The sequence below is a fragment of the Mastacembelus armatus genome, chromosome 14 (assembly GCF_900324485.2).
Source record: "Mastacembelus armatus chromosome 14, fMasArm1.2, whole genome shotgun sequence".
Lineage (NCBI taxonomy): Eukaryota > Metazoa > Chordata > Actinopteri > Synbranchiformes > Mastacembelidae > Mastacembelus > Mastacembelus armatus.
The window spans coordinates 19,377,067-19,953,782 of record NC_046646.1 but is presented as its reverse complement, the minus strand read 5'-3'; the positions used below and the strand labels follow the sequence as shown (position 1 = coordinate 19,953,782).

General features: G+C 39.6%; 31 protein-coding genes, 1 long non-coding RNA gene and 1 other non-coding gene across 60 annotated transcripts; 15 read left to right on the top strand and 18 right to left on the bottom strand.

The window, feature by feature from the left end:
* Window positions 1-41,908: 41,908 nt before the first annotated feature.
* Window positions 41,909-70,181, bottom strand: nsg2 (neuronal vesicle trafficking associated 2). 2 transcript variants are annotated; one of them, XM_026328607.1, is made up of 5 exons: window positions 69,896-70,181; window positions 69,351-69,524; window positions 61,088-61,198; window positions 45,772-45,882; window positions 41,909-43,463 (listed from the first exon to the last, which is right to left on the bottom strand). In XM_026328607.1, the coding sequence occupies exons 2-5, from the start codon at window positions 69,477-69,479 to the stop codon at window positions 43,266-43,268; spliced, it is 549 nt and encodes a 182-aa protein (XP_026184392.1). In that variant the 5' UTR covers window positions 69,480-69,524; window positions 69,896-70,181; the 3' UTR covers window positions 41,909-43,265. The 2 variants fall into 2 exon arrangements, with proteins under 2 accessions (XP_026184392.1, XP_026184393.1); XM_026328608.1 differs by having other exon boundaries at window positions 69,351-69,518.
* A 2,619-nt stretch (window positions 70,182-72,800) lies between these two features.
* Window positions 72,801-100,870, bottom strand: cpeb4b (cytoplasmic polyadenylation element binding protein 4b). 3 transcript variants are annotated; one of them, XM_026329267.1, is made up of 11 exons: window positions 100,456-100,870; window positions 98,363-99,597; window positions 89,035-89,125; window positions 84,652-84,702; window positions 80,682-80,852; window positions 80,365-80,454; window positions 79,905-80,023; window positions 79,616-79,730; window positions 78,923-79,104; window positions 77,118-77,393; window positions 72,801-73,870 (listed from the first exon to the last, which is right to left on the bottom strand). In XM_026329267.1, exons 2-10 carry the CDS (start codon window positions 99,548-99,550, stop codon window positions 77,166-77,168), a joined length of 2,235 nt encoding a protein of 744 aa, XP_026185052.1. In that variant the 5' UTR covers window positions 99,551-99,597; window positions 100,456-100,870; the 3' UTR covers window positions 72,801-73,870; window positions 77,118-77,165. The 3 variants fall into 3 exon arrangements, with proteins under 3 accessions (XP_026185052.1, XP_026185051.1, XP_026185053.1); XM_026329266.1 differs by having other exon boundaries at window positions 72,801-77,393; XM_026329268.1 differs by lacking the exon at window positions 84,652-84,702 and having other exon boundaries at window positions 72,801-77,393.
* Window positions 100,871-138,365: 37,495 nt separating this feature from the next.
* On the top strand, window positions 138,366-147,209 carry adad2 (adenosine deaminase domain containing 2). The gene is made up of 12 exons (XM_026328711.1): window positions 138,366-138,391; window positions 138,478-138,553; window positions 139,350-139,515; window positions 140,273-140,417; window positions 141,706-141,832; window positions 142,531-142,659; window positions 143,315-143,459; window positions 143,649-143,816; window positions 144,062-144,276; window positions 144,458-144,689; window positions 146,359-146,491; window positions 146,584-147,209. The coding sequence occupies exons 3-12, from the start codon at window positions 139,364-139,366 to the stop codon at window positions 146,692-146,694; spliced, it is 1,557 nt and encodes a 518-aa protein (XP_026184496.1). The 5' UTR covers window positions 138,366-138,391; window positions 138,478-138,553; window positions 139,350-139,363; the 3' UTR covers window positions 146,695-147,209.
* A 17,173-nt stretch (window positions 147,210-164,382) lies between these two features.
* Window positions 164,383-175,308, bottom strand: fhl1b (four and a half LIM domains 1b). Its single transcript, XM_026328906.1, has 6 exons — window positions 175,193-175,308; window positions 166,883-167,060; window positions 166,612-166,786; window positions 166,118-166,287; window positions 165,740-165,926; window positions 164,383-165,414 (listed from the first exon to the last, which is right to left on the bottom strand). Exons 2-6 carry the CDS (start codon window positions 167,036-167,038, stop codon window positions 165,263-165,265), a joined length of 840 nt encoding a protein of 279 aa, XP_026184691.1. The 5' UTR covers window positions 167,039-167,060; window positions 175,193-175,308; the 3' UTR covers window positions 164,383-165,262.
* A 2,916-nt stretch (window positions 175,309-178,224) lies between these two features.
* Window positions 178,225-186,511, bottom strand: LOC113142972 (sodium/hydrogen exchanger 6-like). Its single transcript, XM_026328369.2, has 16 exons — window positions 186,235-186,511; window positions 185,499-185,698; window positions 184,440-184,517; window positions 184,077-184,153; window positions 183,805-183,917; window positions 183,588-183,693; window positions 182,343-182,484; window positions 181,971-182,076; window positions 181,488-181,576; window positions 180,716-180,829; window positions 180,229-180,340; window positions 179,479-179,632; window positions 179,352-179,382; window positions 179,194-179,270; window positions 178,675-178,780; window positions 178,225-178,548 (listed from the first exon to the last, which is right to left on the bottom strand). Exons 1-16 carry the CDS (start codon window positions 186,509-186,511, stop codon window positions 178,225-178,227), a joined length of 2,106 nt encoding a protein of 701 aa, XP_026184154.1.
* A 2,822-nt stretch (window positions 186,512-189,333) lies between these two features.
* On the top strand, window positions 189,334-194,185 carry LOC113143525 (cytokine receptor common subunit gamma-like). Its single transcript, XM_026329200.1, has 8 exons — window positions 189,334-189,475; window positions 190,032-190,122; window positions 190,276-190,445; window positions 190,693-190,826; window positions 190,937-191,102; window positions 191,518-191,623; window positions 191,924-191,984; window positions 192,501-194,185. Exons 1-8 carry the CDS (start codon window positions 189,412-189,414, stop codon window positions 192,744-192,746), a joined length of 1,038 nt encoding a protein of 345 aa, XP_026184985.1. The 5' UTR covers window positions 189,334-189,411; the 3' UTR covers window positions 192,747-194,185.
* Window positions 194,186-194,430: 245 nt separating this feature from the next.
* Window positions 194,431-200,254, top strand: snx12 (sorting nexin 12). 2 transcript variants are annotated; one of them, XM_026327675.2, is made up of 6 exons: window positions 194,431-194,796; window positions 196,520-196,615; window positions 196,891-197,015; window positions 197,222-197,312; window positions 197,859-197,869; window positions 199,409-200,254. In XM_026327675.2, the coding sequence occupies exons 1-5, from the start codon at window positions 194,632-194,634 to the stop codon at window positions 197,862-197,864; spliced, it is 483 nt and encodes a 160-aa protein (XP_026183460.1). In that variant the 5' UTR covers window positions 194,431-194,631; the 3' UTR covers window positions 197,865-197,869; window positions 199,409-200,254. The 2 variants fall into 2 exon arrangements, with proteins under 2 accessions (XP_026183460.1, XP_026183459.1); XM_026327674.2 differs by lacking the exons at window positions 197,859-197,869; window positions 199,409-200,254 and having other exon boundaries at window positions 197,222-197,324.
* A 797-nt stretch (window positions 200,255-201,051) lies between these two features.
* slc7a3a (solute carrier family 7 member 3a) lies at window positions 201,052-217,874 on the top strand. Of its 7 annotated transcripts, none has more exons than XM_026327668.2 (13): window positions 201,052-201,298; window positions 201,507-201,567; window positions 210,668-211,268; window positions 211,444-211,605; window positions 211,970-212,150; window positions 212,254-212,369; window positions 212,789-213,011; window positions 213,128-213,267; window positions 213,918-214,020; window positions 214,352-214,557; window positions 214,726-214,892; window positions 215,124-215,232; window positions 215,330-215,484. In XM_026327668.2, exons 3-13 carry the CDS (start codon window positions 210,902-210,904, stop codon window positions 215,482-215,484), a joined length of 1,929 nt encoding a protein of 642 aa, XP_026183453.1. In that variant the 5' UTR covers window positions 201,052-201,298; window positions 201,507-201,567; window positions 210,668-210,901. The 7 variants fall into 7 exon arrangements, with proteins under 7 accessions (XP_026183453.1, XP_026183455.1, XP_026183451.1 ...); XM_026327670.2 differs by lacking the exons at window positions 201,052-201,298; window positions 201,507-201,567 and adding exons at window positions 203,275-203,580; window positions 204,364-204,412; XM_026327666.2 differs by lacking the exons at window positions 201,052-201,298; window positions 201,507-201,567 and adding an exon at window positions 203,275-203,580.
* A 535-nt stretch (window positions 217,875-218,409) lies between these two features.
* On the bottom strand, window positions 218,410-247,764 carry LOC113142895 (ras-related protein Rab-39B-like). 4 transcript variants are annotated; one of them, XM_026328244.1, is made up of 12 exons: window positions 247,628-247,764; window positions 245,926-246,019; window positions 243,443-243,536; window positions 239,045-239,186; window positions 225,471-225,542; window positions 224,678-224,825; window positions 224,402-224,585; window positions 222,560-222,652; window positions 221,357-221,589; window positions 220,489-220,759; window positions 219,991-220,180; window positions 218,410-219,782 (listed from the first exon to the last, which is right to left on the bottom strand). In XM_026328244.1, exons 9-11 carry the CDS (start codon window positions 221,569-221,571, stop codon window positions 220,025-220,027), a joined length of 642 nt encoding a protein of 213 aa, XP_026184029.1. In that variant the 5' UTR covers window positions 221,572-221,589; window positions 222,560-222,652; window positions 224,402-224,585; window positions 224,678-224,825; window positions 225,471-225,542; window positions 239,045-239,186; window positions 243,443-243,536; window positions 245,926-246,019; window positions 247,628-247,764; the 3' UTR covers window positions 218,410-219,782; window positions 219,991-220,024. The 4 variants fall into 4 exon arrangements, with proteins under 4 accessions (XP_026184029.1, XP_026184028.1, XP_026184030.1 ...); XM_026328243.1 differs by lacking the exon at window positions 222,560-222,652; XM_026328245.1 differs by lacking the exons at window positions 222,560-222,652; window positions 247,628-247,764 and adding an exon at window positions 247,178-247,579.
* rab38c (RAB38c, member of RAS oncogene family) lies at window positions 221,527-226,470 on the top strand. Its single transcript, XM_026328248.2, has 5 exons — window positions 221,527-221,599; window positions 223,654-223,857; window positions 224,364-224,494; window positions 224,698-224,835; window positions 225,955-226,470. The coding sequence occupies exons 2-5, from the start codon at window positions 223,665-223,667 to the stop codon at window positions 226,114-226,116; spliced, it is 624 nt and encodes a 207-aa protein (XP_026184033.1). The 5' UTR covers window positions 221,527-221,599; window positions 223,654-223,664; the 3' UTR covers window positions 226,117-226,470.
* LOC113142896 (phosphatidylinositol-binding clathrin assembly protein-like) lies at window positions 229,618-250,383 on the top strand. Its single transcript, XM_026328247.2, has 18 exons — window positions 229,618-229,974; window positions 238,069-238,211; window positions 240,442-240,517; window positions 240,873-240,975; window positions 241,257-241,350; window positions 241,463-241,574; window positions 241,848-241,954; window positions 243,288-243,329; window positions 245,137-245,222; window positions 245,932-246,034; window positions 246,522-246,655; window positions 246,933-247,030; window positions 247,200-247,313; window positions 247,423-247,453; window positions 247,631-247,772; window positions 248,927-248,950; window positions 249,297-249,353; window positions 249,507-250,383. The coding sequence occupies exons 1-18, from the start codon at window positions 229,845-229,847 to the stop codon at window positions 249,669-249,671; spliced, it is 1,761 nt and encodes a 586-aa protein (XP_026184032.1). The 5' UTR covers window positions 229,618-229,844; the 3' UTR covers window positions 249,672-250,383.
* Window positions 250,384-255,438: 5,055 nt separating this feature from the next.
* Window positions 255,439-263,497, bottom strand: rbm14a (RNA binding motif protein 14a). 2 transcript variants are annotated; one of them, XM_026328242.1, is made up of 9 exons: window positions 263,470-263,497; window positions 262,646-262,825; window positions 261,429-261,613; window positions 261,018-261,215; window positions 260,808-260,917; window positions 260,329-260,604; window positions 260,010-260,233; window positions 259,363-259,770; window positions 255,439-256,539 (listed from the first exon to the last, which is right to left on the bottom strand). In XM_026328242.1, exons 2-9 carry the CDS (start codon window positions 262,804-262,806, stop codon window positions 256,536-256,538), a joined length of 1,566 nt encoding a protein of 521 aa, XP_026184027.1. In that variant the 5' UTR covers window positions 262,807-262,825; window positions 263,470-263,497; the 3' UTR covers window positions 255,439-256,535. The 2 variants fall into 2 exon arrangements, with proteins under 2 accessions (XP_026184027.1, XP_026184026.1); XM_026328241.1 differs by having other exon boundaries at window positions 255,439-259,770.
* A 1,845-nt stretch (window positions 263,498-265,342) lies between these two features.
* On the top strand, window positions 265,343-269,513 carry LOC113142893 (ras and Rab interactor 1-like). Its single transcript, XM_026328239.1, has 6 exons — window positions 265,343-265,464; window positions 265,944-266,144; window positions 266,354-266,468; window positions 267,211-267,283; window positions 267,478-267,569; window positions 267,855-269,513. Exons 2-6 carry the CDS (start codon window positions 265,944-265,946, stop codon window positions 269,153-269,155), a joined length of 1,782 nt encoding a protein of 593 aa, XP_026184024.1. The 5' UTR covers window positions 265,343-265,464; the 3' UTR covers window positions 269,156-269,513.
* A 249-nt stretch (window positions 269,514-269,762) lies between these two features.
* On the bottom strand, window positions 269,763-278,105 carry dpp3 (dipeptidyl-peptidase 3). The gene is made up of 19 exons (XM_026329269.1): window positions 278,032-278,105; window positions 276,764-276,922; window positions 276,460-276,604; window positions 276,266-276,355; window positions 275,950-276,087; window positions 275,706-275,780; window positions 275,389-275,479; window positions 274,979-275,109; window positions 274,562-274,692; window positions 274,209-274,267; window positions 273,591-273,785; window positions 273,390-273,502; window positions 273,186-273,278; window positions 272,840-272,902; window positions 272,624-272,748; window positions 272,121-272,241; window positions 271,527-271,706; window positions 270,945-271,107; window positions 269,763-270,594 (listed from the first exon to the last, which is right to left on the bottom strand). Exons 2-19 carry the CDS (start codon window positions 276,886-276,888, stop codon window positions 270,452-270,454), a joined length of 2,181 nt encoding a protein of 726 aa, XP_026185054.1. The 5' UTR covers window positions 276,889-276,922; window positions 278,032-278,105; the 3' UTR covers window positions 269,763-270,451.
* Window positions 278,106-278,338: 233 nt separating this feature from the next.
* Window positions 278,339-278,420, top strand: trnas-gcu (transfer RNA serine (anticodon GCU)). Its single transcript has one exon. It is a non-coding gene; the product is annotated as a tRNA-Ser (tRNA).
* Window positions 278,421-279,441: 1,021 nt separating this feature from the next.
* Window positions 279,442-283,673, bottom strand: LOC113142536 (endosialin-like). Its single transcript, XM_026327575.1, has 2 exons — window positions 282,624-283,673; window positions 279,442-281,349 (listed from the first exon to the last, which is right to left on the bottom strand). Exons 1-2 carry the CDS (start codon window positions 283,060-283,062, stop codon window positions 279,662-279,664), a joined length of 2,127 nt encoding a protein of 708 aa, XP_026183360.1. The 5' UTR covers window positions 283,063-283,673; the 3' UTR covers window positions 279,442-279,661.
* A 6,405-nt stretch (window positions 283,674-290,078) lies between these two features.
* Window positions 290,079-291,916, bottom strand: LOC113142589 (CAAX prenyl protease 2-like). The gene is given in 8 exon segments (XM_026327629.1): window positions 290,079-290,119; window positions 290,122-290,166; window positions 290,434-290,505; window positions 290,601-290,729; window positions 290,858-290,935; window positions 291,067-291,070; window positions 291,592-291,672; window positions 291,908-291,916. Coding segments are annotated over 8 exon segments (459 nt in total).
* A 1,574-nt stretch (window positions 291,917-293,490) lies between these two features.
* ehbp1l1b (EH domain binding protein 1-like 1b) lies at window positions 293,491-317,456 on the bottom strand. Of its 8 annotated transcripts, none has more exons than XM_026327729.1 (28): window positions 316,862-317,453; window positions 314,297-314,354; window positions 314,052-314,147; window positions 313,633-313,686; window positions 313,301-313,479; window positions 312,971-313,089; window positions 312,764-312,853; window positions 311,481-312,311; window positions 310,409-310,474; window positions 310,135-310,272; window positions 309,650-309,901; window positions 309,358-309,493; window positions 304,327-304,833; window positions 303,973-304,065; window positions 302,105-303,292; window positions 299,749-300,564; window positions 298,729-298,915; window positions 298,481-298,629; window positions 298,260-298,308; window positions 297,422-297,746; window positions 296,819-296,889; window positions 296,586-296,634; window positions 296,436-296,488; window positions 295,874-295,994; window positions 295,164-295,263; window positions 294,999-295,072; window positions 294,662-294,776; window positions 293,491-294,428 (listed from the first exon to the last, which is right to left on the bottom strand). In XM_026327729.1, the coding sequence occupies exons 1-28, from the start codon at window positions 316,963-316,965 to the stop codon at window positions 294,341-294,343; spliced, it is 6,108 nt and encodes a 2,035-aa protein (XP_026183514.1). In that variant the 5' UTR covers window positions 316,966-317,453; the 3' UTR covers window positions 293,491-294,340. The 8 variants fall into 8 exon arrangements, with proteins under 8 accessions (XP_026183514.1, XP_026183515.1, XP_026183517.1 ...); XM_026327730.2 differs by having other exon boundaries at window positions 295,874-295,985; window positions 316,862-317,452; XM_026327732.2 differs by lacking the exon at window positions 304,327-304,833 and having other exon boundaries at window positions 316,862-317,456.
* A 1,785-nt stretch (window positions 317,457-319,241) lies between these two features.
* Window positions 319,242-321,158, bottom strand: fam89b (family with sequence similarity 89 member B). Its single transcript, XM_026328342.1, has 2 exons — window positions 320,690-321,158; window positions 319,242-320,303 (listed from the first exon to the last, which is right to left on the bottom strand). The coding sequence occupies exons 1-2, from the start codon at window positions 320,942-320,944 to the stop codon at window positions 320,046-320,048; spliced, it is 513 nt and encodes a 170-aa protein (XP_026184127.1). The 5' UTR covers window positions 320,945-321,158; the 3' UTR covers window positions 319,242-320,045.
* Window positions 321,159-321,481: 323 nt separating this feature from the next.
* znrd2 (zinc ribbon domain containing 2) lies at window positions 321,482-323,744 on the bottom strand. Its single transcript, XM_026327532.1, has 4 exons — window positions 323,690-323,744; window positions 323,083-323,234; window positions 322,917-323,001; window positions 321,482-322,805 (listed from the first exon to the last, which is right to left on the bottom strand). Exons 1-4 carry the CDS (start codon window positions 323,703-323,705, stop codon window positions 322,369-322,371), a joined length of 690 nt encoding a protein of 229 aa, XP_026183317.1. The 5' UTR covers window positions 323,706-323,744; the 3' UTR covers window positions 321,482-322,368.
* A 1,068-nt stretch (window positions 323,745-324,812) lies between these two features.
* arr3a (arrestin 3a, retinal (X-arrestin)) lies at window positions 324,813-334,342 on the bottom strand. Its single transcript, XM_026327626.1, has 15 exons — window positions 334,158-334,342; window positions 328,503-328,554; window positions 328,312-328,372; window positions 328,171-328,215; window positions 327,902-328,092; window positions 327,330-327,389; window positions 327,125-327,201; window positions 326,550-326,685; window positions 326,290-326,374; window positions 326,109-326,181; window positions 325,870-326,007; window positions 325,641-325,724; window positions 325,519-325,542; window positions 325,358-325,407; window positions 324,813-324,898 (listed from the first exon to the last, which is right to left on the bottom strand). Exons 1-15 carry the CDS (start codon window positions 334,340-334,342, stop codon window positions 324,813-324,815), a joined length of 1,347 nt encoding a protein of 448 aa, XP_026183411.1.
* mcf2b (MCF.2 cell line derived transforming sequence b) lies at window positions 334,341-346,937 on the top strand. The gene is made up of 26 exons (XM_026328149.1): window positions 334,341-334,391; window positions 336,391-336,525; window positions 336,961-337,077; window positions 337,907-338,056; window positions 338,187-338,311; window positions 338,549-338,663; window positions 338,774-338,893; window positions 339,312-339,503; window positions 339,974-340,165; window positions 340,241-340,421; window positions 340,754-340,842; window positions 341,009-341,109; window positions 341,409-341,475; window positions 341,694-341,809; window positions 341,917-341,986; window positions 342,081-342,173; window positions 342,376-342,468; window positions 343,156-343,281; window positions 343,915-344,130; window positions 344,390-344,482; window positions 344,584-344,662; window positions 344,896-344,941; window positions 345,650-345,822; window positions 345,928-346,040; window positions 346,370-346,482; window positions 346,573-346,937. Exons 1-26 carry the CDS (start codon window positions 334,341-334,343, stop codon window positions 346,652-346,654), a joined length of 3,048 nt encoding a protein of 1,015 aa, XP_026183934.1. The 3' UTR covers window positions 346,655-346,937.
* A 2,176-nt stretch (window positions 346,938-349,113) lies between these two features.
* Window positions 349,114-354,098, bottom strand: f9b (coagulation factor IXb). The gene is made up of 8 exons (XM_026328151.2): window positions 353,989-354,098; window positions 353,349-353,521; window positions 353,250-353,274; window positions 353,039-353,152; window positions 352,740-352,871; window positions 351,599-352,014; window positions 350,679-350,826; window positions 349,114-349,969 (listed from the first exon to the last, which is right to left on the bottom strand). Exons 1-8 carry the CDS (start codon window positions 354,074-354,076, stop codon window positions 349,407-349,409), a joined length of 1,659 nt encoding a protein of 552 aa, XP_026183936.1. The 5' UTR covers window positions 354,077-354,098; the 3' UTR covers window positions 349,114-349,406.
* A 4,705-nt stretch (window positions 354,099-358,803) lies between these two features.
* Window positions 358,804-377,466, top strand: fgf13b (fibroblast growth factor 13b). 2 transcript variants are annotated; one of them, XM_026328253.1, is made up of 5 exons: window positions 358,804-358,991; window positions 370,606-370,716; window positions 373,155-373,258; window positions 374,626-374,824; window positions 376,184-377,466. In XM_026328253.1, exons 1-5 carry the CDS (start codon window positions 358,943-358,945, stop codon window positions 376,321-376,323), a joined length of 603 nt encoding a protein of 200 aa, XP_026184038.1. In that variant the 5' UTR covers window positions 358,804-358,942; the 3' UTR covers window positions 376,324-377,466. The 2 variants fall into 2 exon arrangements, with proteins under 2 accessions (XP_026184038.1, XP_026184036.1); XM_026328251.1 differs by lacking the exon at window positions 358,804-358,991 and adding an exon at window positions 369,285-370,027.
* Window positions 377,467-377,900: 434 nt separating this feature from the next.
* On the bottom strand, window positions 377,901-393,587 carry afap1l1b (actin filament associated protein 1-like 1b). Its single transcript, XM_026328439.1, has 19 exons — window positions 393,427-393,587; window positions 386,674-386,802; window positions 385,366-385,446; window positions 384,779-384,864; window positions 384,578-384,695; window positions 384,374-384,463; window positions 384,027-384,238; window positions 383,419-383,598; window positions 383,203-383,295; window positions 382,546-382,648; window positions 381,261-381,416; window positions 380,777-380,991; window positions 380,535-380,680; window positions 380,337-380,409; window positions 379,736-379,844; window positions 379,408-379,575; window positions 379,155-379,321; window positions 378,785-378,910; window positions 377,901-378,677 (listed from the first exon to the last, which is right to left on the bottom strand). The coding sequence occupies exons 1-19, from the start codon at window positions 393,446-393,448 to the stop codon at window positions 378,651-378,653; spliced, it is 2,301 nt and encodes a 766-aa protein (XP_026184224.1). The 5' UTR covers window positions 393,449-393,587; the 3' UTR covers window positions 377,901-378,650.
* Window positions 393,588-394,241: 654 nt separating this feature from the next.
* LOC113143520 (actin-binding LIM protein 3-like) lies at window positions 394,242-427,036 on the bottom strand. 3 transcript variants are annotated; one of them, XM_026329190.1, is made up of 23 exons: window positions 426,483-427,036; window positions 423,656-423,823; window positions 415,957-416,140; window positions 413,771-413,883; window positions 413,260-413,386; window positions 412,794-412,887; window positions 412,250-412,337; window positions 408,231-408,289; window positions 407,248-407,328; window positions 406,489-406,650; window positions 406,365-406,394; window positions 405,232-405,343; window positions 404,947-405,030; window positions 403,485-403,535; window positions 401,624-401,761; window positions 401,342-401,406; window positions 400,833-400,974; window positions 398,824-398,853; window positions 396,723-396,781; window positions 396,350-396,416; window positions 396,172-396,179; window positions 395,610-395,690; window positions 394,242-395,517 (listed from the first exon to the last, which is right to left on the bottom strand). In XM_026329190.1, exons 1-23 carry the CDS (start codon window positions 426,499-426,501, stop codon window positions 395,404-395,406), a joined length of 2,076 nt encoding a protein of 691 aa, XP_026184975.1. In that variant the 5' UTR covers window positions 426,502-427,036; the 3' UTR covers window positions 394,242-395,403. The 3 variants fall into 3 exon arrangements, with proteins under 3 accessions (XP_026184975.1, XP_026184976.1, XP_026184977.1); XM_026329191.1 differs by lacking the exon at window positions 398,824-398,853; XM_026329192.1 differs by lacking the exon at window positions 404,947-405,030.
* An 11,138-nt stretch (window positions 427,037-438,174) lies between these two features.
* adrb2b (adrenoceptor beta 2, surface b) lies at window positions 438,175-445,473 on the top strand. Its single transcript, XM_026328354.1, has 4 exons — window positions 438,175-438,441; window positions 440,643-440,781; window positions 440,884-441,175; window positions 442,159-445,473. The coding sequence occupies exons 2-4, from the start codon at window positions 440,646-440,648 to the stop codon at window positions 443,189-443,191; spliced, it is 1,461 nt and encodes a 486-aa protein (XP_026184139.1). The 5' UTR covers window positions 438,175-438,441; window positions 440,643-440,645; the 3' UTR covers window positions 443,192-445,473.
* A 12,474-nt stretch (window positions 445,474-457,947) lies between these two features.
* Window positions 457,948-459,249, bottom strand: LOC113143615 (uncharacterized). The gene is made up of 2 exons (XR_003297050.2): window positions 458,662-459,249; window positions 457,948-458,377 (listed from the first exon to the last, which is right to left on the bottom strand). It is a non-coding gene; the product is annotated as an uncharacterized LOC113143615 (long non-coding RNA).
* ubtd2 (ubiquitin domain containing 2) lies at window positions 458,481-466,346 on the top strand. The gene is made up of 3 exons (XM_026329395.2): window positions 458,481-458,652; window positions 461,161-461,397; window positions 465,641-466,346. The coding sequence occupies exons 1-3, from the start codon at window positions 458,583-458,585 to the stop codon at window positions 466,150-466,152; spliced, it is 819 nt and encodes a 272-aa protein (XP_026185180.1). The 5' UTR covers window positions 458,481-458,582; the 3' UTR covers window positions 466,153-466,346.
* A 2,585-nt stretch (window positions 466,347-468,931) lies between these two features.
* On the top strand, window positions 468,932-474,593 carry il12bb (interleukin 12B, b). Its single transcript, XM_026329220.1, has 9 exons — window positions 468,932-469,081; window positions 469,725-469,818; window positions 469,936-470,037; window positions 470,185-470,367; window positions 472,866-472,971; window positions 473,135-473,304; window positions 473,620-473,780; window positions 473,898-474,016; window positions 474,128-474,593. Exons 1-9 carry the CDS (start codon window positions 468,971-468,973, stop codon window positions 474,153-474,155), a joined length of 1,074 nt encoding a protein of 357 aa, XP_026185005.1. The 5' UTR covers window positions 468,932-468,970; the 3' UTR covers window positions 474,156-474,593.
* On the bottom strand, window positions 474,590-479,189 carry ublcp1 (ubiquitin-like domain containing CTD phosphatase 1). The gene is made up of 11 exons (XM_026329221.1): window positions 479,052-479,189; window positions 478,436-478,715; window positions 477,998-478,089; window positions 477,747-477,832; window positions 477,531-477,646; window positions 477,060-477,158; window positions 476,733-476,770; window positions 476,461-476,559; window positions 476,103-476,219; window positions 475,869-475,996; window positions 474,590-475,651 (listed from the first exon to the last, which is right to left on the bottom strand). Exons 2-11 carry the CDS (start codon window positions 478,587-478,589, stop codon window positions 475,624-475,626), a joined length of 957 nt encoding a protein of 318 aa, XP_026185006.1. The 5' UTR covers window positions 478,590-478,715; window positions 479,052-479,189; the 3' UTR covers window positions 474,590-475,623.
* A 1,309-nt stretch (window positions 479,190-480,498) lies between these two features.
* On the top strand, window positions 480,499-492,300 carry LOC113142831 (RING finger protein 145). 2 transcript variants are annotated; one of them, XM_026328136.1, is made up of 13 exons: window positions 480,499-480,662; window positions 482,978-483,226; window positions 483,795-483,851; window positions 484,519-484,627; window positions 484,852-484,943; window positions 485,541-485,776; window positions 485,932-486,107; window positions 486,367-486,507; window positions 486,606-486,788; window positions 486,996-487,143; window positions 487,438-487,560; window positions 487,659-487,892; window positions 488,065-492,300. In XM_026328136.1, the coding sequence occupies exons 2-13, from the start codon at window positions 483,043-483,045 to the stop codon at window positions 488,728-488,730; spliced, it is 2,349 nt and encodes a 782-aa protein (XP_026183921.1). In that variant the 5' UTR covers window positions 480,499-480,662; window positions 482,978-483,042; the 3' UTR covers window positions 488,731-492,300. The 2 variants fall into 2 exon arrangements, with proteins under 2 accessions (XP_026183921.1, XP_026183922.1); XM_026328137.1 differs by lacking the exon at window positions 483,795-483,851.
* Window positions 492,301-495,334: 3,034 nt separating this feature from the next.
* LOC113143087 (transcription factor COE1-A-like) lies at window positions 495,335-572,041 on the top strand. Of its 3 annotated transcripts, XM_026328550.1 has the most exons (17): window positions 495,335-495,465; window positions 496,172-496,328; window positions 497,072-497,135; window positions 498,416-498,471; window positions 504,827-504,900; window positions 508,773-508,841; window positions 544,099-544,180; window positions 545,229-545,370; window positions 546,740-546,873; window positions 548,356-548,482; window positions 556,078-556,166; window positions 563,718-563,783; window positions 563,881-564,043; window positions 564,203-564,385; window positions 565,045-565,242; window positions 566,302-566,370; window positions 568,780-572,040. In XM_026328550.1, exons 1-16 carry the CDS (start codon window positions 495,335-495,337, stop codon window positions 566,367-566,369), a joined length of 1,803 nt encoding a protein of 600 aa, XP_026184335.1. In that variant the 3' UTR covers window position 566,370; window positions 568,780-572,040. The 3 variants fall into 3 exon arrangements, with proteins under 3 accessions (XP_026184335.1, XP_026184336.1, XP_026184337.1); XM_026328551.1 differs by lacking the exon at window positions 566,302-566,370 and having other exon boundaries at window positions 568,780-572,041; XM_026328552.1 differs by lacking the exons at window positions 565,045-565,242; window positions 566,302-566,370; window positions 568,780-572,040 and adding an exon at window positions 564,588-565,028.
* Window positions 572,042-576,716: the final 4,675 nt, after the last annotated feature.

The window sequence follows — 576,716 nt, the reverse complement described above, 5'->3', positions numbered from 1 at the left end:
ACGTGAAAGATTGATGCCCACTTTGCTAATGACAAGAGAAGGAGGCAATCTGTGGCTTGACTCAGCCCTGGGCAATGTTACAGGATAGTCAGCTGATTACTGTGAGCCTGCTGGGGAGTGCTCCTCAGAAACAGTGTAAGTCACTGTAGACGTTCAATCGAAGGAGTCAAAGCACATGTACCTATACAGGACTACAGAAATATGTTTGTAATGTTGTGATTATATGTAATGAGATGGCAGAACTATGTCGATCGTCAGAGATTTTGCTGTATCACATGACTTGGCTCTGTTTTTAATATGGGCATTGCTGGCAACCTTGTAAAACATTATACCTCATGAATAAACCTTCCCATCATTACCTCACTCTAGTAGAGTTATATCCACCAAAACCACTGTTTCTCTTCATAGAGACCAATGTACAGTATTTCTGTTTTTTTAACCACTAAGACTGAAAAACCCATTCTACTTGTTTTTTTCATTGCATATGCTGATATACACCTTTTCAATTCATTTTAATGACCTAAAACCTAAGCGTGCCATAAAATAATACAATAATGTTTAAACGACACTAAATTCTACTACAAGTAGGCAACAGTACTAATTAGCGCCATCTGCTGTCAAGGATCATGCTGCCACATGCATGTGGATATACATGTGTATGCAATGCAAAGCTCAAAATCATGTACCAGTGTGATGACACACTCACACAAACATGTAAAGAAATTTGCTTCATGACAAGTGAAATGTATCATCACACAGTATGTAACAAACAAATTCTTTTGAAGGTGATAATTGTTTGGGTAATCACAAGCTGCAGTTATGGTTTTGGAACTATTCCCTTCTCTCTGATGAAGTCTTGAACACTGTGCACCTATTCACCAGTGCTGGCCAAAGGTTCACTTCAGAATAACCTGTCATTATCAAGTCTTTCAAATATTGCACCCTGAGAGGTTTAGGAAAGTTGGGAGTATTCATACTCGGTGTCCCTTAACCTTCCAAGCACAACATAAAATTGTTCAAATAGATGTGCATTTATTCCCCATGTAGATTACCTCTAACATTGTTAGCTCCATGGCATACCACTTGAACAGCACCAAAACTGTTTATGTTGGAAGAATTATCTCTGTATGCTGACGATCATCTTGATTAAACATCAAGCAGATTCTCAGGAATTTGTTCAAAAGTGATTCTGGGCTTTATGTGCACTTTTCAGTAAAGAATAGTATTGTACAGCACATTGTTTAGGCTACAGAGCTCCATGCAACACTTTAAAGGAAACTCCCTTTTTTAAGTCATAGCTCCTTAGTTGGTTATTGAAATAAAATTAGTCTTAAGTTGTCAGATGACTTTGCATTTAAGCCTTTGGAAATTAACCATGGACTGCCATCAGGTTCAGAGATTAGGAGCGTAATTAGGCTTTTACTGTATGACTCAGTGTGTATCACAGATCTCATGACTTCAGTTTCCGTGTCAAACTCACAACCTCCACAGAGAGCCAGAGAGAATAGCCAGAGGCCATCTGTTCCTCTCACAACCATGTAGATTCCCCTTGACACACTATATCTTAATCAGTTCTGACAGGTAGGATTTATGACAAGACCATGGTGTAAATCACAAGAAGGCTTGTTATTATGGAGAGGTACTGAAATGGTATAATTGTTTTTGAGAGGCGCTGGAAGGGTGAGTGTGCATGTATTTGTGTGTGTTGCATGTGATCGTGTGAACACGCACATTCTAGGAAACTTTCCAGAGATTGGGGAAATCCACCTTCCACACAACAAACAACTTAAACCACAAAAACAAATCTCCTTAAAAGAAATTTTTGTCTCATTACAGCAAGTAACATTTCATGGTAGAGAAAGCCACAACTTTCCCAGCTGTTCTAGGTTACACGCACTCTTCGGGTTATATGAGAGTGAAATGTGTTTACACACAGAAGCTGAAGTGAGACAAATACAGTTTATCTACGCAACAGCAATGAGGAGAGTCTTTTAATAACTGTGACTAGACAGATTGCCCAAAAACTATCTGTAGTGTTAGTGTTTCATGTATATTCATATCTCAGTGTTTGGTTCAAGTTTGCTGCTTGAAGTGAAGTTTATCTGCATTAGTTCTGATACTCAGAGTACTGTATATCCCATACCTGATATGTCCTGTTTTAATTTTTGGGACACATTATCCATCCATGTACAATGCTAATTTACTATTGTTAAACAATGGATGATAAACAGTGTTCACTTTGAGCCTTGAAACCTTAGACAACCCAGAGAGCTGTCATGCCATTTGTTATCAGTCCTTATCACACACTGTTATCAGTGTGGTTGAGGAGTTGCCTTCACCTCTCAGTATTGATAAATGAGATAATTAGGTGACCTTTAGTGGCAGTGTTAATTATGACTAAAGCAGAGGTGAAAATAAGGCAACGTGGTAGGAGGAGGAGGCTAGAGTGGATGGATGCGTCAACATTGGACTTTCCTTTAGGAGTGAGGTGTCGAGTCCAGTATGAAACTGTGTGTTTTTATCAATGAGTATTTTAACCATAGTGATCTTTCCTAACCAAGCACTTTTTGTTCATAAACCCAATGAATTAAAGCAGGTATACTTCATGTTTATCATGCTAACCTTGAACAATGAAGGTCTGTAGTGCGACAACAACCTACTATACCTCCTAGCAGGTGGTGTAGAGACCTTCTGAGCACTAATTATGGTCTGATAGGGGGCCATTGGATAGAGTGTTAACATCTAAAGCTGGTGCTCTCACAGACCTCACATGCATTTGTTTTCCTTAATCTTCTTTGCTAATATATCCCTCAGATCTTCCAGGATTTACAGTATGACATTAAACATCAACTCATCTTAACAAGATTCAAGTTTGAGTTTGTATGTGTTTGCATTTAAATAAGTATGTGTAGTAGTGACAGCTTCTTTTATAGAGTCATAAAGAACAAAGCATTTAACAGAACAAATCAGCCAAACTGGCAACACGAGGAAAAGGAAACATCAAAGCTGGTCGTAACTGTTTTAATGGTCAGCTACTGGGAAAGGACTGGCTGGGTTACACTGGTTTGATGGCTAGTGGTTTTTCTGTGTTAGTGCTCATGGTGATGGTGGAGAAGGTGACTGGATAACCTCTGGGTTGACTAACTGAGCAGCTGATTGTTTGTCACTGGAAGGCTCAGTGATTGACAGGCTGACTGTCCTGCTGGCTTAGTGACTGAAGAGATGTGAAATGAAGTGTAAACAAAACGTCTGACCTGACATCACAGAGAATTAGAAATCTATTTTTTTTAATAAAATCTTTCCTGTCTTTCTCTGTGTGTGTGTGTGTGTGTGTGTATTGTGTGTGTGTGTGTGTGTGTAGGCTGTGGCAGTCTCAACAATTGGACTCACTGCTGTTTAATGAGCGAAAGACGCCAGTCACAGTAGGACAAAGAACAGGGCTAGGATATGAAGGTGAATCCAAAGCACACAAACACATAACCACGATGATCTTTGCTCTGACCCTGCAGAGCGAGAACTGCCAGTGGGGTCTTTTGCAGAGATCCTTTCTTCACCTAAAGGATCAAAGGTTACAAACCTCTGCATGTGCTTTTTGAAATGAAGCAACAGGGGCTGACTGGCAGGATGGCAACTAGCATGATTCCAGTCCAATTTATCAGCCACACAGGACTGAGGCAGCTTGTGTGTGAATGAAAAAGTGGATATAGTGAGTGTTCTTGCACTGACCCAATACAGAGTGAAAATGGAAAGGGCATATTAGGTTTCAGCTTGCTTAAATAATGCCGTTGGTGTATTTTTGGCAAAAACTATCAATAACATGATGCTTTATTTCAGAGCGGATTAAAGTTGTCAGCTTTGATTTGTAATACATTCTTTGGTGAATTCACATGTAATCCATCCTTAGAAAACACCTCCCATCCACTTTTGCATTGGTACCATTGACTGACATATACAGCATTGCTTTATTTCATTGGTGTTTCTTTGGTTGTGACTCTGAGTTATAAGGAGGTCTTGGGGGGCAGGGGGTTGTGACATTCTTTCCTGCCCTCGCCTTCTTTCTCTGCTCCTATATTGCTATATAGTTAGTATGTATTAGTGCCCTCTCTAAGGCTTTTAAGTTTGGTAATTACTGATCTGTAGATAATTGTTAACTACAATAGTAGACAGGAAATAGACTGATCAACTCCAGATGAGGAGACAAGAATGAGGAAATAGCAAGTAAGAAAGAAACAGAGACGTGGGACCAGGCTTACAAATCTAGTCCATCCTTGTTCACATGATGTACCGTCAGCTCCTAGACACTCACTGCAAAATCACATTCTGTTTTGATTAAAGTAAGATGAGCTTAATGTGTTGTTAATTGCGCTTTAACACAGAGGTGTTTGAGTTGTACTTCTGTTTATTCCTTTGCTAATTGAATGGCTTTTACTCAGTGTGCTTGAGTAGCATTTAACCCTTATATGCTTGTGAGTCCCTGTGGCTGTGTTTAAGTACCGTAACTGCATCTGCCATCTTATCCCAGACTTTGGAGAAGTGAGTGACACTGTTTGCCTTTGGAGTAATGGTTGTCATTAAAGTGAATTACTACTCAACCCAAACACGACTAAAACCTCCCCACAGCTCTCTGTCTCTGTCTTACTCTTTGGTGCTGGTGCCTTGTTACAATCAATTAAGCTGATTACAAGCACTATCTTCACCACTTCAAAGAAGGGCCATTATAGTGGGTCAGACTGTCTCTTTACTGCACTGCCCTACTGTTTTTCTCTGACTAAAAAGCCTTAGATGTGCTACAATTAACGTTTTAGTTGCTGATATAGTAAAGAAAAAATATCAGTGTGTTGGAAATTGACCAAATTTTTCATGCTTATTGAAGAACAAATGACAAGTAATGAGCAGAAGACAACTGGTGTCATCTGTCCTCTTTCAAGTTAAAGGTTGACTCCTCGTCAGTTCAGACGACAGGTCAAACAATAAATGGAGGGACACAGAGAGAGGGAGCGAGACGCCAAGTCTAGACAGCGTATTTTGGGACCCTCCCTGATTGCTTTGTTCTGCGCCATGTCTACAGGTAATTACCTCAACAAACTTCTGGGAGCCCTGTCAAATCTGAGGCAAACGACGGGTGAAATAGATGAAAAAGTAAATCGGGTTAAAAAAACAAAACAATAAATGAATGTGTCAATACACATAAGTATGTTTGTGTGTGCTGGTCATGTGAGGGTGCGTGTTTGGACATAAACTTATGGGACACCTTCTTCTCAGCACAGGCTTTATTGTTACAACAGCCATGCCACTTTGAATAAGTCACAAAACAAGAGCAAAATGACACATTTATGTCCCAATGACCAGTAACCAGTGTTGGGCAAGTTCTTTAAACTGTAATCACTTCCATTGCACATTACTCATTACACATCACACAGCCGCATTACAGTTTCTCCTCAGCTCAGAGATGATTTTAAACAACTCCGCACCTGCACACCCATGTCACATATTCTGTGTAGTGGAAATATAAAATTGAGATGCTGTTTAACAAGCAGCTCTACAACTAGGACCATGACTAACTACCTTTCTGATTGGCTCAGTTTATAGTCAACAAAATACCATAAATGAGTGCAACACCAGACACACTGTACTTTTGAATGACTGAGCATATCAGAAATGTTACTGTATTTGAGTTTCTGCGATGAATAATTCATTAAGGTGCTCGCTAAACCTTAACCACACTGTAATAATAAGACATGTTGCCTCAGCTATGCTTTCTTTGACATAAGGGCATTGACATAATTACAGTGGCATTTACAAGAACTCCACCTTACCCATACTACTGACTTGGCTGACAGTACAAACACATGCTGATGTTTACATATCTTCAGTTTTTTCTGTTTTGATAATTGTGGATTTTTAAACTAACCCTAATTAAATCTATATTCACACACTCACTTATTAAGGACACATAATTTACTGCAGAAGGTGCCAAAGGAGTCTCGGCTTCAACTGTCATTGTTAAATTCTCCTTGATCTTGTCATTTGCCTGAAGACACATATTGATCAAATCACTTATCACACTGTAAATGTCAAGCTCATAAATCAACAGAGTTAATTAAAACCACTGCAGTGACTGAGAAACAGCATCACTGGTGATTTCTATTAGTCAAAAAACACCTTAGAATGTATATGTATATGTATGTACATACAGTAGTAGCTCATAGTCTGCAGGTACAATAGATTCACCAGACATTGTCAGCTTAAGCCTTAGGCCTAAACTAAACTAGAAAGTAAGGCAAAGTAGATTAATGCTTTCTGAGGCATTTAAAAGGAACTGAAGTTTCCTTGAGCAAGGCATTTAAGACTATGTAATACTGAGTGGAACTTTGGCCTGTAGTGCTGCTTAAAAACAGTTCTGGAATCATTTTAAGGATGTGTTTTGATTGAAGAACAAACAAAATTTTAAATCTTGTCCAAACTGTCTGAAGTGGAGCGACTCCTTAATTTTTGTGCTTCTCCCTCTCATTTACTTTGCCACGCTAAACCCCTCTCCCGCAACCCCGGTCCCCACCCCTCCCTGCTTTTCACATGCACGCACACTCAATATTGCTTTGTCAGCCTACGTTTAGAAGATTAACCTCGAAATTGCCAAAGGGCATCCCAGTTTTCCTCCACCCTCAGCCACTGCCCCCGCCTTTCTCTGCACTTTCCTCCCTGCAGTTCCCTCTCTGTGAATACTTGCGCAACAAGTGGCGCCGCTGTAGAGCCCCCTGGGTATTAGAGGGTTGAGTGGCGTCCCAGAGAGCCGTAATTACACCACCACTCAGGTGATTTAAGGGTCCGGGAACATGCTGACCCATGCATGGCACCAATGGTCCCACATTATGCTGACATCTACCCAGATTCTGTGTTTCAGGATATGCTATTTATTTTCCCATCTCACATGCAACCAGTTTAAAAACTTTTTAAACTTTTAAAACATAAACAAATCATTTTCCATAAATACAGCTTATTATCTGCAGATGCATTTACAAAATCATCAACACCGGTTAACATCTCAAGTCTTGGCTGTTTGGCTTCACTAAGAGATGGACTTCATTGTGAATATTCTTTCATTTTATGACCAGTTCTGTTAGGTGGACATTATTAGAAAAAAATAATCATATACGAACACTAGGACTTGACAGGCTGTAATTCAAGAAAAGGGGATGATAATTGGGTTGGGTTGTCTCCACCCCCTGCAGACATCATGGTGACAACAGGGAATGTTTCTCTTTTTACAAGGTCAGGGCTAAGACTGGTTGATGGAAAGAGGATGTTCCTCTGCCCCTGTACTGCTCAGCTCTCACCTCTCTCTAGTTCGCTCTCTTTTCTTCTCCCTATTTTGGTTTAACAAGTTGTTGTGACTGAGAGGTCACAGTGATGTATTGGAAATTCATTGGCTTGTGTCAGCGCATGATGGAAAGTTTCCCCATGGGAATTGTTAAAGTTTCATTGAGTCCGTCTGGCTCTGCAGTGGCTATGAAGCTACTGTAGCTGTATGTAGTATGCCAGTGTACACAAACATTATGCCCAGAGGTGCATGCAAACAGGTTTGAGATTTTGCTCTACACTACTTCTTTTATGTAGGGTTGTGAACACATGATGCAACTTTTCTGCTGTCTTGGGCCATGAAACAGTAAGTATTGTGGGAAAACATGCATATGCTAATGTGAGCGTAATGAATCTGTTCATTTATATATAAATCTTTGTCTCACATTATGATATTACATTTTCAGGGACCTACAATTTAAAAATAATTTAGTATCCTTATATGACATTGGTAGCAGCAATAATTCATTTGAAAGGAGAAACAAAAGCAAATGACAAAAGGAAAAGGGGAGGAAAAGCTTGAAAGACAAGCATTAGTGCAAAGACGGATTATAAATAGTTTCCTTTCACTCAAGATTAGCAAATGAGGTATTAAACTTTCCTTTCTTCTTGTTAAGATTTTGTTTATGACAGCACTGGTTAAAGAAATTGTGCCTTTTCAGTTGTAATCCCTGCAATTAAGGCTGTAGGTGTGGCTCCATTACCTCAGCAGGATTAGTAATGACCCAGGAGAGAATATAATTGCTTCTTAATTTGAAGTTGTGAAGTGCATGAAATACCTCAGGCTCAGCCTGCCGTCTCAGCAGTGGTTAACTCATAGGTTAGCTGCCCCCCCCCCTTTTCCTTTTTTCAACCCAGGGCCTTTATGGTTCTTGTGCTTTACAGTGCAGTTAGCATACCCTGAGAACTGCTCCAGTAATAATGTATAAGAACAGAAGACATGATGATTATAGATGACTGAATGATCCTTAATGATAGCTCTTTTACCTGCATATGGTTTATTCCTTCCGTATGGTTATACAGTACAGTGCAGTGTATGCATGTGTACTGTTTGCTTAAGTATCTACTGTAGAACATAAGGCTCTGTCAATTGAACCAGGCATAAGGATAATTTGTGAATGTTTTTTAATTTTATATCATGACATTGATATATATTATCATACGGAATATTTTCTGAAAAATATGCTGTGTCACACAAAAAGTCATTAACAATCTGATATTACCAAACATAGTCTGCTCACTGATACATTATTGCCCACAAATGTCCTATATATCCATATTTATTAAAAGAAGACAAATACTATGCTTTATTTCTTAAGTATATTATATACAATTTCACCTACAGGTTACAGTATATAGGCTACTCCATCATTGCAGGAATAAAAATTAACCATATTGAATTACAAAACCCAATTATAGATATAATGTGCCTATTAAAAAAAAAACAAAGAGAATTAAAAGAACTGAGATTAAGATGACACCTCAGGCCCACTGCCAGAACAAGTGCATGAGAAACATGAACATTTCTATTCATGTGCAGAAATGACACTGCTGTCACACCAGCAGGTGAAACAGTAACACCCTTCATTATTCAAGCCTGACAGCTGTTCAAACCCCCTAATACCATGCAATTACAGGCCTTTGACCAGCCATAATGGTCTTTTAAGTCCTATCGTTTGTCCTCAGTGAGACATTTCCCAAGTGTCCATCAGTGACAATACAACAATTGAAACGGACACCTCACTGCTCAGCTCTAACTAACCGTCACGTAGCTGCAGGAATTGCAGTTCTCTCAAGTTGAGATTAGCTGGAAAAGAAAAAGATTTATTGTAGACATAGTTATTTAATATATTTACATCATAGAAGTAGTTATTTAATGTATTTACATTCTAGGGTTGCCCTTCTATACAGTAGGTAGTGGGAGCTGCCATGGCAGAGCTAGATTCACATTGCCTCTATACACCCAGCATTCACAGGAAGCAGCCCATCTGTAATCATTTTAATTGATTGATATCAGTGCAATTGGTCCCTCTTCTAACACAATAACCGTATTATAATAAAATTCTTCTGTTGCAAACTAAATATTTTCCACTGCTTCACATTAAAGATTCAACTGGCCAAAATACAGGATGATTTTCCCAATATATTACAAGGCTGTCTGTTTAAAAGCCAAGAAATATTATTTGTCAGATTACTGCATTGACAGGCTTCTAGCAGTCATAAACTGCAGGTCTACAAGATAACTTTTAAATCCCACATTTATTCAAGCTCAAGGCATGACCAAAACAGCTCAAACACAGATTAGATAAGACTGAATGCTGCTGACTGTGTTTCTATGTGGTGGCCTTTGTAGCAGTGGTCGCTGATGTGTTGATCACCCGGCTACAAAACACTTTCTATGAAGACCCTGTTCTGAGCTGTCACTCTGAGACATGGATCTGGTTGCACTTCTCAGGCCCATAAATACACATAAGGACAAACTTTTGCATTCAAGTTACAACAGAATGATTTTTCCCAGGCTTCATCTTTTAACCTGTATTGTTAGTGTGAGAACGAGGCACCAGTCCTTTGATTGAAGGAGCTGAAAAAAAGAGGCTGACAAGCAACCAAATGTCAATTACACAGCAGCAGTGAAATCCACGCTTCATGTCAGCTTAAAGCTGTCAACTGTCAATAGAGAGGAATGCCAGACAGTCGTGCTGGAGTCAGCGTTAGAGAAGAGGACGCAGTGTGTTTGTTCATATATACACTGTAATTTGAAACATTCATTCATCTGTGAACAAGTGTACTGCACAAACAAATTATCACATACACACAAAGACAAATTGCTTGACAGTGTATGCATTTGCCAATATTAAGAAACAGGCAATTATCACTTAAACTTCTTCTGCATTGGTATTTCCTCTTTTTTCATCACAGAGAACTGAGATAATGTTATACACACTAGTGCGTATTGGCACCGAAGCCTGAAAACACTGGCAGGGAGTCAGTAAGGTTTTACAATCTGTCTCTGTTGTACTGATTTCATTGTCTCCTCTGAAAAGGACCTCAAAGTTAACAAGAGGTCTGCAGCTAAGCTACCTGCTCTGTGATGATCAATACACAGGAGAAAACGACATTTTTGAATCTTTATAAAATTATACAATATTATCGCTTCATTGATCGGTATTTTAAAACTTTTTTTGCAGACCATCTTTTTTCATGGAAATTTGTTCTTCTTGTCACTGACAATATTTGTTTATGACTTTGTTTGCATGTTCGGGGGACAAAAGTAAAATTGGTTATTGAAAAGTGCTTGTTGATCTTACTTGCTTTTATGAATCATCATGTACACCTTATTCTGCCGCATGATTCTTCAATATGCAACTCTGACTTCCAGGAACATTTAATGGGTTAATAAAGATTAAGGAAAATTAAATTAAATTAAGAAGCAGAAAAAGGGTATAGACGTTTGTGATTGAGTTTGATTACACTTAATAGCAGCAGAAAAATGAAGTGGAACTAGGCTACCTTGCTTTTCAATCAGTCATTGTCTCTTATTCAACCCATCTGCTGCCTGGCAGTGTGTAATTAAACAGCGATTTTATTAGTCTGTGAACGAAGAACTGCGTTGATTAATGATGGAGGCTCCTGGTCTCCATGTGCTCTAATTAACTAACCTCAGTAGGTTTAAGGCACACTCTTGACTGTTGACACCCAACACCAGCATAAAAAGACGAAATGAAACAATGAAGTGAGGAGCTACACACACACACACACACACACATACACACACACACACACACACACACACACACACAAAGCATAATTTACTGGAGAAATAACTGAAGCATGATGGGAAGCTGCTATTGACCTTGTGTGTGTGTGTGTACCTGTGTATATGCGTGCCCTCTTGTGTGTTTCCACTAAATTAAGAACTTATTAGGACTTAAAAACCCTATCCTATTTCACGCAGGGAACCTCTGGGGGAAATGAGGATTACTCTTCAAAGCCTGCAGCTTGGCTCTTTTTATGTTGTAACACTTAATATTTTATGTCGATGTGATGGTTGGGGCACTCGGAGAGGTCATATGTCAGAGTTGGACATTAATGCTGCATGCATGGTAGTTGCTGGAGCTAATTATATGTGTTATGGGTTTGATACTCCCAATAAACAAGAAATAAATTACTCCCAATGAGCCAAGCTGGAAAATATTTTGATATATTCATTTCACCTCCCAACACATTTTAGTTTAGGCACGCAGGAAAAACATTTTTCCTTATTTTGTTATTTGTTTTGAAGTTAAGACTTAAATCGCATAATTTGACAGATTTTGATAACGACTTCATTTGCCAAAAGATTCGAGATTAGAGGTGTCAAAGTAGTAACTTGACACAAATGCTTCAAGGCAGCACTGACTGTACCAGCTTTCAAAACAACTGTTATTGCATAAGCATCCTTATTCAAGGTTTCAACAGCATAAATTCATTGCAGCATAATTGACCTCCTTTATTCTAACTTATTGCAAAGAAAGTTTCAGGCAGCTTTACTGTAGATGTAACATTAAGCTGCCTTAAATTGTAATATAGAATTTTTTAAGACAACAAAGTGCCTAACAAGGGCCCCAAACCTTTCATCCCTATTACAGCTGCAATAAATACATCTTCACATAAACAAGCACAGAGGGGAAATGTGGTGCTGTTACAGGGTGGTGTGAAGCCACAGAGCTGCCACAGATGGAAGGGGACCCTCATGACTTCAGGTCTATTACAACAAAAGACCACAGTCCTCATTAAAAAGCTGCTTAGTAGTTCTAGTCACTGCTAGTGCTAAAAGTGTTTACACACATACCTTAATTGTGAATCAGACTATTTTTAGATGGTAGTTAGTCGTTAAGTCATTGGTCAGCAATGACTATAGTCAAATAAATGTCTAATTATTATGTTAACTGCAATTATTTTTAATGCAGTGCAATATAGAAAATGGGTAAGTTAACCCACTGATTGAAGCTGTGATGAAGAAACACAACACTATATATGAATTATGTTTTTCTCTCTTGTCACATTATGTTTTATTCAGTGGGCTTTTATAAGCAAACCTCTGTGAAAATGTCTCTCCACCTCATTTTATCTGTCATCATATTGCATTAGCTTACTGCGGTGAATGCACCGACGGGAGGGTATCAGATTCCTCACAGCGATGAGACAGAGATAGATTATGAATCAAAAAGACAGAGACAGATCGCTGGTGGAGACGGATGGTCCTCATGTTCCTCTTCACAGCTGCTGCCAGCAGAAGGACAGTTTGGTCTCATTGTGTTATTTAGAGTCTGTGACACAACAAGGAAACTCTACCTGGGTCTATTATGATGGATTCACTCATAAATGTCATGGCTCAGTTACAAACAGGAGAACCTGTTTTGTGATTTTGTACCCTGTCACTTAACCTGCTTGCTACTCATCTCCATTAAAGCTGTCTCTAGAGAAAAAGGATGGATGTTGGGGAGGGTGTGTATGTGTGCGCGTTTGTGCGGTGAGGTTACAGGAATGAAGTGTTTTTCTGCATATTTCCCGACGTTTGTTCTCACTATTCAGGCTGAAGCAGTTTATTTAAATTTTCTTGCAAATGATCTAAAATCAAGTTTATAATTGTGGTTTTGACAGTTTCTCAGTCATTGTGTGAAGAAAGAAGTAATCTAATATTTAAGGCTACAAGTATTTAACAGTACAAGTTGGTTGGACTTTTTTGTCCTCATGTGACATCAGAGTTCTCTATAAATATCTATTTATGTTTTCTAAATGGCCAGCAGCTTGCATAAGACGTGTCCATGACTCTCCTCAGGCTGTTTGTGAGCCATAAATCAGATGTTTAGGATTCTTTTCATTATTTTTAAACAAATCCTTTTTGTTGAAGTAACTGAACCGTGAGAAAGATCCTGGAATATGAATGAAGAACAAATGAATTGATAAGTACATTGTCTTCAGAAAGTGTAGAAAAACCTTTTTGGTTTTTTGTACATCTTGTGTTATATATTTAATTCTAAATGGTTGGAAATGTTTGCCTTTTAATCTACACTTATAGGTCATAATGGCAAGGTGAAAAAAAATGTGGAAATTTGTTGCAAATGTATCAAAAATTAAAAACTGAAACCTAAAATTTCATGCTCAGTCTTATCAGTTGTTCCATAAACTGGGTATGAGTCCATGATCATGTTTACACATATTCCAATTATTCAGCTTTTCCTTCTGTAGTAGTTTGTGTATTCTGCCAATAATGAAGGCAGTAAATTATCTTGTGCAATACCTCCATCTTGTGACCAGCTCAGATGCATGCAGCAGGTTGCTCTTGCTCACAGGAGATTCTGGTTCGATGAGCCTACATTTCATTCATTCATTGTGTTCAAGTACAAATTTAATACAGAACAGTTTCATCATCCAGTTCACACAAAGCCCTTGTCAGTAATGATGCACACTTTGGCCCTCAAACAGGAGGAGGAGGAAGATCATTGAAATGATGAATAAATAAAATAAAAGCACAAAGAAAAAATCGTGTGCTCTATATTGAATTGTATCTCAGTCGATTTTTGCTTCTGTATTTGCTCGGATACGTTTGGTGATTAAATTTCTATTCTGTTATCTATTTGGTCTCATGGTGGACAACCCAGAGACCAGTCCAGTGATGTATTGACTAACTAAACCCTTGAAGCCTAAATAAGTCTGATCACAGTATATGTACTGTTGTCTGGAATTATCCGTAGTAGGTCCATTGCTTAGATTATCTGCAGTGAAGCAGAAGCAATTTTCTAATTTTCTTTTTTTGTCCGTTATCTCTAATTATGGGTTGCTGTACTCTCTTTAGGCATAATAGAAACATAACCTGTCCTGTCTTAGAGAAGAATCCTAATGGACTGATGTAGGTCAAGTGTAGTTAAGTAGCAAAGACTGAACTGGTGTGTCTTTGGAGAAACTTTTATAACATTCTCATGTATGCTCTGATGAAATCTTTTAAAGATACTGTATAAGTGGCTCTTCAGTGTGTTCAAGTTTTACTGCAGATGGTGCTTGTCAGGCATTCAGTGGTAACAGAGAGTCATTCTACCTTAAGGCGGTCTTTGGCAGTGAAACAATAAAACCTAATTTCCTAGAAAGGAATTCATGTGGTTCTGCTGTGGAAGGTTCCTGGAAAGGATTATGTGATAATTCAGGGGAAATGTAGACAGTGTGATATTTACTCACTGGTACAGGTCGGCTGGTAAAGTGAGTCTTTCTGTGCAGTGAATTACAAAGAAGCATTCAGTTCAGTGAACACATATAAAACATTGAAAAACAATTATACAATGTCTTTTAGCAATTAGTTGAAGAAGATAAACTCTATTTAAAAGAGTTTCATTTATAAATAGCACAAAAATATTTAACCCTTATTGGATCATATCAGTTAACATGTCTAATGTCATTCTGATTACCCATTCAGGAACCATAAATATAAACGCTATTATGCTGCAAAATTTTATTCACAATCTCAGACATACTTAATAGCAGATTTGCCTTTAAATGCTGCCTGCAGAGTCCCCAATCATCAGATAGAAAGGATGGGATTGGACTGGACACTCATTTAGTGGATAGGGACATGGGCGGGACAGAGATCTAAAGATAAGAACAGAAATACAAACACACACACACACACACACACACACACACACACACACACACACACACACACACACACAAAGATGCAGCATACGAAGTAACAACCAGTTATTCACTGGAGGAAAATAAAGAGTGATCTAAAAGAACCTACTGTTGAGTCTATAGCTATTTTAAAATATTTTTATGTATAATTGTCAATTTGTTTCACTCATTATACTCATTTTTTTACTTCAGCGTGTGAAATTGTGACACTGTCCTTTTTTTGTTTTAGCCCAAGTATTTCATTCATGGATACAGTAAATCTAAAGAGCCAGCAGATGTCACTGTGCTTCCTCTGAGGTAGTAAGAGAATAAGAAAATCTGACCTGCAGCACTAACATCTAGACTTCATAAAGAGACAATAATTATTAAAGAAACTGACGTAATGTCCCAAACAATTATTTCTTTTTCCTTTTCACAAATGTCACTCTCTCTCTCATTCTTAAAATCAAAGACTGTGGGGAAAATACACAAAGCAATAATTGAATATAAGACTAGGGTGACTAGGTTAACAGAACTACTTCATTTATTTTCATATTCTACAATAGCTGAGAGCAGACAAAAGGTAAACTGATTAGAGAGTGTAATTCACTGTAAATTTAGCAGTCAGATTTTCAAAGAGTTGCTTGTGACTATAGTCATTTCTTTAATTTAATGTATGTGATCTACCCTAGAGTAGAAGTGCTGCTGAGGGAAGTCTTCTGTGTTTACTTCATGGTCAAGACTTCTCTGATGGAAATGAAATTGATGGAAGACTTCAGTATAAGGGGATTAAAGAGGAGCAGTGTTTTGCCAGCAGGGAGTTGCTGTGTTCCATTCTGGTTCTTGATCTCCTTGCTGGTTTATCTGTTGAATGTGTTGAAGAGATTGTTGAACACTGCACCAGAGCTGAGGCCCATATAGTCCAGTGGTTATTCATACCCCGACCACGTACCTCAGAGTATATTCCTCCCTCTGTAGTGGCAGGATCTGTGTTTGTGTGTGTGTTTCTTCAATGATAATTGCTGCAGATACAAGTCATGCAAGTTTGCACAGAACACAAAAGGACATGGAGCTGTGTGTGCATATATACAGAGTTCATGGGTACAAAATGATTAATCACTAAGCCCAGTTCTCTGTCCCCTGCTCGTATAGTCCCTATAGCAAATACACGTGAACCAGAATCCTTGTCCATTAGAGAGAGAAACAGAAAAGATGTAGAAATAAAGTAAAATAAGAGAAAGCAATGGTAGATTAAGTGTTATTGGAGTGACGCCTCAGAACAAAGCAATTATTGATTTCCATTCTGTCTTTATGGCTTTGCTGATTGCCTCTACAAGTATTAAGTGTAATTCAGTGGAGACACTGCACAAGTGATCCATTGGGAGGGACCTTAGTGAGTAAATTAGAAAGCACCGGAAGTGCAGTTTACATATGGGTTGTTGATGGTTCAAATTATTAATTGATGTAAGTGTACCATGCACTGGGAGCTAAACTGCTACAACCAGGATATTTTATAGTCTGAAAATTTTATGTGATTTTATTCCTATTTTATTTTACAGTATTCAGATCTGTTAGTTTCCTCACCACTTCACTACCAAGTTTAATTGTGTTTTGTAGCAGCCATTCTATACATATTCTGTTTAAGATGCATCTGCAAGGTCAAAGAAGAGTCCCTGGAACATATTGGCATGTTGCTAGAGTAACAATGTCTTTTCTTGTTGTGGTAAAGTGGATATTAGAGCTTTTTGTTGTTATTTTAAATTAAACCTCTGTGCTTTTGAAATATAGCCAAGGATTTTCCTTATGCACATCTTTTACATGCTGAATAGACCAATTCACCTTAGAGGGAAATTGATATGTGCAGTTTACCACGAAAGTTGTGATGCACACTAGGGTGTGTCATAACTGTGAATTGCTGTTTGGAGATGCCTTCATCATATGCACTGCAGATGTTTTTCAAAACCAATTTTTGTATTTGTATAGCACACTCTTCCTCTTTTAGATTCTGTATTTCCACCTGCAGGGCTAACTTTTCTTTTTCTATCTTGTGCTCATGCTCATTTATGGTATGTAGTGGAACACTGACAGAGGAGTCAGTGATAAATTTGATAAGATGCATAACCTATTATATTTATAATGTGGGATTCATGACAAAGTAGACCACTAGTGTTTTCAGAGTTTAACATCATGCTTATCTAGGAGCTTTTTTTTTCAGATTAAAGAGAAAATGCTTCATGTTGCTGGAGGAAATGTCTAAAGTATAGTTGTTTAATATTTCATATGTTTTACTGTCTATGTTTTACTACTTATGTACAGAACCACCATCGGAACATGTTTAAAGTTTAAATTAGACAACCCTCAAAACCCCTTGTCAACCACTACAGAGGTGTTTTTACTTGTGTTGCCTGTTTGGACTTCTTTCAGTGCTGTGTGGGCATGTTCAAATCCTCTGTTGGCTCTCTTATATCTATTAGGGTGGGAAATCTAACCATTTCTATTAGTATGCAATATCACATAATTCCCAGCAATTAGTCAAGGTCATTAAAAACACCTGCATCTGGCTGCAGAGCTTTTACAGGAGCAGGTCCTGTATATGGAACAAGGCTTTTTACCAGAGAGTGAAGAAAAGTACTGTACATAGAAGTCTTGTTAATGTCTCTTCCACAGTTAGATTATCTTAGTTTAGCTTAATTACCAAAATGTCTGTGGGATTAGCAGCAGCTCTGATCAAAGGCACTTCCTCTCTTCACATACTTAAGAGCTCTCTGAAACCATTAATCTGTACATCCCTTCCATTTCAAGCCTCCATTCATGTTCTCAATCCCTGTCTTCCAGACTTACCCCCCCCCCAGATCCAGAGATCTTCTTCCCAACATCCCAAGCTCACTGTCAGCCTGGAGGCAGCACTTTACTGTCTCCATTGTACAGAAAGACAGAGCCAGACAGGGCATTATGAAACCAGGATTCCAGCATCAGAGGTAAGAAGTTAAGGTGTAAGGTAGGTAGATACATATGAGTGCACACAGAAAATGTTCTTGTGGTTGAGTGTGTAGCATTGTTTTATAAGCCTGTCCTTTGCACGTCATTTTGGTAAATGCTCCACAGAGTGTTTATATTAGGAAATTTTAGCTCTTGACGTGTTCAGCTGCTAATTTTAGAAAATGGCAACTTCAGTTCACCTCGCTGATGCTGTTTATCAACAAATATGTGGTCTGGCACAACAGAACTATTAGCCATCTGTCATACTGTATGCAGTCGAATTGCAGGTTACACTAATTTAAAAATAAGGACAAACACCAGGTCTCTGCAGTCGCCTTACAGATAATAGTGCCCCATGATCGATATATAGCGCTGTATGTAGCACTGTATGTTCATAAAGTTCAGGGATGGAAAAAGTACATACATGAAAAGAAAAGGAGTACTTTAATAAGTAGTAAACCACATTACACCATATACATCTAATTCATAATATTGAGAATCTATGGTGTGTGCACCAAAAATAGGCATTGATGCTGTGATAAATATTTGACTTGCATTGATTTACTTCAGTTCCCTGCCATTTTGAATAACTTCCTTGTAGAAGACTTTGGGATGAGAGTGGCTGCCCTCAGTTTTATATGAAGCTGCTATGCAAAATAATGAATTGAAAGCTGTAGACGAGTTATTGATTCTCAGTGGGAGCAGCAGAACAACCTGATTTTTCAACAGAGGGAGATTATTTTGAGCACTACTAAATTAAGATTTGACTGGTGTATAATGTCGTTTTCCATTTAAAGTTTGAAAGAAAGAAAAAAAAAAATGTAAAAGCATAATGCTCAGCCTGGACAATTAAGAATAGATGTAATTCTCTGCAGGTGTACACCTGTCAAACATTGTACACGATTATAAATTAGGATATTGTCCCAGCAGCCACCATAGTTGGCTTAGTGTCTCATTCTTCACATGAAAGCTCAAGATGAAATAGCAGATATATTCACATTAGTCAAGAAAGTGTGGATGAAATGGTCTTGATATGTACTAGCACATTGTGAAGTCTAACAGAATATAATTCATAATTATTCTGTACCAACCAAAGGCTTGGGTGTCTAGCACGAAATCCTCTGAAGTAACATATTTTAATTAAACAATTATCTGTGAAGTGCAGTAGTAATTAGAAAGACCTAGATGAGGCGATACTGGATCAAATTCAAGCTTTGTTCCCAGAATAAAAGCAATATTTAATGTTTTATTTGAGTTCAGCACATCCAGGTTTAATCTTTACTTTGCATAAACACAAACCTTTTACAACATTATCAATAAAGTCTTTATTCAATTAACATATATCCTAACACTTAACATATATCCTAACACTTAACATATATCCTAACACTTACCGAAACAATGAAATAAGAATTTTTTTTTTTTTTTTCAGAAAAACTAACGAACATAGTGAGAACTCAGCTGCAAATTAGTGTGTTTCATACAGCACTTTGTTCACACTCATGGCAGAAAAACAAGAATCTGCTAAATGGTTAAGTCAAAGTTCACTGAGGAAATTATATATTTCTGTTCAGGGATAATGAGTGTAGTGGAAATTCACAGACAATCAGCAGCAGCTTTCTACTGACCACAACAAGGTACATTTAAAGGACTAAAAGGTAAATTGCCTTTATGAAACTAAAAGCTCCTAAAATGAACAGAGGTCAATGTTCTTATGGAACATCAGCTTGTCAAGAACCTAAAATTACAGCCTGTTTTATATTACACGTTGTTTAATCCACAGTTACTATAGAAATATTGATTAGTGTATTTTACTGACTAGTGTATCAATATCTAATAGATATTTCCTAATGAGTGTTGGATTTTTGTTCTTGCCATGGAGCAAACTATGGCCATTTGATTCTTTGGTGTTACCATGGTGTTTAAAATATCACCTGGCTGCTTGGGATTTTGCTTCTTCTTTGCTTTTGAATTCATCATTTCCTTTGCCCTCTCCTTGTTTCTTAGTCCTTCCGTTCTCTGTCTATCTGTTGGGATGAAAGACTTGGTATCAGCCTCTCTCCTCTTTTCCAAAGCCAGTCAGTTGCAGACCCAAGCAGAGAGAGGGATTATCCCTCTATTTCCATTAGTCACACACTCATAAGCCATGTATCACTCCGAAGCTTTGTGTCAGCAACTCCACACCCAGAGTGGAGAGACTCCTCATTATTGGTGGATTGAGAGGTTTTAGATTGCACAGAGTGCAATATTCTGAAAGTCAAGTTGTGTTTGAAGCAAGGCAAATGCTTTTCACACATTATTACATGGTGTTATATGTTTCAGTGCTGCTATTACTCCTTAATCGATGTATTAGTTTAACTGTGGTTATATTGGAAAATACTGCAAGAAATATTGAAAACATGTATCCTTTCTTTCTTCTTAAATGCAACACAGCTGTAATAATTACCACCTTCAGCAGTAATGTAGGCTACCGTCCTTCCAGCCTACTCACCTATCTCCAGCCACACGAAGCGTTAAGAATGAATATGTGTATTTCTTGGCCTAACCTGAAGATTCCCTAATGTTTCAGTAAATTAGCACGCCATTGTGATGATACTGTGACCACAATATGTCTGTTATTTGTTCTTTCAACTGATTTTGAAAAAATATTTTCCTACAAATGAATTAAGACAGTTCTTAATGCAAGTGTTCCACCTGTGTTATGAAGCAGAATACGTATAGAACTCATGCACACACATATAAAAAGCACATATGGTGAAAAGTGATTAAACAACGTTATCACTGTATTCACTGATGGTAGTGATGATGACATATTCTGTGATTTTGATATACACACTTCAGAATCTACTTCCTATGTGACTGTACCTGAGTAAAGTCGGTGTGTGTTCAGGAGTAAAACTGAATTCTCGTGAAATTGGAAAGAACTAAAGCTGTGGGATTAATTTTAATACACATTCATCTTCAGGCACAGGAAACTGTTGATGGCTGTTGAGTCTTTGTGCATTCAGATGTGAAAGAAGATCCACAGGCTCATGCAGAGGATAGTTTGATATGATGTAGTATACAGAAAGTCAATGTACCATGAAAAATCCTTTGGACAATGCTGGAGGGAAGAATACATTTTATGGGTACTTCTAAAGTTCTTCTAAAGGCATAAAAAACTGAAGTCACTGAGCATCTCAGTGAAATTCATCTCTTCAAGCGTTAAACTGCAGTCTGTTTGCCCTTCTTACACATGGCTTTGCAGCCTAGTATTAGTTGGATGTTTAAATAAGCGTAGTAGTTTCTCTGTGTCTTGTCTCTTGATTGAGCAAACTGCAAAAATTTTGTATCAATTCTGTGACAGACTGACAGAAATAGAAACGTTTTTTCCGACCTGATTCCTGCTAAAACATAGTGTGACCACAGAAAACCATCAGGTCCAATTCATTCAAAGTAAATCGCATTAAATGTAACAAAAAATTCACTGGCTTGTTTTCCATTGAGGTCTCTGAGAAAATTCACAAATTCAGTTCTGTGCTAGTACACATGCGTCATTAACTTATTGATATTTGAACATGAAAAACTGGCAGATGTTTTTCATTTAATTAATTTTTTCCTGTATATTTTAACAATACCAACTAGATTGATCCCTGCTGCTGTTTTGAAAGGGAGAACAGAAGTGGAAAGAATGAATTAATCAGTGAATAATTCAATGAATAGCTAAGGTAGGCACAAAACAAAAAATACAAAAAAAAAACTAACTAAAAAGGAAAAAAAAAACAAAATAGAAAAAACTGATGTAGTAATTATGGCTGTGATTGAGAGCAGTGGCTTTCAGTTTCTCTTAAATCAGCAAGTCACGCAAAGAAGATATCAGTGAACAAATGATGCAGCACATCTCATTTTCAATTCCCCTCACATCTTTCTTTAATTAAAGGGATCGATGCTGTTTCCTGTGCTCCAGTGACTGGGCAAGAGACTTTCATTTTGGACTTCTTTACTTTCTGCCACTTTATGTCTAGGTCAATCTCTTTCTTACTAATAGACTAGATTTAGATGGAGTAATCAAGTTCAGTAGTAGACTTTGTCTATCTAATTGAAGGAACTCAAAACTTAAATTGACTTTATGCTGCGAAATTCCCTCCATATTTCTGCTCTCTGTCTTGAAGGCCCTGAACATCAAGCCAAGATTTGACTGCAGGCCAGTTTACCGGAGCGTCACAGCTCACTTGTCTTGTGTCTCTAAGTCAATAGCAGACGTCAGCAAGTTTGGTCCAGTTTTAATTACTGTATTATGTGTTTGCAGCTGAAACGTTTGTGTGTGCAAGTGTTGATGTATGGACGTCTTGCCAATCACTATGTATTCACAATGGATACAGTACAAATGCACATGAGGAAATAATGTGATCACTGATCAGCTTTAAGTGATTTTTTTTTTCACATGATCACATAAACACTCCACTATGAATATATATATATTGAAAACTTACCACTGAAGAAATTCTCTTTTTTTGTGCTGAGAAATCTGAAAACAGTAATTATCTGGGTGAGACTGAATCAGGCCCAGTGTTATAGGTAGGAGGGAGGTATCAAACACACAGCAAAACAGTGTGACATACAAACCTTTTGTGTATGTGCGTGTCTGTTATTGGACATATTTTTGCGTGTGTGTGTGTGTGTGTGTGTGTGTCTCAGTCAGAATGATAATGGTGTGGATGACATATGTGAAATAGAGGTCATCTTTTCATCAGAAACACTGAAGGGAAGCCTTCACCTTCACAGTGAACATGAAAATATTTGAAATATATTGCATTTGCAGGTGGGTATTTGTGTCTAGCTCAGGACCAAAGCAGGTCTGCTCATTTATATTTACTGGAAGTTAGTGATTGACAGAGAATCAGTAAATGTCTTTTGCTATTATATCAGAGTGGGAGCTGTAATTATTTAAATTAGACGACTGAAACTCCAAAAAAAAAAAAAAAAAGACTTTGTCTCAAGTGGAATGAACTGATATTTTTCATTATCAGCTCCTTAACCGTGCATGTCACTGTGCAGCCCAGCAACACGTTTGTATGGGTGAGTGTTTGCAGTAGTGCTCAACTGCTTGTGATTTCATTCAGCTTGATTTCAAATATGTACACATCACATCTTTAACTGTAGTCTGTTTATTAAATGTTTGAGTTTTGTGAGTGATATGTGGTCTCTAAAACATTTTCCCAGTATTTGGAAATATTTTCGTAAAGTAAAAGCAGATAACTAAGTATAGAAATTACAATGAACCCTCAGGAATTACCTGCGTTACTTTATTGCCTTTAATTGGACCTAAAATGTGATCTGATCTTAATCTAAGTCACTGATCCAGATAAGCGTAGTGCTGAAGTTAAAGACACAAAAACTATAATCCATGTCTTTATTAAACACTTCCATTAAACAGTCACAGTGCATGTGGAAACACGAAGGTATGCCTTGTATTTAATTTAATAAGTGGTTGAACCTCTTCAAAGTGCAGCTGCAGATCAGATCTGCACAACATTCAGGAGCAATTTTAGGTCATTCTGTCTTACAAAACTGCTTCAGCTCAGCCATATTCTCAGGATGTCTGGTGTGAGCAGCTCCCTTGAGGTCAATCAACACCATCTTTATTGGGTTAAGGTCTGGGATCTGACTGGGCCATTCCAAAAGATGGATTTCTGTTGGTTGAAGTCATTCTAAAACAAATTTACTCCTGACATTTTCTTCAAAATCAGCCAACCCAATATCATGATAAACCCGGGAATTTATCTTCTTCTCAATGACAGCATATGTTCTGGGCTGATTTCCTTATGCATTTGGCTGTTTTTCTTTTTCCTTCATTGAGTCCTACTTTATAGATCTCTTAGCTGATGCACCCTAAGTCTCCACATTACAAAATCATCTCCATTTAAAGACAGTGGATCTACTGTGGACTGATGAATAGAAAATCATTTTGGTTTACCTTGCAACCCTTTCAAGCTTTATGCAAATCCAGTCTTCTTCTAAGATTTCTTTTTGGCAGGGCATGGCTCTCGTCTGCAGATGCTTCCTGTAAAACACAAACTCAAAATGTTTATGTATTTTCCTTTTTTTATACATTTCAGAGAAACTAACTCAGAGCTCCAGTCTTGTTTGATTGATTAGACTCCAGGTTTACCAACTCTTGTTTATGTTGTTAGCCTGGGTGTTTATATACTTTTTTCCAAGTAGGAGAAATCTGCCACCCTGAACCGACAGGTACAGACTATGAAGAATCTGGTCACCGACCATGTCTTCACGCTTACAGAATCGCAGGGCTCAGTGCAGGCACCCTGGATGCATCAGCAGAGGGGTGGATGATTTATTTATCTTGGATAAAGCCTCCTTTATCATTCTTCAATGAGCTGATGCAGCTACATGTAAAAGGAGTGTTTGAAATGTACCAGCTGTCATTGGTCTGCACAAAGCTGCCACAGTGTCTCTACTCCTCTGCAGTGGATTTCGCTGTTTTGTAGTCCAGAGCGAACTATGTTTCCAGTATATGGATGAGAAGCTTTTAGAACGGTATATCATCTAAAAATGTCCACAAAATATCCTTTTTTATCAACATCTTCAACCATCTTCTTGAAATCTATCAAGCTCAGTCCTTCACATCTGCACATACTTCTGTTGAATCCCGTCGAGGTTCAGCGCTTTCATTAACATAAGCAGAAGAAACTTTCTGATCTATAAGCTGCAATCTTTCTTCATTGCACTCCTTCATTATGATAACATGTCTCCCTAAGACTTGGCCTGTTTTGCTTAGTTATCAATATTTTGTTCTTTGCAGCTAAAGTGACCCTATCCCCAGGAGTCATTATAGTTTCATCAGTTTTTTTATTTATTTATTTTTTTTATTTTGCCTCTCTGATAAGGATAAAATGCAGGCAAAGGGTAAATTCAGTCTACATCAGCAGAAGGTAGAAGACGAACATAAACTTTAGGTCTGAATTTTTGGATCTGCACACAGATCCAAAACCTGGGGATGAAAAGAGTGCCCTTCCTTTGTACATTTTCTGAAAGCATTTGTGTTTGTTTGTAGTTTGGCTGGCTTTGCCCCTACAATAGAGGTGAAGATAAGCTTTGCTGTTTAAAACATTTGGCTCCTCTAAAGTGGTAATTACTGAGCAGAGAGCGAAGAGACGAAAACAGACTCAGAAGAGAACAGGGAAAGGAAAAATGAGTGCGGCACAGGGAGTGAAAGAAAGAAGGTGGGTGTCCTGCAAGGTATTTATTATGTGGCTTTGGGATGAAACAGCAGGAATGTAACAGGCAATTTTAAACTGTTGTCCAGTTTCAGTAGCTGCCGTTGTTCGACAGCTTGTAATTATAACACCCACACTTTTTACAAATGAAATAGCAGCAGGATGTCTCTAAGGGACCTTTAAGATCACTGCACTTTATGTTTTTCTGGAACCACAGAAACTATATTAAAACTACTGAAAGTAAAAAAAGGTTTCATTTGTTGTTTGTATGCTCTGTATATGCTCAAGTTTTTCATCTAATTTTGCACAAATTTGTGTTTTCTGGCTGTAGTGAGCATGACACAGTGGTCTGACTGTTGCCTCACAGCAACAGTGTTCTTGGTTTGAGCCAGCCAGGCCTTTCTGTGTGGTTCTCCACCTATCTGTGCGGGTTCTCTCTCTAGTTGACTCCAGCTTTCTCCCACAGTCCAGTGTTCTAGAGGTTATGTTCATGGGTAAATTTTCCATAGGTTTGTTTGTGAGTGATATGTAACCTGCCTCCAGCCCAAACGTCAAATCAAGGCCTTAATGTGTCCCTAGAGAAACTGATCACACAGGTCACTGTTATATTTCTTTATACTGAGGTACCAATTTATTAGGTACACCTGTTAAACAGTAATGCAGAATATTACAGTTGTTCTGTGATGAACCCTTCTTTTCTGAAGGGTTGTTTTTCCTTTATTAAAAAAAAAAAAGACATAACCTTTGTGCATAGGCTTTTTTTTTCAGACTTTCATTCATTTGGTATTTTAACACATAAAGACTAAGACTAAAAGTAAGTTAAGAACAGAGAAGATCAACAGCAGTAGTTTGGTCCTTTGTTAGGCCAATAATTTGGGCACCTGATGACGTTGTGAAGAAACTGAAATAAGCCCTAGTAACACATACGTACATTATCCTGCTGTCTTTTTCTTGAATAATGTCACTCCTTAGCTTTTGCTAAAAATATTTAACATGAATCACAGAGGGATCTGCCTTTGGTTCTGACTTAGGATGAAGCAGTCAAAGAGTTGTGGAAGGATTTGTGTCTTGTGAGTGTATTTATATGCTGTGGGCACGCATTAACAAGCTCAGGAGAGTCCTCTGCAGCTAATATTATCAGCAGTGACACGAGATGACTCACCTTGAAGGAATTAATGCAGAGTGGTTGAAGAGGTTTATTAACACCCTGACTGAAAATCAGTCTCACCTAATTGAATATATTTTGGAGACAATGCTCTGTTACTGTGACTTTACTTCTTCCAGCTGATTCTTTAAGCACCTTCCCTTTTCCGTGGCAACGTTATTACAAGTTTAATTAACTGTGAGTTTTAATATTTATTTTGAATAAGTCACAGAAAATATTTATTTTGAGGAAACCCACAGAAATACCAAGTCATTTTTTGGCAATAATATATTTTCACTTCTTGATGATATTTAACAGAGATGTTAAAGCTCTTGTGCCTTCTAGTGGTTTGTAGTGACATGTTTGTGATTTGAGGTGTTACCTAAAAACCTGAGGTGTTTGGTAACCTCATCAAATGCGGGACTTTCATATGCAGGGCTTCACAGAGAAGTGTGAGTGTGAGAGAAAGTGGGAGAATGAGAGATTATTAGACTCAGACAAGAGGCCAGAAGGTTTTCATCACTTCTGCCTAATTATGCCATTTACAACTGCAGCTTTAGATAATTACACTGATTTCATCTATTGAAACAGAAGCACTGACTTTGTTTAATGACCCTGGACATCTTGATGACGTTTGAGGTACTGAGTTGAAAACAACATTTGGTATCTCTCGAAACTGTGATGGGATCCACAGCTGAGCTTTTGTCGTGCATTCACTGAACATATTTATGTGTACTTCATTTTTGTGTAACTAAAGTGCATAAAAACTAACTAACTAATAATGAGTTGTGTCATACTGAAAAAAAAAACGTCTGAGATGTGAAAAGAAAGAAGAAGCAAGCGAGCCACGTGGTTATGTTCTGTGACAGTGCCTTGTATTCATGGCTGTTTGTTAACAATGCTCTGATCAGTACATCGCTGATGAAACCCTGTCAGCCTTTTCTGATGGATTTCAACATGATGAGGTTTATCTCCCATCAGCGTGAATCCACACTGGATTCACATGCGACTAGATACTCAGTTGTAAGTTTGTGTGAGAGTTTATTTTGTTTAATCAATTTGCTCTCTGTGTCTGTAGTGCTTCATTAGTCTGACAGTCTGAAATACCAACATCTAGGCTCAGCAGCCCCTTTATTTTGATTGATGTTGAATAGATCTAGGCAGAACAACATAAGCTGAAATGTTTACTGTTTTGTGTATTCTGACATATTGGCCACACCCAGACAAATGGGAATCTGAAACCCCGCAGGATTTTATCTGTTTACAGAAATCAGTTTTTAACACCTCAACATATGGATTTTATAATACCTGTTACAGCACAACTCCCCCAGAGACACTGAAGCCCAAGCCAGAAGGATGGGTGGCATGAAAATAACTAATCCGTTAGAATCACCTCAGGTTGTCAAAACCTGAACTCTGCCTGTACGTTCAAAGCACCTAGAACAAAAGGTTTATTGCAAAGAGCATCTTCTCTCAGTTGGAACACTTTTTTATAACAAAGTCCTTGTTGGTACTAAGTGAGTATCCTATCTGTCATTGGCTCTGATACAGCAGACTGAAACCTTGAAGACCTTCATCAGGTTGTTCTTGACACAGCTGGATTATAACTTACAGTAGAACTGAATTTATTGGGGGCAACTCAGGATTGTAGCAGTGATAAATATTCCTGAACAGAATCATTTTTCCATGAAGCATTAGACACAGAGAAAATCATACAGCTTATATTGAACTTTCCATTTATTCCTTGCATCATTTGGAAATTAACTAAAATTGTGATGATTGAAAAAACAATTATGCATAATGCTCAGTACATCGAACAGCTTAACTGCTTGTCTTCACAGTAGACATTGGATTACAACGTACAGTTCCTAAGCTATGATTTGACAAGCATTGTTGTGAACAGTCAGTGTGATGCTACAGTAAACAGATCTGATGCAGTGAACCACTGTACTTCACTGTAGGCAAAAATTATTTCGACAGAACTTTCAATAAATAAATAATAATAAAATCAAATAAACAAAACTCATTGATTATTCTGTATCCTTGAGTTATGCAATTACTTTATACAGAACCTAACATAATTAATATTGTGTCAGTGCTTACATGGTGAATCATATTCCTGCACGTGCTTGTGTGCAACTCAGAGACACACACATGTACTTGACGCCAGGATGTACTAGTGGTGTGAAATAATAAACAGGCTCTGTTGCTGTCAGATACTAAAAAGCTGGTATCTTATTCTAGCCCCAGGCGTAAATTCAGGACTTTTTGTTAATGCAGCTTCTTCAAAGTCAAGCTTTTGATTAATCTAATTTAGGACTGGTTATTAAGTAGTATATTATTTGATCTTCATGTTAACATTCGTCTCATGCATTTTTACTGTGTCAATACAAAAAGGGTTTATGTTATGTTTGTTTTTAGCTTCTTAATCAATGGTTGAGTCAGATGGTTGATTTATCCAGACGAACAGAAAGACTTGGGTTCTGAAATTGATCATTTGAGGGTGGGAGTACAAATACAATACAACTACTGGCCAGAGGCAAACTGTTTCATAATTTAACTTAGAGTGTTATGGTCTTGAACTAGAATCCAAGCCTCTTTGTGCAGGAAGCGAGTGATGCAGTGCAATGGTCTTAGACTCCAGTCTAAATCATGCATCCTTATTGATTTATGTGGTCTACTCCCAGAGGTTTTCTGGCACTGTTATGGATGAGCCAGACATTTTAGAAAACACCAGAGAAGAAGTCCTGCATACTGGTGGTTTTATTGAATGGTACTTCACAATATATTTAGCCTTCTAACATCACTTCCACCATGTTTACCTGCCTTTAGTGCTTCTCTAATTGAGCAGTTTTCAAAAGACCTCTCTGCTGCTCTCCTGAGAATCTATTTTCTATCTTTCATCGGAGTAGATGTGTTTCTCAATGTTAAAAGCCTGTTACTCTCTGTATGGGGTTTTCAGTACAGTCTCTCTTATAATGCAAATCTCTCAAATTGGCTTTCTTATGGTAATTTAGAAAGCATGGAACTGATATGGCAGTGATCATGAAACATATAACTATAATTTAATGACATGACAAATATATGAAGATGGACAAAACACATTTTATTGTAGTGCAAAGATAGACACTTCGAATTTCAGTGCTGCAAACCTAATTCCTCAGATTTCATTCCCACATTTATTTTGGTTGTTCAAGGGCGGATGGTTTATCGTCACGGCAATTACCATTTTTTAAAAGTAGCCTGTGGTCTCGTTAAACATAAGGATGATAGCAGAGAGAGTCTTCAGATGCCACATTTCCTTCTCAGAATTTTACTCCAACAACAGAGCGGTAAACAGATTATGGGGATTTTAAAGAGCTGTCCTCTACTCCTCAGTGCCCATACACAGACTTGACATAATAATACTCTGATGTATTGTCTGGAAATGTACTGGAATATGTCATTCATTTTTGAGGTGATTAACTGTAAATTCCTGAAAGGCACTGCCTCAGCTTTAGTGGGTGGTAGAGTACAGTAAGTGGATAAAAGGTGTCTAATCTAATGTATGGAAAGAACAGATTGCTCTGTGTGAATGTAGAAATAATTAATTTTAAAAAGTGTGTCAGCTTAGCTGTCTGTGAGTATTCATGTAACGGAAGGTTTTGTTAAAGACATACATGTATTGCAGTTTCATTAATCTTCACTGAGTAGCACAACTTTCTTACATACTTGTATAACAAGGGCATCAAGTTGATATTGCAACCATTGTGGCCTGTACATGAAGCGATAGACAGAGAAAATTGAACTTTCCATAAATTCCTTGCATTATTTGGAAATTAACAAAAATTGTGATGATTAAATAGCTTAATTTGATGAGTGAAAAATGCATTCTTTTTGCAATATTGTAAATAATATTACATGACACAAGACAGCTAAACTATCATTATTCATTTTCTGCATGTTTTCATATCATGTTAGCACTAGCATGAGCCCAACCCCTGTCCTCAAGTGCCACTGTCCATCTTGCTTTCTAACTATCCTATGGTATCTTCCAGCTTATATGTAATCCAGGTGATCAGCAGTGGGGATTGCAGTGATAGTTGAAAAACAAGCAGGGCGGTGGCCTTTGTGAAATATGGGTTGGACACCCCTGAGCATGAGACTCAAAAGCAAATCACTTTACTCCTCCCATCCCTTAATTTTCCTGCTCTATTGTCCCCTTCATTTCAACTTATCAATGTATGTTTATCACTGAAGATACTCCCTTACAAATAAAATACATGTCACTAAAAGAAGAGCTTTCACTTTAAGATAACATGAAACCACTGGTGGCACGTTACAGGCTGCACAATCTCCCAGCACTTCCGAAAAATAAATCTAATGTCAATAAAGCTGAAGGGAACGATTCAAAGCTTCTATTCAGTATTAAAGGAAGTTGTCAATCATGGCAGTGTCCAAAGCTTCCAGCAGTTCAGGGCAAATGTGTTCCCTTTTAACTATCATTTTAAAAGAGCTCATTATAAAAGTGACTTCCCCCTCTCTGTTCATGCCCTGTAGTAAGGTCAAGTATTCTACCGTACAGACGTACCTGTAGGCTGCTTTCAACTTGTAAGGCAGACATTGTAATATTACCTCATTTCTTTTTTTTTCACTACAGGACAGTTTGAGGTTTAACTTATTTGTATTCCCTTGTCATTGCCAGCTGTGCGCTTTAAGGATCTGTCTAGGCTTTCTTCTAAAGACACACTTGGGAGGAAATAAAATAAAACCTGGATGAAAACACTTGGATGTTTTTGAATAAAAAAAGCAACTCAGACAAACCATCATAGTTGTTTAGTAGCAAAGACCTTCATACTGATACAAATGAAGGATGTTTCAACAAACACAAGCTGACAGACACAGATGCAGGTTTTTTAGCGTATAGTTTATAATTGTACTGGTTTATTTAATGTGTAGTTTTAGAGTTTTATATTTGTATTTACTGTACAGTGTGAAGTTCTGTTTGAGTCAGTGGAAGGTTGACATTGACTACAATGCTTTGTAGAAATTAAGATGAATGAAATGCTAGCAACCAGCTGTTTTGGATTTACTGTAGGATGAAATGTCACACTCCATTGTTTTGAAAATGTAAGTAATAATTGCTGGTTTATTGTTAATGATGAGGATCACTTGGGGAAGTGTGTCAGTTTGCTAGACATTTCTGAGGAATAAGTGAATTTTAACAGCAGGGATTGTGCACTGTGTCATGAGTGTGTACGCTCAAATCTCCAGCATTTCCGTGACAGATGTAAAGGAGAACTTCTGGCATTTGAATTACTGTAACTTCATTCTGCACGAGGCTAATGGAGCCATCAATGCTGGACGTGAAGTGTGTTTCTCTATGTCAAATTGTAGAATAAAAAAATGTCCTGTACTGCTGCATTTTACAGTCTTTTGAGTAAATATAGCTTTGGTCTGTAGGAGATGGGCACAGCTGTTGTGTATTTAAAAATTATAGTGAGCTTAACGTTTGGTTTTGATATAAGGCTCCCTAACTAATCAAGGCATAGCTGATTAGAATGATGGATCGACTTAGAGAACAGAAAATATCAACAGATTAAATAAAGCAACTAATAAACGAATGGACAGCATTTCTCTAGCACCCTCGCTGTTGGACTTGTCAGCAGAGGACTATTTGCTGAGTTTCTCCTTGGATGCACCCATCCAGTTCAGAGTCTGCCAGCTATGTCAGCCTCAGGATGTCAACATCGGAGTCCTGTGTTTCTTGTGTGTGTGTGTGTGTGTGTGTATGTGTGTTGAATTAGAACATACCCTGAGTACCAGAGGTTTAGATGCATGTTTGCAGCCAGTGAACACCATAAGATGAGCACATGCTCACCAAAAGAACACATGCATATACAATGTAAATAAGGTGGAATGATTATGTAAAGTTCCCTTAACATAAATGTAGAAACCCGTTCTACTCCTTTAATAGAGAGGTGGTAACATCTCAGTTAAGATGTACTGCACTGTCAGTGCCCTCAGTGGTTGGTCTGGGAGTCTGGAGGCGTGGGTAAGCATATCCTCTATTTTCTTGACATTTTCAGAGGATTGAGAAGAGATTTACTCTTCTGTCAGAAGAAGTGGCATGAAGTATTAGTTTCTAAAAATGTCTTGCCCTCTGTGAGATTGTCTGTCCTCAACTTTGTGACATTTCATGTAATGTGAAAAGACCTACAGTAGAATTTGTAAAGGAGAAAACGTGGTTGACAAAGTGTGATTCAGGTTTTGTATTGAGAGGGAACATTTTCTCATCTAATAATTTTCCAAAACATGACCATGAATTTTCTTTAACATAATAAATAAAGCAACTGAGCCAAATAACTGATTGTTTGATTCATTGACAATGGTTGGGAAATACTCATTTGAAGAATGAAAAGTGGATATATGACTTTTCTCATCTTCCTGAGAATTTTCAGCTCAGGATTGTGTTTAGGTTTTCCCTTCGATGCACCCGCCCAGCCAGTTACGACAGCCTCGGGACTGTGAGACAGACAACAGAACTTCACATGTGTTTTCTGTATGTGTGTGTGCGTGTGCGTGCGTGCGTGTGCGTGCGTGTGCGTGTGCAAGATAGAGAGAGAAAGCGAGAAAGAGAGATAGGGAGAGAGCTAGGAAGTCAGACAGCAAGGCCCCTGTGCTCCCCTATGTGTGTACAAATCAGAACATATCTGTATCCACTGCATGTTGCTGTGGCTGTCAGGTTAAGATCTTGATTCGATGGAGCAAACCCATCATGCAGCAAGTATGAAATCAGATTGATAGACTGAAAGAGAGAGAGACATGCTCTTCTCTGGGTGTGTTTCTCATATTCCATATGATCTGTTTGTTGATTCACAGTTCTGATTGCTTAGCTTGTAAATACAAAAATGCATTTGATCTTACTGTACCACCACTTATGGGTAATGAGTCAGTATGAACATAATGCCGACTGCCAATCCATATTACTAATACCTTCCTTGTAACAAAAGCCACCATATGGGACATAAAACACAGCTGTGATATTTCTGCAAACTGATGAATAATAATGCACACCAGACATTTCCAGCTCTTCCTGTTGAACCGACACTGAAGCCTGTGTCTCTTCTGTAGCCATGCTCAGCTGAGACATTTACACTTAGCTGACAAATTAAGCAAATAGGCTGAAAAAGAATGTGTTCTGCAGTGTTCCTCAAGGCAGACAGCACAAATTACTTGATAAATGTAGTAGCACTCAAACAGCAGCATCTGAGATGCCAGCTCTTTTAAGCTGAATGTACAGCATTAAAATGTTATTTTATGATGTAGATTGCAATGCTGTCATCAGCTGCTGATTTATATCTGATGTTCTAGTGGAATGCATTTGATTAGTTTTCATGAGGAGAAAACACTATAAATACCTGCTGTTTCATGAGGTGAATGTTCAATTCATCACATTTCACGTGGTAACGAATGCGGTGAGAAAATAATCACTAATGGATTCTATATTATTTTTAGGTAAATGTAAATGAATTCTCTCTTCAGGTGAAAATTTGCTGATAACCCATGTATGTGAGATGTTCAGCTTTTCATCTCACTTAATTTCCTTAAATTCCTGCAGGACTTTAATGGAATAGCTTCATTGTTTTTTTTTTTTTGTTTTTTTTAACACAATGAAAAGCACTTTAATTTTTTCCCCCTCACTGGAATTGAAGTGGGAACCCGTTTGTTTCAGGCAGTAATTGAAGTAATGTTTGGTTAAAGCAGTAGCTGTAGTAAGAGCTATAGGTTAGTTTAGTGACTGTCGTGAGAAAAACTACCTCACCACTTAACATATCACCAAATAAAACCCAGCAGTTTAGTTTGTCATGTACACCCAGTGTGACAATTTCATCAAAATGCTTAATTCTCCGCTCTTGTCAATTCTGAACAAGCTGATCTACAATGATCATTTCTTAGGTTTGTGTTTCTGGCTGAATGGAAATGTCTTACGGAACGCTCTACTTAAATGTGGACAGCAGACACACAAAGGGGAGAGCAGAGAGTGCTGTATGCAGTACTGATGCAGACTTTAATATGCACATTGTGTTTACAGTATAACCTTCAATGTCACAACACCTGAAGGTGGCATTATAAACTTCACTTGAAAATGTCATTTTGATAAAGAATATGTTCTATGCTTATTTGTTTTACAGCTGCACAGTATTGAATCGCTGATAGGACAGGCAGTGGGCAGAGCATCTGCACTTTGGTCATACATGTTATATATATTCAGTTCGCTTATAGTACCTGCATTAGTCACATCTCAGCTGGACATGCCAGAATAAGAGGGATTTTCATATGTTTTTGAAATTTAATAATGTAACCACTGACTGCAGCAGAATTTGGTGCTCTCCCCTCAGGCTCTTTGTGTCTCCCTGAAACTGACTTAAACTTGCCAATTATTTATTCAGCCTAGCATTTAACCTTTCTGCTGTTGAATCACAACAGCAACAAGTTCTCATGGCTCAAGGTTTTTTTTTTTTTTTTTACAGGAATTCAAATATGGAGATTAATTTAAATGTTATTTCTACCTTTGATCTCTGCTTGATCATATCATTGTGAAAGAGGCTTAATGTGCAGGTAAAAGCTCATTTGACCAGCATAGCGTACCTTTACACTGACTGTTGTCCTAATGGGTAGTGTCTATATTTTGTAGAAAAAAAAATCATGCAGCAAGTCTCAAAGGAAAACACCACATATTAGCTTTATGTGCAGGAGTAAACCCCTCATCAATAAGTCATCAAGCTGACTTTCCTTGCAGCTTCTCTTTTTATAGAAAGGAAAACTACAGAGCTTTCCTACTTTGTAATTATCCCTCTCTGAGGTAACTTTTGTGTTCTTCTGTATGACTCACCCTGCTCTTCTTGTGCTTTCTTGTGCTCTATGTTTTTCCCACCAGATTTCTTCTGTCACCTACTTTGTACTGAATTCATTTATGTTTTTGGTGATCCTAGCATCACAGTGTGGTCACCAAGCAGAATCTACAGTTATGTATGGAAGGAACGAGTTTTTAAAAAAACAGACAAATAGATTGTAATATAAGACTCTTATTTTATTATTGTAGAAACCAGGTTGGAAGGCGATAGCAAATCTGGCTGTTTCTGTCTGTCTGTCTGCTGAGGTTCATTCTCATTGAGTTGTATGATGAGACATATGCAGGTGAATGAAAGCCCAATTACAGGATAATTAGAGAGGGACATGAAGGGGAAAGAGCAGAACAGAGGACAGAGAATAAATCAGGAAAGCTGTGAATTTTACCTCTGATTGAACCATGCTCTATCTGGCTTTTAATGGACCAGAGGCAAAGAGCTCCAGCACAAAGCTGGAGAACCTTCACAGGATTATGTACAGTTAATGTTTATTGGTGGCTGTCATCTTTAAAACAAAATGCAATTCCCTCTCTAGTGCTGCTGTTTGGTTTGTTTGTTCTGGGCTACTGTAGAAACATGGCTGCCTTCGTGAAAGCAGATCCACTCCGTATTTAGATTTAGAAGGATTAAGAAAATGCAACATTTGTTTTTTTTCCTGATTGCACCCTAATGAAAACATATTTATGAACACTATATTCCATTTCTGATAATAAATCACTTTAAATATTACACATTGAACCTTTAAGGCTGGGATTTATGCCAGATTTCATCATAGTGTGAAATTTAATAACTCATGTAACAGGTTTCATTTACAATGTACCATTGTACCATCATTGAGCACAGTTTGCAGCCTGCAGCACACATTGTCTTGACATCCACTCCTAAATATGACTGACATCTGACTGGAGATTATCCCACTGCCCCAGTTTCACTGGGGCTAGTGAAGAGGGAGTTCTGCATCGTAAACAAGCTAAACAAACTGCTCAAAGATCAGAATGTGCATGTGTGTGTGTGTGTGTGTGTGTCTGTGTGTTTGAATTCCTGAATCAATTCTACAATAAAAAACACTCAGTATAGAGGAGAGGCATATTTTCTGTTTTGAGCGATGGCATATTGCAGAGAGCCAAATTATTATGCTCCCTCTGTAGCTGCTCTCTGAGAGACAAGCCTTAACCTAGACATGTTTTTCTAAATGGCTGGACTCTGCTCAGTATTTTAAATACTATATGCACCAAATTCAGCAGGAACACCCAGCAACAGCAAAGGTTCATGGACTTAACTGACATCCTCCTAAATGGGTGGGAGAAACTAGGTCAGAACAAAATACTGACACACACACACACACACCCTTGATGCATTTGAACATTTATGTGTTGATTTAATTTAACAAATTACACAGTTGGCATAGCAAAGTGCATTTTTATTTACTTTAGATACATTATAGATATCACTACTGCACGTTGTTCCAGTAGAGTAGATTTTTTTTTTTTCATTTCCTGGGGATTTAACTTTAACCTTAAACCAAAATTGCCCAAAAATTCAATCATTTACATTTTGGGAATCAGATAAAAGGAAGGTGGAATCGCCCCTAATGTGACTGTGTCAACAAGTCAGACACACACATACAGAAAATCTAGAAATTTAGAAAAGTTTAGAAAGTCCGCTGAGTGTTGTAATGAATTGAAATGAGGAAACATTTTACGAGGCTTAATTACATATTTCTTTTGAAATTTTAAAGTCATTTAAAATACATGATTCACACGCACTAGTACATGTTAGGTCTGTGTAGCAGAGCCCTACATTTTTTATGCAAAATGTGGGTTGTTAAACCTGTTATGCTCTTCTTAGGTATTCTGTAGTCTCTAGAGTGAGTTGTGGCTGGCCTTTCAACGCAATATTGTTCACCTCCATTATCAGTAATTCAGCAGGCAGGTCAGGACAGAGTCAAATGTGAGGTGAAGGGTGTGGTAGTGGTGTTTAAGACCATATTCAGTATCCACTGATTGCATATCTTAATATATTATTTTGCCATTTAGATGCTGGTGTGACCTGGCACACTGAGAGATTTGCAAACACCAATGCAGCTGTGGCTCAGGAGGCTGAACAGGTTGTCCATAAGCAAAGTGATATTGGTTTGATCCCTGACTGTGTGAGTGTGACTGTGTGTGTGCAAAGGGGTGAATGGGTACATAGTGCAAAGCACTTTAAGTGTAGGAAAGCTCTATATAAATATAAGACCCTTTACCAATGGGAACACGTGGTGGTTGCTCTGTTCTTTAAATGAGCAACACACTTCCAGAACTGAAGGACTTTTGTGTATATTTTTATACACCAGCTGTGGCTCTAATCACAGGGCTGGCAGTTTGATCTCCAGCACCTCCTGTCTACATGTCAAACTGTCACTGGTGCAGAACACCACATTGCTTCTGATGGTAAAACCTGCACTTTGTGAGGTAGCTCCCTTACATTAGTGTGCATATGTGAAAATGTAGGTGTTTTAAATGAAAGTATGTACTAAGTACTATGTAAATGTGTTATAAATGTATTCAAATGCTTAAAAGCCTTTTATTTTCATGAAAATGATTCCTGTCTTCTCTGAGAGACAAAAGTTGACTTCTTTTAGCCGTGGCTGTGCCCGCTCTCAAAGCATCATGTCAGAGATTATCCCGTAGAGGTGACATATCAAAAAATGTTGTAAAATTTTCTCAGCAATGTCTGTAATCCATAGGGCCTACAGTCTGAGTATTCAGTGGCTCTTGTGTCCCCTCTAAAGGCAGGATTTGATTCAGTGGGAATATATTTCTTTGGTTAATGTTTTTGAGCATTTGTGTCAATTGCTGTTTGCCATTGTTTTTACATTGTGGATTGTTTGCTGCTCCTGTTGCATGTTTTGTGTTAGATTGCTTTTAAGTTTACAGTGTTACACCAGGGACAAAATCTGTTTATTAAAATCAAAGTGAAGTATACATTAATCAGAATAGAGCTGTAGTTCAGACACAGTGTTGTTGACCTTTCAACACAATAGAAAACATTGAATTAGAGAAAACGTGGAAGGTTGTGCGATGTTTTTTCTTGACTTTGTAGCTTTGTAATAGCTCTACTTTTATGTAAAAGCACAACTGACATCATCACAAAATGGAGCTGGCATGAAAAACACATCTCCAACACTGCAGATGTGAAATATTGTGCATTTGCCCTATCTGCACATATCAAATTCTTTTATCATGTTTGTACAGTGTTGAGAAGAAGTGAGCACAAAAAGTTACATATCAAACCATGAGACTGAAACTGTCACAATCTGCCAATGTGCACATCAGTCTAGTGCAGCTTTGATGACAGTCCTGATCAATGCTTCCCTGCCATCTATCTGACTCCTCTCCTCCTCTTACAATTCCCACTCCTCTGCTACGTCTCTCCTCTTCCTTCGTTTTCCTCCTTCACGTCTCTGAGGTCCAACTGCTAAGAAGCAGCCTTTTTCTGACAGCAGGGGAGCTAGCTGCAGGGAGAAATGGAGGTGCACAGCAGGCAGATGGCTGTACAGCATGTGTGTGTGTTGGTAGGTGTGTTGGGGGAAAAAAAGACTGAATGGAGGGCAGGGAGTCAAAGGTTGTACTGTAAGAAAGGCTGTAAACAATGGGCTTTTTTTTTCAATGCTCATGATGCACTAGATACTGACATCTCATAGAGAATTCAGAAAAGTCTCTCCCCAAAGTGTGTTCGGTTTGTTATCTTGGAAGTAAACAGAGAATACAAAACCTAAAAAATAAAATAAAATATAGATGGTTGCTGATACATTTGTTAGTTTGGGTATTAAGAGTTGTCTCCACCAGTTCAAAAAAATAAAACAATCCCTGGTATTGATTTTTCTTGCCAACTGTTTTGTTCATGTTTGGATCACAGATGGATCCTTCAAGGAATCAAAAAGTAGCTGAGAGAGATGGGAGATGACAGCAGTAAAGACGTGCAGGCACAGAGAGCTTGCATATGAAAAAAAGAAGGCAAGATGTGAACAAAGAATTCGTGTATGAGAGAAATGCCCTGAATATGAAATACAAAATAAATAAACCCAGAGTTATTATTCTGTAGTGCAGACACACAAGCACAGCACCTTAGGCTCATCAGAGAAGTTTCAAGCCTACTGTATCTCTTCTCTGTTCCTGTGGTCGGAGACAAGATGGTGGACATATACGGCTGTTCATTTCCACAATGACAGGCTTAATTTCCTTCTATGCCAATCAACACAACGCCACCCCCCACCTTCCCCCCAACATCCCTCTCTACTTTTGAGGAAAATGCCAATGATCTGTCTGCAACAATCAGTCCTTCTTCACATCAATATCTAATATTCTGCACTGGAAAGGAATTTTTAGTATGAATTATACCACTAGAAGCTATTTACCATTATAATTAGAGAGACAGAGAGAGGATTAAGCCACAGTTCATCCCATATCTGATTTCCAATTGTCCTTCGTAAGTAATCAGGGCTATAAGGTCCTTTAAATGAATGGTCTAATAAGCTCCATGAGGATTGTGTGCTTCCGCAGTGTGAATAGAAGAAATGGAGCTTCATTAAGCAATTCTGCTAAAACCAGAGTTTCATAAATAACGTGCTATATCTTGTCTTAATGGTGTCAAACGATGATGAGTGTTTGAGAGAGTTTCTGTCTTTGTGTCTGTACTTTATTTTTACATATTCCAAGGGTGTACCATGGTCATTTTTGTTGCCAAACTTTCTTGGCCTTTGAAGGAAACTGTGCGTTCTCTTGCTTTTGTGAAGTCACCAGCTGCTTCTCTTCATCTCAAACCCAAGTTTCCAACAGGTCAGCATTGTGAATGCACTGCATAAGCAACCATCTGTCCGTTTCATACAGACTGAGTCAATCCTGTTGTGTAATCTATGTGGGAGTAAAGAAAATGGTGAACATCAGCTTTAAGTTATTTCTCAACATTAAAACTGAATATACTTTGGTTACATTTAGTGGATATTCCCGTCACCTTCAGCTATATTCTGTGTTTAGATGTTAGCAGAACAAGCTAAGAGATGGGTTAGGGTTAGGATGACAATTTAAAACATCAACATGTTAGCACTTTGATTGAGAGTATGTTAGCATGCTGATGCTGGCACAGAGCTGCCAGTGTAGACACAGTGAGACTGTGATGCATACAGATTGTTTGGAGTGGATAGCAACAAAACGAATGTGACACCAACACAACTGCTGATTGTGAGAAGTCAGTTTGCAGGCAGTTACCAGTTCTCAGTTCCCTTTCTTTTCCCCAATACAACTGAGCAATAGCACAGTATAAATAATACACATTTCTCTACCATAACATATATTGCTTCTCATAAACAGCAGTTGGTGTAGGGGTGCATTGGACAACACTCTTTATCATCAGGACTGTTATGGCAAAATTGTCTGCATGAATTTTTGCATCGCTGTGAGTGGTACACTGAGTTTTTTTTTTTTCTACTGTTTGCTGAATTAGACAAATTGAGGAATTCCTGACTTGTTATTTTTTTTATCCTTTACCAACTTCTCTGTTGCAAACAGTATTATATGGTAATGCTGATGATAAAAGATTTTATTAAGCATTTCCAATCCCTAGTGGTAACCATAATAATAAAAAAGACAGTTATAGGAAGAAACAAAGAGAATATTTTATGAAATTTTAAGACTGAATTATGCAAAACAATTATGCAAAAAGAATTGTGAGCAAAAAATAAGGAATGGAGTGTCGAGTAAATCTGTCTACTGAGTCTAAATATGAAAACATTCAGTTATCGAGGGTCATCTGATGATGTATTTCCACCAGATGACAATAAACTACTACTGATTGTGTGCAATTGGCATAGGGTTTAAACAAAGAGTGGTAGTGTTATGCAAAAAAGTACACCATGGTAATAGTAGCTCAATAAAACTAAAGAAAGCATAGCATGATATTTCCAAACATATACTTTTGCATTGATTATTAGCCTGAGTCGCATGTCTCTTAAATCTTATATGGCTGACACTGGTTATTAATACTTATCTTCAGGCATTTCAGTAAGTCTACTCAGAGAGAAGTACTCAACAAGGTTTTGAAGGCAATAATCAGGAAAATGTTCAAACATGTTTATGCATTTTCTGCATATATACTGTATACTGTGAAAGTCACATGGTTTATTTTTGCCTTTCCACGTTGTTTTCTTCTTTCTTTTTGTAAGAAACTGAAAGACATTCACTGCCCGTTTCACTCCTCAGGAGGGAAAAATACATCTCTGACAGATTCATTAAAATACAAGCTTCTAATTAGGAAGGCAATGTCACTCACTCAAGACACTTAGCGCTGCACATAAAAAAGCAGAGGCTTTATCTGCCATCCACAGAGGACTATGTTAACGAATAATCCAGTAGCCTTTACAGATACAGTATTTTTTCCAAAACCTTTGAGCTGTCAGTCACAGATGCTCACTGTTACAGCCTCTGCTCTCTGCAGCTCTAGAAAGTTCCACATGTGGACAGCAGAATAGCTGATGTAGTTAATATGAATTTGAGTGGGAGTGTGATCATTTCACTAATTTAACATGCTGTGTTAAAAAGCCATCGCTGTCATTCACATTGTACTGCTTTAGGGCTGCATTTAGAGCTGTCTGAGCTCTGACAGAGGTTCTGCATTAAGTGGAACAGACACACAGCACAGGTCACAGCTTGTTTTATTTTGAATTCAAACCAAGAGAAGAGGGACAAAGATGCACACTGATAAATTACACCAGGTATTGCTACATATCAACTAACAACATCACAATATCTCATAAAAGCGCTCTTGACAACAGATCCAACATTACAAAATAAAAAAAAAAAAAATAACAGTACAGGAAAAGATCTCTGCTGCAGTTGAAGCCCAGCAACAAAACACAGGAAATAAGAATTTTGGCTAGTGATGGTAAAATGCATGGTATTTCCTTTCCTATCTGCAACATTGCCTTTAATGGAACTACAAGACTGATAGCAGAAGCAATATGTAGGTAACTTGCATGTAAAAATTATAGGATTGGAGGGGAAAAAAGCTACTACAATGTATACACACAAAAAATATCTTGAACGCACATTATATACAGCTTGGTTCACTGGAGGATTTTTAGCATTCAAAATGTATAGCACAGCACATTGACAATGTCACTGTATATCAGCTATCAAACCACCATGACGATAAAACTCATTCAGCCGACTCAGGATGTGTTGAAAATGTGGACATTGACATCAGAGCTTCCTCAGAGCTGCAGATTTGTATTAAAAATGTAAAACAGCAACACAAGACCATACCAGTGCATCTGAAATGGAATAGGAAGCCATCTTTGTATGTGGCATTTGACACATGAGTCTGAGGTTACACGATTTGGACAAGAAAAACAGGAAAGAAAAAGGGGCGTGAATGAATATACAGTGTAACTACACTATACACACTTCTCACAGAATCTCACAAAGAAGAAGCTGTGAAATTCAGCACTGACTCATGCCTTTATACAAAGTGGTGCTTGTTAATCACATAAAAAACATCCATACAGTACAGTACAGTAAAAAATAAATATATCATGACAGTCGATAAATAATAAATTAGAGGAAGGAAGTAAACATGATAATGAGGGAGCAGACTGTGTGTGTGTGTGTGTGTGTGTGTGTGTGTGTGTGTGTGCATGCGTGTGTGTGTCTGTCTGTCTGTGTATGCAAGTATGTACCAGCAGATGATGATAATCCCAAGAGAGCAAAATGATCAATGAGAAATGCTCCTTTCTAAGAAAGGGTGCACATAAATTGGCAGACAAAAAGAATATGGCCTAGCATGTGCTTGTGTGTTTTTATGTCTGCATGCATGTTTTCACTCTATATTGGCATTATATATGCAGCTGCTGTTAATGTGCATCTCTTTTCTCTAAATTTCTACATATTTTTCTATGTGTGTGTTTCAGTCTCCATCTGCATCTGTGTTTTTATGTATCTCTTCATGTCTGCATGTGCCTCTATGTTTACAACATCCTGTAACCATTCTGATAACTCAGTGGCCCTCACCGCTTGGGGGTTTGGCATCATGCTGCTGCCCCCCCACCCCTCCAGGCAGCCAAGGGGAGACAGAGTGTGAGGTGGTCTGCTTGGCCATGCTGTAGTGGCTGATCACTGTGTAGAAACGGCCCCTTGAGTTGGCATCCTGGGCAGCGTAGTAGGCCTCCAGAGAGGCTGGGATACACCGCTTGTGCTGTGAAGGAGGAACCATGCAGTGAGGTCAGAGCATTTACTGCAGAACAGAAATTCATTTATTGTTACAATTTTATTGTGCAGTTTGGGGAAATATAAATGAAATGCAGTGAAATTGTAATTATTTCCATGTATTAAACTCTAAGTCTAAATTGAACTCTAAATCTTGTTTCTACATTGAATCAGATGAAAAGAACCACATAGGTCGTTACCACCAGTGGTTATGTTTTATTGTGAAGCTACATCCAGTGGTTGTGCGACACAGAATCAGTCCTTCCAAATGCCCCAGAACATCTATTTTTCACATTGTCCATTCTTTTTCAAAGTAACTGGCTGATTTAAATGTTTTATATGTAAATATCCACTTCAGCATTTGAACATCAACCATGTTTTTTAAAAAAATCTTTCTGTTTTTATCTTCCTGTTCCCATTAACAGGGAAAATAGAAAACTGCACTGATTTTCTCTATAGCGGAGATATCCATGACATGGTTCATTGAACTACTGTTAAAATGTTACACTTATCAGCTGAATGAGCTTTTGAATAGCTTTGATAAGAAGAACATCATGTTTATTGTCAAGGTCATAGTCACTTCGTCCCCATAAAACAGCCTCAAACCTACAATCTCGATCTTTTTTTTAGGTCCAGTTTTTATTAGTGGGAGAAGAGGAAGATGAAGCCATTCATAAGCCAGAGGCTGGTAGAACAGCTCTGTGTAGGAACCTGCTGTATGGAGGGGCAGGGGACTGACTATAATAGAGTTACCTTCAGTTTGTCCTGCATTATAATGTTTATAGATTTACAATGTTGTATACAGGCGTGTAGCATATGTGCCATACTGCAGACATGCATGTTTCTTTTTCCCCAACACTACTGCTTGTGACACTGCTAATAATATCTCTTCAGAGCCAGAGGTTCTGGGTCTGAAAGTAGATTTATCCCACCTAAAAGACCAGATTTGTCCAGAGACAGACTTTCAAGGTGACCTCTTGCAAGGCACTGTGAAACTTATTTCACTTAGGGGGAGGGCAGTGGAAATGTACCAGTACTGAAGAGGAGAGCAGACACTTTCTGCATCCACATACTACGAAACCTGAGGTTCAACATTCAGTAATATCTGGACAGCAGTTTGTTGGATAAGGATGGCTCTATGAGAGATTTTCTTTTATGAGTTCAGCCATATGGCTTTGGAGTTTATGATCATAATGTGGCGATTATTGTAACATAGGTACCAAGTCTAATTTATCTCATTTTCCTCTAATAGCTAATAGCTTATAATATTGGTCACAGTGGAGTTTCATTCTTTGGCTTCTGTGTCAAGGAGCAAAAGCATAAAATTACACTTGATTACACACATCATAACAAAATCACTGATTTCACTGATTGATGATTGCCTGTGTAATAAGCCTCATCAATGCCTTCTGTATCATGACCTCAGAAATTGGTAAAGGCAGTGCACTCACCTTTGATTCTTTATTTTGATAGGAGCAAAAGTAGAGATAGTGAAGGGCACAGAGGATTCAGTGCCATGTGCAAGAACATTTCAGCAGGGCAAATATTTACCAGTAATGCATAAATGATAAAGCCTCTCCCAAGCAAAAACTGAATTGAGCATCACAAGGAAATCTTGCTTTTCTGGTTTTGATTACTGTAAAGCAAGTTGAAAATCTTTTAAGTGTTAACTGTTGATCTGGTGTTTAACTACATGCAATTTATTCTTTGCCATGTTGAACCTTGTGTGAATATGTGTGTGATTTCTAGTTATTCCTGTCACCAATGGAAGAGTTTTATATTGTGGAAAACATGCAAATTCATTTTCATGCCTAGAGTTCGAGGAGAATATACTTGTGTGTATGGTGTTGACTTTGGCTCCTAAATAGCAGAAACAAACTAAATTACTTTTAAGGTTCAATGTGTAATATTTAAGGTGGTCCATTAGCAGAATTGGAATATGGTATTCATAAATATGTTTTCATTAGTGTGCAATCACCAGAGAATACCAACCACTGCATTTTCTTAATCCTAAAATGAGCCTTTTATATCTGCATATGCCCTTTTTAAAGGGGCAGCCATGCCGTGCTGCCATGACTGTAAGTTGCTCAGAATGGACAATTCAAACACTGGTTTATACAGACAGGCAATTCCAGGAAACTTGAAATACAGTGGAAATTAACCAAATCAAAAATATATGTCACAAAAGAACCAGTCATAAGCTGCAGACCTACTATTCTATGACAGCTATGACAGATCTGCGGATAGGTGTCCTTTAAGACTATACAACTGAATATGGGCTGACTAATGGGTGTTACCTTATAAATGAATCCATCTGGGCAGGCATGGTCATAGGTGAAGGCTTTATAAACCACCAGGAACACGATGCAGGCGAGGAAGGCCAGGGCCAGGATGATCAGAATCGTCACCTGGAGGAAGGACAAACACTGGTCAGTGTATGTGAGACAGAGGTTCAGACAGCAGGAAAGGTGGAGTGTGTGCACTAGTGTGTGCATTTATGTGTTATGTTGGTGTAATAAGTGGGAAGATGCTTCTGACGGAGGTCAGTTGTTTCTTACGGCAAGGTGTCCCTGTTATGTGCTGAATGGCTCAGGTGTGTCAGGATTAAAAACTACCTTGTTTCCACAGACCCTGCACTGCTTGGTTTGGATAAATATAAGAAATCACAGCAGCAACGTACCTGTTTATCCATGTTCTACGTTTCTATCTGTCTCTGTGATCATTTTTGTGGCACAAATACTGTGTATACTTTTTGACTTGTCATAGCAAAGAAAACACAGGTGTTACTTTAACATTAGTGGTGACTCTGTTCTATTCAAATCTAAATTTACAGTAAGCCGTAGCAGCAGCTAAGTGGAATTCAGCCATCTTGTGCTTTTCTGTGACTTATAAGTATGAACTTCTAATTATGCATAATTTCCTAAAGCTAACAAAGTCTTGACTCATATAATGCTTAATGTACAGGACTTCATGATGTACAAAGCTGCGTACTGAGCATCTATTTTACAGCTGACTTTTCTGAGAAAAATCTGCTTTCTTTCTGTTTCTCTCACCAAACCTGTGCTGACTAGTTGTATCAACAAAAGAAATAAATTAGCCCTGGATCAACTTTCTGAATGTTTCCAGGTGTTTACTGTCAGAAGCAGAAGCCAAAAAAATGCATCTCCCATCTTCATATCCTATGGAGCTGGCAAACAGATTTATGAATTACATTTTCTGACAATACAAGCAGCTCTGTGCAAATTAGCCCGTTCAGTAGCTGGTGTAAACAAATATTTAAAAATCTGGAGCTAACAGAAATGTTCTGGTTGTTTATTTTTTTTCCAACAAGAAACAATCAAATGTTAGCAGTATTTGCTTGGACAAGCATTTGTAAAGAATCAAAATACAGATTCAGTATGAAAATTGCTTAATGTCAGGCAAAGATGGCTAATCTAAAATGATGAAAATAATACATTTACTTCTGCACACTGATGCCTCTTAGTAGTATTTCTGCAAAATATGTCTTTCCCTGGCAGGCTAGACAATGTTGTAGTAAAACAGATTAACATATGAAAGGATTTATTTCTTCCTACACTTTACACCCTGATTGGACGTTTCTGACTGAGCATGTTATTTTAATTACGCAAATGAAGTGCAAATGACAGCTTTGACAACTTAAAATATAGTATTTTCTGAAAAGTACAACATTCCACTTTAGGTACAGCATATGCGGTGCACAATAAAGTATATGCCTGCATGTGTCAGCGTGTCTATTTCCACACATGCTCAAAAATAAAAAATTGCCATCAAATAGTCAGATTTACCGAGTGAGTGAGTGAAAATAGAGACTCGTGTTATGGATGAATATCTTTAACTTCCTGTTTCCATTTCTAGTCCAAGGTCTGTGTTAAAGCCATTCCTGATTTACTGCTCTCTACATGATCTGTCACAGGGAGATGTCAGAGCAATTACACATGGGTGTGATCATTAGTCACCATCAGTGTTATAGGGGTGGACAGGGACACGCAAGCTAAATGACTATTTACTTGGTGTCAACTAGGGGCCACGACTCTCAGCCTTGGTTGCTGCTGACACTTTTGGTAAATTACATTAAATGGGCACATTTATAGTCACAGCGACCAGTTTTGCATAGCAACAACAGGAGTGGGATGACTGATTAAGACCCACTCTGACCCCTTTTTAAATAGTGATGTACATGAAATGGCTTATTAAGAAGAGGGATTACTGTAAAGCTCCTCATATCATTGAATGAACTGAACATTGAGTGTTTTATGCATGTTGTAGGCCCAACTTTGCTCAGATACTTTAAAACATGAAACAAGCTTCTGATGACTGAGTAGATTTGCTCTTCCACACACCTTAAGTGGAGGAAACTTAAAATGTCTCCATATATGCATTTGAGTTGTCTTTCAGCAGATTATTTAATGAATGAAACAGTTTCCGACAGAACATATGATCTAGCCCGTCTTTAATAATGCTTAAAATTAGTCCATGGTCATACATAAAAGAGTTGGATTAACCCTGGCATGGAGAGTATAGCCTGTGTTAACATTCAATGACACTAACTGTAGCTTCAACACAGCGGCAGCAGTTCGAGCAACAGCTCAAGCAAGCACATAGCCTCTCCCACCCTTTGTAATATAAACGATCACTCTGAATCCCTGCTGATGCAGCTGCGGCCCTGTGGTGTATAAATCAATTCTGACCTTTCTCTATTATTCATAATCTGAACTCTGCAGTAAACCTTAGGAGGTCGTTAGGGCAGCGCTACAGCTCATGGATGAAGACTCCTCCATGCATGAAGTGGATTCATAGTTTTATCTGCCACTGTCTGCTGGCCTTACATAAGATTGCACTGTGATAATACTCTATGTATTTATCTCTTACCAGCTGAATCTGTGCCAAAAGTGTGGTCATGTTAAGCATAAACATATAGAACCGAACAAAACACAAGAGAGTAGAATAAAGCTTTGCTGGTAAATGCAAGGCTCTGATTATCTCCTGGCATGGAGGCTTCTCCCATCCACTCCACCATTGTCCTGTCGTCCCTCAAATACAGTCAGGGTGGTTGTTTTGTGGTTGTCATTAGCGCTCCGTTATGTGCCATCCTACACCACTATCACCAGCAACAGAGCCATCACCCTGTTTGCTGTGTGACACAGATAACAGACAGATGTTTGTTCTTCTTGCATGAAGGTATACACACAGCACGCTGCTATCATTTGGATAAAGAACAACCTGTCCTCAACAACGATTGGCTCCATAATTAAAGATTGGATTGAATGCGTGGCAGGTGACTATTCCCACTGAGCTTTAATCCACTCAATCTGCCGACAATGCCAATATAGAAGCCCTGTGTTTCTATTCACATGGTTAAAAAAACAGCCTGATTGCATTTGAGGCTGAACTAAGCAAAGCTTTTAAACAAAAATGCATTTTATCAGCATTGCATTCCTTCCTCCTTCTTTTTGGAGTCACGCAATGTTGTAAAATGAAACCTAACAGGTTCAGTGTTCTTCTCCAGTATCACATTTGATGATTTCTTGCTACTGTATGTCCAGAAATATACTCCATTTGTAGGAATTTAACAATAATGTAATTAGAAAACCACACATAAACTTGTCAGTAATTATCACATAAAGATGTGACAGAAGCAAGTTAAGGTGGTGCCTGAAAGACAATCTAAAGGAATTCTCATTTTGGGAAATAAATGTTTTCATGCGAAGATTGACCCCACTCAGTTTCTTGGCCAACATTTTAAGCCTCATGTACAGGAGTTCAGACTTAGGACCAGGAGAAGTAAGAAATACTTAAATGCCTCCAACTTATTAAAAACTCAAAATACCCTAAACTTACATTCTTACATACTACAGATTGAACTACAGACGATTTCTGCTCTGTTTTGCTCTTGCGGTGAAATACGCAGCTGCTGTAGACTGTTATGTATTATGGATAAAGACAGATTAAATAAGATCCAGCAGGATTGTTTTCTCTGTTCCTCAGCTTTCCCTTTTCTCTTTTCTTACATTATATATATATATATATATAAAACACACATAACACCTGCTACTTTTCTCTAACACTGACTCTTCTTGGATCATAGTAAATAATTGATTTATTAGTCCAATGTTTTCCACAAAATGCATTTCGCTTTAGTTATTTAAGGGTGCAGGGTGCATCATAAGTCAGGGGCAGTTCCCTAAATGCATATGCTGTCTGACAGCCTATTTTCCCTCCTCTTTTTTTTTTTTTTACACCATGCTATGTTAGACTGCAACACACCACCCACACACTCACTGCTGGAACTTGACAGGCCATATGGAGGAGCAGACACCTCCTCACAGTCACTTGAGGAAAAGAGGAGAATATGCAAGTGTGTGTTTTAAAGGAGAGAGAGAGAGAAGAGGGAGGCGGTTGTGTGACAGGAGAGCGGCACAAGAAAAAAATGACGCTGATAGAAACAGATAACAGAGTGACAGAGGGAGCAAAGTGAGAAATAAAGGAGGCGATGACAGAGACAATAAAGCAGCAAGTGAAAGGCAAACAGAGAACACAGTAGAGATCCAGGGGCAGATGGAGAATCTCACTCCCTCTCTTTGTAGCAGGAGGCAGAGACAGACAGAGGAGCAGGCAGGTGGGCAGCAAACACAATGTGATATCAGTTACACCATCAATCAATATACCAATAAAGGAAGCATAAACATGTATTTTTCATTCATCCTACCCCTCTCACACCTTCGAACAGAAGCACAAAGGAAACTCAATTCTCGAGATTTCATAGATTATCTTAAGATCTTTGTGTACTCTAGAGTGAAGCCTTATGCTGCACATGATGTAACAATCCTCATGCACGTGCTATTATATTATCAAATAAGAAAAGTTCTGATGTTAAATACGTTTTATCTTGGCTATAATAATCTGCTGCCTTTAGGGAAGTTTGTTGGTTAATCAAATTAATGAACTTCTTGAGAGGGTAAGCTATGGAGAGAAGGCCTCCTTTAAAAATAACTAAATTTAAAGGTCAGATCCAAAGGCCAGTATACGTCCACCAGATTTAACCTCAAAAACTAAGGGACAGATAAGTGTCCCTTTAAAGTTCATTTGAAGTTATTACAATTTGGCTTATTTACTATGTTTTGCCAATTATCTCCCTAATATAAATGTTATTTGGTGAGACCTCAGAAAACAGTGGCAGCATTAGTGTAGTCAGAAGAGACACACACATCAGATCATCAGTTTAGTCAAAGTGAGGGTTTGTTTAAAAAAACAAATGATGAAAATACTTTATCTGGGATCTGCTAAAGTCTACAGACCAGATACCTGATTCAGATTTGCCTTACTTTGTTTGTGTGCATCTTTCCACATGCAGCCACAAATAATGTGGTGTAGATAAAGATAGATATGGTCTAAATGTTGCCCTGTTTACAACCTGTATGATCAGCTGAATAAGCTGAATGACTTCTAATATTCTCTTATCCCATTAAAGCACTTAACAGAGGATACCTGTTGGCAAGGCAAGTGGTTGGAAGCCACTTAAAATATAAAGCACAGTACCTGAAAATGATATATATGTATAGTACTTGAGTAAACATACTTGGTTACAGTTTTTGACTTTTAAAATATTGTATTGCAAATACTAGCAATATTACATAGTACAAGAAAAAAAACTGATATTTCTAGCAGGGGGCAGCACAGCAGAGCCGCACACTTTTTTACTGTTTTTTTTTTTTTTTTTTTTTCCCAGCATGATTTTTGCATTACAGACTGGTACTTGTGAGCACTGTCTTTCCTCCCAGAGGAGCTTAATGCAGAGTTCTTTGTTTTTAGTCAGTTAAACAAAGTCAACTCTCAAAGCAGAGATTGTTTAGGGATCTGGCTAGCTCACAGCAGACTATCTCAGATGAGGTAGATGGATGTCAAGGAGACTGTGTCTCGGGATTTGGGCTCTCGAGTACTAGCTATCCGGTTAAGACAAGTGCACTTAGTGTAGTGTGGCAACAAAGTACAAACACTCCACTGTCTAGATGCATCGTGTCTCAGATGAAAACATAAACCGTTAAAATGTCAACCTGAGAAAACACAAGATGCTGCTCTGATCTCAGGATGGCCAAGGTCTGTCGCCCTCAGAGCTTTGCAGGAAGTTCTGTTTAGTAAGGTCAACAAGCTACGTACATTGTTCGGTCTCCTCCAAAAACAATGAATAGAACATGGGCTTAGTGGATACTTATGCAGTGCCCATGCTGCTTTTCTGTGTATGTGAGTGAACTGTATTATAGGTCCACCATTTCAAATAAAGGTCACTCGACTGCGGTAAAGAAAACAACTCATTCAGAAAAGCTACAGCAGGGTAGCAGATGATGGCAGTCTGTTATCACTAAATTCAAAGAAATAAGAAAGATTTGGTTAAGTTAAAGTTTTTTTGCCACATAGGAACCAGAATTGTACAGGCAAAAACACTTTGCATTAAAATTTGTATTATGTCTGGTATGAACAAATATAATATCTGTCTTTTTCTCTGACTGTGCACACCGAGAGGTAGACATGTTATAAACATGTACTTGAATGTCCTTTGCACCCTCTTCTAAAAAAAAAAAGCACAGTTAGAGCTGCTTAATTTTTTTTTTTAGCCAGACCAAACTGGCCAGTGTACTTACTTGCAGGAACAAAGTGAGGGCTCTGCAACCTGAATAATGTGTGTTCAAGCTAAAACGGAGCTATACCAGCTAGAAACAAACCAGAGGACTTTTGAAATCCTAAATACCTGTGGAAAATACAAGCATCAAACATGTAACCACTGATTATTGCAGATTACAGTCAACTCATTTCAAGTTTTAAGATAATTAAAATCAGACAATCACAGGATCACATTAAATCACATCACATGTTATTTTAAAAGATTTTGAAGATGAGCAATTTAAATCCTGCATATTAAAAGCTGCGGTCCATGATGACTTGGCCTATTTTTTAGAAGATTGGTGCAGATATTTGTATTTTTAAAACCTGTGAAAGTTAGCATCATAATCATCCCTTATATCATGCATAATGTTTTTCTTAGGAATAGTGGTTTAGGGGTGTATGGGTCTACATGTAAACTAAGAGGATCTGACTGCATTGAAATAATACAGATATGACTGGGCGTGTGCGTATAGATAGGACATTGTCAGTTTTTGTGTCTTGTTGTAAGATGTGTCTCCTTAAAGAACCATCAAATCCCTTCTTCTTACATGCAGACAGAATCCACAGGCTCAGTACTGAGTGAGACAGTGCATGTTCAGCAAGAGAGATATGCTAATTATGCTAATGTATCCCAATTAAACAAGGTCTCTATGGAGACAAAACTTCAAAGGTTTAGTTGGAGCAAACTGTCATGTTGGTTAGAGACACTGCTAAGAGGAGAATGTGCTCCTGGGCTGTGTGCAGCAGGTGGGCTTAAAATGGCAGAAACAAGAAACAGTGACAGAAAGGTTAAAAGAGACAAAAATACAAAATGCATAAACAAGAGTGTAGTGAATAAAATGACTGTCTGCAGTGCTGCATAACCTTTATTCCATATCCCTCTGGAATAGGAACTCAAATGTTCCTAATGTAACCTCACAGCTATAAAACATGTGCCTGAGAAAATAAACAACACAACCCAATAATAACAGCAAATCTAAATGCATCATCAGTAATATGAACACACAACCTCACACAAACACACAGTTGCTAATTATGAATCAGTAATAAGTCTCTGAGGACACACTAAACATCTGGATTAGATTTGCTAATCAGCTCTTATCTGGAAGATGAAGATGTTTCAAGAGAGGAGAGATTATTAATAATGGGGTCTGTCTCCTAACACACACATACGCACACGCAAACACTCACACTTCACACACCTCTAAACAGTTGTTTACATCACAAGACAAGGTTCATTACTCTAATGTCTCCCCAGCTCTCTGTCTCTTGGGTGTTTTTTTATGTTCCTGCATATGTTCACCACATAGACAGCTTTGTGTGTGTGTGTGTGTGTGTGTGTGTGTGTGTGTGTGTGTGTGTGTGTGGGTGTGTGTGGGTGTGTGTGTGTGTGTGTGTGTGTGTTTTTGGGCGAGTGTAATGGGTTACTTTATCACCCTTACAGTGCTAATAAGAGTATTTACCCAGTTGGAGGTCTGCTTACTTTGCAACACAAAATTAACATAAATTTAATAAATGCCTTTTAACACCAATCACCACATAAAAACCTTCAGCTTCAAAGTGAAAACCAATCTCTACAAATTGTTCTAAACTAAAAAATAGAAAGTACAGAATTCTTTTGTCCCACTAATTCAGAATAAAGGATATACAGTTTTTTCCCCAGTACTTGTTTTAAAACAGCTTAAGTGAATGATCATGTGACAGGAAAGTCTTCACGGACGAAATATGACCAGTAAATGTGTTTGTACTTAGAGAGAGGGGAGATTTTGGAGAGGGATATGATTCAGTTGTGAGGGGGGAGTGTGAGGATTTGTCTTTAGGGGTGAATGATGGGGAAGGAACTCTAAGCTGCTAGGATCATAGCTGCAAGGGCACTAGACCATTTTTAAAAGACATTTCACAGCCAGCTGATAGTAAGAAGAGTCAAATGTGTCAGTCAACCTAAATAACAGTAAAAAGTAACATTCATATGGTTCGGGATATTTGGTGGAGAGAGCTGGATCAATCACAAGCACAGATGTGCAGAGGAAACAGAAGTGAGAGGTGGAGGGTCATGCTGTCTGTCTTCATTTTGCTCCTGTGGCAGCTTGTCAGAGCAACAGCAACACAATAACCACACATTTTCTTACTTTATCATCTGTCATCATGGAAACATTCCCACCTAGTTTTGATCTTAGGCTTCCAGGATCTGACTTTTCAATAAGATTCAGTGTTTCTGCTGAGAATTCATCACTAATGCCTCTTACTGACATGACAACATGTGTCTGTGCTTCCTGCAACAAGCCACACTAATAAATCTGTATCAACAATGCAGTGTATTTTTTCACCGCAGTCAGCCGCAGGAGTATATGAGATAATAGAAAGAATTATTTTTTAAAAAAGCTCAATCTTGCAATGTTAAGAAATCCTTTTAAAACTGCTGCCTCAGCACCAGACACTAATTACTTTCTTCCTCAGGCAATGGCCTAATTTTGAAACAAATTTCACTGAAATATGGGGAAAGGTTTTAGAGATATCCTGCTAGCTATCACAACTAGAGACACAGATAATTATTTCACACACACTTTCCAACCAAACAGTTATTACGACCTGAAGAGACTTAATTTAATAATAGTGAAATAGAGCTGGATTAGTAGTGGCTGTGATGCAGAAAACACAGAGGTTTGCAAAACATCATGAACACTGGACATGAAAACCGGCTGATACATTTAAAACAAGTCAGGCTGTATATGAGAATGTGAGATTCATTGCTGCATGGACTCGCTGACAAATCTTTTTGTCTTGGTGACTCCTGATAACTGAGTTATTAAGTCCAACAATAGAGTTTGGATGCAGCCACTTCTGCTTCCTCATAAAAAAAATAGGAAAAGATGGGCAATGTTATTGGATTTTCTCTTTGCTTTGACCTTTGAGATAAAAAGGGACGTGCAGTTAGTATTTTATTCGTGTAGGGATGATTTATGTATATGTATTCACAATGATTGAAGTCTACTGTCCTTTGAGATGTCACTTGATGTGGGATCTGAAACAAGAAGTAGAGCAGAACAGAAGCCATCTAGACTTATAAATCATGATGTGAGCATCACTCACACAGCAGAGATGCCTGTCTCTGACTGTTATCTGTCTGTCTGCTGTCTCTACGCAGTCCTCAACACTCAGTTGTCTGCATCCAATATGGCCACTGGCACAGGGGGACCATCCTCTCAAAGTTGTCAGTTTCAAAGCCTTTGGGATGACAGACTGATTTAACCAGGACCATGTTTACGGTTCAGCGGAGCATGTATTTCACCATCCAGCTGTATGCTATGTATTTGATTTGCAAAGTGTTCAATTTTTGGCTTGTTAACACCATCCTCTTCCTGTCTGTTTTACACTGATAACTGTTCTTCATGCATACATAAATCCAATACAACTACCATATCCAGTTGAATTCTTAACTGACCTGAAGCAATTTATAGTTTAATAATGACAGTCAGCAACTTCCTGTGTGTGTACTTTAGGTGTACGTGCACATCAAGGCTCTAGTATCATAGAACCACATCTGGCTACTTCATTTTATCAGAGGCTAATGTGGAACAATGAAGTCTATCAATATCTGCCAATTGGAGCTGGATGGATATAACAGGAACAGTGAGTGTGTTTGTCTTAGAAAATGTGGCTATCATGCTGTGCTCTGAGTTTGATAAGAGAGTGTGAGCATGCGGCGGCTGATTATTGGCTTGTGATGATACGATGGAGAGGGAGAGAAAAGACGAGGGGAGGGTGAGAGGAGGCAAAATGGCAAACAAGTGTGCAGGATGAGAAGATGATGAAAGGGCGAGAAGGTGAAGGAGAGAGAGCAGTGGTGTGAGAAAAGATGAAGACGGGAAACATTGATGAGAGATCAGTGCAAGGGAAAATGCTCCCAGGCTGAATCTCTGAACTCTCACCTCTGTTATAATTATTTTCAGGCTGCTTTTGAGCAAGGCAACAACTGAGGTGCAGATAATAACAATGCAACACATTCAGCTGAGTTCAGGACTTGTTAAAACGAGTTCCAATGTGTAAAAAGCTAGACTATTACTACATCTTAGACATGTATGACTTAGGTTGTCTGTCCATGTACTCATCTAATACACCTCTTGCATGTATGAGTATGTTGCTGCAGGATCTGCAGTACAGTGGTGTGCATACTTCCCATTGCCTCTCATTAGGTGTATCACACACGTTATATGTTAGTATACTTGCGAGAAGTATCTTGTATATATTTTGTGTTTGTGTTATAATATATTGATCTTACAACTTTTCCACTAACAATTTGAAGTTGATATTTGTGGTTTTGCATGTTTCAACAACCATCATGTGAACTGCCATGAAAATCCCCATTTCTCCCTCAGGATCACATTGGAGATGATCACTTTATGTTTGGCCATCCCTGATCCATTTTCTCACACTGTCATCAGGTTAGTTTGTCTTATTCAGCAGATATTAGTTTATTTTTAGCACTAATTAGCAAATAACATATTAACATGCAAAACTAAAAGAGTAAACATACAGAAGTATACATAATACCTGTGATTGATCGGCATGTTAAGAGAATCATCTGATTGAAAATGAGGTGTTAAAAATAGCTCTAGTTTACTGTTTGTTTCTTTAGTTCCTTGGAGGGAGACTAGTTCAGCAGCCTATTCATGTGTTCTTCCAATTTTCCCCTCCACTTTCTATTACCGCAATCATATTCAAGCCATTATTTTCACAAGAGTACTTTGATTAGAATAAACTGTAGTCATCAATGACTTGATATTTTTTTCACATAATCTGGACAGTAAAACACAGAAAAAGACCCATACATATACTGTATATACTGATTGTATAGCGTATTAAAAATAGATTATCACAGTGGGAGTTGATGCTTATGTACAAACATCTATTTTCATGACACCTGCTATATTCTAAGTGTAGCAGAGGAGTTTAGATGCTGTTGCTCCCATCTTGTCAAAAACACCATCGACTCTCTTCTCTCTGATGTTCTCCTACCTTCGCCGGCACACAAGGTTCCGAGTACAATACTAGTGCTGAAGGTAAATCAATTGTTCCCCCCATTTTTCAACTAAATGTGTGTGTGCGTGCGCATCAGTGTGGGTGTTTAAGTGAGAGTAGTCAACGGCTATAAACACTCCCTACAATCAGTGCACTATTAGTCATCCATACAGAATGAAGAAGAACAATACATGGATCAGGAGGCTGTGCAAGGTTTTGAACCACAGCAGTAATTACCACCAACCTGACAAACAGTGAAGCCGTTCTGTGGAGGCGTCAGACTGCAGCAAAGCTTTTATCTGAAGGCAAAGTGAAGGTAATAATGGGATAATTGTTTTGGACGATGGCTGCCTCTCCCACTGTTACCTGCACAGGCCTGCTAACTTCTGGCACCAATTGTGTTCGACTTGGCAGTCATGAGGTGTGATGGGGTCAGCGTTGTGTGTGTGCACGTCTGAGCGTGTGCATGATGAGGTTTGTGTTGGCATTTGTTTGGGAGAGTGAGAGTGTCAGACCTGTAGGAGTAGGTGTGTGGACATGGGTTTGAAGTGTGTGTGTGTGTGTGTGTGTCTGTATCAGCCAAGTACACCATGTTTTCTGGATTGTGAGGGAGCCAGAAAGCAAGTAGGACATCATGAATTAAATCTACCCTTCTTCAGTCTCTACACCTGCACTCTTAGTCCCTACCCTACTGTGCCAGACCAATGCTATCCTCTCTTCCAGGTCCCCATTTTGAAGGATGCTCTTCAAGGCATTTTCTTTTTATTAGAAAGTCTGCAGTTAAGAATGATGACAAAAATGACAGAAAGAGAAGCGATCTATCGCAGCAAAGGTCATCAGCTGAATTTAAATCAAGAAAGTGCCAATAATTCAAGGCACCACCTTTCTCTGTCCTCAATTTCATCATTCTGATTTTTTTAATAAAGCAGACAACATCAAGGTTAACAAGAGATGGAAATTATACCTTTAAGGTACATACAGAGCAGATTTAAAAATGTGTGATTAATTGTTGATTAATCCCGAGTTAACTATGGATATCATGCAATTAATCATGATTAATAGCTGAAACATACAGAGATTCTACAATAATAGTGGCTTGATCTGTGTGACTTGGCTTGCACTCTATCCCTTTTCATCTCGCTCCTCCTCCTTTGTGCCCCTCTTCTTCCCCCTCCTCCTCCTCCACCCCTGATTGCTCAACATACAGTGAAATTTAGGAGCTTGTACTTGGGCTTTATTTTAGCTTGTTAATGATGGGTGAAAATCGCCATCAGTTAATTCACAGAACTAAATATCTACAGGCAATACAGTGTAAGTCAGGTCTGCTGGAAGTAATCAGCAAGACAGGGAAAGACACAGAGACAGGAGGGCAAAAGACAGGTGGCGAGAGACGGAACGAGAGTAGGAGGGAGGGGACAGGGACATGAGAAACAATGGGAATGATGGGACTCTTTGGATGATAGAGAGGAAAGGAGGAGGGAGGGAAATGATGATATAGACCAGGAGAGAAGTTAGGAAGAAGCCCTCAACCAAGATTTCTGCTCCTATGCCTGACTTGCACCAAATTTTACCTGTTTTAATCTGTGTCCACAAGCTCATTGTCACTGTGGGCAAAAGCCAAAGGTAAATGTCTGAGATTTAACTGTTTTAAATTAAGCTACATTGCATTTGCAAATAAAGCTCTTTAAATCAAATAGGAAATGCAGTAAGCAGAAACAGGCAAGGAGAGAGAAATGGAGAAAAGGATGGAGCGTGGTAAGCAGGAGCAAGGCAGTAAGGGAGGGCAGATTAGAGAGCGTTTTACACTCTGAGCTCTTCATCCATCAACACAATCTGCAAAGCTTTGAAGAGAAAAGAGATGTGCAAGCTTTTCATCCAGAAATGTTTGCTCTGCACTGCACAGCACGCTGTGCTCTGTACTGTGTGTGTGTGGACATGCCTGTGTGCCTGCAGAATCAGCTCTGTCAGTCAAGCAAAGCAAGCAGTTAAGCAAACCATCTAAAACCATCCGACATCGCACAAAAACACACAGACCCAAATACATTTCTGCCTAACAAAAGTCTGCTGCACCATTTCTGGCAGTTCTGTCAAACAACTTTGCAACCCGGCACTGCTGCTTGGCATTGTGGACATTTTTGATGCTGTGTCTAGATTTGTTTCACCTATGAAAGTATCACACTCTCAGAACTGTGTGTTTATAGTCATTTTAAAGGTCACACTGGAAGGCAAAGCCAGCTGTGATAAGAGTGATAAATATATAATAAAACTGATATAATTCACATATCTTCAGAAATCTCTCCAGGAAGACATTTATAGTGTTGCACTTATGAAAAGTGCCACAAATATTTGTGTTAATATTTGTCTTAGCATGTTAGCATGCTTGCATTTGCTTCTCAGAGCAACACTGCCATTCATAAAGATCTGCTGCTATGATAGAAGTTTGTACTAGGTACATGAATCCAGAGCTGAGCTGCACTTTAACTAAACAGACCTAGCAATTCCTGACATGTGAGCTCTTTGCATTTCTTTGGAGTGGCCCACATGATGCATCAATGATCTGAAATGGTGTGTGAATCGTGTATGTGAACACACAAATTCACAGCCTCTTTTTGTGTCTGATATCTAATACTGTTCTCCTCGCTTTTGGTATGACCTTTCCAGCCTGTTTACACCTCTCATTTACACACACACACACACACACACACACACACACACGGATATCTGCACACTTTCTCTCCTCTCTCACTCTGTCTGGGTTGCCATGGAGCGAGGTTTTCTTTGCTGCCATGACAACATGAGTTCTCTTTGGTCTCCCCTAACGACAGAAGAATGGAACAGACAGCGCCTTGGTGATGTAGATGTTTTTGGAACGGTAACTCTGTGATTCACACACACACAGCTGAAGTCACCTGTCCTCCCTTTGCTAGGGAAAAGCTCTTTTGCTAGAGTAAAAGTACCACAACAACAATGTAAAAATCTACCAAGCATGTACAACATTTTTAGCAGATTATACTTGAAGGTTAAAAGTAAGAGTACTCATTTTGCAGCGAAATGGCCCCTGTAAATAATTACTACCATGGACGGATTATAGGACAATGGACCCCTGGGCACAGACATGCAAAAGGCCCCTACCCTTCATTTTGTAGCTATTTTGTAGAAACTTTTTAGTCATTTGATTGACTTTCCAATGGAAAGGTTAACATCATGGTTATTTGGTCTAGGGGGCCCCCAGGCTCCTTCAATAATCCATCCCTGCTTATTAATTAAGACATAACTACACTTTAAATACTGATGCAATAACTTATAAGTAGCATACTATTGTTATACTTTAGCTGAGTTGGAGGTGGTTTATAGACAAATTACACATAGTTTTTTTGTTTGTTTTTTTTTCGTGTGACTATGAGGAAAAAAGTACAGTATTTCACTATAAAATGTTGTTTCATAAAGTCAGATAGAATACAGCTCTTGAGTAAATCTACTCAGTTACCTTCCTTTGCTGGAGAAAAGTGTGTGCTTGTATGCATGAGTGTGGTTATATGCATCTGTGAGAGATGGAGAGAAGAAACAAAGCAGCATGATGTTCTTGTCTGCAGATAAGATATTCATAATATTACCTATTCTGTTGTTTGTTCGTCTGTGACTCTGCCTGCATCTCTTTCTCCTTAATATTTACACAGTAAACTGAGTCGATCGCAGGTGTATTTCTAAACAATTCATCCTGGTCACGCTAATTCAATTTTAGTAAGCCAAGGGGGAAATGTCAGACAAATAAATATCCGGCTTCAAATCACAGTCAATGTGATAAAAATGACTTCTACATATACAAGCACATATGTAAAACTTGTCTTTTTTTGTGTCACGGGTATTTAAGTATAGCATATTTTTATTCATCACAAGTTTACAAACTTTCCTTACCTTAAGTCTCTCAGACACCCCGTCAGTAAAGCTGATGGTGAACTCCTCCACCTTGGGAACCTTCAGCTTCTTCCTTTCTGTCTGGTACTCCGTGCGGGTTTTCACCACCACCTAGAGGAAAGAGAAAATGTGAAAGCAGTTAAATGCCAGGGTGAAAAGATACATAAAAAATCAAAATATGAATAAAGGTCCAGTGTTAGTACTGTTTCCATCCACTGCCATAATGTGAATATTAGAAGTCAGTCCATCAAGATAAGCCATTGCAGAAGAAGAGTGTGCAGCAAGATGTTGTGATTTAATTATAGTGAGTCAAACCTCAAACAGCTTTACCATTGAATATTCACAATGGATGTGAGTGTGCACAGCCTGCTGTGCTGCACACAAATGTGTTTACTGTAGGGGAATGTGAACCATTTCTAGGTGTTACCCCAACACCATGAACTCATACATCTGAATCCAAACAGCCACAGCAGTGCTATGTACACACTGATGCATCAGTATTACATAATAATAATCTTGTAATATGATAATGAAGTGAGGCGTTAACACTCAGATGGGCTGTTTCTCTGTATTATGGGTATTAACAGCAGAGTTTAAATAATGATTCCTCATCTTAAGTAAGTTTGTCTTATATGTTATCACTCGGGTCCTTGTACCTGATGTTCAAAACTACAGAAATAAGACCGAAGTGTTAAAACTATCCTTTAATTCACTGACCCTAAGTTCAAAACACCAGGTGGACTATAAGCAAGATTGTCCTCGTGCTGCCTCACCAGAGTACATTTTTAAAAGTAAATGTGAAGGAGAAAGTGTTCCTACTGTTTCATGCATTTACTGTATATTAATGTGCACCACGGGATGGGCCAGATACATGGAAAGGTGCACAAATGACAAGGCAGAGGAGAGGGGTATGGAGAAAAGGAGAACAATGTCTCAGTGTCCTTGTGGTTAATTGTGTCGCTTCTGAGCAGCTCTCCTTCACTTTGAGACAACGCCAGAAACTGGCTCTGCTCTCTGAATAACAAAGCTTTTGGCTCCAAAAAGCTCTCATCTAAGAGTTAGAGGCTGCAGTAGGTGGAGTGAATACAGTGCATTTGATTGGACCCCTGAGGCTCCGAAGCCTTGTGGCTTTCAGTGTAGCACCACCAGACACCAGGCTTGTCAAAGTCACAACTAATGTCATAATTTTGCCTCAAATTTCTCATTCTCTGACTCATTTCACAATAGTGTTTTCAGGGCCTCTAGGTTCAAACACACCAGCACTTTTTTGTTGCTTCATTACTCTTCTCCATCCTTTACCTCTCACCCCATTATTTCATATTATTTAATGAAGTGGCCATCAATCTCTGTTGCCTCATTTAGCTTTTTCATTTACATTTTGGCTATCGGCAGCTCAGAAATTTACCAAACATCCTTCTTTGATTAAAACGGTCCAAATATTCTCTGGGAAACCATTAATTTAATGATAAAATCTTGTTTAACAAAGTTTGATATAAAAAAAATTAAATAAATGGTTGAAAAATTATGACGGTGAATGAAAATATAATTACAAGTTGCCTATTTATTATTCTGGAGAGGTGGCACCTTATTTTTCATTTGTGATTTCCCATGAGAATCTATTTGTCTACTCAAGTTGTCATGTGTAGTTTATTTTTTATCAAAGGTAGCAGTGCGGCTTTATGAGCTGCAGTGCCTGTCAGTCAGGTGGCTTGGTCTAAAGTGAAATTTCTCAACAAATAAAAGACTGTCATGAAATGTTTATTAAGATTTATGAATCACAAAGGATTTCCTGGCATTTCACTCAGCTCCTACCAGACTTTTACAAGATACTTAAAAGTTCATACTGGCACTTAAATATCCTCTATAGTGTTTTTAGCCAAATGAACACAAGACTACCTAATAACTACCATGATCAAAGGGCAAAACCATTCTACTCTATCCGTGATCTATTTCTGTGGGTATTCTATGGCCAACCTAAAGAACATAAGCTGAAAGGCTAAATAGCCTATGTGGTGGGATATTGTTTAACCTGTTAATGTAACTGTAGTCCATAAATGTCTGACATTGCTGCACTGGTGAGTGCCCCTGCTGTCAAGTTTCGGTAATCCTCCTAAAGCCCCCTTTTCCCTAAAGCTTGATCCTAGACTACATCACTGAATTACTAGCCCCATACCAACCCACAATGCACTCTGAGGTCCCATAATTACTTTCTCAGAGCATCAGTGCTGTTGACACCATTTTATTCCCATGTCAGTCTTGTTTTCACTGCACATTTAAGTACCAGAGGGAACCAACAGGTATTTTATTGGTAACTGACTGATACCACAAACAGGCCTGCATTATAAAGTTTTACTGTGAGTTGTATTACCTTTGGTGAGCTCCCGACTTTTCATCACAACTTTTATCCATTTTTCAATTTACAGCAGTACAGCCTTGCAGAGTTGCTAGCACAGCCGCAGACTCTTAGCCCTGTTTTGATTAAAAGTTCTTCACATGCTGTGACCTTTTATAATGTCAAGAAGACTGATAGGCAGGTCTACAGCAGCAACAAGCAGGTAAATGCTTCAGCACAACATCTGCTGCAATTTCATGTGAGAATCTATTTACAGATATTCAGTTAGTCATGTCGATTTAATGCAAATTCTTTGATTCACAGTGACCTTTTAAAAATCTCCTAGACTGTCAGTCACTTCAGGATCTGCAATAAAGCTGCACAATTTATTTCTGTGTGGTGAAATAACTGCTGCCACACAATGTTTCATATCAACCTGACTTAATTTGTTTTTAAAAACAGCCCTTTAAGTTTTTATTACTGTGTTAGAATGAACAAGTGAATGCATGACACATGAAGCCAGACATAGAGGAAAGAGAGTTTTAACTTGTCAGACTCTGCCAGTCATCTCTTTGTCTCCAATAACAATTTTTTTAGATTGTGGAAAAGCTGTCAGGACTTTCTCTCTGTCTTCCCCACTATGTTATTCCCCAGACCAGTTATCACCATGATTGCTGTTTCATTTTTCATCTTCAAAGACCTCAAATTTCCAGTGTGGAAAGCAGCTGCAGACATATTTCTTGATGTGTTTGATTCTAGTATTTCCTTGTGAATAAAACAGATATGAAAATCAGAAGACAGTCGGCCATGTGGCAGCTGTACAGGTACAACATGAGCAGGATTAAATGGTTTTGTTGGACTGCTAATCCTGAGGGGGGCATGGAGCTCAAATGCATAAAGTTACATGGATCTGGTTAAAAACAAGAATTATACTAATAGATACTAATAGAGCTGCAATAGTTGTATGCAAACACATACAGTTGGTAATGGCAAACTTGTTAGCTAACAGTGGCCTATGACAGAAATGGAGGACTATTAGCTTGTATGCAGAGTCATGTTTCTTGCAAACTGATGCGATGAAATGCAGTACCCACTGTCTTTGCTGTTTGTCACCGCCACCAACTTCTGAGAGAAATATCTGCCTTATTAGCTTCTAAATGCTCCATTGTGTTCACCAGCTAGGTGCCAATTTTGTCTGACTGCTGTTTGGTGATGGGCAGGTAGAGTGCAGTGGGCTTTTAGTGCAGATACATCAGGCAGCTAAAAACAAGGGAGGAGAGAGGCACTGGGTGGCAATTCTCTGTGGATTTATCAAAGGGGATTTAATTGAACTAGGGTATGATATATTAATTATTAGATACAACTCGCTGATAAAACCTGACCGTTTACAACAGACACCGATTTTTAACGGGCCTTGTGATTTTTCCCTTTTATAAACAAAATCTTTAAGATATTCTGTGCACAGCCGATCCAGTAAAGGAAAAGAGTTGATGTGTAATTTGTGGTGATTTGTCAAATTAAGTTTGTATGATGGTTCATCTGGTTATGAGGCCACAGATTGTCATAACACATAAGAAGTCATTCAAAAACTCATTACTGATTTATGATGCTGACTGTGGGTTCCTGTTCCCAGGAATTCCTCCCTAATTTATGAGGATAAGAAGACAGCAGAATGAAGCATGAAGGAGACTTAAAAACTACTCCAGGGGGACTGAGGAAAGAAAAAAAAATAGAATGAATATTTATAAGGAGGCATGTTGGACAGCATAAGAAAAATGACTAAGTCTGTCATTGCCTTTGAAGCAGGTCATTGTATCTTAGCTTTGTTATTAGAGAAACGACAAACAAAAAGAAAAGATCTGTCTGTCTCAGTGCCTGTCCATTTATCTCCTTGTCTCCACCCTCCTCTGGCTGTTGTTTTTTCTCTTCAAACTACCAGCAACCCAATCAAGATATTGGTGACTGAGTGGTGGCTGTGATGTGTCCCTGGCCAGATGGAATCAAACCTAATTCCTCTCTAAACCCTCTGTACACCACATCAACATTATATTGTGTGTATGTGTGTGTCCTTGTGTATTTGTATATGTATGAACTTTGCTTCAAACCCCGCTGTCACTGCAAACCACCCCAACTCTGTAGACGGGGAGGTCACACAGTCATCAGGCAGGATCAGGGTGAAAACAGCTGAGGTCGCATGTAAAGCTGCTCAGTACCAGACAGCCGATCTGGGGTACCAGTCAGGTCACATGACCCCATAACCCTCCCTTTAGCTTTAAAGGACACAGAGAAAAAAGTGTTTTGAAATCAGATTCTGAAAGCCAGATAAAAGCTGATTAACATTCAGCTCTTTCTATGTGGGGCATGTGGAAAAAACAACCTTATATGTATTGAGAGATTTTCATCACAAGGATATTACCAGGGCACCATGTTTTTAAGCATGGCATTGGCCTTTAAGTTATTATGCTTTAAATTTGAATCCTGAGAATACTGTTCATTTGTGTTGGCGCTTCCCTTTTGTGAGGCTTATTTGGAATAATCTTTGATTTTGTATCATTAGTCATACTGATGAAAATTTGTACACGACATACTAGAAGATAAAACAAAATGTTTAAAACCTTTATATGAAATGTAACCTCATGCAGCAAAATGGATCATTTTTTGTAAATCACCGTTTCATTTGCTAACACCTGCAATTATCATGGTAACAAGTGCAGTTTAATACTACAAGTCCCATAATTCAGTGGGCAGTGGGCACTTGAATGAATGATTAGTCACCGCTACCCTCAGTGGCAAATAGCGCATCACCTGTGTCCACTTCACAATAGAAGCCAACATGTTTCATGAGTTGAAGGCTTTTAATGTGAAGCAGCTACAGTAAATAATGTTTGTCACCTTAATATAGTTTGTATGTACCTGTAAGAGAGTAAACTGAGGCTAATATCAATACATTAAAATCAAAAACCATAATGTTTAATTGTCTGCATTACTTCTTATAAATTTCACGTGTAAGCACTGAGATGATGAATTCTGCTACCTCTGTAATTACAGAGAGTTAATTACCTAATGTAATCAGCCCCAGCCTCTCTGACAAACACATTGGCTTCCTCCACACTTTGTTTAGCCAGTTAGATGTGTTGATGAACGGCCAGCAGTAGCCGCAGTAGGCTAGCATTAGCAGGAGCTGAAAACAGGTCTGATATAGCTGAATGGAGGGAGACTCTGCTCCAAATAATTAAAACTCTTATAAAGAGGTAAAATATAAAGACTTTAAAAACAAATTGAAATGTCATTCATAATTATATAGTAACAAAAAGGTTTTATTTCTTGAAAAACCTTGAAGTATATTACAAAGTAATACTAAGACCTCATATCAGAAAGACCACAAAATACTATATTATTAGAAAAAGACATACGCATGCACAGTATACTGCATAAAGTGCCCTGTCTAGACTTTCCATTAAGTGAACTGTGCTGGCCATCATCAACACCCCCCTATACTCATCTGTTTAATTACAGATTTCATTATTTCTCTTGGCCTCTGTTGCATTCATGCATCACTTGCCAAGAAGACAAATTCTAACATTTACAGCTGGAGACAAATTTCAAGGATTTAGCATCAAATTGACCTTTACAACTCCCACACTGTCCCATGTAATAACAAATAGACACAACTGCATTTCCATAATGGTTTATGTAAAAAAAAAAAAAAGAGCTCAATGCCTTTTATGCACAATTTAAACCTGCTTATGCAGGGGCTGAATTAACAATTTCTGTCCTGTGAGGGAGCAGCATCCAAAAAATCTGCATCAGCTGTCAGCAAGTGAATCCAAAAGCAACAAGCAACAGCAATCTTTGTGCCTGAATATCCCGAGGCATGTAAAAATTCACTGATAGTCAACAAAACAGCAAACCTTCTTCTCTGACCCCTTTTCCTTTCAAATGTCAGCGACAATAACTCGTTGATATATCGCGGGAGCCTGTTCTCAATCCAGGATATCAGGATATTCTCTTTCTTTCCTTTCAGGTTATCAGTTAAACCAAATCACACATACTGGAGCATCAGTAGCTAACACTGTGTGTGTGTGTGTGTGTGTGTGTGTGTGTGTGTGTGTGTGTGTGTGTGTGTGTGTGTGTGTGTGTGTGTGTGTGTGTGTGTGTGTGTGTGTGTGTGTGTGTGTGTCTGTGTGGTAGCAGCATGTAGCAATGTTGTGGAGTCTAGTGGGACTGATTTAATCACTGTAAAATGACAACTCCACGAATGCGATGTCACAAACCGGTGGCTGCGAACAGAAAAGGCTCGTCACACAAACACACACATGCTCACATGCCTGCACTGCACATACACACGTCCTCAAATGCACACAAGATCCATTGTGAATGGAAGTTCAAGCATGCCTTCCTGTGAATTCTGTATGTGAGTGAGTGCAGTGAGTGACAGGTCCAGTTAACAGGTATATGAAATAGAAAGCGACTGTGCGTCCCTCTGCAGAATACACAATGAGAGTTCAGGCTGTTTGTATGTTCGTGTCTGCAGCAGTGCAAGGTGACATCCGTTTTTGGGGATTATTTTTAGCTTTCTGTGAACCCTTCACAATAAAACCACTTGACTGCTTCATTCCAAAATTACAGTAGGTCTTCACCAGATGAAGAACATGACCCCTGCTCTTGTAAAATGGCATAAATTGTCCTGGCTTATAAAGACCAACAACTCAGGGACTTGGTTGACACAGTGACAAAAAAAAGCCTTTTGTACTCATGGGTTTGCTGTATTTTAATGATTTACTTCCTTAATGTGACATATTTTATGTATGTGCTGTTTCTCTAGGATCAGACCAAAACCACAGATATCAAAACAATTTTTCAAAATGAGGAAAATCTATGAATTATTGCATTGATTGGATTATTATTATTAATCGATTGGAAACTAGTTTATTTTTCTGTTGATCCATGAATTTAACTTACTTAACTTATAATTTCAGCTTTGTTTTATTGGCTGTTAAGCCTCCTTGTGTAGGATGAGGTCACCATTAAAGTTGTGCTTTCCAGGACGTATCTATTTTCCAGGACGTTACGGTCCTTGAACACAACGTGTTAGAGAGCAGTTTGAATGTGGGCTGGGTTTTTCAAAAGCAATCCATTTTCTTCAGCATCAATATTAACTAGGCAGTTTCTGCTTAGATGAACTAACTATCCTATGAGACTTCAGTCTGAATCCCTTTCAGGCCGAGCATATTAGATCAAATAACGCTGCATGATGGCAATACTTCTAATTCTCCATACGATGACGATTCATTTTGTCTTTTCATCCTGGAGTGCTACTATAAATAATTAAGGCCATAGGTCAAGGTAGATATACGGATACTTATTAACTGCTAAATTATCATAGTGTCACCTTTGCCTTCAAATGAGCTGTCACATAATAGAAGCGTAATGAAGCTTTCATATGTGCAAGGGATCCCAATGAGCTTGCCTATTGTGTAATTCCCATAATTTTCATAATATGCAATCAGTGGAGCTCCCTGTCCTGACCCCATAGGAACGCTGATATGCTCCACGTTGCACTGCCACCACTGCAACTGGATTAACGTGCAGCGATGCACTTAGTGTGGGATGCTGGAATGATAAATGACTGTCTGTCTGGCACCAAATCTCTCCTAATCTCAGCTGGAAAACAAAGGGCATGACTGAGAGACAGCTGAGATGAATGAATGTGTAAATGAGTGACTGAACGGGTGTGTGGGTGTGCGTGGGTGTGTGTGGGTGTACATATGTGTATTGGGGAGGGGGTTATCGAGCATAAAAGGGTTTGAGGATGGAGTGGATCAGACAAAAAAAAAAACAGCAGAAGAGTTAGAAAATCAGACAGATGCACATAGAAGCAGGAAAACTCTCTCTCACACATACAAACCGTGGAGCTGACTGGGCTCTCACCTTGTCAGGTGCTTGGCTCTGGAGGCTGCCAACATCCAGCGGAGTGATGAGGGGCACATTCTGAAAACCGTCCTCCACGCTCACAGGTTTGACCCCTTTGTCTTGAAGATTACTTCCCAGTTTCACCATCTTTCACCGAGCTTATATATCCCCTTATTTCCGTGCAGTCTGCTCCTGAGGAGAGGTGGTAAAGAGAAGGACGGTTTTATCTCACAGCCTCTCAGGTCAGTGAAACCTGGCAGACATGGACTATTTGATGGAGAAAATTCTAGTGTAACAGTGAATTCATTGTGGATGAGATGTGTATTGCAGCCGTGGAGTGCACAACATGAACTAGTTTTATCAAATTCAATTCAAATCAAACTCGGAGAATTTAAATACAGTGACTGATTAGAGGAACGAACCCCTCAGAAGACACGTTTTATTTTGCAGGAGGCTATAAACATACCCACAGATAACCGGAAACCAAACAGACAAAATATTTCCCCTAATAACATCTTTCTCAACCATAAATAAAACTGATTTTAACCAAAGCGGTTACTCACAGCGGCTCGTCTTTGTCCGTCCGTCTGCTGCGGCAGCGCTGGTGTCTGGGCAGAGGCGCAGGGAAGCGCAGATGAGGAGCAGGTGAGGCTGCAGGCTGCGGTGCTTGATGCTGCGGGAAAGCAACACTGCACCGCCGGAGACAAACTGGATGTCTGGCGGCAGGTTTTCTACCAGCAGGCAGCCCAACCCCCTAATCCAAACACAGCCTGTACTCCTCCGTGTGCTGCTGCACCCAGACGCTGGAGCTGCCACTAGGGGGATTTCTCTGCTTTCTGGAGAATCGTGTGTTTGGCCAAACTGGAAGCCGAATTAATGTTGCTTTGCATGACCCCTCGTAAACTTCTTCACCTAGGCCGAAGGTTTGAAATGGGTTAGGAAACGTTATTAGCGTTTTTAATGGGTGGAAAAATAATAGGAATTTGTACATTTCTGCTGCTTTGTGAAAGCTGCAGGTCTGTATCTATAAACTATTCACAGTTTAATCTGAGCGTGTGAATTTCAAGTGTGACAACTTTAAGGTGTCAGCTCAGATTTAACAAAACGAGGCCAGTTAAATAAAATGATTAACAACAAATCATCTGCGTTCCCCCAACGTCGCATCCCGGTGGCTCAGTAAATGTAGAAAATTCATAGGGTAACAAATGACGCAGGCCGTAATTCCCACAGTACGCGAAAGCAGCATAAAACACAAGGCACTCAGACTAGTTATTTTGGTCCGACAGCGCCATCCCACGGTTCAATTAGTGACACACAGGCAGGTTTGTGAGCAGCTGGTTGTTTAATGATGTCAGTGTGTAAAAGCACTAAAGGGTTTGGCTGTGCAGGAGATTTTCCTCAGATAAGTTGTTCCTTTGAAGTAATTTGGTGTTTAGTCGAATCTGATCATCGACCACAGCAAATAAGACAATGGCAAGTAAAAATTATAATAATGGCAACATTATAAAAATCATATGTTTATTAAAAGGTGCAAAGTTTAACCTGAAAAAAGTATTGTAGCATGTCTTCTAAGATACCCTCTCTTACATCTGACTAAATCTCTCTCAGTGACATGTTTCATATAAATATAGAACTATAAAATAGATTTCCCCTGCTCTTCTTGTCTCTCGTGACCCTGTTTCTAAATATCTTGCTTGAGGATCTGTGACACAGGATTCCTCACATTCTCCTCCGTCGTCCTGTGACCTGCCTGGTGGATAATCAGATAAAGGTGCTTGGTGTAGCATTCATTTATCACAATCAGAGTAACTGTGATAATTCTGATTGTGTTTCAGTCAGACAATGGGGGACCCATGTCTTACATCAGCACAACCATCATATTTTCCCTTCAGTCTTCACCCAGTGAGTCTTCAGAGACATGTGATGGCCTCAGAAAAGCCTTGCCCGTCCTGGCCTGGGATGATGAGTTCTGGTCAGAGCCGCTGATGGTGTTCTTAATGAAAACAGGTTCACCTCTTCACCTCATGCTTGGATCTAGTATGTGAACGTAGGGAACTCAACCTTTGACGGAATAAGCACAAAGAAAAGAGCATGTGTTGTTTGTCAGCCTTAAATACATGCCGTTAATGTCCCTGTGTCAGCTGAGGAGACAGACAGATGATTAACACTGGTAGTGCCATGTGTTTTGGCTGTGTATGACAGCCCTGGACCCTACTGTTTTGAGTGGCTGAAGAAAGAATTGGTCCAGATCCGTGGCACATTGTACTGTGTCTAGTACGAGTAATGCAGACATTTAATGAAACAGAAAGATTCTTGCTTACTTTCCTGTTTGGTTCTTAGAGAACTGTCTGTTAGTGGAAAAATTACTGATTTCTATCTGGATTTTTCAGCTATTTCATTATTCACATGCTCTGGTTGTTTTGATTTACCTAATTTAATTTCCTGACAATCTGTCAAGCTCCTCTTGTTCATGTGAAAAATTATGTTTGTGTCTTGCTGATTTTTCACCTCTAGCTTCTTATTTCTGACAGAAAATGACACTTTCTGTACAGATTGCACTGCTGTTAAATGAAATATCGGTTTTTGTCGAGGTCACACTCAGCAGTGTGAGATGCAGCCAGCTGGTGGTGTTACTGAGCCGTCAGCTGCTTTTCTGTTTTTCATGGAATTTGGGAAAACAACACATGACCCAGTCACCACTCTTCTGTTGGTAGCTAACATGTCGGGTATTTATGGATCCACAAAGTGAATGATGTGAGTGAATGTGTGATTTGGACAGAAGCCTTGAGCTGAGGGTTTATCATGAGTAGGTGTGTAGAAATTCTTCACTTGGAAGGAGAGTAAGTGCTTTACTTTACTGAGTGGGCTACACCCACTCCGGTGGAAAGATTACAGAAGATTTACAGGATTTTCTCTGGCAAATACTCAGCTCTATTTCATACTGTAGAATGAGTCCAGGGATAGTTTATAAAGTTTCTGTATTTGAATTACTAATTCAACAGTGGGGATTTAGTGTTAGAAAGAAGAATCAATATTTTTGCTGACCTCCAGTGGTTTATCTTCTACACCAACTGACTACACCTGGTCAGTGATGCTTGCAGTGAAGACTTGAGGGTTTTCTTTTTAGTAGTGCTGAAAATGTTATAAAGCTTTGCAACTTTGTGAAAAAGCATGTACAGTGACATCTAGTGGCTTGTCAGACTTAAAGACCTGTGACAACATTATCTCTCAGATATTAGTAGTTTAAGTTTCATAAGTCCAGGGGTAAGTTGGTCGTAATGTGATGTGATTGGAGAACAATCATGAGATTTGAAATGACCGAACAAATAATGTTGACACTTGGTTAAAATGGCATTTTCTTAATATCCTATCACTCATCTAGTGTCCCAGGTTACTGATCCAGGAAAACCATCCTTTAACAGTTTTAAATGTGTAGGACTGAAATTAAATAAGCACACTGAACACGTCTTCATCACAGTTAAGATTTATTTCATTCAACATTTCACATTACAAATATTTAAAAATTATGCATACTGTTATAAATAGTTGGCTGCAAACAATTAAATAACATTAGATTTTTCTTTTTTGTTTCACTAGCACTTCTACAGACCAACTCCTAGAAATATGGACATATCTGTATTACATAACTTAATTAGAAAGGAAAATACAAAAATAGGAACTTATAAAGTGAAATGACAATAAAAATTAAGGTGATATCTTAAGTAAAAAATGCTATTAATAAATACAACAACCTTCCCATACACAGTTAAAAACTATTGAAATCTTGCCATTAAGTAACATCATTAACAGACAAATATTTAAATATTTATTTTCCTTCAGAAAATGTGAACCATATATTGTGGAGCACAATATAGCAATTAGTAAAAACTAGACACTTTAACATATTAAAAGCTTCACCTCAAAAATATAACAAAAATCTGATCAAAATTATAAAAATCAATTATACATTCCAATTAAAAATATAACAAACAGCTAAATACATTGTTGACCTAATAATTACAATGCAATCAATCACAGTAGCTTAAAATAAACAAAATAAGCAAATGAGCACAAAACCTTTAATGTTTTAAAAATAACTTCAATTATTTATATTAGTACAAATAGTTTGATTTCTTTTCTTTTTTACAAACACCAGCATGAAAAGGATTACAATAACAGTAGAAAATGACTGTGAAAAACATATTAACATCTTCTTTAATTAAATGTCTGCAATTAAAAATGGCATTAAAGAATTACATTGCAAAGAGTCTTTATCTGGAAAAAGGTTCAAAAGAAGTATTGCACATAACAACTTGAAGTTAACTTGCAACATTTACCACATTCAAGTCTTTTAAGCTCCCCTTCCTCCAGATAGGTTTATATAAGATCACCTCAACAGACAGCGGGGATGAGTTCTCAAGTCTTTTTAAACAGTGTTTTATAAGGATGCTCAAAGTCCTGCACTGCCAAATCGATTTAAAGTTAGTTTCTGTCTTGTTTCTCGTCTTATCTCTCTGTCATGTGCATCCTGCAGAGGTCTGCAAATGGGAAAGCGAGGAGATCATGGGGGAGGAAAGAGGGGGATGGGGTGAGGTGAGGTGAGAGTAGGTTTGGGGGGTGTCCTTAACTAAATAGTTGAGAAACATTTGGTGCACACCACAACAATTAATTTTAATAGCTAATTCATGTACTTGTCATTTTCTCTTTTTTTTGTCATGCATGCTAAGGATTACAATAGGTGCTAGTTGGCAAGTTCAAGAATATATATATATACTTTTTTTCAAATATTAAAATATCTAAACACCAAACATCCATTCTTTTGATAAGAGATTCAGCATTAAGCATGAACCAAATTTTGCATTCTCCTTATAATAAGTTCTACTTCATCTGTGGAGAGGAAACCAGGACAGAAGTGACCATTTCCAACTAGTATACTGTAGCCATGTTATGACATTAACATCAATTTTAAATTATAACTTGGTTTTTTTTCTTCTCTTTAGTTTTCTCGCCATGCTGTTATTGACCAGATTTCCTGGAAACATCTAGTGTAGGAAAAGCTAAGACCAAGAGAGCAATACACTTTGGTCTCTCTTCTGCAGATCTGAAGTCGCATCAACACAAATGCGCACTTAGTTGTAAAGATTCCTCAGCACTGAAATGTATAAAAAGCATAATTGAAAATAATATATATTGAAATCACTCAACTTTTTTTCTTAAAATGAACATTTCCATATATGCAGATCTCTCAGTAACAAAAGTACAAAAGCTACCTTTCACAATGTGAAAAATTGAGGTATTGCAAAAAGGAGTTTCCCCATTTGTGAAAAATGTGCCTAAAATGACTGTTGGAAAAAGAAAAATATTTAGAAAAGTAGTGCATAATAAATGTTTTTATGTGCATGACAAAATAATTTAGCTAGAAAACACTGTACCAAAAATCAGCAGGCCATGTATAAAATAATCTTTTTTTCATCTCATTTAACAGCAAATTCTTCACAAAGTTTTTAGCTTCTAAAATGCTCACCCACCACACCCACAAAACTAATGTCCAGGGTGCAAAACTGGTGCAATGACACCACGCCGATATGAGGATTCTCACTAGTGTGTATAATCAAGTTTCTGTACTAACTCCCTGACATATTTAAATGCTCGGCTAGTAGGATGCCACTGAGTGACCTAAAACGCCAAACGAATGTGAGGATTAGTCTTACTCTCGCTGTGTGAATGTACACTTTAAGTCTAATTTTTTTTTTTTCCAAACACGCAGACCTATTTGAGATAAAATGAACTACAGTGTGCAATTCCATTTTGAGTTATGGAAAGCATGAGGCCTTGTGTGTATCTGCCAGCCCTGTTGTTTTTTCCACGGGTCCTCTAATGGATTTTGCACTGTCAAATTGATATATTTATATAAATATATCAGGGTCAAGGCCAATCTTTGGTTTGCTGGAGTCCATCCGGGCTTGACAGTTAAGCAAAACTGGGTAGAACTGACAGATTTTTTTAAATATATGAAAAATGTCCTTGAAGAAATGAGAAAGAAAACGACAATTAAAAACCTAGACAAGAAATGAGCTACAGTATGACCCACTACTGCACTGCCATCTTTGGTTCCCAGAAGTCACTGGGGACAACCGGCTGGACCTGCAAGCTGCGTGTGGGTCACGTGTGTGTAGTAGTAGAGCACACTGCAGAGACTATCTTCATTTATGCTTCAAAAACACTGGATGCTGAGTTGGATTAGCTTGGCAGGAGAAAGGATAGAGGGGTTCACCGAAAGGGCAGATCCCTCCATGACTTAAATGTGTGCTGATGATTTGGAAATCGGATAAAATTTTAATTGCTTCTTTCATTAAATGTAGCTCACTCTTGGATGCAAAGTAGAACTTTTTCATTAAAGACTTGGGAGAATTGCACAAATGCATTAAAAACAAACAAACAAACAAAGACAGGCATTTCCTGTAGGGTGGTATCCCTGTGACAACTGTAATAACAGTGACCACTTGACCAGCCTTCTCTTGAGGAGTTACCTTAACCTCAGTCCTGAAAGATCTGGATCTAAGCCCAGCCATGTGCAGACACAGCAGGTTTTTGATCCATGAGGGAGGCCCTACCCTCTGTTAGTTGCTAATTGCTAGCTTAGCAGCAGAGGCCACGGGCAGACGTGAGAAGGGGGAGTGGGGTTGGATTTATCTCTTAACCAGTAAGCCTGTCTGTGTCTCCTGCCTACCTACGCCGTACATTCCTCAATACAATGTATACTGTAGGATGCTCTGCCCTGTCCCTAGCACAACCCTGGGTTTGATTACAAAAATAAGGAGGTGATGAAGCAAGTGAGTACAAAACTGTGCCAGTCACATCACACTCTGCGCGTTGTGTCACTTCCCTCTGATTAGAGTTCTAAGAAAAGGAGAACACCAGCAGGTGATGATGTTTTCTTTCTTGCTTTCTTTTTTTCTTTTAACTGTATTCGGCACATTAGCAGCTGAGTTTGAGGTATTAGTTTTTGCATGTCAAAATGGAGATCAGAACCCAAATATTCGTTGCTAAATTTTTGTTGTCATTTTCAAGTAATATCAAAATCAATATGTATGGTCTTGGAAATCATAAAGAGAGGTTCAAACATCTTGATCTGGGAGGGATAAGAATCCATTTTGTTCTTTTCTTCAAAGTTGATTAAGCTTCAGCTTTGGTTAACTACAAAGGGTCTCATATGCTGTATCTGCACTCTTTTAATTGGAAATAAGTGCACTCTTCTTTAGCAACACCTTTTTCAATTCACATTTGCTCTGGAGCCTTTTGCATCAATAGAAAATGTAATCGCACCTCTCAGGAAAAAAATAGCCAATGAGAAACGGTTTCAACAGCATTCGCTCTGGAGACTCAACACAAAATAAATAGCGAGTGCTCTGCTACAAAAGAAATCAAATGTCAAATGTATTTTTTGTGGCCTTGTATATCAAAACTAAAATCAAATACGATGTTTAGAAAAATATGCCAATTAAATAGCAGAGTACCATATCACACCTTAAACTGTCCTATGCATGTATTTTTCAGAAATAATAAAAATATTTCAAAAGTGAAACACATAAAATAATGTTACATCTTTTTCCTTGCTGGATATATTTGGATATAATTCCAGTTTTTTTTATCTTCAAAATATATATATATATTTATATATTAACTTAAAAAATGAGAAAAAAGGTTTGGTGAAATTAGAGCAAAAAGGAACCAGCAACAGAAAAGTGCATTTATTTGTACAATGATTTGCGACTCCTGCTCTACCTGCCCTCCTGCTTCCTTCCCTGTTGCCTCTCCCTTTCGGTTGTCCGCTCAGTTCCAGCGGAAGGAGATGTGACGGGGTCGGTCGCCTCCCTCCTTCACCAGGGGTTTATGAAACTCTCGTCCGGCACGTGAGTGGATGGCCGCCCAGCAGTACTCGCAGTAGTACTGCAGACAGGTGACGTTGGCGCAGAAGAACGGCGCAAACTTCCCACCACAACGAGTTCCCTGGCACTCATCGCACAGCTGGTCATCCAGCACGTATGGCTTCACTTCCACCTGCAAACCAACGTGGGAGTAATTTGATCAGGACCATTATCTCCTTTACGATTCCCATTACTGTATACACCAGGTCTTTTATAATTCCATGTCTTATTAGATCTTTTTCAGCCTATTTGTAAGAAATGAAGCAGATGGCTGCCTGGGAGGCAGAAAATCTAGCTGAAATCTATAGAAAAACTGTTGGCATTGTTCTATAAAAATTCAATTTCTTGAGGGACCCTATGCCACGGTATATCTGAAGACATTTTATAAAAAGGTTTAACCTCAAAATAGTTGGCTAAATGATGAAATTTGGACTTCAGACTCCCTTTCCAGACCATTCTGAATGTTGAAACATATCTTACTTGTTTCTTCAACTGTTCAACTGCTATTAGCAGTGAATGTCACTAAGGCCTCCATTCTACAGAATTTGCACACCAATTATGCAAATGATAAAGCAGCACACTATGGTATTATTCCAGTATTTTATATTATGATTTACCTCTACAGATGGCTCTGTTGAATTTCTGTTCGAGTTACCTTGTTCACTCACATCTATTGCAAAAATGTGAATAATATTTGCGTCAGTTACAGGCTGTTGTAAGCCCTGCAACACACCTACAGACATTAGTTTAATTGCTTCACTGCTGACAGCGGTGGTTAAATCAGTGACTGCCTTAACTCACACATGTATTTCGTGCAGCTGACCAGTGTGTGAGTTAAACTGGTGAGCTTCAGGAGTAGCAGAGTGCACAGGCAGTTTCACTGAAGATATTCTGACATGTCACAGTAAAAAAAGCATGAGGTAAATTATAAAATGAATTATGGCTGAATTCCATTTATCTGTTTCACCTTCATGGCTTACTGCAACACTTAAGCTGAACAAAGCCATGCTTAATGTTCTTAGTCACACCTTTGCTTTTCCTACTATGACAATCAAAAATGACTGCTGGGGAAAAAGCAGGTTGTTGCAGAACAGCAGTAGATATCTTTAGCTCTGTTCTCAATAACCATCCTCCACCTACGTGAAACTCCTTTAACTGAATCTTTTGTTATTCTGTGCCACTAACAACCCTGTCTGTTCCTGTTGGTTTACTTCTTACTGTAATGGCTAACAGGGCAAAACTATCAATATTTAAGCTATCCTGTACTGTAAAAACAATGGTTAAATAAAAACAAATTACACTGACCATTGTTTCTTATACTGTTCAGTGATCTCACTGTGTGGTTTCTATTGTTTTGGCAGAAATTAAATTTGAATTTGTAAAAAAACTCTTCTTGCAGCTTGGGATAAAGATTATAACCTGCTACAATTTGAGTCATTGAAATGTGCAATGCGGTGCCCTACTACACATTCTGTAGGAACAAGCACACAAATTCTGTATGCACTGCTGCACTTTTCACCCCTAAACAAAACATTTTGCGCAACTCTAACATGGGGAAAAGGTGAGGAGAGTTTGAAAGAAACAGAACAGGAAGTGAGGTGTGGGGTGATGAGAAGGAAAGAAGACTGAAAAAACACTGAGCTGTCTTTTCTTTCCACTCACCCGTTTATCGATTTCTCCATGCTGCAGCTGTACAAAGCGAGCACTGATAGCAGCAATGTAGCTCTGCTGATTAGAGAAGGCGACCCGCCCTGCTCCCTTAGGGTATTTCAGCTCAGGGTCTGTGTCGATGCCAGCGTAGCAAACTCCACCATACAGGCGGTCCATGATCATGGCCAGCTCCACTGCACAGTGGGAGAAATACATATAGAAATAACTGAGCAAAATATTCCCAAGTTATAAACACAGAGGTAAATAGACATGAACAAAGTAACAAATTGTGTATCATATCACATATATGACCCTGATCACCACACCTACAGTACAGAAGGCTAAAGTACTGATACCAGTGGTGCTGAACACACTTTAAACATGATACTGTTTTTCCTGATAAAAAGGAAAGTAATATTCTACACAGCACAGCGTAGCACAGAAAGGACTTCCTGATATGACCAGTGTAGGTCAGTGCTTCTTTTAGCTCTACCCTCTAGCAAGGCTGACATTTATTGTGAAGACAAGCCGATCACATTGCAGCATCTTACAAAAAGGACGATAGTGCTTACACATTTCAAACCAGAAAAAAATGAAGCATAAGAAGTGAGAGACAGCTTCTCAGTGTTGCTTACTTTAAATGTAAATGTTGTTACTATAAACACTCATTTGTTAATTCATCTGGAAAAAAAAACTAATGGATACCTGCACGGAGTGGACGAGGGACACCTCCTACAAAGATAGTTTTTCTTGGGTCCAGAGGCTGCGACCCATCCATCACAAAATCGCTGTCATTCAGGTTCCATGGGCGGATCTGGACCTGTCATACACAAAACCATCAGGTTTCAGCTCTAGAAATAAACTGCACTAAGCATGACTTTGCACAAGCTTCTGGTAAAGTCAAGTAAAAGTCATAACCACAAGTTTCACTGGGTTCAGCGGAGACAGCAAGAGATGTGAGCATATAGGGGTGTGTGTTTGTGTTTCCACTGACTGGCTTGTCTTTGATGGTAGGGCTAGATACGCAGAGGTACAGCTTGCCGTCCTCCTCGATGCAGGCGTCGATCAAAGCCTGCACAGAGCTCTCGTCCTGGAAGAGCAGGAAGGCGTAACCTACACAAAATACAGCAGTGTTATGCTGATGGGGACACAAAGTACTGACAACCATGTTGGAATTTAGCATGCTGATTAATGCGACTGTCTCATCACAATATTTTGCATTCAACACGAGAGAATAAGCTTTCACAAGCAGACAAACAGCCCAGACATGGTTAACAAATGTTTTAGATAATAAGCTAAAGACAAAAAGAGCATACAGACAGATGCAGACAGTGACTGTAGCACACTGATATGACAAATCTGCCTTTTTCCCCACACAAAAAGATATTCTGTCAGCAAAGAAACCAAAGAAATGTTTGACAGTATGAAGAAGCTCGGATAACAATTTCACATACCTTTGGGGGGGAAATAGGATTTGCTCTCAGCTTTGTGAGGCCAGTCCACAAACAGGTGTCCAAAACGCCGGAAACTGGCTGTTATCTCATCTGAAATAATGCAGATAGAATGTATACTCATTAGAGGTTTGTAGGTTTTTGAATGAAACCACCAGAGTAAGTCCTGAAATGCACTCAGTGTACAGTGAGAAGTTTTCTATGTTTCAGGTGAAATTTCCTGAGTGTTTTACAGTCTATCTCTTCCTTCAAGTTCCATCATCTACGTTTAAATCGGTTACTGAAAATGATCCTTAAAATTACTCCAAAATGAAATTTACCTTCATCTATATCTGGGGGCAGTCCTCCGACAAAGACCTTGCGTGAGTAGCGTTCGACACGCTCTCCGTTCTGGTGTGGGAAGCAATGTGGGGACCCCAGGCCCGCAAGACCCTGATCACCACGCTCATCATCAGGGAAACCATCCTCCATAGGGAACAGAGAGGAGTGACCTGAGAGAGAGAAAAATGAGTAGAGAGAAGGTTGAGGTTTATTTCATGGGTAGAGAAGTAGGAGCAAAGATGCAGGTGGGGTCAGTGTTGTCATGGTAACAACACTAGCGCAGTAATGGCTGTACGTTAGGATTTTTATTTTAAAACACTTATTGGCATCCAGCTGGTGCAGGGAGGAGGAGGAACAGGGAAAACATCACTTTTAGACATCTCTTAATGTGACATTGTTCAGGCATGTTTAAATGTATCAAAATATATATATATATATATATAGATTATAAAGAAACTTAACTGGTTGTGTGTTGATCAACAAGGTAAAATATACTAATCATATCCCAAGGAACTGGACTGAATGAAAATCAAAACTACAATATGTCATGTTAGGCGTTAAAATGGATTCGATATCTTGACTTTTAATTAGTTACCATGACTAACATGCAGCCAATATGTGCTGTCTAGGACTGAAGATGCAAGTTCTCTCCACACAGTAGTCCTCTCAAAGAGAGTCCGAATAGTTTCACAGTGCACTGGGCATGTGAGTGTTGTAGAGGTTAAGCCCTCCTGGCCTATGCATGCTCCCATACAACCTGCCCTGAGCTGCTTTGTAAAGATTTATACAAGGGTGTTAGCCTCAGCTTACACTATCTGCTGTGTGTGACTGTGTATGTCCGGCCATGTGCCTGGATATGTGTTCATGCTTATGTTGCATTATGTGTAAATCACATACTACGCTTTATGTGATTATTTCACAATCTTGTTAAGAGCGTGAAAATGAAAAAATGCAAGCAGAGTCGAGTATGAGAGCAACGGACACTAAAGGATGAAAGATCATAGACAATCATGCAGACCAAAATTTCACTTCACTGTACAGATCATTCAAAACAAACCAACGCCCCATAACCAACATAATCATAACAGCACAGCTCAACAAGACAAGACCAGTCAGAACCTGTAAGAACCTACAGTTGAATAAATGCTGCAAAAGTGACATTATATCCATGTTTTAAATGTTACCTCGTCTCCTGCTATAATTCCTGGCTGCATGTGGAATAAAGACAAATCAAAGGAGAGGATGATTATAAAAGATGCATAAAACAGCATACCAATTGCCAGGTGGTTCATGACAATTGAGAGATGTTCCATTGTCTGCCTGTTAATGCTCCATTTTATTAATCAGCTTTGAATCATAATCAGCATGTGGAACTGCTACCTTATCTGTTTATTGACACTAGACTATAAACTGAGAGTAGTTTCTTTTTTTCTTTTTTTTTTTTAACTGAAATATGGTCCAGTATGTCAGTTAACTGCTTACAGTCTGATAATGTCAACACAATAATTTGACCTCAGTGTATTGCCAAAAAGATAGGAATGTTGGTCACGTTACAGGGTGGGTACTTTTCACATGGCAGTTTACAGAGCACTTACAAAATCACTGCAGACTGCTTCATTAGTAAAGAGCTAAATAATACAATCCAAAGACAATGGACAGATCAATACAACAAAAACCTCTGTGAGAGGAAGAACAATAAAAACAAAAGTAAACACAGACACTGGTTAAGAACGTCAGACAAGGCGACAGGGAGACTAAATTAATAAAATAAAAAAATATAAAAAATGTTTTCAGAAGATATTCTAATAACTAATGTGCTACCATTGCCAACATCAGTTCCCCAAGCAGGATTTCTGAACCATGGTAACCTTGACAGAAATAGCACAGTAACCTTAACTCTACCCAGAAAATAAATACCAGTCATAAGGCTCCAAACTTAACTCCTGACATACAGCAAACAGGCTTCTCAAGCTGAGAACAAATAACAGAATAAGTGATGTGTGGCAGCACCTCCTCTGGAAATAAGCAGTAGTACAGCAACCTTTCTGCACAGCTTTATGCTGATAATAACTGAGCCTTTAGTCAACCACACCACCTTGGGTAAAATGTTTGTGAGCAGCAATAGTCAATGCAGTCCATTTTCTTGTATGCAGAAAACCAATTCCCGAGTATAAACGTGTATAGCCCATGTCAAAAGGTCCATCAGTGTACAATGTGCAACACTGTGATGTGTGTGCACAGGGCAACACTCTTTGTATTCACTCTTAAATACACTCACTGGGAAATAATGTTTTGTTCCACAGAGCTGAAGTCAAAGAAATTAAAATATGGACACGGGAGAGACTGAAGCATTGGACCATCTAACTGTAAGAACATGAAGAGGATGAAGAAATGGCCAGAACACACAAGCAATAATCCTTGGCTCCCTTAGTGGACTTTCCAGCCCAGATGGACATTAACTCTGGGGGGGAGGTCAAAGAGAGCTAGAAAAAGAGCGGAGAGAGACAGAGACAGGAAAGCAGATTGAAAGGGAGCAGTTAGTGCCATAAAAAGATGCATGCATGTGAGAGAGAGAAAAGTAGAGCATAGGAGATGGCGAAACAAGCTGGTAAAAAGCTGCGTTGGGGTGAGAGAAAATGACAATGAGTGAGAGATCAAGAGAATAAGGAATGTGTGTATGCTTATGAGGCAAAACAGAGAGGATAAGAAAGAGAGAATGAGAGAGCAGAGAGAAAGAGAGCTGGTGTGCAACCTTTATCCACTGGCACCATCTGTCTCAGGGTTTGGTGACAGCTCCTGACCATGTGATCTCACCATGTGACCCAGTGATCTTGTGAAGAAACTACTGGACTCTCCTGTTTTACATCCTGGCTCAAGACCAAAAGGAAAATGCTACATGATTCCACAATGATAAACAGTAGAGGTGGAAGTACTTCAGTGTTAAAATGCAATTGTGGAAACAGCTACTTGTTCAAAGGGATATTCCAAATATTTCCCACCATTTCAGAGAGCCAGTTACTTTTATACAAGTTAATTGACTTCTTTTATATGGAGCGACAGGAATTTTTTTCTGAAAAACAGACATGAAATATTGTATAAAAATAAAAGATAAGAGGACAAAAGGTTTTTGATTCAAAAGTCTTATAATCAATAGGATCACAGCACACCACAATATCACACATTTCATTTAGCAGGAGACCTGCATTATCACACCCCCTTTATTTTCTTGTCTGCGTCTTTACTATAAATAATTGCGGTATAATGCCTGATAGAATCCGCAGAAAAAGCTAAAATCTAAACCTCAAATCCAAAATGGGACTTGATTCAGCACAAAAAGGTTGGTTTCTTTCTATTGTTCTGTGTCTGTCTATCAACCCGAATCCAGCCGCTTATTTTCTACCCAAAAATCACAACTTCCTAACCCTGTCTACATATCCTCTTTCATCCCTTCCTTCATCCATGTACAAGGGCCAAAGCCTTATCAAGAGTCAAATGAAAGGGAAGGGCCTTGGAGAAACTAGGTGAAAGGTCATTAGTGAAGATGCTTCTTGGAGTGTGGAAGTGGCATATTTATTTTATGATGATATTTACAAAGCAGAAAGGCACAGAGGACAGACACATAGAGTTTTGTTTGGATTCAATCCCAGGCAAGCAAGGGCAGACAGGACTCTCAGTCACCAGACTCAAACACACAAGGTTATTTCGCACTAGTCCAACTATCTCCACCTATTGAACTGAGTGTTACCTACGAAGTGAAAAGCATGCTCAGTTTTGTTGGTTTCTGGCCATTTCATTTCTTATTACCAGACAACACTACTTAAAAAGTTAAATTAATGACAGTTTGGCATTAAATCAGTGGGTTTTATAGGACAGCTGATCATAAAAACAAAATCTATTCAGCTTTCAATTTCTTTCAATTTTTTTATTTTAGCAGACCCTTGAAAACTGTTGGTACTTTTCCATACATACCATTGAGGGGCAGAGGGTTGTCCCCGCCTGGATGGGGGAACCCCAGACGACCTGCACAGGGAGACAAAGCAGAAATATTTAACTTGATCGGGCCTAAAAATGACTAAATGTGATACATGGAGGGGTAACGGATTTAAAAGTCTTTCAAAGCAAGTTTTTTTTGCTTCTCCTGTGTCTGTATATAGAGCAAGCAAATGCTAAAGCTAAAGCATTATTCTAGACAAAAATATCTTTCAGTAATTCCATCTGGAGTTTCTGTGCTGATGATTGCAAAACCCCAGAAAATATCCCACATGAATGTGGAGATTGAAGCATGTATTGAAATTGTTGCTGCACAACAGGCTTCAGCTGTGACAGTTACGAGTACACTGTGTTGTTACCACATCAGTCCCATTACAGACCCCATCTGTGGAACAACAAGAGTTTCAATCCCTCTCATCGACCTCCATTTCCCTATCTGCACCCCTCTCTCTTTCTCCGAGCCTCATGTCATACATTCTAATCTGCTGTGTTTTCAGGACCAGAGTCAGGTCAAGATGCTTTCCCGAGTGTGAAAATGGCAGTTTTATTTTACACTGATATTTACAAAGCAGAAGGGCACAGTGGGCAGACACACAACATTTTGTTTTTTGCATGTACACACACACGCACCCACACAAATAGATGCTATGATGCCAAACAAGCTTCAAAGTTATGCAAGGCCTGCTTGCTGCAGAAGGATAATGAGATGAAAGAGCTGAAATAGTAAAACCATTGTTGTACGGGTACGCACCGCCCTGTGATTGGTGCATTCCAATGCCTCAGTCACATGGAAAGCTGCTGGCCCCTCCCCCACATTTTGCCTATTGAGCCCCACAGTATTCTGTAGATGTGCTGCATAAAACAGAGGACTCTCAGTCCACAGAAACTCAAGCGGACCACCCTTGGCTTTGAGAGCTGCTATGCTGTACTAAAGATTTCCATACATTGTCACACAAGTTCAGTCTGTCAGTAAAACATTCAGTTTAATTCATTATAAAATAAAAGGTGCCAATGCAAGTCAAATTAGACCTTAATTCCTTTAGATTGCACTGCAGAATTCACTATCTGTATCTCATTCTTTGATTTATGTTAGTATTATACAGTATGTGCTGAGCAAACTCAAAGTCTGTCTGATCGCAACAAGCCATACTGGATTTTAAGAGCCTTTAATGTTCTCAGAGAAGCAAGCGTGCGGGCACGTATGCACACCATATCCCTCCGTGTCTGCAGGATTCTGTGTGCCTTTTCCGTGAACCTCATTTGCATGCTGCTGGCTATATACATGTATAGTACAATAACAGTTACTGCACATGCAACGCAGTGCTGTTTGTGTGTGTGTGTGTGTGTGTGTGTGTGTGTGTGTGTGTGTGTGTGGTGGCTGAACAGAGGGATCCTTTCTGTCAGTCAGGACAATGCTGGAAGCAATTCAAAGCCACTTTTACTGTAGACATTTTGTCTCGCCTGTTCTCTTGCTTTGTCGCTCTCACACCAAACTTCAGTATGTTTTGCTGGAATGAGAAATTTGTGCTCTGTTTTATGTTTCTCTCAATGTGCTTATATATGCACAGTCTGTTTCTCTTATTATTGTGTTCAAGCATTTATATATGTGTGTGTGTGTGTGTGTGACAGAGTACAGCAGGACAGGGTGAGAGTCAGTTTGCCTAGAGCAGAGTAAGCGCTCGAAGAAAATGTGCTGTAATAATGTTTTTATTTTTATTTTGCTTTAGAGCAAAAGGGATGAACTCAGTGCTACATTAGGCTACACTGCACAATCCTGGACTCTAACTATAACAACATAGAATAAATATATTTTGTAGCAGAACAATAGCCACAAGATAAAAAAAAATAGATAAGAAATATGTGATGGAATATGGCGTGATGCATCAAAGAACACAGTCGTGCATAAGGGCAAATCTGAAGAAGAGGATAGATGAAGGAAGATGGAGAAAAAAACAGGTCAAATAAGGGAAGAATAGGAAAGACACATGCTGATATATTATTGGACAAAACACAGTCAAAAGTTGGAAGATTACTGTTACGATGCCCTGAATAAACTGTACCAGATTAATTTAATCTTTCCTCAAACGAGATAACCAGAGCTGTAACAGAGAATTCACGTGAACCGAGGGCAACATTACTTCTGTTAAACTATGAGTAACTTCATAATTTTAAAACCCTATAGAGTTTGATTTCTAATAAAGCAGAAGCATGTGGTTTTCAGTTTGTTTTGTCTGCTGGTGCCAAGATTTTGGAATCTGTATGCGCACGGCTGGAGGTGGGATAGCAAAACGTGGCTTTTGAGGTAACCTTACAGTCTTCTTCTCTTAATATTGAGGGAAGATTTACTAAGGCTTGACAGCAGAACATTAGCTCACAGCTGGATGCGGCTGAGCTCAGTGGGTGTGAGGCTGAAATAAGAAGAGGTGATTGTGAAGTATCAGGAGCCTAGTTTTCACCGGTAGTTAAACTGGTATGTACTGTATGTGTTTCATATGGCTCTGGATTTTCTGTAAAATGTGTAGCAATGAATATATTCCATAGGATTAAACAGGTAAGAAATTGCATGTGTAACGATATGTTTGACTAAGATGCGAGGAGTGACAAACGTACTGACTCTGACATCTTGTTCTGTGTTTCAGTGTTCGAACTAGGAAGCTTTAAAGTGTCTTTTTCATGAGATAAACATGCAGACTGTAAACAGAGAAACAATATATCTTCATTGGTGTTTTGAGATCTTTTGTATTTAGGTCTGACCTTAAACAGATTCACAAGTTAAGCAGTTTCTGGTGCTCAGTCCACTTGTGACAATATAAGGGAAAACATGGTTGTGTGGTAGTTGTTAACTAAAACTAGGGCGGAAGAAATATGGCTGGCAACTTTAACTGGATTATTGCTAATTAAGGCCCAGCACTCCACAAAAATCCTTTGAATTTAGCTGAAGCCTTAAGATATCAAAGGTGTTTCCTTCCAAATAATGATCCTACAAGCCACTCCCTATCCACCAATGGCTAATTACTGGCCACAGAACTTTCCGTTCAGTAAGAACTCTAGAATTACTGTCAGTTACGCCCTCTAAAACAATAAACAACACTGGCTACTTGCTGTGTTCAATAACTGGTTTCTAGGTTACCATTGACCTGTGTTGCCTAACACCACAACTGAATTTAGTTAAGAGTCCAATTTCCAATGGATGTTCTCTTTTCTCAGCTACTTCCAAGCTTCAACTTTGTAAGATAAAGAATATATAAAGTGTGGGTAAAAACGGACATCAGTAACCCTCACATTCATATGGGGTGGAGAGCTTCAAAGACCAGGAATGCAGGGATTTACATTGATCCAGACATGCTCATGCAAACCTGATTGCAAATAACGTTGTTCAATATGGTGACATGATGTCAGCTGATAAAGAACCACAACTGCCATGATGCATGTAACAGTATGTTACACATCTATAACAAATGGGCCTGATTAACTCTCCTGATTTCAAAACTGTTATCATTCTTTAAATTGGTGGTTCTGCAGCTGTAATCATTACCAACTAATGACGGCCAACAACTTCAGTTCAGATCTCTCTCACAAATCCCCTCTAAAATACAAAGCCCAAGCATCCATCAAAAAAGAGGTCATACCCATAGCACCATGCTCAGGTGCACTTACAAAAAAGTGACTTTTTTTCTCTTTGTTTTTCTTGAAAGTCACAGTGGGAAGAAAATAAAAGGAAGTGAACACAGTGGTGTGAGCTGCCTGCTACACAGAGTGACCTTTGTTATTGCTGTTGATCATAACACCAAAAAAAGACACAATATCTAATCGTCCGTTATGTGCAAACTTCTCTGCTAACAACTGAGGTGTTATATTGTGAATAAGTGTGATTCTGTGAGCTCTGTCTTCAAGTGTAACACTACAACTGGATGCTTAGCCAATGCAATGCACTGACAACACTTATCCTCATCATGAGCTTATTCATTTATTTCAGAGTGGGAAAACTTCCTTTCAATTGTACTATAGTATATATGTTGCCCTAACAAACTGCAATATATTGGAAGTGTTTTTTGTACCTTTATATTTTGAAAGTAATTTAAATGATTTAACACAGAGCAGTGATAAATATTGTGCACCGGCCAAGTCCTTGTCAAATAGTGCACATACTCTATAATATAAATCATTATGCAACAATTAGAAGGGGAAATGTTTCATATCTGTAATTATTCAAAACATGTTATTCACAGATCAGCAGTAAATGTCAGAATTTTTTCCATGACATAGAGCTACACACTACAGCTGTGCTATGAACAGAATGTAAAATGAAATGGTAGTGTCGCTGCTTCGTGTTTCATGTTCTTGACTATCTGGCATCTTTACCTTTCAGGGTGTCCTGCTCAGCCCTCATGATGTCAATCAGGGAGCTCTCCAAAGTGTTCATGTTGAAGCTGTCAAATGACCTGGTGCGTTCCTAAAAAGAGAACAGAAAGAAGGTAAGCACCATTTGTGTTTTATTTTTATTTGCTTCAAAGCCATGCAGTTCACAGTTTTCTTAATTTGTGGTGAACCGACAGTCTTTACAGACAGCTATTAGAATATGCTCTTAAAATAAAATAAAATTAAATAGCTAGACATTTTCTTTATTTATGAGGGCATTATGTTTTCACTAAACATGATAAACTGCTTCACTTGAATATTATTTCTCTATTAGGTTTTGATGAATGCAGCACTAAGGTGTTTTTAGGATTTAAAGGCACAGTGGCCTCTTTATTTAAAAATTACAAGTGTTAGTTTCACACTGGCATAATTGGAATCTCATGAGAATCAAACACATTGGGCAAAGTAAAAACTGAACCATTTGAGTTTTTCTAAATTGCTGCTAATCAGCAAAAATGTACTTTATTCCTTTGTTTAATTAAACCAATTTCTTTTCCTTTTGTTTGGTGAGATGCCCTTGCAGTTCTTGTTTTACTTGGAAAGTTAACTAACTACCTAAGCAACCACTTGTTCAATGAGGCAGCATAATGGAAGTCAACACTAAAACAAGCAATACATTCAGGCAGGAGGTGAACTAAACATTGAGCAACAGCTTTGACACCTACAAGGGCATCCTTGGCATACCAGCCATACTGGAAATGTTTGTATGCAGACACACACCCATCCAATGTGTATACACAAAATATGCACATGTATCGAAAACATATGCACACACACACACACACACACACACACACACTCACTCCAAGTGCAATGCTGATAAGGATTCTGTCTCGACTCCACCTCAACCAAAACAAACCTCAACCAAACAAAATGTGCAGCCTCTTGACAAGAAGTTAAAAAACTAGTGAGCTCATCTCATATCCTTCTATCCTAATTAACCACAATGTAGGCAGACAATGGTGCTGAAGACCACAATATGAGATTTGAACCCTCGCTGCTAAATGGCCTGTGTTCCCACATGTTCTCACTGTTTCATTCCTTCCTACCCTCCATTTTTTCCATTCTTCAGTGAAAAGCAGAAATACCTCAGGTTTTCTGTACTTCCTATAGACATCTAACATCCACCAGCTGATGACACATCTGCCCACCATTACTTAACAATTCACAAAACAACACTGAAGCAGTCATTAGTATTTTTCATAAACCAGGACTCTACATATCGAGTAGTTCCCTTACACAACTGATTGAAAATTAGGCATTCTGATTCTACACCATTTTTAAATTTCTAAGTATCCGAACAATTTTATCTGTACTTGGGGAGATCAGTGAGTGAGATTAGCAGATCACAAAATATGGTCTTTGGTGTTTATGAAGTCAGACAGAGTTTTTGCTAAGTCTAGAACAGATCTGCTGAGGACTGAATATGCCTGATAAGATGTCTGACAATCCAATCAGGGAGCTGAGATGAATGTTTAGAACATGACTCAGAGCCTCTTGAAACTTAGAACCCTGGTGTACAATGAGGTGTCAGAGATAAAAACATCGATCTTTAGCCACATCATTTTTCCTGAACTTTATTAGGAAAGCTTAATTTGGTTTATAGTTTATAAAAAACTGTGCTATTTTTGTCAAGTTTAAAATTCTAAAACAAAGAACATGAACATTTTATGTGGAGGACTAATTGAAAAAGTGATGTACTTTACGTACTAGCCGGCATACTCAAAATCAAGGAAACACAAAGTGAAAAGTGACAACTGTGTGCTGATGTTTTCAGATAAAAAAATAACATAAATATTAATACAAGATAAATAAAACAACTCAAGAGAAAAGCTACAATCACAGCAAATGTGTGAATTAAATGTGGAGCTTTATGTCAACTTCACCTTTCCTGAAAAACTTTGACATCCACACTGCATGATCAGCTCTGCCCTTGGTCCAACTGATAATGCACAGACCTTGCACAACAAGAATTGCCCAATATGTGAGGAACCTATCTGAACAGTCAGTCAGTCACGCTTTCTATGTGTTACTTTGTCTTTCCAACAAATGCACCTATGCCTAACCTCTCTAGCAACTACGTCACACTTGCACAGCAAACTGTAGCCCAGTGTCTTTGGAGAACATTCTACAGGAAAACCATGTTGGAGAAAAAGCTCATTGGAACCATGAACTCACCAGGGGACAATGGCTGGGTTCAGCAAAACAGACCTGTGTCAGTGAGCCTTATAACCAATGGTCAATCAGGCATGCAGCTCACTTTTTTATCCACTGTCTGGTGTCTGTAGTGGCTCCAAATATTCAACAGCTACTTTTACTATCAGCCAAAGAGCGTGGTTGGTTGTCTGGCACACTGGCACATGAATCAGCCAAAGTTCCCAGCTGTAGCCAAAATTTTACCAACATTTTGGGCTATATATGTGCCTTCAGTGTGGCAGGCTGAAAGCACATACTGTAAGAATGATGACATAGTAGAAGAACACACCCAGTGCACTCTCCCTCAAAACAAATGTCAACACAGGGATATAGGTCAGACCATGTCTACTTTTGTCTCATATCTGCCTCAGTATCTTATGTGGACATAGGCTATTGCTTCAAGTCACAGTGTTTCTGGTACTCATCTAGAAGGGCAGGCAACAAAACCTCTCATCCAAAAAAAAAAAAACTGTCCTTTGCCATGACTGCTACTCTGCTGCGTAACTACCGAGGGTCTGGCTTACACTTATCAAACAGTGCGAAATAGAGGAGACAGGTTGAGTAGGAGAAGTTGAAGTCATGCAATAAATAAATAAATAACTTACTAATGTTAACCCCCTGGCTAGGCAGAATAGGTAGATAAGTGGAAATGCTGGTGTCTGCTGCATTTCTAGTTCATGGCAGCAGTGAATGTACCATTTTTTGGCACAGTTATAGTTTGGCTGATAGTAGGATTACAGGCCAATCCTATTATGTTGTTTCAGAAAAATAGGAATTCATTTTGTGGCTGAGATGGACTCCAGCATGAGGCCTTGCTGGTGCTCTGCAGTTGCTAGGCATTAGCCCGGAGAGGTGCAGTCATCATTAATCATCAGCTTCATGCATCCTTCTCTCTCAGCAACTGGCCAGCTGACCAGTATTCATGCCTGATAGTTTGCAGGGTGAGAACTGATACACACATGCGCACACACTCATGGTCACTTGTCACATCCACAGACACAAACGCACACACACACAGATTAGCAAACAAGACACACACAATTTACAGTCTATGTCAATGTGTATCAGTAGTGTTGTAGAGTGTTGCCTATACAACCCAAGGCTATAGGTATAAACAGAGAAGACATGACATAGTATATTATTTGCTGGAAGCAGTGAAATGTAGCCCAGTGTAAACAGTAAAAAATAAGATCTAAAAGGAAAGGCACACCCCTTTTTGCAATAAATATAAATCTTGTATATCCATGATATCCATTCTTCAACATGACAAAGGGCCTCTACCAAGCTCTGTCACCATTTCTGAAAGACTGACACCGAATCAACAGATGTGTGCTAAACATATGAGGATTACAAAGGAATAAATGCATCATAAACATTCAAATCATCACAATTCAGTGCAGTGGATAAGAAAAAGACATACACACATAATAAACAAAAAAGATGATTGAATTATCCTGTATTAGCACTGTGGGTGGCAGGAAACACTGGGCTTATTAGGTTCAATTAGCACAGCCTATAAGCCCACTTTACGACTGCTGCTTGTAATTATTTTTATTTTTACTATCGATTAATCTGTGATGATTTTCTCAATTAATGCATTAGTCATTTGGCGAATAAACGTCCATCCTAATTACCCAAATTCTGCTCAAAATAATCTAGCCTGCATAAATTTCAAAGACCTGACAAAATGATACTCCCATGATTTAGGACTCTGCATGTGGGACATGCTTTTCAGTGTAATAACTGATTAGACAGGGTCAGTATATGGTAGCTACATTTGCCAACCCTGTCAGTGCTACTTGAACTTGGAGAAAAACTACAGCTTCTTTGATTATGTCATTAGTAGCAGAATATTACTCAGCAATTGTTTTGATAATCACTTTATCATTTTTATTTTGTAAGTAAAAAAACATGCCAGTTTCTCAAATGTGCTGATTTGTTCTTACTTCTATTGTTGTTTGCTTCTTTCCAATGTCACATTCATTTAAACTGGGTTGAAATCTTTTAAAGCTAGACTTATGTAAACATTCTGATCTGTTTTTTTTTACCTTTCTGTGCTACAGTTAAAGTAACACAGCCTCTCACCTCTAGATGGGCTTTCATTTTAAGCACCACAAAACAGGACAACCACCAACAGATTTTGACGACATGTAGGTATGCAAAGCATGATTAAATACATCAAGCTGTGTATGATTAACTTCAACATTAATCCTACATGTCACCTGTTAATAAAAACAATAAGGCTGAGGGTGAGTGGAAGAGAGGAAAAAAGCAAAAGGGCAAAGAACAAAAATATGTAGTAGGCTCAGTGTGTTTTTTCAAGTCATTAGAGGTATGAGCTTTTTTCACAATCCATCTCACATTCATTGGTCGTGGGAAGGTTGCAGTTTTTTTCTGTTTCTTTTCTAATCACATCTCTGAGATAACACAGGGTGAGGAAGTCCAAAGCAGTCAAGAGAAGGGGGAAATGACAGATGAAAGAAAGGGGTGATGGAGAGAGGGAAAGCAAGTAGTTCTGTAAGGCAAAGTAAAAAGAGAAGACAGGCAGGAAAGGGAAACAGGTTGAGCTTTTGATGCTTGTGATTATGTTCCCTCCTGGTCAAAGTATTTCAAAGGCATGTTATGACATTAACTACCCCCAACTGTCAAGAGCAGCCCTGTGTTGGCTGAATGGTATGGTATGGTATTGTGTGAATGTGTGTGTGTGTGTGTGTGTGTGTGTACACTCGGGGTGTAACAGAGGAGTGACAGAGGCATGGGTTCAAGCAGTATTTGCACTGCCTGAGGATTCAACTGAACTGACTCCTTTGTATGCAAAAAGCTAGGCTAAATACAGTATGTCACCTCCGCATGGACTCTTCCTTTGTTAAAACACGTGCGGAAGACACAGGCCAGGGACTAATTAGGGCTCATGCAAACAAAGGCATGTATACATACATGCACATACACACAAGCTCACTCTCTTCCTGTTTTAGGGCATCTGTCAGGAGTGCGAGAAAGGCACAATGAGGCTCGATGAGCAGCGGACTTATGCACTTGCCAGCATGGCTCAGGCCACTCATTAGTTTAAAAAGAATTCTCTCATCTAAAACCACTGTCACAAGAAGCAGAGGTAATGGCTGAAACCTCAGGTTTCTACAGTGTAACCACTCAGTGTCTATTTGTATGTGCATATGCATGCAGGAGAATTTGCACACACGTCATGAATAAGGAAAGAACAGCTACCTGAAATGAACAAAGCTTCCTCCCTCAAAGTCAACCTGTCAGCCTCAATCCAGATCTAATCATGGATGTCTCATGCCAAATAGAGGCAAGTGGGCAGAAGAATTTTTAAATACTTGTTGTAGAAGATGGTTAATGAAAATCATATTTCCTTGTGGAGGCAGTACTTTACAGTGATCATATGGTTTCTGGAGGCAATTGAAGTCGGCCATTTCCTTTAAGTAACAATCTTAAGAGAAATTAAATGTCAGTCCTGGTCATACGTGCTCATAAAGTATAGTTACCAAACAGAAATTACTGATGACCAAAACTGCCCAAAACGCACATATGACCCCTGATACTGACGTCAACATGTCTGTATGCAGTGTAATAGCACACTGCAGTTACAGATCAGGTCACATAACAGCATGATTTTTTTCAAACAATACTTGACTAATGACCTGTCTCAATGATTAGATGGCATTTCAGATGATCACAAGCTGAACAAGACAGGAAGCTTGAATCAGACAACAGAAGTTTAACATTTGTTTCCAGTGCAGGTCTGAAGCAGGTTTAATAAGGTACCCTCATATAACAACACTGTATAATATAGGCTTCGCAAACAGTAGGGAGGGAGCTGTAACCAACAGTTACCCAGGTAGCTTACTGAGACAATATCCTGTGCTGGCTCACTTGCCTTCAGGCCCTGCAGGTCTTGACCTGGTCACTAGCCAAATCTACCAATCTGACATCAGCTCAGTACACCTGCCACAGCAGCAGTCCTCTGACTGAATTAAGGAACAAATAACAGAGAGAAGACAGAAATAAAGGAAGGCAAGGAAAAGTTTTTGGTATTTTAAAAAGTACAAATTCTACTTTATGGATAGTTAACAGCTGGTCAGTGCATTAGCAGTTAGCACCAGTGTGCCTGGCCAGGAGCCCATCCCAAATACTAAAGCTGTCCTAATATAGCAGGGGCCCTGCCTGCTACAGCAACAGCACTGGAACACTTTCTCACTCTGTGTGCCATGGTGCTGTACACCACTTTGGATACACTATCCACCAAATGGCCTTGCTCTCAAATTACATTACACATTTGCTCATATACACACAAATGGCTGCCATGGCCTAAGGCAATGCCAAATGCCATGAAAGTGGGCAGAGCGAGGGATCTTTGCTTTAGCTGCTAGCAACATACTATTGTATGTGACTTGCTATTGTTTTAATGTGTTTCCATCTACTGAGTAGCATCTTACTGTAAATGTTCCTGAGGTGCTACAGTCAAGTCTGCTTAGTCTCTAGAGAGCTCTGCTCTTACATTGACATCTAATCCACAAAAAAAAGAAAAAATATATATGATGCTGTGATGAAATAACTTTGATAGCACACAGGCAGAACAATTCAAATTCTAAAGCAAAAGCTACTGCTCCTTCTGTTGTGTCAGTGCTAAAATGGAACCTATGCGAGGCAGTTGGACGAAGCTTAAACTGTGTGACAGTAGTTCCTCATAGAGTCTGCATAGTTCAGAGTTACAGTATTTTGTAGTTACGATATTTCAGTTACCAAACCTCAGGGGTGCCTTGTGTAAGGCAATGTGTCATCAGTCATTTGAACTGTGCATGGTCTTGACAAGCACGAACTAGCGTTTGAGTAGTTTTAAAAAGTAAAACACAGCAATTGGTTTAATGGTTTTTGCTGGAGCAATTCTTCAGCAGTGGTCATGAAATGGGAGTGAATGAGGAAAATGGCCTAAGATAAGCTGTGTGACACATATGGCAATTTTCATGTCACAACTAAAACCAGGTCAAGAAACTGAAATTCAAAAACAACAGTGACAAGTATTTCTTTAAGACTGAACCACAGGGCAGACTTCTAATGAATAAACTTGACACTTGCCTGTGGAATAATTTAACAGTGGTTTCTACAGTGACAGCTTTAACACTGCAACTTGATCTATATGCTCACACCACAGCAGCACATTTCCCAATTCAATTATAGGGGAAGTGGAAAAATATTGTCAGCTTATCAATCAGAAATTATATATGATAGAACTGAATACACTTAATTATTTTCTACAAGCAGAAAACTGGACCAAAACCTAACTTCTAAGACATTATATGTAGCTACAATATGATCTTCATTTCCTAAACCAAATGCCACTTATTCATTGTAAATTGGTTAAATCTGGATACAGCTTTGATGAAATCCAACTAAGTAATGGAACTAAATGCTACATGTTGCCATGTCTAAACCCTCTTATGTAGCATCAACAATTATTTATTGTTTGCTAAGTATATTGCTTAGATAAGGCCCTAATGATGAGGAGCAGATCAGATATGAACTTGCCTATCTACAACAATTAGGCTCTTATCTAATGGTAAATAGCTGCTCAAATATAACACTTGCTACTTATTCAACAAAAATATTCAAGACATGTCAAGACATGTCAGTACAGTACACCATCATTCTTGTTCTGGCCTCTGTTGGGACAATGACTCATTAATTTCACGTGGAGATGAGGAAATACCTGGAAAGGTCAAAATTTTAATTAATTTGTTTTAATTAATTCCAGTTAATGTGTTTGTAGAATTTTTGTTCATTTTTGAAGTGCTTTAATGAAAACAAAGATAATATCTTACCCTATGGATGTGCCTGGCCTCACTACTGGTCTCTATAGCCAATTACTACTGTGACCACTACTGACAGACAGAAGCAACTGAACCCTACTCCATCCAGGATGGCACTGGGAACCCAGAGCTTAGTAGTTAATTTGACAGGGAAACCTGCCCATAGATGAAGGAACAAAAACTCCAAGGTAAAAAGGCAAAGGGTACACAAAATACGTCAAGAAACCTTTCATGAGGTCATCGCACCTAGCTGGGCCTATAGCAACCTTCCGTTCTTCACCCCTGCCCTCCTATAACGACCAACACAATCAATCATGAGCTAGATCAATAAAATGATTTTTATCTCCCTGCTCCCTTCACCTCTTTCCATCAATCCTATCAGCCATTTTCTACATGTGATCTTCATTTTTATTGTGCGTGGACCCAGCTACCAAAATCACTTTGTGAATAGGCTGGCATTTTGAAAATGAGTTGCTAATATTTAGTAATTTCAACAAAACTGTCTGCGTTAAACCTGAAAAATGAAGACTTCATTTCAAAAAATAAAAAAGATTAATATCCTGCTTTTTAGAAAGAGAAGAGAGCTTGGGCTATCAAGCAACAATATTACCACTATTGCTATGTTGTTTTTTTTTTATCTTTTTGATTTGATTGAAAGTGCTATCATGATGATGATTTCTTCTTCATGGCTTTATCTACATTTGTCTTTACATCTCAATCTCTTCATTCTTGTTCATCCATTCCTACAATCATTCACTGTGTACTCACTTTCACTTTACCCATTTTAAACCTTCCGCTACCATTTTCCATATTCTGCTCCCCATCTTTTTCTCCCCCCACTCCCCTCTCCTCTCCTCCCTCCAACCCCCCAACTCGTAAACGTGTCACACACCACTGCAGTGACAGAACCATATTAGTCATCATCAGGCACACACATCTATGGCAGTGCAGAGCCCAATGACTGATTTCTAACTAACATGGTAACAAATGCATCATTTAAATCCATGCCCACCCCCATGTCTAAAAATAGTAGCTGTAACACATACAGTACCACACTTAACAGCTAACATAAATGACTCGTTAATGTTTAATTAGACAGCAGTGAAAAATATTCACACACAAATCATGAACACATACGCTGCCGACACATGCTTAGGTGCACAAGCCCGAATTTAAGGTAATTGACGGATTATTAGGCCAGAACAATTACTAAAACACAGAATGAGACCATTCACAAACACACTGACCTGAAAGGGGAAGATGTTATCACTGCGACCAACTCCATCATCCATCCAGGACTTAGGGTTGAAGCCTGCAGGACTGTTTCGAGGGTACTTCTGGGATGCCACATGGTTGTTAGGAAAGGTCTTCTTCAATGGAGAGATAGAGTTGATGGGGGTCATCCCGCCATTCAGCCCTCTGCGATAATCTCTGCCCTGTGATCCTCCCCAGCCACTGCTACCACTACCATACCCTCCTCCAGGACTCCAGGAGGTGGAGGAACCAGGAGATGGAGATGGGGATTGGTAGCTAGCAGGACCCCAGGGGGATGGGGGCTTATTCAGGCTGTTGGACAAATGCGGCAACTGGCTGAACGCCGGATTTCTGTGTGGAAAAGGTGGCGGAGGGTGTGGAGATGCCGGGGAGCGCCGATGCTGCTGGTGTTGGTTGTGGGGGTGTTGGAAATGGGGGTGTGGTGGGGGAGCTGGGTGGTGCTGGGACAAGGCTGCAGCTGGTCCAATCTGAGGGGAGAAATTCCCTCCAAACCCTGGACTGACATGGTGTGAGAAGTTCTGGAACAGCAGGGGTCCATTGTTGGCAGAAGCTGGATTGAAGAAGCTAACATCCTCATTTATGATGGTTGACGGTGCCGGTGGGATGGCAGCAGACCAGTTGTTGAAGCCACTAAGTGATGATGAGGTTGTATTGGACTGGACCGGACCGGTTCCCCCAAGACCAGATGTCTCCTGGTAATCAAATCCTGTCAGGACTGGAGACTCTAGACGTAGCTGCTTCTCCTTTCCATTACTTCCTTCAGATGTGCCGTTGTCTGCCTTGGCTTCCTCTGACCGGGCTTTTTCCAGTTCTGAAATTATCCCACCACCACTTCCACTCTCCTGGTGACTCCCAGGGGACAACTGCTGCTTTTCTTGCGTTTCTTGCATTTCCTGTTGCTGCTGTGCTTTGGGCTTCTCTGCACCCCCCAGGATTTCGTCTTGCACACTGTTGTGGGTGGCAGAGGCAGGGAAGAGCCAGGGAGAGCCTCCAGTGGTGCCATTCCCTGCGGCCGTGGTGCTGTTTATGAAAGCAGCAGGGCTCTGCGACACATTTTGGTGATGGTGTGGGGGCTGCAAATGCGGGTGGATTCGGACCGGGAATGCAGACTTGTTGCCAGTGTTGTTTTGAACTAGGACTCCAAACCCGTAATCCCCCATTTGTTTTCTCCCCCCACACACAAATACTATCCCGTGATGGTTTGGTCCTATTAAGAGAAGAGCACACAGGATGGCATGCACTGAGTTAGCAGTCTGCCCCTCTTATTCCACTACAAATAAAGGGATTTAGAAACAACTAGATGGTGGACACAGACATTTCCTAGTGACAGAAAGGATCTTTTTTTCCCGTTGCGTCTGTTTTACCTCCATAGAAAACTCAAAGACATGTAATAACCACATAATAAACACTGACATGAATGAGCTCATTCTTGCACCGAAAAATCTACCCTCATTACCCTGGGCATGCTAACAAAACCAAACAGTTAATATTACATTAGACTTTAGTTAATTATAACCCCGTGACGTTGCCAGCCTGTAAGTCTACAGCTGAGCTACTGGCAGCCACCAGCAAAGCTAGAAACACTGCTGTGTCGAGCCGACAGATTCTGCATTTGGAGACGTTTTCCTGACACAAACCAACTGACAGACAATTAATTACCAACAGTATAACACGATGACAAGACGGCAGCGCACAATGTCAATTCATGCTGAAAACATGAACAATAAACCATCCGAACGTTCAGAAAAGACACTCGACCTTGTTTGACAGCTGCCTGGAGTCTGTGGACAGCCCAACCTCAAAACTGATCAGATATAAGTTATAAACTTGTCTGCTATGATCGAAATGTGACCACTGAAAAGCGTCGCATATTATAGAGTAGTAATAAACAACTCTATACCTGTGGTGTAGCAGCCAACGGTCAAGCGGTTTAAGTAACTAGTACGTTAGCTGCCCAGCTAACATTTTCACCCGTTGCTAACATTAGCTAGCTAGCTGTTAACCGTTAGCACGAATGCTAGCTAGCTGGACAGTCTAAACACAGGCGAAATAAATTTTGTTTCACCTTCTGATCACCACCTTCGACCTCGGCGATATCTTTGTCGAGATCCTTCCCTCGGACTGACAGCAAGGTGGTGTCCTTGAAAAAACGGGTAGCAGAGGCGATGATAGCCGACTCGATCAGTGCAGTCGGTCAGTTTTTTTTTTTCTCCCTTCTCCTGACGTGTCCTGCCTGCTCAATGACACAGCTCTCTATCTGCCGTCTCTAATCTGAGCTATAATCATCAAAGAGCTTTGTTAACGTGGCAGTGTGCGAGATATATTCGGCCGCGGGTTCTGTGACAAGCCTCACTGGACCGGTTTCATTGTTCGTATGATTTCAGTATCTTTTCTCGCTAGCCGTCTTTTCTACAGAGCCAGCCGATCTCTGTGTGCTTCTTGGCTGCCCCTCTCTCCTGGAACCGACCGTGGCCGAATGACAGCGAGAGATCAGCCGAAACACACTTCCGCTTCTAGCACCGCCCCTTTCCATCTTGGCCCCGCCCCAAGAGAGCCACACCTCGATATGTGATTGGGTGAACGACCGGCCATGCACCAATTATACACCCATGCTGTCTACGAGTACCGCCCACTGAGGTCAGAATCATAAAAGTCCCATTTCTGCACGGTTCCGTTCTTTCACGATGCAGTCGGTATCAGGTCGTGAGAAAACTGAGATACCCCCCCCCCCACCTCACACACACACACAAACACACACACACACACACACACAGATCGACATGACGGCAGTGCCTCAGAAAAAGCCTTTTCTGGTCCTGGAGGGTACAACTAGAAATGAAACACAAAAGCAGAGCATCATTTCAGTAGCAGTTTTTGCTGTTATGTTGTTTAAGGTATCTTTTTATTGCAGGGTGATCACCCTAGCTCATATTCTTTACATCCCACTCCCATCACTGCCTCCTGTAATTTCTTCTGCTCAAGCTATAAAACATGAGGCTCATTTTTTCACACATCATTTCATTGTTACAAAGGACATATTACAAGAAAGACAGTACCATATATACAACTCTACAGTAGCATTAGTAAAATGATCTATAATGTAACATAGCTGTGTGAATTTCATCACCCCTTCACCTCATGTGAAATGTCTCAGAATGACATGCACTTACAGTATATCACATAAATCATGTGTAACTCCATATTCCTACACATGAATACTGCATATTTGTAAAATGTGCTTCAAACGTCATTAATTCACATGCTTAGTTTGTATTATGATATTATGATTTTGTATATATGATCCCATATTGGCATGCTTTTAAGGAATTTCTGAAATTGTTCGAGTCAAAAACTCATCAGGTTAAACCTGAAGCTACTGACAGGAGACAGTTAGTTTAGCATAGAGACATGAAATGAAATGGGGGAAACAGATAGCACTGTTCCATCCAAAGATAAAATAAATCAATACTTATCTATACAGTATATGAGCATAGATATTAATATGTTGAGTCTCGAATGTTTCATTTGCACAAAAACCAATCCAAGGTGTAAAAACAGAAAGTTATGTCTATTTGCGGTTACCTTCCTGAAGCCTGTCACTGTGAGGTTGCCAGGAAGCCAGAAATAAATATAACATGGTATGGTATTCTAATTAGTGAGCCTCAGAGGTGGTGGTAGCTGTTTTTGTTTTTATCTTTGTTTTCGACACAGCCACATTAGATGTTTCTCCTTGCTCCCAGTTTTTATCCTAAACTAAGCTAACTGCCTGCCAGCTGCTGCCTCATATTTAATGGACAGAGGGTGGTATCAATCTTCTCAACTAAATCTCAGCAAGAAAACAAATAAACATGTTTCCCAAAATGTCAAACTCATACTTTAACAAATCAGTACCTGTCGGATTTCCTCCTGTGTTTAATAAATAGCCTGAGCATTGCAACTACTCCCTGCATACACAGTATTCCATCTGATATAACAGTTTATCTTGTGAATTATCACACAACCATTTCAATCCTTCCTAGTTCCCCTAGCATATCACAGCATATCCCAGCTACCCTGCCAGATGTCTGACCATCCAACCCTCTCTCCTCCGTTACCTGCCGCCCACACCATTCCCAAGGCTTCTTTATCTCTCTCTCTCTGTCCTCCTCGGTGTCCTTTTCTCCTGTGCAATCATTATCACCTTGAGGTCATCAAATAGCTTTGACTGTGTCATTCTCACCGACCCTCATCTGGCAGTGTTACATGCAGCTGCAAATGGCTATCTAATAAATCTGTCACTTCAAGTCCAGCTGGGAGAGGGTGATAAATTAGGGACTCTGTAGGGCTCTGCATTTTTAAATGTGGACAGAAAGGATGAGCAGGACACCGCGGATGGATGGCAGGTATTGGCAAGGTTAGGAAGTGACCAGCTTAAAGTAATCCGATTTAAAAAAAATGGATTACTGATGTCTGATAGTAACACTATTCACATTCAAAATACCAACTGTCACAAGCTGTGCAAATATCTGTGAAATATACACAGTGGAATGTGGAAGCTTAAAATGTTGAGCCATTTATTTTGATAATAATACTTTGATGAAAAACTATTTAAAGCAAACATCCACAGTATAAATTTCAAATTCATTTTAATTTAATTTTCACTCCCTTTCATTATTTATCCATTCCTTTAACTACAGCACTGAAAACAGTGACGTTAAGAATCTAAACCTTGTCAAACATTTGAGTTTGTCAACCATAACAGCAAACCCAGCTGGTTTTCACTGAAGCTCAACTATATTTTAGAACAAAGCCCAAAGCTCTGTGACTTTCAAATATACAAGTATCTAACACAGTATGTTAATTTACTGCTCATTTTCTTTTTAAATGTAATACTGCGATACTTAATAGCAGAAGAATAGAAATCTCTTATTTTCTCTGGACTAACATAAGGAGTCTTGTTATTGTCTAATGATAGTGATATAATACAACTGCATTATGTATTCTATACACACAGTACAGCAATTCCATCCTAAAACACGTATTTCAATTATACTGTATATTTTCATTTGTGATGTTTTCTAATCTCCATTCTGTTCCATGAGCAAACATGTCAGAGAGAAATCTTAATCATATGCTGAAGGGTGAGAAGCTGCAGGAGGAAAGACTAACATTTAAGAGTCCAAAATTTGCGTCAGAGTATCTTTTGCATAGGGCAGAGAATTTTTCTCACAGTAGGGTGGATGATTAGGCAGAGTGCTTGGTCTGGTAAATGGCTTTCTAGGACAGAATAACCGGTCTTACTGGCCTCACTCAGGAGACAACACCCTCTCCTCCTGCCTTTTTCTCTGTCTTTCACTTTCTATCACATACACATTTTTTAATCAATTTCTTCATGTCCAGAGCAGCAGAAAATGCAGCACAAGGCAGAGGAGGCATGACTTGCATATTTGTGATATTTATGCAATCTATAATTCTGTATCTACAATAGCAGTGTAAAATGTTACTGTGCAAAGCTACTATGAGTGTTTAATTTTTCTACTGTATGAAATTGCTAACAGCCAGATTAACCATGTGTTCTCTTTCTGGCAAATGCATTGTGTCTGCTCTGCCATATCCAAGACTGGATAGGTGCTATGAATAAAACATTGTATCCATTAAAAAATTAATCGTCTCTACCTTAGGCATAATTATGGTGCAATTCCTCCCAGAGTGTGTGTATGCGTGTGTGTATTGCAGAGAAAGAGAGAGCAAGTGTGCATTTCTATGTGTGCTTAGTGGTGCCTAAGTGTACATGCTGTGCTCACAACTACAAAGTTGTTGGTCTAATTCTTAAAATCTCAATTTAAACTATAGTCTGCTGCCATGATGGTGGGCAAAATGGTCCTGTCCATTTATGTGATTAGAAAACTCAAAGTTGCATTGTGATTCATTTAAACACAAGGCTGTTCTAAGATGACATTTGGGAAATACAAGGTTTTGACCTGACAGCAATTGTATTTGTGTAAGTTATGTAAATGTTTGCATATACGGTGCTGCAGAGAGATAGACAGTTTTGAACAACATAACAAAGCCTCATGATGTGCTGTTGTAAACCTGTGTCTACATCCTATGAAATATTCAGAGAGAGTAAATGCCGCTAACAAAACAGTGAGAACGTGGTAACACAACATAATGTAGACCTCTGGGTACAGGGCTGAGAGGAAAGGATAAGAGACCAGAGGCAGAGTGGAACTAGGGATAGATCTAAACAAACAACCACAAGTGTCTCCATTAAAATATCTTGAGAACACTATGACAGAAATGGGCTACTTTATGAAAGACAAAGATTTAAGGTTCTTTGAATTGATTTTCAACACTATTACTTATAATCTCCACACACAAAGAAGACTTCATAGATGTGGCAGAGCCTCAGCGTGAAATAGAAAGTTAAAAAAAACATCAACTTTCTTTACTTTTACAGAATAACTCCTCTCCTCTGGGCTTTTTTGTGACCTTTCGCATCATTCTTTCATTCAGTGTATTTTGTGCTCTTGTGCTCACCCTATAGGGCCTCCATACTAAATAAGCCATGGAGGTGTGTGCCAGGTAATGGGCTGGTATGACTATTTGTGTGTGTGCGTGTGTGTGTGCGTGTGTATGTGTGTGTGGCTGATTTCATGACTCCACTGAGTATAGAAGGGATAATAAATTAGAACAGAGCACCAACTGGGGGGGCTGTGAATGTTGTGTCAACGTCTGTGTGTGTGCATGTGTGTGTACACCCACACATTAGCTTGAGCAAATATGTGGTTAAGTGAGTTAACATATATTTCAAAATTCAACATTTTGTACTGCAGTAAACCTGGAAAATCTGTTGTTTGACCCATTTTTCTTTCCTCAGTTCTATGATTGTGGTGTAACTGTATATGACAAGTAATATAGAAAAACTTTTTGAAAAAATGCAAAAATGGAATTTATTTTATTTAGAGGGGCATCGACTTCAGAGAGAAAACTGGCAAAATTAGCATAATTACTGTAACTGACACAGAAAATTAGTACTCACTCTTGCCCTGGTGGTAGCTGTGATAATCAAGTGAGAACAGCACAGATTATTGCCAAAAAGTGTAATAAAAGAGTGAAATGAGATTTTATTTTTTACTTAGACATGGACTGAACATGTGTCTTGGTTTACCCAGAATGTTACTGATCCCTCCAGGCAGAAATTAGGTCAAGTGTATAGATACAGAAAAAAAAATGATATGCTCTAAAAAAAAGTATATTGGTGATTCTTATACGATATGTGACACTCAATGGGTGCAGTGTGTGAATTAGTTGTTGCCATGGCAATTTGGACGGCTTGTTCATTCATGTGACATAGGCCATAATAAAATGGATTCTGCTGCTTATTTTCATCCATTTCCATCTTTACTTTTCTTATGAATCCACATGAGAAAAACATTTGGAAATTTGCCAAAGGGCTGTGTGTGTGCCAGTGTGTATAATTAAAGAATGTGCACAGATGTGTGTTAAAATCAATCAAGGAAGTGTGCCTCTTAAGCAGGAGTGGTTTCATTTACTAGGCACTTCTCTGTGGCTGATAAGTCTGGCTCTGTGACTGGCTGGAAGGAGCCAGGACAACAGTAGTGGATGTGATGTTTAGATTGTCTTGATCTGTTTTTTTTCTTATCATGTGAGGTGCAAATAGCAAATAAGTCAAATCTCAATGAAATATTTTTTCTGAAAATGGTGTAATATGGATTATAATATACTATATAATAAATATATGACTATATAGTATAATCATGTTTCCTCAATATGCTAACAAGTGTTAGTAGAGTGACTTCCTGTTTCCCAGAATGACTTGCAGCAGAATGGCTCTATGAATGGTATTGTTAGTCACTACACTATTTTTGGCTCAGACTGAAATCTCTCAACAATTATTGGATGGATTTCTGTAAATTTAGCACACAAATGCATGTCTCTCTGAGGAAGAATGTAATGTGACATTTACTATCTCTGCCTTAACTATATGAAAAATGATTGTTCTGTAGTTTGGAGGGACCTACACCAAACCCTGATGTTCCATTGAAGCCTCTGGAAATTATTATTGACCTACAACACTGGATCAAAATGTCTGTTTGGCCTCGTAGTTGTATACCCACTTTGGCTGTGTCTTTTGTAAGGTCAGTCTGTGTGGGGTTCATTGTCTATGTTTGTCTTTCTCTTGTTTTCTCTTTCCTGTGTCTGTACAGATACCCCTCCACACACACACACGCACACACACACACAGCTGCTGACAGAGGCTAAAAGAAGGAGCTATGGACAGAGGAATGCTGAGTCAAGCAGACTTGAGCCACCCCCCTTCCCCAATAAAGGTCCAGAGCATATGGTCTCATCAATAATGGAAAGTCCTCCTTAAAGTCCTGAAAGTCACTCGTGTGTGTGTGTGTATGTGTGTGTGTGTGTGCGTGTGTGTGTGTGAAGCTACTTTGCTTATTAAGATATAAGGCCAGTTTCCTTGGGAATGTGCACATTTGTCTATTTGTCTGTGTGTGTGGAGGCAAACACACAAAAAGAGAAGGTTAGTCTTATATTTCATTTTCAGATCACTGTAACTTTGAGATGGAGCTCCAAGGGTCTCTTATCAGTCGACACAGCTGTACCTTCGAGGATACTGGGATGTACTGTGATGTTTGTCTCAGCCCGGCAGATATATTGAAAGTCAGTCTGAATGATGTTCATGCTGTGACTACCGGTGGTGGTTTCCAGACAAGACTACATGTTACTGCCTCCAGCAAGTGTGTAATCCCCCAAAATCTGAGTTTCTTCCACTGTGCACCGAGAGTTAAAGAATTTCGGGCTTTGCTTCATTCCACATGCATTGCTTTAAAGTCATCATGTGGGGACCATTATGTGTGTTTTGTGCCCACCACATACATGTATCTTGGCCACTTATCATTCTCATTGCATATTTAATGGAAACATTTTAATATGTTGTGCATTTTAACTAACTAACCAACATAGTGGACTGTTACTGTCTGCTTTTACTACTTATTATTTTGCTACAAGATTACCTGAATATTCCTGTGGGGAGTAATAAAGTTTATCTTTTTTGCATACAAAGTAAAGTACTGTACATGCTACTAATAAAATGGAAAAGTAATTGTAATAATTGTGTCACTGCTGATGTTTAGCATTTCCCAGACAGAAATAAAGCTGCCAGTTCATTCAAATTATTTAGGGCAGTATTTACTTGTATTGCATAGTCTCATTATATCCTCCCCTGGTAGAATCTAGCCATTCAGGTAGATTCACTTCCTGATTTTGAGATGTCTACCTCTGGCACTTACTGACACTGAAATGAAATATTGTTTGTATGATGCAAAGTGATGCAAACCTTCAACATCAGTGTATCTTTCTGTGTCTTTGTCTAAAACAGAGGCTGTATGTAAAGATGGACCACATGACAACTGCACAGAAGTGAAGTCACTACAAGCCGATCGCCCTCTCGGAGCTGGTTGAGGTACAGATCATAAGCCCCGACCCCTGTGTGTTACAGGATTAGACCTAGATGCCAAAATCAACGGGCAAGTCAACAAAAATGTTCTGCTCCTTTTTTACTGTGTCAAATGCGTGTCATGCGCAGTAAAAATTGTTTTTTTAAAGGAACAGTTTGACATTTTAGTAAATATTTTATCCCTATTCATGCCAAAAAATGTTTAATGTGGTGCATTTTATCAGGTCAATCTGGTCTTTTATATTAGGAATCAGAGGGAGTTGGAAGTTATTCCTCCCTCTCAAAGATTTATATTCTGAAAGCCAGATTGTTCTGTGTTAATTTTTCTCCTCACTATGGTCCCTTTAGACCTAGAGCTTTGCCAGTCAAAAGCTAACTGAGGTTATCATACTCAGTCATAATGTACTGAAACCTTGCTCTCTCACCCTCATTCCTCAACTTTCTTCAAACTTGGTTCAGAAAAACAAACAGGCACATTTTAAGATGTGGATTTAGGTTTGTAATCCTCTGAGCCTGTCAGTATTATGACCTGGCTGCATATTAGAGGTCGATCAAACACATTTTGTTTCAGGCATCTGATTGCTGGGTTCCTCAACTTGAATCATGAGGGTAGTATTTTCTTGTACGTTGTTGGTTTCTGCATATAAGGAGAAAATTACATAAGAAGATGAATCTGCTATCAAACTGCTGATCTCAGACTGAGAGGTTTTCAAACTGATCTGAGGAAGGATTATTGTAAAAGAAAGGTCAGGGTGCACAGGAGGTCACAACAGTTTAGGGATTTCATTAATCCTATTTGATGTCTGGATGGGTGATTGCTGTACGAGCTGCGTTAGCATTATTATCAAGCAAAAAGACTTTGTGACCTTTCCGGTGAGTGACAGTGTGAGGCTGGAGCTTTTAGTAAAGACAGTGATCCTTCCCACCCAAAGCCCTCAGGGCCCCCCGCAGGATCTGTTGTGTTTATTGACCTTAGTTTGCCGAGTTCATCTGGCCCGTTGGTATTTAGAGCCATTGATTGGAGTATAACACATAGATGATCAATCTGTTAAAATCTCACTGGCTGGGAGCTCAGCCAGTCACTAGCCTCTGAGGTCATGGGAGGCTCAGAGCAATGTGACAATATGAATTGGTGGGTGGGGGTGCTGATCATGCATCCTGTAGCAGTAATAGGTCGCGAAAGTTCCCGATACATGCAAACAAAAGCGCATTTTTATGTGTATTCAAGCATATCTGTTCATTATACATTAATCATACACAAAAACATGTAGTGTATGTGCTGTGTTAGCATACATTAATCATAACATGCTTTCATAAACAAATGTCATGGCACCCAAAAGTCAATACCTTACAAAATCCATAACAAGCTCTTTAGCATATCCTTTGATCATCTGCAATGGTGCTCTCAGAAGAGCCAATAAATGGAAAGCAAACGTCTAATATAGTACTATTAAAATCAAATGGAACAAATTAATGAAACCGTTCACATTTACAAATTTGAATGTGAAATTGGTATTGCATGCAAACACATTAGAGCAATATTTCATTTATTTTTTAATCACTATCTGTGTTCATGCCGTCTGTTTTAACCCCGTCTCTTTCTCTTAGCCAGTGGTGGACAGATGGTTGGATCAAACCCTATCAAACATTAACAACCTCACTGACACAGCCTCTGGACATCAGAACGGTCCACCCACAGCTTTTCCACATGTACATACAGACATCAGCACACTTAGCCTAGCATATTTTCATACAATGGATGTTGTGGAGCACTGACAGAAGTCAGAATGGTAAAGTAGCTCTGCAACACTGATCAACTCCATTTTTAAGTAGAGGGGATTCTATGTGACAGAAATTTTGGTGAAAGACTTTTAAGTCCAGCAGATTTGTTTTACTGCATCCTTGAGTCCCCAGGGTCCTGTGTCTTAAACAAAAGGAGGAGAAGGATGATCAAGGATGATGAGTCAGGGGAGAGAGAGAGAAAGCAAGTGTGAGGAGGAGGAGGTGGATGACAGTGTTGAGGAGGATGAGCACCAAGAAAATACAGATGATTAGCAAGCGGGGGAGAAAGAGAAGGAGGATGACGAGGAGGAGAGGTGGAGGTGGAGGCGGCACAGAAACTAAAATGGATAGCTGCATTGCTGTCACGATGCAATTGCCATCAGGCTTTTAGTGAAACAGCAAGCAGAGTTTTGCATCCGCTTGATGACAACAGTATGCAGCAAACTGTGATGGAGAAAAAAACTCAACCTGACAACTTGCAGTACTGCAGGTGCATGTGTGTAATAAGATTATTCGACTATAGATTATTTGTCTTCTAATTATAACTACATATTCAAACATCCAAACATAATGTATACTTACATACATGCATACAATTAGACACTCAAGGCAAAAAACAACTTAATAATCATCAGTCTATTTCTCTCAACAACCCTAAAGAGATTTGGTTGCCAAGTCAACCACAGCCACCTCAATGACCATGCAGCACTCAGCTTCTGTTCATCTCTATTCTATTCTATTCTATTCTATTCTATTCTATTCTGTTCTGTTCTGTTCTACAGTAAACCAAATTATTCTTGATCTTGCCCTCATGAATTTGTATTTTACTTTTATCAGAATATGAGTGTGACACCTGCTCTGGGGGCTGTGTGTGTCGGTCTTTAGCGTAGCATTTATGACACAGAATCAAATCCAGTGCTCTAACTTTTGCTTGACTGCTACAAAAACTGCTTCAGCAACTGAGATATGGCAACAAATATTACAGTAGCCTGAAAGTCATCAAGAATGAAGATCTTGCAGCAAGAAGTAATGTTTGAAAATATTTTACCTTTATCTGTTTGTTTTTCCGTTTAATATGTGACATGTTGCTTCCTTGAGTAAGTACCTATGTAATGTAAATCTTTTTCCTAGTGGAGATTTCAGGTTGTATTAATTGAAAATGTAGCAGAGCACAGTGAGACAGTCATGGCATGAACATCCAAACTTCATGCATAAATTACAGAAAACTGTCTGTTCATGCATGAACACACTCACCCATTCACACCTCTGCCTATAAAAACCTAATGTGAGTCATCATGCTGTTTTATTTATACAGGTAATTACCATAACAACATTGGGCATAACACAGGCTCAGAAGAGCACAGAGGTCACAATTACACATCTGCCTTTATCGCAGTCAGTAGATCTGCTGTTTGCAAAACAAACAAAAACTTATCCTTAAGTAACTCAGACCCACAGCCAGTGCTGAGTCTGAATGCTCTTCTAGTGTTGACGGTGCTTGACTCATTCTGCAGTGTGCCTGCAGTCATTGAGATGCATAGCAAGGTCTAAACAGAACTCTGCCAAGTTGTAGGCAGCCATTTAACAACCACCAACACACACACACACATGCAGACACAGATGCGTAGGGAGAGAGACACACACAGAGATCAGGATCATGTGAAAAGCCAATTAACTTGAACCTTTTGCTTCTGTGGTGTAAATTTTGAAAATATGAGTGTTTGTTGAGTCAGTCTTTTTCAAGAGACAATCACTTTAGTGTACAATATGTTCCATGGGAGATTTGCAGAGGTGGTGAATTGTACCTATTTACTTTTAATTTTCTGATTACCAGCAACATTGGCAACACGATGCTGCCATTCTAGCAGATTTGTGCAACTTAGTTATGCATTGCCGTGCACAAGGTAAATGTTAATGTGAAAATGCTAACATGCTCACAGTGACAATGCTAACATGCTGATGTTTAGAATTTCCCAGGGATCAGTAGAGGTAGAAGTGAATGAGTGTAGCACATTTCATGGCATACCATCCATTTGCTGTGGACAAGGGTTCTTTAAGTTCATTCAGATTTATCCCATGGTGGTCATGCTTATACACAGCAAAGTAAAGTTCGTTCTTATTCTCTCTATTCTCTTTATTTGCAAACATGGTTAATAGCTAAGAATACTATTAACAATCAGTAAATATAATTAATATATTTGACACGATGCAACCCCCTGATTTTTATTCTTAAGGCAGCAGTTTATCTGGATGCACATAGGGGGAAAGGTGACACGATCGTCATCTGTTGTATAACAGAGCCAGCCAGTTAAAGAAACTCTAAGCTCATAATTTGTCATACTTTCATGCACATCTACCCTCCCTGAGCAGTGCCATTTTCACCATGCTTGAGCTTTTTCTTTATGTGATCCTCAGTTGTATGTAGCAGTTTAAGAGTAATTACATCAGAAGAAGTGAATGTAAAAGTGAAGCAGTATGAAGTGCTGTATGAATATGTTTTACAATACAGTACAGTCAGTTTGTTCACCATTTGATACAATGCACAATTTTAGTGTTGTATGATATTCCTGACTCTCACAAGATGAATTTCTACCAATTTTGGCAGCGTCCTAACCTCAGACAGGACCATCAGCAGGTCAACACACAATGAGGAACAGCAACAGATATCATAATCTAATGTGTAGATTGCAGTGTCATCCTCAGGACAAACCACTCAAAAAGTACTAAAGCAAATCAATGTATGATTTGTTTCATCCAACATGTCATGGTGCATAATGGTAATTGCTGCCTCTCTCTTCTAATATGTGATGCAGATACAGATTTATCTAAAAGTAACTTTTTTGTGTGGTTAAACCCCAATCTGCTTATATTTAGGGTTTAATTTGAGGATTCAATTTATACTCGCTGCCACTCGAAGACATTTGCTGTCAAGTGTGATGGATAAGGAAACTTAAAAAATCAGACTGTTGTTCCAGCAGTGTGAAAGAATTTGCCTTTTTTTTGCCAAAGTGTTTATTAATACTATCCCACAAACCTTGCATTAGAGCAGTCCTTTCTTTTTTACAGAAAAGTGATTATCACCTGATCCTGCTATTATAATTGAGGTCAAGGAGAACTCATCATTTACAAAGAAATACCCGCCCCCTGCTCGTTATTCTTTCACCCACTCTCCTCGTTTCTCTCCATTTTATGGGGAGGGTGTCATGGCATCCAGAAAAAACTGTGACCTTGCTGTTCCACTTCAGTTCATATCCTTCTGTGTGTGTGTGTGTGTGTGTGTGTGTGTGTGTGTGTGTGTGTGTGTGTGTGTGTGTGTGTGTGTGAGAGAGAGCGAAAGAGAGAGTGTGCATAACAAGGTCTATGTACGCGTGCGTGTGTGTGTGTGCGTGTGTGTGTGTGTGTGTGAGAGAGAGCGAAAGAGAGAGAGAGTGTGCATAACAAGGTCTATGTACGCGTGCGTGTGTGTGTGTGTGTGTGTGTGTGTGTGTGGGTGGGTGGGTGCGTGTGTGTATGTGTGTGTGGGGTTATACTAAAAAAGCCCATAGGAGGTATTTGTCCCACATAGGCACCTGACAGCAGTGCCTCATAGGCGCCTAACAACTAGATCACAGACTTTATACACACACTCAGTGCACAAAATGAATATACACACACCTGGAGGCAAAAACAAAGTGAAGAAGTGCATGAGGATGGTTTGACACCAAGAACTGCAGTCTCATTACAACCATCCTTATTTTCTAAGAAGCTCTTTAGAAATTCCTCTGTGGCAGAGAAACTGCATCGTCACTCCTAACACTGCGTCTACACTGAAGGCGCAGCGTGAGCTGCATGTTAGCAGAGCAGCAGCAGCAGCAGCAGCATCAGGCTCAGGCCTTCAGGTACAGTGTGAAGTTGTAGGTCATCTGATTATGCATGTAAAACACAGCATTTTGCATGTATAGAGAGCCTGTGTGAACAGCTGGATTGATTAAATAGAAGTGTATATGTTTCTGAGTTAGAAAACCACAACTGAAACACCTTCTGTGGCATATCGTAACAGAGATGACATTTTGTTTGCGGCACAAGGTTACAAATAAGTTACCCAGACATGTACAAGTCACTGACTCAAAACAACTGACAGTGTCTCACAGTCTTGCATCTACAGTATTTCCTACTCACATTTTCTGTACAGATGACACTTGGAAATAGTTCTCATCTCTTGTGGAAATATATGTAAATGTAAACACTTTAAATCTTTGACTCAAACATGCATTTCTCTGCTATACTTACTCACTATCTCACCTTTTATCAGTCTTTTTTGGTGTCTTGATGCCACCGATTGGCATGAATAACAAAAATAAGGGATTACCATGACAACACGAAGGAGTGATGTGGGGGTTATTTCTGAGGCTGCACAGTTCCCAGAGAGGAACTTGATGACACTGATGTATCATCAAGAGGAACAGGACGAGTATGTGTGCCATTAATCCACCTTTTCCTCCTCCTCTTTCTGCTTAACATGCGTATCCAGGTAACTGTTTAAATATACAGTAAGCGATTCCTTTCAGAAGTATTTTTTTAATTTCTTGAATTTCTCTTTTTATCCTGATAGCAATGAATAAACTGAATACACTGAGGACATAAAGCAAAAAGTTGGTGATCTATAGCAGCAGCAGGGCTGAAAAAAGCCTGACCAATCATTTTATTCACCCGAAACAAAACCATTGGATGGCTGACCTGCCTGTCAGTGTGCTTCCTGCTTGCATGTAGTCTGCCCTTGCAATGAATTCATGAGCCAAGAGTCTCCTCTATTGCAGGAGGCTGCAAAAACTAAAACCAGAATTATTATCTGTGTGGCTTTTCAGTAATGGCGACAGCTGAGAGAGCAAGTGTTGCTATGGTGTGAGAGGTTTTGGATAGAAGTCAGAACCAAAGGGTGGATTTTTTTTCAGTTGTCTACTTTTAAAATCGAGCTTCATCTTGTTGTTTTCTATCTTTAAAGTGTGGGAGTTCAGCTTTATCATATACATTATACAGTACTGTCTATGTAATCTTTTTACATAAATCATCCAAGGTCATGTCGAGTATTCATCAACTTTTGCAGTGTCACACTCTTTCATATTGATGCTGACACACCATCAAACTCAGCGTGGTTGAAACCTTTGCTCAAGGGCACCTTGTCAGCCATTATCAAGGGGAGGGAGAGCATTAGTCATCCAGTTCTCTCCTGCAGTTTTTCATGAGAGGTGAACTGAATCTTTAACCTTCAAATCACTAAACTACCTTCCTCATTTTTTACACCCCATACTTCATTTGTCCATTTAGAAATCTCTTCCTTTTCTTCACCTCCTTCTGTCCCATTTTGCTTTTGTGTTCCTCCCCTTGTTCACCATTATCACCATCATCACTTGTATACTAGCTTTCGCCTTACTGTCGTCTCCTGCCGTCTGTCAAATGCAGTCCTCCATTTTCGCACCCACAGCCTCACCATAGCAACAGAGGTGACTGCATGACAGACTGCATGTCAAAGAAGGGAAGAGAGGCAAGCAGGAAAAAGAGGAGAGGAAAAGAGGAGAAGGATGAGGAGGCAGGCAAGAAAGGAGAGCTGAGGGATAAAGAAAGGAATTGCAGAAATGGCTGTATGCTTGAGGAAAGATAGTGAGGGAGAATGCCAAGCTTGGGTATCTGAAAAGATAAGTAGGTCAGTCATAATCTGGGGTTGAGTTTAGCAAATAAATAAATAATAAAGTGAGCTTCACAGTAAGAACACTAGGCTATCAAGTGAAAAACTCTCTAAATATGAAAGCCCAGTACAGTAAACCACATTATATACACAGGTGATGTTCTCTAATATTCATATACAGTGACAATAGCTCACCATCACTGTGCATAACAGTGATGAATGGATGTGAAGTGATAGAGAAAGAGGTGTACCCTGAAGAAACTGACCGTGGCAGCACTGAGATGCAGTAGATAAGAGCAAATCAGTAGCAAATTTTATGTGTATGTATGTGTGTATGTGGTGTGTTAGCGAGAGCAAAAGCCTGGACTTTGTTGGGGAGATGGACTGTTGGAGATATGAGGTGCATTAGACAGATGGGGCATGGGATAGGTCACATCTGTTAATAGGTAGAGAGGAAAGGGGATGAGATGTAGCAAACTGACACACAAGAAGAGACAAGAGAAGGTAGAAAGATTAAAATATAATGTGCATATATGTGTATTTGTATTTTACCCCCATAGTGTGAAATACCCTATATAAATATCTCGTTTTTATAATATGAAATAATATGCAATGTGAAAGGGGTCACTCTCGGTCATGAACTATTCTGACCCAAATCAGCAGCTTTTCTCATTTGTACAGAACTTTAGAATGGGTTTCAGCTCATTGTTTAGCTGGTTTTCTCAGGACTTGGTAGAGCTCTAAAAAAAGAGCTAAAAGAGAGTGAATGTTGGGCGTATTACCAGGTAGTGATGACTGTGCTGATAGCCTGCTGCATATGAGTGATGTGTTCACAAGGTTTTCCATTGCCCCGAAGTGTCACAAAAAACTGCAGGCACTGGGGTCAGAGCTTATCATAAAGACTGTACACAGTGGCAAACAGCTAACCACGCGCTGATGAACGATATACAGTATATATATATATATTTCTTCTATTATTACAGCTGATGTCACACCCCATTCATTAATTTTAGAGGTAAAGCTTTCCCAAAGACTTGTCCTGACCTTCGCATCAACACATAGCTTTCTTAAATGACCTGGATCCATAATAAGTATCTTGTTCTCAGGAACAACACCTGTACTTCAACAGCACGCTGATATCTGGGGCACCGCTGTGCTGTCACACTTTGCCATCATCAGCCTGTAATGATTGGGTCTATTTTCCTCTGCCCTAATGGGGTATTATAAAACCAGCTTTCAGTTCCCTGTGAACTGTAAGTGACAAATTGAAGACTGAATTTGACAAAGTCAACACATTTTCTGCTGGAATCATGCTTTAGTCTCTGAATCTGTTCAATTTTTCAACCCCATTCACATCAGGATCCACATCTGAAGGGGCATATAGATCACTATATGTACTGCATATAGCTTTCTCTTGGAATACATCTCTGCTGTGCTCCTGTAAACCGCTGTTACAACAGTGTAGCAGAGTAAAAATCATCTGGTTTGGTGATAATTTGTGAAGAATACGAACAATGTTAATAACTTCATAACCTGCATCACTATACTGATGGGTTTTGCATTAGAGCTCTTGAGTTTTTTCACCACAGAAACAGCCCCTACAGCACACAGGGGTTCAGGTAGTTTTAAGCAAGTTAACTCTTGATGTAAATTTACAGGAAAGATTGTATTTCTAATCTGGTACCTGTCCCAAAATTTCTCCTGAAAGCATCTTAGGGCTAAAATTATTATAAAATTGATCTTATAATTCTTAAGGAGGTGGTTCCCAAAAGCACTGTAACTAAAGATGCTCTTAGAAATGACAGAATATCTCCTATCCACTTGTAGGATGCAAAGAGAATCTTTAGAAGCTCCAGACGCTGCAGAAGAAAATTACATGACTTATTTAAGTTTATGCCTTTTCTGTTCATTTGCATGTCTACATTTCTGATGCAGAAATTATGCTCACAAGAGCTTATGCAAACAGTGATTTGTTTTAGTTTGTTTTAGTTTAATCAGAGTTCCCTTTCTTAAATGTCCACCCAGTAACGTGCATTACTGTACATGCTGAAAGCTGTTGACTGTTTATTGCACAATAAGCTTTGTTTTCTTTCTGAACAATTCTGATATTTCTAAATATATTAGAAAGCAAAGTTACTTTAAGGTAAATTCACCCTCAGCACTACTGACAGCTGATATTAAACTCTTAATGGCATGTGCATGGACTCACTCTTAAGCACTGCATTGGGAAGCATAAAAATTTAAGAGCAATTGTGGAGCGGCTGTTAGAAAACTCCCATAACTTCGAAGACTGATCATTGTTAGAAAATCAGGCCAAGCATATGGCATTTACATGCATGTTAGTCTGACAGGCTGTTTTCTCACTTCTCTTCAATTTTTCTTGCAGTTTATGTCAAAACACCTGAGATTTGTGGTTCAGGAGAAAGCGTGGACTGTTTTTGGCTGCCCAGTTTGATGTCCAAATGTGGCAGATCACAAAGGTCTGGCTGTATTGGGTGATCTGATTCTCCAGGACAATGGGTGACCTCATCGTGTGATTGAACACCAACACTGGTATCTCTGGTTACCGTCGTCGTAGCAACGAATGCTAATGCTGCATGTCCAGATCTGCACCGATGATGACAGTCTGGTTTGGACAGTTAATCCCATCCTATCAACACAATCTTCTTTTCTGCTTTCCATTAACTCTCTCAAACCCTCATCCTCCTTTGTCTCCAATAGCTAACACGGCTGGATTTTTTTTAAAGAGTTCTCAGTGATTTTCTCTTCCAGTGAAGTTAAAATATGCTTCACAAAACAAATAGTGAACATATGTTTGCTGCCTGAGCCAGTTCTTTTTTCTTGCCACATAAGTCTTTCTCTTCTCTTCTTACACAGCCCCATGGGTTGTGAAAAGTTTCTCACTTATAAAAGTCATGTTAGTTTACAGATTAGTCTAAAGATTAGTCAGATTTGTTAAAAAAACAAAATCCTTGTGCATTTTGTAAAATTCCAACACATATAAATTAGAGGAGGCAGTTAGCCTGAGACTGTCATTCCATATAAAACCCAATAGGTCGTTTGTGCAACCAACTTATTACAGTATGAACCTTAATTGCATTTTATTGTTAAGCGACTTGTTATATATATTGGTTATATGACACAGCATCAGTATTTTTAAATGCCCCAAAATGACGTTTGCATTTAAGTGACAGCACCCTCTAGTGGTCGTAGTAGTAGGAGCAAAGTAGGAGGTCAGTTGACGCTGAAAACAGCGATAAAATCTGTAGGGAGGAGGTCAGGATGGCTGGATGGACTTTAACCTGAAAGACCGCTGTTCATTTCCTGTTTCAAACTGAGAGTCAGTGTCGTTTCTTTTATCCCTCACCTTTCTATGACCTTACCCATATTTATATGGGAACTGTGATCACAAAGGTCCATTAACCTTAAAAGTAAAATGCTTATTTTAACCCATATGAATTATCCCTGAACTTAACAGGGATAACTTGAAGTTAACAACTTGTTGTACTGTGGGTGAAAAAGTTATTGGAATTAATCCTGAGATAAACAGGAATCCATCAAATTTAATGAAGATATCTCTAACAGTTATTGAGACAATTCACTCTGAACCAAAAATATCTACCCCATGGTAGCAGAGGAGATCATCAAAGTCAATAGGATTGATCCTCACAAAGCCACAGGAGCCTAATTTTATGGGAATCTATAATCGTTTCATTCTGAACTGATCCAACACCTACAGACATCAAATAGCTCTGCTTACTGGTGTGGCTAAAAATTAAAAACAAAAAAAATACCCATAACACTCATGTATATAACACAAAGCCATGGCTTTCATCACTTTCTGTCTCTTTCCATCTGCCATCTTGAGGTGTGTTTAATATAACCGTCTTGCTGGTAGAGAGCACTGTGTGGTCTGACCGGGTACAGCTGCAGTTTAGGATCTTCTGTTGTTATTTCTACCCCATGGAGCAGCTGAGGGACACATCAAAGACACAAACAAACACACGTGTGCATGCATCCAAATAGAAAGCGCACTACCTGTTAAACTACAACAGCTGTCTCTAGGACCAAAGTTTGAAAGGTTATCTGTTAAAAAAGAAAAACAGATTTGGTGAAGACCAAAGTAGAGCTAAAAAGAAAGTAGATATTGGACTATATTCATCAAGTGGACACAAAAACAAATGCTGCCCCAAGTCAACAATAAGCAAAAGCAGCTAATTAAAGAAATAAAACTGTCAAAGAATTAATGTCAGTTGACATAATACATAACAATAATAACAAATAACCAATAATAACAAATGGCTGCTGGCATGTAGCAACAAAATAGTGACAAAATAGAAACGTTGAATCCAAAGGTTTACAAACCACCTTTACAAGTCCTAGCCTGTGTTATTTTTTTGATCAACTTCTTTCTGTCTCTTAGTTCCTTCAGTAGAGGAAAAGATGTTGTTTAGTGACATTTGTGACCTTCCCTCCTCTACTTGCCTCATTCTCTCTGTCTCTCAGTCCCTCATGGCCTCGGACTGTGTCCATTTCTCCCCTTCATTTGCAGTCATTCTTCCTCTGCCTCTCTGGTGATTGTCAGTGTCATCAAATGAGTGAAAAGATGCAGAGAGATGGGCTGAAAGGTAGTGTGCTCCTGAGCCATATAAAAAGATATGAAAAGTTTTAAGATGCATCAATAGTTTAATGAAAAAAAAAAAAACCTCTTTTCTGAAGTTTTATACATTTAGACACTTCTGACATTCTCATCTGAGTCTCATGAAGCAGAATCTGTTGTCTTATAATATGATGCACGATGCAAATGCAGCGGGTCTTCTTGCACTTACCCTTTTCATCATGAAAGATGAGTTAGACCTTGGATCGCAGCTGACATATGAAAACATAACATAGTAATACAGCAACTGACCATGATTTTAATATTACACTGGAAAAGATTGAGCAGCAACTCTTGACATGTTATATTTTGGGCAGGTAGGGTGATGCTCATTTTCATTCTTTATTTCCCACCACTGTCAGCTGTAAGTTTGACAGTTTGCTTAGGCTGCAGCACAAAAAGGGCCTGATAAGTTCAGGAAACCGTTGTAGTCATACTCAAATGACTCATGTTGACTGTGGGTCGAAAACGAGAAGGGAAGAGAAATCTACGATATTTAATCTGACAGTCTTGTTGACTGTCCAAGTTCCACCCTCTGTGAACTTTGACTTTTTATCAACATCAAACTACATCCTCTTTTGCTACCAACAGACATGGGAATCAAAACTGCAATGGCTGCTCAAGGGCTTTGTCATTTGAATCCAAATAAATGTCATCACTGGCCATTTGCTGAAATATATGACGCTGTTGTCTTACCTAGAAATGAATACAATTTTCTCTTGAGCCTGAAATTGTTCTACCTGCCATGCATTATAGTTCCAAATACATACTTTTAGGCTGAGGAAGGAAAGCATCTATCCCAGTTTTTACCTATATTAGTCGAAATTCTTATTATGATTACAATTATATTTTCCAGTCAACAGAAAGACGTCATCAGGAACCTTCCCATAATACATAAAGTTTCATTTAGACTAAATGCTCCTGAGTCAGATGCTCCTTTTATACTCAGTGCTTATTGTCATATGAAATGCAAAAAGACTAGTCACACAACCAGGACACATTGAAGCACACATACTGTACTGTTTTTAACAGCACAATCACACACACACAGTGAGAGGATTGTTGTGTGGAGCCAATTCACCAGGCCTCCAGCAGCAGCACATGGTGAGCCCATGTGACCTTATCCATGTGACCCTCTATTGCTCTCGCTCTCTCTTTCTGTGTCTGCGTGTGTGTTTCTGGGGCAAGTCTACATTACTGCAGATTTTAGGAGACAGACACTTTAAACAAAAATATACTGTATAGCTTACTATACTACTATTTTAGTGCTGTAAATAAACACATATGCACATGGACAGTACATAGATCATGAAACAACAGGACCTTTGGCCCAGACATGTAACTACCTCCTACGTAACAGCAAGAATCACAGATTTTTTTTTAGTTGTTTGCGCCTCTTTTGTTCTCATGTGTGTCAGTGGTCATGGTCTCTCTCCCTCTCTAAATATTTAATGTCTCTTTGTGGGCATTTTGTACCTTTTTGTAGTTTTTTTTGGATCTTTTTAATTTTCCAATTCTTTGTGGTCACTGTGTGTTATTGTGGCCATTTTTCCTCACTTTATAGTTTATCTTTATAGTGACTTTATGTCTCTGTATCTTTTTAAGTCTCTTTTCATTTGATTGATTTCTCACTGACCCTTTGGATGCCAGGGCCTGTGCCCAGTAGGCCTGTTCAGTGATCCATTCATATTTTTAGACAGTACTGTGAACAGGCACACATGGTCACAAACACACATTACATCACTCAGATTAAACTTTGGCCTGAGCTGTACATCTTAATTTCTGGCAAGTTATTCATGTGACACTGATCACATGACCAGCTTTCACTTCACTGTAAGGCTTTCAAGTTAAAGTCATCCTGATGATGAATAAACATAGAGCCTCTACTCTTGCACTGAATTGCAAGGCTGAGTGAGTTAACTCAGAAATGTCAGCATTTTCATGGAGACTGGCCAAATGACCATCTGCATACACTAATTATTATCCTCCTAAACAAGCTAAATGCCATAATGTTTTATCTCCACTCTATTAGCCAGGTGTGATGAGGAATTTCACAGCTGTGTTAAAAACATAGGGGCAGACACATTGTGACACATTTCAGGAATAAATTGCAATCATAAAAAATTAGCTCAGACAAGCCTAAAATGCAAATCATTAGGTAACATACAGTGACACAGTTGTCACCTGCATGGTGACATTGTGAAATGCGGTGCAGCTGTATTTAGTGGTGCCAACTCATTTGTAAAAGCAGCTTCACACATGGGTTATGGTTTGAATTAATATGACAAACTGCTATAATTTTCCAGTTTATTTTTATCATATAGGAATGTAGGGCATCAAATATCTGTGGTGTCGTAGACTCAGAGAGATCAGAGTTAATGTTAAGGAACAGATGTTTTGTGATGTTTCATAGGCTGCTGATTCTTTTCTGATGCACAATCTGTATCTGATTTATCTGTAGAGAACTGCAGAGAGAAGTCCTGTCATCACTTTTCTGTAATGCAACCTCTAAGCATTTCCTTTATCTGTGTTTCTGAAAGAATGAAACATGCTCCTGGGATTTACTTCCCATATTCACAGACAAACCACTTCTACAGCACATGCTATTAGAAACTGAAACCTTTATGGTTTAACACAGTTAAACAATGATGGGTCTGGAAGCACAGTACAGTGTTTGGTCTGTCTGTTATTACTGACATGTCTGACCTCAGCTGACCAATAGACTCCCCTTTGTTGTCAAGCCGTGACATTTAATCCACAAGAGTCAAGGGCTTATTGACTCATAAAAACAAAATACTGAAAAAAAAAAAAGAAAAAAAAAAACCTAAGGTTGTGTTCAAGGCTTTAGTTTTCAGTTGTTGCAAAAATCCATTAGGTTTTGAATAAGGTGAGATTTTTACATTTGATCAATATATAATTTTAAAAGGGTGTTTTTTTTCACTACATTTCATTTGTGTCTCTCTTTTTTCCCTCAGCATATTTTTGTTTCCATATGTTTGTAATTATATCACACATATCATTGCTATTTGATGTTTTGGTATATTATAATATTTGTACATATGCAGCCTGTGACAGGCTTTAATTGTGTATGTAATGTATATACTGTAAGATCTTTGGGGTTAAACATTTTTTCATTTTTGTTTATTATTGCATTTTTACTTATTTCCTTCAACACGTCTCAAATCTGTATTCATCTTTCTGAAAGTACTGATTGTGTATGTTTCTGTGCACACTTTCATTTGATATATTCTAAATAACAGGACTTTTTATGTTAGTGCCGTTAATGAAGTGAAACAAGCTAGTTAATGCAGTCTACTCAAATACTGGCACTCATATTCCCAACATGCTTTATGTTATGGCAGCTCTCTGCCAACACTTGCTGCACTTGCTTGGATCTGCTCAGAATCAGAATCAGAATCAGAATCGGTTTTATTGCCAGGTACAGCAAAGAATGCTTTACAGTACTAGGAATTTGTCTTGGTGTCAGGAGTATGTACACAGATTTATAATAAACTAGAAAGAAGAATAAAGAATACAAATAAAATAAAATAAAATAAATGCTATGTATATACAGAGAAGTGAAGAGTGTGTGAAGTGTAGTGCACTTTAAGAGTGTTAAAGTGAAACGTGACTGACTGTAGTTTGGGGGGGGTTGTTGGTGCTGCATCATCACATCATTCACTAGCACAGACACAGCTGTTGCTCATTCACCTTTTAAAAACCTCCAGCTTCACTCCAGCATCCACCTGTAGGCTCTGAGTTTATAATTCAGTAGTGGGTGCATTATTACTGTCACTCCCCTCTTCCTGCAATGCTGAATTTGGTGCTTTTTTTATGGAAAGTCTTTAGAAGAATCACAGCAGCCTGCAGCTCAAGCTTAAGTAGAAGTAACTGGTCAGGGTTAGGGTAAGACCGGGGTCAGGTGCTTGCACATTATAACTCTCTTGCTCGTGGTGAATGATGAGGTCAGTGCCTAAACATCAGATATCAGTGCTCTAGATATTCTACACTGTCCTTCATTATATTATCTTCCCGTACCTCATTGTTTTATATACAGTAGATAAATCATTGTTTCAGCATAGCCTGTACAACTGTATAGCTTTATTTTGTGGATGACATTGTCCTTATGATGATCCTCAGAGCCCTTTTAGACGATGTGAAAGAAGGAGATCACTGCTTATATCAGGACCTCAGGGTCTCCTTGTCCCCCTCTACTTATTTGTCCCTCTGCTCCTTCCTCTATCCACCGTCTCCCATTATCTATCTTGTTAGGGTGAATAACAGGGAATGTTCCTGAGTCTTGTCCTCTTATAGTGCAGGAGATGCATGTAAAGGCTGACCTGACGTGTGGTCTGTATGGATAACGTAATTTGCTGCATATGTATGTAGATTAGGATCTTATCGGAGGGGAGGGGGTGCAGGTTGTAGGAGGAGAGAAGTGCTGAGAGAAGAGGAGACAAAATGAAGGACGACAACATGGCAGAGTAGAACAGGAGATGTGAGGGAGCTACAGCTCTAGCCATGTGCCCTGGCCAACAGGACCTAATTGATTGAGACACATAACTTTCAGTAATTCAGCTGAGGAAGCTTTTCACTCTCAGAACTGCTGGCTGCACACAAACAAACTCACTAGCAGGGCAACAGAGGAGTGGAGACACAGATAGAGCAGCAGAGACGGGGGATGCATAGTGTTTTGTTAACATGTTGACCCACGTTCAACCCCTGTGCACACGCACACACACTGCCACAAACTGAGTGGAGACAAAGTGCTGATAGTGCTGTTCCCATTCCAGGGTTGGTGAAGGCACATGCATGGCTGGCTGGAGCTGTGAAGATAATGTGGCATGCTAGGCAGTAGACAGTCCTACTGGTGGTGCAGAGGAATGTTGTCTGACCCTGTCTGTACTACATTTTTTTAAGAGTACTACAGCCTGTGCTCTTTCAGCTTGGTTCACATTATCTAATCTAATGTGTAGCCAATGCAAATCCAGCATTACAATCAGCTCAGTCGAATGCAGCGCCGACCTGACCAAATTTAAGCATCAAGAGCAGAGTGCAGGCAGATTACAGACCAATGCTACCCATCTAAGGCAACCCTGCACTTCTCACCCCTCCCCTCAAGGCTCTCCCAAGTCATGCCTCATTCTCAGCCATGCTGCTGCATGTGCATGTGTGCCATAAATAGCATCGGCGAGGCTGCAGAGGGAGATCTGCAAATGAGAGATGCACAATTCTAAGATTACACCTGCTACTGCAGTTTCCCATGTAGCTACAATCTACTCTGATGTTCTGGATTATGCAAAGGGAAAGGAAAGGAAAGGAAAGGAAAGGAAAGGAAAGGAAAGGAAAGGAAAGGAAAGGAAAGGAAGATAAAGAGAGGAATACTGGAGAAGAAAAGATAGGATTAGAAATGCTCCATCATATTTGGGACTGGCTTTCAAACAAGGTTTCCCAAGCTTCTCAGTAGATATTACACTGATATTTCATCATTGCACACTACAGTAGATTAGATTTCTGCCCTTAAATCCCTTTTCATACTTGAGCATGAAATGTCTCTGGTATTAGTTGGAAAGCAATAATCTGCCTCTGTGTGAAAGCCACATCAGACAGATTTATCAAACAAGTGAAACAAAATGAAGGGAGAGAGGAGAATGAGAGACAGAATGATAAAAGAATTTTTGGAGACATTTGTGTGTGGTTGAATCTTTTTTGTTTATTCTTTCTTGTTTTAAGTCCACAGGAGTGAGGGAGTGAGTGAAATTAGACATTTACCAGGAAGCGTGATGATATTTTTATTACACAATAGAGACAACTGTAGCGGGGGGGGGGGGGGGAATCTACCATAAAAATCTCATAAGTTGGCTTTAAGCAGCTTAGCAGCCAAATGAGCAAAATGCAACTGCATGCTAACATACAAACAATGACTGTGCTGATATGCACCAATGGAAAAGCACAGCTGAGGAGGATATAATTAAGTTTGCAAGTCTTCAGTTAGGAACCAAGATACTGGAGAAAGTGATGATTTAATCCAGGTTTATTGGAACGAGTGATGCTGGCGACTAAAATGTATGGTCTTAAAGTCAATAGTCTAAAAGGCATTACACTCGAAATGAAAACGTAAGCCTCATTGCTGCACTACGATAACAGTGAAGACATCATGTCCTAAAAGGTACAGCTTTTTCATCAGTTTTCCCATTTATATTATCTGTTTGTAAATTATAGATCGTCAGTTAACTTCCACATCCAAATGTATGCCTACCAATATATCCTATACTGCATATAGATATATAAATTCCTGTATATCGATTAAGTGAATGCACGTTAATATATATTATCAGCTGCATTTATGACTATCATCGTTCTTTTCTTACTGTTTGTATATTTGTTATTTCAGTTTGCTTTAGCTCATTGCCTACAGATATTTCTAAAGAAGCAAAATGGTGTGACAGTCTTAAACAGTAATACAGTAGGAGTGAGTGCTTAATAAGTTGAAAGTCAAAGCATTTGAAGAGTAGACAAGTTAAGAGGTTGAATTCAATACTGCTGTCATTTTTCAGGAGTAAAATATGTTATTATTTAATACAATAATTATAAACACAACTGACAATGAAGTCACACAGCTAAATCTGTCACTCAGAGCCCACTGATCTCAAGTAATGAAACAGCTGAAGAGATTACCACAAGGCCACACAGTAAAGTGTCACAGTAATTACAATGAAGAATAGCTCAATTAAATGGTGGGCGAGTGGGAGCACTTTGGAAATGGAGTGGAAGATACATTTTTATCCAGGAGTGTTGGTTTTATCATCAAAAAATTCAGGATATGCAATTTAGATTTCACAACATCTTTTCATACCTAACCTGTAAAATATATAATATCTCAAAGTTATAAGGTAATTGGATAATAAGACCATTGTAAATTGATTGAGAACTAATTTCGTTATTATTCTTTAGTGTCCGTGGGACACAGCAAATCAGAAATTTTAAATCTAAGATGAGTATAATGATTATCTAATACACATAATGGCACATTATTGATACCTCAGTATTGACTGAACACCTCTGTGGCACAGCCACAACAAAAAAACTACACTTTGAGCCCAACAAAGCTGGCATTCATTGACAGTAGTCACACTGGTGACTGCATAAATCCACATATCCAAAGCTAGAGAACAAATATGCATAGCCTGAGGTACAGAGTGTATAGCCTGGTCCACTGAGCAGGGGAAAATAGCAACATGTGATTTTTCAACCATTTCCCTACATTCAGTGCATTTGGATTATGCCTAATAATAGTTGTGACAAGGTGGTGGATCTTTAAAATTATGGAAGCCATCTCAGGGGAATTATTCACTCCAGTGGCTGGTCCACATGGCTGTAGAGTTAATATGAAGCTGTTTCATATGGGCAATAAATACTATTGTTATGCAAATACTGTTTCCTCACTTCCTTATTTACATATTCAAAGTATCCTATGTGTACACCTTCTCTGCCACTTTACCTCCATTCATCACTGTTTGTGTACTGAAACAGAGGGAGAAGCTAGTACTAAGTACAGCCTCACAGAGCCCTTTTGTGTAGTTGTGAACTTTTAGTCTTGTTGATTATTATATTATTATATTATATAGATTTATTATATAGCTGACAAAAGAAATGTGATGCTGCATTTGTATTTAGTATGCTTTTTCAAAAGATACCACAAGGGAATTTGAGTTGTGCTTGTGCAGAACTCATTTACTGAAATATTCTGTCATACAGAAAAAACATGTGAGTAATTTAGTTTGAATTGTAGCTACAGAACCTGTGTAAACATGAGTGCTGGGTAATTAGCTCAAGTTTCACATCACAAATGAATTAAACATTTTTAAAAACTGTATAAAATGGGTGACCTAGCTCAGAATCTATATTCCAGCATCAGGTTTTGAATTCCAAACCTCATATGTAAACATAATAGTGGCCTGTTTACAGAAATGTGTGAAAATGTACTTTAGCATTATTTTGTTCTATGACAGTTCGCTTACTTATTTGAGTTGATTTCTCCCTGTTGCAAAATGTATGTCTGGCTCCAAATCTGGGCTAAAGGCAGTGATATTCAAGTAATAATTAACCCCAGAAATGACAGTTTTCTAGTCCAGCTCATTATTCAGACTTGGAGCTAGGGATTGCAAATACAATGCATACTTAATGTTGTCTGTCATTGTGTTTTTGACAAGTTGTAATACAGATTTTTGTGATAAGTAGGCTTCAGTGAGTAGCGACATCTTAGATAGACACTGTATGACAGTAGAGGGAGACACATAAGTGGGCACAGCGGGAGTTTGTCAGACGCTCCAAGGCAGGGAATGAAGGAGAAAGAGATCCAGACACTCAAGGAGGCAGAAAGACAACAGGGAGGCATGAAGGCAGGCAACATATTGGTCTCCACTCATTACATTGTCACCAATGCAAGCACCCAATCTGCGACTAGTTGGCATGAATACAGCCTGATCCCACCCTGAATATGTGTGTTTGTGTGTGTGTATAGGCTAAATGACTTTGTCCTAATAAAACCAGGCCATAGCAGTAGGCTATGGGAAACAGGCAGAGCTTAGATCTGAATTCATACTAAACCAAGGATTATGCTAATATAAAGCTGCAGGGATGGGCAGTGGACTGCATGTTTGTGTCCATATATTCTCTCTGTGTGTGGCCATGAGTCAGCCCTACACATTCATGAGGTGATTGCTCATATGAGTTTTTGTCCATGCTGGTACATTTGTGCAGGCGTACTGCAGCCACAGTACTGCTTGTGCCGCTACTTGCACATGGGTGAGCGTGATCAGACCATGTCCAACCATGTTGTGTGTGTCAGAGCATCGTGCTGTTGTGGAGAGAGGCTGCCATTTGTTTGTGCTTGGACTGCAGAAGACTATCTGGTGCCAAGCACCGGCTCAGTGGAGTGGGGGAAAGTGGCATGGAGAAGTGGAACAGAGGAGCGAAACAAAGATAAGAAGGATGAGAAAAATATTTCTGTTATGTGCCTTTGTTTTACTTGAACTAGGTCAATTTCAAAATTAAAAAATACATCCTCATTTAATGCTATCACACCACACAAATGATTTTGTTTTGAGTAGAAGAAATAGTCCCAGTTTCAAATGTTTACAGGGTCCAACCACAACAATAATAACTATAAAAACTAGTTTATAAAGTAAAAATAGAAAAACAGAAATTAAAGGTCTGATGAATATAAACAAAGAAAAAATAATGACATAGTAAAAAAAATAGAGAAAATACAAAGAGGAGTCTGAAACAAGGGGTGGATGGAGAAGCACTGGCTTAAAGGCAGCAAAAAACAAAAGAAAAGGAAAGAAGGAAGGAGAGAGGAAAGGACAAAGGGAAGAAAGTAGTTTGAAAGAAAAAACACATAACCCAGACAGACACACACACACACACACACACACACACACACAGTGTGTTATAGACCCTGATCACTAATTCATTCTGACCTGAGGAGAGAGCCAGAAGTATCAGGTTTCCTAATGACTAAAACACACACACACACACACACACACACACACACACACACACACACAGGCAGTGAACCCCACAGGCAGGGCTCGCCAGCTCAATTGAATTACTGTTATCGTACACCCAGGACTCAGGCTGGGACCCTGTCTGCCCAACAACCACACCCTATCTACTTGCCCTGTACTTGAGGAAACACTCACTCACACACATACACACACACACATATATACAGATTTAAATACCAGCACTGTATCCACTCCGCACACACTCACACAGGCTCCATCCTTTTCACTACCGCAGTGTCCCACCACAGGCGTGGTCCCATTATAGTCATCATTTACAGTCAGTATTGATTACGCTCAGGATGTGGCTCTCTGTTTTAAGCACTCACACACACACACACACACACACACAAGTCATTTAATTAGATACACATATTTGAATAGATATGCAGGTGTTCATATCTACATGCACATATATCCAATTGTGTATACATGCACATGTTCACAAGGTGTTATTGTGTTCATTTCTACTGGAAATGGGAATCACTCCCCTATATGACTCAGCTCTATCTGTTCTCTCTTTTGTGTAATTTCTGTGTTTATTTACTATATATGCAAGTCACATCATTGTCCAAGCTAAATGGAAGGTGCCCTTTCACAGAAACAGACCACAGCTGGATACAAGCCATTTAGTTTTGTTTCATTGAAATGTATGAAAACAAAAGCATGGATATGATTCAGACAAACATATGAAGAAAACAAAGAAAAGATATATGTCATTGGAATTGTCCATACCCTTTATACTGATTTCTCTACTGTATGTCCTGACATTAGCAAAACCATGTGAAATTAAGGCTAGAGATAAAGAAATCTACCAGTGTTTACATTGAGGAATTATAGGACACCATTGTGTAGATATGCGTAACATTTACATAATTTCCATTCATATCTCTTCCAGAGATAAAAGAGTTATGGCAAAGAACCAACCGTGCCATGTAAATGATGGAAAGTGGCCTGCTTAATGTGTGAGGGAGCTGCAGCGAAAAGAGAATCAGAAAAACTGGAAAAAGAGGGAGAGAAAGATGGTGGTGGAGACGGGGAGAAAGAGGGAGGAAGAGGAAGAAGGAGAGATTCAGAGCTGATGTTGCTGCCATGGTAACCAGCATCACCTTGGAGAGGAACAGAACAGAACCGCTCTGGGGAAAGACCCAGTGAGTACTTACACACACAAACACACACAAAAACTCATCAAACAATCACATATTCATTTATATTTAATCAACACAGCTCTATTTTTGGATGTGGAGTCTTGGATGAATATAAAAATTTTTGCTGAGATTCATTTACAGTAGGGTCAGTGCAGTCTGAATGATGCCCTTAAGACAATGCTGTTTAATTGATATGACTGAGCCAGGGCAATGTCTTATAGATGCCTCTGCCTTCATGCTTGCACCAACTGCTCTTTTGTGCATTATACAAAATCATAAACCCCTACCTCAACCCTTCTCTGAAGCCTGTGTTCAGTATGAGTCATTTCTACATTCAGATTTGCATTTAGGGCATCTAGATATTAAAACACCAAATATGCTGTTAGGTCACTTACAGTCTAAACTTCAGTTCAGTGATTGCCCTTGAAATGCCTCTATATGCATACAGTGTGCCATATGCTATGCGTTCTCACCATCTGAATATGCATATTGCACATCTCCTGCTGTGGCTATGAAGAGGAGTTCCCATCCCCCCACATTTCACCCATTTCAAGAGTGTAATGTGAATCTGTTCTGCATATGCGTGAAAAATTCCCCCCGTTCTGTAATGTTATCTTTCATTCTCTTCATTTTATGGGCATATAATTAGTTGTTTGATTAGCTGTGCCTTCTGTTAACAAAGTCTCATATTTCTCTCTTTTCCTTCCTCTTATTCATCCTGATCTTTGTTTGAGACAAAGATGAGTCTGAATTCAGAAAACCTTTGTATTCACTGTTCATGTATGATATATGAATGTGCTGTTTTTGATATATGAATGTGCTGTTGTTTCTGTAAAAAAAAACCCACTATGCTGAATAGCTGGGCCTGAAATAAATGACTATTCACTTTGAATAGCAAATGGTAGATGTAAATTTTAAATAACAGTGAATAATAACCATCATAAACTCTCATTATAAAATGCAAAAACTATTTTAAGAAGTGATATATCAACAGAGAAAATTGCAAATCATCACATATAAGAAGTTGCAGTCAGTGAATATGTGGTGTATTGTCCCAGATTCTTTTATTCACCTTAGTAATCAAATAATCAACTAACTGTTTCAGCAGGAAATTTGAAATTCCCTAGGCTTTTTTCTAATATTTTAGCTTTGTGACGACCATCGTCCAAGCCTATTGTTTGCCTTTTTGGTATTTGTTTCAGAGCACCATGATGGAGGAGCACACTCATTGCAGATGTCATTTTACTATTTATAGCACAGCATGTGGCAGAGAAATGTGTCAACAGATGCAATGGGTGTAGCAAGGACATATAGCAAATAGGGAGGTGAAGACAGTGATGGTTCAGAACAGATCTGAAATGTACAGCTGTTATATGGCTCTAAAGATATGCATGAGGTGGGATAAAAACCCAAAACTAACTGGTGCTATGACGCTGTAGACACAGGTAGTGGCTATTTAAACATCTCAGTCCAACATACTCAAAAAGACAATGCAGACATGCCACTGTTTAGTAGTCAACAATTACAGAGATATTTGACTTTGGACAGACCAACATTGCTATGCCTACAGCCATGCTGTTACTGTAGCTAAAAACTGGCAACTTTGACTTTCAGGATACAGTCTGCGAGCACAGAGATTCCCATCCAAAACATGCTTTTTAAGCTGTCAGCAAATCTCTGTTGTAATTGTGCCTGCCTGTCAGCATTCTGGCCATGTTGACTCTTACTTATGTGGCTTTGAGCACTGTCAACAAATTTTACAACAGCAAGAACAAGCACCGGCTCGAGAGAACAAGTGATACAGATGATTAACCAACTTTCTGTTGGTTCTTATATTGTCACATCATTTGTTGTTTCTTTGGGAGTTTAGACAGATGACCGTTCTGCTTTGAGTTAATTGGGTTAAGATGGTAGCAGAGTGGTCTATCTCAGGTTTTTATCTCAGACTAAGAGCACATGTGGTTTCATAAGTGGGAGTCTCTTCACCCATTAATATGATTCCTGGATTCCGGGCAGTGCCTCTGGTCAGTAATGTGTGGGTCCTATACAGAAGCATCTATTATCTTAAATGTGATAATAAAAGGTCAGCATCTGTTGACCGTATGCTTGGTGGAAAGTGTTGTGATCATGTGATAGGTGTCTACATGTCTTAGCTGCACACCTCTAGTGCAATATTGATTCTACTAAGACATCTAAAGCCACTATAACTTTCCATATGTGGCCATCATTTCCATGGTTTAAAAAAACTCATAACTCAGCTTCTATGTGCTCATTTAAGCAGAGAGATAATAGTGGAAATCATGAAAACTTTCTTTAGGGCTTTATTTATTTTTTATATCAAAAATAAAAAAACAACTCTTCTTCATAAAATATACATTTGGGAGATATGAGGTTTCACCTGGCAGTGATTATATGTAAAGTGATACTGATAGCTGGATGTTCTAATGCACAGATCATATAGTCTACTCCACAGTCTCCTTTATATCCATATCCATTTTACTCTCTCACATTTGTGCTATAACTTCAGCATCAAGAAATATTGTATAGCACTACAAACCATAGAGACTACCAGGGAAGTTTTTAATGAGTCTTTGACTATAACATTTTTTACATGACCTATATAATGTGTGAATATTTATACAAATTCTAATTTTAAAGATATTTTCTCTGAAATTGTCTGTAAATCTGATCTTTTCTTCCTGCCACCTTTCATCTCTGCTTTTTTTCCGTCTTGCACCAATTCACCTCCCTTTTGAACAGATGCAGAATATGTGTGCAATTTGTAAAGACTGTAAAGTGGCTAACAAGTTGAAGAGATGCTTTAGTTAACAAAGAAATGGCTTGATCGTAAGGAGAGGAGAAGAGTTTGGAGAAGCACAGTGACAAGGATAGTGAAAGGTCTGTTTGAGATGAGAAGAGAGGAGGATGGAAAAGAAGAAATGAGGGGGAAGCAGGGGAGGTCAACAGAAGGAGAGGCAGATGCTTGTGCCTTGGATGCCTGTGTGCAAATAATTATCCTGATGAGATTCAGATAGAACGGCATGATGTTGCTGTGTCGTGGGGAATACCTCACGACACAGGAAAAAAAAAAGAGTGATAAGGGGTTGGCATGCTGCTACCTATTATTTCTCTTGCATCTGTCTTGTGTTTTTGCCCCATTGTCATAGATGCCATGAGAAACTGGAGCCGCCCTCTCGTATTTTAAAGATGCATGAAGCAGCAGCTACAAAGAGTCAGAGGGAGACTGTATAGGAGATAAAAACAAAGGGCTACTTTGCAGCATTGATCGTCCACTAAATAAAACACATACGGCTCTTATAAACCGTCTGCTGAGAGAAAAAAATGAGTACAAGGACAGATAAAAAAGGCATAATCAATTGTGGATATGATTTTTTTGCTTTCTTTCTGCTTTTAATGTAGCTGACATTAGAACCACTGTTCCACTGCATCTGAATATCTGTAGCAACCTCCTTTTTGAGATTCAGCCTGGCACAGCTGGATGGCTGCACATCAAAAAACAGGCTCACCACCCATCTCTTTCTTCATGCTCTGGAAAAGCTTGATCTCTGCCTCTCTGCGATCTACTGCATTTCCCGAGATTAAAAGACAAAACAGGTGTTGTGTGAGTGTGCATCCACCTGTTTTGCTCTCCATTCACACACAAACACACAAATGATCCACAGACTTTTTGAAATTCACATACATTTTCTCTTTCATTTCATATAGTCTTTCTCACACATGCTGCTACCTTATGTAGCCTATACTATTGAAATGACAGGCTACTGATAAGCTAGCACAAATGGTTTCAATCTTTCTACCCAAAGATGGGGGCAAATTTAAATACCTGCCACTACTAAGCCACATCTGGCCGAAACAAATTAGCTCTACCAAAACCATGGCCATCTTCCATGCTTGACATACATTTCTTATTTAGCATAGCGTGACAATACATTTTGGAAGACGGTATGAAAGAATGTTAACATTTGCTAATTAGCACTAACGTACACCTGAGTCTGATAGGAATGTCACTGGTTCAGGCCTGTATTTGGTAATATAATTAAAAATAAATTACTTGGACACATTTTAATGTGGCCTTTAATCTTCGTATATGGCTAAATTAGTTCAGGCTAACATGTTGTTAGCCAAAAACTGGGCACTCTTATTTTGAAATCCAGGCAAAATGAGTGGGGAGTTGAAACCATACTCGATTCATCTGGATGGCTGAGTTCTGATCATGTGATTGCAGGTAGCTGAGGTTGACTAGGAACCCTCCCAGCATGCACTGGGTAATAGATTTGGCTTAAGTCTCATTTTATGTGCATTTGTGCATTATACTGCTTTTAGTTTATTCTACCTCATTCTCCACTTGTCTTATTTAAGTCGATATCGATATATTATATTGAAGGACATGCAAGACTCATATAATCTTAAAACTTCATGTGAGAATAAAATATCTTAGAAAAAACTCCCCAAAAGTCAATTTTAATTGCTTTAACAGTTAGAAATCTGAGTTGGCAAAGAACTCAAAATTATTGCTGCTGGCAATGTCCTGAACTAGATTAGGATTAGTTCCTATTTTACTGTTTAAGCTTGGATTTTGTTGAATGTTTTACCATGCATAAGTATAGATTTCCTTTCATTGTAAATATTAAGTTGTGAAATCATTATATCAGTTTTTCTGTTTCTAACATGGAAGTTGGACAGCAAAAAACGTGGGAAAAACTAAAATATAGCTTTGTCAAATGAGGAATTTAGATGGTCAAATGTGAAGAGGATAAGTAGCTAATACAATTCTATCACAATTGTGATAAGGGTGAAGCTGTAATGAGAAAACAACTGTATTCAGTGAAATACTTCATACATTGTAAGAAAACATAATCATTTTTTGGTTCACAACAATTTAGGACAACATTGCTGGATACCCAACCTTTATTCTATCTCTGTTTCCTCTCTTCTGTCAGATGCTGCTGATTTGTAGGTCATGTGTGAGATTCAGAAATAAACTGAGAGAGTGAATGAGCAAAAGACTTTTACCCTCTAGTGGTGAGCCTGGAGAAAGGCCTGTCAAATTCACTTAGAAAAAAAAAATGAATGTCCAATTATCTCTGTTCAGTTGTGCATGGAGGCAGTGACCCAGTTGGAAAACAGTTTCAGATATCAGAATTTCATATTTTATTCACCAGCAAGTCTTCTGCAGTTAAGGGTGGATGAGAGAGATAGGCTGTGCAAGTATGTGGAAGTTTTCTTTATTGGTGTGCAAAATCCTCCAGTCTGATGTCATTTTTCCACCAAACAGGCTGAAAGAGATGCAGACACTCATGTTGCATTACAGAGATGTTCGAGATTTTCACTTCTTCTGAAAAGCTGAAAAACAAAGATCTATAAATGGTTTTATTCAGGCTTTAAAAAATGCCCTTCAAAACTGAAGCCTGATTTTCAAAAACATATGACCTATCTGTGCATTTATGTGTGTCATAAATGATTTAACATATAAATTTGCATTAAACTGGAAAAAAATTACTGAATATTTTCTCAATTACAGTTGGTATATTTACAGGTATTTGCATTTCAGCAATATTGATTTTCCCTGAGTTGCTAGGTTATTAGGCATACCAAGCTAAAATTATTCTAATACATCTGCCCTGCACAAAATCCTCCCTTCATTAAGGTGATAATGTTAATCTTTTGTGTTTTAGAGGGCTGTTGATTAAACTGTATGGTCATTGTGGGAGATGTAGTTTGTGGTACTGTTGAATTGTACTGTGTAAGGTCCTCATATTGTACTTCCCCTCCATTTATATCATTGAGGTTAGGCGAAAAATCTCAAAGAGCTCTCTGTATGAAGCAATACATTTGAGTATATATGATGCTTGGTAAAACAAGACTATAAATATGGTAATACACTACAGATAGTTTTACCATCCGTGAAATAACAGCACATATTCTCAGGAAACATATAATTTTTAAAACTATAACTCAACTTCTAGTTGCAAGCAATATATACAAATGCTGCTGGTGATAAATTGATAACGTACTATATCAGCTGCTGCACCATTGTCGGCTAACAATGGTACTTGGTCTTGTAGCTGTAACACCAATAAATGCAGATTCAGAGCCATACACACACAATATTAGACATATTGCAGTAGCTACATATGATAGACAGCACAGGAAAATTAACATTAAGAGCAGAGGGAAAATCTGCTTGGTATAATTTTTTAGTTTCAGTGTTGTCACATCAATGAATACACCAGTGCCATTTTCCAACAGCCAAGTATCAATAACAGCGCTCATCAACAGTTCATAGTGGCATTTCACACATAGACACACACATGCAAGCATGCCAACACGATCATACCCACACACACAATCCCATAACTTTAGACAAACTGTCAATGAGCTCAATATTTCTCAGTTTTAACACAAAAGCTGTGACAGTGTATTTGGGAAAGTGTCCCTTAAGCAGAAAAAAAGCATTGAATCACGCTCTGTGGTGTTCTGTGTGTCGTTACTGTTTCATTTCCCTCCATTAAAAAATAAACAGGAAAATCTTTCAACCTGTGAGTGAGTAGGTGAAAAAAGAGAAGGGAAGTAAAAAAAAGAGAAAGGGGAGTAGAAAGAGACAAAGAGATGGGAGTCAGGGAGGGAATTGGTGGTATTTAAAATGAAGATGACATGTGGGATAGATTCTATTGTGCCTCAGCAGGTTCTCTTGAGATGGGAGTGATTTAACATTTCACAATCTCATTTGAAACACGGACACACTGAGACTTACGTGCACATGCACATGCTCGTGAGAAAGCTTAATTTGGCTCATGAAAAACATATATGAAGGCTTTCTCTGGAGATTAAGAGAAATAGAGTTCAGTCTTTACAGTATCACAATGATCAGGAGGACATTTCTCCACTGCAAACAATCACACCCAGATAGGTGGCTCAGAAAAGTGTGTTTGTGTGTGAGAGAAAGGTTTAATTTTAATAACTGCATAATCATTGCATCATGGTTTCTTTTCAGTGCATGCTTCTGGTGTTTATACTGGTATGAATGAATGTAATAGGCTATGTGTGTCTGCAGCTAGAGATTTAAAATTCATAGAAATCACCAAACTATTCTCTACATATTTGCTTATTTACTGCATTCATACATAAAACATGACAGATGTGCCCTTTCATTTCCTCCCATTTCCCACATTCAATCTAAATTCCACTGAAACATATACACAAATATCACAGTGTAAATAGAGATTTGAAAGTATGATATTTACCCAACAGTGTAACAGGCATGTGTGGACAGTTCTGAGGTTATCTTGTATATTTTTTATATTTTGAGTTCCCACCTCAGCTGCATCTGAATTACGTTCGTTTTCTTTTGGTCTGGTTGTTTTTCCTGATATGGGCCCGACTGTGTAGCGGTGTTATATATCAGTCCATAATTCAATAGTGGAGACAGTTTGGGGAAGTCCCAGTCCTGTTCCCATATACCCTGTGCTAAAGCAAGGTCCATTAAGATGTTTTCCCAGAGGTTTTGGTGTGATTGAACTTGACTGATAAGCTTAGAGCTATGACCTTGACCCCATCCATGACGTTTCTATGACCTTATCACCCAGCGTCAGACCAATAAGTCACTGACGCTCTTGTGAGCAAATCTCTGCATCAAGAACCAAAACATTGTAGAAAGTCGTGTCACAAGAGTAGTGTGTCTATGGGGGTAACTTTCTTTATACTATTTAACAGTCAGAACTAAACGGAAGTTGATGAAAATATAATTTATGTTGCTTCACTTTTGTCCTGCAGTTCAACCAGGCGCCTCCGGTTGATGCACCCGCGACTGTGTCTTAGTTTCTATTTCGAAGAAAAGGGCAAAGACGAGGTAACTTTTCGCTAATGTGTGGCCACATTATAATTGGGAGTTAAAATTATTTGCAACCCTCTCAGAGACTTGGCGTAAAACGTTGAAGTGTTATTTTTGTAAGTGAAAACTGGAAGTGGAGACGCTACTGTGACGTTAGCTAACATTAGCTGTGGTATGTTAGCTTAATGCTAGCCAGCTTTTTCTTAAAGGTTGAGACAACGAAAAAACGAGGTGATGTTTCGTTGACTGATTTGTTTCCAAGTCATGTCTTAAAAACCGTGCATTTTTTAAAACTACAATTTGTACAGTTTAAGCCAACCAGGCCAACTTAGAGTTATAAGTTGTATAAGGTGTTATATAACGTTAGTTGCTACCCAAGCTAGTATGTCTAGCTTTGCTGCTGGCAGGGTGTCTCATTGACTGCCGTTTATTTTTGCTAGCTGTTAGCCTAAACTGGCTAAACGAGTTAGCTTAGCCTTTTAAGTTCTCTTCAAAACAGCAAACAGTGATCTATTATATATTATGGTAATTGGTTTTTATTATCGATTAGTTTGTGTCGGTTGTTTTTATGGGATCACTCTTTGGCCCTCGATTGACAGAAGAAAATGAAAATGTCCAAAGATATCTACATTTTCGAACATGCAGTAGACACACATTGGAGAAATCACCTCACCATTTAATCAGAAAATAAATCTGCCATCAAAATAGCTCCATATTTGTGTATCAGTAAGGGGACATCAATTGTTATCCTGGGTCAGTTTTGTTTTTTGTGACTATAACAAAATATTTATGGTTATTTTATGTTTTTCTACAGGTAATTTGAAAAGCATGGCAGAAGAAAAAGCATTTAAATACAGTCCAAGAAGAGGCACTGCTAGTTTTCATACTCGGCCAGACTATGAGCCAAGCTTGCCAATTCAGAGTCCTCAGGTCCGTCTGACAGATGATGTGCAGACCTGTAGTGGTGATACTGGGCTGAGGTACTGGAAAATGTGGCAGTGTTGTATCACTGTGCATTAGAAATTAATTTTTGTGTGTGTTCCCAGAATCCCCCCCTGAACAGAAATTGTTCACCATGGTGGTTATATACTGTTTTTAGATATGACGTAAGTTTCTCTCACTCTTGCATTAAGGCTAAACTAATTTTGCTTGTTACTGAGTTTTCAGAGCGGGCAGGTGAGGAGCCTGCTGGCGAGTGTGTCTAGTTCAAATTGCGCCCAATTTAGACTGGACACACTCCATGCTAAATGCTGTCAGTTACTGAAGCTCATTAATGAGTGCAGCCATAGTTTCAGGGCCATTGACAACCAGGTGTCTCATTTTTGGATGTGGTAGGTGTCATGTACTGGGTTTGAATCTGCTCTTAAGCTTTGGTACCCTATTGATCTTTTTTTGCCATTTTTCCTTTTCAGTCTATTGGCAAGGCTACTTTGAATTCAAAAATATTTCTGTACTTTTAAACAGTAAAAATGAAGGACTTGTTGTGTTTGTTCACACTTCTGAAACCTGAAGCCTTCTTCTCTGCTTGGCACTTGCTTTTAACTGGAAAACATAGATGAAATATGTTTAGAATCAAAACTGCAAAAGGGTTGACAGGAAAAATGTAAAAATATATGCAGCTGTGTTTAAGTGTACGTCTTATTAAACTGATAAACTACTGTTGTTTTAGGTTGTGGAAATTAAAGTTTGATTGATTTGCTCAATTTATAATGGTCACTGTTTATGTTGTCGTCCTAGGAAAAATTTACTTCCCTCTGCATATTCTGACAAAGCAGAAGAGGCTGTGCTTTCTGAAGGAGGTGACAGATCCAGAATGGAGAAGGCTTCCACCACCAAACTCAAAGATAAGCTTGGTTCTGGCGACATCCTTTTGGAAAATGAGGTAAATTGATAAAAGCTAATTTAATTATTTTAACTTGGTTGCCGTTACAAAGGCCATGTTAAATCGATAATGTTATTGTTTATACTTTCATCTAGTAATAATTCTATGCTTTTTGTGGAAGGTGTCCTTCAGAGACAAACTAATGTGGAAATTAGTGACAGTATTAAGCTGTGTTTGAACAGCTAACATTAAAGTAAAATCTCAGCATCCGTTAAAATTACCAACAGCTTGCTTTGCTGGCACATACAGTTGAACTCCATGCCATTAGATAAGTGAAGGGGTTCAGAACCATCTGTAGCCACCGACCACGTCAATAAAGCTGTGAACAACAGAAGTACGTAGGGATGGGGTCTGATGGTGTTTCATTAAGCCAGTTACTTATCTAATTGTCTGAATCCTTATGCGCTATTATTGAATCTTTTCAAGTAGTTTGTCTGATAGGGAATGAAAATATGTTTTCAGTATAACACTTTATTCAACTGAACACAGTAATAGTTTTCACTAACCAAAGATATATTTAAGAATCTTGTTTCTTTTAATCATTTTAACAGTACTGTTAACAAACAAACACAACAGTGAAACTAATAGAAACTACAGTAATTAGCCATCAAACATAACCATGGATGGTTTGCTGAGCTGAAGGGTTGCCAGGCTTTCACCACATAATTTACCACTGCTCTGTGACACACATTAACCCTGTCCACACTCATTTTTCCTTTTTGCTGCATTGCTCCTCACTGGGGGGCTGTGCTGTAGCTGCATTAGCCCTGGAACCTGAAATAAAAACAACGTAAAATAACATTTAGTCTACTTTATCATTCTGTTAATTTCAACAAAATAAACTGCTGATATTTTGCATGCACAGTGCACTAACCTTTACCTGAAGGCAAACTCATTGCAATGCCACAGAATATGTTAATATGTTAAATGTGTTAAAGCACCAGCAGTAGGCTGAGACCAAGCATTTATCTTTGTCAAGTTATCAGAAACACACATTGAAAAGCATCAGAGAACGAGACAAAAGAGACTAAACAGAGAATATGAATAAACAATTTAATAAGGGATTCCATGGCAATGAAAATGCATTTTAACAACTTGGAACTGGATCTAAAATGGAACTGTGGAGTGGAACCAATCCCTAACAATCCATTCTCTGTGTTTATCTCCCACATTACATGGTCCTGTCTCATTATTTCTCCTGAATTATGTGTACATGTACTCACAATGTCTTGAAAACAATCTGCATTTCTAAATTAATGCTAAAGAACTAGGTTTTTTTTTTTTAAAGGATGGCGACTCAGATGATGAACCAGCTGTTCTCACTCTCTCTGGTTTGTCACCTGCTGAAAGTGTACTGTTGAATGAAGATGTCCTTCAGGATCTGAAAAATCAAGCTGAGAGCACAGTGGCTGAAGGTACAGTAGTACTGTATTCACACTGTGTGATGTAAGTACTCAATATTTTGTTCTAGTGTGAATATGTCAAAAACATGTTTGTGCTGGACGTCCAGTGCAGCCTCAATATATATATATACACTGATTTCTGCATCTAGAAGCATCAATCTGGAATAGCACTGAATGAAAACATGAAATTGGCTGATTCTGACAAGATTTTAATATCACAATCAAAATTGTCATTTGTAGTATGTACTGTATATCTCTGTGTATATGACTGATCTGCTTTATTCATAATGCACTACTAGGCCATACCTGTAGCGCTGCCAAATTCCAGGGAAAATACAAGCTGAAGCACAAAGCAAGGCAGATGGACAGTAGTAATGTCAGAAAATAACATGAAAAAATAAAATAAAATTACATTTGTCATTTAGTTTTTCGTGGTTACATGGAGCTGAATGGAGAGCTATTCAATTGAAATATTCAGTATATTACTGAACTACAATGCGACAATCTATAATATGTACTGTTAATGTTTTTACCTGTATTGCGTTATTGTCATTTTGCTGTAGTCCAAAGAAATTATAGAAAAATGCAATGCATTGAAGTGCAAGACTACACAAACACAAAACGGTCATCAGAATAGCAATGATGTCTAAAATACACTCTATCCCTGATTGTATAGCGGTTTTTTGGCTGTATTTTTGTCATTATTCCAGTCTGGCAAACTGACCAACACAAGAAGCACATGGCAGTCATAAGTAGTGAGAAGTTCGACAGGCTTGTAAAGATGTTCCCTGATCTTTATAGCTGCAAGAGCCACATGGCTGCATTTGTCATGGTAACAGGTAAGCTGTCCGTACGTATTTAAAATGTTTTTTAGTTTGTTTTTTTTCCTTGAAATGTACGTACTGGGCCGGTACTAGTGATGGGTCATTATAGCAGTAGCATGTTTAATGTCTGGACATGCTCATTTCAGATTCTATTCTGGATCATGAAACTTCCCAACTATGGAAAACAACTACATTACACTAAACTACTAAATTATATTAGGTTGACTTTAGAGAAAGTAATGTATGTGATAGCTGAATACAATCAGTTCATGTCATACAATATACCTTTTCACTTCATTTATTACTGAACTTCGTGTTTGTAACCATGATTTTTGATATTTGATGTTGGTGAGCTGGTCTTTCTTTCTTTTCTTTCTTTCTTTTTTTTTTTTTTGTCTTTCAAGGAAACTTGCTAGATCAATATGACCTACAAGCCCTTTTAGTCATTTGCTAATGTTTAAATTTAGGCAAATGAATTACATTTTGTTCTTGCTTAGGTTTTATATATTCTATCCAGTATATATTCTATACTGTTGAGCATATGGCATCACTTGTTGCTGGGCTCACCTTGTAGTCACTTTCACATGACATTCTCCGTATTAAACCTGTCTCTTAACTAAGACCAAAGTTATAATTCATTGGAAAGAAAATAATACAATTTCCTCCACAGAAGTGGATACAGGTCGCCCGAGTCATCATTACAAGGCAGTTGCATTGGGATCTGGCCATTTAAGCTGCAACGAATGGCTTTGCTACAATGGGACGATGGTCCATGACTGCCACGCCATCGTCATTGCCAGACGGGCTCTTCTAAGGTACAGTCTGCTGATACAACTTAGCAGCCATACATCCCCTCACCATAACAGAACCATCACCATGTTTGACAGATGAGCTTCGATGCTTTGGATTATGATTATTGATGACTGTACTCTTTGTCATTTGTTAGCAAGCGGGGCCTGGATCTATTTGTTGACTTTTTGTATAATTTTCTGACTTGTGTTCAGGTTTCTGTACAAACAGCTTCTGCTTTTCTTTGACACTGATCCAAGAGCCAAGGAGAGCTGTATTTTTGAGTGTGGTGAAGACAGCCACCAGTTTCAGCTCAAGTCCAAAGTCAGCCTGCATCTCTACACTAATCAGTGTCCTGAAGGAACTGATGAGAACTACTCCAAGTACCGTCTGTTATTCCTTTACTTTGATTATTAAATATACACTAAGTGGCCACTTATAAGCTAATACCCAGTAAAGTTCACTGACGTCAACTTTAGTATGTAGTTAAATCTTTATGGTTTACATTTCCCTAGACTGGTATAGTGAGTGTGGTCAGAATTAGGGCAAATCTTGATATATTTTTTTTCAATGGTTAGAATGATGATCTAAATGAGTAAAATACACTGTAATTATATTGTATTTTTAGGCATGCCACAAACACAACTTGGACAACCCAGAAGTTGCAGTATCACTCCAAGGGCATGCTGGTCCCTGCAGCCTACCTTGACCCAAGTCACTGGGGTGCAAGAGTCTGCTGCATGTCTGGTAGTGACAAGTTGTGTCTCTGGACTGTCATGGGAGTGCAGGGAGCATTACTGAGCCACTTCATTCAGCCACTCTACATCACCAGTGTGGTTGTAGGTAAGGAGTAAAGGCTATGAGAAGGTCAGTACAGTTTCTAAGTATGTTCCCATCCACGAAATGCAGTGATATTTGTAAAGATCCCTTAAAGGAATTCTCCAATGTTAGGTGTATTAATTTCTTTCATCTTTATTTTTGGAAATTCCTGAAAGATATAAGTGAGATTGTTGTGTTCATGTAGGGAGCCAGAAGCCCCTTCACGGACTGACTGAGATCACCAACAGGCGACTGACTGGTGAATGGGAGGACCTTCTGCCACCATCCTACAAGAAACAAAACATTATCTTTCTCTGTGGTGACTATGTGGGGCCTATTGTGGCATCCACAGTGCACAATGATCTCAGCATCAACTGGTGCCTCGGAGACAAGGATATTGAAATTGTGGATAGTAGCAAGGGCTTCATTCCTGAGGAGTAAGATCCACATGCATAATACAGAAAGTTCTGTCTTCTGCACACTCTTATAGCAAACTGCATGACATTAAAGTCTCAGTAATCTTAAGAAGTGATGAAAATGCATAGTAACTTGCCCCTGCATTGTGACCAGTATGATATCATGTACTCCGCTTTCACAGTCTTGACCTGACAACATTTTCAGTTCTAATGATAAACTAGAAATCCAGGAAGAGCCCAGTGCTGTTTTTTGTCAGCCTAGGGCTCCTGCCATCTCTTGGCTTTCGAGCTGCAGACAACTGCTGATGTCCAGTAGCTAGAGTGTGACACAGACGCAGCTCTCACTGGAGGCTATGTTGTCCTTGAGCGGAGACTACAGCCAAAAATAGATTTGAGATCTTGGCACTCTGTTTTACTGTGTATTTCAGCTTCCGTCCCACTGCCTGAATTGTTCATTTTAGGCAACACCATGGTTTAAAGTGTCAGATTGAGGTAACACGTTCCAAACAATAAATTATAAATAGACAAAGAAAAATAGGCTCCTCAACAGGAAAACGGTATATTCAGGTGAACAATGGAGGATGTAAAGTGTGCAGAGGAAGGTAAAGAGGAGGTGAAAGGATGGCAAGTGAACCAGCTGAAAACACTCCCAAATGAAAGTGTGAAAATAAAAGGAGATGCTGATTCTGTCACAGGAGACTTCTTTAATTTACTGATGTAGAAATAGCATGCCAATTATTCCTTGCTGCTTTTAGTTGTGATTTTCAACACTGAAGCAATTAACTGTTTCCCAAAAACCTTGGCTTATGTCCAAATCTCCTGAGTTCTACTGAGAAGAATTCATTATGTGGCAAATATGTCCATAATAAAAACAACTTTTGAGTAGGATGTGGAATCTCTGTAATCTAGACAGTATGTTGGACAAGCCTTTGATATCTGACACCCTGCACAACTGTCTGCTGTCAGCTTCTATGAGGGCTCCTACACTCAGTACCCCAAACTGTCCACCAATCCTCTCCCCAGTGTTCCTCTCCAGAAATGGGTTAACAGCAGTGGTTAAGTTATGCCTCCAGGAAACTGCCATTTCTAACTCATTCAAACCAACATTAGCTATTTTTCTTAAACAGTGTTAAAAAAAATTGTCCTTCCAAATGCAGTTTTATGTTCAGCACAGTAAGGTGCCTGCAGCCAAAAGCACGTCCTCAGAAACATTAAGAACAAGTTGTGAAAATGACTAGATGTCATTAAATGTAGTTCAGAATTGTACACCTATTTTACATTTCTTACAGTTTTTGGTCTTTCAAGTGAATGCTTGAAGGGACATCATCCACTAAAGTGTTTCTCTCTTATTGGTGGTGGGAGTGCGTGTCTTGCATTGTAAAGCCAGTCTGTGTCTGATTCATTTCCTTCACATGTTGGTAGAGAACAAAAACAAAGCTAAAAGACAGTAAATATGATGCTGCTCTTATCCTCACAATAAGAACTTCAGAGGTGATTATAATAAGATAAGAAATGAGAATAAGCTTCGTTATTTCCAGGAAGGGAAATTCAGGTATATGGCAGTGTTGAGGCCCCAAAACTGTTGTATTGGAGCTTTAAGGAAAAAATGTTTTAGTGAGAAATGTTCAAGTAAAAACATTTTCATAAATAGTTTCCATCATATAATCCATATTACTTTTTTTTTTTTCAGCTCTCCCTCTGTTAGTGGGCCTGGCTTCTCCAGCAGACTTTGCAAGAGAGCCCTCTACAGTTATTTCTGCCATGTTGCAGAGCTGGGTGGGCATAACTATCTCAAGGATCTTCCCACCTACCACAGCATCAAGGTGTGGTTTTGGCAAATGTAAATTGTGCTTGAATCTTTTCTTCAATGCAATTTTCAGACAATTGTGTTGCTCTTGTGTTAATTGTTTTGTAGGTAGAGGCCTTTGTCTACCAGTCAGTCAAAGATCTGGTCAAGCAGTACCTTCTGAATGTCAACGCAGGTCCTTGGAATTCAAAAATGCTGGTGGATTGTTTCAGTGCTTGAAAACTCTTCCAGTACAACCTGTGCAGATGTTTATCCATGGTCCTCTTGAGATTTTTATGTTATGTGCACTTTGTGAATTACCCTTAATAGTTATTCTATGTTTAATGCTGGCAGTGTTTTCAGTTGGTGTAGGTGTTTGAGAAAAATAAACGAGACCCTACTGTTCTGCACCACAGTGAAGTAGTCAGTTTGAATGAGTTGTGGGTGGAAGCAAATTGCTTAAAGGCAAGAACAGTATAAAAACGGGCAGCATTTTCTCTGCCCTGTGAAGTAGAACTGATCGTCATTATCAACCTGTCATTCTGTCCTAATAGTCAGATGCTATTACTGATTAACAACAGAGCAAATTGTACCAACCATTATGCAACTGGTTATAGGTGCAGAGTCTGTGAGCAGGTAATTATTTTTTGTTCTTCAATTTAGGGCTTGTACTATTCACCATCATGTGATTTTAAGTTTTATAAGATTTTGCACTTATGTGTACAGTTGTATCCACAGAAAGTCCAACATGTTGATTGCCAGGTTGTCTAATCAACAGGAGAAAAAACTAGGATATGGTCGTTTCACCCTCTTCTAATGCCCTTTTTAGTTGTTTTCCACCACTCGTGTGTCACTGTCATTGAATCAAAGTTAACCCTGGTACTTCAAGTCGGAGCCTTCCATATACTTTGCATGTAAATTGCTGGTTTAGAATAAAAATTGGGGTGTAGTAGAAATTAAGTTTAAAAAAATCACTACAATAATGTTTGGATTTTTAAAGTCTTAAATTTCATATTTTCCTGTTTTCTAATTTCACACAGCATTCTGTAGCACTTAGCCTTTTACTGTACATTAGTTACTCTGGAATTTGCAGTATGAATTTACCACATAATTTAACACCTCTCCAAAACATTTTGAGATACTAGAAACAAGCCAAGTGTTGTCAGCCTTTTATAATGGTTTGAATACCATTGTACAGATGTTTAGATGACATGGACAAAAACAGTACGACCCAAGCAAAAATGTGCCTATAAATCCCGTAACCCGATAAGGAGAATTCATGCAGCACAGGTTTTGGTAAGTGAACAATAGATAGTTCCTAAATTAAAAAAATTATAATTTCTGCATCATCTCGAACTACGTGTCACAATGCACACAGTAGCAGTCACATTCAAAGATGATGTAATCATTTCATGAGGTGATTAGGGATTGATTGTAGATTAATTGTTTGACTTAACCTGAAGCTTTCAATGTCTGGCAGAAATAGAGGTAAAGACGGAGCACAGGGCGACTTGCATCATCTTAAATTTAATTTTTTTTTTTTTCCATACAAAATGTGTGGTTCATTGATTCATTGTCACCATGGCTCCACTCACCAGTTGCTTGGCAACAACTCCTCCTTGGAACTGTTGCCACTACTCATGTTTTCTTAATTGCAGGCTCTTTTACAATATTTAGCAAAAACAAAAGAAACGCCATAAATGATATGATAACACTAATAACTCTGAAATACAATGGGCCTTTGCACATTAGTAGCAGTTATGTTTGACTGTACGCTGCATGGATTACACATCTTGGTGGCTTTGATTGAAGTAAAGTAACGTTTTTATAATTTTTAAATTTTATTTATTTTTGTTTTCTAGCTTTTCATGATTTCATTCCGGGCTTCGTATGTTTTTAAGTGTGTATATTGACATGTATAGGTGTTTTATCTTTGTTCTTGCTAGTCTAGCAAGTGATTCCTTCAGCTAGGTGCTGGGTTCATCCCCCTCTGGGAAGGCTGAGCTCCTGTACCTGAAGGGCTTCTCTGGGCTCGAGGCAGAGCCAGGGAATTCACAAAAAGGCCTGCAACATAATTAAACATCTGTGAACAATTTAGAGGCGTGAAAAACACATTTTCTCATGTGGGTTGAAAACGTATGTGTGGGTGTTGGCTGTTAAACTGGGCTGTCAAATGGCAAAGGAACCCTTTGTGAAAGGTAACAAAACAGTTATGTTACCCTTTAGTTGTATTTAAATCAGCTTAACTACAAAAGCTGCCATTAAATATTTATTGTCAGTGCAGTCTCATTAATGTATGCGGTGACCTTCACTCTGGCAACTGAGGAACTGTGATGTCTGACTAATTGTGTCTAAATCACTTCTTATGAAGGAGGCTGATGACAAGATGAATAACTTTTAATTGTAACTGTAAACATAAGAGATTAGGGAATTCATTAGGAGTATAATCTCAAAAGGAAATTGAAAAATAAGCATATCTTGTTAAAATGGGCTTAAAATAACTAAAGATTATAATTAACATTCTTGCACCACTACAATTTTGCATTGTTTTTAGCTTTTGTTTTTGTACCTAATCTTTTTTTGCTTTAAAACATATTTAAATAAATGATAGTATTTGCACACTGATAGATATGAAGACATAAGGTTTGTGCTGCTAAGAATTGTATCCATACCCAGGTTTGGTCTCTTGCAGGATGTCTCCCTCTGGCTTGAGTTGGAGGAAGCTGATGTGCTGTCCGTGGAGCTGGACTTGACCGAGAGCACAGATGGTACTGATGCTCTTAGTGGATGTGATCTGGGTTTGGCTGTGACTCCAACAGAAGCTGTGTTGCTCCACTCTGGATGACACCACCAAACACAGGTAATAAAAATCAGGCTCAGAGTTTCCTTAATTTGTAATTGCTCTCATTGTACATTATTCTTCCAAACCACTAAAAGAAACAGAAAACTAGATTTGTTTCAGGGAAGCAGCTGTCCGTAATTTATGACTCAAACCTTTGGATGGTATTTGTTATCTAGCTGAGAGATCACATGTAAGAATTTTATTTATTCACTTTAATATGGATATAATGTATTTGGCGGTCATACCGGAGTACTCCTCAAGTCGAAAACGGCCAAAGCAGAGGTGAATTCTCCACTGCTTCCTGACGTTCTCCTTCATCAGACAGTGGAACATGAAAATGAAAAGTCCTGCAATATAAAGAAAAGTAAGATACATTAATGAACCTTAGGGACTGGACTGGGTGACATTGGATTGGTTGGTGGCTCTATTTCCTCTGCAGATATTGTTGATTTGTCCTTGAGCAAGAGGTAAACAATAGACGGCTTTGTTGCATCACTCAGATAAAATAGAAAGTAATATAACAGACGTCAGACGAGGTAAAAGTAGTTGTGAAATAGTTGCATCATTCAGCCTCTGAATGATTTCTTCCTTTTTAATCTGAGAGTTCTGTTGGTTTTCTTTGAACTGTGAACGTGAAGTGGGATGTGTGGTTTGTAAACATTCATTCAGTAAACACTCCCAAAGGGCCTCATGCCACATTGCAAGAAGATTAAAGACAGTAACACAGAAACTTGCTCACCAAACCTTATTATAACTGCACAGATTTATTGTAAATGTTAAGTTTCACCTACTCATCATGTGATGCATGTTTGCGAGACTTTATAATAATTAGCACTTTTAAAATTGTCATGCAAGTTTCATTCACAAAATAATCCTAGAACTTCACAGGTTTGAGTCTGAGCCTCGGGGCCTGTTCTGTCTGCTTACATTTTTAGACACATATTATCCAGCTTTCTGCAACTGTCTCTGTACTTGAAAAATACAAGTAAACCTTGCAGGGTGTTGAGGCCAGAGAACAGGTACAGCAGGACTACTCTGGCTGGCCCCCAGGTAAAGAAGCCAACAGTCCATGTTAGTCCAAGTAACAAGGTGATACTGGCAACTCCCTTCAGGTCATGCATCAGTCCACTACGGGTCCCAGCCGGGCTGTTGACTCGCATGTGGCGAATCTGGATAAGAACCACCACAAACACCTAACAAGGAGAATCAAAAAAGGGGTTAATGTAGTGAAGAGATAAAGATATTTTCGGTTTTTCAGATGCACAGTATTTGCATTATGGCTTTGTCTAAGCGATAAGTCTTTTAAGTATTCCTTCTACAGCTGTGTGAAAATGAGGAGAAAGCTGTGATATATTAAACAGTAAATGTTATATTACTGGCTATAGGTATTTACCGCAGTGTTGAAGAGAAAGATCAGTGCAGCAAAGGCAACCACAGACACGTAAAAGGTCACACTGTCCTGCAGCCAGCAACTGAGGTAAAGCATTATATGAGAAACGCAATTAATCAAAAAGCAGGAATGACTTGTAATGTTTCCTCTTGCCCATTTCTTCTGCATCCAGAACGCTGACACAGCATCATCTGAGAGTCGTCATAATGTTTGGACTGTATGTTGAAGGCATTAGAGTTTAAAATCTCCTGTCTCACTTCTGATTGAGAGCTTGTGTTTCAAAGGTACATCAAGAAAGTGAAAATGAATACAAAACAAAGCCAAGACTCACAAGCTGTCAGAGTTGTCTAGTGACTTTAAGCTAGGCTGAGCGTCTGTGTAGAGATGACTGCCGTAGGCTTCTCTGTTCACGATGAGCACCAGGATGCAGATCGCCAGAGGAAGCCCTGGGGGATAGGTTTAAATACAATCACAGCCTCAGAAATGATAATTATAACAACTTTTGTGCTTAAATGTTTTCCATAAGCTTCTCAAAGTTTCAGTCATCAGCAGTGACCTGTGAAAATGTTTAGCAGCTAACCAAGAGTCAGTCAGTTGAACTGATGCCTCACCCCATCCCAGAGCACAAAACTTGAGGATATATGAAGGCACATAGACGTTGAAGACTTTGACAAGGGCAAAGTACATGTTAACGGCCTCTAATCCCATCCAGGTGAATGAAGCCAGGAGAAAGTAATGGAGCATGGACGCTGCAGCGACACACAGACCGTACAGACCCCAGGACGACAGCCAGGAGTTGACCAGGAACACTAGGTTTAAGCCTAGCAGGGCCAGGGAGAGGTTGATGAGGATCTGAGAGGGGTAGTCTCGACGAAGCTTACTAACAAATAAAAGAGGAGGATGAAAGTTAAGAGAGCACAAAATACAAGCACACCCGCTTGAAGCTGGGTATTTTTAAGTTCAAGTATAATCTGTGAGGATTTTGGTGAAACAAACGGCTACTCTTAGCTACAACAGCCCCATAACTAAAAATGAATACAAATTTGATAAAGTACAAAAACCAAGATTAACTGTTGATTGGATTGTTATATCATGAGTTACAGTCAGTTGTGACTGTGTTGTTCATAAGGATTAGGGTGTTAATATATTGCTGGACAGTGAGATAAACTATTGATTTATAAAATAACACTCTGAAGTCTTACTCGAAAACTGTGTAAGTGAGAATAGTGATTCCCAAGAACAGTGATGAGACTCCACAGCCAACATAAGTGATAATGGTCAGGATCTTCTCATTAACCGCATCCACCTGAGTCCGGGATGCATCCTAGACTCATGTACAAGGAGACATGTATTTGTTAACAAGAGTGTATGTGTGGTTTTGTTTCTCCCTAAAACACACACACACACTGTACATTTTTTGTCAAAAATCTATTAATGTCGCACCAGTGAATAACATATTGGGTGACATTTTCCATCACCATGAACATGGACGCTTGTTGACTTTGAGCCAATCCCATATAAACCATCATGCTAGTGTAAAGAAATTAAGACACCCAATGTCTGCAACAACAGCAATATTTATGCTGTTAAAAGTATAAGTAGTAACTTCAGCAGGAAACTGACAACTTTCATTCTATAGATCAAGTAATGATTTACCCCATTTAACAGAAATATAATCAGCAGCTACTCTGATCATTGTTCTAATCATATTCAAGCAAATGGCAAAAGCTTCAGCCTCTCGAATGAGAGGATTTGTCTTTGTGGTCTATATTTAAAAATCTACATCTTTAGCTGAGCACCACAGACAAGATAGAGAAGAGAGAGGCCGGTTGTGCTTTGAGCACCCTCTGCTGGTAAAATCTGTAGAACCTCTTGGTGTTACAGTATGTTCTGCAACAATTTCCAAAAAACAGTAAAGTGTGTGATTTGTACCAAAAGAACTCCAAAGTGTGTGAGATGATTGCAGAGGCACGTTGTGTACTCAGCACTGCTGTTGTATTTTCTGCAGCCGTAATCGTCCCAGTCTCCACGTCCATCTGGATCAAGACACAGATATCGCATTGTCTGTCCAGCATTTAGAAAAATGTGAACAAAGCGATTTAAATCAGAACCTACTGTTTTTGTTGAAGTTCCAGTACACACACTGCACATCTTTGTGAAGCTATAACACAGAAATGAACCACATTCATTAGTCAAAGGCTTTACTGCTTCATCCCTATATTACTGTAGCAGCTGGGTAAGCAGCTTTAACTCTGCAGTGGATTTATGTTTTTCAGTGATTAGACAGCTGATCCTACTGTATTTGGTATGAGATGGTGGAGTGTGACTTTGACATCTTCATTAAGGTCTTTGATTGGAGAGCTGGCATTGGTCACACTGACTGACACCACAAAAGAGTTCAGGATCTGACCCTTTTGGTTGCTCTGAAAATTGAAACCAAATGAATTTAATGAGTGTTTTGCAACGCTGATTATTGAGTTTGATTAAAATGCTATTTTGCCAATTCTCTTAAATATTTTTGCAGATTTAGGAAGAAATCATTAATGCAAAACAGTACCTTGAAGATCATTGGCATGCCGTAGAACTGAAACTGGACTCTTGGTGAGTTTTTTTGTGGGAAGCTGTGCTGCAGGGCAGTCGGCAGGGAGATAAAAGCCACTGTGCTGTTGAAAGGATAACTGTTGATAAAAATCTATAACAAAAAGATATAAAATTCAGATTGATCATGATTTAACAGCAAAAATCCAGTGGACAAAAATATAAATCTAACTGAATAAAAGCATTTATTTCAACTGCATATATATTACAAACCTGTTACAAGAGGCTGTGTTTTGTGAGTTTCATGTTAGTAGTGCAACAGAACATGTTGTCAAATGTTTTTTTTAATTGTTTCAGTCATTTTTGAAGCAGAAATAGTGGGACAACACACACAGCCTAGTTTGAGGCTCTTAAATGACTGGCTCATGTCACTGGAGATTGATAAAACTGCCATATTAAATACATTTACAGTATATCTGAGTTTACCAACCTCTGGATTTGCACCTGCATGATTAGATGACACCCCAAAGGTCAAACTGTCAAACTGTCCAGTAACTACATCCACCACTGAGATTGCAATGGCTCGAGCAACCAGGATGGAGGAGCCCACATAGTCCACCATCCGGTCTCCCACTGCCTCTGTGATGTTCAAAATGCTGCAGGGGGCAACAGAGGGGATTTGTTAACACACGCTGCCTGGACAAGGTGAGAACATTTCTGTTTTGTTTTTGTTTTTTCTTTCCCAGTTTTTCCATCCTCACGTGTTAGTAAAAGGCAGCAGGTTGCTGTTGGACTCAAGTATGTCAGAGATGATGTTGATCAGAGCCTGGCCCAGGTTTGGTGTGATCACACTGAGCATAATAATGTCTTCCAGCTTATTGAGGACTGTGTCCAGCTCTTGGTAGTTGAGTGTGGAGTGATTACTTAGTAAACCCTCAATCATCTCCACCACATCCAGGGCATTCTCTGGAAATAATATGATACAACTTTGATAAAGGTAGTTGTATTATTTTACAGATATAACTTGAATTAGTGTGGAGCTTATAAATGTCCAAACCAGAAATTATCCAGGCAATACTGTCAAGGTAGTAGTCAACTGTCAAGTAGACAGTCTGTGGTTGGCAGCACCTTTTTTGTCACATAGTTAAATCCATAGTAGCAAATCTGCAATCTTCTTTTTTTAAGGAGCTTGACATTAGTTTATCCCAATAAGCATTATTATAGTTCATCTTGGTTGCTGTTTCTGTTTATCTTTACAGCACAGTAACCCACTGATAGAAGTAAATAAAGTCCTGCATTCAGCATTTAAGTACTGTTCTGTGTTTTATTTAAATATTTATGTTTAATATATTTTTTATTCTTTTAACATTACATTTTGAACCAGATATTTGAAATTCAATAATGAAATTATTTATAATTTGACAAGTACAAGTAAAAGTAAAAGTGTGTAACATACCACCAGTGACTTCAATATCATCCAGGTCAGGGATGGTCTCCACCACCAAAGGACATTCTTCCAGGTCTGGGGCGATCCAGTGTGTCCTGAGGCACAGCTTACTGTCAGACAAACAGGTGCGGAGAGGCCTTAATGGATAATGCCAGTGATTTCATATTTTATGATTAGTTTTTCCCACACAATAAAACGAACAATGAATTTTGGGATGTTAAATTATTAATCTTAATAATTTTGTATAGTTTTCAGGAAGCATTGGACGTATAACGCTGTTTTAGAACAGGAGTTTTGAATTTCTTAAAAGTGAAAAACAATGCTGAAAAGATGGACATTGTGAAAGACCTTGAGCAGCTGTGAGGTTATCTGCTAACTCCACTCATTAGTGATACTCTCCTCCTGAATATTGCTTTTACAGCACAGATCATGAGCAGCCATAAATAATTGTCACACTGAGTCAACACACAGAAATAGTCCTGAACACAGTGAGAGAGCCATGCAAATATATACCAACGGATGTAATCAGCACTCAAACAGGCTTGTATTTATTCATGTGTTCAATTTGTATTGATAGTCAGCCAGCTAAATACATGTGATCTTTTCTCAGGGTGAATATGATGAATTGTCTGCAGGTCATGGGTTCAGAAAGCAGAACATCATGTAGAGGATGTCCTCAAGGCAGACCAAATCCAGACTGAATACAGTTTAATCTGGACCTGGGCCTTAGCAAAATTTGAAAGCAACCCAGCCCAGCTTGTTTGTGAATGCCACATCACTAGTACCTCACCTCCCCTGTTGTCTTTCAGGCTTTGTTTTAAGCCTGTTGTCAGATGTAGGAGCCCGGGTGGAAAGGTTCAAATCTAGCCATGCAAAGACTGGTTGATGGGGAAAATGTGCATTTATGGACTGTGAGATAATCAGTCATTCTGCCTGACAGCTGCCACACAATAACTTGGCAGGTTTTACGTGTTATGCAAATGTTACTGCTTGTAACAAACAGAGCAGAGAACAGTTATCTAGATTAGTCAATTTACAGATGTGAAACAAAGAAAAACAGCAAAAGTTACATTAAATATTGTTTTTGACCCCCAGTTTTATTTGTTTATACTAAAACCCTAAACTGTGCTGTCAGGTGACAGATTTTGCCTGTGCAGTAGTTTTGGAAATACAGTACATCTGTCTGTATTGGCCTGAAACACTAATTCAGCAGGTAGTAAAAATGCAAAACTGTCTGAACTCTCACCAGTGTCTGGTGGCGTAGCGGCGAGGATTTTTTGGGCACAGCTGAGTTGCATTTTTTCCTCCTGAAGTGGCTTTCCACTCAAACAGGCCTTTCCTGGTCTGATGGGTTTCAGCGTTGCACTTCAGTATCACTAAAGCAGCAGCGCGGGGAGCACATTAGACTAAAAAACACTAAAATTACTTAAATTAATCAGTTTTTTACTATGTAATGTTCTATTTATTCTGAACCTCACTCACATATGCGGCTTATCTTTATGTCCTCAGTTGCTATGGAGATGGTGCCGTTGTTATAAGGCATTAGCAGTAGGCGTCTGATCTGCTCTTCCAGTTTCTCTGTGTCAGACATCGGCATCATGACCTCAACCTGGAAGATACAGCTCTCTCTGCAGACAGTAACAGAGTTAATGTGAGTTTCTCTTAGTATAATAGGGTTTCATGAAATACGACACATAAATGATGATTTTGCACAGAACATATTTGATGTGTGCACATATAACCTCAATGCATTGTGTAAATATAAACAGGACTGCCAAGCACTGGCATATTTCATTATTGCCTTATTGTGTGCCTTCCACTTCATGTAACCATTTCCTCTTGTTTACTATAGTTTGCTCTTGATTTGTGTGAAATCATGCAGAGCGGCTTGATCCGTACCTTGAAACGTATACGAACACCTGAAAAATGATGAAAATATTGACACGGCTATCAGGAGGAGAAATAGTATTAATTTAAGAAAGACAATACATTAATTCACTTTTAGGATTTGGATTTCAGTCTGCAAAATAAATCCCAGTTTTAGAAAATGAATCCTGTCAAATGTATTCATCATGGCAAATAGTACGATTATATATATATTAATACTCATATTAATTTCATCCTTAATATTTTCCATACATCTAAATGCAGAGAAAAGCCTTTTGTTGCCTTTTGTTGTGGAAAGATTTTTCCTTCTTTACAAAAATGAAATTCTAAAATTATGCAGTGAAAAGTGAATAGGTGTAGTTCATTGTTTGCCAAAGCCAAATATTAGACCATACAGTTTTCACAGTGCTGCTGTTAGTTTGTACTAGCTAACTGTGTTAAAGGACACGTGATCATATGTTTGTTACATGTTATATTTACTTACTCCATCAGAGGTAGAGAGTTTTAACCGCACGTCACCGTGGTTTCTGGAAACAAGATCAAAAACTCAGTCAGATTCTTCACATTGACAGTCGTGTGTCAGAGACATCAGATACAATAGATGGTGAATTGATGGTGTGTCAGACTCTTTACCTTTGACTTTTTGGGAGTAGCTGGAAGTCAAGAACTTTCATCCTGTCATCAGGCAGACTAACATTGAGCTGAGTAGAGTCAGAGAAACCTCAGAACGGTGTTTTCTAAATCTGTCCTGTCAGAACTGTCAGACTATTTAAGCTGCTTGTTCATTACAATAACTTTCAACCATTTTTCTCTTTTCTCTGACTTTTTCTCTTCTCTCAATGCTACCAAACAGCACAATAAGGACTTTTCTTCATGTAAATATGTAGATTGACTAATGATGATGTAATTGCCTTATTGAAAACAGTACTCTGGTTGAAATATGACTATACAATCCTCTTATTTATCACCACTTCTACGCATAATTTTTGTACTGGACAGTAAAATATCTTATGCAGAATATGCAGTATAGGCAAGAACTGAGTTCTCTTCACAGCTTCTTTGTTTTATTCTATGGTGAACCAACACTCTCAAAGGAAGAACAGAATAGACAGAACCTATTCAGACTTTTCAGATGGCTAAAAACAAATTTCCTTAAAGCTAAAGACTTGTCTTCTCCAGTGACACATACCCAGGTGGAAAGAGCCTGTTCTGCGTCACACTCTCCTGTTATGGACACATTCACCTTTACCTCAAAGTACAGCTCTGCAGAGAAGATTGATACAAAACAGTTGTAAGATTAAGGACACTTATTTTATAAGGCTTCAAAACAAAACTGCGATCAAGAGCATTTTTTATGATGGTAAAGGTTCAGACTGACCAGAGGTATTTGTTGTGGGGACTGTGGTCATACTGGTGGGTGTGCCTGTTGTGGTGGTGGAAGTTGTGGTTGTAAACGTGATGGTAGGGGAGAAAGTAGAAGACGGTGTGGTTGTAAGCCTGGCGGTAGGGGATAAAGTAGAAGACGGTGTGGTTGTAAGCCTGGCGGTAGGGGATAAAGTAGAAGACGGTGTGGTTGTAAGCCTGGCGGTAGGGGATAAAGTAGAAGACGGTGTGGTTGTAAGCCTGGCGGTAGGGGATAAAGTAGAAGACGGTGTGGTTGTAAGCCTGGCGGTAGGGGATAAAGTAGAAGACGGTGTGGTTGTAAGCCTGGCGGTAGGGGATAAAGTAGAAGACGGTGTGGTTGTAAGCCTGGCGGTAGGGGAGAAAGTAGAAGACGGTGTGGTTGTAAGCCTGGCGGTAGGGGATAAAGTAGAAGACGGTGTGGTTGTAAGCCTGGCGGTAGGGGAGAAAGTAGAAGACGGTGTGGTTGTAAGCCTGGTGGCAGGGAAGACAGTAGAAGACGGTGTGGTTGTAAACCTGGCGGTAGGGGAGAAAGTAGAAGACGGTGTGGTTGTAAGCCTGGCGGTAGGGGAGAAAGTAGAAGACGGTGTGGTTGTAAGTCTGGCGGTAGGGGAGAAAGTAGAAGACGGTGTGGTTGTAAACCTGGCGGTAGGGGAGAAAGTAGAAGACGGTGTGGTTGTAAGCCTGGCGGTAGGGGAGAAAGTAGAAGACGGTGTGGTTGTAAGTCTGGCGGTAGGGGATAAAGTAGAAGACGGTGTGGTTGTAAACCTGGCGGTAGGGGATAAAGTAGAAGACGGTGTGGTTGTAAGCCTGGCGGTAGGGGAGAAAGTAGAAGACGGTGTGGTTGTAAATGTGGTGGATGTGGATGGAGACTGCTCTGTCACCACATCAGAGGGATTGCTGGTACCTGTGGAGAAATTTTCTAGAAGCAGAGAAAAAACATATTGTGAATTGGAATTAGTTTTTCTGTTTATTCAAGTTTACCCAACCACCAGCAGCCATGGTGAGGACTGTTTCCTACCGAGTGGTGTGGTGTGTATGCTGTCTGGATTGGGCAGCAGCTGTAGCAGCCCAGGGGCATCGTGGTAGGGGACATTAAGTCTGGTGTACATCTCATTCTGTACATCAGCCACATTCCGGCTGGGAATGACACTTACATGAGCCAGGCAGTCAAACCTAGAGAGGAGACCAAGTAAAGGTAACTGTCCTCTACAGAAGTGGCTTTCATTGACTAGAGCTTGTGGTCCATTAACAAGAAGCAAAGTCTCTTTGTTTTGGACTTAGTGTGGATGAGGATTTCTTGTGATTTATTTAATTTTCATTTCCTTGCTTTGTGCTGCACAGTTACACTGTGACTAATTCAGCTGTCAGATCAGCATGAAGATTTTATGTGATAAATTCAAAGCCTTACAACGTTTTTGCTAATATGAATAAAAAACACCAAAAATGTGTTATTTGTAATGCAGAATGTCACTGAGCTAGAATGTGATCTGGCATCCTGTAGTTGATTATACCAGTACAGTAAATAGTCAATCTGGACCATGTTACCTGTTAATGTTAGGGTTAGCCCACTTCACCTGGAGAATAGACAAGACATTACTTCACTGCAACAATATGCTCTATGGTGGAACACTGGTACATACAGAAGTTAATATTTCATAAACTACCTCAAATGTACCTCTTAACACATACAGTATGTTCTTCATTCTCCTCTAACTTACCGGGCAACAGATACACCAGTGAAGTTATAACTTCAACAAGCTAATAACAAATATTAGCTCTCTGAGCGAGATGTTAGCCTGGTTAATCTATCCGTGAAGCTCTAATATGCTCTCTTACCAGCTTGTCTTCATTTGATGTTTTTACAAGGCTGTCGTCTGCAGTGGCTCTGCGTAAGATCAGAGAAACTCAATACTTATGGCCTAGCAGTTCCCCCTCTTTGTCATATAGGTATAAATTAAAGTTTTACTGCCGCAATACCAAGTGACATTCATCTGTGTTTTATTACGAAACATAGTGTGAGTTATAAAAGTGCTGTAAATTCAAATCTTCTCCTACCTGGTTACTTCGGACACAGAGATTCTGTGTAAATAGATACCGATCGGCAGCACCTTTGTGAGCTGTAGGAAGAACAAACAGCAGACAGCATCATTACAGCTGCAGGTGAGTAGAGTCCAAATAATGCCTGTGCAATATAATGTAATCCAACCCAACAGCCCTGTCATTTCGCCATACGTTGTACAGGGCTTTTAGCAGGTATTCCTGTCATTTTGTCCATTTACAGAATATGGTTTTATTATATGTTGACAAGTTATGACATTGTCTGTTGTACCACTTCATATTCTACTGCACATTCTGTCTCTAGCAGCCCAAACTGACAGCAAGAATAGACCATATATAACCAACAAATAACAGTGTTCAGAGTGTAATATGCACAACATCACCTTCAGGTCAGTTGTCACAACGAAATTGACAATATCTGTGTTGTTGTGTTTGTTCGCTTGTTTTACCCAGGTCTGTGTGATGTGTCTGGCTCTGTAGAGCTCGGTGTTGTTCCCATCATAACGGATGATAGCAAATATCAGTCTCACTTCGTAAATGGACCATTCTGTAAAAGTGCACCAAAATGCAGAAACATAACAGACAGTATGACACTAAAAGGTCTATTTTTTGTTTTATATGATTCATCTTTCATATAACAGAAAAATTAAACTTAAGGCTGCCTTGAGTTGTTGATGCTAAAACCATATGTTCCCCAATTTTTAACAACATTTTACCTTGGTACGGTATAGGACATAAAAACATAAAGTTTAAAATGTGCAATTCAGACAGGTTAATATTAAAACTAATTACAATTTTGATCCTGTGTTACAAACGAGATTTTGCCTGTGGGTAAGTATTACCATTAGTTTGACTCAGGTTGCAGCTTTGCCTAGAGACAGCAGTATGATCAATGCTTCTGATGCTAATGTTATTGATCAAAGAGTGGCATCTATAGGCTATTTGCTTAACTGACAAAAGGCAGGTGGTCAATATTTAATCTGAGGGCGTAAACTGAAAAGCAGCCGCAGTGGCTACAAACATAGGAACGTGCTGTAAAACGCTTGATGAAACTGGCCATTTACTGCCTAAAGTGAATCAGTGACTGAGCTGTGTAAACACTGTGAGAGGAATCCTGTCAATACTTCCAGAACTTGCAGGCACTGACATTAATAGCATAAATAAAGCATTTTACTTGGATAGAAATAATCAGAGAAAAAGATTCCATTGAATGCAGAAGACATTATTTATTGGCTCACCACACTGCAGGCTATAATCAGGGAGTGGAGCACAGATCTGAGTGTCCCAGTTGTCCCTGTCCCACATCATCAGGTCTCCCTCTGTGCAGTTCAGAGACATCAGTTCCTGTTTGCTACGTTCTTTTCCCCATAGCCGAAACAAAGATAATTTGCCCAACATGCTGGTAAATGGAATAATCTGGATATTCTTGTTGCTCAGGACCGTGTGTGCAGCACCCAGAGTAAGCGTTCCGTTGGGGGCCAGTTTGCAGCACAGGGGGAAAATAGAAGTTTTATCATTGTGAGCTAGGAGAGAGGAAAAGGGGGTAGCATGGACAGTAAGATTACTGCAGAATCTGCAACTGAAAAATGTTTTAGTTGTCAGTTCTCAAAGCCAAAAAAGCAGTCAGTTGGGCACCTGATATTAAAACATAGACGGTGCTGGGGCACCATCAGAATATAAACCACAAATTGAGAGAAGTAAAAATAAAATAATCAAAAGACACTCTAAATAGGCTCCAGCAGATCCCTGTGACCCTGGTTAAGGCATAAGCAGGTATAGAAAATGGATGGATGGAGAAAAGCCACTATAAGACAATGAAACATAATAAAACCCACCTGCTGTCATGTTAACTAGGTTGCCATTGACATAGAGAGCAGGTCTGTCTTTTGTATGTGACCAGGTCAGACACAGTGAGTACCACTGTGACAGGTGAAGGTTGGTCTGAGAAACAGTCCACTCTTTCCCAAACAGCCAGACCACAAACCGATCCCACTTTCCCTCCAGGCCCAGTTCAGTATAAGGAAACTTAGGATGCCTGTATGTGAAAGCAGTCCATGAGGAAGTCCAGATCTAGACAGGGGTTATAAAATATTACACAAAACATGATGTATTGTACAGGTCCAGAACATTTGCCCTTGACAGTTATTGCTGTGTAACCTGTGAATGATGGGGACGGCTGAAAATTAGGTTTTTAATAAATACCTCAAACTTCAGATTGAGACAGACTGTGAACTCCTGCAGGGTGGGGATGGAAACGTCAGACTTTATTCTCCAGTGACTGCACCCAAAGCCAAAGCTGGCCACCTTCCCCCATAGACTGAGCTGAGGGACTGACAATACAAATGGACGATGTATGCTCAGCTAGCAGTTTATTGGCTATAATTAGCTAAACTAATCTATTGTAGTATTCCTGTGATCTGTCCTTTCATGAAGATGCTTTTGTTGGTAAAGGATCATTCTGGATGCTGCAATTTGTGTTGCTGTTAATTTTTTTTATAATGTAAAGTGTTTCTAATATTTTGTCCATTCGATTTATATGTGCTATGATTAAAAAAAAAAGCTTTTTTTAAATTTTATACACAATTTTAGACAAAAATATTACTATTCCATTTTTTGTGGAACCAAAGAAGTTGAAACATAATTGAATTTAGGACTGTTGTTATTCACAAACCCTGAACTTTAAAGTCCATAATGTCAGCATGTAGGAAAAGCTTAATTTATACCACTTGAATTAAAGTGGCACAACTAACTATTAACTCATTTGCTTACTTGTATGATCAGTGACTGAGCTGTAAAATATCAGAAAACAGCAAAAAAGCCTAGCAGTACCTTCTAATTGCTCATTTTGTCTGACAGTAAATGGACAGCTGATAAATTCCCAAACTTGAATACTTATTGAATTCATGAAAAACCTGAATACTTGATAAGCTTGTGGCTGTTTTATATATACATTTGTTTTTGGTTGTTCTTTTTTATAAGTTTGTTCATACGTTCTCTTAACTTTTCTAATGTTTTAACCTTTTCACCTTTCATTTGCAGCTTAGACAGACCATAAATGTAATTGCATTGACATACAGGGTTTGCTTCAGGTATTATTTACAATCAGCACAGTGACTTTCCCACAGAACTGTGGCTTCAGTAATGTGGGTTATAATCTAAAACAGTTTAGAATGAGAAATAGGTTTATAGATCTGCTGGGTGCTGCAACTTTATATTTTATCATCAAATAGTGATTTAAACCTTGTTTTACCTTTCTCCGCAGTAAAGACAGGGCTGCTCAGCAGAGACAGGGTGATAAATACATTCAGGAATATTCGAAGGAAAATCATCTTCAAATCTAAAAAATGAAGTGCATTCCCTTTTCAGAGGTTATAGATAGAACAAACAGATAAAAACTGGTTTTACAATCTGTCAAAAAACATAGAAATGTAACACAGCAATATAACTATTTAATTAATTATTCTTCATTAACAACCAGAATATTCAGATTTAACCACCTAAACATTTGCTAATATTGATTTGCAAACTTATCTAAACACCACCCAATCCTTTCAAAATGTAGGTAAAAAGAAATACTTACCATCACAATCCTAAACATAAAGGAGAACTCTAAAACCTGGTCCAGGCTCTGAATAGCAGTGATTTGTTGCTGCAAAGTGCCACACAGATCTCAAAAGAGAATTACAGCACGCTCAGAGACAAAGCATAGACTTATTTCTGCAAACAGAGAGAGTATGACTCTGTGGTGACCAGTGTGTCCCTGCTGTGACTGCTGTTGTGTAATTATGTGTGTATGCACCTGTGCGCAGGTGAGAGGCAGATAGTGGTGAGACAGTGAGACAGAAAAATGGCTATGTACATATTTGACATCATCTCACCAATCAAATTAATTTTCAAAACATTCCTCACAAAGGCACAAATTGAAAGGTAATTACTTTCAGCAAACATGCACAGTTTTCTGTTAACACCGCCTGCACATGTGAACTATTGAAGATGTTTTCATAGGTTAGGAAAAGACAAGACATTTGTAACTATAAACAGGGTCTAAACAGTCAATCAATATTCTGCTGCCAATATTTCCAGAGATGGGACTGTTGAAAAATATTAATAACTGTGAATGCCTCAAGGTTTTTAGCTTTGTCCTTTTAAACAACCATTGTGCTTAGTTTGCTCTGTGAATCCGGCGCCTGTTTATTCTCTGGGTGGATTTAAGCAACTTTCAGCTTGTAAAAACATACAATACAAATCAGTAAAGTTTAAAAGTCAATTCTGTGGATGAATAAAACAAAAAGAAACCTTGTTTTAGATAATGGTAAAGTAGGTGTGGAGAAAAAAACAGGATTTGCTAATGACTCAATAATGCTCAGTTTTGTTTTTGTTTATTTCATATTGGCAACATGTCAAGGTACACAGTTTTCATAGATTCCAATCTGATATTTATTTTCCACCTTTCACTGAGGGGAAAATTGTTTCAAAGGTACAATAAGCCATTGGCAATCAGCAATTACACACATATATATTTAAAAATATTTTAGTCATTGGAAAATATAATCTTTTTGGATAAGAATAAAAATAATAAAACAAGACAATGATGCCAGTAACAAACTATTTATGTGCTAAAAACACTTAAAACGATCCAAAATCATTTGTCACCTAACTTCAACATACCAGCACTGATTTCTCAACAAACCTTTAGTTTGATTCTACCACTTAAACATATGTTAATAACAGTAACCCCTAAAACAAACTGTTTGGATTGTCTTGTGTAAGAAAATGGACCCTTTCAAAATAAATGTTTTGTAAGACGTTTACTTTAAGGCGAGTGAGTTACCAGTCTGCTTATTAGTTTTTAACTGCAGGTGGTTGATCAAAAAAAAAAAACACTGTTATACTGTTCTGCATATTTTCTTTATGTATTACAAGTCTCCTGAATTGGCAGATTTATCTATCTATCTCTATGTTATTTATCTTTTGAGCTCATTTCTTTTTTTTTTAGGACCAGGTTTGTTCCTGTCATCAGCATAGTGTATGTTGTTAGTATGAAACATCAGAGTAAACCATTAACAGTGGACACAAATTACATTTTGGTCTCATTGTTCCCATTTAGTCATCTCCCAAAATCTCGACTAAAAAATAAACAGTATATTGAAATGAAGACTATATCGTTTATGTAAAAGAGACAAACAAGCCAAACTAATGACAATTAGAAACTGCTGTTGGATAATGACCAGGCTCTCCATCACTACTTGTTACCACAGTTGCTGCAGAGGATGTCGCTTCCCTTTGCTACAAAAGGCTTGTCGGACAGACTGAGGGAGCACCTCTTACAGTTGAAGCAGTATTCATGCCAGGAGCTGCCCTCGTAGTTCACAACGTTCACTCCTTTACCAAAACCTAGAGGGGAGCAAAGAAGAGGCATTTCAACCTTATCTTTCTTTTCTTCAGCTACTTCTTCCTCAGAAACTCTTTGCTTCTTCACCTACATATTCTGTTCACACCTTGGATTTTTAAAATTCTGCATTTCTATAAAAAGTATGACCACACTTCAGTCTGCAAATGTGCCAATGAGGGTTGCATCTTTCAAAATTGTGAATATCTATATATTTATGTGAAAATAATGTTTAAAAGAATATTGTTTATATTTTATCCATTATATGTTGGCCTGCCGTTTATTCATCTGTGTTTTCTAACATTACCCTCAGTTTGAGTTCAATTCTACCTGTGATGGGTTTTTGGCAGCCGCTGCACTTCTTAGCCACAGAGCTCTTGTAGCATTCGACACAGAAAACTTGGTCCTGGTGGTTGGTGAAGCTCGTCCCTGCCAGAGGCTTTAAGCAGGAGCTACACACGAAACAGTGGCTGTGCCACGGCTGGTCCTGGTAGTTGACTCCTCCAGAGGTTATAGGCTGGAGACAGATGGAAGAGGAGAGCTGAGCGTGTGAACAATGGTATTACTCCTCTGTTGTTTATATTGAAATTATATTTTAGTAAAACAGTTTCTCAAAAATTATAATCATTAAAACTGAAGCAGAGATAGATGTAATCATTTAAAAGTTTTCTGTTAAACCTCAGTTTTCTGTTTGAAAAAAAAAAGTACCTTTTTGCAGCTGACACAGAGTTTGGCAAACTTCTTGTCATAGCAGGGGCTGCAGTAAATGTCACTTCCTTTAGAAATGAAACTCTGTGACCCTACTGGTCGCTTACAGTTGTAACAGATGAAACATTCGTCGTGCCATGAGTTGCCTTTGTACTCCACACTCTCTGTGCCTACAGAAGACGGAAGAATAGCTGAGAGGACTTTAAAGAAACAAGTGACAAATAAGTACAATCTGCAGACGACCACTGCAGTTCAAACCTAAACACTGCAGGATTTTACTACATTACTAAATGGTAGATACAGTTATTAGGTTAATAAATGTGTGTGTTTGAATGTTTTAATGACTCTGACTCTTTTTAAATTTTTTTTAATCTATATTTTCCAGCTGGACCTGCTCTATCATGACTCAAGTCTTTTGGTTTTAATCATGTAAAGAGTAGCGGTCGGCTAGTCTCCTTCCAGGGCAAAATCATTGCCCAGTCTATTGGTCTTACCAGCCAGGATGGGTTTATAGCAGCCGTGGCAGCGAGGAGCATCCTCTCTGGAGCAGCACTTTCCACACAGGATGCGATCGTCCTTGGTGCTGAAGGGCTCCTTGGCCAGAGGCTTGTAACATTTGGCACAACGGAAACACTCTTCATGCCAGTATCGGCCCTTGTGGCTGAGCTCCTGAGACAGGAGGTGAGAGAGATTTTCTTCAGACTGTTAAAAAAAATACAGGGGCATCATTATCAAACTGAACAGATTCAAAGAGGATGCTCTCACTTTTGTTTCCACAGAGATGGGTCGATGGCACTCAGCACAGGAGTTAGCACAGAACTTGGTGTGGCAGCGGACACACACTGGCCTGCCCTCACCGCGGACGAATCTCTTCCCCCCAAGGTCTTCTCGACAGTAGAAACAGTGTGAGCTGTCTGCCATTGTCGCACCAAGAGACACACACCTGCAGCAAACAAGAAGAGGAGAGGGAAGGTAAAAGCCTTTGATGTTTTACAACCATAACACATGGTTGCATGATTTAATCTTTAGTCTACAAAATGTTGAAAAAGTTCACTCTCATCAAAGTTGCTCCAACATGGCTTTTCTACATTGGTGCGATCTGTGCGACCAAGCTGCTTTTTGTCACTGAAATAATTCTTTTCTGTAAATGGCCAGTAAGTGTACATGGCAGTGTCAGCTTGTTTTCAGCTTCTCTCTGTGGTAATTGCTTAATTAATTTCTCTTCACTCGAGAAGGCTACTCAGAATCACCACACGGGGGCGTAGTTGCTACATTTAATGTGACTAAGTATCACAATTTGTCTGAAAGGAGACCTGTGAGATTTGTTGCTGCTGCTGATTAGCTGCCTCTCAGTTCTCGCTCTGACACTGAAATATTTGTTTTTTGTAAAAGCATAGCAACCAGTTGTGCATATCTGTGTTTCTGTGTGTCCATCTCTGAGTTTGCATATGTGCGTAGCATTTAGAGCACTAGTGTGTGCTGTGTGAGATATGATCCTCTTCATCCCTACATTTTGTCTCTGATAGAACAGCTCATCAAACTGATAACCAGCACAATAAAGTTTGACGACTGACTTGTAAGGGAGACAAGTGACACAATTCAGTTATATGATGTAACTCAAAATCTCTTTACATTTTTTAAACCAGATTTTTGCACTTTCCATCCACATCCCTGACATAGTAATGAATTGCTCACTGTGCTGTAACTTGTCAAGCTCACAAGTAGAAATGCTTAATTATCGGTGCATGTTAATTAAATGTATCTGCATTTGCATTCAGGAATAACAAACAGGTGAATTTAGGATGAAGGTATAGCTGGATAATCATAGCTGTGTCTTCAGCATCCTTAAGTAACTGGTTCCTCACACAGCTGATTCCTAAAAACACCCTCCTGAAAATACAACACACATAAACTTCCTAACTATAGTACCAAAATCACCACTTAGATCACCATGACGCCGATCACAGAGGAATGATTATAGGCTGAGGGATTCAGATGGTAAATCATACAAAATCATGGTTACGCAAACATGAACCAAAGGAAGAGATTTCACTCAGTTATTTCGCACACATCATGCTGGCTGACAGCAAGGAATTCTCTCAAACCGAAGCTGAGAGCTCTCAGAGTGTGTGTGTGTGTGCGTGTGTGCGTGTGTGCGTGTGCGTGTGCGTGTGTGTGTGTGTGTGTGTGTGTGTGTGTGTGTAGATGTCTTTCTAGGGTTGTGTGGTTTTACTTCAAAGCCGTCATTGTGAGGACATTCCCACCAGTCCTCCCAGCATTAAAGTTTTGAAGGGTTAGAATGAGGTAAGTGTCAGTTTTGGCATTTACTTGTGATGATTAAAGTTGGGATATAAGGTTTGGGAATACATGATGTCAGGGAGTGTCCTCAGTACTCTAGAAACACATGTGTGTGTCTGAAGGAATGCTTGGTATGAGTAATGTGGTGAGATCTGGAACATCAACAAGCCTTTGACAGAACCGACACACACACACGCACACACGCAACATCACACACACCCTCGTTCCACTTCCTATACGGACCACTCCCTCAGAAACCATCAAAACCACAAACTATAGCCCTCGCCTCCTGCTTGGAGAGGCATGTCAGCACAGATTCATAAAGACGTTTTGGTTATGGATCAGGACCAGCATTACCACAGGTTTGGGCTGCGTCCTCAAACATTCAGATCCTCTCTTTCTTGTGACTTTAATTAAGCTGCCAGCAAAAGTCAAGGATGGGTCAGGGTTTAGCTTTTTTATTGGAAATTTTAATGCTGATGCCAATTTTGGTAGTTTAGGGGGGAAAATCATGGTTATCTTAACACTACGTGTTTGTTTTGTTAAATTTAAAGTCTGAGTAACACTGGGAGGAAGGTGAGACACTGAAATAATACTCACCACCTCTATTATGGTCTTAGTAGTTGCTCCCTTTTCTGGGTCTCTGGACTGCTAATAGCTAACAGTTAACACAAAGTAGAGCTAGGGCTGATGGGAATGTAAATAGTTTTGCAGATATTTGCTCAATATGTTAAGAATTGAATTTAATGAAACTAAAATTAACTATATTTACTCATTTCTTTATGTGGTCAGGGAAGACACATACTGGTAGCTGCCAGCACAACACAGTTGACTGTTCAGACTGCTGAATGTGGATTAAAGGTAATATTATTGAAATATCTTCTTTTGTGGTTTGATCTTCCCAGCAGACGGTGAAGCTACAAACCAAGGCCGACATCATGTGGAGAAGCCTTTTGGTGACCTTCAAATTTATTACTTGTTAATGAAAAACCTGAGGCTGGTTTATTTGCTGACTGGACAAGGTTATTCATTTATCTCCTCTGGAAGATGGTATGTACAGCCAGCCAAAGACAACACTCTACCTGTTACCTGTGGTAGTCTGTTTTCAGTCCTTCTTGTCCTGTTGAACTAATAAGACAAAATACTTATCTTATCTTTTCCTCCTGTTCTTTACGGTTTTTCCGCAGAGTCTAACAAACTTAGTAGATGTACTGTACTCTTAGGCCACAGCTGCATAACGTACTTTGTGCTTACATAATTGCACACACATATATCAACACAAGACTGTAGGGCATCAACATAATGAAAATTTTATCTGAACAATAGCTGACAGGAAGCCAGCCCGAGTCCACACAGGTTGGAAGAAAATAAATCAAGTGTCGCTGACATTAGGCAGCTCTTTGAACAGGGTTGCTGCATGTCTTTACTTTGTTTTTGTTCTGATAAATAGTTTTGCTGTGTTACGGCACGACAGCGCCTACACATCATTTTCTTTCTCTCCAAACTGCCAATACAAACCTCAGTTTTATAACCATGGAAACAGTTGAATGTGAATTTAGGCTGTGTCACACAGTCGAAGCTGGAGGCTGGGCTGAGGGCAGCACCGCAGCCAAGGAAAACTTTGTGTTCTCGTATTAATCACATTGTGGTGACGTAAACCTGTTCATAGAGTCACATTATGGGCACCTACGCCCCACAGGGTAAATATTATACTTGTTATGTTATAGATTTCGTTTTTGGTTCATGTAAGAGTTATGTGGGACTGTGTATGTGAGACTGACTCAAAGTAAAGCAGTGTAGAAGATAATCAGTTTTGCAAAGGTGCTACAGATTCTGACGACAGTGAAGGTTTATGGCATTTGATGACGATTTAATTTGCTTGCCCCCAAGTCCAAATTTTCCTAAATCTTCACCTCTTTCCTTTTTGCTTCTTTCATTTTTCCCTCTCTGTTTATCTTTTCCCACCTTTGTTAAGGTTTCAGTCACCTGACTGTAACAGTTACAAACCTCAAACCTGCCAGACCGCTGGTGGAGATGTGTGGTGTCAAAATAAAGCACAGGGAGGTGACATTGTGTCCTGTGTTTAAAACACACTGGGGATGAGAGAGAGACAGAAAAAGAAAGAGAGAAGAAACAGCCTGGGCAAACATGATCAGACAAATTGAAATGATGTGTATTATTTCCGGGTGTCTGCATGTACCAACCATCTGTGTATTTCTGTGTGTGTGTGTGTGTGTGTGTGTGTGTGCGTGTGTGTGTGTGTGCGTGTGCGTGTGTCTGTGCGTGCGTGTGTTGGCATGAGCTTATCGCTGAAGAATGTAGTGGAAAACTGAGAAACAGGAAGTCTCCATCCGAACATGATGTTGGCACAGTCCAGCCACACACACACTGAATAATTTAAAGTACTGTCTATTAATGAGTGTGTTTACTTTTCAACATGTCATTAATGCCCACAGATTCACGTTAGCGTCAACCCTGGCTGAGTTTACGGTACATTCAGCAGGTGTTGTCTTTAAATAATGTCTGACTGTTTAATCATTGACTTGATACAGCAGCCGGCTGAAAGTGTCTCCTAATGGGGACTTCCTGGTGTTTTAGAGACATCTGTGTTAGAACAGTAGACCAGTACAAAATATTCCTCTTATATTCATCTTGATCCTAAGGAGCAATCCATGTCAACTTGTCTGCTCCTCTTTACGTATAGTGAAGGAATCAAGCATAGAAAGACACGGCACACACCTGGCTATACAAAATCCCACAGCCCACACTGCATGTGAGGATAAAACCAAAGCATAAACTCCAAAGAACTCTCCATTCTGCACAATTTGGACTAACTAAGGAACAACGGTGAAAAATGACATAATTATATTGTGATTTTTAAGAAAGAAATTACCCTTATATTGTGGAAGTCTAAAGGTTTGTAGTTGAAACTAATGATTGTGTTTAGTTTTAAAAGATAATATTTAAAGTGAAAATCCACCCAAAACATCAGCCGTGTGCTCGTAGCATATTACTGGCCTGTTTGTTTTATTCTCACAAAGAGCAAGTTAAATAAAACAAAAGTATGGTTGCAATTAACAGTTATTTTCATCAGCAATTCTTATGTCAAATAATTCCTCATCTAAATCATTGTTTTGATTGTCTCACTGACTCATTGCAACATCTCTAAATAAAACAAAAATTTTGTTTAACATGAAAATTTATTCTCCTTTTTGTCTTTCAGACTGAGGCAAGATCTTTTTACTACACCCACAACTTTGCATCAATCCTGTGAAAATATAAAGAAGAAGAGCTGCATCAATGCCTGAAACCAGCAGAGGCCTGAAAAACCCCCCTGTGAGTAAAAAGCTGCCCTCATAAACAAGCTGTAAAGTTCACCAACTAGTTGGCTTGGTATTTTTTTAAGTGTACGTGTCTGGCGTCTTCTCTCTGTAACCGTTTTAATTTGCAGTCACACAATTCAGTAGATAACCTTAATGCTCAAACCTGCTTTAATCAATTGCTTGGCCTGTTTGCTGTTGTTAGGAGACAGAGCAACAATATTAGCATTCATCTGTTAGGCTCTGTTTTGGTCTTCAGCTCCACCTGAGGGAAACATCTGGCTTTTTAGCTGCTAAATGTTTTGCTGCGTTCACCAGCGACACCGGCTAACTCTGTCTGTGTGCCATTTGGTGTTTGTCAGGTAACATAAACGGGGCAAAAAGCAGCTCTTTGTCAAAACATTAAAGCCGCGGGTCACAAAGCCAAAAGAAGGCGCTAAAAGACGTAAAAGCTATGCAGAGATAAGATGAACTGTAGAGTCTGGTGAGAACTCTGTGTGGTTCTGTGGTTTCTTATGAGCAACACCTTGAACATTACATGTGAGTATTTGATCCACTGTTAACATACAGTAAAAACCTAGTGCAGCTTTAAAGTGTACATTATCACCTTATCAACTGCAACAACACGACACCCCTGATTCCAATCATACCGTCTGAAGAATAAATACACATCAGTATTTGAAACGGAGTATTGGGTTCAGCTAAACATTTATACTTCACATCAGCCAACACAGAAGGATAAATGTTTTATTTGGCTCTGCTGAGTCACATTCCAGACAGTGGAATAAAGCCCATACAACAGATCTGAGATCTCTGCAGGAGCGTGAGGTTGAAAACATGCAGCATGTCCCACTACAACAGGACAGGTATGATTGTTTTAGCAGAAGCTGCTGCTTAGCGAGACTTAACCCAACACACACTGTCTTGAGCTACACACACTGTTTCCTGTCCTGTCCCTCCCCCTGTTCCCGATTCACTAACGGAGATGTCTGTCTTTCACAACAGAACAGATGGTGAAAATCTAAACCTCCAGCTGCAAGTAACCAGTTTCCCTTTCCATCAACATCTACTGTGTGATATTTTCTGTTTGTGTGTGTTAGTGACCCAGAGCCGTTCTGTTAGAGCCCTACTGAAGCTTCAAAGCTAACAGTCAATGTTAAAGTTAAAACTTGTCCCAGTCTCTCCCCATAAAGCTCAGTATCTAACCATTGCTCAGTGCCCATACTAAACAAATGGCAAACATACAACATAAACATATGAAACATGAATGTGTATATATAAAAAAACATTAGATCATTTACCACAAAGCTGAATGAGCTCACTGATGGGTGACAAATGAAAAGAAAAACAACACTCCAGACTCCAGTGTGTCCCTGCTGTTCCCTGACTAGAAATAGTCCCACATGTAACCCGCCTATAAAACCACAACTTGATGGATTAAAGAAACAAAGATATACTAGAGTATTAATTAGTTCATTGTTGAGGTACTGTTAGGCAGATTTTTTTAACCTCTGAACAGAGCCAGGCTGTTTTAAAGTCTTTATGCTAAACTAAGCTGTAGGCTTCTGGTTGCAGTTTTACATTTAAAGCTACAAATATGCAAGTTTTGGAAATCAAGCATGAGATCTGAAGTCAAACCACTATACTCCTTCCAGCCCTTCCCCTCTCTCTGCTCCATTACACTGCAACCGGCTCTGCATCTACATCCGCACTGCGTTTGCTGTCTTACTAATGCAGCAATCAGGGCCTCTGAGCTATATTCTTCCAGCAGCTAATACTGGCCTGAAGCCTCGGTCCAAGGGGATCTCTGCTGAGTGCTGCTGGGCTGTTCAGTGAGTCTGGATTACAGATGCTTTGACAGCACCTCTTTATATTGTGATTTGTTTTGGAGCAACTAAAAGACATTGAAATAAAGTTGCATACTGTGGTTTTAGCAGGCAGAGATGAGTGGTATCGATGCTGCCAAGTAGTGAGTAAGCGTATCTCCCCAAGTGTTAAACTCCTTTAAATCCAACATGTACAGTGACACTGAAATGATCAGGCAGCTGCTGCCATTATCTCAGTGTCACAACCACTGAGTAATGTGAACACACCCATATGAAGCACAATGGGTTTTAATGGCTGTAGGTCAAAGATAAAATGCTGATAGATAAAAGATGAAAAGTTTTTAGTGAAAGCCTACTTCACCTTCATGTTATCAGGGCACTAGAACTGCAGAGGTCCATTAAAATCTCCATTAAAAACTCTACTTAAAAATATGAGTTTACTATTGGGGATTAATAAAAGGGGGAAAAAACTGTGTCTGAATCCCATTTACAACTTATCCTATTAAAATCACAACAAGCAAAACACAACAGGGAGGCACCATAACATGAAGTCAGACAAATTGCATAAAGTTTTATGAGCCTGTGGTGGATTTTATAGGCCTGAGCTGGTGGTAATTTCTTTAACGTGCAGACAACCAGCTTCAACTCACACTAAAAGCTCCCTATGGTCTCCCTATGGCCTCATGGTGTTTGTGTGTGTGTGTGTGTGTGTGTGTGTGTGTGTGTGTGTGTGTGTGTGTGTGTGTGTTAGAAATAACTGTAACACTGCAAGTACTTCCATATGACTGGTGAAATCAGCACAATGTCCAGTGCTTCCTTCTTTAAGTGAAGTCACTTGACAGATAAATGGCCTTTTCTTTATTGATTAATGAATAATTCCAGTGTTGTTCCTGTGGCTTAGTGTTGCAGTTCCACTCAAAACCCCCAAAATATGGAACAATGAGGTCACTTGGACACATATGTACTTGGAACTGACTTCATAAACTGCTGGTAGAATAGCTGGAGCCAGATTACACAGATATGAACAGACACACATGGGCCAACGAAAAATAACAGTGAAGGAATTTTAATTGACCTCTGTGATGCATTTTTTAGGCTCAATGGTTCCATCACCGGGTGAAAAAAAGGAGACTTCCTAACTGGAAACAGATTTCAGGAGCAGCCTTCCATAAGTCAGCATGTACTGTAAGTGACGCACGCACGCACGCACGTACACACGCACACACGTGTACAGACACTTGCACAGATAGACAACGCCCCAGACAACTTCAACATTTGCTTCCTCTCTGGATATCACAGTGCTGCTTTGCAAATTAAGTGTATAAGAAACCTCAAGATGTGTGTGAGAGGATCAGACTGCACATCTGTCAGAGGGACACATCTGGACCGATGATCTGCTCTGATCATTAAAAGCGAAACTTCTTATCACCGCATCTTTGCAGTACACTAGTAAACTATAAAAGCAGCTCGGAGTGTTAAAATAATTGAATGATGCGTGATGTATCCCGCATACTCAGTTACAAAGTCACAAAACAGTCCAGCAGAAACTGGGCGGTTTGGTCTAAAACAGGTTTTACGGAGTCTGGTTAGTCTGTGCGGTAATAAACAGCGGACCTGAGCAGCCTGCTTACCGGGTTCAGGGTGATGTCTGCGGCGGTGGATGGAGTCAGCGGAGCTCCGCGTTAATCAGCCTCTGACGCGTTATAAATCCTGAGGTCTGCGCCACTTCAAGCTGCACGCAAATAACACCGGATGTAGAGCCGCTTACTTTCAAAATAAAACGTGACGCTCAGAAAAAGAAGAGAAATCACCCTTCAAAATAAAACCAGCTTTTGAGAAAAATGTGCGCACGCCAAACAAATCAGAATAGTTTGTTTCTAATCATCTTTGTATCGCCAGTATATATTTATTATTGTTTACAGTATTTTAGAATATTTTTAAAATAGCACAAAATACAGCCTGAAGTTTCATTGTTGACTTTGGAAATAATTAAGTCAATGTCCATTCACTAGTTTTATCCTGAAAATGGGATGCAAAAGAAAAGCTCTGGGAAAGGTTGGTGGCAGTGACGAGCTGTTCGATAATTCAGCAAAAGAAATTAAGGATTAAGAAGCCTAATAGAATATGCCATGAGAAGCAGCACAATTTAAGCAAAGCTTGTTGATTTAAGAGTTTTTATTTACTTCCAGTACACACAGGATGTCTGGCTGAGGAGACAACATAAATTCAGGATTATACAATCAATTATCTATTCAATCTGAGGTTCTGTTTCCCCTCAACATTAGGCTCACATTTTAAAAACATTCATACTTTTTACAAACACCACTATCATAAACAGTTTCTATAAACTATTATATAAACTATAAACAGTATAAACATACACTCATTGGCAGTTTATAGCACACCAAGCTTAAACTACTAAAGTCTAAAGCATTATACAGAGGTGTTTCTGCTATTTAAACTGGTGTAGACAAAACAATAGCAACACCTGTCAACATAATGTGATACAATTCAACAGCAGAACAAACTACATCCTCCAAAATAACACATATCTGAAACATTCTCAGCAAAAACAGAACATTATCACATCAAAGGAGGATTTACTGCTTGAATGTAATGTTACACTGCAATGGTGTTAGCTAGATGTACCTAATAAACTGGCAAGGAGTGTATCATTTTTATGTCTTTAGTTTAAGCTGTTAGTTTCTTCAACATTTCCATATAAATAAAGTTTGTTTTTATGGTTAAGTTATATTTAAAATCAAATGGTCCTTTACTGAAGGAAAAGAATGCAGTTCCACTCACGTCCATATGTCTGGAGGATTATGCAACAACTCAAAACACATGTTAAGAATACAGCACATGTACAGGTTGGCACAATTAAAACATTTTCACATTGAGTTTTTTTTTTTTCAGTAATAAAAATGAGCTTTGCTGTGTTAAATGGGGCTTGCATAGCAGAAAACAGGACATACATGTTGGTTAACCGATGCATCAGTGCAAAATATCTCACTGACGTGGGAGCATAACAGATGAGCTTCGCTGCTAAAAAGTGCAAAACACAAATTGGGATCTTCCCCTTGATCTTTAAATTTGTCTCAATTAAATTGCGAAATATACTTTTTAAAATTTGTGTTTATGTATTTTTGCCTTTATTCAAGGAGATCACGAGATGGAGACGGGACCGAAGGGAAGACAAAGGCAAAGAGAGTGGGAGTCCTGTGACACGGCCAGCTGTGCTTGGGCAGGTAAAGCACTTGCTGTAACCACTAACCTACAGGGGCACTCCAAATGCCACATATACTTCACTGTTCACAGAATTAATGTGCCTGACAAAACATTAGAAAGATTTCCCATAAATGCAAGTGAAATTATTTAGTTTGCATTTTTAGGGCACCAAAAAAAAAAACAAGTGGTTACAATGCCTGCAGTCACCTACTGACCTATTGATATCGCGAAGACTGAACATCAGTTAAAGGGTTTACTGTCACATAAAAATCAAAAAGACCATACTACATGTTAGCAAATTAAAGATGTACAAATCTACATTAGGTAACTGAATTTCTGAATAGGCACTTTAATTCAAAACAGTTTGAAAATAGGTAAAATCAGTCATCTTTGATGATAAAACATGACAAAGACATAGGAGTTACTTTTTTATGTAAGATTAAACCAGATAACAACAACAACACCAAACAAAAACAGACATTAGCCCTAATAACCTCACCAGTAGAACTGGCCAGATCAGTCACACATACATACACACTTAGATATACACACACAGGAAAGCTAGTCTCTAGATATAAAATAAAAGCCTATGCTACAGTACAGGAACAAAATATTTTTTAAACACACACACACACATTGTGGACAACTCAGTTCTCCTGGAATGAATACCCACCTCCCTCCTGAATTCCCTGCTGTACAGTGTACCTTGAGTGCTTTTTTAGGAAAAGGTGCAAAATAACAGCATTTGACCACCGAGTGGCCCTATTGAGAACAAGGCAAGAAAATCATTAATGCCTCACTACAAAATAAATAAATAAATAAACAAAATAAATCATTATAGAAATACATTATTTTGGTTAAATAAATAAATCATTAGGTAAAAGGACAGCACAAGAACAGTTCTAAATTTAAGTTAGTGAAAATGCTCCTGGACAGTGTTGACAGCAGTGTGAATTTTTAGTTATTAATTATTGTTAATCACAATTGTTAAAATTATTTAATTTTCATCTAACAGATTAACCTAATTTACCTATAATCTTGTTACTGAAAATATCACCACAGTACTACCAACTTACTACAGCTCCATTGTGTAGCCTCCTCAAACAGTAGCTAAATGTCCATTTTGCATATTTTTTTTTAACCTATAAACTTGATATGCTCTTTATTTGCAGTACCTTATCTTACACATAGAGCATTAACATTCAAGATGACAGTAATTCACCTAAAAATTGACTAAATCATGCTCACCTCACAAGCTGAGACTATTTGAAATGTACATGTTAGAGAGCTGGGCCCATCAACATGGGAAGAGCAGTTTGTTATTTCAATCACAAATCCAAACAAATATAAACTAAGAGATAGTTTTCTGGTGAAATCAATTTAGATGATTTGTGATACTGAAAAAACAAACTGCATCCTGATAGTTGAAGCCTTCTTACAGTCTGTGCCTGCGGGGGTCAGAACGTGGTGGGGAGGGTGGCGGGGGTAGAGTGACAGTGGTCAGGGGCTCCACTGGATCGTCCATAGGCAGGACTAGACGGGTGCCCCTGATTGCCACTTCATGTTCTGCCAGGGTAAGCTCATGATCCAGGACTCCGTCAGATGGGCCACCCTCTGTGCTGGTGGTGGAGGAGCGGTTGCGGTTGATAGTATGGGAACCAGATGCATCTGTGCTGACAGTGACATCAGCATACATGTCGCTCACACTGGCATCGTTCAGGATTAATTCAGAGTCATCATCACGTAGCTGGCCTTCATTCTGGTGAGTGCAGAGGGAAAAGGGGGGAGGGGGGAAAGAAACACATTGAATTACAGAGATAAAGATAAGTACGATAATGTTTGGGCATTCAATAAAGTGACACTGCGTGTAATACTACGTTCAAACCTCATAGGCCTGTGGGCTGGTGAGGCACCGTGCCAGTGGTCCACAACAAGCAGGCAGTGTAGCAGTGAGAGGAGGGCCGCTGTGTGTCAGGAGAGGTTTCAGGTAGCTGATGAACAAGTTTCTGTCAAGGACTAAACACAATTAGCACGCAATGTAATCTGGCTCTAACATTTCTGATTCAGTGAGGCTTTCAGCTACGACTAAAAAATATTATGTCTTTGGAGCTGAAAAATACTATATGAAATATATAACTACCATATCATGAAACTTTAACACATTTCATAGCTTATTAAAGTACATTTTCAGCAAAATTATAAGAGCTTGAGATGAAAAATAGGTCCCTCTTGGTAAAACACAGTCAAATTATATGCATGTTTTTTAAAAAATACGTTTGTGGCCCTATCTGGCCGAATAAGTCTTAAACCATTTAAACAGCTCCCTCTGGTGTTCAAAGCTAAAGTTAGCATCTAAATTCTGCAAATGTGATTTTAAATACATGTTCTATGGCTTGAAGGATACTTGTGGTCAAAGGTATACCAGATCCTGAACGGCCAGGCACTTTCGTGTTTGGTGCTCCTCCGCTGTGACCCAGAACTCTGTTGGGCAGAAAATGTGTAATGTCATTATATAAGTTTTCTTGATGCAACAAGAGATTTTAATCTGTAAGAGTTACTTACAGAGTGTTCTTGATCAGAGTCCACACCCACCCTGAAAGCAATAGCAGTTTTGACAGAAAAACATTTAGTAGCAGTGAGGAAACACACACAGATAGAGAGATAAATAAGTACAAATGCACAGCCTTACGGTATTCTCATGAAAGACAGCATTGGTGTGGTTCCCCCTCCACAGAACCAGACAGTGATGAAGACAATTAGGAGGTTGGTTGAAAACATCATCTGACGGGCGTAAGTTGCTGTGTCTCGGATAGAAAGAGCAAAGGTCATCGCCCCACGCAGACCTGAAAGAAGCAGAAGACAATGTGACAATTAAAAATAAATCTACAATTAAGTAAATCATTCAGTGAGGTGAAGGAGTCTGAACGCTTTCTGAGGTATCTGTATCATCAGCTTTGCTTACTATTAGTGTTTTTGGTTTCATTTTCTCATAAATGTTATTCAAGAGTATGTAAATGTGGGTGTTTTTTTCCAGACTGGTGGTTGTAAACCAGAGAAATCTATTGCCATAGCAGAAAACAATGCTAATGAGTTTTATATATTCACAAACACATAAGGTGCACACATATGGAATATCCCAAAAATAAATAGGTTGAAATTTTAGAAAAATGAAGGGCAATTAACCTGTGGGTTTAAACACAATTAAAAAGTTCTAAGCAGAGGCATGTAGGGGAATTCTACTATTAGCTTCAGAAAATGTCAACAGTAACAGACATGGGGGATGTTATTCGTAACAATATGTTAGTAGGAGTGTTGTTGGTATAGAAAGAGACTAATGTTTTCAAACCTCTACCTAGTTTATTCTGCCAGGTGAGTAGGTTTGCCTAGAAAGGTATTGCTAATTATTACAAAAGTAAGAGACTCCAGAGATTTTACATACCTGCAAACATCATGACGTGCTGTAAGTTGAATCCAATCTTGTTTTTGCGGCCCAGGTTGAGAAGGAAGGACAAAGGGTAGATGTTTGCTGCTCTGCCCAGAAACACTGCCACCTACAACACCCAGCCAGTCAAGGTCATGTCACAGTGAAATAATTCTCAATGCAGGCAGACAGGAATGGAAAATAAGCGTGAGTAGATGACTAATCTTTGTTTCTCAATTTCATTCTGTTTGTTCTATTCTTGGGCTCCCTCAAAGACTAATGAAAACACAGTTTTGAAAACATTACTGTGTGAATATGCTGCACTGCAAAAACAGTATTTGTGGTAGGAACTAGAGTTAAGTATCATTAGTTTAGAGTCTGACTGAAAACAGTAGTGTCATCACACTGTGGTTCTGTGGAACAGTGCTGTCACTAATCTCTGGAGCACCACAAAAACCAAGGTTTGTTTATGTGATGCATCAACACTGGGTAAAATAAAGGATACAAAGGCTCCAATGATGAACAAAGGGTTGAACACATGTGACTGGAAGGAGAACAAAGTGAGACCCATGTAGGAGAAGATGAAGTTCTCTGCCAGGAAGTTCAGCAGCTCAAACAACTAATGTGAGAGGACAGAAACAAATATATACTGTAAATCATGTAAACAAACAGGATGAAATCTGAAATTGTAAAATTAACATTGAATTTGAGTCATGTCAGGATGTAAAGTTCATTATCAGAAGTATTTTTTGTAAACTTCGCAGGTGTTCATTTTGTTTGTCAGGATGAACCAGCAGCAACTGCTGCTTTCACTTATTGACAGACGTGTTAATATAGGCTTCAGTTATATTACAGGTCTTAATGTTCAAATCTGATTTTACTGAGCAGATCTAGTGTATGTGCCTGGTCCTAAACGTGCAGATTTAACTGAAATGTGAGCCACATGGGTAGAGTAATACCATTTATACAATAGTCAAGTCGCACAGTTCCCTTAAAAACCACTCAGTTATATTTTCTGCTCAGCTTGGCCTAAACAAAAGCTTCTCCATAAATGTCCAACACATCTGAAAAGCCCTCATCTCTCTAGTACCCCCGTCACTGTTGCTGCTCTCCTCAGTGCTTATTTTTAGAGGATGAGACTTGATAATGCCATATGTGCATTTGCAGTGGAGTAAAACATTAATAATAGCAGTACTTCTCTTCTCAGTATGTCTAATTTGTTATGGATGGATTTGTTCATGATCACAGACCCAAAGAATCATTTGATTGTAATTCACCTGTTTGGTCCTGTCCTGAGATTCAGGAGAAAGGTTGTTGTACGTGTAGTGAGCCTGAGTGATGCCACAGAACAGCACAGCTACTACACCTAACAGCAAAAAAAAAAAAAAAAAAAAAAAAGTCTGATTTCACCTTAGCACCACTCAAAATACACTGTGAGTGTAGAGATCAGCATTATGGTTTTTCAATGATGACATCAATGATTCATATTTAGGCCACAGCTGGAACTTCCTAAGAAGAAAACATGAGATAGCTAAAAATATCTGTCTGCTAGATCTACCGGTTTCATAAAGATTAGTCTGACTGGTATAAAATCATAATTACAATTAAGTAATAACTAAGTACAACATAAAAATTGGCAAACAGGAGTGAAATGATGAATGTCATAAGAAGTAATTTATATTTTTGTAAAAGATTAAGAGTGAAACTAAATCTGAACATGATGCCTCAATCTACATTGTTTAAATTGCATACATGTGTACCTGTGAACCCGCAGGCCTCAGCCAACAGGAAGGTGCTCCAGGACATGAGGAAAAAGAGAGCGGTCTCCAGCAAGCAGAAGTCCCTCAGCTTTGTGAACTTGGTCACGTGACATAAAGTGAAAGTCAAGGAGAAAAACAAGAACTAGTCCATCCAGTGAACACCTGCAGCACTCGTTGGGGACAATAGAAATACAGGCATAAGTGTGAATGGGGTATGAAAGGTCTAAGGTAAGTTGAGACAACCTGAACAGACAAAACAAAACAAAACAGACCACAGGGATAAGAAAGCACTGTTCTATCTTATTATGCAAAGATACAATTCAGTAGTTTTTTCAACTCAAACATAGTGGCAAAAATCAGGTGAAAGGATATGAAAGCGGTCATGACTCCAGTGGCCACTCCTAGAGCCAAGGATCCACTGAAGACAACCAGGAAGATACCAAAGGACTTCAACATGGCCATGGCCTCAAAATTGTGGCTGTTGTCTCCTTCAGGCTGGTATGCCACAATGGAGCTTAAGGGCAAACAGACACATAGAAATAAAAACATGACACAAGAAAATAGACATAGAGAATCAAGGAAGAGGAACTGCAAAGTTTTTTTTTCTAGGCAGGCATTAAATTAGATCTGTGGCAACCCAACTCCAATTCTGATTCTGATTTTGTATAAATTAGGATTTTGGTTACCCCTTAGAATTAGTCAAACAGATTTAACACACATGGACTGGAGTTGGATTTTACAGCAATATCAAGGGAGAAAGTTGGAATCTTGCATGCTTAATTTCAATTGGATTGCTCAACTCCATTTGGTTGATATCCAACATGTAAGCACAGAAACTATTTAGGTATTACCCATTTATGAGGAAAAGTACCCAAACTACCTCAAAACCAACAAAGCAAATCAGCAGCACTAAAATTAAGCAGTAATAATTTTTTTTAAATACCTTCTCATTTAGAGGATCTATAGAGCACTGACAACACTGAGGCATGGTTGGTTCAAAGAGACACCATAAAAAACATTTCTAACATTAAAACCACAACCATGCCAACAGCCCATCAACCCACCCACCGGGGAGTCAATGTCTTGTTTTCCCCCAGCCATTCCTCTGCCCCCTCAGGCCAGACTGAATCATTGTGTCCAGCTCCCTGCCTATCCTGTTTCTCCAACTGGAGGAGAACACTGCATACATACGTACAGGCAGGCGATGATTGACACACGGTGGGTGAAGGAAGGCAGCAGTGAAATGACAGGGATTGATATTAGTAAGAAAAATGTCCATTCATGTGCAATGTACAACACAAATAGCTGAGTTGGCCAGAATTAATTGTATTACAGTTCAGGTCAACACAGAACTATGATTAAAGATTTTTCAATACTGATACTGGTTTAGAACATTTCAAGAGTTATTGGTCACTGTGATTGTTTCCCCTGTCCACAGGAAACAATTTCTTAGACAGGAGGTTGATTACAGCTAGTAACAGTCGAAATGTACATATTGTTTTGCGATAGACTTGAAAAAAACTGTGACCCCAAAATGTGAACTGTTCTTTAATGTGGAACGACATGGGAAATACCCTTGCTGAGTGTATATCTCTGCTGTAGGGAATTAATGCTTACGAAGAGAGGACGATGGCCACAGCATCATTGAGGACACTCTCCCCAAAGAGTAAAGCATACAGGTCCACATCTACCTTTAGCTCATTGAAGATAGCCAGCACTGTCACTGAAACACAGGAGAAAGAAATGAATAGTAACAACAAAAGTCATCAAACAGAAACTGCCAAGCTGCCTCTATGTTTAATATGTGGATACTGACTGCTGTAGCATTACCTACCTGGGTCTGTTGCTGAAACAATGGCCCCAAAAAAGAGGCAGTCAGTGAAGTAAAAATCTCCACCTAGCTGGCCCACAACTTTCATGAAGGACACAAAGCCATACATGACCAACCTAGGAGGAAAGTCCAAGTCATAAGAGACACTAATACAACAAACCCAATGACTATAATAGGGCAAAAGTTTGTTTTATATATATGACTGAATATAAGGCATAATGGTAAAAACAAAACATTACTTCAGAGGTAACTTCAGAGATGACTAAATGCCTTACCCAATAACAAAGCAGGATATAACAGTTCCCATGAAAGCATAGGTCAGAATGGAGCCGATGTTTCTAAAAAAATGTCTCTGAGACAGACAATAACACAAGTTAACTATGTAGTCTCAGAGGCGTCTAATACATTTAAATAGTCATGAAAAATATGTAAATATATGAAATAAATGAACAAATAAATAAACAAAAAGCATGAAATCATTCGTTTTTTTCCCATGTCAACATTCTGTGTAGAACAAAAACATATATTTTTTTATTATCTTACATAAATTGTATAAAATCTTTGTAAACTATAAATCACTATTTGCAGGCCATTCATTTCTACAAAAAGTGTATCATACATCTTTAAGAACCTCTTACCCTTTTCAGACTGTAACCAGCGTGGAAAATGATGGGAGGCAGCAAAATGTTGAAAAACACCTCTGGGTCAAAGGTCACCTGAAAACAGCACTAAGTGATAAGAAGTTGTACACCTATTTGTACATAGTAAATTCCCCATTTTATGAAACTTTCCTTTACAAATTTCTTCTGACCATACTGCTCTGTGTGTATGCAAAGAAGCACACTACCAACATTTTTACATTTTTATAGTTAGAGATCATGTGTAAATTTATAGGTGTTTTTCCACCAAAGGTTCCAGGAATTATCTACAGGGAAAAAAAGTTCTCCAGCATGAGAAACCTGTTTTTCTACAGTAGGACTAAACCTTCAGGAGGATTAAAACAAATTAGTCCACTGATGTATCAAAAACACGGGATCATCTGTCACGTCGCTTGTCTGCATGTGTAATGTTGTCCGCTGCAAAAACTCCGTCCTGATCATTGTCGACCACAAACTACAGGCAAAACATGTGATATGTTGAAAAACTAGCATAACTGACTAATCAGCAACATTCAGCCCAACCCCAAACATTCCTGAACGTCTCAAGAGCACTACCCCCTATGAGCATTTAGACTCTAGTTTCTCCAGTAGGAACACGGGAGTTCATCAAATTTCTTGTTCCCTGGGGAAATTTCCTGAGCTGAAAATTTCCACACTATGTTAAAGTTTGTAGGGACTCTTTATCACACTATACTGTATATAGTCACAGATGTAACAGTATTTAAGTATATCAATATTGCCACAGGGCATATTAACTTGCCATTTGGCCCCGAACTGTTGGTAATATCATATCCTCCACTGATTTACTGTAATGGAAAAATGAGTTTCAATGATTGATTATTCTTACTGATTTTTATTGTTTCTTACTGTATTTTTGGTTTTTCAGGTTTCACAGGTTTTCATTTACAGGTTGATTCACAGAGTTCACCAAGGCTCATGTGTTTTTCATAATCATATCTGATGTTTATGTTCTTCTTGACCTAGTATAGTCTGACCCTAAGGGACACAGTGTTCTCAAGGATCTGAGTATCCACTTGCCTTTCTTAGCATCTCATCGTCCTGCACTTGGTGACCTTTTCCCTGGCTGACTTCGCCCTTCAGAGTGTATTCATAGAAGCGGCCGCTAACATTAACCAGCAGAGTAGCAGGACTGGCATTGACAGCACAGGTGAGGATCACATCGCTGATGGTCTGGGGAACATGGACGCCAAACCGCAGGATCACACCCACCAACAGACCTTTGGGAAGAAGAGTTAAAAAGGAGTGAAGGCAACACAAGTAGGAAAGTAAACATCCCTCGTGGAGCAAAATGAGGTGAGATACTATTTAAAACACCTTGAAATATCACAGTGTGCCACATACTTTAACTAGATTGTGGTCTGAGAAAAACCTAATGTTAATTGGGCCATGTTAATTATTCTGAAAGGGGTGGGCTTTGATATTGTGATGCTCGATTCAACCTATTCATCAAAGCAGCCTCTCACTGCAAACTGAAAATGAATAATGGTGCAAGTATCAGGCTAATTAAGGTTGATGAGGAGTTTTTATTATAATGATATATATCTTATATTGTCCAATAATATCAGTTGTTCCCATATATTCTTTTCCACACTGCTAACAGGCTACAGTACATAAATAATAGATAAATGATCTTCTGTATGCTGATATATGTAATACACACTGAAACCTTATACTAAGCTGTCTAATTATTTTTAACTTACTGCTAAAGTTTGAGGAGAAGGCAGTTAGCATTAGCTAACGCTAGTGGTCTTACCGTAGATCATGGCGAGTCCCGTTTCGTGCAGGAACCTGAATCTCCGGTGTTTGAAAAGCCATATGGTTAAAATGGTGAGTGTTAAGAGCATTATGAATATGAGAAGATTGGCACTGTCCTGTCGGTGGCTTTCCTCGGCCATCCTCTCAGTTGCGGCGTTGTCCATTGCATTGCTTTCGCCTTGGCTCCCGACGAGCATGAATGTCAACAGAAAAGCCAACGACAAGAGCGCTTTCGACGGTTTAACGCCAAGAAAGCGTCTCTGGGTAAATCCCATTGCGGCCTTCTGTGAAACGGTTACATTTGTCGTTTAACTAGTGTCGTTATTTGACGAGAAACTTATGCTTGGACGTACCGGGACCAGATGACAAGCTTCTTTGACCAAAACACTGCAACTTCCGGTTCTTCAAAATAAAAGTCACCCACTAATGAGTGAAGGCTTGAAGGTTGAGGTTTGTTGTTATTACACAATACAAGACTGCGCAATTCAATCCACCTGAAAGAAATACTATAAACACAAAAAAATGGACAAATAATCCTAAAAAAAACTGGTAACATAAAACAGAACTAGAAATTTGAGTAGGCTTACAGAAAATAAAGAAGATACAGTACATCTATTATATTTCAAACTTTATAATACATCAAGGAACCATTACGTCCATAGAGTGCATACATTTATCATTTATTCTCTATATAGCAGATGTTTTAACAGTAACCCTTCATGGTATTTGAAGGTTGAGGTTTGTTGTCATAACAAGATTGTACAATGAAATCCACTGCAAAGTAATACTATAAATAAACACAAAAGGTGGTGAGGCAAGTTTGTTTTTTTTTTGTATAGCACATTACATCAATCCATCCATTATCTACACCTGCTTACTCCTATTTATCTTCGGGTGAAAGGCAGGGGAACACCATGGACAGGTCTCCAGTCCATCGCAGTAGCACATTTCATATGCAGAGGATATTTAAAGTGCTTTGCATAATGCAGGGTTTAGTATAGTAGTATATTTACAATTGAGTGCTTTAAAAAGTTTTTTAACATTAAAACAGCACCATCAATACAGAATAGGAGGTCAAAATGGGTCATGATGAGTTTTTAATATTGTGCAGAGAATCTATCCATTGCCATTACTGCTTATCCTGTACAGGGTTACAGAGAGGCTGGGGCCAAATGTGCATGTTGTAAAAATGATTGAATTTAGATTTAAAGTTGCTCAGAGTCAGAGTATGTCTAATATTCTCTGGAACCTTGTCTGATCTGTGTGGTGCACAGTAACTAACTAACCTCTTTGGTTGCAGTGTGGCAACAGTTAGCACCCCCCCTACCTAATGATCTGAAAGCCTGGAGGTTTCATGTGATGAGAGACAATCAGAGGTATATTTTAGGCTTAAGCCACTGAGAGGTTTGTAGACAAGTAGCAGTACTTTAAACTATATTCTGTTATATGCTGGAAACCTAAAACCAAGATGTCACTTCATACAAGGTTAATAAATCATTTCAGAAATATTCTCACCATCATACATCATCAGTAGGTCTCATTTAATACCATGAGGTTTGTCATCACCATGCAATACTAATATTTGTATATATTATCAGCCTTAATTTCTTTGTAATATTTAAAGCCTTATATTATTTCTGAGTAATTTTAATTTCAAAAAGGTATTTCATGTCCACATGTCCTTTTTCTCAGCTGTTGCATATATATGCTTTGGACAACTGTGAGTGGCTATGCAGAGAGGTAAAGTGTCAAATGTGAAAACAGGAAAAAGAGCACTGTAATTTGCACACACAGAAAAAAAAATCCCAGTTCTCTAGAAATGAACTGAGATAAACTGGTTGCTGACTGTGTCAGCGATCAGAGGCCAAGTTAAAAATTAGTCACAGAAGTGGGGGTTGTTCTTGATAAATTATGATGTTCGGTAATGCTGGTAAATTATTTGTACATTTATTTGTAATTAAGGCTGTATTAAAATGTTTCCAGTGTTTTGTTTTTTTTTTGGCCATTTCACAGAAAGATCTTTAAATATAATTTTAATATGTTAAAAAACATTATTATTCTTATTATATTGCTGTCACCTTTTTGCTCTGTCCCTTGCTCTAACACAATGGATACAATAACAACATAACTATCAAAATCTGTTTTTTCAGGAAAGATAATAATTATGTTTTGCACCTTATACCCTTTATGTACCTCAGTAGGTACATACATACATATGAGTATGCAAAGATTGGAATGATATGTTTCTGACAAAGTTGTGATAGCATTGTAATAGCATCCAGGCAAAGTAAGGCAGTCTGTATGTCTATAATTCTTCAGTAAAGATGATTTCATATTTTATCTTTGCATTGATGTATACAAAATACCACAGCACTTACAAATCAGGTTTCACTTCAGGTAGGATATTACTCAATCTTTGTGTTTAAAACTATTTCCTCTGACAGGAAACAAAACTCAACTTTGGAACAGCAGAACTAGAAAGTGACATGTTAACTATCATACGACCTTTCTGTCATGAACAGGACATACTTTGAGTCGGGTTAAACATGAAAATAAACAGAAATATTTTCCATGTAACTGATTCTATTTAAATTCAAAATTCTAGTGGATCCTTTAATTTGATTTGATTCTACTATAAACATATTCAACTGTTTTTTTTAAAAATTGCAAAAAAAATGTTAAAATGGTAAATTAAATTTTATTAAAAGAACTGAAATCTCTGTTTTTCAAGTTAGGAAAATGGATTCCATTTAAGACCATATCTCTGATTACTGCCCATCATTTCATCAAGAGAGATTTCTTTGTTTATTCACATGTTGCTGGAAAGAGCAAACATTCTGGATACTGAAGAAAGCAAATTACTGCATTCACATTTCATTAGAAAAGTTATTTGGATGTATTGATTATAGTGAAATAAAGGTACTGTGTGGTTTCACCTATTGATTTTTAAAATGCTTTTTTGTCTTATTTTACATTGCAGCCATAAAGCATGAGGGCTAACTACAACATATTATGTTGATCTATAGTCTAATAGCTTAACAGTTTTCACTGACAGGAAGTACAGCCCACAAGTCAGGTTCAGGAGCAGCAAACACAGATAAAACACATGTGACACTTTGATACTCAGATGTAGAGAACAACCTGCACTGCTGGCATCCTGTTTCAATGTGCCACGATGTCGACAAGACTGCTTCTGTTTTTCTGTCTGATTGGACCTGTGGTTGCCAAAGAGCCACCAGGTAAGCACATGGAAAGTCTAAATGACAGACAACTTATAATATTAACTGTTTATAACTTTTATTGGATGTGTGTGAGCAATTTCTTTAAGGGATTTTGACTCATCCAATAATATTGTTTTCCAGTTACTTATCATCATTGAAAACTGCTTCTTTCTTGATTTTTATATCTATAATATTTGTTTTCAATCCCTGTTTTAAATGTTTAGTATTTACATAATTTGAGGGATTTCACCTGTATTTTTGAGAACGCACGTATAACAAATAACTTATGTAAAGCCAGGACGTGTAACGAATAACTTACGTAAAACAGGATTTCAAAATGTAGAACAGCACAACTGCCTTGAAATAAGTTTAGACAATGGTTAAAAGAACAAATCATTTATATTACAAAAGTAAATGAAACAGTTTAAGATAGAGCCTCACTTCCTCGATTGTGTATAAATTCCCCTTAACGTCACTGTACTGCCATTTCCTCATTGTATATGTGTGTGAGCGTAAACTGCCATTAGTTCACTGCCATTTCATGTATCTGTATACCCTCTTGTGCCTCTTATAGATGTGGACTGTTTAGTGATACATCTGAAATACGTTAACTGTTCCTGGAATAAGCAGAGGACTCCAGAGGTCAATTACACTTTCTACAGCTGGTGCGTAATTCTTAACAATGGTCTGGTGAAAACTCCTACTAACTAGTATTTTTGCTCTGGATAACCTTATTATAAAGTGATACCCATATATATGTTATTTATAGTTTATGTAGCTGCATACTTATGAACGGCTAATAAATTATTTCTGTACAGGTTCCACAATGAGGAAAAAAAGATCTGTTCCAACTATCTGTTAGAAAATGGCATAAACATTGGATGTAACCGGCCATATGGTAACATAAGCAAGAGGTTCTTCACATTTTATACCACATTGGTTCATGGCAATAAGAGTTTTCCAATGGAGCACGATCTTAAAACCAAAGGTATGCTTATTTATAGAGACACAGTATAACATTGGGATATAATTTAGTAATGTTCGATAAGAGAGTATAGCACAACTGTACCTTAAATCTATTACCTGGTTACATTAAAGGAAAGCAATTGTAGTACTGAGATATAAAGAGAAGCTGTAAAAAATACCAAAACATATTGGCTTATCTTCTCTATTATCCTGTCATCCAAGTTGTATACTGTTATTCTCTTTCACTGAATAAACTGTGTCATTTTCAGTGCTGTTACATCCACCAACCAACCTGTCGGTCCTTAATGGATCTGACTTTAACCTGTGGTTTTACTGGAACCAAACTGCCGCAAACTGTGTGGGGAGCGAGGTTCGCTTCAGGACCAACAACAATAAGTGGGAGGTGGGCAATTTGAATGGACAAAACAGAGATGTTTTAATCTTCTATCCCTCCTTCTTATTATTTGTGAAATTATTGTTTCTGCCATTTCACCTCCATATTATTTTCCACAGTCTTCTAAAGTCAATACTGGGACGCAGAGTTTCTGCATTAACTTGCCGTCCAGCAGTTCCCGGTATGAGGTGCAAGTCCGGAGCAGAATGGCAAAGACCTGTGGAGAGTCTTTATTCTGGAGTAACTGGAGTGAGCCTGTGGTCTGGGGGTCTAACAACAGCACAGGTAAATTGACCAATACAGTATATACAGAATAAATGAAGTAAATACTGACTTCCCCCAGCATCCAATGCAAAGTGCAACATTGCCTACTAAGCAGGTCTCAGGCACAGAACCAGTGTGTCAGAACTTTCTCCAGGCCAATACTGTAATAATGAGGCAACTGAGTTTGTCACTAAAATACAGTGCTGATTTCATGACCTTTCTGCATTGTCCTCAGAAATGTGCATTTTTACTCTGAAGCATATTAGTAAATAGACATAAATGGTATGAAGCTCTTTTGATGCTTTCCAATTTGAGGAATTGGTATTTTAACAATGATCTATAGTGCTGGTGTATCTGTTAATTTAGATATGCTTACTGCAGTAAAAGTGTATAATTATGAAAAAATGATAATCCGCTTCACTCTGTCTTCTCACAGATACTAATCCAATGAATGTTTCGATGTCTGTGTGGACTCCATTGCTGTATGTGGTGGGTGCTATCACGCTCTTACTACTGGTCATAATGCTGCTGCACCATGAAAGGTGGGTTGGTCCATATTGCGTAAACTACTGCAGTATAAAATAGGCACTGAAAAACACAGAAAAAGCACATATTTTTATTAGAACATCAATTATTTTTACCACAGACTGAAAAAGCTGGAGGGATTAAATCACCATAAGATGGTAGTGATAATAATGTTTTACAGCAAGTGTGAGGTTAATTATAGTAACATGCACAAAAGCCAAATAATTCCCTTTCTTGAGAACAACACTTAAGAGTTACATGGAACAAAAGTAATGTTGATGATCTGTAACTGAAAAAGATGTCTGCTGCCCATACAGGCTCAGGATCATCCTCATTCCTGTGGTTCCCAAGCCATCCCTGGTTCATCATGACATTGAGGTTAGTGACATCGAACACCTCCGTATCTTCTCAGAAATTCAAAAAAACATTCAAACCTATTTTAGCAGCTTGTAAATTAGACAAATATGCTTTAAGCTAAAATGTTAGAATGCTTATAATGACAATGCTAGCATGCTGATGTAAGCAAGTGTGATGTTTGCCATTTAGTTTAATGCATGACATTCTTAATTTAGCATTCCAGTGTGCAAAGATTCACTTTGTACTAAACACAAAATGCTGAAAAATATCCACTTATTCAGTTATATGCACAAAATATACAGGCAGTCCACTAAATAGTTCAGATATTTTAGTCAGGACCAAAGAGGTGTACCAGCCTACTATTAGAGCCATGCTAGCATCATTAAGAATATAACACTGTATACTTAAAATAGGAGCACTTCTCTCTATAAATATTCAGTACTGCGCATATTAATTTGGTGGAATATTAAGTGACTGAAATGTGTGATGGTGAGGTTACAACAAAACAAGTCATACGGGTGTTTGACTTTCTTTAAGGACTGGCTTCAATTCTCCAAAGGCCTGAATGAAAATTTTAAGGCTAACTTCATTGAGCGTGCCTGTCCTGTCCGTGAGTACTGCCAGATCTCCCAGTCTGACAGCGAGAGCTCTGGTGACTCTACCTTCTCTGTGAGTATCACCCAAAGCGACTGCTCTGACCAGTCAGAGGACCTGTCCACCCCATGCTCCTCATCCAGCTCCACAGTTACTGTTTCATCTGATGAGCAGCAGATCTCTGTTTAGGAGGTATCTCAGTCAGAACTGGATTTATAAATATTGTTCAACGCCGACTATTGACAGACACATTTTTTGCATGTCTGCACAATCAGCTTTACGTAAAAGTTTTTTTAAAAATGATTGAAGTTGATGTATAGTGTCATAGTTCACCTTACAAGAAGAAACCAGATATTTCAGTCTGATGCACTTAAAAGTGAATCATTAAATTCAAACTTTTAATATTTTATGGTGCCATCCAGCAGATACAGTGGTTATAGATAAAAAAGAAGTGAAACATAAAACTCATAATTTTAGAAATGAAGTGTACACCATTTTAATAATGAGTTACTCTAAGAACAATGCTTTTAAGATATAAACACTGTAAGTACGTATTAATCACCACTTTGAGGCGCCAACATTTCCTCTTCCTACGACGCGTCTCTTTGTTGATGGTCTGCTGATTTCATTATCACCCCTTACCATTATTACTCCTACTTTCTTTAATCACTTATTGAATGTTATTTGACTGGTTGAAGCATTTAAAGAAGAAATGCAAGTACTAATTAGTTCTTCAAACCTAAAGAATAATTGGAGAGACAATATTTTACATCTCTGAGTGTCATCATTGTGTCTCTTTATAATGGAAACATGGATTAAGCATTGTGCTCAACTGTTTGCTGACATACATATATTTACTTATGAGAAGTAAATAGCTGATATAAATGTATTGTGCCTTGGGGTCAACATTTAACTGGACTTTATGTGTCCAGGAGCAAAATAATATTGAAGGTCAAAACCCAGCTTCACTATGTTAACAGGAATGTCAAGTCACTGATTTCTTAATATTTGCTCAGGTATTTTTGTATTGATATGTAATCTTTTTTATGTGTTTAACCTGTTATACAAGATGATATAATTAAATGTAACCATATGCATACATTTCATATTATTCATCCATAGACTAATGTATAAAGGTCTATTGCACTATATCTGCTTTACAGACATAAGACCAAGTTTAAATACCGATTTTATACCATATCACTATATGCTGATTTACTGTGGCATTTTTGTTTGTTTGTTTACAAGTGCATTGTATGTTTACATCTAAATTGTTTTGGATGGTGTTTATCCTACTCCATCATTATATGTTTTGTCTTTTTACCTAACCACAACTAAAGACCAACATCTGATTTAAATAGTTTGTTAACATTTAGAACTGTACATCTAATGGTTTATTGGATGGAGGGAACTTTTATAATTTATTAATTGATCATTGTATTTCTAACAGCATTTATTACCAAAGAGGATAGACACCAGCACATTTGTTTGACAATCTGGCAACTCAAATATCTGTGTTCCTAACATATCTCAACTGATCTATAAAAAAAGCAAAAAAAACAAAACAGAGATGTATTTTGTTATACGCTAATAAAAACACAGTCACATCACCTGTAGGCCTAATAAAATGTGTACAATAGGCTGTCATGTCATCGTTTTCTGTTTTTGTAACTTGCTTGTAGTTTTATTTATATACTTTGTAGTAAAGTCAACATGGTTTAAAAAAATAAGTATACCTGTCTTTAATACCTCTGTCACATGAATTGTAGAACTGTAACCATCGATTTTAGGGAATACCACTTCTATTGACCTGGTCCAGTTTTCCTCTTGACCATTAGAGGGAGTGCGGACTGTCCCGCACGCTACGGAACTGAGTCAACGCATTTTTCAGATTCAAGAAGGGCAGGGCGCAACCGCAAGAGGGGAGATAGCTACAAGTCACCTACTTCCCTAGCTGAATCGATCAGCTACTACAAACAATTGATGTCTTCAGGGGTGATTTAAGATTTTACTGTGTATTTAGTTGTTTGACGCTAGTTCATCGTTGGTCCTCCAGAAATCACGATCCGACAAAATGTCAGAGCCTGTGGTGGCCGACACTCGCCGGTTGAATTCCAAGCCCCAGGACCTGACTGATGCTTACGGCCCCCCCAGCAATTTTTTGGAAATAGACGTTTATGATCCACAAATCGTTGGAGTTGGGCGGAACCGTTACACAACTTACGAAGTTCGGATGCGGGTAAGTGCTGGAACCGCAAGCTGAAACCCCATTTTGCGGTATTAGCCTTTATTCGCTAAGCTAACTGGTAATGACACTGTTGTTGCTAGCGTTAGCATATTTAGCCGCTGTGCTAATGTCAACCCAAACAGCGTAATGTGTCGCTGGCGGTGGCCGCCCGGAGTGGCTCAAGATGTCGCCCCTGTAAAAATCGAGGGCCGTGGATTGTTAGCGGCCTAGCCAGAGGTTTTATGGCACTGTAGCACGTTTCTGTGTAGAAGTTTCGTGAACATAACAACTTCCACATTAGCGCACGAGGTGTCAGCCTATTCGGTGTTATCATTAACGTAAATGTATTTTTAATTAATGAAGTGGAATGAAGAATTGGGAAAACCAGGGTGTCCCAGCCGTCACCGTGAGGCTAACTAAGCTAGCCTTAGCAAAATAAGATCTGACGCCAAGTAGTTAAGTTGTACAAACACATGCCACGTATTAACTACTAGCTACTGTTGTTGGGGGGTGTTAGTTAGTAGTTGTAGTTAATGTTACTTTCATGGAAACATTATTGCTACTGTTGTTTGAAAATGCACAGGCAGATAATAACAATAGTGGTAGAAGTACTAGTAGGAAAACTTCCTTGTCTTGTAGAGAGGTGAGATTCAGAAAACAACTGACACAGCAAACGTTTGCAGGAACTGATGCTAACGCTGTTAATTGCGCAATTGCAACTTACTGGTCTTGTGTTGACTACAGACCGTGATTTTGTGGTGTTTGCTGCTGTCTCCTAGGAGAGCTCGCCTGTAGTAAGACAAACAAGTTCCTGTTTTCACTACGTGAATGGCTTTTTGTCAACACAAGATTCATAGACTCGTACAGGCTTATTAGTGTGTAGATTATTGAATGACAAACGTGAACAAAACTAGATCAATGTAGTTTACAGAAGCCAAGTTTCACTGGATAGCATTATGTTTTGTTACACCCCTCCAGCAGTGAGTCACGAGAATGTCATGCAAAGAGATCAACTAGTCTGCAGATAACTGGTGATGAATGCATCACTTACACACTTTAAAATGACTGAAAACTTTACCAGACTGCACACCTTTTGGCCTTCTGTGATAGTTTGAGTGGACAGCTTTGGTTGTTGGTGATGTATGAATCATCTGCACATGAAGTTTTCATGCACATGTCAATTGTAATGCTCATTTTATTTTCCAGCATGTAAAATCTGCATATATATTTCTGACCATATACATCATGCATAAATGATTGCGTTGTGAAGTGATGAGCATATTAATGGACAGTTATTAGTTATTTCGAAACATTGGCTGTCAAAATGTGAGGATTTGCTGCTTTTATTAGTACTGTAATATTGAATATCTTTGCGGTGTGGACTGTTTGTGTAGTTGTTTTTCCACTACTTGATGACAATGTCTGAACTTAACAATGAATCCACTGCTCAAAATTGATGTATGAACTAATCATTGGTTTTGCAGCGCAGAAACTGCTTTCTCGTCTCATGCCAAGAGTTTAGTGACAATATAGTGGTAAGATATATTCGTTTTTAACATATAACACCCTTGTATCTTGAGGTACTTTTAAAATACCTTCAGTCCTGAAAGAAAATCCTGACACTTGCCAGTTATTCCACAGGCCCCATTCTCACTTTCCAAGAGCAACCACGGCCAAATAATCGAATTTACTATCAATGAAGGAGTGTTTTGTATTTTTCTTCTTTTCTCTATAGACAAACCTTCCCATTTTCAAACTGAAGGATTCCTGTGTGAGAAGAAGATACAGTGACTTTGAGTGGCTAAAGAATGAGCTGGAAAGAGACAGTAAGGTGAGTAAGTGATAATGACATGTTTCTCATAAATTAAAATGACAATGATGCGGTAAGTGATAACATTAGCATTACTGATGGAAAATTATGATCCTTACATTGAAAAAGGAAACAGACAATTTGAGGTAAACTCCTGGTTAACTGCCAATGAGACTGGAGCTCAAATGAACTGATGGAAATCTCTGTAGTTTTGCCTTTACAGCACAGGGAACGGGAACTTTAATTTTTTTTTTTTTTTCACTGTTCTTATTTATGTTGATCACTGATATCTTCAGATTGTAGTACCACCTCTGCCAGGCAAAGCCCTGAAGAGACAGTTGCCATTCCGTGGTGATGAGGGCCTTTTTGAGGAGTCCTTCATTGAGGAGCGGCGATCAGGCTTGGAGCAGTTCATTAACAGGTCAGCAAGTTCAAAAAAAAAAAAAAAAAAAGTCTATTCCTACATATGTCTTAAACAAATATCTGTGTGTCTCTGTGTGTCTCTGAGTGTGTGTGCAAAAGCAACACCACATCAGCTAGCTAACCTACAAATACATTTTCACTACTCTGTATGACAAACATTTAAAATGGGCAGTGAGTGAATTCTATCTGTCTGTGTGTTTGTAGAATTGCAGGTCACCCCTTGGCCCAGAATGAGCGCTGTCTTCACATGTTTCTGCAAGAGGAAAGCATTGACCGTAACTACATTCCTGGAAAAGTACGACACTAGGGTTTACTGAGGGAGAGGGGCAGGTGGGGATTAAACTTGGGGGGTGTAGAACGGACTGGCTTGCCGCACAACTTCTCTTAATCTCTTTCTCTCTTTCTTTCTGCTTTATCTGTCTCTTTATCTCTCTCTGTGTATACCACTGTAAAGTCATATTCACTATATCTCAGACTTAGAGTATATTCTTCTGCTATACATCAAGACATGTTGATAATGTTTCAGACACCACTGTGACTCCACTTTCCCTTGTGCATTTGTTTTATAACTGTACAATAAGGAAAGCACCCCTCAGCTAGTTGTGATTGTATCGTGAAGATTTGGCTCTTACTCACAGTTTTCAGGAATGAAAGTAATGTGCGATGCATTCAGCCATTCCCTGATGAGTGTCATTTATTCATGATTGTAATATAATGTGAATAAAGTAGAATAATGTCTAAATGTGTGTGTTGGTGCTAATGTGTACCATAGGGATGCATGCAGACCATAAATGAGAGTTCTGATCCTGTTTTGTTCTCTTTGTGTTTTGTTGATTTTTAGGTATGAATGAAGTAAGTTTGCTTTATTTTATCCTGTCTTTAAGAGCTTTCTGGAAGTTAAAGGTGTTTGCATGGGCACTGCAAAGGCGATAGTTCACAAATACTTAAGTATTACAATTTATAATATAAATATATAAATCATCACAGAGATCTGACTGCAATTTGTTATTTTACCTTAATAATATGCCACACCTAGTCCCTGGTTGTCACAAAACAACCAGTTATTCCCAACAATTGTCTGGAGTGATCATGATGGGTTGCAGAGGGAAGAACATTCTGCAAGCCAGTTGTACATTACCTTTTACTTAGTACAGAGAAAAGCAAATAGAAAATGTAGTTTGCAGTTTACTAAAGTAAATTTTATGTTTCTTGGAAACTGACTTGCAGAAGTTTCTCAGTGCAATGAAAAGCCAAACCACCTGTAGTGTTGATTATGTGAACTATTGTTTAATAGGGAGCAAGTACTGAACATTACCCATGACAAGCTATTTTGAAACATTTTTTCAAAACTAATTCTGATACATTGTCATTATTAACCGCACTAATTTTTGGCTGCATGGCAAACTGACTGCATGGCAAACTTGCACGCTTTCCTTGCAATATGCACACAGCTGGCAGCTTATTTGGTACACCATGATCAAAGTGTTTGTCAGTGTAATACAACAGTCTTGTAATAAATTCTGCCTTCATTTTTCAGTTCCAATAGCAGTACTAACTACAACCTTCAATATGAAAGTACAGTTCAACACCTCTCCAAATCAGTGTCAACAAAAACTGAACATTATCATATTCATGAAGAACTTAATGCAGCACTGTTGAATTAGACTGACATAGTTTTAACTTGGTGTACCTAAGAAACTGCCATCTCAATGTATGACAAATTATTTAACTTGCCTCTAATAACCATCATATTGTTCAGTCTGTTAATTCAGAACTTTATTTCCTTAAATTCTGTGTTACCATGAATTAAATACTGATTTATTCTGCATTTTTATGTTCAAGGTAGACAAGTCTACAAGTATGATTATATCAATGCAATGATGTCTACGGTTCATTAGACACAGTTTATATTTAATGCACTAAATTGGTTGAATGTAATGCCCATACATATAGCAGCAATAAAGAAACAGTATTTATTATTGATTATGAGTAAGGCTTGAAACACAGGAAGTGTCTATTTAAATAGAACACAACAGTCTAATATGTGCTGCACACCACCTCACACCAAAAAAGAGCAAGAGACACGTATATTCTGGAAATTGGTGATAAAATATGTATTTTGTATTGGTTCATAACAAAACTTCACTAGATCATTGTTTTTTTATTTTCCATTGTGTAAAACAAGTATATACTTTTTTAGAGATGAGGTTTTGTTTGATAGATGACACAATAGCGTTGCAACTCTGCTCAGTGTCTACAGACAGTACTGTATGTACAGCTTACTACATTCTGTATATACATACATCATCAGGCTACTGAATATATATACACACAGTATGTATATATTTTTTCTTGTATTTACTGTCTTTCTCTTTCTCTTTTATTGCAAAGACAATACAGACTGCAGCCTCATGTGCATTTATTTCTGCATCACGTCATTATAAAGCTGGTGGAAGTGTCGGCAGAGTATCAACGGTGTAAGCGAAACACAACTATTGCTCCTGGACAAAACTAAGAGATCTAATGTATGCATTATTTGATGTTGTGTCATCATTCAGTCATTCCACATTCTCTATGTATTTTGATTCCAATATCAGTGAAAACAAAAACATTACCACTATAGTTTCATTTTCCCATAGTTTTTTTTTTTTTGTACAATAATTATATTTTCTGAATGTCTTTCTAATTGATTTAATCAAGTTTTAAAAAGAAGGTCTTTTCCTGCTTTGATTAATACTTTGTTTTGCTAGCAGAGATGTGATTTTGATAGTAACCTCCCAAAGTCGAGCAACATGTAGCATCATTGAAAAGACAGTGTCATGTCGGTCCAGTCAGCATATTTTCCCTGAGTTTTCTCTTCTGGACATGCCCATAGTCAGGATTGCTTCACAATAATTCTTTTGACTCTACTGTGTTAACCACATCATCATGCCTACGTTTGGCTGTGTTGTCAAATCTGCTATTGGGAATGTTACATTAAGTAAATATCCATATCCAAGCACTGTGACAAGAGGTTCATTATATGAACAATATTTCATTGTTTAAAGGTGTAATCAGCATCTGGTTTATTGATCTGAAATAAGGATTATTCTGCGCTTATTTTCAGCTGTTTTATTCTTTCTATCTATATTATTGTGATGTGTATTAATACATGTTATCATTGCAGTTCCACTATGGCTGATGAGGAACTCCCTTGTTAATTCTGTCCACCAATTAAATTTCCTGCTGCCTGCTGTGTCCCGTCTACATGTCTATTTTCAGGTTAGAGGGGTGAAGTGGAAGCAGAATCACTAAAACTCAGCTTACAGTTTGTGATTAGTGTGTCACACTGAGAAGCAGTGAAAGGGATCAGAGTCATGGGAGCTGGATGAATGGCTGCAGATTGGCAGATGACCTAATTTAACAATGAAATGTAAAAGCAACATGAAGAGGTTGAAAATATGAATATTATAATTTGAACTTCAAAACTTAACTACACTGTTTACTAGACTGTTTGTTTAAAAACCATAGTTTTTACTTATGGCCTGGTTAGTAAAGGACCACATGAAAATTACTGATGTGGTGAGAGACACTTGTATATTGATGGAAGGTAGTTAAAAATTGGAGGCACTTGTACTTTAAATATTTTCCCCTTGTGCAATTTTGTAACTCAAATCTATTTCATTTCAGAGGGAAATACTGTACTTGTTGCTGCATTTCACTTAGCTATCAGTTTTAGTTATAGACAGAAGTGCCCACCAGTATAAGTGGTTCAAAAAGTACTTTTACTCAAATAATAATTTCAGCCGTTTTAAACAAAATGCTAAACATCTCCAGGCTTTTTAACTATAAGGATCTTTTGCTTTTCTTTGTCAAATGTAAACCAGTATCTTTGGCATTTGGACCGTTTCTTACTGAAATATATCTAAAACATGTAAACATACAGTGAACAAAACTAAGCCTTTGTAGTGTTCACAACCAGCATCCATGTGTTATAATCTCCATGCTTAATCTGAAGAAGATTTAACCCACTTCCTAGTGCGCCACATAAAAAACACAGTTTATGAGTCAGGAAGGAAGTATCATAAGTACAAGTTTTGGCACTTCAGCTGCAACACTGGGCCTTTTTGTTTCACTAAACATGAATTTTAAAGTCGACTAATCTTTCTCTTGTTGTTGTTCACCTTCAGGAAATGCAGGGATTAATGGGGGGAAGGAGAATTCTGGTCACAGGTGGATTAAAGTTGTCCCAGAATAGTGATCTTGTGATGTAGACCTTGACCTGCAGGTGATCCAAATTAGGTATGACTGTAACTGCACACAACTGTGGCTTCCATATGAATTAAAAAAAAAAAAAAACATTTTCATTAAGCGTACTGCACTGACCCACACAAGGTTATGATGGTTTGATACTCAGCTGCTGTTTGACTTAAATATATACAGCACAAACATATATTTTCAAATATATGTGAAAAGACAATATAATGAATCATTAAATTAAAATGTGCAGGAACGACAGGATACACACAGACCCTGACCTCCACCAGTGATGGCTGTGACCTACAAAACTGGTGAGCTTTGATGTTCTGGCTTTGTCCTGAGCAATGAAAGTAGGCAGACAGGATGGGCGCAGTGGGCCAAGGCAGAGATTAAGTCGTGTTTTGTTAGTTGTTCTAACACTGGAGCACAGTGTGCAGCCATGACACTTGTTGTGTTTGCAGAGACATCCAGTTCCAGTTGTGTTAGCTTGATAAAAGTGGAAAGAGCAACCCAAAGCAGTGTGAATAGGCAAGGACAAAAGGTGAGACGAGGGGCTAACAGAGTAACATTAGTCAGAGAGCAATGCATGGAGAGGGAGATAATGCAATTTAAAATTCCTTTTTATTTAAAGTAACGTCTCTGGTTGTTATACAAGGCATGAAAAACATTGCACGTGGCTGTTTGATGGAACATAACCAATACAAACAGCAATCCAAACCTTCACATGCAAAACGAAATAAAAATAAACAGCAACAATTAAATAGCAAAGAAAGAGAGCATTTCAATGTCAACACACCTGTGGTAATTCAATGTTCTGCAAACTTGAAATATGTAATATGTAGTTGATTTAAGAACCTTAAGGCATGGCCAGTTTTATTAACGGTCTTATCTATCTGTTGTAATCACTAGTGGGAGTTTTGCAACACATTACAAGTGTCACTGAATGACAGTACTAGTTACAAATAAGGAACCCATGCAGGCCTGCTGATCATATCTGCAACATTCAGTACAAAAGACTGTGGTGTAATACTGAGGAAAAACTAATAGAGACACTCCCTGTGCTGCAGGTCCTGTACTGTATGACGTGCCCCGATGTTTCCAGCCTTAGACAAACCCATTGTAATAGTAGCCTAACAAGTTTAAGCAACTTCAATTCATATCTATATATTTCATATATTTAATTCATATTCCAGAGTTGAAGTCTAAAATGGTGAACAAAAGGAACTAACAAGTAAAGCATTACAATAGATTAGTGTAAGTTTATATTAGTTAATAGATCTTATAGTATAGTGAAGACATGTTCTTACCCTTTCAGACTCTGCCCTTCTTGTTTGAACATCTATGTTAGTATATATTCTCTAGGTGATTGTTACAATATTTCTCAATGTTTTCTGAACTTTTACAAATCAAATAGCCCAGTGAAAATAAGGAAATAATAAAGAAAATAAGATCAGGAAATGATTCCATAAAGAAAATAATCATTAAGCCTAGTTTCACCCTTATATGAAATATTTCAAACAAACTACACCAGTAAAAGCCTTGTTTGCCAATTACTGAGGAATAATGAGAAAAGTAAACCAGTCACAGGGGTCTAGATTGAGGCCTAATTTTGTTTAAATATTTAAGTATGATTACCTGATTATACTTTACTTTTCAATGCAGGACCTTTGCATATGTCTATAGTGTGCTATTATTAGTATATCTTCTATTACCATACTGTACCATTAGTAAAGTTTACATAATGAGGCGTCAGCCAGAGGCTGAACAAGAAAGAGATGTTTAGAATCATGTTGTTTGACAACAGTTCACTGAGTGTATTTGCACATCAAAAAGGTTTTTCTTCCTTTGCGGGACAATGAGAAGGCGAGTGTAATATAGAGGCTGCACATGGAGGTTATACGCAGCTTTAAGAGGGGCGGGAAGTGGGCGGGGCTGGTTTCCACATATGGCAATTTTTACTACGGGAAGGCACGCGCACATACACATAATACACATTGTCTCGCGCAGGTGTGCACGCGCTGTCTCTTAAACGCTTTAACGTTTATTTTTCTTACGTTTCGGCCACCTTTGTCTTCACGCTAATTTAGTTAGACACTGATGGTTAAACTTTAGCTTCAGCACAAACCTAAAGTCTCTTGCGGATTTAGTTCCATTCATAAGTGGAAACTCCACCTCTTCTGCGTCACGATGTTTTTACACATTCCACCCCACACGGGTGATAAAACCGTATAGAGTCCGAGTCGAGCGGGATATTTCACGCACTAACCACGCAGTGTTTTTCTTTTCTTCTCGTCTTCACTATTACCCAGCAGAAGCTACCGAAGGTAACGTTAAAGCCATTCTTTTCTTCCTTGATACGATCAAACATCTGTGGTATGTGACGTTTCCCGGTTAAACCTGCCCGGAGACGTGGACTGATGCAATCACCCTCGTGTGTAACGTTAGTCAGTTGCATTAGCGTTATATTTTAAAACTTTGGTGCTTGGTTCGTTATGTCCATGGATAAATTAGGAGAGTTTCTAGTCGAGTCTTCTCAAAAACTTCCAGTTTATTGGCTGTAACTGCAACTTACGGCGGCTTCATTTGTCTTTTGAGCGGGGAACCATCTCTTGCAACTGCGCAGCCGGAAAACAGAATAGAAACAGGTAATTTAATAAGAGGTGTCCATTTGTGGGGAAACGTTAAAAGGGTTTACTACATTTTCAAAAACATGATTCCACCGGTCCCCATGTTATTGCTGGGGGTTTTCATTGATTGTTTTGGTTCTAGCCGATTAGCACAACTGGGATGTCCTTACAAGGCGTGGGACGAGCGTAGTTAATGCCGCATTCAAAGACTCTTCAAAGGATCGATTTTCTAACAATCAAATGAATTATCCTAAAAAAAATGAATCATTTTGAAAGAACAAAATACGTTTCCAGCTGGTAACATTGTATATAAGACAACCACAAGAAAATGGCGATGCCACGCCGTATTTACCACATTTGTTGTTATTGAGTCGAGGTATGTGCAATGAACAGTTTAACTACGACGTTTCCTAAGTTGTGAAGGCAACGTTAGCACCACGCTAAAGCCACGTAGCTTACTGGTGTTTCGTACCCCGACAGATTATCCAGTGGGACGCCTCAGCATCGGCCAGTATGTTTGCTACTGCCTGTAAGTAAGGATGTTTGTGCTTTAAATGTATTGTTTTCTTACGTCTTTCCTGATTTCTAACGTCTGCTCGAGTGCAATGAAACGAACCGTCCTTCCGGGCGATACTAGACGAGCATGCTGGCACTTGGGTGTTGCCATGTTCGAGTTGCATCAGCCATTCAAAAGGCACACCATAATTAAAATTACAGTGAAATTACTGTGATGGCAAAAACACCTGTGCACATACGGCATGTGTACTATAATTCAGAGCTCCTGGGTGGTGGTTTAGATGTAAACGGGAGTGAAGACGAGAAGTCGGTATAACCAGTTAACAACTTGCGATGTTAGTTACTTTTCTATATCTTGGATTTTACTGGAGTAACTACAGCTCAGGCAACGAAAAGATGAAACGAATTTCCTATGCTGCTGTGAATGTTGGTAATTTAAACGCATCAGATCGATCTTACTCTGAGGAAAAAATATAACACATATTGCCTGGTTATGCTTTACTGCTTCTCAATTGACGATTTGATCAATTTTTGTCATACATGTTGGTGAACTGAATATCTTTGTGCTTTGGACTGTTGCTCATCCAAAACAAGGCATTTGAAGATGCTGCTTCTGGCTGTAGGAAATTATAATACATAAATATTTGAATTTTGAATCATAGATACTTAGAGTTTAATGATACGTAAATATTAGAAACCCTTATATTCATCAAAACTGAAGTTCATAACCTTCAAGGTAAAATTTACTGTGGGATAACTGTGTTAGATTGCATTAGTTTGAGGTAGATGTATTAAAATAAGGCTGGTTACTGCCAACAAATTTAACTTGTTAAGAAGTCTCTTATTTCTGTTTGTCTTAAACCTGATTTAGTTTATTCTACTGTGCCATAGAGCTGTATTGTTCTCTAAAAACAATTTAAAACACATTGACTTACACTGCTTATTCATTACAAAATGCGTGGGCTCAGTTTTATATTTAGCAATTATTTAGCCTAAAATTTCAGTGACTTTAAAGACGTACTGTATGGTAGAGACAATGGTGCACGATGGAGAATGTGGTGGAATGATGCTTGGCTAGCTTGTTGTGACGTATGTTTAGTCTATATTTGAAACAAAGTTTGCAATTTCTGTATATGTCTGACAGACAAGAATACATTTTTGAATGTGATATAGTCATAGTATTTGTATAAGCCACAGTATTCAGCAAAGGAAATGCAACAGGCGTGCAATAGCATTACCCCGTTGACTAATAGGGAGGTACCAAGCAACCTAAACAGAACTACAGGAGACTGGGGCTGTCTCTGAGGTCATTGCTAAGCAAAAACATATGGGGCAAAATGTAGACGCTGGACCGTTTTCGAAATGTTACAAGTTCAGCTGTTTCTTGTGATTACTGATAAGTGAAGTTATCCAGTTACTTTGTCAAAACAGGAAGGGTTTGCATCACACAGTAGTCTACGTATGAGGGTCTGTTTGATATGGACTGGATACATTTTGACATCCACTATCAATAAGTCAAGACTGTGGTCACACAAATATTATTTTCTGTGGAGATTGCATTTGTTTTGAGTAGATTTCTGGGACATGCTGACGTATGTGACATTCTGGTTTCTAAGTAATCAGTGCGTAATTAAATACTTAGAAGGAAAAATTGCATGTACATTTTTCTGCATATGTGGTCTTGTGTGGTCTCTTGTGCTTTGTGATGTGTTATACTTACTATACTATACGCTGTCACATACCATTGCACAGCAAAAGTGGCATTTGACAAGCGAGCTAGCTTTTGGCCAGATGACTTAAAGGGTCGTTCAGTTTAGCCTTCATGTAAAACTGCAGTGAAACTTTTTATGTACAAACATATATTCCTGGCTCAAAAACAGACTGCACCTGAGTTCAAACACCTGGGAAACCATTGTGTGTTTGTGATGCATGAAGAATGATACTGTCTCTTTCTGGGTTATGCAAGGTCAATTTTCCTCTTTTCAGTGGATATTTAGCCACAGACAGTTCTGAACATGTTGTTCTTTTGTTGAGAAAGCTGGTGAGCTAGTGCTATTCTTCTTCTTTTTATTGTCATTAGGTATGGGCAGATTTTCACTTTCTAGTGATTCTAGTAGTTTGACTATATAGCAGAAATCATATTGCTGGTATGGTCATACACTGCATTGTTGTTGTTGACAACAGTTACAGTCAAAACAAAGCCATGTGTTGTTTGTGTGGATTGAACGTGAGCTGCGACACTCTTATAAGGAGGTTAGCAGGTTTGTTACTTCTCGGGGTAATCTTCTTACAGTCTGTGCCAGCAATTACAGCAACGCTAAGTCAAGTAACAGGACCATTATTCCTGAAGCCTGTTGTAACCAGAGCACTGTTGGCCCAAGTTGCTGGGCATAGTCCTCCAAGATAAAGAGCCCTTTAGTTAGTCCCATTTTTAAAAAATGTGCATATTCTCTCGTTGTGTTGTTGAAGAAAATAAACGCTCAGGCAACAAAACAGAAATCGCCTTATCTTCCTTGTTCACTTTTACTTTTTTTCTTGTATATTTGTATTATCAGACACAGAAACTGGCTAGAGTTAGGTCTTTTCATCTGTAGGTGTGTGTGTTTTCATAGGGTATATTTGTTAGCTGCACCTTGCTGAATCTGCTCGCTTACAGAAACGGCCACCCTCGTGAACACCGCAGGGAAAAGATTAGCATTAGATTATGTTAGAGAGATATCAACTGATGTTAAGGTGGCTCTAGCATCACTCTAATGAGACCAACCTTAGGTGAGGTCGTACAGTAATCAGGTCTGCATTGTTTGCAACCTTAAGATAGAAACTGTACCACAGCCCTCTTCTCTGGACATGAAAGGAAAACCCAGACATTTCACAAAGTATTAAATTTCTTCTTCATCTTCATTCAAGGATTAAATTGTCCTCTGGGTATTTTACAGCTTTACAGTTCGCATAGTTTTAGTTAAGCACTTTTGTCCTACTTAGTGAAGGTATGTGCAGTGTCGGGCGAACCCCTGAGGAGATCAGAGCTAGCTTGGCACAGTAGTTTGGTAATAAATGTTTATTGACACAACTGACACTCTCAGATCTCAGTTCCTGGTGTGCAAGTGGAAAAAACTTCTGGAAGGTTACAGGTAGGGAGTGGGAGCATTTCCATCATGGACCAGTTTCCCATCAGTCTTCAGAAGGTCGAGTGTTTATTATTGCGTTTGTCGGGTGTTTGGTGTGTTGGTTTTTATTTCATTGTTTGACATTGTTTGCCTTTTTCTCTCAACACTTAACTACACTAGGCAGGATATTCTCTTTTGAAATAGTAAGACTTGAAGTGCTTTTGATAAATCAGTTGTGTTGCTTTTATGGTATTAATAGAATATCGTCATTGTACTGAAACATTGTGAGGGCTTGTATCCTGTGTGCGAAGGAAAAGAATGAGCCAAAATTAGACTAACATAACATAATCTATAGCTGAAAGATATTTTCACTTTTTTTTGAAGTTGTCTCACATACTCTATGACCCCAAACTCTGCATAAGCTGAGCATATGAAAAAAATTGGGGTAATGCATAGCAGTAGATTACACTTTGTATTTCACAAACAGGCAGTTAACTCAAGTGTCCAACTACTTTGTGTTTTGTAAATCGCTCTGCTGTGCAGGTTGCGGCCCTTTCCTTATATATAATAATTCAGATTTTCCCACCACTGTTGTGCAGTGTTGTCACTTCCTGACAAAATTCTTATAACTGTGAGCAGCAGAACACAAACAAAACAGGTGAAAACAAGGTTGTGTTATGTTTCTTTTCCTGAAACTTAATGCAAGTCGAAAGAGGAATATTTGCATGTTGTAACTATAACAGTACTTTAACTTAGGGTCTAACTGGACACAAGTTTTGATTGAAAATTTAACAAAAAATTAGTAGAAAATATTTAAGACATCTTGCAGGAGGCACCTTTTGCTTCTGAGGTTTCAGTCACACATTGAGTGTCAACAGGCTTTTTGGCCAACCTCTACTCCAGGTAGAGGTACTGTGCCGTCAGGGTTAGTGTTTCACTTGTTCTCTTTGCTGCCTGATGGGTGGAGTGACTGATCTGCCTGAAATGCCTGTTCACCTTCTCAGTATTCACGTCAAGGAATCCAGTGTCACTACATTCATAGCCTGAGACAGGTGCCTCTGCTACTGCTCTGCTTTGAATCCTCTTACTGGAAAAATCGCAAAACTGATCTTTGCTACTAAATTTTAAGAGAAATACAACTTCAATGTCAAGATAAAGTTAGAGTACATAAATGACTCACATTTAATGGTTAGTCATAATCATTTTAGTTGTAGTCATAAAAATAGTGTAGTATTTGCAGATAAGAAACTTGCTTTTGCCCTTGATATTAGAAGCTTTTTGCCTACATTTACATGTGTCAGTAAATTGCAATTGCGTGCAAATTTATTTATGGTAATTGAGAAAATACTTTCCCCACCAACCTGGTGGTTTTATAACACCACAAAATCACACAGCTCTATTTTGAAAACTGGAGTGAAAACATGGGATAAGATGACAGGATGGACTAAACCTTTTTAGCCAAGATAAATGTTGACTGGTTACTGCAATTCACACACACATCCCCATTTCCTATGGAAATTATTTATAAAAGATTGTGTATTATACCTCTGTGATTTAAGGATGTATCATAAGTGTTAGTTGCTGCAGGAGTAGCCTCATGAGCACGTTTCATCAGAATTTTAATTGGGTAGTCCATAATGGTGGGGTCAACCTACCACCCCAACCTGTTTCAGTAATAGGACTTCTCGAACCATGCTACACAGCAGGGAGTACAAAATGAAATCTAGCCTATACATAACTGACATTTAGAGACAAACATTTTCTAAATTAAATAGCTATAAGCAATGCAGTTAATAGCACTGATTCTAATTCTTAAAGTGATTTTAATTCCACTGGATCTGGCCCACATGGAGTGTGTATGCATTGTACATTACCAGAATATAACATACAGTTAATTAACACATGGACTTACATTTGTTTTTTTGTTTGTTTGTTTTTGGACATAGACGTCATCATCTCAGTCCTTACGTTGTGTTCAATGAGTGATTTATGTCAAGCTTGTGTGTGTGTTGATCCAACCAGGACTCTTGACTGCCGTAAAAGACAAACAGAAAACACCATAAACTCTGGTCAATTGTTTTGCTAAGTGTCCTTGGCCTGTTATGAACTGTTCTTGTGTCTGTGTGTGCATATTTTTTTGGAGAAACCAATGTAATTCCCTATCGCTCATCCCCTCCTAAGTTGACAAGTTCATTAATGTAGTCACATTGCTGCTGTCCTTGAGGATGGTGCTTGATCTGTATGTAAATCCATAAATCTGAATTGACATTGTCAACATTTTCTTGTAGCTTTACGTGTTGGCTAGGGTCAGTTTTTCAGGTGGTGTGTTTTATCTAGGCCTGTATATCAACTTTCTCCCAGTGCAGCTGGTTCACCTTATCAAGCTGCTGGTTCATGCTGTCCTCCTGTGCCTTGTTGATATTAGTTTGCAGAACGTATTGTCCCTTCACAGCTTTTGCCTTTCTCAGGCTTCTCCCTGTCAGCTTTTTTTCTACTGAAAAATATAATACCAGTAGTAGTGTGCTCCTCCTCACAGTAAGAGAGTAATGAGGCTAGGTGTTCTTTTGTTTTTAATAAGGGTGTGTACTACGGAATGTTTTTGTCGTGCAAAATTATGTTTAGATTCACATCTAGTGGTAGGTTTTCTTTTATGGGGACCTTTTGTGCTCCATTGCATCTTGTGATTTGCTACTAAGCTGTATGAGGTTGAGGCATGAATTCCTGGAAGTTGCACAGCTGGTATTTATAGAGGCCCCCATATAGTGGACGCTATCTTTTTATTTGCCTTAGAGAAGAATATTCTAGGAAAGTTTCGAACATCGCTAGTATTACCCATGTATCAAAATCCTGTTACAAAACTGCGTGTGATAGCAACTATACAAATAAACGTGAACAGTTATTGATACAAGGTTCTCTGATTTATTTGTATAGCCTTGGTGGGAGGGAACACACCCTGGAGCAGAGTTAATTTATAACCCTGGCATGGTTTCCCTTCAGTTTGAACACCCTTTCACCTTTGGTAGATTTCACTGTTGCAAAGAGGTGATGGAATAATCCCAGGGCACAGTACCAAACATGGAGCTGTGAGAAATGTAATCTTTGGCAGGTACTGAATAGTTCCTTGTTTTAAGCTCTTGTTTTCTTGTTGTGTTTCTTCACAGGGTTCTAATCTGCTGCTACAAACACTGTGACCAGACCTGCCACTTCTGTCTGCTCAAGTGACTGCACACACATCTAGACTAGAGGGCCAGTTGGTTTACCTACCCCATCTGCCCAAAGTACATCCACTCTGTCCACTGACAGTTGTTCTGTTTAAGCTGTGTCAATCACACACACCCACATAAGGATTTAAAACACATAGCCTGGTTCAGCACCCACACACAGTCACAGCAAATATGGCCAACAAACTGTCCAACTTTGGCAAAATGCTGCTGCGTCGCAGAGTATTAGACTTCTCTGCTGAAGAGACCCAGTTTTCCCGTTGCCTGTCCACCCTGGACCTTATTGCGTTGGGAGTGGGCTCCACACTCGGCGCTGGTGTCTATGTCCTCGCTGGCGAGGTTGCCAGAGAGAAGGCAGGACCTGCCATTGTCCTCTGCTTCCTCATTGCTGCTCTGTCCTCCATGTTGGCTGGCCTATGCTATGCTGAATTTGGTGCCCGTGTTCCCAAAACTGGTTCTGCATACCTTTACAGCTATGTCACAGTAGGAGAAATTTGGGCCTTCATCACAGGCTGGAACCTTATCCTGTCCTATGTGATAGGTGAGTTTTCTAAAATTTCAGTGGATCTGTGCTTTTTATGTTTGATTTTCCTGTAGCAACAAGCCCAATCATTTAATACATTTTTTTACTGTGTTTAAATCACATAACAATAGAAAGGAAGAATTGTTTTCCGTCACCACGCTGTTGACATTTATGTCTCTGTCCTTTTCTTTAGGTACAGCCAGTGTGGCCAGGGCATGGAGCTCAACCTTTGACAACCTGGTTGAACAAAAGATCTCTGCCTTCTTTAAAGCCTTCATGGCAATGGAAGTGCCAGGGGGAGTGCTTGCAGAGTACCCTGACCTATTTGCACTCATCCTGGTCCTCCTGCTCACTGGTGAGTTAGCCCTGGACATTCTTAGTGGCTTCCAGGGTTTTCTCTGGGGGCTCCAGGATAAATATGAGAGACTGTGACATGATTTATATTATGGCCATTTCAGCATTGCTTTAAAAACATTACGCAACTGTTCTCACACTAATATTGCAGCTAGTGGCGTGCCAGTAACAGTGTTAGAATGAAATAATTTGTTGATTGGTGTAGCTGACTGATGGTCTGTTGGAAGTGATGAAATACGAACACATCCACCCACATAGCAGGACATGTTGTTATTGATGCTGAAAAACCAAATCTCTCTCTCTTTCTGTGTTACATCCCTCTCTCTTGCTATCTTCTTCCTCCTTTCTGCCCTTTCTGCCCTCAGGACTTCTGGCCTTTGGTGTGAGTGAGTCAGCTTTGGTGAATAAGATCTTCACAGGCATAAACCTGGTGGTTCTGGGCTTCATTATCATCTCTGGCTTTGTGAAGGGGAACACAGCCAACTGGAACCTGACAGACGCAGACTACTTAGACTACATCAACCGCACAAACAGCAGCAAGATAGAGTTAGTATTTGACAACTATCATCAAATAAACTTTTATCATTTCATCTGCTTTTGTCTTTTTGGTCTGTTAACCATAAGGTGTGTCCCCTATTCTCCCACTTAGACATGAGACAGAATTTGGCGGTGGAGGCTTTGCTCCATTTGGCCTCTCTGGAATCCTGTCTGGAGCCGCCACCTGCTTCTATGCCTTTGTGGGCTTTGACTGCATCGCCACAACAAGTGAGTGGTTTTATTTAAATGATAAACATTGTAGAGAGGAGGAGTCACTAGTCTAGTTGAATAGAAAATGGACATATGTAGATCATTATTACAATTACAATAATTCATTGGAGGGCTTGGACCACTAGCTCTTTAAAACTACAACTCATATCGAGCACACTATTTCTTTCAATATTGCATAAGTACGTCTGTGATATTGTGATATATATGGTACGTCTGTTGTCCTATATTGTAAAAGCAGAGTTAAGTAACTTAGAATCAAATGAGCGAGATCCAGGTCCTAGGAAGATTGCATGCGTTTGTAGTTTATCTTTGAACCAGCTTAAAACCTTGCCTGTTGTCTGTTCCCCTTGTCCCATGTGACCACTTCATATCAGCTAATCCTCTTCTTTCTTTTTTTTCTTTTTTCTTGTCCTCAGGTGAAGAAGCGAAGAACCCCATGCGTTCTATACCTGTCGGGATTGTAGCCTCTCTGCTGATCTGTTTCTTTGCCTACTTCGGTGTGTCTGCTGCTCTGACCTTGATGATGCCATACTACGAGCTGAACACCCAGAGTCCTCTGCCCGAGGCCTTCAGCTACGTCGGCTGGGCTCCTGCCAGATACATTGTGGCTGTGGGCTCCCTCTGTGCTCTGTCAACCAGGTAGGACAGAAGGAAGTGTAACTCTGTTCTCATCACAAAGTGTTCCTTGCACGACACTGCAAAGCTCTTTAACACAAAATATTCAGATGTTTTTCTAACTCTTGATCATCTTGCAGTCTCCTAGGCTCAATGTTTCCCATGCCTCGAGTTATATACGCCATGGCAGAAGACGGGCTGCTGTTCCGTGGTCTGTCGAGGATGAATGCTCGTACTAAGACACCTCTCCTGGCTACTGTTGTTTCTGGCATCGTTGCATGTAAGTTCATTGTCTCTATAGGCCTGTTTTTCATGCTTTCATTTTTAATTTTCTTTTCTCTTGTCTCGGACGCTGTCGGACATTGCGCTTATGACTCATCTAGTGACGTCACTCCCTGGCCAATCAGTGGCCCGCAGTCTGACGTCACATTTTAGTATTGGCTCAGCTCACTTGGAACCCAGAAAATAAATTTCAATAATATTTATATGTTTTGTAAACATTTGTTTATACATTTTAAATACATAAGATTTACTAAAAGCGTACCTGCTACCAGGTACTATCCCCTCATGGAAAACCCCCAAACCTGCGACTCGAGTCGAGTAGTGCTAGTGGTTAAAGCCCCATAACAGCCTCACGTGTCTGCTCACGATCGGTAACACTTTCATCTGCAGAATAGTTTGTAAAATCAGATACATTTTTTTGTCTGTGTTGAACCATCAAAATCTGACTGTAGGCTGGACACACACTAGACGATTTTAAAATCTTGACAGAGTTTTAAAAACGTGGGAGACCACAGACATAAGGACAGTGTCAGATTTTTAATATTACATTGGGCATGAAATCGGGCCTAAAATCGTCTAGTGTGTGCAGAGATGTGTTGCAGTGTGAATCTAACAGTTTTTTTTTTTTTTTTTGTCTTCCTGTTTCAGCTCTGATGGCCTTCCTGTTTGACTTGGCAGCTCTGGTTGACCTCATGTCTATTGGAACTCTCTTGGCTTATTCTTTAGTGGCCATCTGTGTCCTGATTCTCAGGTAAGCACCTTTATTCTCTACTAGCAAAGGCTTAAGGTTTCTGGAGTTGTAATCATGTGCTAATTACTCCATAGCAGTTTCTCTCCAATGTTTTTGTCAGTTTTATAGTGGAGTTATGTCATAATCTGTGTAGAGCTGACACACAAGGGTCACAGGAGCTTTACACAGGCTCTGATGTCATTCTCATGTCTATATTAGGCTTGTTAACCTGTATCAAAAGTATGTTTTTGCAGTAGAATATATGTATTTTATTAAATCCTTTTTATGCAGTGAATAGATGAATTCCCTGTTATGTCACTGAAAATAACCTTTGGTTTTACTCACTCCACAGGTACCAGCCAGGCATTCTAAATTCTTCAAGCCAGACAGAGAGGCTGGTACAAGATGTGGGAGGGGAGAAGGTGGCCTCAAATGGAGAAGACAGCTGTGATAACTTTGGCATGGAGACCTTTACTGCCAAGCTGCTCTTTCGCCCAAGCGGAAAGGCTCCCACAAAGATCTCTGGGAACATTGTCTACGTTACAACTGCTATTATTTGTAAGTATGTCATGGAAATGGGTTAAAAATTGAGCTTGTTGTCATCTGAGAAAAAAAAAACAAAAACATATATATATATGTTTTTTTTTGGTTTTGTTTTGTTTTTTTTGTTTTTACAGACAATAATACTGTATATGCTCATTTGCTTCTCCTCTTCTCTCTATGCAGCGGTATTTATCATTATACTATGTGTTATCCTGGCCAACTATCTGACAGAGCTGCTGACAGGGCAAGTAGAGATTGTGGTGCCTTGTGTCATTTTGACCCTTTTGTGTGGCATCTGTGTTGTTATCATCTGGAGGCAACCTGAGAGTAAAGAGGCACTCACCTTCAAGGTAACTATCAAATCCTGTGTGTGCAGCCTTTTTTTGTTTTTTCTTTTGCTCTTTGTTTTGAAATAACTTTGCATTAGTGACTGACACTGTCTTGGCAGTTGAGTGGGTTAGACACCCACTTATTTCTGATGTTATTTTGGTTTGTCTTTTTATCCGTCTCTGTGCTACCTAGTGCAGAAACACTTATATTTTAAACTCTAGTTTTAATGACTTTGGCTCTTTCCCCTCAAGGTCCCTCTTCTTCCCTGGTTGCCCCTGTTCAGTGTTTTTGTCAACATCTACCTCATGATGCAGCTAGACCTGAGTACATGGTGTCGTTTCACTGTCTGGATGATTATTGGTAAATTTAAGCATTAATTCTTTTTTTTATTTTTTATTTATTTATTATTTCTATACAGTCTTTTTCATAACTTCCTGTTGCCTCTGTCCTCCTCTAGGTTTTGCCATCTACTTCTTCTATGGTATTAAGAACAGCAGTGAAGCTACCAACAGGTTACCTTCATGCAAATATGAGTTGGCGCTTGACAACAAGCATGCAATTTCCAAAGGAACTCCTGATGAAAGTGATGTGGAATCAGGTAGCACCCCTTGATACACACTGACATAGACCTTGGGAGTGTTTCAGAGCATCTACACTTGTTTTGGCAGTTTGGGTATACTGGCAACCACGTGCTGCAGTGTAGGCGGCCTGGAATGCAGCCTGGGGTTTAAATGGAGGAGAGGTGAGAAAATGCCAGCCACATCTTACCTCCGATTTGGAGGCTGATTAACTTGATGGCTAGAGGCTGTGATAGAGCTGCTAGCTGGCCCATGTGTCTGTTTAATCTGTCTGTGTGCTTAGTTTTAGCACTCTGGAAATATTTACCTGTAATACAGTAATACATGCTTTGAATGGACCCAACTAATGAAGAGTATAGCAGAACTCTGCTTTTTTTTTTTTTTTCTTTCAATTTCAAGCTGTTAACTGTAAAAATGACAAACTTGACCCTTTTTATGTTTTTTGCTACTTCTCCGTTACTGGTGTGCTGTGGCTGTGTGGACCACTGTGGGTGAAAAACAACTACTATGAAAATGACTAATTTATTACTTGAGCCTGAGAGTTTACAATCAAGACACTTGGATCAATGACCTAGAAGTGTTTCAAAAACAAGATTTTTATAAGCAGAAGGCTGCCAAAAGGGTAAAATGATGAGGAGTTCGTTCTTATGAATAGCTTACGGCAGAGTAAAGCAGCTCCTAGTGTATTAGTCCTTGTTTACTGCAGTAACCTGTTTGTAAACAGCTGTGTTGAAGCTCTGTGTGTGTGAGTTCACTGCAGTTAGATCAGTAGCATATGGTCAGAATTATCTGTGCAGTTTAGTGTCTGAGGCTGAACTAATTTGCTTTACAAATTGATTTGAGTTTTTAAGATGCTGTTGCCCTTGTGCTGCTTCCAGAGAACAGCTATCAAATGTGATGAAATGCTTTTAACATGGACATGGCTAATGTTGACTGAATTTTAGGTCATCAATGTATGTAGTTTGTCAATTCTAAATTACGTACTTGCATCTGATATTGTTGATTGGATTTAAATAGCTGCTTTCCAGCCATTTCCGCAAGTGTTTAGATTTACTTGTTGAAAGCTCATTAGCCTCATCAAGTTATTTACTGAAGACAGAAAAAGGATGTTTTCAAACTTCTGTTAATACACGATGAATTGTCTGTAGCTGATGTCTGTTCTATGCCTGTCAGATCTGGGCGCTGCAGTGTTTGTTTCTGAACAAGGGTGTGTCTTTCACCACCACCAAAATATCTTCCCATTTTGTTCATAATTCCTTGTGAAAAGACTGTTTTTTCACAAAGATTCTTCTTTAGTTTCAATTGAAACGTTCTTGGCAGCTTTGTCTGTTGAGTTCCCATCACTTTTTATTACTTTTTTTCTACATGTGTTTATTCTCATAGAACTGTTAATATTTAAATGTTTATAGTATTGTTGGTTTGCAGTAACATCTTTTTGGATTTCAGTGTATGTGCTTTTTAGATGTTAATGTATTATAATCATTACATGTACAGTTTTTAGATTAGACAACATTTTCATGTTGTTTTTCCTTTCTTTTTTTGTTTTTTTGAGTCACCATCACATTTAACCTTTTTTCCTGACTGATTGAAGATGTTTTTGGAAATTGCTTTCCAATACAAAGAATGACCACTTAGTGGTCTCTAAATTGTGTAGTTATAAATGTATTTACACCAGTTCTCTGGAGTTCTATAACTTATTAATAGCTTTTTTGTTTTAGCAAAGTGCTTTACTGTAGAGTGTACAGTATTTGTTTATAGCTGTATCTTTATTTGTATAATGCTGTAAATTATGCAAACATATTTCTTTAAAAATATGACCTGAAGTATAATTTGGTAAAAGATGTAAAATACACAAGAAGGCGCTGGATTTTACGCTTATGCTGGTGATATCCAAATTATACCAATTTCAGTCCCTTTTTATATAAAACTGTAAATATTGACTCATTTCTGAAGATTAAAAAGCTGTGCCTAAACACCACTGTTTGGGAAATACACCCCCTATTAACACATCAGAACTTGACATAGCTCCTAAAATGTCTGAGGAAAGATTGAATTCAGCCTGATAAGATTACTCAAACAATTCATGAGCTACAGTCATGGTCATGGTCTATGAATTATGGCCAAAATATGATGCAACTCAAATCTCAAGTGGAGATTTTAGTTTAAAGTTCTAATGTCATTGTTAGGTCACAGGATGATTTAATTTAGCTTTAAAAGTACATGTGACTAATAACACATATCTCCTCACACCTATCCCCTGTGCCTTTAAGTAATCAATATGATCATCTCCCCTCTCAACGCTGTCCCACCAACAGCAATGAACTATTTTTGTCTTTTTGTTCAATATCCTGTACATATCACCCCCATGTATAAAATCAGTTTGTTTCAATGTTTTTTTGAATAAAAATTTGCGGCAAATTAGAAGTATTGTTGTTTCACCTACCTCATCACTCAACTATGTAAATGCAATCTGTTTAAACTGAGTCTGCTCTTGGGATGTGTTACGTTACAGTTTCTGACAGCGTGCAGTAACAAGCCCTGCACTCATTCAAAATGTTGAAGCAAGGAGTTCCCCTTGTTACTGCTCAAGTCAAAGGTAAAAATCGTGATACTAAAATTGTTTTCAATCCATTATAATTTCCATGTAAATTAGAAAAAAATGTTTTTAGTATGTTTTAGGTTTTTAAGTAGGAATAGGCCACACAAAACAGCTTTTTCCTCCCATTATCCTTCACACACAGTAAGGCTGCCCTTTAGTGGTCACACAAAGCATTACATCAAACGTTTTACTACAACTGTTAACCTATTACTGCCTGTTATCTGACTGAATATCAAAGGTTTGGTATTTTAATATTTGCATAAAACAATCTTAAATAATGTTCTGAGGAATTTATTATTGATGACATTTGTTATAATTACAGAACCACAGCATCAAACACAACTTAGTTAGGGATATGGTTTCAGAAAAATTATTTACAGTTTGTGTCGTGATACCAGTGTTTCCCACCACACTACAGGTTAGATATTAATACGATAAATGCACATTTGCATCTGCAAACAGGAAAATGACTGAATGTACTTAGGCTTTTTTCCTCAAAAAGGCACTCGAAAGACACATCCATGTAAATTAAATACTCACTGTTGTTTCAAAACTTAAATGAATGTCAGCTTCAATGCTGACAACTGGACTAAAATCTTTACAGCTTTCAATTTCAAATATTTGTAATTTGTGCTTGTCCTTTCTGTGTTTAAAGTACACTATTCATGGTCCCTTTTCACATCATTCATTTTGCTCTGTCAGATGAGATTTTAGTTACTGACAGAAATGGCTATTTACATTATATCAAAAATAAAAATAATTTTCTTTCTTTGAAAAATCTCAGTTTCAATGGACACATGCATTGATAATAAATATGGACATTGCTGAATTGATACATGGATTGTGGATATAAGTGTGAAAAGAGCTGTATGAGAGCAGGCTCCATATTTAAACACACTTTCCACAACAAGAGCTCTGTCTGCTTCTTAACTGAACAGCTACCAAATGTAACGTTATGAGCAAAAGTTAAAAAAAAATGCAAATGATCCAGCAATACATGTTCCTTTGCATAAAATACACCTGGTACAATTTGAACTTGTTACCTTAAAGTGCAATTTCTGTGACGGTGTTCCTGCATTCATTTCCAAATTTATGCAAAATCTGTTTTATATTGCACTTGAGTTATCATGTTCATGTCTACAGATTCGCCAGCATAATGTCCTGCACTGCACTGTAGTAGTAGAGGGACGTAAAATGCAAATAAAATTGCCTGTAATCTACTAAGACAAAAAATGAGGATGATGCTCTAATATTTTACACCTTCTCCAACAATTTTTGGTTCTTGTATCACATATCTTACTCAGTCTGTTCATGTGATTATTAACCTTAAAAGTATTTATTTACATATTTAATATTAAACTTTTCCATGTACAAGGTTTTAAATTTATGTCTCAACTGTTCTCCCCAGTAAAGCAACACAAAGCCATAAACATGAACTAGGGCCTTACAGTGATAAAACCCCTTGCTATAATCTAATGCTAATGTTTTGGAGCTACAGTAGCTTTGCAAACAGCAAATGTACCTTTGAACATTTTCACAGTACAAAGTCTTTCTCCAGCAGTCAGACAAACAAACATCACAGTACCTCAAACTTTGGTTCACTCTGAGTTTACTTTCACTGTCCTCCAGTCTTTTTATGAAATAAGCCACTTGGATTTGTAGTGCAGTATATTCAGTCAAGACCTCTCCCTCTCTGTCTCCTCCCTCTCTCTCTCCCTCTCTCTGGATTTAGTCTGTAGAAGGCAGCAGGACACTGAGTATTATGCATGAGAAGAAGAGTATAAATGTACACATCAATGAAGTGAAGAAAAGCTGGAGTGTTGGGTGTAACTGCTGTGCCACAGACATGCACGCAGAAGAGTTTAGGGTTTAGGATGTTACTTGTGCGCTGAGAGTGAGAGAGAAACATCTTCAATAGATGGAGTCCACTGAAGTATGTACCATCTGTCACTCCCACAAATTGCCACCAGGTAAATCAGCAGTAACACTGCCGACTGCCCTTAGTGACCTCCTCGGAGGAGTGGACGGTGTTGGGAACAAATCCACTCTTGACGCCCTCCCAGCCATCCTGCGTCCTGATGTCTCCGCTTCGCACTAGGTCAAAGATGTTCCTCGTCAAATCCACAAATGCCTGAAGTTAAAACCAGAAGCAGGGGCCAGATTATGGAGGAAAGTCAGTTGAGTAAAATCACTTCAAATTATGAATAACATGGTTGATACTGGTAACTTCTATTATGCCAAAAAGAAGCTGTACCAGTGGTTTTGACTGTAGGGAGCAGATAATAGCAGTTTTGTGTTTGTGGTGTGATTTCTAAAAACTATGTTAATAGTTATTGTTACGGGATGTTTTAAAGAAATAAAGTAAGAGGATAAACAAATATACCAGCATGTATTGACTGCATAATATTTATAGTGATCAAACTACACTAATATTCATACCTTCTCCACATTGATGGCATCTCGTGCTGACGTCTCTACGTAGCGCATCCCAAAGGCTCCTGCCAGCTTCTCTGCCTCCTGCTGGGTCACCTGCCGCTGGGCTTCCAGGTCACACTTGTGACCGACCAGCAGGAAGACGATGCTGTGCGGCTGGACGTGATCCTGGGCCTCCTCCAGCCAGTTATGGACATTTTGGAAAGAACGGCGATTTGTGATGTCGAAGAGTAAGAGCCCACCCACGGAATTGCGGTAGTAAGCTCTAGTAATAGACCTACATAGACGGACGGATGGATGGATGGATGGATAGATAGATAGAGGATTTTATTATTAAATGATTTAACAAAATACTGGATTTAATTCATAACAATATTTTATACAATATTTGAAAGAAATAGTTATTGTTTGTGGCCAACCACTCTCATGAAATAACCCAAAGCCAACAATGAAATGACATCTGTCTGTCCAAAGTCTGATAAAACATATATCATTAAACACAAATATTAATCCAGCCAAATTTTTTTTTTAAATTCACATGAACAACCAGAATGTCTCTGACTTTCAGTTCCCGTTAGTATTCACAGCAGCAGAACAGTGTATTTCATTCAAAATAAAACTCTGTGGTGTTCAAATGACACAGCATATTTTTAACTAACCTTTAAATCTTCCTGGATACAATAGCAGGCTGGATGTGTTTCTATAAGATTAGTGTGGGTATATAAAGGATATGGTGGGAGATTGGGCCAGAGCAAAATGATATATTTCTTGAAAACACAGCCCACTAATAAAAGCTAAGAAATGGAAAAGCAGCAGAGAACAGTGTGACTTTTACTTAAAGTCAAAATGCTGTTTTGTGAGAGTTTTGTCTTACCGGAACCTCTCCTGTCCTGCGGTGTCCCAAATCTGAAGCTTGATCCTTTTTCCCGGCTCAATCTCCACCAGGCGTGAGAAGAAGTCTACCCCCACGGTCGGGTCTGACACCTGGGCGAAGCGTCCCTCAGTGAACCTCCGGATCAGACATGACTTTCCAACTGTGGAGTCTCCAATGACGATCAGACGAAACTGATAAAGCCATATCGTCTCCATGTCTCAGGAAAATCTTACCTATGGCAAAGTCAAATGAATCACTCAGTCACTGTCATGCATTTTACTACAAATTTTTATACATTTAAATTCTGTTAAAAAGCTTAAGGTTAGGCTTGATTTGCTGATTAAATTATAATAAATGCAGAAATTGAATGGACAAAATATGAAATTTAAACATGGTTGTGAAGCTTAGCTGCAGATTTACTCAATAACAATATTAATCATCTGAAGTGTAGGGCAAATGTGAAAAAGTGTGAATTAATGTTTCATTTGTAAATCATTTTTCACACGAAGTAGCAGAAAACCACATGTCTATATGATGTAAAATAACATTTTATCGTTTGGCAAACATTTTTAAATGACAACAGCTTCAAGTAAATACATTTTAAAGCTTCTACAAGTAGTAAAAACAACAAAAAATGGCACCTTCCTTTTTAGAAACCACAGATGTGTTTAAATTGATCTACAGCCTTATATTCAGATTAAACACAAGTGTGCAATTAATCCCCAGACTGTGCTGAACACATGGACCATTCTTGGATTACGGCTGCCATCATGAGGAGGGAATAATAGGCTCAAATCAGCTCAGCAGTGTCCATGTGATTTACAGTTGGGTGATCTAATTTGAGGGGAGGAAGGGAGGGGGAGCCACTCCTCTCCAACTCAATAAACACTGGTGTGGTCAGCCCCCATGTGGATAGCAGACTGGTTGTTACACAGCACTATCACACAATGAGGCCTTGAAGCTAGTCAAAATAAGCTTAATGAGGAGATAGCTGCTGAACGTGACAGATAGCTGATATTAGGTATTTGCTACTCCTTCATAGAAGGCCCCCAGGAACAGCCATAATAAGACATCCCACAAACTTTACAACAAATACTGAGCTAACTGTTTAACCATGACCCACATTTCTTGGTTTAGTGCTAGTTCTGAATATTCTCTAGATTCTGGTTAGTTGGTAAATAAAACTAGCAGCTGATGACCTACCTCAAAGTTAAGACTCAATATATGGAAAAAACAAAGCCCATATCGATGATCCTCCAGACTAGCAGTGGCTCTGTTGCTGCTTACAGAAATATCCTGCCATGAACATCATATTACTAAGCAGTCCTTTTGTCTAACGTCACTTTTCAAGCCAAGCCTGCTGTGTGTGAGCCGAGCTGCTGGTTAATTTGAACAGGAGTGTTATTATTTCCGTGATGATCCGTTGATGAAATGGCAGCAGCAGGACACAACAGCAGCATCACACATCTCCTCCTCGCCCTCATCAGCATCATTACCGTAACTGCACGCACAGCAGCGCAGCTGGAAATCCGCACAGTGCTGCCTTCAAAGATTGTTGGAATAACAAGCTGTAAATTTCAAAATGAGTGAATTAACATAAAAAGTGTATCCAAATTGTTCATTTTTGATGCATAAAATGAAAGTGCTCTCTGAAGTCTGCAATACTTTAAAAAAAATTATTCATTGATGCAAATTCATATTTATACAAAACATACTCTACTAATCAACCTCTACATGTGTTCATTAAATTACCAGCATCTGGTTATCTAAATTATCGTACTTAAAGTGTAAATATAAGACCCTGAGGAGTAGGCAAACTGAGTTAGGGATCTGGTTAAGGTTCAGGTTAATAAAGAGAAACATGCAGACACTTCTGTGTTTTCCTCCAGTAAAGATTTGAATGCAGGACTTTGTCTATTAACACAACAATTTCACCATATAGCCTACTATGGCAGTGATTCTTTTACTTTCGATCCAAGGAATGTAATAAGCCACTTGTGCAGTTTGAATCTGTGGTTTACGAGGAGCGCATGAATGCACCACAGGTTAGCAGCAGTGTGGAAGGAGGATCAGAGAATCTGAGAGTGGACTGTGAAGTAAATAGATTCAGGCATGTGTGATAAACCGGGTGGGCTGCAGTGATCGCAGGCGACTGTACTATCATTTTTCTTGGAGAAGAGAAAATATAACTTTTTCTTGCTGACTTGCTAATAGCTAATTTCCAGTTCAGATGTGATGCGTGCATCCTTTTAAAAGTTTTCTTAATTCTAGTGAAGAAGTTTTTTTTTTTCCTACAGAGCTGCAGAAAATGCAGCAGGAGCTTCTGTTCAAAGTTCTGGTCATTGGGGACTTGGGAGTCGGAAAAACGTCCATCATCCAGAGGTACGTTCATCAGATCTACTCCCAGCACTACCGAGCCACCATCGGGGTGGACTTCGCCTTGAAGGTGCTACAGTGGGACAATGACACTGTGATCCGGCTCCAGCTGTGGGACATAGCAGGTCTGTCAAACTTTAATGACCCCACAGACTTTTTCTAGGTTTACACGCTTATCATACATCAGCTGATTGCTGTGACCCCTGGTCTGCATGTGGATCAGAACAGGATTTAGTTTCTCTAGGAAGGGGGTGTGTGTTCATGGTTTTTTGTAAACAAAAATCCTTTGTTTTTGTTGAAACCTGTTTGCTTTAAAACATAAGCTGATAAAGCTACTTCTTGAAATGAGCATTGTAAGTGAGCAGGGAAACAGGATCAGGTAAAAACCTAAAACTGTTGTTTTCTGCCAGTATAGCCAGTATAGTCACATTATTTTAACTGATTTCCAATACAATTCATAGACAACAAGCTGGAGAGTTCTGCAGTGGTGTGTGTGTATGTGTGTGTGTCCACTGGATGACAATCTTCCCTCCCTGTCATTTAATGCCTGGTTGAGGAATGTAGACCTTTTGTCCAGACTCCAGTGATCCCATGCTCAGAGCATCAGTCACATGACTGTCCTGTGTCCCAGGACAGGAGCGCTATGGGAACATGACTCGTGTGTATTACCGGGAGGCAGTGGGAGCGCTGGTGGTGTTCGACGTGACCAGGGCCTCCACGTTTGACGCCGTGCTCAAGTGGAAAGATGACCTGGACTCCAAAGTGAGACTGCAGCTCTGTGAGCTCCACAGCGTCAACCCACCTCTGGTCAACAAGTGATAGAGAGGTTTAAACTGAGGCCTTTAATGGATACCTAAAGATAGAAAAGACAAGTTTATTCTTATGTTACTTTACATAAGATGTATCAGATCAGTAAGTAAAGAGTAAGATATACACAGATTGTACCATCTTTCTTCTGTCCTAAGGTGAGTCTGAACCACGGGAGACCAGTTCCAGCTGTACTTTTGGCCAACAAGTCAGACCAACTGTCTTCCCTGCAGCCCAAGCTCGACTCATTCTGCAGGGACAACGGCTTTGTAGGCTGGTTTGAGACCTCGGCAAAGGTACGAGAAAGGAGATGCAGGACACGTGACTTGGAGAGAAAATACTGCAGCTTCTTGAACAAGTGAAATCATTATGCAAAAAATTTAGAGTTAGATTGTTTTCATTTTCCACAGCTCATTTGATACACCAAGGATTTCTGTGCAGATGTAGGACAGCAATGAAAAAGCTTAAAAGAGGGTCCGACTCTGACTGAAAGACTTCGTTTTTAGCTAAAGAAATAGTTCACAGTTATCTGTTCTATACATAATTTAAACATTCACATTAACATATTTTGTACACTAAAACAACAGCCAAATTAGTATGACAGAAGCCACTTAAAAAAGGAGTGATTCTGTCTTGTGGGACTAAATCTTCAAGACCATTATCTGCTATACTTTTACATATATAGAGGAATGTCTGCAGTGTGGTGTAAATTAGCCTACTGTTTTCCCAGTCATTCAGAGTCGGTCTAATGAGTTCCACACCAGCGTGCAAGGCTGAGGTAGTACTTTCACTGGTGAACATGAATGCTCAGCAGAGCGATCGGAGCTGCATCAGGCATTTGTGACTTGTTAGGGAGCATATTTTGAACTCTGTACCCAGAAAAAATACGAATGTGACATTAGTAGACTGCAAACAATACATTTCTGTTTACCTGGCCACCATGGGATCACATTATACCAAAGGAGAACAAAAGGCTGAGGAAAGCAAGGATGGAGCATTCACTCTGAAAGAAAGAACAACACAATCACCTGTTAGAAAAGAAAAGCAATAAGTTGCACGTCTCAGCCTCACATGTTTTGGTGCTACAGCCCATCGCTTGTGGCTGATATTAGGTCATTTTCATTAGCTTCAGTCATAACTAACATTTTGAAGTTGCTAACTTCATTCTCCTTGATTTTGCTTCAACATTACGGATAAATAATTTATATCTGAACCATTTAAACACTTTTATTGCAAATATAAAATAAGCAACTGTCTCAAGAGCAAATCAAAAAATGAAAGAAAAATGAAGTGCTATTATACTGAGCACCCCTAAAGCAAAGCAGTGGTTTAACATTGCCATCCATAGAATAGCACAGATAGTGACTAAAAAGTACATAATTATTTTAGAAGTGTTTTTTTTCCTTCTCCCTCAGGAAAACACAAACATCGAGGAGGCAGCACACTGTTTGGTAGAGCACATCCTCAGCAACGAGGAGAGCCCGGTGACCGAACGAGAGCCTGGCTCCCTCATCCTATCTGGATACAGTAACACCTCAAAGAATCATCTCAAGTGTTCGCCATGTGCGCAATGGTGACTCCTGACCAATCAGAAGCAACCAGGAAGTTAATAACTGCGAGCCCACAGACAGAGATAAATGTGGCTCAGGGACTGTTGTGTTCCACTAAGCTTAGCCCACAGTGATCAGTGAAGGGAAGCTGAGAACAGGTAGAGCTCAGTGCTCATGTGCTGTGAAGGTCAACATCAAACCTGGCACATATAAGAAATCTCAGAGGTAAAACTATTAGGAAGACAAACGTTAAACATGATGTGGGTCAGACTAATTCAGGTTTGGTTCTCTGACATTGTGATACTGGTTTTCTAAATCTTACAGGACAAAAAAGTTACACATTTTGCCATGTTTGTCTGCATTATGAGCAATTTTCCTCTTCATGACATTTCTATTAAGACTGAGGATATTAAAGTATTTGAAATATGAACACAGATAAAACTGCAATTCTGAAAATGTCTGTTAAATATACAGTCCTCTATACTGACCTAATAAAAGTGCACCCACATTAAAACACCATCAAACGCATGTGAATGTAGCTTCTGTGAGGTTGAGGGTTGAGGGCACTGACTGTACCACAAGCCTGAGATGCTTTTTTTTACTAGTTTAATCAAAACTGAATCATTTTGGTCTATAAGACTATCAAAGGGCAGGAGAATTACAATCAGCAGCCTCTGCTGGATCATTGTTTTATTCAGTACCACAGAGCAGTGATGGACCCACGCATATGACTCACCATCACAGATTCAACAAATTACTTCCACAGAGTCCGGTTTCTATCAATGACTAGTTCAAAATGTAGGTGCAAATTGGGTTTGATTTCCTCAGCACATCATTATGCTGAGGAAACACATAAAGCTTCTACTGCTCATTTCTGACCTTGAAAACATCCATCTAATGTCTATACCTGCTTATTCTGAACCTTGATATAAACAAAAAACATTTAACTCCAAGTCTGCCCACCAACATTTTCTGAGCTTTAAACTGGATCTTGTGGAGAAGTCAGACTGTGAGAGAAAGCTCAATGTGGCGTTTTACATCCAAGGCCAAAACACCATAAACCCCATATTTGAACAGAGGGGGAGTTGTTGCTTCCCATTTAAAGTATGACCATCTGGTAAAGTATGACCATCTTGTGCTGCTGCATCATTCCACAATATGGAGTTGAAATCTGCAGAAAAAGAAGAATAAGTGTCCAACCGTTAACCAGCCTCCTATCTGTCATTACAAAGGTCATGCCTTCCATCTATAGGAGACCACAGCCTCATTTCCCATATCTCACAGGATGAATCCCTTTATGTGACACTAATATACACCATTTGAAGGGTGGATGTTCACGACTGGCTTGGTAATATTTAAAACTTCTTTTTTCACATCATGTCTAGTTAAACTGTAAAATCTGTTCTTCCACACTACTCAGAAAAACACACAAGCATCCTCTGCAGTCAGAAATAAACATAAATGTTGTAATGGAGGAGAGACAATTTAGCAGATATATCCATTAAGCAGACTATTCAATCACTTGAAGAAACCTAAAGGCTATTAGTGGTTGGAGAATTGCTTTAATTAGGAGTAGCAGTGGTAAAGCATAAACCGTTTTACGACGTCTATGGTTGTTCTGGTACCACTTGGTCTTTTCATGATATACAGTCTCCTGGTTAAACACTAATTTCCATTTTGTTGTATATGTTTTGGGTTTCAGGTTTAACATTGATGACATTTCTATTCCAAAATGAAATGTGAAGATCTTTAAAATATGGATATTTCACTCTGTATATGAATAATTATAGCAAACCCGACTGTCTGTCGAACTCTTGGCTCTATTATTGCTGTGAGGTGTTTCTTTAAACCCTAAAATGAATTTTCTGCCAGTCAAAATCATATGTGCTGCTCTTTCCTGCACAGTGACATCAGAGCAGCTGCCATTGTTCAGTGTTATTTGAAATTCCATGTTTTCAAATCAGGCGCCTGCTTTATATTTTCCTCCACTCGCTTTGATGTGTAATAGCTTTGCCTTCTAATGCAACACGTTTATAACAGCAATCTCTGTGGACCACACTAAATGTAATAAAATACGTATTCGGGGTCCAATATACTTCACTGTACATCTCCAGCTGCGTCTTCATTCAGCATCTTTGCATCCATGACTCAGATGTCAAATGTCCTCTCAGCTCAAATCAACATGTTTCACCCTCAAAAAATGAAAACCAGAAATTCTCGTTTCTCACGTGCGGATTTGCTGTTTTATGTTTTATAAATAAAACTGAATATCTTTGAGTTTTGGAGTGTTGGTCAGACAGAAGATGAAGATGTCTCATCATGCTTTAGAAAATGATGATGACCAATAAATTAAGAAAATATTTAGCACATCATTCAAAAATAAAAACAATCACGGCCCTAGAGACTGACTATATACTTAAAAAGCCATTCCCTTAAACCCTTTTAACATCACCATAACCAGCTTCACATGTTGATCTTTAAAATGAAGCAGGGATCATCAGTAAATTTTCACTGATGGTTTTTACTTAGCCATGAAATTTCATTTAGACATTTACAATTAACCGAATCAAGCAACATCCAGGGGAATTATTTAATTTTGGAATTAAGATGTCACTAAATGGGGGCCAGAAATTGTATATTGCTATGTTTGCTCAGATTTCATCATAGCACCATAATCATATCAACGATATGGGGTCAGACACTCTGAAATCTTAGACACAGGCTACTGGGGCTATAACTAAAAACAGGGTTACTACTGTAAAACCTTAAAAACCAGTAGAAAACAGACCACACCAGGGTGGCCTCAGTGGGAATCAGACTGAAGCAGAGCACACGCATCATGCAGTGAAACATCTGTTGAGATTATCCTCCCTGTGTGTCCACATTTCATTGGACACAGGTAATCAAGCAGAGTTTGCACATGGCACTCCTGAACCCTCTAAGATGCAGCTGATGCTGTTCTTGCCTCGCAAACCCGGGGCATCCTTCTGCTTTAAGACGCCCTCCCCGGACCCGAGAAGTGGCCCAATCGCCCTCCTTTCCCAGTCACCTGATTCATGTACTGCCATTTTACACACAAGTTTGACTGACAAAAAAAAAAAAAAAAAAAAAAAAAGGAATTGGCCTATCGGCAACCTCAACACAGAAATACACCCTTTTGTAAGAAGATTAGAAAGACTGGGGATAAAAATCAAAGCGGCTGAGGTTAGATGCAGCCAGCGCGGGGTGCTGTGTGGACCACTGAGGTGTTCGCGGTCGGATCTCTGCATAGATTCAGAGGAGAAACCGGGTGAAGAAGAGGAAAAGAGAGAGAAGACAATGCAGGTTGACATCGCATTTGAAAAATGAGTCTTCAGTCTTAGGGGATGCCGCATAGATCTGATAATAATCACTGTGGTAATATTTGATTACTGATTAATAATAGGCTGATTTTTTTTCAGCTTTTTATAGCCTATAGGTTAGTAGTAGTATTTCTGCAGCTGGGTCATCCTGATGCCTTCGACTGAATATTAAATGGTTCCCTGGATGTGACCGTCTTATGTTTTATGTGGCCGCCGCATGAATTCTCCCACCGGATCCTGGTCGGTGTACGCTGCTGTCCTCCTCCCCCTGCTCACACGGCCGATTCTCGCAGAGGGCACTACCCTCCTCCCCGCCGCTAAAGACATTTTTATCGTCCTCACCGGCTCCCCCTGCCCGGGCTCGACCATCACTCCGCCTGCCTCCTCATCCACCACCACCTTCTCCTCTGTAACATGTCGGGACAGTCTTTGACGGACCGGATCGCCGCCGCGCAGCACAGCATGACCGGGTCTGCCATCAGCAAAGCCGTCTGCAAGGCCACGACGCATGAAGTCAGCGGACCCAAGAAGAAACACCTTGACTGTAGGTTAAGCATACCATCACTGCTTACTGTATAGACAGGCTGCATGCATCAAGCTTCCAGCATCTCTCCTCACAAAGGGCAGCTTGTGTAAACAGCATCTATTATGCTTCCATCCCTTCTCGTCCGTTGTGTTTGCAGCCTCTTTAATTACGCACCATTACATTCCCTCAGACCAAAATGTGATTTACGCAGCAAAGCAAACACTACAATGTAGCCTATCAGGCCATTAACAGAAGTAGTAAATTTTAATATAAGTCGATGGGCAAACAGCCAGGTACTATCAGTGCATGTCATTCAGAGGAAATAGGCCACTCTGGTACAGGCCAATCATATTGCAACCAGCCGTTTTACAGTGTAGGCCTATCCATTATTAACGCCACTATCAGCAGCAGCACCATACCCTCTGGAGACACACCAGCAGCCTACACAACGCGCGTTTACAAGCGTCACATCTTCTCTTCATTTCAATCATTTCATATTCAAGTTCACTGTCATGTCCTCCAGTGTTTGCGTCACTAATGAACGGCTTTCTGCTGTCAGTCCTGAGTGCTGGAGGAGCAGATCAGTGAGAGGACTGTGGGTACTGTAGCTCTGCTGGTGGGTGTTACAATGAGGCTGTTTTTTTTTTTTTTGGTGTCAGTGGATTCCTTATCTCCATATTCTGCTAATTACCTGCATGTGCAACCTGCAGCATCTGTGTAAACACATGGAGAAAGAGGATTCCTCGCATGTAGATTTTACCAATGATTATTAGGTTAGGTGGCTTTTCTGCCTCACTATAATTACTTGACATGATCGATAGAGAGCACGGTTAATCAATGCCGCTGCCAGTCAGGCCCACAGACAGACACACAGCCGGGCAAATAGCAAGATGGCTAATGAAGAGGAAATGTGGATACATCAGTCTGAGAGAAACAACGAGGCGGGTAGCCAACAGAGTCAGTCATCCAGCTACACACCCAGCCAGTCGGCCAACAAGTTTGGCAGTGGATTAGTCAGTCATGTCCACAGCAGAGGTGACACTGGGAATTCTGGGCTCCCTCACAAGATGTGCCACCGCGATTCAACACAATACATCTAAATCAGGACTGTATCACTTTGCTCTGTAAAGGCCAGTCCAGCAGAAAACACCCAGCGGGAGTGTTCGAAAGAGGTTCAGAGGCATGTTTGTATGTGCATTTACGACAAAAGACCTTTTGTGACTCTTGAATTGCAACATTGAGTAATTACTGCTGCTTTGATTTCATACTAATCTCCTTATCTTGACCACCATTAAAGCCTGTTCATTTAGGTTTTCAGTGGCATTACAGCTGTAGCCATGAGGCTGATGTTTTACATTTTGGCTGCTGCTCCATTTGAAACAGGAACTGTCTGGAAGCCCCTGCTACAGATGGAGGCTGGAGGATTTTTGCAGTACATGGATTATGGAGTCTGAAGCCAGGTCCTTTGATTATTTCAAATCAATTATTGTTCTATGCGCTGAAACAAATAAAGTGCAGCAAGTGATTGGCAACATTAATGGTTTAGACCAGTAATGTTTTATAAGAACCCATTACTGGCAGAAGAATGCCAAGGGTGAGAGCAGATATTCTGAAAACAGAACTGGAGCATTTACATTAAGTGGATTACAAAGTGGTTTATACCAGTGTGATCAAGGACAATGATGTTTCTTTAATTGTGGGTCAGTTAATTCTGGTTGAGATGGAAACATGAGGGATTTGTGATCTGATCCGGCTCTAATTCAGATCTTTATTGGAATAAAGAGCTCCAGGCCAAAGCAGAAACTGTAGGTCTGGTCCAATTCATGCCCCTGGAAGCCTGAAGCTTGAATTTTTAGTTGAATGAGTTTTTTGTACTTGAGCCATTCAGATGCAGCTGTTCTAATAGACACAGCTAGCTTGCACAATAAAACACTTTCTATTTCCTGCTAGAGGACCTCTCCTCTCCATCCAGGACATGCTATAACACACAGCTTTCTCTCTCTGACATTTATTGAGTGTAGCGGCTGCACATTTAAGGTTAGGAAAGAAGCAGGGAAGGAAGTGTGTTTGTAATCAGGAGGTCGATGGCTCCAATCCCTCGACTGGCTGAGAGGATGTTAGTAGAGAAGTGAATAAAGAATGCAAAGAAAAGGCAATGTGCTTTACTGCTCTAAAGGAGCTTCTGATGAGTCAGCTGTACAACTGCATCGACCGTGGCTCGAATTCAGGTCTGAGAGTTCAGACGTGCGTGACCCACTCTCTCTCACTGCAACTCACACAGATCCCATTTGGATTTGAGTCTCTTCTGTCATAAAAGGTGACAGATACAATACTTGGTCTGGATTTTGAGGTAATGAAAGGGTTTGTAAAAGCCCCCAGCAGGAATGACAGCAGCAAATGGAATAAAATAAATGTGGGTGACACAAAGGAAAGCTGAAATAAAACTGGCTAAACCTAATGTAGGTTTTGTTCAATAAGTAATAAAATCTTATTCAAAATCCCACTGACATTTGCAATAATAATAATAGCTGATAAAGCCTTGGAACAGAACACTTCCCAGCAGTATCTTCGCCTTTAGTTCAGACATAGAAGCGAACAGATTACAGGTAAAAAGCTGGAAAAATGAGTCAGTGAATTTTATGGACATGGATGAGACGGAGTTTTAGAAAACAGAAAGCGAATATGAGGAAACGGTTTAATTTTTCTGGAAACACTTGCTGAATAAAAGCTAAATGAGAGATTTAACAGAAGCTACTGGCACAGAGCCTAGCCCGGATGTGACGTCAGAAAAGACTACAGCTCCCATGAAAATCTATAATCATGACAGTGGTTTCATCCATATCCATAAAATTATAAGGTCAGAGCTAACAATGACCCTGTGAACTGATTAGACTCTTCTGTCAAGATGTGATGTTGCTAAACATTAAAACCAGAAATATTAATAACAATATTACTTTGCTTTTTAAAAAACTACCATCCTTGTTTAGACATTCAAAACAAGCCATGTGAGTTAGTGCTGAGAAAGGCTCTGTTCCAAGGTTGTATTTTATTTTTTAGTGTTGTTAGAAATGTCCGTGGATTGTGAACGAGGTTTTCTTACAGCTGGAACAGAATCCAAACGTTCTGGTTTGACACTGGCTCTCTATAGGATTAAAGGAACAAAATATAATATAAAACTGAGGTTACAGACAAAGTTGCCCATCAGTGGGAATTTAATTCATGTCCACTGGAGCTAATCCAGTCTGTGTTTAACTTTTTAGATCAGAAAGAAACAATAAATGCACCTGGGCCATGATTCTAGATTGGTTTTCCTAATCTGAGAGGTCTGATAAATGCTGATGAGGTTTTAGTTACCTTTAAAATAAATTCACCTTGGTATTGATCCATGCCTACCAGGCACAGTAGAAAGAAAAATCACTCTAAATGCAACACACAATAATTCAAAGTGTTTAAAATCCTACAGTTATTCAGTCAACCATCCCAGGTCTCAAACAGCATGCATTTCTGTGCCTATAGTGTCATGACCTTGACTGACTGGTTGGTAACGTAAACAGCCAAAAGTGATTATTTACTACCTATAGCAAAATGATGAGCACACCACACAGAGTAATGTGATGTCACTTTCACTAGGCAATATTCTGCATGGCTGATATAGCATAGAGTGGCAATAGAAAACCAGATTTATAACAGGTGGAATAGTAATCAGGACAAAAATGACCTTCTACTCTGAAAGCACAACCATTTTTGTTATTCAGCATATGATTTCTTTGTTGTGTGTCAAGGCTGTAATAATGACATACTGTAGAAAAGAGCAAAAGCACCAAAAATGTGTTGAGAATAATGATGAGCCTTGTGCTCCCTGGTAGTCACATTTATGGCCTTTCAGACAAATGAAGTAAAAGAAGACAGAGAAGATGCTGAAATGAGTCACAGGCACTCTGATGTAATGGGAACACAAAAACAGAACATTAATGAATCCCCCCACACATTTACTCCCACAGCTACTGTATGTGTCCGTATAATGACCTAATCTTGCAATTCGATTTCACGTCCAGAAAATTACTCACTTTATCTAAAGCCACAGTCTTAAAACACGTTGAACAAAGTTGTTAATACATTTACAGCAAGTGTCTTAATGTGGAGATATCCCTGCAGCTGCACACACTTCTAAACACTGATCTTATATTTTATTCTGATGAGCATTACAAATGCCTTGAATTTAACTTGATGACACCAGATTGTCATCTCATTCTTTGTATAAATGTTTCCACACTGAAAATCTAAAGTCCATTTTAGTTGTGTTGTTGATGTATATAATTCCTTCTTTGGGTGCAGCTTATCAATAACACAAGTTAGTAGTCATACAGTCAATACTTCATCACAGCCCTCTGGCTGTTTACACGGCCACATGTCGAATATTAAATCCTAGCTGATGTATTATCACCCAAAGGAATACATAGAGGTGGACACGGCATCAGAATGAAACTGACTGAAGATGTTCCATTATTTAGATGGAACTGTATTCAAGCAGAAACATGCCGACTTTGTAATTACGCAGGTACAAGTAAATTAATATCCTTATCCTGCCATAACTGATTTTGTTTTGCTATCACTGAGAGCAGTAACACCCTCTAAGTTGATATGGAGAACTTGTTAGAAATTATTGCTTATTTAAAGTTCTAGCAGTTAGCGAGGAACATTATGATTTATTTGGAGTCATGATTCTGACCACCTGGTAAATGTAAATCCAATATTCCCTCTCATTTTAACTTTGTTTTGGTCTCTACCAGCTCCTGAGGGAAATACCTGGCTTTTCAAATCAATATCTCTACTGCAATAAACAAGCCTGTATACTAGTGAGCATTTAAAGAAAAAAAAAAAATGAAAGTGAATGTCTAAAATGTTACAGCTGATATGACACTAGCTAATTTACCCACCCTGTTCTCAATTAGCTTAAAGCCTAAAGGTGCAATGCGTAAAATGTGAAAGGTTTAACAGCATCTAGTGGTGAGACTGCAGAATCTAACTTACTTAGCCTCCGTAACTCATGAGTCTCTCTCAATAGCCAGTGCTTGGTTTGTCCTTTCTGGGCCACTATAGAAACATGGTGGTGCAACATGGCTGCCTCCATGAAAGGAGTCCTTCTCCCTATGTAGACTAAGAAGGCTCAATTTAAGATTAAGAAAATGAAAAATTTGATATTTGCCAGTGATCCAACACTAATTACATCATATTTATGAATCCCTCGAAATATTACAGTTAACCTTTAACTGCAGCATTCAGCAATTCTTCATAAAAATAAATACAATCAACTGATGGAAATAACTTTATGCTTGTGTTACTATTCCATGGTACTTACAGGTGTCAGAATATATTAAGTAAAGAAAAGCATGTGCTTAATCACTGCCACTAAAACCATGAGGTGTGTCAAATGTCCTACATAAGACCAGCACATAATGGTAATGTTTACGATCTGGGTTTAGTGTTTAACACATGCTACTGTTTGCAAATTAGCAGCTGTGAACCACAGGCAGAGTTAGAGGCTCATCCTTAAGGGAACAAATGTTTTATGGCAATCCATCTAGTAGTTGTTGAGCTGTTGCAGTCTGGACCAGTGTTTGACCAATTGTCATCTGTAGGGACAAGTCGTGGTTCAAAAACGTGTAGCATTTCCAATTTAGCAGTGTGTTTGTGTGTGTGTTCACTTTTGACAGGAAACATTAATTAGTTAGAATCAATACGTCCCATTAATTATTAACCCATAAAGAAATTCACAAACTATTAACAATGTGTAATGCATGACTGAATGTTACCATTATCATGTACAGTGAGATTTAATTAGGAGAACGGACTTTAAAAAATACAATTAGGATAAAAATAGAAATAGATAGTGGTGATTCCAGCATTGCAGCCATTTTCATGTACAGTCACAGAGTCATGGCAGTCAGGTTGAAATAATGCGTTATAGCAACAGTGATCAGAATGTCGCAGTCTATAAATATCAGTCTTGATGTTAGCATTGCTGTATATGTATATTTTTTTTCAAATTGGAGCTGGTTTTTGTTTTCTATATGTTTCTCTTTAGATATTAGAAATAGATTCTAATACACAGATTCTAATATTTGCTCTTAAATCTGGGGACAAAAGTCATGATGTGATGAGTGTGACTGCATATCAAAGCTGGGTAAGTCCACTATAATCAGTATTGTTAGAGTTATTACTGGCTGTCACTGCCACTGAGGTTTTCACACTCCAAAATAACACACAGTGAAGATGAACAGCATTCAGGCATTAGCTGCTGTGAGTTGCTGGTGCTTTGGGTGCTTTTGACATGCATTTAAATATTGCCAGCTGGGACTCTAGTATCCAGCATTTCAGTGAGTGCAGAAAACATCACAGAGCTTGCAAATAAACCCAGATAACCTCTGATCCTGTGAAAGAAACGGAGCGAGAATTTGCCTCAGAAACTAAACCACTTGAAGTTTTTTTTTCAATAATTCTCTCTCCTCCTGCCTTTGATTACAACTTAATTTCCTCTCACTCCCCCAGTGCATCAGGCTGAATCATGACATTTTTAGCTCAGATCCTTTTGTATATTGCTTTTGCATGGTGATTCTTTAGCATTTGTTGTAAAATTGCTTGATTTTATATGAATCGTTTGTTTTTTCATCTTATCTGATCCAATATAAGATTTACCCCTTCTTCCCATGTCATTTTGTCACAATGTTCTTTCACAAAACAAAATATTAGCTGAAATGAGTGACAGTATATCCAGGCTGGGTTTTAAATAAGCACATTCACAGTTTTTACAGTACCGTTAAGAACATTGTGGTTATTACTCTAAGGGGGACAGTGAGATAAATGGAAATGGTTTATTCGGGAAAATAACTTAAACTCACTGATAAATGTCACTGAACAGATTACATGAAGCTGTTTCACAGTAAGTGCACACTGCACTTCATTTATATGAATGGTTTCAGTGTGAAAAGTGCAAGGTTTTGTAAAATGTATTAAGTGCCTTTACTTTTTGAATTACATTTGATTAACTTTATATTTATGGCTATAGAAGAAGAATCATTGTTTAAGCCATTTGAAGCTTAGTTCTTTTACTAAAGAAGAACAGTAAATATTTGGGATTAAACATACCTCACACTTTGTTACCCCAAATCTTTAAAGAGTATAGGGCACCGTTCCCAGAATCTTTCCCTTGTCATTTTATTTGCTGCATTCTGAATCACCCATTATCTATACTTAACTATTTTTGGTGCATAAATAAAACTAACAACCTTATGCTTTTCCTGTATTAACATGTCAGTTTTTCATGTAATGATGCACACACTCGGCTTGACACTTGTCAGAGTTTTGAATATGACATGCAGCACTGAGCTATTTTACTCTTGAAATGTTTTGTACATTTTCCTTGAAAAGGCAATTTACACTCTAGATGTGAGTTTCAGAGGGGTAAACACTGGTGTTAACTCAGTTTTAGGCCATCACTGCTCCCAAAGTTGCTTTGAAAGAAAATTCATATTCATTATTCATCATCAGTCTATTCATTTGACAGTTTTTTTTTTAATTATGCATCCCCTGAGTTGATAGTGCTGGAATAAAATTGACCTCTTAATGTAATTTTCCATCCTTTGACTTGATACTTTATTGACATTTTGGTGGAGTGGGTAGTTGTATTGCAGCCAGTAAATGGATTTTGTGATACAATAAACCTGGTTCTGATTCATTTGTCTATGCACTCTTGTGTCATTAAATTATCATTTCATATTGATTTGTGTGTTGATATTAGATGAGTCAAAATGAATGCATCAGTCAATATGACTGCATTTATCTTGGTTGTTCACTAACTCCTTCATAACAACCTCTGGGTCTTTCTACTATACATTCTGATTTAGCTAGTGCTCTTATTCAAAGTAAATTACAGTAAGCAAACAGGCAGAATTGACTTTAAACACATGGGGTAAAATCTACAACTTTACAAATGAACCTTTGGCCACACACCTGTTGCTATAATCCCTGCTCTGCTGACCAACTGTTTATTCACTTTTTTCAGTTTTCCCTGCATGTCCAGACTCTTTCAAGCTGTTTTTTTTTGTCCTTCAGACTTGATCCACTGCACCAATGAGCTGAACGTCAGCATCCCCCACCTGGCAGATACACTGCTGGAGCGCACAGCCAGCAACAGCTGGATTGTGGTTTTCAAAGCGCTCATCACCACACACCACCTCATGATGTACGGGAACGAGGTGAGCTGACACAGCGACATTTCAAAACCCAGAAGGGGTGAAAATACTCACTTTCCAACAGCAGTTTTCTCTCAATGGTGATAAAAAAAGTCACAACAAGCTTGTTTGACTGAGCTCAAAGGAGATTGTAGGTTTTTTGAGATTACAAAAGCAGTCATCAGAATAAAAGCATGAAAAATAATTACAAGTATGTTGACTCAGGTCTTCTATTCTAGTGAGCTACGAATAATTTTACAAATGTTTCCTCTGTGTTTTTTGAAACGCACTTTTGCAAAACCTCAAAGGCCAACAATCTACAAGAGTATTAAACAAATAATTTTTTAGCAGCAAGTTCCTTACTTTAAAAGTTTTAGAGTGAAGAGTATCCATCCTGAGATGCATACTTTCTAAAGTTAACAGGAAGTGTTAGGCTGTAAAATATTTGTTTTTTAGTCAACTGTTAAATAAGTCAAAAAGAAAACTCAATTCAGACAATCTATTATTGTCTATTGTTAAATCAGCACAAATGATGAACATCTGCATGAACTTGATTCTTAAATTTGAAGATTTTCTGCTCTAGTTCTCAGGGCAACTAGTGATGTATTTTTAAATATTTCATAAACCAAACAACTTATCTATTAATAGTGAAAATAATCAACACATTTATCAACTATGTAATAATCAGTAGTTGCACCCCTACACTAGGTGGCAAACTACCATTTGATGGTGAAAGATGACATTCCTGTACAGTCCAACACACTCTGCGTTTCTACCTCCACACACACAAACAGTGGATGTTTGCCACCGTTCTAACTCGAGCCATCGATCTGTCCAGAGTATGACATTTTGCTCACCAGGTTGTAGCAATTGCTCTCCAACTCTTGCAGCAACTTTCTTTGAAACCGTTATCTTCCATGTGCCCAGCAAGGACTGAAGAAGGATCCTGCTGACATTTCAATGGCCAGTGTGACAAATTGCCTCACTCCTCTGATCATACTAGAAGAGAAACAACCAAAACATCAAACATGTTAAATGATGAGCGTTTCAAACTATACACAGAGGCTGTGGCAGCGATTACTTTGGGCGTAACAACGCACTCAGAGTATAAGCACAACAAAGCTTTTAGTGACACGAGTAGTGACACGATGTTTTGAAAATTTGTCAGTGATGTCTAAACTGGCTGTTGCCTGGCCTGACATTTCCCATATGGCCAGAAAAACTGTTTAGTTTAAAGCGCCATGAATTGCTGTCTATACTTCATTAATGTGATGTATTTGCTTTTAAAACTGGATGCTTTAAGCCAATGGGGTATCACCTAAAGAAAGAGAGACTTCAAAAGTCATAGAAAGAGCATATTGTGGTTTTAATGGTGTTTTTTTTATGCTTATGCAGAATCTATCAAAGCTCACCTGGAAGGTCAGCACTCAATATTAAAAGGCTTAAAATTTCAATTAAAATGTAAAATGTGGTTAAAGACAAGCCAAATGTGTGATTACTGCACACTTTGCAAAGGATTAGTCTCCTCTATACTGCAGTGTTATTTATTTGCACTGCAATTTTATTATTACTATCGATGCAATATTAACTTCAAGCTGTTGTAGCGTGTGGTGTTTTGTTATTTCACGTTTCATTATTTAATAGTGTTATGTGTCATTTATTCCTTTGATGATATGTGAAACCTTTGTATTATTTTTTTTAGTTCCTGCTCAAGGACTACAGATGCTATTTAGCTTTGTAGCTAATTCTGGGGCAATTATGGACTGTCCATTGTCCCTGTCAAATAAACTATTAATCTAAAAATAAAACAGCGAATGTGTGTGCTGCTGGACCTGCTGCGACTTGGCAACCAAGACCCAAAACATAAACACAATAAAAAGCTATAACAGATGACCACTGGCAGTTTAGAGCTTTACCTTGAACAATTTGCTGTCAGACTGCGTAGTTCTAGTTGTTGTGGAGTACGTGATCTGCTTTTTTGGTGTCTCATTTCACCTACACCTGCGTCAAGCCCTGACATGTACATTAACAGCAACTAGAGTTTTCCAGGAAGTCTGTGTCCATCTCATTATTGTAAGTCAACAAACTCAGCTTGTGGGACATGGCTGTAAAGCTGGAACAATTACAAATAAACTGCTCACCTTGTGTGGCACACACCCTGTCAGTGTGTCTGTGTGGACATGACTTGATATTGTCAGAGAGCGGTAACAGATGAGACGCTAACTCTTTCCTCTCTTCTCTTCTTTTTCATCAGAGATTGATGCAGTACCTTGCCTCCAGAAACACACTCTTCAGCCTCAACAACTTTCTAGATAAGGCTGCACTACAAGGTGATTTAATGCCATTTGGCTCTTTGTAAACTCAGCAGTGCTGTACGTCTAACAAAATGACTTTATGTCAGACTCTCCTGGCCCTATTAATAAGCCTATTTCAGCTATAGTCCAGTATTGCAAAGCTACAGACAAATGTTCTCTTTGTTGGTATAACAAACTGCTGAAAACAGAAAAAAAACATGCTTACTGACTTAGCATTTAAATACATAAAAAAAGTAATGAATAAATAAATCTCAGGATTAGCCAGAAGATAGTATGCTTAATATGAAAAGGATTATGGGTTCTTTGATGTTTTTGATGATTTAAAAGTGGGCCAAGGTGATCAGTGCCCCTTCTCTGCCCCACCCTTCAGGGTATAACATGTCAACGTTCATCAGACGCTACAGTCGCTACCTGAATGAAAAAGCAATGTCTTACAGACTAGCAGCCATGGACTTCACCAAGATGAAGAGAGGGTAACAAACACATGCTACACAGCAGGCCCTAGGACCACAAGTAGTAATTACACTAGAAACGTGCTAAAATACAGTGTAACACTAGCATGAATAGAAAGGACAAAAAAGTGAATGAACTGACCATTTATCACGGCACAATCTAACTTTTCATTTGTGGCAAGAAGAATTTAAAATTATATATAAAACAAACTCAAAATGTGTTCTTTATTTCTGTATTATTTCGTCTAAAGGATTGTACAGTCTGCCTTTGAGTGTGTGAATGTATTTTTACATGTTATTAGGGCTGACGGTGTGATGCGCACCATGAACACAGAAAAGCTGATTAAGACTCTGCCCATCATTCAGAACCAGCTGGATGCACTGCTGGATTTCCAGGTAAACGTGACTCAAACACAAAAAACCTGTATCTAAAAGCCTGAGGTAGTCACTGAAAAATCTTGATCTGATATCAACCCACATTTCTTTCTCTTTTCTTTCTTTCTTCCAGCCTAACTCCAACGAGCTGACCAATGGAGTGATCAATACAGCTTTCATGTTGCTCTTTAAAGACTCCATACGGTTGTTTGCTGCTTACAATGAAGGGGTCATCAACATGCTGGGTAAACATATTTATGGAATAATCAAACTTCTCTGATTAGTGTGATTCCACTCAGTCCTTTAAAGGAAAATCTAATTTTCCTCCTAATGTTTTTCAAAGTTCAATTAACCACTGGACCTTATTATTTGCATATTTTAACATTATCATCTGGTATCTCAGTGCGTTATGATCTAGTATCTCACATTGTAGGGCATTTGTTGTCAATGAACGAGTTTCCATGTTTTGTGCATAAAAAATAATCATTTTATGCTGGTTCTCATCCCCTGATACACAGAGAAATACTTTGACATGAAAAAGAACCAGTGCAAAGAAGCTTTGGAGATCTACAGGACCTTCCTCAACAGGATGACCAAACTGTCTGAGTTTCTCAAAGTGGCAGAGGTAACGTCTGCTCGTCCTGCTGATCCTCCACGGAGGAAACTCAGAGTTAAACATCGGTATAGAGGGCGGAAATGTCTGTCTGGAGTCAATCTCAAAAGGCCTCTTGTTTTCATACAAGCACATCTAAATTTTCTTTTCTAATTTTCTAATTCACCCTGCAGATAAAACCCACTTAAACCTGTTGAGATTCGCTCTAGACTTCTGTTAGCCTTGAGATCTGATTTACGGTCAACATTTTCTAACCTAAAGCCGACCGTAGATCAGTGTCAAGGGGCTTCTTCTCCCTAATCTTCCAACTATTTTTTTGCCTCTAGATTTTCTCCTGTTTCTGTCCTTCTCTTGCCCTGACCTGGGGAGGGGGATACTCCAAGACAGTGATTAATGGCAGAGTTTTAGAGCCACTCATGTAGAGCTTCCAGCTGAGGGACCCCTCGCGTGCTGCCTGTTCACATGCCTGCACTGCATGCCAAAGCAAGCTCTTCTATCACTATCTCTGTCTCCTTTTCCTCTAATTTTATTTCCTCCCTCTTCTTAACAATATACCTTTTTGTTCTTTATACTGGCTGTTATCAACAGTTGCAATCTTTGCTAGGCTTCACAGTGACTTTAAACAGTTTTATCCTCTATAGACTGCGTAGCATTATCCCATCTTCAGAGGCTTTCTCACTCTGCTTGGTTTCGTTCCAATTTGGAAGAAGGTTTGGGGTGCAGCCGCTCTATCCAAAAAAACAAAAAACAAAAAACAGACTAACGTTGACTTTAAGGACCCATTCATTTTACTTGTCTAACAAAATGTGTGTTTGTCTGTTTGTGTGTCATCTGTGTCCCTCCCTTCTCTTTCTGTTCAAAGTCAACATTAGTTGAGTGTCTTCCTTTTGGATGTTTCTTACCTCGCAGTCACGTGACCTGTTGTCTGCCCTCTGGCCTGCCTGTTCAATAAGTCGGTGTGCTCAGCTCTCATTTCAAACCATTCTCCAGATCTTAGTGTGTGTGTGTGTGTGTGTAGTGTGTACTTATAAGTGTGTGTGGTGTGTGCGTATTCATGTACTGAATATATAGGTGTTGTATGCGTGTGCATGCGTCCCCCTCTTCTCCTCCTCTGTCGTCTTTTATTTGTTATCCTTTCCAGCCACTGCATGAAGTAATGAATGCTTGGGTTTGATTCTTCTTTCTCCCTCCTCCTCCTCTTCCTCCTTCACATGCCTCTTCCCTTTTTTAATTCTGTGGTCTGTTGGGTTTTTTGGTTTATTCCTTGTTTTATTATTACATTTGGTTTATTTTTATTTTGCCTCCCCCCTTCCTCCCCCACCCTCCCTCCTTTTTTGTGACACAGCGAGTTGGGATAGATCAGGGCGACAGCCCCGATCTCACACAGGTCAGTCTACATCTCATCTCAATCAGTCAATCAGCAGTCAGTCAACCAGTATAGAAATCCGTCAAAGTCAATCCCATAATGCTTCATTCTAAACGCTCCCGTTCCCTACTCACCCTACAGACCTGCCCACACTGCAGCTGCCCCGTCCTCCTCCTCTCTTCTTCACTCTTCTTAACTCCTTTGCCTTTTCTCCTTTCCTCGCTGAGTCTAGAATAGAGAGGAAACAATAAATGAAGACCTGAAAATAGACGAAGTATTTTTAATCACAATTTTTAAGCATTAGTGCAGTTTTTTTCTCTTATGTGAATCACTGCAGAACATATTTTATTTTAAGGTAAGATTTTTTTGAAAGCAGCATTTATGCAGCTAAATGTCAAAAGTTTTTAGACTTTCTGCATACTTCTATTTTAGACATCCACGACCGGGGCTTAGTATCTGTCTGATTTTTTTTCCCAGCAGTCTTCTTGACATTTTCCCAGTGTAAATATCAAGGCTTGTCTTTTGATTCAAAGGCTTATCATACAAATAAGTCAGCACCACTTTATAAAGTAGATTTTTGTGCACATAAGCAGTGTTCAAATCATTTTCCTGAAAAGATTATGTCCCTTTGCATTAGCTGTGGGGAGAGCAGCGAATGGTTTTTATTAAATAGGTTTCTGCAAATATGACTTGGATAGGCGTACATAATGTCATCATAAGTACTGCATATCATGTGAAAGGCTTACTGCAACTTTTCCTTTTCAGTGGACACATAATTGGATTGTTACAATATCACAAATCAGGTAAACTGAAAAGGAGTGACTTTTTAAAATCAGGGTCATGTTTGTAGTACTTATGAAGACCTTATATGCCCTTATTCAAAAACATAGTGACTCATGCCTATACTGAGCTCTAGATTTGTGTCTGTTTTACTTTTAAACTTTTAGCATATTCTAGATTTCTCTGAAGAAGGATATCCAGAATTCGCATTTTACTCTTTTTCCCCCTTAAAATAAGTATATGAGAAATCTTTTCTTTGCTTGTTGTGTTTGCATTGTGTTCTCTGGGCTGAAATGTGAGGCTCTGGATGAAAACCATGGTATCACATGTGGTCAAAATGAACCCATCCATCCCTTCCTTTTTCCAATAAAGACTGCTAGCCAGCTGCTCAATGTGTATACCTGGTTATTCACCAGATGTTTACATTTCACTGAGTTAACTTCCTTGGCTTCCAGCGGGATAATATCATGTTACCCAGCTCCTATGCCAAGTTGCTGCTTACTCTCCAAGCTAAATTAAATGAATAATATTCTAATTTAATTTCTAACCTAAAGTGGAATCCATGGGTTAACTCAAACTTTTGGATTGTGATTTTCTTTATGTGTATGCGTGTGTAGGTGTGCGTGTTTATGAGAGCGTTTGTGCACTGCTGGCATCTGCATGGGCTCATTAGATGGTTTAGAGATGTGTTTGCTGTGTTTAACTCTGGAGCCCTGCAGCCATGATGCTCTATTCTGTCCTGACCTGTCAGTGCCCCTGTGGACTTGCTTGCATGATCTAGGGCTGATGTGTGCATGCTGGTCAACCAAACCTGATGAAACCAAAATGCAAAAAAAAAAAAAAAAAGAACATAGAGCTGTTGTAGAGTAGAGACCACATCTAAGGGTGATGTCTTAATTTTGCTGCTGCTTTGTGTGTATGTACCTAAATGTGTGAATTAAAAAGAGGCGGTGGTGAGAGAAGAGTGAGAGAAAGCAGTATGTCCCTTTTAGTCTTCTTGGTTGTGGTTCTAACGTTACCTCATATCACCCCTTCAACCCCCCCTCAGGCTCCCAGTTCTCTCCTGGAGGCTCTGGAACAGCATCTAGCCTCTCTGGAGGGCAGGAAGCTCAAGGACCTCTCCCCCGTCAGCAGGTACGATCAGATCTGCTGCACCCTCCACTATATTTTACTATTACTACTACTACTGCAATTGTCACCATAAATAGTGCTTGTAAAATATATTATAATTTGTTGCCAGGGTGGCTAAAAGTAAATGCCTGCACTAATTCTGCTGGGTTTGTAAAATGGGAGTGCAGCCATGACCACTACTACTGCTACATGACTTTAAGACAAATTAATAATACTAACAGAGGTGACACCTTTTTGCCACACTTAGGACGGTAATGCCATTCTCTGTGGTGGACTGAACGTTCTTAACAATCATGCCATGAAATATTGTGTAAACACAGATGCTCCCCAGAGGATGAATCCTTATGACTCCTATTGACTTTTTCTTTAGCACTTATATAAAGTCTTTGTGGCTCTCAGTGTAATGTCATGCTAGGAAGGATTATAATTCACTTCACTGACCTCCTGACTTATCATCTAGTGCAGTTACTGGGTTAAAATTTCAAATTGTTCATATTAACTGTATTTGGATTTCTTTACATTGAGCATTACAGCCTCACACAGACACTAGTGCAACAGTAGCTTCTTAAATCTTTAAAATAAGGTTATGGTTTTAAAGTGCAAGTCAGTAAAAACAGCAATAACAAATACAATACATACAGCAAAACAGCAACTGTGTAAATTGTAAACTCCCAACTTTGCAAAAATAAACGTGTGTTTGTCTCACTCTAAGATCCAGCACCTTGTCGAGTGCAGTATCCTCTCTCTCCAGCACTGGGCTCTCTCTCAGCCGTATGGATGACAAGACAGAAGACAACAGACTGCAGCAACACAAGGCGAGATATTTGCAAGTCATTTGCAAGAGAAAAGAACAGACATATCTTTAGTTTGTGTGAACTGTGTGCACAACTGAACCCAAAGTCTCCTTCCTTCTGCACACCGTGGTTAAAGCTGATTGCATTTATTCTGCAGTACAGTAAAATACACTGTCTGTCTATGGCTGCTGGCCCATAGCGTACAGAGCTGCACAGAGAATAGAAATGAACTCACAGTGTAAACACCCTCTGTAGTGGATTGTTCATCCAAAAATGAAGCATCCAGCATAACCTATTTTTTTAAAACCACAGGGAATAGTAATATTTATACAAATGGCTAACCTGCTTAATATCAGAGATAATTGCTTTATTTTTATGTTGTTGTTTTTCCAGAGAAGGTGAACAATTAGGGTACTCATGTGCTAGAGGGCTATTAACAAAACATAACAAAATATATCTTACAAAGTAAGATCAGTTCAGTCACATTCTCTTGATGCTATTCAAGCAGGAGGATGGTCACAAAGTGATCGACATTCAGACGCCAAATGTGTCACCCAGTACCCAGTCAGTGGGCAGTGCCAACAGCAGTGGAGGAGCCACAGATCTCTTCTCCAACTCACCCATCGTACCTGTCAACAACCAGTGAGTCTAGCACCTGCAGTCACACACAGTGAAGTGAAATTCTTCTGTATACTGTGGAAATAGTTTTTATTATAGTTTTTATTTTCTGTTTTGTCTGTAAACTGCTAGCCTTCGGTTTGTGGTTTCATTTTATTACTTTATCCCAGTTCTTCAACAAGAGTGCCTTTGCCTAGCTGTCACAATCACTTTTTAAATTTATTTTCTTATCTGACTTTTCTAGTTACATAAAAATAAAATGCAAACAAAACTGGGCTCTGCTCTGTTTTCCTTCCTGCAGTGTGCCAAACCTGACCAGTGAGCTGTTCACCCTGCAGCCAAACTTCACCCCCATTCAGACCACACACACTGTGCCCAGCAATAACAATGCCTGGGGAGGTAAAGCTGCATACACAACCAAACACACATAATCATGCAAATAAGGGCCGACATACACACAAACAAACACACACTGCTAAGAGCTGGACATGCAGTGACAGTGAAGGCCATGCTCGACTCGTTATGTCTTTTCTACTTTCATGTTACCATGGTAATCTTTGGACATCAGGTGACCTGCTGAAGCCCGCTCCACCCACTCAAATTCACAGCCTTGGAGCCCCATTGCACTCTGGGAAAATGCTGCCCAATGATATTGATTCTTCATTAGCCAACCTTGTTGGTAGTGAGTATACAGCTTCTCTCTCAAAACAGTCATTTCCATTTTTCTCTTTCCCGCTAGTCTTCTCTTTGTTGCTTCCTTTCAGTTGATGTTTTGTTTTTCCGTGTCTCAGACCTGCAGTTTGGGGGAACACCAGCTAAAAAGTGAGTGGGTTTTTCTGACATCTAAAACTGCATCATGAGTAAAAGACTGCTGTCTATCCAGTTTTATCACTGTTCACTCTCACCTATGAGTGATGATTTTCTTTTCGCATCATCTGTACACCTGTAAATGCTGTGTGTGCGTCTGTGTGTGTGTGTGTGTGTGTGTATACGCACCAGGCCGGAGCTCCAGTGGAGTCAGCTAGTAGAGAAGAAACCAACAGGAGGAAGTGGCTGGCAGTCAAAGACCATGTGTACCAGCACCAACTGGGCTCACACCACCCATCCCATGGCACCTGCACCAATGCCTGTCCCTCAGATGGTAAATTAAAAGTCACAGTCAGCTGCTCAACACGTTTCAGATAGCGTAGAGTTGTGCACGGTCACGTGTGGCACAATAGAATGTTTATTGTAATGTCCCTACACACCCAAAGGCCACTCACACAGGAAGGTCCACTTAGCAGTATGTTGCCTAAGTACAGTGCAGTGTCTTTAAATACAGATGGTGGTAGATTGAAAAGAATAGAGTTTTTGGCGATTTAAAGGTTCAATGTGCAATATTTAGATTGATCGATTAGCAGAAATGGAATATAACATTCATAATTATGTTGTCATTTTAACTGATTAATCAGGTCTATGAAATACTTTAAAAATAGTAAAAAAATAAATAAATAAAAAAAAAACACTATCCAAATCCCTTAAAGTAGTTAATAGCAAGATAAAACAGGGAAAGGCAGAAACATCTCACACTGGAAAAGCTGTAATTAGAAAATATTTGGCAGTTTTTACTTAGTTATCAAAATAGTCATTGATCAGCTGACTCTCACTGAACAATCAGAATAGAAATCACCTCATTATAAAGTAAATTATTCTACAGAGTATTTTAAATTATAGATTCTTAAAAAAACATGTCAACACACTAGCAGCATAGCAAGTTTACCAGCAGTTACAAGATAAATAAAAAATAACCACTGAAGTGTCTGTATTTTAGGATAGCCAGTGAAGCACTTACTGTAGCAGAAGTCTTTTGAAGAGGGGTTGTATTGCACATTAATCTGGTGCCATCCATCATCTTGTCAGTTTCTCCTTAATATCTCATTCCACATTGAAATTCATCAAATATACCTGTTGGCCAAATGTAACGTTCTACTGCATTCAGGGCTCTTGAAGGAGCTCCCAAATGTGCCTCTGTCCTTTGTGCTCGCTTCTAATTATCTACACGTCCCTTCCATTTAATCTGGTTTCATCTTTTCGTTTTCGAATGATTGACCTCTCAAACTCAAAACCGCTTATTTATTCATGTAATGGCTCGGAAAGTCAGGGGCTCAACTGGAATAGAAACATAAGAAATCAGCAAGGGTCTGGTTTATCCGCCCATTTGGACAAAAAGTCCCAGGCACGGCTTTTATTGGTGAATACAGAAGTACTTTGAAAACTTTAACTGTTTTTCTTTTCCTTGTTCGCAACTCTCCACAGAATGGGATGATCTATACTGGCTATGTAAGTACACTTTTTTCATTTCACATCACTCTCTCCTGTTGTTGCCCTTGATTACCTCTTGTTCTTTGCTTTTTTAACATCTATGCCTCTGACTCTCTTTATTATTATGCTATTTGTGTTTTTGCAGTAGTTAACTACAAGCTGCCAATCTGCCACCTCAGTTTATCTTTGTTAAATGTTTTTCTTACCCAGCATTAGGCGTCTCCCTAGACACAAAAAAATGCAAATGCTTAAGAAAGTAAAAACATTTCTGCCTTTGTCTGACAGGCCAGACATGAAGCTGAAGTGTTTTGTTCATACTAGAGTTTTAGCTTTAAACTGGTGTGTTGTCCTCTTCTTGGTACAGGCTCCAGCACCAGTGGCTTTTCCTATGACGACACCCCAAGTGCCTGTGTATGGAATGGTAAAGAACAGCGTCCTCCAAACTAATCTCAGTCTTTTATCTGTTCTTGCTGGAATCGATCTACTCTAAATCTGAAATAATTACATTTCCTTCCATCTACATCATCCTGTTGGTTCCCCACCTCTTTTGTTCCTCCACCTGTCACTTCATCAGCTCCCTCCTCAGATGACTCATCAGATGGGGGGCATTCCCATGATGCCCCCGCAGCCTGTTATGTACAACCAGCCTGTCCTGAGACCCAACAATCCCTTTGGGCCCATCCCGGGGACACAGGTAGCACAAACACACAGATGTAAAATATTACACAGAATATATTAGGTTATATGCCACATCATTCAGAAATTGTTTGACATGTTGGGGAAATTAGTCTGTTTGCTTTTTTGCAAGTTAAAAGTTTCATGTGAAGACTGATACCATTCTCAGTTGAAATTAAATCTTGATTGAATATAGGGCTGTAGCTTAAAGGAATAGTTCACTATGTGCAGAAATATAGTTATTGCTAACGATTTGCTGCTTGGAAATTATATTAACCTGCAGACATTAAAGTGGTATCAATCTTCTAATCTAACCTATGAGAAGAAAGCAAATAAACATATTTCCTGAAACATACTTTGTTTAATGACCTCTTAAGACTGCATTTTCTCATTCCTCTTGTGTTTATCAATTTTCATTAATCTACAATTTTACGTGATGCGGCATCAAGTTTAGCAATTTTGAAAATGGCTACAATACAGTTTAATGGTAGAAATTTAAAAATACATATATTTAGCTTTAGTTTGACATTATAAGCTAGGTTATCGCACTTATGTGGGACTGAAGCGTTTAAGCCTATGGGGCTTTTGTCTAATAAATACTTTTAATGTCTCAGGAAGTCAAGCATTGTCTCAAAAAATGTACATTTCTGTTTTTTGTAAAGATTCAAAGACTTTTATTGTCAAATTCGACTACATGTGCAAAACATACAGAGGAATCGACATGCTGTTTAGCTCTCTCCTTAGCAACCAAAAATAAGCAGTAAAAAAGTAAAATAAGAAAAGTGATATACACAAAGTAAAAATATGAAATATAAGTCAATGTATGTAGAGACTAACAAAGTATGTTGGAGTGAAAAGCAGAAACAACTGAATATTGGGTTGCTCTCAACTTTATGATTTGAAATGTATAGCTTAAAGGAAAATAGTTTTGCTGTCACAGCCGGTTATATGGGGTTTCCTGGGAAATGTAGGGGATTAGTAACTATAACAGAAATTGACAAGCCACAAAAAGAAAAACAGGTAAAACAAATAAGAGTAAATTAATATTTTTTCATCTCAAAATAACCAGGATGCATCAGGCACCCTGCACCGATATGAAGTGCAACTGCATAAGAAAAACGAAGGGTAAAAGTTTCCTTTAACACAAATATTTTGTCAATGCTTCATGTCTCTAAGTCTCATTGGAATAATTGATGCATTCATTCATAGCTATTATTAAAGACTGAATGTGCAAGTTTTGGACCCTTGAAGGATGAATCCTGTTGTCATATAATTATAAAATTGACCAGCAAGTGTGAAAAGTGTTTTCCACTGTGAGTAATCATCAGCTAGTATAGCCCCAAGGCTCATGAGAACGAACAAACAAGTGTGTTTTGACCAATTATTCAAAACATAGCAGATTTATATAATTGCTTACCAAGCACTCGCACCCATGAGAAGTGTTTTCCTGGCACTGCAGCAGGTAATACGCTTGTCAATAGATGCCTGAACACTTGATGAGGTGTTTTGTTGAACTAAATTACTCTCCATTCTCACCTCGTCCTCTGCAGATGCACTTCATGTAGGGATGCTGTAACCATGGCAGCAAAGCTGAGAGAGAGAGAAGGCAAGAGAAAAGAGATGGAAAGATTCGAAGAAAACAAATCCAGAACCAAATCCACTGCAGGACAAAGAATGATGAGGACAGAGGGAAAAAAAAAGGGAGGGGAGAGGACGACGGAGGACCAGAGAAGGGATAAAAGATGAAACGCTGATGTCTCTTTCTGTATTGCCTGACCCTCTAATCTCCTCTCCTCTCTCTCCATGTGGCTATTGCTTTCTCTGTCTTTGAATCTATAATGCTGGGGCAGCAGAGGCTCCTCATCACTCCTAATCATCCTGTTTGATTTGCCAATTCAAATGGCAACTACTGACACCTCTGTGGAAGTGAAGAAGCTTGGTTTCTACTTCCTGACCTCCTCATCCTGATAATTTTCTGTATAAAAACACACCTGCTTCCCTCTCCATCCTACAATTCAATCAAACTTGGAGGACATGTCTCTTTCTCTGATTGGATGGTTTGCTGGCACTTTACTCAATGTGAACTTTGCCAAGGGTGTATGTCTGTGTAGGTGATCTTAGCATTTTGTTCAGATTGATTCCCAGTTGCATCATCCATCACCTGATGTCAGAGGTAATTGATTTGAATGTGTGTGTCTCTTTTCTACATTTCAGTGTGCTGCATCAACATTACTGTTTGCATATTTTTATGAGCTCCGCTTGTTCTTAATTGCCAACTTCACAACAAGAATCTGGCGTGGAGCAATGATTTGCAGTCACGAGTGTGTCTGTGTGTGTGTGCGTGTGGATGGACGTAGCTATGTACTATTGTGTTTCTCTTTTGGTACCTGATGTCATTACTGTGTTACCAGGTACCAATGTGTTACTGCACTGGAACTATTGACGAAAGCACTGAGCCAGACCCAGGCATCGCATTTGGATGTAAAAACAAACCTCTCACATTAACTTTACTACTTTGGGGATGTGCTGTACACACTGTGTAGTTTGCTTTTTTCCTTTTATCCTCCTCTACAGCTGTGCAATATCATGCAACCTTTTAACTGTCCTTTCCAACCATCTGTAGCCTGTTTAGAAGCTGTTTCCTGTTGTACTGTTGTACTTGTGTGTCTTCATTAATTTTCTGTAGAATGGTGTTTTGTTTTACTTATTTTGTTTTATATCTTGTTCTGTTACACTTGTACTGCTCTAAAAGTAGTGAAAAATGCACTGAGAGCCAGATAGAGGTCACTGGATATTACTTAGGTAATAATTCTCAGTTTCGCCAATCAGTCATGGTCTAACTCCCAACTGTACAATGTTCTTTCCTCTCCTGAGCATTCGTCCTGTCTAAAATCAGTCTCTTGTTAAGTCTTTTACACTCTAGAGAAACTGGATAAGGGTAATTACAGCAGCAGATGTCTCACCTCTAACTGGAGGAGTAAAGGCATTGCTAATACAGACAGAGGTTTGTTAGTGTAGTGTTAACATTTTCGAACAGGACAGGTAAAGGTCAGTTGGAAGAGTCAAATGAGGACCAGACCATTGGAAAGCAACTGAGGGTAATGTCTGTTAAAAATGGCCCTAATAATGCATGCAGTAACGACATACAGATTCATCCAGACAGCCAGAGACGGGCAGGCTTTAATGAGACTTTAAATGCTAATCTCTCTTTTCTGGCAGGTCCAAGGTCAAGCTAGACCCCCTGACAGATAATATATATATATAAATATATGTATAGCACAAACCTTCAAAGAGGGGACAATGCTCTGCTGCACAAAAACCTAAAGTCATTGCTGGGATGTACAGTAGAAAGGGGCAATAATTGATTGGGGATGAAGCTGTTTTCTATAGATTGTCTGTTCTATGTACATGTACTGTATTGTGTGTGTACACATGCCTTCCCATAGAGAAAAACAGGGTCATGTTCCCCGGTTAGATGAAAGGTCCTTAGCGAGCTGGTAGTGTATTAACTTAGCAGTGAGTGTTATTGTGACAATGTCTCAGTCTGTATAACACATACATTTAAGGTGGCTCTAGGATCACTCATCTGCCGAAATACGCAAAAATGCCCCAAGTCATTGGGTGACAAAGTGAATCTGAGGTGAACCTCTCCAGCTGCGCAGGCTGGCGACTCCTAGCAAAATCAAGGATTGCTGGCGTATCGGTACGATTCACCCTTGAACTGTAACTGCTGGCTACGCAAAAATCAATCCCTCTATACAACTCTGCAATCAGCAGAGAGAGACTTCTGTGGTTTAAATTGTTATCAAGCAGGCAAATATTATCCGAAGTTACTGAACAAGTGGCCAGCTGGCATTTGGATTTCTCCTTTGGAAAAATTGTTTCAATCTTCCCCCATTTTTCCTCGTTACAGTGGTTTGTCTTTCTCTGTCAACTGAACGCTCTTTTTATTGTGCACTTCAATCCGACAATGCAGCTCAATCCATCCTAGGCCAACCTCTGACTGTTACTGTGTCCTCTGTATATAGGTAATGCCGTTCATGTGTTTTTAGACGTGCTCTCTGTAATGTGATTGAAGCCCCATTGGATGCTGTACTGTATGTGGGACAATTTATTGCTGTATCTGTGTTTGAATGGTTGTATATTGAAGGTGTCATCATCCAGGGATAGGTAGGGGCGGGTGGGGCTGATGTTTGTGTCCATCTCAAGGAGAAAGGGGATGGGGTCTGGGTACACGGGGGATATGGTCAAACTATCACAACTGGTCTATACCAAGAGTGTCTTCATTGAGGAAGTGGACAGGACAGGGTCTGTCCTCTTCGAAACAGGAACATTTTTTTGCACCAAAGTCATCATCAAAGCGCAGCTTCTTCTTATTCAAGGTCACTATGGATGGATGATATCAGAATTCAAAAGGATTTTTTGTTCTTTTATTTTTACAGACAAAGAAACTGTCTTTTTTTTGCATGATTAAGTGTCGTCTTTTTATTGGCTTGTGTGCCCGGTAAAAGCATGATCATTGTGTGAACTTTCACTTACCGGTGTGTTTGGAAAACGTTTCGGATATTTCTCCATGAGATTTTTTACTTACCTCTTGACATAAACGTCCATTGACATTCATAATTAACTGTTTTACAATGTAGGGTCTGTAACTGTTTGAAGGCTGCCTCGCATGCAGAAATGCAACTTGCAAGTAACACATCAAACTTCAAACCAAGTTACCATAACTGCTTCTTTGTAAAACACCATGAATGTCAATGCCAGTTATCACCTAGCTAGCTAGACATTGCAGTCTTGTAAAATCGCTCTTTATTAAAGCGTTGCTATTTTCAATACGTGTGTTTGAATGTTCGCTCCTTTTTCATGCTACGCCAGCAGCATCATGGGAGGTTGTGACTGAAAGTCAAAGTACTGTAATATGTGTCTGTAGGTCTGGTCCACATTGTGTGCTGTTTTTTAAGTGTTTGCCCAGTCTTGTCTTGCCTGTTGCCATTAACTGACTTGTTAGTTCCCAGTCATTCTCTAAAGCACAGACTGGTTTCCTAAAACCAGGCTTAAATTCACCATAAATTGCAACTTTATTTTGACACAACTTAGTCAAATCAGGCCAGAAAGTGTACAGATCTGGACAAGGGGTTGTGAGATTAAGGACATTGTATCGCTCGTCTCTGTGCACATTTTTACAGCAATACTTTTAACAATATACCCTTCTTTTCTTCCCCGCTAACATGCTAAATCAAAATATGGGACATAGCACAAACACTATTAGGCAAATTAATAATTACTTAATCTGGATTTAAATTTAAGGGTTTTCCAATAACTTAAAACCTCTACCTGCAGTGTAACATTAAAAAAAAAAAAAAAAAAAAAAGAACAGGAGGTGAACATTAGTCAAAAAGTACTTACAACATTGGGTTGCTTGTAGTCCTTTAAAAATGGAGGACTTGCGAGACCATCTTCTACTGACTCAAGTGTCTGCAGATACTCAACAGGGATCCTTACAAAGTAGATCTTTGCATTCCTTACTGAAGCTACTTCATGGACTTATCTGGGGGCTGGAAACCAGAGTTACACATTGCCAGAGCAGAAACTGCATGTCCATGTTGTCAAACCAGTGAAAGGTGCATGTAATCTATGCAGTTTCATGCTCCACCCTTTGTCCATTTACGTACATAGGCCTACTCATATTACCTCAGTATACCCTTAGTATTGTGTATACTGTATTTGCTACACTCATTCAGTACTTTAGTACCCATCTGTGAACTGTTAACTGTTGCTGAGGGCATGAAACTCAGTAGTGTCCATGAAAGCAGGGAGTATGGTTCCATACATTTCATTTTTTTGTATATCAAGGTGATTCGATTATCAACAGGTTTGAATTGTTATCAAATCATTGGTTTTTATTTGAAAAGCATAGGTTGATGTTTTTGGAAGAAAATGGAATAAAATGTCATCTGATGCTGAGTTCTAATAGAATTATTTGGTGCATCCACCACAAAAACTTTAAAAGTAATTATACAATATAATTATTCAGGACCATAGCTGAGTTCTGAGTAAAACTTGCATTTTTAAATATTCACACAGAGAAGCTAACGTTCAGCTGAAATTCATTTATTGATAATTAAACATTTCAGAGAAACATAGGACAAAATGTAATTTAAAACAAAATGATAATATTGGTGTTCACTGTCATTAATACAAGTTCAACGTGGCATCAAAAATCGCTGTTTTTGGGGAGAAGGGGAGTTGAGCGTTGAACCAGCAACCGATCCAGAGCCAGGATATTCAACTCTGAAATGAAGGGCCTACCGATGTGCTCTTTAGCAAGGCACTTAACCCCAAAGTGGCCCAAGGGACGCATGTACAAAATCTAAAACAACGCATCCTACCCGAACTGTCCCACATCCAGCTCTGGTTGTGATTGCCTGGCACTCTTGATCAACAGGCTGTTATTTGACGTACTAACAACAATGCGCCTGCTTCGGAAAGGGTCCAGATTTAGACTTAAAGATGGTATGTGTCCTCAAAATATCATGCGTGTGTGTGTGTGTGTGGTCAATATGTTGGGAGAAGGAATGTATGAGAAGGGTTAGGGTTAGAATGTAGGAATATGATCTCCCATAAAAAAGGATGGGAGATCCATTTCCGAAAATCTGCAATCTGGCCAAATACAATTTCCTCAAAAAAAGGCGAGGAACAGGAAGCAGGGACAAAGGCAGGGTCTGGATGTGTGTATGAGTGTGTTAATGAATGTGTACGCGTGTTTCGGGGAGGGGCAGGAGTGTGTGGTCTGAGTGTTTACCTTAGTGGGAGGGCACCCCATCGTCCACAGCAGTTTCAGGCCTAACGCTGCTGTTTTCCCCATCCCACGCTACAGCTGCGTGTGGCGTACGTCCAGGGCAAGGGCTCAGTTTGGCTCCCTCCCACTCTAGCTGCAATAATCAGCAAGAGGAAGAAGGTGGCTGGAGCAGCAGCAACAACAAGGCATGCAACTAACAGTTCACATGGAGAAGGTGGAATAATGTGGAAATGTAGAGAGTCTGTGTGTGTCTCTGTAATCTAACACAGTACTACCCATTCAGGTAGCGAATTTAAAAAAAAAAAAAAAAAAAAAAAAAGTAACTAATGAGTGGTACAATCACTAAAGAAACTACTACTGTAACTTGTAGAAAATACAAGTGGGCCCAGATGTGCATTACTATCATTTGCACATATTAGTTTGCTTTATATGAGTAGAATGCAAAGAACCCAGTGAAGAGTGTGGACCGTTGCTTAGACCTGATGTGAACGGAGAAGTGAGACTAGCTCAGTGTGTCAAAATTAACAGTTTCTGGTGAGATCAGAAGAGAAAAAAGGAAAGGTCATCGGCCTGTCTTACTGCTGCTCGGGAAAATCATCAGCCTTTACTGAATCCAAAACAGCCTTTATATTCACCTGCAGTGTCACATCACACCCATAAAGCCAATAACCCTCTGCACTGCACATCAGCAACATGCAACTGCACTGCATTAAAAAAAAATGCTCTAAACTTTGCTCCAATTTCCCCAAATGTGAACTTCCAAACATATGTAATGATTTAACTGCACATTTAGGTTACACACTGCCACAATAGCTAAAAACGCCTTACGATGCGCTACAAGCATAACTAATTTGCTGTCTTCAAATGTTCAGGACGAAACACAATCGCTTAATCATCTTAATATTCTTACCAAATGTTAGTTGACATTACTTTTGGCGCCTAAAATAAATTTTCAAGTATTTGCCTGAGTTCCAAATTGTGCATTTTGTGGTATGAACACCAGTAGTACTTTGCCTCTAAATCACCACCGAGCAGAAGCATAACAGCAGCTGATGAGACTGGGACCAAAGCTAATAATAGAAAATGTCACAAAACCAATTCGAAAAGTATCAATGTTCAGATTATTATTACTGGCCAACCAATGCTTGCCATGAATCTAATAGTTTTTATAATTTCAAATATGTACATATAAAATGAACAAAAAACACTGCTATTCTTCAGTCTGAAATAAAAATATATATCAAAATCCTGCCTACAACTGAGTATTAAGAGAAAGATGTCAGGGTATTCAACTTGTTTTTCCATAGAGAATTCTGACAGCAATTTAACACAGAACTGAAAAACTGCAAAATTACCTAAAGATTCCTTTCTCTATTTCCACATCTGTCCAAAACATTGGCAGGAAATATTTTCCTATTTGCAGTGGGACCTGTTTCTTTTACCTTGATACACAAAAAGACTGAGCCAAGCAAGAAAAAGACAAGCATTGTAAATTATGGCCAACCACTCCATGCTTCAATTTCATTGATGAAAACATCTGCTCAGTACATTAACCTTTACATTATTAAAGATTCAAAGATCACAACTGGCTATCTGTCCTAAGTTCCAAATTTGCTCAGACTGGTGCTATTAGTCATGACTTAACCAAACTCTTCAAACGAAACAAGGGAGCCTGTGTGGAACAGAAATGCAATTGTTTACAATTTACACCTTGATGGAGGGAGAAAAAAACAAACAAAAAAAAAAACAGGTAGGGTCAAGAAAACTGTTCCTGCCAGATAATTCACCCAGATAATGAGAGTTAAGAAGGCTGCAACAAAATCTAATCCACTTACAATTCCTGCAAGCCACTTTGGGATATTTGTCACATTAAAGACTTTCATGATCCAAACTGAAAGTGGCATAAACACATATTCTTCTTCTTCTTCTTTTTTTTTCCAAACTAGTGGAAGGTTCTTAAGTAAAGGCAACAAAATCTGTCTGATGCACCACTGAAATTTCTGCAGTTTAATGTTTGGACGAAGATGCTGGCCTGGCTGTTACCATCTGTTACATGTCACTCAACTCAAAAAGCCTGTTACATACTCCACAAAGGGTGATCCTATGCCAACATAAGTGTGTCAGCCTAGATCCGGATTTCAGTGTAAAATTGGTCATTGTGAAGAAAGATGTGCATGTACAGATCTGAATCTCCATCACTCTAAGAAAAGTTCTGATAAGGTGTCATGTTTTTATATCCTATAAAAATATAAAGATTCATTTGTTTAAATTTACATACATTACCTATTATTACTTTTTGAGCAGTAGTTTTAAATTTAGTACCCAACTATAATAAGTAATTCAGTTAAAATAATGTTCAATAAATTTTGGACAGCACACTTTGATATGTAACATTTTAAGAAACATTTTGCAGAGAATTTGATGTAGAGTATGTAAGAGGCTTTGATCCAGTCCCAAAAAGAAGCTTCACTTATTAAATCCACCTGGGCCTGAGTTTGACCTGGTCCCAAGACAAGTTCATGCTTCTTTAACAAGGAACCAGCTATGTAACATCTAAGAGAACTGACTGCTTCAAAAATGACCAAGTTCAGCTGTCCCACTCATTTTCACTTGTAAACCTATAATCACCCACCTAACAGGCATCAGCTGAGGCAAGCTAGTTAGAGACATGTTTGCTAAGATGTACAAAAGGGGGGATGCTTCAGATTTGAAGCACATTCAACTTGCAACCTTACTCCCTCTCTGATTTTCCTCTTTGAACTGTCCCTTATGTAAATATACATGCACGCACGCGCGCGCGCGCACACACGCGCACACACACACACACACACACACACGTCTGCAGTGTGGAAGGACTGTGTTGGGGTGGGACTATCGATAAGGGGGTTCTGGCGTGTGGTAAGGGTAATCATTGCGCTGGGGCGTGGGTTGCCCGTGTGCGGGTGTCTGCTCATACGGTGTGGATGTGGAGTAGCTTCCTGCTGCTGCGTAAGCTCCTGATGAATCATATGCTCCGTAGCCTCCAGAAGCGTCATAGCCCACCGAGGCGTCGTAGCTTCCTGACGAGGCATCGTAGGTCCCACATGAAGCGTCGTAGCTCCCTGATGAGGCATCATAACTTCCTGAAGTGTCATATGTTCCTGGTGGTGCATACGCTCCTGATGCGGCATATGTTGGAGGTGCTGTGTATGTCCCTGGTGGTGCAGTGGCTGTGGTAGACGCCTGCGCCTGTGTGGTGGCCGGTGGAGGCGGAGGCGGAGGCGGGGGAGGATTGGTGTAAGCATACTGAAGGTACTGGTACTGTTGCTGGTACTGGTGATACTGTTGGTATTGTTGCATTTGCTGGTAGTACTCTGTGTAAGACCTGGAACGCAGATTACAGGTAAAGAGGAGAGAGGGTATGAATAGAAAATACAGTAGAAACAAAGCACAGTCAGTCTAAATTACATGTGAGATGAAATAATAGGAAAATGGATTTGATGTTTTGTAACCACTGTTTTTGGTAAGTGCTAGGTAAATAAACATATTCATGGTATGTGTACAATTAAGCTTATCATTCCTATTGTTCTGTGTTTGCCCTACATAAACATGTTTAATGTGTACCTAGCAACAGGATCTGACCCTTCAGAAGATACGGTGCCAGTTGGGGGGTCTTCAGGTCCTCCAGGTGGTGTTGGCAGCAGGGCACGTCGTTTGGTTCGTACCTGAGCGAAGGAACCTGGAACAGGGTCAGGAAGGAGGGGGGCTCGATTTCCTCTGATTGGGCTGCGGTCACGCTCAGTATCTGTAGATGCTGCCTTTCTCCCTGCCTGCTGCTCTGCCAGAACCTTGTCAGTAAAGATATATATAAGGTACATATTATTACCAACATAGGAAGGTAAATGAGGAAGAATGTGCTTTTTTTACTCAAATGGTAAAAGACCTTCTGTCCCTCCTGAAAAAACTTGGCTCTTGCTGCCTCAAAAAGTGTTGTGGGATCTGGTCCAGTCTGTGGCTCTGCTTCTTCAGGAATAGCTCCAGAATTGTGGTTGGCCAGATCTTCATACACCTGGTCAGCAACAGTCCCATACACCTGGCTGGCAAGAGCGCCATATATCATCCCATCTGCACCTTTAGCACTTGTGATGCCCTTCAGTGCAGCGTAGGTAGGGTCAAAAGATGTAGTGTTGTAGAATGAGTTATGAACACTCTGCTGAACCTACAGAGAAAGACAAGCGATGTCAGCATTTAAAAATTTACTCAAACCTATTTTGTCTGACAAAGGCCAAGGAAGTTTGAGGGTACCTTTTTACATACCTGGCTGAGCCAGTTCCTAAAGTAACAAGTTTTATTTTGTATGTACAACTGACAGAACATTCCATGATAGTGGATAGTGGACCTCCTGCCAATGAATGACCTTACCTGTATTGGTAAACCTGCAGCAGCTGCTGCAGCAGCTGCAAGCACAGCTGCTTGACTCTGGTGATGCTCTAGTGATGGAGGTGGTCGGGGAAGTAGACCCTCTCTGCCACCTACAAAGAGAAGGGAGCAAAAACATGATGAAAACATAAATATGAGCTGTTTAAAGCATTCAGTTAAATGCAGAACACAAAACAGTTCTTTCATCTCCACCTGTTGTTAGACCACTGGTGGCATTGGCTGAATTTCCAGCTGTCACAATCTGGTTGATCAGAGGTTGGGCCTTGGATAGCTCTACAGCCAACTGACGGCCTTTGAATGTGGTCCCATTGAGTGCCTCAATAGCTGTCACGGCATCCTCCTTCCTCTCCATATGCACAAATGCATAGCCAACATTTGAGCATAATCTTGCTGTAGAACATAAATAAAGCATAAATAAAGCTGTAGAACTTTTTTTTTTTAATTTAACACAATTACATTTACCTTACCCTATACTGATGCAAACTGCCTCATTTGAATTTATCACCAATTGAGATTTATACAAAAATTAAAATTTGACTCAAATTTAACTGTAAGTCCCAAATGTATATTTATTGTACCACCAGTACTGTATTTATAACTCACCTTTGACTTTATCACAGTCCAAAACTCTTCCAAAAGTTGAGAACAACCCATGCAAGTCATCTGCTGAACATGTTGCACTAAGGTTCCCCACAAACACCTTAGTGGAGTTGGGTGGGCGCGCACGTGACTCCTCAACCACCAGAGGCCTGCCTCTGTACTCTTTGCCATCAAGATGCCGCATGGCCCTATGAGGGTAAGAAAGAATTATATATACAGCATCACCTGTAGAGCTGACAAGTAACCTGAATAATATAATATATAGAACAGATATAATTTAATATATATGTATCAGATGGAAGAAAACTCAAATTTCCAGCCAAAAATGCACCAGCCAAATGGTGTTATCTTAGTCTTACGAGTAACTTTAAATTTTATTGTGAATAACATGCATCAAAAGAGTGTCCTTTCACAGCACTCACGCTGCAGTGGTTCAGTTCCTCTTTCATAGCACAGCAACATCTATAAAATCATTCTGGTCTATCATCAAAGTTTTTTTAAGCTACTACAGCACTGTATCTAACAGGCCTATTGGTTCTATTAAACAAGTTCAGACCTTTATGAACTTCTCTAACTTTGTTGTTTGAGCCACAGCTGAATATTTTAAATCAGAACTCCAGTTGTGGGTGAGCTCCAGGTTTCCATTAGAAACATCTAAAACAGAAGTCTCCTATGGCAAGCACTTAAGTATGTAAGAGCTAACACTAGGACTTCTAATTATTAGCTCAGCTACAGTGGAAAGTTGGAATACTATTTTTTTCCATAAATACTCCATTCTATGCATCTTCAGACATTTATAACATAGTAGCATTGATGCACCTTTCTACACATTCTTTTTAAAACAGTGTTGTCTTCTTATCCTATGGTGCAGCTTTCAGTATGATTTGGCCAAACAAAACATATATTTTTTGTGAAGTAAATACTGATAGAACAAGTATAGTTTTTACCTGCAAGCATCTTAACTATTTCTACTTAGAACCAACATATCCTTTGGGATGTTTAAACTTATGTCTAAAAACACACCTGTAAGTTGATTTTGTACAATTATTTTTTAATGTATTCAAAAATGACAAGTTGAATTAGTTTACCCAACATGCCCAACAATTCCTGGAGAAAAACTAACATTGCTAGAAGGTCCATGTATATCATGTAAAGTATGGATATTTCCAGTGTAGCAATAAACTCATGACATCTAAAGTTCATTATTGAACAATGAGTACCTGTCTGCGGCACCCTCTCCCTTCAGCGTAACGAAGGCATACTGTCTTAGCAAGGAGCAGGTGTTGATTTCTCCATACGGAGCAAAGAGCTTGTTCAGCTCTTCGTGTGTTGCATCCAAAGGAAGGTTCCCCACAAACAACTTGACGTTTTCACCGCTCATCTCTGTATCAACCAGGCATCTGCAAGAGTAGACAAGATGCGTTTGTTAAGTTTAGGAAGCGCTATTTGATTTACGGTATTAAATATAAATGTAGCTAATACAAAAGAAAAATCACGACTTGCTGATCACAGATGAATTTATTGCTGGGTATCGTTAAGTTGGGTTATTGTTTAAGAAGTGGAGTTAAACCACTGCCATGTAGAGCTCTAGGTTACTGTTCTAACGTTAGTCTGTCGGTTAACGTTATTGTTTGCTAAGCTAATAAGACGGTTAGGTAGCCACATTTGAAAATTGGCCCATTTAAGTTAGGGGCAGTCAGTGGACATGTGAACCTTACTTAACTAATGCCTGATAAACGACGTAAAACGATTATAAGATGCAACGCCAGTTACACAACCAACAGTTGGCTAAACACTACTGGCCATCTTGTTTAACGCCAGCATTAGCTGACGCTAGCTAAGCTAACTAGCTAGGCTAACTAGCTAAAGCTAACGTAGCTGCTTTATCGTGCTGTGGTTCAACCGCTTGTTCTAAGCTAAAGATGGTTCGTTTGACAGGCATTGGTTATCATAAAATATACCGAAAAATCCTGCCTCGCTTTCAGTTTTGTACAAAAACGAGGGAAAGCATTAATTAAGCCCGGGCACTACACAGACTTCTTACCCAACGCGGTCCTGGAGCTGTTGTACTTCGAACGTCACATCCGGTTCCGGTTTGTTGAGAAGCCGCAGAAGATCAGTTTCTCACCACGTGTTTATGACGCTACATAATCTACTACTACTTTATGACTCTCATACTAAAATCGTTTTTAAACGAACATTAAAATCATAACAACTGCAACGAATTTGTATTAGCGTGTTAACCAAACGCTATGTAAGTAAGTTAAGTAACGTTATGCCCAACCTAAAACGTAAAGAAAGATAAAGCAACGAGCATCTCAGTGGTTAGCCAAATTGAAACATGGTAGAACTGTACAGAAACCAGAAAATGTTCAACATGTGTCTGACACTTCAGAACAAAAATACAGACACATACACTCAAGGGTACATCAGTATTAAGATGTACCATTATAAAAAATCAATTTGTTTATAACACACCTAATTTAGAATCGCTTTTTCTTACAAATGTTACAACTGCATTTAGAGTATAGGATGTTTGGTTATGTTAAAAATGTACATTTTATTCACTTCATCTTTTGTAACACTATTATAACTACAATATTTAAGATTAAGTTCCACTTTGTAATTGCTGAAAATGTATAGACTAATTTCTAGTTGTAGTTATATGTAATTTTAGAAATAGCTAAAATTATAAAAAAAAAAACATAATTCCAACAAATAGTAAATATCAAATGCATGGTTAGTACAGTGTAGAATTCTTTTGTAATTACATTTCTGGTGAAATATTCATATTTTTCTCATTTAGACTTTATTTCATTTTAAATAGTGTATCCTTTCTTCTCAGTACTGTCCATGCCTGTATTTTAACTTAATCTTTTGGGAACCTACGTACAAAAAAGTAAATCAGAAAACCATATGACTGTTTCTGCGTTAATGCGTTGCCACCAGATAGTCGCACATGATATTGATTCATTTTTGATTTTTGTCTTTTAAAACAAATGTATCGTACATGGAACGCTATATATAAGAGCGTACATGGAAAGCCATAACCAAGTGGCCGGCATAGTGTACAGGAATATCTGTGCCGAGTATGGGCTGGAGGTCCCAAGGTCAAAATGGGACACACCTCCAAAGGTGAGGGAGAATGACCGAGCTAAGATCCTGTGGGACTTCCAGATACAGACCGACAAACAGGTGATGGCTAACCAACCGGACATAGGAGTGGTGGACAAACAACAGAAGAAAGCCGTAGTGGTAGATGTAGCGATCCCAAGTGACAGCAACATCAGAAAGAAGGAACATGAGAAGCTGGAGAAATACCAAGGGCTTAAAGAAGAGCTAGAAAGGATGTGGAAGGTGAAGGCAACAGTGGTCCCCGTGGTAATCGGCACCCTCGGGGCTGTGACCCCCAAACTGGGAGAGTGGCTCCAACAGATCCCAGGAACAACATCAGAGATCTCAGTCCAGAAGAGCGCAGTGCTAGGAACAGCTAAGATACTGCGAAGAACCCTCAAACTCCCAGGCCTCTGGTAGAGGACCCGAGATTGAAGAAGACACACCACCCATAGGGGGTGAAACGGGAATTTATTTATTTTTTTATATATGGTAGGCTATATTTGGTCAACTTGTTGTAATAGGTCAGACTGGGTCATATCAGGTGTCCCATAAATAGGTTCTTCTTCAGTGTGGTACCACTGGGAAAGTAACGTGCAGAATGACGTAGCGCCGTCCAGAGGGGATGAGTTAAAACAGTTTGTGTCCAATGTACCAAAAATACTAACATTTCATAAATACAACAGCAATAGCCCAATCAATCCTGCATGACACGTGAGCGTAGCTCACCCAGTCTTACACGCTTATTTCCAGGTGAGATCAGGTGGAGCGGAGGAGGAGCCACAGAAGAAACCTCCAGGTCTGGGAGTACACGTCATGACAGGCCAGAGTGGAAGAGAAGTGGAGTTTGTAGCGTAGCAAACTTCATGGAAGAATAAGCCGCGTGGATCCGGAGGGGAGAAAAAAGAGGGATCGGGACGCAGAGGTAAACAAATTAAGAATCGCGAGCTGCACATGATATGATGTGAGACGTTGTGTGATTATAAAGCAGGAAGGAGGAAATGTACAGGGTTTACATGACAAGCTGTGGATCCAGACGCATGTTGACATGTAGGCAGCAGTCAGACGGTAGATTTAATAGGGAGCCTTGAATCAACTGTATCAAAGCCAGCTGCCTATATGTTGAACATTTTAATGATCCATCGCCCTCTGTGGAGGTTGTGTGTCCTATTTGTGTTTTATTACATTTAAGCTCTCACTGAGCTGCTGCACTTTACCAAGTCTGGGCTTGCTGTTGCAATCCAGTCAGATCTATTTTGCAGGTGTGTGTGTGCTGCAATCCCACCCATATTTCTGTTATGAACATGATCCAAAAGCTTTATAATAACCACTTGTATCATGTATAGGTGTATGATTGGTCAGAGGACAGGTAATGACGTGTGTGTGTTATTGCTGTGTGTGTAGATGGCACAGCAAGAAGAACCTTTGTATGACTTCCCAGAGCCCAACCCACCTTCAAAGTGCAAGTTCATAGGCCATCAAAGGGGAGGCTCCCTGAAAAGCATCAACATACTGGACCGCCTCTTGCTCACAGTTCCAGTCTGGCTTCAGCTGTCAATCAACCCTGCCACTGCATTGCACATACTGCGGAGAGAGCCTCGTGGGGTTAGACACACACATACAGAACACAGAACAGAAAGTGACAATGCTCCATTTGTCAGAATGGACACATTAAATATAGTTACTCCACACACACACACACACACACACACACACACACACACACACACACACACACACAGTTCCTCTCACTTCTCTTTCCATGTGCTATACACTCACAGTTGCACTCAGTAATCACCTTTGTCATCCTATAGACTTTCCTGGTACGCAAGTCTCGCACATCCCAGAGGAATGTGCTTTGTGTCCGTTTGGCCGATGACAGCATGCCATCCTTTGTTCACCAGTTTGGCATCAGGGAGGAACACTCCAGTAAGAGCTTGACACTCCTCAACCCTCTTAAGTTTTGAATATGAGATTCCTGTGTCTGACACATAGCCATCAAGACTGCCTCTGCATTCTTTGGAACAGAAATTTATACACAGCACTGCAATTACACAGCAAGACTGCATGTTAAAACCTCAAAGCTGTATGATATATATAATTAAAAAAAGATATATTCAGTAAGACTTGGTAGACTCCATTGTTTCAGCTAGTAATCATTTATATACTTATTAAAGTTGTTTGAAATGGGAGACTACTTTGCTTTGGTTACCCTAGCAAAACAAAGGCAGACACCTAAAAGCAGAACATTTTATTTTTTCCATTGAACACTATTCATGTTTGCTTCATAATTCTGTCAACCAATTACAAATGCAGTAATTGTAATTACCTGTAGTTCTCTGACATGCAATTTTCATAGTGAAATGATTGTAATCAGTGGATGCCTGGAATGCAAGAAATCAATATGAAGAACTTAATGTACATTTTAGAAAATTGTTAGTAGTAGCAGTATCCAGTGTTTACTGATAACAGGCTAAACAAGCACAAACCCACTGGTAGGATCCTACACATGGCACCTGTTTAGCTTTAATAATGAATATTTTCATATTCTTAAAAATATCCCAACAGAAACCCCAGAGGCAATACATCCACACTGTTCTTACTAACTACCCATCTCCACCTAAAAAAAAAAAAAAAAAATCACTCACCTTTGAATTTTCCTCACCCTCAGCTCTGTCTCTGGAGATGTCAGCCATCAGCTTTCCAGATCTGCCAAGACTAATTTCCTTCTACTGTGTGAGCAGGTAAAATCTTGTCATCATCATTCACATTTTACCCAGAAGCTCCCTGTATTTTTGCCTCGTGATTGATTTTTCCATAATCTCTCAGTTTTTTTTTATTTTATCTTCTTACCTTATCTCCCTCTGTCTTCAGTTTTTCATTAAATACTGTCAGTATTTATCTATCTGGTGTAAATATTAAATGTTGTGTGTGTCAGAGACGTGTTACCTTTCCCTCTGGAGCTTCCTGAAGCCATTGCAAAGGCAACATCCCACAAAGAGCTTGAGTCCATTTCACATATGGGAATAGGTAGGTGATTATAATAAATTTTGTAACCTCAACATCAAAAACCTAGCTCCTAAAGGATATAGTTGAACAATCTGCACACAAAAATGTGCCTCACAGTTGCTGGATAATGAATAAAACAGTGGAAGAACTTGTGTAGGTTTTTTTTCTCCAGTCTAATACAGCATCAAAATTCAAAATTTCAAGATTGAAAATTTATGGTAGTTCTAAATTGACTAATGAAGTGAAAGTTGTATGTATATTACAAAACATACAACAAGAAAAAAAAACTTCTATATTTTTTTCTAGAATTTTGGAATTCCCACCTAAATATCCGTGGACCACGAGAGGCGCTTAAGCCCCAAAATGAGGAAAAGAAAGCAGACACTGTAAACTCAGCTCTGCCTGCTGCTGCTTTACAGCCAAGCTCTGACTCAGACAAGCAGCTCAGGACAGTGCCTGAATCAGACACTGCTACCAAACAGCCAGCTCCCAGTTCCACTGTGTTCCAGAGGTTCTGTCCAATCACAACACGCAGCCCCAGAGAGCTGGACTGTGGCTCTGGCCTGGGTGCTCTCTGTTTCATCAACCCTCTGTTCCTGCAGTCTCAGAACACTTTGTCCAGACGACGCTTATTCAAACACAGCATCAAGGTTCGGGTTTCAACAGAGACATCAACCATGCTCTCACCCCCACTTGCTCCACCACCTCCACCACCTCTAATGCCCAAAACTAAAGGGAGATGTAAAGCTCAGCAGCAGGGACAACGAACAGCCCAAACACGTGAAGGCCCAGGCCTTTTACCATGCACCCAGCCAAAGCCTCTAACACAGACAGAAGACACTCCCAGTGAGGCCCAAGTGCAACCTCCATCAGAAACTCCTCACTTTCAGCCTGAGATGCAGGAGCAGGACCAAACACAGATGGAACCGGGCCAAACTCAAGCTGAAGTCGAGGGAGTGGAGGCTACAGCTCTAACAGTAATGGAGCATCTGCCTGAAGACTCAGACTACATGCAGCCAACTACACTGATAAATTCCTCCCATCCTCACTCACTCTCTCCTTACCTTTCCCCATCTGTTTCTTCTGTGGCACCTCCCCTTTTCCCCAAAGTGTCTCCATCCCTCTCTCCTTACAGCTCTCCCCGTGTTTCACCTTCTCTGTCACCTTATCAATCCCCGTCTCTTTCTCCCAAAGTCCCCTGTTCTCTCTCTCCACGTGGCTCGCCCAGTGCTTCACCCTCTCTTTCCCCTTATCATTCTCCAGTGCCTTCTCCTAAGGTCCCCTTCTGCCTCTCCCCCTTCACCTCTCCATCCCTCCCTCAGCTGGCGGAGCAGATTTATCACACACCTGCTCCTACTTCAAGGCCGCGTGGGCAAAGATCAGAGAAAGAAGCTGAGGATGAGGGAGCAGGTGGAGATGAAAATAAGGAGGAAGATGATGAACCAAATGACAAACTGCAGGATAAGAGGGAGGAGATGGGTCTGGATTTACCGATGAATGCTGCTTCTCTGAATGACACAGACAGCTGCACTTCCTCTAGCAGTATTGAAGGAGCAGCAGAGACTCTACCTCACTCACCCCATGATCAGGACAATATTTTAGACTAACTACAGTATGTGGTATTGTGAAGCACTATTTAGGATTAATGTGGCTACAATGACAGCATCTCAGGTATTCATCCAGCAGAACAGCAGTGCTTTAAAGTAATGATACTTTTGGTTTATATCAGAAATTGTATATAAGACTGTCTTTTTAAATTTTCCTCTTGACAATCATTTTCCAAAGCACAATATATTTTTGACACATTTCCTACCTGTCTCCCTTCTATTTTTTGCAGCAAAGGTAAAAACAAAATGACATTAAACAGTGTTGAGTTGGCTAACAAAAGGCATTGCAATCTAAACTGCTATTTCTTGGGAACAACATAACAATGAATAAACAATTAAGGTGCCGTTAATCATCCCAGTCTTTGTGGGGAGTAAAGAATAAAATTGTACAAAATATAGTTTGCACAGGCTTTTGATTTTTTGAGGCTTCCTTTGATGAGAAAACCACCACAGCCTTCAATTACATCTGTAAGCTGAGATTTCAATAAAAGTGCTAATTAAAGCACCAGGGTCATTTGTTACACTTATACGTAATGTCAATGCCAGATTTTTAGTTATTAGATTTCATTAAAAAAAAAAAAAAGAAATAAGATGTTTTGGTAGAAACTAAGATATTATCAAAAAGTTTTATTAGTACAGATCCCACACCACATTTCTTACATACAGAATTCCTTCAGGCCTTCCGGAGACAGCAGTATGATCATGTGTTCTGTATACGAAACCTGGCAAAAAAATAGCATCAAGTATTATTCTGCCATACAGCAGCTAGTTAATCTTAAACTGTCAAATCATTAACACCAAGGCTGTCCGTTAAAACTTTAAACAAGCTGTAAAGCTGTAACTTTTAGACAAAAGTTGACTAGTTTAAGATATTTAACAATTTCAAAATCATAATTTTATGAAGTTTTGTAAAGACAATTTTGAGTGTGCCAGAATTAAATAGTGAAAACACTCACTTCCATTTGACTATATTTCAGGTAGCACTGCATTAATAAGAAAAATATGCTTCCTAAATGCATTATGATAATTATCAGCTCATTTGAGTTTGATCAAAAAGAAACTTCATACTTTAAGAATTCGAGTCCTAGCTGAAAAAACTGTGGCTGGCATCTTTGGCAGATCTGTTGTTGTTATGGCTTTATTTGAAGTATGAAACTTTAATTTACTCTCTTGAGAAGTGTCTTCTAAAGGGGTTTGAATCATTTTGGAGCTCTGTGTATTTTAACATACATCACCTTGAAATCACATACATTTGAATCTAGTTTTATTTGGTGTTTTTGAAAATGAAGATGTCCATCAACACCAGCAGGGGGCGTCTCTTTTCCTCAGTGCCAAAAGGTCGGCCTCCAGCTGCTCGGCGTCGTCTTGGAAGCGCTCAGTGAAGGATTGAATCAAACCAGCTGCACTGCCTTCATATTCCACCAGCTCTACACTGTCCCCTGTCAACCACACACAGTCAAACAAAGTGAATAATTAACTTGGGGCTACAGTCTGTAACTAAAATATTTTGAAGGACAAAATTTATCTATTTATCTATCTTTAATTGGTTAACATAGCTAATTTTCAAGTACTGATGTAGTAGCACTAATACATGTGTAAATGACATAAATTTTCAATAGATTAGCGAGTGTGCTACTGCCACTATAAACTACAGTGATGTAGAACAATTCAATGTCAAAGACTGAAAGGAACATTATTTTTTTATTTATTTATTTTTTTAAATGTGTGAATCTGTGTTTACAAATGTAAGAAAATCCCCATAACAACAAAACAAAGGTAGCCTACATACCACTGACTCTGGTGTTGGCCTGCACAAACATCTTTCGATCTTCCTTCCTCAGAAGCACCGTCTCCCGGAGACGCAAGAAATCATGAGCGCCACCGTTGTCGACAGTGGAGTAGTTGTCATACAGAGCTCTGCCTCCTTCCACATCTGCTGTTGACTTAAAGACCTACAAAAACATGGACACGGGTTAATAACAGGTTTGGTGTAGGAGTGGGTGAAATCAACAGGGTTATGAGACGATGATGATTAATACATCTCTTGACTCATAATGTCACTCAGTGGTGATTTAGATTTTCAAAGTGGAAGGTTCTGAACTAGTTCTGTCCTGATCAATGTAACTTGACCATTAAATCTATGTTCAATATTTCCATTAAAATGTTTATTCTGTTCCTAGACTGCGATAATGTACTAATTTATTCAGGATGATAGTTGTTAATATTATATAAACTAAGGAGGAGTGAAGGTAACATTTGTTGTGTATTAATGCAATTAAGCTGCTATGTATCTCCTTGTCAGTATTTTTTTTTTTCCACCCATGTCTTTTACTGCTGTCTGGGGAAACAGAAACAGTAGATATCGATCCACCTGTAGTTTACGAAGGAACCTATGGATGGCGTTCTTGCCCACAGTGTGGATCTTGCTTCGGTCCAGTGTGATTCGAGCGTCAGGTTTGCCGTCCTGTCCTGTCACTTCCTTCAGGCCCACCAGGCCCTCCCCGGCCTCCAGCAGAACACGCAGGATCACGAAACGAGCCTGCATGTGAGCCTGAGAGAGATGCGTGTGCACATACATATGACATACACTGTATACACATCCTGACACTCATGTAAACAGAGACTAACTTGCTCCAATATGTGTTATAAAACAACACAGATATATGAAAATGAGCCAGTCAGGTTGTTAGAAACACATGGTTAATGATCTGTATGTTGAGTTGTCTTGTAAACACTGGTCACCCAACACTACAACTCACAATACATTATTATATACTGCAAACCAGGGCATGTTTTTATCAAATTGCCATGTGTAAAATTCTGGACTTAAGTGAAAATACTGTTCAATTTGACTCCTACTTACAAACTCATGAGTTTTTAAGCTTCTTTTCATGTTGTTAAAGAGCTTTACATACTTCTATTTTCTGATAATAAATGGAGAGAAGTAAGTGACCAGGTGAATTACCTGTCTCCAACTTTTGCTCTCTGGTGTGTAAAACTCCAGGCCTAACAGCCCAGCTCTGACCATGCTGAGCCAGTTGATGTACACCACATCCTCTGCATCCTTGTCTTCATGGCCAAAAATACTGAGAAACACACATACACAGACAGAGAAAAACAACTATAAACATGTGAATGTCCCTCAAAGTCATCAGCACAAAATATAAATAAATAAATAATCACCTGGATCATTTTAAAATGGCCTTAATGACATGAACACAACATTCTCTCTAAAACTACTAAACTGTGTAAGAAGAAATAACCTCTGTGCAGAGATGATGCAAAAGCAAAGTAAACACATATCACTCCACAGGATTAAAACAAAGCCATCATGGGTATCTAAAGTTCATTCTGCAGAAACAAGATGAGCATGTGATGATGACAATGAGTGTGAAGTCTTAAACTCTAAGTCCCTCAAAAAGTCAATTCCCAACTGTCAGAAATACAGGATGAGTAAAAATGACATACCTGAGCACTTGCTTGTTGAGACACAGATATAGTCCGACACACTCAGCACGGCATTCTTCATAAGAGGAAGCAATAGTAGTGAATTTACTGTCCCATGTCTCACTGCCCCGGTACCAACTGGACACCTTTAAAATAAAAAATAAATAAAATCACTCACACCTTTAGTTCTTGTATTTAAAATCTAAACAGGTGTAGAGGACACGCAATCAAACTCACCACTTCTCCAGTTTCTGGGTTCATCATTTTACTCTGGTCAAAGTTGAACTTGCCATTGTCGTCCTGTAAGGAGAGAGAGGGGAAGGGGGAAAAAAAAAAAAAAAAAAAAAACTTACATTGGACTAAAGAATAAAACATTTTAACAGGACAAAATAAATTCCATCCATAATACATACTAATATTAAAACTTGTCTCCACTTACCAGTCAGCAGAATACATATAGGCAGACATGTTACATAATAAATTCTAATTGTATTCCGCTACAATGCAGAGTTACATGTACCAAAATACAATATGAAGGCCAAGCATGATATATAATACATATATGGCGGTATCTTTGACGGACCTGGACAAACAATTTGCCGCTTCCATGGCCCAACAGCTCATGAAGGCCAACCTGCACCTCGAAGGATGGGCCTTTCCACTTGATGAACAAATCCTAGTGTGAAAACAAATGTGAGACTGTAACTATAGGAGTCTGTTGGCAGACAGGAACTTACATTTGAGAAAAAAAATAAATAAATAAAAATCTGGAAACTTCATATGTTACCTTGTCCTCCTCCTCCAGGAAGGTGAGTTTTTCTTTTTGTGTAGCATAGGCTACAGCCAGCACGTTGCCTAGCGACACGTTTTTAAAGCCCTCTGACTGTCTGATGTCATCGTCTATACACAAAAACAAACATTGTTGATTAAGTGTCATGCTGTAAAGCTTGTCACCATTCAGCAGTGTCAGACACCTCAGTGTACATACAGTTGGGGATGTTGATGCCAGCTGGTATTCCACTCCCAGCAAAGGTAAGAACGTCCAGCGAGGTGAAGTCAGGTTTAAGGAAAGTGTCCTTCTCAAACTCCTTGGGCCATGGCAGCTCAGGAAGCAAGACCTCTGCTGAGCTCACCAGCCTGGCAAAACGCTCGCTCATTGCCTTGTTCACAACTGCAACAAAACCTGAAGGTGACACCAGAGTTAATGAGTGAAGTGACAGCACCAATCAAACAAGAATAACAGTAAAACAGTGAATAAGCTCAAAGAAAAATCTACCAGTCCTTTAGATAAATAGCAGATGAGGACACTAATTCAAACAATGTAGGAATCTGAATTATGTATACATACTCCACCCTTCTTTCACTGATACACATTAACAATAACACACTGACAAAGAGCTTAGTCTAGATTAATGGCCAAGTATTAAAATCCTGTAATGTTGGGTCATCCCCACTAGTGACCAGCAATGTCACATTCTTCCTCACTTAAAAGCTGCATATTGACTTAAGTAACTGTTTTAGTAGGTCTATCATAATGTTATTTTTTTTCCCAATACTCTTCAGCTCTGTACCACAACAGTAAGATCTTGATTACAGTGCTAGTTACCTTCAAACTCTCCTCTGGAACCAAATGGGTCTCTGTAGCTCTCTATGAAGCCTATATAACTGGAAAAAGCAACAAAAGGAAGGTTTCAGAAATTAATTCAGAAGAAAAGTATTCAACAGCTACTGCAGAAGTCAGAATAAACTTGATTATGGAGTGATAAATTAAGACAAAGTAGAACAGATCAGAACAGCCCTTTTAGGGAAGTGAAGGGTGATGTGTCCTTAGACGTGAATTCGTCACTTTTATAGATATACTATGCAACTGAGTGTGGTAAAAATCCCATCTTAAATACAGCCTTTAAACTCTCATCATAGACAGTCCATTTTGATGCTACTGTAATTCAATTGACTCACCTCTCAACAATTGGTCCCTTGTCTTTGATCCAGTAGCGTGAGCCCTCTTTATGGGCATCAACTGAGCCAAAGGTGAAGCTACGCCTGTACTCTTCAAGCATTTTCCTTTGGTTGTCATTGGCAGCATAGGTCTGTGTCAATTATTTGAACAGAACAAATTTCTTAAAAGTAAAACCATGGCAGGAAATCAAACTTTAGACAAGCCTATCATATTCTTCAAAGTTGTTCACTTGTACACACTTTCAGTGATATGACTGAGATCTCACTCTTCATCCTGTTTCTGCTTTGCTAAAGGTTTTTAAGATAAACTAAAGCATGACCATTGATAGAGTATTCTTACAGTTCTGGTTCCAATTAGCTGTAAGAATACAGACTAAACCTTAACAATATTCTACATGGTTTTCCTCGCTCTGTCACCTGTGCTTGTTGGAGGTAAGAGCAGACTTTCTCCATGAGAGGACCATAGTCCCCCCTCTTCACAGTGAACTCTTTGTCTTCAAAGTTGAAGCTGCCGCAGCATGACTCACACTCCCCTTCAACTGTACAGTCTGTAAAGCAGCACATTTTTAAAAAAATTATCTTTTTTTTTTATTACTGGCAGAAGCATCAGTTACATGAACAAATTTCAACACAGATATTAGTTGGCAATCCATATATATTCCAGAGACCAAGCTGGAAATTCCTTAGTACGATATCTTGAGTTGTACCAACTGATACAACAATTCTATATGTTCAGTGTGTCAGAAGTGCAACCTTTTAAAAAAAAAAAAAAAAGTCAATACATTGGTTCTTGTGTAAAACTCAATTTACTTCACTGCAGTTCTGACCTTTCTGCACAGCTGAAGCCAAGCGCACCTCATAACAGGCTTTCTCTCCACTGTCTTTCTTAAACAGACGGGTGTTGTATGCAGACAGTTTCTAGAGACAAATCACAAGAACACATCTTAGAACAAACTGATTCACACTGAAATATGCATGTAGGAGAGAAAACAAAACATGAAGCACCAAAATGAATGACAGATTGTTACAAGGAGAATGGCATGTCACAGTCAAAGATGAACAAAATTAAGTAATAGATTGTCACAAGATAACCAGACAAGAATGATGGAAATAAGGATTCCCTTTAGGTGTAAATTCAGCTTACTTTTGAATCAAGGAACTTCTGAGTCAGCTCAGCATCCTCTAGACAACAATTTCCTGAGAAGTACGTTGTAATTCCCTGGAAAAAAGAAAACAAACATCATCAGTCTTGAGACCAAAACCTACTAATACAGAGCTAAAGCCATGATCAGCAGGCAGAATTCCATCTGTCAAGTTTATCTAGATTTGACAGAACCAGATTTTGATGGCTCTTTCATTTAAGACCTAACTTTGCACTGAGCTCCTACCTTGTCACCCAGCCCCAGCTGTTTCTGCTTGTTTTCCAGGGAGTAGAGGAGACAAGAACAGCTGTCCCACAGAGCTTCCATCTCAGCAGGCTGGTCCTGAAATGCCTGGCTGGCCCTCACCAGAGCCTTCAGCTTATCCTGTGAAGGCATACCACAGCCACAAGCACTTTAAAAACACATAATGGTGCAAAAGGAGCATTAGAGATCATAAGAACATTATAATAACCAAGGTCAAACTGCATTAGAATGTGGAGGTGCTTACTGTACCCACAAAGTGGCTGATGTGGCTTTTACACCTGACATAACAGCCTCTTACCTTAGGTAGATTTGGGATGAACTTGGTGTCCCCAAAAGACTTGTAGTTTCCCATGTTGGCATAAAGACCTGCTGCATACACCAAGAAGGCCTAAATGTCACATACAAGAAAAAAAAAAAAAAAAAAACAACAAATTTTTATGCTGCATGTTCCAAGACAGCAACAGAAACAGCCATGACTATAGGAATGTGTACCTGGTACTCCTCAGAGCTCAGTCCAGCTGCTGTGGCGACCTGTTCCAGCTGTGCAGGTGTCTGCTTCCTAAAGATTCTCTGCAGCAAGACAAAGATGTCTGCAGACTCTGGGGATGTTTGCAGCAGCACCACCAGACCACCATACCTAAAATTTTATTTTATTTTTTTCCATCAACAGGTTTTTAAGTTCTTCAGTAAAATACAGTCTGGCAGTAATTCAATTTAGGACATCTATTAATTGCTTAATTTCAATTCAATAGTTTAAGTGTTAACTTGGATTTGAACCTTGAAATTTGTAACCTACCAAGCAGCACGTGACAGGTAATGGGCATACATCTTCTCCTGCGGTGACAGCAAGTGGAAGGCCTCGCCACAGTGGAGTGCAGAGACACCAATGTCATTGGGGAGGTAGTACTGGGAATCCACCATCTTAAATCTGATGTTTAACACTGGCAACAATGAACTAAGTTAAGAGAGGGAAAGAGAAAATTAGAAAGAGCTAGCTAAAACTAATGCAGTCTAATAACAATCCTAGATTAAACTCTGATCAGCTGATCATTTTGTACTTTGGTTTCTGCTGTTGAACTATATTACAATATACAGACAGGTGTTTCTGTTACTTAGCTTATTCCCACTGACTTACAGTAAACTAGGGAGAGAAAATAGTCATAGATTAGAATGAATCATTTAATATGTTAAAATGCAAATAACCCCAAATAAAAAGTAATAACCCCAATCCAAAATACCTTCATATGTGCACAATATACTGTACTTTCACATCAAATGACCAAGTCTTCACCCCATTATAATAACCAATTGTTAACAATGAGGTTCGTATAATCTACTGAACCGCTAAAGCACACTACTGACTCACGAAAGGGTTTTGCTGATAATTTAAATATATTGTATTATTATTTGATTATTTAAAATAGTTGATTGCTCTGAAGCAATGGGAGTAAGGTGCACTGATTGAAGTGTAATATACCCAGTAAAGCGAGATAAATTTAGATGCAGACAAAGGTGCCAAGAGTTTATGCAAAATACAGCTAACGTTATGCAACAGAAGGAAAAGTTTTTGAGACGGGCAGCAAGTTCTCATTCCCCAACCTTGTCTTATCACAACTAACCAACCCAATCAGTGAATCAGTGAAGTTAATCTTAACTTAATGGCGTCAGTTTCTTTTTCACTTTCTAATCAATAATTGGAAAACCTAAAGTGAACTGCTTATATGACGAAACACAATAACTAACTAACTAACTAACTACTACTATTACTATTACTACTACTACTAACAACAGAACAACACTGCATTAAAATGTACCTGAATTAAACACTAAAAAATAGGTTTAGTTTATTCTGGTCTGCGACACGACAAACAGCTAACTCAACGTTAAAATTAGCTCCTAGCGTGCATGCTAAAGCGGCTGCTGAGTGCTTGGAGCACACTGCCACAACTTCTGCCTGCACAACATCCGGTCGCAGATACTATACAACCCATTTCTACGTATGACTGGCTGCTATTTAACATATTTCTAAGAGATATAAAGCTGAAAATTAGTACAACACTTTACCGAATGTTGTTCCACAGCTCCTACGACGAACGTCAAACTGCAGTCTCACTCTGTACACTTCCTGTATTCATTCAACGTTAGACCCGCCCTTCAACCAATCACAGGTTATGTATTCTTGTCGTAGGCATTCCAATCACGTAGCTGCAATCAAGTAGCTGCGCCGGACTTTTGATACGCTTAAAAGGATTTTTCGTAACAAAAGTGTGGCATGAAGTGCAGGATATAACAAAGCACAAATTAATAAGAAAAATCTATCATAAACTCTTGTCATAATAATTAGGAACGTCATGAGGCGTATGCGGTATATGACGAGGTGGCCGAGTGGTTAAGGCGATGGACTGCTAATCCATTGTGCTCTGCACGCGTGGGTTCGAATCCCATCCTCGTCGTCCCCTTTTTCCACGTATTTACGACACCTCTATTAATAAACGGTGCAATTAGGTTTTCTTCAAGGTGGGGTAGGCGGGTCCGGAAAAACCAACAACACGAATGTCCAGTTTCAAAACTAAAGAAACCCCACCGTTCTGTTTATAAGCCATCCAGCCATTCAGTGGTTTTATTCAAGGTTTAATAACAAGATTGTCCAGGCGTTTTTCAGCCCTGTTGATGCCACGGATGATGTTTTTTTTATTTATGTTGTTAGTTAATTTAATTTAAAGATTGCAATCGAGAAGAAAAGTGACAAGAAATTTAACGAAAAGTGCTTTTGAAAAAAATAGCCTACCCTAGGTAACACATTTGACATTTAGTGTCTGGCATATATTGAGGAAAGAACATTATTTTCATCCATGATGTTACAATTATAATAACCAGTGTGTCTGTTCGTTTAAGCCAAATAGCGCTATGCTGTTTTATAATTTAATGTGAACTGTCTAAAGGTGCTTGTGTGTTTGTAACTCCAGCTATCAGTTGTTATAAGCAATATGCATGCAAGAATGTATGTCACATTCATTTTAATTGCATATGCACTTAATTAATGTAAATGCAATTTTCTGACCTCAGTATATGTTTTATTCCTTCTTTAATATATTGCCATTATTTCAAATGATAACTCTGGGGATCTGCTGGGCATCTGATTTAAGACAAGTCACTGAAAATTTTTGGTTTAATTTTTTAGTTCATTTTAAAGTTCTGATCAAATTGGCAACGGTAACAACAGTAAACATGCCTAAAAATGTAAATAATGTTTGTTAATATTTGTCCTTGTCCTCCTACCACTCTTTTTATTTTTGCTGAATGGTTTTGAAAATTACCAAAGTCTTTAATTAACTTTTACACACATGAAACTATGACCAAACATTCTTTCCACTCACACTTTCATTTGTTCAGTCCTTTGGTTAGGCATCATTTTCTTTTTAAACCAACACAGGGTTACAAACCACACACTATTTTATTAGTTTACTGGTTTTATTGAATGTTAAAAACAAGATGAGAGAGTGAATTATTTACAAAGAGTGTGCAAAAGAAAGTATTAGGTTTTCTTTGATGAGGGGGAGAGCCAGTCAGCTGCACTATAGGCAAATTATAGTTTCAGTGACCAGTTCTGCACCATAAGAGAAATGTCAACAGATATCTAGGCGCTGAACATATCTGTGTGTGTGCGTCCAATTGCGTTTGTTGATTTTAGGGTTCATGCTTGGGTTTTGCCATTTCTCCTGTCAGGTGGTGTAGTAGGGAGTATCCAGCGATGGCAGTCGGAGAAGCTTAGGCTCTTATCCACAGCACAGCTGGTGCAGTAGACAATCCCCAGAGCCAGCATCACTACCAGGAACACACACAGGGGCACGAGAAGGGCCACTAGCAGCCAGCTCTTGTCATGTTTCTGTTTACCTTCAGCAGATCCAGCTCCTATTTCTGCTGTGCCACTGACATCCTCTGTACTATCCACCTTAGATCCCTTCCCATCCCTGGTCCCAGTGGCTGACCTGTTTGCTGTCTCAGCTCCCACCCTGTCACCGCCTTCCTTACCTCCTGTCTTTAACTCGTTACCAATTTCATTATCTGTAGTGTATGTTTGTGTTGTAGATGGAGATGTCTGATATTGTTTTGGTGTCAGGCTATCCCACTGGTTCTGGTGTATTTCTGACTCATGAGTCGTGTCAGGAGTGAGTCCTTGAGGTGCTTCTGTCAGCCAGTCATTGTCAAAGTTAGTGTCAGCTTCAAAGTTTGGATCAGGGGTGAATGAATCAGGAGTCAGAGTGGAATATTCTTCATCATCGGGCGAAGGCTGGCAGGTAAGTCCGTCTGACTGCAGGTCAAAGCCATTGTCACAATAACATTGGTACCCTCCCTTATAATTAAGACACTGCTGCTGGCAGGGTGACTCCCCCACGCACTCATCTACATCTACACACTGTCCTCCACTTTCCAGCTTGTACCCAGGATTACACAGACATGCGAAGGAGCCCACAGAGTTTTCACAAGTGCCGTCACATGTGTCCTCCTCAAGGCACTCATCAATGTCCACACACTCACCGTCATCATCTGGCTGATACCCATCGTAGCAGGAGCAGTGGAAGGTGCCTGGGGTGTTGACACAGACATGAGGGCATGGTTCCTGTCTGCATTCGTCTACATCAGAACATCTACGGCCATCTGGACCCATTTGGTAGCCAGGAGGACATGTGCAGCGGATGCCACGAGGTGTCTCTACGCAGTCATACTCACACCCCATCTTCACACAGACCTCTTTGATGTGGGGCTGGTCAGTGGGACCTGCAGAGTCTGAGGATAGGTTAGGGGGGTCAGTTTGGCTGAGAGGATCAGGTTTGCAGTTGTATCCATTCTCATCTATTATATAGCCTTCAGAGCAGTAACAGTAGTAGTCTGTGTCTGTGTTCTGGCAGTACTGCTCACATCCATGGTCACCACTACACCAGTCCTGGTTCGGTGGAGCTGTACTGGATGAGCACAGTGGTGCATCTCTGGACCAGCCCACTGTCTCATCCTCTCTCTTCATGCACAGAACAGTCTGCTTAGCAGGAGCGTCTGGGTCTGAGCCGTATGCAGGACATGATAAAGTAGCTACAGTCCCATAGGGCACACGAGTCAGCAGGGTGCTGACGAGGTGAAATGGGGTTGTGTAAACAGCTGGACCATCACCCTCATCCTCCAGCGGTGGACACATTCCTTTGTAGTTGTATTGGCAAACATATCCATCCAAAGGTAGCGTACAGGAACCATCAACCCACCGGAAATTGTCGCTGTTCTCACGTCCGCTCTCTGAAGTATGAACAGTCATGGCCACACAGCGATGGGCTGCACAAGTCCCAGGGGTCTCTTCACGGAGCCAGTTGGTATACTGGCCGTCCTGATCTCCTGTTGGAAAATTAAGACAAGAACCAGGTAAGTAAAAAGTACTAATTTCTTCTTTTGTCTGCAATTTTCCTCTGATATGTAATTTACCTGAAGATCTATATGATAGATTCTAAGATGATATATTGTCTTTCAAAATATTCTGAGGGCAAAAGTTTATTTTAAAATAATGGAACAAGGTTAGTGAAATCTCATGCTATGTAATGGCTCCCATTCATGTTTCTGGGTTTAATTCACTGGAGTTGGGGTTGTAGCAGAGTGCATAGTCTGCCACATTGTGTTTTTGACATTGTCACTAGGGATCGTCCAAGTCTGAAATTTGAAAATTCTACACATATGGCTTTAAAATGCCACTGTTATTTTTGCAGCTATGATATTCAGAATTTCACCTGTATATTTCCCCACACAAATTTAGCATACTGAGCTATTTGGGTTTATAGTATTGTTGCTATTAGTGTAGATTTGTTCTTTTGTGGAACTTGTGGCAGACCTGAAAACACACATGGCATATAGCCCTATTTTGCAACAAATTAACTGCTGAACAAGCTTGACCACAAAATGCCTTGAAAATCACATTACTTGCTGAATTTTTAATGTGCTCTGAGCACCACAAACAATCAAATTCAAATCCACTGTATTGGGATAAAGTGGAAATCTCAGTAATATATCAAACTCTGCATTCATAAAACCAAAATTATCTGCATAGTTAGCTCGTGCTTGAGAAAAAAATGCTTTTGTGTGAACAAAGCCAGCTGGCCACATATCTCTTGGACAGTTGTCTTTTCTAACTGAAACTCAAGGCAGACACTTTGAGTAATAGAAAACAAAATCCATCTGTTTTTTAAATAGACAAGAACTGTGTCATGACTAAGTCTGGCTGAGAGGTAGCAGCGAGGTCAAACGGGACTTGAACTTCTCATGTCGCGTCAGCTCTTTGTCTGTAACAAAAGCAGTTAATGTAATAACCATCCAGTCAGAGCTACTGGCTGCTGAAGCTGTACAGTGAGACTAGGGTGGAGAGTAGCTAAACTAAAGTATTAAAGACATCATCAGATTTAGCTTTTTTTTTTGATTGACCTTGGGTGCCATAATCTTTGTTTATTCAGAAAATTTAGATGCTTCATAAAAATTATTAGTATCTTTATGTATTTTCACTATTTTGGGGTCATTTTATCTGAGCTCACTTATTAAAACCCAATTTTAAAAAGTGTGTTGTGGTGCTGAGGGTTGATATTTGGAACAGTGAAGAGTCAAATATCAAAAGAATGAGACTTTGCCTGTGACCCAGACGAATCCTCTGAGAGGTCGGGTGGATGAACACTGGCGTGGAGGTCTGTGCAGCCCGATCCAGAGGCGAAGCCTTAATCTGGTCCCCTGTGCCTCGATGGCCGACAGCAGCTTATGGACCACACCCGCTGCCTTGTGTGTATGCATCGTTGCCAGGGTCCCACCTTGCTCCCGGCAGCTCCGCCCAGCCTCCCTGAAGATTCTCTTCTGCAAGATGACAGTGTAGCATCCCTCCTGGTGGCAGAGTGCGTCTTTGTCTCCCAGCTGAGCCCTGGCTGCTGGCTGTTCCCCCTCTGTCTCCCTCAGCCTCTGGCTGTGGCTTCCAGGAGTCAGACAGACTGTCAGCAGCCACAGGGCACACAGGAGACTCATGCTGCTGCTGCAGCTGCTACTGCTCCTGATGGTCTTTTGCATCCTCCACCGAGACATGAGGTTTAAACTAGACCAACATTCATATACGCTCCCAAACTTCCTGTTAAAATAAATAGCCTAATGGTAATTTTCTTTTCTTACCTCCTGTATAAACAAACTAAGCCAAATTCACCCACTTCAACTAAGTTAAACGTTCCAGCTGTGACTTTTTCTATCTTGTTTGTGTATTTAAAAATTAATCTGTTATAACTGAGCTTTACTCAAAGCAATCTGAGACAGAAGAGTCCAAAACTGACTGATTACCTTACTTAACCTTGGGTTCCTCAAGCCCTTATACAAGCAGCCCTACAGTACCTAATTGGTCAAGCTCCATTCATCATCAGACTGTAAGTACAGCTGAGGCAGTCAAGCAGATTTCCCCAGATACTTCACACAACTATTACAGTTTAATGGAATTTCCTAGAAAGTCCAGTTAAGCCCACTGCAGTTAAAAATAAAATCCAGTGAAGCACCAGAGTCCACAATTCAAAATTGTTGAATGGAGCAGTCTGCTCTGTTCAAAAATGTTCAGCAGTCCATAATGATTCTGATGAATGTCAGTGATAGAAAGTCTCTCTTGAATCTGATCCTGCTGGGGATTTCTTGCCTCTGCACGGTTGACTTTCTGACTGAACCTCACGAAGAGAGAAAGACTGGGGAGGGTGGAAAGGGGGGAGGCTACGTAGAGGAAAAAGAATTGTGTGTTTTTAGAAGAGGGGGCTGGTAAAGTGTGTGAGTGAATAAGGGAGGGCTGGAGGGCTTGGCGTGTTGGGGTGTGGAGTGGGGGACAGAACTGAAAACCCTCAGAGAGTTATGAAAACCATACGGCACCATTCTGTCCCCCCATCTTGCCTATGGGTTCAAACAGACATATGCACATGGCCTTCAAGCAGTGCATGATGTAAAGCATCCACAGGAGTGGAAAGTGTTTGTCAGCTCTGTGAGATGCAGAGATTGTCTTCTCCATTCCTCTCCTCTCCTTTTTCTCCTCCATCTTCTGTCTTTCTGCCTCTCTTTTGTTCTCTGTTAGCATGTCATGATTTTTGTGTCTCTATTAAATCCCAGTTTTTCTTCATCCTTGTCTTTGCCATCACTATTCAGTTTGTTTCCTCTTTTTCCATCCTTTCTCTTCTTCTGTCTTTCTACCAAGTCCATACCAACTGGAGGTCTTTACAGCCCACTGGAAACACTGGAGTATGGAACAGGAAAACCTGTTGGACTATGTAGAAACATTTGTGCAAGTTCATTCATATGCTAATAACCTCATATGAGTACAGATGTTCATGAGTTGGTGTTCTTCATTGTGTGTGGGAGACTACCACTTGAGGGCATATGGAGGAGAGGAAACAGGAAATTCCAGATGTGCATCAGCTTGACCCCTTCATAGCTGGGGAGTAGGAGTGTAGACTGGGGGTACCATGGTCCTGGTGGTGCCATGAATGGTACTTCTGGTGCAGAGTCAAAGGCTTAAACTGAATTTTCAAAATATAACAAAAAAAGAAGCAAAAACAATCAAAAGTATATATGTTGTGATAAAAGCTAAACAATATGGAATTAAGCCAAAGGTTGTAATTTGAGAAGAACTGAAGGAAATGTTACAAAAATGCTGCTGGTGGACAAGAAACTGGCTGATAAACTCTAAATTCGCATCTACCACATACAAGCAAAGTCAGTCGAAAAGTGCACATGCAACGTGCAATATACACATAAATGCACACATGTTCTCTCTAAACATAATTGAGGCTGCGTAATGTCATTATTACATACTGCAACTTTCCTGTAAGTCTGATGTGGAATGGCTGTTTAATGCAACCTTAAAGTGACAGCCTTTCAGCACAGGATAATAAGATGGAAAAGTCATTCTGCATATGTGGTTGAATCAGTTATTTGCTGCAGCCCTTGTGTGTCCATGCCTGTGTTCACACTGTATACAGCAGATGAGCTGATTGACTGTGGCATGTTGGTTTTGGCAGACTGAGCATATACAGTCTAATTATTCAGCAGTCTATTCCAGTTATGTAACAACTATCAGAACTAGAGAGAGAACAAACATAAAACCTCAGGATCCTGGAGAACCTTAAGAGCCTTTTGGTCTGGTTCTCCACCTCCTTCTCCTCCTCCACATCCCTCATCCTCCTCCTGTCCTTTCCTCGGACCACCCCCATCCTTCTCTCTCCCCTGACTCCTTCCTCCTTTCCTTATTATTCTTTCATCCCCCTTGTCCCTCTGCTACTTTTTTTGCATCCCCTTGCTCTCATTCCTTTGCTTACCATCTTGCTACTCCTCCCCTACTCTTCTCTCTTATTATTTGTGCTACCAAGTCAGCAATCTCTACCCTAGAAACCCAGCTTTTACCCCAAATCTCCTACTCCTGGTCTGTTTATTCTATCATCAGCCTGGTTAACCCCTCCTCCTGCTCAGCCACACCTCCAGAGACACATTCCAGAAATGTAATTGATAGAGCAGACAAAGCTTCTCCTTTCCATAGTCCTGGGTTCCCATTTCCCTCACAATAATCTACTTACAGTACTTCCAAGCTGCTACCTCTCAACCCAAAGACGCCTAATGGAACATACAGATTACTTAATTATGTATTCTCCATCTCCAAGGTCACAGCCTACCTTCTTGACTTGTAGCCACTTGCCACATATCTGGCTCTCATACTTTCTCGACTTCTAACTTCCAAGCAACCGAACTGTACCTTCCTGCTCTAAAACCTCTTCATTTCACGTGATAGACGTGATTTAATGTTCTTTGGTGGCCAATTTATCATTTGGTACACAGAATGATAAATCATTTTAGACACTTTACCTTCACGGAAAGAGTGTGTGACATGCATTTAACAAGCTTATGGGTCAGGCATTGGTAGAAAAGAATTTGGTTGTAGTCCAACCAAGCTGGGAATCACATGTTTATATGTTTCTGAATGGACACAGCTGAAGGTAGAGTAAAGAGCCAGTCAGTATATATCAAAATGAATGACAATGAATGAATCTACTACATGTTGCAGTATTTCAATGGCTAAGTTAAAAAGTTGACTAGTGTTAGCTGCAAAATCAATGAATCACTAAAGTTAGAACTCGTGGACAACGTGGAGATCTGTGCCAATCCTTCCACTAACTGGCATTTTACGAAAAACAGCCAACAATGTCAGCCTGGTAAAGAAAAGTAGGAAGGGGGTGAATAAACTAAAATAATTGTATTTTTGCACTTTAACATTCTGTCATGAATGTGTTGCCAAATGCAACAAAGACAGCCAGATTCAGTTCTTTCATTTAAATATATAGATTATAAATAAGGAAATAATCTTTAAAAATGTAAAAAATATTTTTCAGTTAGTTGTATTTCCTATATTTCATGAATGTACAGTACCAGTCAAAGGTTTGGACACATTTTCTCATTCCATTCAGTGGTAAAGTGTGTCCAAACCTTTGACTGGTAGTGTAAGTCAATGTTACAGCTGCATGTAGGGAAAATAAAGGTCTGTTGTTTTATTCTGTTACTGCATACTAGTGTAAGGCTGTAAATAGGCTAAGTCACTAAAGGACAAGCAGTCTGGAAAATAATGAATTCCACAAGTCATACTTCTCCTCAGCTTTTCCCTAAAATGAATAAAAAGAAAAGTTATTTTCATGATTTAGATAAATAGAACTGCTGCTGGTCCAGAAGTCAGCAAACCTTCATGCTGATGTCAACAGATGTGCATTGTTAGTTCCTTGTTGTCTTGGAGCACAGACTCACACCATTCAAGCCTATTGAAGCAATTCTGCTATATCAAACACAGCAGGACACGTCAGTTGTTCATTTTTCCCAACCGCTGGTGTCTTATGTCTCTCTCTCTTGCACACACACACTCACACACACACACGCACGCGCGCACACACACACACACACACACACACACACACACACACACGCACACATGCACTCACGCACACACACTGAAGCAATTAGCTGTGGCCTTGTGGTTAAATAATGGAGTGTAGGCATTCCTGGTGATTTCTGTGGAGTGGGAGGAAAAAGACGATACTTCTATCCACTTCTTCTACAAGGTCCATATGTTTCATTTTTCAAAGCAGACATGAATGCCCTCCGTCCACACCCGAACTATCAACAACTTTTCACCACAAACATCTGAGCAGACTGGGTCGCCGTTCAATTGTTCAGTCCAGAGAAGATAAATCCCTGCCAACTGAAGTCTACGGTTACTGAAACCATCAATTAAAATGTTTGGACACTTTCAGAGCTAGATGTAATCTTCTTGGTAACCATACATCACATCTATTTCTAAGCAGCTAAGATGTCTGTTTGCAAGTTACCATTTGTTAACCCTTATTTAAGCATGAAATAGGTTTCTGCACATGAGTTTCAGCATGCCCAGTTTCACTTATATCCACATCTGGGAGCTGCCCACTACAAACACAGCCTCCTGCCATTATCCACTGAGCAGTTCCAGTGGAACAGCTTTAAGATTTTCGGATTGTGAACTGCCAACACTCTGTGCATAGGTAGAACTTGGGAAATTTAGTTTCTTTAAGATGTCAGACCTTCTATTCAGCATGCTTGCATTTTAATGTGCTTAAAAAAAATGGAAAAATGAATACCATTGTGTGAACAGCTGCTACTGAATTTCCAGTAAGGAGTCATATGACAAGTTTAACAAACATGGGTGCTGATGGAAACTACAGTAACAAATCCCTATCTGTCCAAAAATATTTTTTTAGCTTTGGAGGCAGAGAAAGGCAACGCAATTAGCAAAGGCTCAAGGAACAATAATATATGGTCAATGGAACTGAAAGAGGAAACCGCTGTACATAAAGAATCACCTATGTTTAAACAAACCATAGACAGAAACTCTGGTAATTAAGATTTAAAAAACTGCTGAGAGGCAGAAAGAGAGATGGAGGGAGCAAAAGGAAAGGATAATTCCTGGCTGATTATCCCTTTACCAGATGATAGACTCAGCTTTTCCATACACACAACCATGCACATACACACATACAGACATCTCATGTTTCTTTGTAGTGTCTTTCAAGATATACTAATATTTCTCCAGAGAGGGAGCCATTTGTGTGTGTGTGTGTCTAATGGTAAATGCATCAACAGTGAGAAGGAAGGATGACGTTTCTACCTGAAAGGTCCAGGACACAAAACCTCGACAGCGCGACAAAGACAGAAAGGCTTTTGATGTGTAGGACCTTTGAGATTAGCCATCACGTCTGACTTCTGTCTGAACTATTTCCTCCTATTCTGTCTGAGCTTCAACTATTGAAATGTCACATTTTCTGTCCCATGTCCACATCCTTTATATGACTTATTCTCAATTTTTACTGCATTTTGCTCAGAATGCTGCTAATCTTTAAAAAGGGCAGAGAAACAATAAACTGCTTAACTCAGCATCAGCAAATGAAGGTAAATTTCTCCCTAACCAAACTGCTAAAACCTTCTGCAGATCAGTCTTAAGCAGGAAAGTCGAAAAACAGCCTCTCTTTCTTTCCTCTTTGTTATTCTGCTGTCTTCATTTCACATTCCCAACTGTGCGTCTGCAGCCACTTTACTCTCACAGATGGTGGCTGCCAAATCAGACGTTGTTGGAGTTTGTCTTGGTCTAATTTTCAAGGAAAGACACTAGGAGGTAAATAGATAATACAGTTGCTTCTTGCAACAACTGGTGTCAAGTCTGATCCAGAGCAGTAAATTCCCTCAAATCCTCAAACTTTCAGCAGCCAGCAGCTGAAGAGTCTGCTGTACTGGAAAACCCCCAAGTATGACCGAACTGTAATATATGAATGTGAAGCAAAAGAGGGAGCGTGATGAGAAATCAGCAGTCTGTCATTGAAAAAACAAAGATTTGAAAAACTCCTCATTTCTTTAAACCTAACTGGTCCTGACATGAAATCATGTTTGCCAACAAAGGTTATTTGGTGCTAAAAGTAATGATGCATTGCTACTCAAACACACATTCACTGTATATACTGCATGTTCAAGTTAAAAGAATAGTTAGACATCTTGGGATATATAGTAATTATTTTTACTGCCAAGTGTTAGATGAAATTATTGATTCCACTGTCACATCTGCATGTTAAATTTAACACAGACTGGTAAACAGGGGGCAACACATAGACTGAATATTCAACCTCGCCTCTCAATCTGCACCCTTTACCATTCTCCTTGACCCTGAATGACCTCTGCTCTCCTCATCCTCATCCTCACCCTCAGCTCATCCACATTCTCAATTTCCCTAGGGACACAAATGTTTTCCCCATCTTCCTCTTCTATCTTTACTTTTCTATTCTCCATATTTTTCTCTTCTCTTCTCTTCTCTTCTCTTCTCTTCTCTTCTCTTCTCTTCTCTTCTCTTCTCTTCTCTTCTCTTCTCTTCTCTTCTCTTCTCTTTTCTCTTCTCTTCTCTTCTCTTCTCAGCGAAGGTTTTGTTGCCGCTGGCTGTAACCAATTTTTCTTACTTCGTTCCCTAGCACAAGTTTGAGTTTCATGGCCTTATTTGTCCTCACAATGTGACTTGACATAGCTTTCTCTCTCTCTCTCTCTCTCTCTCTCTCTCTCACACGCTCCACTTTGGTTCCTTTTGTGTGTTTCTTGGCCACAGTTTCTATGTTTCTGCCCCAGGCTCTGTCTACATGTGTGTCTTTGTCTACTGTGTCTCCTCTGCTGCTTTCCATTTTCACTCCTTCCCTTTCAGAGTTTATCTGTTTTTCTGACACATGCACATCTTTCTCTCTCTCTCAGCCAAGGAAGGTTGTACTGGTGTTGAGTTTCAGTACAGTAGGAAATATTTTGAAGCCTGCAGGAAATGTCTGATCTGCTAGAATTGTTCTCCTCTCATGCATCCATGTGCACATCTAAATGACAAACATGTTTATGAGAACACATTCTTATTTGAAAGCATGAAAATAATAAAGCATGAAAAGTTTTAATAGTGGACTACATGTCAGTTGATTTAATCTAGCATACAGATGCTGGAGGGGGAGTCAGGCTGCAGACAGGAATGGAACCATAGAACAGCAGGGTTCCCATCACATATGAGGGTGTTGTAGGGCAGCATTGATGTCAGGCCCTGGCTGTTACTGAATGAGTGGCACAAAACTGGACCTACAACATGAACTACAGAAAGAGACAGGCCGTTCAATGAGATGTGTATTGTAGATGAACATGTACTAAAACGTTAAATGGACTCACAAGTTCAAATCTCAAGTAGTGAGATTTGAAAAAGAAAAGCTAATTCACACAGTTGTGTGATGTAAATCAGATATCATCCATATAGCATGTAATTTAGCCATGTATAGTTTATGTGGATTCATTTTAATCATTTGCTTGCATTGCATTATGACAGATTGGTTTAGTTGAGAAGAGGTTTGTAAGCTGACTGACCTGCCACCAGCAGAAAGACACTCATGCTGTCCTTGTGGAGACGTTGTTGCTCTATGACATGGTGGAAATGAGCTGGAATAACAAAGTAAAATAGTTAGGAATTGGGGAAAAATCCAGAGTTGGTTATGAAATATCATCTCATTCAAAATAATGTTGGATATATTAACAGAAAAAAAGGCCCAGATCCAGCATTGGCAACATGGCCCCTCTGAACACCAGCTCCTCTGTCACTGGGGCCACCACCTGGTTCCTAAGCGACATTGCATCTCCCACACACAGTCTCCATGATTGAACATCTGGGGAAATTAAATCAAGACTTCAATACGTAATACACATCAAATGCATGAAAGAACACATGTACAAGTCCTCAACCCTAATTCAGTCAGCGTAACATTTGAGTATATATATACAAGGTTTAAATCACCCAGTGTAGACTTCAGTTCCCCAGTGAGGCCATCAGGGTTGTCTATTGCAGAATGCATCAGGGGAGCAGGATAAAAATCTGACATTTAGAATAAAATCAGTTGTCTATAACATCCACTGGACATATATTTAAATCAGATTAAAGAAAGGGCTTTAGAAACAGCAGGGTGCAGTTTAAACATGTTTCTGGGATGTTACTGCCAAAAGCACAAATCTAATGGAGGTTGTAAAACCATGTGTATTGGGAATGGAAACTGAGCTAATGAAATGTCCAAACTGCCTTAGTGCAGCACATATAAAATGTTCTAAGAGGGAAACAGGATCAGTGAAGTACAGTTTTGAAGCAGCAAAAGAACTGCTCAGCAGTGGTGGCTTCACCACTTAAATCCACTTAACTTAAAACCATAGGTTCTAAGGTTGACTTTAGTTCTGACAGATGAAAGAAATATGATTGTTAAAAATAAGACTGCTTTATAGAAACACTAGATATGAAGATATTTATTCTGTTTGTTTTTTCTTCAGGTTCTGACATGGATCTACAAATTCTCTATGCAGTCATATCAATGCTCTTAGCCAAGCACTGTCATGCTTATTGTGAAAACAGCTGTGAACAACAGCTGCTGAAGTTGTATATTGTCTAATTCTTGTAGCATTCATTACAAATGGTTGGTAGGGACAGAAACATCAACTTTCTCATCGAGGTTTAATCTGGTTTGAGATTTTCTCTCTCAACACGGTCAGCAGCAGTGGGACTATGGCCGCAGGAATAAAACCTTCTATACGAACTCCCATCAACTCCCACACAGACGCAGTGACCTGGAAAGGCAAAATCAACCTGTCTGAAAATTGTATTTACCCTGAAGTGTGAAAGTTAAGGAACAGAGTGGCAGGGAAGATTCAGCCCTCTTTGCGAAGTGTGCTTGAGAGAGATGCATCACTGATGCTGACTTTTAACCTCCCTGTGTAGGGGATGTTCACAGTTCAAACAGTATCTAGAGAATGGATCATAGTCACTTTTAAATGATGCTCACTGGATTATGATAAAACACACGGTTAGCATGGGTATCTCAGCTATACTGAGCTACATTTAATGCCAACCTCTACTGTAATACTGCTATTGCTGTATTATTTTAGCAGACATTACAACGTCTAACGCTATGTTGCCAGTTTTTTAATTGCAACTAGCAAAATGTAATACAATGTATTAGGTGGTGCTAGTTCTGTTTTATAAACAGTTGAGTAGTCTAATCATACTTCATGAGCACATCAATGTTTTTTGTATAAACTGTAAAGTAACAAGTAGTGCTAGTATTTAGTTACACTCCAACACTGTAACACAAACTGGGCTCGTCCCTGGGGCAAAAAAACCCACCTCAGATCATTAATATCTGAAGAGGAATCAGGTATTTTTTGTCATTTGGGGGGTACTGATTATGGAAAAAAAATGTCCTACTGGATGGCAGCACAGTGCCTTAGTGGTTAGCACGGAAGAAGGTTTTAGGTTTGAAACCCGTCAGGGACCTTTCTGTGTGGAATTTGCATGTTCTCCCCGTGCTTGCGTGGGTTTACTTTACCATGCAACACTTAATGAAATTTTTGAGCCTGGGCTGGGGTATATGGTAATTCTCAATTTTTGAGCCTGGGCTGGGGTTTAAGCACCCCTGGGCAAATTAATGTTTACATTTTGTAAGATCATGAAATAAAAAAGAACAGTGCCTTAACATTTGATGAAATGCTCATTTTAATGTTTTCTGTAGGGGCTGTATATAACACTTTTTACTTCAAAAATAAACAAAATATCTAATTTGCATAAGATTGATACAAAAAAACCACCTGTCAAATAATAAAAACCCAGAACAAATTGTCAACCTACTGATATTGTTAAATACTGGAAAGGTATTGATGCAGCTCTGTTGCCTTTTTTAGTACACAATGGACCCTTCACGTGAAATATTCCTAAGGATACATCTCTGTTCAGTGGAAAATCAGCTGTACAAACTAAGGCCGATGTCAGATACAGGACACGAGGAGCTTTAGCCACTCTAGACACTCTACAGGAAAGCAGTGCAAGAAACTTATCATTCCCTAACCGGGAATCAAACCGGGCCACGGCGATGAGAGCACCATGACCTAGTCATGGAAGAACTTTCCATTGAGAACCACTTATTATTCTTATGTTCTAGAAAAAAAACTAGTAGGAAACATTTCACTAATTAGTAACATGCTTATGACTCTGAATACAAAGGATTTAGCTACAGATTCAGAAGTCAAAGGAAAGCTTATTTTTGCAAGTATTTATTAATTTACTTGAAAGAAATAGGTGTGTCCATTAATGAATTGATAATGTAAAAAAAAAAGTACCTCACCGATCATATGGTTCCAGACATTTGTTTGATTTAGGTGACCTGATTCTGACACCAAAGTGTTGGTCTCAGGGCTCAAAGATTGTGGCAATAGCTTAAATTGTGCCTAATGTGCAACACCACAGCTGATTACGCTTAATATCACAAATATGATAATGTTTCAGCCTCACACAGGATGTGTTTTTGCAGGGATGATTGCACTATATTTGCTAGATTGCACTATATTTGTGTCCAAAACCAAAAAAGACAGAGAACTGAATGACAGCAAACATAAAACAACCAACCAGTATTTATTTTCTTCCTCATAGTTAATACAATTCATCATCATCTTTATCTCATAAATACAGAAATCAACAGGAATACAGTGTGTGACAGGCATACAGTAGTGATGTGAAGCAGTACCACTTTATCGTTACACCTCAAAAAGCATGCATACATTAATCCAAACAAACCAGACACAAGGAATCAGGTTAATTTCTGCAATTAAAGCAGGTATGAACATCAGATACACATTATAGATGATATAGATGATGAATTTTTCAGGGTGGAAATGTCAATGACAAATGACAAAATAATGTATAACAAATATCTCCAGGAGCAGATGTTTTATGTGTGTTCACTGTAAATGCTTTAGCAGATCACGTCCAAAGATATGGCACATTTTGGTTTTAACTTTCACAAGATCTTGTCATGAGGAAGGAACACATTCTTTGTCCTCTAAAAAGGAAAATCCAGTGTCCAAATACTGAATAAAAACTTACACAACCACACAAAACACTATGTGCAATAGAGTTACAACAATCTGACACATCTTTTAAATAAATAAAATAGGTAGACAGAATCAAAATAATACTATTATGTTAAGACCGACTGAAAAATATTACTTTATCATTTGTTTTTAACATGGACAATTTCAATCTCAAATCTGACAGTTCTCCAGGAAAATATAGGTACTTAAAAAAAGAAATTACAAAGCCCCAAAAGTCCTGAAAGATATGTCTTTACCCTTCACACACAAGAGAATAACTTGTGCACACAAATTATCAACCTGATACAAAAATATGATGTTTCAGGACTTCAGGGTCTCAGTAGTAAAACCTGTTTGTTCTTGTCCTTCTTTCTCACTGTAAGACACATTTGTCTTTGTTGCTGTATTTTCTCCGTCTCATCTCGAGACCGCGCTCCAAACGCTCATCCTCCTCCAGTGCCCTACACATACAGATACATATCACAATATAACGCATATGACACTAAATCTCAGCTTTTTGTACTCAGGCCTGTATCTATTAATATACAGTAATACATTCAACTGAACTACACTGAATGAACTACAATGTCATGTTCATCTTTTTGATTAAAATTTTTTTAACGTTTTCCCTTTTATTTTAGGAATTCACCAGCTCCCTCCTGGGGTTAGTTTTGTCTTTCCCACACACACTCACCCTCTCTCCTTGGCATCAATATCTCTGATGATTTCATCGCGTTGGTTGACCAAAGACACCAGCTCCTGCAGGAGCAGCTGCTCCCTCTGCTGCTGAGCAGACGACTTCTGCCAGTCTGCAGGACAAACAGCAGAACTTTACACTAAGGTTCATATAATCATGGACAAAGGGGAAGAGGGGAACGGGTCAACAAAACACTTTTACTTTATGTGGTATTAACTCACACTTGTACTCTTATTATCCACTTGTCAGTCAACTGTAAATACTTTTTACTGCACATGTATGTTTGCTTAGCTAAATGACTTGAATATTTCTATCACCACTGTTGGCTGCTAACCTTCAATAGCCATCATGACTCGCAGCTCTCTGGTCAGAAGCTCAAATCTCCGCTCTAGATCCTGCTCCTCTTGCCTGTAGACGCAGCCAATAATAGGGCAAGTAAAAAAAAGAGTGTGTAGTAAACTCTACGTGTATGTACATGTGCTTAGTGTTTAGTAGTTACAGTAGCTCCAGGTTGTCCTGTCTTCGGATCAGAGCGTTTTTCTTGTTCACCAGCATGAACCACTCCTGGATCAGTCTCTCCTCCTCATCACGGTCACTTCCTGTATAAGTAGAAATAGAAAGGAATGTTTACCTACAGCTGTTTAAGTTGTTTTAGAAACTGACAGTAAATGGACAGTTAACGTAGATTTTGAAGTTAGATGTGCTGCAGCTATATTTGTAGGTTGCACATCGTTGCAAACTACAAATATAGCTGCTTAATACCTTTAGCTCTAGTGCTACCCCTCCTTTTGCATATTTGACTAGGTCTCAAGATGTCTTTAGTGGTTAGGTCTGAAGACTACAAATTCGAAAATGAAAAAGTTTCTAACCAAACCGTTAGCAGACCAGTTGCATTGTGGGTAATTGTGGGTAGAAGAATAAACAAAAATGAAAACAGTAATTTAGAGATAATTGCAGCTAACAAACAGTTCAGTTTGCTTTGAACTTTGCAGGTGTGGGTGTATATGGGTTTGTAAAACTGCCCTATGCAGGAAAAATCTCTTCACATATTTAAAGCTGTATTTTATTTTATTTTAACATGTAAGATGTTAAGTGTGGAGCGTTGTTACAGCTACTTGGCTAACCAAGGCTAATACGGGCCTACTTGAGTTTGGATGGATGTGCAGTGCACAAATAGCAAAAGACCACCCAACTTCGTGAGCACCTCACCTGTTTCCATGAGGCTTCGTAGGCGTCTTTCTACCACAGCAGCTCTGCTGTCGATGTGCTTCTGCTCCGTCTCCAGTGCTGCCAGTTCACTCAGCACATATTGGCTGGTGTCCTGCAGACACTGACCACAGGCCCCATCACACACACATGCAGCCGCATGCAAACAATCACACATGAACACAAAGACAGAAACCAGAGGAAAGGAGATCAAAGGAAAGAGGGAGTCAGGAGGTAGACAGGAAGAGGGAACAAGAAAACAAGCAGCACCAGAAGAAGAAGAGGGTCAGAAGATTAGAGAGAGACCAAAAGGCTAGAAAATTACAAACTGTTTATGCCTTTGTAATGCCTTATTTAGTGTCAGTTCAACAGTTTTTTGTACAAGAGAAAATTAAATGTGATTTGGTCATTTCTGCAGCTTAGGCCAAATACAGCAACTTCTTTAGCTGTTTATTTGATTTGATCCAAAGAGAGTATACGGTCTGTGACTTGATCTGAGAATGAGAGGCAAAGATAAAGAAGAAGCAGAGAAGAGAACATGTAAAATGAGGTTCCAAGAACTGACCATTGTTTCTGCTTCTTGCTTGGGAGGCTGGGTCTCAGCTGCACTCTGCAACTCTGCACAGACAAGGACAAATTACAGTGTAAAGAAACGACAGAGTGAGGAAGGAACAGGGCTTTCAGTTTGACAATGTTAGACATGTTGTGTACCCACCTGCATTATTAGTGCTTTGTGTTGCAGAGACTGTAATTTTTTCTTCATCCTGGAGACAAAAAACATGGAACATTCACACAGTAACTATCACAAAGATGACACATTAATAAAGAGCTTGTGACAGATTTTCATCTAGAGTTGAATTTAAAGCCTTAAACATGTTAAATGTTAATTTAAATCTTATTAAATGTTCAATAATCAGCTTCATTTAAAAAAAATTCAGAAACAGTCACCTGAGTGGATCCAGATTTCACTGGTTTGGTAACCGCCCTTGGGGGTGGGATGGGGGTTATAGCCTTGTCCACTAAAAACAAAACAAAAATACAAAGTTGGATTTTAGGAAACTGATCTTGAAAAGCTGAGAAAACAGCACAGATATGAACTCTCACCAGAAATGACATAAACTGATGTATCTTTGCTACACAATATTGTACTCATGCATACTCTGCTGGTATCTTTGGAAACCTTGGGAAACTTACTAGAATCTTAATGGAGGTTCACTGAACTTGATTTAATGATTTGTTTATCCTTCCTTCTTGTCTCCTTAGCACAAACTCTGTCACTTCACATTCCTAAGTTCCCAAGAGACATACTAATGCTTCCCCTTTCTTTCTTTCTTTTCTGCTGTCCTGGTTCTGTTTTTGCTTTATTTTGATATTTCTCTTTCCTCTTTTTTTGGAATTTCCATGGAATCCAACATGTCTTATGTATAAGGATTAAAACCTTGGGATATTGCCAGGAATTTAAAGCACTGTATGTTTGACTAAACAGTTTGATAGTGGCTAAAGTGGCTAAAATCTGCCTTCAAGACAGATGAATGGATGATGGACTGATACCTTTAACTGGTCGTTTGGACCTGGGTTGGGGGACAACCAACGTGCTGCTTCCTCCTTCCTCCAGACTCACTCCCTCGTTCAGTCTGGCCATGCAAAAAGCAGCAGCATCGACATTAGTGGGAGCAGGACCAGAAAGGGTGAGGCCGTAGCTGGACTGGCTGCTGTTGTGCTCTATCTGCAGCACGCTTAGCTCCTGGTTGGTGAAGTGCGAGCGGATCTGGCTGAGGTAGGTCATGACTATGAGCCTGTCGGGCACTGACAAAAGAACCATGTCGGATGGCTCCAGCAGGCGAGAGATACCCAGTGCCTCAAAACCATCAAATGCCTGATGTCAGAGAAGAGAGACATCATCAATAAAGAACAGTGGTTACAACAATGATGTCAACAACACTATATGTGCCAGTACGAGTATCATTTATTAAGACCTTGAAAGATTTTTTTAACCAGTGACAGGCAACACACAAATTACCAGAAAGCCACTATGGAAATATTTTTATGTGAATATATCATTCAAACAAATAAAAACCCAATCTAATTCGATTTTTGCCTCCTCACTTTAATAATTTTATTATTCAATGTGCTCTGGTGACATGGTCCTCTGATTGTCCAGTTGTCTATTACTATGTTTCCTGTTTCAGTTTGAAACAACACATTATTTGAGTGAATTTACTGCTACTGTCTCAGAAACAGCATCATTGTCAAAGGTCATGTAACAAAATGATTGAAAATAGAACTTTTCTTCTGCTTTATCAATTAATGCAATTTCTGTTAATTAGAAAAACGTTAACACTAAAGAGTTTAGTTGCTGTGAGGAGCTGAATCGAAATTTCACCCTTACCTTTTTGTTGTTCATCTTAATGTCATGAGGGTCTAACTGGTCAAAATCTCTAATGGGACAAAAAGCAGAATAGATATGCTGAGAAGATACCACTATATTAAATTAAATGTTTAGCACTGAGCTGACATTCTTAATCAGCTTTCTGTGCAACTTAAAGCTTAAAAACCGAATGCACAAAAATGTATCAGTTACAAAACTCAAACAAATTCAAAATCCTGTACATTTTATCCGGATGGAAGTGATGTAGGATGGCACAGAAGGCCAGGCCGTTTCTCCAGGACGTGCTGAAGTTTGTGACCTTCACCCCCTTGTACCGGCTGGTAATATTCTGACACCACTGGAGCAGCGACTGGCTGGAGTTCACCAGGCCCTGGTGGAGGAGGAGAGTTCAGTTTTGTTCGTTAAGTTGTTCATTGTGAGATAAAAACATGTCAGAGTTGAAATGCACATCAATATTCCGAATATTTACCTCAGCTGTGTCATCCTTCCCATCAGCCTCTTCTCTGACAGGTGGAACTGGAGCAGGGGTCTTCACTTCAGAGGTTTCTTCTTCTTGTAATGTAGGAAGTCGAGATGTCACCATCTCACAGTGATGGAGAGGAGCACTGGGTTTCTTCTCTACACCATCAGGGAGGTCTGCAAACTGGTGTTTTACCCTACGAGGAAGGAGATAAAACATAAAAAGATATGTAAGAGGTGATGAACAGAAAACAGACTTTGTTTAGCGGGAGAAAGGAAATCATCCAAGCAACCTGGTACCAGCATCATCATTGGTGATTTATAGATTTGAGCAACAGATGCAAGTTGTTAACATGACAAGAGGGTGAGCAGATCTCAACAGTGTTTGGAGGCATGACAGGAGTCCAGACCTGGAGACCTAGATTTGAAACATCTGCACCAAGAGGAGACACTAAACAGTTGCCTATTCATATTTTTTAGATAGCCACAATTCAAGAAGTGCACTTAAAACCACACAGCACAGCAGCCCCATGCATTTATTCAGCAATACATACAAACTACGCACACAACTACTACTACTACTACTACTACTACTACTCAACTTTCATGTCCTCAGTTTTAGGACTTAAAAGGGGACTGAGTATTGCACTGCTATGAAGTTGGGAGGACTTGCAAAAGTGTCACCAAACAGATGAAGATTTCTTGATATTTAAACTCATTCTGGATCTTCTTAGTTCAAAAACTGCTGAATCCTCCATTTACCATAATGCAGTTCAGCAGCCTGCTAATTGGCCACGTCTCACACACAAAGGTTGTAAAGTGGGTTAGGAATATTGTCTCAGATTTCACATCTGTTTCGAAGGCTCAGCTGACTCGACATGGTGAATAAATTTATCCTGACTTGTAAAACTGGTGGAATTAACATGTGACTCAAGTTAAAGTCACAGCTGTGCATAACACACCCCAAAACATGGACAGTGCTTCACTGTCATTTAACAGCAGTATAAGCTGACACCTCATGCTGACTTACACATCCTCCTCTGGCTCCTCTGCCTCAGTTAATGATATTTCCTGCAGGGCATCAAAGCAGGAAATAATTGAGCACTGACTCTGATCAGTAGGTTCTGAGGGGTTGTCGGATTGGCTTTTGGGCTCTGTGGCCTCACTGTCAATATCACCAGGGGCAGGGATAAGGCGCTTCATACTGCGAGGGCAGGAGGCAGGGGATGTGTCACCTGTCAGCTGACGAATTTTAGCCAGTAAGAATTTCTCTTCCTCTTGGAGCTGCTGTTCTTTGGTGAGATTGGTGTGATTGGGGGTACATGTCTCTGTGTAAAAGCTTTTCATCTGTGGGCTGTCAGTCTTTGAGGAGTGTATGTGCGTGGGGCTGGGACTCTTGGAGTGTTTCATGGTGTAATCATTGCTCATCTCAACCCCCTTGTCTGAATCTTTGGCCAATTTATTATCATCGTGCATCTTGCTGATGTGCACATCCATGACAGAGTGTATGTTAGCATCCCTTGGACTTGAAGGAACATGTTCTTCCTTTTCAATGGCTGCTACCTCCAGGCTGTGACCAGGTGTAGCACCTTCTTCTCTCTGCTCTTTCATTGGTTGTTTTTGTTCCTGACTGTGAAGGGGAGCAGGTTTGGTCGTACTTGTCAGGCCGATTCTTTCCTCTTGCTTAGAAACTTCGGCAAGGTTAGGCTGAGAACAGTCAGCCTGGCTGGTATGAGAGGAGGTTTGTTCGCGTTTATTTGTTTGACTGGCAGCACAGTTATGGTATTGTTCACTGAAGGGGAGGGGGGAGGGCTTCTGGGTTACAGCAGCGGTTGTGTGGCCTGGTCTGAAGACAGAGAAGAAGATTTCAGAGCTGAACAAAAAGACTGAAGTGCTTTTCACAAAGCTGATCACCAACAGATTCAACCGCATTGACCTTGTTATGCTTATTTGGCTTTGAGAACATACCACTATTCATCTCATGAAGCCAGGGGGTGATTCTGTTAACCTCACATAGGCCAGAAGAAATTCAAGCAATTCAAAGAAATTCAAAGAAAAGGCACAGTGCCATTCTGAAAACTGAGGCTAAAGCATGATGCTGGGGGCTGTTAAAGCAGAAAACCTGAAAAAAAAAACAGCCAGATATGTTTTTTTTTTCCAGTCCACACTCTACACAGTAATCTCATGACTGCCTCAAGCTTTCCAAATGTCTTGACATCCCCCACTGTTTGGATGAGAGTTTCTCCAGACCGCCACAAATTTGATGAGACAAGAGGTCTGGCTACGTGCGATTATACCAAACTATGAATGTTAGAGGCATAAAAAAATCTGTGACTCAAAGCCAAACACCAAATATAAACATGCTCCAGTATTTACTGAACAAACTAATCTATTCATCAGTGCCACTTAAAATGCAGATGAGCATTAAACAAATATAAGGAGCCATGTGACATTCCTTGATGTTATCCATGTAGACATCACAGACAGAAACACACAGGAGATGCAGATACATCCACTGTTCCCCTACTTCGTACTTAAAGAACTGTTGCCTAAATCCTTTTTTCTCAAAGTACAAAGTAACACACAACAGATATACAGGACAGACTCAGTGTGAGGGGCGTAAGACAGATTGCATAGTTCACCACACAAGAAAAACTGATCACAGTGCTATAAATCAGGGGTTTTCTAAGTCTAGGCTCATAATTCTTCAGGGGATGTAAACAGGAAACATAATGCCACCATGGTTTCAGCAAGTTACACTGTGGGTTTCATTGTGAGCCCTGTTATTTTTAGAGGCACGCTGGCACCATTAGCCCATGGCTATACAGACATCTATCATTAGATTACTTTGAAACTAGAGAAAGTTTAGAAATGTGAGGATTCTACACACTTTTTTGGATGCTTATTCGAAACTGTGTACTCTGAGAAGGAGGTATAAGATTTGAGGCAAATTGCAGCAATCAGGCACAAAAGGATTTAATGAACCTTCATTCTCTTGGGAGGTATACTTTGTAGTTTGAAAACCTCTGCCATAATGCCACCCCCAAGGCAAAATTTAAAGAGGAAATTACAGTTTTCTTCACAAACAACATGTTGTTTGGGGGAAGACATACATGACTCATACTACAACACAGAATTTTTCTTAAGAAAGACCTGCAGGAAAAGGTCAAGCCACTATTAAACAAGGGATGCCAGTATATATTTCTTCCCTGCAGATATGAGTGAGTTAAGTCTTAGTTACTTAAGGACACAGAGTCAAAAAGCCACAGGCACAGTCCTCTAACTGCAAGATGCAAAATGCAGGTCTCTCAAAAACCCAACTCCTACCCAGTTACTCACCTCCCTCTCTCTCTGCTGCTATGAATCCCCTTTACCCCCTTACTCACCCTGTCTCCCCTTCCATGTACAGCTCAGCCAGCCAGATGGAGCCGAGATCCTCATGTCCTCTCTCATACTCCACCTCCTCATCCTCCTCCTCTCTCAACCACACTGGGATGGCACCAGATTTAAGGTTGGGTTTTTCCTTTTTAACTGATTTCAGACCAGATGATTTATCTGCAGCTACAAAGTCCTCAGGTTTGTGTGACGCTGAGGTGAGTTTATTTGTTGGTCTGGCTGCAGGGACAGAAGCAACTGGTCTGGGAGAAACCAAGCTGGCTTCAGCATTAGGAACGACTATGTTCTCCTCATCATTGCCCTGTAGGGTCTCATCATATGCAATATCATCCAAGTCTGCCTCCCTCAGTGGCGGCCAGTCATTTGGTTGGTTCTTTACAGCTTTGTTTTTGCTTTGGACTGATGGGGAGCCAACAGTTATCTCTTGTCTCTTTTGTAGTTTCTCTTCATTGCTATCATCATCCCTTTGCATCAGCCTGCTCTGTGTGTTCTTTTCCATCTCCAACTTCTTTGCCATTTCTTCTTTTTTCTTTTCTTCCTCATATACCCTCTGCTTCTTTCTTTCTTTCTCTGCCTTTTCCCTCTCCTTCCTTCGTTTGTTCTCTAGTGCTTCCCTCTCTTTTTCCAACCTTATTCTCTCCTCTTCCTGTTCCCTCTCCATCCTTTCATACTCCTTCCTCTCCATCTCTTCTTTCTCCCTTTTCAGCCTCTCTTTAGCCTCCTTTTCCCTCTCCACCCCCTCTTTCTCTTTCCTCTCTGCCTCTTCTCTCACCTCCCTTTCTGCCCTCTCCTCCTCTCTCTTCATAGTTTCTATTCTTTCTTTCTCCCTTCTCTCCTTCTCATGCTCTCTCTCCTTCTCCTGCTCACTGGCTGCCAGTCTCAGACTTGCCACCAGACTCAGCCCATGAGTCTCCTCTGAAGGTGAACACTCTGGTTTCTGAGCTAATTCAGTGTTGGAAATCTTCTCTTCACTAATTGTCTCATTTTCTGTTGTGTCAGAGAAGGCTGTGTGTGGTGAAATGCCCACACCACCAGAAATCAAGGGGTTTTCATCTGGCTCTTGTAAACATGGTTGATCTTCATTATTTAAAAGGAGGCATGGTTGTTCTGCAGAGAGCACAGGATGACTCGCCTCACTGGATGCAGTTGTGTGCAGGATGGAGGCCACTGTCTCATAGCTAAAGGAACAGACACGAGGGACAAGAAAACTCTGAGACAGTACTGACCCCAAAGTGACCTGGGTTTGTGTGTGTGTGAGACAGAAGGCCAGACAGCATGCTTGATTAAGTAGCTCCTTCTCAGACTTTGCTTTGGTGCTTGTCCAGAGTGTCATACGAAAGCAAACATTTCTTGGTTGCTAAACTGACTGAACCCGAACATTATTTGCTAGTGCTCAAAATACTAAAGCCTATTAGCATTTATATCACCCCTAAGGGTTAAAAACAGGTACAAGACTTTCTGGTGTCATGCATGTGAGAGCACAGATCAGCCAGAAGATAGATACACACCTAAATGATAAATATGCACAAGACATGTTCTCAGGGAAATTATTAAAATCATGTAAAAACACATTGCAATATTGCTTTTTCATCTAGACTATATAAAACTGCAACTTTTTACTTTCACTTTCTTCTAAAAACAACTGACAATAATGACTATGAGTTAAAATGTGTGTTTACTGCATGACTGAGATGCAACATGTGTAGGGATATTTTACTGTATTCGACACAAATCACCCAAAGGTTGTAGCTACTGCCAACATACACCTACTGCGTCTAGTCTTAGCTGACACAAATAAAAGTTTTCATTCTGTGTCACACCTTAAATAATTTGGCCACACAGGCAGGCAGAGACTCACCCTCTATATAACACCCCGGCTACTGCTGACATGAAGCCACCAGGCGGCTCCTTCTGCTGCTCCGCAACACACACGTCTGCCTCAGTGTGGACACTACCACACATTAAACATACACACACACAGAGTTTACTCTTGTTAAAAGCACTCATGAAATCACTTCCATTTGTTGAACAGCAAAGACAGAGGTTGAAATGAAGAGAACAGCATCAGATGGGGTTAATTGTAGCTATTGAGTAAGCACTGGTTAAGCTACCTCAGAGGAATGTTTGTCAGTACTCGTGCAGGTGTGTGAGTGTGAACAAGAGACATGTCACGCCATGCTGCAAATGCTGCAAGGAACCGTCACTGACTCACCCCCCTTTTCCACCCTCCTCCTGCTCCATCTCATTCTTCTCTTCAGTGTGCTCACTACTTTCCATCCCATTTTCCGCTTCTGTCTCTGCTGTGGTCTCCTCCACAGCTGCCCACAGCTGCTTCTCTGCCTCGCACACTGGTTCCTTATTGTTGATGATACTCTCCTGACCACCAGCCATGACATCAGCTGGTTTCTCATCATATGCTCTCTCCTGCTGTGGTTTTCCTGACAGCTGGAGAACTGGCTCCAGCCGCAGTCCTGGGTCTGGCTTTGAGGGCAGCAGCGGCTCCAGGACCACAGCCGTGCTCTCAGCTGTTGGTTTGGGGGAAACCTGAAGTGAAATTGTTGGTTCCATGCTGGGTCCCTCTGGATCTTTGGGCTCCTCTTTAACTGATGGTGCACTGGGTTGAACAGTAGGCGGGACTATGTGATGTGATTCTGAGTCTTTGGCTGTAATTGAATGCTGTTCCTTTCTGTCAGGGACGTCTATCTCAGCAGCACTTTCTCTGTGTGAGAACATAAAACACATGGGAGATACAGCCATTACAATTTCACATTTACTAACTGCATCATAATGAAGCCAGACCACAGACCATCAGCGAGGCAAATGCAGACAGACAGAGAGATAAAGCAAAGCAGACAGACAGAGAGATAAAGCAAAGCGGACAGACAGACAGATGTCCCCTCATCCATTCTTACCCTCTGCACAAAGGTTTTGCACCATCCTTGGCAGAGATTTTTTCACGTGTATCTTTCCCACTTCTCCCTTCTAGCACTTTCCATAGAGGAGTCTCTGCATCACACAGCCTCTGCAGAGGTGGCACCAGGGTCAAGACCTCTAAGGTGATTGGTTTATCTTGAGCAGAGGGCTGAACAGAGCGGCCTGAACGGATGCAAGGTGAAGTATATGTGGGAGATATTTGGTTTTCTGGGACAACAATGTTGGATAATGAACCTTCCTTTACGAGATAGAACTGCCCCAGACTGGAGTAAGGGGGAAAGAAAGAGGAAAACATGAAACAAGGAAGGGGGATAGGTGCAACAACATTAATGAAACGGCAGAAAAAATAGTAGGGGGTGGGTGAGACCATGAAGCCCATTGATACTGGAATCAATACCAGTATCAATACTTTGCCAATACTGGCATCTTGGAAACATGTCAGGATTTATGAGGTGAATCCGTCATTAATAGGCTGCTTCTGAGTAGATTTTATCAATACTGATTTTTCTGAACTTTCTTTTGAGTGTTCATCAAATATAATTTTAATATCACAGATGTGTATTGTGTAAATTCTCTGAGCTAAGGCATGCACACACAAAGAGAAAGCAAAGTGTTCACTAAAAAGGCCCAAAATTCTTTTGGTATTAATCTTTTTCAAAACAAGATTTCGTATGGGTGGTGTCAGTACTGTGGAGATCATTCTGTCCACCCCTACCAGAGAGACAATCAGACAAGTCTCACACGAGCAGAGAATCACAAAACAATCACCAAAGAATAACAGAGAAATAATTCAAACAGAAAAGTTGACTCGTTTAGATAATCTATAGTTATATTTCAATATAGAGGGCTAGAAGTGATTGATTGATTTTATTTGGTGATTATGAAAGCAATAACAATCAACACACACACACTGATTTTTATGTCAGTGCTGTAACTCACCGCTCTTTGGAGTTTACAGAGGCTGAGCTTGGTGTATTAACCAACTGAGGGGTTGTCTCTCCTGATTGTGGTTGGTGGAGAATGTGTGACTGTAGCTGCTCGGGTGTAACACTGGTTTTGTCCAGAGGAGGGAGCTGGGGAGCAGTAAGTAGGAGACTGGGAGGAGGTGGGTGGGTGAGGCTGGGTGGAGTTGTGCTGATGTGCTGAGAAACCAGCAAAGAAGAAGAAGAAACCTGAGTTCTCATCTTCTGTTTGTCCTCATCCGACCTGTTGGCCTCTAGACTGCAGACCGGCGCCTCCTTCCTCCTCTTGTCTTCCTCCTTCCTGAATCTTCTCGCCTCCTCCGTTCTTCTTTCCATCTCTTCTTTCTCTTGCAAAAGCTTCTTTTTCTCATCTTCCTCTTTCTTTTTCATGTTTTCTTCCTCCTTCATTTTCCTTTCTGCTTTCTCTTTCTCCGCTTTCTTTCTCTTCTCCTCCTCTTTTTTCTTCTCCTCTGCCTCTCGCCTTTGCTGTTCTTTTTGCATTTGTCTCTTCTTTTCGTCTTCTTCCCTCTTCTTCCTCTCCTCATCCTCCTTTTGCATCCTTTCCTTTTCTTTCTGCTCCTTTAAAAATGTTTCTTTCCTCCTATCCTCCTCCTCTTTACGTCTTTTTTCCTCCTCCCTTTTCCACCTTTCCTTCTCTTCTTTTATCTTCTTCTCTATCCTTTCTCTCTCCTCCCTCTCCTCCTCTTTGAGTCGTCTATCCTTTTCTTCTGCCTCCCTCTTTCTTCTCTCCTCTTCTTCTTTGACTTTTTTTTCCTCTTCCCTCCTCTTCTTCTCTTCTACTTCTTTTTTCATTCTCTCTTCCTCTTTTCTCCTTTCCTCTTCCTCTTTCCTTTTCCTCTCCTCTTCTGCTGCCTTTTTCTTTCTTTCCTCCTCTTGCAGATGTTTTTTCTCCACTTCCTCCCTCTTTCTCCTTTCTTCCTCTTCTTTCATTTTCTGTTGTTCTTTCTCTTTTTCCTCCTGCAAGCGTTTCTCCTCCCTCTTCCTCCTCTCTGCCTCCTCCATGAGCCTTTTTTTCTCTTCCAGGCCCCTTCTTTTTTGCTCCTCAAGCACCCTCCTCTCCTCCATTCTTTTCTCCTCCTCCTCCTTTATCTTCTGCATGAACCTCTCTCTCTCAAGTCTCCTCTCCTCCTCCCTCTGAAGTTTTATCTCCTCTTCCTCCAGGAGTCTTCTCTCCTGATCTGTTTTCCTTCTCTCCTCCTCCCGTCTTCTCTTCTCTTCTTCCTCCCTCAGCTGTTTATCTCTCTTCTCCTTCAGGAGTCTTTCCTCCTCTTGTTTCCTCCTTTCCTTCTCCTTCTTGACCTCCTCCTCCTCTTTCAAGAACTTCTTCTTCTCCTCCTCTTTCAATCGCTTTTTCTCTTCTTCATGTTTCCTCTTCTCCTCCTGCTCAAGTTTCAGGAGCATTGCTTTTTGTTCATCCTCCTTCTTCCTCCTTTCCTCCTCTTGTATTTTTAGAATTTCTTTCTCCCTCTGCTTCTCCTGCTCTGCCTTCACCATCTCCTCCTTCACTGTTGCTGTTTCCTTTAACTCCTTCATCTGTAATGGTTTTGCTCCACAGGCCTTTTCATTGGGTTTCTGTTCAAGACTGCAGAACAGATAAACAATTATCCTTAATCCTAAATTTCTGTGTGTGTGTGTGTGTGTGTGTGTGTGTGTTTTAGCATTGACAGGTCCATGAGTTCATATTTCTTTTTTGCAATTTCTTTTGAATTTTCTGGATCTTGATTTTATCTGCGAATACAGATACTCACCCTGGAGGACACCTTTTGATAGTATCAAGCTTAGACTCATCCTCTTCCAGAAACAAGCCCCCTGATTCTTGACACTGGTTAATTGACTCAAAGATGATGTCATCAAAGTCAGGCTCAGGCTCAGGTTTTGCCAGTTGTGGCTTTTTGCTCTTAGACGTGCTAATAATACTGTGCATCTCATTGTTTGGCTTTTTCAAATCTACTTCCCCCTGGACATTAGGCTGTTTGGGAGTGATAAAAGCAGCTACAACATTCGTGGAGGGCCGCTGAGGGGTGGAGCTCTCATAGCCAGAGAAGGGCCATGGTGGGGGCGGGGCTATGATCAGCTCTGAGCGGGGTTGGGCAGTACTGGGGACAGAAATAATGCCAGTCAGCCTCAAGAAACAAATGGGTGAGTGTCCACAAGGGTGAGCGTGCAGGAGGTGATCTGAGGCAAGAAAGACGAGCCGTCGATCAAATTGCAGGCTTGATTTGAATGTTAGAAGCGCGGTATGAAACATTCTGCAAGCGTTAGCATGTGTTAGCATCAAGAAAGCACAAACACCAGCACAAAGCCACCATGAAGCATCCAGCAGCTGATGATCAACAAGTCTTTTGATTCTTGATCAGCCTACATGGATGAAGTGTTCATCAGCTGCAAGTTTGCCTCAGCACTACAGTGGTTTTCTTGGAATCATTGAACCATAATGGGTTTGATAAGGTGCAGATGAACACAAAGAGTACCCCAGAATGTAAATTGGATGTAAATTGCAGGAAGGAATGTGTTTTCTTACCAATCTGTGATGTACCTCAAGTGCCTTCACCACATTAATGTCCATGTCACAGCATAAATAGCACAGAGATTGCTGGATTTGCAGGCGAAATCAACAGCTTAAACTTAAAAATCAATTATAGAAATAGGCTTATTTGCTTTTTTTGCAAAGAGGTAGATGATACGATCAATACTGCTCATATGCAGATCTGGGAATAAAGCTACAGCCAGCAGACAGTTAGTTTAGCATAGAGGCTGGAAACAGCTGGGAAATCGCCACCCAGCTCAGTCCAAAGGTGACTAAATCCTCCTGTCAGCACTTTCATCGCTCAGAAACATACATACGTCTTGTTTGCTTAGCGTGTGACAATTTGTGATTTTATATAGTTATATAGGAGAATTTTTCCTTAAGTGTTGCCAGCTTGCAAGGCAGTGGAGAAGGAAGTCACTGCATGACAATCAGTCCTACACATAGTAAACTGCTATACAAATAAGACCAGCCAAAAACCTCTTTTTCATCCTGAGCTAGGCTGTTGGTGGTAGGATTATATTTAGAGTGCAGTTATCCATCCTTTCATGCATACCATGATGAGAAAGTGAAAATGCTAAATGTTTAACTCTTCCTATAAGCAATCATGCACTCTCACGCAGGCAGTCCTTTTCAGCTTGTACAGATGTCTCTGCTTCATGACTCAGTTCATGTTAAGCACTTTAATGTTAAGCACTGCCACTAGTCTCCTCACAAACCAGTCCAAGGACAAACATATCTCTATGGTGCCAAACCAAGCAATCTAAAACACACTTGTGATATCGTCCCATGACCTCACCTGATCTTGGCTGGTTCAGCTTTGCTTTCTGTGGTGGCTGACTTCATGTCTTGGGCTGGTCTATTTGTCTGGTTGGATATTCTCATGTTGGCCACATCGTCATTTTTGCTCTGAGGGTTTGGACTTGGTTCTTTGCCTATAAACAAAGAAAGGTCAGATAACAAATCAAACTCCTGCAAGAATAAAGGGAAAGTTTGGTCATTACCGCTTCAAGACTTATCAAATAGCACGAGGTTATTGTCTTGGAGGTAGAAATAAACTCAGGTGTTGTGTGATTCGGTGGTTGGTATACCTGACTGACAGGAGCTGATCTGAGCAGCAGGAGCAGAAGGAGCAACAGTGAGCTGAGTGTAAGGAGAAGAGAATAAAACAGAGGTGGAAAGAGAAGAGGAGCGAGGGGGCGAGGAGCGTGGAAGGGAGGCAGGAAGGGTCGGAACCACTGGGTCACAGAGAGCATCCAGATCAGGACTACTCAACAGAGGGACAGGGGTGATGTTGGCTCCAATCAGAGCAGAGCCAGATGGCAACCACGCCCCATCTACACCTGCATAAACCAGAGCGGTGAAAACAAAACGGAGATGAGATGGAAAAAGTGTGGAGCAGGATAGTTTAAGATAAAAATTGAAAAAGGGTGCGAGAGGGTTTAAAGTCTAGATAAGCAGTAAAATAAATGTTAAGATGATTTAAAAAATAGAAACAAGAAGGGAAATCTGAAAGACAAGACAACTGAAAGCAAATAACATAGTGACATTATTGGAATCATATTCAATATGTTACCTGACTCTGTGGTAGTGGGGTGAAATTTGGGGTCAGGAAGTGTCAAAGGCAGAGGAGGGACATCAGCAGAGAAAGGTGAGGGAGAAGAGGGGCGGGCGATTGACTTGACAATCTGAGGTCTGAAAATGTGGGAACGAACTAGTAGAAAGAACAGAGGGTGAAAGATATAAGCAAAGACTCAAGGCCAATGAACTATTTAAGATTTGAGATTTGAAAAGAACATCAGCAGTAGATTTGCATTAGTTTAGTCCAGATATTCAAAGCAGAGACAGACCAGGCACTGAAGTAGGAACATCTGCAATGTGAACCTCTTGGGGGCGCCGTTGATGTGTAACAGAAGCTGAGGGGAGGCGAGAGAAGTAATGAACAGAAGAGAAATAAAGAACAAAAACTATTTATAGTGAGTAAGAGGAAAAAAGTGAAAGGGAAACAGCAGAACTAATGATGTATCACAGAGTTTACTAAATGTATTACACCACAGAAATGATCTTCATCTGTCAGTGTTTGCAATGGTCTCTGAGCAGAGAGAAGGAAACTACAGTTTGGCTTAATTTAGCATAGTGTAAGTAGTGATGCTGTCAAAGTGACCAGAATATTATTACTATAGTAATAATATTATTACTATTATAATATTAAGTAGATTCAATGGTAAACTTTATTGATGTCCACTAATTCCAAACAGCTTGTTTGGTCATTCATTCTTATCTCCTCTGAGTGTATTTTGTAAGGGCATGGGCAGTCTAGATGAAATGAAGAGTACTGTATTACTTATTATGTATCTCTTAGTATCATTAATTAGATCGTTTTATGTATATTCTGAAAAATGATAACATGTAAGGTCTGTTAGCATGGATTGAGAAAAGCTTCTGAATGTGTTTTATCATATGGCAGCATGTTGTATCATGTAACACTAAAAAAGAATTGAACAGGTCTATTTGATTCAACACTTACACTTTCCTATACTTCATACTAAGCAATCTTTGAACTTTGAAGGATATAACAAAATGGCCATTAAAAATGTCCCCAAACAAAGAGGTAAAACACAAAAACAAATTCAAAATGCACAAAACTTTTCTTCGTTCTTGTTGCCTGAGGTGCTGCAACATTAGCTGCACGTTCAGATAGTCAACACACTGGTGTCACAGTTAAAGTTCTGATATCATGACAACTTCATCATGCATACATTTTCCTCACAACACACATAAGCAGTACAGCACATACTGTGTTCAACTTTGTAAAGTAACATAGGCATGAAGTTAAATCGTGTGGAAACCAGACCGTTATGCATAAGGATCAGTTAGTGGAAAGCATGCAGCATGCCTGTGTGCCAGCCAGCCTGTCGGTACCTTTCACTGAGCCTGACTGGAAGATTCTGGGCAGAGAGGGAGGCTGAGAGAAGGTCCTGGTGAGTGGGGGGTGAGTGGACGTGGGCTCTGAGGACAGAGTGTCCTTTAGGGGAGTGGAGGATTTGGAGGTAAGAGGTTGGGAGGTGGTAGAGATGGGCTTATGGGTCAGAGTAGTGAGACAAAGCTTTTGGGGCTGTGTGGATGATGCTGTCATGATTGTCTCAGTTGATGACAACACATCGGAGGGAAATTCTGGAGTTACAGAAGTAACAGCTGTCACAGGTGAACTTGGAGGCTTAGAGAACGGGTTAGATGGTGTAGTTGGATGTACAGGACTTTCATAGTAATTGGATGTGTGGAGATTTGAGGGAACAGAGGGAAGTGTTGAAGAAGGCTGCACTGAGGTAGAAGGTGAAGTAGACACAGATTCAGAGCATTTAGGGGGTGGAAGATGGGGGGACGAGTCATCTGTGATTATGGGTATCTCAGAGGATTTGGGTGTTTGAGGATTTGCAAGAGACACATCAGAGAGAGGCAGCACAGAAGAGGCACTCTGGATTGAGGGAGTGGCTGCTGTGACCTGGGAGCTTGGAGGATTAGGTTGTGAGTCACATAAAGCAGAAGACTCAGAAAGAAAAGGGTTGCCAGATTTTTTATGCTTTGACCTGGGTGAGGGCTGAGGGGAGGGTCCAGGGGAAGGCTGTATCCCTGACTGGACAGGGGCGCTGGAAAAGGGGTGTCGGGAATGACGGGGTGAGGGGCGAGGAGCGCTAGGTAGTGGAGGGCGGGAGTGGATGACAGGGCTGGGAGGACCGCCAGTACCTCCACAGGCTGATGAATAGATGGAAGGATGGTTGGATGGATGGATGGATCAGTGACAGGAAGGTTTCACAGAAACAAACACATTGAAAAAGACAGAGGGAAAAGTTCATGAATTATGAATGGAAATGAAATAATGCTTGTGAAAATTTGATTATTGATGGGTTCCCATGTCAGTTGACTGTGCTACTGTCATGAGGATCATATGATTCATTTGTTTGACTGGTTTCAAACAAAATATAGAACTGTAATGGAATTAAACACCATTTAAATCATTTACTTTCATTCATCCTCATCATTTCACTATACATAAGGACACTGCACCTCAACCTTCAACTTAATGGCTCAACCATCACTGAATTTCCTATGAATTTACAACCCTGCAATAAAAAAGAGGGAGATGTAGTTCCTGTTCAGGCTGGAGGAAGTGACAGCAGCTAGCAACAGAAAAGGAGGAAATATACCTGGGGCTGGAAAAGTGAGTCCAGTAGAGTTTCGCTTGTCAGGTGGAGGGGGAGCAGGACGATTTGGGCGAGTTAGAGTGTGTGGAACTACTGCAGCAGCCAGAAAAGAGTAGAGCAGAAGGAATAGCAGAGGAAGAAAGATCAGCATGTAAAGAATCCACGAGAAGATCAGAGAGAGACAGACAGTGCTGGTGTAAACCTGCCTACCTGCAGCAGTCACAGACTTCTTGTCCTCCTCTTCGTCGCTCTCGTTGAAGTCGTCCAGGTTGCCGATATCTGTGGGTTTGACGCTCATCAGGCTGGCCAGGCTCTGCATGTCTTCATCACTGAGGAATAAGGACAAACTGTTGTCACATCGTCACTACTTTATGAAACTCTCACAGATCACAGCCCCATAACTATCAAACACCCCTTCTGACAAATAATAAAGTCAGCATATCAAAGGGGTTTGACCTATTAGAAAATATTTTTAAACCTTTTAAATAATTAATTAATAATAATTATTGATATCCAAGGCAGCCTTTTGAAACTACTCACGTGGCTTTTCCCTCCCGAACAAAAACACATGACAGTGACAGCTTCAATGTGGCATCCACTACTTTGACAGAGAGCGGCTTCAGCTTCAGCAGCAGGTCAGTCTGGGTTGGCGTTGGACTGGCAAACCGCTTCAGGTTGATGTCTGCTGATGCCAGAACTTTACGATGGCCCTTGTTCTCCTTTACAGAACAAACAAACAAAACATGATACAAATGAAAAAATCTGACAAAATTGCATACTGAACTCTGATGACTATATTCCAGGTATATATTCATTTGGTCATTTCAAGAAAGCATATAATTAATTCACTATTAGCAAACAGAGATACTTACACCCTCAAGGACAAAGGTCCACTCTTTGTCCTCAAACTCATCTGCGTTGGCCTCCTGAAGAGTTGAGAACAAAGTTGGAGTTTATTTAGTGGATCTACACATTTTAAATTAAAAAAGAAATTGTGTCTAACGTCTGACTGCTAGTGTATGTGTATATTCTGTCACTCACTAGGCAGTAAATCCTTTACTGCTTGTCTCCAACACAAACGTTTGTGAAGCAGCTTCTTCATTATTACCACAAAAACAAGATTGTGGATGTTGACTAATGACTAATGAAATAAATTTGTTGAAATAACCCTGTTAAACCTGTTACCAAGTTGCAAGCTCTACTTTTTTGTAATATTTGGCATTAGAGAGCCATAGCAGGATAAAGTCCCCCCGGAGGTTGTTCATATCTTCACCACCTGCACATACACTACCTTGAAGAGTGTAACAGAGATGTCAATGTTCTCTGGTACAGGCCACACTACCATGCCCCTGTAAGGGTTCTTGATTCCAGGCTGCCAGCTGTGGAGCTGCACAACAAACAACACATTAATAAGACTTGTCTGTGTGTGCGTGTACACTCAGTTGGCAGTTAATTAGGAACACCTAGCTAAAACGAATGCAGTCTAAAGACTAGAAACAGGACTGTTGCATGTCTGTGTGGTTTCGGTGGTTTCACCTTGGAACACATGCGTCTGTTCCTTCTGGTCCACACCACCCTCACTTTGTCTGGTTGCCTACAGAAATGCACACACACACAGATCAAAACACAGCAATAACACCTTTCTTTCAATTTATTACATACTTTGTTCTAAAAAAGCACAAAACTAGAATCATTTTCTGACATTTCATCAAGTGATTCTCCAAACAAAGTGGCCATTACACAAATGAGACAACATAAGGTCTAACAGAAGGTCTTATGACTCCCATTACTGGATAATAATGCCTTGGAGTCAAAGACAAGGCGCTGGTGTGTGTGTTGCCTTATTTGTTGGCACACATGTTCATTTGACTATCTGCAAATATTTCTAAAGCTGTAATCAACTGCATGTGCATGCAGGCCGCTGTAATTAGGCCACACCCTTCATGTACAAGACGTGTCCATTTGAATATGTGTGTGTTGGTAAAATTTCAATATATATTTCCATTGTATTTTCATCTGCAGCACAGGAAGTGAAACAGGAAGAGGCAGAAACATGTGACAGTTTATCTGAATGTGAGGTGTGCCTCTTAACAGGAAGAAGGAACCCCCTTACCAGAACAAAACACACACATACATGCATGTATATTTACATGACATTCTGGTACATAGTAATAACACAGCATTCTTTTCCGGTTTCACTGCTATTTACAAATATATTTCCTTTACACATCTTCAGAATAGTAACTGCAACAGTTTATAAATGTTTAATACTGTCTCAAGTTCCAGTGATCTGTGTTCAAGTGTAGCAAAGAGGGCTGTGTGTGTGTGCATGTGTTTGTGTGGTATGTGTGTTAGGGGGTCAGGAGTGGCAGCAGAAATAGACTGGCAGCAACAGAATGGGGAGAGTGGAGGGACGAGAGGAAGGGGAGAAGACAAGAGCAGCAAAACATAAGGAAACAAAGTTGGCGAGAAACTATAATCAGAAACGCAAAGACACAAAAATGTCTGGTGAGCACAGTAACAATGGGCAGTGGAAATGGGTTGTGACTGGTTTTACATGGGCAAACATTAGTGGTAATACAGTCAAATAACATGTAATTACTCAACAGTGTGACTGAGCAGACAATTGTTTGTTTTCCAGGGCTGACTAGATTATCCTCCAGCACACAGGCTTTTGTTGTAGTAAAACACAACATATACATTGACACCACCAATAAAATGAACTTTACTAACTAACGTTGTTCTTGTTTTTGTCAGTGGAATTGCAATGTGGAAATTAATTTTATACAAAGTCTTAAATGCATCTCAGCTCTTGAAGAGACTCATAGCACCAAATTAGAGCAACCCCCCAAATAGCTGAACACAAACATGTGACTTGTGACTGGCCAAAAGGTCATTTTTTGCCTCTGATGGGATGATTTGATCCTTAAGCACCTGAAACCTCTGACAGTGAACAGAGACTAATCACAAAACAAAAGTGCTTGATTTTTAAGTAATATGACTGCCCACTGTTTCCTCACTTCCTCCTTCCCGCTCTCCTCTTTCTCTCTGTGGTTACTGACTTTAACATCCATGTTTGAACAGCGCAGAGGTAAAACAGCAAAAACTGATTTCACCACTCAATAAGTGGGAGTTGTCTTTCTTTCAAAATCACAGTTTCCCTTTGCTTCGTCATGTCCAGACAACACCAGACCTCTGCTGCTGATAAAACTTCTGTCACCACAGGAAATGACCTGGTCTGTGTTTCTTATCATCATCACATAATTATACCGTCTTATAAAGTAATCTGGACAGATAAAAAGACGCAGTGTGGGCCAAACAAACACGTGGGCAAACGTGTTAAATGTACTAGATCAACATTACCATAAATATTTTAACTCATGCAAGAATTAAGAATTAAGTTTTCAAATATTTTCAATATTCCCTGATATTAAGGCTTCAAAAACCTTTAAGCCAGTACCCTAAAACTAGACTGGCCTGATTTTGTGTGTTTATTGTTATGTCAGTGCATGTCAGCTAAATAATGGTCCATGCTGCATCACCTGGACATCTCCCAACTATTTTGTATAACCGGAAATTGCACAAGAGGGGAAAGTATTACAGGGCCTGAGCTATAGAGCTATTTGAGTTTGTCTCTAAAATGAAACAACACTGAGACAAAGGATCCTAATGTGTTTGTAATGACAATTTATGAAATGTTGATGCTGAATGTCAAACTTTATATCTTGTTCAAAGACTAGCTACAACTTAGAGCACTGGGTCCAATTGTCTGTGCTGTATATATTCTCCAGTTTAATGGGAAATGACTTATTAACAAGGCATTGCCAACACTAAAATGTTTGAAAGTCTGCTAGTGTTATGTGTTGACCTGCTTGGCTGCTGTTATAAAACATTAGTCTCTAAAGACCAGTGACCCTAATGGAAGACTGTTTACTGACACAAACCTCATCGATAGACGGGTCGGGAATCAAACCCACAGTCGCAGCACATGTACATGAGTGAGAGAGGCCCTCATCCTTCTCAGTTATAAAATCAGCAAACGTTCAGAAAGATAATAAGTCAGTGAAACGGGACAGGGAAGGGAATCGTCTCCAAACTCACCATTTCTGGTTGCACTCCAAGACGAGTTCCTGGTAAGACGCCACAAACTGAAACTTTGAAGCCTTTTTACCAACTCGCTGCAGTCGTTTCCATACCGAAGTCATAACTTTCTGTGGTAAAATAAACCGAGCAGACAGGAGAAAGAAGGAAATCACACAGTCCTGCGCTCAACAATAATCCAACTTTGTCCGCTGCTCTGTTCCTTAAAAGGTCCTCTCCTGCTGCTGAACCTCACACAAGCTGCGACGTGCGCTCATTGGCAATAAATTGAATTGCGCACGCAAAAGTTGGAAATATCTCCATGTAACGAACAGAAACTGTGGTGTCGGCTACAGAATTTGTTATTATATCCGCAGCAAAGAGGAACCGGTTCCGCCCTGTCATTCACACACACACACACACACACACACACTGTAAACGCCTGCTGTGAAGCTAAAGTTTCAACCCAACAACTGCAGGAGCTCTCATTGACAATTTCTGTCTCTGGCACTAATCCACATGGACACCGTGCAGCTTAGTCAAGCCTGGGGTCTGCTGCCTCCAGAATGAGTCCACCCTCCCTCTTTGTGACAACAGACGGAGTGAGACACGATATGCAAAGTGTCTACTGATGCAGCAGTATGCAAAGTGCTTTATCTCTCTGAGTGAAGGTATCTTTTCAGTCATACCTGTAGACTTTGATCCTGACTGTCACTGGAACAACCTTATCTGACATGACTATTACACTTAATCAGCTCTGCAAACTCACAGCTCCTGCAGGCTGCAAGACACACTAGCTGTCACTCAAATACATGTAGCTTTTTTTTTTTGTTTGTTTTTTGAGCTCATGGTTATAACTCTAGTCACTTCCTGAGTCTTAGCTGCGTCATCCAAGTCCCTCCAGAAAAGTGTGTTTCATCCAGTTAATTAGAGGGGAATAGTTTCCACAGAGAGAGAGGGCCAACTGACTGTGTATGTGTGAAGCTAGGTCACAGCACTGGGATTTTCCTCAGTGAGAGCAGGAGTGTATTTTTAGGTGGGGGAAACAGGGATGAATGGATGGACAGAGGCAGCTGGGGTGGAGGAGAATGGAGCAGCAGCAGGGGGAATAACTCCCTCATGACTCAGAGATTGTCTAATATTACACTGTTTGTCCAGCATTAAGTGGTGCATCATTTCTCTAAGCAACCCTGCACACTACCTCACCAAACATGCATCTATGTCAGCCACTTTACTGATCTATCTGCAGCTGCCTTACACCATATTTTACGCTTTGGATCTAACACCAACCCGTGAATGGTTAACACTAAAGTGTCATTTCTGGCCTTGGTGAAACTGTTCTCTTCCATTCATTGTTTTCCAGAGGAAGTGCCCACACTAACATCTTACAGTCCTTCACCGATCTCCCTGCTGACATCCATTCTGGTCTCATGTCCATAGATTTTAATAAACAGTTGCTGTAGTATACAATACAGTAAATAAGGGCTGTGACAATAATAGCAATAACTAGGTGTGTTATTCTTTAAAAAATCATCCAGGGCAGAGGCAGAATGATGCAAAACTAGAGCGAGACAGGTGAGAAGAAATACAATCAGTTAAAAATCCACATTTGCATTTAGCTGATAACCCAAACCACAAAAATATCCATTGTCCTGAAGAGACAGACCCACGGATCTATAGTTAAACTCAGACTGTCAGAGACAGACGGGCAGATATAGTCTAACTATACCCATAACACATGTTGATTATAAATAGAGAACAGCATGAGACTTTCTTCTCCCCTCCATTCCTGCTCTCACCACAGCAAGTGATCTTCCTCATGCTGCTGCTTTCAACATGACTCAGAGGACGAGGTCTGCAGAGGAGAGGAGGAGGCCTCTCTTGGCTGGAGATACTGTGTCCCCTGTTGGTCATATTTTGCAATATCATCCTCTGATTGTGTTTAATTCGAATGCAGGAATACATGCTGTGTAATAGAATATCTTTCTTTCACATTTTGATAAAAGTAATTTCCTGGCTACTCTAAGTAGGAAAATACTTCCTACTTAGTGTCTAGACAGAAAGGGACATTTTCCTCTAATTCTATTTTTAAATTATAAAAGTATTTTCCCCCCTTGTGTTGTTATGAGCTTGGAGTAGTAATGTAATCCGAAGGTTCACACTCACATTTATAGACAGCTAAGTGTCCATATGACTGCTGTGTCTGCGCTTCAAATCTTGACTTTCCACTATGATGCACAAAGGTTATTCTGCAGTCATTTTACAGCTTATTAATCAGAAAAAGCCAAACTGCGGAAATGAATAAGCAAATATCTAGTTTGACACAATAACATGATTTACAGAAGAAATTTTGGGGAATTTAAAATGTGTACTCTGACAGATCTGAAACAAGACATGAATGTTGCATGACAGGTGAAATTAATTTACTCATTTCACAAACCATTGACTCTCAAACTTTCCTAATATTAGACCCTGGTTAGATCACGTACCATCATACATTACCCACAAATCATGACATGTAGCGATCTAGAGTAAATACGTGTTGCAACAAGAACATATAAAACATTTACTGCACTGTACGAACTTGAAATGATTCCTACAAAGCTGAACTGAACCCTGACATCAGGTTGCAGTGAAGCAAATACATGTCCAAATGTAAATGGGTCCATTAGCAAAGGGCACATATGTCACTGCTTAGGTTGAAGGTGCAAAGTGTAAAATGTGAAAGACAGCGGCATCTATTGGTGAGACTGCAGACTGCAACCTTCTGAGCACTCCTCACAACCCACCACACAAGGGAGGGCACAGTGACCATCACGTTTAGTTTAGCCAGTTTGATCATCCTGGGCTACTGCAGAAACAAGGCGGCGCAACATGGCTGCCTTTCTGAAAGGAGACCCGCTCCCAATATGGATTTAAATGTCCAAAGACCATTCTAAGTTTAAGAAAATGCAATGTTTGGTATTTTCTGGTAGGGACACACTAATGGCAACATATTTACAATTATATTCCATTTGTGCTAATAGATCACTCTATTACACACTTACCTTAAAAACATTTCCAACCACACTAATGCAATGTCAAAGAATTTCTTGGTTGAAAAACTGGCAGATAGATGCATATTACTGTCAAACAGGCGCTGAATGTGAAGAGTATACATAAGGATATATATGTATATACATATAGATTCATATCAGCATCTTTTTCAGGGAAAATGAAAGGACTCTTTGATCCACTGATCCCTGGAGTTGCTGCTGGGTGGAGGCAAGGACAAGGAAGACAGAGGAGGCTGAGACAGAACTCCTGTCTCCTCCTCATCTTCCTCCTCTTCGTCTTCGGAGTATCCATTATCAGCACTGAAGGAGGCCTCGGACAGAAGCGAGGAGCCCTTGTACTCCTGGATGGCCTCATTCAGAGACCACATCTGGCACAGCAGAGACATGTCGAGCTGACGCAGGTTTACCTGTGGCACACAAAAACCTTAAACATCTGTCCTGGCTACTACAGACCAACAAATGTATCAGACCCAATGAAATAAAAATATCCAGAATTTCTATTAATGTCATAATTTATCTGCACTACTCATAACTTTGATACTTGTTGCTGTACCTTTAGTAGGAATTTGACTCATTTTTATTAGATGGGCAATTGAAATGATAAGATGTACCAGTGTTGCATGACAAAGCAGAGCAAACAGTATCAACTTTTAAAATGAAAACATCGGAGTGACTTAGAGGTATGTTTTTTTTCAGCCATAGTTCAATTCTCCAAATTTTCTTTCTAAAGAAAAACATATTTTTGCATTATTTATAAATTTAGAGAGACAGGATGATAAGCTGAGCACCTTACCATCTCTTTCCGCAGCAGAGCCAGCGCAGCGTCCAATCCACCCGATTTGCTGTGACCGTGCGGGGCGTCCCCGCCGCCCCGGGTGATGTCGGCCTGGATGCGCGCTCTCTTGCTGTGCACCTTCTCGATGTCCCGCCACGACCCGCCGCTGGAGTTCAGGATGCCGCTCAGGCCTTTGGGCAGCGGCGGCAGCCCCTCCACTGAGAAGACACCGCCCACCGGACTGTCAGCCGCGCTGCACCCACTGCCGTTCATCACGCCGCAGCGCTACGGTTCCTGCGTGGATCCCACAGGGAAGCGCGATCACTCTCGAGTGCAAATAAACGGGGAATCGAAATAAATGTTGTGTAGGTGCGTTTATCTTCTCCCAGCAGCAGGAGCACAGAGCTGCCTTGGAAACAGGCTTCTCAAAGGGCGCAGCAAGTCAACGCGTTCCGGTTTTGTGATTGTGACAGATCTACAGTAACAGCAGTGAGTTAATGTCGCGTTTCCTGGCTTTGTTTTGTTTCCTCTGCTTTGTGCGGGGCAGTTCACCGATAGCCCCCTGCTCCTCCCGGCACTGAGCGGTCTGCGCCACGCCCCGCTGCGATCGGTGCCTGGAGGTCTGTCAGGGGTTTGTTTAGCTGCACTTCTCAGTAGATTTACCTTTGATTCACAGGGCACATTTTAAAGTTATATTTTTTATTAATACTTAAAATTATATGTCTTTAAATGGAGCATTTTTCAGTTAATAAACTAAACATTCGCTTATGTATTTGGCGCCCTCATTTGGAAAAAAGTGCAGAGCTCCTGAACAGGCAAAGCTTTATTCAGACATTTAATTAGAAAACTCTACTTTAAGCAACACTTAAGCTCGTTCTAACATGAAACGCTATTTATTTGTGTACAGTGCAGTTGTAATGAATAATAATGTAATGAACAATGAGTCTGATTCCTGATGTTGCACTGTCTCATCTGAACTTCACTGAATATCTTGACCATCATCATCATCAACATCCTCGTCATGCATCAAATGTATTTACAATAAAAAGCTCAGAACTGTCAGCCCACTATATGACAACCTTTGCACCATTAGACCACCTGAAAACTGTGAGCATCAGACTGAGCAGCAAACAGAACAATGCAACTGTGCTTGTGTGAAGAAGCAGGGTCACATGTGTGCTGGGATTTTAATTTCTGTGATTTGTAAATCTGCACCTTCAATGAATAACCAGCTAGAAATAAGGTTTTGTCAATTTCCCAAATTCCTACATGGTGGTCAGTTTTTATTACCAGAGCCAGCCAACTATGGACGTTAGCATTACTTTTCTGAAGAATTCTATGGGTTAGATGTTATTAAAAGCAATGTCAATATGGTTAGCAATTTAGAACAATAATTACTGTACTTTAACTTATATTGTAACTTACATACTGACAAAAAAAATGTCAAATGAAAATATGAAGTAACCATGTAACAATATTTCCACCAGCCATACAGCTAAATGAGGAATAACCCGCACACTTTTCATAATTGAATTGCATTTCAAGTCAATTTTCGGATAAATTTGAATTCAGCTTTAAGCAAGGAGTCCGTCAAAGGGAGATGCCTCACGGCAGCAAATCAGAGTCAGTATTTCAAGACAGAGGCAAGAAAAAAAACATATTCCATTTACCCCATGGTTTCAACCTGTCCATGATGGTCACTGACTGAGCTCTTTGAGGCTGCGCAGTGAATTGGCACAGCTGGCGATGAGGCTGCAAAGCTGGATACTTGCCTCCAGGGAAGTCGAACTCTGTAGTTGGGTTGTGGCCCAGCGAAGTTTGGTTAGAACAGCTTCCTCAGCCTCTTGCAGCACAGGTCGGAGGGCAGTGCCCTGTGGACAAACTGAGGGACGAGGCGGCGCCAGGGTTGTGGTGGAGGAAGGTGGTGAAGGAGTAGGGACAGCAGGCAGAACCAGAGGGCCTCTTCCCCCTGCAGCAGCCCCCTCACAGTGCTCCGGTCTGGGCTGAGGAACTGACACACTTGTCTGAATGTTGCTGGGGCCTCCGTTGAGTTCAGGGGCCTGGGATGGTGCAGGGGACTGGGCTGCAAGCTGCCTCTCTCTCACCTGGGACAACGCAGCCTGTGCATTTAGAGCTGAGAAACAAAGAGGAAGAAAAGAAATGGTGAGAGAAGCAGCAATGCATGATGAATTCTATGATGAAACCTATTAATTGTGCATAACAATCGAGTGTGTGTTGAGTGTACCTGGGTTGTCTTTGTCAATATCAGAGTCCAGCTCCTGACATGAAACACAGTAGTTCTTCTGTTGTCTGTCCTGGAGAAGAATAGTCTGGAAACACAAAACACATTTCCTACATCATTAAGACACCACCACTCTCACTAACTTAAAACAGAAACCCAGTTTACTCACCCCACAAACATCACAACACTCTCCCAGCATCTTGTACCCTTTGAGCAGATAGTCTCCCATCAGCTTGCTGATTTTGTCCTGTCGCTCCCTGCGAGCCTGGATCACCTTCATCTCTGCCTCTGTTGGAGGCTCCCACTCAAAGTCCTCGTCATCTGGGTCAGAACCAAAGCGGTGACTTAATTTAGCTGTATTGCACCTACACACTAAACTAGTATTTTGCTGTGATAACGTTAGTACTTGGCTATAAGTGTTCCTGCTGTAACCTGTGTGTCTTTACCCGCTGCCACTGTGCGACGTTTACTAATTAGACTTTACAAAACCTCGTAAGTCTAACACAATCCTTTCAAAAGTCAAAGTTGTTTTTTAAAAAGTGGTTAGAATAGCGCAGTGCTCTGCTAGGTAGGATGACAAACTAGCTAATGTTAGCAAATTCACCGGGCTAACATCGAGCTAACGATATTTGTTTGGTCAGGACGACCAATGTCAGTAAAAATAAAGTGAGAGTCGAAAAGCACTGTATATACTTCCCCCAAAACAGCGCCTTTACAACTCAACAACAAAATAAACGGGAGAAATGTCAAAATTGTAAGATCGGAACTTCACAAACCTCCATTCAAAGCCATGTTGCGCCAGTGATACACGTTGTGCGTGATGACGTCAGAGGCGTCTTCTTCATTTGTCAAAAAGGGAAAAAAAACATCAGGTTTTATCGCCCTCTGATGGAGGGAAGGTGAAAATAAAACAGCTGTAAATGACAGTAGTGTTGAGTAGCTATACTTCTTGTGTCAGTATATTATTAAAAAAAACCCGCCCAAACAACCACCAACAAACAAAACAGACACATCAGAAAACACCAGTAACATGATGTGATGAGAAAAAAATCCTGCAACACAACCATCTTGTTTTTAAAATAATTTTATTATATCTTAGACTTTTTGACTTAGTCAAAAACATAACTGGTTTATTTCAGGGAAAGAAAAAAATGTCATTCAAACTTATAGTTTAATTATGTTACTGTTTAGTAATCCAAATCTGCAATGGCATTCATGCTCCGAACATTTTCTACCTTTGACCACTCATACTCTGAAAGGATTTTTATTTTGTTCCTCTACAGCTAAATAATATTAATTTAAACAACAAAAACAAGCCACAAGTCTGTGAGGGGATGATGTTACATATTTTTGCATATCCTCTGTGTTAAAAAGGTCAGTGTCTTCAACTGCTCAGTACTTGTTTGATTTCATTATAAGTCACATCCATTGTCTTCTTTGATTTGCGTCACTTTCCCTCATTGTACTTGTCTTTCTGTGTGTTTCTTTTCAACATCCAATGTAATGTCCTCTCTGAAAAAAGTAAACAAAAGCACTTCATTATATAATGTGCAGTATGTGGACAAAATGAAAACAGTTGAAAGTGATTTGAAAGTGTTTGATACTGCAGAACACATCCACTCACATTACACATTACATTATCACATGTAATGTCCTGGGGATCTTAACCTATGTGTTCTATGTTGTATTACAAATATTGTCCTGCAAATTGACATTTAATTTAAGTATCCATCCATCCAACAATCATCAATACCACTTATTCCTATCTAGGATTCTGGGGAGGCTGCAGCCAAACCCAACCAACGTGGGCAAGAGGTGAGGTACACCCTGGACAGGTCCCCAGTCTACCATGGAGTTAATTTAACAAAATGAATGTAATGAAGGTAAAAAGTACAATACTCAAAAAAAGGACAAACTCTTGAACATCTTACTAGTACCTGAGTACCAGTTACGTTTCACCACTGGTATACAGCCACTTAAAACACCTGAATTAGAGAGACACAGCATGCACACAGGTTAACAGCCAGCAGATCACAGAACAGTACACTGAACCTTACCTTGGTTATGGGGAAGGTTTCTTCCAAAGCACTGTAAAGAGAAGAAGAGCATTAATAATAATAATACAGAAACAGATTAATAATATCAAAATGCACAACTGATAACGTCAAACATGTAATCAATCTCTAAAATGACTCATTAAATAGCAATACGACTCCCAGGAAATAAAAATAAGAATAAAACTAGCAGTGATATGGTACTTACACTGAAGTCTTTACTCTGATCAGTGTGAAGGGGACATCAAAGTGAAAGGAAGAAAAATAGCAGGATGAGAGGAGAAAAATCATTCCAAAAGGTTTTATTTAAACTGTGAGGTGCTCTGGTAGCAGCAACATATGCTGCTCAAAGAACCCGGAGATTTTAATTTGTGGAAAAAAAAAAATTACCTTCAGGCTTGGGGTGCATGAGCAGCAATGGCAGCTCCACCGTGACATCACTGCAGACAAGATAAGTCAGCCAATCAGAATAATACAGATAACTGGTAATCTCTGCTGATTGGCTGTATGTGATAAATTCTGTGGTATAAGAGTAACTGGATGCTTATTACCTGGCAGTGAGGCCACTCAGCAGGCTGCATGAGAATGAGAAGGACATCAGTTTGTTTTAGTTCATTTCATTCTATTTAATACTTAATCAGATTGTACTCGTAAAAGAGGAACAGACACTTACCCTGCTCCACCCACCATGAGGTTAATTTTAATCTTATAAGAAACCAGGATTCCCAACACTTCGTTTTCTACCCCCTTTCGCAGCCTGAGGAGAACAATTACAAGCAGTTGAGGAATTAGAAACTCTGACAAAGTTGAAAGTACAAATATGTTATATAATTATAGCCTCAGAACAGAGGACCTCTTCAGTCAAGCTCTTAATTCCTGCTTGCTGTGCTCTGTGCACTTACATAGTGGTTGAGGCCAAGTTAGTGTCCTCCTCCTTCAGTCGTCCATCCAGTGCCAGACCTCTTTTCTCCTTGTTTTCAGCCAGCACAGGAGTGATGCTCAAAGTATTCTCGTAGGTGGCGTTGGGATCCACTGTCTCTCTAACAAAGATAAAACAAATTCATTAATAAATATACACAAAACTGGATGCGTGTGCGTTTGCATCTGTGATAGGTAATGTTTCAGTTTTCTGCTGACGTACCCAAACTCTTGGCTAAGAACAGGCTTGGTGTATTTGTCTGCTGAGTAGAGGACAATATCTGTGGTTTGTTCCACTGTGAGTGAAGAGAGATGAACAGAAAGTAAGGGTGAGGCAAATATGAGTGTTGTTCTTTAAGTAACAGGATTATTAAAATAGAATTTCTATGAACTAAGGTACCCACCAATGATTTTGATTTTCTTGACAGATTTGTTGCTCTCATTTTTGATTTTGATTTTGATTGGGATTGATTCACCGTGGAAGTAGAGCTGTGGACAAAACCAGGAGACAAAGCAGTTTAAGGTGAGGAATAGGGAACAGTGGGGGAAACATAGTCTCAGTCCGCCCTCAAACTCATCCTGAAAAATTGGCAGATAGCAAAGAATGCCATAGGTATTTGCACAAAAATGAGACATTAATTATTATGAAGTTTTTATACTGTACATCTTTGTCCAGTGAAGCTTCTAAATGTACAGGCTTGTCCGACATCATGAAGCTTTTGCAGATTTCAGCCTTGGGCCCAGCGCCCACCTGGGAGGGAGCGTACTGGATTTTGCGAATGACAAGGCGAGCAGTGTCCCTGTGAGACAGGAATGGGAAAGGAAAAATAAATGGGCAAAGAAGAAGAAAAGACAGAAAAGAGAAAATATCCATCAATTTTCTATACCCGCTTATTCCTTAACCAGGGTCACGGGGACCTGCTGGAGCCTATCCCAGCTGTCTTTGGGTGAAAGGCAGGGGTACACCCTGGACAGGTCACCAGTCCATCACAGGGCCACACAGAGACAAACAACCTCACACACTCACACTCACTCCTATGGGCAATTTAGAGTCACCAATCAACCTGACATACATGTTTTTGGACTGTGGGAGGAAACCAGAGTACCTGGAGAAAACCCACACAAGCACAGGGAGAACATGAGAACTCCACACAGAAAGGCCGGGTTGCAAACCCACAACCTTCTTGCTGTGAGGCAACAGTGCTAACCGCTTAGATGTTGAGAATGACAAGGACTTACTTCTTTTCAATCTTCTCATCAGGGTTGCACTTTTCCATTGCAAGGAAAGTTTTGACCTCAAAGTCGACACCACAAGGCTGCAAAACAAAAGTAAACCCTGTAACAATCACTGGTGGCGACAATTAAAGTACACACTGAATGCTTTTGGATGCAACCTATTTTACTGTGCAGATGAACAGCGTTACCAGGTCAGCAAGAGATTTACCTTCCCCTTGTCTTCAGGTCCAGGCTGCAGAGAGACAGAGCACGGCAGGTTGTTGGGAATCTAGAGAGAAAGAAGAACATTTATCACTGAACAAACAGGTTATTTTTATTTGTCTACTGGCAAAATAAGACTACACAAAAACTATAATAATAATAAAATAAATAAAATAATAATACGAGAGTTCAGACTTAAAAGAATTATTAAGTTATCAAGCTATCAAACTGTAAATGTGGTGATTTTATGTTTTATTTTGTGCACAATAAAATGAGTTCAAATGAGTTTCTTTTTAATTAAGAATATACTAATTAGTTTACGACATTTCCCCTGATGCTATGCTATCATGCCACGGTCGTGACCCAAAGTTGGACGTTTTTTAATGGAACATCCTGTTTCATTGTCAGCATTAAAAAGGAAAAATACGACATCACGCATGTTCCATAAATGTTACAGCCTGGACCCTTTTCAAAAATAAGCATCATTTCATTTCAGCCTGAACACAAAAGTTGGAGCATGTGGTTAAAGGCTCAGGTCTTAAATTCTTTAGACTTGTATCTGGACATGTTGTCACATACATCAAAGCTGAATGGATAAGCGTTGTCTCCAGCCTTCTTCAGTAGGGTTTCATGCATAGGGCTAAGAGCAGGCTTGTGGCACTCAGGGTAGAGCTGAACTATCTGGATCCAGATGTCCTTCCTGAAGCACAGGCCTACCACATCCAGGTCTTCACTACCATAACGGAAGGCACAGGCCAGCTGCACAAACACTGTCAACACATAATAGTACATTCATTAATTCATTAGCTTTTGTTTTTTTGCATCTCCAAATAACTTTCTGATGTTACCTTTTCTCTCTCCAAAATCTTTTTGGTCCAGCTTTACAACCCCATCTATAAAGGAGACCATATTAAAGATAATGTTATCTCCAACATCATCACCACACAACACACACACACACACACACACACAAAGAAAAAGGAACGTACCAACTCTCTCCACTGCGCTGATGTCGTCCACATAGTCTCTCTTCCCCAAGTAGAGGGTCAACTACCAGACAAAAGGACGGGAAAGCAAGTGTTTCAAAACCTGTTGACAGTTCCACTCATTTTCCACTGATTAAAATGTTTGTTTTTAAATACTATACAAATCAAAAGAATAAGAGTAAATATAAACTTACTCCTCCATTTCCACTGGTCTTCTTGTAAACCCTGTGAAAAAGAGTGACACCACTTTAGAACCACTGGCTGTGCTTTCTTAAGTTTTCCCCATTTTTCATCTGTGATCATGTTTTCCATCCTTTCCTTTCCTCCTTCACATCGACTGAAGTGATGAGAATAAAATGATATGATGTTAAATTGTTGAAAATTGTAACATACTTGCATGTTTTTTTAATGATACTGCAAATACAGTAAGAAGCTTGTGAATGGGAATGTAATGACAGAGTTACTATCTGGATTTAAGCAGATAATATGATGATTAGTTTTAAACTCTGAATACAGCAGAAGGGCCAGTAATCCCTTATTCCCTGTTATCCAGCTAAGCAGCAGCTTTACCTCATCCTGCCCAGATTGACAGGTTGGCACAGGTGAGGGAGCACCAAATGGTGTAACAGCGTTCACGAATAGCTGATTATCAGTGTGATCCCAATTAACTGTACTACTGTCTCAGACCACACTTGAAGTGACACATCAACTGACTAAGCCTTAAATAAATACTTTAAAAATACTTGTCACTTTTAGGAGTTGACTGACCCAGCTTACAGCCTGCACCTACAAGCTAATACAGTTCTAAAGTGATTTCATGTCAGTGTTTCACCTCTATTCAGTCCTTTTTTTTAGCAATAATCCAAACTGTATAGGCTTTTTTAGCTGCAATGTGAGTAGCAATTTGATTTTTTTAGTTTGAGGCAGGGAAGGTTAAAGTAACAGAATTAACTTTTGGAGATAGAAAAAAAAACAAACACTTACTTTGCCATTTCTGTAATGTTCCAATGGGAGAGAAGAAAAAAAAAAAAAAAAAAAAAATCAGTAAATTTCGATTGTTAGGAGGCAACAGCATGAGTTAGATGATGTGATTAAGACACTGATCATTCACTGTCTGCAAGCTCTCTGGCAGCTATTGTTTTGTTTTGAGTGTATGGAAGCTTACGTCACTGTTAAGGCTCCATCTAAAGCTGTTATCCTTCACTCTGTATTCGCTAACTGCCCCCAACAGACAGACTCACACCAAACTACTACTACCAGATTTACACTGCAAACATGATTACATCACAATGTGTTCCCCTCAAATAGCAGTGCCAAATCTGTTGCTTGAGTGAACTATTCATGGACAGTTAAATGGATAGTCCTACCATAGCTCTGTAATGATGATCAAAATAGAAAGGTTACGAGAGCTTCAAGCATTTATTTAATTGCTGTGGTTGATGAATTCATGGAAATGTTCTTATTCCAATTCAATCAAACTCTGTGAATTCATGAACATGAGCTGCATGTGCAGTTCAGCAGCATAAGAAGGACTACAGTTCTGACTGAATAATTGATGTGAACAATCAACATCAGACACTAACTACAACATCATCATTATATTTTATAATTACCACTGATGCTGACTATTGTCTGCAGATAACAAAATTTTGCCTTGAACTATAAACCTAATTTTCTGACAATATTTCATAGAGGGTATTTTGTTTAATGTCAGTCTTTTGAATCAGGGTTGCACTTGATCAGATAAGAAGAACATTTAACTGTAAAAGCAACATGAATATTTTATGCTGTTTCAATCTAAAATCCATCAACAGTGCTGCCAATTTATCGGTTGTAGAAATTGATCTATCCCCTTTTTGAGACTCTAAAAGAAATGGGAAGACTATCACCATATCCAGTGAAGCCCAACATATAAGATAACCCACAGAGTTTCAACAATAAGTAAAATAATAATAATAATAAGGTGAGGTGGCTTTTTCCAATCTCAATACCACTAGTTAATAAAATTAGTCACCCTGAGCCACCACAACTGTGTGTAGTCTTTGAGGCATAAGCCTGTTGTTTTGGCTTATTAGTGCTGGTCAAAAAGTAAAGTCATGCACAGGTGAAAATTCAGGCCAGTGCCTTCTTCGTTTTTGCTATCATCCATCCATCCATAGTTTTATCCATCTACCGGTACATAAAGAAGTCCTACCTGTTCTCAGTGGTCTGGGATCCTGGCAGTGTGTGTCAGGGTAAGCTGAGGATATGGTCTACAACGGTTGATCTCCCTTTTTTATACCTGCAGCCTCTTACTCAGGCTTAACCACTTCACTAGTGCTGTCATTGCCTGTTTGGTAATCCAGTTAACCAATCAGTGGATACCTTTTTTTAGACCACATAATGTTTAAAAATACCAATCAGCTAAACCACATTGCTAGGCCATAGTCACTACATGACGGTCGTAGTAGGCTGATTATCCCTCCCTGCACCTCCACAAACTAAGTAAACAAGTCTGCTTTAATTCAGAGGGGAGAATAAATGGGGCTCATAAACTTTTGTGTCTCTTCAGACCAGTTTTTAAAAGAAAAAAAAAAAAAAAAAGAATTATTGTAAATTGTCAACAAAGACCTGGCTGTCATGACACTACGTTCACTGCAAGATGTGCTGCCTGACCTGGGCCTGGGCTATGTTGTGTTTTTAATTGAAAGAACGAATATAAAGAATCCTTCTGCAATAATGTTTTCAGCATTTCTGACAAATGCTCACAGAACAAAGGGTTACTACACATTTCTCCCACCAATAAATGAGGGAACTATACGCATTTGGTCAAAGAGACAACCACAAAAAATGTTATTATTTTAACTTATTTTAGCAGTTTTTTAAAAGAAGAAACTAACATACTGATAAGTAATTGAAAATAAACTACTGTTTAGAATTATACACATAGGATAAAATTCACAGTATGTAAGAATGTCTATTTTTACATCTTTGTGAAACGGTGTGGAGATTCTCAGTATTCCAGTCTGTCTTATCTCTTAAGATTAAAGGCTCCCAGTCCCATTACGGCACAGATGATGGGAGCACTGACAGCAAAGTCACAGTAATCTGTCTCAGTAACGTGCCAGAGATTAGGCAGAATCACCCAAATGATTCCCTTCTGACCTTTGAAACCCCACAAATCCTTCGACAGGTCCATTATAACAAGCTCATGTTCCAATATCAAATCTGCAGAAACTGATTTTAAATCCCAGGCAATATATCAAAGTTTAAGATCCCAAACCTGTCAGTTTTCCAATGGATACACTGGTACAGTTAGATAAACATTATCTTTTCATGTGAAATGATCAAACAAGCATATAGACTATTTTATTTAATGCAGTGCATAAATGTCAGCTTGAGGGGATTGTTGAGAATGTAACGGTTCAGATAGTAGAATATTTTTCAACACTAAGTGACACAGACAGTGATGTTGGAGGTAATACAGGCTCTTTTTTACAGAATCTTTGTTTCAGTTATAGTGATAATAAAAGGACCACCAATGATGTTTGTTTTCTTAACTGCATTCTATAATATCCAATAGAAATAAGTGAAGAAACATGATGTACTTAATACCATGAATAAAGTATCTATCTATCTATTTAGACATGGTCTAAAATGGATGATGTTTTTAAAATAATATTTTACTAAAATAATGTACTTATTAAACAGTTAACATAAACGTATGAAAAATTTGAGGGATGATGTGACACAAAGTCTTAACTGGAATCTGACCAAGGCCACCAGAGTGACCTCTGGGCCACCAGGACGCCCCACAAGGCAAGGGTTAAGGTTTGGCTTAAGAGGTTGTGCAGGGGAAGTGTTTTGTGAAAGCTTCATGAGCTTTAGCATTGCTCAGGCTGTTTAAAAGTGACTGATGCAATGGGAAAATAAAGCTTTGAGTGTGAGAGGGTATAGACAAACAGGTGGTGCTTATACAACATGGTTGTATAAACTTGATTTTGCAACATTGTGCTTATCTACATCTATTTGTGATCTGGGCATGTTTAAATAAAATATAAAGAGTAGACTCTGCTTCGTCTGCCATCTAGTTTGGTTTGGTTCCCAGGCTTTTGATCGCTAACCTAAAGACAACGTGACAGTAAGATTCACACTGACGAGGACCTCCCTGTTACAAACATCACCAAATGACATACATACCTGTCTCTTACTTAAAGTACATAATCCACTTAAATTCTAAATCTGTACTGAAAACTCCATAACAAATAATTTTGAATAACAAAACTTGAAAATAGCACTAATAACATGATTATATTCTTTTTACTTATTCTCTAACTCACCCCACTAACTCATGCCTTGTTTTTCACCACACTAAGGAAACCCTGCATTGGTTGGATTACTCTGGGGATTAAGGCAGGTGGCGTGTTTCTAAGGCAGTATTTAAATCCAGTATAATGACTTACTTGGAATTACATTTAAAATAATTAGTTATTCCTGGTTTGCAGTGTGTCATATATGTTAACAGACAATCTCAAATTTTAACACCAAGTCACTCAAGTCCAAGTTGGCAGTGTTCCTCTGAGCTGAGAGGTTTTTTTTAAGGACATGAGTGAAAGTATTGTGGGTGGATGAGCTTTTTTTTAAGGCCAAACGCACTAATAACGATGTGGAGTGTCTCAGTGTCTATTCTTACTTTAAAATAATAAACTTGTCCCAGTAGGGCTGGGCGATATGTAAAAAAATCTTATAATGTTCATTTTTTCCACATGGGGCGATATTGCTATATATCACGATATAAACCAAAGCACTATTTCAGTCAAGCTTAACGGTTCCTTTTTACTTCTAAGTGACATGTAAATATAAAATGGTAATTTTGATTTTAATATGTACTTTCTTTTAAAAACTGAACATGGCAAACATAGTACATTATACAACTGCATTTAAAAATCCTAATCAATAAATCTTGAATTTACAACTAAAATATTAAAGCTTTCATGGTTTGGATGGCACCGCTTCAGGTGGTAAAAAGGTCTGTGGCATTAGCTGTATTGAGTGGAACATTTGTATATTCTTGTCAAACTGGATTGGACTTTAAGTTTTTTTGTTTTTTTTTCTAGTTTTCTGTTTGTGTAGTAGCAATTTCAGCAAAATCTAATTTTCTGCAATGAAGACACTCAGCCTGTCCAGATAACCCACTGGGTAAAGTATGGCCCCATACACTTAGGGGTCCCTAGTGCCCAGGTTCATTGTGTGTCATAAGAGTTCTGATTATATACCCCACTGACATATTTAAATTGGTATCAATCAGGGACCTGTTTTGTTGACTAATATTTTGGTGGTAAGCTATGGAGGGGCCTTTGAATCAACATCTAGCTCTAAGACCTTGTACTCACATGGTCCATATTCATAAAATTGTGTTTAATCAAAATTTACTACAAGATAATTTAGGACATAAAACTTGGTCCCAACTATTACAGCATAAGTGTACTAGGAATTAGGAAATGAAGCCTATTTACATGAGCCAGCATCTCAGCCACAATCTTCTGAATTTAAATCGCCATCTAGTGGTCCGGTCCGGTAAAGGCTTCCATACAACTCTGTATTGTCTCTTCTTATCACACTCTAGTTAATGTTCTGTCTTGAAATAAAAAAGTCAAAAAGTTCTGTTTAAGTCCAGAAACATAAAATGACTTATTTCGCATCTACAGCAGGGAGGTTACAGCTGACCACTGACAGGAAAGAATGACCTATAGGCTTTTGAATTAAATTGTTTAGTCTGGTGCTTTCATTAGTTAGAACATGGACATTTTTTGCAGCAAAACTGTGGAGCAACCAACTTGTGAATTTGACGTCAGGTAAGTGAGACGCACCTCATCATGCTGGTCCAGAGCATTAGTGCGTAGACCTGCTGAGGTGCGCACTCAGCGCGCCTCTCGGCCCGCCTGGACACTGCAGTGTAGGTTACCGTGCCATCGCTGCGGCTGCTTGTTCCCGACACCACATCCCGCTGCAGACTTCCAGAGGTCGGGGAGAACAGGGAAGCGCTCACAGCCATGGCCGAGTCCAACCCGCTGCGGGGGTTCCCCCGTCTGCGCCGGGCCGCGGTAAGCTCCTCGGGATGGTGGGGAGGTGGGAAGCTTCAAACGGGGCGGTGAGGATACTGCAGCAGAGAGATGAGGAGACACAGGCGAGCTGCTCTTAACACACTTCTGTACTGCGACACAGAGGCTGGGATGTGTTCTCAGCGCAGTGCAAGCTTCATTAGATATTTAACATGTGTCTCGGTTAAGAGACTGGTCAGATCCAGGCCGTTCAATGTTAAGATGCCGTGTAAGGGACCGGGACAGGGCAATGACAAGCGCATTCATGTTTACACCTGCAGGTGCAGAACAGCAAGAGGCTGTATCAGCTCTAGCACTGCGGTCGAACTGTAGACTGTGTTCAAGTTATGCAGGTTTATACAACAGTTTTGGGGAATGTGTATCAGTTACTTGATGCGGATAAATCTAAATGCAGTGTGGAATGCAGATATGAAAAGACTGCAATCACCCAACACCACCTACCCTGGCAGCTATGAGTAAATATCAAGGGTTATTGTAGGGACTTGGAGCTAAACATGTATTTACCACCGTAAAGGCTACTGTAGAAATGTGAACTGCAAGGACATGTGTGTGTGTGTATGGCTTAATGGTCTAAAAATTAGACACACAAAAAGCAATTTCCTGTGGCATTGTCAACACAAAGCTCATCTGTGCTACAATACCTGTAAAATTGGTTCTGCAAGTGGCTAAGTTACCAGGCCCAGAGTTAAAAAATCCACATGCTAAGCCTTTAGTTTGTTTTATCAGATGACATTGACATGGTACTATATCTGACTGGAATAGAAAAGCAGTGTTACCAGAAGTCACACTGTACTAACACACCAGTGCACTTTATCTGCCAGATCTACCACTTGATAGCGTGGAAGAGGTTCATATGGTTTGTAAAAGTCTTCTTGTCCTTCCAGGACACATAATTTGTGCAACACATGAGAACATGAGGGGAGACAAGGGATAAGTTGCTGAAAGTCACAGAACAGAACAGAAGAGTTGCAGATTTGAATCTTGGCGAGGGCTTTGAACATAGCTCTGTATATCTGCTGCATCCATCCATCATCTACTGCTCCTAATGGAACATCCAGGGTGGCAAAGCTTCTGCCTCTCTAGTTGAAAATATTGATATATTGATCGGGGAAATTATCTGCTGCAGTAATAAGGAGGAAGAAAACACAGGAAAATAATCGAAGTTAAAAATTGATTTCAAGTAATTCACACTTTAACGGACCATGTAGTGTCTTGTGATAATAATAAGACTGCAGTTTTTTACAAGAGTTTACAGTACAAGGAAGGGAATGTGTGTCCAGAGAAGACACACATGAAGAAATAAAAGCAGAATCAGTCAGAGGTGCTGACTGTTAGATCTGCTGAAGTGTAGAGACTGACACAAAGACATGCTGATACTGTGTTGAGCTTTGCTAGACTGCACAAACACCAGCATTCAGCTGTCAGTGCTTGTGACTGACAGTCTGACTGAGGAGACTGACTCAGTTCAGTTCAACATGTTGTTCAATTGACATAAATAATGACCCTAAATGTTTCACTATATATCACTTCATCCTCAATCCTCACAGGTCAGAGATGTGTTGGTTTGAATTTCCCAATAAGACAGATGTTCACTTGTGACTCTGGCTGAAAGCAGTTGAAAACCACCTGGTCACAGTTAATAGCATTGGTCTACAGCAATTACAGGCCAGCAATTAACTGCTTGACTGCATGAATAATCTTCTTTCGTACGGAGGGTTTTGACATGTCGCAAGAGGAAAATAGCCAAGAATTTCACAGGGAAAAAATTCTCTGTGCTCACCTTAAACCTCAACTTAACACACACACACACACATATGAGCAAACAAATCTTGCAGCAAGTCCTAGTCCAATAAACAGATGTTCAAATCATGTCAGGGCTAGTGTGTTTTTCTGAATTTCCCCAGTGGGGGGCAAAATTAATCATATCTTATTAACTAAAGTTGAATTAACCAATAAAGTAATATCCTTCTTCCACTTTCAGACCTCATTTCCTGGCAATCTGCATTTGGTCTTGGTGCTCCGTCCAAGCAGCTTGTTAAGCCCTACCCCCAGTCCTTCTTCAAGCACTGACCTGGGATTTCGCTTCAGCCAGGATGACTTCCTGTTAAAGATGCCGGTGAGACAGGGCTAAAAACAAAAAAATGTTGATGTACAGATGTTCTCTTATATAAACAGCCTCATATTTCCATCCATCCATCCATTTTCTATACCCGCTTATTCCTTAACCAGGGTCACGGGGATCTGCTGGAGCCTAGCCTCATATTTAATTTAATTTAATTTAATTACATGCAGGCAAGCATGATACTGTTTTCTTTCAATAGACAGTTTCATTAATGGGGTTCAGGTTCATTATAGCTTGTTTTTGCAAATCTGCTTTCATTGCTGTCTTAGTTTAGTAAGTTTTGCACTGACCTTTACCTGCATGCATGGTCAACAAGTCTGACCTCTCATGGTTTAAAGAAACATAGTAGAAGAATACAAGAAATAAATCTATAATACAGAACATGGCAGGGCAATTGACTTGTAAATGCTTGTGTTCCTGTGTTTCTAGGTGGTAATGTTGCGTTCAGTTGGAGACCTTCTGCGCTACATTGATGAAAACCACCTGGCATCAGACTTCACTGCAAAAGTGGAGTATTGCCAAAGTGACTGGATCGTCCTCCGCACGGTACATTCTTCTATTGTCAGACCCCAGAGCATGGCAGTTTGCTTTTATATATCAACAAATGAATGCATTGTCCTTCAGTGCTATCACATAGGCCACCCAAAATATATGTCCTGTGCCTGCTGCTGAGCTTAACTGAATATTCAGTCAAAACACAGACATTGCTAAAGACATGCAGGAAAGCAATGAATGGGACAAAAAGAAGAGAAATATTATGTAAAATTGTTCAAGTGTTATAGTTTATAGTTACAGCGTGTCTCTACGCTCTCCTAGCCTGACTCAGTTACATGTCAAGTGCTCCTTCAAAGTGGACTTGCTGTTCTTAGTTTGTCTTGTGTCATAATAATATTTTTATCCTTTGCAACAACAACGTAAAGACACTGACAATATTTGAACCTGAAAAGCGAGAGTGCGTTATCTGTCATGTTACAAAAACAAAAACAGCATCATCTCTTGATGTATCTAATTATTTCATAAAGTGACTTTGATAATGTTACTGAACTTATTGAACTAACTCTTTTTATTGATATGTTATAATTAAAACTAATGTAAGGCTAACTCCAAACAACAACCAATTTAACAATGACTACTACTAATCTAACCATTTTTGAGGAATATTTGTTAATGATAACTTCTTCTGTGGTGACATTTTGTGGGGATTTTATTTATATTGGCATATTAAAGGGAAATTATTATAGATCCCTTCTTACATGTCTTATTATTGTTCTTGTATTTAGGCTGAAAGTACTAAATTTGACAAATTTGCAATTATTGAAAATGATGATTACTGTTTTATATGTTTTTTTGTTTGGAAATATGTGTGTGTCTGCAGTCTATTGAGACCTTTGCTGTGACAGTGAAGGAGATTGCCCAGCTGCTGCAGGGCTTTGGATCCGAGCTGTCTGAGACGGAGCTTCCAGATGAAGCTAATGCCATCGAGTTCCTGCTGCACTCACACACACATCGATACCGACAGATGAAGGTTGTTGCTAGCTTTTCTGTGTTTACCCCTAGTTCTGGCACTTTTGTGTTTGATTTCATTTAGGGTTTTTGTGCTTTGGGTTTGTGGGTTCATTAATTTCCTTTTGTTTTTGTGTGTCACGTTGTTTCAGGACAATATCCGTAGTGTGCTGAAAGAAGGACGCCTGCTGCTGTCCAACCTGGAAACTGTCAAGGCCTCCAAGAGAGATGTAGAGGAGGAGAGGGAAATACAATCAGATATGGACACTGTTCAGAGGCACAGTATCAGTGAATAATTACAGTAGGAATGAGAGTTCTGGGTTTTTTTACATTTGGAAGAGAAATGAATTGGGCATAAGATAAGTTATGGTATTAAAACAAGCACAGAAAGATGAGAGGATGTAGCTACAGTTCTAATTTTAATTTGATACAATCATTTTCATCCTATTAAAGCTTAATTCTACCAGGCCTCTTGTTTGGAAGTCTGTGTGTCATGTGTGCATGTATGTTTCAGGCTCCTGGCTCAGCTCAGAGACATGGAGGAGGCGTTTGACGGCTTCTTTGAGAAACACCACCTGAAGCTGCAGCAATACCTCCAGCTGTTGCACTATGAGACAAGTTTCCAGGAGGTTTGATGATTGTTGTCTGTCTCTGTCGTTTCTTAAACCATGTCGGTTCTGGCTCTCTGTGTTAACAGTGCTGTGTGTGTGTGTGTGTGTTTGTGTGTGTGTGTGTGTAGATGGAGGAGGTGCTGGAGAGGCTCATTGCACAGGAGAAGGAGATTGCCTGTGTGGGAACCACAATGGTTCACACAGAACAGCTACTGAAAGAGCTCGATACACTGGACAAATGTGCTGAGGTCACAAACACACAACAACATGCTCTAATAACATGATGTTGTGCCTGGTGTTTATCAGTGTCTCTCTGTGTCACAGAGAGAAGGTCAAACATGCTATAATCCTTTAAACAGCAGTATATCATAATATAATTGGAATACTAAATGTGATACCATAACATAGTTTAAATGCTTTATGCTGCATGCTTCTTGTGCAGTTGTCCTGCTACTGTTTCTTCATACTTAGTCTTAAAGTCCTATAAAAAAGTAAAATTCAACTTTGGGTTTAGTACACAAAGTACTTTGTTTAAAAAACTGACTCCTGTGTTTGTGAGAAAGACATCATTTAAAGTAAAGTTATTTACTTACACAGGGTGGAGATAAAATGCTGGAAGACATTTTGAAACCAATACCTTGAAGTTTGTTTGTGTTTGTGGATCAGGGGGAGATGGCTCGTGCCCAGGTTCTGATCCTGCATGGTCACCAGCTGGCTGCCAACCACCACTACGCCCTGGCACTCATCATCCAGCGTTGCAATGAGCTACGACATTACTGTGACATCATCACCTCTGCCATTCGCATCAAGCGGGCCTCGCTAATTCGAGCCCGAGACCTGCTGCACCGCCTTGAAGAGGTGAAACTGGTTAATGACACACAAGTGAACACACATACTCAGTGTTGGAAAGTAACTAAGCACATTCACTCAACTCATTTACTAGTTTACCTGCTGCAACATTAAACTGAACAGTTAATTATAAGCTTCTAATATAATATATATTAAATTGAAATGTGGCATTTCTACTTAGTATTTTTACTAGTGTTGATAGTTTTACTGAATTAAAGGATTGAACTACTTCATTCATAACTGCACATACTTACAGACTAAAAAGAGACAAATATTGACACCTACAGGTAATTTTGAGTCACCAATTAACTGCATCTGTTTGGACTGTGGGAGGAACCTGGTGTACCCAGAAGAAACCCACACAGAGAACATGCACACTCCACACAGAAATGCCTCAGGGTTAAACGGGCTTCAAATCCATAACATTCTTGCTGCGCGGCAACAGAACTAACCACTGTTCCATGTTTTTGTATGTGCAGGCTCTTCGTTGGTGTGATGAGGGAGCTTATCTCCTGGCAAGTCAGATGGTGGACAAGTTTCAGACCAAAGAGGGAGCTCAGGAGGCATTGCAATACCTGAGATGCCACCAGGAGAGGACGCCATCGGCACTGAAAAATAGCCAGGACACACTGAGCCTGGAGTTTGAAGCCATACTAACCCCGCAGCTGCAGGTAACCCACTGTTACTGACACACTTACACAGGTGATCAAAACCACCCTCAATGTACACTTTCTTCTTCTTTTTAGACTCAAATCTCCATGGTAACAGAAAAACTGAATTCGATGCAGTCTATGATCAGAAACAGAGAGCAGTGTCTGAGGAAGTTGGCGGATGTACAGGTCAGACCCATTCAGCTCGTGGCCCCCAGACCTGAACCTGACCAGAGCTTGCAACGCTGCAAGTCACCGCTCTTCTCCCCCAAACATGGTACGAGCCTCTTTGAAGTGACCCACCCCAACAATCCTCTCTGCTTTTCTCATAAAAAGAAATCAGAATACATTTCCAAAGCAGCTTCACTTATTTTAAGAATTTACCAGTAGCTTCTGACATTAGATGCAAATGCAAATCATTTTCATGGAAAACATTTTTTGAAAACTCTCATCCCACAGCTGCTTTCCGACACTTATGACACAGCTGTCTCAACTCCACTCCCCTGCACAGCACTTTGTTCCCACTAGTCCATTTCATGCACTGTGCAGCCTTTGTGCTTATTGTTCTGTCATCACCAGTCTTGTGTGCATTTGTGATTCTTTCTGCAGGTGTAGACTTTAATGTCCTGAACTCCAAGTTTTCCTTTGACCTGCTTCCTGGCAAGAAAGCCACTAGGAGGAACAACAGCCAATGCAAGGTGTGTATGACCAGCTGTGTATTTAAAATACAGCTACAGTAAAATTATATATATTTACTGTGCTCAAATTAAACATCTGCAATGTAAAGTAATGGGTTAAAATATGCCAGAAATGCCTAAGAAATATGTGCAGCCTGGGAAACTTGTTCCATGTGTGTTTTGTTAGATTGAGGTGATGCATGATTACCAAGGCAACCGCAGCTGTCTGTATGGCCCCACGCCCGAAACAGATTCAGAGACAGAAGAAAATCCAGAACAAGTCACACGGTATGCAGCCGTTTAGCTAGTCTCCAGCTGATCCCTGACCTAAAGCCTGCCCTGCGACTCTGGTCTTTCACTGTGTATTAGTCTGCAGCTGTGTGTGTGTGTGTGTGTGGGTGTGGGTGTGGGTGTGGGTGTGGGTGTGGGTGTGGGTGTGGGTGTGGGTGTGGGTGTGGGTGTGTGTGTGTGTGACCCATCAAGCAGTTTGCTGTAGCTACTTCCAACACCTTTTTGTGCCAGGGTCGCAGTGCAATGAAGTTTTTCATTTTGCTTTGCCTTCAGTTTTTTTGTCTCATTCTTTTCAGCCATATTATGAAGGAACTGATTGCTACAGAGCGGATCTATGTGGACGAGCTCCTCTCTGTCCTTCTGGTGAGTTTATCGTAGATTATTTTGTGGCTTTTGTTTCCCCCTACTGGTGAGTGTATAGACAAAGAAATAATTCCCCCACTGCTCTAACTAAAAATGTGTAAATGTCTAGCAATTTGGCATTGATTCAATTTCTGTTATTTCCTATTTTTTTTCCCCATTGTCCTCTTTTTTGCATTTTATGTCTTATTTGCTGTCCATCTCTCCTCTACACTTACCAGGGCTATCGTGCAGAAATGGAGGACCCATCCATATCTTATCTTCTTCCCTTCACACTACGCAGCCAGAAGGACATTCTGTTCGGCAACATGCCAGAGATTTACCAGTTCCACAGCAGGCCAGTCGTACATGCACATACACACACTGAGCTCAAGCTGTCACAGCTCTCACTCTTTTCACACCAATCCAATTTCTTTTCATTTTCCTCTTGGATTATCCATTCAGGATTTTCCTCCAAGATCTGCAGAGTTGCCTGGAGACACCAGAGAGGGTGGGAGCTTGCTTCCTGCAGCGGGTGAGGAAACAGGAGGAGGGACATGAAGATTGTGAAGGTGAAATGATATAAGACAGTATAACATATCTGAGTTTATTTGTTTGTTTGTGAGCAGAAAGAAAAGTTTCAGGTGTATGAGCGTTACTGCCAAAACAAGCCTCAATCTGACTTGCTCTGGAGACAGTGCTCGGATTCACCCTTCTTTCAGGTACATTCATTCATTTTCTCATATTGAGAGTGGTTTGCCTTGGTAGCTGCATAATACTGAGATATTTACTAAAAGCAAATGCTGTTTTTATCATTTTCAGAACAAACCATTAGTTATTTTCCATTTATGCCTTGCACTTTACAGGCAACCACATCTGTCATAAATGGATCTTCTCTCTATCCCCTTTTCTCACTTTCTACAGGAGTGTCAGAAGAAGCTGGACCACAAGCTGGGCCTGGACTCTTACCTCCTGAAACCAGTCCAGCGTCTCACCAAGTACCAACTGCTACTCAAGGTTTTGTCTATCTGACCCAGTCACTGATGGAGAGTCCTGCACTTTGACATATACTTTAGGTTGTTTTGAGATGACATGTTCATCTTTTCAGAAAGTTCTGACATCTGTTTTATATTATGATTGGAAAAAAACCCATGAAAGCAAAAAAAAAAAAAAAAAAAAAAAACCTCTGGTATATCCAGTGAATACAGAAGCGTTAAAAAAATGTTTGAGGAGGAGATCAAAAAGTAAGAAGAAGTTGCAACTTCAGTACACACAAAAAACATCTGTTGTGCGTGGACTGTGATGATTAGTTTAACGCTGCTTTCAAATCGTAAAGTCAGTCTACGGTGATTGATTAGGTTTAGAAAAAACAGAAAAAGAACAATAGCAATTGGATTAATAAATGGTGACAGTGACAGAGGGAAGCAAACAGCAGCTAATCCAACAATAAGGACAAGACACTGAGATGCAGCCAAATAATTCTGTGGACACAAGTAGACGTCTTAAACAGACACAGAGACAAACTGACAACAACAGATAGACGCTGTGTATCCAGACTAAACTGATTTGTTGAGTTGCAGACAGGCAGGCAATCACTTAAACTTGCACACAGAGACATTCATGCAGGCAGACGTCAATGCAGACTAGATTAAAGGAAGTGAAAAACACTGACCTGTCAGTGCCTGTGTCTCTGCTCTTGCTCAGGAGCTGTTGAAGCATTGTGTGGACGAGCAATACCGCTGTGAACTCCAGGAAGCTCTGGACGCCATGCTGGAGCTGCTGAAGTCTGTCAACGACTCCATGCATCAGATAGCCATCACCGGGTATCAGGTAACAGCCACTTAAATTAACAGGTCAGGTTTCATGTCACTGGATACCAGATTTATGATATAATATCAAATAAAATGGTCCAAGAGAAGTTCTCATCGTGTCGTCTGACTACAATAAACCTAGTGACTGCAGTGTCTGTAAATAGAATTCTTTTTTTACCACAGGTGTGATGTTTCACTCTTTAAATGTTTTTCATTTATCTCAGTTATGTTCTTCTCATTTAAGATGCAATATTATTACCTGGGAAAAGAAAAATCTAATAAACTAGATATGTCCTGTTTACTTTTTTTGTCCCTTCAGTTAAATAGAAAACAATGAGTGTTCAAAAAAGAGAGATAAGACAAACTACTGCCCAGAACAAAAAAGCTTTTTTAGTGGTAACTACTTGGTGACTCCTCATAGACTGAGGTACTCTATGGTCTATAATAGTCTTGCTATTAGAGTTTATTGCAAGCCAGTAGTGCTGGGTGTATTCATGTAGATGGTTGAAGTGTAGCCCAAATAATGTGTTTTGTGTGATGCTAGTATCTTAAATATCCCTATAAAGTGGTTCATTTCAAAGGTTTTTGTTTGCCCATTACTGCAGTTTATCTTTGTTAATGTCTTTTCTGTCCACCTGTCTGTTGGACTCAGGGTGACCTAAGTCAGCTGGGTCGAGTGGTGATGCAGGGAGGCTTCAGCGTGTGGATCAGCCATAAGCGGGCAGCGGTGCGAATGAAGGAGCTGGCCAGGTTCAAACCCATGCAAAGACATCTCTTCCTCTATGACCATGCCCTGCTCTTCTGCAAGCGCAGAGACGAGGACAACCATGACAGGACACCTTTCTACAGCTTCAAATCCTGCCTCAGAGTAACAATACATTGTACACTCACCTTCTTAGGTACACAGAGCTACTTGCAATGCAGTCCAATTTAGCAGCCCTGCAACAAATCTTCCCTTTCTGACACTTATTTTAGGTTTTCCTAGTACTGATTCAACTACGATCTGATTTTGGAGGCTGCAGCATAGGGAACCAAAAATTAGTTAGTTGCTATTTATAAAGGAATTGTACAACCAGTGACCATGACATGTTATGGTGAAATGAAATGACATTTATCTGTTTCTGCAGATGAGTGCAGTGGGAATTACAGAAAATGTGAAAGGAGATGTGAAGAAATTTGAAATCTGGTACAATGGCAGAGAAGTAGTGTACATAGTTCAGGTATTTCATCTTCTGCTTTTTGTTTTCTAGCTAACTATACAGAGAAACTTTAGCTTTTTCACGCACACACATACACACACAGTGCTGTGCTGTCTGTTTAGGCTTCCACAGTGGAGGTCAAAGTTGCCTGGCTGACAGAGATTCGAAAAATTCTCATCAACCAGCAGAAACTGCGTCAAGGTTTTTATTACTGCTATGATTCCATTGCTAACTCTATCTTTCCATCTGTCTTTGAAGTATTTTTTAACTTGAGTTTTGTCTGTCAAGAGAACTCTAAACCCATCAACTCTTTCATTGCCAGCTTATGCTATTTACTGTTTAAGCCTTTTTGCTTACTTCTGTAAAGGAATTTGGTTGTGTATTTCAGTTGACTTAAATTCATGCCATGTCTCTGTGTCGTCTCCTTATCTCAGAAGAGGGACCTCCTCTACCACTTTCAGACAACCCCCTCTCTGACAGGTGAGTCTTTCAGCATGACCTGCCTATGTCAGTCTGTGACCTCCTGATGTCTGGTGGTGACTGACTTCTAATCTCTGTTCAGTCTCAATTCAGAAAGTGTTCATGATGGAAATTCAGTTTCTTAAAAAATTATCCTAAACAGACTCTCAGAGTCTGAGCGTGGGATAATTATATTATCAGAGATTGTTTTGTGAGAGTTCTGGATTCTTACTGACCAATGGGATACTGTGAACGTTTGTATACATAATGCAGGTCACATAGCATTTGTGAGTGTGTTGTTTTGCTTTAGTTAGCAGATGGGGAGGTGTTAATGTGTCAAAGACAATGACTTCAGTGATTTTAACCTACAATCACATAATATTTTCTTTCTATACATTTTTGATTTATAGGACAAACTTTACCCATCTACTACTTAAAGCAGGGTAAACTACACTGTAACACACTACACCCTGTATGTGTGTGGAAAACTGTACTCAAAATGATATTTCCATGTATTGCAGCGACTGGTGATAAAATTGACATTTGTGTTATAAACTCAAACATCAACTTAAAATCAGACGCTGAAATATATGTGACTGTGAACTCAGTGGGATGCTGTATTCATTTACGAAACATGGATGAGGTATGAGCTTGTTTTGTGACACCGTGGATGTTGTTGTTGGTTTTGTTCGCTGTGGTTTGTCTTGTTTCCCTGGGGACGGGGTTTAGTGCATCAGAGATGTGTGTGTCGTGGGGCGGAGCATCGGTGGGAGGCTGCTCAGCGTGTCTCCCTGTTCCTCACAGCTCCTCAACAACAAGCCACTCCCACAGGATCAGAAGGGAGGAGTCAATTGATAATAGCCCCACCCACTCAGACCCAGTGGTTCACTCACCCCGACGCAGTGAGTCCCAAAGACTGATTTAAACAAAGCAACACTAAGATCATCAGATAAAAGGGAATAAAAAAGTGTGGCATTAGAGGTGTCTCAGCTGATTATCATCTGCAGGTTGGCCTGTCCATGCCCACTCAGTGGCAATCTGTGAAGGCCTGGAGGACTGGGGCGCAACAGACCTCTCCAACCTCTCGGACTCAGAGGAGGAGGATCAGCCTGCCCCTCTGGTGAGATATTGTTACATTTAGTGGACAGTGTTAATTTGCCTGAGTACCGTATTACAGTGTGTGTATTATAGTATGAGAGCTTGACATACTGCCAAATTGCTGCAGGGGCCAACAATGATACTGCAACAAAGCATTTTCCCTATGGGCTGACATTTTAAAAAAGACCACTATAAAACAGAACACTTCCAATTGCAAACAGGTTAAATTGTTCATCTCTGTTGTATTTCATCCTGTGCTTTTTATGTTCATGACGATGTCCCAGGATTGATTTTATGGGCTGATTGGGACCAAGCTACTTCTAGGTTTTACTCATTTTTCTCTGGTACCAGGTGGCAGGAAGGTACAGAGTCATGGTAGAGAGCACCATGGCCAGCACTGATGACATCATTTTTAACTGTGGTGATGTTATCCAGCTGCTCCATGAGGACTCATCAGGAATGTGGTACTGTTTTTCAGAAATGCTTTAAAATTCACATACAAACAGGCTCTGAGATGCGAAAACTGTTGAAATGGTTATGTTTTATGTTTACAGGAGGGTGAGAAATGTAAGTCGTGGTGAAGAAGGGCGTGTTTTGCCTGAAGACCTGCACAGGATTCTGGGAGAGTCCTGCTGACAACCAATCAGAACGGAGGATAAATGAGGCTAGAGGACAGATCTATTCTCCTCCTGTTTTTGTTGATTACCTACAGGCACGCCCAAATATAGTCCACCGACTTCCTGACCAAAAGGAGGCATCTCCCCTGCCATCACATTCATTATCAGACTGAAGCACAACATGAACCACATACTTTACTTTTCAAACTACTGTTCACTTCAGAAGGTTGGAAGTTACAGAAGGAAGCTCAGAAGAAAATGGACCTCTCACTACCGGAGCATTTTCTTTCTTTATCTTTATCTCCAGCATTAATACAGTAAATTATCTGGACTGAAGACACTGAACAGGGGCTTTTATTCATAAACACAGAATGGACATCTGTTTAGAATTTCAGGTTTTATCATTTCTATTTTCTTATGAGAAATCATAGATTATAATACATGTTCCTAATAACATATCATTACTGTCCATGTGCCAAACAGCTCAGCTAATTGTTGTGGTTTCTATTTGTATACAGTAACACTGTCCACTATGGAAAACAGATGTACCCTACAGTGTCATCGTTCTGAATGAATTTAAATGTCTTTCCTATCGCAGCCAGCTACACCACTAAAGGCTGTGCATGTGATGTTACTGTATGCAGGCTTGTTTTGTCATGCTGTGGTGTTGATGAGGGTTGTATATATGTAAATGTCATTGAACATCCTCTTAAATTGTGGTCAACACCTGGTATTTAGAGATTTTGTAACAAGAAAAGCACAGGTGGATTTAGTAACATTAATACTGGTTTTGTTCCATTTAGTTTTACCTTGGTCTTGTGTCTTATAGCTCAGTGGGAAATTTCATCAGAGCAGAGCTATTGTTAAAGCTGTTAGTTCCACCTGTGCCCCTCCTGCTATAACAAGTGAAATGTGTCCTGTGAAAAAGAGGTCAATTGATCCAGCCATTGTAACAGTGTCCAGCGCAGCAGTGTTAGTCAGTTATCAATAAGACATGGGGAAAACACTGCAGTACATCTGCATAATAAATGCAGTGTAGGGACACAGGCTGTCATTATAGTTGATTGTTGTAATTTAGTTAGGCTATTGCTAGCCAATGTGGAAAACCTTGCACATATTGTGAAACTGTGTCAATTTGCGTACTTCTTATTTTCTCTGGTTGGTAATAATCTGTTATATTCATTTTTTAAATTTTTTTGTGGTGATTGGTGAAAATTCTGCAACTTGACCATCAACCAAAGCTCATCCTCCTCAGCTGCAGCTGTAATTATGACTATTACCACAGAGACAAGACAAAGCTGTATGTTTCTCTTTGTTGGCTGCTCTGCATGGACAGTTCATTTCACATGATCTATTATACACCAACAGAGACACTGTGCTCAGAGTTGGGTAGTAACTATAAGTAGTGTAGAATTAAAACTGCCAACTCTTAAAGTTACACTGGGGATTACTCCATGAATTGTTAAATATCAGGGCAGACAACTTAATACCTTTAATATTTTTCTTCATGTTGTTAAGCAACGATTAAGATGTGTTCAAGCTAATTGTGTTATGGAAACACCACCATTTTACCACCACTAGTTCTGTAGATTCTTATCCAAAATGCAGACATATACAGTGAAATTACTGGAGTTAACAATAGTAAACTGTGATATCTTAGATGTTAAACACGACTTCAGTCATCTACACATCAACACCTGTTTGGAAAAACATTGACACTCAATAGATGCATTAAACTCCTGCAGGATTCGCTGCATCTCTGAACCATCTAGTCCTGCTGGAAACACAGACCCTAAGACTAACCTTAAAACTAAATAAAGATTCATTTTCAAAGTGTTTCACAGCCACAGTGGAAACATTACCACCACTTGAGAGTGAGTGGCAGACTATTAAAATCTGTGTTCAGTGATACTCACTAATGTTTGATGTTTAATGTTTAGTCAGGCTATAATATATCTTTTTCACTGGTGTTTGTTGCTTTTGCTCATTTTGCACTTTTGGATATTTTGAATTATTGTGAAAGCTTGTATTATAATGCACAATATATTAGACTATTTTCCAAAATATAAGCACATGATTATTAGATTTGAAGCCTGACTAATGTGATGTTTTCTCTCTACATAACATAGTTATGTAGATCCTAGTTGTTTCTTAAGACACTTTTCTGATTAGACCTTTTCTCAGGACTGTTGATTGATAGATGGTTTGTTCAATGGTCTCAAGGAGTGCAACATCATCATTAGAGTAGATTACTGTCGATTGCTGTTGCTATCCTGCTAACCATACAGCTAAGGGGGTTAGAGGGTTTCAGATTATTTCTTATACCACTGTCATTACTCAACACTGTTCAAGAGTTTTTGCCCTGCCACTGTTGAGGTGACACCAGCAAGGCAGTCAATCAAGTAATTATTAGTATTACTGGCTCAGTTCAGCTTCAACCTGAGGAGAGAGCTAATCAGCCAGAAAAACAGTAATTTGGGTCTGCAGGGCTTTTAAAGGAAAAGTTTGGAAAAATACCCTTATTTCCTTTATGCTCAGGAATATTAAATTTGCTCTAATATTGAATCAAACATAAACAAGCCTGCATTTTATAGTTTTTCTTGCATAGCTGTTGAAATTAAGGAGAATGATTTTTGATTGTATTTTATTGCAAAGTTCAAATTAACATTAAAACTCAGTTCAGTAGAACAAAATCTTTCTTTCTCAGTGGAGGAACAAGAAAAATTGTATTGTTGACTGACAGCCGTTACGCCTACACATGACTCCATATGTTAGTTGCTAACTCGAAGCCCTGTTGTCTGACTGATCCATGGGTAGTACTGAGAGATTCGAGTGTAGATGCCATACCTCCCATCCTTGGCACACTCCTCCCCCCAGCTGACGATGCCTGTCAGGAACCAAGTGCCTTTGTAATTGGTGGCATGTGGGCCCCCACTGTCCCCCTGGCAAGCATCCTTCTGTTCACTGTGGAAACCGGCACAGAACATAAAGCGTGTGATGTGGTCGCGGCTGCTCTGTTTACAAGCGGTACGATCCACGAAGGGGACCGCCAGCTTCTGAAGCTTCGTGGCCTTGAGGCCCAGGTACTTCAGCGCTCCCCAGCCGCTCACCAGGGAGAGTCCTCCGGACTCTGTCATTATCTTCTCTATAAAGTCTTTGGGGCCCAGGCAGATAGGACGCCTTTGATTGGACAGTTCCACTGGATTGGCAAGCTTCAGCAGTGCAATATCGTGGTTATATGGTGACTTCTTATAATCATACTTGTGGTGGATATGCTGCAGTTCCACCAGATGGTCTCTCTCTGGACCCTCATCCTGATCCACATCATGTTCACCTAAAAATACAGATACATTGAAATACAAATGTGTGAGTTCTGAAGTAGTTTACTTGCACAAAATTAAAACAGTCCATGAAACATTACAACAAAAACAGATGCAACAAAGCTATTTTATTCTATGTGAACCTGAAAAGATGAGAAATATGCATTACTGACCTCCAGTAACTTTATAGCTATCTGCCTATTATCTGCTGATTTTTTATTTTTTACCTTGTAAACCAAATTCAATTTCTGTATTTTGTTAAATTTGGTAAATTCTGGGGAAAAGAGTCTCACCAATTTAATGATGATTTGTTTGAAGAATGAAAATCATCAAAAGTGAACATCCAGTGCACTTTTTTTTTTTTTTTTTGCCAAACCTGAATCACTGTGTGATAGTTTCAACGGGAATTTCCTTTGTAGTGTGTTCATGGACCAACATATTCAAACACAGCAATCTATCCACTCTCAAATCTTAATTGACAGAACTTCTCTGAAAACACCAACAATGCAGAGGTTTTCAAACATTCCTGACTGGAAACTACATTACCAAATGATAATAAAAGGGTTCAATAACACCAAATTAATTAAATGCATGTCAAATATCCATTATTTTTTTAAACACTGTACATGAACTATAATAAATGACAAGTGATATGGTCCTTTGACTGTTTAAAACAGGTTTTTAGGGATATAAACAGATAAAGATAATGTATGTTTTTATTACCAACTCTGACGAAGAACCCTTGTTTAGGGACATTGTCCTCTTGTATCAGACAATGGGCTGCAGTGATTACCCATAATTCACTGAGTAGAGATCCTCCACAGAAGGGCATTACTCTCCCATGGGCCTGTGAGTAAGCCATCAGGGTCACCTACAAACACACAAATTCTTATTTGCTGCTTCACTGTCCCCTGGTAAAATTCTGAATGTTCCCCTTTCCTCACATATTCTGCCTTCACCCCTCACCATTGTAGTCTCTTTTTTTAATGCCCTTTCCTTTTGCTAGAGTAACACTTCTGCTCTGACCCCTGTCACCCATAAAGGGACAAGTTCATCAATTTTGTATTGAAATTCAATGAGTTTGAGGGATATTTGAAATCTATATTTAAAAAATAGTGGTCCTTGGAACACTGAAACAGTAGTACAGTGAGATGTAAATGAATATTTCAGGATTTTTAAAGTTGGTGTTAAAGTACTATTGAGGTATCACTGCACAACTGTACACCTTTTAGTCTATGCAAAAACTCATGCCAAAGTTTGTCCAAGTTTCAAATTCAATTTGCTGGGATAACAAACTGGCAGCTTTTGCAGTTGTGGTGTAGTTAAGAAAAGTTTGCCACTTCTTGTTCCCTGAAAAACATTTCCTTGCTGAGCGCATGCAACAAGTACAGTGTATCCCTCCACCACAGGAAATAAACCCCTGCATTCTGCATACATTCCAAAATGCATTTTGACAGGCAGGTTACTGGGTTCAAGGCCATGGACACATACTTACACTAATGTAGTGACTGTGGGCAAGAAATGAAAGTTTTCTTTTTTTTTTTTTTTACCTCTACAGAAGGAAGAAAACAAAAATCACCTAACTGCATGTTGTTATCCATATGTGGCTTATCCTAAAATTTCCAATCTGCATCTCACAGTACCTGCCAGGGTATCTCTCCAGGAAGAGCTTCATCACCTCCCACAATCCTCTTTTCAGTGTTTTCTTCTGCAGTGATGGTGGGAAGTGTAGGGAAGAAAGCCCAGGGGTGCAGCTGCTTCTTTTCTGCAGGTGTTTCAGGATCACCTGCCTCATCACTGTTCATGATAACCTCAGCTGGATTTATAGAGGAGCTTGAATTTGAATTCATTGAACGAATGTCTGCTGCAGAGGCCACAGAGGCTTTGACCAGGTCAGGATCATTCATGGTGAGATCGTAGTAATCATATAACTGTGTTGTATTATCATCATAGAAGGCTTCCTGTGCGGTGTCATCTGTCATGTTGTGGGACCGTGGGTTTATGATGGACCTGGTGCCAGAGGTGGAGGTCAAATTCACACGACCGCAACTGAATGGCCCTGTGAGGAAAACAGAGGCTGAGATATTATAGTTTTGCCTTGTGGACATAATTAAATATGAGTGTCAATTTTTATTGCAATTGTTACAATTTTTTATTACAGCTGGAACAGTTTTTGCGCAGCCCTGGTCACAGGCTGAGGTTAAAATGCAGCAAAAACATCTGCCAGTGTGGGGCCTATAGGTCACTAACTAATTTAGAGATTTAGGAAACAGAGAAATTGGTATGTTTATGCAGTATGTTTGGATATCATTAAGATCAGTGCCATCAGAGGTGTAATCAGTTGCTTCTGTCAAAATTACAGCAGTTTCTCAAGTGTCAGTTGTTTAATTTACTGGGTTTCCGTGTGGTCCAATAACCATAAATTACATACTTTATTTGACAGCTATAAACAGCAGCACGTAATTTATGAGTGAGTGTGAGATCCCTTAATGGATACCAGAGGGTTGGGGGATAGTAACGTGATGAGCTCAGCTTTCTGTCGTATTGCTGTTTAACAGACTGCTTGTATATCACTCTTATGGGTTTGTGAGTGTGGATGTTTACATACAATACTCTGTGTTCATTCAGAATTTATTGTAGTGTGTAATGTTTAGAAAGCAATTAGGGCTGTGTTAGACAAAAAGAACGGGTGATAAAATGAAACTTCTAAATATAGAGTTTTAACCAGATTACACAAAGAGCCGTTTTGCTGAATGGTGTGTGTGGTTGATCATTTTATTGTACCTGTTGGTTCACAGCTTCTCTTGTCTGACCCAAGTCTGTATCCAGTTGCACACTGACAGATTGGTTGCTGCGACTGCATCACACAGAAATGGGAACATTCACCGTTGTTGACCAAACACTGCTTGGGCACCTCTAGAAACAGGTGGGAAAACAGAAATCATTTCTTCTCTGTGTTGTTCTTAATCATACCATTATATATGGAAACATCTATATAACATATATGCTGCATATAATTCTAAAAAGACAAGGCAAAAATATAAAAAAGGTAAAAATCCTTGTTTCCAGTGTGTCACACTCACCTATCTCACAGTTCTTCCCACTAAAATTTGGTTTGCACCAGCAAACATAAGTACCGATTCCATCTTTACACACACCATCATTCTGGCAGGGGGGTGGTTTACACTGGTCACCATCTACACACAAGTATATAACACACAAACATCAGGTTTGAGGTAATTGCACACTGGATATTCTGAGAAACTGTGAGAACTTATGTTTCACTTGTCTTACCAGAGTAGCTAACCCAAAATTCCATCTGAGAGAAACACAAACATTAATAATAAATGTCAGAATGGTTCAGACGTTATATACACTTTGTGCGCAACCTACAGTTTTCTCATCGTTCTCAAACACCTCCCTGGCCTCCTCCATGTCACACTTTTCCTCTTTACACTCTCGCTCCAGGTTGTCTTTCTGAAGCATTTCTTCAAGATGGCCGCTGTTGTACCTGCGCTGGCGAACCAGCATCATATGTGCTGCCTGTGGAGACACAAACACAGCTCCTAAAAAAAAAAAAAAAAAAAACAGGAGGACAAAGAAGAAATTATATTAACACCACTGGCATTATTCTCCAACAAAGTCTGACACCATGGTCACCCACAATGATACTATAGAGCACGTAACCAGGAAGAACAAACGTTGCTACAACTTGAACCTTTTTTTTTTTTTAAATATATATATATTTCTGTACATTTTGGCAAGAGGAAACAAAGTTATTACCAAACACTGATCACCCATAACATTATGACCACTCACAGGTAAAGTGAATCATTTTGATTGTCTTGTTATAGTGGCCCTGGGCAGTGTGTGAGATATATCACACAGCAAGCAAACATTCAGCCCTTGAAGTTGATATGTTGGAAGCAGGAAAAACAGCTGAATGTATGGATCTGAGTGAGATTAAACAAAATGATCAACTGCCTGAACACTAGCCTGTCCTGATATTTTTCTATTGCCCCATCCTGTTTACCTGTGTTCTTCTGTGTGATTTCTGCTGCCAATCCATAGACCTCCAGCAGTAAACCAGCCATGAGGGCCAGTAGACAAACCCCGGCCATCTTATTGTCAGTTGTCCGTCTGCTTTTGACAGTGAAGCTAAAGTGTGAGCTCAGAGCTGGAAAGAATGATCCGCCACTCCAAAGTACAGCAGCTCACTGTTTACTCACCTGAAAGTGTGCAGTTATGTGTATGTGTGTTTGCTCACATCTGTGTGTGTACATGAAAGTCAGAGTAAGGATAGGAAGAGGATCGGTGTGTAAGAGATACTGAATATGTAAATATAAGAAGGAAAACAGCACAAAGTTACAAAGTAAAACAGAAAAGAAGATTTTATTCAGTCATGTCAGACTGAAATTGAGCAACAATAAATATTGACCAATGATGAGTGAGAGGCAGAGTTCAGGACACTGGAGTGTGTTTGTTGACATTACCAGCTGTTAATCATGTTGTTTACCCTGATGAGTCTCATCTGATAAGCAGCTTTTGCAGGCTTATGTGAAGGTTTCAAGTCTGGTAGATGCAACACACACAGACCCACCCACCCACCCATCCAACTATGAACACTATGGTTTTTCTTCTAAAAGGACGAATATGCTCTTATTCGTGTTTTTATGAACAAAAGCCATTCATTAAGTCTATTTTTACAAAATTTGAAACACTAAATTCAATATACCAGAGTTACTTGCTCTGGTATGACCTGTATGAACACTGAACATTTAGCAAAACACATAAATATTGTCAAACTGATATTACTGAGTTGGGCTGTTTTTTTTTTTTAATTGAACATTTCCAATTATACAGTAAATTATAATAATTATCTATGAAACCAAGTCTTAATACCCACATCACCCTGTGACCAAATGTCCTCACTTTCCCAAAATGCTATTCACAAAGATAGAAATGCACGTGAACATACAGATATGTATACAGACTAATGTGTTAAACCATCATTTATGTGGACAAATGTTGCTGTAAATCTAAGCAAATCAGCTTACACACTGAAGAACATCCAAACTCAGGCTCAATCTTGAGTATTGAAGGGTGTTTGATTAGAGCCTGAGTTACACAGGGTGTGGCTGTGGACAAATCACCGGGACTGACAGTTTCTTCTGGCTTTCCTCCAGCAGCTCTTTGGCAACAACTTGTGTCATTTACTGGGTGAGGGTGATTTAAATGGGGTGAGAGAGGGTTGGTCCTTTTTTTCATGGCAATTTATATAACAAGTTAAATTCCTTCCCTTTGCAAAATGATTTTGAAAAAAACATGCATGCAATTAGTAAGGTGGCCGCCCCTTAGATAACAAATATTAAATCACAGCTTGCTGGAGTGCCCTGACACATGTGACTGCAGTGGATGCTGTGCATGTAGGAGCACAACTTGTGATGTTGGTTGTTGTGGTCTGGCTGTTGACCCACGTTGCAGGTCTGTTCCTCTGTATTTCCCCTTTCATAGTTTCTATTTTTTGCTTGGAGGTTGATTGGGATTTATATAATCTAATATTTCATGTCAGCAGACTGAAACAGCAAGTAAACTTGTGATTATTTTGACATTCAAAACGATTTAGCTGAAGACTTCCATTCAATTTGATTGAGTACATGAATATGTTTCTTCATATGTTACATTTAACATCAATATTTCCTGTCTCTCTTTTCTTTAAATTGCTTTACATAGCAGGTGACAAGATTAGCTAGCTTTTACTTGACTTTGTTTTGAAGGATCACATCATGTCATTGTGAATGTTTAGTTATAAACACTCCTGTTCCTTCCTCAACTGTAAATAAAGCTGACCTCAGACATACACATAAGGCATAGGAAGGCCACAGAGTAAAATCTGAATTAAATACCTAAGGATTTGTCTGTTTTTTCCTATATTGTCTCCAGGTAAATGTTTCCACTGTGTCAGATATTTTGGGATCAATGCCATATATGAAAATACAACGAAGGATATTTTGTTTATGATGTGAACACCTTCCCATCCAACCACTTATCCTGGAACATGCATGATCATGTGAGGCTGGAGCCAGACCCAGCTGACAGTGGGCGAGAGGCAGAATATACCCTGGACAGATCACCAGTCTATCACAGAGCAGACACTGAGACAAACACTCACATTCACACCCAGAAGCAATTTAGAGTCACCAACCTGACTCCAATCTGCATGTCTTTGGACTGTGGGAGGAAACTGGAACACCTGGGGAAAATCCATGCAGGCACAGGGAGAACATGCAAATTCCATACAGAACGACCCCAGGGTCAAATAGGATTCAAACTCAAAACCTTCTCGCTGTGAGGTCACAGTGCTAACCACTGGCTTACTGCCTGACCATCTGTGCTTGACACTTTATCAATCATTACTGACTTAGATTAACCTTACATATGTGTTATGTCAAACAGGACAAGAAAGTGCTACTTGACAACTACAGTATAACTGAATGAGAAAATACATTATAGTGTTAATTTTTCCATTGCCAGTTGCTAATTGAGCCCCTGTCTGTTTGATAACATGCTTTCACAAAAATAGACTTCATCCAGAGTGGGTTCGTACAATGTGGTACGTTTTGTTCTAATACAGCAGCTGATCCCAGATCAGTAATCCTTGAGGCGAGGGAGTGACACAGGACCAGCTGTACTTTGGTCTGTTGGCTCATAGAAAACCACTAAAGCCTGACGTCACAGACCCATTATACAAGAGTCAGACAAACTTGTCATATGACACAGAGTAAAAAGATGCTGGGAGCGAGCTTTGCAAACTGAATGGAGATGGATGCTGCAGTTAGGCATCAGCCAGAGGACGTAACTCTTCACTAAAAGTCACTGCAGCAGTTTCCTTGAGAGGATGTGGCTCCAATGAGAGGCTTAAAGATCGCAAAGCCTCAGTGAGGAGTTAGATGTTCTCTGTTGAAACCTTAGACTGATTTTCCTCTACAATTTAGATTCCATTAAAATATTACATAAAGATTAAATATTATAGAACTAATATGTATTTTTTATTTTGAATATTTCTTAGCCACTGCAATATCTAAGTACTGTGTATTGCATTGATTTGCTCCTTGATGTGTATCCTGTGTGTCAGCCCTGTGATAGACTGGTGATCGGTCCAGGATGCACCCAGCCTCTCACGCAATGTCAGCTGGGATTGGCTCAAGCCCCCTGCAACCCTCGATGTCCATCCATCCATCATCTCCAAGTGGCGGATGATGGATGGATGGTCCGTGACAATAAATCAGTTTCCAGACTGAAAATGAATCAGCCAAAATGTTTGGGCTTGATACTCTTCTGAATTACAAAAGAAAAAAAAGACAAAAAATGTTAAACTCAGAACCACAGAAAAGCCGTTTGTGGGCCAACTTTACTTTGACCCTTTCCTGGCAGAAATACCAAATGTAACAGTAGACTTAGGGTGATTTACAGTAATATCTTCAACTTCAAATGTGTGTAAAAGTCCAGTTTCAGCCAGATACAAACAAAACTGGGGCTACATCCAGCAGGTCAGTCCTGCTGTGCCATGTAGCTTTATGTAGGTTAAGAGAAACTGAATTTATGTCTGACCCAACTTCTTCAAACTGGGCACTAACAAGCTGAAGCCTTTCACACAGTATTGTGCTGCAGGGAAAATGAAAAGAAGACAAGAAAAAGTGTAAATGAGTAGTAAGAGTCTACATTTTCCTGTCATTTTACTGGGCTCAGAAAGAGAGTTAGAGGAAATGTGACATGGAATAAACTGTGTCTCCTACTTCTGCCCCAGTTAAAAAAAAAAAAAAAAAGCAATTTTCCACTACAAATTGATTAACAGATCAATAAACTGATACATTTGCATAGGCTTAGACTGCTGAGTTTGCAGGTGCAGCCTGTGGGTTTGCATGATGGATTAAAGACAGAATGACCTTTAGTCAGTAAGAGCTAACATGTGTCCAGCTATTATAATCACCAGGAAAATTTAGATGAAAAATGTTTAAAAGATGCAATTAATGGTTAGTTCAATGTTTATAAATCCCTTATACAAGATTGATCAGAAACAATCCTTCACTATTTCTGGAAAAGACCTGCAAGATATTTGGACCTTTGCAGATTTCTGAAAGTGTGAAACCTGTAGCTCTTTATGAATGACTGTAACTGCAGGATTCATAGTTTAGAGGGACATTGGTGCCATTTCTATTTATTAATGACCTACTTTAGCAGACACGGTGGTCACATGTTTACCATTTCTTAATAATCCATGGAGTCTCTATAAACCCGTGTTTGTCACGAATAAAGGATTTGGAACTTTCTAATAAGCGGCCACACGTTAGTCAGTCACTTAATAAAAGGTCACACGTTTCTTGTTCTTACCAATAATCCATTAGAATAGATCTTAGGAATGTTAATTAAAGGAACATATGAGTCCCCTGCAGTTATACATTACTGTTGTTACAACAATCCTTTATCCTTCACAAAAACTGATTTGAAAGTATAGAGAGCTCAAATAAGTAAATAAAATAACTACCACACCAATAGGGTTACTTGGTAAGACTAAACTTGATCTTAATGGCTGATAACTGAACTATGGGGCATTGTTAAATGAATGAAACATTAATAAATTCAATTAAAAGACTTAAAATAATCTTTAGGATGTTTAACAGACTGTAGTTAATGTTTTTGCATCGCTTGTGCACAGTTTTTTGTCATGGTCCTTTGTCTCTCGTGTGCGCGTGTCGTTTTTGCGCGCGCACGCCTGGCAGCGCTCCTGCTGGTATGTGGTGACATCTCGAAGCACATCGGGCTGTCAAACAGAGGGGGACAGGGACAGGAGAAGTGAGCCAGAGTTGGACTGCTGCTGCCGTGCGCGGAGGGAAAACGCACCAGAGGAGGATGAAAAAGTAAAAGCCTGATCCTCCATCACGCACCTGAAGTTTGATTCCAGCAGCCAGCAGCCCCGGCAGTGCTCCATGAGCGGAAAAACGAAAGGCAAAGAGGATAAAGAGCATGGCGCCAAAGGTGGGTGATGATGAACCAGATAGGAACAATGATATAATCTTTCCTTCATTATCAGCACAAACTATGCAGTATCTGGTAAAGCTTTTGTGATGATGCGGTCATCAGCCTACTGGTCACTTATTCCCATTGTCCCCACAGGGCAGAAAACAGAGCGCAGAAACTGGATCACTTTAAAATACTGTGGGACTTATGTTTGAAAATCTGGGCTATAAAAAGCTTAGAAAAAGTGCATCTATAGTTGGTGTTGATTTAGACACATTAAAATTTAGATTTAGACACGTTTTCCCTATAAGCTTGCAGCTTTATTACAGATGTGGGAGGAGCCTCACGACCCTTGCACGGTGATCATCCAATATATGTCAATCTTGTCAAATCACTGAAAGAGGTTGTTATTCCCCCACAGAAGCGGTTCTGGCTCTCAGATCTAATTTCTGCAGCGCGCACACATAAATTCATTTTCTCCTCCATACGGCAATAAAATAGACGCGCGATGGAAACGCGCAATGGAAACTGGGAAACTATCATTGCCATGGAGACAAAAAGGGAGTTGCCCGCAAGATGAGCCTGATCATGTATAATAGTGTGTGTCTGAGACTTATACTCATTCATAAAAAACAGAGAGGTGCAGCATGCAGTTTATTAGTCTTAACTGACTTGAGACTAATGTAGTATGATAATTAAGCAAATTACACAAAAACACATAAATACTGTTTCCAAATAACTACATGAAAATATGTATTTGACTCATATGAAGATCCTGAACCAAATGTAGCCGATGAACACAAGGATCGTTTTCATCTATTCCACAGAATGAGTCCTGGGTACTGATAATAGGTGTGATAATCAACATTTTGATTGTATTTGCAGGCCATCTAAACATGCCCTCCAATATAAATGGCAGCTAAGATTTCTTTCTTCATTTACTGTCATCTTCATAATGATCCAGGTGGAGGTTTTAGATTATTCAGTAGCAGGGCTTAAAGCGGATTGGAGCCCACCAGGGATGAGCCCCGCCCCCGTTATGTATATGTCACATATTGAGATCAGCTCGTCCCCTTAATCGGCACAACGTTGGCAAATCTCATGTTTCTGGCTTCACACATCTGCTTTCAGACTGAGTGTCGCAACCTTCAAATCATGGTGGCCATCAGTCAGTATCAGGATAGGCTACTCATCTCTCCAAAGATGTGCACAGTTTAATCAGCAGCAGTAACTCCATTAATCATTTCAGTAATGTGCTGTGACTGTGTCTCTTACTGTAGCCTTAGAAATCTAAATGTGTTTCTGCACTGCTGCCACAAACAGAATGACAGTTTAAGCAGCCATGCTCAGGAAAAGTCAAAGTCAAAGTTGCATCAGCCTGTAAGTTTCTGCAGATAGGAGACTTAAATGGTCTGTCACTTGAAGTCTATTTGGGCACAGGCCTGTGCTGTATCACTGTCTTTTGGGGATTCAGCCTTGTACTGGCAACACTGTCAAACAGTGCAAACAGCACTGGACAAAATTTCTGTGATTACTGGACTGGATTCACAAAGTATGGCTGTCAAATTATTGTGACCAAGCAAAATATTCAGTTACAGAAGTCTAGCATATACTATGCAAACAGTTTTATTTACAAAATATTGTAAGACTCTTTTGAGTTAAAGGGAGAGAAAGTAGCTATAACCACTCACACAAGACGAATATACAAATTAATCAAATTACAAAAAAGAGTGTGGGGGCACAGAGGGAAGCTCATCTGGCAGTAAGCCAATGTAGGATATCTATCCCAAATACCAGTTCATGCATAAATGCCACACTTTGATTTAACTATGAAACAAACAGCCAGTTAAGGTGGCAGTCAAAATGGCTGCTCTACTCTGTAGCCTCTCTCAGTGACACAAGGATCCCCACAAATAGAAATCATAAAATAACACACGGCTCAACAGTCAAGTCAATCAACAGATGAATGTAAATATGGGAAAAACAGTGGTTGGTTGTTCCAGCCATTTGTCTTTAAACTTTAAATAAATCAGAAATACATCACAATAAATACAACAAACATTACAAACATTATACAATATAACATACAATATAAAGTAAATGCACTCTGTAACTTACCAGACGAAGACGCAGTTCTCCCCTCAGTCAGGAACATGTGGGTGACTGGAACCTACAGCTCATAAAGTTTAAATTACTAGTTTATCACAGAAACAAAAACTAGATAAAACCATTAGTTTGGCTCTCAATGTACCTGACTTTATGGCTACCATGACTTAACATGCACTCCACTTTCTCTCACACAACATGAAACCTAAAAAATACAGGTTCTTCATTCCCTGTAAGATGAAGTCTATGAAATAACAGTCTTTAATATTTACATAACTGAAGTATTAAAATTACACATGAAGACATAGTTAGAAAACAAAGTAGTAACACCAAACAAAATGGGACCTCCTCTGCTGTCACATGTGCAACCAGGAAGAAAGATCTAGTTGAGGTCCAACCCCCTTTATAGACTCCACCCCTGTTCTGTTTCTTGCTACCCTCCTCTCTACATAAAAAAAAAAAAACATCTTCACAGTCGGGCTACAAGGAGCACTTACTAAAAATTACAACCAAATACAGAAAGGAGCTCAAATACAGAAAATACAATCTGAGTTTGATCATTCTCTTAAACTGACATACAGTGACTATTGATACTAAACTAATATAACTGTCAGGTGAATTAAAATGTGTCTCTTTTTATAAAGGTAGATTATATTAGTAATAATGCTGTAAATTATATTGATCAATTTCTGCCACTGTGTTAAGTGGCAGAAATGCTCACAAGATTTTTTTTCCCAATCCAAATTTCAAGTCTCTCATGGTTGAAATCATCTCTAAAATGCCATCCAGGTTACTATTCAGCTCATCAGACATGTTCTTAATGTTAATCTGGTAAAAAACTAAAAAAAAGTAAAATAAAGATTGTTCCAAATTTGGAGTCAAAGTCAAAATCAAGTGCGACTTAAGTCCCTGACTCTGTTAACTACACCTTTATCCAACGATGTAGTTTCTCCCACCAAATACCATTGACAGGTTTTTAGTCATGAAAATGAAAATGTGAATGAATCCAGCTGAAGAGTCACTTGCTATTCTGCAACATCTGTAACCATGGTAACTGTACACATCCAAGACAGCGACAGTTGCAGCCTTAAAAATATGTATTAAAAATTCAGGAAAAAACAAGACTAAAATATCTTCAGAATTTTCTTACCAAAACTAGACAAAAAAAATAAATAAATAAAAAAGATGAATATGTTTTAACTAAAACATATATACTGATGCACTTTTTTATATGTTAAAGATAAACTGAACTGTGGCAGTAGTGGCTGCTAAAACATCAAAATGCTCATCTGAAACCCACAGTTGGCGATCGAATAGTAATAAACCATGTTTATGGTGACTTTTACTCATAAAGTACATTTAAAGGATAGCTACAGAGCAAATAAACCAATAAACAGAAAAGGCAATAAAACCAAGCCAATAAACAAGAAGGACCGATAAAGCTTGAGAGGCCAGAAAAACAATAACACCTGTACATTCTAATGGATTTCAATACTGTCCTGCAAGGCTGTTTTTTTGAACCACTGTCTCAGAGGTGTTGATTCGACTCAGGATGTAGTTTGTGGTGTTTGCAGTGTAAGCACAACAGAAATGAAGTAAAGACCTTTCACGGTAATGCAGCTCACTAGAATCACAAAGTGCAGCCTCAAACACAGATTATATATAGGCTCAGATACAGTAGTCTAAATAAAACTGTATAGGGCAGTATTTCTTGAAGCACACGTGCACTAAGTGCAGGTGCCCACTGTATATTTCGCAGCATCTTGAACCTGTGTGCTACAGGGACATCACTCCTAAAGTGCTAGGAAAGGTTACAGGTTAGAACAGTAAATAAGAACAATTATACAGGAAACATTTATTACACTGAATAGATTGAATCATTAATATGTCCATCACCACACAAAGTAACAAAGACAAAAAGACGCCCAACATTTCTGCTCTTACAATCACTCAGGTGGACAGACAAGCAGAGCTATATATAATCGCCCTGTACCGGCCTGTATATAGCATAGGGGTGTTACGGATTAGGTTGGGGTAAAGCAAGAACTCATTAGCATCTTGTTCTTGTAGATGGTAGGTTTATAAGTGTGGATTATAACAGCGTGTTCCTGTGTGTTGACTTATAATAAGCAGCAGAATTGGATTCACCATAGAGACTATATTGTTAATTAACTCTGACTGTCACACTGCACCGCAGTTTAGACCCTTTCCATATATCACTAACCTCATCGACTTTTCACAGGCATAACAATGTCAGCATGTAGTCAGAGCAATTATGCACTTTTAGCACGAAACTTGAGAGGTTGGAGTGATATATATTCAACACCTGTGATTACGCTTTGTGATAACTTAAGAAACCAGGTTTGGCAGGATACATGTGTAAACCTATATACTGTATCTCCAGATTTCTGATCATTTTTGCATCTCTCAGCAACTCTGGTCTACATGAAACCTGGATTAGGTGTTTAAATGTCACAGTATCCTGGTTTCTATCTGAGCACACCAGGAAATAACTCCAGGTTTCAAGCATAGTCCAAACTTATTGTAAACAGGATACTCAACAAGTAAATGTTTAGTTTAGTTTATCCCCTGATATGTGAAAAACTAATGACATGTCATCATCTGTAATTTGTACTTGTGCTAATTCTTCTGGGGCTCACAGTTAACTTCACCTTCTTCAGTATATTATTGTTAAAATTCTACCATCTAGTGGTAGATAGTAGAAATTACTGACAGTGAAGGCTGCTGATTCTCTGAAAAGAAACACAGCAGCTGTAGAGGTTTTTTGAATTACAATGATTGTATACTGGCTACCTGCCCAGGCTGTTGGCTTGGTAACCTTTACCAAGACATCCTTGCTGGTATATTTGTGATTTGCTATTTCAAGCCAAGGCTACAAAGCCTTGGAGAGGCATTCTGTGTTTATTTAAAGGTAAAACAGTATTTCAGTTCAGCCGAGGCAAAGAAAGAAAGACCTGTGAACACAAGCACACACAGTGACCCAGACAACCCATCTATTTGCTCAAATGAAATTATTTCCTGATCACAGGAAGCCATAGCATAATGGTGCAATTAGGTGGTCAAAACAACAATAAAACTGTTTCCCTGGGAAGATTGTTTCAGTAGTTGCACAGTGATTTAGAAAATTAGAAGAAGGAGCACATTTATTTCAAATATACTTTTCTCAGTTGATTTGACTTTGACATTTCTTCTTCCTTTAACTTTTAAAGTTGCAGAGTGTGCAGGTTCTCCAGCAAGATCCTGCCTAACTGCCTTCAACAGCTTTTATAGGCTCCTGTGCTGCACTATATGCAACAGCAAACACTCTGCAATCTGTAATACTTTCTATATCACCTCAGTAATATGGATGCTGCTGCATTTTAACAGGCTGCTTCACAGGAAGTTCTGTAACAGCAAAGCAACATAATGGGCTGATAATATGGAGTTATGGGTGGCCATGGAGACTGTGTGTAATCTGGACTGGCAGTAATATAGCCCCGAGTGTGGTTGTTATATAATGCACTGTGATGATGTGCATTGATGAATCCCACTGAAAAGTACTCAGATATGTATATTATTGTGCATGCTGTGTGAGTTTGTCTCTATTTTGCATCAAGGACATTTTGTTGTATATTTTTATTTTTTTATTTTTATAGGAATTGAATAATGTTTTTCTGCACAGGATGAGTAAAAAATAAGGAACAAAAAGAAGGTTTCACTTTTGGTCATGATGACCAGCATTATGTCCAATTTTTTAAAGTAGCCAAGTAAGTATTGGTAACCTGATCCCTTTCAGTGAGTGTTGCTGTGTATTTACTTGTTCCATTTTGTCGTTTTCCTGGATATAGTGTTTTTTTCTGGCAGCGAGTGCGGTCACAATCAAAGCTGCAGATCCATAGAAGAGCCACAGCTTGTTGCCAGTTCTCAGTATGTTTTAGCTTTTATAGAGGTCTATCATTGTTTTTATAAATATGTTAGGGCTGAAATAATTGGTACCTAGTTTGATAAATGCTGAACTTATTAGACAAACTAAATTCTATACGTTAGCTATATAAATGCTGTTTATATTTGTTTTTTAATGTTACATGGGAAGAAATTTGACTGAAGTTAGGTTTTGGAGCTTTTAGTAGAAAACGTACAAGTTGATAAGATTAACTTGGGCTTTAGGGAACTGTGATAGGTATTTTTTTCTTTTTGCTTTTTTCACATTTTATAGATATCTGATGAGGATTATATCTGATGAGTTTGTTGCAGTGCTGACAACATAAGCTAGAATGGTAGTTTAAGAGTCCTGTTCTGGACATAAACACTACAGGAGTCAAATCTGGTAAGGAGAAATACATGTGAGTTATGTTTGGATAAAGTTTATGGTTACCTCTCTGGTTATAGTTAGTGATCACTGCTTTCATCAATAGAAAGTCCTTATACTTACATTAATATATAGTTAGGTGAGTGTGGGCCCCTACTGTCCCAATTACAGTTCTATTTCACGCTGATCTCTCTCTCACACACACACACACACACACACTGCTTCCCTGATAGATCCTTGGATTTGGGACGGGCCTGCTGGCTCCCTTCCTCCCTTATTGTGCCAGATCAGCGGGGCCTCGAGATGAATCATTAATGACCGGTTCCAGCGGCTTAATGGCCTCTAATGTTCTGTAATGATCTCCCGTCAACGCCATGTGCGCGGCCTTAATGGATCCAATGCCGTGGAGAATTCTCTGGTTTGAACTTCGGTAATTCCTCCTTTTTCGTCGAGCAGCACATAACAGGAAGCGCGAAAAGCCATGAGCACAATGCTCCGGAGCGTTACGGGCGCAGCATGAGTTTCCCTATCCGCCGATCGACCTCAGGTAGGACCAGAGGAAACTGGCTCAAATGTTGAGATTTGACTCGGTCTGTGTTGATCCTGCTATGAAATGCTGAACGGAAACTATGCGATCGACTCAACCCGGCACTTTGTACGTCCTGTGTTTTGGGATTAGGCTGTTATAGGAATGAATGAATGAATAAATGAATGAATAGGCTACTCATAAGTACAAGAAGCTCTGCAGACGCTCTCGAAATAGGACTTTACTAAAATATGGCCTTAATGTTTTTGTTGACTTTGTAGGTAGAATTCTTTTAACTTTTTGAGAATATCTTCTCAAAGTTTTCCATTTTGTAAGGATTCAGTTTTTAATAATTCGCCCATTTTGGTTTAAACTGAGTGAAACGTGTTTTTAGCTGAAGTGAAACTTGCAGCGCTGTCCGTGGTGCTGAAGCAGAGCAGGGCGCGCCCTGCTGTGAAGACCTGCACCAGCTGCACAGTTTTAGCACAGACTTTCTAGGACTTTAATTCACCTATAATCACTACGTTTCTATTCATTTACAGTGAACTGAGTTGTAGCTCGGGTTCTGAATGTTTTTGCACTGAATCCGTTTCAGAATGAGTTCATCTTTAAAAGCATCTCAGGAGTTGAGACCTGGGCTGTGTCCTCCACGCCCAGGGCCCATATTTTTGATGGACACAACCACTATGTTTTAAATATTAAAGGACTTAACAGGACGCCCCCAGAGACCTTGAATCAAAGTCTCAGCGCTTTGCACTTGGACTAATCTCTTTAATGTCAAAACCCATGTCAGGCTGCAGGGCGGTTTCTTACATCGCTTGCTCTACCAAAATAAAATTAACTAAATTTTTATTATTATTATTATTATTACTTTAACCAAAATGCACGATGTTTTAGATCAAACCTGGGTGGGTGAATTTAGTACTTGTTTAATGGATGCTCAAATTCGTAGTTAAAGCTGTCTAGCTGTCTGACTAAAGCATGTCTAACTACAGGCCTGTGGGATGTTTTGTAGAGTGTTTAAGTCTAATTCTGCTGCTGGGTTTGTGTTATGCGAGACTGATTCTTCTCTAAATGGCATTCCTGGTCAGACTGAGAATCCCACACTCAGTGACTCTGCCTGGGTAATTGCTGTAAACATCTCTGCCATGTTTTCTCTTCTCCATCATCTGTTGTTAAGTTCCTTAACTGTCTGTAGGGGGCGCTACAGAGCTCCAACTAAACTTTTAAGAAGTTTACTTGCTTTTCACCATAGAATAGATCGCAAAATAATATTGTGAATTCATTATTTATGTTTGTTTCTATAGATGCAACAATATAACACATTAGATCAGCTAATCAGTCTGTAGTCACATCAGCTAATCAGCTAATCAGCTGATGTAGATCAGGTAATCAGTCTGTAGTCACATTTTCATCTGTGATTTCTTTATTTAAGATGTAGGCTATTTTAAATCCAGTAAATAAAGCCATCCTTCCCTTTGTTGCTTGGCTGCTTATTGGTTTAATGGCTTTTCTATTGACTGACCTATTGATTTACTTGTTTCCTGTAACATTTGCATCTGTTATCGTGCTGATTTAATGCAGAGGGTGCGAACTGTTTGTCACAGTCTGGCTGGTTTGCCTTGCACCCTGTATTGTGCAGGTCTACATTAAATTTTGTGTGCTCTTCTTTGTGTGGCTTTTGGTTTTAGGGTCATGTGGGTTTAAAAGCAAGGATCTCATAAATGAAGGATGAAGGACTTGTCCAAGTGTTCAAACATTTCATTACATTGGCTGTTTGCTTTTATATTTTGACGTTGTAGATCACAGACTGGTTATGAAATCTTTTACTGCTCAAGTGGCATGTGTCTCTGGGGATGTATAGCGTGTGGGTTGAACTGTACAGAAACACCTAAACTATATTTATCTGTACATTTACAAGGGTCTTACCTAACCAAAAGGCTGCAGCTCCTTCAGCCAAGGATAGACTAAAAATTCCACTGACCAGGTCTTGACCTCAGTTTCTGTCCACAGTCCATCACTTTGTCCTCCACCCACCGGCTTATTCTCACAATGGGTTTCCAGAGTTTGTCTCATCTTCAGTCATGTAATTTACTGCTCACCACATCCTCTTCCTCTCCAGTCATCGATTTTCACTGCCTTTCTCACTGACGAACAACATGCACAGGCTCTGCCTGCTGTGCGGCGCCAGGAGCCACAGGTCAACCTCCGCTGTGAGTCAGTCGTCTCTTTGTCCATCCCCTTGTCTTCTTCTATACCAACTGGAGTTGCAGTTGCCATGCGCCGTAGCAGCTGTATTTAGCACTGACAGCTGTGCATCTGTTTCCCTGTGGGGTGGGGGTGGGGGTAGGTGTCTGCCTGTGCCCAGACAACATACATGAAGTGGCTGATGGCTAGTGTGTGTGTGTGTGTGTGTGTGTGTGTGTGTGTGTGTGTGGTGCTAATGCAAAGGGAACATCTAGAAAACACCACAGCTCTTCCAGACTGGCTCTGCTATTCGCCTTCTTGCACGCTGCAGCCTTTCAGCAGTGGTGAACCTCTGCACCAAAATAAGACGAGAGCCCCTCCTTCCTCCTTCTCTCTCCACTTCCCCCTCTCACACACTCTCATTTCTTTTACCTTTCACTATTTTTCTCATGCTTCCTTATATGTGGAATATCTCTTTTCCTGCTCTTTATATTTATTCTTCGCACAGTCTCTCCCTCCTTCAGAGAATCAGCATATGCCTCTCACTCTGTCTCTCCAGTTTTCCCTTCTCTTTCCTTCATCAGTCTTTTGTGTATCCAATTGTACATTGTGTGTTTTTACAAGTGTCTCCCTCATTTTGCACTCTCTCACACACAGACACACATACACACACACATTAGCTCAATGTCTCATTTTCTCGCTTCCGCCCCCTTTTCCATTATTCCTCCTCTCATTCATTCACCTGTCTCCTCTCTCCGTCTTATCCCGCCCCCCCCCCACTCCTCCTCCTAGATTACACCTCCCTACCATTCCCTCTCCCTCCTCAGCCTACCTGCCTTTCACACATCATTGTTTAGTGTAACATGTAAATATCATGCCACGTGCAGGGCTACAGGTGCCCTATGAGACAGATCTGCCAAAACAACCCTCATGACACCCCAACCCCATCCTACCCACCACCCCACACACTGACACAAATAAATAACACAGGGTACGCACACACACACACACACACACACACACACACACACACACACACACACACACACACACACACACACACACACACGCACACACACACACACGCCCCTCCGCCCCTCTCCTCGTTCGTCTTCCTCCGGGCGGGCAGGGCTGCAGCAGTTTTATGAACGGCACGGCTGCACCATGATCCCTTTCCCACCGAACCAGTCCCGAGATGTTTCATTGACAAACATTCCGGTTGCTGCATTTCTGTCACGGACAGCGTCGAGGAGCGGACCGTCAGCAGCTGAAGAAGCAGCAGCTGCAGTGATCATCAACAACAGCCCCCGGTGTCGTTCGCACCAGCTTATCATCTCTTGATTTGCCATTTGGCCCCGGGCTGGACCTCAACGAAAACCCTCTTCTTCCTCCACGCACCCTCCAGGACAGGCAGAAAAATCACCTGAAGGGGAATCAGACAGCTTTTGCCACTCAGACCCCCTGGGGTATGTGAGGTAACGCTCACTGGCACATATTGGATTTGTTTTGTCGACTTCATGAAGCGCCCGGACGCACCAATGGAGGATTCGGGACGCTTTTTTAAATCACGGATGTCTGCGAGACTGCAGCCGCCGGTGTGTGGTGCGAACTGAGCCGTGGGTGGTATAGACCCCGTCCCCGCACCCCACACACCCCCACCGCCTTATTCGCAAAGCCTCACTCAACCCGGGACGTGCAGCTTTGGTTCACTTCAACGGGGGAACATGTCCCGGGCAGCGGCAATCGCCAGCTCCCTGATCCGCCAGAAGCGGCAGGCAAGGGAGCGAGAGAAGGCGAACGCTTGTCGTGGCAGCAGCAGCCCAAGCAACAGCAAAGGCACAAACGAGAAGCCGAGCAAGCTGAATGTCTTCTCTCGTGTCAAATTGTTTGGATCGAGGAAGAAACGGAAGAGAAGGCGACCACCAGGTCTGAGGGTGGGGGACAGGAAGTCTTAGAGACATGGGCTGCACCGCCACTTCAACCATCTTCACCATCACCATCACCATCATCATCACCATCACCCTCAACCAACACCATTTTCTCCCATCACTAAGGCTGGTGCCACATCACTTTATCATTTGTCACCTCCTGGATAGTTTCCTTCTGGCAGGGGCCCAGGAATTAGTCCAGTTGCATGACACCACAAACATCACATGTAAATAAGTTTGTATTATCCCACAAAGTGATGTGGCAGCATATGCCTGTGATAACTAATGAGATCTCAGAAAAACAGGATCATCATTTCAGCTTGAGTGACACCTAATGTCATGTTGCACCTGTCAATTATGTTTTGATTTGTATGTGTGCAACTGTGTACAGGGGTCAGGGATCGATAGTGGGCCCTCAAGGCCCAGTGACTGCAAATATAAACAACATCTCCTCCTCTGATGCTTCCGGCTTCCTGGAGACTGCTGGAGCTGATACGTGTGATCACATGAGGGTAATAAGGAATGAGTGCATGTAATGTGTCTCCTCTCCTCTCCTCTCCTCTCCTCTCCTCATAGAGCCCCAGTTAAAGGGCATTGTGACCAGGCTTTCCAGTCGCCAGGGCTTCCAGCTGCAGATGCAGCCTGATGGCACCATTGATGGAACCAAGGATGAAGACAGCACCTACGGTAAGACTCTTATGGACATACAGAAAAGGCTACTGGCCATCTGAATTCTTCTGTTTCCTTCAATTACTTTCTTTTAAAAATCACCTTGCACTTCAACTAATAATCAAATTCATTATTGATTAATCTGCAGTTTATTTTTTGGCTAAAAATGTTTATATGGATATCCCAAATACCAATTTAGACTCTTGAAACTGATTTTTTATGCAACCTACACTCTAAACCTTGTAGCCATTTAGTTAACTGTCATATATGACAAAGAAAAGCATGCAGGAAAAAGAAAAGCAGTCAAATTACTGCTTGAGAAAAATGACTCAAACAATCAATTATCAGCCCAGTTGCGGCTAAACCTTCTATCAATTAATTAACAAACAATTTCAGCTTCAGAAAACTGAAAACCCTCCTTTGATATGGAAAGAATAATTGGGGCAGCAGAATCTCAGCATGTTGACTCATCTGCAGCCTTAAGACCAGCTACAGAGTTTCTAAGAATGAAGGCAAAGATGTACAACATGGTATTACTACAACAAAAAACTGCATTTTTAATATTTGAACAGTTTAATATAAAGCTAAATCTCGGTTAGTTTATTTCCCATATATCAACTTTATCCAGCATCAGTTAAATCCAATTTAATGATACTGAAAATCTGTTTAATGTATAAATTTCAACTCAGACATGAGTGTTCATGTAATCAGCACTATGCTGCATGTTTTTCCTCTGAGTCAGACAGAGCAGTCTGTCTGTGTTAAACACTTCCTCGTTAATCATTAAATATCCTGCACAGTGCAATGTTCAAAAGCCATGAACTAATGAATGACACTCGACTGACGTGCACCAGTGAACACGTTCTCGTCTCTCTTTCTCACACACATAAACACACACATGCCCCAATGTGTGATTGATACGGCTAATTCAATTCTGCTGTTGTGGTTCAGACGGCAATCACTCTTCCTTATGCACAGTTGGTGTTGCCAGCATCACACATTAATCTCTGCTACTTCTCAGGCCACCAACTGTCGTGTGCAAAGAGAAAAACATGGCAACAAAGGAAATGTGGTTTGTAATTAGATTATTAAATGTTATATACGTCATGTAAACACCTACCCATAGGAAATCAGTGAACTGGTAATCCCCATTATCCATGTCTCCATATAACTAAAAAAACATGGTTGGCTAAATGTGTATAATTAGAGAAGGACCTAACTCATCAAATTGCCCAGAATAATTATGTCCCTGCTACAGAGGTTTTACTGTAGAAACATTTAAATAATGTTTCTAGCTGTGCATACAGAATGCAAACCAGCAGGGAAAACAACAATATTTAACAAAATGAAAGTCAGTTTTTGTTGTAATGTTTGACTGCACACTAAACATCTGAATACAAGAACCTTCAAATCTGTATATATGCTGTTGCCAAAGTAGACCTTTAACCTGCTGATCCATCAAACCTGGAGATACCCTACAATTAAATCTGACTGTCTGTACTGTAATGTCAGACTTAAGCTGCACTTTTTCTGTTAGACTTACTCAATTACTCCAGACAACATCTGCTTATACTGTACGTGTGTTAAAAAATCAGGAGAAATGTGATGAATTACCTGCAGTTTTCACCACAGACTGTATTTTGTTTCTCTGCTCAGGCAAGCTCCTATCAACAAATATTACATTTTAAGTAATGTCAGTTAAATTTGTGCCAGCTCCTACTTCTGAACCCAAACCTTCACTAACGTACTAAGAGTGTGGAGTCCAAGCAGTGAAACTGGGAATGTACGTGTTAAACCTTGGGAATGTATGTGTTACAGCAGGAGTCGATGCTGAAATGAGCAGCCAGCGGATCAATAGTTAATTGACAGAAAATTAAGCAAGAACAGACATAATCATCAATTAAGTCATTTACCATTAAAATATCCAATGTGAAAATGTCCTGCTTTTCTCTCACTTATGTTGTAAAGTGAATGAATATCTTTGGGTTTTAAAAAAACATTTTTCAGGCTTTTCTGACATTTTCTCAACTAAGCAAATTTTCTATGAATAGAAAAATAGATTAAATTCAGGCTGTGTGTTTTTTTTGTTTTTTTTTTTAAACTTGTCCTTGCCTTTGCAAATATTTAACAAACCCTCCTTTGCTGCTTACCTTCTGATCATTTTTACCTTTTTCATTTCACACTTACTAGCAGACGCTAAATCATTAGTGTGATTCAGTAGCTTTAGCTCTTGACTGACCTTGTAAAATAGCTTCTCTGGGCAAAATGGAAGTGTCAACACACCAGCTGTTAAATTGATATTGATGAGGATTTTTCTCTCTGTTTCCCTCTGTGTTCACTGTGTGACTGTTCATTTATTTGCTATGTGTGCATGTGTGTTTATTGTGTGCGTGTGTCTGTGTATTTGTGTGTGTGTGTGTGTGTGTGTGTGTGTGTGTGTGTGCGTGCATACATAGCTGTGTTCAACCTGATCCCAGTGGGGCTTCGTGTGGTGGCCATCCAGGGTGTCCAGACTAAACTGTATCTGGCAATGAACAATGAAGGCTTTCTTTACACCTCTGTAAGTTCACACACACACACGCGCACACACACACACACACGCGCGCGCGCACACACACACACACACACACACACACACACACACACACACACACACACACACACACACACCAGCATCATCATCATTACAGACCATTAAGGACTAAAATGTTTCTTTGGCTTTGGTTGAATATTGAAGCAGCAGCTTTCAATGTGACCAGTTTCATTATCATCCCCTCATTACATCAGTACTTTAACTACAGCTTTGCTCTGTGATTCGGCTGTCACTGGATGTCTCAGCCTCCCTTATCTCTTCACTTATATTGTTGCTCCTCAGGATTGCTTTCAGATCATTCTCCAGACTCCTTATCTCCCTTCAGTCATTCTTTGATAGAAAGATTACTGTCTGTCCATTTACTCAAGGCTCCTAAGTTTGTTGTCATGCTTTTTCCAACTTGATATACACACATCCCCACTGTGACTATATTTTCTCAGATGGGTCAGAAGGCAGTGTTGGCTGCAGTGCAGTGCATTAAGAGCCTCGGAGTAGTTCTAGAGCAGTGATGGTGTTGTGTAGATGCAATGACAAAAACAAATCAACAAAAATATTGTGCTTCTCCAGCAATCTAAACAAGGCTGCGAGACCAAAAGATGAAAACTAACAAAGGGGAAATAGAAAGATGGTACAAACCTCGATGTAATAACAGCCATGCTCCTACGCCTGTGCAGGCACGTATACCACCTCAATATCTGAACCATCGCACCTGGTCCTGGAAGCCTCTGATTGTTTTGGCTTATAAACTGATATCACTTGTTTCATCTTCTCACCTGTTATTAAATGCAAAATAGAAAATAACACACACAAAGTATTTATAGATTTATATACACAAATTGTATTTTGTTGTTTGGTCTTACTAAATCAGTTATTGGGAGCTCATATGTACATACGTAATCAAAATTCATATAAAATAAATGATTGACAGAAAAAAAACACTATTCCTGTATCTTTTCGTATCCCCCGGCAACCTGGGCACCATCTTTCTCTTAGTGGGCTGGTTGGTATTCAAGGGAGTAGCCAGTTGCTATGGAGATGCAGGAATAAGGAAATGCAAATCTCAGCTGTCCTAAGTTGGTGCAGTTTGTTCCCGGAGACTACAGCCTGGCCGAGATAATAATTCCAAGAGCGGGGCAGCTGATGGATGAATACACTGATGGCAATATGGAGGAGTGATTGAACACTCTTTAATGGAGTTGCATTTACAAACTCATACCTTCGGTGACTCTGCTTCTTCTCTGGGGTGAAACTCCCCCCACCCCTCTCTGTCTCTACTTAATCAGTCTTCTTTGGTTTGTAATTTGTTCTAATATCTGTTACATTTCACCCCCCAGGAACATTTTACTCCAGAGTGTAAGTTCAAGGAGTCAGTGTTTGAGAACTACTACGTCACCTACTCCTCCATGCTGTACCGGCAGCAGGCCTCTGGCCGGGCCTGGTACCTGGGACTCAACAAGGAGGGTGTGATCATGAAGGGGAACCATGTCAAGAAGAACAAGGCTGCTGCTCATTTCATACCCAAACCGCTCAAAGGTGGGACTAAACTAACACATTTTTGAGCAGTGGTCAGATTAAATGTTGAGAGAGTTCATTTATTCGTTTCATAGAGATCTCATTAGTCAAAACTGAAATTATTTAGCTAAAAAGAATCTCAAGAATGTATGGAAAATGTCCAGCTTGGCAACTTACACTCAAACATTACCATGCGCTCAGTTTCTAAACTCACCCTTTACAGATTCCATCCACCACTTAGTCCAGTTCAGGGTCATGGTGAACTGGAGCCAGTCCCATCTGACCCTGGATGAGAGAGAGCTGACACATACAGGCAGACAAACACTCACATTCACACCTGTGGGCAATTTAGTTACCAGTTAACCGAACCTCAAACTGCATGTCTTTGGTCTGTGGGAGGAAACTTGAGTATCACAGAAAGGCCCTACTGTCAAAAAGGATTCAAACGCTTCTTGCTGCGAGGCGACAGTGGTAACCACTGCACTGCCGATTCACCCCTTTAGTTTCATATCAAATAATATCTGGTTTGTTCAACGGAAAACCAGAACATCAGTACAGAGTTAGAGACAGAAATGAGAGCACGTACTAACGCTTTGGTGTAAAAAGCAATGGAGAACTAATTAAAATGTAAATGACCAGTATAAATGAACACTGTAATCAATATTTCTACAATAGATCACGTGGCTCAGAGAATTATTACCTCACTCTGTGGTTCCCTTCAACTTTACAAAGCATTTTAACATCATTGTTTTGGTTTTCCGAGCCTCTGATACAGCTCAGTGGAAAAGCTCTGAACACCCAGTGTACACTCAGAGCTAGCAACTAGCTGGTGAACATATTGGAACATTTAGCAGCTTAAGAGCCAGGTACTTCCCTCAGGACTTAGTGGAGGGCAAAACACGGCTAAAAGGAGAGCGGATATTGGACTTAGATTAATCATATGGACATGAACACGACTTCAAATGAATACTAATGGTGCATGTGCTGGGTGCTTGAATAGGCGATCGATAATATGTCAATGTTGTGTTACAGCTTTTTTCCTCTGCATCCTAGTGACCATAAAAATCACTTGTTAATTCCTTGAAATCGTGATTTGTTTATCAGTGTTTCTTTTATGCTTTTTAATGCCTTAGAAATCGTCACGTATACCCATTTTATGGTGCATGTATTGCATCTTCGGACTTTAGCTTTGCAAGAATTCCCCTGTTAGTGAAGTCAGGACTTAAAACCAGAATTAATTAGACTGTATACAGATTTTGTTTATATACGTGCAGGGGAACTAAATGTACCTAATTTTCTAAACAAGGCTGTGCATTATTCAGTTAGACCAATACCAATAATTTAATGAATGATTCTTGCGTTGTGTGTGTGTTTGTGCAGTGGCCATGTACAGGGAGCCCTCCCTCCATGACCTGACAGAACTGTCACGGTCAGGCAGTGGCACACCGACCAAGAGTCGCAGCGCTTCGGCCCTACTTAACGGTGGAGGGAAGTCGCCCAGCAACAATGACTTGTCCTAGCCCCACCACCATTCACTCACACACACACACACACACACACACACACACACACACACACACACACACACTCACTCACACATATGCACAAACACACACAGACTTACAAGCACACACATACAGACACACACACAGATCTCAGGCCCACATGCCCACACATCAGGCTGGTGAGTGGTATGAGGAGGTGAGGAGAAAACGACAGAGGACAAGAATGTGTTCTTCCACTTAACGGAGCCCACTGTGACTGACTGTGATGTAAATAAATCAAGGACAATCAATCCATCTGGCTCTGCTGCTCTGGTCTAAAGAGGGACAGGACCTGTGAATCTCTTCCCTTGACTACTCTTCCTGCTGTATCATACCCAGATAGAACAAGGAGAGAGAGAAAGAAAAGAGGGATAGAGTGTCAGTCAGTCACACTTTTAGACTGTTACAGACAACCAAAGAGTCCAAGTATTAACTAAATATGTTATTGCTATGAAAAGGCAAGTGGCAAGAAAGTTACAGAGTGACAAAGAAAGGAAGAAGATGTTTATCTATTCTACCGTATGCTATGTTTACACAGAGCTCATGGGGTTAAGTCATATTTTTAAAGATGACAAATGTATTCCTTGTACACATATGATGACTGATTATTTGTTTGCATGCAGGTGTGTGCGCGTGTGTGTGTATGTGTATGCGAGTGGTGGAAGACATGCTGTGTAGTGGGTGTGTTGTGTGTGTGGGCAAGAGAGTGTGAGTGTGTGTGCAGCATGTGTCTTGGGAGGGAGGGGGGATTTTACCTTTTTAAGATAAGTTGTATATCAGACAAACCTTCTGAGGGCTTTAGCAGGTGAAAATAAGGTTTACTGTATATGCTTCCATGCTTACTTCTTACAAGCAACGGTGTTGTTTATCTTTCTGTTTATTGTTGTTGTCCCTTGCTGTTTGTTAGTTTGTTTGTTTGTTGTTGCATGGAAGCTTGTGGACCTCTGCTCAGTAGCAGCATGCTGAAGGTCCTGTTTTTTTTTCTGGTCCTACGTGTTCCTGACCAAAAGAGAACACTAGTGAGCCAATAGTGTCATACCACAACACTAGTGAACCAATAGTATTGCACCAGAACATGAGAGGACCAATGGTGTTGGACCAGAACTTTGGTGAACAATAGGAGCACAGATTAATTTAATATCGTGGTTCCTGCTGTGGACAAACTAGAAATGCACTAAATAAACTATTTCTAAAGAAGTAATGTATTAATTTATGCATTTCTATTATTTCACTATGGTTGGAGCACAAGTTTTAAGCACTATGTAGTGTGTTTAGGCTGGAAACCCATATTCAGAGCTTGCATTGTATAAACACTTCATTTTCTAATCTAACTGTAAAAGCACAGTGTTTGGTCAAAGAAATGTTGCACTAAATGTTATAGCTTGACTTTGCCACTAGAGGGGGCTTATGATTCAGAGTTGTGATGATGCTGCTGGTTAATTACAGTAAACTTATTCTGAGGTGATGAAGCAACCTGAAACAAAAATACCTCAGCAGAGGGAATTCAAGAAATGTGTTTAAACAAAGTAACAGTAAAGTAAAATCTAGACAGATTTTCTTGATAAAATACTCATTTACTCCAATGTGTGTTTTTGGTTCTAGAGGAAAATCAGACAGACGAATGATTCTGTTGAGAGGGGTCAAAGACATTTGTATACTCACAAATACAACAAGATAAAGTGCAAAAGGCAAATATGAAAAATATACAAATAATGGATCAATCCAATACTATTTGCAATAATAAACATTTTCTCATTGGTTTCAGGAACAGTGTCACACTCAGTTTGAGAAACATTGAGAAACATTTCTCACTAGCAATGTTAATTCACAATATCTAGTTTTTCATTTTACAGTGATAAGTATCAATTAAAAAGGAGTAAAATCAGTGGGTGGATGTAACACAGTGATGTAACACAGTGCTGATGAACTACACTCTCCCTTTGTTTTGTATTGCTACAAAATGATCACATTTTTACTTTCTGCAGCCCTGTGCAAATGTAAACACACATGTGTAACCTCACACAAACATATATGTTTCAGGGTCATAGTGCTGGTATATCAGTCAAGTCTGTCAAATTTACAGGGGGGGTGGGGGCAGCACCATGCTGCCTGTACTTGCAAAGACTCCACTTTTTCTTTAGAAAAGAGGAGGGAAGAATATGTCAGTCTGTGCTCCCCTACTTCCCATCTTCCTCTTCCCAGTGCCAGATTATCCTTCATCTGTTTTGTGTTTTACACATCCTCCTGTCACAGCTCAGACTTTTCTCTCCATGAATCCATCTATTGGCCCATTCCTGTTCAGCCTAGGTGCCCTTCTTTGACTCCCACTCCTGAAAACCATGAGACACCAAAAAGTGAGGAAAACATTTCTCTCTTATCTTGCTCCTTCTCAGTCTCCACACACACACACACACACACACACACACACACACACTACCTTTGCCTTCTGCATGACGTTTCCCTTGGAGGAGGCATACAGAGATGGAGGGCGTTTACGAAGCTCAGATGCTGAGTTAACCGGCACAGTCTCATTGTGAACCTTTTCCACCTTATTGCCCTGTGCCTGTACACACAAACACATACACACAGACCAACACAAACACCAATGTCAGGCAGATTTTCAAATGAAACAAAGCAGTAAATATCTGAAATGGTCATGGTATGAAAATATTGGATCTGCAATAGGAGACAAACCTAGAAGTCTGAAATGAAATCCAGTGATGGAACACACTGCTGCCAGAAAAGAAAGAAACTTGCCCTGATGTCGGAACTGTACAGGAGTTTTAGTCCTCGCTGTAGCTGCCTACCTTGGCACTGATCTTGGTGTCAGTGGGTGGACCCAGTGCTCCTCTAGCCAATGATTTCTTCAGGTTTTCTTTGACTTCTGTCAGTTTGAGCTCCAGCTCCACTCTCTCCTCCTCCTTCTGTTTACACAGCATCTCCAGCTCAGCTAAGCGCTGTTCCACACCCTGACCTACAAACACATACACACACAGTTAATACTGCTATGAAACTGAAGTCTGAAGTTCTGTGAGTGCACCAGTCTGATTTTTCTCTGACCTCCACCACTCTTCATTTCCTCTTTCACCTCCTTCTTCTCTCGGCGGATGGAAATCAGTGCCGATCTGAGTTCTTCCTTTTGTTTTTCCAGCTCCTCTTTCTGTGTCAGGTACCGCCTGGCATCCTCCTCTGCTCGTGTCTTCCCATACCGCCCATACTGGTTAACATCTAATACAGAATAAAGCAAGACAGAAAGAGACAGCTAGCTAACCTTAACAAAACCCTGGTCCCTACAGTCATGACACGGAGAAGCTGGCCAACTGTACCCACATTTTCTACCATGTAATTTTCATGTAGCAGGTCTAATGAAATATAAAATAATGCTCACTGGAGGTGTGTCTCTTGATGGTGGCCTGTTGCTCAGTTTTTTCAGAGTCCCTGCTGGAGAAGGAGGCATGACGTCTCACCTGGCCTGCTCTGCTCTCAGCATTGCCTTCCTGTAGAATATGGCAAATCAAGTACAGTTGTTAACATTCACATAATGTATGGGGTCCATTTTACTGATGCACCTGTATGTGTTCTGGGTGACATTCTATAGCAAAAGCTATAGAAGGAGCTTCATTCATTGATTCACAGAATTATAAAAACACTTGATGTCTTTCATTTATGAGATATATCAGAGAAAAACTACCATCACACACTGATATATCTCTGATCATTTTAAGAAACTGAATTTTTAGATTTCATATCCTGTTCTTCTAATATATAATACCACTTCAGGAGCACAGGGGTTGGTTGCAGCTCAATACAGCATGTCACAAAACCATTCTTAAGTATAAAAAAATGTGGTGTCTAGTACTCAAAAAGCAGGAAAGTCACACGAAAAAAAATGTAATAAAGAATAGGAAAAAGAAAAGATCATCGATGAAACTTGGGGTGTAAAATGTTTGTCGTTTCTAAGTTCAAAGATTCACATGATGTTTACTCACTGAAATACTTTCATAGACCTCATCATAGGTTCTGGAGTCTGTTGAGACGCTGCCAGCAGTGGTAGTGGCCCATCTGAGAGGAAAAAACAGCCAGACATAATGTATTTCAGGGTAAAAGCTACTGCATAATAAGTGACAGAAAACTCCAGGAGGATACATGCAGAAACACACGAACATATACCGTAGGAAGTGACTCACAGGAAGGAGTGTCTGGCTGCGTGCCGTATGTCTGTGAGAGTGTCCACGTCAATGTAATCGTAGTGCAGCTCTTCAGGGAGAGCAGTGCTCCCAGTCTCCGCAAACAACAGACCAAGCCAGCGTCCGAGATCCTCTGAGCAGCTGGCCTGATGAACATACAGACATACACACACACACATTTTAGCTACTTAGTATCCAGAAAAATGCCATACCATATGTTAAGATCTGATACCACACAGTACCTCTAAAGCTGCCAGCTCATTGCCTCCCTGCAGGATGCGTAAAGAAAAGGGATGTTTAGGGCCGAGGCCACCTGGCACTACTTCTGCCCCTTTGAGTGGCACCACAATGACTGGGGGCCGGTGGTCTGCAGGGTCTTTCTGCAGGTGCAGGCTTCCCGCTCTCACCACGCACCAACGCTCCTTCCAAGAGCCGCTCAGACAAACACTTAGATAGCCTGTAGAGAGAGAGAGACACCGTGAGGATGAATGTAAAAGTGATTTATAGGGAAAAAGTCAGCAGATGTGTTAAGTGTCTTGTCATGGCTGGAGTTGTTTTCTCATCATTTTGCAATGTATCAGCAACTTGTATCAATCAAATTCCTCATTTACATTTTAACATTACTGCAAATATGTCAGCAAGTAACCATTTAATCTACAGCCAAATCCACCAACTAACCAACCAGCCAATCAACCATACAGCTGTTTAATGAGGTTGTGTTCTCACCACAGCGCGGGTTGTCATGGTGACTAGAACACGAAGGAGGCTCCCCGGGTAAAGGAGGTTTCCGCTTGGAGAAGGTGATGATTTGATTGATTTTCTTCCCCGCTGCTCGGCTCATCGACCCCGTCAGCTCAGAAAACGCTCCGCGCTTCCCCCTGTCTGAAATCAAACATACCCTAGTTAGACTGTGTTGGAGCTGAAAATGGGGTCATTGAGTCAAGGACCACTTAATGTATAGTATCTGAGAGTGGGAAATAACATGATGTAAAACCAATAAAAAAATGTACTGTTGCCTCATTACTGAAGTGTCTTGTGTTTGAGTTAACGCAAGTGTGTCAATAACACTTTAAAAATTCAAAAATTACACATTTCACCAATTCCATTATAGCAAAAACCAGTAATGACAACTGGAAGTGAATAAAATGTTTCAAGTACAGAACATTGTTGCAAAAAAACATTTTTTGTGAGCAAAACTCAATCCACCAAGTCAGAATTCACAGTAAATGTTACTTCAATAATTATATTTTGTATGCAATTTCTTTTATTTATTCAGCCAAACCCTAGAGGGTGTTTGCATGCTCGTGTAAAAGTACCAGGTGCTGCAGGGTTCCAACCAGCCTACATCCTATGATGTCAGTGGGAGACAATTGCAGGAAGAGGACAGGAAGGATGTCATATCTGCTTGTGCCTCACTTCCTCTCTCTCCCTCTCTCTCATGTCTCTTTAGGCCCAGAGCCCCTCAGTCTGTAAACAGGCTGTAGTAACACTGGAACAACATGACTGTGTTTAATCTATATCGTGACCCAACATCATGGATCCCTTGGTTTATCCTTCCTGATTTTGTGGCTACATAAACAGAAATTGTGTATGTGCTTTTGATTAGGCTCTTGAAAGTGTGTGTGTGTGTGTGTGTGTGTGTGTGTGTGTGTGTGTGTGTGTGTGTGTGCGTGCGTGTGTGTGTGTGTGTGTGTGTGTGTGTGTGTGATTGCAAGCACTTGTTCAAGACCCTTGACTGAGGATGTTTCAAAGTTAAGACTTTGGTAACAGATCTTATGAACAGGTAATAGAAACTTTTAGTCTATACCCCCAACCATGTTTGTCATAACTTCACACAAAGCTTCAACAATTTCCTGTGTGCAAACATATTTTCATCTGAAAAAAGACACTGTCACATGTTCTAATAATCACTGATATTGTGAGCTGTGTCCCTTAGCTTGCTTCAACCAAAATGACAGAAAGAAAAAGTAATTACAACTTCATGAATAACTGCTCATAAAGTTAAACCTACTGAGTGAGTCAGTGGTGTCCCGTCCTGGACCATGTGCAGTGGACTGAGTGTCTGCTGTTGGTCCGCTGTCTGAGTCGGATGCCTGGCGGTCAGACTGCAGCACCTGGCAAAGGAAACCCTTATTACTTTCACATAACAAATGAAAGGATAAAGGAGAGGCAATCAAACAATCAATCAATTATTAAATACATGTCTACCTTTACAGATTTCCCTTTCCTGTTTTAAGGATTATACACTTTAACTGAGCAAAATCAAGTCAACACAGACAAAGAGGTTGTTTTGAGGAATATGTTTAACTACCTTTGTATTTTTAAAACCATTCAGCCAACATGAGGGTGTAACTCTCATGTCACCACTCGTTCAGCTCACTGGCTCTGGAGCTGTGCTCCAAGACACTACTGAGGGTATGAAACTGTTTGAAAACCAGCCAGCAAAGCAGCCACAAAAATGCCACTTTACTCATTGCTTCTAGGAACAGTTGTGTCACGCACAGGGTCAAAGAAATGATGACTGCGATGTTAAAATGTAAAAACTAGCATCAAATAAAGAAATTTGTGAATGGTTCATGGGAAAATCTTATGATCCACAGGCAAAAAAACAAAACACTGGAAACAAACAGCCTGGCACTCAAAGACGCTTGTGGAAACACTCACACACCTTGTCAAGTTCCAGTTTCCTCTGTATAATGGGAGAAGTGGATCCTTCCAGTCCCTCTGTGTTGTTACATTGGCTGCCCACAGTCTGCACCACCTGGAATCAGAAAAGGGAAACCTTCACTTCCAGACACCACCTAATGTTCTCCCCTCAGCTATAATGCCCTCTGTCTTTCCATAATCTTGTCTGCACCAGCCCTCTGATTGTGAATCAAGGTACCTTGAGCCATCGCTGGGCCTGCTCTTTACTCTGAACAGCCAAAACTAGCGCTTCCCCTCCAGGCAATGAGAAGCGCAACTCGTGTCTCTTTTTCCTGCCCTCCTTAGGGACATAGATGACATTGCACAGATTCAGCGGGAGCTCTGTGAGGGGAGAGCTCTCTTTGATGCCCTTATAGCACTGTAAAACAGAAACAGTAAGACAAGTAATAAGAATCTGTCATAATTACACTTTTGACCTTATTGGCACTCTTTCCTGACAGTGTAGTTTATAATACATTTGCAAGGAGAAAGAACCTTACTTCCTGTTGCACTATGGCCTGACAAACAATGGGCACTATGTCCATGTTGTTATTAATCAGTAGTGTCTGATTGTGATATGTAATTTTCTCTCACAATTAAGTTTTCAATACATAAGATTTCTAACATGTGGGTGAGTGAAATTGTAAATAAAATTAACAGTGGACATGTTGTGTAGTCCAGCACCCGTTGAGGACTTTTCTGGATGTGCATGTTTTTTTCAACATTTAATCTTGCATAACACCAATTACACCAATTAGCTTGTTTGAAAGTTTCAATGGACTATAAAAGACAGCTCTGTCTATTTACCTGCAGTTTGTTGTCTCGCACAACCACCAGCTGTTTAGCCCACTGGCCGAAGCGCTTCTTTCGCAGCAGAAAGGCACAGATGCGACAGTCTCTCACTGGTCCATCTGGGCTCTCCTCAGCTGTCCATTTCTGAGGTTGGTCCCGCCCTTTGGCCTCCTCTTCCTCTTCTTCGTAGGACTCATAGGAACTGCTCAGAGCATCTGAGTCATTGTCTGAACACCAGAAATAACATGGATGATAAATTCACAAAATATCCACAATTTCTAATTCAGGTCAATCATTTATTCCAGACATTACAGGATCAGAACAAGCCTGTGGTGACAGAGGAGTGGAAAGAGTAGACTCACAGGAGTTTTTGGGAGGACCATTAATTCTGGTAGTAGGGTAGTTGTTGTCTGCATCTTCATAGTAGGCATCTTCCACTGAGTTCCTGGAGGCTGCAGGAGAGAAACAGAAAAGTCGCGATAAGATAAAAAAGACCCTAAAAAAAGTCAAAGTCGTAATGTTTATGTGTGCAATTCTGTATTTTGGAGTGTGTGCACAGTACTAACTGCTCATATTGGTGGTAAAGTACTGAGGAGTGGATCCAGGATCCAAAGGAACAGCCTCTTCATAGTAGTCATCAGGAAGAGGAGTGGTTGGCAGAGGAGGGGGTGTGTCGGTCGGTGTCTGAAGAACCAAAATGAAGGTTAAACCAGAATTTTAGGAAAAAGAGCAGGTCGACAGTCAGGTGCATACTCCAGATGACTTACAGATTTATTAGGATGAGTCTTTTCTTCTTCCTCTTTGTGCTCTTTCTGCTCCACTGGAGATGCACTGAGCGTGTGCAAATCACAGTCTGGTGGAAGAACAGTGGACTAATGTTAGTAGGAGTGTAAATATGCTTCAAATAAAAGCTGTTTTTTCTGTCACACAGGAATTATATAATACACAGCCAGGACTCTAAATGTGCTTGAAAATTAGGCTGATTAATTCAACCAATTTGTGCTAGACTTGACATAATGTCTTGCTCCATTTTGGTAGTTTAGACCTGACAGAGAGATATTTGTACCTTAATTTAGAGCTTTTTATAAACTCAGTAGCTTGAGTTTCCTCTTACCCTCCAACACAAAACTAGTTTGCAGCAATGCTGGCAGGTCTGTGGTGCTATACTAAGCACAGCAATGCTTTGCAATAAACTCTAACATCAACATGATAATATGCTCATAATTACGATGCTAAAATACTGAGGAAAAGCAGATATTTCACCATCAGTGTTCTAACATGGTCACATTTACTGATTACCACTAAATGGGAAGCTCTTGAGGCATTTTATTCGGTACTTTGAGGATCTACTCACCAAAACCTTCAAACAGAGACTCTACAAAGCTTGTGCCGTTGCCATAGAAACAGCTGTTCATGTAGACATCTGATCCATTGACTGTGGAAAAGGTAAACTAGTGGTTAGAAGAAGGATCAGAGTAAGGGTTAGGACTGTGGTAAATTATACGGTCAGGAGAGCCAGCATTACCAGAGTGCAGATATAAGTGACATATAAGCACTAGTTCATTGTGTTAATTGAGTATTAATACTTGACTGTCTATATTTTAGGTAAATAAATATTATCAGGACATAAATCAGACAGCAGCGGAATGCAGATTGGAACTTGTAAATGTTTATGACATAAAACAAAAGAAATTAAGTCATAAAATGCATGTGAAGTTTTGCCAAATGTCCCTTTGTGAAAGAAATCAATCTTTTAAGTTTATGGCTGTAAAACTGAGCTAATGTGGATTACACTTATTAAGTGAGTAAAAAAACAGTAAGTATGGCAGAGTAACCCGGATCCTCTGTAACTTACTGTCCTATCAGGATGTTTTGTTTTTGTCCTTCCTTTGACCTCCACTCATTATCCTCTTTAAACTTTACATTTCACTATCCTCTTACATAAATCCCTTTATCCTCTCTGACATCCCATATTCTTCCAGATAACACAGGTCCTACTGTGAAGACATCAGTAAGATTTGATGTCACAGACACTGTATGTTTTTAAGTACAACTACTATAGGACACTGTATCCTATGCAGTGTTTTGCAGTTGCAGTCTGGTTCACTAATAACAGGAAGCTTGGAAATAGTCATCGACTGAGTAAAAATAGATGCGCTCTATTTTTGTCTAAATTAACACTGTTGCAGAAATCTTGAACAAATTAATCAGCTCTGACATGCTTTGGCTGACCTGCTTCAAGTGTCACACCGAATTAATGCAAGGCAGGATGCCGGGAAAACAACAAGTGTGCTCAGTCAAAGTCACCGATCTCATTTAATAGGTCTGCCTTATTTAATACTCCAATTTGTACTTTCCTGTTTGTAATAAGACTTTGTGTTTTGTTCTTGTTGCAAGACATACTGTAGCTTTGCTGTGTAAAACCTATAGTAGCATGAAATTAAAGACTGCCTGTAACTGACTGATATGTGAAGGCTCAGTGAAATAACAATATAAAGAGCTTGACAGAAGTAATTTAATGTTTTGTTGACAACACAAATGTGTAAATGTTGTTTTTGTGCTGTACAAGAATGTTAAAAAAAGACACACAGCAAGAGTAGCAAACAAGAAATCCCTAGAGGTTATGTACACTGCTCCCTCCATCTTAGTCTTCATTCTATACCTGACAGCTGCAGTGACTCCAGGATGTTGCGAATGGAGGCCATCTTGTCGGCAGTGGCCGGACTGACCGTCTCGTGGTCGAGCATCTTCAGCAGAGAGCCCAGCTCGTTCACAAGCCGCTCCATCACCACTGAAAATCACAAAAAAAAAAAACAAGAAAACATTTGGATTTGCAGAACTACAATGAAGTACTCTGCCATTGACCACCATCAGGACACTATAGGAACACAGTGAAGGCTTTTACCATGGCTAAAATGCTTAGGCTATTACACCAAGTGTGTCAAGTATCAATTTAGCACATACATGCAAGGTCACGTGGGCAAGTGCGAACAAAACTGGCAGTTCAAAAAGGGCATGAAGTCTGTTTGGAACTGAGCTCACCGCCTGTTACAACAGCTGAAAGGGAAGAGATATTTAGTATCATTCCTTGCCCGTCCTTTAATTTTTTACACTTCAGAGTCGGCCTTTTTGTGTATTGTTATGAGCTTTCTGCCCCTGTCCCTGTGTCACCATAGATCAAATCCTACTCGGAGTCTGGACACTTTAAGTTTTCTTTGAAAAATTATTGTGTTCGTCTTCAACTCGATATCCTGTGAGTCCATGTGTGTGTCAGTGTGTGTGTTTTGTTGACCTTGACATTGTTCCAAATGCCCTGACACACTCTCACACATCCTGCCTGCCTGCTCAGGGTCGAACAGGCAGAATGCTTCCTTTCCTGAAGGAAATTAAGCCAAAGTAAAGAAGAAAGTCTGTAGTTCCAACGGAGATACAAGTATGCGCTTACCAAACTGCCTGCAGTGGTCATTTCTCATTTGTGACATAAGTTGGAGAGGCAGACATTCAATGTGAAGGACAACAGTTTGAGGCTTGAGAGTCGGTGGTTGGTGTAGTAGTTTAATTGACTGATATTAACATTTAATTAAATACTGAGAATTGATGAATCAAAGTATTATTCATGCTACTGAACACATGAACTGAATCACTTTGAGTTTAATAGCTGCTAAGCTAAGTTTGGGCTTTGGTACAACATTTTATTGTCCCATGATGACCCATATATCTTTTGCCACAAAAATATTTGCTGGATCATATTTAATTTTTGGCATTAAAACTTAAATTTACAATGTCATTCACCAAAAATCCAGAGAAATTTGATAGGAAGTTCAACGAAAAAGGGGGAACCAAAGTTGAATGTATGAAAGCCACTGTGCTGTCAACTGAGAAAGTAATCTACTTCCTTAATAAATCTTTAAGAATAACTTGCTTTTAACCCCTTTTCACTTTTTCTTGTGCATTTCATTTTCATTTGGAAGAAATATTTTAACACACCACAGCTACAAAAACTGACCACTCGCTCTTGGATGACTAGTCTGATGTTAAAATTTATGTAAGAAAATACGAAACACAGAGCCAATCTGAAACATGAAATACTCATTCTGTGATTTGTGAGAAAGAACTGGCATACAAGAGTTTATGTAAATTAAAATGATCCAAAACAGGCCTTTTCTCACACAGAGTAAAGAGAGAGTGAGAGAAAAGCCCTTACTCTCCCACAAGCCTCTTCCGCTACCACCCCCCCAGTCTGACAATACTCTATTGTCTCCACAAGTGCCAAAATTAGATGACCACAATGCTCCGCAAGACCAAGGCAAACAATGCAATGTCAGAACCTCTAGCAGAAAAACTAAAACAGGAACTAACACACAGTCTAAGAGGGGCGTGGTGCAACACAGCTGCATCGTCTCGATCCATCGGCATTCAGGGTTAAAGGATATATCTCCAGCAGCTCTGTGTGTGTGTGTATGAGAGTGTGAGTGTGTGTGTGTGTGTGTGTACACCATTTCTCAGCCAGCAGCTGTGGTTTCCTGGCTTAGCTGTCAACAGATGCTTCTCTCCACTCCTTCCTGATCCTGGCTCTCTCCATCTCATCACTCTTCCTCCCACTTTCCCCACTCTCTTTGTTCATTTCCCTCCATCTCCCTCTGTCCTAACAACCAGTGTTATCCTAAACTCTCCTTCCCTCTCGTTTGTGCACTCTTAGATATCCACATTCATTTCTTAGGCTAAAAACAAACAATAACTAATAGGTGTAATCACTCACAGTGGAAACAAAGCAAACTGTGAGGTGTTTGGTCTGTTTTCTGTTTTGTGAATTTAAATTGCACAGTCAAGGCCATCCATGCATTTGCTGTTTGGCTCTTTCCTCCAAGTCTATGTATGTCTCAGTGTCTCTCTTTCATTCTCCAAGGGGACTGGAGGGTTCAGAGGCTGAGAATCAGCTGTTCTAGAGGCCTGTGGTCGGCCTCACCCACAGAGGGATCTTTGTAACCCCCCATTCCACACACACGCGCTCACACAAACAACGACACACACGACAAAGATTTCCCCTTCGAATCCTTGTTTTTCCCCTGATGGACACATACATTCCCTTACACACTCCAACAATTATTTGGCCCTGATTTAACTAATCCATGGCAAACACAGTCATGAGTTCTCAGAAAAATATATTGTGTGCATGTGCTTGCAAATGCATTTTGAGTGTGTCCGTAAACAGGCTTCCTAATGGTCAGTCATGAGACCTGAGCCATGTGACTCTCATTTGAACTGATGTGGAGTGGTGTTTGCAGCTCAGAACAAAACAACTACTACTCAATGCCGCTGCTGTTTATTTTGCCACGTAATGCTTATACTGTAGGCGGCAAAGTGACAGAGAAAAGATACTCTTCTCCTCCTAACCTGTGGCTTTCACTCCCATCTATTACACATCTAACCCATCAATCACACCGATCCAAGGCTAACCTCCTCACTGACTTGCCACTCCCATCCAGATTTTCCAATGCTCCAATACTAGGAAGACATATGAGTGCACTGAATTGAATCACTTGTTTCCACGAATTATAATGTCTCAGACACATTATTATCCAACAGGATGCATTCAAGATGTTATTTATGTGACATTCATGTCTTTTCCAACCCTTTTAAGTGTAAGAAGCTGCTATTTGCTCTGCATCAGCCGTCATCATCCTGCCTCCCCCACACTCCCAGAGGCTGAGGTCCCCCCAATCTTAATTCTCCCTTCCACTCCTTTTTCTCCATCCCTCCTCCCTGTCTGATGTTTTCCTTTTAACTCCTTTCCCTTGCATCCCTCCCTCCTCCCTTCTCCAGACACCCATCCTCTTCAGACAGAGGTCAGAGTTCAAGTCTTGGCAGCCCCAGCAGCTCCCTCTGAGACAAAAGTCTGCTTCAGAGATTCGGCATCCAGTAATTCATGTTTTCGTGACAACAGTAGATGGTGACCATGCTTGTCTGGGGTTAGCATTCAGTCCCACTCTAAAAAGTCCCCAAGCAAGCAGGCAACATCTTTAAAAGGAAACAGCTGGGGGAATAGTGCCCTTCTCTCATTTTCACATTCTTTCAGTATCTTATCACTTTCCTCAGATAGTAAATGGTGAAGACACAGAGGAAATAGAGAGGCTCAGACACTGGCAGCAGACCTAAACTGCTTCAGTGCAAAGAGTAATTACACCACAGTGACAATGGTACTAGTCATTAGAAAATACTGAGGAAGAAATCCTGTTGTCTCAACTTAAGGAAAAAGGCTTACATTTTGGAGAATGCAAACATAAACATTGAGTTAGATGAGAAAATGAGTTTATATCCAGTACAAACCTGTACGCTAACTTAGCTTAGCATAAAGACAGGAACCTAGCTTGACGGTAATGTTGGCTGACGATTTATCGGTAAAAAAGCGCAGTGTTACAGATCTTGTTTACACCTGATTTCATTCTTTATGCTAACCTGGTGTAACTATACGGTCCTGGATAGTGATGTGTCAAAAATAAACGCGTGACTTTGACACATATCGAGTTTACACTGGTACGTTAGCTAACTTATGCAACCTTAATGTTACTGCCTATAGGAAACAGCCACAGTCACATACTCGAAATAGCGACTGTAACAAATTCACTGCCAGACATTAAAAATAAAACATTACCACCTTAAATAGTGTTAAACACGCTTGAGTGCCAATGTTTAGCTACCTCACATTTAAAAGGCGTAGGCAAACACGACATGTTTTCCCCTCGGCGCTTACCGTAGTTGTATGCGCTCGCTAAGACTTCGGAACTACAAACGCGAACTAGCTCGACTGTATTAGCTATATGAACGCTAAAACTAGTTGTACAGACTCGCCGTCCTCAATGCTCCCTCCATGCACATGTGTAACAGCATCCAATGAAAATGCTGAAGGCACTGCTTACCTTGCTAACTAGTTTATTCAAATTACACAACTTTGAATGCACATTAGTGTTAAAACGTGTTGTAGTCTCCAGGTTATTTATTATACCTGCTACTGTCATGATACACAACATACAGGAACTGGTAACATTTTAGTAGAATAATAATCCATATTGTTTAATTTTCACTTGATACATCATGTTAGGAAAAATAACACTGCAACATCCCAGAAATGTTTGCAGTAGCTTCGTATTATAGTTGTTATGCATTGACTGCACAGACATAATTTTCCTATCTTGCACTTTAGAGGTAATTTTCATTTAAAGCTCATTTGGTATGACATTAGCATGAAGTGAAATGCCTCACTGTCATGTCAAACTATTCTCAGGTCTGTACTGTGTAGAAAATTGGAGCTACACAGCTGTTAGCTTAGCATAAAGCTAGCTTTCCTGGAAACCAGAAAACAGCAAGGCCCTGCAATAAAATACAATAATTAAATGAAAATAAAATAAATAAATAAATATCTTGTCTTCTAGTCCATAAAATGTAAAAAAACAATCTGTTTCGTGTTTTACAGGGGTTTGGTGCAGACCTATAATGTGACTGATTTTGAATTGATTATTGCTAATTAAACTGGAATTGGTCCTTATTCTTTTGATTGACTGATTGTATAATAAACAGATCATTTAAACACTAAGTGAATTACTGCAACAGACAAACACTTCTTTACTGTAAACTGTGTTCACTCTCTTACTCATACACACTAACACAGACACTCAGACAGACAATGTGACACCATGGCTGTTTCTTGTGATAGTATTTCCTGGGAGTGACATGGTGGCAGTGATATCAATATAACTACCAATAGCCATGATCCTGTGGTTTTCCTGTTTGGTAGAAGAGTATTATCCTTACATCAACTCAGTTCCCATCCACACTAGACAAACACACAGTAGGCAACATCTACAGACAGGTTCATTAAACAGGCCTACTGTATCGCCACTACAGAGAGTTACAGTGGATTTGCAGTACAAGTCATTCACATGTTTAAATGTTTGACAGAAGCCAAACCCTGAAAATGTTTAGGTTTACACAGGGAAAATAATTTCCCTGCTCTTTGAATGGGTCTGGACTCTGTGACTTTGACAGAGAATGGAAAGAGGTCAGGGGTCATTGGAAGAGAAGAAGGAAAAGGGAAGAGGAAATGTTAGGAAACCATGGTTGAGGTCAAGGCTTGTGACAGTTGTTAAACAAAGGGAGTGTGTGTATGAGTGAACAATTCCAATTCTAACAGCTTTTAGTATGATAGCATCTGTTTTATAAAATTGTTCAGTCAGCATGTAGGTATTATATGAAAACTGTTTCTCTGTCTGCACCTTATTGAAATCCATTTAATAACTTACATTTCTACACATTTCTCTCATGTGTTGCAGCATTTCCGATACTGTCCCAGAACGCAGAGTTATAAGTTATTTCTATTTTCCCACAGTGAGAATTTTTTCCTTCCATTGTGCACAGCTGCACAAGGATTTGGCCACAAAACACTTTGGTCACAGCTGCTTGTGTTCCACAGGCCTTTTGCTTTAAGACTTTATAGTCTTCATTACCATCACATCAACATTACAACTATAAGTGATGATTCCACCACTGTTAAATAAAATAGTTGGAGGGTGTTGCTGGGCTTATACTCAGGCTTTGAATAGCGTCAACAGTTTTAAAGATATTTTTTTATCAGTCCTTTTGAGGAAATTGCCATAATTTTTGCATAGAATGTCTAATGGACCAATTAGGCAAATTAGGTAAATAGATGTGATCATTTCATGGAGCATGAGTGAATAAAGGCCTTTCCTGTAAATGTGTTTATATTGGCCATTGTTTCCCTTAACAATCACTTGTGATTTCCAGTTTAGGCCACCGCCTTGTCACCTGGTGTGGCATAATGCAGCTTCGTGTTTCCAGCGCTGTGGCCTGAAGGCCTTTAAACAGAGGAGCCATTCAGCTGCTGCTGCTGCTGCTGCTGCTGCTGCTGCTGCTGCTGCTCCGCCTCCAGCAGCGCTGCTTCCAACGGGGCACTTCTCCGTTGGTGTTGGATTGCATCACTCTACCTGAGTGAGGATACCTCCTGCATCCACTCACAGCTCACCGCCCGGCGCGTCGGTGTATGACATCACCCTCCCGTTACTCCAGGAGGAGGAGCAGCGTTGAGCGGTTCCGTTAAAATAAACGAACTGATGATCCTTAAAATTTGTATAATATACAAATATACATACAAAATAAAACCACATCATATATGTTCTTTTAAACAACGCCGTTGTTTCAAAGTGGAAGATATGGTGATGGACACCAGTGTATTTTATCATGGTAGGATTTGTGTAACGTTTTAATTGTGACCATATTCATTTAAAGCGTAAATTGACAGGTATGTCTCTCATTGTAAGGAGGTTTGTTCTCAAAGTTTATTCCCAGTTATTCTAGTTCGGCTTCGCCAATTAATATTCAGCATAAAGAGACTGTAACTCACCACTTTGGCGTTTGGAGTCCATGCCGTCTGAGATGCCACAGTCTGTGTCACGCTGCCTATTTCCAGTAATAATTCCTTAGTAGTTTCATTGAAAAGTTACGGCTGTTAACATGTGAGGCACAGCTGAGCTCTGTCAGTCTCAGAGCGGCCAACTGAGTCACAGAGACCGCTGCGGTTTATAGTTTGACTGGTTCATCACCCACGGATCCGCTGGGTCCTAGCGCTGGTCCTACAGTTTAGGACTGTATATCTGGTTTACAGCACATTTTCATGCTGAGACTCCTTAACAGAGCTGGTATATTTAAGGAAACCTCAACATGCTATTTATGGGTTTTTCAATTGTTAGTGCTACTCAGAGGGAAATATTGTAGACTATTCCTTGATATTCCCTGACTTTGCCAAAAACCTCATCATTTATTCCACAGTTGTGATGAAGAAAGAGTCTGCACTTAAGAATGAAGAGGCAAAGGTGAAAACTATCAAGAGAGAATCCATTCAATTTAGTGAACTTCTGGGAAATACAAACCAAAATTTAATTAAGTCAAACATTTTCAGATGTTCCTTTAAAAACTCATTGATCCAATGCCCCCTAAACCCCAAAGTAACTAAAGTAAACATACTTGTATAACAATAATAAGGTAGTAGACAGTCAGGTTTGTAAATGTGCAATAAATAGAGACTGAAGACTTAAAGTGCCATACACATGATTTATTTTTCCAGATCTGTAAACACTCACACTATATCCCAAAACACAACTCATGTGGTTTCAGTCCCTGCAAGGGATCAACACAAATCTATCTTTTACATTTACAGACTTTTCTCACTCTTTGTAACAAACTTTCCACCTTCAGCTTTAATTCAGCTCAGACCAGTTTTATTGCAAACACAAATCTTTTCTTTATACTTTCCTGTTGTGACACTGTTTTGCTTTTCCTTGTGAGTGTTTCTTTTCCCATTGCATCTTTTTTGTTTATCGCTTCACACATTCCTTTCCTGTCATTTCCTCCTTTTGTCCTGCTTTTCAATTGTTGTTCTTATCGTCTATCTATTTAGAGGGTTTTGCATAATCGATGAAACTCCTCAGTTAGTCATTGCTGTTACACATGCACACACACAAACGCCACAAACAAGATTCAGTCTGGATTGATCATAATTCTGAACTTCGAGATGATAAAGTATAAACTGACAAAAATGCACCTTCTTTAAATAAAATAAGGAAAACACAATCATGTTAGTTTGAAATATGTATAATACTGAAACCTTATTTCTAAACTTAACTAACTTGTCTTAGCTCAGAACAAGTTCATTCACATTAAACCTTACAATCACACAGTCTGCTCATGCCATAGAAAAGAACTCCATATGGTCTGGCTTCAAATATTTAAATTAAACAGATGCTAGTAATAAAAAAAAACTTTGGTTTAAATACTAGCACACTACAAAAACACTCAGTAACCTTCCCACTGAGTCAGATTAGGAGCCAATGAGTATAGCATCTCCCAGGCAACCCCTTTGTTTCCAAATTGTTTTGCTAATTTTAGGTGGTTTCAGTCAGTGTGGCAGACCCTCAGTCTGGTATGAAGTCCTTCAATTTGCAGTGATATCAGACTACCACCCTGATGCTCATATTAACATACTGCCACCTGCTGGTAATGGAAGGAGAAGCAGCCAATTTCTTAACTTGTTCCAGCACTTTGCTGTCTCTTCATGTTGCCTCCCCCTTATCTTTCTTCTAATTTCTCCATTTGGGCAAGTTGGCAGACTTCATGTTTACTACCTAAAAAAATCCAAGTACACTCCATTTGAAGTCTGCCAAGAGCGGGAGACCTGGTGGTAGATGTTTTCACTTTAGCTCCAGTTTCTACCACTGAGATGCAGTCAGTCTGGGTCAGTAGGCCTTACTGGAGACTACTTTTCAAAACAGGCTTTTGGCAGCAGATCAGGATTGGGTCAAACTGCCCTGGTGACTTAATTTTCTCAAAAGAGTCGGACCTGTTTCTTAAGTTCGTTCTTTTTCCACTGCGCTAGGCGGTCAAAGGCAGACATGGACATGCCAAAGACTCTGTAGAACTCCTCTGGTGATAGGTGGCGCTGGGACAACAGAAGAGACAGAGACACAGAGCCAGTCAGAAAGTCTGAGTATGTTATGTTCAGACAGCTTTAAGAAAACTGTAGCAGTGTACCTCCAGCCTGGCTCTGTCCACATCACTGGGAAGACGCTGCTGCCCTCTGATGGATACCATTAAGTCTTCATAGGGATAGATCTAACAAAACACAGTATCACTAATAAATGACTGTCACTGTCATTTAGGTGTCAATCAAAATTTAACAATTGTGCATGCTCAGTAGATCAAACAAGAATATATATCAAGGTTTCCTATTTAATGGTTGCTTGAAATATAAAAAATACAGGAAAGTTTTGTGAACAGTTTTCAGCTGAAGTTGGTTTAAAAGGTTTTTCCAACTCCCAACTCACACTATTACTTATATTGATGTATTGAACGAACACTGTATGGCATCAAAACAGAGCGATCAGTTTTCTGTAAAACCAGAGAATACCGAATACTGTGCTCTATGATAATGTAACAGTGGTGTTGTTAAAACAAGTCAGTCAGAAGTAAGTGTTATTGATAGACTGAGATAGATTGAACTTTAAAAAAGGAAAGATGACATCCTTATCAAATTTCCACTAATCCAGACCTTTCCTTCTTTTTAGCAACAGTTCACCTGGCAAGAGCACCTCACCTTGTATTCTGAAAGACGGGAGAAGAAAAATACAGTAGAAATGTTAACTGTTGCATTCATTGCCACCTTCATTCCATTATTATACACACTCCTAATGAAACAGAACAATATGCATCAGGAGGGCAGGTAAATTATGAGAAAACAAGAATTGGGTTAAGCAGATGTATAACAGGCTTACCCCTGATCTGCCAATTAACTGCATTACTGCTGTCATACTGGAAATAATCTGCACCCGCACTTCCAGGCTGCCAAAACACAAAAAAGAAGTTTAGAAAACATGAGCCAGTAAGATAAATTTTACTGTCATAATGTAGTGAAAGGATCAAGCAAAACAGAGAGAAAGTAATGTTTTCTCTGTAATAATTTATCACACTGATTAATACTAATATTTCCAGCTGTTCATTATTTCAGTTTTCAGGTATTTTGATGCCACTGGGTTTCAAAGGTTCAGTGGAAAATGAAGGGTTTTCCTTTGGTTTATAGTTTGTTCACCCTCTCACTCTCCCTCTAACACACACAGACACACACAACCAGAAATCACGACTGTTTACCCTGTTTAGTCCATTCCTGCCGTAGCCTGGCAACGAGGCCGATTTGGCAATGTATGAGTCTGCAAGAACAAACACATAATTGTAAACAAACATTAGAAATGTGCAAACTAATACAAACACACTCAGTTTGTGAATAGAAGCACAATGCATTTGTTTTTTCAAAGATATTTCCAAAAATATTATTTTTAACAGCATTATGTAATGGAAGTAGAATCTCCAAGTGAATTTCCACACTGAATTTGGTTTAATTTTCTCATATATTATTATTTCTATTATGCACTGTTTGCACAGAAAAAATTAGGGGAGGGTTATGGGTATTTGGATAGGGGAGATATATGTGCTTTAAAGGCACCTTTGTTATAAATGTGCCAAAATTGGTCAGGATCTATGAATGATCCATCCATCCATCCATCTTCTATACCCGCTTTTTCCTTGTTCAGGGTCACGGGGATCTGCTGGAGCCTATCCCAGCTCTCTCTCGGGTGGAAGGCTATGAATGATCATTTGTAAATAAATTTGAGCAGTGTCTTCTTCAACATCTTCTTTTCTAAGCACTGCAGAAGGACTAGAAAAGGGTTTCAAATTTGTCTTCGTCATCCAGTTTCTCAGAATATCACACTGGGGAAAGTTTCTCCCATTTGGTACAAGAATTAAAAGCAGCAGCTCTTCTGTCACATACTGAAGCTGAAAGACTACCTCTGCCTTCCAAACACCCACCTGTCAGGCTCCTGACAGAAATGTGGCTCTGATCACACTGTGATCACTTTAGAAGCTTGTAATCAGTGTCTCCACAAACACCACCACTGTGGCCTTGGATGACATGTAACCTATCTCAGTTTCAACTGAGTTAGGTTACAGTTAGAACTGCAGTACATCTACCAACAGAATCATCCTTCAGTCACAACCAAGCACCACACTGATACTAATACACTAATATATTTTTTTATGTATCTCTCCCGTTTGTTGTCACTCCTCCAACATGTTTGCATCTCTCTGTGTAATCATCGGTATCCAGTCATCCTTTACTTTGTGGCGTGCACTGCTGCAACCAGAGCTGCAGAGGGCAGTGGAGTCACACCGTTCCTCTCATATCATTATGTTGTCTGTCCTGTCTCCTGCAATTCTACTTTACTCGCCTCTTCAACATCTCTCTTCTTTTTTCTTCCACTGATTCTACACGCCGCCCCCCCGCCGCACATTTTCTCTCTCTCTCTCTCTCTCTCTCTGGTTTGGAAGGAATTAAATTATGGTACAATGTCAAAGAGCGTGAAACACCATGATGCAGCAGAACGGGGGGAGCCACTGTACCATGAGTATGAGATGATGAACTGTAATTTGTCATCTTCAAAGAAATGAGTCTCATACATTAGTCATGATGTGGGTTTTAGAAATATGGTTGTTGCATCAAAGTGATACCAAATAGTGTGAAAACTACTAGTCTGAGCATCTAATTTATCAATGTCTTTGTAGTAGACATGCTGCTCTTTGATGATTGCTGCCATTTGAATCCTAACAATTAAGCTTTTGGAGCGTTTTATAACCATCTATTTTAGTTTAATGGCTCAAGAATGAAGTCCATAATATTCAAAAACACATTCAGAGAGCAAGATGGGATGTTACTGGGCTAAAATAGACATAAGCAATAAAGAGATGGTAAAGACAAGAGGAAAACATGGCGTTTAAACCTGCAAGCTACAGAAGACACATTACAAAGATTAAGGCCAAGTGTAGACAATGTGACTGCATAAAATAAATCTATTTTTACAATCAAAAGTTAGGCCTACATACATGTAGAGTGTGATGTTAATTCTTAAAACAAATGGCTGAGGACACTGATCCTGGATAAGTGCTGTCACTAGAGATAAGCTGCTACAGTAAATACAAGTTGAAGCTACAATAACAATCATCTTCCCACCTCTAACTTACAAGAAAAGAGGAGTGTGTGTGTGCATGAGTTAATAACCACTTAAAGTTCTGCTGCAGTCACAGCAGAACGTCAGGAGTAAGAGAATCAGGCAGAGGACGGTCTGTTCTGGCACTGGCCTCCATGAACTGACCTCAGACATCAGAACACAATGATAAGGACTGATGAACCACTCACCGCTGTCTGCACTGTACACAGACCTGGGAGCTGAGGACAGAGAGACAGCAAGGGGACAGACTGAAAAACTATCTTTAGAATATAATAAAAAATAATATAAAAAAACAATCAAGGTAATAACATCAGAAGACTGCAAAAAGACATCACATGTTGCATCCACTCAGATCTTACACTTATTTACATGTATTGTATAGAAATGTTCTGTTCTTTATGCTGTTTTTAAATGCAAAACAAAAAGAAATGCTTCAAATCCAGTGTGAACTAAATGAACATACTTTACTATATTATACTGACACCAAGCTCAGAACACATATCAATCAAAGCTTCAAAGCTGCTATAGAGTATAGCAAACCTGTTAGTTGTCTTTCTGTGAAACTGTGTTGAGTGCAGTTAAAAGACATAATAGAAGTATGAGAACAAACAGTAAAGTGAAGTGAGGCAGCTTTCACTCAGAGTGAAATAAAGAAGGCCAGATGTTTTGGGACATCCATAAAACATCAGCTGTGTGAGGATGTGCCACAGACAGCAGCAACATGCAGACACAACCACCATCAAGACCTACACATTGTATAAAATATGAAGCAGCATCAGGGTTTATACTTAATCACTAATTTTAAAAATGCATGTTTATGGTGCAGCACTTTGTAATTTTTATGGCCTGAGCTGCAGTTTTGAGATTTACTTGGTTATTGCTCTCAGCTGATATCTTGATGGAATCCGGACATAAGATATATAGGAGGATATAAACGTAGCTCTTGCATTTTTCTTGTTTATCATTTTATTGTCATTATAGATGAAGAAAGAAGACTACAAACAGAAGTCTACAGCCAAGAGGCCCGGGGAGACATCATCACATTCACCATTCACATGCTCGTAATGCAAACGTGAATGTTCAGCAGGTGTTTACCATCTTAGTTTAGTGTTATAGTTTAATAATAGCTTCTAATTTGCACTAAACACAAAGTACAGTTGAGCAGATGGGAACGTTGTTAGTTTTACAGTCTATAGTCGTATTGGACAAACTGAAAATTTGGCAATAATGGAGCTGGATGAAATGTCAGAGGACTGAACCAAGGATGGGTTTTCTAATATTCATGGTACTTAGTTACTGAGATAGATGAGACCAAAGTGATGAACCAGCTGACTGACAGGAACCAAACTGCTAGCATGGCTAGAAAATAGCATTTAATGTAAATGACAGAGTGTCAGTGTTTGGAGTCCCTGTGGTTTCTATCAAATGGTGGGCATCCCAGTCAGGAGCAGTGAGGACACACTTCTTAGGATGTGGCTTATCACTATAATAACAGCCAATACTATAAATCCACCGTGATTACACAGCACTGAACACCCACATTATCCACACCTCCCTCAGTCTGACCTCTCTGTGCTCATTTCCCTCTCTCCACCGCTCGCTGACCCTGACTTATCTCTTGACTTCACTGAACAGCTCCAAACTGCTTTAGCTACACACTCCATCTCTCTTATATTTAATTCACTCACTCTCTTATTCACTTTCTCTCTGTCTCTCCTGCTATAACACCCACTCTTCTATTCCCGTTTGACCTACACCTAAACGTTCTCTCTTTGAGTCTCTCCATCTTTGTCTCACCCTTACACGTGCTGAATGCAATGAGGAAGGAGATCGATGAGAGAGTTTATAAAGAAGTGGGAAACCCCTCCATTAGGCTTACGTCTGCATCGCAACAAACATTCCTCCTCTTATAAATGTGATTATATTAATCTCTTAACTTCTAACCTTCTGCATTACAAACCGACCATCACTATTACCTATCTTTAGTTAGAATCTGATCTTTATGAACCTAAAGCAGATGCACTGATACCGAAGTATCTGCAAGAAGCAAGTATCAGCCTATACATGGGCCAGGCTGAAATAGCAGTCTACATACAAATACAAAGTACAGGCCAAACACTGTCACCTATGTTGTTCATCAACAAAAACCATCTACTGACATATTCAAGAAGGGAGAAAAGCGCACACGCAGACTTACAGCCATTGAGGGAGCTGTATCCCAGATTGTTTAGTGTCTCCTTGCTGCTACAGCGAGAACTGCGTCTGCTCCCCCACTGGTCATTGTCGTGATGACCTGACCGCGCCTTCATCTCCTCCTTCAGGATCATCCTGCCAATTCCCTGTGGGGAGGGATGCAGGGACAAGGAAAGAAGAGCAGAGGGAAGAAATAGAAGGATGGGTAAAAGAAACCAGAAAGAATGATGGTGTGCGAATGTACAGATAGATGGAACAATAAGATTTGGTTGAGTGGAATGGATGTGTTGATAGGTAGCGATGGAACAATGCAGGAGGAGACAAGAAAGGGTGATGGTTGTTGTTCGGACAGACAGGGGAATGAATATGAAGTGAAAGTAGAAGGTCCAGTGGGTGAGGTTGGAAAAAAATAATTTAATTAACTGGCTCATTAAATATTAACACACACACACACGCACACGCACACACACATAATATAAAAAGGAGTAACAGGAAACTGTCTTCCTTTAATACCCTGTTTAGATTGTGGTTCCATCCATCCTCCTCTCCTCCAGATGAAAACCTCCTCACCCTGGAGACTGGAGAGAGATGGAGGGAGAAAAGAGCAAAGACAGATGCAAAGCAAAAGAAAGCAAATTAGAAGCAGAGACAAGTGAACATTTCACTTTTAAATTGACTGACGAATATCTCTTTAGGTCCTCAGGTAGTCTATAGGTAATGTGTGTGCAGTAGGTGTTTATGGTGTCAGTATATCCCATGTATATGTAGAAGTGTGAGAAAGAGATGGAGCAGCACCTTTAGGAGATCCAGTATATGGGTAGTAATTGGAGTCCGGGTGATAAATGGTGTTGCAGTTGGAGGTGGAAAGGCGGCTAGAATTGACGAGGTTCTCATTGGTCTTACTCTTATTGGCTGTTCGAGTGGCACAGATGTCTGAGGGAAAGACAATGATAGAAAATGCTAAATTGTGTTACACCCATGGTTTGAATTGTTTGCTGCTGATCTTTAAAATGTTTCACAGTTCAACCAGCATGTGTGCAAGAGGTTTTGTGTCTTTTTATGGGGGAGTGCAGGAGAAACAGGATGGACAAAGCAGTGCATTTACTTACAGAGAGGGGAGGGCACAGCAGGGGGTGGAACACACATCAAAAAGAAGGGAACGGAGAATGAAAAGGAGGTCAGGGAGAATATGTGATGGGATATGATACACCACTTCCAGTGAGAGCAAGGAAATCCAGTATCTTATAGAAAACTGTTGAAGAAATTTGGGCTTTTTTCAGTGTGATAAGAAATATAAGAGAATAATTAGTGACATGCAACAAAGGTCATATTTTGACTGATGCTGCACATGCATCAATGTGACCTTTGGTCTTTGGATGACAGACTTATACAACACACAAATCCAACCGAGAAATCCAGCCACTAATTGTGATTATTTTTTAGGGGAGAGGATTATGACGTTTTTTATTTATTAGGTAATTCATCATTGTTTCATGTGCAACATGGAGAACAAACACCATGGATAACACCACCATGTGTGTGGGAAAAGCAACCTCATAACCCTGATACTGGTAACATTTTTACAATTCAAATATATATTGAAGGGGTGTTCAGCAACAAACAGAAAAAACACAACATTATGCATCACCATCATGCAACTAGAGGTGTTCAATTAGGGCAGACAATTCATCTGCAATACTTGCTGCATTACGAAATATTTATTGTTCTCGCATATCGCATCTTTCCTCAGTAGCAGATTCTATTTCCTTCAATATAACTTCGAGGATGTCTAAAAACCTTTTGCATCTAGGTTTTACTGTGACAGACATTATAGTTATAAATATGCAGTTTATGAACCTGATTGTGGTACTTTGCCTTCATATGAAAACTGCTCTACAAGTGCTTCATGCTGTAAATTTAGATTTGTCCACATGTCCCCGACCACAGACTGCTTCCTCAGTCTGAAGAGAGAAGGGTTTGTCAGCACTTTGCAGCCCAGTGTAAATCATCCAGTGGTGTTTGCGAGGAACTGTAACTCTGTTGAACCTGCCGTCTGTGCACTGATGGATCACCTACACACTGAGCATTTGGCACTGCTTCTTTGGGCTTTACTTCCCACCTCTCGAATCAACAACTGAATCTGTAATCTCACTTCTGATGTGTCTATAACTATGAAACTTCGCATTTATAGTTCTAGTCTCTTTTTAGTTTAGCCAAGTCAGCTTACACTACGAACTACCAACACTTGAAAACCCAAATATATTTAATGCATCTCAGAAACTGAAACCTGAATGTGAATGTTTACAATTTTTTCTTGATTGATGACTCAAACACTTTTTAAAAAATACTGGACAATTAATTTTACATTGTTTTCAGGTTCTCCTATAGGGTTCCAGAAACACTGCATTCAAACCTAAGCTGAGGAAAATATTTTCCTTTTCACTGACTGCTTCCTTTTTGAGAAAAGTTAGTTTGGAGGACTGAATGTCACTGGATGTGACAGAACTATAATTCACCTTAGCTTTTCTGCAACTGATTCATTAAGTCAAAACGAAGCATGTTTCATACTAATAATGTAATGACAATGGGTGCAGCAAACAACTGGCTGACAGGTAGACAGCCTGACAAAGCACAGCATTGTAAGGAGCCGACTCACCTTGTGTCTTATAGATTGGAGGTTTCCTATAGATGTTGGTTTCCTCAGAAACTGAGAACAGAAGAGAAAAAATAATTAGTGGCATAAAGATAAGAGAAATAGGTCAGAAGACTAGTGCAGGGAGAGGAGAGGAGAATCTGGGTTTCTCAGTTGTCCCGTCCAACCTAATCAACTGTATACATTTACAGCCTTCTTAACCATAAAGGTGACAGCACAGGTAATAAACTGCTACAGGGAAGTCGATGCCATTCATCAGGCCAACCTGACTGACATGCAGAGAGGCTGATTAACACAGACTTCCAGGCTTATTACAGGAAAGAGCAGCAGATGGCACAGAAATAAAGAAGAGGGAGGAGAGCAGTTAAAGGGTGTAGAGAAGACCGGATGGAAAGGCAAAGGAAAAGATAAAGAGGAGAAGAGGAAGAATTTAGAAATGATAGAAGCACTTTGCACCTTGTAGCTCTCATTTGGTGGAGCATCCTGTGAAGTCATTCAGATCTTAGCACCAAAACTACATATTACAGCACACTTTAAATAGTTATAATTGAAAACCTGCAATAAAGCAACAACAAATAAAGACAAAATATATATATATATTTAAAATACTTCCAAATATGCAGTTTGCCACTTTTCCCACCAAGAGTTTTGACTCCTAGGTGGGCCACCCAGGCTAAATTTGTATTCAGTCATGATCCCGTAAGGCACTTTGGATAAAAGCATCGACCAAATACATTTTGCTCAGTGGTGAAAAGCATGGGGGGAGTGCTGTCGCAGGGCTGGCAAGGAATAACAGAATCTGAACAAGAAGAGAGTGGGAACATGCAGTGCGAAATGGACTGAAGGCAGAGGAGGAAGTGATGAAGGAAAACCAAATGCACAGCTTGCAGTGAAGAGTGACAGCCTTCTAAAGCGAAGTGAGGGAGTGAAACATTCAGGAGGGACACATTAACTTGTTAAAGTGGAGGTGTGACTGGATGTAAATAAAATGAACTGGTATTAGTTGTTAGATAAAAGCAATTATATGTTTTACAAGAACTCCAGGTCAGTAAAATAGAGACCTTCCCTCTGAAAACAAGATAACGGCTGTACATTTTTATGGATAAGACCTCATTAAAATATGTCCAAAGACACCTCAAATTTATCAGGTTTCTTTTGCATTATCAATGAATCTCCATTATTTTTGGATGACTTTATGTATTAATTAATTTCTGTGCAAATAAAAAACTGTTTAGAAATACTACACTGAAAACATGGCTCCAAAGTACAACATCAACCACGTGAATACACCTTAGACTGAATGCCTGTAACAAATACAAATAGATTTGAAATTACTTATTACTAACTTTGACAGGGGGTGTATTCATGTTTGCTGTATATGATGTATTTCATTGATTTTAAACACTAAAATAATTCATGAGTTTTGGAAATTGGGTTAGTATACAGCTCACAGATGATGGCCTACCTGGCACATGGAAATGCTTGGGGGCTGGGAAGGTGGTATTGGGTGTGGCACACCTGGGCTCTGAACTCCTGCCACTGTCACTGCCTGAAGTCAGTGCAGCCAATCACAGTGAGAGACACCAAAGCATGAGCAACTGAATGGCCATTGTCCCCAAACAGAAAGACAGGCTAATGACAGACAGCCCTTAACCCCCTGCTGCTCCCAGTCAAAGAGCCAGAACCTTTCTGCAGTTAGGGACCTCATATTTTCTGTGCATGTGTGTGTTTTCTTGAGTAGATGCATTACCAGCGAGATAATAATGCAGTGGGGAGCCTCTGTGGCGACTGTGTGCGGGAGAGTCGGTGAAGGCGGAGCTGGACGAACGCCTCGTTCTCAGCTCCATGGCGTCCAAGAGATCCTGCAGCGAGAGAGAGAGAGAGAGAGAGAGAGAGAGAGAGAATGTGCTCTCATTTACTAATGCAGTAAGTTAGACTACACAAGGCTTCGTCCAAAACGCAATTTTAATCACAGCAAAAGCAGTTTAATATTCTATATTGTGCACTGCTACCAGAAGTCTTCTTAGCACAGCTACGATTTCACAAAAACATTTTGCAGGATATTTGGTCAGTAATATGTGAATGTTTAAACCAATATTACTATTAATTATTTCCCAGAACCACACTATATATTATATCCCTTATACTACAAACAGTGACATTTTTAGGAAATATGCTTATTCACTTTATGCCAAGAGTTAGATCAATACCACCTTTACTTTCTATGTGTATGTTAAATATGACACTGGAGCAGCAGGGTATTAGTGTAGTTTAGTGCAGTCACTTAAACAGTGAGAAACTGCAGGTTTTGTCTTGTCCATCCTTTTTCTGTACTGGCTATCTTATTAAGAGGGGAACTGGGTGTGACTGTGGGTGGAAACTGGAGTATCTGGAAGAAACCTAGACACAACATGAATATGCAAACTCCAGACCGGAAGGGTCCAGATGGATGAGGTTCAAAGTGTAATAATGACAAGTTTTGATGAGTTAAGTGAAACCTCATGGCCAAACTCAGTGATCTTAGGAGTCTTGTGAGGGTGTTACCAAAAATGTTCATGAGTTTTTATATTTATTCCCTAAACCTCCCAGCATCCACTTGTACAAATTCCTTGAAAAATCATCTGGGCAAGATTGGACTTGCTGTAGCTCACTCATCAAAGTGTCAAAGTGAAATTTCAGAGTAATGTAAAATATGTACTAAGAATAATTGATTATGAAGAAAAGTAAGTGCTGAAAATCTATCCCTGATCTTAACTCATGACCTGTGTTGTCCATACACTTACATTCATTTTTGTCAATTGTCAGTTACTACCTTTGTGTAACATACAGTATACCTCCTGAGTCACTAGACAGAAAGGTAAAATTGCTGGTAGGGGTACTTACATGAGAGTACGGCGATAAGGAACCCAGCGACTGGATAAGATGAAGAAGAAAATATATTTGTCATTATTGTTTATTACAGATGACAGTTATGGGTGTTTGTGTGTGTGTGTGTGTATGTGTGGACCTGTTCACAGCTGTATCGCTCCAGAGTGTCATCTGAGAAATGTGTGCGTGCATGGTCGGCCTGATAAGGGATGATGTCAGGCCGCTGGACATCATATATGGCTTTGACCCTGGGCAGAGCTGCCAGGTGCTTATAGTCCAAAACATCACTGCTAGCCTTGGACTATGAGAGAGAGACAGGCAGACAGAGAGAGAGAGGGAGAGGGAGACAGTAAATGGAAACAAAGTCATAAAAAGAAAAGTGGACATAAATAGCAATTCAGGCACAAACAAACAGGCTGGAGGCAAAGCCAACAAACAGAATAACACAAAGTGATGTGATGACAAACAAAAAGCCTGATATCTTGGTAGACATGTTGAGAAAGTAAAAGAAATGCTGCAGAGTGACAGAACTGAATAAGCATCTGTCAGGTGAGTAAGTATAAATAACCTGCTAAGTCATAGCCGATGAAAAAGCATTTGTGAAAGTCCTGACATTTTCATTCATTCACGTGAATGTGAAAATAAATGTGCAGAGTCCTTTGTTGCAATGAAAAGTCCCAAAATAAAATGTTTTATTAACATTGAAGGCTTACTGTAATTTTCACATTGCTGCAGACATACATCCATACAGCGAAGCAGGGAGACAGATGGATGGGGTGCGAAACAGAATGACCTTTCACGAATGCCATGCATCCGTCTCTGTTGGCTGTATTTGATTGGCAGGTGTGACAGTGACCGTGGCGATGATGGTGTAACCACGATGATGACAATTACTTACACAGATGAGCCGGTGCGGAGACCCGAGGAGAGGAGAGGAGCCAGGAGGAGAAATGGATGCTGTCTCAGAGGTACGTCTCAGCTGGTGGGACAAATGGTGAAATGTATGACTAATTTAATAAATGGCATTCAAATTGCAAAAAACTACACAGCATCCACAGTTTTACAAACATCTACAATTTTGATTCTCTCCGATATAGCAAAATCAAATATAGTTATTCTATGGTTTTTAATCTTTATTGCCAGGTGGCTCCTTCTGAGATTAAACCCACAGCCGCTCCTATAAGCAACAGCAATCTTTAGATTTTATTACCTGAATAGCACTTAAAGTTCAGGAAATTAAACTTGTGTGTATCTTTTTTATGGCCTTTTTTGACATGGTGTGCACAGTGTGCAGGTATAAATAAAGTGTTACCAAGTCTTTACTGAGTTCAGTCTTAGTATCATCTTGTAGGTATTTCACAGACTGAATCTCAATGTAGATAACATTTTTGATGGCGTTTCCTCAGTTTAAGTTGAACAGTGCAAAATATTTCATGTATCCTGAATGTGCATGTTCAGACAAAGAATATTCTTTGAGAAGAGGAGAACAGTATATACAAATTCCTTCAATGTGCTCATGGGATGAGCTCACATCGTTTGATTCGCAACTCTTGGGTCTGGCAGGCAGCTACCAAATTGCAGACCTTATGAATATTTCAAATACAACACTTTGAAACAGAGCAATATAATGCTTTTTGGATAAATTCTACCAAATAAAGCAACTACACTGGTGTATTCTTTCCCTCCAGTGCTACAGTATAAACTGCATGTGGTACTGTAAAACATACAAAAGGGTTTCCAAAAAACTTTATCTTATAATTAAAAGCAGTACTTTTACAGCAAGACAAAAAGCATTAGATGCATAATGAGGAGAAAGAGAGAGGACGGAACAGACATAGTGAGAAGGTGCAGGGGATTGTGGGTACTTTGAATATCACTCACCCTCAGTTTTCTCTCCAGCCGAGCTGCTTCTTTACACATGGGGTGCCAAACATCTGAACCTACACACGTGCACATATATGCACGCACACAGACACAGACACAGACACACCCACACACACACACACACACTTTGTTTATTGCGGGTGGGCAGCAGCCATACAGTTTTATGGGATCCTATGAAGAGTAGATCAGCCTTTCCCAGGTGCATCAAGATCAATCCACGACACACACATACACACACACACAACATAAGATAGTCTGAAGACAGAGGATGTAAGTCTTTGCCATATAAATAAACAGAGGAAGACATAAAGACATGAACATGCTCACAGTGTGGCTGCAGGATTCAGCAATGGCCAGCCCAGCTCTTTGGTCTAGACTAAAATATCTCAACACATAATGGATGGATTGAAATTTTGTACAGACATTTGGAGTCACCAGAACATGAATCCTGCAGACTTCTGGTGGTCTCCTGAGTTTTACTCTAGCACCATCACAATGTTGACATTTGTAGTAATTACTGTAACTACGTAAGAGAGCACCAAATAGCAAGAAAGAAAGATAAAAAGGCAAAGAAGTATATAATATACCTACACAGAAAGTACAATTGGTTAGTGCTTACTGTATTATTACTTCTGTAATTTAGAGTTCCATTTTTATGGCATATCCTGTGCACAAACACTGTTCCAGAAAAACTTTTCTGAATTGTGAGGTGATCAGCAACCTGACAGAGACACAGAGAGGACAAAAGAGGAAGACAGTAGGTGTCCTGAGAGATAAGGGATGCATACAGAGAAAAAGAACAAGGGAAACGCAGCAATAGAAAAAGAGGGAAAGGAAACTCTACTATAAAGTAGAAGAGGAACCGGGGAATGGATGATGGCTTTTACAGTAGATTCATAACAATAAACCACTAATGTCAGGATGTTATATACATGTGGATCTGATAGCGATAATGACAACAATATATCCGCTCTGAACACACACACACACACACACACACACACAAACACACACACGCTATCTGTATAATTTTCTTGGGCCTCAGGGTGGTGCAGGCCAGCCAAATGGACGCAGTTAGCTGATCATGATTCTAATATACAACAACCATCAACAGCATAAATCTGACCTGCACACACACAAATATGCAGCGATACACAGAAACAAAGAAGGACACACGCACACAACAACCACACACTCTCTCACACACACACACACACAAAATCAATAGTGTCGACAGAAACCATGCGTGGTGATTCAGTGCACCCCCGTCCCACCCACGCGCCTCAACTCTGCTGCGGAAAGCTGTTTGGCCTTGGACTTGAGATCCTTTGTCTCCTTTATGAGGAGAATCTAAATAGTGCAGAGGAAAGGAATTTCATCCACAAAACTGCTACAGCAGCTCCTGGAAAATTAGCTGCCTGAAATTTGTCACGAAATAAAAATTTAATCTTTATTATTGAGTCCCTGTCTGTTGTTAACAAGCATATATAGAAATGAATCTTTGGCTATTTTCCCCTTTTCTTAACTTTCTGCATAATTAGGTTATTGAGTGGACCAAACTGGACTCCCTGTCTTGACCAGTGAAGGCAGCTATTGTAAAACTACTTAAACAATATTGACGTTTGTGATTATGCTATCTGAAATTCTGACTCTGTAACACACCAGATATTTCAATGGCTTCAGACGTTTTTGCTTTTGCTGAATCATGCTGTAATGAGAGAGTATAAACATCATGCTGTTACAATTCAGATCCCTTTCAAATCTAATCTTCATCGAGAGTTAAAAAAAAGAAAGGAGAGGTAAAGGAGAGTGAGTCATTAGAAATCACACAAAAGCACATACTGTAAATGCAGATATAATCAGAATATCATACTTGGAGATCAGAATATTTTCTTTTCTCTTATTTTCATTTTTTAAATGCAAATCTACATAATTTCTTCTTTCTTGTTTATATTCTGTGAATAACAAACCCCCCCCCCCCCCAAAAAAACACACACATTAAGCTTTAAATAACTGCCCCTTATTACTAAGGACCATTATAGTCATTTTTCCCAAATTAATATATATTACTGAGCACAGGGCTGACTTTTTTGGATAGGATGTGAATCTGAATATGTCTGAAAATAGTAACTTGTTCATCTCTTACTCACTTTTACTCACAAATTGATGTCAGTTATGAGGATTGACTGGCCATCTGAATTACTGAATATCTTATGACTGTGATTACAGACTGTTACTGTTGATGAGTAAAAATCAGACAGATTAATCACAGTTATCTTTTTTTCCAGCCCCAAACATGAACACCAGCAATGACTTATTTATGGCAGAATTACTGAGAAGATAGTGGAGGTGTTATGATGCTTTGATGTGAATGAACTGGAGGTTTGCTAACAACACACTTATGTTTTCAGACTTCATCCATCTAATCTATCCATTTAAATAGCTCGCACACACACCCACACCCACATCCACACACACACACTCACACACCATTCTTATTCCAGACATGCATCATGAGATTGATTGCAAGAGGGTGTGTGTATGTGTTGTAATTGAATCTATCTCATGAGGGTGATTGCTCAGTCCACCTACATGTCTGCAGTCATCAAAAGGAGTGAATAGAACCGTGGGGCAGTTTATTGGAGCTCAACACACACACACATATATATATATATACAGAAACACAAACACCAAGCACAAACACACACACACATATGCACACACAGCTTCAATCATGCACAAATATGCATGCAAGTCGGTGCACAGAAAATGACGCTCGCATGTATTTGTTACATGCAAACACAGAGACTTCAGGTTCAATATGCAAATGCCTAGTTTTACTGGTGCGAGCAGGAGAGCAGCAGAATGTCAATGAGGTGAAACAGGAGGTGTCAAACCTGTGTGGTGACTCTGGGACACTGTGTGTCAGACACATGTTTGGTACAGTACCTCTACTGTACATTTAATCTGGATTCCCCTCAGTAAGTCAAAGTCATCTGTGTTAAACAAAATGCCATTTCACACCTAAAGTTAATGGTGTAGCACTTTCTGTGCAGGTGCTATTTGAATATTTTCTGTTTTATCTTAAAGAAACATGAGGACAGTTTGGAATGGCTTATTTTCAAGTATGGCTGGAAAAGGTTGTACAGTGTGTTCTCATGTGGTTTATCAGGAATAAAGGTAACACTGTATAGTAGTGTCTACAAAATGTTTAATAGTGATGTTTTCAAATGGTTGTTCCTACTATATACTACACACTCCACCCCAGTCTCTACAGTTCATTTTTATGCTACTTTATCACACTGGCACAGTTATGGGTGACGTTACAGTAAACTTCACTATAAACTTCTCCCTTGTGAGACATTTATTTGGGTAAAAAACAGTAGGCAAAATACATAAAAATGCAAGTGTGTCCCACAAAGTCAAGTAGGGCTGAATCCATAATTGAGCTGATTAACTTTAATTACCACAATCTAATTTGAAATACAGAAGCTCCTGGATGATTCAATTTAAACCTCCAGTGCTTGGCTGGTTTCAGATTAACTTTGTCAGTGGCAGAGCTGAATAATGGACACAGCAGCAAAGGCAAAAGTTGAGAGGTAATTGACTCCAGCCTTTGTGTGTATCCAGAAAATGTGAGTAAGGAAAAGGTGGTTGAAGGTGTGTGTTTGTGTATTTGTGCGAGTGTACTAACAAGTGTTATATCCGAGCTCAATAGCCTATATAACAGTACTATTTATATAGCAGCAAGCAGCCATTTATCAGGTGGTTGTATCCTGCTTCTCTCTGAATTCCCTTCTCTCTTTGCTTCACACAGATGTAGAAACACTCAGGCCATCTGGATACTTGCAGGGAACAGCTAATTCAATAGATGACACAAGTCTATTTTTATGCTTGTTAGCCATAAAAAGGCAGGAGCATCTTCGTATTGCCACCAACATCTACTAACAGAACTAAAAATCAATATACCATATACTATACAATTTGCCTCGCCCTCCTCTCCTTGTTTATCTCACCTGTAAGGTACATTTCCTCTCCTTCCAGGAACATCATGTGACAGCGGGCACACCTGGCACAGCTGGGGTGATAGTGCTTCCCTCCAGCCTGAAGGACAGATAGAAAGGACACGAAACGGAGAGGAAGGACGCAAGAAGAAATAAATAGGACAGAAAGAAACAAAAGCAGGCACAAATGAGGAAACGAGAACAGAGTGGTGATAAGAAATAGAGAAAAACAATGAGGAGTGAAAAATGGGGAGAGGCATGATATGGAATAGAGAAAAAAGGATGAATAGGGTAGAGGAGATGGGAGAGTGCTGCTTTGTTGGTTTTCCAAAGCTGCTTCATCATCAGTCAACACTTCATTCTCTTAAAGAGGGACAGCTGCGTTTTTTCACAGTTTTTTATAGCCTGACACACACACACACACACACACACACACACACACACCCACCCACACATTCTTCCACACAGACGAAAATCATGCACATTCTCCCTGTTGTTCACATCTGTCCTGACCACACACACAAATGTATGTATTCACATGCACAAATGCACTCACCTCAAGTACTCTGCCACTGATGTACCTGTTACAGCTCTCACACCTGATCCCAAACTGAGTGTGGTAGTCAGTCTCACAGTACGGTATCCCATCCCTGCCGGACAGAAAGAAGAGTCTCACATTGTTTTTTAATGCCTGGATCTAGGGAGCAACTGGAGCAGAAACAACAGATTCCTAAAATATTCACAAAAGACACTTCGTTGTGCCTTCCAAGCATGAACATCTGAATGAATACTGAGGTGTCCTTGAGTTGATTTAGCTGATGTAGAGAACTGGTGGAACAAATCCTACTTTCCATGCAGAAAAAAAAAAAGCATTCTTAACACCAGCATTAAGTAACTTTTTGTAGCTTCGGTTTGAACCTCCTACACACAAGCAACAATTTTAGTGAACTTGCTGAGAAAATCCTTGACGTTTCCACATATACCTAGAAACATACATGCATCTGGGGGATCAAGCCACCTACTTGCTGATGTACTCTCCGGTGAGTGCGCAGCCACATGTTCGGCATTTAAAACAACTGACATGCCACTGTCTCTCCAGAGCCAGCAGAGACTGACCCTGTTTGATCTCCTCACCACAGCCTGCACAGTCTGGAGGAGAGGAGAGGAGAAGCAGCTAAGGACATGAGGAAGATAAGAGCATCTTTGTGTTTTTTTTTGATCCATCATCTTTCTGTGCTGCCTTTGCCTCTCAGCTTTGCCAGATGGAACTACCAGAACCAGGTCACATGACTACCTGGAGCAGCAAACCACCTTCTGTGTGCATGTGTGTGTGTCTGTGTGGCTGCAGAGAAGGTGTTTTGAAGTGTTCATCAGGTGGACAGCACAGATCTTTCATTTGAGAATTTACTGCATAATCCTCAGGTAAAAAAAAGCAATAACTATGTTTTGATTTTTGTCAAGATGCCATGGTAAAACAGAAGCTATCAAAACAACAGCTGCATGTGTGTGTATATGTTTGTGTTTGCCTCTTACAGCTTGGTCCATGGACCTTGACGGGCTTGTCGCTGTTCAGAGATTGCGAGCACTGCTGACACACACACTTCTTTCCACAGAAGGTCACCCTGTCGCCAATTGGGAACGGACTCCTGACAGCACACACACACACAAAATTTCAGTCCTGCAGAGACAGTTTTGCAGAAATTCCACTTCAAATGTCAGTTCCCCCAAATCAAAAAAAGCATGTAGTTCACCTCTTAGGCCCTGGTACATCTGTGCACATTGTTTTAGTTTTATTTGCAGCACTGTGTGACACATTTATTTATGAGACTATGTTGTAACACACATGGCTGAAATATTAATATAAAAAGCCCATAAAGAGTAAACGCTTTTTGACCTGAGGGTTCAATTATTGCTTACACAGTGTAGCCATGTTGTTAAATCAGAATTTTACCTAATCTTTTATGAAATAAAGTAAAAAAAACTGTATCACACACGCTGATAAATGATGAAGTAGGCACTGTGTCTCAGAAACACAACCTTAGAACAAATACAAATCAACATCTTTAGTGAGAATATTTTAGAAAGGACAAAAAGTTTTGTGACTTCCATTTAGAATGTAGCAATTCAGGCAGCAATTACATTCCATTAAAAATTAATGGTAAAACAAATCAGTCAGACTTAAACATATTTTTAAGGAGGCACGATTAAATTTTCAAATGAAAAATTATATGATGACAATGACAGATGATGAGCATTTGTATCAGTATACTGTCCAGCTCCATATTATGCACTATCATCTTTCTTCTGGGTAGAGTTTTGGAGCAGGAACATATTTTGAAAGGTTGTCGTGGGAGCTGGATCAGTGTTGACAAAAAAGTCATTTACAATTTTATGGCAATATGTTGACACAGCCATTTCCAAAATGAATAAGCTTCAACTGCAATTTCAGTACAGTGTGTTCTTATTGGTAGAGTGAGTACACACAGACATGCACACACAAATGGAAAAACTTAAAAACTTTCACCATAAGCAAACTAAAACCTAATGATCCATCTCGATGTCTAACACATTCACTAACTTTTACATATTCACTGTTCTGCTTACTAGCCACATATCACTTTCATCAAGTCAGCTTTAAGTGAACCAACCTGAGGTCAATACCAGATTTAGAGGATATATAATGTAAAGTGGGAGCAGCCAAGTAGAACAGACATAAAGCACATTTTCCATGTCAGGAGTTTGTTTTCTTAAACAAATCTAACTGCTGCTCCACACTGATACACTCTTCAGCATGAGCAACCAAACTCCAAAAACTATACTACTACAGGGAATACTTACTTGTTTCTATACAATTCTATACAGTGTGGAGGCTGTGTAATGTCAAACTAAATGTCATGTAAACAGCAAGTTTCTAAGTCTGAAAATATAGCACTTACAATGTCACTGGGGCTATGACATTTGTTGCTAGAGACTTCGATAGAAAGCCATTGCTGTCTGGTTTGGTGTGAGAGTTTATCAACAAGGGAGAGTCAAATGCAAAGTGTTATCAAGTTGCATTACCCCAAGTAGAATCCAGGGTATATGGGGTGAGACCGGTAGCTGCTTTGATTTTGAGCATTCATCTTTTAAATGTTACAGAAGCACCACCAAATTTACAAGTGCAATACTGAAACACTGTTATTAAGATAACAAAACCAATTCAATTTAAATAATGAGAAGAGAAGGTACTTGCTTTCTCCTATCTTCAAAACCAGGGTGATCACAGTGCATTCATTGTTCTGAACTGACCTGATCAATAAGCCTTTGTTACCAAACTACAATGGGCAGATGTTCTGTTTTGGTTTGCCAAGATCAGTGAAAACAAACACAGGCCCAGGAATTTCCTTGCCAGCAGAACACATATGTCACTGCAAGTGTAAGAACAAGATTAATTCACAGTAAGCAGTGCTCTGTGTGAATCTTTTTTTAGTTACAGGTTACTGTGCCAGGAAGATTCTTGAGGACAATGGTGTTAGAAATGAAACGTACGATGTAAACTGAAAAAATATCTTAATTCCACTACACCTATTATTAGGACTAACAGTGCCAAACAATATTTATATTATTGTATTTTTCTCAGAAATTGCCATTTAGTTCACTTTACTGGTTATTTGCATAAACTGACAACTCTTTTATGGCAGTTAAGGTTAAAACTATACACACAAACCGATGTCCTGTACCTGCAGATGCTACAGACAAAGCAGTGTGGGTGGTATGTCCTTCCCAAGGCAGATACCACCTCCCCAGTGATGTACTGGTCGCAGCTGTCACACTGGGTCCCGTACAGCCGCTGGTAGTCCTCTGTGCAGATGTACTCGCCAGAGTGGTGGAAGAAACCAGAGTGCACCAAGTCACAGCCACACACTAAACAGATGGAGACAAAAAGACAAATTGGTTCACTTCATTTCTGACGAATATGAGGAAGACTAGAGAAAGTGTATTGTATGTGGTCAAGGGAGCAGCAGATGTCCTGTTTTTCATGATTGCAAGTTATTTTACGCTTATAATTAAACCAGTATTTGTTTGAAGCCATCATTGTGAGGATATTTTGGTGGTGTTCAGGGCTCAGGTTAGAATTAGGTTTAGGTAACTGTTCAGGTGTAATGGTTGGGGTTTGGCATTTAAGGGTAAGGGGCTATAGAAGGCATTATTTCAATGAGTGTCCTTGCAACAAGAGAAAGACAACCATTTGTGTGTGTAGGTGTGTGTAGAAGGGTGTGGGGGTTGAGAGTGCAATCTGTTTCTGACCTCTCAAGGGTTAATACTATAATCGGCTTTGGGGGATTAGACCAGTTACCATTTAATCTGTTAATTTATACAGTATGCCAGGGTTGCCTGTGTATTTAAGTATATACTGTACAGTACTGTATGTGTGTTTGTGAATTTGTACCTGCATGTGTCCAATTATAAATTACTATTTCTGTTACCATGACAACACACAATAACCCTTTCTATGCTAATGTTTAGAGGTTGTGTTGTGTGATAGGTGCATATCCAGGCGCTCATGATTGTGCACAGATACACGGAGTCTGTTTACGGTATGCTGTATACTGACAGCGTGATATATGGCTTTTATTTAGCAAATGCAAAGTCCTTCAGCCAAATGATTGCTTCCGGTCCGGCTGTGCTGAGGGTGCAGAGGCCTCTGCTCAGCTGGCTGGTTAGATGGCTGAAAAATGATGATTTGCTCCAGCTATCAGGGAGGCAGTGGGCTTACTCTTACAGTACCTCTCATCAGTTTTATGTAGAGAATTTATAATTGACATTTGGGGGCCACAACCACAAGAAAAATGCTCCATGTAAAGATTTTTATCATGCAGCTCCTGTTTTGGCGTGTCAGCACCATGTGTTACCCATTCAGCGTTAACACAAGTGACCACGTATGTGTCACTATGAGTTAACCTGAAGTGTGCAGGCCTAGTGAGTCCAGGTATATACTGAAGTATACAGAGTCATGATACAACCTATATGTCTTATCTGAAAGGCAGCCAACAGATCAAGATATCTAACAGTGCACTGAATGTCTGGACTCTAATTAAGCTAATAGCTCTAAACCCATTGAAGTGAATGGATCAGAGCTAATCCAAGTCTGTGTGTAGTGTTGCTCAGAGAGAAAGAGAAAGATGCTGTAGAGTGAAACAAGCAGTCAAGTCAGTAATATTATTTACAGGCATTTACTGTTAGTTGGGAGCACAAGCCAGAGCGTAAGACACATAAAACATAATGTAACAAACTGCAGATTTAAACAGAGTTTATGCACTAACAAATAAACTTAAGCTTTAATACATGAAAACAGAATGAGAAAGAAATCCTTCCTTTCAGCAAACAGGAGAAACCACACCAGTTTGTTCACAGGTGTCTGAGAACGCAACCTGACTCTGAGTCCTCAGCTTTGGCTTCAGCAAGAGTTAGTAACAGTTTGTTAAATTTTCTTGCCTTTGCTTCCATTTTGACACTTTTAAAAATAAAACAGACTAGTGTCATACTTCCTCTGAACATAGCAGGCGCTGCAAAGACCTTAAAACAGCACCCCCTGTGCACTGGGAGGAGAAGTGTAGGACAAAAAACAAATATGAGAATGAAGAGGTTAAATGTGTATGTAGTTTGTATTATGATTAGAAATGTTATACCATATCTGGTTATGGTCATTGATAATATGGGATGGAGCCAAACCTGATTTTTTGCTGGTGGAGTAGCTGAGCTATCTCTTAATAGCCTAATTTAAGCCCCGGTCTGATGTTATATATTATTGCTGTAGCAAAGCTGCTGTCACACAACTTTAAATGCCAGCCTTTAGCAGTCTGCCTGATACTAAAGCTGTTCACAGCGGAAGAATAACAGCTATAGTAGCACACACTTTGCTTAATATGTGCTGCACTCACATAGTGTATATCAATGCACATGCATATGCAACATACACAACTATTCATTATTTTACTACCTAGTGGGACACTCTAAACGTGTGTGGCTGTGACTTTATGGACATAGACTACTCTTTTTTTATGGTCCCTGGCTCCCACAGATGCAAACACACACTCATACTTGAAGATGGTAGCCAGTTCCTTCTCATCCTTTCTCACTCCGCTGATAGCATTCACACATTCATCACTGTCTAAATGGAAAGCTATTACGATTACACAAGTGGAGGAGAACAGGAAGGGTAGGGAGCTGTTTAGACTTGGCCTCTCTGCAGGGACCTCGGGTATATTTGGATATCAGGTGCTAGGCCATTTTAAAACCGTGTCCTTACAGACCATAACACAGCTAAGTGTGTTTACATGATACTAGTGCTGGATTCCCATGAAACACACATTCATCACTCACAGAGGACTTTGGAGAACACCTGCTTTTATTCCCTGACACATGATTTGAAGTGACATGTCTCAATGTCCCTCAACTGTTCAATAGACTGTCAGGATATGTGGAACAGACATTCATATCCTCCTCAGGCTGAACAGTGATGACTTAGGTGAAGCTTATTTTTCAAGGGGGGTTTTTTCAACAAGTCAAAATTTCTATTTATTCGTGGGTTATGAATTAACACAAAACTAAATTAATTTCCATCAGCCTGAGCTGTATTTTTTGTTTAATGCTAACCAGCAAACGCTAGCTTGCAAAACAAAGATAGCAAAAATAGCTGTTAAACATCAAGCATTTTCATTAAAACCATATTAGCACGCTGAAATTGGCATTTAGTTCAAAGCACTGCTGTGCCAATAAAGTACAGCTTTGCAGAGTTTGTGCTACTATCAGTGCATCTTTACTAAATTGACAATGTCAAGTCTCAGAACTGAAATTTTCATTGCAGATAAAGATGAACTAGCAGAAAAGTACTGCTTTCTTATTTAAGACAGAAACAAAAGGATAATGATTTATTCCAAAACACCAGAGGTTATTTCCACATGCACAACTGTACAAAGGCCTGTTTGTACACACAAGTCCTCCATATATATACTGCAAACATGGAATTTCTCACAAAAACATCTGATCAAGAATTATACAAAAAAGCAAACAAGACTGTGTCTGAGCCCAAATAATGTCATAAAGTTACAGATCTCATTTCTGAGATTTACAGTGTAATTAATAGAAGCAGAAAATGCCACAGCAGTGGACTCCCAGAATATAAATGAGTATGTGCCTTCGTTCTACCATCCATTATTCCCTGTGTCACATGACATTTTAGTCTTTCGTGACCAGTCGAGGCAAATTGTCCCACTGCCATTTAAACTATCTGGACTTGAGGTTGACATAGGTCTTAGGTCAGTCGCTTCAGCCAAGACCACATGAATCCACGTGACTTCACCCTGATCTTCCCTAACCCACCTGTTGTCCCAGACACACAGTCTCTCTCTGGCTGCTGAACTGGAACAAACTGGACAGTTCCCATACAAGCAGCTAAATAAAACCCAGCAGTTCAACAACAGTCCTGTTTTACACAGAGGTTGGCCAGTCATTACGATCACCAAAATCACAAAAAAAAAAGAAAAAAAGAAACATATTCTAAGTGAATTCTTCCTCCTGTACAACACAGGTGATTGTCTCTGCTGGACAGTTGACCTGGTAGCAATATTTAAAAAAACGTATGAAAAAAAGAAAAGAGAAGATCTGTTGAAAAATATATTTCAGGGCACAAATAAAATAAATACAAATAAAATCATGCTGCTTCTCTCTCTTTTCTTTCTACTCTCCACTATCTAATCCATCACTTTAATTTTTCACTTGCCTCCTACTTTCCCTTGTTTCTGCACCTCGGGGGGCAGGTTCAGCTGCAGTTCATCTGAAGAATTTCAGTCCTTTTCTTCTCAATCTGTTCACAGACATTAACACTAAAGTGTTTGACATCTGGACAAACACATGCACAACTGCACACAGTTGGCAGCGGTAGATAACGATTTCTTTGTTTACTGCCAGTGGCTGAAGGAAAGGGTCGAGGGAAAGGAAAACAATGGGATATAAATCAAGATGGATACGAGAAATGAGAACTCCTGGAGGCCTAATACATTTGTTAACTGTCTCATCTTTCTGATTTACCTTCCAGAAACAAAAACACTCAAGCAGCACAGCAGCACACTGACCCGCTCTGCAAATGTTCAAACAAAGACGCTCACAAAAGAGTTCTGCACAGCTGAGCTGATACAGCGGTTAATGCCTCACACTTTGTCCTTGAAGTGTCTTCTGAATAAAGAGCCAGGCCATCTGTGACTCTATATGGCTGAGCGTACTCTAATACTGAAAAAATACAGGTACTGTCTCAACATATTTTACTTCTAAAACACAGACCTGTTTGAGTCATTTGGATGTGTAGGAAGAATCACACAAGTCTACTTTAAATTCTATTGAACCTGCACCTGGAGTTGCCAGTCCATCCAAATCAATTTGTGTGTACCTGTTGTATGTCACCATCAAGGAGAGACTAATTGGAAGTTATCCCAAGAAGCCTTCAAGTATGGGAATCAATGGACGGCCTTATGCCACAAAATGGCTTATTAAATCAGACTGCTTGGGGTATTTGTCCTGTTTTCCAACAGTGACTGAAATGTCTCTTTATAGGAAATGTAAGGTCATAGATGAGGTACATGGTTCAGCTTCCAGTTGAAAAGAAGGGAGAGGAGACAGGGGAGAGGATTATTTTAGGTATGACGCTGAGACATGGTGAAAAAAGAAGAAAGGTAAGATGGGAGTCAAGGGAGAGATTAGTGGAAGCTGAACAGAGAGAAAGCATCATATGTGAGGAGAAAGGGAAGCAGACAGCAAAGCAAAGGGATGTGGATGTGGAGGAAGAGAGGAAGAGACACGAGGACCCAGGGGAGGTATCAATGAGGCTATTGATCTGTCCATCTAGCACACGTCTGCCATCCTGTCACTGTTTTCCTTCATCTATGTGCATCATCAACATGGGGTGGATTTCCTCACTCTTTGTATGAGTGCGATCAGCCTGGATCAAAGGGGGGAAGTGAAATCGAACCAGTCAATAGTCTAACTGAGGTACTAATTACGCTGTTACAAATATGTGCCACACTATGGATTTTGGTTTTAGTTAAGTATTAAAATTCGTGTGTCAAATTCAGGAGTTACATCTACATATTTACATCACCATGGAGGTAATAATTAAAACAGTGTCATCGTTCACTTTAAATGAGTAAATGTATGAAAATGCTTCATACTTCACAAGAGATTATATAACAGCAGAAAAGTATTATTTGCATATCTGCATTTTATGCCTTATGAGGGAATCACTGTGGTTGATTATGTGGTTGAACTTCATTGCTATCAATTTTGTTCCTATTACTGTACTTTGTTTCTCAGGACACACCACCTAAATAAACCTTACACTCTACACGATAATACAAACACACAGGGATGCCACCTTAACTCTGTTTTTAGTTCCCATTTCACACATCTCCTCTACTCTCCTGTCCAAAAATAACCTCTCATGAATCCTGAATAGCATCGCTAACAGTAGAATACACTACTTACCAAACAAAGACTCATTGTGACGCTGTCATTCACATCTACAAACAAAGAATGTGAGACAAGGGCGCGACAGAAAGGAGGAGGAACAGAGAGAAAAAGATAACAAGCTGAAGAGGAAAAACAAAGACGCCTGTGTACTAAAAGATGCTTTGACTCGTATCCACTTCATCAGCTGTTGTCTAGCTTACTGTGCAACATCAACTCTCTATACTAATAAATTGGCTACTTTAATATCAAAGGTTGAACATTTCTGTCAATAAATCTGTCTCTTCAGAAGGAATGAGCAATTCTATTAAGCAAGCAGTCACTTAGACAATAAAGAAAACGATCAAAGAAGTTATTTCTATTCCAAAACACTAGTTATTTTTCGGATCTGTGACTGAGAGCACTGAGGTGATGTTCCTCGCAGATCAAACAGTGCAGTACGCTTTGGGACTGCGTGGGTCTCGGCCTGTGAAAGGAGGTTAGCTGGTTGGAGACTGACTCTGGGCTGAAAACCTGCTGACTGCACTGCTAAGCTTGCTGCTGACTCCAGAGCTCTATTCACCCGTCCTGTCCCACTTGCTCACTGGTGGAGCTCAAACATGCAAGACACACATGCAGCAAAGACAAAATATTCATACTGTGCTGTCATTCAGCTGCACACAACTACACTGACATCCATTAATATGGAAAACTGAAAATTATGAGAGAAGGGTGAAGGAGAAACACAGTGATTGTATTGCTTCTCTAAGAGCCTGCACAGACAGGTATGAGCTACTGCATGAGACTTCTCCTCTCCAGCAGAGTGCTTGTGTTTTTCTGTGTTCCCACCCTCCTGATCGTGACATTTTTACAGAAGATATTTTCACATGACACAGTAGGAAAAGCACAGGTGTAAACAATAAAACTAATGTTGGCTGCTGGTGTGTCAGGGTCACTCTGCAGTCCTCCAGCGCATGAAAAAAAAAAAAAAAACAGAGCCACACCTGTGCTTTTCCTATTAAAGACAAATCAGAATGTCTGCTGTGGTAAAAGGCTTTGGACTGAAGACACTGAACTTACCCAAACTTCATGCTAGATGACAACCGCAATGAGTCAGAAAGTAACTACTTTACAGGACAAGTATAAAAGCTTGGGGACAACATGTCATATTGCACCTGATAATCTGCAGCATGTCAATGCTTGGAGCTGTGTATGTGTTAGCCTTGTTGTAATACCTCTCTGCTTTTACATTGAAACTGTAGCCTTGATAGTAACATTTGTTTAAAGATGGTTCTTTTTACACATATTGGTGTTAACTGTCATTCTTTCATACATTTCTTTCTCATCTCCTTGTATGTCAAACTCAACAACCATACACATGTTTAAATAACACTGGCAGCATATTGTAAATGTGACTGAAATCCAACCCTACAGTTACTGTAAGTACAATTTTGAGGCACAATTACTGTACAACAAACAGTTTCATTTTTTAGGATTTTTCTTTTGTTTTTGCAGGGAGTTGGATGAAAATACATCTGTGCACTCAAACTAAAAGCCAAACCCAGGAGGCAGTTAGCATTACTCAGCATAAGGAACAGAAACAGGGGGAAACAGCTAAATATTTTAAATGTTTGTTTGTTAACTTGTTCATTACTAAAATTAAGAAGCAACAAACCCTTATAGTTGGGTTTCTTCTTGTCTGACTGCTGGTAATTATTTAATATTTAACTATGCAAATGAATGTGGGTGGATTATATGCATGGACACCCAAGCCTTAGTCCAAGTTTGAAAAAGAGACAAATATGAAACATCATGTGGGAGTCTTGGTTTGGAGAATGAAAGCGGATGTGAGTGCATGTACATACGTGTGAGGAAGAGTTAATGAGTGCTACATGTGTGGACTCGTGTTTGTATCTGTAGGTGTGTGATGTGTTGTTCTACCTTGGCAGGTGAAGCAGCGAACATGGAAGTGTGTGTTCTTGACGCGCACCACCTCTCCACAACAGACCTCCCCACAGCGCTCGCACACGATGGGTGAATTTCCACGGCTGGACAGAGGAGAGCTGCTGCTGCTGGTTCCTCCATAAAGGCCTGACTGGTACTGAACAGCTGGGATGAGAAGAGAAGATCAAAAATATGTCATTTATTATCATTTTGAGCCACTTCCTTAACATCTGATCAGAGTGGATTCAAAAATGTGGGAAGAATCCATTCAAAATCTCTGAGATCTTTTTGTTTCGTTTTTTTTTTTTTTTTGTTTGTTTTTTTTGGTCAGGCTTGTTACAGAACCACAGGGTTCCATGAATAATAAATAGGAAATCAGATCAAGAATAAATAAAAATCCGATTAACAAGTTTACTAAACATTATTTTTTTAAATATCAGTACAGTTTTTCTCACACTCAAAAAATCACTTCTGGATTTTGGATAATGCTTTTTTGTGTTTTTTTTTTTTGTCAAACAACCAATAGCAACAATTTTTGGCTCAACAGGAAGAACACAATCAAATATTTCAGATTCATGAGGACAGAGACACACAAATTACTGCATCTATATTCATATGAAGAAGTCTTAGTGATTGACTTTGTAACTGGCAGTGGCTCCTGGCTACTCAGCAGGACTCACAACATTTCATTACAAGAGTGTGGTTTAAGTGCGGGACAGACAGGAAAACATACACAGGTGTGGAAAAAAACATTTTCTGACCAACAAAGACATTTGAAGCAGCTGCTGGTCCTCGGGCTCACATATGTCCATGAACACATCTGAATGTCCTGCACAAGCTCAGTGTTGTAGTGGATTATATGTATATATTATTCTTTACATATGTGATTAATGTAGCTGTATTGTAGATTGACCAATTACTCCACTATTTATTTTGAGTTCTTCATTTCTAGCTTTGGTTTGTTATGTTTAGTCAGAGAAGACCACTGATTAAGAACTGCATTGTGCATTGCAACTTGTTCTTTGTGTGCACGTCAGCAAAGGTCTGAATCTTGACACATACATGCAGAATATAACAAAGACACACTACCAGAGAGAGAAAAGGGCTCAGTGGGGGCGTTTTTGGATTACACCTATTTTATCCTTGCTTATGAAACTGGTCAAATCCCTCTTAGTGAAACAAGTCCTGTCTTCGTGTTGTCCTGAACACACACCCACCCACACACACATGTTGCTTTTTCTCATTCATCATGGTGCAACAAGACAAAAGCAGCAGCAGCAGATAGCAACAGATTTCACTGACTGGCTGATGTGACCAATTTGATTTTGATTGGCTGCAACCACTGGGTTTACTCTGCACACTGTACAATAATCTGAGCAACAATTCTACTGTACTCTACTCAATCACATTACACTTAATGCTACAGCATCCCAGAGTATTATGCAACACAACATGCCGGGCAGGTTAAGCTGACAACAGCAGGAGGGAAAAGAGAGTTGTGGATCCCTGATCAAGAGAATAAAGGTAAAACTAGGACAAGAAGGTTTCCTAGCAAATGTTATCATCAGTGTGTGTGTGTGTGTGTGTGTGTGTGTGTGTGTGTGTGTGTGTGGCCTGCAGAAACTGGCACTAGTTTCGTAGCCAGATGGCAGCACAAGGACTAGAACCACAAACACAGAAAGATCTGAGCCACCTGTGCGTGCGTATGTGTGTCTCTGTGCATGTGTGCGTATGCGTGTGTCTGGATGTCTGTAACTGCCCAGCAGCCCGGTAATGTCCTGTGCACACTCATCAGAAGGATTCCCATCCACTTTCACTACATTTCTTCTGCTTTCTTACTTTGTTTATATGTGATCCCTCAAGTCCAGTGGGGGACTGGGAGTACACATCACATATTTATTCTGACCTTTGACCTCAAGGATAAACAGCCTGAATACAAACCAATAAGCTCTTTCACAGTGACAACCAAGGCAGTCAGCTGAAAGATAATCTTCTTTTTTCTGGGACATTTTCGGGTTCCAGTCGCTCAGCCCGGGTCTCTGACCTGGTCGTAGCTGTATTGCGATGTAGCCCCACCAGATTAAAAACGGTGCTTTAGTGTGAGGTATAAAACTGAATGGCTGCTAGGATGAGCAGTTATAGTAGCTCCTTGATGTCTTACACTGGAAAGCATGAACTGCAGACCGACTTCGTTTTTCATTTTTGGAAAATAAATTTGGGGATTTAGAGCTTTCATGTTAATAAAAAATCTGTCTGTGGTTGTATGTTTACACACTGACACATTTTAATATGTTTCATGCACAGTGTCGACCAAGGATGTTCCTCTCTTCTCTATCACAAATAAGTCCTTATATCTAAAAATAGTCTTTGCCACCTGGTGGAGCAGATATTTTATATATTTATTAAATGAAATAAAATGACATTGATTGGGTCATGTGACCACGGGAAATTCCTCAGTTGAGAAATTTCCTGTATGTTTGCTAGAACAGCAAACATCTATACCTGTGTGTGCGCGCGCACACACACACACACACACACACACACACACACACACACACACACACACTACTATCAACAATCAGACCTGGTAACACAACTTGACCTCAAAACCTCCAGTTTCTCACCTGCATATGTTTATACGATATGTTTATATGATTTCATTTGTGTGATCAATAAACTGCTTGTGTCTACTTTAGCTTAAACCCTCCCTTGACACTGTGATATTGATTGGACAAAACCACACACACACACACCATCTTTAACACGTGCACACCTAAAACTCATCAAATATAACATGCACACCTGACACTCATAACGTGCTTACCGTTTGCTGGTCCACTCATGATGTGTAGTGGAAGAGCCTGAGTGACCCTTCCCAGAGTCTGAATTAAACACTTAATTTAGGATGGAAGCTCCAAATGTGACCATGCATTCCTGCCAACTCTGTATATCCCTGTCCGACTGAAACTCTCCCTCCCTCTCTCTGTCTGAGTCTGGGTACGGCTTTCCCTGCTCCTCCAAGAGGATTACACTGCCAGGCGGCAGACTTCTGCACTCCTCCACCCTGCGTAAAGGCAGTTGGTTGAGGAATCAAATCCGAACTGACGGCACCATCCTCCTCCTCCTCACGTCTTCAGCTACCGTCTCTCCCACCCGTTAAAAGCCCAGCGGTCCTCTGGTTTAGTGTGGAGGTGCCCATCCCGCCTGAACAGTCCCTGCGCTCCGGTGGACGCCTGAGTGCCTGTGCGCTCTAGTGTGAATGCTCAAATGTTGGATGCTGAGTTTCTGGTTCACAGTCTCGATGCTGTCAGAGCGTCTTTCGCTGGACAGAACTTCTCCTTTCACGGTGCGAGAGCGCCGAGCAGCGTCGGATCTCTGACAAACAGGCAAATCCCGAGGGTACAGCAGTAATGTGGCTCCAAATGGGGTTTACTTAACTCTCATAGCTCTATATTGGGCCCTGGTGTGTGTGTAATCTGGTGTTGTGTTGGCCCTGCGTGACGGCAATGTGATATTCCTGTCAGGAAAAGTCGGGGAGTGGCTCTAATTGGTCAGTTGATGGCCAGATATCAGAGTGGCAGGACTTCAGTTGATTATTTCTGTGATTTCATTTTGTTTAGCAAATAGCAATAAGTTTCATTAGGACATAAAGCTTGCAGCTTTGCATCTAAAGAAGGTTTGGAAAATATAAAAAAGAAAAATAGTGACAGTGGTGTTATTTTGCCATGTAGCATTTAGCAGTTGGATGAACCTTAAATGCATCAGCACCAAGCCCACTCCTGCATCTGTAGCTTGTATCTCAGTCTAGTGCACAAGGAGCCAGTAGTTTTTAGCTTTAACCACCTTGATATTATGACTTCCAGTAGTTAATCACTAACTCTATTTAATGAATATTCATTTTTTTGATAATCCATGAAAAAAACATGAGTCCAGAATTCATACAAAAACTATATCAGACAATTAAAACAAGGAGGAGCAGGGAGCCGATATCTAAATATAATAACATAGACTATAATAACAGTATAAAATAAGATAATCATTTAAAGATCAGCTTCTAAGCAGTACATCATGCTGCTTTTGTTTTTATGTTGTCATTATAGATGCAGAGCCGGATAAAAAGATATGAAATAACTTTAAAGACTAACATTAAGCAACATGAGACGCTCTGAGATCATTAGCTGTAGCTGCAAAGAAACACCAAAAGGTGGCAGTGTATGTTTAACCATAACCCCTGGAAGCAGGGAAGTGTCCATACAGAGTGGTGTGGAAGAACTATATGATGTTCCTTTAATGAGAATCTAACCTATATAAGGAAAATGACTCAAATAAATACTTGATTACTGTCCATCTGGACAGCGTGAGGTATGTATGTGTATATATATATATATATATATATATATATATATATATATATATACATACATAAGCACATTAAAATATTGCAGATGTTGTAGAGGTTTGTTGCCACAATGTATATTGTCTTTGCATTTAAAATAATCATTTTATTTTGAACACCATGAGGTATGATTTGTTGTAGCGTGCATGAACCAACCCTGCAACACATGTTTATACCATATGTTTACACAGTTACCTTTCAGTCTGTCCTGTCTCACTTCCTTGTAACTGAAAACAATGTGCAGGATACTTCCTGCAAACCAGCCACTGACGTTTCCTAATGCGTCCTTCTAATGTTTCTGCACATGAAAGGAAACATTTACTGTAAAAACAAGTTTGCTGCAAGAAAAAAAAAAACCCTCCTTATTTAAACAGTGAAATTAAAGTTGTAAAATATTTCATAACAAAGCTTTTCAAACTCTGGCATGTTGTGTGACATGTTTGCGTCTCCTTTTCTTGTGATTTTTAGCAGGTTTTAGGCTGTGAGCCCACCAGAGCCCACTGTGAGCCCACCAGTTTGTTCAAAATTACACAGTGATTGTTGGATTTTACTCCCAATTTTTTATGATTATGTAAAAGAGCGCATTGTTTTTTGTTTTTTTTTTAAAAAAAAGCTTTTGGATTATGAAAGTGCAGTCCTGTTACGTTCTGAAAGAGGAAATATGAGGAGGTGTATGCTCTCTGTGAAAAATTGGTGGTGGTCAGATGAGATACAGCTGATGGGGAAGTTGATATATTTAGATAGTACTAAAGATAGTATGAACTTCAGTAGACTGCTAACTACAAGTGAATACAAAATGGCATTTCATGATCAATGAAAAATAACACTAGGAATCACATGATATACCTCCTCCTCCTCTGAAGTGTAAAGAAATATACACTGTTAACAATGTTATAATCAATGAATCATTTGCACATTAGGTCTGTTCATACGCTGCAATATCAAGCTTGAAAGCCTCCATTTTGTCTCTGCATCTGTGACATGGTACATTATTGACTTCTTTGTAGCAAATACCACAATGAACCAGCTCGGAGGGCGCTCCTCTTTCAGTGCAAACACATAAATCATTTGTTTTTCCAGCACTTATGGTGGGTGGGGTGCACGGTGTGGGGCTGTCAGGGGCAGACAGAAAAAGAAAGATGAAAAAAAAAAGATAAACATCCACAGTGTTTTGCCCTGAGAGTGGACAATTTCCTCTTGGAAACAAAGTGCAGGCTTTATAGGAAATGTGGCATGACACCAGCCCATAAATATCACTTCATTGACTCTAACAGGTATAACAAGTTGTCACAACAATCTAATTATTGGTATAGATCATAAAGAATGGTTAACACATGTTTGCGTGGGTTTTCTCCAGGTACTCTGGTTTCTTCTCACAGTCCAAAAACATGTATGTCAGGTTGATTGGTGACTCTAAATTGCCCATAGGAGTGAGTGTGAGTGTGTGAGGTGGTTTGTCTCTATGTGGCCCTGTGATGGACTGGTGACCTGTCCAGGGTGTACCCCTGCCTTTCACCCAAAGAGAGCTGGGATAGGCTCCAGCAGATCCCTGTGACCCTGGTTAAGGAATAAGCGGGTATAAATAATGGATGGATGGTTAACACATGTTTTTGGCCGCCAGGAGCAGCAAAGATGCAGTAATATATACATACAGTAAAGTTTGTGAAAAAGGAAAATCCAAATTAAAGTCAATAAAAACTTTACTGAGAGATATTGGCAACAAGACTCCATCAGTGTGATGAGTCTACAGCAGGACTGGGCAATCTCAGTCCTCAAGTACAGTGGCCGACAAGGGCAAATGCGGCAAACTTTGTTCATAGCATCCCTCAGTTCGGGGTCCCCCTAGAGGCCTGGCGTACTTCCATTGCAGCGTTTCTCTTTTGCATGTGTTTTAGCTGTTGAGGGGCATTTAAGCTTGTCGGCCACCGTACTCAAGGACCACTACCTTGCTTGTTATCCACTAAGCTGGAAGATACCATCTCAGATGAAGGTGGAGGTCGACTGAACACACCTGATCCAGGTACCAGCAGTGGGTAGAGCAGGGAAAGCTGGAAAACAAGCAGGGAAGTGACCCTTAAGGACTGGGCTTGGGCGCCATTGGTCTAGAGGGTATATGCTTATAGTGGTGGTGATGATCATTAATTAGAAATGTAACATTAGGGTTGTGAATAGAGAGATGTGACAATGTGGGAAAGCTGAAAGATTTATAGAGAGATCTTTCAGATCAGGATATAGTCAACATTTAGAGAGACAAGGGAGAACATAAGGAAAGAGATCTTCATGACTGAGCCTTCACCAAAGCTTCCATCCATCCATCCATCCATCCATCTTCTACTGCTTATCCGGGGCTGGGTCACGGGGGCAGTAGCCGAATCAGGGATACCCAGACTTCCTTCTCCCTGGACACTTCCTCCAGCTCTTCCGGGGGGACACCGAGGCGTTCCCAGGCCAGCCGGGAGACATAGTCCCTCCAGCGTGTCCTAGGTCTTCCCCGGGGCCTCCTCCCGATGGGACATGCCTGGAACACCTCCCCAGGAAGGCGCCCAGGAGGCATCCGGAACAGATGCCCGAGCCACCTCAACTGACTCCTCTCGATGTGGAGGAGCTCTACTCCGAGCTCCTCCCGGGTGACCTCCCGGTGCTCCTCACCCTATCTCTAAGGGTTCCATATTCATCCAATAATATTCGTTTAGAGTCATGTTTCTGATGCAAGTTCAGTGCTGTCATTTTAGTCTGCTCTACACCACATATGGGCAGAAATATCTGGTTCTTTAGCTGCTTAATATCTGACTTTGTGTTGTTTGGTTCTGGACATGAATGCTACAGTTCGGTAGGTGTTTAGAGCTTGTGGATGAACGCAGTCATGTATTGACGTTACTGATGGAACAGATGCTGATAACATCACTGGAGGGAGGACCAAAACAGTAAAGTTTCGGGAAAGTCTCCGTACAGCTGAGAGGAAGTGCAAAGTCATTGAATTCAAGGTCCTAGTCAAAGGGTAAAGCATTGTTCTCTAAAGACGATGCCAGCTTCTCTTGGCCCAGTGACATGTGCATCATTATTCATCCATGCTTTGTTTGAACACGTAGTGAGTGCGTCCAATGAACTGTTCAACACACTGGAAGATGCCATGAAAACGCACAGACCCACCATTCCCCTGACTATTGGACATATGGATGGCTGTTGCTTGATCCACAGATCTCCCTTTCATCATGTGAGCACCATCACCGAACTGTGCTGCTGTTGCTGGTTGCTTTATCATTTCATTGTGCATGATGGAAATATTTGAAAACCATTTGTACCGATTTTCAGTGTCAGTGTTTTAAATGTGAATTCTAGATATGCTGAGGAAATGCATGGATTAAAACCTGTGGACACAGAACTATGAAAGATTAAGTGCCTTTTATTACACAGCACGAGGTACTAATGGTTTGCAATACTCCTATATTCAGCCAACAAGCCTCTCTTCACAATAAGACAGGATATTGCCATTGTTTGTGTTTATTTAATACATTTGTGAGGCACAAGTCTGTACATACAGTTCCACTGACTCTCCTCCCATCTGAAGACAAAATGTCCTTTAGTAAGAAAGAACCCAGTACAACTTGTGTGTGTTTTAGAAAATGAAGGTCAGTTTGTGTGTGTGTGTGTGTGTGTGTGTGTGTGTGTGTGTGTGTGTGTGTGTGTGTGTGTGTGTGTGTGTGTACTTGTGAGTGGTCATACTTGATGTCAGGGTCCTTTTTATTATATTCAGATTTATTGTCGATAAATCAGAAATAGAGGTTAAAGGTCACACCACACACCCTAAAAACTTTTGATTTATAACTGTAGGAGGTGAAGGTATGGCAGATAAATCAAAACATATTCCTGCTCTTTCTTTAAATAAAATATTAACCACACCTTCCTGTCTATAGATATATATTCATTTTATCATAAAATAATATACTGGTAGTTTCATCTATTTCACTAAGCATCTCAGTTATATCACCTCAGGAATTTCTACTAGTGTGTGTTTTTCATGATACATGAGACTGTCTCTAAGCCAAGACACGTGTCTTGTATTATTCTACTGTATCAGTGGTGTCATTTGTCACATGGAAGACAAAATACCCTCAGTCAGCCATTTTTTGACTGTGATAACAAAGTATCTGCAAATGGACAGGAAACAGATATTTTAACTCAGGATAACTAAGAACTGAAGTCCTTACAGTTCAAAATACCTTGTTGAAACACATCAGTATTGTGGTGCTAAGCGTTGCTATTGAAAGGGAATTACACACATAAGCCTCGACATCTCTCTTGCCGCCTGCCTCTCTCATGTCTAAAACCTGGGTGTGGAGCCAGATTTTCAGCTTTGGTTCTTATCCAGAGCAGTTGGAGCAGCAGTGTTTAGACAGGCAGGAATTCTCTGAGCTTCTGTGGAGCAGCTAAGATGCAGAAAGTTCTGTAAATGACATCTCTGTTACACAGTAGAGAACAGTAAATAGGGTTAAAGGACGTGTAAAAAACATAGTTTGGCTTATATGTCATTTTTAGCTGAGAAACAACTGGTCAATTCATTCATGAATTCATCAACCAACAAAAAAGAACAATTACGTTAATTAATTGTAGGAATCAAATCATATTTCAAGCAAAAACACCAAAACACCAAACATCCATCCTCAAATGTGAGGATCTTCTGCATATCTGTTTTACATCATTATAAATTACATATGCTTGGATTTGGACCACTGGTCCGACAACGTGGCCACATCAAAAAGTAAATTATGCTTTTTTTTTTTTTAAATATATGAAACGGTGGACTATAGTGAAAAAAATTTAAAACAGAGTGAATTAATCTTGAGATAACAGAACCTCTTCAAAGCGCTGAAATGCTTAATAGTGTAATTGAAGAACACTTGATGCATTTGTTGAGGCAGAAGAGGATGCTGAAGATCGGTACTTCAAAGAGGATGATAAATGATACAAGCAGGGAAAAAGGACATGGTTAAATGTGGAGAGTGAGGGAGGAACATGAGGACAGATGAAAAATGAGCAGCACAGTACAAGAGTTACACAAGGGGGGGACAATAAAGGAAAGGAAACACAGCGTGATGATGGAGCAGGCAGAGGGGCTAGTTATGAAGGAAGGGGGAGTGATGAAGCAGAAAGAGCAACAGAGAGGTGAGAAAATGAGAGAATGCGAGTGATGGAAAGAGAGGAAGAAGAAGAACGACAGCAATGATGACGAGAGAGAAAACGTGGAGAGAAGGGAAAGATAGATGCTGACTGGCAGAAAGAGTGTTTATCTTTCTGCTTCTATGCCTCATTGCTGATCTGTAAAAATTAGACCTTTCGTTTCCCCTCTCCTTACCTGTCAACACACACACACACACACACACACACACACACACACACAGAGGCTTACTCACAGATCGCAAATGTAGCTTTGTTTGCCATATATCTGTGACAGCTGAAACAAAGTGCAGTGTAGTGGAATATAAAGAAGGACTGCATGTGGGACTGTGTTGAAGACAAAATATTAAGAGTGAAGTTCTGCATTGAAAATGTATGTGATGAATTGTGCTTAGAGTAGAAGTTAGAGTATCCATTATGCCCCATAAGCCAGTCTACTACTGTATAAATCATTATTATTACTCGGGCATTAGGGTATAAGCAGCATTTTACTGCCTAGTTTGAGCAATTTTTTCCTTATTTTTTACAAGCCTGCAATGAATCACAAATGATAATAGTGACAAAACCCCATCACAATGACCCAGAGCCCAACGCATCACCTTCACACAGCATATTTAATAAAAACCATGAAATTGTTGGCATTTTAGCTTGAAATGTGACTTTAAAAAGTAAATGGGTAATTAACTTTTTGCTTCCCAACTTGTACAGTATGTCCTGACGAGTGGGTAGTAAGATATAGCATCTGTGGTGCTTGACATGGAGGGAGCTAGTTGTAGTTGGTGATACTGAAATTAATCTAACCAGGTCGTGCCAACAAGGATCTGCTCTTTGCTTGAGTGATGAATGAAGTCAAGAATGTTTCAAAGCTGCAACAGGTGAGAAAGTGGTCATTTTCTGATATAACTACTAAATACTAGCAGAGCTACAGTAAATAAGTAGGGACAAAAGGTGGACTACTGACCAGACCATGACATTTAGATGACACTGCCTAGCAAGACAGTGGGGCCAGTGCAGGCCGATAGAATTTAGATATGAGGCTGGTTCAGGGTGCTGAGTATTTACTCAGCTTAGGTGAGGTTAGGACTTAACAGAGGCTTATAAGTATGTTAGGTCAGTTTAAAGGAAAAGTAGGTTAGATTAGATGATGGTGTCGCGTGTCAATGGGGCCCAGCAGATTAATGGTGCTATGACCTGATAGTAACTGTGTCAACTAGTGATAGGTCCACGGGCACAGTGCACCAACTTTTAGCACTTTTAACTGTGTTTTGACCACTGGGTTAGGATTTAAACTGCAGCTCAGTGTTGATATTACATTTAGAAAGCTGCACAGATTACACTGTGAACTAACTTCGCTTAAATGAATGAGAATAAAGTTGTGTGGCATGTCAGAACACTGGGTAGTTCAGTAAAGCCACTGTCAAAACTTGGTACAGAAAATATAAGGTTTAAAAAAGACATATTGAAGGATATAGCAGCAGGAAACAGTGCGGTGTGCTCTCACTGTTCCACATGCATATTACGTACAGGATATCGTGAACAGAGCGGGCCAGTCATAAAAGAACAAAAACGTTGCACCAATAACCCAGTTGAGGCTGGGAATGTGTTTTTAGATATCACTGCAAATTAGATTGATTACAGCTGCATTCTTCTGTTATAGATGCAATTCTTTGCACAGCATGCTTTCAGTGGTTTCACTTAAATCTATTGTGGCTTTGCAAACAATTTGTTCTGCACTGGAACATGTTTTGGTGGTGAAAATATCTTATCCATGAGTAACTATTAGCTTGCAATCTATCAGTACATTTTAGCTGCAGGAGTTTTGATCAGTCACAAGATTTTTTGTGCAAAACACTCAACACCATCTGCAGCAACATAAATTGGTCTGACCCCTTGGACAGGGCAGACAATCTATACTATATACTGTATATATATATATATATATATATATATATATATATATATATATATATACTTAGTGTATCAGTGTAATTTCAATAGACAATAGAAATAAATAAATAGATAAATCTTAATAATAGACAACAGATAAATCTTCTTTGTTTATAGCATCCCATACATAAATCTTCTGGTGCTTAAGGCGTAGTCATCAAATCTTCAATTAACATCAGTATTGATGTGAGCAAGGATGAGGCAGTGCCGAACATTGGTGATAATCAAAAAACAGCTGAGAAGGAGCAAAGTGGACATGACAGAGTAGGAGAATCTGCAGAAAAGAATGAGGGAGAACAAGGGATGGATACTGTATTTTAGCAGTTAAAGGTGACGTGGCGAACAGAGGATGTGGAGCAGAGGAGAGGAAGGGTGAGAACAGGGAAAGGAAGAGGTGTGGAGAGGAAAGTGTTGGGAACAGACAGACAGGAGAATATGTTCATACCAACTGCCCTATGTCTCTTTTCAAAGACAGGTTAACCCATAAGAGCCTGTGACAAGACGGGTTTCACAAAACATACTAGAAAGTTTCTTATCTACTGAACATGCTGGTGCAGTCATGTGACAGTGTGTGAATTTGTGTATCCTTGACATAATTTTAAAACTTGTGACACATTTGGTGCATTGTGTTCTTGTGGGATAAAGCAGTGTTAAAACAGTGGGCGAGAAAATGGAAAATACAGACAGTGCATGAGACCTTTTGCGTACATCTTTCAGGTCATGCCATTGATGGTGAAGCAGTGGTTTCCTCTGCAGCCTGCTGCAGAGGATGATGACAGTTTGCATTTGCACAAGCAGAGTGGCAAAACCGATTCAGAGTAGCTGGGTGGATAAAACATAATTGATCATGCTTAAATGATCACATATGTTATCGGTTCTTTAGGCGACATGGATGTTGCTCTCGGCTCCCTGACAAACATGCCCCCGAAGGCATCATGAAAAGGAAAGAGATAATTAAAGCGGGAGGAGACATAAATAATGAAACTGACAGAAAGAAAAAGACGACATAGTGTAAGGCTCTCCCTGGAGTTGAAATATTTCCTGTTTCCCCAAGTAAAAGAAAGCACAAAGTATGACTGGATAGCATGAACAAAAGACAAACAAAAAAAAACAAAACAAAAAAATCCTATTGTCTTTAAAATGTGACAAACATCTGTTAATCCTTCATTCTTTCTTCCTACATGGAAACAAATGGGAAAGTTAGCAAAGTACATTTCACATCATTATCACAAAAGAGTACTGGCTAGGTGGTGTGACTCAATGTGGTGTGTTGTGTGGTTTTTATTTGCTGCTGAACTGCTGGTATTCTGCTCTCATCTGGGCTTAGGGTGTTTCAGCTGTACTGCAAGTAGCACATATGTGTGGGAAACTTCTGTTGCAGACACACAGGGTGTCAACAGAACATCGTGTTCAAAGATGGGGGAAGAAAATGCAGATGGGTACATTCTGTGGTCTATTTTTATCTTATTCTTTTTCTAATAGTTCTTGTCATATTAGAAATTATTAATGTCTTTAGTGAAATATAAGAAATAGAAGACAATATTGTTGTTTTATGTGATTATATGATATTTTACGCTGCATTTATTTGGAAGGCACAGTACAAAAAGACTTAAAATAAGTGCAGTAAGCCTTCATACTGTATACATTCAGTTTCAGTGGGAAGGTCATTGCACCATTTTAGGGCCTGGACTGAGCCTTGACCAAGAGAAGTGACCCTGGGGTCCTCAGAGTGACGTAATGGCCAACAGTCCAAAGGCACCATGATGCAATAGCTGGACTGTAGTCTTACTGATGACTTGAAGGTAGGAAGAAGAGGCTTTCACTGCACTGTAGACTTACACCAGGACAACAACAGATGAGCATCATCTGGAGGCCAAGACCTAATCCCTGTGGAACTTCTGCCCATCTGCTGATTCACTATGTTGACCACAGGAGGTTGTTCTGTATTTATATTACTTTCACATAATTCTGGCAGCCGTGTGTATAGAAAATGGAGACAAACTGCAGTTTACGTGTATCCTTTAGTCAATTCAACTATGTGCCCAAACACTAATCTACTACAGCATTGTTTTTTAAAACCAGTGAAAGCACCAATCTCATTCTTAAAACTGATCAAAAAGACTTTGCACAACTTCTCCACAGCATTCTCTAAATGTTTTCATTCATCTTTCCGCAGTGTTTTTTATCAAATGTGGATGAATAAAATTTTGACTATAACCTATAGACCCTTTCCAGACATTTGTCTCATAGAAAAACATGGATATGATTATGGAACTGCCACGTTTTCATTAGGCATAGGAGCCAAAACAACTTGGTTAGGCTTAGAAAAACATTGTGTTTCAAGTTAAAATAATCTTTTTAATTGTCTCTAATTGTCATGGTTCATCACTTAGATCGCAGGTGTCATTGTTACTTAAGCTACAGAAACAAATGGCTTGTTTTTTGCTCATGCTAAAATGCTATCTGTCTTATTGCTTAGAAATATACTTTTGGCTGAAATTATATTTTAAACTAAATTTGCTAAATGTTAGTCCACCCACAGGAGACTTGTGCAGGAATGATGGCAAATGTTAATCAGCTTTGTGTAAATGAAAAATACAGGCTTGTGTCAGACATCACACTAACTCAGGTAACTATGTACCAAAAACAATGCTGCTGGAAGAAACTGTGGAACAATGTAGTTCTGTGTTGTCAGTTCACTTCAATGTAAGTAGATCAGTGTATTAGGAAAATATGGGAATATGGAAAAATACAAGTCTCTAGTTTTAATTTATCTCCAAAGTGTGAATGTAAAGTAGGCTATGCTGAAAAAGAGCTCAGAAAACATTCCTTAAATAAATAAAGGTAGAAAACCATGTTATCCCAGAGGGCACAGAGTGCTGCCAAGCTGTCATTATGCTGCAGACATGCGATATACACCAAAAGCCATTCCTTGTCCTCTGATAGGCTGCTACAGTGCTGTGATGTCATCAGGGCTTGCTTATAAAAAGGGTGTTGTGCTCAGCTGCTTGAAAAGGGCAAATGTCGTTGAGGGCTGAAAGAGTGTGTTTATACATGAGCATGTACAGGAAAGAGAGAGCAAGACAGAGAGAGTGTGTATGTGTCACAAACAAAACTAGCCTGCAAAACTCAGCAAAAGAGGAAGAAAGACTAAAAGACTGACAGAGACAGCTGACACACATTATAATGATACTTTGTATTGTGGATTTAAAAGCTTCTGGATTATCAATTCACTGGATTGTAAAGCACAGAGCGGAGCCTGGAGGTAGGAAAACCAGCTGCTGGTTTATTCACATATACTTCACAAATTCACTGAGTGCATGTAGTAGCATGCAAATACTAAAATATTTAGCCATATTTACACCATTAAGACATATTTTCATATAAATGTCTTCTTGCTTAAACATTACAAAAATATTAAGGTATTTAAGTTATATAATTAAATAGCTCAGCTCTGTACTATTAAAAATCTGCCAAACTTCCTGAACCATTGCATATAGTTTTTACACTGTAAAAAGCTCAAACTTTCAAAAAATATAAAATGTCAAGGTCAATTTAGTGAATCCAAATATTTAAATTTCTCTTCCCTCAGTTTGATCTACTGTCATCAGTTTATTTACTAAGCATTAAGAAAGCTGGGCGTCAGCATGTCTATTTTTGCTTTTGTGTGTGCACTTGTATGTTTGTGTTTGTGCACGTACTACTGTGCGCATTTTTGTGTATTTTAGTGCACAGGATAGTTGCCAGCATCGCCTAGATATTGGGCTATATGTATATGTGTCTCAGTAAATTGTTTGTGTTTGATTATTGGCCCAACTGAGATGGTCAGGTGTCTTTGTGTATGTGTAACTGTTCAAACAGGTCAGGCAGGGAGAACAGCAAGCCTCTTTCGCAACATTGACTATGTATTAGTGCACGTAGCTGCCCAGATTATTGATCTGATCAATAGGAGCAGTGAACAGTTAGAAGGCATGACAAAGGCTGAAGCGTGCGTGAGTCAGCTTAATGATGGAAGCAACAAGTGCACTTACCAATTTATTAAAATCAATAAATATACAATAATTTCTTCACTCATATATAGTCTAGTATTGGACTGAATGCATTATTACCTGTCAGGGCCAAACTGTGCTGTGCTTCATTCATTACAATTGAAATAGCATCAGTAAGCATCAGTAATGAAAGATTGATTTTTCAAATGAGTCTGGAGTTAACTTTTCCATCATTTGCACAGCACACTGACACCTCCACATTCTCTAAATGTAGATGTGCCGAGCTGGGGTCAGTTTAAAAATGATAAATGCTCACAAAAAATGTCACTTATGAAGCCAACAAGAGAACTTCAGTACAGACACTAACACTGTAGGGCTACTTATGATCCAAAACGCTTTCTTTACACTACCATCCCCCAACTGTTATAGTATGTACAGGCAGAATAGTAAATCAGGATCACCATTTAGGCTGCGGCTCTAAAACAGCTATTTAAGCTCAGCCAGTCTACTCTACATAAACAAAAATGAATGTATTTTTTCTATACAGGCCCAATCTATACTGTGTAGAAGAAGAACTAAAAAAACTGAATATAATAAATATAAAGTTCATATTTTATATTTTTTTTATAATTTATTTACTTTGAACTGACTGAAAAACAGAGGCAAATGGCAAGCTATAGACAGAAGAAAAATACATGCTGATACCCGATATCATACCGACACACACTTCTTGTGTTCATCTCTATGTGATTGACACAGGTGTAGAAATTTTGATTAGCTGACCTACAGTTTAACTTTCAGCATGTTAACAGCAGAACAAATTATCGCTTGTTATGGAAATAATATAGATGCATTTCACATAGACACATTGCAGTGGGCTTATTTGCATTTTACCGACACTGTCATCTGTCTGTGTGCACGCACAGGCAGAGGATACCTATGCACAGACATGTACAAGCTCATATGATTGACATGTATACAACCACATTTTTGTAATAACTGACCTTCCCCACATACCGCAGCCGCTGCTGCTCCTAGAAGTTTAATCTCAGTTTGTACGAAAAAAAACACAACCACAACCAGTTTTCACTACTAGCAGTTTAAGTTTATGTTAGCCTTGGCCACCACAAAGACACCAGCTATAGGTGCCAGGTCGAAAAAGTGTGGACTATCTCTATGGCTCTGCTGCCGCAATTTCAATACTTTACTTTTAATAATTTAGAAAACTCTGCGTGTAATTTTCGGATTTATTAAAAATTAACCAGTAAGACACCTCCCATTTCAGCCTGTGCTGAACACTGAAAATTATATAAGCAGTACAAATTGCTAAACACATTACAAACAAACTAGAAACCGAAGGAACAAAGGCAAGCTCTCCCCTTCAGAGGTGCTCACTAGTGCAGCAATTCTGAATTTAAGTTATTATAAAAACATAACTCGTTATTTGAAGCAATGTTGTTTTGCTTCCTGTTTGCAGATTATGGAACTTGTGAGTATTGTGGCAAACCAATCACAGCACAGCAACATCTCACTGACCCCTGATTCCTTAATGAGCCCTTCAGAACTGATGCTGCTGGGCACTGCCATGGGCATTCTGGTTCTGGCCATAGTTTTTGGTAAGCTATGAAACACTGAATTCATCTCACTTACTTGGCGAATGTTTTGTATTAACTGGCATGTGTTTACATATACAACATTCAAATGTGCACCCTGTCCAGGTAACATCCTAGTGATTACAGCCATCCTGAGGTTCCAGCGGCTCCAGACAGTCACCAACCTCTTCATTGCTTCTCTGGCTGTTGCTGACCTCATCATGGGAGTTGTTGTGGTCCCCTTTGGTTCTAGTTACATACTGTTAAATCACTGGCATTTTGGACACTTTATGTGTGAGTTCTGGACAGCAACGGATGTTCTCTGTGTGACAGCCAGTATTGAAACACTGTGTGTGATTGCTCTGGACCGCTACCTCGCCATTACCATGCCACTCCGATACCCGATGCTGCTCACAAGGTAGGAGAGACATTTGGTTTGGCTGTGTGGTTTGAAATAGTATAAGTATCTTATATTCATGTTTAAAACATACACACACACAAAAAACAAATTTCCTGTCAAATGAATTTTGCAGACATGAACACTGAACAGTTAAATATGGTGGCCTCTAATGCCAAAGTACAAAAAAAAGAATAAATATTAAAGGAAACAAGTAGCAGGTTTTTGGCAGGTGTTTTCCTTGTTTTTGGTATTTGTAATATTCCTGGAATTGGAGTGTGTTTGTGCTTTGTCCTTAGGGGCCACTGTAGGTCAATCTGCAGCCAGTCACAAAGGAATACTATTGCTACCCAATCTCCAAACTTTCCAGTGTGTTGTATACATATAAACCATAATCCAATTCAATGGAGACATTGTTTAACATGGATCGTGTATGCCTTCCCATGATCCTCCACCAAATGGCGATAACAGTGATGTTATCAAGCATTTTGGAGTGGATCTGCTCCAATAGAAGCCCTTCTTAATTAAATGTGCAACTTAAATATGTGCACCAATTTTAAACATCAGAGTCAGTAGATCTAGAGGAAATCTGATCAACTCAAGTCGTGTCACTTGATTCAGTCTCTGCACAGTCTGAAGGCTACAAAATCTGAATGCAAAAAAACAATTTTGGGTTATGATGGCATTAGAAAGAAGTGAGCTATGCAGCCTGCTCCTCATCTTTGCTTGAGGTTAGCAGTTTAAGGTTATGTTAGCCTTGGCCACCACAAAGACACCAGCTATAGGTGCCAGGTCGAAAAAGTGTGGACTATCTCTATGGCTCTGCTGCCGCAATTTCAATACTTTACTTTTAATAATTTAGAAAACTCTGCATGTAATTTTGCTGTTGGAGCACTTTTCTTGTATTACATGTTTGAAAAGACAAAAATTTAAATTTAAAAATATTATTTGTGTTTACAGTATTCTTCACCTGTGTGCACTCTCTTGTCTCCTGCTGCTAACAGGGGCCGAGCCTTTGTGGTGGTAGTTGGGGTCTGGGTGGTGGCTTCTCTGATCTCCTTCCTGCCTATCCATCTGAAGCTGTGGGTGTCAGAAGATGAAAAAGCTAAAGAGTGCATGATTAACGAGTACTGCTGTGAGTTCAACACCAATGCAGCGTATGCAGTGTCTTCCTCAATTGTGTCCTTCTACCTGCCGTTGGTGGTGATGATTTTCCTGTACACACGGGTCTTCCAGGAGGCTCAGAAACAGCTGGAGAAGATCAGAGGGAGGGAGAGGCATTTGTGTAACTTGAAGTACATGGCACATTTGTCTTATCCTGATAGCCCTGCAATGAATAAACCCAGGGCGGGAACTGAGGTGGGAGAACCAGCAGGAGAGGACAGACCAAACATACAGAAAACAGGAGGTTTAGACAAATGTAAAGAAGAAACAGCAGAGAACAGACCAAGGACAGAAAAGTGTGAAGGAAAACACTCCACCACAAAGCGTCTAAAGTTCTGTCTTAAAGAGCACAAGGCTGTAAAAACTCTGGGGATTATTATGGGAACTTTCACACTCTGTTGGCTACCCTTCTTCATCCTCAACATCCTCATGACCTTTCTCAACCTGGGAGACGTTAAGCTGCCCTTCAGACTCCTCAACTGGCTAGGATACTGCAACTCAGCCTTCAACCCGCTTATCTACTGTCGCAGCCCTGACTTCAGATACGCCTTTCAGGAGGTACTCTGTTTGAGGAGCAAAGGAGGAGGCTGGGGAGGAAGAAGACAATGGGGATGGTGCAGAGGGAGAGACTGTTACTTCGATCCCCCAGGTAGGACAAAGGGGAGCTCAGACCTGAATGGTGTGCTGGATGCTCAGCAGAGGTCAGGATCGAAGGGCAGTCCAGACTGCTCCAGTCGTGACAGTCCACGCACTCTGGCTACTCCAACTTGCTGTGAGCAGGTTTTAGAAGTAGCTCCAGGTTCTCTGTCAAAGTGGGAGGCTAATAGATCTGCTAATGGGAGCTGTAAGGAAAATCGGGCCTCTGTTGCTTGACCAAATAGGATATTATATTTATTTTGTACAGTAACAGCAATGTGTAAAATGTTGATTTTTGGTTGAGAATGAAAGTGTTTTGCTTGTTTTAGTTTAATAGCAAATATTCAGTTTAAGTGCATTTCTGTCAGCGTTCCTAGGATTTGCTAGCAATTATGGTTCGTTTCTTGAAAGACAAAAAATAAACCATGTTCAGCACTATGTCCATAACTCACAGCAACGATGCAAAAGTGTACAACCAGTGATGACTGTGGAAAAAATCCAAAAAGTGAAACCAAACGTTAGATGTTTCACCAAACTAGGACAAGTTATGGGGAGATTTTTCCATTATTTTGCCCACATTCTGTTTACACCCAATGGACATCAGAATGATGATATTTGAATGGATTGCATATGAATTACTTGCCACTGAAATAGGTGGTAGGGCAAATGTGGTAAATATAATTGTTCTGTCACACATATCAGAGTAAACAAATGAAAACTAGTTGATAATGAAAAGAGTAATAAAATATTGCATTCCAAAATGCTCTGCTGTTTTAAATATAGTATCAGTGTATCGCTCAAACAAAAAGCATTTTAGATTATTTTATAGATAAAAGCCCATGTTGGTAAATGGTAATATAGACTAAAATACCCATGATTACATAAGCAGCAACAAGGTTATAAAACTAATCTGCCTTATCAGGAATGTGCAGATATGGATATGAAACTAAAAAAAGCAGAACTACAGAAATTTCTTATATGAAATAACCACAAATGTTCTGACTTGGGTAGATACCATTTGTGGTGTTTATCATAGTTTTGTCATGCATAATAATAAAAAAGCAGGACCTTTAGGGTGAATTTTAGAAATAAATGATATTGCTGAAGTCAGTGATGAGGGTAACATTACCCAGCTACGTTACCACATTACTGTTCGAACACACTGGTGTAATATCAGGACATGCTCAGATATTATTTTCTACATAAACTCATAAAGCAGGAAGCACAGGCAGAAATTTAGCACCACATTTGCAGTGCTAATAACTTTTTCTGCAACAAAAAGCAAAAGCCACACAACTTACATTTTTACATTTTGTTTGCTGCATGACGTAAAGTCTTATTTGAAACAAAGGGTCTTATTTGAGGTGCGTTTATAATAACGTCCTCAGTCTTCTCAAATAACAACCTGTTTTTTATTCCTTCCTGATAAACCTCATACAGCTGGTCCAAAATCATTTATGGGGGTATATCTCTGGATCAGATAAACAAATGAGACTCAACCTTGTGACTGTCATCACTGTGCTTCCTCTCCTTGTGTTTGCTTTTATCACATATTCGCTGGATTTTTTTCTGCAAACCAGTGGCATCCATTTTCATACCATTATTGTCTGTTACACTCACTGTAAAGTCAAGGAAATCAGATTAAGCATATTTAAAGTGCTTTTACATTAATCAGAAACTTCACTGAAGGCAAATTAGTTGCATTAGTTGTTATATCATCAAATTCCAAACTCAGTCCACATACAGTGTACAGACTGTTTACCTATATTGTACCACAAGCAGAGAAATTGCATTTTACAAATAATGCCCCTCATCTTGCTTTTCATGTATAGATAATTATTTAATTGTGTGTTCAAAATTACACCTGAACACGGTATTGAGGCTTGATTTTTGGTGATCATGTACTGTAAATATGATCTGCACTTGTGTTTGATTGTATGTGTATTTTGTGTACATGTGATTATTTACTGTTTAAAGCTTGAAACATGTCCTTGAACGTTTGCAATGTACTATAAAGTCAGTGAGTTAGTGCATTAACTAAAACCCAGAAAATACTGTAGTTTTGTCAGTTTTAAATAGTTAAATAGTTAAAGAAAAAGTGAAATACTGTAAATGCTTTTCTGTGCAAACCTACAGGCACTGACTGTACTGCCCCATGTGATAAAGCTCATTTTATATGGTTCTCCAGGTAGATTAGTACATTTTGGCTCTTGTATGTTAATACATTTTGACAGCAAATTACACCATTAAACAGGACTGAAACACAGAACTACACAAAAAAAGTCATGTTATATTTTACAAGCATTTGTGTACGTGTTTTTGGATGCTGAACGAGTATTTGAAATGTGCTCTGTTCAAACAGGAATCTAGTTTCGGAAATGTAGCCATTAAGCAGAGAAAAGACTGCTACTTTCTACCTCCGTCTGAGTCACGTGAATGTCATTTCATCTCTGTAAATATTTATTTATAAGCTGTAGTAGGCCTATATGTTTGTGAGTAAAATTATAACTTTTGAAATTGAATCTTTTGCTTAGGTATGTGTTTGTGTGTATGTGTCTGTGTGTGAGAGATCACAAGGTACGGGCTGCCAGAAAAGAGATAAGCCCCCCCCCTCAAAAAAGAGGGGCACTTACATAAGAGCAGGCAAATACAGTGTGTTTAAGCTTCATGTTATAATGCTATTCAAAGCTTGCTTGGGGAAATTTGGCCAAACAAACATGCCTTTTTACCTGCATAGACAAGTCAAACAGATATATATTCCACTGACTTTGTGATGTGCGTGATTTGTTTTTTGAGTTACCAGGAAATCAACAGTGTTGTTGATACTACTTACAAAAGTCCTCCGTGTGAAAAAGAGCAGTGCAGACACAGTTTATTAGACTGAATGCTAATCTAATCCTTCCTCTAAACGGTGCCAAGAACCCCATTGCAAAGTTCCATCTTAGCAATGCAAATCATTGGAAATCCATAACAGAAAAAGTATTTTGTCAAGTAGCCACCTGACCCGAAAAATCTGACTGAGAAGGAGCCGCACGCTGTTAAATAAGCAGAGCATTCATCCAAAAATCTAATCACGGAGACTGTCACAGTTCTTCATGAGGCTTATATTTAATTTTGATAACTCCTGGCAATTTTGATAGACCTTTGCCTCAGAAGGTGCTTTGTTAACGTAGAAAATGAGTCTGGGAAATGTAATTCTTTTAAAGGTAAGTGCACTTTTAACTTCATTAACTAGGCCCAAAGGACAGAGGCTTTTCGTGCTTAGTCGCCCATCCCAGTTATTCATGAAGACTCAGCTTTCCTGTTTGCATTCAGTTTAAAGTGTGTGTATGTATGTGTGTGTGTGTGTGTGTGTGTGCGTGAGGCATAACAAACAGTGACAGGTGCAGGGGGTCACAGTAGCTACAGTATCAGCTGCTGCAGAGGAAATACAAGCAGCTATACTGCCTCAATCCACATACACATTCACAAACACACGGGTTTGTCCTTAGACTGAAAACACACTATGTGCATGTGTATACCTGGTATCAAGGAAAAAGGTGTAGATCATTGAATTTTAGGTGAGGGTTAGGTTCAGATTATGGTTAAGGTTAGTTAAGTAGTTTTTATGGGTAGAGTTAAGGGAAGTGTCCAGAAAATAAATAAATGGAAATTCCCCACAAGGAAACAAAACAAATGTATGTGTGTGTGTGTGTGTGTGCCTATGTGCTTGCCTGCGTGCATGTGTGTGTGTGTGTGTGTGTGTGTGTGTGTGTGTGTGTGCATCTGAATTTGAGTGTGTAATGAAATGAAGTGTGACCTGTTTCCATGGAATAAGTTTCTAGTTAAGGTGCTAGGGTTAGTATACTTAACATGCATGCCATCATGTTGCATATCCTGAATGGTAGCTGCAAATTTGAGTGTCTTTGTTACTGATTTCAAGTTTTGTGGAATGTTTTTTAACTTAACAATAACCTTTCACAGTACTCACATTTACTGGTTAAACGTTTTTGATTAACATGTGTCTTTTTTACATTTTTAGTTAGCTTACTGGGTCACCCATTCTGTTCTAAATGGTCAAACCCTGATGAATGATTTTACAACAAAAAAACATCCACCAACCAGCTTATAAATGTGGCATAATTATAAATAGGTTATAGGTCATGAAAACAGGTTCTGTTGTGGTTATGGAGCACCTGATCAAATGCATGGATCTGTAATGAACCTTTGTGTAATTGGCTGGCAGCTAATCTGGCATCATATTAATACAAGGAATTCATGACCCTGCATTCATTTTTGTGAATCATGCTTTAGTTAAACATTACTTAAGTATACGAGTTGTTCCCTTTATTGTTTGTTCCCATTTAATCTTATATATGCAGAAAGTGGCAGCAAAAACAAAAAAAATCACAAGTCTCAGGTTTTAGAACATCATGTGAAAAAAGTTCCCCTTAGTGGTTTGGTTACATAAAAAAGTTTATTCTGAATTCTGAACACTTAATTTCATGGCTCATTTCCTCTGAAAACAGATTCATACCATAATGAAGCATTTAACTGAGTGGTAGCAGTAAGTGGTAATGTTTTGTTTTATGGCTTTACACAAGATTGAAAAGGCTAATTTAAAGTCATGGGTATTATTAGATGATGCAATCACCACTAAAGTTTTCCTGCACACATCTTGTCTCTCTCTAGCGCACTGTTTACCACTCAAGCTGTGTACAAAGTTGTATTGTAGAACTGATTAAATGTTTGAAATATTTCACATCCTGCTTTTTCAACATGTGAGTTTCTATTTTGACTTCTCTGTCAAACATTTCTGTGGGTGTCAGCGTTTTTATCTTGCTGTTAGGTTGTTGCTGTTAGGGCAATTGTAAATGTCATGTGTGATCATTCAACCACAAACAACAAACATTTACATGCATAATTATAGGAACAATAATGCAAGAGAACACACACCGACACTGAGTGGGAGATGCAGTGATATAGATTAATCCCTGAACACCAAACCAAAGACTCCCTGGGCTGTGCTTCTGTACCTGCATAATTATGATAGATGTACAAATGTACAGTTAAACACTTATAATGTACATCTTGCAAATGCATGAAGACACATATGCACACATGCATGCAAGCACAGATTCTAAGTCATGTATTATAATAAACACACATTTCCACACATAAAATCACGCACATGCTGGCTATGCAGAATAAAAAAGGCACACATACACAATGTTCTGAATGTGTGTGTTACAGAAATGTGCCAAGTATATTTTATGATCACAGAGTTTCTAGATGATGCACTTGTGTTGCTGCCTGAAGCTCATCCAACATCTGTCAAAAAAAGTAAGATATTGTCTGTGTCCCTGTCTCTCTGTCGTTGTATGTACTGTAGAAAAGCCCTTCATTTGTCTAAAAACAACACCTAAACCCAATAATGTTTCTTCATTGATAAGATCAGTTTTGTATTTTGCAGAAACAAAGATAAGTTGCAGATGAACAAGAGCAGACAGGAATGTAAAGTCTGAGCTCATCTGGGTATCAAACACAGCACTAGAGTTTCACTGACACTAAATATAACAAGGTTATAAACATTCTTGGGCAGCTTTCCTACTTCTTTCTCAGTTTAACACATTGTATGCATGCCTGTGTGCATCTGTTTGTGTGTATGCACGTCTCTATGTGTGGCCAAAGCGACTGCTCTCCGACAGTGAACTGCTGTTTGCACAGAGACATTACAAAATGTTTGGCTGTCCTTGAGAGAATCCGTCAATGCAAGTGTCCTCGCTGAACAGTGGCAACAAACAAAGACAGAAAGAGAAGAGGAGAGAAAGAGGTAAAGAAGAAGGAAAACACACACAAAAAGCATCGGAGACACATAAAGAAACAAACTAATTTAACCTCTGGTTATAATTTACAGTTCTGGCTGCAATAGTGTTTATCTGTGTGCCGTGAGGTATTGCCTGTGACATCAAGTGAGCTGTTTCAAAAGGGTTCTTTAAGAGTCCTGTGACTCTGAGCCTAAAGGATATTTTGGTTCTTGGAAGTAAAGCACACTGCACAGGATAATTCTTCCCTTGTTATACTGTAGTCACTGCTCTGATGTTCATGAGCATAAAGGAGAGAAATCCTGAGTGTAAGTGGGATCCTAGGTCAGATAAATTACTGACTGCTGTGCAACAGGGAAAAAGCAGTTTCCACAAACTGAAAGTGCTGATGTGTGTGTTGTGTTGTCACTGAAGAAAAAACTATTCACATCTAGCAAAAATCTCAGATTACAATTTGCATAAGTCCTCTGTACTCTACTATTTGACTTGTGTGAACCAGGCGTTGCGGCCAAATAACCACGTTATTTACGGGAACTAACACTACACTGTCCAACCACAATATGACTCAACACCGCACTGGTCAGTTCTGGTAGGTTGGGTCTATAAATAAAACCTTACTATGTGGCTCACACGTCATTCTTTGTGAGCACACACTGCCCCAGTGAGTAGCTGGACATACTATTGCTATCGAATACAGGAAGCTTTGACCAGGGGGCATTTTGGGCCTGTACCACTGGAAATGAGTTATTGTTCCCATCACGCACAGTCCAAGCCTTTGGCACCAATCTATGTGTTTTCTTCATTAATTTATAACTATCACTGGGTACACAGCACACTTTGTGTATATGTATGCCTGCCCTAGTTACTCTAATACCCCTCATAAATTATATTTATATATTATATATTTGTGCTAATGCCAGCTCTAGGTGACGCATGTTATGTGACATAACGTCTTCAGGTTGTGGGAACTGTGAAGAACAAGCAGAACCTGTAAATGTTTACAGCCTTTCACGTGACAGAAGATGAAACCCCAAGAAGTCTTTGTACTAACCAAAACCAAAACATCAACCAAACTAGCAGCCCGTTTAACGTTGTGGAGCGCAGTAAGCCAAACTGTTCTCAGTCTCCCATGCCCTCTGTATAGATTTACAAACTTTTGATTGTACATTTTATATTTCTTTGGATTATTTTGTATGTCAGATTTGGCAGTTGTTGCAGGTGAATCTTGTGTGCACAAAATCAAAATATTAACATGCACAACATTTGCTTTACTTAAAAATGAGAATAGTATTTTCTGGTCAGCAATTTATCCATGTAGAAGGAGCCAAGAGTATAATAATTTTCATGCGAGAACCAATCAAAAATAATGAACAAATAATAAATAGAGGTGATTTCATTTGCTTAAGAGGCACAGGAAACCATTTCATTTCATTTTGTGTACATTTTAATTCATCTAATCAGCAACATCATCACCACGCACTGTAATGTAGAGACCATTGAACAGTGAGTTACTCAACAAAACAAACCACAATGATTGTACTTGAATATAAAACATGGATTATATGTTTGAATGTCATGGTTGTATGCTCAATGTATTTTGGTGCGTGTGCGTGCACGTGTGTGTATTTGTACTTCCCTGTTCTTGAAAGGAGACCTGGGTATTTCCTGCATGCCTGTAGCTTCTCACAGGCTTTTGTAGTGCACCGGCAACAGTTTCAGTTCTGCCCACAGTGTGACATATGGTGTCACACCAGCTGATTTGACAGTATAGGTCAACAGAATGCATGTGTGAATTCAAGAATGTATGTCTGTGTGTAAATGCATTTTCCCATGTGTATATTGCAACCACTGTGTGTATGTTTATGTATTTGTAGACTACAAATGTTTTAATTCAATTTATGTTTCCATTGTGTGTGTGTGTGTGTGTGTGTGTGTGTCTATGGTACAGTTCCAGAGAAGCACAGGAAGGTAAATATTCCTGATTGTCCTGCTGTCGGCCTGGATCCTATTTGCCAAGTGCTTTTGGCTGCGTGTGTCGTCCAACAGAGATCTGACCTTAAACCAAAGGATGAACTTTTTGCTGAGTTGAAATCCAATTATATTTTGTTCTTCAAATACTTTTTGACACTGAGTTTGACTCATGGAACATTTCATTATTCCTAATACAAAATAAGGTTCATGTTTAGCTCCATCAGGCCACCCATTAGCAACTGTCACCCTAGTCTTTGCAGTGTGTTCCACACTAGTCTGACTGAAAAGAGGGTCTCTTTGACAAGAAAATAAGGGCTACCAAATCATAACTGTAAGTATTTTAGTTCCCATTTTTAACAGTTTTCTCACACTGAGGAAATAAACACCAATCTCAGCTCAGGTGTTTGTTCCATTGTTCAATATTCTTGGCTGATGTCAACCTAACTAAAGTGCCACTTGTGTTTACAATCCAACTATTCACTACTCTAAGAAATCCAATCATTGCACATTAACAGTATCCGATTACATTACATCAGACCCAATCAGATCTAATTGGATTAGGATTAGATCATCATTTAGACACCTTCTTAGCCAGGCAGACTGAGAAACATGGCACTGTTGAGCCACTTTAATTCACGTTCGGTGTCTGAGGTTGTTGTCGTTTCAGTGTGACTTTTACTATCCAATCATGTTGGGACACATTAGGAGACAACTCAGAAAAATCTAATTTGCCTGACATTGCTTCCAAATAATCCCAACAAGCGTGTATGGTTTCTCAGGCTCACTTTGTGATCACATTTCTTTGTTGTCTAGAGGAAATCCATCTGTGACATGCACTTTGGCAAAGTAGTCATACGTAAGAAGAGAAAAAATGCATCTACAAAAGGAGGGCATTCATCATATGAATCATACGTAATAAAAAGTGCATTGACGATGTAAGGGCAATTCCTCAGTTGCCAGGCATTTTTGTAGTTACCACTGTTACCACAATATATTTTATTCATATAATTTGCATCAATGCCATATACTGTATTCACACATTCACACATGGGTTCTAGCACTACTTCCTCGAATTTCTTTTTATTTGATTACTAGGCAATTGCAGAGAAAACAGTTATCTTATTCTTACTTATCTAAGTGTTTGAGGTCAGTCAAATGTCATCAAGGTACTTAGTATTACTCTTTATGTTTGGTTAATTGTTATATAATGATATACAACACAGCTATTTGTCTTCTTGCTGGTTGGGCCTGAAGCTTTGCTGATCATGTGGATTCTTGCCACAAGTTCTGCAGCCACTTAAACAAAGTAAATGTGGATTTATCACTGTAAGTGGTTAAACTTTGATTACAGCTGTGTGTTTTAAGACCTTATTTATTCTCTACAGCATGCTCTGTAACATGTTGGATTCATAATTAACATTGTGGCTAGTGAGGTTTACCATGCATTAACATTTTAACAGATAAACAGCATAAAGCAAAATCTAACTTCTCATTTCATCTTATGAACGGAAGGTATGCCTTACATTTTAGAGCTAAACAATGCAATATGTTCTTCTAACACCACCACTGATCTGTGACTCTGAAGGATAAGCTGGTATTGATAATGGATGCATGGAATGATTGGAATTCATTGAACTGCTTGTTTAAACTTGCAAGTCTATCTCAGCACATTTAAAATGGTCTGTTGTGTAAAGTTTTATCTTATTTATTCAAATTTGTCGAAATCCTTTTTGTAGTTCTTTGAACTTAAACATCAGTTTTAACATAACTAATACAACCTCTTTGGTAAAGTATGTATTCACACATATTCTCATTATTACTATGATTAATATTATTATGTTTGTACACACCAGGTTTTATGATGTTTGTTTTCTTCAAGCTACAAAAATAAAAGAGTCTCTGGAGAATTTTAACAATGCATGCTGGGACGTCTGCAATTATAAAAATTGAGCAAATTGGTATTACAGATGTCTTCAGAAAATTTCATAGTAATCCATAATTGTTGAGATGACTTTGCATCCTACAAAATTATGCTACTAGTGTGGTTAAAAAATATATATTTGTATTTAAACCTTTATAGCTGTTACCAAGATTTCCCAAAAACATATTCCTGGCCACATAATTAAATGAAAATTGTATACTCTTTCTAACATATTTCAGGGTCTTTGTTGGCCCTTTTGTAAAGCAAGTTTGGCTCATTGGCTGTTTCAGGACTTAGATATTTAGGTCCCTTTTTTGGTCACAACACTCCACTGCCCAAAACCACAAGCCAGAGGAGTGTAGTTATGTAACAGGATTTGTCTTGGACATCAGTGATGCACTAGTTGTAAGGTTACATGCACAGTTGTGGAATGCATTGTGTTTATATCAAGAGAGATTATAGTTGTTTATAGAGCGAGTGAAGCATATACAGCAGGTGGTATGAGAAAGTGAAGCCACCTCCAGCCAAACAAATCTGCAGACAAATCTTCATATAAGTTTGCTTTACAGTAACAAGTCATATCTGTGTGTGGGCCACACAAACACACATGGTCTTGCAGCTCTCTTTGTAAAGAATACTCACTGATATAATGGTTTCCTTAGAGCTTTATCCTAATCTTAAACATTGCAACCAAATACTTGGCCCCAACCCTAACCCTAAACTTAACCTTTACCCTAACCCTAACCAGTGTCTTAATCCTCTGTGAAGTGTGTCAGAAAATGAGATCTGGCAAAAAATGTCCTCACTTTCCCAAAAAGTCTTCACTTCTATAAGCTAAAACTCAAACCCTCTCCTCCCAATGTTTTGTCCAACAAACATAGACACACACACACACGCAAACAACAAAAAGAGAGCCAGATAGGAACTGGAATGATTTAATATATGCAGCCACTGGTACTGCAGCAGTAATGCCCAAAATAAGTAAGAGGAGTTCTGCTTTCATTCCTCTCTCCTCCACTTGTGAAACTGAGTCAGACACAATCTTTTCCACAGTAATTATCATCATTTAAGACCCAATTATAGTTGCGTTGATATATTAATACTGCGGTTTCTTGGTTTCTTATGGTCTCATGGCTTAGGTCCATGTTGATATTAATACTGATAACATAAGAATCCATTAGATTGCATTTCCCCTACAAAAAAAAGTTAACTCATGAGTTTTGCTTCAAACTGCAGGCTGAGCTCAAAGTGGATTAAAGTTTAGGTTTCTGACCGCACTTTCTACAAAAAACCTAAGGTAAAATCTAAGCCTCTCTTTAAATTGATAAGAACTCATCTGTTTTGGGATTCCATAGAAACTTCTGTTGTTTTAGCAATGAACACAGCTTGATGGGCACAACTGGAATTCAAGACAATTGTCAGTGAACTGCACATCATATAAGTCATTCCATAGATTTCTAGGGATTTAAGTGTGGCATTTAACATTCTTCTTCAAAAGCCAGTGTCTAGTGTAAATAGTTGGATGCTTAGGTCATTTGTCGTGTTGGAACATGAATTGCTGCTGCAGTGGTTTTTACAAGCAGGATCTCCTCAAGAACTGTCCTGTATTTGGCTTCAGACATTGTCCCCCATAGGTTTCTACGCCCCCTCAACATACAGTAATGCCACACATACTTTAGGATGTTATATATTTTTTATCTCGCAAGTGTGGTACAAGTTGTGTTTTTTGCATGATAAGTTTTATGAGCATCATAAAAATCTAAGAATATAGAGTGCTACACAGATTATTGTCCTTCAATCAGCGTCTCCCATTGCAGCCATCTACCTGTAATTCTGTCAGAGTAGCTCTCAGGTTATTAGTCTCTGGCTAATGTCATTCTAACCTCAACCAGCTTTATATCTCACTAGTTTCATGTATTATCATCTTCTAATAATACAGCCATCTGTGTTCCTGTAAAGTCTGGACATTTCCACAAAAAGCATCTGCAAGAAAAAAATAGGGCTTAATCAGTCTGTGCACAGATGCTAAGAATTACCTAGGAATGGGCCTTATGCATAGTAGTTGAATTGGACTTACTCCCTGTTTTTTTCTTGTCTATTGTTGAAATTCTTTTCATATGTTTGAGAGTTGCCAGTTCTCTAAAGAAATTCAGTGTGATGAATCAACTCTGTTTTAATTTGTGAAGCAGGAAAACGTCAGCGGATTCTCTGGGTTAGATCACCAGGATGTCTGCTTCTTATATCATCGTGTAAACAGAAAGTCATGTTGAATTATCCACAATTTAGGAAAGACTAAGCAAAAAAACACATATACATTTATGGTGTTCATTTATTGTGTGGCTCTCTTGGATTGCCTTAGGCCTTCTTTCAACAATTAAACATTCGGCTGCTCTGACTTCATTGATCTGTTGTTTCTGTTGTTTTGTTGCCTGCTGTTTGAGTCTGTTTGACTAAACCCTTCTTTATAATATAGATGGTAGATGGGTGAGCTAGATGGTTATATTCTTCATGACCATCTGTAGTCTTCTTGTATGTCTAAGAGTTGCTGGTTGTCTGAAAAATCCACAGACTTAGTTTGATGAATCATCTCTGTTTTGATTTATACAACATGATGAGAAGACCTCAGCCTAGTCCAATGGGGGATAATCAGTTTGATTTTCTCTAGAAAAATAGTGAGTTTTCTTGTTGCTTGATCTAAATGGTCTCAACTTCTTGAGGATGTTAGTTTGGTTTTTGTAATTTTGTAACTTTTAAGCTTAGAACATTTACCGTATATGTCAAATAGAAGTATGTTTACAAATGCACACACAAGGTCCACAAAAGAGATTAGAGGTCATAGCCACACTAATGCAAATGATATTTATAATGCATTTTTTGTCACCATTTACACTAAACAAGCATTTCAAGATCATAAATGTGATATAAAAGTAGTCAGGAAGATTCAGTTTGGCAGAAAATGGACCAGAATTAATAGGAAAAGGCAAGATGGCATTTCTATTCTCATGGTCAACTTAACCTGAATCTCTTACAATCTGAATGTTTTGTATTCATTCTGCTTCCATCCAGTCGTTATTTCTCCCTTTGTTATTAGGTAACTGTGACACAGTGGACTGAATTGGACAGTGGTGGGGTGGAGTAATAGGTAATTGTAAATCAATGAAAGACAATCAACTATGTGCCATTTGTCAACTCCCTCACACGCCCCCTCACACGCGGCTGGATGTTTGCGAGTCCATGAGCTCCGAGCAGCCCAGTCTCCGTCATCATTGAATACATTGTGTGGTTATAGGTCTGGGCTCAGGGGTGGTTCTTGACAGATAACAGTAAATCAATGGAGCCGATGGCAGCCAAAATCTTCAAAACAGATGGGACAGTTGAATATCTTCAAATAGTCCGAAAATTGGCCACTTAAAATCCCAGCATCAGATAAATAATAAGCCAAAATGTGAGGCTGCAGATTTTGGGACAATGCAACAGTGAGGCGGTTACAATAGATCAATGACAAGCCAATTAACCTCTGTGTCAGCTGTTCTGTTCGCTAGCAGGGAAAGGAAGAGAGACTGCTAAGGAAAAAGATAAATAGGAACAGAAAGAGAGGAGATAGTGAAAGAAACAATAGAGACAGAGATTAGAGCGAAGTGCCAGATAAAAAAGAGTCAACTTCAAAAGTCTGTCAAGAGCAAAGAGTGTGGGTCAATGTCTGAAAACGTCTGGCTCTTTTGTTTTGCACATCCCATCTTTTCTTCCAGCCTGAAAAATGATACCTGCAGAAACAGACTGCTGAGCAATTACTGCCTCAGTCACCAGAGCTATTCGCAATTTTCTGCTTTCAGAAAATGTGTCATGTTTTTCATCAGATGCATCACATCCATGTTTTGTGCGTGTGTGTCTTTTTCAGGTAAAGTGCATGTAACTGGTACCAAATACATCAGCAGAAATGTAGATGTCACATTAGACATAATCACTATCGACACTACTGTTTTCATTTACAGTACAGCAGGTGTTTTAGGTTTTACTAGCTGCCACAAAAAGTAATCATCTTTAATTACACTAAATCTTCAAACTGATGCTACTTATCAATATAATTTAAATAATCTCAAATTTAATAACTGCTGTAACAACTGAATTTCCCCTTGGGGATTAATAAAGTACTTCTTCTTCTTCTTCTTCTTCTGACCTTTAAGCCTACACCACACACTAAAATAAAAGCCACATCAGTGTCTCTGTTATTTTCTCACACAGACAGACGCTGTGTTTTTGTCCGCCCAGGTTACCTCAGCCTGAAGTTCAAACTCTCCGGCACCATCTACTGACTGAGCCATGCAGAAGCAGAGGACTGCACATTTCTTTTTTCATTTTACTGCAAGTCTGAGTTAATCACTGGTCATGTTTCAAGAGGACGCGACACACAAATGAATTGCTAACTGATTCTCAGGAGGAAAATGTTTTCACAACATATAAGGAAAGCACCTGAATATAGTCTGAACAAAGTACAGCCATTTGCGGCAAGAACAGGAGCCGGTACGTAGAAGACAGCACAGAAGATTCTGCTGATGACCTTGACCACAAAGTATGCAGTGACATGTCAAATGTATTCTTAGAAACTTGCTACGTCATATCACGTCATGCATACAATCCCAAATAGGTTTCCGAGTACGTTCTCACCTGCATAAACATGTCTTCTTCCAGTACCTGCCTAGCGATGGGAAATAACTGTAATTCCAGACAGCTCTGTTGTAAAATTACACTCGCTATCCCATTGCTATTGTGTGTGCCATGTGAGTGGCTGTGTGTATCTGTGCTGCTGTGTCAAATTACCCTCAAGTCTCTTCAGGAGAGTCCTAAAGATAGTGGCCGGGCAGGAATGTGTAACATTACAGCATACAGATGCAGACATGAGGTGAGAAGATTACAACAGCAAGTAGGATCGTGGAACAGAACAGAACGTGCAGTACCAGGGAGAGAATAATGGACTAGAAAAGAGCAGAACAGAAAACACAAATGCAACTATATTTCGTTGTGCCATTAAATATGAAAAGCCTATGCAACAAAGGTTTGTTAACAAATACTGGAGAGTACAATTATTATTAATTATTGCAAGTACAATGGAACAACAAAGATTAGACTAGATGAGAATAACATAGACAGCAAACAGACCATTAAACAGAAATCCTGTTAAATAAATAGAGTAGAATCAAATAGAACAGAACTAGATATTATTAGCACCAGATTTCATAGTGTTGTAAAATCAGATTTTATAAATTATGCATGTTAGTTTGAACAATCAAAGGAGTAACTACTGAAATCCTACTTTTATTATTATTACAGCACTTTGTGCTTATGAAAGAAAGTTGGCAGTATGGGTGTTAAATCCTAATAAAATGGACTGATGGTTTAACCCCTGAAGTAAAGACCCAGATCAGTGATTATTTCCCCACAGGGGCAGCTGGCCTTTCTTGACATTCAAGGCCATTCAAGTAATTTGATGTGTTTTCTTCAGCTGAACACAAAACATCACATAAACATCACAGCACAGCCTAAAGCCACAATTTACTGCCCCAAAGATGGCATCTTTTTTTTTTTAAAGCCTGCACTTCTCCTTTGTCTCCTCTTCCTCCCTCTGTTTCTTCTCTTCTTTCTTCTCGGTCACCTTGTAACGATGCGAGTGTCTCTTTCTCCGCCTTCCTCCCAGCTGAGGAAGATGATGTCCGCTGCGCCCGGACAATGCTGAGAGGAGGAGAGGAGGAAGGAAGCAAGGAGGAAAGGGAGGACGAGAGGAAACGAGGAGAGAGGAAAGGAGGGGAGGGTAGGAAGGAAAGAAGGGGAGGGAAGGGGGGGAAGAGAGAAAAAGAGAGAGAGGGGCTGGTGAATGTAGCTGTAGCTGTGGGCCGGGGGGTGAGCTACGTAGCCCGGCTGCTCTGCCGAAACACCCATGGGTGGCTGTGTGGGGAGCCACCACGACTCTTCGGGCAGCTTGAACGAGAACTCGGACGGCACTGGAGGTAACTTACAAGGCTCATCTCCGTCTTTTAGTCCTTGCACGCTTGGTTTTTTGGAGGTGGGGGGCTTCCTTTAGGCTTTCTACATGTTGTCCTGGCTGTAGGTCCTGTTCTCCTCCCGTATACCTGAGCCAGACAGACCCGGGGACAGACACGGCGGCACTCCCGGGTATCCCCCTCCACACAGCGGGCCTCGAAGTGATAAATGTCTGCTCGCCACTTTACAAACTGGGGCATATTTACTGGGCGACGCTGCCTCCCTTTGTTCTTTGGTGTTGACTGAGCTAGCCGGCTAAAGCCTAGCCTTGTTAGCCTGCTAGCTTTTCTGCATAACAAATATGGGTCACAGACGGCAAAGGCATGCAAGAGAGAGACAGTCTGATTTCAATTAGCTGTGCCCCGACCCTCAGACTGCTTCTAACTTATTGTTAACTCTATGCAAGCTGCACTTGAGGCTGCAGATGGGTTTTTGTGTTTATTGTGACTGTTTTGTAGCTATGAGCGAGATGTGGGAGCATGTTTGCTGCTGGAAAGTGTTGGAGAGAGTGCAGGAGATGTCAAAACTCACAGGGCTGCTGTTTGATAAAGGAAGTATGTTTTTAACACTGCCGCTTAGGCTGTGGTTATGTTTTGTGGCCTGACAGCTGCAAGCACCCTGCTGTCCACCTACTGAGCACAGCAGATTGGAAACATAACACACAATGCTGCAGGTTTATTGCAGTTACAAGCAATGCTATGGGGCAATAGTACCTCACACAGTGGCATGTACAATATGGCTTTATGGATTAAAATCTATATAAAATACATATTTTAAGGGTACGACTCCTTTCAGCTATTATTGCATTACATTTGAGCTGGTACAGCAGTTCAGTGTTTTGTGAGTAGTGGGAAGAGAGATAGCAATAACATGTATGATCATCTATGCAACATACCTGTAGAGATTTTAATTATGCAGATTTATGCTATACTGTTTTGTGGTCTCATTTCCTGGTTTTTGCTACTGATGTGTGAGTTATTTTAATCACAGATTGTGAGATAGGCATGGTGTGGGGAGTGGGCACTAACAACTTAGAGAAGTGGATTTTCTTAAAGCCTTTTTATGCATCTACATTAGTTTTTATGACCTGTTGGCTTGCTACCTATCCGTAAAGGTGTGGTACCAGCAGCTTGTACCTAAGTTTTTGCTTAAACACCAGTTAGACCTGAGCACATTTAAATGTGTATGATTTCTCCAGAGCAGGTGTCATTTAGTTTGTGCAGAATTATAATTTATATAAAGTTGTAGCACATACTGTTACATATTTATGGTATATTAGTACATTTTGAGTAGACACATGAAGCTAGAAAGTAAGTTTACAAACACAGACAAACAAACAGGATAAGCAGGAATACAGGCAGGTATTGCAGGGCAATAACTATGACTAAACGTCATGCAGTTTCTAAATGTTTTTTTTTTTCACAATGGTTTTAATTTACATTATCTGCTTTCATCGAAAAGGTAAGATCTGCTCCAGATGTTTTGTAGAACAACATAAAATCAGTTAATATTTGTTTATATATGTCATATATATATCTAAATTTGTCTTCCCTCAAGACTGTTCCTTAAATAAATACCATAATGTTGTGGCTTTATGAGCGTTTTAAAAAGAGAATACGCTTTTTAACAGGCGCTAATTACTGTAGAGGCAAGTTATGGCATTATACACAACCAAATAGGGAAAAAGAGCGAGTGAGAACTGTCAGTCAGTTAGAGGTCTTATTACTACAGTCCATTGAATGTTGGTGTTACGGGCTGTGATAATCAGAGTACAGCAGCAGGTGTAACTCAACACCTTGATCTATCGTCGTCCTCTCCTCCATGTCTGTTACACACACACAAACACGTACTCACCATGTATACACATCACAAGTACACACTGTCCTGTACCTGTCTTCCCCTTCGGTGGTGATCCAGATGGTGTTGTTCATCAGCAATTCTGCTGCAGATGGAGCACTGCTATAACCCCAACCTTTTATCTGGGTTTAGTAATATAACACTTCAAGCTTCAGTTCTGATTTGTGTGTGTATTCCTTGCTGTTTTGTCTGTCATCGGAGTTTAGTTGTGTGCTTCTTAAAAGACTGATGCTTTGTTTCAGATAAATCCTAACTCTAATTCCTGTCATTTCCTTTATTCTCCATCTCTTATTCTCCTTATAATCCTCCCTACCCATATCTCTCTGTCATCTTCCACTTCACATCTGCCTACTTTCTTTTTCCTACATGCCCGTTTGTTTGTATTTTTTTTTTATTTCCTTATCCTCTTACCTTTTCATCTCTCTCCTTCTCCTCCTTTTCTGTTTCTTATCATTTGTATTTCTCCTGTCTCCTCCTATCTACTCCCCCCTCATGATCATTCTCTGTTTCACTCTTTTTCTTCTGGTTTCTTCATCTAACCACCCACCCACCCTCCTGTATTCCTCTATCTTTTCTTGCCATCTCTTCTTTCCACTCTTTCCCGTCCTCCCTCCCAGTGGCTCTAGGGCGTAACCAGCCCCTAAAGAGAGAGCGGCCTAAATGGAAAAGTGACTACCCGATGACTGAAGGCCAGCTGCGCAGCAAGAGAGATGAGTTCTGGGATACGGCGCCAGCATTCGAGGGCCGGAAGGAGATCTGGGATGCACTGCGGGCTGCGGCCAGTGCCTTTGAGAGCAATGACCACCTGCTGGCTCAGGCCATCCTCGACGGGGCCAGCATCACACTGCCACATGGTAATATACTTTTCCACAGTGGTATACACAGAAGATACCTCATCATTTTTGTTTTACTCTACATGAAATACTGTTTCAAGCTAATACATCTGTGGCCCTACAAGCCACAATAAGAAAATCAAAAATTGTAAGATGGCTTTTCCAGGTCATGACATACATTCCTGCCACCAGATTATTAGCACTTACCACTCAGGGGCCATCTGTCTGATTTTAATATTTTCAGAGAAGCTAAACATTAAAATCTTCCCCAGGAAGTGTCTTATACATCCTCTGTAGTTTCATATACTGCTGAAGTTTCATAAACAGGAAGTAGGTTTTGCCACACTATTCTTCACATTTGTGTTTGCTGAGTTGCTTCTGTGCTGTGTCTTTTGCTGTCTTGCACAATATTTGACGTTTTAGTGAATATGGAACTAATTACAAGGATATGCAATACTCAGCCTGCAGTTAAAAGCAATGGAAGAACCTCAAAGTGTATCAGTGACCACATTTTAGAGCTTACACATGGCCATTAGGAGATATATACAGGAGAAAGAATCAATAAATAATGAATGAAAAGGGGTGTGTCCATGGTCTTCTGAAAGTGGGATTTAATGAAGTAATCACTCACAGAAGTGTACTAAAGTTAGTGCATCTCCAAAAACACACTCGAGAGCACTCTCATATAACAAGTCAATAAAAAGGATATGCTTCAAATTCAGCCACATTCAGTATGGTAATTATTGGCTGCTTGATCAGGTTTTTTGTTTGTGGAAGTATGTCACCATCTTTCTTCCTTATTCATCTCACCTTGGAGTTATATTACCTCAACTGAAAAAAGAAAGGTTATAGTTCTCTTTTTAAAATGTTGTTGTAAATTGTGGACTTTTGTCCAGATGGTGGCATCTTAAATTTCCTTTCCAGATTTGCATGTTGAAGTAAATTTTATATGGTGAGTGAATGTTAATTCTTACTATATAAAGGCTGAAATGACTGGCTTGCTCTGATAAAAATATTGCGGTCTATACTGTACCCATTAGCTCCTACCACACTAGCATCATGGGTATATGGTTATATGTTTGAAGTGAATAAATATCACTAGTACTCTTGTTGGGATTATAATCTGTTTTCTGTTTATCAGAGACAGTTTATTCCTGAGGGGTTAGCTTGTAGCCTGCACATTTTTATACTTTTTGTAGGGCAACTGGGATGAGAAAAATGATTTTTCTATATGACCAACAAATATGTTGTTTGTGCTTTTAAACATAGTCAGTGTCTTATCCTGCTCCATTCCTGTCAGTAGTTTGGCCAGGTCAGCTCAGGTCCCGCTGGGCTGCAGCTGTAGATTCCCCTGACCTTACATCACCATTGCGCTCGACCAGCACTCCTGCCCAAAGAGCAGCCAGATCACTTTTTCACCAGTGTTTTCACCAGTCACAGTTTACTGCTTGCCCTTTTGGTATTTAAGGCCAGAGTTAAGGTAATGGTCAGATCCAGATTATTTCATCTCATTTCAGATTTTCTTTTGTCCCCTTTTTGCTTTTAACCATTCCCGTTTAGATTGTTGTTTACTGACTTACTCCATATATTACCATGTTAGCCAGTGGAAAAAAGTAAGCAACTCACAGTAACAGTTACATTTTAATGTTAATATCCAAGCTAATACATTGTCATTGTTGATGTTTAGTGTAAAAGTTTAAGTAGCATTAAGCTTTACTATGTTCAACATCTGAATTTAGCATGGCCTTTTGACTAGTTGGAGATGGTCAGGGTCAAGAGTGGGAGCTCACAGCTGTCAGTTGATGCATGAATGAGCTTCTGGTTTATTACTCCATTTTCACATGATGGTAGCACCAGTTTAAAAACTTGAGATCATCAAAGTCAGTAGGATTCATCCTCAGGGTTGTTAATGTCTGGATCAAATATTGTGGCAATCTAAAAAACATGTTGATGGTTCAGTTTGGACCAAAGTGGTGGACTAATCAGCCGACTTTGCCATCCTGAAATGCGGTTAGTGTGGGAGTAGATACTGCATTTGTGTATTATATAGTGGAGACTTTTGTTGTTGTTATTCAGAAATTGATCTATTTGAGGGGTTTTAAAACTTCATTCATTATGGAGAATTTTCACTTGGTTGATGGGCTTATTTTTCACTGTATATAATAAGAGTCGAGACCAGTTTGATCTGCAGTCAAAGTGTCTCTGTAAAGCAGAAAACTAGAGCCAGCAAGAAAGCATGTTTCATGTAAACAAATGTTTTTTGCTATGGTGATTGAATTTATTCTTTATGATTCGGTTCAAGTCTCCCTCCTTGTAGGGATGTTTTTTAAATGTGAACTCTTGCTTGTTAAATAAATCCCACAACTAAAGGCATTGTCATCACTCTGCAGTTTCACAACATTAAAGTGGAGGCAGCTTGAATAGAAAAAAAGCAACTAATATACAGACAGATGTATTTACAGCAAACCCCATTTAATATTTGCGTTGCATTTATGCTTATTGTGATGTTTGTATCTGTCTCTGTTACATGAAAGGAATTGAACACCCTTGTAATTAAACTAGTCTTAAGGCGGATTTACACCCTTGAAAGGTCAGCCGTGCCAGAGCATGGTGACCTTTGAACCTTTGATTTGCTTGCACATGTTGGTGTTTCCGTTATAAGACAAAAACAGAGCGTGTCAATTATTTGGTTGCATATGCAGAAATTATCTACATATTGTTTAAAGTGTTTTCACAATATGGAATGATATTTGATATTATGGGGTTGAAATATTGCTGCTGTAGTTCTTTTCACACTGTGTGGGTTTTCGTGCTGTGAACTTGTTATCCACATTACTAAAGAGTTGCAGTAACAAATTAAGTCAAGATCACTCTCTCTGCCTCTCACTCTCTCACATTCACTCTTGTAGACCAACACTAGGGGCATAGTATGGCCTTAATGTTTTCACCTTGACCACAGCCATCATCAAGAGGATCATTGTGGACTTTAGCTGACTCATCTCAATCTTACCACAGAACTCACTGCTCTCACAAATGGCTCGTGCCTCACAGTCATAAAACAACATGATTGGTGCAATGACCTTTTAAGCATAATTTCCAAAAAATGATTGTGGAGAGAAGGAAATTCTCTTGGTCATAAATTATTTAGTTCTTATCTTCTGAACTTTTCAGGGGCAACATCATTACCATCTTTTCAAAACTTTTTAAAAAGGCAAAACAATGGTGGCAAAAAGCCAGTTTTACTATTATTCCTATGGATAAAAAACTAAAAAGCAAGTGTGATAAGAGCATACGTTACCACAATACAATAGTGTTGTTTTTTTTTTGTTTTTTTTTTTTTCTTGTTTTCACATCTGAATACCAGTGGAAAAACTATTATGCAGGGGGACCTGTCTGAAATCCCCTTGAGGACCCCTGGTTTCCCCTGCCACGAATACCACAGTATCAAGTTTCTGTTTGTGGAATAATATGACCTCTTAACAATAGCTAACTTTCCCCTCAATTCTTTATTTTCAGTGTCTGAGTGAGTCTATCAGTTAGTCAGCAGTGAAAATATGCCTTTTGACATTAGTGCTCCCAACAAATACACTTTTCATCTGCTTTCACTTGATGCTTCTACCTCTCAGTTTTTGTTTTCCACATGAGTCTGACTCTCATTTCTCCATTTCATCTTCCCAGAGCAAGATATGAATTGGTTTTTGGTCTTGTTCAATGGAACAATGACCTGTGACTTTGGTTTATGAATGCAATAATGAAAACGCCAATAAGCACATTTATGTTAATGCATATTTAAAAACATTAAACACAATTGTTAAACATTGTTAAATGCTGTCTTTCACAGTTTATGGTTAAATATTTACCTCCACATATCACACTGTTTTCTCTGTATTAGTATGTGGGTTATTATAACCTGCTCCAGATGATGGGTAATAGCTTCCACTATGTACAGTATATGTGAGATGCATAATACTGATTATCATGCATACAAATTCATATAGTAGTTATGGCAAATACAGTAGGTAATTACAGCATAATGTTTCTCTTCAGTTTTTACAGTGGAAAAACATCATGTAAGCTGTTTTACCTGGGTTAAAATAGTCTTCTTTCTCTAAGGGCAATGTTCTGTGGCCACAACATGCTCAGTGAGTCTGATAACATTATTATAAATGTTTTGAATGATGGCCAAAACTGTGAAAACAAACATTGTAAGTTGTGGGGAAACAAAACATTTATAATGTCTTGACGCTTTCTTCTGTTCTTCCAGGAGCTCTGACTGAATGTTATGATGAGTTGGGAAATCGATATCAACTACCAGTCTACTGCCTCTCTCCTCCTGTCAACATGATTGAAGAGCGCTCTGACGAGCCTGATGGTTCAGATCCGGACTCTGGGGCTGCAGACCCGTCCACAGGCAGTGCCAGTGACCCCAGCTCAGGAGGCGAGTGCCAGCTTCGGCTGCGGCTCTCCACAGGTCGCGACCTCCAGCTGGCGGTTCGCTCCATTGACACAGTGGGCATGATGAAGCGTCGTCTACAAAACCAGGAGGGCGTGCCTGCCGCAACCCAACGCTGGTTTTTCTCAGGTCGGCCACTGACAGATAGGCTCCGCTTGGACCAACTCAACATCTCCAGGGACTATGTAGTGCAGGTAATCCTTAGCCAGCCACCACCGCCAGAGCCAGTAACAACAGCAAGACATACACCAGAGGCCTCTGGGCCAGTGGCGGGGGAAGGAGTGGCTCCACTGCCTCAAGAGCCCACACCGGTGGAGAATTAACTCCCCCACCCTGGCAGGGCAGAGGTGGGTGTACCAGTGAGCTGGCAGTGTAACATAAGGAGGATAACAAGGGAGAAAAAGAAAGAAGGAACATTGACTTTTCTCATTTACTTTTCTCTCTCCTCTCTCCTCTCTCCTCTCTTCTCTCTTCTCTCTTCTCTCTTCTCTCTTCTCTCTCTCTCTCTCTCTCTCTCCTCTCCTCTCCTCTCCTCTCCTCTCCTCTCCTCTCCTCTCCTCTCCTCTCCTCTCCTCTCCTCTCCTCTCCTCTCCTCTCCTCTCCTCTCCTCTCCCCTCCTCTCCTCTCTTCTCTCTTCTCTCCTCTGTTTTTTGCTGAGAAGGGCTTTGTTTGGCCAGAGGTTGGCTGTCTGTCGGAGCAAAAGGACTCTTAAATTGAGAGAAAGACTCTTTCCTTTGGTTTTACACGTTGAAATTTTCACCTTTTTTGAAGTATTTTTAACTGTTCCTATGGAAACCAAACAACTAAAAGAGAACTTTGTCAAATGGCTTAAAGGGTTTTCTTAGCAACACTGATGTTTCTGTGTTTCAGTTTCCATTGAAGTTCTGCTCTCTGGCAAAGCTGGGTCAGCAGAGGTCTGTTTATGAGGCTACAGGGTTATACATACATTTTCATTGCAGACCTTCTCAGAAAGAAATACAGTTTAACAATCATGACAGTTATTCAGGCGATTTAATTATATGTGAATTAAATCAAGGATACTTCTATTTCTAGGTATTTCTAGTTAGTAAACAGATGTGCCCTCCCTCTTGACAAGCTGTTGCAGTCGGGGGGCATGACTGGATGTTTTACCAAGCTGCTGCTGGATTAGATAACTTTATTTTACTCTGCTTCACAGCACAATCAGAGTAACCATATAGTAGACATTAGGTAGCCAGCCTATGTGTGTGAGTGGGTGAATGTTTGTACATGGACAAGACACAACCACAATTATTCATGTAAGAAAAGGATGGACCAGATGGATCAGAAACACAGTTGCATATTTTGATTAAAAATAGAATGTTTTTAATTAAAATCGATCATTGTTTCTATTCCTCGATCTCTGTCTGCTTGTTTGGTTTGAATATTTGTATGTTTTGCAATAGAGATGTTTACTGCAAGTTAATGGCTGATAATCATTATTTCCCGTTTCCTTTGATTTCCTCCTTTCATCATCTCAACACTATTGGTTTAAATGCAGTCACTCCAGCCAGACAGAAGATTTCCTAGAAATAACACTATGATGCAAAGAGGCCTTGTAGGTAGCAGAAGCCAGTGTAAGCATTGTGTTTGAAAGAAGTGATGCTGACTAGCATTCCCAGCTTGAGAACAATAGAACAACATTCATTCACCCAGTGATGGAATGAGGAAAGAATATCAACCTGTCTGCCTTGTTAACAAGCTGTCTGTCCATCATTCCTGTAAACTTGTGTAAACTAAGCTCCGGAGTGTTAACACAGAGGACGAAGGCGAGTCAATGACTTGGATGGTGTTAAACATGAAAGGTCACAATGTGCATGAGTAACTAACAGAGGGGAAGTGGATACACTATAAGGTCAGTATGGCATTCAGTCTGTCATCCTCATAATTGTAATTTAAAAGGGGTTAGTGTGTTTTTTTCTGGAAATACCTCTGAATACAACACCTACTCGAAGTTACACTCTCACCATTTCATTTTGCCTGTTTCTGTTTTCTGAAAACAGAATTTGGAATGACAGTATCGTGAATGTTAGAGGACATAAGATGAAGTTTTCCTTTTTGTATTATTTCTAGTTTGGAACAGGTATATAGTAGCAAAGTGGGTGCAAGAAAAGATGATCTAACACTTATTCCGGGCAACGTACTAGTACAAATATGGTTTGATACAAAGGTGAGTATGTTAAAAACCACGAAGCACACCAGCTTTCGGCAACAGTCATCTGTTACCTTTTTGCAAAGCACATAGCAATGATGAATCAAAACAAACCACTATATTAACTATAAATGAATTAGAGGAGTATTTGCAGGAAATGTTCTGCCAGTTTTCATTACAGATAGATGCATACTTACATAGTTAGGTGTAGTGATTTTACAAAAGCATAATACATCATGAAAATTCCTTAATAAATTATATTACTCTGTGAAACTTCCAAAATGTGTCATTTACACATTTTTCTCTACATGGTCAAAGACCAATGTGTTGACACTCAGTTATAAAGCATGCTTTTATCTTTCTTTTGTTTATCCATGATTCAGTTCTCTTTTCTACTTCTATGGAGCTGTCATTATTATCTCTTTTACTTTCTTCTTCTTGTTCCTGAGAACTCATCATCATTTTCCAGGGTACCTGTTGAAATTTTCAGTTATGCACCACCGCCACTATAACACAGTGTCATGTGCAAACACTTTTCCAGTTCCCTTTCCTTCAAGTTTCTGTTTTTTGGTTTTGGCTTGACTTCCCCCACCTTGTGGCTACACATTCACACATACTATTTCATTATGGAATATTCTATAATATGAAATGTTCTATTGTCATCTTCCTCATGACTAAAATCAAGCTTAAAGGATGATTAAGATTCAGATGGAGAACTATGTAATAGATGAAGAAATAATGATCTCAATAATTAATCAAATTGCCTCTTGGTGTTTCCACCTAAAGAATTACATCATAATCATGTCACCAGCCCTTTTACTCAGGTAATAGGCGTACCGATTCCTAACCTCTTACACACACGCACACACACACACACACACACACATACATATTCACAGGAGGCATTTCCTCTTTGTTGTGTTGGGGTTTTTTAACCTTCTGCTTCTGCCATACATAAATACAGCCAGAGCATGCTGAGTGCAAGCAGACAACCATCATCACAACCATCTCACCTCTCTGGCATGCTTAACGGCTCAGCTTTCATCAGTAGTGAGAAATTTGCATCAAGTTCAATTCTCAAGGTAAGATCTACTGTGTTCACACTCATTTTCTGCTATTGTTTTTTTTTTCCTCTAGCTGTTTATAGGGTTTATATTTATTGAAATATATTGAGACACGTATCTAAAATTGCCTTTTATAAAGTTAGAAAGTTTGTCACTTTCTGCCAGTTGGTTTAAATAAAGTAGTATTATCTACATTCAATATGAACAGATTTACTTAAAGCATAATGAAGTTGTTTTCTGCTTTTTTCACTGCTTGTAAATTAGTGACTAGCTTTATTTTTAAAGAATTATTATAATTATATAAAGCAAAGAAAAACATTTTGTCTGAAATCATCACAACTTGTAGACCATATTAATGGGTCCAAAGTGAACATTACTAATTTCAAGGGGTCAAAAGCCAAAAAGGGAGCCATGCAAGTATTTAGTATGTAAATATTTTTTAAAATGTATTAAAAAATTAATACATAATACAATAACTTAATACTGGAAAAATTACATTTATAAATATTGAAGATCCTCAGCCTTAGGGGATATTAAAATCAGCACACCAGTCATGTTCTAAACAAATATGCTTTCCTCAGCTCATGGTCATGCCCCAAATGATAAATTATAGTTTTGTTCCTGTTCCTGTACAGAACTTCTATATTTTCTTCTCTTTCAGATGCGTGCATTGCTCCTCGGGCTCCTGTATGCTGCACTGTACTGTGCCAGTGCCGACAGTTACCAAGAAAACATAGAGATTCTAATGGATCATGGTTAGTTAACTCTTCCTTTCTCCACTGAATATTCTGCTTCATTTCCATTTTCCTCTTCCCCTTGCACATAATAAATGTGGATTCAAGCCAGTGTATGTGTGTTTCTGATTTTACTAGTTCTGGTTCTGAGGGTGCCCTATGGTGTGGGTAGCAGGGTGTATGTCCCTCTGACCTGTGGAGAAGCTTATCAAAACCAGCCTGTGGTTTGGAAGAAAAATGGTAATGCAACTGTTGGTACTACAACAAATACTACCTCTAGTAGTACATTCAGTAGTATTTGTGCCAAAGTACAATACAATATGATTTTTCAGTTGGATAGCAAAAGTTTCAACATTATTGCTTCATTGACCCGTGTCCTTACCTCAGGCATGGAGCTTAAGCCAGCTCTTCAGGGGAACCAGGTCAAGGTTCTGGTGGAAGAGATGGATGGAGGAAATTACACTTGTCACCTCAACACTGATGGAGAATACCTCAACCACACTGTGATCCTGATCCAACTAGACCCAGACAACAGGACTGTCATATTGGAAGAAAAAAACCCTGAAGAAGGTGAGATAAGACTGATAGAACGAGCGAGGCAGGAGGGAAATTGCATTGAAGGTAAACACACAGAGAGGAGAGAAACAACAAGAGATAAAAATTTGTTTTGTTACTAGACCTTGACATAGGACCTAGATGTAGGATAGAGGTCACTGAACAGCTGAGATAAGAACAGTGGTGGGGGAGCTAGTTTAAAATAGTAGAGAGCTGTGAACAAAAAGCAAACATCACTGTAAAGATACAATGAACAGCAGGTACAGTGGGTACGGAAAGTATTCAGACCCCTTTAAATTTTTCACTCTTTGTGTCATTGCAGCCATTTGCCAAAATCAAAAAAGTTCATTTTATTTCTCATTAATGTACACTCAGCACCCCATCTTGACAGAAAAAAACAGAAATGTAGAAATTTTTGCAAATTTATTAAAAAAGAAAACCTGAAATATCACATGGTCATAAGTATTCAGACCCTGTGCTCAGTATTGAGTAGAAGCACCCTTTTGAGCTAGTACAGCCATGAATCTTCTTGGGAATGATGCAACAAGTTTTTCACACCTGGATTTGGGGATCCTCTGCCATTCTTCCTTGCAGATCCTCTCCAGTTCTGTCAGGTTGGATGGTGAACGTTGGTGGACAGCCATTTTCAGGTCTCTCCAGAGATGCTCAATTGGGTTTAGGTCAGGGCTCTGGCTGGGCCAGTCAAGAACGGTCACAGAGTTGTTCCGAAGCCACTGCTTTGTTATTTTAGCTGTGTGCTTAGGGTCATTGTCCTGTTGAAAGGTGAACCTTCGGCTCAGTCTGAGGTCCTGAGCACTCTGGAAGAGGTTTTCTTCCAGGATATCTCTGTACTTGGCCGCATTCATCTTTCCTTCAATTGCAACCAGTCGTCCTGTCCCTGCAGCTGAAAAACACCCCCTCAACATGATGCTCCCACCACCATGTTTCACTGTAGGGATTGTATTGGGCAGGTGATGAGCAGTGCCTGGTTTTCTCCACACATACCGCTTAGAATTAACGCCAAAAAGTTCAATCTTGGTCTCATCAGACCAGAGAATCTTATTTCTCATAGTCTGGGAGTCCTTCATGTGTCTTTTGGCAAACTCTATGCGGGCTTTCATGTGTCTTGCACTGAGGAGAGGCTTCCGTCAGGCCACTCTGCCATAAAGCCCCGACTGGTGGAGGGCTGCAGTGATAGTTGACTTTGTGGAACTTTCTCCCATCTCCCTACTGCATCTCTGGAGCTCAGCCACAGTGATCTTTGGGTTCTTCTTTACCTCTCTCACCAAGGCTCTTCTCCCACGATCGCTCAGTTTGGCTGGACGGCCAGGTCTAGGAAGAGTTTTGGTCGTCCCAAACTTTTTCCATTTGAGGATTATGGAGGCCACTGTGCTCTTAGGAACCTTGAATGCTGCAGAAATTCTTTTATAACCTTGGCCAGATCTGTGCCTTGCCACAATTCTGTCTCTGAGCTCCTTGGGCAGTTCCTTTGACCTCATGATTCTCATTTGCTCTGACATGCACTGTGAGCTGTAAGGTCTTATATAGACAGGTGTGTGCCTTTCCTAATCAAGTCCAATCAGTTTAATTAAACACAGCTGGACTCCAATGAAGGAGCAGAACCATCTCAAGGAGGATCAGAAGAAATGGACAGCATGTGAGTTAAATATGAGTGTCACTGCACAGGGTCTGAATTCTTATGACCATGTGATATTTCAGTTTTTCTTTTTTAATAAATTTGCAAAAATTTCTACATTTCTGTTTTTTTCTGTCAAGATGGGGTGCTGAGTGTACATTAATGAGAAATAAAATGAACTTTTTTGATTTTGGCAAATGGCTGCAATGACACAAAGAGTGAAAAATTTAAAGGGGTCTGAATACTTTCCGTACCCACTGTACATGTTAGCAGAAATTGGATAAAGAAAGGGCCACAGGTAGAGTGATGGTGGGAAGGAAATTGAATAAAAAGAGGAACAAAGAATAAGAAACCATGATTACAAAAAAATGTACTAAAAGAAATGAAACTAAAACATTAAAAAGGGACAGTGTCTGTTGAATTTCTGGTCATGTGTAATATAATAATAATAATAATATAATTCATACCAAGACTGATCCAATATGAAGACTTTATGTAACAGGCATTTATATATTATGCATCACCCACTATACTGTTGGTGCTAGTGGTTCTGAAAAACTCAGTCTGTTGCTTCTAGACCTCAAAATCATTTGGTTTCTGAAAGCAAAGCCTTTTCTCTTTTGCCTTATTGGAAAGAAAGTTAATTTTATAGGCCTTTGCCACCTTTCACAAATGACAAGTACCTGTTAAAACTCTAAAAGCTTTGACACTTTGTAGTGAAAGACCATCCCTTCTCCAGGATTGTGTCTTAAGTCAATGTTTTTTCATGCCTGATTTGTAGGAACAAAATGTTAAATATAGTAAGGACCCTCTAATCCCAAAAAGCGAGAGATAAACCCTTCACAAGAACATGCTAACAGTGTTTCTGTTCCCCCAGGTCACATCCACTGTTCAGCACCTAACTATAAAGGCTCTTTCCACTGCACCTGGAAAAGAACACAGTCCAGATCCAATGCAGCTGTGCTCCTGGTAAAGGCAGAACGGTGAGGATGAAAAATTAGTTCCTTATCCTCCTCATTTTAATCACTGGTAATAATTCCCCATGGAGGTCCCACACTGAAAAGATGTAGTGACATTTGATTCTATGGAGAAGGATTAAACTGTATCATGTCCTAAATTGTATCAACCAATTTGTCTTCAATCCAGTTATTTGGAAAAGATACCTTGTGAGCTATATGCTGATGGATCAGGTGTTCACTGTCAAGACACCAACTGCCCATATAAGGAGGAACAACACCGCATCTCTCTCACCGTTTACATACACAGCTACTCTCGCCTTGAGGCCTACACAAAGGCATTCTACCTGAGAGAGATTGGTAAGTGCTGGTGTGGTGCTTTAATGCTTTTGTGATAGAGTTATGTGTCATGATTTTCTTTGACTACTTAATTATAAGATGGATAAACCAATAAATAATAAAACAAGTGTCTGAAAAAATGAGGTTTTACAGAATTATTCTGATTCTGCAACTACTTTACTATCTGTTATGGACGTGTCAATATTTCCTTCCATTCACCATTATTCACTTCTGTCTTGTCTTGCTTATTGAAATCCTGCCAATTCCCCCTGATTTTTCGCTTTCCCTTTATTTTTTTCACCATTCCTCATTCTTGTCCCTCCTAATGTCGTTTAGTGAGGCCAGAAAAACTCCCTAATCTGCGCATCAGTGATGGGAAGGTATTCAGCTGGAAGTACCCTGAGTCCTGGGAGACACCCGGCACCTTCTTCATCCTACAGTTCGAGGTCAAGGTGGTCCACAATGGACATTCCTGCAGCAGTGAAGACCATATAGTGGTAATCAACACACACGATATATATCAGATTCAAGTTACTCTTAGCTATAATGAAAATGCACAGTTCGATTTAAAGACATTTCTTTGTATTTAATACATCACCTCCTGTATTTTGCAGAATAACATTACTGAGGACACTAAATATGAAGTCAGTGTCAAAACCAAGAAGTATGTTTTTTGTGTGCGAGCTCAGGACAAATACACAAGTGGACCATGGAGCCACTGGAGCCACTGTGTGTAAGTAAACTACTTGGACCAAGAAATGTTTTGAAAATTCTGATGTACCCAAATAATACCAAGTAAAGTTCTTGATCCTTATTGTTTAATTCCAAACTGTTCTGTCTCCAGAGTCAACAAACAGCAAGTGGACTGCTAGTTCATTTCACTGGACTGCAGCCATAGAAAAATAAGGAAAATAAGGATGAAAGGAAACATCTTTTTTAACCCAGTTTTTTTTTGTTTTCATATGTTTTTGACCAAACCACAGAAAGTGGTGCTGTGATTTCAGAGTGAATGTATACCTGTACAGTATTTATTGATGCATTATTAATTCTAGATGTCTCTGTGGAGGTACAGTATAATCTTATCTGTATTATGATTCACAAATGAATCCCTCTGTAACTTTTATTTATAACCATCCTTTCAAAAGTTTCTCAAATAGTTTTTTAAGATTTCATAATAAATTGATGAACAAATGAATTCACTGCACTTGTATAACAATTATTAAATGGTTGAGTATTGCAAAACATGCAAATATTCTGTGATTACTTATTTTAAATGACTTATGGAATGACTAAACAATGCAAACAATTTATGTACAAAAAGGTTTATTCTCATATTTACAGCTAGGATGTCAGGGATGTAATAAAGGAAAACACAAAAAGACAGCTTCAGGTGCCACTCGTTCATAATTTAGGGGACCCCTTCCCCATAACTTAAATTAAATGTTCCAGAAGCTACAAAAAAATGCACATTTTGTGCTGTCAGTGTCTTGCACTCCCATCATCATCCTACTCCCTCTTTGTTCATTAATTTGAATTGACTAAAACAGGGTAACAACAGCTCTAGAGTAAACTAATTATTTCTTCATCCAAATCGACTAAGAACTGATTCTTTACATGTCTCTGACTATGTGCATCCAGCAATGCGGCAGAGCTAACACGTAATTAAATGAACAGGAAAACACAAAAAACATTTTTGGCAAAATATGCAAAGAATATCCAGTGAGCACTCCATACAATTAACAACAAATGACAGATGTTTGCCAGTCAAGCATTCATATGACAGCCAATTGCATTGATCACATTTTAACTACAACCCGTCTCACCTTAACTCTCTTAGTCCCATGGTGGCTTTGAGAACTGCTGCATATTATTAAACTGTGTAGACATCTTTGCTGCTCCAATAACTTAGATTTTCCAGATTTGCGATAGCTGTTATGTGATGATGCAGTAAATTCCACACATCTGGGATATGTTTTAAAAGATTTCCTTCACTGTGGACCTCAATATGTTATGATATATGTTTTTTTTGTTTGTTTGTTTTTTTTAACCTAACCATGTATACTTTACAATTGCCACACAGTAACTGCCATTGTTATTGTAGAAAATGTAAACGATGTTTGGGAAGAAACGAGCAAGATTCAGACGAGTCAGAGAACATGCAAATATGTATATTGGGAAGCCCATCTCAATCCTGAGCTTTTGACTGTTGGGAACTGCAGGATTTGATTTTTAGTAAGATTTCAGATGAAGCACTTGTAATAGTCAAGTTTGCGTGTATGTGTGTGAGAATTAGATGATAGGATGGGGGCATCCAGACAAATCTGTTGATGAAGTCCTTTCTCAGTGGTGCTGCCTCTTTGATAGGTACCTGCACAAATATACAGCCAGAAGACATTTCAGATATATTCTGATGTACATTGATTTGATATCATTTGTATTACACTATGTAAGCATTTTTAGATATGTTGTAATATTTATAGTTTTCTTCCATTATTTTGTTGTAAATGGCAATTCTAACAGCTGCTACAAGCATGTATTGTATCACTACTACATAATTTTTCTTGTTACTGCATACATGTACCCACCTCTCCCAGTGTTTGTGGTTGAGTCCGCTAAAGTCGTCAAGCTTGGCAATTTCTTTAAGGTATTGAGCTAGTTTATATAGCTCCCTGTCCTTCTCCCTGTTAAGATGGGCCTTCATAAAGGGTCGAATCTAATATGCAAACACCAAATATAAGTTTCAACAAAGTGTGTGCATAACGTGGACAATGATGAGAAAGAGGATGGTCAAAATTGTGGTGATATTGCTAGCCATCTACCTTTAATCCATTCTGTGGGTTCATGAGGAAGTTTCGTCCAATATCATCAAACATAACAGTGTTCTTCCTGTTGTAAAATTCCCCATACTTCCCCCATATCACACCCAAGGGCTTCACCTGGAGATATGCATGACATCAAAAACACTGAATCAGTGATATCACCTGCTCGAAAAGTAACTGACCTCAGCAAAAAATAACGAGATGTATTATTCCTGCATGTGTGCACTTTATCAAATTGATGTGTCACCACAAAACACCACAACAACAAACAACTGGCTATAAAAATAGTTCTGTTGTGAAATATAAGTTTATTTTAAAGCCAGCATTTTCATTTATGATGAGCTGTCTGTGTACCAACCTCTACAACCCCTCTCTTAGGGGTGTGTACTGTGATCATGGCGGCACTGTCCAACATGAACATAATCTTGTAGTTAGGGTTGTCTGTCACTCCCAATTCCTAAAAACACACACAAAGTAGCGTTATCTCCTGTTTCTCTCAAAACCCTTACACTGTAGGTCAAATTGATTAACACTGCCACCTTTTGGCAAAAAAATTGCACAGTAATGGAAATAGTGAGAATCACATTTTTAAATACAATTAAAATATAACACAACAAGCAGAGTACTAACTTTCATTTTTGCATCAATCCACTTCATACTTGTAGCAGCTAAAGAGAGAAAGCACATACGTATGATGCACATCACACAAGCAGAAAGTGCTGGATATCCACGACAAGGCAATTAGAACAAATAATGGCCTCAAGATAAAGACTTAGTAGATGTGCAGACAGTTAAGGCACATTGAAAGCTGGCAAATAATACAATATTGCACAGTATATATTGCATTTATGAAGAAATGTACCCATACATATGCCAACAACTACATTATCTTATCTACTGCAATCCATGCAACTTGGTCCAATTTAGTCCACATTGAGAAGAGGAGAAAACACATACACCAGATGACAATGTCATAGTCCTCATAGGCTGATGTCAGAAACTCATGAAGGTAAGGTCTCATCAGCTCCTGACCTGTTTCCGCACAAGACTTGTGATCTACACAACACACACAGGACGCAGACATCCAGGCACATTGTCAAAAGTTATTATTAAAAAGTAATTAATAACCTGACAAACCATTATTATCAGATGATAATTTTGCAAAGCTGTCATTGTCATTATAACAACCATGACAATTTGAATCAGCAAGATTACAGTTGTTATATTAGTCTGTTGAAATTTCAACTCTAGATAAGAAGAGAAGAAACAAAAGAGACATAATATTAACAGTAAAATGTTACAGTTGTGTACAGTAAAGTAAAACTACTGTTTTTATAATACAATACAATATAATACAATAAAGCATACACTCAGTAGTGTCCCAGGCAGATTCTTAATAAGAGAAGTGTTGGTGCTACAGTAACTCACCAAATAGTGTGTAATCCACATCCAATACCAGAAGCCTCTTGCCTTCTCTGGGAGGATTCAGCTCCTCCACTTTATATTCTTTCACTCTGCGGGCAATTTTGGCCAGGTTCTCTTCTCTAAAGACATAAACCAACATTGTTTCTCAAACACACAGATATTTTCTCCCATGCTCTCTCACAAAATTTATCTTGCCCTCTATACACAAATATATCTGACCTGTTCTCCACTTCAATGACTTCCTCCTCAATGTCAAAATCATTGACCACATCATCATTCTCTGGGGGAGGAGCTAAAACCTCTTCCTTTACAAAACAAAGCATTAAATAATAAGCAAGAAATCATGCATATCAGGTTATTCACTCAGTAACTGTCATGTTTGGTAAAATTGGAGATTAGGCAGTTGCTTGTGCAAACATCAATTTAACTGAGAGACTACTCATTCAATCATAAGCACAACCACCACATACCAGGCTCTCCTCTCTAGTACCCATCATCATGATCTTGGTGTTAGGCTTCAGCTTTAGAGAGCCCAACTTCACTTCATCCTCTGCAGGTTTACCTGGAGGCAGGAATGCAAAAAGATCAGGAAAATGAGATTCATTTAGGTAAAAAAAACAATATCCTATATAAAACAGAAATCATTAATAGAACCTCAAACAGCTGGAGAAAACTGTCACTCAAGCAGGTAACAGAATGAGAAGTGGACATGTTTGTACATATGAAACAGAAATGTAGGCAAGGATTTTGTTCATCACAGGTTTATTTCTTTCAGGTGAAAGATGTTTTACATACTGCTATAGTATAATGCAAAGGAGGGAAGTAAAGTCCTGACTTGAAAAGTATAGGACAATATTTATATATGCTCCCCCAGGCATAGCACACTTCGATCCCTGATCCCATCTCACCTTTGACCTTGAGTCCCAGCAGTTTCTGTCTCTCTGGCAGCACCCCAGTCAAGGTCTTAATGGACTGTTTGAGGTCCATCACTGTGTCCTCCTCAGACAGAGAACTGATGGAGTACTCCTGACCTCCCCACTTTATGATCACTGACACCGACATGGCTCTTCTCACACATACACGCACACACGGGGCTGCACTTGGAGTTAGGTATGCACAAGCACAAACGAGTTCCCACAGTTCCAAGCAAATACTTGCAGCGACAGTAACAAATGTACACGTGTGGACCTTGCAAAGAGAGGGGGATAGCAAAGTAACAGAAGAGGTGTCAGGATGCCACATAATAACTGACTTCGCTCAAGCAAAACACAGAAAGTAGCTAATAATGAAACACAGAGAGCAAACCATGACAACAGCATTATTAAGTATGTATTGTTTTGGCTGGCTAAATCAGGACACAACAACCATATACCACCTAATCAGAGCAGACACTTTGACAGTCCCTGATGTTGACATGTTTAGCATGAGATGGCTAACACTAGCTAGCAGCACTCTAAACACGCGCTGTAACCAGCCGCAGAGCTAATATTAGCCGAGTCTGCTTCACAGTTTTGGTATCCTTACCTGGAAGAGCAAGCTAGAGTGAAACAATTGTCAAAAAAACTCTCAAATGTCCTTGCAGCGTTGAATGAATGAATGAAGTTTGCCGTTCAGTTTCATTCAACGAGACGCGCACGCTCTGCTTTTCCTGGCGTCCCGGACACTACCGGTAGTGACGTATAACAAAAGCTTCGTTACCATAGTGACAGTATCTCGCTAGGAAAACATTTTACTCATCCTTAAATGAATAAATAACGAAGTAAATAATGGAATAAATGAGCTTTAGATCTCTAGAATCAGGTTATTTTATTTTGTAATTTCTCAGGATTCATCCCAACATATTTTATGTGAAACATAAAAGAAAAATCTGTGCATTGATGCCCTTGGCAGACTGAGTACGAGGGCTTCAACTAACGAATATTTGGATTATTCATCTTTCAGCTATTTTCGTGATTAATAGCTTTATTTAGGGTGGTTATAGGGCAAAGGTGATGTTTTCAAATATCTCAGTAGTCAAAATTCAAAGATATTCAGTTTATGGCATGTACAACAAAAAAGAATGAAATATTTAAATTTCAAAAGTCAGATCTGTATGTTTAATAAATTATCAAAATTAATCTTTGATTATCAGTAGTTGCTATGTATGTGTTTTTCATTAACGTCAGCTGACAAACTGACTAATCATTGACAATAGACAGCTCTAATATGCTTCAGTGCTTTTTTTTTGTTTGTAATATGTATCCAGGACATCTTGGAAAGTAGCTGTGATACTTACTGTGTATATTATCCTTTGGACTGGGATTTTTGTGTGTTGTTTAACATGCCTAAACTGTTTGTACCTTTTCACTTGAAAAGGTTGAGACTGCCATTTGAATTTTATGTTCCATGTTTGAAACAACAGCCTTTTTGACATGATATTTGGTGTATAAGGCAACAAATAAAAATGGACATGACATAAAGCCTAGTTTTGAGGCGCTCTTACTTTACTTGGGTTTTTCCATTTTCTCTTTCAAAGGAAATATTGTGTTTTTTTTCTCCACAGCATTTATCTGACAACTGGCTTATGACTGCATAAGGGAGGCCCTTATGAGTTTGGGTATTTTAACTCCAAACCCATACGATGGTTAAGTTTAAATAATTGTTTGAGGCAAAAAGAGAGTAAATTATTTAATATTTTATATTTTAAAAAAGCTTAAAATTTTTTTCTTAGGTCAATTAATCATCTCGTTGTCTTTCAAAAATGTTCTTTTAATCCTTAGGAGGAGCCCCAGTACAAGTGTTTATGCACTAATGTTGTTAATGTTATATCAGAAGCCTTATTTATTTTTATTTTCAGTTTTTACTGCAGAATCAGCATAAATACTTAGGGATCAAACAACCTTCCCTTCATTAAAACAAATGAGGAGCCAAAAGATTTAACGGGACAAACCATACTGCGCATGCTCAATACATCCTCCGCCGTACTTGGGATAATGGCTGGTAGGTGAGCGGATCGGATGGGCCACATCCTTTGAGTGTGAGGCGCTTTCACCGAAAGGACCTTTAACTCGAGCCGTGCCGAGTTAAAATGGTCGATATTCGACCCGAAAAACACCCCAAACTCGTTGTACATATTGAAAGCATCGTCCTTCAAGTGTAAGTTCTCTTTTTTCTTGTTTTATTTTGACTGAGTGTTTCCGTCTGCGGCTACGCTAGCTAGGCTACAGTTGGCCGGATAGCAGTTTGTGCTAATCCTGAACTGTTTGGAGCTTTTATGTGAATGTTTGTGGCTGTGTCTACAGCAATAAGGTTAGTGGCAGCTCACGTGTTAGATGTGTTTTTAGTTCCCATTGTGTGGACGTGGGCTCTGTTGTTGACAGGAGCTAACTGACAGCGATGCTAACGGCAGCTGACTACGTTAGCTTGAATTGTTGGCTCTGTGCCTGCTGCCTGCTCGATGCAGCTCATCATCCCCACACACACGTAGTCTCTTTTAGTTTTTTATATTTTTATTTATTTATATATATCCAACTTATACATCCAACTTCACATATTACATTCGGAGAAAACTTAGGACTACATTTGCCTTGTTTGTCCTGTTTATACCAACAGGACCAGCCTAGTTAGCAAAGAGTTGCAGTCTTTTGCGGCGTAGCTTAGAGATTTTTTTTCTTACGTAGAGACTGAGGGGTTACTAGAGTTCATGGCGTACCACAGTCGATGCAGCACTCACTCATCCGTCACGTCTGCAGTGGTATAAGTAATGGTATAAATTAGCCGTTTAGACTGAGTACATACCCCGTAGCTGTCAGTGGATTACCTCAGATAAAAAGTCAGTGGTAGACGGCCACGTTATATAATCTCGATTCTGCGAAGTGATCTTTCTCTGGCCAGGGATAGCCGTGGTGAATTCACAGTTATGTAAGCTATCAGGATGCTTCCCCGGGCTGCGGGAATAGTAAAGTTAATGTGTGTAAGCTCTGCTGTTGACATTTTTTCAAGACGTCCGTGGCATCGCAAACAGGCTATAAACTATACCAAACTGTTTTGTTAAGAATGTAGCATCCCGAGTTTGTTTTTCTGATATTTGCTTCAAACTGGACTCCCTTGTGGAATAATGTTTGCAGCTTGTGAGTAGCAGGGTTGTAGACAAAGAATTTTCAAAAAGACTGCTTGAGGTTATTTGTTTGCAGTTTTCCCAAAAGGGCAACATGTTGCATCTTGAAATTTCGTTTTGTGCGACCATTAATTTACCCATGCTCCAGTGCAGCTGTGTGAGAACCTGTTTAGCAATGATTGATTTTTTTTTTTTTTTGGGGGGGGGGGGAATGTTAAATTTGATTAGATACAGTGATAATACTATATAATTTACCTTACATTAACTTTAAGAGTTAATAAATTCATTATTTTGAGAAAAAAAAATTAAAGGATGTTTTAAATTGATTGGAGGATGTTATACTACTGTAGTAGGGAAAGTATTGTGCTTTGGTGTTATGACAGTGTGAACTATTAGATGACAGAAATTTCAGCAGTGAGATTATTTTCATACTATTTACATAACATATTATGTATCCCTTTTAATACATCTGGTTGTGTTAGCAGATTGTTGCTGGGCAATATTGCAAAGCAGAGAGCTGGACATCCATATGGCATTATGGGATTTAAGTATAGATTTTTTTTTTTTTAAGACATTTAGTCTATAGACTATATTCCTAGTTTTGTTTTTTAACAAATGATTTCATAATTACATTTCAAAAATGCCTTTTTTCAGTAGATGAGATTTTACATCAATCAGCCATAACATTATTCTTTACAAAACATTCTGTTTTGACTATTTGTTTAAAATTATTGAAAATGAACATTGGTCTCTAAGAGAAACATTCAGCAGCTATTGTGTTGATAGCTCAAGTAGAGTGCTATTATTGTGTGTTTTTAAAAAAAGAATCGTAGACAAATGTGTGCTCTCCCTCTGTATATTTACAAGCAAACAGATTCACAGATTGTATAGTGGGCTGCAGAGTGAAATGAGTGGCAAACTACTGTCTTAGCTCCTGTGTACACACTATTAGGCAGGTATATATTGCCATTGTAAATTTGTTTTTTGGGTTTCATCCACAGCTTTATTGAAACACTTACACTTTCTGCAGAATAAGTGAAATCTGTTACTTGCTAGTTCCGTGATTATGCTAGGAGATATGCACATTTATTTGACTTTAGCTTAAATTTTAAATAGACTTATTAAATGTTATCTATATAATTATTGTATGGGTGGTAATTCTATCAAACAGAAGGCCAGCTACAATATAATTTTCCCAATAAGAAAAAATATTTTTGTGTCATAAAATAGTTGCACTTTGCAATAAATCCAAAAACCCATGTTCTGATTGATATTGCTTAATGTGAAATTAACTGCTTTGTATTATATTAAAGTTCCATGTTTGTTTTTCTCTGCCTTCTGTTTTTCTGTGCAGTGCAGATATTAACATCCCATCTTAGGGGTCAGTTCTGCCTGCGGATCAGAAACTACGCAGAGGCCATGGCAGTGAAGGACCGTGTAGAGGCAGTGCTCAATGTGGGTCTGCGTGTTCCCAGCATAATGCTGCTGGATGTCCTGTACCGTTGGGACGTCAGCTCATTCTTCCAGAAGATCCAACGCTCCAGCCTCTCCAACAACCCTCTGTTCCAGTACAAATACCTGGCATTATACCTGCATTACGTAGGTCAGTGCCTGACACACTAAGCCTTTCAAATACATCTTGTATACATCTATATTGCCATTTCTGAGAGCATTAGCTCAGTGCAAATACACTATATAATTGCATTTCTTTAGAAAGCAATGTACAAACTTGACATGTCTATAAAGAGCAGTAAACAGTGGTGTGTCAGTGTTGTTTGATTTGCAGTATTTGACTAGGTTATCACCTCAAGAGACTTGTTTCTACTGTTTCCATGAGCTATGATTCTATCTGTTGGTTGGATGCATGTTTTTTTTTTTTTTCCTCAGTCAGCAATGTCAGCCCTTTATTGTTGGGCTTTCTCAGCTCACCTGATGTTGTTAACAGTAGCTAAGAAGTAATAGCGTACCACTTTACAGCTGCTTTTACATACGCTGTAGTAACTTGGTCACTATAAATCCACATTTACTGCAGCAGTAGTAATCAGATATCTCTTGTATCTTATCTTAGAAGCATGGGTCACATATTTAAACTGTATAAACAAAATAAAAAATGCGTGTGTAGGTGGGTCGATTTTACCACTTTCCTTCTTTATCTTTTGTGACACACACTGCCATTTTCAGCAGATATTCTTGCATCATAACAAAGCATGGAAACCTGAAACAACACAGTGACTAATTCAGGTGACATACAAGTAATGAAGCACAATAACACTCGTGAGGGTGACGTTGACACAGTGTAAAGCCTAACGTTCAGACCATGATTAAAAGTAAACAAACAAACAAGCACTGTATTGAATACTCTGTATTTCTTGTTCCACTTTATGTGTGAGAGTACACTGTCAGACCCACTGCAGTTGGTTAATGAGCCAACATGCTCCTTATATGTTATGTGCTGTGGGTGGACAGACAGAATGAGTGGGAGAGAGGCAGTAAAATCAGTTACTGTTTCTATACACTGAAGAGTTTTATGGACATGGTTTTAGATAGTAGACTGTAATACAAGTCTATTGGGTGCTGTGACTTACTGTCAGAAATTGCTCCATATAATTACATAAGAAACATCTTACTCATTTAGTATGTCAGTTATGTGATTGGTCATCAAACAGGAAGCTCTGTTGTGCAGCTGGGTGCTTTTTCAGTATGTTGTGCTTAGAGGAGATGGTTGGGCTGCAAAAAGCAGTCTCATTCACAATGAATCTCAGCTTTTTGAATTTGTATGTATGCCACACTGTTAGAGATACTTTTATAATTTATACAATGTGTTTTCACTTAATGCAGTGTTTACTGATTGTAATGTACCAGCTGTGTGTTGTCTAAATGTGTTCTGTCTTGCAGGTTACATTTTGAGCTTGGTGCTCCTGACTCTGCCTCGACAGCACCTGGTTAAACTCTACCTGTATGTCCTTACGGCTCTGCTGCTTTTCGCTGGTCACCAAGTCTCAAGGTATATAGCTGAGGATGGAAAAAAGCTTAGGCTGTTAACCAGTATAACGTATTGTGTTCTTTTCAAGGAATTTATGCACAACTTGTATCAGTAGCTAGTGTGAGTTTTCAATGAGCTAGTTCACGTGATGTGGACCTTTTGTGGTTGAGCCATACTGTGGGCCGTTGTTATGTAATAAGTCACAATTTCCATGTCAATTGAGCATTTTGACTTTTCTTTGTCAGGGACTATGTCCGCAGTGAACTGGAATCTGGCTATGAAGGACCTGTCTACCTGGAACCTCTCTCTATGAACAGATTCACCACTGCACTCATAGGTGAGCTGAGGGATTTAACTTCAGCTCTAGTTTCTATGATAGGGAGAATCCATCCTCCCAAAGAACAGCACAAAACTCTTATCAGCCTTAGAATTGAATTTCTGTAAATGATCTGTGCTTTAGTCTTTCTGTTGATGGGGCAATGGAAGCATTAGTATTTGGTGGATTTTAATAGTATTGTATAAAATTTACTTGAAAACTACTCTAGTTATTGTGAAAGTTGGTCCATTTTCGAAATGAAAATGTTGCTGTGTTTCTGGTTTTATAGGAACTGGTTTCATCTTGGTAGATAGTAACAACCCAGTCTCCTGTGCTATAGACCATACTGAGTGCTGCTTTCACGGCACAGTGAAAGCCTTAGAAAGGAAAAGTTAATATAGTTGCAATGTCAAAAAGAAACTACTGCTCGGGGGGGGGGGGGTTGAAGTTACAAAATACAAAAGTGCCTTCACGTTCACAGGATGTTCTTTCATTGTGGACCCTTAAAAGAACAGAAATAATACAAACATCAACAACACCTATTCTAAAATCACATTGGTAACTGTGGATATTCATGCCTATTCACATGTGCTCATCTGTGTTTATTTGTGTTTTCAGGTCAGCTGGTGGTGTGTACGTTGTGTTCTTGTGTGATGCAGACCAAGAGGATTTGGCTTTTCTCTGCTCATCTTCTCCCTCTGGTGGCCAGACTGTGTCTGGTCCCACTTGAGACCATTGTCTTCATCAATAAGTTCTCCATGATCTTTACAGGGCTAGAAGTCATTTACTTCCTGGCTTCTAACTTACTGGTACCATACAACCTGGCAAAGACTGCATACAGAGAGCTGGCTCAGGTAGTAAACTTTCACAATTGTCTAATTTTGCAAAGTTTTTCAGTTTTTATTACAGGATTTCAGATAAAGTAGTCCAGAGAGATTTTACTATATGTAATATTAATGATGTTCTGTCTTTGTCCTAATTTCTCTGTGTGTCTGTCTCTGTCTCCCAGGTGGTGGAAGTGTATGGGCTGCTAGCTTTGGGTATGTCTCTGTGGAACCAACTGGTTCTTCCAGTTCTCTTCATGTGTTTCTGGCTGCTACTGTTTGCTCTGCAGATCTACTCTTACTTCAGCACCAGAGACAAGCCTACCTCAAGGGAGAGACTCCTTTTCCTCTTTCTTACCAGGTAAGCTTATTTTACCACTGGTTAGACTGTGAGGGACATCATAGATTGTACATCAAACATTTGCATATGGTATACGTTTTATTGTGCGGTAAATTATTTGTGATGTATGTAGCGAACAATAGCTTGTTATTGAATTTGGATCATGTTTCAAATCTCCTTATCAAATGGAAATCCCTTTGAATCCCAAATATTTTTTATTTTGACGGGAAATGAAAAAACCTGAAAAACATCTCATATGCTCACTGCTTCCTGTCCTCAGTATTGCAGAATGTTGTAGTACTCCCTACTCCCTGCTGGGTCTGGTTTTCACTGTTTCTTTCATCGCTCTGGGAGTTCTCACACTCTGCAAGTTCTACCTACAAGGATACAGAGCATTTATGAATGACAACACCATGCACAGGTCAGTCAGTGCGTCTGTCTCTGTGTTTGTGGGTGTTCATTGAGGGTGTCACCTACTTCTTTTCACTTCAGATTTTTGTTTTCTGTCTGTTTGCACAGGGGAATGACAGAAGGCATCACCCTGCTGATCCTCGCTGTCCAGACTGGCCTTATCGAGCTGCAGGTCATCCACCGAGCCTTCCTCCTCTCCATTATTCTTTTCATTGTTGTTGCTTCCATTCTGCAGTCCATGCTGGAAATAGCAGACCCCATAGTCTTGGCCCTGGGAGCATCCAGAGACAAGTAAGATAATCCCTTAATAATCTCTTTGAATGAGCCATTTTCCTACTCTCTGATTTGGCATTTTGAAAAATACAGTTAAAGGTTACAACTACCACATATTTGTTTACAACTACCTCCTAAGGTTTAGTGCTGTTTCAAAAAAATAAAACTACCCTGACAAATACGGGCACAGATAATTTGTCTTTCCCTCCCCCGTCTGGCCTTTAGGAGTTTGTGGAAGCATTTTCGAGCAGTGTCTCTCTGTTTGTTCCTGCTCATCTTCCCGGCCTACATGGCCTATATGATCTGTCAGTTCTTCCACATGGACTTCTGGCTTCTAATCATCATATCCTCCTCCATCCTCACCTCACTGCAGGTAACACATAAGTACATACTGACTTTCTGTCTCTCTCTCACACACACACACACACACACACACACACAACATACAGAACAACAAACGTAAAGATGGCAAAAAGAATGTTTTAAAACATTGAATCACAATGAATGACAATGATTGCTCTTAATTTGTAGTGCTTTGTAGAACTTTGTAGTGAAAATCCAGATTTTAAAACTCTGATTTACTCACTCCCGAAGGCCCGTTATAATTTTATTTTGTGACTAATTCTGACATGTATTGCATCAAAACATTTTCTTCCATCCCACCCAGGTTCTCGGCACTCTGCTGATCTATGTTCTCTTCATGGTGGAGGAGTTTCGTAAGGCTCCAGTAGAGAACATGGATGAGGTTATCTACTGTGTCAATGGGACCTATCGATTGCTGGAATTCTTGGTGCGTGTCTCCACACAAACAGTAAATAGTGAAAGCAGCATTTCAGTGTCATACATATGACGTCTGTGCCTCACTGACATGATATTCTTCTCTGCCAGGTTGCGGTGTGTGTGGTGTGCTATGGTGTATCTGAAACAGTGTTCGGGGAGTGGAGTGTGATGGGCAGCACCATCATCCTGGTCCACTCTTACTATAACGTCTGGCTCAGAGCCCAGCTTGGTTGGCAGAGCTTCCTGCTCAGGAGAGATGCTGTAAACAAGATCAAGAGCCTCCCCACAGCTAGCAGCACACAGCTGGAACAGTACAACGATATCTGTGCTATCTGCTTCCAGGTATGAGCTGCTTGGTGTATATTTACAGGGACTAGATGTTAGACTTCAAGTTAAAGCTAATGTAAAATTTGGTTTGAAACATGCTACTAGTATTTTTTAAGTAAATGGCATGTCAAAGGAAGTTTCACGACACAGCCTGCATTGTGTTTCTTTTTGTACCAACTCCTTTCAGGATATGAACAGTGCTGTGATCACTCCGTGCAGTCATTTCTTTCACGCTGGCTGTCTGAAGAAATGGCTTTATGTTCAGGAGACATGTCCTCTCTGCCACTCGCAACTCAAGAGCCAGACAAGTGTCCCTGGCCAAGACACCCCTGCAGCCAATCAGAGCGCTGTAGGACAGGAAGGAGCCACAGCCAAGACAAGGGAGAAAGATGATGCTCTTCCAGCTGATAGGAAGGGAACAGGAGGACAGGAACAAGACAATGAATCTGCCATTTCAGCTGGAGAAGCTTCTGCCTCCTCTTCTGGTGTGCCCTCTGCTACTCAGCACTTTGTCGAGACGTCCTCCTCATCATCATCTTCGTCTTCATCTTCTTCCCCACTTGTGACTGATTGTCTGCAGCACCAGTCAACCACAGTTGATCCCTGTCCGTCTTCCTCCTCTTCATCTGACACAGTGGAGATGTTCTCATCTCCTTCATCTCACACCTCCACCACCTCCATCTATCATCAGTCATCCTCACAGCTTCTAAGCCAGACGAAAATGACCCCTGCTAAAACGGAACCTGATCCAGCTTCTGTGCTGGACAGCAAGGAGCCATCAACTGGTCCATCATCACTGTCTGACCAGCCCACATCTTCTGAGGAACAGCCCCCTCTTGCATGCAGTCTCTGAGCCACATCGTAACACACAAAACACACACACATGCATATAAACAACCAACCTAAACATGCCATCTGCTGGTTTTATACCTGTCAAGCAATTGACTAGCTCATCAAATTCAATTCCAAACCCATTCATATTCAATTTCAGCAAAGGAATCCAGAACAATCTTTAAGTAGACGTTCATTGTTAATCATTAAGAACTTTCCAGCTGTGGGACAAAAAGTCGTAAGCTCATCTCAAAAATGAGCCGGAGTTCAACTTCATGTCCACAACATGTGAAATCCTGACTGAAACTGAAGTCTTGCATCACTCATTTTTGCTGTTTCCTAGATTTTTACATTGATATGAGGCACACAGTGACCTTTCTAAAACATGCTTTTGTCCTTCTCATTTCAATCCCAGACATTTCATATGATGGTTGCTCCCATCCTCCCTTTGTTTGTGCAGCTTCACTCTCATTGCTGTACATGTTTGTTTTCTCTGTAGTCTTGTATGTGCCATGATCTCATGAGGAATGGGTCAAAGGTTTAGAGCACCTTGGTAGCCTATTGATAACTGGTTGCATTTTAAACTGTGACAAAGTCTTAACATTTCTGAAAATCCACAGATTTCTCTGCCAGTTTAGAGAATGACTGGTTTTCACTGTTGGATGATAGTAGTTGTGTGTTTTAGTGAATACTAAGCATTAACAGACTGAATGTTGCTTCCTGTGGCCATCACATGACCTGAAGCCTGGTGCTAAGCAGATGAACATGGTGTGGTCTAGTAAAGTATTGCAGAGTGAGCAAATCAGTGGAGTCGTATGGAGTAACTGACTCATTTCATGTGTCAAGCTTTCTCTGTTAAACTGCTTCAATATCTGAATCAAACTTGTTTGGCTGGTCCCAGCAAAACAATTGTGTTCGTCATAGCCAAACTTTTGTATTAATGTTGAAGAGATGTCCTTTTTAAGGTAATTTTTGCATTGCTGCTTTATTGGTCAGCAGATAGTACAAATGGGCTGAAGGTAACAGAGGGATAAACAGAAGGTAGAAGACATGTAATAGAGGCCACAGTTGATATCTGCGCCTTCAGCATTGTGAAAATGTGGAGTCTGAGTTTGCCCACAGAGCTGGCAGGGAGCCCAAAATTTGTTGTTGTTCTTGTTGTTGGTGGCTTTACTTCATTCATGGTACTGATGCAAGCTCATCAACCTGAGATCAGCTGATTCACAGGCACGCTGAAACAGTCTATCCCAAGTTTGCCATTGGTCTAGCAGATATTGAGACTCTTGTTAATGCAGGAGCCAATCACCTCCCTCTAATCACATCAAAGCACCACAATGTAATTGTTTCCCTGCTGCTCAGTCACTTCACTCCATGAAATGTTTCTACCAGCAAACTGAGATGTCTGATAGCTTTTTTCCCTACACATGCTAGCACACACAGCTCATGCACTTCAAAGAGTGCGGGACTTAAGAGAAATGTGTTAGTGTGTAATTGAAAGACTTAAACCTAAGATTGCTGAGTCCTGATGCACGCTTTATATGTAGGGCTTGCACGCTGTCACTGTTACCATACATTCATTTGTTCCAATGTGCTTTATGCTTTATCCTTGCTCAGAATATTTTTCCTATCAACTTTGTTATTTTTTGAGTTGCACTTGCACTAATGCCATTTGTACTAGCAATGCTCCAAAGCTGTTCTGTGGCTGTCAGCAACCAAATACCCTCTGATGTTGGTGTGCGAGGAAACAGCCCAATCTCTTTGTGTGTAATGTATATAAATGTTGCTCTGTGTGGCATCTATATTAAACCAGAGGAGTGTTGATATATAAATAGGATCAGGGCTTGAATTCTCCAAAGCTTCCCAGTAGTTTGAGGATCTTTGTCACTGTACATGCCTGTGAACAAGGCAAGGTTTTGGCTAAGAAGCTTTTGGGATATGAAGCTATTTGATCTGTGAGACCAGCCAGTGTTGATGCTTCTTCTGTCTGCATGACGCAGCCTCAAGCTGGTATGATCATTCCAGTGCCCTCTACTGTTAGGAGTGGGACCAGCATGGTGCAGACTGACAGGAGATGCTCTAATTAACAGTATTAACCACTATTACTAAAGGTCTTATTAATATGAATGACTTTATTCAAGACATTGGAACGTGTTGGCTGCAGGGCTGAGAATGAATACATGAACAATGTAGGATCAAACCTGGCCAACACTTAAAACTTTTTTTGTTATTTCTTTTTTTAAGGTATGAAATGTAGAGTTTGATGTATTTTGCACCTGTTTCTCTGAAAGTGAACACAAGGACTTTCTCTGTTCTTGACCAACTTCTCATTTTATCTTCAGCATTCCTTAGATTTTGGTTTGAAACAAGACATTTCAAATAGTTACAAGGATTTGCTTCGTACACATTCAGTTTTCATTGTAAAGCATTTGAATTGTCTCAGAGAGATCACGTGCATGATAAAATGTCTAAAGCTCCACGAGGTGATAACTGTCATTGGCAACCAACCGTATGTGAATCTGCATTGAGGTACTAAATAATAAATAACTGGCAGAGGCCTGTCAGCTATTGATTCCAGATGCATGTACACTGTTTATACTCCGTGTTGTTGCAGGCTCTGTTCGTTCCCTTCTTAAATATGAACTTAATATTTTTACTGTATAACATCTAATAACTACAGAAATCTGAAAATTTTGAACCTTCAAATGCATCATTTGCACTCTAATGCATCTCTGAGATTTCAGCTGTGGGAATAATTTGATGTCAAAATGCATCAGTGACTGTTTTAGGACATTTTTGTGAGAACTAATGTGCCAAACAAATGCATCAACCCTTCACTGCTGCTGCTCCCACACTGTCAGAACATTTAGTGTGTTAAGATTGTAAAATTACATACAAAATACATTTGTCACCAATCCATACACTGTACACAGTTTTTATGAAAACACTACAAAAACAAGTGCTTGCGCATTTTCTAATACTGAAATAATTATCTTGCTAGAGAAAGATTTTAATAAAAAAAAAATCTTGCTTTGAATTTGGTGGAGTAGCCAGGAGAGATTACAGGAACACACAGATCAGGTCAGTGTGCTAGCTAAATTCCCTGAAGTCACTCTCACATCTGAAATCCAGGAGTTCCTGAGACTTGATTTATTAAAATCCTGTGTGAAGTCATTACTCAGTTACAAGTGTAAAAATGTGAAAATGGAATCTATAGCTGCCGTGAAGCATTCTGACCACACATTTATTTTCTGATTATGTTTTAATCAGCATTTGGGAAAATAAAGAGTTTACACTGCTGCCCAATACTGTTGCCTCTGATGTGTTGAGATTTACGTCAGAAAACCGGATCATGTTCAGGGTTGCTCAGACTGAGACTCCCAACAGAATCTTATTGTATGGATTTTCATTTTCTCTCTTACGTCTCATTTGTTTTTTCTACACACATATTTAGGACCTGGTCTTTTAAACCTGACTGAATGCCAATTGGATTGTGTTAACCTGATCCATGGTTGGTTTTGGACTTTATGCCTGTCATTGCCTTGGTTAGTTTACAAAAACTGAATGTCAGAAATAAAATGAACCATGCACTCTGGGCCCGAGCCTCATTTCATACTTTGATTTGCAGTATATTGCTTAAATGTACATGCAGTTATGCCTTGTAGTACTGAAGAAATATGTGAAGTATTATTATTACAGTAGTATTGGTAAATTTGATGAATCATAGTTCAGAAAAAGAAAAGGATTAGGATGAAATGATTTTAGGATGTTGGAAGCATTAAAATAATGTGAAGCAACATTTGTAGGATTTGTTGACAGGGTTTATCATCAGTGAGAATAACTTTAAAATGTCGTCATGCCTACATCTTCATTTTATTTACAATTTCATAAAATGACGATCCGTTTGCTTCACTGATCTGCAGCTGTTTCGGGTTTGTTGTGGTGCGCCAGTGCAGTTGCACCTATCAGTCACATGATGGCGCTGTTGTGTTGTATTTATACCTGAGCCATGCAGGAGAGAACTCGCCGCTGGAAAGAGGAGCACACACCGAGGACCTGTTCAAGTCCTGGAGGGAGTCGGTGCGCATAGCAGTGAGTTAAAAGTGTTTTCATCTGCGACTTTAGGAACACCCCCCACACACTCACACACACATACACACACACACACACTCGCGTGTTTCTGTGTCATTAGGTTCCTTAATTGTGTGTGTGTTTTATTCTCTATTAGGATTTAATATGAAATCGCAATTTTCATAATCATAGTAATCATAGAAAAGATTGCCTGCGGTGCTCGATTCAAATTTAAAGTTTGCTTTTAACAGTTGAATTGAAACAGAATTATCTTGGATAGATTTTTTGACCTTATCAGACTTTAATTCAAACATACTCGAGTATATCCAGCAATTTCCCTTCCTAGTAGTTCTGCGGATAGACCTGCATATTCTGGGTGATATTAAAACGATAGGATTTTATTTTTACAAACTGACACTATGCATTTTCAGGTCATTAAATTAAACTGTAGGCCTGATATTTATTACAGCTCTAGCTCTCTATGAGCTGACGTGCTGCTATGAATCTCTTTAATATTTTTGAATAAACTACCACACATGCTTTTAGCCTCTCGCTGATCGATCCAAACACATCAACGCTCCTCCATTCACATATATTTTCCCTCTCAGCTGTGAACCCACTTAAATCCTACACGGGCTGATCCGTCGCTGTCTCTCTCTCAAGAAACCGGCGCATAAAAGACTCTTATTCTCCATAATCAAGGTCAAGAGCGTTTTTCAATAACCTTTGGGAATTAAAGGCTGGAACGGCGCCAGTTCGCCCTGCCAGTCATTTCCGCAGCCAGCTGAATAATACTAAAGTTGTTGACCTTTTGCACCTCGGCAGATCAATACGCTTTAGCTTTATTTTAAAATAGTTGACTGAATTATCTATTAATATTTGTGTTTAGTTTGGATTCCCTCTCGGCGGTGTGATAAATAGTTTCAAATAACAGATGGTGCTAGAGGGAGAGACAAAGCAGGGAAATCTGGTAGCAATTATCCTCAATTATGCTCATTGTTATTTTGAGCTAATTATTGTTATTGTCACTTTTGTTTGTGTGTCTTGCGGCGCTAGCCTGCAATAAGCAGGCCTGCGCAACACAATGGGGACAGGGATGTGTTGTGACGATGAAATATGGCTTTTAGAATTGAGCCTAATCAGTTGGTCTAAATAAAACTTTGATCTAAATCTGCAGGCTGAGGTTTTGTTGCAGATTCACCAAATGTCCTCAGCTAAAATGAGTCTAATCATGGCTCCATATTCATGCAAAGAAAATATCTATTGTTATTCCTCTTGTGTGCGTTTGGTTACGGCTTTATGGAGGCACTGAACGCTCCATTTTGACCAAGTATTAATTTGGGTAATATGACAGAAAAATTAGCTGCCAGAAATCTTTGATTTATGACGAAAAAAATCGAAATAAGGAAATCATGTCTTCCTTCAGTGCGTTTAAAGATCCGGTCAGAGGCTACAACATTTAGACAAAGTGTGGTTTACGCTTTATTTAATATATCCAACATATAATTTGTCTTGCGTAAAAGTACGCGATACGTCGTAATGAAGCTGAGAACCATCCACCTTCCTGAAGAAGCACTGAGCCATTTGTACTTATTCCAGGATACTAAGCGCCACACTGCAGCTCTGCAGGGGTGGAAAGAAACTTTCACGGTCGATTTTCTGTTTGTTATGCTCACAAGAATTAATCTCCACATTTACAATGAAGCGTTTTGCCCAGACACATATTTACAAAATCCCTCGAACAAGGACAGAGCGGGTACCCGGGCAGGGCAGAGGAGGAGAGAAGCTCCGTGCCTGTTCCACGGGGCGGACCTGGCTCCACTCTCGCCTTTGTTTGGGGGCGTCTCCTCTTCTTTCCTCCCGTCCTGTCCCCTCCCCTCCATTCCTCCGGTCCCCTCCCCTCTTTCCCTTCCCATCCTAGCTCCCTCTCTCTCCCCCCTGGGGCAGGAGAAACCCGTGTTTGGTTCTCAGAGAGAGTCCTTTGGGAAGAGCCACAAAGCGTTTCCCTCACAGACAGCGCGGAGTGGCGAGAACTCGGGAAGCATCCGCAGGAAGCAGCGCTGCTCTGGACCTAAACGCACGTCCCGGACCACTGAGCTGAGGGGGAGAAGAGAAAGTAAAGAGCGAAAAGAGGAAGAAAGGGGTGTCAGACAATGATGACATCTGATCTAGGTGCCAGTTGATCTCTCTCTTTTCTGTCTGACAGCTTGAACTGTGGATCTCCAAGCGCACCAGGAGGGACTTTATTAACACCTTTCCACACTGGGTCACGTCTTGCTCTTCTTCTGTCAATTCAAATACGTGTTTTACCTGATTGGATTCTACTATCGCGTTATGAATCCCCCTCCGTTTTAGCGCCCACTCCCTCCTCAGGACTAGAATTAGAGGAATTAAGAGTCGACTACCTGATTTCTAGCGAAGCGCACGAGGCAGCAAAGAGCGCACTCACCATACTCCTCTCAAATCAGAGTAAAGGACCTACAGGAGAACAAGTGCACAGTGAGGCGGAGAGAAACCGAGACACGGAGGGATAGACACCGAGCTCCGGAGGTTTGTTAATGTTTGGGATCCAGGAGAGCATCCAGAGAAGCGGCAGCAGCCTGAAGGAGGAGCCGCTGGGAGGCATGAACGCTGTCCGGAGCTGGATGCAGGGGGGCGGCGTGCTGGACGCCAACACGGCCGCCCAAAGGTGAGCTCTGCCCGCGTGGAGGAGACGCTGCCCCCCTAAAAATCTTGATTTTTTTTCTGTCAGGCCCCGGAATTTGCATGTGCAGGACACGAGTGTTGATGGGGAGAAACAGGCGAGGCTGCTGTTCGGAGGAAAAAATCTGGATTTAACTGCTGCTAAAATAATTTGGGAAATTAAAATTCTTCCATTGCACATTGTTGATTCTATATAGTAACTTTAAGGCAACATACTAAACAGTTAATGGCAACATGTGTTTTATAAAAGTTTATGCACAAGCCTTAAGTTTATTACGCTTTGAACAGAAAGGGAAAATAAATGGAGACTAGGTCTTTGACTTGAGTTTAAAATAAAAAAATCACTGTCCATCTTTTCTAAACAAACTCAGCTGCATACAAGAACAGAATTTTTCTCCTGTTCCTCCTCGTCAGTGATGTGGGTTAAAAGTGGATTAATAACTTAGACCTTATGGACAACCCCCCAGCAAAAACTCATTTGCTTTTAATTTCAGAAAATCAGCAGTTTGAGAATTTATTGCATAAAAAGCCTTTTATGAAAATCATATCTTGACAAACAAGTTACAGATCACACTAAACTGTCAATACAAACAAATTAAACAGGGCGCAAATTGGATCTAATCTCCTTCATTATGGTTAAGTGAAACTTTCACCATTCTAACATCGACTCCTCCACGCCTGTGTGTCCACAGTGGAGTGGGTCTGGCTCGGGCTCACTTTGAGAAGCAGCCGCCCTCCAACCTGCGGAAGTCCAACTTCTTCCACTTTGTCCTGGCTCTGTACGACCGGCAGGGTCAGCCGGTGGAGATCGAGAGGACCAACTTCGTGGACTTCATCGAGAAAGAGAAGGTCGGTGCATAAAGATCCTGGAACATGTTAATATAACACACCTTCGATTGTTTGAAGGCCATTGTGGTGTCTGATATTATTAATGTCCCATTTGTAAGGTATCAATCAGATTATTATTATCATCATTAATACATAATAATAATAATAATAATAATAATAATAATAATAATAATAATAATAATAATAATAACCTAATAATAATACATGATTTATTATTCTAAGCATGAGAGAGCCAGATGAAGCACACACCTATTGTAACTGAAAAACGTCTTTCGATTCATTTGTGCAGGTGAATAAAAAGCTTCTTTGGACATTTTAAATTGTTTGGATTTACAGCTCGATTCAACGCAACCACTTGTTCTATATAAACAAGGGCAGGCCGAGCGGTCTCCTCATCAATTATGACACCGTTTAAATGAGATGAAATGTAATGGGAGAATTTAGTTTTGGATTTGTTTGCCCTCCAAACATAACCAGTAATTACAGAGGAATTAAAGAGCCACAATAACATCAGGATTACACATGGAGAAATGACAGGGCTGCCCTGCTCTAATATGTTCCGCTGTGAACATAAATCACACGCTGATTTAGACTAATGCAAAACCGGTGTGAAGAATCCAATATCCAGGATAGTCCATGTGGGCTCCTCTCTAGAGGCCTGCGCATCTGCAGAGGCGCTTTTTAAAAGAAAACTTTGTCCGGAGACTCCAATAAACAGCTCAGGCTTTGTTTTGTGTGTTAAGGAGACAAGCGGAGAGAAGACCAATAATGGGATTCATTACCGGCTGCAGCTTCTTTACAGTAACGGTGAGTGAGGAGCCACACACACACACACACACACACACTAAATTTGACCCAACCTAAATTTTACCATCATGGTCATTTTCCTCCTGCAGTTGTAGATTATACACACGCAAAACGGTTCCTCTCTTTTTATTTGAATGTGGAAAAACGCGCAGCGAAGCGTCAACAGGCTGCAGGAACCCGTTTATGCCGAGTAAATGATTGTGTTTATGGTGTAATTTGACAGGACATTTGTTAGTATTTCAGATCAGCTGCTGCAGTGTGCAGGGCAGCAGTACCTGCTTTGTGGCTTCATCACCATCACTGTCCCTAAATGAGTTAATCCAGTGTGAAGTGAGCTGTGTGGCAGTCTGAGCTGAAGTCTGCTGGTTGCAGGCTGTTGTAGTAGCTGGAGATTGTGGTGTTCAGGCCTTTCAGCTCAGTCTGCAGGTGAGAGGGAAACAGCTTCCACAGGCAGGAATACAGGAATACCCAGGCTCCTTTGGGGCTGACACTTATGGGTATGAAGCACCCTGTGAACTGTGGCATTTATAAGTAACATTCCCTGTAAGATACTGACGTTTTTAGCCAAAAGCACCAACCTTTAATACCATTATGAAGCATTATGTATGTCTAGTTTTTGTGTCCTGACTGGAGCAGTGAAACCAGGGTCTAAAGATTAATATCATGTTGTTCAAAATGCAAATCTCTTTGAGGCAAACGTATGATTTGGGATTCAATTTTTATTACAGTAAAAGGAAAAGTAAATGTTGAGTAACATTTACTTTCATCGTGTGAACCGTTGAACAAGCTACTGGCTAGTCTTTAATACACACACACACACACACACACACACACACACACATATATGCTTCTCTGGTTGTTCCTGGTTTGTGACCACTTACAATGAAGCTACTGTGTGTCAGGTTGCATGTGTGGATGTTCATCCAAAGACTGATTAGCATAATGCTTCTCAGATTGTTTCACTTCACACATTTTTTGAGGCCAAATAAAGTAAAATCTAAACAAAATGCCTCATGAAAAAAAGCAAAAATTAGAAAAGGAAATCTGCTTAAAATTGTGTGTAAGAAATATGTTTTTTTCAGCTTCTTTGCCTTTTTAAAATTTATCAGAGCTTCTTGTTGAATAAAGCAGAAATATTTAATCTCACCCATTTGTCCAGTGCACTCTCTTTTTTTATGTTTACTTCATTTGACATATTTTTTTAAAGCAGCTTTGAATGTTGTTCTGCATGTTAAAATGTATGTAAAGTTTATGATTGTGTATCTCCTGCATTTCAACAGGCATCAGAACAGAGCAGGACTTTTATGTTCGACTCATTGACTCCATGACTAAACAGGTAAACACACATTTTCACACAAACACACACTCTCACAACAGTGTGTCACATCTCCTGTTACCTCTCTGACAATGAGCTGCTCCACTCATTCGCCCTCTTCTATCTGCATGTACTTGCACACATACAAAAATGAGTGTTTGTGTGTGTGTGTGTGTGTGTGTGTGTGTGTGTGTAAATTTGTGAGTGGGTGTTTCCACAGTGTATGCGAGTGTGTGTGTGGGTGGGGGCACACATCGCATGGCTCCAGGCATTTTTGCCTGTATTTCTCTCGCTGTGATTTGAGCAACGAGGCAGCGAGCGGGTGTTAAGGAACAGGAGCGTAATTCTCCTGCTCGCAGTAGGAAGAGGAAAGATGTAACGGCACCTCTGGGATTTGATCTGCTGAGTAGAGAGCATTTTCTGATCAGATCCAATTTTTCTGTTAATGTTTGTGTTTTTGTTTATATGTATGTGCGTTGATGAGACGGTGATAAAGAGAGGAGCAGGTAGAGGTAGGAGAGAGAGTGAGAAGACAGTTTTAGTCTTTGTGCTCCATGTTCCTCAGGTAAACACTTAGGATATATTTTTTTGTTTTTGCATGAGAAACACAGAGTGAGAGTTTTCTGTCTCTCGTGATGCATCATATTTGTGTGTTAGTGTGTGTGGAGGTATGAGGAGCCAAGAAGCCACGCTATGCACTAAAAACTCGCTAATGTGGCCCCAGGCTATGATACGAGTCTCACGTTGCTGTTGCCACGCCGCACTACTGACTGTGTACGTGTCTGTGTCTGGCAGGCCTAAGGGACCACACTGTTCCCTAATAACACTGTTTAGCTTGAGCATAGTGGGGTGACAGCCAGCTACACACACGCGCAGGCACACACACTCACACTCACTCACTCGCACGCACGCACGCACGCACGCACGCACGCACGCACGCACGCATATTCAGTTGGGCCTTGCTTACAGTGGAAGGTCCAGACAAGAAGGAGCTCAGTATGGCGACCCCAAATGCACAAACTCCCATAGATTTTCACGTTCAGTGTCATTTGGGAAAAAAATATATATATATATGTATATATATATATGTATTAAAACAGATTTTTATGGTTGAAAATATATTTTTTTTCACAACACACTGATACAGCCAGGTGTGTGTTGCACCTGTGGGCTGTGTGAGTGCTGGTCTTTGTGTGTGGTAGTGGGGGGTTTGTATGTGAGAGGGAGGGAGACATAGATGAGAACAAATGGGAAACAGTTCAGGTATGTAGTGTGTATGTAGTGTGTATGCACATAGGCCCTTAGACAAAACTGTGCACAGGGCAATAAAACATGCTCAAATGAGTGTGTGTGTGTGTGTGTGTGTTTGTGTGTGTCTGTTTAAACTGTGACATGGGTAAGGTTAGGGTGCAGTTAGTTAGGGTTAAGGTTAGGCAGGTGGTAGTTATGGTAAAAGGTTAGGCTAAATCTCAGGAAATGAATGTAATGTCCCCATGAGAAATGGAAACAGGTTTGTGTGTGACTCCCAGTGCGGGAATGAAACAGTGACAGGTGGTCAAACCAAAACATCTGTGTGGTTGGCTTAGCTGCTCAGTGATATCATGGCCACTGTCTCTCAGACACAGAGTTTCCATGTGTGTCCGTCAACTGTAATGTTGCCATTACAGACTGTAATCCAAACCAACAATCCACCTCAAAGGAAGCTTCAGCTTTCCAAACTGAAAGAAACTCAAATTGTTTGATGAGTATTTTAGTATAATGTCACCACCCGGGCTAATCAGGCGCTGTTAAAAACTTCAGTAACTTTTATAAACATTGCACTGCAACAGGCCAACGGAGAGCCGGGCTTTTGCTCCAGAAGCAACAAAACCTCACTTAAATCACACTGACATTTGTAACAACACAAGTTTCCTAAAATCCAGCATTACAACATAACCTTGCTCAACAGTGTGTGGGCTGCTCCACTACATTTTTCTCGGCAGGGAAGAAAGAAAAAAAAAAGCAACACTTTATGATTTTAGGTAATATTTCTGTTTTTACCAACCTTTATTAGACTTGTCTCACCATAGCTTTGATACCTCTGTAATAGTAACACACCTCTTACTTATTTTAAGTGTGACCCTAAAAGCAGCATAAGGGTGTGACAGTATAATAATCTCTCTGCTGCTCTGAAAACTAATAGCACGTGTTGAAGGCACCAGTTTCTGCCTTAACGTGGAGGGTAAATCCCAGGAACGTGTTTCACTGTTTCTGTAAAGGCTGATGAAACTATCTCTTAGTGACAGCAGCTAGTGGAACAGCAGCTTGTCAGGACTATGTCACTCTTTGTTTTGAATATGATTCATTCACTCACATTCACTTCTTGCTTTTTGTCCAACTGAGTCGCTGTATACATGTGAATGTACAGTATTAGTCAGAAATTACAGAGGGACTTTTAAAGTGCAGATTTCCAGGTTTGGTTATTGATTAGTGTTGTAAGTATTAAAATAAGCAAAGTCAGGTTGAGTTTTGTTTAACTGTTCCGGTTGTGTTGCATGTTTTTGTTAGGCTCATATCATTATCACTTCTGACAGTGATTCTTCTGCCAGCACATTAAAGCACAGTCCAATGTTTGGCACCTAAAGCTGGCACTTACCTCTGTTATTGTTCTATTTCTGTATGCCTACCTGTTTTGTGTGTGCGCTGAGAGGGCCAGCACTGATTGCCTTAAATGAGGAGGAGAGTACCGTCTAGTCGACAGAAGCAGAGCGTGGCACTGGTTGATCACGACTCTGTCGGAGAGAATAAAGAGTCTGTCACTGCGGCCCTGTCGGATCACTGGCTTGCTAGTCGACCTGACACTAACACAGGCAGAAGTGTGTTCGCCTGTTTAACAGCTCCTTGTTTACACGCTGCACATGTCACAGTACTTCAAAGGTGGAGGAGATGGCAGCAGAGATGCTGTATGAAAGACTTGGTGAGGCGGAGAGAGGGAGGAGACAGAGGAGGCACAGGCAGATAAAAGGGAAGAGCAGAGCAGGCGAGGTGACAGTGTGATAAAGAAGCTGACAAAAACGAAGGCCACGATGGTAGAAGAAGTTATGCACTTAACACAAGAGCCTGTGAAAGAAGGTGGATTAAATATTTTCTGCACTTTGTGCTCCAGATGGTTCAGGTTGTCAAGCAGGACCGATTAAGGGATATCTGAAACTTTAGACCTCGGTTTAACACAATTTTTCCCGTGATTGGCAACTTTTTAGGAGCCAAAATATCAGAGTCATTGTGATGCAGTAAAGAGCATCCTTACTGAAATCTAAACCTGTTAGAAACACAGCAAGGATTGTTATATTTTGGCCAAGGTCTGGCACAGAGGGAGATGAATCCACATTAGGCAAGGCAAGGTGTGAGTGAAACAGCTACAGACCTACTTCATACCATATCTATATAGAAATTTACTGCTGCTGAAATTAGTTACATATTTATAAACCTGATCCTCAGGGGTAAAGGAAATATATGTGTCGTCATATCAGAACTATCAGTTCAACTAAATTTGTTTTGTTTTAATCCATGTTTGTTGCAGAGTGAATAGCAGACGTGGTGGAAGAAGGATTTATTGACCTCTACTGTGATTTTAGACTAAAGCACAGTTACATCAGTCCTAATTCTGTTCATAAAGATAAATGTATTCACCTGGTCCAAGGTGTGACAGTTTTCTGTGTGTGTGTCCCAAAGTGGAAAAGAGCAAAAGAGAAGAAAAGAGGGGTTGAGATGACATTGATGCATGTTTGTCTAAGTTCAGAGGAAGTTGCCTGGCCCACTCTTTTCCCATGGCACAATGAGCAGGTCTAATCATAGACAGAGCTGTGGCTTATAAAGTGCAGTTCCTCTTCAAATTCTGCCTGATCTATCTTTTCCTACAGTTCCCACACTCAGATTTGCTTTCATTAAACCATAATCGAGGGAAAATATTACTGTTGAAATGTTGATGGAAATGGATTAGAGGAACAGTTTCAGATGTCTTGGTAGTTGGATCAACCTCTGTGGTGTGTTAACAGATCTTCTTTGCTTTGGCTCAGGTCATTCGAAATGTGTTCGGTCTGGATACCTTTTTATTTTGTTTCCTGAATGCATAAATTTGTTTCACATGCAGATGAAATTGCATATTAGCTTCTGCGCTTCTATTACCTTGTATGGGTTTTGTGGTAAAAAAGGCTCTGTTAGAAATGTTAGCTTAGCTCCTGCTCTGCCTAGCAGTGATTGCTTTGAGCTTAGATTATTTTTGTTTCATATTGCACGTACTCAAGCCTACACTGACAAGGCCCTGGAATCCTGGAGCACTAGGAGCCCCTTCAGGTTCCAGGTTCATGTGTCAGTGCATTTTCAGCAGAGGGCTTCCAACTGGATTATATGCACATGCATGAAAAATTCTAACTGACAAGGGCCTCGGGCCCTGAAACAAATCGGGGCTCCATTTCCAGAAACACAGAGAGTCCTGGAGACAACTATTAGTATCAAATGCTTTAGGCTACAACTATATTGTAATGGGGCCTTCAGACTGTACCGCCACTACCACTAACCTCTATTAATGCTGTGGGGCTCCAAGCTAGTTTCTGAGGGCCATGTAGGGCTATAGAGTCTACAAATGAGGGGCTCAGTCTACACCTTTGGCTCATGTTGGGGCCCCATATGGAACATGTTCACCCTGGGGCCTTCAAGAGGGCAGCCTAGACCCAGACACAGACAAGAATCCTACATTATTGTTCTTTATAGGCTTGTCCTTTGTGTCCTATGTGCTTCTTCACACACTCATCTATCATTTCTTAGAGCCAGTGGTTTCCAAAAGGCAAACATATTCATTGGCATTAATACACAAACTAATGTGATGTAAAGTTTCTGTGCTGTGACCTTTAACCAAGTCTAAAATGGCACCAACACCTTCAGCAAATGTAAAAAAATAAATAAGGAGAGGAATCATGTACTCAGACTGTTTTGAGATAAGTTATGGAACACACAGTTTGTTTGGTACACAAATAACTGTTACACAATATGTGAATATGTATCATCCGTGTTACATTTAATTAAGCCATATTTTTAGTTTTCTATGTACAGTGTCAGTTAATTACTAAATGACCTTCATTTGCTAACTCCCACTAATGTTCCCCTGATGGCAGCAGGTAGTCTGCACCTCAGCTGAGGACTATTATAAAGGACAGTGACGCTTCTGTACCGTTGCCTGAGAAAAGTGAGTCTGTCACTTGGTGAGACTTGGTGCAGCTTGGAATGACAGATCAAACAGACTGGAATAGACCAAAGACAGACAGGGCGTGTGTATTGATTGATGGATAGCTCAGTGGTGTGTGACTTGTGCTTTCATTTTATTCTGAGCTTCCTTACCAGGATCAGAAATATTTTATAAGTGAAGCAGGTGAAGCCTCAGCTAAAACACCCTTTTCAGCTTTCGTGACCAGCACTTTGTGATTATATGACTTTATTCTTGGTAACTTTTGACTTCAGACATTCACCTAATCAGCATGTGAGCAGATGAGATATGGTTGTTATTGTGTGGAGGGAGGGGGTTGACAGACACCCCATGCAGAGACAGTGGGTGTGAGTGTGATGTAGAGATGTTACTGCTGAACTGCATATACTTTGAAGTGAGGGGGAAACTAACCTGTTACCCAAACAACACTCTCAGTGTTAGTGCCCTAACCTCCTGGAAAAACACCAATTCCTTCCAGTAAAACACTGATATGTTCCCACAGTGCTGCTGAATATAATAATCACCTGTCACCAGTTGGGTATATGCTGAGCGCAGTGTATTGAAAACATGCAAATACGTTTTTATGCATCCATGCACTGATGGAGATAATATCAGAGGGTCTGACTGACACTTCAGCTTTAACAAGATTAGGAGTAATTGTCATATGTTCACTCAAATATGATTATAGGCTGTTAGACATGACATAATGCAAAGTTGCAGTTACTTTCTGGAAGTTTGGCTGTAATTAGACAAGTCTGGTATTAATCCCACCAACAAGTAGCCTGATATAGTTCACTCCTGTGTGCTCTAGAGCTGAACTGTTGTCCAAAAACCATTAAAAACACATCATGTGTCATATTCCTTCATTACCATCAACATTGGCACAGTAGTTGAATTTGGGTCAAATCTGCATGCACTGTCTCGCTGCTGTAACGTGTATTTATCTACTTTTTTTTTTCATTCTCCAACAAACATCCTATTTTTGTAAAGACCACGGTGCCAAGCTGTTTAAGGAGTGTAAAAGAATAGAACTTTTAGCATCCACATCTTCACAACACTGGATGGGGAAGACTATTTGCTCGAGTTTGTTCTGTTTCCTTTTCTTAACTCTGTTTTGTTTTCTCTGTCTCTTTTCAGCCGATAGTTTATGAAGGCCAAGACAAGAACCCAGAGATGTGCAGAGTGCTGCTGACACATGAGATCATGTGCAGGTGAGGATGACTGCGTCATATATTTTCCTTCCTCCAGAATGTTCCTCATCACAGTTCTTCCCTTTCCCTCTTTTCTCATACCACATACTTGGTTCATTCCTTATTTTAACTTCATTAACCATCTCACACATAGACACCTAGATGCACACATACATACACATACATGGAGGAATATCTGTTGAGGAAGATAAGTTTTAGAGTTGCTTTAATTATAGTCTAAAGATGAATTTCTTTGGAAGTAGGTTGAGAGGAAAGAGTTCTATTTATAGAGATGTTTTACCAACCTATCCTATACAATAGAAAATGTGTGTGTGGATGAATGTGTGGAGTGTGTGTCTGTGATGCCTGGTTAATTAGGACACAGAGAAACTCATTAGTCAATCTGAACCCTCCTGTTGTTTCATGGCTAATAAATGGGCCTTCCTTCACAATCTGACTATAAAATATAGGCAGGGTTGCGCGCGCGCACACACACACACACACACACACGTATACACATACAGAGTAGTATGCATATGCACGCTCACTTGTGCACACAGTTAAAAAATTCAAATTTAGCATATGAATTAAGTTGTTCTTGTCACTGAAAAACTTTAAGTGCAACAATATAAATTGGGGTTCATCTATATGCACAAGCAGGGATTTTAACCGTGAAATCAGGAGCACCAATATATTATTCTATAGCTCGCTGAATATTCCTCAGGCAGTTCAGCTGCAGAGGTTTAGAGAAACCCCCACTGAATTTCTGATGTGATTTAGAAGAAGTTTATAAATAAATTGTATTTGGCAACAGATTTTACTGTAAATTACTGTTGTTCATCATGTGTGGAATGAATTATGGACATGAATAAACTGTTTCCATTGCAAAAAATACAGCATACATGTACTACATTACAATATGTACACCCTGTCTGTCCTGCAGGATTATCCAAACTTTTCCTCTGGGGGAGCCACGGTGTAGCAGTGCAGACAATATGACTGTGTGCAAGTGTAAACTCTCACTTGTCTGCAACAGCCCCTGAGGTCAAAGTTACTTCTGTTGCCTCGTGTTCTCACATGCTGATTGTGCAGCATGTGAGAACACACAACACACAATGTAGAACACAAACACAAAGAGCTCAGGGTGTCCATTAATCAGTGTGGCTCATTGTCATGGTGGTGCTATTAGCCATATGCTCCCAGCCAATCTGCCACCACACAGCCCAGTGCCGAAAACCTGGTTGGAGCTCTGGCATGAACTGATGAAAGGTTTTATTCCAGATTGGACAATGCAGGCTACTGTACTGTACATCTCATGTATTTAGTAAAAATGGTTTAAGTTGATCATACGTTACATTTATAAAGTTTTAAATAAAATGCGGGGAAACTCATGCGACGATCGTACTCAAAGAAGAAAAATAAACTGATTGTATATCTCATGAAGTGACAACAAAAAAAAAACACAGATAATGAACAGATAAACTGCAAGAAGGTAACCTTTATTCATTTTTACATCATGGTGCACAGCAGTCAAATGTCCACACTTGTATAATTATGTGATTAAATATTTGGTCCATAAAATTTCTGTGACTTGTTCCCAGAGCCCAAACTAATGTCTTTAGATTTCTTCTTTTGTTTGACCAACAGACTGAATCCAACAATATTTCATATAGAATTACATAAAAATCTTCAAATTAATAATCTTCACAAGTGTAACCTGTAAATTGTTCACAATTCATTTTCCATTAATTGGCTAATTGTGACTGATTGCAAAATACAGTAAACATCTATTAATTACATTATTTATAGTTTCACATAAAGAACAGTTGATAATGGCACCTCCAGTTCATGCTACGGAGACTCTATTGTTTAAGTGTGTGTGTGTGTGTGTGTGTGTGTGTGTGTGTGTGTGTGTGTGTGTGTGTGTATAGAGGGGAGGAGGGGAAGATGCAGGAGGACAGCAGATGATTAGATCACCAGGATTCAGAGCTATGAGTGCTACATTACCCCTATCCCGCCCATCGTTTTCCTTCCCACTCCCCCTCCATTTATAACATCTTCCACTCTATTCCTTCTCCTCTTCCTCCTCTGTCCTCCCTTACTCTCCCCTCCTCATCCACCCCTCCCCTTCCTTCCCCACATCCCACCTTTGCTTCCACAAGCTGTAGCTTTCCTCCCTCCTCCTGCTCTGTTTTCCTATTCCTTTATCTCCCGTCGTCTTCCTCTCTAACCTTTTGCTGGCTCTTCACTCTTCTGCGAGGGGGCCGTGTAGTGACCCAGATCACAGAGCAGCAGAAAGGAAATGACAGGAGGAGCAGAAAGAGAGGCAGAGATAGTGGAGACAATATGTAAGGTGTAACGTATCAGTCTTTTTCTTTTCACCTCTACCATCTGTGACGGTGGGAAACCTGAGACATCTCCCCTTCCCCTGCTTCCCACTCAAACCTCTTCCCATCGCTCTCACCCTCTTGCTTGAGCGTTCTCTCCCACACTCACCCATTAACTCTTAACTACCACTCCCCCTTGGCTTTATCCTCCCCCACCTTACACCTTTATTCATAATTGATGTAGGTAAGAAAGCTTTTTTTTTTTTGACAGACTTGTATGTACATGTGTGAACTGTGGTGCACTTGCCAGGTTTTTATGTTTCTTACTGTGTGTTTGTCCCACCTTCTGCTCCTTTGAGCCGCTGGCCTCTATAGTTGTCTCTCGCTATCTTAATCACCTCTTCATCTGTACTAATAGGATGGAAGCTGTAGTTTTTACTTTTTTTCAAATGAGCAGAACAGTAAATATTTACTGGTCTAAAACTACATCATGCATTGCTCCAGATACAAAACAAGTTGTATGCAGATCCAAGACTGACCTGTTAGTTGCCTTCTCCATAAGGCATCCACATCATATCTCAGTGACTGTTATTTACTGTTATTCATGGCATTATTTCAAAGTAAATAAGTAAAAGCAGATGTTTTATAATGAAGTGCCAGAGATTTAAAATATTTTTTGATAATATTCATCACCATTGTTGCATTCTTTGGGGACATCCTGATTGCTATTTTAGACAAATGACTACCTGAATAATTTGGGAATAATACTCTACTATTAAACCAGCAGATCTTTTAACTTGGTGTCTTAACAAATCCGGAAATGCACCAACTTGGAACAGGATCCAAAGCTGATCCAAACACTAATCACAAAGATGATGTAGTGGTTGTGATGATGAAAAAAGCAGCAGTGCCTCTGGCTCGAACAAGCTCTTTTTCCTATATACAGCAGGGGTGCACAGAGGTGTGAAAAGAAGCATCTGGATGTGTCTCTAGCTGTATCTTTGTCAGGCTAACTGTGGCCATATCTGCCAAATAGTAATGAGAGCCAGTGGGTACGGCCACTGCACAGAACACACACATCATCTATAACAAACTGGGTTGTAATAAAATAGGGATCACTGAGATAAACTGGTCAGTAGCTGGATCTTGATCCAGATGTGGTTTTAGTGAAATATCTGTTTTAAAATGCCTTGATCAGTTAGTCTCTTTACTATGTGTAAGATGTAGCTGGGTTTTAGTTGGCACCAGCTGGCTAGTCCCCTTAAACAGTTTTTGTTTCGTATACACTCACTTTCCTTGTCATATATGTCTATTTTTATCCATGCTGTCAGTGGAGACTTGCTCAGCATAGCAGACTTGATCTAAAACTCCTGTTGGCCCGATTTGCTCTGTTGCTGTAAATGTGGTTGTCTACATCAGCACAGACAAAGCACATGATGCAACATGGTATCACCCCCATTGAAACAACTAAATGGGAACTTTTATGTAATGTAGGATATGTTACCCATGTTTGACTCTTTTCTAAATTTCACCTGTATCTTCTTTGGCTTTCTTTTCCTCTGTTAGTCGGTGCTGTGACAAGAAGAGCTGCGGAAACCGTAATGAGACACCCTCAGACCCCGTTATCATCGACAGGTACAGCCTCTCACTCCATCTCTGACTTTTTCTGTCCTGTGCAGAAACACACACACACACACACACACACACACTGGATGAGCGACTGACCTATTTGAATGGCATAGGATGGGATGTTTCTGTGTTTAGATGATCTGTTGTCACTCCTGAAATAGATGCTTGTCAGGTAGAATCGATGGCTTCTGAAAGAAGACGGTGAAATGTGAGACTCAGGCTTTGCATGTATAAGACAAACAGCAGGACTTGTGCATAACAGGAACTAAATGTCCATACTGACATTTTATTTACATGTCCATTTGTTTTTCAGTATCATTAACCTGTGTAGCTGGGACACAAACACATAACAGCTGTTCAGTTACTACCTCAAATCTGACAGATTCAGGCTCGTACGCACACACACACACACACACATGCACGCACGCACGCACACACACATCTTCAGACATGAGTGAACAAACAGTGCTCAAATGAGTGTGTGTTTCCTCAAAGCTGTTGACTAGCAGAAGCTGTCTGTCGTTTTCTCTGCCACTCCTGTCTTTCTGACTCTCTTTTTTCTTCCTGTCTGTCTGTCAGTCGAGATGGAGGAGAAGCTATCCCTCCCTTACCCTCCTTCTCTCCACCGTCTCTCCTGCAGCAGCACAGGAAAATGGGTCATGAGCAAAGAAAAAAGTGACAGAGAAAAACTGAAATGAGATCCAACCTCATTTTAATCTGATTTCTTCTTGGCAGTTGTTTTAACCCTCTGTGAGCAGGTTTTTCTACGCATACATTTGTGTGTGTTTGGCAGAGAGAAATTCACAAGGAAAGAGGTGATATAGGGCTGGTTCTTGCCACAATTATAAGAGAGCCCATTGAACATTTTTATTGTGGCCAGCAGAAGGTCAAACCTACCTTAAATATTGGATGAAAAAAAGGATTAGATTTGTGTACAGTAAGTCTTTAAATATTATTTCATGGGATCTAATTTAATTCAGTGATTACATGGTCAGTAATGTAGTGATAGTTCTTGTTTAGCAAACTCTCAATTACATCATGACATCAAGATATAAATCTCTTTTTTTGTTTGTGGTTTTGACAGTCAAGGCAGCCAGGGGTGTAAAATTATTGTTTTGTCTTTTGCCAAAGATCATGCTGGGAACAAATATTTTAGGTGACATGACTTTCTTCTAAGGTGAAATACACAAGTTACAGTTTCCAAGGTGTTCCTTTTTTTATCAAATCAGATCTTACAGAGACTAATATAGTAGTTCTTGGTATTTGTGTATTTTTTTTGTGAGTGTGTGTTTAAGTACTTTATTTTAACAATTTGAACTCTGCTTAACACAAGAAATAATTTCATACCTTGACCTCATGGAAATAAATTCCAATCTTTGTCATGTATGATTATAGGTTGACACACAGAAGATTAAATTTTCCTCCGCTCTCAAGTCAAACACCTTAATTCCCAGTTTTATAGCATTTAAGGATTCTGCTCTCCTTTCTCTCACCTCCCCCACTTATTTCTGTTTGGAGAAATCTTATGAAGTGGATAAACACTTGTGTCTCAAAGTGAGCTTTGACGGCACTATTTCAAAGAGCATACATCTCATTTTGGTTGTGTGTGTGTCTGTATGTGTGTGCACATGTGCTATGTGAGACAAAAATGCAAGAGGCTTCATGATGGACAGTGTGTGTGTGCAGGACGTTATAGTATCTTTACATCACAACCCCCTTTTTTCTGTTTTTGTTGGCTAGCTCAGACATCTCAGCTTACACACCATTATACATTTGCCTGGAAGGTGTGTGTGCCTGAATATGTGTTCGTCCTTGTGTATGTGTGTGTGTGTTGTGGTGGTGGTGGTGGTGGGTGGGGGGGCACTGAAAGAATAGGTGATACATTAGACACATATCAAATATGTGGGATAGTAGATTGATGTTTTCTGGGTTTGTTCTATCACTTTTTGTCTTATGGCTTTCGTTGCTCTAGGTGGTTAAAGTATATTTCGTGCAGATAAAAGTCATGGTACAGGGTGGTTCATACAGCCTACTGTCTCAAAGTTGGTATCGCACGTCTTTGTGAGGAAGTCGTAAATTGTGATACCATTGAAGATATTGGATTAAGAAGATCAATGTTGGCACATAGTTGTATTTGTCATTAACTTGCAGTTGCTGTTTCTGTTCAAAAGCTCTGCTTCTTATCAGTTTTTTACATTCTTCACAAACAATCACTCACCCTAGTCACTGTGACTATTATGACTATATTGTAATTATTAGTACGATAACCATGTGAAGACCTGATCTGATCAGCTCTGCTGTGTAAATAGTGGTTGGTGTTTGTCTGACTGCTATAGAAGAAAGTTGTATTTTTTTTGGTTCTGTCCATCCTTCACTGTACAATTATCAAACTGGCCATATATTTGCTAAAGCGCAGTCACAAGGTGATCACAAGTAGATGCCAAATTGCAAGACGTGACACATCGCTACTTTGAGCTCAGGCAGGAAGTTAAAAGACAAGTCGGAGCAATTCCTTGGTCCAAGGTCAATTAGCGTGTGTGTGTGTGTGTGTGTGTGTGTGTGTGTGTGTGTGTGTGCGCGCGCGCGCGCGTGTGTGCATTTCATGGCTATAAGAGAGGAGCAGAGTGAATTGTGGGAGATGTCAGGGAACTTGGTCAGGATGGAATGTCAAGGTTACCGTGGATACCGTGGGATACTTCCTGTAGCCCCCCTTGTATTCACAGTGGTTCACAGACTAAAAGTTTAACATCTGGATCTCTGCTGTCCAACCCAAACATGTGGGGAGAGAGAGAGAGACAGAGAGAGTCCAAATAAGAGCTATAAGTGTGTCACAGCTTGTAAACAGGCGATTATATATATATTGTTATATGCCAAAGTTCGCCACCCCGGCAAATGACATATTTTTGAATGTGAGAATGAAAATAATTAAATACACCCCTACAGCAAAAAAAGAGCCTTTCTTCAAATGTTAATCTGCAGAAATACTGAAAGACACTTTTGATAAAGCTTTGTGCAATTTAGAAGTGTACGTATTTTCTCATGAGCAGGTTCATGAGTTCATACATACAGTTGCCTCACAGTGTATGAGTCAATTCTGAATGGGACTAGATGAGAAGGAGACTTTAGCTCAAAAGCTAATGTAGGAACTGCTAGTTCAGATAGATATGTAGAGTAGATATGTAACCATACACTTTAATTTTGTTGGACTTCTTTATCTTCTGAAATACAGTACACACAATATTTGAGTTCATTTTCTCATGACTTTTAAGAAAAATTGTTTTAAGAGAAACAATTTGTGGTGCAGTTTGTTTTATAGATGATCTGACCAAGTAATTCTGGCCAACAGAGATCTGTGTTCATGCTCCGGCATTAATAATTAAAATAACTATTTGCACACAGTAGTTCATATTTTTATGTAAAATCTTTGTAAAGGACAAGTTCTGGCTCAGTTCAGAGCTGCAGCGATTCTGGTTTTACTGTCAATATCCTGGAGGTGGAAGCCAGTGAGGGATCATGTTCTTCTCACTGCACTAATGACTCCTGGTGGATGGTTGTAGCAACGAGGACAGAGCATACATTCATACCATACCATCACGCATGTTACAGCTTCCTGTTGAGCTCCTGAATGACAGTGTGGAAACTAGTGACTTCATGTGTATTGGAGGTGACATGTGACAGCCAATACTCTCCCCAGGTCATCAGTGGAGTAAACAGACAGCAGGCTCACAGTGCAGAGTCAACTCAAACCTAAAAACAATTAACAGATTAAAAGACTGCTGCCCTTCTCTCCAACAGGAAAAACATCAAATTAAGAAAATAAGACGACATATGCTGTTTCATTTGTTGATACAAAAAGCTAAAAAATGGAGAGAAAAGAGTGCTTGCATGTGATTGACAGCTCATTGCATGGTGTCAATGAGGATATCAGTGCTTGTGTGCATTTGTGTGTGTGTATGTGTGACTGACAGCTAGCTTATGGTGGCTGTGTGTGTGTGTGGCCCAGTTAATCCATGTTGCAGTGCAGTAAGAGTCCTGCTCTCTCTCAGGGTTAATATAGGGTTAACGACATGCAACGATATCCTATCATACGCCTGCTTGACTCCCAAAGAGCCACAGCCACTCTCCTCCTCTGTTTTCTCCTTTCACTCCTCTGTGTTTGTGTGTGTGTAGCTGCCATCCTCTTTCTCGTCCTTGTTTTTCTTCCTGTCCTTTTTTCCAATCATTTAACATTTTTGTTTTTTCTTTTTTCTCCTTCAACACAGCAGCTCCCTCGATTCTCGTCTGTCTTCCTCTTTCTCTCCCCCTTGCTTCTCCTCACCGCCTTCCCTCCTTCTTTTCTCCTTCTTTTTGTCTTTTTTCTCTTTCCGTCTTTGACTCTGTTTTACTCTGTCTGTGGCCCTGAGGGGTTACCTACCACACTGCTCAGCTCCCTGCCTGTTTAGGATTCTTCGATTGGTTTAATAGGCTCAGGCTGTGTGTCTGTGTGTGTGTGGTTTTGGGGGGGTTATAGTCTCAGACAGCGTGTGCTCAGGGCTTAGATCAGTGTCAAGACTTGGGGAAGGCGGTTTGAAAGTGTATGATATTGTGTGTGAGTGTAGGGGGGTTATGGGTACCAGTGTGTGTCCTCTCAACGTCTAAAGGGGCCCACATAAGCCTGAGGGGTTTAAGAGGGTTCCCTCTCTGTGTGTATGTGTGTTTGTGTGTACTCTTGTGTGTGTGTTTATGTGTGTCCGTGTGTAATCTATAGGGTTAAGAGGGGTCACAGCTTGAGGAAGAGATGATGGGAAAGAGAGGAAGGATGAAGGGATGGAGAAACGAATGGAGGAGGAGGAGGCAAAGATGACAAGAAAGCATTACACAGAGTAAAATAAAAAGGGAGGAGTAAGGGGAGGATGAGGGTGAGGGGAGAGGGAGAGTAGAGGCTTGACTAGGCAGACACAGGAGAAAGGAGGTGAGGAAGAGCAGAGCAGGGATTGTTTCAGGGGATAAGAGCCTCAGTCTGGGGAGTCCTGTCAATCAAAGAGCGCTGAGTGGGGGAGGAGGGGTCACTGTCAATCAGCTGGGAGAGGAGGAGGAGGTGAAGAAAGGCGACAGAGGAAGCGAGGGGGAATCTTCTAAACGATCTCTTCATCTTTCTTGCCTTTGTCTTCCTCACTGTCTCTCTTTTTCTCTCTTGTCCTAGTTACCAAAATATCTCTGCCAACCTGGTATGTCACTGCTTGCACACATACACACACACACACACACACACACACACACGCACACACACACACACACACACACACACACACACACACACTAATCTAAAATAGACAGTGAGGTATATTATTTCTCCTCCTTTTTGAACCATAGTCATCTCTCCTTTCTTTCTTCTATCCCAAAAAAAAAATCTAATTTGCTTCATTGGCCTGATCGTAATAAAGTACAGTCATCCTGAATGTAAGACAAGAAGACAACAAACAGTTTGCACATTACTACACTAAACATTACAGTCAGGCCCAGTGTGTGCCACATGTATTTCCATTACATCAAAATGTCCTGTGATATTTGAACAGCCCAGAAAGTCATTTAACCACAATGCACTAATTTTCTGAAGGTATTTTTAAGAATCTTCAAATATGCTTTAAGCATTTTTGTAGTGCTGCCCACTGAAGCTTTTTGACAGGAAAAAGGAAGTTATGACTCTCTTTCATAATCCAAACAAAGATGAGGCAGATACGTGTCTGATATAAACATCATGTTTAAAGTTTTAATGTCAGTTTTATGTTTATTCATCTGATAAACTGAAGCTTAATCCTGTGAAGCTTTACCACAATATAAAATCATATTACAATACTATAAACAGTAACATCTTACACTGAAGAGAAAACAAAATGTACACAAATAAACATGAGCTATACCGTTCCAGGGTTTGACAGTGTAATCTAATAGTTAGAAGAAAGGAGAACAGTTTAATTGTGATTTTTCCTAGACATATGATAACATTTGTCATACAGCGTGCTGCTGCTTCTGTGGGTAAATATTGAATGTTGTTGGTCTGAAAAGGTCAAATTCAAGGGTCATAGGCTGCAGTATAGCAGGAAATGTTGCTCTATGTCTACTGTAAATTTGCAAACATTTTCACAGGGTTGAATCTAAGTGAACAAGTTGTTATTTTATCATTAAAAGATAATCTGCTCCTTGCTATTGTGTGTGGCATTGAATCTGAATAATAAAAAGTCAAAATTGGCCAAGTTCAGTTTGATGGCAATTTATGTTGTTTCTAGGGTTGCGAATGTGTTTGACATGTGCAGGGTTGCATTTGCGTGTTTGTCAACCAGCCCCACACTCCAAGTCAAGTTGGTTGCTTTTCTGCAGTTTCCTTTTTGTACCCTATCTCTTGCATCAGCATCACTTCCTGTGTTAAAGGTCAGCGGTTGGTTGGAGATGAGGACTACAGGGAATTATTCATACCATCGACTTAATGTCAGCGTTCATTTCTCTCACTGTGTTTGTGCTTGTGTGTGGGTGACAGACAGAGCGAGAGAGGGAGAAAAAGAGAGTGCAATGTGTATGTTTTATTCATTTCTCTCATTTAGTCTCTCAGTTGGCACCTGTCCTAGCATTTAGAAGCTCGACATTCACATTATTTGCTGATTTAGTTTAACTGCCCTCTGTAATGGACACACATACATACACAGCTTTTTGTCGACTGTCTAAATGAACTATATTGGCTCATTCAGGATCAGAGCTGGAGCTTATGTTGTCGGGACTGATGGAAATGGTGTATTGTAGTCTTTTCTTTTTCTTTCTCTTCTCTTATTTACTGTATGTCATTATCATTTATTTTTTCTTTTAGACTGGTTGTCTCTATATTTGAAGAAGAATATGCCTTTAATTTTCTCCTTCTTTCTATCTTCTATCAAATGTCTAAAGGCCAAGGCTGCAGCCAGAGGATAGGTTGTAGAGATTTAACCACAATGCACTAACCACAGTCTTTGCTGTTTGCTTGTTTGTTTTTGGTACGTTTTTTTGTGTAGAAGGAGACAGCGTGATAGCAGAAGTTTCTCTCCTCCCTTGCTTACTTTCTCTATCCATCTTGCCATCTGTGTTTTATGGGAACACAGAGGGTCCACACAGATGTGTAATGTGTGCATGTAACCCCCCCACGCACACACATACACACCCTTTTCCTCTTTCTATCCTCCCTTTTCCTCCTCTTCTACCTCCCTCATCCTCCCTGACTGCTCCTGTCTCATGCTGCACACCCCCTACCAGTGCACACGTACACACCCATTGCTTAGTGTGATCACGTTACCCTAAAAGCTACACAGACAGACATGATGGCCTCACACACACAATTTCCCATCTGTTCCTGTTGAAGCTGTTATGATGCCTCATTTACCTTAAGCATAAAAGTACAATTACTTTTATTCGGTCTGAGAGTAGGTAGGTATACTCTCTTCAAAGAAAACATACATAAAATTTTACATAAAGATTCTACAGCTATGCTGCCCAATGAAAAATGTATCCATACAGGACTATTAAAGTTAAATTATCACACTGGAATTATTAGCTGGATTTTAAATTTATTTCAGTGGCACATCAAGCATATAAATATTTGGCTGGATTTGGATAAAACAAAATTAAACTGTGATTTCCTTAAATTGCATTTTCCCTAAAATAAATTTTGAATTGAAACTGGTCAAAACATTGGGTGACGAAGAGGACAGCCGTCAGTGAAGGCTGTTCTACAGGCAACTTAGTCTGTAACACTAATATTATAGAGGCCTGTTTATGTTACATTAGTGTTTCAAATGTTTTTCAAAATCCAAATAAAAATCGAATCCTCCAGTATCCTGGGGAGTATGACATTAGCATTTTGTTCAAAGCACTGAAAAGCTATAAGGCTTTGTGTTTGTAATTTAAAAATACAAACCTGTTCTCCTAAATATTAAAGATTTAATATAAAATTTGATGTAATGGACACTATTATTCAGTGTGACGTGTTCACATCAGTCATTTTCTATTTCATATTTCTTGCTCCAACAAGTCAGTAATTGCTGATGTATTTTCTCATCTATTCCATTTTTTAAAGTTGATTCAGAAGCTGCAGTAAGAGTTGTAGTGAGCAGTTAACGCAATGATTCTCATGTCAAACACACAGTGGGTATTTGCATTGGATGACTTATATTTGTCACCATTTTTGTTTGAAATCCTGTTTGGCACAGTGTCATGCTATTCCCATTCTCATCCTACAACGTTCTGACTGATGCAACTTTTTTTTTTTCTAACCAGTGAAACATCAATTAGAGCACAGCAACAGACCTGTTTGAAATGCTAAAAAAATTGTGGGCATGTAACATGGGCAGCGTTTCAGAGGCCTGAAACCAGGCTATAGTACAGCACTCCAGGGATTTGTAGTAGAAATCACTTAAAACATTATATTATATTATTATTCTATCATATAGAGAATAATCTAACTACATGACAGAAATGTGCAACAGTGGCTTTGATTTTATGCAAAATTTATATCAATAATTTCCATTTAGCTAAGCAATTAATTAGCTGACTGACTAATTAACTTACTGACTGACTTTGCTGATTGATCAACAAAGCTTCTGACTGATTAACTCAGAGAGGGATTATGTAACCTGTTATTGCACTGAATGACTTCTTCAGTGGCTGTCGAACAAAAGACTAGCTGATGTGTTTGTGTGTGTGCGTGTGTGCGTGTGTGCGTGTGCGTGCGTGTGTATTTGTGTGGTGTGTGGACAACCTCCTGGTGGGCAATGGGACTGTGGTTATAAGCCTCTGGCTACCTGCACACAGAGATCTCTCTCACCATGCACCCATTACCACACAGCCATTAGTCTCACACACGCACCCACACATGCACACTCATATAGTGTTAAGGGGAAAAGTACAGAGCAGCTCATTCATGATAGGTGGTTATGCTGGTGTGTGCACACGTGTGTGTGAATATCTTAAGCTCTGTCATTAAAAAGCAAACAAATTCAGTTTATCTGGAAACTCCCTGCAGACTACACACACATAGACATGTTAACAGACACACTGATGGGAGTGGGAATTTTCCCCTTACCACAAAGTGAACTGGCATGTTTACCTACAGTACAAGAGTTTGTACAAGTGTAAAAAGGAATTTAGAGAGGAGAGGAGAGGAAAGGAGAGAGTGAATATGCCAGCCATGCATCATTTCATTATTAATAGCCGTGTCGGAATAAAAATGCTAACCTTGTCTGATCTAACGGACGGCTGAGTCTGCAAGCACCACTCTCTCCTGTAGTGTGTGTGTGTGTGTATGTGGTGGGGGACACTGGTCTACAATGAGGGCTTGTTTCCTTTTGTTAGAGCTGTGCAGTGTGAGCTGGTGAAGTCATTGTAACACATACAGGTATAAATATCTGTGTGCATGTGTGTGTGCATTGGGGTGGTGTTTCCCGTGCAGAGCAGGCCAGGAAGAGAGCACCAGTGTCCTGCCGAGAGGGGCATTGTTATCTACCTCCTAACACACAGACACACACGCCTTCACACACCCTCACACACATACACACATACAAATGCATCACCCCTCCCAGGCAGAGCTGCCTGATCTGCACACCGTCTGTGTCGCCACAGTAACACGTAGCACACGCCCAAACAACAACAAACACCGTGTGTTGTACTGCCATAGATGAAAACATACCACCTCTCACACAGTTACATATACAGTCATAAAGCCTACATGTTCAGATGTGTGGTGTTCATGAAATAGACTGTCCTGCATTTGAGACATGTTGTTTTTATTCTGTTGTGGAGCCAGAAAGCAAAACACCAGGCTACACACACACACACACACACACACACACACACACACACACACACACACACAGGCAGGCAGGCGAATGCAGTCCTATGGAACTGCGGAGGTGTAATCTGTCAGGCAGGAAGCTTGCAAGGTCAGGGGTCACCAAGCACTAATCGATTAGCCGTCAGTTAGTGCTGCACTCGAGAGGAGAGCACAGCTGAGGCCAGCTCTTCCACTGTGTGTGTCAGTGTGTGTGTGTCATGCTGAAGTGTCTAGGGTTTCGGGCTAGTGTGTACCTATTAGGAATGTGTATTTTTGTCCTTATTTTTGTATGTATGGGTTCATATGTGCTCCATGACAGCACTGTGTGGGTGCATGTATTTCTCGGACTTATTGATCACAGAGAATTTCAACTGAATTTCTGGTCTGACCCTCTGAGGTTAAATGCTGTTCTCCTTCTTCCTCCCATTCTCTCTCCCTCCCTCTGTATCTTTCTCCAAGAGGAGAACAAGTGATAGAAACACTTGAACTGTGTAGGAGTTATCCGGCTTAAGTGTCAAACCCGCCGCTATCATCTGGGTGTTTATTTAAAATGAAAGGCTTCTGGTTTGTTGGGTTGTTTAAATCTGCATTTCTTTTCTGTGACCTGTGGCTTTGGCATGAATATAACTGGTCTTCCTGGAGTATTTATAATGCAGCCTTTTATGAGAAACTGCCCTGAAAGCCAAGAGGTGATGGCAACTTGGTGTGGGTATTGCTTTTGCTGACAGACAAAAGACAGACAAAGCATTTCAGTACAAAAGCAACACTTAAATACCTTAACACGCACATTTGACCATGTCCTGTAATTAGAGGAATCTGTAATGCTGGTGCATTGATAATCCTGTTTCACTCAGAACATATTTTCTCCTTTCCCCTGAAAGTTTAATATGGTCCAAATGTAGCAAAATCCACTTACCTGTCCCTCTGTCTTATCTTCTTATAAAAGAGCACTTTTAAATGCCAAAACAATGGAATAAATATGCTGAAATTTACCGTCAGATGAACATTTCTGAAAAGCTGTACCTCTACATGCATTTGGATTTTCTTGAATGCTGTAAAAGACAATCTGTAATCCACTGTAGAATAACATTAAAATAGGTTTGTTGTGCTGGTTTTGGTTATGTATTATGAAACAGTGATGAATTTCAGGAGGTATTTTCCCCCTCATGTGGTGTTTATTAGCCCTTTTTCCAGACAGACACAGCCAGTCATTGTGATTGGGATGCTGTATCCTGGATTTTGCATTAGTTGTTGTCCAACCATGAACCCCATTTTCCTTTCAGATGCAATGTGCAAGTGTGTGTCTCCCACATCTGTGTCCCTGTGTCTAATTACGAGTCTCACAGTCAGCAGGTCTCATGGGAAGCTGGTAGGTGAGAGTAAGAGAGAGACATCAGGGAATTAGTTTTTAGAAGGTTTAAAAGGTGACCTCCTCATTATATGACTACAAGTTATAATGATTTGTGGTATATAGAGAGTGTGTGTCTGTGTTTTCTAATGATGCTCAGAGTCTCTTTCCTTTGGGAGCAGCAGTGTTTGTTGTCTTCCTCCAGGGAACCGAGCTTATGACCTTTCACCTTTCTAACTGCACCCAAACCCTCATATCTAAGATTCCCCTGCATTGAGTTACCAGTGGCCTCTCCCAAGCACACACACCCACACACCCACACCCACACACACACACACACACACACACACACAGGAAAAAGAAATATTTCCATTGATAACTTTGGAACTAGATTCTAACTGCAGCTGTCTGATTTATCCCCATCAGTGACTATATGCTCAATTTGTGTACACGTTTGTGTGTGTGTGTGTGTGTGTGTGTGTGTGTGTGTGTGTGTGTGTGTGTGTGTGTGTGTGTGTGTGTGGCAGCTGTTTAGTAGTAACAGATAGCCTGAGTGTGCTGCGTGGCGATGCTGTCGTTACCGTTGTGCTTCTCCACTGATGTGGCGCGGCTAATGTCACACGCTCAATTGGCCCTGCCGACAGCCACCATCACTCAGACTGTTTACTATACTTTTACTACAGTTATCACTCACTCGCTGTCGCTGCTGCTGCTGTGGCGACCAGACGCCTCATGCCAAGGCCAGAACCATTCACTGAGATAACACCAAAGATGCACAACCACTTCACACACACGCACACACATGCACACACACACACACACACACACACACACACACAGTGGTTGTTGCTTGTTCTGTTGTCTTGCCCATCAACACACGGAAATACTCAACTGAGTGCAAGACAGTATGTGTGTGTGTGTGTGTGTTTGGAGTAGTTAGAGGAAGACAGGGAAGGTGGGGGAGAGACCTAAAACAAAACATCTGTGGTTAGATTCAGTGTTGCATTGTTTTTAAGTTTTGTGATTATTTTGTTTGTGTTAGTTTATATAATGCATTGTTTCTGCAAATGTGTGTGTCTGTGTATGTATACTCAGGAGTGTGTATGTGAGTGTGTGTGTGTGTGTGTGTATGTGGAACAGTGCGAATAAGCATCCATGTTTATTATAGATGCATATGTGAGTGCATATTCAGGCGATGATACTGCATGTACTGTAACTGCATCTACCTGTACATATACAGTGTGTGTTTCCCTCCATATCAGTGTGTGTGTGTGTGTGTGTGTGAGAGAGAATCTAGGTTATGCCTTTTATTTCCACATGATTAACTAACTCATGTCCCTGAGACCGTTCCCTCCACCTCGGCCTGTGCCTACCCATAAGGCTGTGTATCAGTGGGGACTGCTTGATTTATGCTGGTTGAATATGTAACGAGAGGTTGTAAATTCACCATCCGGGGCTACATGCATCACTATACTGCACTGTCGTAATTTAGGTGCCACCCGCATATCTGAGATGCTAATTGCTTAAATTACTGGGTTACTTCTGGAGATTTACACCCAGCTAACAAGAGAGGTGTGAGTGGAGAATATTGGGGGTGGAGGGGAGGAATAAGTAGCAAGGTAGGGTGGGGGAAGCAGGTTGAAAAAGCAGGAAAGGCTTGAAAAAGAAGGATTGAATAAAGGGTCAAGATGTAAGAGAGGAGGAGTTTGATGGGGCAGAGGTGGCGTGGAGAGAAAGAGGGGAATGTAGGCATTATTGCTCGACAGCAACACGACAACTGCTACAGTACACTGACCTACAAAAGGAGCCAGGAGAACATATTATTTCCACTTTTATGAACAGTCAGCAAGAGGAGAATTTACTGCTGTGATTCTTTTTATATATATCAAATAAAGTCACCAGTGTTTTTTCCTCTGGTCTCTGGTGTACCAATTATATCTTAAACACCTGAGACTATCCAGTTGATATCTAGTTTCCAACAGTGAAACCATCACTGTAATCTCTAACCTTAAGCAGGTACAGTAGTTTCAATTAGCTAAACCCAGCCAAACAATAAAGTAGCACATAATTAGATGTTTGAACAAGCTGGAAAACTGCCGTGACCACTCCCACATTACATCATCATATTCATTGTAGTTGTTTTAGTTTTAAACAGAACAATGACTAATGATTTTTAACTTTTTTAAATCCTAGACAGTGATGTTGTACAGCAAAACAACACACATATTGTTTTCTGAAGGAACTGAGAAAAAAAAGCTGCTTTTATTCATCTCCTGCAAATCGTCCCCAGTCAAAACGTGACAATCAAAAAGGGGGCAATAATAGAAAAATGTTCCATGTTGTGACTGTCAGCAGAGGAATGAAACTGGCATCAGACATCAGTTTGTAATATTTAGGCAGCTCTTTGTAGGCTGCAGGGTGGATGGTAATTATTGATGCAAATTAGCTTATGTACATAAACACACACACACATATACTCTTGAATGACAATATATATCTTTTCATCCCCTCCGTGTGTGCTCCTTCTCCACCTCTCTTTCTCTCTCTCTCTACCATCTGTCTGCACTCAGTGCCAGCCGGTAATTAGTCCTTGTAAAGTCAGTGTAGTGAGGAGTCCCTGTGTTTGGATACTGCTGTCTAGTCAAACAGTGGGGAACGAGGGTGGGGGTGCTAACAGCCTGTGTTTTATCTGTCAAGTTTGCTGCTGTTATGCAACACTCTTGAGGGTTAAGGTTAAATCTCAAGCGATGCAGCAAGAGTGTTGTGACTTTATTTACCGGTTAAATCAGTGTGTTTACTCCAACAAGAGGGCAGCCGCATGCAAATGGTGAGAGAGGGGATTTATTTTCTTTAATTTATTCATTTATTGTATGCTAATTCTTGTCTTTGAACATCTTGTCCATGTGGAGTAGGTGTTTATTTATGTGCTATTTGTATTCTGCTAAAATGTGTTAGTAGAAACCAACATTAAACATTGCTGTTTTATATGGATTTAGGCCTGCTTAAACTGTAAGAGAAAATCAGACATAATAGAGCAACCAACTGGTCTGCTTGCAGAGCCTGAGCAGGTTCTCACTAGGCTGATGGTGCATTACACACAACTCTGGGCCACACTGTTGGATTGTGACAATATATAATATGTCCACTTTACAAATGTTTTGTTTTCTTAATAAGAGCTCAAAAGTCATATTTACACACAAGTATGTAAAATGTATTCAATTAAAATGTATTTTAGCAGTTATAAGTTACAAGATGTTAACATATTTTCTTAAGCTCTATTTTGCTGCATTCATGGAATCTGTATTCCTATTATTTTGTACTGCTGCTTACCTGTTGGGCATGATTTCCTGGTGTATTTATCTTATTATCCTGTAAGAAAGACGTCTTTAATTAGTCTTGCGGTGAAAGTCAAACATGTTGCACTGTTGCTGTTTATTTTCATACAATTGGCAAACATTAGTTATTAACAAAACCGTGTGACTGTGTGTGTGTTTTTTCCGAAGGTACTTTTGATGGTGCATGCGCACAGTTTTCCAAGCAACAGGCTTGTGTTTTCTGTCACTTCTGAATAAGCGATTTTGATCCTTTTGCTAGACTGGGATCTGTGTGATCATTTGTGTTGTCCTTATATGATTTGATGTCTCCACCAATCATGACAGTAAAGAGCAAAATGTTGCGATGGTTAATTGCAATGATGCTTAAAACCAATAAACACTAAAGAGTATTTCTCTGTAAATTAAACTGCAGGTCAGAATAAAGTCTTAATAATTTGGGATATTCTTACAAGTCTTGAAACAGACAGAGTGTAATGGTCTTCTGTATGTATATGCATGTGTGTATTAATGCATGAATCAAACTCAGAGACCTTTCACTCCATACCACAGAGTGAGAATAACATTTATTAATAGGTTGTTGTTGCAATTGGTTTATGGAAAGAGCACACGCATAGACACACACTCACATACACAAAGAAAAAGCCCCCTAAGCAGAGCTGGGCTGAGAACAAAGAGTTTGTATTTATGTAGGCTCAGGTGACAATGCATGACAAACTGAAATAGCCTGGGTGGTGGTCTGCGCTCTGTGTGTATGTGTTTGTTCTTCTATATATTTGTCCTTCAGTTTGTGCACATTTGCGTGTGGTAACACCCTGGCCAGCTCGTCGCGCAGATGAGATTTCCATCCGAACAGGAAGTTGATTGCTGCCACTTCCTGTACAGAACACAGTCCATGAATCACACAAACACATATCTACAAACATCTGCAGAGGCTAAATGGTTGATGGGTTTATTCTTATAGAGTTGATTTATATCTGACACTTGCACCTTTTATGTCTGTGTGTACGCTCTATGTGTAAATGCAACATGACATTTCCTGACTTCCAAGAGCCTCAGACAATAGGAGGCAAGTTCAAACTGATATTAGTATCTTTTCACTGTCTGGCCTTTTGGCTTTCTCTCCCTCTGTACACTTTTCTGGCTAATCCCTGCTTTTTCTTCTTTTTGTGGAAAGAAACTCTAATGTTACTCAATGTGATGTTAAAAAAAATCATAGTTGTGTTCAGTGTGACCTAACTGAAAAAGACAAAACCACAGATATGTAAGGTTTACTGTAGCAGACAGACAGGCAAGTGGGCATGCAGATAGTGTACCAATAGACAGACAGGCGGGCAGACTGGGTGTGTAAGTTACTATTGTGGCTTTTTATAATTGGTTCAGGAAGCTTCGACAATTGTCTGTCAGTAAAGAGAGGCGGTATCAATCTCCTTCTGACAATAGCAGGAAAGCTTTGCATTCCACCACATTGCACCCTTGTAGATGTGTGTGAGACTACAGTATAGGCCGGTGTTTACTTGTGTACAGTTAACCCACATGGTGGAGACACCACATTTCAAAGAGGCAGATTCCTTGTCCACTTAACTAAAATGCTTCAGATGCTGAACATCAAAGATGTCTCTTTCTGAGAGCAAATAAAATTTTAATGATGGCCATAAATTCTGTGACTGCAGCAGCAAACAGTGATGGAAAACAACACAGGTTAAAAACAGTAAAGTTAAATGTTCAGTGGGACAGAACATCCTGTAGGAAAATCTACCCATACACAGGTTGGCAGCATGTCCTTAGTTAGGTTAAGAGTAAGAACAATAAGATTTATTAAGGCCAAATAATATTATTACTCATAAGTACATGAGATATACACTTGTATGCAATGCAAATATTGTTGATTTGTAAAAAGAAATAAATATAGGCCCTGTAGTTTGTGGACATCTATCCATTCATTCCATTCTCCCCTCTATTTGTGCAGTGTTTCCTGTGCCACTTGCTGTCACACAACTAAAGCACAATGTTTCCATCAACACAGTGAACAGGCAAAGGTGTTTTCATCAAAGTCCATTTTTATCCAAACCCACCTTTAATGATGGCCAGACTTCAGTTTTGACTTTATCTGTCCACAGCTTCTGTTTCCAAAATGACCAGCCAGGCCAGTAAACCATATCCAGATGTTGCTTTACAAATTTGACTGACTTTTGTGATGAAACTGAGGTTAAAGTTCCTTCTGGTGATTTCTTCCATGCAGACACTGTTTGTGTATCATCACTGCACAGTAGGATGGTGCACCACCACTCCTTATTCAGCTCAACCTTCCTGCAGCTCCTTTGCGGTCATGTGGGGGTAACACTGTGCCTCAGCACATGTGAAGTTATTGTCTTTGTCTTTCCCACACTTTTCCCTAATTGATGCAGGGCCTGATTAATTCATGTTATATTTTTTAATGACATGAAATAAGAGTGCAAAAAGAGTGTGTTATCATCAGTTTTTTTAAGTTTTTGCTGCAAGGGTTATATTTACTTTTTGATCAATTCAGAAAATTCAACACAATATGTGTATTACCCAAGAGAGCAAAGACTTTTGAATATAACTCTATGCTTGGCCTTTATAAAATTAGAACACATTGACCCACAAAAATTGAAGCTTATCATTGTTCCAAGCCCCATCATACTGTATTGAAGAGCACTAGCTATTGAGATATAATATAGAGTATATGTCAGTATGTAAGCAGATTGCCAACTTGTCTTCTTTATCACATCTTTTCTCTCAGTCCTTCCCAGTTTCTCTCTCCCTCCAGGCCATTTAGTCACTAAACTGCAAATGTGTTTTTTAAGAACTGTTTTACGGTGATCCCACATGTTTATGATTCTTCTCACCCAGAAGGAGAAAGGCCAAGCCACCCCAGCACAGAGGCCGCAAACATGAGCCAGCTGAACTCACACAAAACCTGCTCAACTTACCAAGCAATTCTCCGCCCTGTACTTCCCTATCTATCTGTCTGTCTGTCTGTCTGTCTGTGTGTGTGTCTGTGTGTCTGTCTATATGCATGTGTGTGTAAAGGTGTTCATCTCATCTCTACAGCATCCTCAGTTTCTCCTGAACACAGAGGGATGAAGGTGGAGTAGGAGGGAAGGAAGATAGAGGCATTTTCTTTGGTCTGGAAGACAACTCTGAGCCCTCCTGTTCGTTGTCCCCCCTCCTCCCTCTATCCCTCCTTCTCACCCACCACCTCCCGCTCCTTCACATTAATTCAGTGAGGTACTAAATATTTCTTTTAGTAGAAAAAGCGATTTCTCTCACTGGGGCTGCTGCTGCGCTCGCCAGTGCTTTCACCCTTTTCGCACACCTCACCCCTGCACACATGGGAAGTGCTTTTTTTTATGGACTAGCTAGAATTATAAATGTTCAGCTGTGTTTATGGCTTATTAGGCAGTTACAGGAAGGGGGGGAGCATGTGCTTTATTGGCTTAATTGGGAAAGAACAGCTTCCTTGCTGCATTAGCACTATTTTCCTCTCATCAACGGCCTTGGCTGACGCTCTGTGCAGTCAAAGGTGCCCTCGCTGTGCCATTCTTTCTGCTGAGGATGAGGAAAGGCTTTCTGTGCATTTGTGTGCATGTGTTACAGGGAAAGAAAGGGTGTGAGTTTAAACTGAACGTGCACAGACACACTGTTAAACAATAAAATATCTGTCATGGGAATGTGAGGTAAATGTGTATATTGGTGTTTTCTTTAGGGAAAGTGTGTAAGCATGTGTGTGTTTGTGTGTTTGGAAGCAGGCACGCGTCCTGCTACTTGACAGTGAAGCTGCTGCTTTCATTAGTCACGAGGAGAAGATCCTGGATACTCCTTTGAGTCTTACAACACAGAGGGATCTTGTAATGTGTTTAATCTTTTTTTCTTCTTCCCTCCTTACACCACTCCATCCATCCCCAATTCCTTTAACTCTTCCCCCTTTCACCTCCCTCCCTCTCCGGCGCGTGTTGCGCTCTGTCGCTTCCCCAGCGTCTGAGGTGGAGACTAAACAGCCGAGTTATTTATTGTGATGTTTTCGTGGCCGCCTGGTTTAAATAACAGTTTGGTCTCACTGCAATCCTTCCTCTCATCTCTCTGTCTTTATTCTCTCTTTTTTGCTGCTCACTCTATTGCTCTTTTTCTTGCTCTCTTCCCCCCCCCCCCCCCCCCCCCCCCACACACACACACACACAAAAAGCCCTCCTCCCATCATGCTCTGGATAATGGTACATTGTTAACGGACTGTCTATTGTTTGTGTTGTGTTCTTGGCTAAGTGGAGGGTGAATAGTTTTTAGATGACAAACATGTAAGCTCAGTGCCAGCCATTCTGATCTGCTGGGCTGGAGCTAGTTATACAGAATCGTATGAAGCCCTCTTACCCTCAGTCTGTGTAGATTTACAGTGTAAGACTCGTGTGTGCATGTGTGTGTTGGATACATCTTTGTGTGCTGGAGTATTTTGACACCAATAAGCCTGTAAGTTTGAAATACAGGCTTGGCCTCATTGACTGGCATTTAAAAGTTGTTGTGCCTCACTGTTGTTTAGATTGTCGGGTTGCAGATGAAAATAACTCTCATCACTCTCATCTCCAGGGACAGAAAGCAGCAGCAACCCTATTTAAGTCATTTCAGCCAACACAGAAAGACGACACAGCTCTGGTATCTACACCATAATAAGTAATTTAAGAGCCATTTTATTTACCAGATTATTTGTGATCATTTGTTTAAGTCTTCACTTCTGATGTCACACAACAGGTAAATGATGTCTCCATGGTGCATTCAATTCAACACTGCACTTAACCGCACAATCTGTAATTTTGTGACTCTAACTTCAACATGTATTTTAGTTTTAAATAGAAGTATTTGACATCATGTTAGAAAATAAGAATTGTAACTGGTCATAATTGAAATCATAGTCCTGTTTTACTGGTGTGAATAATGTTCTAATAATGTTTCTTTAAAGGACAGAGACAATTATATACCAGCTCAAATTATTTTTGAATTTTGAATGAATTCTTCTCATATGTTTTTTAAACAACAGTAAAGAAACTGTTCTTTAGAGAACGTGAAAAATTGTGACCTTATAAACAGCGTTTAGCCTTGAAAATGAGCATTATTAATCTAGTTTTCAGGTTTGTGAATACAAACTTTACAGTTTGCTTGTGATCTAAACTTATGGTGTCATATCAGCAGTCCAATTTACTGCATCACATCTTGCATAAAAACTAATGATTGAATATAATTTTAACTGAAAATTTGATATATTCCCAAAATGCTGACGCTGCTCTTTTGCCAGTTAAATGTACAAATAAAATCAGCTTGACACCAGAAATCTCCTCTTCTGTATTTCTGTAGACTTTTTAGACTTAGATCTATCATTGCTGAGTGATGCATGTGCAAAAGTGTCTGCATACATACAAAAATTGCAGGCACACACACACAGACTCACACACGGACACACACACACACACACACACACACAGAGCGTATTTATGGCAGCAGCTCCATCGTGGACATGATGGAGGGTGTGAAGCTGCATTTTAATGGATGATTATGTTTTATGTTTTCTCTACAATGACCCATAGTGACAGGCCAATATTGTTCCCCTCCCATCCCACACCACACACACACACCCATACATACATTTCCACTACTACAACCGCCACCCCCACCCATAATATCCATCCACCATATGCCCCTCACCTCAGCCACCCTCTCTCTCACACACACACACACACACACACACAGTTGTTCCATTCACCTCCCCAGCCACCTACCCTCGCTCACCCCGGGCCATGTTGGGGTGACATCAGGTGCTCTCCTCTTTCTTTGGGGCAGAGAGAAGCGTGACTTAACATCCAGCCTTTATAGTAAAGGACATTCTCTTCTCTATTACCTACTGATGGAAAGGTCAACCAGCTTGAATAGAAAGGTTGGAACCACTCATAATGTAAAACGCATGCTCTCCTCTCCACTCCTCTCTACATGCCCTGTCAGCACTCTCAACTCCTTACCTCCCTTAATCTGACACCCAGAATAAGTGTGATAGAAAGAAAGACTGCGAGACTGACAGAGTCCTGTCAGTCTCGCAGTCTCGCAAAATCATATTTTGTCAGTATGAAGGGAGTGAGGGAAGAAGAGAGAAAGATACCACTCCTCTATCTGTGCTGACTGGCATAACAGGACAAAGAGAAATTATTTTGAATTCTGCAGACCATTAGCATGACTATAGGTGCATTAAAATGCTAGATAGTAGGAACAGGGAGGGGTGGTGAATGAGGATTTTGCTCTGAGGAGGAGTAAGGTGCATGATATATGAATGACTGTATCATAGTAACTTGACTCCATCCTTGGATGCTTATTCAATCTGTTCCACATTTATGACATTTAGAGCTTATATGTCATAGTGAATATACAGACAGGGAATACATTTGAGCAAATTTGATCAAATCAGTTTCATCACTCAGAAATGGGGTTAATTTGGCAAGAAATGGAGCGACTGTTAAGATGTGGAGGACTTTTGTTGTTGTTATTGTTTGGCATTTATAATAATAATTTGCTTATTACATGTTTTGGCAAATTCTAATACAAAATCGTATTTATTTTTGTGCCTTTGCACAACGTTAAACCAGGATAAAGATTATCACTGTGTAATTTAAAAGTTATGGTGGAAGTAGGAGAAAACCCTTTGCATCTTCTTATTTCATTTAAGGTATTAATATGAGAATAGTTATGAATGCAGCTTTAAGCAAAATATACAGGGATGATTTACATGGGACTCTACTTTCCTCTCAAAAACAGCAGGTCCAGCAGAGTTCACACACACATCTGGCTGTTGAGTCCTGTGTAGTGCTTATAGTAAAAAACTGAATCTTTGCTGCACAATGCTCACACCTCAACCTTATGTACTCTGTGTTGCTCTGTTTGTGCCCCAGTGTTTTTCTGGACTGATTCTTTCTCCCTATATCTGCTATTAGACTCTGCTATTGTCAGTGTCTTAGCTGTGAGCTTTAATCTAATAAAGTGTGTGTGTGTGTGTGTGTGTGTGTGCGTGTGTGCGTGTGTGTGCGCGTGTGTGTGTGTGTGTGTCTGTCTGTCTGTGTGTGTGTGTGCGTGTGCAAATCAATAGTGATATATAATTCACTGCATCCCGGCCCCACCACTCTTTATACCCACACATACTGCCTATTTAATATTGCATGAGGACACACACACATACAGAGCTGGGGGCAGGGGGGAGGAATGTGTGTGTGTGTGTGCCTCTCAGGATCGTAAAAGAGGGTCTTTTACGCCCCTCTAACCTCCTCTCTCTACGTGATCTGAGTGCAGCTTTACCTCTTTAAACTTCCCTCTCTCTTGCACTTCCATTACTTTTCCTTCTCTTTCGGTCTTTTCTCATTTCATTCTTTTTCCCCTCTCATTTCCAATCTTTGTTTCTCTCTTTCTCTCCTGTATTTGTGTTCATCTCTCTCTCTCAGTCCCTCTATTGTTTTGAACCTTACCCTTGAGGTCTTCACATTCACTATTTTTCAGTGTGAATAAATATGAATTTATCCACACGTTTAAATAGCTTCAAGGTTTCTGGGACACACATTTCTCCGTTATGTTTATAAATCATTAGAGTTTGGGGGTCACCGGGGGTCACAACTCTCTCTCTCTCTCTGGCCACCGTGCTCCATCCTGATTGGTTGTTGACACTGTGGGCCACTCAGCATGCCTGCTAGCTTAGCTGTGCTTTTTACCCTCACCTTGCCTCCAGTGTGTGTTTGTGTATGCTGAATTATTTAACAGTTACTGCCTCTGTGTGTGTATCTGTGTGTGTGTGTGTGTGTGTGTGTGTGTGCGTGTGCGTGTGCGTGTGTGTGTGAGTGGAAAAAGCTCAAAATGCCCCCTGTTCTCCTCACCCTATTTGTTAGTTTAGAGTTTCATCAGGTTGAAATGTATTTTTACTTGCATTCAAATACAAAGCTACACACACACACACACACACACACACACACAGTCTTCTCATTTTTCAGGCCTCCATGTTCATGTTTCATTGCCTTATGACTCTCTATGAGTTGCTTCAGTGTGTTTTATTGCAACATGAAAGAGCCGCTCCGTAAACATGTTAATGGCTTTGATCACATAATGAGCTGAGCAAATAGGAAACAACAGGAAGATTAAACAGAGTAGAATAAAAAATGCACACTCCCTGTACAATCTTGGTTTGTCTGAGTGGGAACTAATTAGTGGTTTACACTCTGCCATTCTTATACACTGGGAGACTTGGCATAACAGGAAGTAGTGCTGGCAATAGTTGGGCAATACTTCAACACATACACATACACATACAGTGTATTTGTCAGAACAAAGGGGCGGAAACTGTTAATTGACTGAATGCTCTAATTAAATTGGGTCATGTGTTGTTAAATTATTAATTGTTTTCCTTTTCTTAATTGATGAAAGAAAGAAAGATGATTGTTTCATCTTTTTAACAACCAGTAGCTGGTGGATCGAGCCCACGCCACGGCAGGGAAAGCGCAGGTGTAAATAATAAAATGAATGATGCTGTTTTCCACTTATCTGCATCAGGTTCTGTGTCCCATTTTACTGGGACACTTGAATATGACAGACCTGCTGTTAACATTTTTAGTAACACCTGTGCTTTACTACTATATATGTGAAAATACCTGCTGGGAGCTGCAGCTCAGTAGTTCTTGGTCATTTGATGAAAATAAATAACTAAATGGTTCTGCTGTTGTTTTTTTCTATCAACCCAGGACCTTTAATGCTGAAGTGTATTCACTGTAATAGATTAAGCTCACAGTACAGAGTTAGTCTCATGTTATGCTATTTGTTAGGCCCTGGATTACTACAGTACCATCCTTTAAAACTCATTACTTTGAAATTTGGATGTAATTGAGATAGACTTGCTTTTTATGGACAGAAAAACTCTTCTGGCCACAGTAATTCTGAATCCTGTCTATCAGCAGGTCCCCTGTCTGTTTCTTAATCACAGTGTTGTCACAGCATAAAAATTCATAACAGTTTTGGGAGGTGCAGACAGACTGGAGCATGTTTTATTTTATGTGTCAGAGTAAAGGTCACAAATGACATATTTTTAAATTTTACCTAGTCACTTTTTATTCCTTACCTAGTCTTTCCTTTTTCTACCAAGAAAGAATGTGTGAACTTTTTATTCTGATTGTGATAGCTGTGTTGTAAAGCTCTATAGATCTAAAAGATCATGGAAACTGCCATTCATATTAGCAATATGAGGTAATCAGAGTAACATTAGCAAGAAGAAATGATGTTTGTTGGTGATGTAGCATGTTTAAATGGTGAATGATGGGTAATGGCAGCTTGGCCTGATGAGTGAGTGTAAATGTACAGACAGATAACAGAGGGACAGGAGAGATGAAGTGGTGGAGAGCAGATTGGTTTCTATTTTCATGATTATCCAGTCGTTTGTGGTCTTTCTGAGTGGAGCTTCTTGTTTAGGAGTTCTAGCTTGTTTTTGTAGTCAGTGAGTGTCTTTCTTCTTTTTTGTGTTTTTGTCGTGTGTCTTCCTTGTACTCCTTCTTCTCTGTTCTTGATCTGTGAGGTGTTGCGAGTTGTTTTGTCTGGTTAATTACCTACACCCCAGTTGGGAGGTGAGTGTTTGACAGCAGCGTATGTGCGTCTGTGTCTGCATGTGTGAGCGAGAAAGAAAGAGAAAACACAGGGAAGGAGGTGTAAGTCTGACTGTATTGCAAGACCTCACTTATGTGACAGCATGTAGACATGATGGCTTTGCTGTCGTTCAGGCACTAGACAACATTGCTGTCACACACACACACACACACACACACACACACACACACACACACACACATTGAGGAGTCTCCCATTGTACTTTGTCTCTTGCTGTCTCTTTCTGTGTCGGTGGTATTTCTTTGATCACAGCAGCGACACTGATTAAAAGGAATGATGCCTGTCATAAAGGCAGCTCTATTTGTAAGACTAAAGGCAGCATCTTTCGTTCTCTCTTCCACAAAATAGTCCCCACCTCTTTTTTTCTTATTCTCTCCTCTTCCTCCTTGTACTCACTTTGTGTTAAATACTCATCTTATTGTCTAGTTATTAGTCTTATTAGTCTAGATTTTTGATGATGAAACCCACTGCTTCAGTTTTCAACATTATGTATGTGAACGTGCGTGTGTGTGTGTGTGTGGGTTCCTGCATGCCGTAGTAGTCAGGTAGTCAGGTAGTTTTGAACAGGACAGCAGAACCTGTCTCCGTCTTCCCCTTCATCTCTCGTTAACAATTTCATTTATTCATGAGTGTGGAAACACCCCCCCCCCCCCCCCCCCACACACACACACAAAAACTACAACCACACATACACATACACACACCTTGGTAGGGTGGTGAAAGAAAAGAGTATTGGCAGATGAAGAAGAGTTCCTGATCTGTTGTTAAATAGTGTCTGCAGGACACACACAAACACACACACAGATTCTACCACATACACTTGAATTGAGTTAGTAGAAAAATGAGCTGCTTTGTTTTCAGATTTATAGATTTTAATTATTAAAATAGGGAGAAACTAATAAGCATTAATTATTCATGTAAGGAATGTTAATTGGCGCTTGAATATTCAAAACAAAACAAGTCTATGAATATTCAGATGAATAAAGAGAGGATTAGAAAGCACAAATGAAGAAAGGCATGCTGTTCTAATGAGCGCCAAGGAAAGGAAAGGAAAAAGGAAGAGGGACCAGTAAGAAATGTAATCTGTGTGTGAAGGTAATGACTGAGAGAGAAGAGCATAAAGCAAAAGAGGAGTAGAGGACAGGCTGAGGAGGGGAAGGGAGAGAAAATGAGTGAAAATGAATAAGGAGGGGAGACGACACTGTGGAGGAGAGAAAATGAGATGAGCAGAAGAGACGGTGAGGAGAGGAAAGCAAAAAGAAAACAAGAGAGTCAGGGGGGTCTTTTGTGTTTTCACCATGATGGATGACAGTGTTGACTAAACGAGCTAAATTAGAAGCTTTTTCCTGCAACTCTGTTGAAATATTATTAACACACAGCAACTTTAGTGAAACATATGATTCAGCTGCACATAATGACCTTGGCTATTGATTTGGGAATAGAGGGAGCAGTGGTGTTTCTAGTGGGAGAGGTGGGGGGTGGACCACATGATCTGTTGCAATGCAGGTCTCTGTTATAGTCTGTCATTAAAACAGTAACTCTTCAAATGCAATATACACCCTCTGCTACACACACACACACACACACACACACTTAATAGCTTTAATTAGCCGGGCATGTGTCCAGTCCTGTAATTAGCTAATAACAGCAACATGGATGTGGTTAATTAGTGGTAGGAGGTGCTTGTGAATTAGAAATCCAGTTGACACCCTAATTGCAGAATAACACAGCTAAAACCACTGCTAGCTGCATACGCACATAAACACAACAGTCTGTTGTAAAATCAGAAAGTATCAGCATTAATGTACTTTTCTTGAAGTCTGTTACCTGAACACTGATCAGCTGTAAAACTGTGGATTTGGTTTATGTCCACTGTCTAATCATTTCCACTCTCTTCCTTCTCTCTTTTGTGCCTCCTCTAATCCTCCTGATGCTGCTGTGATATCTACAAAGGTAAGAGAAGTGTGTTGTTTATTGTACAATTATTGTCTTTAAAGGAACATTACATCACTTTGGTTTAATCTCTCATTACATATGAAAAGGAACAAATTATCTGAAGAGCTTGTCATCTTTCGTCTCTGTTCCTCTTTTCTTTTCTCATCCTCCTCCTCTCTCCTTCTCCACTTAATTGGTGCCCCATCAACCCGTTAATCAAATTACTTCTGAACCAAAATTGACAGATTTCATTAATTATAAAGGATTATTCTAATTGCAATTCAAATTTATTCATTTACAACAGACGGCGCTCAGTAATATTTCAGTGAATTAGCATATTAAATGGAGTGGTTCGTACATTAGTTATGGTAATATATGCATATTTCCTTATTTGGACTGCATGAGCCATATGCGTACCACACGGGCAGATTATGCGTGTGTTTGTGTACGTGCACACACAGGTGAGGAACCGCGACAGCGTTTAATTTGTTTGACGAACGTAGCAGGAGTTAAATCCTCCAAATTGCCCCATACATCTCGCTCACCTTCTCTTTTCCCTCTGTTTCTCCTTCCTGTCATCCGTCTCTTCTCACACCATTTCCTTTTCCTTTCCCTTCACTGCTCATTCATGTGAACGTCACAAGTTAATGTTCAGGTTTTGAATGAGCCATCATCTCCCTTTTTCAGAATTGCATAACATCTATTGAGCAGAGTCTAAGTTGTCCAGTAATTCGTTTTGTTCTGTGTAAAGAGAATCAGGAAGAAAGTGAAGCAGATACTAGATACAAAAAGAAGAAAGCTGAAACAATTTGTAGCAGTTAAAAGGATCGACCGGAGTGACCAGACTGTAAGAGTGTTTTTAACCCCACCTGGATGCTGCTGTAATAAAATAAATATCAAGGTTTTGTGACTAATAAAATATCAGACAGTATAACAGTAAATGCACAATCCTGTAACTGCAGAGAAACTTACACACACTTCCTCTGAAACAAAACTAAACAGACTGAAACACATGATGCCACATCTTTAATCTACAGTGCATAAAACTATCTCCTCCCATTGGTAATTTAATAGGAGCTTACAATGAAACACGTGTGAATAGAAGCTCACAAACCAGTAACTGTTGAATGACATACCTGATCTTTTGGTATTTGTTTGGTTTAGGCAACTAACTGCTTATCAAAAGTCAGGGCTAGATGGTGGTCATGCTTTAAAACAGTAAGTGCTGGTATTGGGAAGTGAACAGTGGACTGTTGGACTGCACGACCAAAAGAAGCATTTAAGTTTTTCATATATAACATAGAGAGGCACAAGACCTTAGAGCAACACACACATCAACCCTGTCAGTGGGGAATAGCTTTACAAATACTTTTCTTAATCAGCTTCATTAGAACTAAGAAATTCCCTTTTGGCAGCCAGTGAGTATGTGAGTGAATGTGAGAGAGGACGAAGAGGTTCCTGTCAATATCACATCCTTCCTATACTGTCCTGCCCCCCTCACCCCCCCCCCCCCCCCCCCCCCCCCCCCCCCCCCATTTCCTATGAATTATTTGTATGACCAATGACAAAGGACCACACACACACACACACACACACAGAGAAAAAGTGAAAGCCCTACTAGTTTACTTATCTGCCTGCAGCCCTGCACATTACCAGTGATGTTGTGTTGTTACCACATAATCACTAAGACAGTGTGTGCATGTGTGTGTGTTTGTATGTAGGAGTGGGATGTACGTGTGTATGTGCATGTGCTCTGTAGTAGCGATAAACTGTGTGTCTGAAAAATAAAAAGAAGAGAGAGCCTGAGCTGGAGATCGATTTGCGGTAAGCTGTGTGTGTGTGTGTGTGTGTGTGTGTGTATGTGCATGTTTGACCTAGAGCTAGCTATCCTTTAGCTGCTCACCCTTCACTCTCTTTCTCCGCCTTGCCTCCCCCTTCTCTCCCCTGTCCCTCCTTCCACCTCTTCTCTTTTTTCTCTTCTTCTCCTCCTCTCCTCCTCCAAAATCAATCTCTCTCATCTATAATTCAACAGTTTGCCTTCAGCCTTTAAAATATACACCACAGTAACCTCCTCCCTCGAAGTCTGTCTAGCCCCTCATCTTTGCCCTCACCTCCTTACTGTTCTCCCCGTTTCTCCCTCCACCTCTAGTAAGTAGAACCTCTGGCTGTATTTGTCTTGAAGGTAATCATGTTGTAACTTAATATTGGCCGTGCATTGGCATCATGCTTTAAACAAAGCTGTTTTTCTTAGTTCCTTGAAAATTGACATTTTGCAGATTTTCCAGGCAGCACTAATTACTTGTTTGTGTTGCAGGACATGCCACAGTTTGATATAGTACACAGTGACAGTTTAAATATTTGTAAAGAATACAGAGTCTCTGACTAAGGATAATTCATTAATCTGACTTTAAGTGTTTGACAATTAGTCAGAGTCTATGAAACAATAAAAACACACAAGACAATTATTTCATTCTAATTTATTACAGTACTGCCCTTAAAGGACACTTTTAGATTTGGGCCATATTCATATTATTGTAAGTTGATGTAAGATCGGAGAATGCTGCAACATAACCAACAAGATATCTGATCAAAAAACCTAAGCAATTGAGCTATTTCACATGTATTATACAAACTCCACTGCTAAGGGCTGAGATTAAAAAAAAATGGCAGTTTACAAACTGACTTCCTGGTTCAACATCAACCTGCCATAGTTGAACACAAAGAGTTTTCCAAGGCAATGGTGCAATGGACTTTTGAATTTACCTGCTTTGAATTTCATCTTCAGATAGTAGCTATGATTTAGCTCTTCTGTTGGCTACAAACTGACTGATCGCCTGATGTTTCATGTTCGTTCTTGTGCATCAAAAAGTCCACAGTTGTAAATCAGCTGTAATCTTTTTTTTTTTTTTTATTCTTAGGGTTTTCTTTTTCAATATGTGATCATGGGAATCAAACAAACTTGTGCATGGAGTTACTCTGTGCCAATACTCAAGCAGACCATAGAACAGAGGATTCAGATGTAAACTCTGTCACACTTTAATGCTTAAACATGTCACACATACCAAGAGCAGTTCTTACCAGACTGAACTCCAAAACAGCTGTAACCACTTTCTTTCCATTTCCACTCAGAATTTACTTCTGCTGATTTCTGAAAGTCACGGCCACAGGGCTGCTGCAGTTCAAACTTTTCACACATGCAAGTGCGTTTTGTTTATCAAGCTGTTATAGTTCTGTGCTTCTCTGATGGTGGTGCTTTACTTTATTGGGTAAGTAACTTCATCATACTCTACAAACTTGTTTTCAATTCCTCTAAATCAGTATACTGGCATTTAATTTACAAATTAATGATCATATTGTCTCATCAATTCATTTGTGATGTGAGTTAGATTGTGCTGCTTTGTCACTAACTGGTGACACCAGAGTCACAGGGACATGTAGCAATGATATAGTGACACCTGTACAGGTGTAAACTAGTGCTGAACATGTAGATTGTACAAGTTATTAATACTCACTTTCTCTCAGGCCTGGCAGACAGTACAAGCCCCCTCACAGACATCACACACGCTGGCTATCAGCATCCAGGCTTGCTCTGTCATTTAAATATGCAGAGATGACAACAATGAGAGCATTAATAGTAATGATAGCAATATGAAGCTAGGCCCTCATCATCATCATCATCATTAGCATATCTCTAGGGAGATGAGCTGTGATTGACAGCTAGCTGGGAGTTTTTTGGGCTGCAGCTCAGCTATCAATTACCTCTGTGCAAATCAACCGTCATTATGTAAAATAACTCTGCTTCGCTCAGCCCTGCTCAGTTCTCTCGAGTCTTGTTCCCTCGCATAACTCTCTTTCCCTCTCCCATGCATTTTCTACCTCCCTCCGTTCCTCCCTCCTTCGCTGCCTTTTTTCTTTTCACACTCCATTTCGCTCCCGACCACCCCCTCCCCCTTTACTCTCCACCGCTCTCCACGGCTCTCAGGCTCCTGTTACATTCAACATTGCTTTGTGTGCATATGGACATCTTTTTGCTGAAATGACAGCGGGTTTTAGCCACTAAAGTTACTTTAGTAAAAGTTTTGGTGAATTTCAGGCATGGAAAGAAAACGCAGGATACACAGGACTGAGTGTGGTCAATTCAGCCTGAGAATGCAAACAGAAACACACATCCATCCTCTTTGTTTAACTCAGTATGGGACATGTTATGAAATCTTAATTGTAAGCAAAATTTTCAAAAAATTCCAGTTTCTCAATTTGAGAGAAGTTTGTTTGGAGGATTTTAGGCTAGAAAAAAACAAGTAGTGTTTAAAAAGTTGTTAATTGACCTCTTTATTTATTTTTATTTGATCTTAATTTTACATTTATGCAATGTGATGTACAGTTTCAAAGGGTTTGACTGTAGGAATATAGTTTCCAGGTTATGCGAGACTTGGTAAAACTCAAATTTAATTGAGCAAAGACTAAAGTAGATTTCCAGTCAACCATGAATTCATCCTGCTTCTCTTATTATTATCTTTTTAGTGTTAAAACAGTATATAATCAGCATCCCAACTAGAAATCAAATTAGCAGATCATCTATCATCTATCATTTTTAACTGTTATTTTTCTCACAGCAACTTCAATAATCCAGACTTCTGCATTTTGTCATAATCATTTCAAAAAAATTACTTTGTGGCTGTTTTACTATGGGGACTGTCCCAGCACTGTGGTTCACACCCAATTTCAGTGAGCTTTATCTCTGCTGAAGTACTCTTAAATGAGATAGTGGAAGGGCAAAGTCAAAATAAGTATTTCCCCCACAGGAAGCAATACATTATCACATTATTATTGTGATAACAGCCAAACAGAGGGAGTTGTAGTATTTCATCTCCTTGTTTTTCCTACTGCTTTACTACTCAGATAGCAGGCATGGGGCTCAGCATTGCTATCTGATGTCACTGCATTAAACAATAACAAGCGCCGAGTGTAAACAGGAAAAAGGAAGTTGATCTGTGGCAGATGAAGAGACTGAGCGGGACACTCACACCACACTTATGAGAAGGAGAAGCCTGTTGAAATGAACACATGGTTACGATTTACTAGGATTTTAGCAACAGTATTAACACAAGCTCATCCAGAGTGACTGACAATATTTTTCAACCAAGTATGTTTTGAACGATATTTACATGGTGTTTGCAAACAGTCCTCTTCGTGTTAAGTGGGGTTATTGTGTGAAGTGTGCACCAGTTGCTGATCAGTTACTGGATGTTATGATAGGTATACAAGCATTTTGTGCATTCTTTCATACACAGGCACACAGGAAGGTAGTGAAAGCCATCATTCTGTCAGAAAGCTCTGCCAAGTAACTCAGCAGGCAGGTGAAATAAGACATCTAAAGAAAGCAGGAAGACAGAGGAGGCAGGAGCAGCAAAAGCACAGATCTGTTGTTCAGTTTGTCTGCACTAACTGACTCGCTGCAATTTCTCCACCTGTCAGCAACAATTCACAAGAATGCTCAGTGTGTGTGTGTGTGTGTGTGTGTGTTTTGATATTTCTTTTTTCCTTTCCTATGCAGCATCGTTATTCTTGGCTCAGTTGAATAGCTGGTCTTTAGGGAATAAAACGGACACAGAGAGACATTCACACTGTTTTTCACACACACGCACACACGCACACACAAAGCTGGAATTCCCCCGGATGTCACCTCTGCCCTGTTGGCATTGTAACTGTTTAAATGACAGGAGAGTGTTTGAAACAAACTCCCACAATCCTCTTTCTTCAATCTCTCTTCCATATGTTTTTCTATTTGGATCTCCTTCTCTTCTCCAGTTTCTATCTCTCTCCATCCCAACACTCTCTCCGTCCCCTCTCTCTGTCACTTCCTGTCTCTCTCTTCAGGTCTGTGTTAGCCTTATATATTAAATATTTAATGTCAGTTGTGCTCTGAGCCATAATTGCCATCTCAGCCCCTGAATAATGGATGTAACTGTGCCTTTCTCTAGTACACCATGGCTAACAGGCTAAAAAACAGCATCCAAGTGTGATTTGTGATTTACTATAGCTAATAGAGTAAATAACACCAGCATCTGAGGGCGGTTGATTACACTATCATGGCTAACTGGCCACAGTAAATAACAATATGGTTATCAGGTTTGAAAACAGAATCCAGCGATGGTTTGCTCTATTATCACAGCTAACAAACTAAAATAAGCATAGCTGCTGAATGCAGTTGATCATTATCATGGCTTATAGTCTTAAAACACTGGTTTCAGAAACTTACAGAACATGGTCAACACAGACACCCACAGATGAAGAAATTGTAGAAAGCAGAACATCTAAATACACTGGCGATGAACATTGTCAAGATAATTCAAGGGTTTGCGAAATTTTCCAATACCGACAGTCTTGGCTTGATATGCATGTGGATACTGGTGGTCTAGTGGGTAAAACACATACCATATAAACACAATGAAAGATAAGCCCTTTTCTCTCCCAATGTTCCCAGTCTCGATCTACACTGTCAATTTAATAAAGGCATAATATTAAAACATAACTGTAACAAATGAAAAGAGGGCACAAAGATGTGTGTGTGTGAGTATCTTGGTGTGTTTGCAGCATGCAGGACTGTGTTGGGTCAGCTCTCTGAGTACGGTACTCACAATATAGCAAAGGTCAACAGCGCTGTTATCACTTGAACATGATCGGGCCTCGTTGAGAGGGAGTGAGAGGAGAGTAGGGGCGAGCGCTCCCCTCCCCCACAGTCATTCAGACTCTTATAATTGCCCAGTTTAATTGGAGGCCTCTTAACGACCAGTGACTGGACCAGCCAATCAATTCACACAAGGTGTGTGTGTGTGTGTGTGTGTGTGTGTGTGTGTGTGTGCGCGCGCGCGCGCGTGCGTGTTCATGTGCGTGCATGTGCGCGTGTGTGTTGATGTGCTGCAGGGCCTTTTTGTAGCAGAGTTGATTAGGCCAGATGGGGTCAAGTGAAGGGGGGAACAGGAATGAACACATACCACATTAAAATGTAGAATATGTTCTGCTGGCAGTAAATGAGCAAAAACACTTCCACAGGAAATACAAAGAGTCAAGCAGTAGATGAAAATATGAAAAATAACATCATCAGATCAGATTGGTTGCAATTGTTTAGGACACTGAGAGGGGAAATTAATGGATGCATCAGGTGAGACTATAATGATGTTTTAAGTAGCTTTCTTAGTATTGCAGCATTAAAAATCTGAGCCTCACTTGTTCAACTTGTGTTGAGACGTGTGGTTCCCTGTGGGGTTTTTTGAACACTAGTGGCACTACAGAGTAATATTTTGATGAATAGATACAAGTAGAGATTCAAGATACAATTGTGATTGTAAAAGGGTCGAGGTAATTATTAGTGGCAGCGATGGGCCATAAATGATAAGTAAAAGTTGCCACCCTGAACAATGCAGGTTTAAAAACAGTTCAAAACAGAAGAAGTTGACAGTGTAATCTGGGCAAATACGATCAGAGCTACTTCCATGTGTGGTGTTTGATCCGGTTCATATCTGATCTCTATGTGACCACAGTCAGAACAGTCAGATCAGAGTTTACATGTTTTTTTTTTAAATGTGTCATGTACATATTATCTGTCAAAAAGAAACAATGATTGGAGTCAGGAGAGAAACAGGGACCTTTGTTTGCTCCATGATGTTACCACCAGCAATGATGCCCATCCAGTTGATCAGATCAGTGCCTCTGGACAAATGTAAACACAACAACGTTGTTTATGAAAATAAATTCCCAAGGTACATTTAAGTGTACTTTAGTGGTACTTATAGTTTACTTTAGTTTTTTAATTTTGGTCTTCTTGCTAAAAGATCTCAAACAATTATTTCACTGCTTTAATCTTTTCATGTTTCAGGCAGATGAGTCTGCGAGCCTCCCAGTAGCCTCCTCTACAGAGATGTACAGTGGAGGGTCAGCTGAGGTGGTCATGTTAACGCTGTGCTAGTGTTGTGAGGAGGACTAGACAGTGGGAGGTCAGCAGAGGTCACCGTGGCTGTCCTCCCCTGTGATAGGCTGTCACCGAGGGTGAAGGGTCAACATAATTAGGCATGCAGAATCCCAGCGCCGGTGTTCTAACGAAGCCTGAGCTCGTTAACGCAGAGTTTTACACTCAGACCTGCCACTGGGCTGTGCTGCACCGTCACACATGCACATACACTCACATGAGGAGTACATGTTTGCACACACACATGCACACATAAGCGCACACCTCTGCTTTGTTCTGGTGGTCCAGTACAAGGGCTGTCATCTCCTGAGCAGCAGAGCAGCAGGTTCAGCCACAAGGTAATGAAGGTGATGCAGACCTGTATTGCATGAAGATGAATACAGAGGGTGCACATAGTCTGATTTAACCCAACATTACACAATATTTTTAAAAAAAATCTAAAGTTCAAGCAGCTATAAAAAGGGAAAACACAGCTGTTTATTATAAAGAGGCTGCCTGAAGTAGGAGACAGAAAAAAAGGCTTTTGTCCAGAGTGCAGTACAGTGGCAGCATTTACTGTGAGGTTGTGTGTTTTTGTGTAAGTGCCTTGGTGCATCTGCCAGGCTGGCCAGCTGGCTCACACCAAAACACAACCTGGATATGTTTGTTTTGCTGTTGATGGCCATCTGTTTGTTTGATTTATTCAATAGTATAGATTTGTAACATATGGTCCCGTTTAAAACAAACCATGTCAACACAGTTCCTCTTTTTTTATTGATATGACATCAGGGTTAGCATTGGGGAACACTTCTACCACATGCTGAAAGTTGCTCTTGAAATTGTTTCTCAGTCATGTCGGAGATTAAGTTTGTACTGAGCAAAAACCCAAGGAAAGAAAAAGCAGTGAGAATGGGTCTTTAGAAATATGTAGAAGTTTTGATTTTCAAATGTACAAAAGTGAAGGTGAAACATAAAACTCAAACTGATTCTCAGTCTGACAGTCACCACTTTCAACAGTTTTACTGGAGTGTGCTCCTTAATTTGCTCTCATGTGTTCATCCAACACCTTTATGTGGCAATTCACAGCAGTCTCAGCTGGTTCAAATGAAACAAAAATATACATATCTACAAGGAAATTCCACAAAAAAACATTTTGAATTTCCTACAGTATTTTCTTTCTGTTTCTACAGATTCTTCCTCAAGTTTTTCCTCAAGTGCAACCAAAACTGTTTAAAGAATGCAGGAAACCCGAGAGACATGAGGAGGTTCCAGGTAAAAACCACCACACTTTTTTACTCTTTATCACTTTATTCTTCAGTGTATGTGTTTGCATGTCCTTTCCTTTCCTTTCCTTTCCGTTCCTTTCCTTTCCTTTCCTTTCCTTTCCTTTCCTTTCCTTTCCTTTCCTTTCCTTTCCTCTTCACACAAAAATACACAGAAACGTTATGGTTAATGCAACACATAAACAATAGGTGTATGTAAATAAGCCATCAAGACCTTGACCCTAACTGGTCAGAGCATAAATATACACAGGGAGAAAGAGAGGAGGGGCTGTTACAGAGAAAGAAGGAAAGAAAGAAAGAGGCAAAGAAAGAAAGAAAGAGGCTTGTGAGGTTGTGAATATAATTTAGGTCAGTGCAGTCTTTATTATTTCCTTATCTTCATGGACACAACACAATCAGGAAGACACCACTTGAGTCTGAGTGGAGATACTGGACACCCTAGAGATACTGATAGATTTATTACAATGGTACGTGTGTGTGAAAGTTTGTGTGTGATATGTGTGTGTTTCTGATGGTGTGCGCTCATGTTTGTGTGAGTCTGTGCTGTGCATTTTTGGGTGTGTGAGACAGGATCAGCGAGACAGAGTCTTACAGTAGGAGCAGTGTAGTGGTGTGACAGTATCTGTGCCTCTAATTGTGCAGCTCTATTGTAGTGGAACCAGAGAAGACAGCTCTGTTTCCCTGGGAGATAATTAAGGGCCGGACCCATCAGGAGCTATTGAACAGAGGAGGATAGACACCACACACATACACACACACACACACACACACTGTGCAGCCAGTTACTCAGTGTGTGTTGGGGGAGATGGTAATAGCAGTGATAACGTGTTACAGTGCATTTAAAGAGATTTTCACAGTTTCATGGTCAGCAATGATCTCCAAACCCCAACTTTGTAATTCCTCGTCTCTGCATTTTTTCTTCCACCCTGCCCCCCCTTTGCTCCTCACCTCGGTTTTGCCACTCTTACTCCTCCACTGACCTGTCTCTCCCTCTCTGTCTGTCCCCCCATTCTGTCCTGTCCCCGGCTTGTCTCCAGGTGGTGGTATCAACTACGGTGAGCGTAGAGGGACATGTCCTGTCAGTCTCCGACAACATGTTTGTTCACAACAACTCCAAACATGGCCGACGGGCCCGCAGGCTCGACCCAGTGGAAGGAACGCCGTCTTACCTAGAACATGGTATCAGAGGAGTGTGCATTTGTGTGTCTGTGTATGAAAGTGTGTGAGTGTGAGCAGCATGGCCACCAGATGGCTGATGGTTTAATCCTATCAGGTGATTCCTGCCCCTCCATCTGGCTAATCCAACCCACTACACACACACACACACACACACATACTGTATACACGCCACAAAATGCATGGTGTGGTGCTGTGTGTCTGTATGTGTGTGTTGCTAGGTCTAATATCATTATGCTTCTTTTTCATAAACAAATCCAGACTAAGGCGTGTTGTTGTAATTAAGCTGAATACTGATCATCACACACACACAAGTGGTGGTTTCTGACAGACAAGCTTTTATTGTTAATGTAATATGGGATTAGATCACATGAGCTTATACACACAATACTCAATATTGGTGAGGCATAAAGCTGACTGAATCGAGTCTAAGTATTGTGATACTGTGTGTGTTCATCCATGTCAAATCATTATTTAAAAGGAGAGCGGTAATCTCATATCTGTCAGCTTTGGGATGAACAGATAATAAATCAAAAGAACAGGAAAGGAAAGCAAAGCTTTATTGTCAAAATGATCCTTCAGTGTCAGACTGTATTTAAAATTGACACAGAACGACAAAATATGAACATTTCTCCTCCTTTTCAATGAACAATAAAATAAAGAAAGTTTTGAAAGAAGTTTCTATAAAATTTTAAGCATTTTTCTTGAAGGGCTTGTTTATTTGTTGAGCCTGTTTGGTTTTGACATTTGTGAACATTGTAATGTAAACAAAACTAACATCCAGGTCTCATTTCAGAGCTTTCAGCTGCATCCATCCATGGAAATAGCTGCAATAGTGCTGATGTTTTAACTTTGTTTAATTTGATTATTATGATATTGTTTACTGGAATAATGCACTCAGACATATTTTACATTAGTAGAATTCTTCAAAACAGAAGTGATGTTTTGAAACTGAAAAAAAAGCTGAAAGCATTTCATTGCTTTGTTTATTCACTCATTGTATTCATAATTTACAAGGGGAAACTTTGCTACTCAAGGACCAATTGAAGGACTTAGTGTAGTGTATTCAAAGCATAAGTGTGGTGAGTGGATCTGGAACACAGCCAAAGGGTGTGTACCATGAAGAAATACGAGGTGCAGATGCAACTAGGATGAAAGGCTTCAAGCCAGATTTCTCTTCTTTAGACATAGATCAGTCTTTAAAGAAAGAAGTGTTTTTCTACAACCATGACTGTCGGAGATTTCCTGTGTTGAGACTGAATGTTGATACTGTGGGTTTTATCTCAAATTCCAACCGTTTGTTAAAATTTATTTTACTTATTTTCCTCCCCCCTCTCTTGGTTACTGAACTCCGCCACTCTTATGACTGCAGGAGCAGCTCCTTGCATTAAAGCCATCAGCCCCAGTGAGGGGTGGACTACGGGGGGTGCTACAGTTATCATCATAGGCGACAACTTCTTCGATGGTCTCCAAGTCATCTTTGGTACCATGCTGGTTTGGAGCGAGGTCAGTTTGTCAGCAATCATCATCCTGTCTTGAAGTTGTTTCAGTTCCTCAACTGTGTGTTTTTGTCCTCAGACCATTGGAAGTAATTCAATATGAAAACATACTTGATCGTGTGTGTGTGTGTGTGTGTGTGTTAATGTTTGGCTAAATTAAGTTTTCCTCTCTAATGAGCCCCCACAACCAAGAACCCGCCACCCCTTTCTACCTTCCTCACCCACACTCCCTGTGCCTCTTTTTCTCTAGAGTGCTGATCAAATCAGCAGATTTTGATAGCCATCGGCTCAATGCTCACAAACACACATCACTAGCTTACTTTTCCCCAGCGCCACTCCTCTACAGAATGTTTATTTGTCTTCTGACTCCACTCACCGTGTGAGCTGAGCGACCATGGCTCCCTTCCAACAACAACACCAAGTGTGTGTGTGTGTGTGTACATGCTGGCATACATGGATATGTGTGTGTGTGTGTGTGTGTGTGTGTTAAGAGCTGAGGGGTTTGTTTACAGTGTTGAGAGCCACACTTACACACACTAACATGTGTACAGAGTCAGTTCAGTTCACTTCAAACTGACTCAGCTCTCTTGGCGTGTCTCAGACAGGCTTCTAATGGATTTTGGCCAACCAAATGTTTCATTTGCACTCAACCTGATTATTGATTCCAAAGCAAGAAAACACAGTTTGAAAAATGTGTTGGTGGGAAATGATTGCATGTTTGCCAAGATCTGTTTGTCTGCATCTCTCCCTCCTGCTGACAGATTTTTTTGCAAAAAGGGGCCAAATATTAAGAACTATTTTTGAAAACCATAAAAATATGATTCTAAATGGTTAGCCACATACAGTTCGGGTACCCGATGTCAACATCAGTGTGTGGAAATAAAATTTTAATTAGAGTATCTTGTTGATTTTGACTTTTGTGACATGCTACTTTTTGTTCATTTCACATGAGATTACCAGACATTTTTTCAGTACAAGATTTGAAATGTATTGTACTTTGGGCAAAAGAAAAAAATGGGAACTGTTTGCTGCAAACATGAAATTCAGATTCAGGTCCTGTAATCAGATTTGATTCAAAACTGCATTAAACCCAAACTGTAAATACAGCTCAGTTGGAGATGCTTTTTATCACGTTAACAACTGCAAATGCAATACATCTCTAACCCACAAACTAAATTAAACTTTAGAGTTTAGCTCCAGCAAAACAAGCTCAAAGACGAACTCACAGTCAGAACTGGTTCCAGGGCCAGATTTAAAGGGAGAAAACTGTTCTTTGGTCGCTTGCCACAAATGTGTTTTAATGCAAAATAACCTGGATGCACCAAATGAGGACTCAAGAAAGTAAAAGTTATTTCAGTGATTTGAGTTATTTTGTAACACATTTGCACACAGCAGCTCCAGATATATAGAGCTACAATATTCTGTCCCAATCAGTTGATGTGTTTTTATGTACTGACCCTCGTCTCCACCCCTGCCCTTTCTTCTCCAGTTGATCACGCCGCATGCCATCAGGGTACAGACGCCTCCCAGACACATCCCGGGGGTCGTTGAGGTCACTCTGTCTTACAAGTCCAAACAGTTCTGCAAAGGCACACCAGGGAGGTTCATATACACAGGTAGATCCCCTGTACACACACATACAGCTCTTGTTTATAGTATATAGTTGCATTTTTTTCTTCTATTTTCTGGACTGTAGGTTTAATTTTTCATTGTTGGTGTTTGGAAATGTGTCTTTGCACAAATAACAACCTTTGCCTGTGTGTGACTGAGCCCGCATGTATGTGTGTGTGTGAATAGCATCCATGAGTTGCAGTTCACTCACGGGCCAGACAGTGTTGAACTAATGACTGTAGATTAGTCAACATTAATGACCCCACACTCGTTACAATGTTGCCATAATCAGAGGCTCGTTAAAACCAGCTACAATTAAACAGTCTGCTCTTTATAGCCCTCCATACTGAAACTATTAGTGAAATCATCCAGAACACCCAGTTTACACACATACACAACGTTGGAAAAGTGTGTGTGACTTCTGACCAGATTGTTTTCCTGCTAAATTCAGCAGAGGAGAGAAAAGACCAAAAAAAGTACGTGTGTGAGCCTGTTTGCTCATTTGTTCGCACATGCATGTGGAAATGGATGGAGGTGATGTGATGTCTGGTATTGATCCGCTCAACATGGCTCCATCACACCATAATGATGACGTCATTTACAAAGAGAGACAAAAAAAAATAGCTGCTGTGTAAATTCTTCAGAGTAGGACATTTTAAAAGACCTTGGTAATTAACCAAAGATAAAGATGAGAATTTAAACCTGATCAATGAAGACAAATACACTTGCCATGAATAAATTACCAGTTTTACTGTTGGTGCCAGGTTCATAAAAGCTTTAAAACTTGCTGTTCAAGATGCAAAGGACAGTGATGAGTTTTGTGTTTCAAACTTCAGCTGCAGAGATTTGTTCTCAAAAATTAGCTTGTTATGAAAATGCTGCTGCAACAGGTTTCGTGCATAGAATAATAATAAAATGGAAATCTAAGAAAATGAAATAAAAACAATGGAGGATGAAGAAGAAGTTGAGGACGTTGGCAAAATAGACAAATAAAACAGCTTCACCCATTCAACAGTGTAAAGTAATTCAATATGTGTAAATGCAATAAAACAGGATGTCACACTGGTAGATTGCAAAGTGGTTTGTTGCAAAGTTAGCCATGTTTTGTGTCTGAAATGACTTGATTAAGTTTGGAAGATGGAAACATGTTGACTTTGACTTGCAGTTTTTTTAAGCAGACAGAGGTAGTTGTCCTCTGTGCCTCCTTCAGTGTACTTCAGTCAAAACATCTTGGGTCTTAACCCTCAGGCTAACTGGCTGGTAATTGGTCTGTCTGGCATCTAACTGCTTCTCCTATTGGGCAGAGATGACCCCTCATGACCTCATGATTGGCTGATCGCTTCAACATGTGACCCAGGAAGTGCGATCTGTTACCGCGGTTGCCTGACCCCACCTCAAGGTCGACTTCTTTCTGGAAGTCACCGGTGAAAGGTCACGGCGGTGAAAGCTGATTGGCTGTTGTGGTTTTTCAGTGCTTTAGCTTTGGTTGCCTCTGGGTGTAAGGACCAAGCAATTAAACATGCTCATGAACGCAGGCACACAAATCTGCAACAACACTTATACACACACACGAAGACACGCATTCATAGGGCCATGTCTTACACAACTTACCACACACACTTTCACACAGGGGCAGGAGTTGAAAGTAATTGTAAATCAGAGAGATATGAGAGAAAGATGGTGAGTAGTCTGGTAAACAGATGGTCTACAACATACATACACACACAGGCACACTCTAAACACACACACACAGTGCCGTATGGCTGCTACATCTGCCTGGTGGGAAAAATTAACATTCTCAATATCACACACTCCTATGAACACACACTGGTACAAAGTGACAATCAATAAATGCTCTCACACACACATTACATACACAGATGAGCACATGTACACACAACCCACATCCATATCCACATACTGTATACAGAGCTGGTTTACAGTTAGCAGCACGAGATAATCCATAGCTCAGCTGTGCAGAAGAAACTTTTGCTGAAAACTGAAACAGCATCACAATTTTAGACACTTCTCTCTTTTATGAGCAATTTAGCTTTCATTTTGCAGATACAGAAGAGAATAAAATAGAAATATCGAGGGAGACAAGGACAGAAATGAAGAAATTGAGACACCAAAAAGGGGAGACAGAAAGGTGGACATTTAAAAACGAGATTGTAAAGTATTGATCGACTCCTAAGTGGATGACACGTACACTGATACACACATGCAGATACACACATGTACAAATACACAGAGTCACAGAGAGAAGAAGAGATAGAGTGAAAGAGATCTCATCTCATAAGGGGAAGAATGAAGCAATAATTCAGTGGTATTGAACTGCTGGCTGGCCAGAGAATCGATCTCACCACACCTCCTCTCCTCCTCCTCCTCCTCTTCTTCTCCTTTTACATCAGCTTACTTCGTCCTTTGACCCACCCAAACTCACCCTTTTTTCCCCACCTTCTGCCTTACCCACTATTTTACTCTTCTTTGAACATTTAAACACTGTGAAATAACACACCTGTTGTATATAACAAATGCACATAAGAAACTCTGGATATACAGCTTCAACACAAGATACTTTTCCTCTATTTCACTGTGCTTTTTCCACTTCCCCCTCTTTTTTTCCCTTTGTCTCTCTCCTCTCTTCACATTTTATTGTGAAACAAGAGTGGAGGATCTGTCCTCATGAAACTTCTATGAGTATTGATCTGTGGGCAGCTCTGGACTCTGAGAGGAAGAGCCAGGCTGGAGGAGGAGTGATGGAAGGATGGATGGATGAAAGTGGCAGACGGTGTAGTTAAGAAAGAAGGGGGAAGGATAAGAAGAACAGAGGGTGGATTGGGGAGGGGGGAGGTTAAGGAGAGCAGGAGGGATTCATGCTGAGATGCTTTCATGGGCAGTAGGGTGGCAGAATGGATCAAGATGAAACAGGTTCAAGCTTCACTGTCACCAAATCATTTGCTGACGAGTCCCGGTTTGTTGTTTTTAAACATTTGTGCAGCTGAGACTATGACATGACAGCACATCTGTGGATATTTCAAGCTTTAAGGATAAGTTGAACTTACCAGATAATAATAAATGACAAAATATGTTTGTGCATCATATTACTTAGCATCCCAACATGGAAAACCAGAAGATTTGTGATGTCTTGTACCACATGACTGCAGAGGGTGACGTGCAACAAATGTCTCCAAATTCTTAACAGTGACATTCAGACATTGTGACGTATTTTGTGTCATTTTTAGTCTGTAACTCACTCTTGTTGCTCTTGGCTATCAGGACTCTGAGGATTTGATTGTTAAATAAAGGTTAAATAAATAAAAAATAAATGTCACCCTATCTGAACTAGAATCAATACAGTAGCTGATTCAGTTGTAGACTGTCCTCACCAGAAAAATGACATGTGGCCAAAGTCTGAAGAGCAAAAAAAAGTAATGTATCCCCCACTAGCAGCTGTGTGGTGTGATGTTTGCTTTTTGAATCATGCAATTTTTAGCTATAATAACATTTTGATGGATTTCATTGAAGTTTGGAACTGATTTTCCATATATTGCCAACATCAGGCTGACAGTTTTGTGTTTTTTAGTGAAATTAAACAACTATTAATATAGTTATAGCCATAACTTGCCACAGACATTTAAATCCTATGCAGGATGGATTGGACTTTGGCAGTCCCTTAAATATAGTCAAAAATATTTTAGACTTTGCTTCATGACCAAATATGTGCAAATCTAATGACATCAGCCTCAGCCGGACTTGTGAAATGTAGTTAATGATATAATAAACACGTTAACATACTGACGTTAACGCACAGCTGGAAGCACAGCTGCCTGGTCGTATTTACTATATAGCAGCATGGCTTACAGATACTTAGAAAACTCTTGTGCCTTCTAAGATTCATCTCTATCAGGAAACTAGATCCGGTTTAGCTCTGGCCAGGGTGTATCCCACCTCTCACCAAGATGGGAGATCCTGTTTTGTCATTTGGGCTGGATGGCTTGTTGTTTGGGTGGTTATAGAGACTAGTCCATTTGGCCTGGTTCATCTTCCATGTGGACAAGTGGAGTCTGCATTCCCCTTGTTGCTGAAATTCACAATTGTATGTGCCAAGAATTGGATGAGCCTTCCTATGGAAGTTCCCTGTCTCAGTTGCCCAGTCATGTGGCCCCAAAGAGGGGGTTATCAGGCCATGACAAACCCCTTACCTATTATATACCTGGACACATAATGTATCCTAAACTCCTTTCTGCCCTCTCCTCATTATCCTGCTAATGTTAGCAGATACATTAATCTAATGAGGGAGCAATTCCTTTGGACTAAATACACCAGCCCTATGGAGCTTCAGTGTGTGTGTGAGTGCAGGCAAATCTACAGGGGCATCAGGTTGGTAAACCCTCTATAATGGTGTTTCGTTGAGTTGGGCCCACAACATCAAGAAAAAGCTCAAACTAGCCCAGTAGGGTTCAAGTCTGTGTGTGAAGGGATGTTATTTCTTGGCATACTGACCTTTTTCTGTTGTCAACACAGTTTATAGCTGACCAGCAACTCTTTAGCTGTGTTACAGTTTTCAGTTTTCTGCCCTGTCTGAGCAAAACCTGTCCGCAAGGTTAGATATCTGGTGTTTGTGGGCGTCAGTGTAACCAGTGTTTTTACGGAGAGTGTTTCACAGGGTGATGTTAATCTCACTATTTCTGTTTCATCACAGAAAGAAACCACCACAGAAATTGTTGAGAAACCTGACCCTTTGGCTTCAACACACACACACACACACACTATCTACACTAGCCTAAACACACATAAATGAACACACAAACATTCACCCACCATTCAACGATTTTTAAGAAACATATTGTTCTATTAATATAAGGTCGGTTAGAGACACTTAAGGCCTACGGCATCGAAACCACTCTAAGTCATCCTGTTATGTATGTACGTGTCTTTGTGCATGTGTGTGTGCGTTTGTGTGTGTGCATTAGAGCTGGCATCGGTTAAATGTCTCCAGAGAGGTGAATAGAGTGTGGATCTGACAATGGCAGTTAATTCTGACAGTTGATATCCCAGTGACTGTTAGGCAGCTGTTCTTGTAGTTTTGTCTTTTTTTCAGCCATGGCAGAGTTTTTTGAGCAGTTTAACACAAGCTCCTTTCCCCTCTCCTCTTTCCCACACATCTATTTTCTTCTTAGTTTTATTGTTTCAATTGTGCTTTGTTCCCTCAATCAATCCTTTGCTTCTCTTTCACTCTTCTATTTGGCCTACCTCGCTCCAGATCAGTCATGTTGATGTAATTGTCATACACGATGACCTGATCAATTATTCATAATTTGTGCAGAATTTCAAAAATGAATTTTCCTCGGAACAGGAGGGAGTGTTGTTCATGATCGTTTAACATCTGGTATTTTTACAACTCCCAGTTTATGAAGATATGTTGCTAACAAATTGAGTGGTTTTAGAACATAACACAAACCAGAAACTTGGGTGCGATGTGACAATAAAACAGACATACATATAAAACACACACACACACACAAAAACTGCAAAACAACACATAAGATGTTCAGCTGCAAGTAATTTATCAGTGCGAGATGTGGAAAGTACCAAATATCACTCCAGCTGCACATTTGGACATCACACACACACATACACAAACACGCCCTCTGCAGCCCACACCTACATCTCTTCATGTATTCCTTCCACATCTGTTACACACACACACACACACACACACACACACACACAGAAACTTTTGTTTTACCTATGGGGTGAGGACACATGTTCAGGACATATAAATAAACATGGAAACACACATTCAGATACACACACACATATACACACTACATCCTATTTCTGACTGACAGGGCTTTCAGAGCCTGCCTTGACTGACATATTGATTGGGTAAAGAGTGTAAAACATAATTCCAATGTTAAAGTGAACACTAAATGTTCTTTAAAGCCCTCTAGATTATGTTCTAGTGTTATTATCACCATTATTTACTCCACCCGCTCTATCCATCTCTGAGCATTTGCATGTTGCATTAAAGTGTCTCACTCCATCACAGAGCTGCTAACAGGAAAATAGTCCAAGTTTGAAACTGTTGAAAGGGCCATTTTCATAATAGTCATTTCCTCATTTGCCTTCAATTAGAACTGAACTTTTCAAGTCAACTCTCCACTTTAGAAGAATATTTGAGGTTTGTTTTACTTCAGGACACTTTATGTCAGAAGTATTTTATTCACTGCTGTTAGTCTACTTAGAGTCCATAGTACCCGCAAAAGCACACCAAACTCCTTCAGTATCCCTGATGTTTAGTTTTAGGTTTAACCTTGAAGACCCATGTGTTAATGTTGCCTATCATTTTTTGTATTATTGCAATCACAGTTTTGAGGGCAGCACTAACACTAAAACCACTTGTGAAGTTAATGCTACAGTGAGAGTGGCAACCAGCCAGCAACATACCCTTTCAGTTACTCAGGATAACACTTGGTGAAAGTGAAGTTTTTGCTGGAACTCTTGTCTGTTGAATGAAATAGGTATACAGCAACTTTTCATAAATAATCTGTTATTTCTGGAGTTTTAAATGTAATGTTTTCAGAGCGCTGACAAGCATAAACGACATTCCCTTCACCTCCATTAAAACAGTGGCTACATAGCTACTGTAGACACCATGTCCACCATGTACTGTAGTTTTGTAGGCCTGCTGGGTTTCTACCTCCACCAGCTTCAGCGGCAGTTTGAATTACTTTCTGGAATAATGCTGAAACAGGAGTTTCCACAGTTACATTTTCCCAGACACATTTTGAACTGCCGACCTCTCAGTCATAAGCCCGCCTCTGTAACCCCCAGGCTTCTTTCAGCTCTTCGAGATCATGCTGAGCAGGTTCATTATTTTCCAGCCTAGCTTTAAAAAAAACACAAAAAAACTTGATACTAGAGTGGTGCTTCGGAACAAAATGTCACAAATGGGATGTCATTCTCCCTCCACCCTGCTGACTGGCACAGATGTGATTTTGTAGTCTGGTGTTCACATGTACAAGCTTAAGTTCAATGCAAATGGGAATAATAAGGTGGGAAGAATGTAGTGGAGGAAGGCCTCAGAGTCTGATAGACTAAATTGTGTCAGCACAACACACAACCATTAGGCTTTGTGTTATTTTGCATCAAAGAAACGTTTAAACTGCAGGGAGGTCTGTATATTTTTTTCAAGTATGATGAATGTGAGAGGCAGCTCTTTTTTCCCCCCATCAAGACTCATTGGTCAGTCCCAGCTATATTTTACATTATATAACACAACTGGGATTTTGCTGCAAATCAGCAGGTTTGGTTCACACTATAAAAGAGTTTGATGCAAAACAAAGCAGAGGTTTCCAGAGGTGGCAGATTGTAAAATAAAATAATCAATATATCTATGTAGTATGTAGTTGTCATTCAACTCTACAGTTCTCCATCAGACATTGAGTGAACTGCCAGTTAGAAGCAATGGCACAAATATGTTAATGGACTTTTTACCTAAACTCACATGTGCCTCTTTCATGAGATCATTGAATAAATTAATTTTTTTTTTTCATTTTCGGTCATTCGTCATCAATGTGTTTGTCTTCTGCAGCACTGAATGAACCAACTATTGACTACGGTTTCCAGAGGCTTCAGAAAGTCATCCCACGGCATCCTGGGGATCCAGAGAGGCTGCCAAAGGTACCAACAATAACTAACATTCACCTTTTGTACAAATTACTGTGATGCAAGGCTCTTTGTCTTGCTCTGGGCCACTCTCAGAGATCAAACCTAAACCTTTTGAGTTAAGCCACAGCAAGGTGTTATGCTATCAAATACAAAGCACACAGGGATACAGACACCTAAATTCAAACAATAATTATGTTTTTATATTTTGTTTTGTGTGTATTTTTTTATTTTTCTAAAGGGAATATGTATTTTTAAATCTCATGTGGGATTTGTTTTTACCTCCCCATGAACTGTGTGTTTGTGAGCTGCTTAACCTCGATTTACAGAGTGTTTAAATCTTCTCCAGATCACAGTCATATCTGATTATTTGTTTATCAGCTGGAGATCAAGCAGAATGTTTAAAGGATCAGCAAGTGTAAACAATTAGCACCAAATGATGAGCTCCGCTTTGATACCGAACCCTGTCATCTTGATCTGCACATGCTTTCTACATGTGCAGATCAAGATGCATGATGCATGCCTCTGTGTGTGTGTGTGTGTGTGTGTGTGTGTGTGTGCGTGCGTGCGTGTGTGTGCGTGTGCGTGTGTGTGCGTGTGTGTGTAAAAGAGAGATATCGACAGCTTACCATGTCGACCTGGTCGTGACCTTTTAAACAGCTGTTATTGATTGGCTCTTCATTCCAAATGGAGCTGATCCAGGATTGGCTGTCTTTGCTGTGACATCATCAAAGCATGGGCGCTGGTCATGATGTGATGATGTGGTGATGCCGTGATGTCATCACGGCCGTGCCGACACCCCGGCTCCTGCACATGTGTTAGCAATCACGTGTAACATACGTTATCAACTTGGGGAATGTGTTGAATACATCAGACTCACTCCACGCCTCACATACAGATGAAATTTGTAGCTTCATAGTTATGAACATTTATCAGTTTGACTTGTTTACAGTGGACTGTACTTCATTGGGTTTTTAGCCTCAGACAATAATGAGCTCAGTGTATTAAAATGGCCAAGATGTGAAACAGGACAATGAGGGTCCTGTGACTGATAGAGGTAGCTGATGGTAGAACTTTGTTTGGTTTAAAAGAAGGTTGTTTGTGTGTTCAAATATAATAATGAGTTTAAATTGAGGAAAATTGGATAGTAAAGAGTGTTAGAACATTTATGGTTAGGGAGTGCAGTATGTTTAGGAGCTGTTGTAGATGGTTACAACAAACTATGAGACTATAATTAATTATGTTTGCAGGTTAGGTTAGAAATACAGAAGTTGCTGTGTGTTCAGACCTTGTCCATATTTGCTGATTCTGCACCTCACAGCTTACGGGCATTGCCAACATGCAGTGCCACCACAGGAAGCATTGTGCTTAGAGCTGCAACTAACAACTGTTTTCATAATCAATTAATTTGACAATTATTTCCACAATTGATTGATTTAGTATAGAACACTACAAAATAGTGAAATATAGCCTGAACAATTTCCTTGAACCCAAAGTAACGTAACTGTAATAACACTGTAAAAACTAGAAGCAAAAAAATTTTGGCATTTTTGTTTAAAAGTGCCTGGGACTATGACATTATAACTAATTGTTGTCTGATTGTTGCAGCTACAGATTTATGTAGCAGAAAGAGTGTGGACTTTCTTGCAGGAGACTGAAGTTTGCATCAATAATAAATTGAAAGACTTTTTACTGTGAGCCAATATCACTGATTGATGTCGTATTAGACAGGTGATGTGGTAGGTCACTGAACTGGTTGAACAAATTTTTAAAGCCTTAACAATGAAATTTGCATTGATCTGAGAAGATGAAACTGTTCAATTCTCTATGATTATATCTGTTGTGTTTGATCCGCTGTGGTGACGCCGAATGGGAGTAAGCCGAAAGGGAAAGGAGAAGTTTAGGGAGGCATATAGTAAAGGCTGTAAGTGCTGCAGAAAATCCAGTGCCGAAAATGACGTTAGCCTTACTGTGATGTTAGTTCCACCTTTGGGTAAAGGCTGAGTCAGAGCAGAAAAAAGATTGACTCACACATGAACACTCACTCTGCATGCTTTGTGTAGAGATTTGAAAAACATGGCACACACCTTGTTGAAACAGAATATTTAATGCGTCCATCTTCTGACTCAATCATAATGCCTTACTTCTTATCCACACATTAGATTTATTTCTGTAATGGATCATTTGATCCAAGCAGTCAAATTAGTCAAACCTGGATTTTGAGCTGTCAGTTTCTTAAATTATAATGGAGGTGTGGAAAAAGAAGTGGATGCTAGGGAATGATGTAGTATTTCTTGGTTTCTGTAATTCAATTACAGCCAGCATTCATTACAACCAAACTTTGCAATAAAACATTTAAACAGTGACTTGCATATAGGAGTTACCTTTTAATCATTTTAAAATGGCAAATTTCTAAGATATATATATATAGATATATATATATCTATATATATATATACAAGCATTAGCCAACTTTTTTGTCTTTGTTTTTTGTTTATTATGCGTTTCTAGCACTTAAAAAAGACATTGTCACTCCACTTTTTAGCCAGTTGAGCATATAACAAAAGGGAAAACCACAGATAAAACCATCAAACTGCGACATGTGCAAACTGGAAAGCTGGATACATTGATCAGGTATCAGATCTAATTAATGGATGATAGAGAGATGACCCAGAGCCAACTAGGGTGTAACCTCAAGTAAATTTCTATCCATAACAGCTCAAGAACTTGTCACTGTCACTTCAGAAACCATAAAAGACAGCCAATGATTGGCAAAGGATTCAGCAAAACATGCCACATTTCTTACAATTGATCTCATCTCTCCAGGGTGCATTGCATTTCTCTGAACTAAAGTACCATGAAGCTGGTTTACAGAAATCATTCATCTTGATTAAAAACAACTTTCCATTGAGACTTTGAAAGAGGACCCTGAGTCCAATTGCACCTTCATTTTGCTGCTGTGTCCTACTGTTGATACTATTTGCTTCAAATGAGGGGCCTCATATGTGTTTGTATCAGTTTCTTTATGTGGCTATGCACTCTATATGTGTGCATCGCTGGGTAATTTATCATTGTGCAGCCTTTTGGTCGATCGAGATCGAGCCTTTATTACTGCTGCCCCCCAGCAGTCGCTGTCTGTGTGAGAGAGAGAATGAGAAAGAGGTTGTAAATGTATTTGTCTGATTTGTATTTATTTGGATTCTGGATACATGTGAAAGTATTATTTTGCATTTGTCTTGTGTGAGGATTTTGTAATGTGTCTACACATTAATGTGGGTTGGTGGATTGTTGTGTTTTGGTTGGCACCGTGCACACACTTGCCTGCCTGTTGTGAGTATCGATCAGCTCTTTTATTGAAGTTGTACGAGTTTGCTGCCAGACAGACGGCAGACAGACAGAGACACAGACAGGGCAGTGGAGTGTATGAGAGGATTACCAATGGACTGCCCATTCTATAATTGTTCAGTGAACATTGATGGGATTTTGCTGGAGACATATTCACATTGGTGTTTAGCTGCCAGTTTGTTTCAAAGTGATCTCTTTAGTATCCATCCATATGTGCACATACAGTTACCATACACAGTGACAAATATATGCACGAAGCTGTTCCACCGTTCTCGTTAAAACTATGTTGAAGTTTGGACAGGTCTGTGACTTCTAATCAGTGTTGCAACAAATCAGATTTTTTTTTTTTTAGATGGTTGTACTAGATGGTTGTTCAGAATCTTGACTCTTTCATTTTGTACAGACATTTACAGATATATAACTGAAAATGGTTAATGAAAAATAACCTATTTTTCCTCTTTTGTGCCACTAGTCACTATAGTGGGTTAGAAGCAGAAACACATGTTTGGACGCATAAAGAAATCAGTCACCTCTCTTGGCTTGTAGTGTCCTCTTCACTGCAGTGGAAAAAAGGTGAAAGAAAAAGTTGTATAGACAAGAAGGGTCATCTCAGGTTTTCCGTTATTTTAGAAAATTTAAGGTGGCATCTTGGGACAAATTTTGTTTTAAGCACAACCATCCTGTATCCTGAGCCCATATTTTTTATTTATTTATTTATTTATTTATTTTGACAAAAGCCTTGACAGGAATGTTCTGGTTTCTATCACATGTGGCTTAAAGATTGTAATCCATGTCTGTACTGGTCTACAATAAAACATAGAATGTTTGTACATTTTTAAAAATGCTATTTTGCTCATTCACTTTAAGATTGGTTTATCTATTTCAATCTGAAAATTCACAACTGCAGTCAGACATATGTCTTGAATAAATCATTGTATCCAGATACAATACATCTGTGTATGTAAAGATGAGTCGTGGTTAATGATCAGTGTTTCTCAGTGAAGGAGTTTAGTTTGACCGATGTGTGTCACCCTGTTAGACTGCGTGACTTCCTGTGTGAGTCACTCAGCTGACATAGCTATGCAGCTCATTTTGATGATGTCATGCATGGTACAGCAATCAGGTCATCACCAATATCAGTAACTCTGGTGGTGCACAAACACACAGTCATTAAAGATGACAGCATGCATGTACACCAAAAAAATTTGACATAATTTCTTATTCAAATCCATGGGAAAGACTGTAATATAAACACACTATATATACAGACTATATACATATAAATATATAGATGTGTGTGTGTGTGTGTGTGCGTGTGTGTGTGTGCGTGCGTGTGTGTGTGTGTGTGCGCCCTACATCCCTCTGAGCCCAGATGTAAAGTATGACATCATCTCTGTATGAGGTGTGACCCTACATGTACAGCATCCCTAATGGGACATTAGAAGAGGATCATGCAGCTAATGTACCAGCATTAGGGAGAAATAAGTCATGTGTGTGTCATGTCTGAACTGGGCCTTGCACACATACGCTACACACAAATCTGATCCCAAAGATACTTGGTTCAGCGATTACTGGGCCTAATGCATACATGTGTGTATAATGTATGGTTATCACATTAGGGCTGGTCATAACTCAGACAGTAAAAGCACCTAGACACCTCCTGTTATTTTTTTTTCTCTTCAGACCAGTCTTTTCTTGCACTCATCCTTTGCTTTTCTGGCTGTCAGTCAAACTGTCACTCTGCACATTTTCCTGAAACAGACAAGAATAGATTATTGAATAGAGAATAAGTTAAATAAACTAACAAAGTTGTATGAAATTTATTTTTAAAGACAGACATGTACATCAAATGACAGATCTGTCAAGTGTATAGTCCATAAATATTTGACAGATAAAAACAATGTAGAATCAGTTGAATCAAAGCAAACATTAATGATTAAAGGGTTAAAATTAGGTTTCATTCCAGCAATTACACAAACCAAAGAAAATGACAGGATTAAAAAGGCAACAATTCAAAGTCACTTTATGTCACAGTACTGTTGTAATCATCGCTGTATCATTTCCTACTGTAAACTCTTTTGGTGATTTGCATATCAAAAATGTCGACATCTAGATTAGAAACTGAACTAAACTTCAGAAACTGATCTCTTCTCTAAGTCCACTTACCTTTTTGTCAAACCACCATTTCCAGTCAAGAACAAACATTCCCCCTGGAATAAATTTGGTTAAAGAGCTTTAATTATCTAGTACATTTACACTTCATGTATCTTGGGCAGATGATATACACTATTTATCTGATCTCTTCTGATGGTTTTGGGGTGTATTACTGTTGGGTTCTTGACTGGAGGAGGGACAAGGCAGACAGATACTGTTTACTGTATGCTGCCAAGTGTAAATGAAAGTGTCTTAAATTTGATCTAGATTTCATTCAGATACAATAATCACTGGCATATTTTTACACCCAAATCATTAGAATAATGATAGAGTAAGAAATTTTAGCACTATGAGGCACAAACTCAGCTCAACAATTTGAAGTAATACCTGAAAAATGCATTTAGTCCTCAATTTCACAAAAGCATGAAAACAACTTTTATTCTGGCACCATAATTAGATGTGTTTTCAGTGTTGCTGCAGGCTGTCCTACTGACACCAGTTCAAGCCCTCAGGATGTCAAAACCAGATTATTTTAGACTTTTTAATCAGTTTTGACACAGACAAGATCGACAACAATGCTTTGTCTCATTCATATCAACACAATGCAGCTGGAAGCATTATTCATCTGTATTGAGCAGGAGGTAATCTGACGAACAATGCTTTCTTATTTCCTGGTGCAACCTGGGAGAGATTAATTAGGTGATGTGAGTAGCTGTGTGTCTAAATATGAAAGACAAAGACAGGCAAAGTAATCAAAGTGCATCGATCCCTGCAGTCGGAGGCTCTCAGTTATGTAGTAGCAGAAGCCTGCAGACCTGATAATGATGATGTTACCAGAGGATCATCTTTCCTTCCTGTTTATCAGCTACTGCCTTACTGGAACCTCTCGAACATGCAGGATCAGGTTTCTGTGAATGAGTGTGTGTGACTGTTGAGGGTGAGTTGCTCAGCACATTGGTCTGAAAATGAGACAACCAGTGTGGCCATAATAATGTGTAAAAGATTGAATTTAGCACCACAGACAGACACACTAAAACTGCTGACTGGCTTTGTGAGATCTTCAGAAACACACACACACACACACACACACTGATGCAGAGGCAATACGTTCCACCAGGCACAAACTCAGTGCTCAGGAGAGCACACATGCAGCTGACCATAAGTGTGTGTCACACGGTGCAGGTTAATGCTGTGAAGCACAGAGTAATTTTCTCTCTGTCACCGGGTGGCCTCACACTGTGGAAACGACAACACATTAACTGTTAAACAAGACACCTTAGACCCCGGGGTGAGAGCAGACTGGAGAGAGCGAGAGGGTGGGAAGAGAAACAGTGACCAAACTGAGAAAAAGAGAAATGTAGATGGTTTAGTGGGTGGAGAGGAACCCAAAGACAATTCCCAATGTGAAGGCATAGGTGGAAGATGGGAGCACTGGAGAACAAAGTGAAAACAGACTGAGAAGGTAGAAGAGCATGAAGAATAGACTGAGATAAAAACACTTAGGAGGACAGTAAACGCATCAACTTCACTGATAAACACCCTCCATCATAAGAGACAGCGGAGCAGCATATCACGTTAGTATCCCAAGTGCCCACACTGGATCACTGTGCTCTGAACAACGATGCACAGCAGAAGGACCTACAGAGCACTTCAGATTTACTTCAGAGCATATTTTAAATATCACTTTAAGATGTCATTTAGATGCATAAAAGCACCTGACTTGACAGGAGATAATATGCTTTTAAAAGGAGTGAGGAGCAATGTGTTTATCATAAATAGAGGGTGGAATGGATGCTGGCTGAAGGTGTGGAAGGAGGGGAAGAGGAGATAACGTGTGTTGTTTTAAATTACTTTTATGTGTGTGTGTGTCTACATGTTCAATCTGCCAGCATGTGTGTCTAAAAGCTTTGTCTAAATTATTGGTGAATTTGAATTTATAGTTTTTCAGATTTCTGACTGCCAAAAAGGCATAAGCAAGAGTCCAAGACCATGATATTATGTTTACATGTGTTCTCTGTATACAAGCCAACGTAAATTCTCCCTTTTTCTTCTCCCTCCTTCTAACAGGAGGTTATTCTGAAGAGAGCAGCCGACCTAGTGGAAGCTCTTTATGGTTTGCCCCATAATAACCAGGTAAGACATTTGCATAAAAAGAGGAAAAGGTGTGAAAGCATAAAATTAGCTCTCATTTGTATGGTAATTATTCATTCATGTTCTCCTGTTACTGTAGGAGATCATCCTGAAACGTGCAGCAGACATTGCAGAAGCTCTCTACAGTGTTCCTCGAGGACACACCCAGCTTTCTGGCTCCACCCACACTGGCATGATGGGGGTCAACTCTTTCACCGGGCAACTGTCTGTCAATGTCTCTGAACCATCACAGGTCAATCAGGGTAAGATTTAAGACCACTGTAATCTCAGCTTTTCTTAGTGACAATAAATGTGTCAAGCCAGTTATCGTGACATTTCACAGTCATAGTAATTATGAAATATGAAATATCTTTGTTCATATAACTCTGTCCAACTGTCCTGATCCTGATCCTCTCCTGCAGGTTTTGTGCGCAGCAGCAGTAGCGTGTCTCCCCACAGTTACGTGCCCAGCTCCACGCCTCAGCAGACCAGCTACACCTCAGTCACCAGTACCATGAATGGCTACACTAACAATGCTGGCATGACCAACCTGGGAGGCTCGCCCACTTTCCTCAATGGTTCTGCAGCCAACTCGCCTTATGCTAGTTAGTATACATGTGTTGATTCACTCAACAAACATATGTATCATGCAAATCTTACAAACTGTGCCTTCTTGCTCACCAATGGAGATTTCCCCATAGGGCTTTCTGTCTCTGTGTCTTCAAAAGCAACTCACAGCTCATAGCTCCATTTATCCTTCATCCATCTCCTCCCTCCTTCTCCCCTTCATCTTCCTCTTCCATTTAGGAGAAAGCCAGAGAGAATTAAAAATGGACATAGAGATATCAGATTATTGGTTTGCTGAAGTTTTTCTCACAGATGATGATGATGAAGGTCGATACTGATGTGAACATTTTACTTGGGAAGAGTAGACTTAAGTGGATGCTTCATGTGTCACATCTCATTAAGGCAAATACACAACAACGACAAAAGTATGTGGACATTCAAACATTATACCCATACAGTATGTGACTGATGAATATTTCATTCTCAAACAACACTTTATTTATTGCATATGAAAATTTTATTTAATTTTTCTTAGGCATAAAATCTTAAAGACAAGATGTAGACCACTTTCTGCCTTGCATATATTTCTTATGTAATTGATTAAATAATAAATTGAAGAAACATGTTCCCTTAAAAACCTTTTATTCCCAGCCCTAATGATTAATCCACCCTTCTCCTCTTTATCCCAACCCTACAGTTGTTCCATCCAGCCCCACTATGGCCTCCTCCACCTCTCTTCCCTCCAACTGCTCCTCATCTTCTGGTGTCTTCTCCTTTTCTCCGGCCAACATGGTATCGGCAGCTGTTAAGCAGAAGTCTGCCTTCGCTCCGGTGGTCAGGCCCCCCTCCTCCCCTCCACCCTCCTGTACCAGCGCCAACGGCAATGGGCTCCAAGGTAATTTACCATGACAGCAGCCAGTCAGTCAGAGGATGCTTGGAGGGAGGATTTTCCCAGCAGATGATGCTTCTCTGGTGAATTTTTTAAACGAATATGTCCCGATGGTCCCTAGTGTGTTTCACAGCATCCTTTGCTCGTCTCACAGTACCTGATCAGATCATAAGTGTTAGAGTTGGGTTTTAAGTCAGTCCACCACCTGATAAAACTATCTCAATAACTTGTAGAAGAATTACCATGACATTTTGTGCATTTTGAGACTTGAGATTTAACTTTTTTATTCATTGTCATCATCATGTCAAAAGTTTGGTTTGTCCAAAACATTCCCATGTGCTGTTTATTTAAGTTATACATGTTAAAATGCTAACACGCCAAACTAAAATGGTGAGCATGGTAAACATTATACAGGACTTCATCATGGTCATTTTAGCATTTAGCATAAGAGAAAGAATAATTGAGAGAAATAGAACTGGATTGCACTGGCATTAGATCCAAATTATGTAAACATCTGGCCACTGTATGAACCTGCCCATGTGGTTAATAAATGATACACCCAAGTCTCATGTAACATTTAGCTCTAAATCAAACATTCAAATATGAACTGAAATGAAATCCCACAGGTTTTCAAATAACTGCACAGATGAATTATTCCGGTCTGTATGAGATGTGTCATCAGATGAGAGCATGTGATTTGTCCAGAGGAATATAAACCTGATGATGTGGTGATATTAAAAAAAACTAATACATATAAATTGTTTCAAGTCCTCATACTAAAACAAAGAAATATGTAACAATACCAGTGTGTGTTACATATATGATAATAACCCACTAAAACCAGTGTTGACTGTGGTAGAGGATGGGACACACATTAAAATCCCAAAAGCCTACTGCTGACCATAAGGATTAACAGTTTTTTTTTCACTCTCTTCTCTCTTCTGTCTTTTCTCTTGTTTTTTTTTAACCCTTCCTCCTTTCAATCCTCTGACCATACACCCTACCCCTGTCATTTCTCTGTCCCTGTCTCTCTCTCACCTACCTGTCTCTCTGCCTCTCTACCAGATCAAACATTTGTGGACTCTAGCAAGTACTCAACAGCCAGCTCTCTACAAGGCCTGGCCTTCACCTGAAGTATGTTCCTCAACTTTTTCTTCATTTCACTCTGTTAACAAACTGCATTTGTAACTTTTGGTAAACTGACCAATTTAGTTAAGGAATAATTGTCACGTTTCAGATCTTTTAACTGATCTTTGCCTTACTTCAGCTTCTCCTACCATCCTCTCCATCCTTCGTCTTCTTTATTTTTCCCTCCACCTGTCACCCCCCAGCACAGATCAAGCCATTCTGTTGCCTGGTAACTCCTGTCTTTCTTCCTATTGGCTGGTGAAAACAACAGGAAGCTAGATATTTACAGAGACAAGAAAAAAAAAAGACATTTGGCACAGAGAACTTATTTCTCAACATCACTGGCTTCGTGCTGTTGTGTGTGCATTTCCGCTCGTGTTTCTATGTCTGTGTGTATGTGAGTGGGTGTGGGAACTCAAAGATTAGCCTCAAAGCGCAACTGAAATAAACACACACACCCAGCTTACCCATACACACACAGACACACACAATTTCCTCTGTGACACACACTCCATGATCACACACTGGTAGCTTACTAGGGAGCAATCAACAATGACAGCTGTTCAACTCTCTTGACAGTTTCTACTCAGTATACCTGTGTGTGTGTGTGTGTGTGTGTGTGTGTGTGTGTGTGTGTGTGTGCGTGCGTGCGTGCGTGCGTGCGTGCGTGTGCCTGCATGCATGTGTGTTTGAGTGTGTGTGCGCTTGTGAGCACCAGAGACAAAAAAGAAAAAGAAAAAACTGGAGGTTCAGCTGAAATAGTATATTTTGTGGAGTTTTTGGTAGTTTTTCTACACTGTAGATCAATACTGAAGACATAAAAACTATGCAATAACTCATCTCATATAGAATTATGTAGTGAGAAAATAAGTGTAAATGAGCAAAACATGTTTCATATTTTAAATTTCTCAAAGTACTTAATGCATTTGAGACCATCAGAGGGTGCTGTGCTGTGCTGATGACACTGCTGGTGTCTACCACAACATTCTGCAGCAACATGCCATCCCATCTGGCTTGAGCTGAGTGGGGCTGTCATCTGTTTTTCAACAGGACAGTGACTCACCTCCAGGCTAAGTTATGCCCATTTAAGCAAGCAGGAGAGTGATGTGGTGCTGCATCAGATAGCCTGGCCTCCACACCCATCAGACCTAAACCCATTTGAGATGGTTTGGACTGCAGCGTGAAGGAAAAGCAGCCAACAAGTGCTTAGCATATGTTGGACATTTTTCAAGAAAATCATTCCAGGTGATTGCCTCTTAAGGCTGGGCGAGCACCGGCAAAGCACCGTTTAACTGAAACAAAGGGTAGCTTCTTTGAAGAATCTAAAACGTACATCAAAATTACTAAAATGAACTAATGAATTATTTTGCTCACTATGTAATTCTATATGTGTTATTTAATAGTGTTGATGTCTTTTATATTAATGTAGAATGTAGATAATAATATAAACAAAGCAAAAGGTTTGTCCAAACTTTTGACTGGTACTGATATAATCCTTTCTTGCAGTTTGCAGTGTGTGTGTGTGTGTGTGTGTGTGTGTGTATTTTTACTTCCTTCTGAAGGCCAGTTTGACTTTAAATCTGTGTGAGGATATTCGACTGGGTTTAAGGGATGGGTTAGGTATTTGTTTGTAGTAATTAAGGTGAGTGTATGGTTAGGGTTAGGGTTGTTTTGGGTTTAGTTGGTCAGGGTAGTTGTAAAGAGCTTAGGGTTAGGTGAAATACTTCTATTTTGATGACTCTTCCTTCTCTGTTTGATACAAATTAATTTTGGATGGGTTAGGGTTAGGGTTCGGGGGGTTAGGGGTAGGGTTAGGTGAAATACTTCTATCTTGATGACTCTCCCTGCTCTGTTTGATTTGCACTGGCCATTGCAAGTCATTTAGTCTCCATGACACATTGTGCCAATGGTACTTTGGGGCCAGGGTTAAGTTTAGGTATTTAGTTGTAGTGGTTAAAGTCTGGATAAGGGGCTAGGAAATACATTTGGGAGTGTCCTCCCAAAGCTAGAAGTACAAGTGTGTATCTGTGTTGGTCGGGCTCAGCTTCTCACATGTTGACACCCATCCCTTGAGTTTAAATACAACACACACCATGATGCAATCTGTCAGGCACACATACAAACAGTAAAACACGCCAACTGTTCCCACACAGAATTAAATGTGCTTGTTTGTGTGTGAGCAGCATCGAGCCAAGTCAGATGATGTGTCCCCGCTCGATTTTACTGATTTATTTGTCTATTGATGTTTTAAATGTCGCTGCAGTCACACAGCTGCACAGATGGGAAAACATATTGATGTATTTACAAGGGAATTTTTTATGATGATGAAAATATTTGGCTGTGTTTTAAAAGTTTCTTGTCTTTTTTTCATCTCCCTTCTCCCTGCGTTTTGTTTCTTTATCTCCCACCCAACAGCAATCCCTGGAATGATTGTTCCACCCATGTAAAGGTGTTGAGTACATGACTCTGTGTGTGTGCGTGTGTGTGTGTGTGTGTGTGTGTATGCGTGCGTGTGACGGCGTGCAAGAGGAACCAAGCACACTCACCCGATCCTGGCAGAGGAATTCGGTGCGAGTCACACTCCGGTCAGGCATGGAAGCATGTCCCGATCTGAAGGAACAAACCCAACTCAGGCCCTTTCTAACACAGAACAACTCAAGAAAACACATGAAGAACAAAATTTAAAAAAAACACTCTTTGCAAGGAACTCAGTTGTTTAGACTTTGTACACCTTGATGCTTTTATAGGAGAACGGCCACACCTACATTGTAACTCTCCATGGACACAGGAAGTGTATTTATTTTGGAGAGAATCCACTTCCTTGAGTGACTGTTTTTCTGTTCATGCAACAATTAATGTGTGATAATCATCTTCTAACTGTATCCTACATGAGGGATTTTTTATTTATGAAGTTCGGATATTAATGAAGGAATATAATGTGAAGAATACCTGATGATCGTGGTGGTGATGATGAGTAAAGAAAGATGATGAAGAGGCTGCAGGATTGACACAGGGTCTAATCCAGCCACAACACAAGTCAAATCAGACACAACCTTTCACTTCTTTTTGCCAAATTCACCCACAGCAGAACAAACACTTAAAGCACTTCTGCATTTAATTGATCAGCTGGAGGACTCGGATGCTTCCTAGCTGCTGCTGATGCTGCAATTTTACTCATTCAACAAATCCCAATGTTTACTTTGAGCTTGTTTCATGTCCCTTCACACTGCTGCTCCTGTGTACTACATTCTCTCTTTTAACCAACACAAGGTGCAGAGAAAACAAAAATTCAATTATTTAACACACCAGGAATAAATAACGCAAGACTGAAGAGAGAAGTTAGACTTGCTGCAGCACTAATTCAGGACAGATTTGGTTACAGTTAACTGTAAATGCCATAAATGAATTCAGATTGCTTCCCACACAACTGTGTATGGGTACTAGGTGCCATCAGCAGGTGGCTATTTGACCCAACAACTCTGTCCATCCATCAGCCCTTAAAGTCAGGCACAGCTGCAGTGACTTCTAACACGTCTTAAAGAGTGCTGCCATTTTGACATGGATTTTATTGTGTGACATTTAATTTCTCATGTTTTTGTCTTAAAAGACTGTTCTTTTTTGGTTTGCTGTGTTGTTAAATATTTGTTTTTATTTGTTGGTTTTTTTTTTTTTTGTTACCTGCCCACTGATCTGGTTCAGTTTAATGTTATTAAGAGTGAGAAAATTAGCCAATGGTGTATCTTAAATGCCATGCTGCAAGAAATGTCAGTAAATCTTCAACTGAGTCTTAAAATCCTAACTAGGAATTAATTTGAAACTATCTGTCAGGGTACATTGCCCTTCAGTTCAGCTAGGATTGGGGTTAGAGTTTTTTTTACAATGGGACTGTATTTAAACCATATTTGCATCTGCACTTATTTTCTTAGGAATTAAAGATCAAATATGAATTTTCATGTCAAAAAGGACATTTTTTCAGTGCAGGACAACTAGCCAGCAACATGTCTTAAATGTGTGACCATTAATGGTGTGTTGTGCTGTCTGAGCATACAGCTCAGTGTGTGTGGTTCAACAGTCTTAATTAATTTATGCTCTATTCATGTTGCCAAAGTCCTTATTGAGAAATGAATGCCTAAACAGTCTTATGCCCCTGGGTCTCTGTTGTTCAATACATCTTTTCATGTCACAGTCATAGACAGTAAGCCAGTAATGTCATATTGTGTACAAGCAGTGCTTATAATGGTGTCATTTAAGACCTGTGGCAGGTAGTGCTCTCCAGTACGTCTTTGTTGATTTTTTGTCATTGAGGTTTGAATTATTTGCAGTAAACAGAAACTAATTCAAGGTGAATGTGGATAAATAACTGGACAGAAAACCTGCTAGAGCATGAGTCTGGATGTTATTGCTCAGAAGTGGAAGAAAATACAGACCATCCTTCAGTATTTAAGTTGAAACTAAATGAGTGAAATACATCTTTTCAGCCAGAGGTCACCAGCCTCGGTGAGTTAGACTGAAGGTCTGTTAGTAAATCAGTAATCACAACAACAGAGACATCATAAATAGGAACAATGCCAGAAATCAACCAAAACCCTGAACAAAATCTTGACAGCTCACACCCTTGGAACATACTCCCATATTCTCTTTTGCGTTGTCTCTCATGTTGAAGGATTTGAATGTTACTACGGCTGTTTTTGTATCATACTGTCTGTTATTAAAAGCCATACTTCCACTGCTAATTTCAATCAAACTAAAAAAGCCATGGTATAATTCTTAAAAAAATCATTTGTAAGTTAAGTAAGCAGGATGGTGTTTTTTCATTTTGTCACAATGTTGTTTGTATCATTATTGTTAAAGTTAGCATAATATGTCACATTATCTAGGTGTAGTAACTATAAATATGTCAGTATGATTATCTGTGTTTGTCTTCCATGTGATGGATTTTAGGATGGAATAATGAAGGCTGAAAGAGACGTAAGAAGAATCTCTTTCCCTCTCCTTTCTCCTGCAGCCACTTCTTCTGCTTTAGTCAGGTTTTCTATCCTCTCTCTGCTCCCTTCCTCTGTTCATTTCCCTCCACCACTTTGTTTTGATTGTGCTATTAATACTCTGTCTGTTTGCCTTCTTTTTCCTTGCCTTCAGTTTTCCTTTAAAAATGAGCCACCTATTTATTTGATCTCAAACATGGGTCTGGAGACCACTCTTCTGTTCGTGTCTACATATGAGAGTGCCTGCAAGTGTGCGTGTGTGTGTGAATGTCATCATTTTTCCTCTGGTAGAAAAATGTGACGATTTAAAGCTGAATGATGTTTTTATATTACATATATAAATACCTGTACAGGAAGGAGTAAACCGGGGTTAGTGTAAGGAAAGACGATGAAGCAACAACAGGAATAACATTGTAATGCCTTGTCTGCATTCAGGCTTACAATGACGGTCATCATTCACACACACATTATCAGCAGTATCAGTGTGGAGGGAAAGATTACAGAGGAAACTACTGTAATGTTGATAATGTTGATTTTTTTTTTTTTATTATTATTTTGAACTCTGAAGTGTAAAATAACTTTTTGACTCTCACTATATTTAATTAAAGTTCTTTCTTCTCTGTGAAAATTTGCGTATTTTCTTTTGTCGCTCTCACACAAACAACAGTATAAAGCAGAAGCGTAGCCAGTAATTTATTTCCTAACTATAGCCAAGATGGAGTCTATATTTGTTTACAGGAAAGGACTGCCTTGTTGCAGGCGTCCAGGTCAGAGAGTAATTGTTTGCCTGATCCTTCTTAATTAGTATTTTTCAATGACACTTAGTCCACTATGTTGGTCTTGGAGCTTGGTTCATTGTTACCATCAAGCTCAAAGCACCTGCTTTAACTCCACTACTTCGTTCAGTACCTGAGGTTTAATTGCTGCTGGTTTTATCCTGTTGTTTTTGCCTTTTGGAGGGATAAAGAAGTCACTACATTTTTGTGTGTTTTCTTTTATCCATCCATACTTAATATTACAAGGTATAAATTATTAGCCCAGTCGAGCAAACAACAAGGGGCCTCTTACCTTTTCTGTCATGATAATGCCCCGTTCCAATTGACTGATTGGTTTTAGAATATGACAAATCAAAACATGTTTACATGAGGTCAGTCATGTAATAGGCTAAAGAGTCTATTTATCAATAGGATGGTTAAGACTTTTTATCCTAGGGACTAACATCCACAATAAGGACAAATCTATCTGGTCTGTTGTTAAGCTGCTTTCTTAAAGGTTTTACTTTACACAAGATGATGGGCTATGTAAAATATTTCAGCAAGTGAGGAAACAAGGGTGCAATTAGGAGAATAAGAGGCACCCATGCAGTTTTCAGTTTTCCTTCTCCACAGCAGCCAGGAGGGCAGAGTTGAGTCATCAAGCAGATTGATCTCACCTGGACCAACTACCTGTATCTTCTATATAAGCTGCTGGCTCTCAAGCAGACTCTTTTAGCTCTCCTGTCCTTTGTCTTGTCTTTAGGCCTGTTTTTCGGTTTCTTACATGACGCTAGTCTTTTGTTTTTGTTATGTAGTTTGTGTAATTTCTCTTTTTTGGCTGATCTTGTTTGGTTGTTACATCCAAAATTCAGAAGCCCCACAAGGCACATTGAATTTAATCTACATGATGAGGGTGAAAAGACCAAGAATAAATCTTAGTGAAATGTGACATAAACAAGGGTTCAAAGTCAAATGAATAGTGAGTCAGTGAGAAGTGTGGGCCTTTAGCATTTATGATTTGATCTGACAAAAATGATAGATTTTGGTGCATGATCCCTCATCACTTATCACCAAACAGCACTGAATTCATGCCTTGTGTTGTGAGGAAATAAAACTTAAACCTTTCAGTTAAAGTTAACAGCTGACTTTTAAATGTACCCAATGCTGGGCTTTGACAGGCATTGCCAGCACTCCTCCTGTTTCACTGCAGACATTTGGAGGCATCATTAAGATTTCTTTCACCTGTGCTTTTCCTGCTTGTCAGGCCAGATTTTGATTTCTCACACCTACGTCAACTTCCCCTGCCAGCCTGCTTTTCTCTATAGAACTATGTTGTGAAGTGAAAGTGAAATTATCACATTTCAGTGAAGCTTAAGTCATTTGACTCTCACCCTTAGATCAGGAGCATTTCACCAAATGAATCATCTGTGATTTATGTCACCTACTCTGCACAAACTCATCCTCTTTCCACTGACTGGGGAGAGAATGACAGAGCACACTTTTACTGCAGAATGATGGTAAATGGATCCAGATTCATTTCCATTCATAAAACTGATTAGGCTACATAGACATTTGTTACTGATGCTGGCAAATGCAGTAAAGTCTGTCTCCAATACCTTATCAAGCAAACCAGTGAGACTCCATGATGCTCATGATTCTCAGACAGAGCCAGATTTAGAACCTCTTAATCTGACTTAGTGCCGGTCCTGTGTTCATCCAAGTCATGGAGCTTCCCACACTCCTGAGCACACTTTAACATCTGTTGTTGTTGTAGTCCATTTTAGATAACTATATTCACAAAGTAGCAAAAGCATAACTAAAACAAAAACCTATGCCATACACGGTGGACTATCTCTGTCAAGCATGTTTCAAGCCTCTGCAAACTGATTTTAGTACCAATGCAAACAGTACCCATCAAAAGTTTGGACACAGTTTCCCATTGAATTTAAAACTGATGCTTTGCAGAATGGTTATTTTTGTAATTTACTGAAAACCTCTTCAGTAAATGCAGTGAAACAGAGAACTATAAAACATGACATTGCAGTGTAGCGTACTGGCCGAACATTTACTGATTCACTGACCATCCAGCAGCTGGCTTAACCTCTGTTATTACACACAGCTCTCGAAACATCCCAGCGCAGACCCACACCAGCAGGCTAACGACACACATTTAAGGCTACTCTGGAATTATGTTCACATTCACATCTTTTGGTAGATGTTACCGCCATCACCTCAGCTACATCCTGGCCCAGTCTGCCCACTGAACACAGACCGATCTGATATCAACCTTCACTCAAACACCCAGTACAACCACGAACAAGACCACCGCCAAATGAAACAGAACAATACTGCAACAACACTCGCACCAACTATAATATATTGTTGCATCATTGCAACATTGGTGCACTGCATTGCTTGGTCCTTATTGATGTTTCCTGCAAGATGAAATGGTCTTGGAGTTATATTCATTTTCTTCACTTGAGTGCACTCAAAGCACTTTACACTATTTTGGCCATTCCCCCATTCATGCATACAATGGCTCTGCTGCCTTGCCTTGTCCTGGCCATTGGGAGCAACAATCATTCACACATTCATACACAGACGAGCAAGTAGGGGACTTTGTTTTGCCCAAAGACACTATGACTTGTGGCGTAGAGACTGAACCATTGGATAGTGAACGACCTGCTCTACCTCTGTTCTGTCAAGAGTCATTTTGATCAAATCTTATTTTGTATATCAACTTTCATACAGATTAGTGCAGCTCAAGGTGCTTTAAATTGCTGACTCATTAACTGAATAGACTAAATGCAGGTGGTATAAACAGCAAAACAATAGTGGGAACAAAACAACCAAACTATACATTGAAGTAGCTGAACCCTCTACTGTCCAAATGTTAATCACCACTACAGTAAAGTCATACAGCTGAGGAGGTCCTTTTGGGTCAAACTGTTACACAATATGTTGTAAAACTCAGACAGAGGAGGGTTTTTGTTTCATTATTTAAGTTTTTTCTTTTATTTCTTCTGTCACATTAAGCTGTTTCTGTCTCCAGCAGCTCTAATGTTGAGCAAGGCTGCCAGCACTGCCAATGATGTGGTCATACAAAGAGTGTGTGCGTGTGCGTGCGTGTGTGTGTGCCCGCGCTGCTTTGCAGTGGGGACTGGTTTGTGTTTTTAATCATGAAAGTAAGCATGTTTTGGCAGGTTCCCACTTTCTAACACTTCAGACATCTGTTTGAGGGTTAAGACTCAGATTCAGGGTACATCTTAGATTTAGGTTGGGGTTAGGTATTTTGTTGTGATGGTTAGGGTTAAATTAGGGAGCTAGGAAAAGCATAATGTCATTGTGTCCTCACAAAGATAGCTGTACATACGTGGGAAAGAGAAAACAAGTGTATTTTTTTCCGTATTCCTATCCTTAATCAAAGAAGAGGCATAGATGTCTTATTGACACTAATTACTTTGTCTCAGGCACACACACACACACACACACACACACACACACACACACAAAAACATTTGATCAAACACACCGAAAGTGTGGACACTTTTTTTTTTGTTTGTTTTGGAGTTGGGAGTTCAGTTTGGGATTATTTATGTCCTTGTTTCTATGAGTTGAGGAATGCAGTCGATTTGTATAAGTGCTAACTGTACACATGCACAGTTCACCTATCGGTTCGATGCCTTGTTGCCTGTGTGCGTGTGTGAGTGAGCATGTCTGTGACTCTGATGAGACAGGGCTGAAGACATCCATTAGCTAATGGATCTCTCAGGGTTTTTTTTTCTCTTCTTTTATCCCTCTCATCCTCCCTCCATCACCACATCACACTTCCACTGCACTTAACCCTATCAGGAAGAAACACACACACACACACTAACCCTCCCTTATCCTTCAGTTTGGATTCGGTTTATTTACACTGGCTGTACATGCTGACAGTAAGTCTTCATTTGGGGTTTGGCTGTGCTCACAGAACAGTTTCAAAATCAAGAATATCACCATTAATTTCATATTACAGCAACACATGACAAGGAAAAGTGGAGAGAGCAGCTTTATTGCCCACAAATGATGGTGAAAGTGCATTTTCATGGTTGGAATCGAAAGGTAGTTTCAAAATAAAGTGTTGTAAAACAAACATATGTAAGCAGTTTTGGTATTTCTTAACTACAATAAGTAGTGATGTTTTTCAGTGAATTTCATGATCCAGAGATGCAGGTTAAGGGAAGGAAGAACAGAGCAATGAGACCAACCAAACTCACACATGGATGCTGAGAATATAATGGGGCTGGAAAACACTGTAACTGCATCTGGTGAACATTGTGGATCAGTCAGCATTGTTGGTGATAAATAATAGGCTACATGAAACCTGGCTCTGCAATGAGGTGGAGCACCTGAGTTAAATCCTTAAATTTATTATACAGTTTTACTGGTGTTGATATTGTTGGTAATAAGTAGATGCACATGTTGGATCTCGACTCATCTGCTTGTGCAAATTCTGCTGAATTTCTTGTGTTGCACGAAATTCCCTTCACCAAACCCCAGAGATAGAACTTGAACCACTTATTGCACTCAGCCTGTCTTTTTTGTTTTTTTAAACTGAGCTCTCTGCTCCCATATT

Excerpts from the sequence above, each read along its gene's own strand:
- LOC113143525 (XM_026329200.1), top strand. The coding sequence starts at position 189,412 with ATGTCGACAAGACTGCTTCTGTTTTTCTGTCTGATTGGACCTGTGGTT. Across the intron at positions 189,476-190,031 it reads GGTTGCCAAAGAGCCACCAG|ATGTGGACTGTTTAGTGATA; the intron begins GTAAGCACATGG and ends TGCCTCTTATAG. Across the intron at positions 191,985-192,500 it reads TGGTTCATCATGACATTGAG|GACTGGCTTCAATTCTCCAA; the intron begins GTTAGTGACATC and ends ACTTTCTTTAAG.
- mcf2b (XM_026328149.1), top strand. The coding sequence starts at position 334,341 with ATGGCCGAGTCCAACCCGCTGCGGGGGTTCCCCCGTCTGCGCCGGGCC. Across the intron at positions 334,392-336,390 it reads CCCGTCTGCGCCGGGCCGCG|ACCTCATTTCCTGGCAATCT; the intron begins GTAAGCTCCTCG and ends TTCCACTTTCAG. Across the intron at positions 343,282-343,914 it reads TAGCCATCACCGGGTATCAG|GGTGACCTAAGTCAGCTGGG; the intron begins GTAACAGCCACT and ends TGTTGGACTCAG.
- adrb2b (XM_026328354.1), top strand. The coding sequence starts at position 440,646 with ATGGAACTTGTGAGTATTGTGGCAAACCAATCACAGCACAGCAACATC. Across the intron at positions 440,782-440,883 it reads GGTTCTGGCCATAGTTTTTG|GTAACATCCTAGTGATTACA; the intron begins GTAAGCTATGAA and ends CACCCTGTCCAG. Across the intron at positions 441,176-442,158 it reads TACCCGATGCTGCTCACAAG|GGGCCGAGCCTTTGTGGTGG; the intron begins GTAGGAGAGACA and ends TGCTGCTAACAG.
- znrd2 (XM_026327532.1), bottom strand. Across the intron at positions 323,002-323,082 it reads AGTGTTGTGATGTTTGTGGG|ACTATTCTTCTCCAGGACAG; the intron begins GTGAGTAAACTG and ends TTGTGTTTCCAG. Across the intron at positions 322,806-322,916 it reads TATTGACAAAGACAACCCAG|CTCTAAATGCACAGGCTGCG; the intron begins GTACACTCAACA and ends TTTGTTTCTCAG.
- ehbp1l1b (XM_026327729.1), bottom strand. The coding sequence starts at position 316,965 with ATGACTTCGGTATGGAAACGACTGCAGCGAGTTGGTAAAAAGGCTTCA. Across the intron at positions 309,494-309,649 it reads GATCAGCTCCTGTCAGTCAG|GCAAAGAACCAAGTCCAAAC; the intron begins GTATACCAACCA and ends CTTTGTTTATAG. Across the intron at positions 303,293-303,972 it reads GCCGGGGTGTTATATAGAGG|CTATGAGACAGTGGCCTCCA; the intron begins GTGAGTCTCTGC and ends CTGTTCCTTTAG.
- f9b (XM_026328151.2), bottom strand. The coding sequence starts at position 354,076 with ATGGCCGGGGTTTGTCTACTGGCCCTCATGGCTGGTTTACTGCTGGAG. Across the intron at positions 353,522-353,988 it reads AATCACACAGAAGAACACAG|GAGCTGTGTTTGTGTCTCCA; the intron begins GTAAACAGGATG and ends TTTTTTTTTTAG. Across the intron at positions 352,872-353,038 it reads TGGGAAGAACTGTGAGATAG|AGGTGCCCAAGCAGTGTTTG; the intron begins GTGAGTGTGACA and ends ACCTGTTTCTAG.
- LOC113142893 (XM_026328239.1), top strand. The coding sequence starts at position 265,944 with ATGGCACAGCAAGAAGAACCTTTGTATGACTTCCCAGAGCCCAACCCA. Across the intron at positions 266,145-266,353 it reads TGCGGAGAGAGCCTCGTGGG|ACTTTCCTGGTACGCAAGTC; the intron begins GTTAGACACACA and ends GTCATCCTATAG. Across the intron at positions 267,284-267,477 it reads TCCTTCTACTGTGTGAGCAG|AGACGTGTTACCTTTCCCTC; the intron begins GTAAAATCTTGT and ends TGTGTGTGTCAG.
- LOC113143520 (XM_026329190.1), bottom strand. Across the intron at positions 401,407-401,623 it reads ATATACTGGATCTCCTAAAG|TCTCCAGGGTGAGGAGGTTT; the intron begins GTGCTGCTCCAT and ends ATCTCTCTCCAG. Across the intron at positions 398,854-400,832 it reads ATACAGCTCCCTCAATGGCT|CTCCCAGGTCTGTGTACAGT; the intron begins GTAAGTCTGCGT and ends CTCTGTCCTCAG.
- rab38c (XM_026328248.2), top strand. The coding sequence starts at position 223,665 with ATGCAGCAGGAGCTTCTGTTCAAAGTTCTGGTCATTGGGGACTTGGGA. Across the intron at positions 223,858-224,363 it reads CCAGCTGTGGGACATAGCAG|GACAGGAGCGCTATGGGAAC; the intron begins GTCTGTCAAACT and ends CCTGTGTCCCAG. Across the intron at positions 224,495-224,697 it reads AAGATGACCTGGACTCCAAA|GTGAGTCTGAACCACGGGAG; the intron begins GTGAGACTGCAG and ends TTCTGTCCTAAG.
- fam89b (XM_026328342.1), bottom strand. The coding sequence starts at position 320,944 with ATGAACGGCAGTGGGTGCAGCGCGGCTGACAGTCCGGTGGGCGGTGTC. Across the intron at positions 320,304-320,689 it reads CTCTGCTGCGGAAAGAGATG|GTAAACCTGCGTCAGCTCGA; the intron begins GTAAGGTGCTCA and ends TGTGTGCCACAG.
- LOC113142896 (XM_026328247.2), top strand. The coding sequence starts at position 229,845 with ATGTCGGGACAGTCTTTGACGGACCGGATCGCCGCCGCGCAGCACAGC. Across the intron at positions 241,351-241,462 it reads ATGCACTGCTGGATTTCCAG|CCTAACTCCAACGAGCTGAC; the intron begins GTAAACGTGACT and ends TCTTTCTTCCAG. Across the intron at positions 246,035-246,521 it reads ACAGACTGCAGCAACACAAG|GAGGATGGTCACAAAGTGAT; the intron begins GCGAGATATTTG and ends CTATTCAAGCAG.
- ublcp1 (XM_026329221.1), bottom strand. The coding sequence starts at position 478,589 with ATGTCGGTGTCAGTGATCATAAAGTGGGGAGGTCAGGAGTACTCCATC. Across the intron at positions 477,159-477,530 it reads TGTGGATTACACACTATTTG|ATCACAAGTCTTGTGCGGAA; the intron begins GTGAGTTACTGT and ends TGTGTTGTGTAG. Across the intron at positions 476,220-476,460 it reads CTAAGAGAGGGGTTGTAGAG|GTGAAGCCCTTGGGTGTGAT; the intron begins GTTGGTACACAG and ends GCATATCTCCAG.
- adad2 (XM_026328711.1), top strand. The coding sequence starts at position 139,364 with ATGGCAGAAGAAAAAGCATTTAAATACAGTCCAAGAAGAGGCACTGCT. Across the intron at positions 142,660-143,314 it reads TGCATTTGTCATGGTAACAG|AAGTGGATACAGGTCGCCCG; the intron begins GTAAGCTGTCCG and ends TTTCCTCCACAG. Across the intron at positions 144,277-144,457 it reads CATCACCAGTGTGGTTGTAG|GGAGCCAGAAGCCCCTTCAC; the intron begins GTAAGGAGTAAA and ends GTGTTCATGTAG.
- fhl1b (XM_026328906.1), bottom strand. The coding sequence starts at position 167,038 with ATGGCAGACAGCTCACACTGTTTCTACTGTCGAGAAGACCTTGGGGGG. Across the intron at positions 165,927-166,117 it reads TCTGTGTCAGCTGCAAAAAG|CCTATAACCTCTGGAGGAGT; the intron begins GTACTTTTTTTT and ends ATCTGTCTCCAG. Across the intron at positions 165,415-165,739 it reads CTGCCAAAAACCCATCACAG|GTTTTGGTAAAGGAGTGAAC; the intron begins GTAGAATTGAAC and ends GCTCCCCTCTAG.
- LOC113142972 (XM_026328369.2), bottom strand. The coding sequence starts at position 186,511 with ATGGGATTTACCCAGAGACGCTTTCTTGGCGTTAAACCGTCGAAAGCG. Across the intron at positions 185,699-186,234 it reads GGGACTCGCCATGATCTACG|GTCTGTTGGTGGGTGTGATC; the intron begins GTAAGACCACTA and ends TTCTTCCCAAAG. Across the intron at positions 179,383-179,478 it reads CTGTCTTTCATGAGAATACC|GGTGGGTGTGGACTCTGATC; the intron begins GTAAGGCTGTGC and ends TATTGCTTTCAG.
- LOC113143087 (XM_026328550.1), top strand. The coding sequence starts at position 495,335 with ATGTTTGGGATCCAGGAGAGCATCCAGAGAAGCGGCAGCAGCCTGAAG. Across the intron at positions 504,901-508,772 it reads ACACATGAGATCATGTGCAG|TCGGTGCTGTGACAAGAAGA; the intron begins GTGAGGATGACT and ends TTCCTCTGTTAG. Across the intron at positions 545,371-546,739 it reads GCCGTCTTACCTAGAACATG|GAGCAGCTCCTTGCATTAAA; the intron begins GTATCAGAGGAG and ends TTATGACTGCAG.
- LOC113142831 (XM_026328136.1), top strand. The coding sequence starts at position 483,043 with ATGGCAGTGAAGGACCGTGTAGAGGCAGTGCTCAATGTGGGTCTGCGT. Across the intron at positions 486,108-486,366 it reads CTTTTCCTCTTTCTTACCAG|TATTGCAGAATGTTGTAGTA; the intron begins GTAAGCTTATTT and ends TCCTGTCCTCAG. Across the intron at positions 487,893-488,064 it reads TCTGTGCTATCTGCTTCCAG|GATATGAACAGTGCTGTGAT; the intron begins GTATGAGCTGCT and ends AACTCCTTTCAG.
- slc7a3a (XM_026327673.1), top strand. The coding sequence starts at position 210,902 with ATGGCCAACAAACTGTCCAACTTTGGCAAAATGCTGCTGCGTCGCAGA. Across the intron at positions 213,012-213,127 it reads CTCTGTGCTCTGTCAACCAG|TCTCCTAGGCTCAATGTTTC; the intron begins GTAGGACAGAAG and ends ATCATCTTGCAG. Across the intron at positions 214,021-214,351 it reads ATCTGTGTCCTGATTCTCAG|GTACCAGCCAGGCATTCTAA; the intron begins GTAAGCACCTTT and ends CTCACTCCACAG.
- arr3a (XM_026327626.1), bottom strand. The coding sequence starts at position 334,342 with ATGGCTGTGAGCGCTTCCCTGTTCTCCCCGACCTCTGGAAGTCTGCAG. Across the intron at positions 328,216-328,311 it reads CAGCGCAGTGGAGAGAGTTG|ATGGGGTTGTAAAGCTGGAC; the intron begins GTACGTTCCTTT and ends TCTCCTTTATAG. Across the intron at positions 326,686-327,124 it reads GATGAGAAGATTGAAAAGAA|GGACACTGCTCGCCTTGTCA; the intron begins GTAAGTCCTTGT and ends CCTGTCTCACAG.
- dpp3 (XM_026329269.1), bottom strand. The coding sequence starts at position 276,888 with ATGGTGGATTCCCAGTACTACCTCCCCAATGACATTGGTGTCTCTGCA. Across the intron at positions 275,781-275,949 it reads AGCTGGGGCTGGGTGACAAG|GGAATTACAACGTACTTCTC; the intron begins GTAGGAGCTCAG and ends TCTTTTTTCCAG. Across the intron at positions 270,595-270,944 it reads GGCCAACACCAGAGTCAGTG|GGGACAGTGTAGAGCTGGTG; the intron begins GTATGTAGGCTA and ends TGTGGTTGACAG.
- afap1l1b (XM_026328439.1), bottom strand. The coding sequence starts at position 393,448 with ATGGACTCCAAACGCCAAAGTG. Across the intron at positions 386,803-393,426 it reads GGACTCCAAACGCCAAAGTG|TGGTGATGGAGCGGCTTGTG; the intron begins GTGAGTTACAGT and ends TGTGATTTTCAG. Across the intron at positions 382,649-383,202 it reads GGAAACTGGAACTTGACAAG|GTGCTGCAGTCTGACCGCCA; the intron begins GTGTGTGAGTGT and ends TTCCTTTGCCAG.
- cpeb4b (XM_026329266.1), bottom strand. The coding sequence starts at position 99,550 with ATGGGGGATTACGGGTTTGGAGTCCTAGTTCAAAACAACACTGGCAAC. Across the intron at positions 84,703-89,034 it reads TGAGCAGGACACCCTGAAAG|GTCGTCTGGGGTTCCCCCAT; the intron begins GTAAAGATGCCA and ends CTCCCTGTGCAG. Across the intron at positions 80,853-84,651 it reads CAACCCTCTGCCCCTCAATG|GTCACTCCTCTCTGTTCCCT; the intron begins GTATGTATGGAA and ends TCTCTCTCTCAG.
- LOC113142895 (XM_026328244.1), bottom strand. The coding sequence starts at position 221,571 with ATGGAGACGATATGGCTTTATCAGTTTCGTCTGATCGTCATTGGAGAC. Across the intron at positions 220,760-221,356 it reads GCAGGACAGGAGAGGTTCCG|GTCTATTACTAGAGCTTACT; the intron begins GTAAGACAAAAC and ends CCGTCTATGTAG. Across the intron at positions 220,181-220,488 it reads ATGCCATCAATGTGGAGAAG|GCATTTGTGGATTTGACGAG; the intron begins GTATGAATATTA and ends TTTTAACTTCAG.
- il12bb (XM_026329220.1), top strand. The coding sequence starts at position 468,971 with ATGCTGAGTGCAAGCAGACAACCATCATCACAACCATCTCACCTCTCT. Across the intron at positions 470,368-472,865 it reads AGAAAAAAACCCTGAAGAAG|GTCACATCCACTGTTCAGCA; the intron begins GTGAGATAAGAC and ends CTGTTCCCCCAG. Across the intron at positions 474,017-474,127 it reads AGCCACTGGAGCCACTGTGT|AGTCAACAAACAGCAAGTGG; the intron begins GTAAGTAAACTA and ends TTCTGTCTCCAG.
- rbm14a (XM_026328241.1), bottom strand. The coding sequence starts at position 262,806 with ATGAGCGGTGAAAACGTCAAGTTGTTTGTGGGGAACCTTCCTTTGGAT. Across the intron at positions 261,614-262,645 it reads GGAGAGGGTGCCGCAGACAG|GGCCATGCGGCATCTTGATG; the intron begins GTACTCATTGTT and ends TTACCCTCATAG. Across the intron at positions 260,605-260,807 it reads CTGCAGGTTTACCAATACAG|GTTCAGCAGAGTGTTCATAA; the intron begins GTAAGGTCATTC and ends CTTTCTCTGTAG.
- snx12 (XM_026327674.2), top strand. The coding sequence starts at position 194,632 with ATGTCAGAGCCTGTGGTGGCCGACACTCGCCGGTTGAATTCCAAGCCC. Across the intron at positions 194,797-196,519 it reads CTTACGAAGTTCGGATGCGG|ACAAACCTTCCCATTTTCAA; the intron begins GTAAGTGCTGGA and ends TTTTCTCTATAG. Across the intron at positions 197,016-197,221 it reads TTGGAGCAGTTCATTAACAG|AATTGCAGGTCACCCCTTGG; the intron begins GTCAGCAAGTTC and ends GTGTGTTTGTAG.
- fgf13b (XM_026328251.1), top strand. The coding sequence starts at position 369,826 with ATGTCCCGGGCAGCGGCAATCGCCAGCTCCCTGATCCGCCAGAAGCGG. Across the intron at positions 370,717-373,154 it reads GGATGAAGACAGCACCTACG|CTGTGTTCAACCTGATCCCA; the intron begins GTAAGACTCTTA and ends GTGCATACATAG. Across the intron at positions 373,259-374,625 it reads AAGGCTTTCTTTACACCTCT|GAACATTTTACTCCAGAGTG; the intron begins GTAAGTTCACAC and ends TTCACCCCCCAG.
- ubtd2 (XM_026329395.2), top strand. The coding sequence starts at position 458,583 with ATGGGTGGCTGTGTGGGGAGCCACCACGACTCTTCGGGCAGCTTGAAC. Across the intron at positions 458,653-461,160 it reads GAACTCGGACGGCACTGGAG|TGGCTCTAGGGCGTAACCAG; the intron begins GTAACTTACAAG and ends CCTCCCTCCCAG. Across the intron at positions 461,398-465,640 it reads CAGCATCACACTGCCACATG|GAGCTCTGACTGAATGTTAT; the intron begins GTAATATACTTT and ends CTGTTCTTCCAG.
- LOC113142536 (XM_026327575.1), bottom strand. The coding sequence starts at position 283,062 with ATGTCTCGGTGGAGGATGCAAAAGACCATCAGGAGCAGTAGCAGCTGC. Across the intron at positions 281,350-282,623 it reads AGGATTCGTCTGGGTCACAG|GAGATCAGGACGGCCAGTAT; the intron begins GCAAAGTCTCAT and ends ATTTTCCAACAG.
- nsg2 (XM_026328607.1), bottom strand. The coding sequence starts at position 69,479 with ATGGTGAAACTGGGAAGTAATCTTCAAGACAAAGGGGTCAAACCTGTG. Across the intron at positions 61,199-69,350 it reads AGAGCCAAGCACCTGACAAG|GTGGTGGTGAAAACCCGCAC; the intron begins GTGAGAGCCCAG and ends TCTTTCCTCTAG. Across the intron at positions 43,464-45,771 it reads CAGATGGATTCATTTATAAG|CACAAGCGGTGTATCCCAGC; the intron begins GTAACACCCATT and ends CCTCCTTCACAG.